Genomic DNA, 576,716 nt, shown 5'->3' with positions numbered 1-576,716 from the left:
AAATATTGACTGGCTTTATTGGCTAAAGAGACATGATAATCACAGCAGAAACCTGCCAACTGCTTTGGACCTAGAGTTGGAGTTTCTCCTCGTACAAAATGATAAATAAATATTTTCCAAGGCTCGTTATTATGTTGAAATGCTACATTCTTTTGTCCAGTTTTTTAGTTAACTCCAAGTATAGAAAATACATGCAGACAGTCCAGTGAATAATAACCAGCCAGTGGGCTTTTTGAAATACTACAATTACCATAATATTCACTTTTGACTTATCATCTATTGCTAATGCACAGCCAAACTTCAAGAAATCTAACTGGAGATATACATTGAGACAGAACAAGGCCACAATATGCCCCACTATGTTTTATTGCTTATTTGCATTAGGCTGTTGCAGGAGCAAAGATCCCTGAAGTGATAAATTGCTTTATAAACCAGGAGCCCACTAACAAATCAACTCCTGCTTGTCAGAATATTAGGCTGTTTTGAGGTTCAAAATGTAACAAGATCCTTTAATTCCTATAAGGTCGCTTGAAATAGCCTTCTCTTTTATGATTTTAATAGAAATGGTGGAAACACTTTGTGAATGTGTGATGAAGTGTATCAGACTTGTAAAGTCCTCTACTGTGTAAAATAGGTATAAACGCTGAGACGGATGGTCAGAGGATTTTTCAGTGTGCATGGTAAATACGGTAAATTGGATCCACCGCCTCCGAATCCTTACATTTTGCAGTCAACATAATATACCAATACAACTATGTATCAAGATTAAAATATCTTCACTATAGCCTTCACTATATTAGCCTCTATCACTTCTGATGAGAGGCTGTTCCATTTATCTACTCTTCGTAAACTAAAGCACAGTCCAGTATTTGCTCGATTATAAGACAAGTTCTCCTTGGATCAAGAAGCTCTGAAATATTATTGTATTTACTTGATTATAAGACAACCCCGATTACAAGACGACCCCCCAAATTTTTAATATTAATTTAGGAAAAAAAGGAAAAAGCCTGAATATAAGACTACCCTATAAGAAAAAAGTTTTACTAGTAAATATAAATTCACATGTAAACTATTTTTTTCATATTTAATAAAAACTATGATTGAGAAAAAATGTTTTTGTTTTTATTTCCTTTTTTCTCAACCTGCCTCCAGTTATGCACATCTGCCCCCCAGATATGCCTTATACCCCCTATTTGCCACTCTGCCTCCCAGATATGCATTTTAACCCCCTATATGCCACTCTGCCTCCCTGATATGCCTTATACCCCCTATATGCCACTCTGCCTCCCAGATATGCCTTTAAACCCCCTATTTGCCGCTCTGCCTCCCTGATATGCCTTATAACCCCTATATGCCACTCTGGCTCCCAGATATGCCTTTTAACCCCCTATATGCCACTCTACCTCCCAGATATGACACCCCCCCCGACTTACCAGTGCATCCCTAGACTTGTCCTCCATGCTTCAGATTCTCTCGTGTCTAGTGGGGGCAGCCAATGGAGTTCTGCGCATTGCACGTAGACAACCTCAGCTGCTGCTGGCCGGTACTGAGCACCAGAAGGTCATGTCACACCGGTGCTCTTTCATAGAAGCCCCACCGGAAGTTCCGGCAGCAGTGGAGGTTGTCTGTGCACATCCAGCTGCCAGAGAGGAGGATACAGGCCCCCTGCAGCACTGCAGGGGATGTGGATCTTAGTCTTGTAGTCAGACCTCTATTTGAGGATAATATAAATACACTTTATTTTTTGTCTGAGCTCTGAATTAGATGTGTATTGATTTAAAAGTTATAAATTCCTAGTCAACAGGAGAAACTTCCATTTTAATTACTCTAATTTTACAAGAAGAGAACTATATGTATTGGTCTTCCGATAGTTATGTGAAGCATAATATTTTTTTGGACAGCTAGAGTAATCTGAATATAAACAGCTAGGATAAAAATCTTAATGTGGTCTCCATGTCTTTCATAACACTGATCTGTCACTTATTATTTACTGGGGTGAGAGAGTTCAAAGAAGCAAATCAGGAAAATATCAAATGCAGTCTCAGACTTTATCAATATGTGTGTGATGTCAAGAGGCATAAATAAAACTGACAAATACAGACGTGAGGAATTTTACAATTGACTTGAGTCAAACAGGCCAAGCCAGAGTTTTGGGTTAAAGAGAAGTGGAGAGTAAAGTTCACCCTATCATTTTTTCACATGATTTATCTATGGAATTTTTTATAGAGCATATCTAAATATTAATGATTTAGTTTCCAACCTTTCCTGATGTTGGAGTTAAAATGATACTTTATTATTATTGGAATTGCCCAGGTGGTTTAACATAATTGTTAGAAATAATCAAGGCATGTAAAATGTTCTGAAAAGCATTTGAATACATAGAAAATATGAAGTTACTTGTGAAAGACTTAACATGTATAAGAAAGCACATTTCTTATATATGCAATACATCTTATATATGCAGTTTCTTGGATGGCCTCTTTTCTGCTTGCTTTCAGGGTTCCGCCTTAGTGCCTGTCTGGTGATATTGGTGGCTGCTTGCATAGAGTGTGCCCTATCCAATCCCATCCTTCCTCCAGATTTTTCCCTCTCCTGGGAATTGGCAACTTCTCTCCCAAAGTTTTGTGTTGCTGATGGTGTCTGGCCAGTGGATCTGGAGAATCCTTCTGAGGCAGCTCTTGATGGAGGTCTGGACCTTTCTAATGGATGTTTTGGTTGTCCTCCAGGTTTTAGCTCCAAACAGTAGGACTGACTTCACGATGAAGTTGAATAGTTGTTGCCAACAACGGCTCTCTGCAGCTCCAGATGTTCTTGAGCTCTCAGAAGCCTTGGTTTGTCAATCCTTGCCTTAACCTTATATCAGTGCCACCCTGCTGGTCAATAATGCTGTCCAGGTAGCTGAAAGATTGTGCTTCTTCTAGAAGGCTTCCATTCAGTGTGACTGGGTTATTGCTAGTGAAGTTTATCTCAAGGATCTTGGTCCTGCCCTTATGGATGTGGAGACCAACTTGTGGTGACGTGGCTCCTCTCAACATCTGCTATTTGATGTGTGAAATTAGTGCAAGGTTATCGACAAAGTCCTGTCATTGAGCTCTGTCCACAACATCCACTGGATTCCTCGATGGCGAGGCGTAAGAGAAAGAGTGACAACACCCTTGTTTTACTCCGGTTGGCACCTGGAAGTTGTCTGTGAGCTGCCCTCCATTGCTATCTGGTCCATGCATGATCTGTTCTGCCTGAAGCCTGCCTGCTCCTCTTGTTGCGGTGGATAAACTGCGTCCTTCATTCTCTCTAGGAGGATCTGGTTGAAAACCTCCCCTGGCACCGCCAGGATCATAATTCCTCTCTAGTTGGCAGAGTTGCTGAGGTCCCCTTACTTGGGGCTCTTGAAGCGGTATCCCTACTTCCAGTCTGGCAGACTCTCTTCTTCTTCTTCTTCCCATATCTTCTTAAAGAATGGTACAGTATCTCCCCTGAAGGAGGTTTATCGGGAGGTCCTCATTGGCTGGGTCAACGTCTGGTTGGTGCTGGCCTGGTCAGGAGTTCCTTAATGTGCTCCGCCATCTGTTTATCTGTTGTTCTATACCTGTGACGATCTTTCCCTGCTTGACAGGAAGTTCTGGTTTGCTGAGCTTTTGCTCGGTGGTGTCATGCAGCTGTTTCATTCTGGCGCTGTATCCTGCCTGCCCGCTCTGCTTCTGTTGCCAGTGCATCTCCATAGTCTCTCTTGTCCTTAATGTTCCTCTTCACTGTTCTCTGAGTTCTGCTCTTGTTGACTGCTACCTTCTTCTTCTTTCTGTCTTCTGTCTTGGTCAAGGTCTCTGCTGTGATCTACTCTGGTGTTTCTTGACTCCAAGTACTTCCTGCCATGATGATGTAAGTGTTTTTTCACTTTCTGACAGCTCTTGCTTGAACAACTCCTGCAGTCTTCTTTGGTCTTGGAGTAATTCAGAAAGCAGACATTGTACTTTGTTCTGTCTCACGTCTTTCCAGTTCTTCTTCATCTTCAGCTTCAGTCTTGGCACCACCCGGTAATGGGCAATACGTCTGCTTCTCTTTTAACTGTAATGTCTTCTCAACTTCTTGCTAATGCAGACATAGTTGATCTGGTCTAATAAATACCGTATAACAAACCCCACCAAGACCAAATATTTTTATAAAGGATATATAAATTCAAAATGTGAAAACATATATTGAATTTACTTTAGAATTACGTTCTTTAATGACGCAAGATAAGAGTTATTGGTTTGTTATCATCTTGATGTGTCCTTTTGGGCAGAAATTGCTCAGTGGCCAGGAGGCTTGTCCATTGTGACATGGTGAACTTTGCTATTGTTGTCTAAAGATAGCATCATCACTAACAAATGTTTTCACAATAGAAAAAAAGTAGTCACTTTTACCGCTAACTGGGGTTTTGGGAATGAAATACTGTCATTTCCTGTGATCAGTCTGAAAATGGTGAGGTTGGGTAGAAGATTTTAAGGAAATCAATTTATCATAAAAATAATTTATAACAGGACATGTTCTGTGCAAATGTCTAGATTTCCAGCATTCAGATAGCATTATGTTCCTGAAATTTGTGGTTCAATGTACTTGTTCCTTAAGAACAAACCGTAGGGCAGGTAAACATTATATGTGCTAACAGTGCTGTAAAATGGCTGCACTTACACCATGCACCAGTCGCACCAGTCAGCAGCTGCAAAGGCCAATTAGATATTGGCATCTATAAAATGGGGTATGGGTTCAAAGGAGGAGGTTATCATCTTGCCTCTTTGTCAATGGGAAGACTACACCATGAATATGCAGCACAATTCTGGGCACCAGTCCTTAAAAATGATATCATGGAAGTAAAAAAAAAGTGCAAAGGAGGGCTACAAAATTAATAAGAGGATTGGAAGATCTAAGTTATGAAAAAAAAACAGTTGCCTGGGGATGGACTCTTTATGATTATGCTTACTTGCTTTCATCAAACATAGCTTGATTAGACATACTATATTACATTACATTTTCACTATAAGAATAATGTTTAAATTGCCTTCAAGCGATGGTATAACAAGCAGACAGCATGTGTTCTAATAAAAATTGTGGTTTTGATCAACTGTCTCCAATATAAACATCTTTCCAACAAGTAGTAAAGCAACTTTGTTTGCAGTGGAAGCTGAATTTGGCTGTTTGTAGAACGTATTATTAGAAATTGAACACTAATATTTCTTTATGTAATAAACATGATGATTAAAAAAAGCCTTTCTAGTTCCAGTCAAGCCCTGGATATTAAGAGGAAGGGCTGCATGACTGGGCCTAGTCTAACAGAAAGCTTGTTGCCAGTCCTTAGGGGGTCAGATAAAGGACACCCTATGGGGTTCCCCGGCTGGTTGGGTGGGGTTTTTTGGCTGTCTATTTAGGTGACCCCTTTTTCCCGCCGCTGGTCAGATACTTTGACCAGCGCTTAAAGCAGTGAATCCCCGCCCTCCCTCCCCTTTTTTACTTGTCTCCTTCTTAATTTTATTTTAGCTATGGCGGATGTTTTGAGATAGGTATGCTGTGTTTTATTGGTTGTTATACCATTCAGTTATGTGTATTTCAGTTTCTCCACGGGTTCAGTCCCTGGGGGAACTTTAAAGGGTAGGGTGTTCCGACCCAGCGGTCTCCGCATGGTATTTGGCGGGATATCCCTACAAAATGTTATCTGGTTTTAAAATGTGATGTATGCATAACCTATCTCATATCTTCTTTCTTTATTTGTCACAGTAATAAAGCGCTGTGGCCTTACACTTTTCCAACGACCTCATGTCTCACGTGTTTTATTTTATGTATTCAGCTATATGTTATAGATAGTGCCCGAGTCATGCACTGCTAGAAATGTAAAAGTGATGTACCTTATTTTTCAGCTTCCAGGTTGAATGGATTACAGTTGACTCTGGATGTACTGATGTTTATGTAGTAGACTTGTACACATATTACTACTTAGAGAGTGTTATGAATAAAATAAATTTTTCAAATTGTCTCTCCTGGAACTCTAATGCCTACAGAACAGGCTTCCAGGAAGCGAGGCAATCCCCCACCTGGCGGCAAGGGTAAGGCACCTGCCAGGCATCTTTTCAGGAACCCTGCCTCAATCTCAGAAGAGTCTGATGATGCATTGGACCCCGACTTCTGTGGTTCGGATTGCCAAGCCGACCAGTCAGAGGTGGAGTAGGCAGATGATCTACCCGGCCCCTCTAACTCACGACAGGTTAGACTGGCCTCCTCTGAGTTTGATCAACCCACAGAAGTGGCAACATCCAGCAAGGCACCTATGACCGATGATGTAGATGCACTGAGAGAACCCTTCTTAGACTCAGAGCACATCAAGCACCCAAGATCTTCAGCGTGGTCACCCCCAGAGCATATTTCAAATTCTCTACTGAAGTAGATGAGGCACTCTTTGGATAAAGGGGCATGCAATAAATTGAGCCCAGAGTGCCCTAGACCATCAGTACCTCACAAAGTGATGCAGACTCCAGAGCTCAACCCTATGATGGTGACCTTCCTGAGTGGTCACGGAAAGGACCCACAGAAGGGAATTAAAAAAGGGTTGTGCAGTGCACAAGACAAGTTGCTGGACGTGGTGGGTCCGGCCTCCCAGATCTTTTTATTGGCTGATCAGGCGATAGTGGAAGGAAGTCAGCTGGATCTTTGTCTTATTAGTGAATGGATCCAACGCACTTTGATACTACTGGGAAACGCTAATGCAGCGATATCCGCAAAACACAGGAAGACGGCTTTATTGAGGATCGACGGTCATCTCTTAGAGCTGGGGCAAAAAGAGCTGGGTCCATCTGCTGAAGGTCTCCTGTTCGGTGAACCTTTCATCAATGAGATTAATCATCACGTGCAGATTTACTCCTCCTTGGAAAAAATCAAATCATCCATTTTTACACCAAACTGGATTTTTTCCTCCAGGGCTTGATTCCAGGGGGGGCCGAGGATCCAGCCGAGCTTCATATGGGCCCAGAGGCGGTTACCAGAATTTTAACCAGCGAGGATCCTTCAGGGCACAGAACGCCATCCGCACTCCTTTCTCAGCTCAGCACGGGTTCATCGGGATCCCGGGGAAGAGCATCTTTTAGTGAGTGCTATCATATTAAAACCCTCTTCTCAGTTAGTTATCGCATGCAGGTTAGCTTTGTTTCTACATCCCTGGGTCATTCAAACTTGTTGGGCAAGTTTCGTCCAGAGATAAATCTATGGGAGCTCAACAGTTTCGTAATGCACCACCAATTTCAAGATGGAGGGTATCCATCTTCTTCACAATCTTTTGCTAGAATTGGACTGGTTCACCAGGTTGGACCTAAAAGACGCCTACCTCACCATTTCAGTCCAAGTGGATTGTCGAAAATTCCTCCAGTTCAGGTGGAAAGCTCAGTTACGAGAGTTCATTTTCCTTCCATTTGGGTTGAGTTCTGCCCCGTGGTGTTTCACCAAGGTATGGAAACCTGTCATGGCCTTTTTCAGGGAGTTAGGCATACGTTTAATCATCTATTTGGACGGCTTCGCCATATGCAGGCCTTGAATAGCAGAGCAATTTTCGGGTCTCAACCAGATCTGATCTTGGAGTCAGATGCTGGTCTCTCAGGTTGAGGATCGGTCTCAGAAGAGATGGTGACGGGCGGTCGATGGTCCCAGCAGGACCATCAATTGTATCGAATTGATCGCAGGAACGTTTGTGATAAAAAGTCTGGTGAAGGATTGTTCCAACAAAAGTGCATGGGTAGCTTCTCAAGGTACACTATGAAGGAAGGCCCAACTGAGCTATATTTGGAAGGAATACTCAATGGAGTGGGAGATGTTCATGGTTAATGTGGTGAGGTTCTTTTTTTCCCACAATGTGTTTGCAGATTGGTTATCATTTTCCATTATAACATAACAAAAGCAACGTGAGGATTTGCCATTGCCATTGGTAATTTTTACATGCAGACCAGAGTCTAATAACCACATGTTCATCATACATCTCAGGACTGGTTGAAATGCATTACCCATTTCGTAAAAGATACGATAAATGGGTGTCCAGACAGGGCAAGAATATATGAAGCTCTATTTGGGGTATGCGCTATTGGAAAGGAGGCGACTTAATTTTCTGTGAATATATGGGACTTGCAGTGTAGGGTTTAGGAAGTTAGGATTGGTCTCATGGGCTGCATGGGCATTTGCTCAGAAAAAAAAACCTTGTCTTATAATCGAGCAAATACGGTAGTTATAAAATATTACTGTTCATGGGTATGACACCTTTTGTGCACAGCAGTTGCAACCACTTTTGAGCTCCACATCCTCATCATTCTGTCTGGTGGAGTTGCGGCCCGATGATCACCCAATGTTTTATGCAAAAGAAATATTACTTGACTCCATTTAAGATTATAAAGATTCTGATTTGAAAGCTTCTTCAAAAATACTTAATCATTGCACATGGCATCTTCTATTATGCAGTCACCCTCAACATACTTAGCCTTAGGATCCTGCTTGCTTTTTAGGATGGAGTAATGCAGCTTGGTTTGACCCGAGGAAATTTAATATTATTGCACATCAAAGTTTTATTACCCATTTATTTTAGAAGTGAAGTTTCTAAGTGATATACAATGCAATTTTAAACCGATTAAACTGGGCTTAAATATTTTAGACACTTTAAACATTTGGTCAATGAGAGGAGTAATTACTTGAGGCTAGCGTACATAGATTTGTAACTTTTACAAAAGTTTCCAGTTCTATTTAGCTACCCTGTTCTTTTGCAGCAGTGAAGCATAAACAGGGCTCAGTATAACTATTACAAAGCATTAAGGAAATAATAAAAAGCAAAAAAAAAGGCACATTTTGATTTTTGAAATGTGGAAATGTTTATTTTTAGTTTGTAAGCGGACTCAACAGGGTCATTCTCAGCTTTTGTTTCTGTAAATCCAAGCTCTTATGTGATGTACTTCATGTTATGTCCTGTACAATAACATAACATGTACAGGGCATAACAAAAAAACATTGTACAGCATTGCTATAAGTATTTTTTTGCCCTCCTGCTGGAAAATAAAGAAATGACACTCTGCTGGATTATGAACATCTCCGTAGCATGGTACTAGCTATTAACTCTGTAGGCTCCTAACAACCCCTTTGACAAATAAGTAGTGCTTAAGGAGTTTATATTAACTTCGATCATTTTGAAACGGAACCCATGGAGTTTTTTTTCCCCGCAACTCTTTATACCCATCTTAGACCAATTGAACGTATTTGCCAAATGGGAAGCTGTCATCACTTATATACAAAGTCAGCGGTGAATAAAAGAATGGTGACCAGAGTCTGACTTGACTTTATGTTGATAAATAAAATTGTATTTAGTGAAAAATACCCTCTTTAATAGTTGAATGGGAAGTGGTAAGTATTGCCAGGATGCCCTAAATGTTTTTTCCTTATTGTAGACTTTGAAACCATGTCAGCTAACAGACTGTCTGCTTAACACTATTTAAAAAGAATACCACCATGATTTACAGCTGCTGAGAAAAAAAAAATTCCATGTAGTGGCAGCATGCTGCAAGAAGCGGATGTCGCAGATCACAGATACCTGGAATTTTGGTTTCTCAATAACTCACTTTATCGGTGGTATTTGGGTCCTGTAAACATTATTGAGGTTATAGACTCAATGTAAAAACTGTACAAGCTCGGGGAAAATTATGCACATTGAAATATTTGCCCAGCTATCACAAAAATCGATACAAATTTCAGCGGTATGGAAAAAAATAAATAAGAAAATGTCAGGCAAAACTAGCGCTTTTCTGATAATAAAAAAAAAGTAATATAATGCAATGTGAGAAAAATAAACTAAAAACATTTTATTGAAAAACATAAGAAAAAAATCTTAATATACAAAAAGGCCAAAGTTCAATATATTAATGTATATCTGCAATAGAATAGGCATTTTCCAGACATTTTGTGCAAAGAAATGAGATTTTTCAAAAACCTTAACAATTAAACACATCAACTGTTATCACCCACAACCGAAATAGATGTAAAAAAGCAAAGTCTGGGGTTTCATAATGCAACATCTTTAGAATCATGTTTTTATACAAGATTGGCTTCTTCAAAATGGAAGTACATTCAATCTAAACAATTGGTTTGGAGCAAACATAAGATTAAAAGGGTCATAAAGAAAGTGCCTGAATCATGATTTTCTTTCTTTAGCACAGACAAAAAAATAATGGGAACACAATTGTGATGTCATTTGGAAAGTGAATTTGCTGGAACTGGATAGGAAAAAAAACAAGCAAAGGTCATCGCCATCTTTGTTGGAACTACAGTTTAAGCCAAACAGTATAATGGAACGGCCATGGCATTTTGACAGACCACCACCATAAACGTAAATAAAAGATGTTGAGTGATCTACATTTAAAGTTTTAAACAGTAATTTTTTTAAAAAATCCCATCATAAGTATTTGACAATGGCTGCTGAGGATAATCTTCTCTAGAACCAGCTCTGGTACAAAAAAAAAAAAATAAAATAGCAAATTTGACAGTCTAAACCAATGATCTCAAAGTAGTGACTACAACAGACCATGTATAGCATGGTTTCTTCTAAAGAAAAAACAAAAAAACTATTTTATGTCTAGAAATACAAAATTGTCACATCACTTAGTGTTAGCCCAATGCCAAAATAAAAAACCCTGCTCTTCACAAATCATTAGACAGTAAACCTTTTTCAAAATGACTTGATACAAGTAGTCCATGAAACACACCGTAATTTTCCGTGGAATAGCAATACAATTTATGTGAATAAAACAATAATGTTTTCTCTCAAATGTCTGCTACAAAAGTACCATAAATGTACTCAGTTTAATAAAAGATTTAGGCACTTGATAAGGTCTTGCTTGAAAACATTGCCTAAATGCTCAGAAAATGTTAGATTAAGGTTACTTTAAATAGAAGCCTGTGGACTGCAAATAAGCCAATATGCCTTCTGTTAAGGACCCCCTTAAAATTAGTTACATGGCAATAATAGTTTAAAACAAAAAAGCCCAGCACACCAAAGTTTATTTTAAAATCTACAACAGCCCATGAAAATCTGGTCAGTGCTATTTTGGCAAGAATAAGCATTACCTGGTTTAGAGGAACCTTTAGGCCAACACTAGGTTTGTTACTGAATCTGGCCAAATATCTGGTACACTCAAATGTCTAATAGCCTGGCATCTATAGGACTGGAGTGTGATGGTTATACTGCTGGACAGCCTTAATAGTGCAATGAGAAAAGCAAATTCCGTTTACACTTCTTATGTCATTAAAACTGAAAATTTACAACAGACTGGTCCAATTTAGAATATTACAGGCACTTTATCAGCCAGGTCATCCGATACTGCGCTCCAGTTTTGTAGAAGAAGAAAAAAAAAAAAAATACAGGTATTGCTAGATTTTTCCATTCGTTCTGGACTGCTGTCGTTCGTATTTCACAGAAATTATAAGGAAAATGAGGAGTGTCACTGCTTGTATAGCTGCTAGCAAGAAGAAATAAAAGTTCAAGTGGCAGTCGTTAATGTTACCTGAAAAAAGAAAAAAACAACACTTATATCCTTAAACAAAATGTTCAGCAGCATATCAATCTACAACTTGATTTCTTAACACAACCAAGTGTAAGTCTGAGCTTTCTGAGATACTTAACTAGGTTGCCTAATAAAATTCAACTTGCAGCGGGGAACTCTGTGGCTTGATATCTTCCAGATAACCTCCACTGGAAAAGCTGACCTCCTGTTGTCTATTCACTATGTTAAAACTATTTTAAACAAAAATGTGTGGTTTCCAATACCTTAACATGTGATGCATCATGTTTTTCTCAGTGGGAGTAGTGTTCATCATATGATCATTAGTCTTGTTATGCTAAGGTTTTAACCCCTTATTTACCACGGGTGTTTTGGCCCAAAGACCTGAATTTTCTCACCATGATTTACCTTTTCATTTTTCTCGCACCCACACAAATTATATATTGGTTTTTTTTCAAAGACAGAGCTTTCTTTGGTATTTTTAGATGTATAGTGCAACTTTTAGTATGAATACATTAAAACAATGAACATTTTAAAAAAAGCAAGGTTTTTTTCAAATATTTTACAACGAAAATGGTCCCCAAACAAGTTCAAATACATTAATGCGTCTTAAATTTCAAGAAAAAAACAAAACCCCAACATGCATAGGTTTATATTTTTGGAAGTTACAGGGCCCAAAATGGGCCCATACCCTTTTCCAAACGTTACATTTTCTGAAGCCTATTAGAAAGTGTGTACTCTAATGAAGTTTGTGAAGTCAAAGAATCGTGCAATCCTTACAAACCAACACCTGATGGAGCCAATTCCTACACCTTTGACAACATATCAGCTGGATTTTCAACGACTCATAACCTCACAAGACCTCTAATATCAGTAAATAGCCTTTGAAAATATTTGGTATGCATGCATTGTGTGTGATATGAACAGGTTATATTATTTATTCATACATGTAGCTTAGAAACCAGATATGAATAAATATTATGCACACTCATTTCTTAATATTTCTAAGTAATTTTTGTAACAAGTCTATTGTTATTGTTTTTCAGTAAGGTGTGGTTCTTAACAATACATTACAAACAAGCAAATTCAAATTGTTTAGTCTCATGGGATTAAAACACAGATTTACCTAGATCTGTATGGCTACTCATCCACCCAATACCTGGTAAGGATACTAAGGCAAGAAGTCCGGAGCCAACAAAGGACCCAATACCAGAAAAGAAAAAGAACAGCCCCATGATGGCGCTCTGCATGGATTTAGGTGCTGCAGAATAGGCAAATTCCAATCCTATGGAAGAAAACAAGCGGCTCAGGCTCACACATATGAATATTATTTCATTGGTATTTTATACAATAGCCCAAGTAGTGTTTGACTGAGTTGAAACACTGTCTGTGTTTAGGACACCCCTATATTATATAATTTGTGACCCCCTCAAAAAAAAATACATGAAAAACCAATGTGTCCTACTTTCAAAGTAATATTTTAAGAGCATTAAGTTTTTGGGGATGCAAACTGGGTGTACTTTGCTGATCTCATGATGCAACCTACATGTGTCTGTTGCCTATTAACCTGCTACACATGCAAACCTTCAATCACAGTAAATGGGAATTATATTTAAAAATAAATTTAAAATTACAAGGAATATTTTGAGACTGCTAGAAACAGACATTGGCGGTAGACAAGTACATTCGATCCACCTAGTCAGCCAGTTTTCCCTGATATAAAGACTCAAACCTTAATCAGCCTATCCCCCATCCACGTTTAAATAATCTAATCCTTGCTTGTCTGTAGAGGTAAATTAATGAACAGCTTTCCTTACAGACACAACAATGGTTAACAGTAGTTTGCATATTAATTATGCTCCCCCAGAGATGTGTACTTTTACTTAATGTAATAATGTCTTACTTACTGAGAGGATGGTGGATATGTGGGGCAGCCTCCCAGCAGAAGTAACCAAGTATACAAAATCCATGAGATTTTTATTTTCCTCATTTTGCACCTCTATTATGAATTAGTCTTTGGTTGAGATTTTTGAAGATTGATTTATTAAATTTAGTTTTAGAGTGATCCGAGATAGTATTTTTTCAGTATACATATGTCTGGCATTGCAATGGTTAACTATAGCCTTTTTCCCCTCCTTTTGCTGTATCTAACCTTTTCCTCCCTGTCCCTGGTTGTTTCCTGGGTAGTTTGCACTTCCCAATACTTAAAAAAAGCAAGATCAATTAGATTTATTGGTCTATGAAAGCTTAACATTGTACCCACTTTGAACCTTGACCACATTTTCTGGGAATGCTGCCAAAAATGCTAATTATAGGTTGCTTAAACCTGCAAGACCCAGAAAAATAAAGTAACATTTTGTAATTAGTCAACCAGAAAATGTGTGAACAGGAGAGATAACTCCACTATAGCAAGCAAACGGATGAACGAAACTTAAAGAAATTTTGTTTGTTTCGTCGGGTCCCTACTCGTTATCAGAGGTTCATACGAATGCACAAATGGGCAATTCGCGTTGAAAAACAAGTTCATACGAATCGAAATGCACAACTCAAGTGTACACATGAACACACTGACCGTTGCAGCTTGAATGGTTTGTACCGGTGGAAAAGTGCATTTATTTATTTATTAGAACTTACCTGCTATACTTGCAAAAATCTCACTAAACCCAATAAGTAAGTATTGGGGAAGTTGCCACCATATAGCTAGATCGGCAGCATAGTAAGTCACATTTCCAATCTTCTGGGCTATTCGGTCATGTGTCACGATTGATAATCTTTTACTTTCCAGGATGCCTATAGTTTAAAAACAAAGCAAAATAGAAATGTGTGCATAATACACATATATACAGGAGATATTATATTATAGTGGAGATATTGGTTTAAAAAGAGGACACAGAAGTAATTATATGGGAGTATTAACCCAGCACTAGATGTTGGACATAAACAGCACAAGTATGCCTAAGGCATATTAACCATTATGTTGCATTCATTTAGGCAGGATGATGGAAATAAAAGATCACACTTACCAGCAGCTAGTACAGAACAAGTTACAAAAAACATTCCAACTGCAATTCGCTTGAGGGATGATGGTAACAGGCCTCTTCTTTTGAGCATTGGATCCACAAACTTATCTTTTAGTGGTATCAGAATCAGAATGAGCACAGCGTCAAACATTGTTAGCCATGCCGCTGGAAACTGTAATGTACATGTATAAATAAAAGGCTCAGCATCAGAAACCAAAAGGAAGGATTTAATAAACACATGTTTAACCGCTTAAGGACAATGGGCGGTCTCTAAACCCATTGAAAACAATCCATTTTGAGCCCGTACATGTACGGGCTTTGTCATTAAGGGGTTAATTCACAAAGTATATAAGATACATAATGCCAAGAAGGGTTCTGTGTAAACTAAATGGAAATCTCAGATGGGCGAAATAACTTTTCAAGCTGGTGTTTTGTCCGTATTGGTAAAAAAAAATATATATAAATAAATGTGGTAGTTCACAAATTTCTATTACCGGAACATTGGAAGTAAAATACTTACTCAAACCCCGGTAACCCAATAGCATTTTTTTTTCTCAAACAAATAAACACCTTACATTTCCATCAAAATGACTAAACTACTTAGGACTCCAAGGCCCTTGTCTTCAGCCCCCTGCTAGCTGATCAAACTGCGATGATCACAGACAATACAAAACTCCCTATTCCGGTAGAGAAAAACATGGGAGGTTAAATTAATACTTAAATTTAACTCTTTAAATGCTGGCCTCAACCGGGATAGGGAATTTGTATCCCATTATCACTTTGTAGATTAACAAACCAGACATGCACACAACCTGACCCCATTAGAGTTGTGAATACCTCCTGACGCCTCCTTTTATGACTCCAATCCACCTCTGATTTTAACACTATTGACTGATCAAAGAACCTTGCCTTAGACATTTTGGTGTTATCTGCTTCCCATTCTTAACCATGTTATTTGACTGATACTTAAAGAGAGGTCTTTCACATTGTTGTATAACATGCCTGATGAAGGGACCTGAGAGGTCTTGAAAGCTTGCAATCTATATTTATTCAGTTAGCCAATAAAGGTATCATTCAAACTCCGTCTCCTGTAATTCTACGGCTAACACGGTACCAACTCTCATCTTTTAGGAAATATCTAACATATTAATATATGGTAATGTCATTACTAGTCTTTTTTCCCCTTAAAGAATTATAAAAGCGAGCTGTAATATTATTTATTGTTTTATATAGCGCCTTCAAATTCCGTAGCGCTGTATAAAAAGGGGACATGATGCTATCACCAAATTTCCTAAGTATACTCATTATAAATTACAATAAAGGAAAACGTTAAAGGAACTCCTTTGGACGTTTATTTTTGCAATTTTAGGTATAAGTTGCACAGTCCTGAATTTATTTTATGAAGTTATTTATTTACATTTCAATATTCCGACACATATTCTGTAACAAACCAGGTCAAAGCAGAACATGAATTCTGAAAACATATGCAAAGCATTGCAGATAGACTAATGCGTACCCATGACCCTCTGAAACAAGGTTGATATGCTACATAAATATTTAAAATATCAGCATCTACAAACAAAAAACAAATGTGCTTACCGTATGGTCTTTATTGTTGAATATTTGTGGTATTCTCAAATGAAGACTCTGAAGAACATAGGTAGTTTGCATCTGCAAACAAAGTTAATGTAATTAATTATTGTGCTTCCACCAACATTAGCATCAAATGCTGAAAGTATTAAAAGGGTTTTAAACAACTAACACAATTTCAAAAAATTCCACAGAAATGTTAAAAGGGATTGTTGGATATTGTATAGGTGTAAATGCCATAATGCTGTAATAAATCTTAGAAGGTGAAATACAGACAGCACACAATACAGACCTGAAAATACACAGTCCAGTAAGGAATAAGAGCCAAGAATACTGGAATAATCTTCACCAGGGCTTTCACGTCTTCTACTTTATCATCTCTGAAGGGGCCTCCATTTGAGGATTTGGTCGAGTCTAAAACGCCTTTATTATTCCTTTGTTGATGTGAAGAATTGCTCTGGCTATTGACACTTGAGGAAATAAAATGAGTAACATTAACAAAATATTTAATAATTGTTTACTTAAACCCAGACACAAAACGTCTATTTAGCATAACCGATCCCTTGCTTAAAAGAATTATGGCGACAGTTATTAACCGACTAAAGTCACACTTTCTGGCTTACCTATTAGGAAGGGGCTCATTTTTTTCTACACATTTTTATAAACCTCTAAAGCGATTACACAACATTTGTCCAAAACAACAGGCTCCAGCAATACAACTACATACAACTAACGTGGAGACTTAAATTATTCTTCCTCCAAAGTGCAATTTTAATGTGTCCAGCCGTATTAAAACGGGGCAAGGAGTCATGCAACACCATAAAGATTAGAGCTTTTAACAGACCCAGATTACAGAATACCTTAATCCCCAAATTAAAGGAGCTCTTCAGTTGCAAAATACAATTGGACCCTGTAATACATCAAGCAAATCTTTTTATTATTTCATCTTAATTTTATACAATGTACGCAGTTTGGTGGTCCTGAGAAAAGTCATGAATAAGGAGCATGTTATAGTTATATTATTCAAGGTCCACTACAGCCCTATTATACATTAAAAACATGCATGTATTAGTTACTGAAGCCTTTTTAAGTTCTCTCTCATTCTGCTTACACTTCCTACTTTCAATATAGGCAGTTAGGCGAGGCAAAAATGTTATTTTCTAAAGTCAATTAAAACATGTAATAAAAAAATTGATCTAAAAAAAAATAATAATAAAAAAAAAAAATTCGCATTGGTCAAATGTCTCTGGATTATGCCTTCATAACACACGGTGCAAGCGATTGGTTCAATAATTTCAACATGCCTTATGACACACGAGGTCATGACATACACTAAAGGGAACCCCCACCCACCCCAACACCAGCTCCACAAGATACATACACGTTTCTTGGAGTCTCTCTTGAATGCTTCCGCGAGCAGCAGGAATAGGCCAAAATTCTAAACATATCAGTGAATGCGCTACCGTCTGCAGGCTTTGTAATAAAAAATGTTTGTCCACACAAAAACACCAAAAACGAAACACCAATACAGGCTGCGGGGATGATGTAGCCTGTGAGAAACCCCACATTTTGCTGAACATATGCAATTCCACTGAGAGAGATGATTGCGCCCAAATTAATGCTCCAGTAGAACCAGTTGAAGAACCGACGTGTTGCCTCTGGTCCACAATCTTTAACCTAGAAGAAAACAACACAAAAAAGGATGCTAAATTGAAGCACAACACAAAAATATATGCGGCATTAATGTAGAGTTCTATAACGGCTCACACCCAACTTACGCTTGCACATTACATAGCAAAGTACTTTAAAATGTAGGAATCGCCCAACTCAGCATGTGCTTACAGTGGAATTGTTTTAGAGAATTCCTTTATACCTGACCAGCAACAAAGCCAGATCGTTTATTTGCTATTTTAGACTACAGTCTACAGTACTAGATTGTAAGCTCGCAAGAGCAGGGCCCTCATCTCCTTTTGTACCAGTTTGTATTGTATGTGCTTTTGTATGTGAAAGTTGTTCTACTGACTGTAATAGCGCTGTAGAATCTGCCGGCACTTTATAAATAAATGTAATGTCTCAATTTAATAAGCCTCCTAGACACCCGGTGCCAGACAGCCAATTGTTTGTGATATGCCTTATAGTATAGCAAACTTTACTCATGCTTACTCTGCTATTTTGCACAATCCCCAATCCTATGAGACGGGAACACTAAAGAACAGCCAACAGATGAGAGCATCAGCTCATGACTGAAATCCTTCCTTTATTATCCTTGAGTCAGCATCATGTGGCTCATGTTCTCCAGATACAACTATTTCAGGCCCAGAGGTATTTTTAGCACCGTGATTATGTCCGTGTCCGGGTCCATTTGGAATGGCACAGTGAGGGACTTTAAACATGCGTAGGAGTGGAATAAAGCTATCCTGAACCTAAGACCAATGAGTGATTAAGGTCCAAGCCTTTACATCAGGAAAACCGGGCAGAACGGTTCTCATCTGCAGTCAAAAGTACATTCTCGGTTAGAAGGTAACATAACCGCAAAACACGGATGTTAAGTCGGAATACCTTAACATTTAAAATATTCTCTAAATGTTATCTTTGATACTCTTCTACTTCTCAACCAGATGATATTTGATCTCTAACATATTTCTGTAGCTGGTGAGCCAGGCAGAAGTGTCCAGTTACAAGCATTTCCATAAAACGCACAAAAATGACAAAATATTGGTCTAATGCCTGGAGTCCTCCAAGCCCTGATCTAAAGACAAATTAAAAGTAGTTCCATCTTAGTTGTTGTGTTACTTTTCAATATCCAGAAACATTTATTTAATGATTTGCTTAAACTCATTAGATGTATGAATAATTTGTTCCAACCTTGGCGGTACGCCGAGAAGCAGAGAAAATATATTAATATGTCACAAAAAGAAAAATTGTCCCACTGTGTAAATATTGGGTAGACAATTCATAAATTACTTAATATATTAGTTTTATCTTTATTCCTTTAAAACTAGAAAACTGGCCTTGGACTTATAAACTCAGAAGCCATGTCTCCTGGTTTTACTACTTTATAGTTTTCTAAAGTGTGCAGGTTTCCATTAGCATCTATCACCATGCCTGACCTGACATAGCCCTATATCGCCAGAACGATGGCTACACAGCATAAATTATAATTTAAGAACGTCCTTCTTGATATCACATTTTTCTGAATATTTTAGCAGGTTAGTTTACCTATTAAAACTAAATACTGGTGGGTGGTCCGTCGTATAACAGCACAAAACGGGGTGTCTCAGCTAGGTTGAGGGTTAACTAACCATCAGAATTTATTATCTCTTTTCAGTGTCAATGTATCCTTTAAGTGGAAGTTTCATGTATTTGTTCTAACTTTGCTGAAGGTGTTAAATACTCATTCCACTGTAGGCTGAATGATGTGTGGGATTCGGAGTCATCTGAAGTGAAAGTCACAAGAAAAAAACCATGTGGTTTACACAGGTATCCCTATATTAAACAACTAAACATTACTGAATATTCTCCATATTTCTTGTAAGTTGGTAAATGATACAAGAGTTTTTATACATAAAAGAAAATGGCTTGCAAGTTTCTCTATGTCTGCTAATTCTAGCATCATTATTGCTGTAGAGCATTTTGATCATGCACAAGACGAAAGCATCTGCAAAACCCAGCTACATGATAGGCACCGAATCTACTATATCAGCTAGTTAACATGCCTGTAATCTAGTACACCAAAACTGTATTTACACTAGAAAGTGGTAAAGGCAATTCTAGAATTTGTGTTCTTACAAAAGAAGCCAATGTTGAATGTTAAACCGTGCAGAGAGAAGCTGGTCACAAAGTACAGTAAGAACACTACAGGTCATATTTATGCAGATCACCCCTGGTGCACTGATTTTTTTCATTTGATATACCTGGTCTGCTCCGAATGGGGTGATGTTGGCCTTCACCGATCCCACTCCCAAGCCCACGATGACTAGTCCTATAAAGACTGCTGGGGCACAGTACATCCTGCTCATCTCCTTGCAGGGCTTGGCAGTGGCATTGGCAGGGGTGGCGCAGTTGTCTATGACACCCAGATGGATATCCCCGCAGAAGCCAGTCATGGTACCCGAGTAGGTGATCATGGGGAAGGTCACCATGCCCAGCAGGTACAGCAACATGCTGATTAAGATGGTACAGAAGCGACCAAGCCAAGCATCCGCCAGCCATCCTCCGAAGGGCGAAACCAGGTAAGTTATGCCCATGAAGATCAGCAAGGCCTGGCTGGCCTGGGCACCCTCCCAGTTATAGATAGGTCCATTAAGGAAAAGCACTAGATTAGAAGTAATGCCATAGAAGGCCACTCTCTCCAGCAGCTCAGACAGAAGCACGGCGAAGCATGCCAGGCGGCGGCCGGCGAACGCCGAGACCGGGGCCTCAGTCCGGCCTCCTAGTAGCGGGGCCCGTTCAGTGTCACGGCCTTCCATAGCGGGGAGTCCGGGGAACAGAAACAATTACACAGCAGCTGCCATGTCATAACAAGCCAGGAGTCCCGGAAATGCGACGGGTGTCACTGACAGCCTGGTCCTTTCGCTCTATAGTCCACCCGGGAGCCCAGAGCCAATCCCGTCTGCTGCCGCACAACGTAACGCAACAAACCAGGTCCGTCAATAACCCGACAAGTACCAAGCCGGTTACTATCACCCAGATAACTCGTGACCGTGCGGAGTTTTCGGCGAAGGTACCGATTGGCTGCTTCTCAGTCGCCCTGCCCTCATTCTATCACCTGATTGGCTTCAAGTGCTGCCTATCAGAAGACGTAGCTTTGGTCTTCCTAAACGTATACACACACTCACACTACACGTGTTTGTGGGCGGGATGTGTCGCTGGAATGTGGGGAGATGTTTACATTGGCTGTTCAGTGCTGCAACTATGTAGCGTATTTAGTTTGTAACAGTTACACATACTGTGTTACGGTGGTCGTTGTTTCTACTATCAAGCTCAGAAAAGTCTGTCAGACTGTCCTTTATGGTACTCAGCGGGCGGGAACCCAACAGTTAATGTATAATGTGAACAGAGATGGATACTTCCTATCATAAAACCCAGTGCTGTATTTTAGGATTGACGAAAAATTTTTTGCTCCAATAACCTTTTTTTATCTGCAGGCCTGGTGGCTGACCACTCAAACACCACGCTGATTCTTTACAGCACTGCTAATAAAGTCTGTTCCGTCATAGACTTTAATGAGTGGAGACTTGGTTATCATGACTGAGCCATTCTATTTTTTCACCACAGACAGTAAAGAGTCAGGGCATTTGTTCAAAATGTTAAGCTATGTATTGCATTTGATATATTAAAATGAACGATTGCCTTAACACACATTTCACTGTTGGCTGAATGATGTGTATTTTATTTTGCAGATTCAACACCGTCTGAAGTGAAGAAAAAAAACCGTATATAGTTCACACAGGGATCCCTATAATGAATAAACATTTCTGAATATTTGCCATATTTCTTGTCGGTAATTCCTTGATACAAGAGAGTTTCTATACATGAATGAAAGTAGCTTGCAAGTTTCTTTATGTCTGCTTATTCTAGCACCATTAGAGAATTTTGTTCTAATGCACGACTCATTCACAAGACAAAATCATCTGTAAAGCCCTAAACTACATGATCGAATCTACTATATCAACTAGTTTACATGCCTGTAATCTAATACTAAAAACTGTATTTACACTAAAAAGTGGTGAACCCAATACAAAACTCTGTTTGATAATACATCATGCATATGAGTCTCTTCTCAACACATTGCCCCAGAGTTTGATGGAAGATAAAGAACCCTTCAGCTCATGTAGTCTATGACTCAAACCTTAATCAGCCCTTGCTCTTGTTTTAGATTGAGGATAACCTTATGCCTATCCCATACATGTTTAGATTTCCTCACTGTTTTAGACACTACCATTTCAGTTGGGAGGCTGTTCCAGTTATATACCACCTTTGCAGTAAATTCATTTTACACTTCCTCTAAGCCTTCTAATTTTAAATTATGACCTCTTGTTCTAACATTTCTCCTCCTTTGAAATAACCTCCCCTTTTGTACTTTGTTAACCTTTTCACGCATTTAAATGTTTCCATCACATCTCCTCTCTCCTCCAAACTACACGTATGGAGATCCTTTACCTTTTTTTCTGCTCAAGCTCCTATTCTGACATCTACAAGCAATTACAGAGTTTGAGGTTTTCCTTTACCCTTTTTAAACCATGCATTCACTATTAAAATGAGTAAGAATTAAAACGAAACCAAAGGAACCATAAAGTGGTCACTGGGAGAAAGAATGTTTTATATATTTATGCATTTATGTATAGAATAAAGTCCATTGTTTTAATAATACGTTGATTTTTTCTGAACCACATATCGGCTCTGAAAAGCAATCCAAGCCTATTGTGAAATGGGAGTCTTCAATGTCATGTGATCTCAAGAGGATGTGAAACAAATAACACTAGACATCTGTTTACGCATGTATATTTCAATTAACTATTTTAAGCTAAAATGACATTACAGAAATATATTTATGTGAAAAATAAAACACATGACATCCTCATGTTGCTTGCCTATGGGAACTGTTGATGTCATCATCTTGGTTTTAGGAAATGTTATAGATGGCAGGGAGAGAACAATCCTTTCCAGTATAGTCAAGTGACACATAATCTGATGGGTGCTACACAGTGTGGTTTGTGCTGGGCAAAGCCTAATTCACTTTTCACTCTTGCTAGTCATTAACAAAAGATGGCACCTTCTTAGGTGGTGGAGATTAGTACTTGACCCAGTACAGATTCCATGAAACACGTGGCCTGGTAGAAGAGAGTCCTCGCATGAGGCATTGGTGGGAACCAGGAATAGGCAAAGTGTCTGTAGAAGGACACCAGTGTCCGTGGCAAGATTTGTGAAGGTCCAGAGAACATCATTATGTTGTCCATCGCAGATCCCAGTAAATGTCCACCATGAGCAATGTTGGTGCGTAACCTTGGTGGGCAATTTTCTATGCCATATAGTGTAAGATGAACAGTGCCAAGAAATGTGGGTAGCTGAGGAAATTGGAGGATACACCAATCCGGCAACAGTTTATGGGACAAACGTATGTTTTAAAATACCTGTGGCATTTACTGCCAAAATGTATAGCATACCCTCCACATTTTCAGGTGCCCAAAAATTCCTGCCTGTCCAGCAGAAACTGTTGGGAGGTATGGCATAGATCACTGATGTACTCTCCACTATTTTGTATTTTAACTCAACTGTACGTTTGCAAATAAGCTATTATAGTTTGATATATTTTTATTTATTTACCGTAGACAGATTTTGTAATGCTTTCAACCGAGCTTGTGCATAAATATACCTCCCATGTGTCTCTCCTTCCTCCCACAATGTCCCACTTCTCTATAACCTCAAAACGATCGGTGGGTATGAGTGTATCCCACCGGTCGACATCTGTAAATGTTACAATAATGGGAATAGAAGCAGCAGAAAACGTATCATTTAAATTATGTAGATAAAATATAACATTCTCCTTTGAAATACCTTGCTTGGTTACTTAACAATCTAGAGGACACAAATTCTCTTCGTGTGAAGCCCCACCCCTAACCACGCCCCCTAAAATGTGTCCCTTTTTTACCATTTGGAACGTAACGCATAAAACGTAGACATTTAAGCAAACAGGTACGCACGGTATAACGTGGCCTCGCTATATTTACATTACTTTAATGTTTCAGAATATGAATTCAATGTTTCAGCTGCTTTGCTCTGTTTCATACTAGAGCCATTGCTCCTCTTGTCTCTGGCACATTAATGAAGAACTATTTTGTCCACCTAGTACTCCCCTTTTTATCCTGATGTAACGACCATAATCACTCTGGTCTGGTCTTAGATTCAGGATAACTGTATGCCCATGCCATGCACAATTTAGCGAATTACCATGACTGTGTTAGCCTCTACCGCTTCTGCTGAGAGGCTGTTCTACCTATATACCATCCTCTCAGTAATGACGCTAATTCGAATTGGAGCCAAGCAAAAGGAAAATAAAAAAATAAACCAGAAACAGCGTGTGCATCGCAGGCTTATTTGCAACTAAATGTGAGCATTCTGTTATCAACAGCCCCGGGTGTTTGCTGCTAGGAACCTCATCAGCAGTGACTGGTTTCTGCGGGAGGACGTTAAGGCGGTGAGCACGCCAGCATTGGTGAATGAGAGAGCCGGCGGCGGCTGCAGGTGTCCAGTATCGCCGTTCTTCTCCGCCCCTTTGGGTGTGAGTCGGGCGTAAAATGAAGAGCCAGGAGAACCGGATTTAGGGCCCCGTAATGACTGAAAGCCAGACGTGGCAGAGAGAGGCTCGTTAGTATAGCGTGTCCCCTGTGCAGTCAGCTATGAGAATCCTTTTTTTGGCCTGTCTCCGAGCCCATACGGGCAATTCCACCACAGCGGAAAGAATCAAGTAAGCATGTTACCATGGAGATATAATTAACCCCTTGTTACCCTGCATAATAGCGGTCATTAAAACTTAATTAATTACATCCCGTGTGAATGAGTTCCCTGCAGTATTAACTGCATTTACACAGTGCTCATTGGGAAAACTATTGGAATATGTAATGTCACAGAATTTGATTGATATATATATATATATGTGTTTTTAAAAAAAAAATGTATATATCATTTTGACAGTAAACTTTTTATATATTATTTTCAGGGGAGGAACTTTATCAAACACCATTTATCTAATGTTTCCTCCCTCTAAAAAAGTAATTTTAGATTATAAGATAAAGAGAATTTTTATTTCCCATTTTGTTTATTCAATATAATTTGATTCATGTTCCCAATATTGAAAAACATACATGGTAGCCCCCCCATTTAGTGGCATTCACCATCATTACATTCACTTTTATGTCAATTGTCAGAAAATAGTTGAGTAGCTGAGTTGATTTCCCTTATAAAAATATTTATATTGACATACACCAGATCATTCAAATACTATTGAATGCATATGGATTCCTTGTGTCACTGTAGACATTAGGGAATTACCGGTATATCCCCAGAGGTAAGGGAGTCTTTCAACTTTTTTTTTTCTTTCACAAACTGTTTCACAGCTCTTATGTATTTTTTCTTCATAGGGATATATTTTTTGAACCTGAATTCTATGTTAAAACATAATTTTTACTACATTCTTCATTGTTTTCCAAGGGTGGTGTTGGCAGATTGGCCTGTGTAAACTGCATGTTTACATTTCCAAGTTCTGCCAGTGAAAGGATTAAATTTTAACTTCTTCGTTCTTACAGATATAGTGCAGCTGTCATCTGAAATCGAGTGTGCACAGTAATTATTTTACTCAATCGTACAGTTGTGTTGTTGCTACAGAGTTAAAGCAGCATTTACGTTGGTAAGGGAATGTGCTCGGTCAGTTTCAAGCGAAGGAGCTGGCTGGTTGGTAAAAAGAACAAATCAGACTTCCGTCTAGGGGCGCTCGTAATACACGATATGGTATAGCTCAAAAAAGAACAAAAAGAAAAGAGAAAATATAGTGTAGTATATTCTGATTTTTGTGAAATCCCAGGGTTATACTCCAAAGGTTGCACTCACAATAAAAAAGACCTTTAAGGCTTCCAGAATCAACTCCTTGGTGTGTGCGTGTCAATCCGTTTGTGTCGTGGAACATGCAAAACAGAAATGTACCATAGAATGATATCTTTCTATAATACTATACACGCAATGGTGGAATGCACTCACATTTGGGTAGATAATTCCCGCTTATCTGTTATGTATCCTGGAGTTGTGCTGGTCGCTCTGGAGCTGGTTCTTCTTAAGCTACAAGATCTTTAGGTCCTGGTGAGGTAAGTCCTCTGGGTTCCACCGACAATGTCGGCAAGAAAGTGCAGGTGCAAAAATGCAAAATCTTCAGGTCCTGGTGAGGTAAGTCCTCTGGGTTCCACTGGCAGTGTCAGCCAAAAAAAAAATTTTTTTTTTTTTTTTTTTTTTTTTTTTTGGCTGACACTGCCAGTGGAACCCAGAGGACTTACCTCACCAGGACCTGAAGATTTTGCATTTTTGCACCTGCACTTTCTTGCCGACATTGTCGGTGGAACCCAGAGGACTTACCTCACCAGGACCTAAAGATCTTGTAGCTTAAGAAGAACCAGCTCCAGAGCGACCAGCACAACTCCAGGATACATAACAGATAAGCGGGAATTATCTACCCAAATGTGAGTGCATTCCACCATTGCGTGTATAGTATTATAGAAAGATATCATTCTATGGTACATTTCTGTTTTGCATGTTCCACGACACAAACGGATTGACACGCACACACCAAGGAGTTGATTCTGGAAGCCTTAAAGGTCTTTTTTATTGTGAGTGCAACCTTTGGAGTATAACCCTGGGATTTCACAAAAATCAGAATATACTACACTATATTTTCTCTTTTCTTTTTGTTCTTTTTTGAGCTATACCATATCGTGTATTACGAGCGCCCCTAGACGGAAGTCTGATTTGTTCTATTGTTTCAACATTCTGTGGAGGATGTTTACAGGGTGGCTGCTGTAGTACCCGATCGCTCTAAAAAAAGGGAAGTATTTATTGCTTTGATTATACATTTCTTATTTCACATCGGTTGACACGTGGTTTCCAAATTCTGTTATGGTTGGTAAAAAGGCAAGTTCAAAGGGGGATTCCGTTATCATATGCATTAAAGTGTGTGGGATGGCTGAAGTTTCCCTTTAAACCCCTCCACTTCGCATCGAGTTGCATTTTTTAAAAGGGATGCCCACTTTCAAGGGTATATAAACAACCAAAGAAAACAAAAATGTATAGCGGGAAACAAGGAACACTTGTGCTATATGCTCACAAGGCACAAATGGGAAAAGGCTCTTCAGGCAACACTGATCTCCACAATACTGAATAAAAGGAGGAACCTTAAATAGTGAAATAACGTTTCTGAATAAATGATAAAAAATGCAACCCCAAGATAAGAATATAATTTTTAGTCAAGACTTAAAAATCCAAGATCTTGATACGGCTACATATATTTCCTAAAACATGACACCCCGCTACAACAATGAAGTCCTTCAGTCTAGGTGCTCATCTTGCAAGGGTCCAAAGATGCTGTCAGCCTGCTGAGGGGTCGAAGCAGCAGTGATACTTCTGCTTCCAATAAGAAGCCATCAGAATAGAATTACTACAACTAAACAATGGATAAGTAATGTTATCACAATTACATTCTAACCTGCTAACATCCAAGCTTCTAGGAAAGGAAGAATGGCTGCTCCAGGCATACAACTGGCACACATGCCAAATATTTCCATACTTACAACTGCCGCTAAAATATCCTATAACTGTATCTAATGGAAAGGCAGCAGTGCCAACACATTTACTCGGTAGCAACTAAATTGGTTTTAAATCATATTTGTAATGTTACCAAATCCTACACTTAGCAGTTATGTACACCAGATAAAGATCACTTTTTAGGATTCTCCTCCTCCCCCACCATTCTGACATTACACTGTTTGGCAGCTCACTCCCACCATAGCGGATCACAGAGGCAATTGCCAGTCACGTGATTCCCAAGGTTGACAGACCTTTTATGCGTGTAAAGTTATTACTTATTTAGAAATATGTATACCATGAGAAAGGGTGTTCTAAATAGTTTCTCATCTTCATGGTTATTCTTTTCTGTAGTTAATTGACTTATCGTTGATTAGTCTAGGCAGCCTTTACAATGGTGAGAATGCAGAGGACTTCATGTCAGTTTACCACGGTTTGTCACGTCTTTCCTCTTCCAAATTAAACTACACGTTGCCATAACAGACAGACCAATGTACAAGCATATGGTATTTTCAGTAATGAATTCACTTGTGGTAATCATTTACCCCCTAATTAGCTTGTCTGGATTTCCCAGGGGGCGCTCTGTCAACTCAATTAAATGGTTGGAACCGATTAAATCACTTGTTTCAAAGAAAAGATTTATTAAAACCCTAGTGTGTTTGTGGCTCTCAATGCCTGAAGTTTGACCCCCTGATCTAGATATTTAAATTTTTATGACTCCTATCAATTTATGAAAACACTGGTCTTACATCAGCTGATTAATAGTCATTGCTGAAGCCATGCCAAATGTTTACTGTGTAACTCAGAATATCTTTCAGAATTTCCTCTTGACAGGAGTTCTGATCTGAGGTTGTTTCGGCGCCTTGGCGGATTTGTGTTTTAAATCATCTCACTGATAATTGAGTATTTCCTTTCTATGCTCTGTTCAGGGATCATCTTGAAGCTGTGGGGCATGAATGTGTGCTCAAGGATGCTGCTTCTCTGGAGAGCGCAATCAAAGTATCCGAGCTGATCTCCAAGGAGAGGTTTGATGCAGGATTGGCCATTCATCTGTACAAAGCGGGCAGATTTCTACTGGGTAACCTTTTTACGTTTGCCATATACTTGAGTACACTCGCATGCATTCAGCATTCTGTAATTTGGACGTCAAAACTGTTGGGTGCATGGATGAAATTAAATTTCTTTGTAACTCACATTAGGAACAGAATACTGATTTCTGACACTATTAGTATCTGGCAGTGTAATTAAACTAAGTGATAATATTGAACCATAACGGTGGGCTTTTTATTTTGAAGAAGAGACCATGAGGCCTAAAAAGTTGTAATGTATCTTGGCCCAATAAAAGATATTAACTTTGAGGAGGAGAAAACATTTAATATTATTCCTTTGTTAAAAAACATAATATCAACTTATTTTGTATTTTATCAAACCTCATCAGTAGATAAAGAGAACAAGTTCAGCAAAAAGAATAGTCTTTGATCTGCTGCAATGCAAGTAGCTGGGGGGGGGGAGTTGTACAGATGGAATCCCTCTACGCATTTGCACGCAAACCAAAAAATTGGCATTGCTCAGTTGTATATGTATTAAAATGTGATGGCTGGAGTATCTCTGTAGTTTTTGGGATTATTATGATACTTAAAAGCAGTATATGCCTTTTTTATAATAAAAAGAACTAAAAAAATGGTCAATCCCAGATACATTTCTTACATGGAGACAGTTATCATAAAGCTTTGTATATGCGAATGAAGATGCAACCAAATATCTGCTGTGAGATGCGAACCAGTTGATTATAGAAACATAAAATTTGACGGCAGATAAGAACCGTTCGGCCCATCTAGTGTTCCAGTTTTTCTTGATCTAAAGACTCAAACCCTGATCAGCAGAGTGGAAAGGTTATTCTGTAATTCTGTTTAATAAAAAATCTGCAAAATATTTAGCGCTTTTACAGTTATTTCTAGAGCTTGAACTTGTAATTAAAAAGAGTGTAACTCGCCTTTAGTTGTTCCACAAAATAAGCTCCTTAAACGAGAGAAAGTAAGTACAAGTGTATTAGTTAAGGTGGCTCGCTGACTTACTTAGGTAAGATGTGGGAAACCAATTAAATGGGTTTGCCAGTGAGAGAAATTTACAGATTCCTGACATGTTATGATTTTACTTGGAGAAACCTGCTTATTTCATGGTCCGTTTGTAGACATTGGATGGGCAGTGAACCTAGACTGCAGTGTAGTAGGAGCAAAAAAACGCTATTGGTTGCCATTTTCTGTTTATTTTCAGGCAATCAAATCCCTTTTGGAGCCATATTTGGGGGAACAGATATCAATGAAGATGTAAAAAACGAAGACAAATACAGAGTAATGGGAGCTGTTCTAGAAGAAGCCAGGTATACCTTTTTGATTTTAAAGTTGCATCTCATTTACCATTTTCAAAAGGCACAGCTGGAAAAACTGTGAAAACATCAAAATGAATCATTCTTCGTGCAAAAGAACAATCTTACTTCTCTTTTTTTTTTCTTTCAACATTCAAATTGAATTGAGTTGTTTCCCTTTTGAGTGTACTAATATTTATTTATCCATGTCAGACAAAATGAAGTTTTATTTATTTTTTGTTATTTTTTTTTTGGAAGGCCCCTGTAGTTATAAAGGGCAGTATAGTGTCTTTGCCATGCTTACCAACAAAGAATGATCTGAGAAATCATTCCATTCGTGTGCAAGGAGCACACCACACACCCATTTAAAGGGTCCACTCTTCTATCATATGCATTAAAGTGCATATAATCGCTGGAGTGTTCTTTTGACGAAATGTGTGCAACATCGGCGGTAGGAAATTCTACCTTTTTGTTGTCTGAAATTCTGTTGCCTTTTATTACTAATCTGCAACTTTTTAGGCTCAACAGGAAAAGTTTTTAAGTGCTTCTTCCTGTTGTGCAATTTTCAAAAGGATGCTTCACCGTAGAAGAAATGAAACTAAACAAAGTTTTCTGAATGGGAGCAAAGTGTTTTGCTTGGTAGTCTAGAAAATAAAATCACTAATTGGTGTGGTTGAAAGAGGTTAAACCACTGTAATAAACTGGGTTATGTAAATTTAGATTAACTATTTTGTTGCTTACAAAATTACATATAATATATAAACATGGTTTCTTGACCAGAAGTAGCCTTTATGATGATAAACCTGTGTGGGCACAGAGGGTAGCAGTTCAGGTGGCTATTGTCGTATGTAAGCACAAATCTTCTTCAGGTGACAAGTAGAGCTTGACTGGTTATCTTTAAGTAAGGGACGTAACACATAATGTTTCTATTTATCTCTCCCCTTTGTCCCCAACTTTCCTCCTCATTATCGGTCCCCTTTCTTGTTTCCTTTGCAACTTTTCCCCATCTCTAGTTCTCATTCCCTCCGTTGCTAACCATCTCTCCACTTTCTCATTATCTCATCCCTTTGTTTTCCCCATTATCTATCCCCTATCTCTTTATCTCTCCATTCTCTTACTATCTCTCCCCTTTCTCACTGTATACCTCTACCCTTTCTCTCCATCTCTCACCTTGCTGAAGTCCTGTGGTGGGAGTGCAAGGCTCTCTCACTGCCTCGTCACGGTGCGATTGGCTTCGTTGCTGAGCCAGGGTTTCAGAGTGTGACCTCATAACTAGACACACACCCAGACACTCACACAAATGCACAAAAGACCCTCTCAGCAACACAACTAGACGCTAAGCACTAGTCTAGTTGTAGGGAGACTCATGATCTTCCCCACCGGCCCTTGCAGGGGACTGGACTGTCCGGTTCACCGCAGAATATCTGTGCTCTAGGCTGGTGCCTACCTTGCCTATAGGTAGCTCAAGAATGTTAGGCCCCTGGGCAAGCTACCCAGTGTGCCCATGCGTGAGACGGCGATGTACAGAGGCATCATACTTCGCATGAGTCTAGCTTTTGGAATGCCCCTTTTATCAGTGGGTAACTTCGAGACGGCAGGCCAAACCAATGTGTCACAAGGTATGAAGAGTTCCAGGAAACTTCTGAACAGCCCTGGGGGACATTTGATTACATTACACAGCAAAGTTCCCCAAATGTGTTTCAGGCAACTTATTCCAACCACTGAAAAAAAATGGGTTACTTCCTTTTTTTGTGGAAACCTTACAAATTCTGAGTCAGTAAGGTGTTTTTTTTTGTTTTTTTTTTAAATGGTTCTTTTTCACATATTTATTTTGAACGTGTGTGTGTGTGTGTTAACATCTTCCAGCATACACTAAATGGACAAAAGTATTGGGGGATACTGCTTAAGTATTCAGTTCCAGTGTTTCAATCAGACCCATTTCTACAGGTGTATTACAATCAAGCACCCTAGACATGCAGTCTGCATTTACAAGCACGGTACTGTGATAGGATGGCACCTTTGCAGTATGTTAGTTTGTAAAATTTCATCCTTGCTAGATATTTCACAGTCAACTGTGGTATTATTGGAAAGTAGAAGCGTTTAGGAACAGCAGAAGCGTTTAGAAACATGGCCACAAACCGGAAGACCATATCTGACCTAACAAATGCTCTTGTGCATACATGGGCAAAAATTCCCACAGAAACTATCCAAAATCTTGTGGAAAGCCTTCCCTGAGAAGCGGAAGCTGTTATAGCTGCACATGAGGGGACCAACAACATATTAATGTCTATGTATTTAGAATCCAATATCATGAAAGTCCCTGCTAGATACTTTTGTCCATGTAGTGTATGGTTTATCGGTAAGTGCGGATGGCAATCGGTATACCCTCAGACACTTTTTAAATATCACTGCTTTTCTGTAGATGGAATAGTAGACAAAAGGGGTTCCTTTACAGCATTTGAAATTTCCCATCTCAAGCTGTGGGCACTGCAGAAACTGTGGGTTGCATCCTCTCTAGAGACAATCTGAAGGCAACCAAAAGTCACAAATGGTTGTGATTAGCCTGTGATCAAGTGTGGTTAGGCCTCTTCTCTCCATATTCTTCTACATGGTTGATTGCTCAATCAGCTGCCTATATAGTAGCACCACCTATGGTTGGTTGATATTAGAGCACTTTCTTTGGAGAAATATTTACTTATTGTGTTTGCTGAAATATGTATTCTAAAAGGGTAGTTGGAAGAAGGACTTGAAAGTGATTCAGGAAACCATGCTTCTTAATTTGAAAAGCATGAAGGGCATATGTTGCTTCAAAGAGGAATTGAAAGTGCTTTAGTAGCAGAAAGGGCACCTCTTGCCTTAAGCGTTGTGTAAGTTGTGATTTAGTTTTACTGATGTGAGAAGCATGTTTCAATGTAAAATATCTGTCTTAACGGACACTGTGTTTTCCTTGTCTGGGGAACCTCTTTTTTTTTTTTTTTTTTTTTTTTTTTTTTTGAGGCCGTTGTATTTTTCCAATACAAGCTATAATAAAAAGAAGTTAGCAGCCATAATTGTTTATGCTATCAAGTCAATAGTAACAATGTCCTAAAAGCTAAGTTATCTCTGAATATAGGCTTTATATTAATATTCAACGGACTCAGAAAACTACAGCAGGTATACAAGTTCTAAGACCGTTCTCGTTTTTATTGCTGCAAAAAAAACGCCTTGGGTTCTTGGCAAAGCAGGTAATGAGTGAAAATAAAATAAAAATACAATGTGATAGTGAAAAACGCAAACCAAATGATAATACTACCAAACACATTCCACGATGTGTTTTCAGTAACCGGGTAATAAACTATGGTAAGTGAAATCCCCGGTGTTGAGCAGAATATGTAAATTAGAGGGCTGATTTACCTTAAAATATGTAGAAAAGTCTTATTTAAAAAATGCTTGAGGGTCTCCAAAGTGTAATATATGGAATAAAACACAATAAATCAAAGAAACATAGTGTTTTACACGTGTGTGTGTGTATATATATATATACCATATTTATCGGCGTATAACACGCACTGGTGTATAACACGCACCCCCATTTTAACAAGGAAATTTGAGTAAGAAAAAATAAGTTTAAACTTGGAAGCTATGAACTTAATGTTGGAATAATGTTTATAACATTATAACATTTATTATAATGTAATAAAAGAAATAAAGAATAAAGAAAAAGCACAAAAAAACTTCATCAGAATCACTGCTATCTGGGAAACCACACACACTGAGACACACACACTAAGATACACACACACACACACTAAGCCACACACACACACTCAGACACACATGCAGCCAGACACACACTTAGACACACACAAACACACTCAGAGACACACAAACACACTCAGACACACACACACTCAGACACACACATTAAATTTATATATTACTCCCTACCGTTTGGGAGATCTAGTATGGGTCCTCTTTATCTTCCAGCATTTTACTTTTTGTGCTGATGCCGGGGCCGGGGGCTCCCGGCATCAGAGAGGGCGCGCGAGAGAGCTGTGCATGGGAAGATTGTGCAGCTCTAGGATTTATCGGCGTATAACACGCAGGTAGGGTTTCAACTTCATATTTTAGTTTAAAAAAGTGCGTGTTATACGCCGATAAATACGGTGTATATATATATATATATATATATATATATATATATATATATATATATATATATATATATACACACACACACACACGCATGGTTTTGTTGTATTTGTATTCGATACATACACTTTGAAGACCCTCAAGCATTTTTAATAGAAGACTGATCTATGTATTTTAAGGGACGTCAACCCTCTTATTTACATTTTGTGCTCCACACTGGAGATTTTGCTTTCTATAGGTAATGAGAGTGGCAAACAAAGCAGAAAAAATGGATTGGCTTAATGCATTCAACCAACTGTTGCCATTGCTTTTAGCAGGGCCTTTCCCTATGTTATGCACAACTTGTTATGTACTGTAGCCATTGTGCAGAGCTACACAAAATTATGGCTCTATATACGGTAAATCAATAAATAATATATGTGCATAACTGTGCTAATAAGTTTTTTTTTTTTTTTTTTTTTTCCTTTTATGTAAGCTTAAATTGAACACCTACTTGAACACTCACTTCTTATATTTTTTGGAAATGCTTTTCTTATGAAAAAAGTGAAGTCTTTTTCCATAGTGTCTTGTTCTATTAAGAGCCATTTCAAAAAGAAAAAAAAAATCTAAAATAAAATAAGAGGTGTCATTAATACATAAGGTTTCCTTCTTGTTCGCTGCACACACTGAGGTTTGATATATGCTGATGAGGACATGTACATCTCTACTTGGGTTGTAGAGAAAAACTGATGTCCTTCAGTTGTATCTATTGCTAGTTTGCCCACCATCAGAAGAGGGATGTAAGCCTGGTGTGACCATGCTAAAGATCAGCCCCGTTTTCCAGCGTATGTGGATTGGTGAAACATACATACCATTTACTTTTGCCTTTTTGTGTTTTTGTACATGCTTACTTTTAAGATATCACAGATCACAGAATGACTTAAAATAGATTCTAGCTTTTAGCGTTTAGGACTGCTTATGCCATGTTGTTTTCTGTCTGCTGAATGCTTCAATGACCATTTCTGTTTCATTCCAGGTTTGCTGTGGCATTTACTTTCAAGATGAAAGAAGCCGCTGTATTTCATTGGGTATGACCATTTTGCTTCCATTGACATTAATATTTTGTTGCCTGCTAGTTTTACCAGCCAATACATCAAGGGAATCCTACTTTGAATATATGTCAATGACAAGAAAAAACTTATTTCCTCAGCATACCAATTAAACTATAATTAAACTTTAATGAGTTCATACTGTATATAGAGAAAACATACTTGATTGCATATAATTTCTTATCATTGACTTTTTGATCAAGTACAAGCAAAAATGTAATTTGACCCTCTTTCTAAGTGGTCACCTTGATGAACGTGGCCTACTATGCAACAATATAACCTCAGATGCCTCCTGTAGCTGCAAAAACGTAATTCCAATTTTTCTAAAGTGGAAAGAAAGAAAAGGCCAGAATTGACCCCCGACAAACATTACCTATGCAAAATGAAGTTACTATTACCTGCTTTTACCATAAATATAGCTTTGTTTTAAAGTATTCACTGAGTGGATGAGTTCTAATTGAGAAATTAAACACACGTTTCATGTGCCTGAAATCTTGTGTAGATATGTTTTATTGCATTTGTAATGTGAAGTAAACCTGTATTTCTTATCATTTTGGTTTTTAGCCACATGCAGTAAATAAAATACACATCAGACCTCAAGGTAAGCATTGTAAAACGACTTTAAATGTGTAGGAGAATGTTAAGAGTTCTACATTCTTTGGTAAGGGATGAGAGACGCAGTGCACTCCTATTCCTCAATAATGGGAAATGGAAAATATTGCATAATTTGCATAGTAATTTTAGGTTAAAAAAAAATTCAACCCCACAGTTACTCCATTTCATGCAGGATCCACAAGCTATAATTTAATTATATCCTTAATAAAGAAATGCACAGTCCTCAATCAACTTAACAGTTCATTGGGCTGGTTAGGTGAGAGCAGAGGATCTCCCTAACCAGGCCAAGATCCCTCCTGGGTGAGAGTCTGAGAGCGTGGCAGGACAGTGGCATGCTTACCTTCCCATTCACCCACTGTGGCCAAATCATGTTGCAGTGAAATAACATCCAACTGTGACTGTATTCTCTGACTGCATTTTGTATCATAAGCAAGTACCGAGACATGGCTTCACCGCAAGACCATTAATAAACACACCACAAAGAAGTAGACATAAGAGGTACTTCATTTACCACTTTAGTCCACTGGGAGAAGGTTCCATTAACAACAACTCTCTGAACTCAATCTTTAAGCCAGTTTTCGATCCAAGTGTAAGACTTATCCCCAAAGTCCATCCATAACTACTAAACATATTCTAGCCTTTGCAGCTTTATACACTACTCCTTAATTTGAACATCTTATTTTCTCGGGTCTTGTGTTTTATATAGCTCTCATAAAAACAGATGAAGACAAATTTTATATGGAATTTGGGGACCAGACAGAACATTTTAAGAGATTATTTTTTTTTCACACACAAGCAAGGGATGTATTGATATAGTTTTAATAGAAGTGTAAAAAATCAAACTCCTGAGCTAAATATACAAAATCATAATAGCGGTGTGATCTTTTTTTTGTTGCTGTTTCTAGGCATTTTAACAAAGCCAAGTGCATCTTTCAACTGTGAAGCCTTTCTGCATAATGCAGGTAATTTAACTCTTGGATTTATACTTTGCTTTTGTTTTCAAGAAGATAGATTTGTACCCTACTGCAGGACATTGATGGTAAAATGGTTACTTTATTTTCAGGACAAATACGACTATTAACAAAAAGACATTGTTTTTCTACCAGACAGTCACATAGACTCTCCAGCTGTTTATAACAAATAGTCAAAATGCAAAGGAATAGCTTAGTACTGTAAACACATGTCGTTATTCACTACCTGTGGCCTGGTTTTAAACTGAACACTCCTAGGTTTTGGCATCATCCATAAATCATAATGGTTGAGATTAAGAGCTTTATCTAAACCAGGGGTGTCCAAACTACGGCCCTCCAGCTGCTGCAGGACTACATCTCCCATAATGCTCTTTCAGCTAAGGGGCTGGCTGAGGAGTATGGGAGATGTAGTCCTGCAGCAGCTGGAGGGCCGCAGTTTGGACACCCCTGATCTAAACTATCCGTCCCGCTGAGTTTTGATCTTTGGTCGCTGCTTGTTGTCTCAATTCAACCCGATTTTTAACTCTTTCAGTGTCAAAATGCATCCGAAATATTTTCTGATCTTATATTATTACGTTCGGTGTCTAAAACATTGCTTACTTGAAGATGAGGGCTTTCTCCAGTGTGAGCGGTATTTGTTGCCATTTCCTATACTGTATTGCGCATGGTTTGCCCAACGCATTCACCCTACTACGAAACACACAAATTCCCAATGACTGCCTATTTGTCAGGACAGCACTTGTATAATCATATCAAACTGGAACCTTATGCTGCGTTTTGTTCTTGAACTCAAGAACAATTGATTGCATTGGCACTTCTGTGAAGTGTTTCTTGAAAATGCATTTGCTTTATTCACTGGCACGATCGATATTTACTACCATTCTCTATAAAGCTTTAATTTGCTATGCCATGCCGAGCACTTTTTTTGCAATTATTATTATTTTTTTTTATGTTTTAATCCATGCAATGTTTTGTTAGCTTGCCTAAGCAAAGACATTCCTACTATTGTTCTTTTTGTATCTTCTCAAGAGCTATCTAGCTTTTTACCTCTTGAAAATAATAGACTCATAAGATTGTTTGGAAAGTTTGAGGAATGCAGTCCAGTACTTGAGAACAAAATAGATAGTTACAAAATATAAATACCGCACGGGGAGAATACCGCCTGATAAAATGGTACATGATGTTTCTGTATGTCAAACAAAGGTGGCAGTGCCATACTGGGAATGCACTCTCGTGGTAAACTGCAGGGGGGTGATATAAATGAGGGCATTGACCGAAGAACTTTGGACTGAATAGTACTGATGGATTATGCTTCGCTTTCACATCCTTCTCCTTATAAAGCTACTTTAGAAGGTAAAAGAAGATATGATAGGAAAGGTGTGTAGTTGGGATCTAAATGGATTACACATTATTAACACATCTGAAGATGAAAACATTCTTTAAACATAGCTCGTTTTCAGTCCAGGCATCAATCTGTAATTTGCCATTAAAAGTGTCCTCTGTATCTGAGATAAAACCTTAACTGTATCCATTGCAGGGATCTGTCCATCATTTGTGTTGTTAATGATACCGTTCAGATTATTTTCCGGCGCTCAGATATCTCGTGCAAATGCCCGTGTGGTAAAGAATTGGAATGCAGAATGTTAGTTCAGTAGTGAGATATAACACGTTTTCTGGAGCAAGGCAGCAGTTTAAAACATGGTGCAAAATCCAAATGGTGTGCAGCAGAAATAACAGATTCTCTTATATGAATGCTATTAAGTAAAATGCGATTAAACATCTATGTGGCTGTATGGATTAATGCTGGATAGAATCTGAAAAGTGAAAGATCCAATTCAAAGCTTTTTGCCCTATTGATCAGGGTTGACTTCTCTTAATCCATAATGCCTGACATCACAACATGTTTCGCTTCCCTTTTGTGGCTTAACTCAGACTGGTTAGTTAAAATATAAGTAGCAGTTATATATGGGTTTTTTTCTTCTTAAAGGGACACTCCGGTTAGCCTCTTGAACAATTGGCTGCTTGAAGCATCCAATCAGCGACAGGAAAGTGCTTGCATTGCAATTAGTGAGAGCTCTTTCTGTGCATGCATCCGGGGGGGGGGGGGGTCGTGTTAGACCACCTGGTCTAACACTCATTGAGCCAGTACTAGAGCTGACTGCCTGTAAGTATATAGCTTGGCAGGAGATGTGCTCGTTATGCCAAATATCTGAGGAGTGGGGAAAGGGGCAAATGCATATGGTGGGGTTCAGCAGAACCCCCCCCATGCATTTGAAAGGGGCACCATGAAGCTATGTACTATGTAACATTAAGTGACGTGGGAATAGGTACATAACAGGATAATGTTGGAATGCTCACAACCCATTAAGATGTACAAGTCCATCTACAGCTGAAATCTGGAAACAAGATCCAATTTTGTTCCAATTTGTTGTTACATATTTTACTTAAATCCTGCAATCTTTGTTATAGGAATTAAGCAGACTCCAGGAAGTTTGAGTATTTTTCTCTTGATATGCGGCCTCAGGAGAGTAAAAGATCCGCTATATCTGGTTGAAGCATTTGCAGGTGGGTGAATGGTTACTCAACTTTTATTAGTGTTTTTTTTGTCTTTAACAGTATGCAGAAATCTACAAAGGCACCACAGAAGTATTTTATTCTGTTCTCTCTCATTAATTTCCCCCCTTCTTTCTCATTTTCATCTTTAGCTCCAACTCTTTTTTTCTTTCCTATCTGCCAAGCATTTCATACTAATGGCCTTTTCTGCTGGGTAGTTTGGTCAAACTGGAAAAAAACAGTGACTGCCTTATTGTGAAGAAAACACAATGCTGTTGTATACGCGTATTGCGTAGATGTCCCCCGCCGGCCCCGCAAGACACCCGGGAGTCTGCTCTGGTAAGTCTTGGGGGCAGAGGTAAAATGCATCGTGCGGACATTCACTGGCTGCAGCGATGCGCGCGTAAACAACCTCCGCTGCCGGTACGTCTGCACGATGTGCTTTAACAATCTCCCTTGCCGGGACTCCCCTCGTGGGAATTCCCGGCAAGGGAGATTGTTAAAGCACATCGTGCAGACGTGCCGGCAGCGGAGGTTGTTTACGCGCACATCGCCGCAGCCGGTGAACGTCTGAGGGATGCGCTTAGACAATCTCCCGTGCCGGCACTCCCCCCATTTGCTATTACTGTGAAAGATGAACAGATCTGATATATTATCTAGTTACTTAAAGATGCCCTACCAATTAAAATTGAGTTGTTTAACAAAGTTACATAAATTACATAAAATATAAACGAGCAGATTTGGCAGCAGAGTTGCAGTTTTAATTATGAAGGCAAGGACCATCCCAGTAAGCTTCTGTGGCAGTTAGAGCTTCACTGGCCCTGTATAATGTATAGTTAAATCAGCAAGCATTCTGTGTAGTCACTCATTACATTATTAATTATGCAGGTTCAGTGCTGCCCCTCTTGTTGGAGAAACTTGCATGTGTTGACCCTTAAACTCTTCTGCAAACTATTTCTGTAATGAATAGGCACTTATTGAAATCATTTTAAGTTTTATGGTATCCGTTGATCCTTTTGTGTCACACGACATGGTATTTCCTGCAATAAAATGTATATTAAACTGTCGATGACAAATGTTGTCTTACTTATAACAATTGAGCATTGAAGCATTTTCCGCCCTTTTGCTATATCTTTGTTCAACCGCACCTTCCCTCTCTTATTTAGAATACCAACACAATTGATATAATGGAACTATCCGGGCAAGTGGGGCATCCTTTTGAAATGATAGACATACATATGATTTTACATTTTTTTAACAAAAACCACAGCTTTTCCCAATTTTTACGTTGTACTCTTGCGTTTGTCGAATACAACTTTATAAGTATTAATTTTCTTGTCTTGAAAACACCTTATAAGTCTTGAATTTTAATGTCTCCTTGGCATTTATAGGCAAATATGAAAAAGTGCACATTGCTTATTGCAGGTTTTATTTTTGACATTCTTGGATTGTAGCCTTTCTAGCATTGACAAATTCCAAAACCGTCCTACAAAAGTATATGTTTCAGAAATGCAGACCGCTATTTCCCCACAAACCACTTCTAAAGTGTGTGCCATAAAAGCTGTACTTGTTTGCACGCCCTTTCTTCTGCAAGATAAGTGCAACATCCCCAGAGTATATTAACAACTTATATACATTCTTATGATGTGCAACAAAACTCTACCTTCCAAACTAGACCATTGTTGATGGGCTTTCTAGATTTCTTTTATTATACATGTCTGTTGGAAGGGGTACACTTTTTTGCGTTTATTTTTGCAGTGTTCTTTTTCACAGAGCAGTGCAACAAGACCAGAGATCCCCTTTGGGCATTGTAGAGGCCAGGAACCTCTCTTGTAGGAAATTTTACATTGTGTCTCCTGTTGGCATAGAAAACCAAGCTCTTCAAGGACATTAAAGCATGTCCCACAAAAGGAAGGGGTTAAAGATTTAGGACATTCAACAATACTACGAGTTATATTTCTGAAGCTGCGTTTAGTTATAAGTTTCAATCCAGCACATTACATAGACCAGCACCTTTTAATACAGTGAGTTAGTGATTTTATATCCTGCATTCTCGCCTTTGGCATTCCTGAACTTTGTTTGGATCCTGACGACTAACTGTGGACGCTTCTCGGTTATGTGGAGTTGTTTCCTTATTTTACGTTGTATTATACAGTGATATGTTGTGTTCATTTAGTTAATAAGCCTTCATATTTGAATTACAGTAGAGGCTGCGTCCAGCTCCCCTCAGGTGAGAACTAATGACTGAATCGTTCATTCCTGATGAACTGACATAGAAACATAATCACAGAAAAACTAACTTGCACTAGCGATAATCAGTTTCCATTTACTAATGTCTTAATGCATCTTAAATCAAATTATATTGTGAATTGAAGTTTATGAACATCAAAAAAATTGCACATTTAGACTTAAGTCCAATTTTAACTGCAAAACAGCTGAATTAACAACATGACAGCCAATGGTCAAATTTACTCCCACACCATTGTCCTCGCAGGCAAGTAGAAGTTTAACACATTTATTATTATTTATTGATTTTCTACAGCACTTGACTCATAAAGGCCTTCCCTTGATAATTTCCATTTAAGAATATGTTCTGTTTAAACACAGGTGAGTCAGTATTTAGATCTTTATTCCCAGGACACATACATTTCACATGTAAGGTTCTGCCCTGTCTATATGGGATGCATTACTGAGTAACTTATTCCTTTCTGTGAGATTATACATCCCACAAACAAAGTGTAGGGACCCTATTTATGTCTATTTCATATGTCTCTATATAAGAGGTGTAAATGAAGATGAAGTCATACATCTAGCAGTCAGGGGGGAACATTCAATTGGTTTATACTGTGATTTTTTTTTTAAATATTTTTTTTTTTTAAATATTTTTTTTTGCTTGCGTACATGTTAAATTCACAAGAAACCTTGCTGTTTCGTCCAGTCACAGTGTTATATGGTGTGGCGTGATCCCAAATCTATTAATATGAGAGTGCTTAGTCTATTCACACTACAGATTTTACACTATATAGAGACAATCTCATTTGATGGTAGTGTTTTTTTTATTTTTTTATTTCTAAATACACTTTTTTTCAGAATGGCACAAAAGGGATCCTAGTGTTTGCCTGGCTATTATTGGACCAATGGTGAGTGCACATTGATATGTAACAATTTTACACCAGAAACTGGAAAACTATTTGTATTGTCGCCATCAGGGGAACCATCCAGTTCCAACAAAATGTAAAAAAAAATATATAAAAATTTGGATTTTTTTTATAATTTTTTTTTTGAATTTTTTTTTATGAGCAAGTCCTAAAATTAGCGCTGTATCTTCACAAAAATCCTGGCATGGAAACGGTTAAAATTCTGGCATTTGACATACCCATGGGGGTATGTATTATTTCATGGGGTAAATTGGCCGAGTTCAAAAATGTCCCAAATAGGACACGGGGCAGAATGACCAGATTTGATAACAAAAAGGCTTTGAAATAGCAATATGCTACTTGTACTTATTGCCCTATAACTTGCAATAAACATAAAAACTTTTTTTTTTTTATAGTAAATTAGATGATGTAATCAAAGCAAATGTATCTAAATAACCTTCCTGAAAAAACCCAATGTATAATTTGTATGGATATAGTAAATTAGAAGAAAGCTAAACGTACACAAAAGAGTTACATTCTAAATTAGTTATAAATGCCATTGCCATGAAGCGTACAAATAATAAATAGCAGTGTCCTCAGGAGCCCTATAAACAAACAATGCATATGTAAGTACTTTGAGGTATGGAAGCATTTTCCATGCACTGAATAGAGTTCCTAGAGTTAATAGGTTATATAATAGGTGGCATTTTTGACTTGCAATTCATGGTAAACAATATTCTGATTTCTTGTGAACATTACCTGCTTTAGATGCCATGGTATGTCTTCACAGGAGTCTAAGCAGGGGCTAAAACTTCCCTTATCTCTCCCTTGTTATTAATAGTTGGGGATTGGTGGTTATTAATAGTTCCCTGTTTTCCTGCTTAGGTGCAACTTATTAGAACTACCAATTTATAGAGTTATTGGTGAAAATCCCTTAAAGGGACACTACAGCCTTCATATGCATTTTAATGCATATGATAATTTCAAGAGACCTCTTAGCTATTTTCTAGCAGTCGGGATCAGTGGCAAGAATGTTCTGAATACTAAGAACATGAAGTACTTAATAAGGATGCATTTTGTTGAGGCTGTCTGATACATTTTACTGCCACTTTAATAGTATGTGCTTTGTTTAGCTACCTCTTTTCAGTGCCTATTGCATGTATTTTATATCTGTGATGTTTGTAATATAGATTTTACATAGAACAACAAGACATCTTTTAAATAATGTACACTTAGTCTGCCAGTCTTCAAAATATTTCTATATTTTTTGTTTAACGCGTCTGTAGTCCTTGGTATTTTTCTTTAAACAAAGACTTTACAAGGAAGATATAAATGTGATTTTCCTGTCTGATCATTTGCACAACCGTAGTCCAATTCCACAACATATGTTTTCATTATAAAATATGGAATATCCAATTTTCTATTTGCGTTCCTTTCCACCCCGCTACACATAAAAATTCAAAAGTGAAGATAAATGGAAGAAGGTAGAGTGCTCTTACGGCTTCCTATCAGAATAATATGCTTACTGCCTAAATAATCATTGGGGTATTTGCATTGTCTGTTTAAATTTCCACTGAATGCGTAGTATTAGGATCCGTCGGGCTTATTTCATTCATTTTCTCCTTTTTATATTCAGGTTGACCCTGTTTTCACAAAGGAGGTGAAAAAAAAACTGGACAAGTAAGCAGACAGACTGGATGTTAAATATTAAATTTTAATTGGCATAAAAGATGCCAAGTCTGATATGATTTGTTTTTGCATTTGTTGCCTTTGCGGCAAATCGAGAGAGACATTCATCCAAACTCAAGTGGCCAGGCACAGCTTAACTTCTTGGGTGATGTGGCCATTTTTTATATGTTTTTTGCTTTGTAGCACTAAAAAGATATTAAAATGGTACAACATCCACTTTTAAACATTTCGAAAATAATTGATTAGCTTTATACAGTAACTTTCTTCATTTTCTTGTATAATAAAGAACTAATTAAGCGCATTTGCTCCTGATGAACCTTTTAAAATATTTACTTCTCCCACTATATTGTTTAAAATCTACTAGTAAGTTCCAGTCCTTGGTATAGGGCCCTGCAAATTAAAATTTCATATTTTTTAAAAAGATACAATTTGAATCTGTTCTACCATTTTTAATGTTTCCGACGAATGGGGAAATTGTGGCAGCCAATAGTGCTGGCTTCACGAGAGCGAGCCATGCTGTCAGCAGGTGGGGTCATGATGGTGCTGCAAGAGCATGTGACCATGGTGTAGTTGCCCCATAAATAGTATTTACTCAGACACATTATTTTACAGTTTTAGGATTATGGCTTTACATATACACGTGTGTTTCTTCTTTAGTCTTTAACCCCTTAGGGACAATGGGCGGTCCCTAAACCCATTGAAAACAATGCATTTTGAGCCCGTATGGGCTTTGTCAGAGGTTATTAAAAAATATTATCCTGTGTTTCTTTTGGCAGCGTAAACGGTGTTTACCTTATTCAGGAAATTCCTCAACAAGATCTCCAGGCCGTCATAAAGAGATGTTTTGCGGTGGTGAACAGCTCTTTGTCTGAAGGGATGTCAGCAGCTGTATTAGAGGTATGGTGTCGTTGCTATTGTTTAATGTTACATACAAAGAAGCCTGGACAAAATACAGATGGCTTTAAGGTTTGATGTATAACTGGTTATTTAAATGGAATCTATGAAGTCCCCAAAACACATTTGACAACAAGATCAGTTCATGCTGTTCAGTGGTATTCTGTACGCATTAGCAAGAATTGGTGTGGGATCACAGAAACCGGGCAAAGTAGGCGCCGGCCTGGGGCTAAGATCTTTGTGAGGGCGTCTCCTCTGCGGTGGACTGGACGGGCAGTCCAGTCCGCTGCATTGGAGGTGCCCACAAGCAGATCCACTAGAGGAGCAGAGCTGGTTGGGGATCTTTTTCCAACCGGCCCTCACTGCTCTTTTGCAGTGGTCCGCACAGAGCCGTTACCTCGACCCCATCGAACACCGTTGGGATGAACTGGAAGAGATATTAATGTCTATCTAGTTAGAATGCAATGTCATAAATGTCCCTGTTGGTGTAATGGTCAGGTCTCACAATACTTTTGTCCTTATAGTGTATGTGCCTGTCTGGGTATGTTAGTGTGTGTGTCTGGGTGTGTTAGCATGTGAATATGTGTCTTTGTTTGGGTATGTTAATAAAAGTGTGTTTGGTTGTGTTAGTCTCAGTATTTTGGTATTTTTGTGTGGGTGTCTGGTTGTGTATGTTATGTGTGTTGGTGCTGAGTGTCTGTGTATGCCTTAGTGCAAGTGCACCGCGACGGACGGAGCAGTGATGCAGAGGCCTCGCTCTTCCACCGTAGGACCTCAGAAAAGTAAGTGATGGGAAGAAAGGGGAGAGATATAGTGAGAAACAGAGGAAATATAGTTAGAAAATGGAGAGAGAAGTATATAGAGGAGAGAAAAGGAGAAAGAAAGGGGGGGGGCAAGAAAGGGAATAAATAAAGGGTAAGAAAGGAGATATAAAAGGGAGCAATAAGAGGTGGGAAGAAGGTGTTAATGAGAAAGGGGAGAGAAAAAGAGAAATGGGAAGAGAGAAATGGAAGACATGTTATACAGAAAAACAGGAGAGCTAATGAGAAAGAGGGGATCAAAGAAAGGGGTAAAGATTGAGAGAAAGGAGGAGAGATAGAGAATGAGCAGCAGAGATAAACAGAAAGAGGAGAGAGAAACTAAAAGGTGAGAGATATGCCGAGGCAAGTCTTATGGGTGCAATCTGGGTGCTGGGCCAGTCCAATGGGTGCTTGATAGTTCTGTGGGTGCAATCTCAATGCTAGGGCAAGACCTATGTGTGCGATCTGAGTGCTTGACCAGGCCTATTGGTGCTGGGCAGTTCTGTGGATGCAATCACAGTGCCGGGGTAAGCGATATGTGTGCAATATGGGTGCCAGGATGGGCTGGCCTTTGGAGTGTGCGACCTGTGATCTTTGTCTGCAGTGTAGGTGCTGTCAATGGGAGCGTGTGGGGTGATGTGTATGATGGGCTCATATGACTCTACCTGCCAAGGGACAGAGCCAAGGGGGTGCCAGGGATGACTAAGTCATACACAGACACTCAGCACCAACACATACATCCAGACACTCAGAAACTGAGGGTTTACCACGCTCACCACCACGTCAGAATCCCTTTACTGAAATGTTAAGCTTTCTCTTGTTTGTTACAGTACCCCTTTAAGTAAAATTGTTTAGCAATATACAAAGTATTCACACCAGGAAATATCTTTTTTATGTTAATAGTAGCATTTAGAAATGCCCAGATTCTTTTTAAAATTAGTATTATGGGAGCTGCTGGTAAACTACAGTCCTAATTATTTGCCTGACATAAGAATGCTTTGTAGGAAGCCTTGTTTTCCATTTAAAATGCTTTTTTTGTATAAAAATAGCACAATGTATTTCTAGGGCTGTCACATCTTCAAAATATGTGCTGGAAGTGTTTCATTAATGGAGAAGAGAGCAATGCTGATTGCCGCTGGCCGCATTTTCCATACACAGTATTAGTTTTTTTTTGTTTCTCTTTAACCCTTTATCAACATAGTAAGTACTCGTAGCTGCAACTGGTCGAGTCATATATCAGATCTTATTTTCCAGAAAAGTATTTTCATCTTAATGAATATTATTTATAATGCTTGCAAACCTTTATATTCTTTATTAATTCCAATATCATTTGCTTTTTGATGTAGTTATCAAATAAAAATAAGCAAAACACAATTCATTTAAAAGACAACTGATATAAAATATGCAATAAAAGTAAATTATATTTTCCTGTTTTTAAGGTTTTGTAAGAATGTCCCTGAATACATTGAAATGGATGCAGATCCCAGTATATGTGCAAATAGCATTGTACATAAGCACTTCTAGCACAAAAAGCTTAAAGATTTGTCTCCCCTTCCCCTTGAACTACATACTTGAACTATACCGTATTATACAGCAGAGACATTTATGTACATCAGCAGTGTTTAACATCTGAGTGTGGACAGCAGTGTGGTGTTTTTCTTCAATTTATAGTGTTTTTTTCTATAATATTCCCCATAAATGTTGTTCTGTTTACTGAGTGTAGCTACATATATTTTATCAACCTAATCGTGTGTTTACTGGTGGGCTATTACAATACTTGTTCTCTGGGGGGCAACAGAAATCTACTTTGCTATAACAAGCCTGACGCCAGTAAAGTTAGTGGGGGAACACCAGCTGGAGGGAGTGAAACTGGACTTTTGGTCCTCTACGGTGATCAATAAGCTCATCAGAACTAAGGAACCCATGGAGCAGGTTCCAGGGCCATCTGATGTTACAGCAGAGACTCTTTAGACTGATCAATCAGGCTGACACAAGGATAGACACGAAGCGAAGGTATGGATTTAGGGGGATGCATCCACCAATCCTGGCAAGCTGTGCTGTTTCAAACACTGCCCACTGTGCATCGTAATGGAGACATCTCTACGTTTGTACTGGGAGTGTCATTTTGCTAAATAATTATTGTGAACCCTGAAGTTTATTCATTAAAAGGAGACTTTGCATGAGAGGTGTGGTTTCAAATCCCTCACTTCACAATTTCTCCAGCAAGAAGAGCTGAGCTGGCCCTGCATACAATATAGTTCAATGTGAAAGGAGGCTTTGAAGACATTTTGCTGATTATATCATATACAGGGCCATCAATCCTCTTCTGCAGCTGCCATTTACTGTGGTCAGTCTTTCACAATGTTTTGTGAGGTGAAATGAATTAAACCAGAATGTCTTGCAAATGTTGCTGACAACTGTCCCTTCAGTGAATAGACCAAATAAATTATGTGGAGAATAAGTTCCTCTTCTACCACTGTATTCCGTATGGCCTTTTTCCCAGTACATCACACGGAAGATGCCATTAAAGATGCCTGGCGCTTAATGTGTTGTGTTAAGCGTGCTTTATGGTCCGCTAGGTTCTAGCTGAGGAGGGACCAGGCTTCTGTCCAACACTATCGCAGGCTGATTCTCAATCTTGTTTAAAGACTGTTCCGTCATTGACAGTCTAGAGAAGGAAGACAAACCCCCAGGCCCCCTCTCTTGCTTCTCGACCCTTGACATTTTGTTTTCCTTCCCCCATCCCCAGTTGGTGTCCTTGCTGCATTTCCCCACTATCTGCGCCCCTGGAACTGTTCGACATTTTACTGTTTTGCCATGTTTACTATTATTTCTGTATAGTATGCATGTCCTGAATGTTTATTTCAACAGGCACCCTTTTATACGGTATATCTAAAATAGTAAGCACTCTTTTATAAGGGTGTTATAAACAAAAAGTTCAGGTTTATACATAAAATCAACTTGGTCTCTAACAGGACACTTATAAAGATACCTAGTCACTGTTACAGACTTAACCCCTTAACGGCCAGTGATGTGCCAGGTACGACATTGAACAAGCTTAGAAAGCGATCTACGATCGTTTTCTTCGCTTAAACGGTGTTTCTGTAATGCCTTGATGTTGAAGCATTCAGCAACACCGTGATTGGCATCAGGGGCTCGGTGTGTACACTGTATGGTGGCGGACACCCATTTTTAAAAGAGCTTAGGAGGCGATAAACGATAGTCGTCAGAAGATGGGTACACTGTGGTCATAAAGGGATGGACATGGTCAGCAACAATACTCCGGTAGGCTGTTGCATTTAAATGATGCTCAATTGGTACTAAGGGGCCCAAAATGTGCCAAGAAAATGTCCCTCACTCCACCACCAGTGCCATGGCATTTTCGTCGACCATAACTGCGGCTCATTGGACGTGATTGGCTGATTAGCTATTTGTGTTAACAAGCAGTCGAACAGGTGTACCTAATAAAGTGGCCAGTGAGTGTATAAAAGACTGTAAAGTAAGAATGCTTTTAGAAATACATTTTTATAATTTTAACAAAATGCAGTATTTTATTTTTTTTTTTAAGCGCTCTTACTTCATAGCATTGTAATGAGAGTGTGTAATAAACAATTATATAAACATAGCACACACACACTGATGCTGGATAGTGGGTACTCTTACCCATTTTTATTTGCTTGTTCATGCTGGATGCACTGTTCTTGCAAACAATAAGACCACTTTTACTTTTTGTAATAAAGAGAACAAGGCAAGATCATTTGTGTTCCATGAAATGAAGGTCATTGTATGGCAATAAAATATTTAACTTTTCCTTTTACCCCTTACCTTTTGTATCACGCAGGCGATGGATTTAGAAGTTCCAGTGTTGGCAAGGGATATACCTGGAAATGCTGCAATAATAAAGCATGGAGATAACGGACTGCTCTTTTTCACGCCCCAGGTAATATGAATTCTACTTTCTAGAGTATATCATTGGACAGATCTCTATAATCTATATTAAATTTAATATATTAATTATGTATTGGAAATGTCTACAGCAAACATTTGTTTTCTTAAAAATAAAAACAATTACATTTCATGTGTTTTATATTACCAATTTTGATTTTACTTTTTTGGCAGTCCTTTGGAAGGACACACTTAGAAGAGGATGTTTCTTTCAAATCTAGTTAGTGTTGCTAAAAATGCACAGAATGAGTAAAAGGTATTGATCTAGCCTACTCGCCAAAGGAAAACTTTGAAATCAAATAAAAATGTTCTTCAAGGCATATGCTGAAATAAACAGGGGAAGTTACCTACATAAGTAAAAGCAATACTTGAGATGAGAATTTTGCTTTTCTAAGGGGAAATTACACTTATTAGATGTGGTCTTTTGCCTTTCTTCATAATAATTGGTTTGTGACTCACCAAAGGTTTTGAAAATGCTTTTTTATATTTAAAGGAAAATAGGATACAATTTCTAAATATGTGTGAAAGCTGACTGAATGTTGACCGCATTTAGAATTCCAGATGATTAACTGGAGAAAAAGTTTTTAAAAACACTTTAGAAAGTGTTATGAATGTGTAGCGTTTTTTTTTTTTTTTTTATTATTTTTTTTTACTACGTAGCTTAGGTATGGTAAGCAGTGACCTGGAGGATTTCAAGTTTAAACGGCCTAAAACATCTGAACCTTTTAATGTAAAAGCTGTCAATGCATGTTCTTTATGTACTGATGTGACTTTATAAACCCCCAGAAGGGAACTAGTGAATGAGGTCTTGGCGATTTAGTTTCTGATTGACAGCTGATTTGATTTTTTAATGCAACATGTTTCATTGTTGATGACGATAACGTCAAGTGACATGAAAAATAACTTGTCGAGTGCAACTTTTAAAGGCGATTCCACAAGTCAGGATAAAATAAAGTGTTATGGTTAGGGCTCTGAGAATAGTACATTATCAGCAAAAATAGTTTTATTTATATCAAAAACACTTCCCTATATTGTGGCCAGTAGCCATATGGGGAGAATACCTGGACTCATTGAATACATAGAATCAGATCCTGATATATGTATGCAGAACTAAAACTATATTTCGAGATGCTTTATTATACAAAACTAATGTCCACACTGTGTCATTACAATACACAGTTTACTGTGCAAGTTATTAACATGAGGCGCCCCTAACCGTGCCTGATGACATCACGCACCTTTTTGTGATTGGGAACACTTAATAATCCCTTGACAACAGTTGAATCACTTGGCACGTCACGGGTCAATGATAGTTTTCTTCACCCAAACCATGTTGCTGTAATGCCTCAATGTCGAGGTGTTCAGCAACACTGAGATCGGCATCAGGGGCAAGATGGCGGCATCCTTTAAAAAAAATAAACTTTTTAATTAAAAGTTTCGGAGCCCAACTTTCTAATTACAATGTGATTAGTAAAATAAATAAATAAATAAAAATAGTTTAACACAAATAAGAAAAATGGTAACATGTAAAAATAACTCATGTCCACTCATGTCACCATAAGGAGAACCTTCCAGGTACAAAAAAAAGCCACTAATGGAGTGAGTATATATATCCCCTTTTACAGGGTGGTTCCCTTTTTTACCTGCCCCAGGGAGATGTTTGGAATTATTGCTTCCATGTTAATTGTGTATTTTGGGAACACTTGGAGAGTAGGGTGAGCCAGTGCCCCACTCCACACTTTGAGCAGCAGAGGAACAGCAGATCTGAATCCAGTCTGGAGATTCCAGCATACTCTCATGAGTACTCGCCTGTTTTCACTAATTAAAGGGAGAGGCGGTTAAATAGCCTCTGGATCTGAGCAGAGAGATATAATTTGGCTCCCTGAGAGAGAGAGCGAGAGAGGGAGAAAGCCGCTATGTTATTGATTGCTGCTGTTACATGTAGCCTGGTTGTGTTGTAATGGATAAGCTGTCCAACCGCAGTTAGGTTGGAGAACTTTGTTTAGTTAGCACTCATAAGAGTAAGGATTTTGTTTTCGATTTGTTTTGTTCTGTTTTGCCTATCTTAAAAAATAAAAACAGGCACCAGCCTTTTATTTAACCTTCCTTGTGTCTGAGCTGTCTCTGCAACCTGGAAGACTGTGTATGAGCAAAGATTCCTGGACAGAATTCCAAGTTAAGAGGTATTTTGTCACTATATATATATATATATATATATATATATATATATATATATATATATATATATATATATATATATATATATATATATATATATATATATATATATATATATGTTTATTTTATGAGCAAGTCCTAAAATTAGCGCTCTATCTTCAAATAATTCCCGCATGGAAAGCGTTAAAATACTGGCATGTTAAATGCCCATGAGTTGTCTAGTTTTCAGGAATGTATGACTTGATGGGGTAAATTAAATTGGCTGGGTTCAACAATGTCCCAATTAACATAGGCGGCAGGATGACCACATTTCCAATTTGGAAAATGCATACTTCCCAAATGTGGCCTTTTAATCCCCAAACCACCCGACAAACCCATGCATGGGTATCACTGTACTCGGGAGATGTTGCTGAACACATATTGGGATGTTGTGTGACAGTGACATATACCAGGAGCTTTTTTCACACCTGAAGTAAAATGTGTGTGGTAGGAATTATATTCAAAGATGTTCTACATAGCACATGGGGTCAGAATTACCAGATTTGGAAAAAGTGGTTTTATAATGGCAAAACGCTACTTGTAATTGTTGGCCCATAACATGCAAACAAATATAAAAAATTGAGTATTTCTAAACGCAGTACAAATAGTAGAACCCATTTAGCTGTCTTTTTTTCCGTTGGCTTTTATAGATGAATACAATATTTTTCAAGTAAAAGTCGTAAAAAGTCCTTTTTTCCCCCCCCTCAATTTTTCACCATATTTAAAATTTGGTAAAGTAAACGATATAATACAATCAAAACAATGACATCTAAAGAAAGCCCTTCTTGTCCTGAAAAATTATATATAAATAACTTGTGTAGGTTCAGTAAACAGGAAAGAAGAAAATTCCAGCTAAACACGAGCACCGCAGAGATGTAAAAAAAAAAAAAAAAAAAAGGCATTGTCACGGAGGGTACAAAAAATAAAATCAGCCATTGTCACAAAGGGGTTAATATCCCTCTCCCTATACATAACTCAATTCAGCTCATGCATACTTCTACATAAGAATTTATTTAACTAGGAAACACAGTACTTTAAAACATCTCAATGAAAAAAAACTACTTGTATAAAAGGACTTTCAAGTGCTGCTTTAGTGCCCTCAGCTGGTTATAGTCTGCAATACAATGTTTTTTCTTCACCATGGGGATTGTGATACCTTTTTTGCTTACGGGGTGAAGTTGTACCTCACAAATGGATTTGTAGAAGCAGACAGTGTGTGTCTTAAAGTGCCTAAAGGGTATGGTGGTGGATTGTGAGCCAAATATGCCAGTTTATAACACATCGATATTATTATAAGATTTAACGTCGGGTGTATTTTACCTCAGCACTTCAAACACAACTTTGGTGTTGTGGTTAAACAAATAATATAATTGTTGCTTGCACCTGCAACAGTGTGCATTATGTGTCTTTCTTTGCTATGTACTTATAATGTAAATTTAAAATATATAAATACATTTTAGTACAACAATATGTTCTAATGGGCCATGGAGCCCCATGTATACTGGAAGTCCCTGCGTCTGTTTTCCTGACCACATTTTAATTGCTATGTGTCGGTTTATTCTAGAATTATCCATCTCCCTTTATAAAAAGGTATTTTTTTTTATAATTCTACCTCTATTGCATATCTATGAAAAGGGAATGTTATATGTTTGTATGTTAATGTGCTAATGCAAGGTCTTAAAGCGACACTCCAGACAGTCTACAGTGGCCACCTTGGTTGGGAGGTTGTTTTTACAACTGTCCTAGAAAAACAAACTGATAATTCCAATTCACAAGAGAAGCATTCTTGACCAGCATTATAAAGATCAGATTTATTTAGAAATGAGATGATAGATTATCTGCTTCCATATTGTAGAGAAAATAATTTTGGCTATTATATAATTTAACAGACCTCAATTATTACTGAATGGTCTCCGCCTAGAATTTTTAGTGTGGAAGGTTCAGACCGAGAGATTGTCCGTCTGGTTTTGTCAGGTTTTTCTTATGAACACATGTCTATATTGAATTTAATATTGACACCAATGGGTTCTGTTCACTAAAGGGAAAGGTTGTAGGTGAGTGGTAGTTCCACGTTCCATTCAGTGTGTATTATGAAGGGCCAACAGTAGCAATCCCCCCCCTCCCCCCCCGCAAGAAGGCTTCCTGCATAATTCAATGAGTAATACTTTGACAAATTCACTAATTTAACTATACATCATACAGGAGCTCACTGGGGTTGGACCATCATGATGTAAAGTCAAGTCAGGGTTAAAATCGCTTATCTCCTGCTAATTCTCCATTTAGTGAATAAACATCATAAACTGTTCCAATGTTATTTGTAATATGGTATTACAAAAATGGTCTCTATAGTGGTTTAAAACGGAACATACAGTGCCAGCAACAATATATTTGATGTAAAACATTTTATTCAGATACTTACTCTATATGAACTGTATTTACCATTTCTGCTGCAAATTGAAAAGCAGCATTTTGTTTTGAAATGTTACTAATGGGGAAGATGCCTTTTTGAGTCACTGGCAGTAATTATTGGCTTTCACATTGACATGTAGGTTTTAGCCATCTAGTCTAAAGGCTTTCTCTACAGCAGCTGAAAGTTGTTTTTTTTCTGATCATGTTTATCAGACAAATAGTGAATAATAATTCTGCACTATTTAGAACCTGTTTGTACATCTACCAAAGTACATACACACAGGCCATGTATGTGTATCTGATTCAATGGTGTAATCGCTACACTAATAGTCATGGCTGTCTTTAATAATAATATTGATTGCCCCCCCACTGCCTGGCATACAATCACACCCTTCACTCAACACCAAACCCCCCCCCCCAAAGGACTTGCCATACTGACTCTGCAGATCAGGAAGCGTGCGGTCTTCCCTCCTTCTGACCCCAGCACTACTCCACATGCGATGTCCTCACGCCACACTGGTCCCCGGCTTCACTGTGCCACCCCCCCCATGCTGTTCAGGTATAGATTAAAAAAGTATGTAGCCATAGTTAATATTGGTCTTCCTGGATCTTTGTGCATGTACCTTTTTTTAAGATGTCCCTACAGTGCGTTTTGCTACTAGGGAGGGTTAATCTCCTCTGGGTGGTCTATTTCTGGTTCCCCATGGCTGCAGATTTTCCAGGGATAGACAAAGTGTCCATGCCAAGGTTTATGAAGGACCGTAAAACCTTAAATTGTCCACAGGGATTGTGTGCAGGGATGATTGATGCGGAGGAGTGAGAGGGGCACCAAGCCGTCGCTCATGAATACGTTTTGTGGTGGTGCCAGCATTTCATAAATAAAAAAAAAATTGGGGAGTCGTCTTATAACTGAGCAAATACGGTATTTGTGTAATTTTCAAAACTTTTGCCCATGACTGTAATGCTGCCATGGATAGCCAGGAAAGGAAAATTACGATGACTAAGAATTGTTTGCTATATTTAAAAAAAAAAAAAAATAAATAAATAAAAAAAAAAGGGAAGCCAGCGCCCTCCTGATACAAAAAATGGCAAATGAACAGGCACTCTCTAGTTTTCTACAAAAAGAAAGCGTTTCTTTATTGTTACTAAAAAAAAAGTGGTGGGACCACTTTTGCAATTGGAGCATGATACTAAATATGCCAGATCTTTGTCATGCATGCTGTTGTCTTTTTCTTAATTTTGAAAATCCATACTATGTAAATAAGGAAATCATTCCCATAATTCTATTCTTAGGAAAGCTTAACTGCACACGATAAATCATACATTTGGGCAACAACAGAGTTATTGTCATAATTCTTCCAATGGGTATATTTAATCATCAAGCACTGTATTCAATAAAGTGTTCATTATTTTAAGACATTTTTTGTTTTGCTCATTCAACATCTATTATAATAGCAATATGCCTTTGCCAAACTAAATCTACAAGGAATCAAACTTGTAAGAAATATTTTGTAAAACACGATATTAAAATTAATTTTGGGGTTTTTTTTTTCTGGAAAGTTATTTCATCAAAGTGGACTTTTCAGTTTGCAGAACCTACATTTCAATAGATTTGTGTACTCTTTAAATATAATAATAAAAAAAAAAGTCAAGGAAAAAAACACTTGATGCAGTCTACTTTAGTCCACTTAGTGTCACATATGAATGGTGCGAGTGGTCTAGGCTGATATGGTACAACTGATAAGTAATGCAGAAGACAAAATCATTCCTGGTTATATGGTGGACTTTTAATAAGTTTTGTGGGTGTCAAGCACCCTGTTCCAGTAGTAAATGCTATATAATGCCTCTTACTTTACTGATTTATGCACACAAACTGTTGTCTGTATAAGAGTGCCTTTGTCAGTTCTCTTTGACACTGAGCTTTGTATGAGAGGTCCTTGAACACCAAAGAGAATATACAGTATATTCCTGGCACAGGTCTCCCTGGAATTGCCCAAAGAAAAGAGATCTTGATACTGAATATTCACATATGTATATAGTTGTACACGTGGTTATTTAAACACAAATGCATTCTTTTTCAGCGGTAAATAATGACTCTTCCAAGTAATGCAAATGCAAAACTTCATCCATATGTAGTGCTGTCTTTTAGATGAAAGATTATGCTTATTCTCAATGGGAATAAGATGTTTTTACTCTACTCTTATGGGGTATACATAAAGCCTCCTCTGGTACATTAAAGGCTTTACATTTAACTTAGTAGTGTTGGCAGAAGTGGTGAGACTTTTGGGGTGGTGAGGTGAACTATTTGGATTAGATTTGGCTGCTTTTTGGCCCATGGGAAGAGTGATCAGCTAGCATGAAGTTGTAGGGGACATGTTACCACACTCATACACAAAACACATACTTTGTATCCAAAATTGTAATAATAAAAACGCAACAACAAAAATTTGGATGAATCAAGCCGTGGACTTTTATTTAGTTTAACAATACATACAAAGACTTCACTCATAACTTGAACTTTATAAACTGATACTACACATTAACCAAAACTTAACTCTTGGCATAAGCCCCAGAGCACATCTTAGACATATCACCTTGCCAACCGCCCTATAAGCCAGCTGGCCCAAATCAAATTAGCAGTTCACCCCATGATCATAGGGTAACCATACCCCAATAAAAGCCACGACAATATATTATACCTTATTTTCTTTTCTTTTTTTTTTTTTTAAAACAACTTCAACAATATCAAGGGAGGGAGGGCGGGCGCATCTTCATTAGCTCGTCCATCTTCAGCGCACCGCTTCGCCACTGCTCACCAGTCTCAAGGACAGTGCAGTATCGGCTAGGCGGTACGCCAGGTAAGTAAAACAAACACCTCAGGGACGCTCCTTATATAGATAGTTTTCCCGCCCTTAGCGCAGCGCGAGGCAGGGCGCAGCCTATCTAAACGCAGCGCGAGACACCCGCGAGCCGGCACGCGACACCCGAAAAAGGCGGCAAGCGCTAGCGCAGGCGCAAAAGCACTTTCAGTTATATAACCAATTTTTTTTTTTTTAATACGCTGACCTTTATTAACCCCACTCCTATTAAATCTTATGTGAAACCTTTACTTAGTCCCCACACCTTCGTGTCACCCTGCCCTATTTCATGGTGCAGGCTTTATCAGTAGGACTTTAAAAATGTTTAAATTTTTTTTTTTTCTTTCATGTAGATTGGCAGTTTTCGCTGTTATGTATGTGCATTGCATAAGTTGTTTTTTCTGTAAACTGCAAAATGTTCCAAATTTCCAAGGGCAACCCCAACATTCAAGCTTGTGGATGTCCCAGTTCGCATCTGATATATATAGTGTTTTTGTGTGTGTTTACATCGAGCAGTCTATACAAACTTCCCCAAAATACCTACACACGTAAATGTGTATATGTTTAGCAGGGTTTCATTTTTAATCCATGAGTTTTATACAGGTTTTTTTCTTATTTTGCCACATAGTACAATTTTGCAGGAAAAAAAAGGAAATTAGTATTTTGTTAAACTTAATAGTAACTTTACTTTGATCACAGTCTTAATAATCCACTTATGCTGAAGGTTAACTGCAGTGTATAGTGTTGCAGAATCGTTCTCCAGATTCTCTTCATCCATTATTAGCACTTTTTGGTTCTGTAGATGTCGCCTCCTAATGTATTCAAGATGCCTCATTAGCAATAAGCACAAAGCCAATTGAGTAAAGATGAAACAATGTACAGCACCAGCTGTCCTTCAGTCACAGAGCCAGTCAGGTTTACAATGTGATCACCCAGCCAGGGCTTCATCTACTTTTGGGCACGTGTCTTATTGAGCATTTTTCTTCTCATTAGCTGCCTTTCTGCATTTATCTCATAATATCCTCAAATAAGTGCCCTTGGTTATAACATTCATTATTGGTTGTCATAGCTATTAACAGTGGCACTACGTTTAACTCTTTGCTTTATATTATATAATATTTTGGAAAGACCGTTTTCCACCCTTTTATTGCCAGAAACAATTAAGAAAAGGTTTACTACAGGAAATGTACCGAGTACCATATGTGCTATAATCATCCCAAAGCCACAAAGTGTGCTTCATACTATAAATATATATAACTCTTCTGTGGCTTGAAGTACAGTGCTCTCCTTTTAATGAGCCAGGCCAAGCAAAGTTTTGAGCCCACATCGGTATTCCAGTTCCACATGTGAGAATACCAAGCAGGCAGTTTTTTTGCTTGTATGTAAAGAGCAGCTATGATGAATGTGACTACAGTCTTATCTTGCGTGTCTTATGATAAGAGAGAGGTAGTTGGGTGTTGCTTTAAGAGCAGTGCAAACCTGGAGTCTGTATTCTAGTCCACATGCATCGCAAAATAAATTCTATAGGATTGTTTTGTTCCCAGACAGCTCGGTGCATGAAAAGTATGGATTCCCTGAAACACAGACGTCTGACATAGATCATCTAAAGTACCTTGATGTCTATAGTGCATTTTAATGGTGTATGCTGTTCTCTTTCAGGAGTTTCTCCAGCTCTCCAAAAGACTGATGTGTGAACCAGGTTTGAGAAGAAAAATTGTCTCAAATGCAAAAAAATACATACAGACCCACCATTCGTGGGAACTTGAAAGGGAGAAGTATCAAAACCTGGTTCTATGTCTCAAAACAGATCAATGACTCTGATACAGACAGATATTTTATTTTTAAACGCAATTGACGGCATTTTGAAACAGACTTATTTTATCTATAGTTTTAACAAATGCCTCTTAACTTTTTCTTGATGTTGTAGGAGACATGCTGTGGCTTTCTTTTAATTATATTTTATCAGTGATGAGGTTAAATCATAAATGTGGCTTACGTGTTCACCATAATTATATTGCACAAACAATATTGAAGACAACACTCATCTGTTCTGCTTACACCTACCTCCTTTGCTGCTGATTTGCCAGCAAATCATATCCTGTGAGCCTTTTTGTAGTGTCCAAGCAATATTGCCTCAGGTGTTTTACTATTACACATTGCTTTTTTTTGTTTTATATAGTTAGCATTTTTAATTGTTTTACAATGACTTTTTTTAAACATGTTTCTAGGTGCAATTACATTGAGTGAATTGGGGTCTTGATGTGCTCAATTGTGGGATTTTATTTGCCATGTATGTGTACGCTTCTGTATGCAGCCTGTCTCAACTGCCAAAATGTTTAGACATATGACTTTTATTATACTTAATTAGGCTGCATACTAAAGCAAATTAAAATAGTGGGGTAGTAAAAATGTTTTATGCACATTTATATTCTATGACTAAAAAAAGTCATGTAAATTAATAAAAATTATTTAAAGGTATGTGTGTTTACTGTGTGTAACTGGTCCTATAGGGATTTCTATGTGAAACTACTAGTCTTAGTTATTGGTTTGAAAAGGTGGGTAACGACAATATGAACGTAGCATCAAAGGGGTCACATCCCGATCCTCATTACCATTTAAGAAGAGATCCCTGCATATAGCACTGAACTGACCTGTGTCCAAGATATAGACAGACCCTACCATGTTTAGCTGCCAAATCAAGCCCAGGTAAATACCAGAGATCATAATTATCTGGTGTACTCCGCCAACTTCACAGTTGGTGAATCATTTCTTAATTGCTGAGTTGTTTAGACAGATGCCACTTTATAAACCAAATATAAATTACTAGGATGGCATTGTTGGGCTCTGAAGACTGACACTTTCTGAACTTCTTGCCTACAAACCTAAGTTATTTAAAAATCCAAAGTGAAAATCTGTATCTGTTGGAATAACAGTGAAAATCTGTTATTCCAACATGCAACTAGAATTAGATGAAATTTTGCAAGTTACGAGGAATTTAGTATAGATACGAGAGAACAGATGTGCTTGGGTGTCCTTTAGTGTAAGGGAGTGAGTGTAAGGGACTGTGGAAGTGATTGATTAGAAGTCAAGGACCTAACATAATGTTCCATTTGTTGGTAGAAGAAATATATTCGAAAAGGCGGAGGAAGAATTTGTGAAACCTCCCCCTACTTAAGGAAAGTTTGTCTTAGGCAGTGTCCATAGGTGTGAGATCTCTAAGGGCACCTTTTTGACTACATGGGTGCAAATGCAATTATGTTGGAGTAATAGGCTCGAAAAATATGTGAGCTCCCCTGAGGAAACTTTCCTTTTCCAATTTGATAAGGTTGGTGAGATAAAGGGACAGTTTACCCTGTTGAATGCCTTCTCTGCATATCAATATAAAAGATATGGTAGTACACAAGTAAAAAGGCCAGAGGGTAGGACAATGTCCTAACTACGTTCAGCACAAAGTGGGCTATGCAGTCAAAAAATTTGACCAACAAAACCAAGAGTCCTCGTGAGGAAAAGGTAAAGCCCTGTAGGTGATGGTGTGAACGAATGGGACTGCCCAAACTGTGGCATATAACATTAAAACAACATTAAACCAGTATGACACGACAATGGGTCATTGTTCAACATGGTGTTTGTGTTTGAATACCTGCATGTGTGAGACCAAATAGTCTGGAGTGTATTACTAGTGATTGCAAACAATAAGTCAAGGATCAGGGGTGCTATAAACTGTGTGTGTGAAGAAATCATGTAACATTTATCATGCAGTATAATTCAGTATATGAAAACAGTATCTCTGCTCAGTGAGAGGTTGTCTTTGAACACGTTATTCTCCCATGAGGTAAAACAGCCCCATGGCATGGAACAAACATCACTTTGAGTAACAAACACGGGCGTAGGAACCGGGGGGGACGGGGGGGACAGATCCCCCCCAGGAAATCATGCGGGGGGGACCGATAATAGAGCAATCCCCCCCAGTGCCCTCGGTGCACAGCTGCCCGATCAGCAGCTGCAGCGTGCAGGACTGGTTGGGGATTTCCCTAACCAGTCCAACACTTACCGGTGTGCTGTCTGTCACTGAGTGCCGGGCGATGGGATATGACGTTTATATCCCAGCCCCGGCGCTCAGCAGAAACAGCTCTGCGCAGCTGCACTGCACTAGAGCGGCAAACCACCAGAAGGGGAGGAGGAAGAGCAAGCAGAAAGCAGAAGAGAAGAAGAGAAAGGTAAGAGATGTGCAAAACGAGGGGGGGGGGTCTGATGTGCAAAACGAGGGGGGGGGTCTGATGTGCAAAACGAGGGGGGGGGGTCTGATGTGCAAAACGAGGGGGGGGGGTCTGATGTGCAAAACGAGGGGGGGGGGTCTGATGTGCAAAACGAGGGGGGGGTCTGATGTGCAAAACGAGGGGGGGTCTGATGTGCAAAACGAGGGGGGGTCTGATGTGCAAAACGAGGGGGGGTCTGATGTGCAAAACGAGGGGGGGTCTGATGTGCAAAACGAGGGGGGGTCTGATGTGCAAAACAGTGTATATGTGTATGGGCAGTGTATATGTGTACGTGTGTATGGGCAGTGTATATGTGTATGGGCAGTGTATATGTGTATGGGCAGTGTATATGTGTACGGGCAGTGTATATGTGTATGGGCAGTGTATATGTGTATGGGCAGTGTATATGTGTACGGGCAGTGTATATGTGTACGTGTGTATGGGCAGTGTATATGTGTATGGGCAGTGTATATGTGTACGTGTGTACGTGTGTATGGGCAGTGTATATGTGTACGTGTGTGTGGACAGTGTATATGTGTATGGGCAGTGTATATGTGTACGTGTGTATGGGCAGTGTATATGTGTGTGGACAGTGTATATGTGTATGGGCAGTGTATATGTGTACGTGTGTATGGGCAGTGTATATGTGTATGGGCAGTGTATATGTGTACGTGTGTATGGGCAGTGTATATGTGTACGTGTGTGTGGACAGTGTATATGTGTACGTGTGTGTGGACAGTGTATATGTGTATGGGCAGTGTATATGTGTACGTGTGTATGGGCAGTGTATATGTGTATGGGCAGTGTATATGTGTATGGGCAGTGTATATGTGTACGTGTGTGTGGGCAGTGTATATGTGTATGGGCAGTGTACGTGTGTATGGGCAGTGTATATGTGTATGTGTGTGTATGGGCAGTGTATATGTGTACGTGTGTATGGGCAGTGTATATGTGTATGTGTGTATGGGCAGTGTATGTGTGTATGGGCAGTGTATATGTGTATGTGTGTATGGGCAGTGTATATGTGTACGTGTGTATGGGCAGTGTATATGTGTACGTGTGTATGGGCAGTGTATATGTGTACGTGTGTATGGGCAGTGTATATGTGTACGTCTGTATGGGCACTTGGGCAGTGTATATGTGTGTGTATATAAGGAGTGTATTTGTCTTATAGTGTATACGTCTGTGTAAGTATGTGCAAAGGCAGTGTATATTTATGGGGAGGCGTGTGTGTGTGTGAGCAGTTTATGTATGTTTGGGCAGGCGTGTATAAGGGTAGTGCATATGTGTGAGTACTGGCAAGTGTGTATGTGCAGGCAATTGCAGTGTATGTGTGTGTTTTTGTGGGCAGGCGTGCGTAAGGGCAGTGCATATGTGTGTATGGATAGTGTATATGTGTGTATGGATAGTGTATATGTGTGTATGGATAGTGTATATGTGTGTATGAGCAGGCATGTCGTACTTAAAGGGAAGATTATGATTCCCTGTAACACATGTTTAACTCAGGGGCACCTAGGGTTAAATCCAGGCCTATTTCTGGTTAAAATGAGTATGTGTGTCACTGTATGTCACAGCATTCGGACACAAGAGAATATTTCGGGGTGCTACTTGGTCTAGGGCATCACTAATACAAAGCACCACGAGTTAATCTAGGGGTAGGCAGAGTAAGTGAAGGATGTGTTTGCGTGTCTGGGTGTGATAGCGTATGTTTGTGGGTTTGTTATTGTGCACATCTGTTTTTATGGGTATGATAGTATGTTTCCAGGTGTGTTATGGTGGGCATGTGTCTAGGTATATTAGGGTGGGAATGTTTTGGGGTGTATTATTGTGTGCGTGTGTATGTTATTCAAGTGTTTAAGTGTGTGGATATGTTCCTGTGTGCATGACGTGTTAGGAGTCTTAGATGGATCCTTCAATACATCATAGTAGTCTCTGTGGCCGTGTCCAGTGGGGTCCATCTGTGGTTGTAAGATTTTTCTGTTTCTGTGGGAATTTTCTCCCATTCATCCAGTAGAACGTTTTATGAGCTGTAGGTGATATACCTTTTTGGACAGCACTATGCTTCTAACTTTGTGGGAACGGTTTTGGGGAAGGTCCTTTTCTATTCCATCATGACTGCCCCAGTGTACAAAACAAGGCCCATAAAGGCATGGCTGCAAAAATTCCCCACAGAAACTCTCCAAAATCTTGTGGAAATCGTTCCCAGATGAGTGGAAGCCGTTATAGAGGCAAAGGGGGACCAACTTCATATTAATGTCTATGTATTTATAATGTGATGTCATAAAGTCCCTGTTGGTGAAATGGTCAGGTATACCCTACCAGAAAAAATGCTATCCCCCCCAGATTTTTAGGGGTTCCTACGCCCATGGTAACAAATATCAATGAGCAAGCTTATAACAGCTTATAAAACAACCCAACTCCACGGGACAAATACAACAGTCAAAACGACCAAACATGTTTTGTATGTAAATCCCAGCATATGGCTCAGAGGAGCTGTGCTAAAGAACAACTCCTCTTGTGGGGGTGGTCAACAATGGCATTCAGCATCTTCACTAGGGTGCAGAAAAGATGGTTGTTATGTCCCCACATGGTTCTTCCGTATTGCCCTCCTGTGCCTATACATTGTTATAGGAAAAAGATTTTAGGTCTCTCTGGATTTTGAAGCAGGTGATCAAGGCATCTGCCAGTGGACATGTCTTCAGTGGACAAGGTGTCCATATTTGGAAACCTGCATGTGTGGTATAATATGGAGTGATATGTTTAGATATGGGGTTGGACAACATGTTATCACGGACAATTGGGTCAGCAGCCCAGAAGCCTGTGTCTGGTAAAGGTAACTCTCGGTAGGCTGATGATCCCAGGACAGGACACGGGTACACTCACATCCGAACCAACCCTCAAAGTATTATTCCTGAATGTAGAATAACGTAATGGAGTAAGAGCTGATAAAGGTCAACTGGTGATAACCGTGTTCATTAAAAGTCTCGCTCTGCAAACCAGTCACCTCACATGAAATAAGGTAATACATAATTTTTGGCAAAGTGTGAGTTCTTTTATTTAATGGTCATGGTCAGAAGGTCCTCCTGGGACCACAGGAGGATAGTTCTGTCACCCTGTCTAACCGCCAGAGAGAACGAGAAGCCCCAACGGTAAGAGAGCTCAGCATCCCTCAGCACCCCTGCAATGGTAAGTGACTAGATGCCTCTTCTGGCTTATATGGTTGTAGCAGAGACGTCAGGGAAAATAGATATTTTAGATCCATTGACTTCTACCTTGGGATAAGTATATCTTCTGAGGTTGGGCCATTGTCGATGTCTTCCACCTGACGTTTCAGTGACAATAATATATTCGCCTGTGCACGTACTTGTCAGGTTAGACTTTCAATGTCAGAACTATGTTTAACGCCTTCATCTTTCACTGAGCCAACTCGTTCCCCAAGGTGGTGGAGGTAATGTTTGGTTTCGCTAATTTCAGACCTGATAATGTTTAACAAGATTTTTGTAGTTCTTTCCAGTTGTTTGGGTTCTGTATGTCCTTAGGTGCAGTAGTGTCTGAATGTTCCAAGCTTGTTGGGCTAGCAGAGCTAAATAACATCTTGGCCACACATCTTACGCATGATTGTTCTTGAGAGGGACTGAGAAAGTACTTTACTGTGGATGAAACTTATTTTTGACCGCACAAGTCCAGTGGGTCCCAGTCATTTTCTTATGCGGCGCATATTCTCGTGTGGAGGGGTAAAAGCCACAGAATGGGGATAACAGCCACGGAGCTAATGACTTATGCAACCACTCAGATTGCCAATCAGGCCATGCCCCTCAGATAATATAATAATGTAACAGTATACCAGATGATAATTATGTCTCATAAATCAAGAAACCTGCTTTTTTGGTAGCAGATTATATTGTGTATTTCAAATCCCAAATTGTGTGGTCCTTTGTACTTTTTTATGTTCTGTAAGACTAAAATGGTTAGTAGCTTAATATTCAAAATGTTTCCTCCAAACCTGTACAATAACTGGTCTTGACAGATCTGTATGTACAAGGCAGTTAATAATTGCATAGCATTTTCTCCTTTTCACTTCCCTTTTGTGTGGGGTATTTGTTAAAAAGGCCTTAAGAAGTCTTAACAGCATAACATGACTACATTTTACACAATGAATGTTGTTTCTCTAGCTTTTCTTTAGTCTACAATATAAATGTATGAAAATGTTCTTTATAGCTAACCTTATATTATCTGGCCATTCAAATAAAAAGTTCTTCACCTCCTTTACACCTTGAACTTAAATATACAGTTTCTAGAACTACTGGTTGTATTGTTGTATTTGTAAGTTAAGGACACTTCATGAAGTTTAAAAAGCATTCTCAATGTGCATTGCATTTTTAGTAAACACTGCGATTTGGTTAGCTTTTCATATAGTGTATTCTTACATTTTTATTCAGAGCATTTATCAGATAGTATTATTGTAAAAAGTACAGACTGTATATTAACTGAGAGAAATGGCATAACACGTCAATTCAGCCCCCCCCCCCACATTGGTCTTGTTTCTTTTTCCGGGCTTGAAGTATGGCCTGTTCTTGAGCAATTAGCTATACTAAAAATATGCTGCAACATGTGATAACAATAACAAAGAGGATAATTACATTCATGGAGATTGATCTTATTGCATTCATGGCCCTAACAATCATGGCAACTGAATGTGAATATGCAGTTAAGCTCGGGTTTTCCTACGTGAAACAGCAGCCCAATTGAATAAGTAGAGGACACAGAAATAAAAAATATATAATAGTGGTAGAATATACATAAATGTGTCCTGTATGTTATCAAAATGCACAGGCCATTTGGTAGATAGGTCATGTGGTTCTTATGTTCTGTCACTGTCTTGTAATGAATGATTCCAGACTGTTGGCCATCTTTGTCTGCCTTCACAGTCTTATGATTTTTTATTGTAAATAAATTGTTCTCTTTAAAGATGGTGTCTATGATCTTATCAACATGAAAGATGGAGAACAGGTGTTCATAGGTAATACTGAATGTAGATTCCCATAGCTGTTGGTACTAAGTTGGATTACAGTGAGAGATAAAGAGCCCTAAACAGCACGCTTTCAAAACACATGCCTTAGTTGCATAGACCATATAAAATATATATATATTCAGGGATCCTGATGTGTAAAGAAGAAATAACCCATTGTGTCTGAGGTTTGAATATCTGTGCCAAGTAACCATTAAAGCTTATCCAAAGATAAATTGAGAGAATGTCGCATGGAACAACTGAAGGCGTGAAAATGTACTCACAGCAAAAGTCCTGGTAATGGAGTGTCCAAAGTAATTAATAATTAAATTAAGTTATGTTTTGAGAACATTTTACAGAACTATTCCATTTCAAACTGAAACTTCTCCCAAGATTGCCCATACTAAAATACTAAAATAATTTCTATATTAATACAATAGTAGTTTACTGTTCTGAACAAAACACTGCTGGGGGAATCGCTCGTTATTGTCCAGTGTCAGGAACAGAATAAGTAGGTTTGTCATTCAGTTGTCGTGCGTAATGTCCAGGTTTACTGCAGGTAATGGTATGACTTTTTCTAGGTACCATTAATATTCTATAAGAACTTACCATATAAACTGTTTAATATTGCTGTAAGGGTTTCCAACAGATGCTCTAGGTTTGAGACATAATGTATTGTCTTGCATTATAGATAGGATCAAATCCAATGTTTCTATTACCTCAAAAAAGAGGTCTGATCTGCATATTTGATTAATTAGAAACATGTAGAAGACTGCAAAAGAATTATAGCACATATACATTCAATCATCTTTAGGAGATCACACGAGACTCTAATCCTATACTTTTAAGCTAAAGCTATAAAGCTGTATTTTTAATATAGTGATGTTTTATATATTTTTTTCTCATTATAGATTGACTCTTTATTTGGGAAGTGCTTTGTTTTATTTCGTCCCCATATAATATGCTAATTTAATCCAAAACGAAACACATTCAACTTTAAACTGTGGTGTTTTACAATGCTGAGGAGATATGAATCACTCTAGGCATGTCATCGCTTGTTAGCTTGGTGTGAAAATATAAAGAAAACAGTTTGTCAAGATCCATGTCACCTAAGATGGAGGCTTCCAAGTGGAAATCAATCATTTAATGGCTCAGTGGGATGGCTACAGGTTTTCATTAAGTTGTCCAAAATAATTTCATCACCTAGAGATTTCTTCTCATGGCTGAGTTCTGCTAAAATATTGTAATTGTCATAGATTGTAAATCTAAGCCTTTTACTAGAGGTAACAGTTTAAAGGCCAAGTCTTTAGCTTCTACATTTTACACAATTCAACAAATGTTCTAACAAAGCTTGCAAATACAGATTGAACCCCCACTACGACTTTTTTCAGGAAAGTGATCTCAACATGTATAGCCTAGACGACAGAAGAGAGGAGATGTGATATAAACATTTATGCTAAGCTTCCGATACACAAGCTGGTTAAGCTTCATGCATTTGGATGGGTCAGCGATGGAAGCATAAACCTTCCTTGTGTTGTCATCTGAGGGATACATCTTGGTGTTGATGGTGGCTGGCACCTGGCAGAGCAGATACACACCCAAGGGAACGAGTTTCTTTCATTTTTTCCAAAATGAGACATCTGTTGATTCATGTTATACTTACTTAATCTGTGAGGGTAACAACATAACTCACATATTAGAGCAAGAAAAGACTATTGGCCCAGGAAACATTCATAAACCTCAGACAGGGCTGCATTGGGTATTGATCTTATATTGCATGCATTGATGAAGGTATTGTACATAATTTATCTAATTTCTACTCTTTATGTTATGTTACATAATCTGACACCACAGGGTTAGATGTAATGTAGGGGAATTTCACTTTTACTGGAACAGCTTCCCAGCAAAAGTGGTAGCAGCTAAAACTGAATTCTTCAATGAAGGAGTTTTTCAAAGTCTCCTTCCATATTGAATAATGTGAGGTGGGGCAAATTAAGATGCAACATTTTTTTCCGCACTTAAACTGCTGTTCTGTCCTTCAAATTAAATCAGTGGGAACCCAGGCTCGACCTCCTGGATTTTAGTTTTGATTAAATCATTGAACAGACCATTTGTCCAGTTATCAGTATGTGCCCAAGAGTATATATGAATAATAGATGATAATTCCCCCTTAAAACCATCAAATAATAAATATCTAATGCAATTTGGTATGGTGTTTTAATATAGCACTGTGAAGCATAACCTACAATCAAATATTGCAGTATGAGTGCTTAATAACTTTACCATTCACTCAACTCCCAACTTCCATGAGTTCAGTCCCCTAAATGACTAAATTCAGTATGACAATCATAACTAATAACATCTGAATCAACTCCTTTACCTTATTTACCTTATTATTTACTATAATATGTATTCATTTGTATTTACTTTATTTACAATAAGGCCCAGCCAAGCCCAAAGCAGCACCAACACCCGCCCACCCCCACACCACCGTCCTTCCTGCTGAGCCCCCGTTATATGGCATTGTATACTGGCAACTTTTATGGAATAGGAGAGGAAATGAAATATGGAGGCTGTACTGACACAGGACTGTCATCATTGGCCTACTCATGTGCTTTGTCAATAGACCCTACTGATCTATTAATTCTCCCCCCAAAAAAGAAAAAGCTTTTAGTTTCGCTTTAAAATAAGGGAAAAAAAAACATAAACCTCTGTAAACAAATGCCTCATTTATATTTTAGCTAAAATGCCAAAAATGAGAAACTATCATTCACGTATGTAATTACTGCCTTGTTTGGTTTCATAGATATATCTACTTACATTTTTCGCAAACTAGAGTATAAGAAAAACATTTATGTTTATGACTCCAGCTGGCGTTTACCCAGAAATGCAGCTGGAACATCATCTATATTGTATAATTAAAAAAAGTTGTTGAGATTGTAAAAAATAACAAAAATATAATTTCAAAAGCTGGTAACAATAGCTAGCAAAGTCATGAGAGTAAAATGCTCTGTCTCTTCTATTATATATATATATATAGACACACACCGATCACCCATTCACCCATGGTGAAATTGTGACCACCACCCTAATATTGTGTAGGTCCCCCTTTTGCAGCCAAAACAGCCCTGACCACGAGGCATGGACCTCTGAAGGTGCGCTATGGTATCTGACACCAATCCTTTAAGTTGTGAGGTGGGGCCTCCATGGATCGAACTTGTTGGTCCAGCACATCCCACAGATGGTCGATTGGATTGTGATCTGGGGAATTTGGAGGCCAAGTCAACACCTTGAGCTTGTTGTCCATCAAACCATTCCTGAACTATTTATGCTTTGTGGCAGGGCACATTATCCTGCAGACCGGGAACATCCCACAAGAGCTGCAGTTCAGGAGATGCTCTGACCTCTAGCCATCACAATTTGGCCCATGTCAAAGCTGCTCAGATCCTTACCCCTGCTCATTTTTCCTGCTTCTAACATATCAACTTTAAGGATGAAATGTTCACTTGCCGCCTAATATATCCCCCCCCCACTGACAGGTGCCATTAAAACAAGATTATCAGTGTTATTCACTTCACCTGTCGGTGGTCATAATGGTATGGCTGATTGGTTTATATATAGTATGCAAAGATCAATTTGATGAAAAATTGTACACTTTTTGACTTTTTTTTTTTATTTCCGGGTAACTTACACAAAATTTGGTCATATCACTTAATCACAGCTGATTCTGACCTGTGTGACATGCCCCAGTGGCACCCTTGCTCATCATGCCCGTTCTAGGTTCCCTTCTTGTGTTCTCCTTTCAAATCAGGATACTCCCTTACTCTGGTGGTAAAAAATACCTACCCTGTCAGCTTGACACAGAAAACAACTTTATATAAAATATTTTACTATTAACCCTTCGTATATCAAGAGGGTGAGTGTTTTTCCTGGTTTTCAACATTGCAAAGCTTAAATCACCATTAAGGCATCCAAATGGTTAATATTTTAGATCTGTTGGAAGTCGTAGAATGTGATGATAGCACATCTAGAAAAAGACTGAAAAGGGAGCCATAACTAATGTTTACTTCAAATTAGACAGCTATATACAGGAAGCCATAAACACACAAGGCAATTTTTACATTATAGGAAGGTTGCGGTTTGTACCATAAAGTTATAATTTATCAAATTATTGGAAATATTGTCTTAATTTATTGTAAAAAAAGCGTTATTGATGCCAGCAGAAGATTAAGCAGTACTGCTTTTGTAGCCGTGAATCAATTCCATGTTATGCCTTGTATAAATGTGTATCCATAAATTACTCTGCCATGCTCAGAGGGAGCCTTTAGTGGACATGCTGTGAATGTGCCTTTCGACAACCTGAGGCATTTGTACAAGTCGAAGCTAGGAAACTGTATGCATTAGCTTTGGTTTCCCAAACATTGTCATTATGTGCTGACTGCAAACTGAATGTACAGGAAGGTGGACAATTCTAGAACATGTCTGATAGTTAGCTCTTGCTAAGTATATATTTATGCAGTAATCAATCACTCATCACTTTCTCGAACAACACATATTTATTACCTTTTAAGACAATAAAAAGTAATAACGGTTCTAAACATGAACATTTTTAAGAATGCAGCATAGCAAATACATTAGACAGGAGTGTACAAAGAAACATACATTTCTGGCATTTGTTGCTTCACCTGTGACCTGCTGCTTTTATAGCAGTTTCCCTTGGTTTATGTAGTCTATTTTTAGAAATCCTTTAACTTGGTTATAAAAGTCATGTGTAACATGGTGGTTTTTGCCAGAAAGCACATCCAGAATATTTGTTGCGACAGGATTTTTCACAGATTCCAGGCCACATAAAGAAGGACGTCACAACACAATTATTAACTGACAGCAGTACTCAAACACTGGGAAAGCCGAAATCTGGACCTTAATCATTGCCGGCTTCAGACCACCATCAAAGCTGTCTTGGAGGAATTGTAGAACATCCTGAATTGAGAGGGAGTATATGTTATTCACCTTGCACCCAGAAACAAAGGTTCTCCAGACTTTGGCTGAAGTGGAAGTCTTTCTATTAGAAAGGAGAGTCTTTATCACCAATGTAGATAGACCTTTAGAGATCAGGATATCCCTCTCAGAAGCCAGGCCGAAAGGTTGAGACGGGAAGGATCTGGGTATAGAATAGGACCCTGGAGGAAAATGTCCTTTACCTGAGGAAGACAAATTGCCCCATCTATGGCCAGGCGGGTAAGGTCTGAGAACCAGATCCTTCTTGGCCAGAAAGAAGCGATCATGATTAACTTGTGAGGGCCTTTGCTTTATCTTTCAGAGGACTCTGGAGATAAGAGGGGAGGAATGTATGCCAGATCGTAGTCCCAGGTCTAAGAAAGAGCTTCTAGGTCTGCTTAGGTAGCCTGTCTCCTGATTCGAGGACCCCTTGATGTGATTAGCAGAGATTGTGCACTGGTTGAACTCTGCCTATTGACAGATTCTTGCAGTCAGGGCTTGTAGGCGTCTGCTCCTTGTGCCTCCTTGTGCTTGGAGAGAAATGCCACTATGGTGACATTGTCTGAAAGAATCCTGACTGGCTTGTGGTAAAGGGCTGGGGACCAGAACTTCAGTGTTCTCCAGACCACCAATAACGCTAGATAGTTGACGTGTAGGTCTGTTTCCTGTGAAGACCAATTTTCTTTGGGCGATCACTTTCACCATAACGATGCCCCAGCCTCTTAAACTGGCATCGGTGGAGATGACTATCCAGTCCTTTGTCTTCGACGGAAGGCCTTTGGAGAGGTTCTTGTCTGACAACCACCATCTGAGCGAAGCCAAAACGAAAGGGGAGAGAAAGACCTTTTTGTGTAACAATGTCTGCTGTAGGGATCTTGAGTGAGCGAGGGCCCAAGGGACCGCTGAAAGAGATGATGTCATTAGGCCCAGTAGAGACATTATGCACCTGATGAACACCTTCTTGTTGCTCAACACCGAGAGGATGAACTCGGTCAGCCTTCTGATCTTGGCTCCGGGGAAAAACATCTACTTTAGGGACTTCCCAGGAGTTTGTGGCTTTCTTATCGAACAGGAACAGCTTCTTTATTCTACAGATCAAAAAGAGGTAAAAAAAAAGACTGCACTTAAAATAACCAATATGAGATAACCAATAAAAGTTAATAAGCCGCTATGGTGAGAAACTCTTAAAAGTGCATATAAAAACTCCCCCAACTTAATATGCAATAGTACAAATATAAAACAATAAAAAAAAGAGTATTTCTCTAACCAAGCATTTATAAAATATTAAATCTATAGATTATAAAGTAACCTTAAAATACTTAAATTCGAGCGTGCATAGGTTGCTCAGCGGTATAGCGGTATCACTGTATAAAGTGAAAATGTTAAAAACTACAGTCTGCTCACCGTATTCAGAGCCAAATTTAGGCTCATAAAAGACACATATGGACACTCTTAAGGCGGTGTCCTAGCCACTTTCTGAGAATAATCACTCAAGATGTTCATATTAATTTAAATGTTTTTAGACTATTTATTAGTACTTCAAGTAATAACATATTTTTAAAAAATAATAAACACTTAAAATAAATAAGATAAATTGTGATAAAAGTGCCCAAGACGTTCACTGTGACGCGTTTCGTCAGTCCATGACTTCCTCAGCCAGTGCAATGAGCTTCCATCATCAATATTGCCTTTTTTATATTAAAATCCAGTCCAAACTCTTAAAATTCTCAAGAGTCCACAGCTGTTGTTTTTGTTTCCTGTGTCCATATATGGGCATACCATTTCCTGTATTACACATGTAATATATTGTTATATAAATGTATAATGTTGTTATATAAAAAATATATATATATATTTTTCCTCTTCAAACTCCTTTCGGTGTTAAAGTTTAAAAACATTTTTCAGTTTTTGGTATTCGGAACGGTAGCCAATACTCAATAATCACATTTTCGTTAAGAGTAGATCTGGAAATAGTAATTTAAAAAGCATCATACTTCTTAAAAGATATTAAACAAATAGTTGAAGTATATATTATAAAATTGAAGTACACTCACATGTTAATAAATAAATAATAATGAAATGTGTGGAAACATAGAATAGCAGATATACAGTATCTCACAAAAGTGAGTACACCCCTCACATTTTTGTAAATATGTTATTATATCTTTTCATGTGACAACACTGAAGAAATGACACACTGCTACAATGTGAAGTAGTAAGTGTACAGTGTACAGTTATAGTTCACTGAGGGAACCATGAATGCCAACATGTACTGCCACATACTGAAGCAGAGCATGATCCCCTCTCTTTGGAGACTGGGCCGCAGGTCAGTATTCCAACATGATAACGACCCCAAAAACACATCCAAGACAACCACTGCCTTGCTAAAGAAGCTGAGGGTAAACGTGATGGACTGGCCAAGCATGTCTCCAGACCTAAACCCTATCGAGCATCTGTGGGGCATCCTCAAACAGAAGGTAGGGGAGCACAAGGTCTCTAACATCCACCAGCTCATCATGAAGGAGTGGAAGAGGACTCCAGTGGCAACCTGTGAAGCTCTGGTGAACTCAAGAATGCCCAAGAGGCAGTGCTGGAAATAATGGTCGCCAAACAAAATATTGACGCTTTGGGCCCAATTTGGACATTTTCACTTAGGGGTGTACTCACTTTTGTTGCCAAGGTTTAGACATTAATGTCTGTGTGTTGAGTTCTTTTGATGGGAAAACCAAATTTACACTGTTATACAGGCTGTACACTCACTACTTTACATTGTAGCAGAGTGTCATTTCTTCAGTGTTGTCACATGAAAAGATATAATAAAATATTTACAAAAATGTGAGAGGTGTACTCACTTTTGTGAGATACTGTAGATCAACAGAATAATACAAACCCAGCTTTGCAGGTATTGGTCAATTGGAATTCACATAAAATCCCCTCATTAAAGTAAAAGAAAACCCCCCCTAAATTACAGGCATAGATCACAGGTGGATGCCAAGGCCAGCCTTGGCATCCACATTGCCAACATAGAACCTGACCAGCACCCAAATTACACACATAGGACGTGCCATCTTTGTCCCCAAACAGCCCAGCATGAGTCATCTTTGTCCCCAAACAGCCCAGCACACAACTTATTTGTCCCCAAACAACCTGCCCTGTGCCATATTTTTCCCATAAACAGCCTGACTGTGCCATCTTGGTCCCCAAGGCTTAAACACCCATCTTTGCCTTTCCACTATGATGATACACACAAACACTTTTACAGTTCATTCACTCAATCATTTATTCTCTCAGTCACACAAATCATTTACACATATTCATTAATGCATTCTCACAAATCCATTAATTCTCTCACTCATTAAAAAAATCATCGACACAATAATTGATACTCTCACTCATTCAGATAATTAATTCAGACATTCATTCATTCTCTCACTCATTTACACAATTCATGCAGACATTAATTAATACTCTCACTCATTCACATAATTTATCCACACATTAATTATTTCATTCTCACTTATTGACGCAATTCATACACACATTAATTCATTCTCTCACTCATTCACACAAAGCATCCACACATTAATTCAACTCTCACTCATTCTCACTCTTTTTTTCCCAATATTTTTACTACCCTCCTTTTGCAGTACCCTTTTCACTATGTACCCCCTCTCCCTCCCTTCTCACTATCTATCCCCTCGACCTCCCTTTGTAGTTGACTTACCTTGCATGAGGCATCTGCCTCTCTGCCCCAGTACACGCTGCTTCACTGCTGAGCGTCAGTATATGACATCAAATTCTGGCACTCAGCATGAAATGCAGGCACCGCAACCAAGACACAGGCCTCACAGAGGAGAGTCAGGGGCGCCGAGTGGTTGCTAAAAACTTATTCATGAGCGACTGCTTGGTGCCTCGCTCTCCCCTCCGCGTCAATCAGTGCTTCCTCGCGGCTGCATACATTTTTTTTTATCCTTTGTGGTGGGCCACCTACAGCAGGGGGCCCTGAGCAAATGCCCACTTTTCCCACTGCTTAAAGCGGCCCTTGGACAGCTAATCCAGTTCCCAGTTATAAACCAAGTAGTCACAGCAACTTAAAACCACAAGTTTGTTCAAACCATTCCTTTTCTCAGACTCCTAATGGCTCCAAAGGCTGACCTTTAAACATTGCAGTACAGGTTAATTGGATTCACCTGAAAGGGTTGACTTCCCTCTATTAACCCTTTCATGCTGGGAATAGAGAGTGATCCAACCTGCTACTAACATAGAAAGCCTCTCTCATTGTGCCACAGTATCTAAAAACATGTTATCTCTATTTTTTTTTTTACTGACTGGGCTATTTTTTTCGCGTGTGCTTTGTAAACTGTTATAACTTGTTTTGAATCTTTCTGACAAATCCTTTAGATCTGTCTAGCTTTCATACTTTTTTAAAAAATTACTAATTGCTAATTTTTGTTTTTCACTATTTTGGCCTTCTTAGCGGAGTACCACAATGGTTTCTTCAATTTTTTTGCTCTCACTGACAAGCCTTATATAATTTTATGTTGCTTTCAATAATTCCACAATAATCTCATTTGGACACCATTTAGGATGGTTAGACAGCTTCAGGCATGTCATGTTTTAACACACCTGCTACAGGCACCTTCTGTCATTGTTTCAGTGGGCAATACCTCCTTACAATTTTGAAGTGGTCTATAGTCTCCTTCCAAAAAAGTACTTATCTGTACTAACCAAGCTCCCAGATCCTCCCACTTGGGTACTAACTAAAATGCCTTCCCTTTCTATACTATCTAGCTCAGTTTGTATAGCCCCCCCATCCCATTTAAAGTCTCATCCAAACGTCTAGCCATCCTGTCCCCAAGCACATTGGACCTTCTTTAATTCAGGTGCAATCCATCATGAATATAGAGACCATACCTCAAAGCAAAATCAGCCCAGTGTTCTAAAACCCTAAGCCCTTCTTACACCAAGATTTCAGCCATATATTAAGATGCCTAATAACCCAGTGTCTTTCTGGTTTAGCGCATGACACAGGTAGTGTCTCCAAGAATACTACCTTGGAGGTCCATTTCCTAATCTTACTCCCTAAATCCCCAAAGTTACCTTTTAGGACTCTATATCTTCCTCTTACTCTTACTTTGCACCAAGACAGCTAGATCTACTCCAGCCCTTCCCATGCCAAACCCAGGTGACAGCATTCATATGCTGCAATCAGAGCCACTGATTACACTGTTCTCTTAATAATAAGAGTCCTCTACCACCACAACCACCTAGGCTTCCATTTCTTTCTGGATGCCCTCTGCACTAGATAAGCTGTTATCTCAGCTGTAAGGAAGAACAGTTTTCTCCAATAATCACACTTATGAGTCTGCCTCCTCAACATCTTCACTTAAATGAGCTTAAATGAAAAAACTCAGGACTGGCTGCTCTTTTCCTCTTCCCTCCCCCACTGCAGCAGCATGCAACCATCACCCAACTATGTGCCTGGTTCCTTTCTGACTGATCTCCTTCCTCATTGCTAGCTGGTCCATCTAAACTCTGCTCAGTGAGATTGTCAATATCTCTTAGTGTTGTAATATGCTTCACTAGCCACAGCAATATCGACCCTGGAACTACTGTTCCAAGTATGCATACATATGGCATGATGTGAGGTCTCCAAGACTGCTCATCATGTATGGTGAGAATATGAGTCCTTACACAATTTAAACAATGAGTTTATGAACTTAACTTTGTTTCTCTAACTCTTGTGTTGCACTAACTAACATGGTGCACAAACTGGTCTTTTGGAGAAAATGTAAGCCTTTACTGTGAACAAGCTCCTTTGCTACTTGCTAATACAGACCAATATAGGTATTTGATTACAAAACCCACCATAATTGCACACACCAAAAACAGAAAACAAAACCCGTCAACCTTCTTACTCCTGGTTAAAATACATAACCAATTTTGGTATATTTATAATGCCAGTTCCACACTGCTGTGGTACTGAAAACTTTCAAGAAGCAAGTCATTTCTCCTCCTGCTTAGAATTGAAACCTGGCTTTCATCTTTTAACGCTACCTCTCCTTCTTCTCTTTGTTATTATGTCCCCACCTCTTCCTTCAGTATTTTACAGTGGATATTACAGTGAGAACAAATTCTCTTCTACTTCCGAAAATGAAATAACCTCTAATCACTATATTTAAAAATATTTATACATCATTAATTACATCAACAAAAATAGCTGCTCAAACTTTCCCCAATCCTGCAAATCCAAATGACAACTGACAACCTGACCTTTAATAAATAAATCCTCTAGAGATTGAGAGACTGTGGTAATGGCACAAGAAACACTTAAGTAATAGAAGAGTTGAATAAAATCGCAAGACAACTGCTCCACAGAGTAAGGAGGTCGAGTTTGGATATGTAATTGGATTCTACACATGGATAGCAGTGAGCAATTTATTGGGATCATGTGGTCTTGTACCTCCAGAATATTTGTAGTTAAAACCAGAATCCAACTGTGTCGTTTTTGGGGCTTAATTTAATTCTAGTAAGTAAGACTTTTAAGTTAGGACACATATACACACCGACATTCATTTTAATATATAATTTTCCTGATATAATTATTAGCCTTCATTTAAGAGTGTTTATTAACATCTGGACTTTTGCTGGTAAGACTCAAACCTATGTCTTTTCACATGTTAATGGAGTAATGCCCACACATAACCTAAGAACTACATAGACACTAGCCCTATAGTAGCATTAAGACTAAGAGCCAGCCAACCTTGCTCAAAGCTTACTTATTTATATTGATGGTGCAGTACGTTGTAAAACAGGAAGTCGCCTCTCTTACTGTAGAACCATGTCTTATTTTTTTAATTTTTTACATTATCCAAAACAGCTACATACAGTAGAATAAACTTCCAACTGTGTGTCTATATATATATAAATATATTTATATATATATGTATGTATATATATATATATATATATATATATATATATACAACATTTCACACATACATCCATAATTAATATGGTTTATGTCAACAAACCGTTCAATGCCAGAAGCTAGCAACCTGCTACTGAGCTATTTGAGCGCTGGAAGTGTTGAGATATGTTGGCACTTCCTTGGGCTAAAATGTACACTAATTTGCGATTCTGTTTACTATCCTTGGTCCGGTAAACCAACTGTACTGCAGACAGATGTAGCCTGAGCAGCCTAATAATTACTCTGGCCTTTGAGTACACATTCAATTTATGGCCACTGCAATATTTTAGCAATGGCAGTTTTTTGAAGGAGGAATGGTCTGCAAAGCAATTAAAATGAAGCTGAGCTTTAGCTGCACTTGGCCCAGCAAGACCTTAATCTGTCAGCTTCCCTAATTCATATTGCTGCAGAAGGCTGCATATAAGTCTGGGACTGGCCCATTTTTGCCTCCATTTTCTTTATCTGTAAGAAATAAGCGCATATCCCGAAGCTACAAATACCCAGATAGAGTAAAAGGACATCACAAGTTGAGAATTGTCCAGCAGTCCGAAAACCAGACACTTAAGAAATGGCAGCAGATTGCTTTTACAGGTATCATATAAATTATTACTCCCATGCATTGTAACCTTAAGTGAAATGGCTTAAAGAACGGTATTATATATCTGAAAAGTCGTAATTGGCTGCAGACATCTTCAGCATAATGATAGCCATGATTGGGGTTTGGAGTGACGCCAGTTATTAATTAAAGCCGCTGATAACATCAAGGCTGTGAAATCATTCAACGCTAATATAGGCTTAATGTTAGGTATCTTAAATCAGAATGCCCTGTCTTTATCTCTGATTCTTTTCATTCATACAAGCGTTATGTTATGGACACAAACGTTAATTTCTGTCACAAGCTGTAACTTGCTGCTTATTCTATAATTATCACTTTATTCATTAAATTTAACAGGAAAGAATAAAGCTCATAAAATGATAACATTTTGGGAGGATGGAACATTTTTCACACTTAAAGACATGCTTAGTAGAAAGCTATAAAAGCGTAAATGGTGATTGTTTAAAATCTGTAATATTTGTTGCCTCTATTATCCTCAATGTATGCAGCTGACATTTATATATAATATATAAAATCAAAGTTACCGAACAGGGCTACTTTTCTGCTTGATCATTGGTATTTTCATATCATTTCCCCATATGTCTGTCATATCCCACTTTATATAATATTAAATAGGCAAAATCGATATTGTCATAATAGCCCAATACAAAATCTAGTCATTTTTGTTAAATTGTTACATACGCTTTCATGACGACAGATCATTCTTCTTTGGTTGGAATATTTAACTTTACATCTTTTTCTATGTTGGACCAATAAAAGGTATAAACGTCAACTAAAAACTCCATCTGATAGACATAAATCAAAAGTGTTTATGTCTAAAGAACTAAAGTTGCTATAGTGAAATCATAGATTAGGAAATTACACCAAAATCCTGTATAGGAAAGAGGTTAATATGAGTCCACTAAGTTTTAAAGGTAAATTATGCATTTGTTTAATTGCTTTCCATAATGTGCATTCAGTCTTCATGTGCTTGCCGCTGTTAACACACGGCATACTCGTAACCAGCCCCCTCTGGCATACGCACACAGGGGGACTAACATGACGTTATAAATTTCTCAATTCATTGTTTTCTCTTCTGTGTAAGTGTAATATCCATTCCCATGCCTCCGAAACAAGTCAGAGAATGTCCTGCGGTGATTCATATGTCCTCCTATAAATAGCAGATAGGTAAACTTCTTAGCAAATAAAACACTGTATAAGAGAACTAAAATGGGTTAATCTGTGCAGTGCACAAGTAGTTGAAATGATGGTGAGAAGAGCTTGGATTTAACATTCAGGTAGTGTATTTTAAAGGCATTTTTACAACAAAAAAAATTCAATATAAAACTGATTTCCTCTTTTCCCAAAGAGATCCTAAATGTTTAGCTGTTTTTTGCTGTTTTGGCTTTTGTTGTAAACAGTTTCCTGCATTGTGGAAAAACAGCGTAATTGCCTATATAGCTCTACACCAAATGCGCGAATTAGGACATTAGTGAAATGCTGCACGCTGGGACCGCTCTCGAAAGTGCATTTGGCCTGATTGGGAAAATAATGGGATGCAGCAGAACCAAGGAATCGATTAATCCTTTCATTGCCAGAAGGTGATTTTTATTTAGGATTCTAGCCCACCCATCGTATTTCATTTAGCACCAGCATTAACATTAACTTTGTTTCCAGACCTAACATGTTTCACAGGAAAGCGGTAATTAGTAAAGGTCCTTTCAATATATCAACCAAAGGTTGTTATTTGCAGTACTACTGCTTTTTAATAGTCATTTTCATTTTTATAATGGATGATACCGGGGCTACAGATACATTCTGAACACACATGTTTCCAATTTCTGGTGCTTACTTACATTTTTTTTTTTTAAATAATATATTGTTTTCCATGAAATCCAAGCAGTATTTTGGAGAAACTCTTTTGTGAATTTTAGGTGCAGGAACACACACAGATCTCATGAAATATTCTGTGCTAAAGAACTCTTATTTTATGTGTGGCTAGATAACAGCACGCTAGCCACTGTGAGCTACTTGTAATGCACTTTGCATTATCGGAGAACTAGCTCACCATTATTATGCTTTCTGTTGTCAACCATCACAAAGATTATAGAGACCTGCCTCCAGTTGCCACACAACACACTGAACCGCAAGTATTCCCCTCAAATACACACATTTATCCGTTACATTTATTTTCTCTGATTACTTGTAAACTGCCTGGGTAACATTCTGCAAATGTGTGTACAGAAAGAGGCTAATTTCAAATCTAATTCTGATTTGCATTTCTAGTAACATATTAAATAGATATACACACACTCATATCATACATATATGTACATATCATAAATATATCAGCCATAACATCACTGACCAGAGGCATATCTACTGAAAATAGCGCCTATGGCAAGCACTGAAATTGCGCCCCTGTCCAAATATCTAAAACCCATTTACTAGCCCCTGCTGCCCATATATATATATATATATAAAGTCCAAAATTAACAATTGCACTCCAAATGCCAAGTTTATGCCCAGTGCCAAATAGCTGTAGCAGTAAATAATATAAAGTCCAAAAATAGTTACCAGCACTCCAGGGACTTTCCAAATAACCACACAAACAACTTCGGTTTTCAAGTCAACGTTTCAGTCTTGTTTATTACAGACTTTCATCAGGATATATATATCCTATATATATATATATATATATATATATATCCTATATATATATATATATATATATATATATATATATATAAATTATATATATAAATATTAGTCCCTGCTGCCGATAGCGGGTATAGATCAACACACAACCCCAGATCAATTGAAATTCACTTGTGATCTCAGCACTGAAGGTATATATCAAATAAACAGAATCAGACATACAAGTCCTGTATTTGCAGGTATACAATAATAATATATGAAACGTAGCATCGCAGGTATAGATCAACTGAATAAGACATATTAACCCTGTATTTGCAGGTACACATAAATAATGTATGGAAACATAGCATAGCAGATATGGATCTACAGAATAACACAAAAACCCAGCTTTGCAGATAAAGATCAATTGGAATTCACATAAAAACACGGCATTAAAGGTTTATTTAAAACCCCCTAAATTACAGGCATAGATCACAGGTTGCACACCCCAAAGCCAGCCCTGGCATCCACACTGCCCACATAGAACCTGACCAGCACCCATATAACACACATAAGATTTGCAATCTTTGTCCCCAAATAGCCCAGCACAAGTCAACTTTGTCCCCAAACAGTCCGGCCAGTGCCATCTTTGTCCCATATACACCCTGCCTGTGCCATCTTGGTCCCCAAGGCTCAAACCTCCTGCTAGTGCCATCTTTGCCCCTCCACAATTATACATCTATGATACACAAACACTTTTACAGTCACTCACTAATTCACATTTTAATTCAGACAACTCATGCTCTCCCTCATTCAGACAATTCATCCACACATTAACTCATGCTCTCCCTCATTCAGACAATACATTCACATATTAACTCATGCTCTCTCTCTTTCACTCAATGCATCCACACATTAATGCACACTCTTTACTTATATCTACCCCCTCTCCCTCCCCTATCAATTTCTACCCCCCCTCTCCCTCCCTTATCACTTTTTAACCCCCTCCCTTATCTCTTTTTAACCCCTCCCTCATCACTTTTTAACCCCCTCCCTCCCTTATCACTTTCTAACCCCCTCCCTCCCCCTCCCCCTACCCACTATATATCCCCCTCCCTCCCCTATCACTTTCTACCCCCCTCTCCCTCCCTTATCACTTTTTTTAACCCCCCCTCCCTCATCACTTTTTTTAACCCCCTCCCTCCCTCCCCACTTTTTAACCCCCCCACTTTTTAACCCCCTCCCTCATCACTTTTTAACCCCCTCCCTCATCACTTTTTAACCCCCTCCCTTATCACTTTCTAACCCCCCTCTCACCTTGAAGTCCAGCGACTTCTGTCTTCCTGCACCGCTCGCTGGTGCCCGCTGCTTCACTGCTGAGCGCCGTAATATGACGTCATATTTCGGCACCCAGCAGTGAAGCAGCGGGCACCAGCGAGCGCCTTTTAAACGCTCTCTTCTTTTTTTTGATGCGGGGGAGAACGAGGCATATTGCGGCGCTCTGCATGAAATGCCGGCACCGGGACGGGGGTAGAGGGCTCGTGGAGGAGAATGAGGGGCGCCGGGCGGTTGCTAGGCGCCCCTCTCTCTCCTCCGCATCAAAAAAAAAAAAATGAGATGGAACGTGCCATGGCTGCCATACCCTATATACGCCTCTGCCACTGACAGGTGATGTGAACACTGATAATCTTGTTATCATTACACTTGTCAATGGGTGGGATATATTAGGCAGCATGTGAACATTTGATACCTCAAGTGGATGTGTAAGAAGCAAGAAAAAATGGGCAAACGTAAGGATCTGAGTGACTTTGACAAGAGCCAAGTTGTGATGGCTAAACAACTGGGTCAGACCATCTCCAAAAGCAGTTTGACCTGGACCACAGAGCAATGGAAGAAGGTGGCATGGTCTGATGAATCTTTTTTCTTTTACATCACGTGGATGTATCGTGTGCATCACTAACTTGGAGAACACATGGCACCAGGATGCGTTCATGGAGGCCCCATCTGGCAACTTACAGGACTTAAAGGATCTGCTGTTAACCTCTTGGTGCCAGATACCACAGCACACCTTCAGAGATCTAATGGACTCCATGTCTCGACAGGTTAGGGTCGGGGCAAAAGGGGGACCTACACAATATTAGGCAGGTGGCCATAATGTAATGGCTGATCGGTCTATATGTAGAGCCTTAATCAGTCCTTGTCTTGTCTTACATTCAGAATAACTTTATGTTTATCCCATGCATTTTTAAATGTCCCCACTGTATTAGCCTCTACGAATTCTGATGGGAGGGTGTCCCACATGACAATTCTTGAACCTGGAGATCCATGCACAGAAACACTGTAAGAACTTTTAGATCAAATGTGTTTTACATAGATACAAGCATCTCCAGCTAAGCTGTTGAACCTATGTTAACGTTTCAATAAGAAGGTTGTGATCCTTGAACAAAAGGATTTACAGGGTCTGCCTGTGCCTGTCTTAAAAGTTTACAATACACATTATGTCCTAGCTTTCACAAAAATAGGCAGCTGCCACTAAAGTGAAACATATGAGGACCAATCAAGGTCCTAGCTTGTGACATAGTGTTCATACTATTTATTAGTGTACAACATGTCATGTCCTGGTCTGCAAACGTCATGTTTCTGATTTCTGAAGTGGCAGTCATAATCACAACTGTTACCAGGAGTGGCATGTAAGTAAAAGTGTCCCCTGTCTCACCCTCACTGTAACACACAGACACACACAATCACTTACCCCACAATTTGGGCTACTAGTGTAGGGTCACATACCTGTCTGCTGCTGTGCAATTGCTTTCCTGCCCCCAGACCAGACTGTCCCTTTATTATACTGACAAGATCATGTAAAATGTGTACAGGAACAATGGTGGCAAACCTATCAGAAGGGTTAAAATTGCAATCACAGCAGAGTAAAAGATGTCTAACGTGTTCATCAGTGATATCTGCATGATTAAAAAATAATGGGTGGATGTGAGTTTAATTATGCATGCTACACAGTTATTTGACTTACTGCAGAGTTGTTTTAATGTTTCAATTTAAAGTGTGTCACATTAAAATGATGAACCGCAAATGCCTGTTGTGGCTGAAAAGGCTTTTGTTGCAGCTCATTGATGACTTTTGGCTGTAGAAGCCAAAAGTTCCAGTTCAGTGAGCTGCTGTCACAACATGGCTATTTTACCCTACACATGTTACCTGGTCTATAAGGAACTCCTCCCCAACCCACCTCACCCTATTATAACAAAGCACATACACTATGCCATGGCTTGAAAAAGACCGTAAGGTCAAAATGTTGCCCTCACACCTCACTTAACTACTGGTGTGCTGAGCGACTTTATTTGTGATATTTTAGGGTGCTGGTGGAGCCCAGTTCGATCACCAGAAATATTGGAGTGCTGTTCTACTATTTCTACAATGGTTGATAACAGGCACAACATTTATTACAACATGCAGATTATTGAATTGTACAATAATATCTTCATCAACCATACACTATCAGATTTTTAAGGGTGCTTTAAAGGGACAGTCTATGCTCAAACTGCCTCATCAATGATGAATGACTTACTCTATAGCTCCAGAGACGGAATATACCTCTCCCATTTGCTGCTGAAAGTATCTGGCAGGAAACTGCTCCCAATAAAAAAAAATGGGCTGGATAAAAAGTAAAGTATAAGATGTAAGGTGGAATTGTGACAAACTCCTTTCCAGTGGTCTCAAAAAGGTGTTGTTTTTTACCATCATAGAAGCACCATAGAAGCTGTTATACAGCTCTCCAGCGGTGGGTACAACAAAAGTCATATTGATAAGTGTAGGCTGGCATTAAAAAAACAACAAAGAAAAATAGTACTTTCATACATCTCAGTGATATACTGGCTGCACTAAAAAAAAAGCATAACAAACCACAAGAGAAGAATAGCTGGTTACAGCTTGACCCATGCATTCTTATTGTCCTTATGATGTCCTTATGGTCCTTTGTCCATTGTCATGGCATACAATAAATAATACATCATTTACCAAAAGGAAGAGCGTTCATTTGATCAGCTACCACACAAACAGGACTTAATAGCCTCAGCAATACAGAGAGATGCTTAGATATCAATTGCTTTCAAGCGCTCAAAAACATACATAGTCGTATACTGTGTTACACTCATATTGGAAAATCAATTATGCAAAGATGTATTTGGTTTCTTTGTGCCAAATGGTTCTGCTGGATATATTTTTCATTAAGAGTTTACTTTTAATGGTTTCCATACTGGGGTGAACAAGCCAGGCAACGGTTTGAATGTCATTACTTGTCTTGTAGATAATAATACCCCAGGACAGTGACATTTAAAGATCAAGACTTGTGTGGCTTTGTAGCTCCGTTCTTGGTACATCTAAGAGTCTAAAGCATTTTTTAATATATTTGAAAATGAAGGTATGGGCAATCAAAGTGGTGAAGACTTTGTGAGGATGAAGACTGTCAAAATTGCTTGTCTCCAACAAGCTGTGCTAAATGGTAACCAGTGCTTTGATGTGTAGCATCAAAGCGCAATGGATGAAATTCACCTCTTTGCAAATTTGCTGGTAGCCCCATAAATTCAATAGAAACATATCACAACGTCATCTCTACAAATTCATTTTATTCTGCCTGTCATGTTAAGCACCTTAAATCCCCCACAAAACCAGAAGTAAGGTTTTTTTTTTCATGCAAGCACTCCAAAAATGTCACTTTTTTGCCAGTAGTTTCAATTTGACAGCAATTTCAGGTTCTTAAAAGCAGGCACAGGAAGTGTGAAAATAGGATTAACCCTGAAATATATAACATAGAGACCCTTTGATTGTGCATGAAATTGAACATTTAAATTGAAACATGACATTTTTCAGTCATTTTTAAACAGACAACTACAACTTAAATGTTGTGTGCACACATACTCAGACAATATATATATATATATATATATATATATATATATATATATATATATATATATACTAGACTTGTGCATTCGTATTCGGGTGTGTTTTCATTGTTCAGCCCCAATACCAAACATACGAACATGGCGGCGGCAAAACGTATACGAAGATGAAGACACACAACGTGAAGAATCTTTGTGTTCATCTATGTTTACTAATCTCCCTGGTCCCTTCCTCATCTAGCCTACCTTCTCTACGGAGCATCGCAGCCGTCACGAGTTAAAGGGCTGTGCGCACGACTCTATCGGTCGCCTGCATGGGCCAATTGGCCTGGGGAGACCATGGCTCTAAAATGCACCGTTAATCCTGTTTCATTGATTGGCCTAGGAGTTCACATACTTTCTTCCAACTCACAATGTGAATGTCTGAATGACATATTAACATGGACAAGAACAATACAATAATTTGAAGACGTGCACGCCGAGCAAAAACGTTCAGGATAAAATTTTCCTTTGGTTTTTGGCACATTTGTGTTTGGGCAACAAATTTAATTTCCCGGTAGAGCCAACCTCCAAAACATATGAGCTCTCATGGGCCTTGTCACTGAGCCAATGAAGTCTACAGGAGGACACATTGTTCCTCTTAGGGGAGAACCCCTAGAGATTTCCAAAGGAAAAAAATAAGTACAAAATAGTGCATGGCCCACAGATGACCCACACTATGGTAAATTCCTACCAGTGGGGGGTAAGTTGAACTTTAGCTCATTTGTGCCATTAGTGCTTACAATTGCTAGCAGGTACCAATGCCCCCTCACTGAGGAAGCCTGTGAAGATGGAAACATACATTTGCGGTTGATTGCTCCTCAAATTTGCCCCATATTTTGGTAGCAGTCTGTCCTTGTGGGTAAGTTCTATTTCTAATGTCAAGTGACCACAAATTTGAATGAGGGCTTTCCACAAACCTCAGTTTGTCTCTCTTAGTATGAAGAATTGCAAGTGCTATTCCAGGGATGTGTGTTTGCTCTAGCGGTACTAAAGGCAATAATGACTATTAACCACAAGAAATTATGGACTGATAACAAATGTATCTCTGGTAAAAAGGCAGATGTTCATATTTCACTGAATATTTAACTGGCTATTTTAAACAAAAACTAATTCATTCACATTAATTTATCAGTTCATTATTCATTTTTTTATTTTATGTAGCGTAGTCTCTTGTTTATTAAACTTTGACTATTTCATTTTATGTGGTTTTCTAATTTGCTATAAATGTGTTGCTTTAGTCTTTACACGCCTATTTGTAGCAATTTTAGACAGATTAAATAAAGCTTTGAATTAACGCAGTAACTTAAATCAACCGTTTAGATTTCTCAAACAAGTTTCTTCAGCTTGGTAAGGATGAAAATCGAATTTCAGACTTCTGAAAATAAACACATAAAAAAGATCTTATGATTTCCCCTCTAGCTTCCTTCTGCTTGCATGCAGATCTACAGATACATGACTGCTAGTTGGTCTTGTGGAGGGAAATGGGGATGAAAAAAAATCTTTGTGGTACTTTTTTCTTGCTCTTTCCTTAATGATAGACACAAAGTTGGTGCAAGGATTTTTGCCACATTAGGCAAAACCTTGTTTTGCTCCTGCCTTGGCATCACCCCCTGTGCCCCTTCCCTTTGTGCCCTGCCCATGGGGGCAGATTTATGTCAGCAGATCATACTTATTTTTTATCACCATTACTCCCCTATCTGTTTATCTCCCCTCTCTTTTCTGTTTAACTCTTCTCCTCTTTTGTTTATTCTGCCTCTCTCTTTATTTCGCCTCCTTTTTTTTATCTCTCTCTTTTCTCCCTACCTCTCTTTCCATCTATCTCTCCTTTTCTTTGATCCTTCCTTTCTTATTATGTGTCCTCTTTTTCTATATTTCATCTCTCCTCCTATTTCACTTTATCTCTCTTTCCTCTTTCTCCCAATGTCTTTCCCTTGTTCTCTCCATCTCTCCTTTCTTTTTATCTCATCTTTTCCTTTTCTCCATATCTCTCACCTTATTTATTATCAACCCCCTTCTTTCAATATTGTTCCCCCTTTTCCCAATCCCTTTTCTTTCTTATTATCTCCTTGCCATCTCTCTATTTATCTATATATCTACTTTCTCTCTCCTCATTATCTCACCCCTATATCTTTTTCTTTAGCTCTTCTTTTTTTCTATATATTCTATACTATCTCTGCCCATGACTTACCTTCCTAATTTTTGCAGGCCTCTATCGTGTGCCCTTCCTCACCACAGAGCACCGGGATATGCAGTGAGGTCTGGCACACCATGATCACTCATCTGCAGCATCATACAAAAGGTGGCCCCAAGCTATCTACGCCTAGGCCAGTGCCTACCTTGCCTATAGGTAGTCCTAGCCCTGAGTAGACTTTAACTGTGGTAATAATGCAAGATACTTACATTCTAAAAGAAAGTGATACGCCTTACACACACGCCCCAGGTATGGCTAGGGAATTGTTCACTGGGTTTCTTTGATTTAAAATTTTTGGCCGCAACCTTAAGTGTGTTTTACTTGAATGTCTAAAGTAAGCTATAAAAACTATAAGCAGCATTTACACATGACTGGATCCTTTTTGTGCTAGTTAGTTTTTATGTATTGTCCGCAATTGCATTTTGTAGAGGAATAGATAGTGAGCATTGATCGTACTATGTACTAACTGTGTTGTAAGTTTTATTGGTGGGCCAAATAGCAGGACCCCGCTTTGCTGAATTATGATAGTCTTCTGATGGCACTCTATAACAAAGTATAGAAGTAGTTGATCATATGGGCTATACCATTAGTGTCATTGCCTTGACCGTGCCTGTGCATTCTTCTAGAGCAGAAGAGTGCTCAAAGTTTAATGTGTGTAATATGTATAATGATTGTAGTGTATGATGGAAAATATTTGAAAAGCAGACAAGCAATCGTTACTTCAAAAAAATTCTAGTAGCATGCATGTTTTTTTACACAGACCCCCAGTGGATGTCAATGGAAAATAAATTATCTGTAAGCTAAAATGTAAATTATGTGTTAAATATTGCAGGACACATTTAATTAAATCATTGATATTCTATTAATTTCCTAAACCATATTAACCTAATTTCCTCTTTAAATTAACAGAGTATACCAGTGTTATACTGTCAGGAAGTGCAAACCTTTTCGAACTAAGATTAAAAAGCTACTTTCCCATGCGCTGGCATTACCATGTAATAGCAGAAGAGCGTTATGAAAAATTGTCAAAGCGACAACACTGAATAAATACCCACTAAGTAACTTCAATGCTTCTACAAAGTTCATTTTTATGGTAATTTACCCCTGAGTTCTAAAAATACAGGGTTCTTAAGAAGAACACAAGTATTTCAGTGATTATACTCATCAGTCTTCTTAAGAACTCCAGAATTTATTTTATTGCTTTAACTCATTCAGCATATGTGGATGTGAAGGAATTAAACCATGTCTGTTTTGGAAATACATGTACAATGATTTGGCTGAGTTAACCCTGTAATTCTTATAGAAGACAATGCAGTGCGGACTTTAGTCATTGTCATAGAAGCAACTAAGACAATATACATTGTAGACCTACGTGGAAGTGCAACTAGAAAGCTTATGAAAAAAAGCCTTGACCTTCACTGTTTGACCAGCTAAACAGAAAGAATGCCAAATCCTAAGAGAAGAACTATTGATTAGATCTGTCTGTATGAATGATGACAGAAAGTAGTAAGCGTTTATTAATGGCTGGCAGGAAGACAGCAATTTGGATTTTTGGCATAAGAAGTTCAAGTGAGAAACAAGAACAGTTTCTTCATGAAATCAACAGTTCTGTGACTGACATATTTTGGAGGTTATAATAGCAGCTTGAAGATTTTATTCTTAGAAGTTGTTTATTATGAATGTGTATACATGGATGTCTCATATTTTACCTTCAGTTTCATGTATTACTAAAAATGACATCATTTTTCTTTATAGTGACGCACTGAGGGATGGCAACTGCAAGCCCAGGGGCATTAGTGGCCAATAGATCCAGCAATATAGAATTCCAATCAAAATTGGCAGATAACTTTGTTACTATATACACCCAGGCGGCTCTATGTGGAATTGTGGTTAAATATAATATTGTGGTTGGTGGCCAAATATCTTCATATAAGAGCAGTCCTGCGGGCATTTGCCCTCCCCCCTCCCTGTTGTCAAACCTCCCATGAACTATTATATTATTCCTGATATGTCATTTCTACCCTAGCAGTTAGATCAGATTAAATTGCCTTTAAAATACACTACTGAAGTGTTATACCATACACAAGATTTACACTGTTATTTGGCATCTGGTTAACTGCTGTATATTGGTGATAAAGGTTTAAAAGAACTGGGTCTTTTGGAGGTTGTGTATATTCCACAGAGAAAGTAAAAGTTTCTTTCACCTACAACTTGATATTGATCAAATGATTGCAAAGACGTTCTCATTTGCAAAAAAATACTGTTTGTAGGTTTATTTATTTATTTATTTATTTTTTTAGAAAACACAACTGCTGTGAAGCCCATTTGATGCACTAAAGCACCCATCATCTCTCCTAAATCCCCACAAGCAATAAAACAAGCTGCACAAATTATTCTAAAAATACAGAATAAGCAGCTGGTATGTATATGAAGCACTCGGTTTTATTTACCTTGATGTGAATACAATGGCCTGCACATTTTCCATACAAGTCATTTAAGAACACCTCTAGTGAACATATTTCAGTACAAATAAATTACAGTGACAACAAAGCGTGCAGGGAAGAGGTGACAATATGTCTAATTGAAGTGTTGATGACATTTCAGAAATGATTGGAAGAAAGTTCCAAATGCTTTGTTTTGCAAGAACAATAGCAGGCTCTAAACGCTCTTCTTTCATGTATGCTAATTAAACAGTGTGGACATTTATCATCGTCTCCACGTGCAACAGTATTGTCGCTTCCACTTAATATAGCTTTTCTTTTTTGGCAGGAATCTGCTCTGTAGATCATCCTGTCTAAAGCTGGTTCATTCAAAACACAGTAGAAGTGATTAGCTGTTATTGCAATTCCTTACCTAAATCAGAAGTAGGATTGACGTAACAACAGAAATATGTTTGTTTACATGAATGGGCAAATTATTTCAAATTCCAATAATGAATCAACCTATCCTATACTCAGTTATTATAGATGAGATTAATGTGTAAATATCAAATAGCAAGTCTATTAGATTCTTAGAGTATCCAAATACATCTGATTATAAAGACATTTACAAAATAGAGAAGAAACTCTGCTTCCAATACTGTTGAAAAAAAGTTGACATAGAAACTTATTTATTTTCAGAGTTGCCCTAGGCCTGACTAGATGGGCCGAATGGTTCTTATGTGCCATCACTTTCTATGTATCTCTGTAACAGGCCCATTAAGCAATGGTTTGGTGGGAAGGAGGTCGCTTCCACCGGGCTTGCTGTCCTAGGCTTAGTCCACAAACTTTGCTGGTTTTGCCTAATAACCCTATCTGTGGCTGTGTGATGTGTGTAATGAATTACAAAATGTTGTACCCTTAAGAATGAATGCATCCTTGTGTGGCCAATTCCAGGATAGGGAACGTCAGCACCATGGAAAATTTCACCACCATGCAGTTCTAAGTATCTCGGATAGTAATGTGAATCTAGCAAATATTAGGTTGAAACCAATATGAAGAAAAAAAAAATTATATATATATATATAAATAAAAATTGTTGACTGTTACTGAATATAGTTTGCTTTAAGAAAAGAAATGAAGTACACCTCCGGTCAGTCAGTTTTCTTCAGTACACTATACTGGTTAGATAGACATATATTTTCAGGTTCCAACCTTATGCAATAATATCTACATTTGATTCAAAAGGCATTGTATTATACAAAAGAAGATGCTCCATACCGAATAGGGCACAGTTTTCTTGAACAAGTTCTTTGTTACTTTACAATTAAATTGGGATATAAGAATAGATGCATTAATTCCAGATAAACCATATATCAAAGGGTTTTTTATGATACATTTATACTAGGTGATACAATATAAGCTGGGTATTTTAATGGCCATTGTGGTTTGTCAGCTTTTAGCTATGGATGTTGTAGTCTAAAACAGATGTAATTGCTGAAGCTTGTCTGTTCTTTTTTAACACTACAGATGAGCAACACGTGGCCACCAGGTTATATAGATCTCCCCGGGCTCTATTGAGACAGCTGATATCATATGTAATAATGCTAACCCCTAAATTCAATTTCATTAAAAAGTAATTCAGTAACATATGTTTGGAAGTCTCAATTTATTTGTTTTAGAACTACATATTTCCTATCACGAATCAGAAATCCATCGTAAATCATCCGCCTGTAATTTGGCTTCGGGCTGCTAAATTTGCATTGTCAAATTTAGATTAAAAACCTAGGCACAAATTAAAGGATCATGAAGCCAACTGTCCAGACGCAATCTCTTTAAGCATTAGACACTACATAAAATCAGAGACCAGAAAGCAAACTTTATTTACAGTTGTTGACTTTATAAATATATATTACATATTTACAATCTAAAGTACCTTCTGTATCACATTCTAATCGAAGGGCATAGAAACATGATCATGAGAATGGAAAAATCAACAGAAAATTACAAAAGTGAAAACATATTTGAACATAACATTACAAATTATTCATAGCCCTATATTGACCAAATCCACCACATCGAATGTCAATAAAAGATTAACAAATTTACCGTTTAAAACAATATGACAAAGTAGATACATGTAGTGCCAACATTATGCGTATGTGGTTCCAAACTGTGTTATTGTAATTTTAAAATAATATGGCCTACATCTGTTAGATATTATAATATCTGTGAAGGTTCACATTTATAACCATTTTAAAAGCCCCCAAGAATTTGGTGTCTTTGGTGTACTTGGCCACATATGCAGGGTCCATGTAGGTGTAGATACTTCCCAGTAGTTTTTTTTACAGACAGAACAGCAAAAGTTAGGGTTCAAGCATTAGCATTGCTTTTTCATTTTTGTACATGATTTGTCTAAACCCTTTAAGCCATACCCAAGCATGTGGATAGTGGGAAAAAAAGTGGATAGTGGAGTGGGTTGTCAGCTACAGGTAAGTAAAAGACACAATCTAGAAACCACAAGGATAGGATAGGATATCCATGTTTCTTTACTCATGTTTCATGGATGGTTTAAATATGAGCATTGTCTTAAAAAGTAACTATAGGGTGTATTAAGGGTGCACTCCTATCGTGCAGGTTGTTGCATCTTGCCTTTATGTTTTTTCATTTTCTGAATATTAAAGACATGTTGATGGTTGATTATTCGGGGTGCCTGGTGGGAATAGATAACCCAAACGTTTAGCTGTTAGGGCTTTGGTGTAGTGGATCCTTAATATGTGGATAAGAAGTTACTTGTTTAAACTTCACCCAAACCACTACAAGATAGTTTACAGCAACAAATGTGTTCTGCTGTTTTTGTAACTCTTTGCTGTTCTGAGTTAGGTGCATCTGGGCTTTAGATTATGGTGGGACATCTTAATATATCAACTTGGCTGCATGATTAATATATTAAAAAGAGATCAAAAGATTTCCATCTGAGTAGAGAAGGATGTTGCTTTATGGATCTCACAGTGCGTGATAGAGGTCTATGGTAGCTTAGAGTCTCAGGTCTGTTAAAAGAGTCCCCCCCCCGGTGTATTATATTGTAGCAAATACTAATTGAAGTTTGCAAGTCATATCAGAGTGTTGTGATCTTAAAAAGGCACAAAATAACAGACATTTCAATATCCTTCTTTCATGCAGTAGAGGGTACACCATCCAATATACAGTATATATTTCAAAATGTAATTAAATATACTAATTCACATTTAAAGGCCCAAAATGCAAATATTTCTACTAAGATATTTAAGAGGTTTAAATAATCCCAAGTGGCATAATAACTAGCGTATAAATGACCACATTTTAAACATCTGGAAATTGGCATAGGGGGTAAATTAATGTAATTTAAAAATAAAAAAATAAATATATATATTTTTAGACAGAGTAAACTGCTCCAAATGGCAAATAGTTTTGGCTAAATCTGTACTTTTTTGGTAATGGTACTTTTTCATTCATTAACAAATCAGAACAGAACCATAACAAATCAAAAGTTATCATAAAATATCAACAGCAGATTTGCAATGTTATATAGGATGTAGCTCATCGTTTGAGATGCACATGGCTTTACAGATTACCCCGGATTCAAAATTACACACTGGTTTAAATAAAAATGACAAGGACAACATAATGAATAATAATGGATAGTGTATGCTCTTGCCTACTGACATATCGACACATAAACCATTTGGGATTGTCTAAAATCTTAAAAAGAACATACTGAAGGCATTATAATGCATAGATAAGTGCATGAGGAGGGGCGCAAACATCAGGTAGCATTGCAATTTGGGGATAAGATATTTCGGTAAATTGATAACTGCTGGTGGGAGTTACTGTAGCAAATTCAAAACTAATATCTATTAGTTAAATCATTAGCAAAATTAAAGGGACAATCTACTGTGCCACACAGCCTCAACAATGATGAATTCTTAGTAAGATCTTCAATATGCTTTTATGACTTTTTTTAATCCATCTACCTGCTGAAAAGCTCACTGCTCCCTCAGCTGTCTGCACCGGTTTTGACTGCTTAAAGCAGCCAATCAGAATCAAAACTGTGTTCATTGAAATCAGATCAAATACATATAGAGGATTTTGAAGAATCCCACTATGCATTTTGATGAAACAAATAGTAAAACGTAAAATGACACCGAGTTATCACATAGATTAATGTGAAATTGCTGTATTCCGATGTACTAGCAAAAAACACAACACACATTGCTGTGCTTTGAATTCCACATTGTTCTAGCACTCTAGTCCTTGGGAACATGCCGTGGTTGTATAGTGATGTGGCACAATGCACTTTTAGTCTCCTAAGGACTGGTGCTGTTACAGAACTAACATGTTTATTTGATCATTTTACAAACAGCAGCAAAGCAAGATCCTTGCAAACCGCAATTGCAATCATGAATGGGCAGGATCCATCATGCGCACGGTAAACTTATTTATTTTAAAATGTTGTGTTATTCTTGAAGATGGAAATAGACAGTGCAGATTAGGGGACAGATACCCGTATAATTCCTCCAGTGTAAGGAATCATAGTCATGCTTGGTTGGTATAATTAAAAGCATACCTGTGAAAATAATTCAGTTTACTCTGTATGGGTTTTGTTACAATCCAGACAATTGATACCATATATTTTTTTTACCAAAATTCGAATTGCATTGATTGCTTTCTACCCTGTGGAAGTCCATTCATTGTTGTGCATTAATTATTAGTTATTTCAGCGGGGTCAGATAAAAACATCCAGTGGTCATTTCAAATTCGGTGTAAATGATTAATTGAGTTAACCAAAGAAGCTGCCTGAAACAGCTTTTCAAACATTTTCATGTAATCTCTCCATATAGTTTCTTAGTTCCTTGCAGTCACCCATGTCTAGATCTTGACATACCCACTTAATATCATCTTCTATGTTCATTAAAATAGGGTTCACAACAGGGCACCCATCTTCAGAAGGAATAGTGGTGAAGGTAGTGAACTTTACACGTTTCCTTTTGGAGGTAGGTGAAGTAGAAGACTCCCCTCTCAGCTCTTTCATCTCATTGAAAGAGGTCTCTGCAGACCTGTATGCCTGTCCATTTACAGTTTTAGCATAGCTTGCATTCAGCAAATATTTACTGTCTACTATGTTCGTTCCCCTGTCCACAGCTGTTATGCATTCTTCTTGTGGTGTAGAAAAGTTCATATTATTTTCCAAAAGGTCTGTCTGATTTGTAAGCCCAACCCAGTCATGTGAGTGTGTCATTGTTTCCTGCTCATCCACAGGTACTTGTTTGTGCCTATATTTTAATGCAAATGTCACACAATTAATAAGAAAGACTAGTATCGCCAGACAGAAGACCCCCAAAAGGGCATACATTCCTATTTCCAGATCACTTAATCCTCTGCCATTTTGTGCAAGATCATTATCGTCCATATCCCCATTGCTATTGGGCAGGTCAACTTGTGCAGGAAAACTGGTAAAATCCATTGGAGCATTGGCAAGATGGCTATCGTCATCCAAAAGACTTTCCCGTTCTCTCTTCTTGCTTAGTTGGGCTCGATCAGTGGTTGCTCTGTTCATGGTCTGAACATCTCTATCCACAGATGGAGTGCCAAAATAGACGCCATCTGGCTTAACACCTTGTAAAGGTGTTTTCTGTCTTCTATCTGTGGCATATTTTCCAAAATGATCCTTATGACTGGTATTGCTTTCATTGTTCTGGCCAAGTCTAACTTTAACATTTCCAAAGCCAACTGTGAGAACACTTTTTCTTTTTGATTTCTGACACAACTCACTTATCATGAGCTCAACTTTGACCAAACTCCCCTGTCCTTCTGCTGTGGCTAAAAACACAGGCCACTTAGATTTGGAATCTTGTAAAACAGAGAATATTCTCTCATCTAGAGATGCCACGCTTAGAGTATAGTCCTTAGGATCGTAAATATCCAGAGGGGTCACTGTGCCATCGCTAAACTGGATCCAGCAGCTGACTTCTACTTCCTGTATGCAAAACAAAATAATTAGCAAACAGATAAAAAGCAAACACAATACCATAAAGAACATTTTATACTCTAATAAATTGTAAACTACCAGGAGGTGAAGGGCACAAATTCATTTCTGAGGCATAAAAACACTAGTTTGAATTTCTATGTAATAAAATGTGTTTTTTTCTCAGTGGTACTAAAAAGACAATGGTTCCCTTGGGCAATATGGATTCAACTTTAACAGCAGAATAATAAAGTAACTGTCAGAAGATATTTTTATACGCTGACTTAAATTATTACAGTTGTGTATTTAAAGGAAAAAGAATTACATATTTCTGAAAATGGATTAAAGTTTCCACTGACGACTAGTAACTAACCTTTAGATAATATGCATAAATGCAGTATAACAAAAGCTACTCTGGCAAATATATCTGCACAGCAGCATGCTAGGATTTTTTCCGGGTGTTTCCGGGTTAGTTTCAGACAATAAAATTGCATTGTCACCAGAATGAGGAATCTGCACACACACCAAAGGAACTCAGGTGCTTAACTGTGCCAGGAAGGGCCAGCTCCCCAGTAGATCAAAATAAATAAAGGCTCCAGGCACTCAAGGGTTCCAGCTCAGGCAGATTTATTGAAGGACAAGGACACATTGCATTGTCAATTTAGTCATGTTTGAGATAAATAGACTGGATGTTTCTCCCCCAAAAAGTTAGAAACATGTAGACTTGATTACCATAGGTTAAAGCCTTGTTACACTATTGTTACACCAGTAACTGGACACAAAAGAAAGCATAGCGAGTCGCAGTTGAATTTGGGCTACTGGAAAACCACTGTATATGTACTTACAAAAACTGCTTCAAACAGCTTGAGTGCAACTCAGAATGGGGTACCTTGAGGAACATTTCCCCTCTACTATAATGTCTGCCGTATGTTTTGTTTTATTGAGCCAAAGAACAAAACCCATACTTGCGAGGAAGCTTAGTATCATTAGCGGATTGCACTTCCGGTGGTGGTGGTTTTTGATATTTTTGATATTCCCATTTTGAATGAAGGACAGAGAACATTCAGCTTGGGGGGGGCAAGTCCAACCAAGTGACACAATTTAGTAGGCAAGATGCTCATGCTTAGGAAACTCAGAAAAGGGCCACAGAAAGCATCCAGTGTATAAATCTGACCAGCCCTAGTTATACCTGAAACTACTGTGGATATATGTGGACAAACACGAGAACAGTGACCGTGGTCCTAACTATTTAAATCATAGCAGTCACAGTCACAATTGCTAGCCCTCTCCTAAACTTTACTAGTGAAAATAACAGTAAACTGTCAATACTAATCATGGGTATCTATGTTTTGGGTAAAAGTCCAGTGTTTTAGTTAAGTTAAAGCAAGAGCTTTAAGGCAGCACACTTTAGGTTAATACATTTTGGAAACACTTATGCCTACAACAAACAAGGAAAATGCTACAATACACAGTACCAGGTAGATAAAGTGTATAATCAATCAGTATCAATCAATTTTGAAAAAAAAAATTTTCTGGTTTTTTTACACATTGTAGCCATGGATAGTATAGTAGTTAGGACTGTTGTCAGGGCCGGACTGGGACTGAAAAGCAGCCCTGGAAAAATTTGGAGACCAGCCCCATATAGTTTATCTCACGGTGAAGCTCTTATACCCACACGCACCCCTTATACATACCCGACTCACACTATGTGCCATTCTTTTTATCTCATTATTTGTATTAAAATGTCAGAAAGCAAAAGTGTTAAAAGGCCCTAATAAATGAAATACATTACACATAATGGGATCAAAACATTTACTACTGCGAACATTTTTAGATGAAAGAGTTCCATTTTATTCAGTGGAACAAAACACTGATCACATTATTCTTCACGGTATTCTGGTAAGAAACTTTTATTTCTTTATTAATTCATGTAGACTATTTTTTTCCATATTTAATAAAAGCTATGATTGAGACATGTTTGGTTTTTATTTCCTTTCATTTGACAACCTACCCCCGAGTTATGCACCTCTGTCCCCAGGCTTGCCACTCTGCCCCCTGATATGCCTTCTAACCCCCTATATGCCACTCTGGCTCCAGAAAAGCCTTATACCCCCTATATGCCACTCTGTCCCATGATATGCCTTCTAACCCCCTATATGCCACTCTGCCATATAGGGGGTTAAAAGGCATATCATGGGACAGAGTGGCATATAGTGGGTATAAGGCATTCATGGAGGCAGAGTGGCATGAAGGGGGTTAAAAGGCATATCATGGGGCACTCTGCCTCCAGAAAAGCCTTATGCCCCTATATGCCACTCTGCCTCCCTGATATGCTTTATACCCTCCTATATGCTCCTCTGCCCCATGATATACCTTTTAACCCCCTTTATGCCACTCTGCCTCCAGATATGCCTTTTGACCCCCTATATGTCACTCTGCATCCAGAAATGCCTTATACCCCTATATGCAACTCTGGCATATAGGGGGTTAAAAGGCATATCATCTGCCCCATAATATGCCTTTTAATCCCCTATATGCCACTCTGCCTCCAGAAATGCCTTATACCCCCCATATGCCACTCTGCCTCCCTGATATGCCTCAACCCTCCTATATGCCCCTCTGCCCCGTGATATGCCTTTTAACACCCTTTTTGCCACTCCACCTCCAGATATGCCTTTTGACCCCCTATATGTCACTCTGCATCCAGAAATGCCTTATACCCTATATGCCACTCTGTCCCATGATATGCCTTCTAACCTCCTATATGCCACTCTGCCATATAGGGGTTAAAAGGCATATCATGGGACAGAGTGGCATATAGGGGGTATAAGGCATTTCTGGAGGCAGAGTGGCATAAAGGGGGTTAAAAGGCATATCATGGGGCACTCTGCCTACAGAAAAGCCTTATGCCCCCTATATGCCACTCTGCCTCCCCAATATGCTTTATGCCCTCCTATATGCCCCTCTGCCCCATGACATCCCTTTTAACTCCCTTTATGCCACTCTGCCTCCAGATATGCAGTTGACCCCCTATATGTCACTCTGCATCCAGAAATGCCTTATACCCCTATATGCCACTCTGGCATATAGGGGGTTAAAAGGCATATCATGGGACAGAGTGGCATATAGGGGGGTATAAGGCATTTCTGGAGGCAGAGTGGCATAAAGGGGGTGAAAAGGCATATCATGGGGCACTCTGCCTCCAGAAAAGCCTTATACCCCCCTATATGCCACTCTGCCTCCCTGATATGCCTCAACCCTCCTATATGCCACTCTGTCCCATGATATGCCTTCTAACCCCCTATATGCCACTCTGCCATATAGGGGGTTAAAAGGCATATCATGGGACAGAGTGGCATATAGGGGGTATAAGGCATTTCTGGAGGCAGAGTGGCATGAAGGGGGTTAAAAGGCATATCATGGGGCACTCTGCCTCCAGAAAAGCCTTATGCCCCCTATATGCCACTCTGCCTCCCCGATATGCTTTATACCCTCCTATATGCTCCTCTGCCCCATGATATACCTTTTAACCCCCTTTATGCCACTCTGCCTCCAGATATGCCTTTTGACCCCCTATATGTCACTCTGCATCCAGAAATGCCTTATACCCCTATATGCAGCTCTGGCATATAGGGGGGTTAAAAGGCATATCATGGGACAGAGTGGCATATAGGGGGATATAAGGCATTTCTGGAGGCAGAGTGGCATATAGGGGGACACACTTACATACACACATATGCCGATTATTTTTGTTTTTAACAAATACAAAAAACATACAATACAAAAAATACATTATTTTACTCACCTTCTACTTCTCTTGACTTCCTGGTAGCTGCACACTGTTCTCCTCTATGCTGACAGCCAGGATGCCACTGACCTGACATCCGGTGCTGCAGCAGTCTGAGCGTGAGGGGGCGGAGCTTCCGCCTCACGCTGCTCCCATCACTATGCAGCCATCAGACTGCTGGGAATGTAATCTAAACGGCCGGTGCGTGCTGATGCCGCCGGCTGGAGCTACTTTAACACTTTTTTTTTTATTTATATGGTAAGCTGGATCGGCTTGCCATATAAAGTAAAAAAAAAAGTATTAAAGCAGAGGCGGCCGGCGGCATCAGCACGCACAGGCCGTTCAGATTACATTCCCAGCAATCTGATGGCCGCATAGTGATGGGAGCAGCGTGGGGGGTGAAAGGTCAGTGCGAGGGGGCGGAGCTTTCACCCCTCACGCTGCTCCCATCACTAGACGGCCATCGCACACGGCTGCTGGGTGCTAATGCCGGCCGGCCGCATCAGCACCCAGCGGCCGCTTTGATTAGATTACGGGCAGCCTGGGGGGCAGCTCAGCGGCTGTCTTCATGGCCACCCAGCCCACGGACCTTCCGGCCCACCGGGAAATTTCCCGGTATCCCGGTGGGCCAGTCCGGCCCTGACTGTTGTTGGGAGAAAGCTGATCTCCAGAATGGTGGCAGAATCCCACTTGTAAAATACTAAAAGATAGAGTTTGGGACCCTGCTTTTACTCAAGATAAATCCTGAAACAAGACAAACATTTGTAGTAAAACTCTTCAGATTTTTAATACATACCTGCTTTGGAGAACTGAGGTGTTCTTCTGCTATAGTTGTTGCATAGATTGCCCTGTTACTTCCTGTGCTGAGTTGAATTGACATCGACAGCCCCGTAACCACTTGAATCCCTAAATCTGTGATTGTCACCTTCTCGTCTACAACAGTCACCGTTTTCTCCGCTAGGATTGTGTCCGAAAGAGGAGACAATATCTGAACAGAAACAATAAGTATTTGAATTCCTATACTTTCAAACAGATAGAAATTGATTTCTTTGGTGTGTTGACTTCATCTGAATTTACTGCTTTATGACAAAACCTTACAAAGTAATTTTGTGTATCTACTAAAACATAGTTTGATCTACGAACTTCTCTAATGCAGAGTGTCAGAGAGTGTTGAATCAACAGTATACTATGTTTCTGCACCATTTTTTGCAACATTGAGTTGATAAAACATCATGGTGCACAAAACTCTGCTGATTTACAGAAAGAAGAGAAAACATATCTACTGTAATACTTAGTGTCCATCTGCCCCCCTGCATTTGATCCTTCCTAAAATCACTCAAGACCCACTTGTTAAGGACAAACTTACACGTTAATGTACTTCTGCCAATGCCTTAGCTCACCTTTTCTAGTACGTCTCCTGCAATACTTATACTAGTGTGGCTGGTCTGTCCATTACACTGGCACCTTTACCTCTTGTGTAATATACCCTAACTACCTATAGATTTTTAGCTTGTTTGAGCAAGGCCCTCCTTTTAGCTGTTTCTGTAAGTCAAATTGTTTTGTTATATATTACCTGTTATGTCCTGTTTTCCCATTGTACAGCACTGTGGAATATGATGGAGCTATATAAAACAATAAATAATAACATCTGTAATTCTATTGTCGCCTCCTCAATGTCTCCCACTGCCTCCTCTTCCGGCGGACACACATTCGCCAGCCACATGATTTGCCATGCGGGGGCTCTCGATTATGGCTGTCAAGAAGGCAGCTGGCGCTCGTGCACACCCCCTGCAGCACCTTTTGTCATAAAGGTGCAGGGAGCTATTATAATGCTGCAAGGTTGTGTGACACATGTGTTAGGGGGGTTGGGTTCCCTCACTTTGGACCCAACAGCCCTATAAATGTCCCCTGAGGTAATCTGCCAGTGCTCAGTTGTTTATATACTGGTTCCTGGCTTTGCTTCCCCTTCCTAGATGTTCCTATTTGCTGTCTGCCTTTTATATAACACAATCATATTCCACAGTGCTGTACAATGGGTAAACAGGACATATCAAGTGATATATAACATAATTTGACTTACAGAAACAACAGGTGAGGAGGGCCTTGCTCTTGTTTATTGTTTATCATGTCTGCAGCCTGGCTTGTATATTTAATCTATGTCCATTAGAGACTGCACTGCTTGATGACATAGCACAGTGGCTATTGTAGCGCAAATAAAAATATAATTTCTATTACTATTACCTGTAAAGTTGTCATTCCCACTTCTTGTCCAATCAAAATCTGCCCATTAAGTATGACCACTTTAGACTCATCCATCTGGATAAATTCACTAATCAGATCAGTAATATCCACCTGCCAGTCAGATCCTAACAGGTAGTTTAATTGACCAACAATCTCAGTGGGCTCAGCTATGAACTGGGTAAACACCCGCAGAATTGCATGCTGGTACTGGAGAGTGCAACCTCTTCCTTTGCGGTCATCCTCATCATCATCTTCACTGTCTCGGGCTGGTCTAGATGGGAGTCAACAAAGTTATGAAATGAGTATTATAGCATATCCCAGTATGTTATATATGATGTATGCTGCATTACCAATAATAATTATTTCGGAATGTAACTACAAACTATGTGTCTCGCATGTTAAAATGACCCACCAAAAAATCCCAACAAAGAAATGAGTAATAATTTTAGTATGTTCTGTATGTCTGTTTAATAAAATGTTATATCTGAAAGAGATCAGTCAGTGTAAATCTTTATTCCTGGACTTTGTATACATATATAAAGTATAGAAATGGAGATTGGCAATCACTGGTCTATATATATAATATAGTCATTGAAACCAAGCACCCTCTAAAATCAGTTACAGTGAACTCGAACACCAGGCTGGCTATAACATACCTTTTATTAGGCATAACTGGAACTCTCCAACCTTTGATCTGATTTAATTCAGTGTCAGACACATCTATATGTAAAGGAAGACGAGGGATCCAAACCGTCATTTGTAGTGAGGATTTAAATTGTTGGTAAGTGAAATTCACAATAGCATTAACCTTTCCTTTCATTTCCTTCCCATTTACAAAAACGTAGTCACATCGGTCAGAAACCTGCAAAAAGCAAAACAGAATGAACAGTTTCACCTCCTGATATATTTTTAAGGTTTTTATATAATAGAATAAGTATCATTCAGAATGGTTTTATTGATGGCCTTATGAAAGCATTGTACTGAATACAGACCTGTTTTTAATTGGCATTGCAGTGTATTTCTTAATGGCAATGGTAGTTAAGGTTCCAATAATATATGGTAGGACCGAGTAGATCTGAAAAAAGGGCAGTGCCCCTAGGGAATTGCATCAGAAGTATAAGCGCTGGTAATTACATTTATACATATAATTCTGCTGCAAGTGCCTTGCTCCTATTACACACATGGTACTTTTTTTTTAACCATGGTGTTTATATTTTTGTCAACTTGGAAGTATTCCTGTTGTACATTTTTTGCTATAGTATACAAAGGGTCTATAAAACAAGGCTACTTTGTATGTAAATTGTGACGGAGACCTGTACTGGGACTGAGTAGCTCCGCAGCAGAGATCTTCTTTGCTGCTGAAAGCACTAGCCAAGACTTGGTGTAGGGTGCAAACTGAACTCATTTTTTTGAAGACTGCACAGATATTTATACACACAACGTAATAGGATTAGGGGTATAATCCCATCATTTCCAGACAGCCTGGCACCTCCATACAGTTCTATGGCCAGTAATGCCTACCTAACAAAGAGTCAATATTTCGGGGTGATCCCGAGGAAGCAGCATCAATCTTGGGGTACCAATGGAGAGCTCTGGGTCCGAAGATGTTATGGTCCAAAAAGCAATGCGATCCAACGTTGGGACCCTGAGCGACATCGTTGGAAACTTCCCAGGCCCTAAAGATTGGTAATAGAACCAGGGTTCCCAAACGAGCTCCCTTTCCGTAGCTGCCACCGAGTGTTGCCCACTACACTCTTAATGTAACCTCAAAAGAGCTATGTGGTGGGACAAAGGGTGTCTGCAGCAATGCAGTTCCAATTGTCGGTGGGCATCGCCGTGGTTTCTAGCAGCTGTTTTGCGGCTAGGTCCTGGTCAGGCGCATCGAGTGTTTCCTGGCTTGTAGAGACCCCATAGCCAGCTAGTTCATGGGAGTCTGGTTAAGGCAGACCAGACAGGGTTTTCCGTTCACCCTGTGCCCCCCTCCCAAACTCAAACATACCCCCATGTGTTATCAGCCTCAGGGGGTTACCGTGACATAAATGCAAGAACACATGTGGCACACCAATCTCGAAAGACCTGTTTCCTTTTATTAAACTGGACTGTGAGCTTCTTGGTCTACACCAAGATAAAGCAGACAGCGCTGCTGCTATAGGGTGTTTCAAAGGTATATATTGTGTATGTGGCATAAATGGTATTGAAGGGCATTCAGTAGAAAATAATTCATTGAGCTCCAGGAATTCTTCAAAGACTGTTAATGAACAGTTCAATGATTGACATACAACAGTATCTGCTGCGTGTACAGTAATTTCTGTTATAGTATACAAACAATAGGAACTTCCAAGAAATATAGGACTTTTCACCTAAGTAGTTTAACTTATAATATGGATGTCTTTGCTCTAGCTGGCATATCCAAAATGTTTTAACAGTTTTTTGAGCTCAAGGCCTTGAGGTCAGCATTAAGGCTGTACAGGGTGCACCTTTACTTGGAAAACAGTAGAATAGAAATAAGGGTACCACTGGATGAAGCTGTAATACAAAGTGAATATAAAACATTATTTTAGAGAATTAAACTGAAAAAGCCTCTAGGCATTCCACAGTCCAGAGAACCGATGTGCTCATGTGGTTGTCTGCCTGATTGTGAATTGTATTAAAACACCACTTGATGATGATATTCTCTTATTCAGTGTCACGGGGTCAGGGAGAGAGGAAGGATCCTACTATGCAGATAAGCACTGTAGAGAAGTCCAGTATACAGTCCGTAATCAAAAGGGCAAAGGCAGGCAGCGAGGTCAAACGTATCCGAGGTCGAGGCAGGCAGAATAGGAGCAAAACGGGTAAACAGATCCGAGGTCGTAGGCAGGTAGCGAGAATCGTAGTCAAAAACAGGCAAAGGTCGGTACACAAGGAATTCAAGATAATATAACGCAATCAGCACACCCAAAAAGTATTACACTTTGAACGGGTGAAGACAGGAGAGAAAAGTGGCGTTTAAATAGGTGAGTGATTGCAAACAGCTGTGTAGCGTACGCTACGTACGTTGCGTACGTCGCGTACGCTGCACAGGCTGAGTACGCTGCATAGATTGCGTACGCTGCGTAGATTGCGTACGCTGCGTAGATTGCGTACGCCGCGTACGCAGTGTACGCAGCGGTACGTCCGATGCGGAGCTGCGCCGCGTCATAACCGCGTCCCCTTCGGTACGCGAGGGAGACGCACCGACGCGCCCACGGCAAGCAGACGCGGTCCCAGCAGAGGTGGAAGATGCGGGACCGCGACACCGCCGTGTGCGCATGGCGGGAACCGCAGCGACGGAGGAGTCGGGACCAGGCGAGGCAGCCCTGGCGTCAGAGGTAGGTACAGCGGCGCGCGTGACATTCAGTCGGCTTATACATTTTTATTATTTAAATACATCATGTGCTTATAATATGACTTTAGCATATTTTACATACTACTGATAAACAGTGCTGCGTTGGTTCTCTAACAGTAGATAATTTTCCCAAATTTAAGGTTACACAGTTTCAATAGAGGATTAATATTTTTAATTTGTTTTTTGGAACATTAACCATTGGATACTTTATTTATCCCTTTGCACATACGATCTACCATATTTAATAGGCGGGGACTGCTCTGGTGTTTAAGACAGCTCTACGTATTAGAATCCTGTGTATAGTTAAAACAGATGTTAAGATGCTTGTTGATGCAATGGTTAGCTTTTTGTTTTTTTTTCTGTATAGATACATTGCCTGCCACTTGATGTATGAAAGGACCCAACTTAAAATTAAGAAGGCACTGATTTAAAAACTCCTACATTCTTGAGGTGTACTGCAGTATCTTTCTGGATGGGGTAGTTTGGGTGGCATGGATGACTCTCTACTCAGATCTAGATCATTTACAGAATGATGCCAGGACACACACACATGAACACTAATACTGTGAAGGTAACGTAGATTGTGGATGAGCACCTAAGCCACAACCCTTATATGAGGCAAGTGTGACAACAGACATTTTTCCCTGGGTTTCGCCTTCATCAAAAGACATTATTAAAAGATGTCCTCTGTATTTTTAATTTTTTTAACTCTCACATTCAGCAAGGGGACATACAAATAACAATTTTACAGACACAGCAATTTACAATGTTCACAGCTATGTTGTAAGGTAGGATTTGTATAATTTCATACTGCAAAAAGATATGGACACAGTTGTACAGTATGTGATCTATCTATCTATCTATCTATCTATCTATCTATCTATCTATCTATCTATCTATCTATCTATCTATCTATCTATCTATCTATCCCTATGGTGGCTGGTTCTTTAATGAAAACTAGAAATACAAGGAAGCAAACCAACACTCCAGTTCTATTTCACTATAAAATGCATTTTGGAACTGGTGTCCAAATCGGGACATCTGTAGAAAGATGGACAGACCCAGTCCCAGAAGTAGGTGAGACTGGAGGCATGGTCACCCACACACCCACCATACCAGAACAGCCACCTTGCAGTGCTCAGCAACAGAGCGCCTGTGCTGCAACAGAAGGTCTCCCAAACTGGCCCATGATCCCACTGCCTCGCAAAAGCAGGACAGTGGCACAGCTACCAAGGACTGTTGGGGAGTTTGGGAATGCTACTGAACATGCTCAATAATATGCATACTAATGCTTTCTTGATTCTGTAGAGGTAGCCATGAGAGTACTTAAATTAGACAGAAATCTCATTTTCTAACTCCAATAACTTAATAATGCATGCTTCAAACTGCATGCAGTAAACTATATTAAAGTTCATGCAAAATGGAACTCAACATTCATTAGAAAATAAAGATACAAGTTTGGGTACTGACTTTAATTAGATATTTATGGGAAAAATCAGAATTTGCTTTTACATTAAATATATTTTTCAATCCTAAAACGTCCTAATTAATGTTTGGGAATTTTATTGTAAAACAGTGGGTCTATTACATCTTATGAGGCCATTGACCCAAGTACTTTTTTCTGACATCTGCTGGCTGGACAAATGCAATAAATAGATGACATCTGAATTTGTATTAGACACAGATTAAATACATACCATTGGTATTAAATCCAAAATGCAGTGTATGCAGAAGGAAAAAATCGCTCCTAAAAGAAAATACATTTAATCATGTTTTAGTTTGAGGAGCTTCCAACGAATATCTTCAAGTTGAAGACTGTCTTTTGGGTTAAGGACAGTGCTAAAGAGTGCAGCTTGGCACTTGTGATATTTGAAATGACATCAGCGAGAAGCATTAGTATTGGATTTGGAAGACTTTGGATGGAGTTCACAAAGACTTGTGTTGACGTTCCGCTAATCAGCTTTAGAAGAAGGTGGGTGGAGGAAGGATTTAAGTAAAGGAGAATCTTTCCTTTCATTTTAAAACTGCTGTGCTCTCTGCCACAGTCTCTAGGTTGTAATTACAAAATTAACTTTAGCTTCCATCTCTTTCATAGGCAACAGTTTTCACTAAAGGACTGCTGTTTATATATAAAGTGTTGAATTGGTTAAAGGGTTTGGTATATATTGTCAGCACTTGTTTGGTGGAATCTAAGGAGGTGGCCATTGTCAACTGAATCTGAAAACCAAAAAACCTGACTTTAATTTAAGGTTATTGATCATATGAAGCCATGTATCATCACATAGTTGTTTGGTTCCTTTTTTAATCATAATACAGGTCTGAGTCTCTATGTCATGGTTCTTATCTGTCATCAAATTGTATGTTTCTACATCCTTTTGCAAATGCATTTCCCAGTCAACTGCCCACACACTTAAAGATCAAAGAGACATAGTTTGGTCCATTGCCCATTTAGGACAGTATAAAGAATGGTCTGAGATGGATGACAATGTCCAAATATATATCATATGACTTCAAATCAATATGTGTAAGGGAGAGATACGCATGTGGAAAAGCTATAGTGTAAAAAAATATTCCCAAACCACTTCTAGCTACTTCTATGGGGGTCCGGAGTTAACAAAACAATTTAAGCAGGTCTGAACGTTGGTAAAACCTCTTAAGGTTTAATGTCAAAGTTCTAACAGACTTGAGAGAAGTGAACTCCCTATTATGAAATCATGGTGAAAAAGGCAGAATTGTTCTTATAACAACTTGTATTGAGAAAAGTGAATACGCAACAATCATCAAATGCTCTTAGCATTTTGCAGCATCTGCTACGCACATATTCTCAGGAAAATTTAATTTTTATGGCATAGGTCCTAAAAGTAAAGTTAGTTGCCTACAGCTTGTGTCAAAAGAGCTGATGTTTTTATTACATAGCCAATGGCTGCAAAAAGTTTTACCACCTTCAGTATTAACTGAGGCTAATGAATGATAACAGCTCCTGCTTAAAGCTCTTATTTGCACATAGAATCACTGGTGATAGACACAGTACAGCAACTACCGCCGTCTCCCGCAGGCTTTAGTAAATCAGTTGGTAGTACATAGCCCTCTGACTATATGATTACAAGTCACATTGATTAAAATGCTTTTCTGAGAACAATACTGCATATAACTGCAATAGTGGTATGGAATACGCTGGTGCCATATAAGTAAATTTAATATAAAAACTCAAGGATGTTTTGCAAGATAAATAGGGAAAAAACAGAAGTTCATATCCTACATAAGGCACCACTTCCTGATACTTTTGACTTGTAGTATAAGTATAACTCATATTTGTACAGTGATATTTGCTTGCTCCTACTGTATATAAATGGATATTATACACTAATGTCTTAAATGTCAAGAAATCTAGCATATTTAGAAACATTAAAGAAGAGAAATGGCCATTTACGGCTGGAGGTCTTCTCTTCTCATCTTTTGGAATACTACCTTGCAGTAGAGATGCCATAACCATTGTGAAAAGTACATAGCTAGGATAGAAAAACCCAACCTGAAGAACCAAAAAGTGATTTTTCTAGCATTTATTGGGTAATAACAAAGCCAGACACCTTCTACTAGGTAAGGTAGGCAAGCTTCATTGATCTCCTTCTTCATCCCTATACATCCAGGGGAGGACTGGCTTAATGCAGCCCAAGGGACAAATCCAGCCAAGTGACCTAGTAATAAAAGGTACAAAGCATATCAGGGAGACAACACTTTCAATGTTTATATCCAGTCATGTCCAAACAAATTTACAGAAATGGGCTACGTCGAAAACCCATAAAAGAGACACAAAAAAGTATCTAGTACTGACCTTATTGATCTAGGATATATATGGCTATATGTATAATAACAAGTAAAGCACACGATTCAGGTAGTTGCTTAAAATCAGTCAGAGGAGCCATATTTTCTCTTCTATCATGTCTTTTCCCCAACCTTAAAGCCCTATCAGTACCTCTGTCCTTCCTATACTATCGAGTTCTCCCCTCACCACTCCATTCCACAGCTTACAGTCTACAAGCCTATTTAGTATGTGCATCACTTTGACATGCAGATAATTAATTTCACAGTCCCTTTCCATTTTAGGTATAATTAGTGAAATATATCAATTGACATTTTGCTCATTTACTGCCAAAAAAACCAACATTTAATTGCTGGATTCTCTGATACTGAAGGTGCTAGTATAATGTATAATTGTATGTTTTAATCAGATAACTGCAGTGAAGTAAACTGCAATTGTTGCGACAATGTCATTCAAAAAATAAACCTTCCTATTATTTGTAAACTATGAGAGAATGTAAAATCTTGCAGCATACGTTTTTGGTTTTTTTGTTGTTGTTGTTTTGTTTTCAGTGAAATAAATGCAGATGGTTCCAACATTATTCTGCCTTTAGGATATAAGGATGCATTTCACATCACAGCTAGTAGAAGGGCTCGCCCTGTGTCATTAATCAGGCCAAACAGAAGTCCTGCCCGCTCATTATTTAGTACATGCTCTGCGGCTGATTAAAAATCTTTACAGGAAGAAAATGTTTATCACTCGGTAAATCTTCTGGCAGCTTCACAGATAGATAGTTAATAATCGTCTGATAGTAAAATGTGCATTCATCTGCTGGGAGTACTTTGGATTTGCTGGCCTTCAGGGATGTCTGATTATGGGGGGGGGGGGTCTACAGGGCTCTCCTGTTGATAGCCTGTATTCCAGAAGAGTTTTGTGTTTGCCTTTCTAATCTTAATGCATTCTATGTAGGACAGTAATCCTCTTCTGAACAAGCTTTATTTATAATGTATATTTCAAACGCTGACCCACAATGCTAGAAGGATTATAAGATATCTTCTGGGTTTAGCATTGCAGGAAAATACATCTTGCTAAAGTGTGTTACTTAGAAAATAACAGTCACATTAAAAGGCATCCCTGTATTAGTAAAGTTGTGTAAGAATATCGGTTTTCGTAACAGTATGTTTCAGACCACTGATGCAGAACCTTTTAGAAGTCAGACAAAAATGGAATCATTCTGCACTAATTCTGCATAAATCTGTTTAATGCCTATTGTTGCTGCAGTCTGATGCCCGCTATAGTGCTCCAAACTTTGCCAAAGTAAAATGTTTATTTTGTATTTAATATGTGGCCCACAGGTTAAATTTAAATGCTTGGTCTGTCTGATCGCACCCAAAATTAAGTTAGCATTTAATTTATTGACTATAAGAGATGTTTGTGCTGTAAGGAGATAAAACAAAATAAAACTGATTTTGTATGAAAAAAATTGTATTTTGTATGACTGGTATCCCACCTTATACGATTCTGTTAGACACATTATCTGCTGTTTCTACACAAGGCCATAGAGCACAGTGATGCCCTCACATCCAGCAAACATTCAAAGCTCCTTCCTCTTTCACAGAAGGAGAAAGGTGGAACTATGAAATGAGAATCTTAAAACAGTAACCTTTTAATAGCCCATAACGAAGATTCTATTCAGTGGTTAACCTTGACTTGTCATTATTTAGAGATGCATTTAAAACCTGCATTCAAGAAGGGATATCAACCATAACATACTGGTAGTAAAAGCACAAACTCACAGCCTACTCCTTCCTATTCTTCACAGCAGTGTAGAATAGGAAGGAGTAGGCTTTAGACTGTGTGACCCTCAGAATCTGTCCCTTCACCATAGATTTGGAGAAAAAACCCTGGAACTCAGGGTCAAACCCTGGGAGTTCCCTGGCACAGATACATCAGTCAAAGAGAACAATCTTGCCAACCTGAGAAGATGTTGGGCTCAGTAGCCATCTACCCATTATTGGATTACAAAGTTTCTCAATCAGCCTTTGGTCTCCTCACTCGTGCACAGCATTAATTGCAATGATGCTTAGCCAGGCTTTGGCCCAGCTGCTATAAACCAAATCATCCTCCCTCAATGTGTCTTATACACAAAGAAATCATTAATTTGTGGGCAATGATTCATGAGTCGAAAATATTGATTATAAAAACAATACCTTCCATTAATTTCACAGGGAATTTTAACTTGCGCCTCAGAAACAATGTCAATACTTTGCTTTCCAAATGAAATATGAAAACAGACTATACTGAAAGGGCTTCCAGTACTTGGCACCAAGCCATCTCTATCTCAGAGCTAAGCATTTCATCCAGATGAATAATATCTAGCTTCCAAAGAGGTTTTAGTGTGACTAAGTGAACTGTACTTCATTTTATTGATGCATAATTATAAATATGTACAGCTCTCATTCACTGTTTCCTATGACTTTATTATTTGGCATTGGTTTTCTGCAGAAGAACTGCATATGTAGGCAGACACACTGAAGCGGGTGCAAACAGTCAGACCCATCTGTGTCCTGAAATAACCTCCATGATACTTATCAGCTGTCCGGAATAGAAGAACCTGCAGCCTCCCCATAACACTGTGTACTTGGAGGATTAATGATCTTGATTTGTGTGTTTGGTAAAAGAACAGATCATTGAACCTGGTTTAGGGTGCTGTAGTAATGAGAACCGGAAAATTGTTTGTAATTCACAAAGGCCACCAGCGTATCTAACCTAAGCCGTATTTAACCCTTTGGAGTTGTCCAATACTCTGAAGTGCTCAGCTGTCTAGCACTCAAATAATTAACTCTTCACAGCTAGAGAGTCAGGAACCATTGACATTAACCATATGATTGTGCTGCTTACGAAGCTAGCTAATGGCTGCTTCAGCTCTTACAGAAGAGATCCATAGGAACATCACGTCTGCTGACTGCCTTTATCAGTAGACCTCAAACTGTACAGTGAATATTTCTTGCAGTCAAAAATATACAGAGATTGAAGTCTCTTAGCTTTAACCAGTCCGCTAGCTGGATTACATATAATAGACAAAGCAGGGGGGAAGGCTACAGAGATACAAAAGCTATTCTATAAAGCAGCTTATTTTCCCACAGACAGATGCAGTCAAATAATAACGATGACTCGGATTAATACCCGTAATAGTATCTGCTGCCGAAAAAAGGATCTTAAGGCTCTTTAACCTCTTTGCTCCAGACTCATGTGGAAGTGAAAGGATATATAAGCGAACAAGCACACACATTTGCTCTAAAATTATTGGTGATTTTACATGTTTTTATTTTACAACGAGGGAAACACATACTTTTTTCTTAATGAATGTTAAAAGCATTCTTTCTTTTTGATATTTTAATCACCAAAATGTGATGGTATTTTTCTTTCTCACACTGGTATAAGTGGGAAAGCAGGATTACATGGGTGCAAATCTAAGTTTTTCAAGTTTTTCCATGCGTCAAATTTTTAAATTACTATTTACCATACTATTGAACTTTGAGCTTCCTCTAGCCTACTTCTAGCCATTAAAGATAAACCTAACACTTTGCCAAGCCCAAACAGATGAACATTTGGGAATTATGGTGTGTTGATCACAAATATGCTTTTGTGATTATTCACTTTCATAAACTAGCATTTGTTTTATTATAAATGTTTTTTTTAATGTTCTATTTTTAAGTTAGTTCAATTTCTATTGTTTGGTTTTGAGGTTACTCCAACTTTAATGATGTTGTTCTACCTAGGGTGCCTTGTAAAATATCACCAGAAAAGTGCTGCATCATATGAAGAGGGGTAAATGAAACCATCATTTTATTTCTCTACTCAATGCTATATGTAACTTAAAACTACATTTAAAGGTTTATTGTGATACTAGAGTTGCTTACCCAAAGTTCTCCTCTATCTTACATCATAACAGTATGAATTCCTGCAACTAGTCCCCTTTAAACAGGAAGACCTTCAAGAAAATGCCTCTACTGTCAGGAATTGACAGGAGGCAGGAACAAATTAAGCATCTTCGGTGAAAGGTTTGAACATAAAAAACGGTACACGTGAATATTTTATTTAACGTGTATACAAGAGTATACCTAAGTATAATTTAACTATTTAGAAAAGTTTGGGAAAATGTCTAAGTAGGATAGCACCTTTAACTAGGCATAGCCTCATTTCCTATAGTCCCACTGTAAAGAATGCATTGTAAATCCTATTGTCAGTCCAAATACAATGTTGCAACTGGAACTCTACCTGTATAGGTTTAGCAGGCTGTGCATGACCCTTTCCCACAAGAGATAGTTTGTAGCTGTTACGTTATCTCAGTTGGACCAGATGGTCATTTCAGAGCCTTCTTTAGAAAATGTATCTTCAAGGGCTACACTGGTTTCCTATGTTCCTGACCCACCGGGTTATGCTATAGCAGTGATGGCGAACGTTTTTGGGCCTGAGTGCCCATTTTTGTCCATCAAAACAAGTTGCAGACCTCAAAGTGCCAACACTGCATATTAAACATGGAGAGGACGTTTTTTTCGGTACAAAATGACTATACACAACAGTATGCATCAATATAACATATTAATAGAAAGAGATTATTTTAGGAAAGGCAGTGGGACCCAGGGGACATTTCAGAGGACTGTGGGAAACAAGAGATGCAAACTATTGAGCTTAAATAATAACAACAGAGAATTAAGTATTAGCTCTTTCCAATACCTGCGGTGGGAGCAGGAGGCGTCCGTCTTCCCATGGTGCACGCTTCACAGCTGAGCGCCGGAACAGCAATCACATTCCTATCATGCCCAGGCATATCCAGATTCCAGGATGTACTCGCAGACTTGGCATGATAGGAGTATGATTGCCCTATCTACCCCTTCTCACTCCCTTCTCCCTATCTACCCCCTTTCCCCTGTCTCACTCCCTTCTCCCGATCTACCCCCTCCTAACTATCTACCCTCTCCCTCTTTGAAGTTCACTTACCTTTCAGGAGTCCTGCGGTGGGGTAGCAAGGCCTCTGCCTCCCAGATCTGCCACTGTATGGCACAGTATAGAGTGATGGGAGTTATGATGTACTTTTAGAGCATAATTAGATCATGAAAAAGACATTGGAAATGGTACAGCATAACACCCATCACTCTCACACACTTACCAATCCACACACATACTCATCCACACACATACTCATCCACACACATACTCATCCACACACATACTCATCCACACATATACACCAAACCACACATATATACTAATCCACACATATATACCAATCCACACATATATACCAAACCACACATATATATCAAACCACACATATATACCAAACCACACATATATACTAATCCACACATATATACCAATCCACACATATATACTAATCCACACATATAAACCAATCCACACATATACACCAATCCACACATATACACCAATCCACACATATAGACCAATCCACACATATACACCAAACCACACATATATACTAATCCACGCATATATACTAATCCACACATATACCCATCCACACATATATACTAATCCACACACATACCAATCCACTCTCACTTAATGCTTTCCTACCTTTCCTTTCTTCTTTCAGCTTCTTTTCCTCCTCTTCGCTCCTCTTCTTCAGTTCTTCTGTCTTCTCTGTCTTCTTCCGGGTCAGAGGGCACGGACAGCGGTGGGCGCAGCTTCAGTGCTGTGCGCCGGGATCTGACAACAAACCCCGGCGCACAGCAGCTGTTGCCGCGCGGATCACAAGGGAGCGGTATCGGAGGTCTTTAACAGACCTCCGGCTCCCTTGAGTGATTTTAAGCCGGGTTCAACCCGACTTAAAATCACTCAAGGGAGCCGGAGATCTGTTAAAGACCTTCGATACCGCTCCCTTGCGAGCCTGCTCCTCCAGCGGCGGACATTACTGTCCGTCTCTGGAGGGGTGCCGGGTGCCGCAAGTTGGCACCCCCCTGATGAGCGGCGGCGTCGGACCCCGCGGCGGCGTCCCCTGGAGTGTGGCGCCCTTTGCGGTCGCACAGGTCGCACACCCCAAAGGCCGGCCCTGGGCGGGAGCCGACGCCGTGACTACAGTGTATGACTGTAGTCACGGCGTGCCCACAGAGACGGCTCGGCGTGCAAACAGCGGCATGCGTGCCACGCGTTCGCCATCACTGCGCTATAGTATGAAACAGCAATTTAAAAATGTTGCTAAAACAGCTTTCAAATGTAACATTATTTTTATATTGATATTTTAACTTATAAGTGAAAAAAGCTTTAATAGTAGATGTGTAAGAGAAGTGTAATAGTACCCCTTTAGGTTTCTTTTCTTTCATAAGTATTGACAATCTACTTTTTTGTAATCAAAATGTGTTAGATTTTGTGCTTGAATTACGTTCACAGCTTCAGATGGAATGTAATCTAACCCAATATATTAAGACAGAATCTAAACACATTAAATTATTGCTGTTTTAGCATGGGATGCTAGCTGCAGTATTCAGAAATTAACCTCAAGCAGCAGAACACATGTTTGCTTGTACTGTGGTTGTTAGTAATTACTCCATAATCACCCTGTAATTAATTCCTGCAGGATTTAGGGTTTCTGCAATTCTATTTCAAACTAAATGGTCAATTGTCTTTACACACAAAACACATTAGGATGCTGTTTCATATACATTTAGCAATGCATTTGATAAAAAGCATGTTTTAGCAGCATTTCCAAACATGAATATGAATCTTTGTAAGTTTACTCAAAACTGCTGCAATTATTACTGAAGTGGTTGGTTAATCTTGTGCAAAGTGCTTTTCCAATAAATAAGGATTTTGCAGTTGACTTGCTTCACCTTATAGTTTTCCATAACCTAAAAGCTAAAAGTTGTGGAATTTTGACTCTTTATCTATGTCCAGGGGCGTAGCTACTGAAAATAGCGCCTATGGCAAGCACTGAAATTGCACCCCTGTCCAAATATCTAAAACCCATTTACTAGCCCCTGCTGCCCATATATATATAAATATTAGTCCCTGCTGCGGATATAGGTATAGATCAACACACAAACCCAGATCAATTGAAATTCACTTGTGATCTCAGCACTGAAGGTATATATCAAATAAACAGAATCAGACATACAAATCCTGTATTTGCAGGTATACAATAATGATATATGAAACGTAGCATCGCAGGTATAGATCAAATAAATACATGGAAACAGCATTGCAGGTATTAATCAACTGAATAAGACATATTAACCCTGTATTTGCAGGTATACATAAATAATGTATGGAAACATAGCATTGCAGATATGGATCTACAGAATAACACAAAAACCCAGCTTTGCACGTATAGATCAATTGGAATTCACATAAAAACACGGCATTAAAGGTATATTTAAAACCCCCTAGATTAGGCATAGATCACAGGTTGCACACCCCAAAGTCAGCCCTGGCATCCACACTGCCCACATGGAACCTGACCAGCTCCCAGATAACACACATAAGATTTGCCATCTTTGTCGCCAAATAGCCCAGCACAAGTCAACTTTGTCCCCAAACAGCCCATCTTTGTCCCATAAACACCCTGCCTGTGCCATCTTGGTCCCCAAGGCTCAAACCTCCTGCTAGTGCCATCTTTGCCCTTCCACAATTATACATCTATGATACACACAAACACTTTTACAGTCACTCACTAATTCATACTTTAATTCAGACAACTCATCCACACATTAACTCATGCTCTCCCTCATTCAGACAATTCATCCACACATTAACTCATGTTCTCCCTCATTCAGACAACTCATGCTCTCCCTCAGACAATTCATCCACATATTAACTCATGTTCTCCCTCATTCAGACAACTCATGCTCTCCCTCATTCAGACAATTCATCCACATATTAACTCATGTTCTCCCTCATTCAGACAACTCATGCTCTCCCTCATTCAGACAACTCATTCACATATTAACTCATGCTCTCCCTCATACAGACAACTCATCCACATATTAGCTCATGCTTTCCCTCATACAGACAACTCATCCACATATTAACTCATGCTCTCCCTCATTTGGACAATACATTCACATATTAACTCATGCTCTCCCTCATTCACTCAATGCATCCACACATTAATTCACACTCTTTACTTATATCTACCCCCTCTCATTCCCTTATCACTTTCTAACTCCTCTCCTTCCCTTATCACTTTCTAACCCCTATCCTTCCCTTATCACTTTCTAACCCCTCTCCCCCTTTGTAGTTCTCTCATCTTGAGGTCCAGCGGCGGAAGCACGAGGCTTCTGTCTTCATGCTGAGCACCGTAATATGACGTCATATTTCGGCGCTCAGCAGTGAAGCAGCGGGCACCAGTGAGCGGCTTTTAAACACTGTTTTTTTTTTTTTTTTTTGATGCGCGGGAGAACGAGGGGCGCCGAGCGGTTGCTAGACGCCCCTCTCTCTTCTCTGCATTAAAAAAGACAACGCTCGCTTGTGCCCGCTGCTTCACTGCTGAGCGCCGAAATGTGGCGTCATATTACGGCGCTCAGCATGAAATGCTGGCACCGGGACCGTAGAGGCCTCGTGGAGGATAATGAGGGGCGTCGAGCGGTTGCTAGGCGCCCCTCTCTCCTCCGCACCCCCCCAAAAAAAAAGACGGCGTTTGAAAGCCGCTCACTGGCGTCCCCTTAAAATGGCGCCTATGGCACGAGCCATAGGTGCTATACACTAGATACGCCTCTGTCTACGTCACAGCATTCAATATGTATGGTTCAGGCAAAATTTTGAAAAGTTAAGCAATGAGATAATAAGCAATAATCTAACAGGGTCATGCTTTACTATGCATATTATAGAATGTGAGGCCTTAGTTGTGTAACTCCTCAGATAGCACCCAACATGTAAACAGCTTCAAGTATCTAGGATAACCTCAGATGCTTCTGGAACGCAAAGAACACATGCACCAATTTGCATGCAATAAAATGCATTTGAATCCAGTAAAAATTAACTCCAAAATGTGTTTTACTTAGAAAGACAAACAAAAGCGTACCTTGCAACATGTTCAGAAAGCTAAGCAGAGCATATTATGTGAAATAGTGATGTCACTCACTCCAGAAAAAGAAAGGTACAGTGTAATACAGCTCATATAATTGGTTAAGAATGTCCTCGTTTGCAGCATGTGGTCCCTCTAATTAGCTCATCATATTTGTAGTTGAAAGGGCAGGTGGTTGTTGCATATTGAGAAGAAACACTTGACTGAAGAATTCAGAGCACAATCCCTGTCATTACCTTATACCAGCATCAGCAATAGCATGAAAGGGCATGCTAAAGCCTTTGAGACTAAAGTCTGGAAGGTTTAAGAAGGCATATAAGATGATGCTATGTATGGCAGAGAGTAAAGTTTATATTAACACAATAAATTAACATGTATATTAAACAGACTTTGAATGTGAATTCATACAGTACAAATTAATGCTAAGCCTTGTAATGGGTCATTCATCGCCTTCCCCAGTATAGTTTCTCAAACATAAATCATATTTTTAACTATGAAAACTCAGCACTGAATATACAGATACCAAAAATAATGTATGGAAACTCTAAACTCCAGGCATAGATCACAGGTCACGCGCCCCAGAAGCCAGCCCTGGCACTCAGGTTGCAATCATAGTACTTGCCACAGCACCCAGATTGCACAAAAAGCATCATGCAACACCCAGATTGCACAAATAGGAATTGCCCCAGGAACACAGACACAGGGCTTGCCCAGATTGCATCCACAGTGGCCTCCTCTCATAATCTCAGGTCTCCTCTCATCTGGTTCTCACGCCCCTTTATTCATTTTATACCCTTTGGGCCCAAAGTAGCAACAGTAATGGATAGACTGTCAGAATACTTACATATACACTACACTTACATATACACTCCCATTATATCTCCTTCTCTTTCTCTCTCTCCCTTTTCTATTGTTTTCTCCTCCTCTTTCTCTTTACCTCATCCTTTCCCCCTAATCTCCCCTCTCTATCTCCCCTCTCCTCTTTTTTCTTTATCCTTCCTCTTTCTAATTATTTTGGTTCCCTTCTCTCTCTTTATCGCTCTCTTTTTCCCTTACCCCTCTTTTTATCTCCTCTTTTCTCTACTTTCCTAATTTTGTTTTCATTATCTCCTCTTTTTCTATATCTCATTTCTCCTCCTATGTCACTTCATCTCTCCTATTTCTCCATATCTCTCCACTTATTCATTATTCCCATTTTTCAATATTGTCCGACTTTTTCCTATCCCTTACCTTTCTCATTATCTCCCTTCTCCCTATCTCTTTTCTCCCCTTCTCTTTATCTCTCCCCTTTTTCTCTCCTCCTCATTATCTCTTTCTTTTTTCTATCTATTCAATTTCCCCCATCACTTACCTTTATCCTTCCTAATGTCCTTGGCTTCTAGCAGGCCTCCATTATGGTGGGTCTGACCTCACTGCAGAGCGCCTCTGCAATGAGGTTGGGTGCACCATGATTACTCGCAATGTTGCAAGCAAGTAATCCTGAGCGCCGGGATATGTCACATGCTAGTCTCTTGTCTGCAAAACTGGTTAATTATTTCCAAGTCCCAGCAGGCGAGCAGAGTTTAGTCATAGCCACTTTTTGTCCAGTATCTGCATTGTCTACCAGTCCCCTGGTATGCCTCTCAGACATAGTAAGGTTTAAAGCCCATAGTAAGGTTTTGCACGCATAGTGTGCAAATGCATTTTCCTCTAGCAACACAGATCTTGATTGAACCATGATGCAATGTGTCGGTGTTACCTTGACATTGACACTCTAAATAAGAGAACAGGCAATCCAATACAGACATGGCAAAAGAGATATACAATGCTGGGGTCTTCAATATTTTAGTTAAATAACATGACAAGACTGTTACTTTAAATAATGGGGTATCAACGACCTCTTTAGTAGACTTGTGCATTTGGATTTGGATGAACATGAAAACGAACATGAAGGGTGCCTTTGTTGTTCAGCCCTAATACCGAACACGAACATGGTGAAAGCAAAACGTATACAAAGACGAAGACACACAACAGGAAGAATCTTCGTGTTCATCTTCATTTACTAATCTCCCTGGTCCCTTCCCCATCTAGCCTACGTTATCTACGCAGCATCACAGGCATTAACGGGAGCAGAAATCCATAAGTCAGGAGTTAAAGGGCCAAGCGACTCTATTGGTCGCCTGCAGAGGCCTCCTCTGGCATCAACCAATTGGTGCACTTCATTGGTTGATGCCAGAGGAGGCCTTGCAGGCTCTATTGGTCGTTCGTACGGACCTTTAACTCTTGGAGCGGGGACACCAATGGTCTCTCCCGGCAAAGTTGCAGCACCAGGAATTTAAAAGTCTGTACGAGCGACTCTATTGGTCACCAGCAGGGTCACCAATGAGTCGTACAGACATTTAAAATCCTGGCGCCAAAGCTGCTGTGTACCGCGTTAACCCCAAATTACTACAAAAAAACAAAACAAAAAAAAACGAACATGAAGAATGTACACGAATATTCGCCTGAACCGAACACAGGAACGGACGTATATTTGTGGAATACTAAAAATTTTTCCCCCATGAAGACAAACACGAAGAGTTGGCCAGCGCCCAAGTCTAGTCTTTAGTACATTGAGTACATTGCTTTAACTGAGTGGTGTCAGTTGTGGAACAACAATTTAATAAAAATAAAGGATCCTTAATGTTTGCCCCTGGACTGCAACAGCACAATTGCGATTCTCTCATCACCTCTCAGAAAATAGATAGTGAAGACAGAAATCAATATTTCAATAAAATAGCCTTGTAAAGTAACAGTGATTGATCATATAGGACTTCTAAGCACTTAAGACACAAGGAAGTGAGTGTAGATGATGCTCTGCCTTTTCCAAGGCCAGTTCAAGTGAGGCACAGTAATTGCTTGAAACATGTGAAGTGAACTATTGTCCTGTTATTTAATGCAAGGTTATGACAAGCAGTGCATCCTTGATTTATTATTCAGAAAATGAACACAGACTGCATATACATCACTGATTCATATGATTTTAAATATTACAAAAGGATACAACCATAAAGTAAACACAATTAAACTAGCTATTACTGCTCCAAACAGCTTGCATGATGCAATGAAAGCAATGTATAAAATTACATTTAAAACTATATACCGTATTTGCTTGATTATAAATAAATGATCTGAAAAATACCCCTTGTCTTATAATCCGTGTCATCTTATAATCAGACCTCAAATAGAAGTCTGACTATGAGACTAAGATCCAGATCCCCCGTAGCGCTGCAGGGGACCTGGATCCTCCTGTCTAGTAACTTCCCCCCAAACTTACCGGTGCTTCTGACTCCCCGTGTGTTGTCCGGGCAGTGGGTAGAGGTCTACGTGATTCACGTATTCAACTTCTGCTGCAGCTGGAAGGACGTGCGGTTAGCAGCGGGGGTTGTCTGCATCCATCGCGCAGCCCTTCCCCGACTGTCGGAGAGGAGAGTTCCCCGCAGCGGTGTATGCGAGTTGGACACAGACAACCCCCGCTGCTAACCGCACCTCCTTCCGCAGTAGCAGGCACGCGATCGCTGTGATTGGTCGGGAACTACTTTGGATGTGGGCCAGTTCCCGAAAGCGAAAGTGGGGCCATTTGTGGTGCGCACAGGAGATGTACTGGTACGTCCATAAGGGTTTCTTCAGATGCGTTTTATGGACCTACCGGTACGTCCATAGGGGACTGAAGGTTTTTTTTTTCCATTGGACATCTATCTTGGGGGGTAGTGGTTAGAGCCAGGCAACCATCCCTGGTTAGAGTTGGGGCAAGCCTAAGACCTGGCACTTACCTTGCCACCTTGCAACAAATTTATAGAGAATGCCAGCATATGATGTCAAACCCTAGCAGATAGCATCACCTATTTCCAAAATGAAATTCAACTTTGGTTTGGCTTTCACTTGGTTCGATATCTGTTATATCTGTGGGAGCATATACCATTGCTTCATATGTATAAAAACACACTGATGTTTGGGGCAACATAGCAGTTCTTGCATTGATAAGGTCAACTGGTTAACTGTTTTTCATGTGCTCTGAAAGAGCATAGACAGTTTTATGTGGAAAAAGAGACTTAGGATCACTAGATCTGTAATGTATCATCCTAGGCTTAGGTTTGGCCTATGATTCCATTATGTGGCACAACTGGCTAAGAAAAAAGCTTTGCATTCCCCACCTGCGGTAGGTTGACCTAGAATCAGAGTTTAGCAGTATTGAACGTGTTGAGAATTCACAGTAGTTAGAATATAACCATGAGAGCCTTTTCTGATGTCTCCAATTGTCCGTACGCAAAGTTCAGAGAGAACTTACTTGCAGGTAGAAACCAATCAGGTGAAAAATTCCTAGATAATCGAAAGAGTAACTAGAAAGAAGCCAGAGGTTTCAGTCTCACAAAGGAGCAGGCAATAGCGGGGTCAGACATGCCAGAACATGGGGCAGGCTGAACACAAGGCAGGTTCAATTTCAATAGGGGGCACTCATGTAAGAAAAACAAACAAAACAACAACAGTGTAGACTGTTCAGACGATATGGTGTTAATTATATTGTGTTAGTTGCACTCACAATAGTGCTGAATATTTGCAGTTCTCCTCAGAATCTTTTTGCTTTTGAACACAAAGCAGGCCAGAGTCAGAGTGCCTGGATACCAGAGGATCACAAGAACAATCGGGATCATGGGAACAAATCTGAGCAGGCACAGAATATCTGAGCAACAAGGGTCAGGAACAGAGGGGTTTAAGTAAGCTGTCCAAACAGAAACACACAATTTTATGGTAGATGAGAACCATTTGTGCCATCTAGATGATCCATTTTTTCTGATTTAAAGTCTGAGACCTTAATCAGTCATTGGTCTTGTCCTAGATTCAGGATAGCTTTATATGTGCCCCATGCATGTTTAAATCCCTCACTGTGCAGTATTGGCCTCCATTACTTCTGATGGAAAGTTGTTCTGTCTATCTACTGCCCTATCAGTAAAGTAAAACTTCCTAGCATTACTGCTTAACATCTAAACCTCTAGTTTTAGGTTATGACTTCTTGTTCTAACTTTTATTGACCTTTGAAATAAACCTATGCTTCATATGATTCATACTTGTATCTGTAACAATGCACTCTTTGTTTGAAGCCAGTGCAAGTCCACATGTTCAGTACCATTGGGGAAAATATTTTTCACTCCAAAAATACAGGTTGAGTCATCTTACAATGCATTTTATATTGAAAACATCCATTTCATACTCTTTGTGTAAAACATGATCAGTGCAGTATTTGTTTCCCCACTCAAGTTAGCAGAATGCCAGTGTATCATGAATTGAATTAAGCCTTTTTATCTGCTTAGATACTTTTTGAAAATATGCTATAGTACACATATGGCTTTTTGAGTTACATGTAATTTAAAGAAAATTGTTATGTTCTCTGAACATAATTAATGCTAGTTCAATTTGATGCTGGATGCTATCATCTACGAATTTCTCAGAACGCACCTTGTATAGGTCCTGCAAAATCAATATGCATTCTTTCCTATGGCATAGTTGGCCAGTTCCACAGTTGCACTCAAAGTAACTCTTTTGCTGCTTGTGAACATTAATTGCAGCAAGTTACATATTTCTCTATCTCATGATCGGCAACTGGATGAATACTTGCAAAAACATAATATTCAGGGATATAATTTTTAAATTGTGGGGAAATAGCTTCTTGATGCAAGGAGAGATCTGACTGCCATTCTGGGGTCAAGAAGGATTTTTAAAAAAAATCCTAGTTTGTTACAAAATTGGAAAGAGCCTTCTTTTGGATCAACAGCAATATCAATTAACATATGTTGCTTCGTTAATTAATTATCACTGGATGATAATTTCTGATGTTGTATGTTTTTGGTTACAATCACTGTTTCTCCCCAGAATGACCATGTGACAAAATGAGGATTAAGTATAAAGGGCATAAATAAAGAGAAATTTGGACTAAGGCCTTGGTTTTTCCTCACTGTCTTCCAGGCTGTCTTCCTTTTGCTGTGTGGTACAACAAAGGATTATCTTCTAAGAGGTCAGTGCGTTTCTATCGCAATATGTGTTGATGTAAATGACACACATGACAGGACTTGAGTTTTGGTGTTTCGAGATTTTCCATAGGTTTTGACATGGTTTCCATTGGCAACCTGGACATAACATCGGCATTAGCATGTTGATTGTGTGCTCGATAGATTATCTTAAAAATAAAGCTTTTTTTTTTACGTAATGCTGCAGTGGTTGTGGAGATCCCTTTTGTTGGGTTGAATACAGTTGTTTTGAAATTCATTATCAATTTGGGAAAAAAATTCTCAGCTGCTGACCAAGCTTTTTGTAGCCTTTGTGACATGGTTATAACATTTCTGTGGTGCTCATGTTTAGCTGTAATTTTCTTCTTTCTCATTTACTGTACCCATACAGGTTATATATTGTTTCTTCAGGACAAGAAGGGCTTTCTTTGGATTTTAATTGCATCATATAATTTACTGTAAAAAATAGTATAAAATAGGGTGAAAATTTTAGACAAAAATGACCTTTTCTGACTCCTGAAAATATTTTACTCATCTACAAAAGTTAATGAAAAACCTGCTTTTAAATAGATTGTAATATTTGTTCTGAGTTTAGAAATACACAATAAACGATTATGTTTTTTGGCTTTTGTTATACGACAATAAGTACAAGTAGCATATTGCTATTTCAAAGCCATTCTTTTTCAAATTGGGTCATATGGCCCCATGTCCTATTTGGGACATCCTTGAAGCCGATCAGTTCAATTTAGCTCCATCAAACCATATAACTTTGAAAATCAGACACCCAGGATATTTCAAATGCTAGCATTTTAACTATATCCATGCACTAATTCTACTACCAGCCTTTGTCAACTTTGCGGTAGTCATTTTTTGCATTTTTTCCTCACACACATTGTAACTCAGGCATGAATTTACTGCTCCTGGTATGTATCACTATAAAACAAGACCCCAATATGTATTCAGCAACATCTCCTGAGTACAGTGATACCACCCATACATAGGTTTGTTGGGTTGTTTGGGCGCTTAAAGGCCACATTTGGGAAGTGCACAGCAAATTGAAATTTTGACATGTGGTTATGCTGCTCCCATGTGTTATTTGGGACTCATTTAAAGCAGGCCAATTCAATTTACCACATCAAATCATATATTTTTGAACTAGACACCCCAGATTATTTTAAATGCTGATATTTTAACTCTTTCCATGGACAAATGTTACCACCAGCCTATTTTGGAAGTTTGCAGTAGTATTTCATGTGTGTTTATACATGGGTTGTTGGGTTGTTTGGGGGTAATAGGCATGGTAATAGAGCATGTACTATTTAGTTCTGCCCCCATGTCCTATTTGGGACATCTTTGAACCTGACCAATTTAATTTACCCCATCAAACCATATATGTTATCCGAGGTTGTCTTCCTTTTGCTGTGTACAACAAAGGAATATCTTCTAAGGGGTCAGGCCATCGGACGTAGTGAGGTGTAGAAAGGAGGCACGATGTACAGTATGTCAGACGTAAGATGCTTGCTCATATAGGGCCATGCGCAGCATGGAGCATCTAGGATCCATTCAAGTGCTCTCTTACAATTAGCCGCTAAATTTTAATCCAGAGGACATGGCAGGTTGAGGTCACCTTGGGGGACCGATTGTTGGAGTTTCAACAAGGACCTTCTATGCTTTTTCATTTGCTACAGAAAAGTTCAAAGAAGTTTGTTATTTTTAAAAAATATCCCGGAAGTGGAAGCATTTGAGTATAGAGCATTCGAGATAATTGTAACCATTTTATACAGAAAGCACCTACCCATGAAGGAAAAAGGTAGTTTGCTGGGGAGATGTAAGTTGGCCGGGATCTGAAAACCTGGATATTTTAGAGACTGAGTAGAGGTCCATTTAAAGGTACATTACATTTATTTATAAAGCGCGGCCAATCCTGCAGTTACATTCATTAGAAAAATTTATAAACACATGCAATAATAAACTGGTGCAAAGGAGAAGAGGGCCCTGCTCTTGGTTGAGGGGAGTGAGACAATAGGAGAGGACTGCTTGGATGGGGAGGAGTTGATCTGGTTGTGATGATGTGTTGAAGCTGTTTGCTCGAATGGCTTTGATTAGGATAAAGGAATGTTGTACGCTTCCCTGAACAAGTGGGTTTTCAGAGAGGTTTTGAAATTCGCGTACGAGGCAGAAAGTCTGACGGAACGGGGAAGGGGATTCCATAGGAGGAGAGCGGCGCGGTGAAATCCTGAATACGGGAGTGGGAAGAAGTAACAACAGTAGAAGAAAGCCGCAGGTCGTGAGAGGAGCGAAGAGGACGAGTAAGGGGTGTATTTGGATAGGAGGATAGAGATGTAAGGGGGTGCAAAGTTGTTGAGGGCTCTATAGGTCAGGGTTAGAAGTTAAAATTTGATTCTGAAGGGTACGGGGAGCCAATGAAGTGATTGGCATAGTGAAGCAGCGGATGAGGAGCGGCAGCAGAGAAAGATTAATCTAGCTGCAGTGTTGAGGATGGATTGAAGTGGTGAAAGGCGGGAGAGGGGGAGACCGGTTAGTAGGCAGTTGCAATAATCCAGGCGGGGTATCACAAGGGAGTGGATTAGTAACTTGGTGGTGTCTTGTGTGAGGAAAGGGTGGATTTGGGAGATGTTTTTCAGGTGGAGGCGGCAGGATTTAGTGAGGGACTAGATGTGAAGTAAAAGTGTCTCCCCATCCCTGTGTAGCTTGATGGTAAACTGCTAAAGATTCTGTCTTTTGAGGATTAATTAAGAAGCCTGCGACCTTGTGAAACAAATGTAACATGGCTAGAAGGTGCAGAATAGTTTGTTTAGGGTTGAATAAAAATAAAAGAAAATATAAGGAAACCTAGGAATATGGCTTATGGGTTCTGTAAGAAAGAATGCTCCAAAATTCCTCCTGAACGTTGTTTAGTCTGATCCAAAAGCACTGGAAGCACTTGTTTTAGGTTGGTTATTACTGCTAAATGTGGTCCACCCAGTTACTAAATCTAAGGGTTCACTTATTTTTTCCACCGTTACTGGGAATGTTTAATTAGTGTGTTCAATAAAGATTATGATTTTTTGTGTTATCGCACATTGTGTCTGTCTATACTTGCGACTTAGATTATCTTAAGCACATTGTGTCTGTTTATACTTGCGACTTAGATGTAGATCAGATCACATTTTATGAACAATTAATGCAGAAAAACTCCATAGGGTTCATATACTTTTTCTTACATCCCTGCAGCTCGGTCCATTAACTCTGCAGGATGTAATTTTGAGTTATCTGTTTTTTTTCCTAAACTAAAAGATTGGGCTGACGATCGCCTGCTGAATAAAAATGCTTTAAAACAGAACGAAAACATAGCAAAACGTGCTGAAAATGCTTTTACCTGAAGTATAAAAAAAAATGTGAGACAGTCTTAGTACTTAACAGGTTAAATCAGTTAAACTGCTGTCTCCAGCATGTTCAAATATAGCAGCTAAATTTCAAGTACAGTTCTAGAAAAAAAAATTCATCCAAACAACTATTAGGAATTCTAGCCTGGTTCTGTATAGACTTAAATGGAGAAAAACATTTTAAATGGTCAATTTATTTTTTTAAAAGCATATCATGCATTTAAATCTGGTGCCTGGCTATTTAGTGTCTACCTACGCTCATGCTTATCTCACAGTATGACGAACGCAAAACAGAAAAAACATCTGATCACAAGATTCATTGGACTTTTCAGGACATGCATAGCAGTTGGAGGTATGTTTTTCAGTTCATCTTTTCGTAAATGACAGATGGCAATTTAGCAGGGAGAGAGCAGGATTTCACTAAGAAAAGTAATCTCCTGCTGGCTTCATGCCTAATACCACTTGAAGTCAGAATAGGAGTTATTGATAGGCCACAGGCTATAGTGGGTATAAAGGATGTAATAGCAGTGGGATGGTATTCATGGGATGAATTACTGCGTGATATAAATAATATTTTTGACAACAAAAGAACATCCTAAAAACGGGACAAATAAGGGACATCTATTGAAACACAGCACGGGTATAATTAGATTTATTATTTCAATGCTCTGTATGAACACAACTGATGTTGCCTAAGATATGCATTGCTTGAATGTCATGTGGTGTGCCTATTCAGGACAGATAGAGATTGCCACCCGGAAATGACAACTAATCACCTCAGTAAATAGTATCTTTTTGAGTCCTAAACTGTAGAGGGTACGGTTGCAATAAGGTAGATTACTGTAAAGGTTCTGCTGACTTGCAACATCCAACAACATGTTTTACTTTTCTTTCTAGCAAAGCTGTGACATTTATTGTCTGAAATCTGATTGAAAATATAGGCTAAAATACACGCTTATCAGACACGAGAATCCATCACGCATGGTTTATGCATACATGACCTGTATGACAAGAATATTTCCATTGCATGTGACATTTCTTGGTAAGGAGGCATCCATATCTATTGTGAAAAACTCCACATGCAGGACACCCCTGGGTGGGTAGAAAGCACGGCCTTCTAGTGTAATTATGCACAAACGGTTAATCGATCTTCAAAATGGAGTAGATTGTTTAGAGCAATTCACAGCTACAGAGTATTCTGGGTATTAAATACAGTCTGTTTACAACCCTCCCATAGACTCTGTCACAAAAACATCATTTTATTGTTGTGTGAAACATTATTTGGCCCTGACTTTTTTACATACTTTTGTGGATTGTAGTAATATATAGATGGAGTTTATCAGAATAAATGACACCAAGGTTTTCTGTTGGTTTATTTGTTTAATGTGGCAGGTAATCAAACATGCAATCTTCAGATACGAAACGGCATCAGGGATTTATTAGAGTCTGGGCATAGAGACCTTGGTGAACTTTCAGCCCTGGCTCTGAAATTTGCCATGAGGATAAAGCTGTCAGCATGCACAATGTCACATTTAAAAGAACACTTGGAGAATGTTTGTTGATCTATATCACAGCTCTTTGTAAGGCTACAGGCTCCACTAAACTACTGTCACAGCCACATCACCATATCCAGGAATTCTTCGGTTTGATTCAGCGTCTCAGGGTAAGAAAGAGGTTCTTAGCACAAGGAAGTTGTGTTGAGCCCCATCCAGCCACTCATGGCCTACCCCTCCTAATCATCATTTGCTTGAGGCTATTTGGAGCTTGCCACACCCATATGTCAAGCTAGTCCTACCCTACACAACCCCCCCCCATCCATGCACCTAGCCACCCCCCCAGCTGGCCCTACCTCCATGCATGGTTAACCCCATTCTTTCATAAATCCATACCCCCAGAATGAAAGCTCCTGGTAATCAGCCTTTGGAAGTTCTAAGGATTGCATATCACCAAAATGGAGGAGCTTTGGGGCAGCAGTGAATCTTTTCAGGGTTGATCACCCAAAATCTCCTAGAGAGCATATTTCACATAGGGGCATTTGGTGTTGCATCATCTTCTTTAATAAATGGCATCACAAATATATAATCATGTGTTTCCTCTATCCAATTTTTCTTTAATCTAATATTAGGTTTTGTTTAAATATCAAAAAATATGCAACAATGCAGAAAAACTGATAGAGGCATTTGGCATAACTGGATGTGTATATATAGATATAGATATACAGTATTTGCTCAATTATAAGACGGCCCTGATTATAAGACAACCCCCCCCCAAATTTGAATATTCAATTAGGAAAAAATGAAAAAGCCTATAAGCTTACCCCCTATAGGAAAGTTTTACTATTTAATAAAAACTATGATTTGTATTTGCCAATCTGCCCCCATCTATCCACATCTGCCTCCCTAATAAGCCACTCAGCCTCCCAGATATGCCTTATACACCTATATTTGCCACTCTGCCTCCCTAACATGCATTTTAACCCCCTATTTGCCACTCCCACGCAGGTATGCCGTATACCCCTATATGCCACTCTGCCTCCCTGATATGCCTTTTAACCCCCTATATGCCACTCTGCCTCCAGAAAACCAATAAAACCTGCCCCATGCAGCTCTTAACCCCCCATACCACTCTTAATTTATGACCCGTGCTTCAGACTCCCTGGTGTCTAGTGGGGCAGCCAGTGGAGGCCTCCACTACTGGTGGCCAGTACTTCCACCGGGGCTTCAATGACTGAGCGCCGGCATCACATGACCTTCCGGTGCTGGTGCTCCGCCATAGAAGCCCCGGCGAAGGTGCTGACAGCAGCGGAGGTTCTCTGTGTGCATCCCGCAAACGTTCACCAGCTGCAGGATGCGCACCGACAACCACTGCTGCTACCGCCACTTCAGGTTATTGAGGTCTGATTATAAGACGACCTTGAATATAAGCTAAGGATATTTTTCATTTAGATAATGTAGATCCATACACACAATATGAAAAAAATATATATACATCTCTACCCATTTTTAGCAAATCACATAGGTGCTGGAAAAAAGTACCTTATGCAGTTAACTAAGGAAATTTAGCTTTTGTTGTTACTATTTTCAAGTGGTTTTCCTTTACACATACTTTAACAAAATTATGAGTTTCATGACTTTTGGCGAGAATCTTTTTCTTTCGTGCAGTGTCATGGAGTGAGATTTTGTTCCATTTGCCGAAACATTGAATAAATGAATTTCTAGGAAATCGTCTCTTTTATTTTACAGCTCTTTCACAGTGGTGTCTAAAGGACTGTAGTTGAAAAAAAAGACAGATTCCCAGCTGGGAAATGCCATCAGTCGATGATGTAAGGAGATATGCATTGGCCTCCAGTGAAGTAGATAAAACAAAGGTTTAATCTCAATCCTAATGATAAACAAAACTATGTTATGCATCATTTACTAAAAGACTAATGTTGCAAAAGCTGAAGTCACTGAAACGCAACGTGTGGATGAATATGTTTGTGTTGTTTTATTTTTTATCATTTACCTCGAAATGTATTGTTTGAATTTATTTTGTTACAAAAGACTAATTTAAACAGTGCACTATAAACGAGTTCCTAACCACAGGGAAACTGAAAAGATTAAAATGTGAAATCTGCCCTATCCTTATGCCTATCCTACCCTATTTCACATCTATCTATCTATCTATCTATCTATCTATCTATCTATCTATCTATCTATCTATCTATCTATCTATCTATCTATCTATCCTTATCCATCTACTTTTTCATCTATTTAATCTTTACATCCATCTATCAATCAAATGTTGACATCCAAATTAGCTATTACAGCAATTCATTACATAATGTTATTTTAATTCAAAAAAAGAAAGTAAAAAATAAAAAATAAACAGGTTTCCTCTGACAAAACAATTTAAGGTTTAGAGGGAAAAACATTCTCTGAAAGCAATCTGAAATGGAACACTCGCTAACTATAAATTATTAAACATTTTATACTTAACTGCCACTAAAATATCCTACAGCACAAATGTGTCCAAGGGAATTTATTTAATGAATGTAACTTATACACTGGCAAAATGTTTATGTGCTTTCTTAGGCTGTTTTCTTATCGGTTAACTAAACCATTTAAAACTGATTAAAATGTCCCTTTCCTTTAAAGTGCTGTACTACATGCTTCTAGCGTATGTGATGCATTAATTTGTGCCGCATCAGGTGTAATGAGATTGCATATTGTTTAGGTACCGGTAGAAGTAAGATGTTATGTATTCATATTGACTCTTCCCAGGGGAATGTCTGGAATCACAAAATGTATCTTAAGTATTATCGAGCTAATAAAAACCAGGATACATCAATTGTGAATTTTTAAGGGGGAATCTACATTGAAACAAGTCATGGGTTTGGATAGAATCACCAGAGTTTATCATATTCTAGAACTTGTATGCTGTGCCTATATTAACTACACACATATAATGGTTGTACTTTAGCACTGAGGAGGTGAGCTCAAGACTGGATCGGGGTGAATCGCTGGATGTCATATATCTTGATTTTTCCAAAGCATTTGATACGGTGCCACATAAAAGGCTGGTACATAAAATGAGAATGCTTGGGCTGGGGGAGAATGTGTGTATGTGGGTAAGTAACTGGCTCAGTGATAGGAAACAGAGGGTGGTTATTAATGGTACATACTCTGAGTGGGTGACTGTTACTGGTGGGGTTCCACAGGGGTCAGTTTTGGGTCCTATTCTTTTTAATATATTTATTAATGACCTTGTAGAGGGATTGTATAGTAAAGTATCAATCTTTGCAGACGATACTAAGCTCTGTAACGCGGTTAACACAATAGAGGACAGTGCACGATTACAAATGGATCTGCATAGGTTGGAGGCTTGGGCTGGGATGTGGCAGATGAGGTTCAACACAGATAAATGTAAGGTTATGCACATGGGGAAGAAAAATCCAGGCTGGGAATATGTATTAAATGGGAAAACACTGGGGACGACTGACATGGAAAAGGACTTAGGAGTCTTGGTTAACAGTAAATTTACCTGTAGCGACCAGTGTCAGGCAGCTGCTGCTAAGGCAAATAAAATTATGGGGTGCATCAAAAGGGGCATAGATGCCCACGACAAGGAAATAATTCTACCATTGTACAAGTCACTAGTCAGACCACACATGGAATACTGTGTACAGTACTGGGCACCAGTGTACAAGAAAGATATAGTGGAGCTGGAGAGGGTTCAAAGACAGGCAACCAGAGTAATAAGGGGAATGGAAGGACTACAGTACCCAGAAAGATTATCAGAACTAGGGTTATTTAGTTTGGAAAAAAGACGGCTTAGGGGGGACTTAATAACTATGTATAAATATATAAGGGGACAGTACAGAGATCACTCCCAGGACTGTATCTATAACAAGGGGATATCCTCTACGGCTGGAGGAAAGAAGGTTTCTACACCAGCACAGATGGGGGTTCTTTACAGTAAGAGCGGTGAGACTATGGAACTCTCTGCCAAAGGACGTGGTAATGGTAAACTCAATAAAAGAGTTCGAAAGGAGCCTGGACGTGTTTCTTGAAAGCAATAATATTACAAGTTATGGATATTAGATTAATAGGGACATAACGTTGATCCAGGGATTTATTCTGATTGCCATATTTGGAGTCGGGAAGGAATTTTCCCCCTGGTATGGGGCAATTGGCATCTGCTTCATAAGGGTTTTTTGCCTTCCTCTGGATCAACACAGTAGGGACACAATATGTATATAGGTTGAACTTGATGGACTTTGGTCTTTTTTCAACCTTATGAACTATGTTACTATGTTACTGACTACTGAAATGTTTCAAACTCCAGCAAGGGGCTAACTTCATACACACAGGAACAAACTGAAAACACAGAGAGGTTTGTTGACTTGCAGAAAACAAATTTACTTTCTTTTGGTTCAAATACGTGGGTATTTTAAAAACAAAATTCAGTGCAATATGTTCAGTAGGGGAGGTCCCTGTCACCTTTAGTACATCTGTTTCAAAAATAGCATCTCTGGTTACTATATGGAGAAAGCCTACTGGTAGACAGCAATGTAAATTAAATAATGGACTATTGGGGAACACTGAATTCCCATGGGGTCCCACAAGAGTGAAAGAGGGAGTCAAAGAGAAGCCAGGGAAGAAATAGAGAGGGTTAGAATGAAGGGAGGGAATGAAAAGAGAAATGAGAATATGAAAGAAATTAGTAGAGAGAAGTAAGAAAGAAATAAGAGGGGGGAAGCGTTAAGAAAGAAAATGGGGTAAAATGAGAGAAAGGGAAAAAAGTAGGCAAGAGAAGGCAGATAGAGAGAAAAAGGAGGGATATACAGAAGAAAGAGGGTAGATGTTAGTTACAATATATCCCCATTCACTGTATCCAGCGTGCTAGAAGGAAAAGGTTGTGCAAGTACTGTTACAATGTGTCTGACAGTATAGCGTCTCTACATAGAGTGAAAGCATCCAATCTACTTGTTGATTTTTTACGTAACTTGGCAGCCCTACCTACCCCCTACTGTTTTAATGAAAAAAGTAATTGTAGATGAGTTAAGTAGGCACAGGCTGCCACACTGCCACTGCAGGAGTGGGTCGGTCATCTGGCAAACCAGGCAAATGAAAAGTGGCACTTGTTTTTATTGTTGCATGTGCAGAAGATCTGGTCCTTCATGTGGCTGCAGTCTGGATACACATTAAAAGAGCACTGCCTGTGACCAGATGTATTCACCCAGTGACTATACATACATACACGTTAAAGAATCTTCAGTACAGCCCCACAAAAAAGTGATACTATAACATCTAAAATACTATAATATCTAATTGACCAGAGAGGTATCCTTAGTAAACCTAGCATGTATGAAATGACTGTCTGGCTTCACCCTACCCACTTGATAATAGATATTTATTCTCTTGTCTTCCATATTTGCTTTTACTATCCATTGTGCATTCTTTTTTTCATTATTGCTCCTAATAAATTTAACGCCTATTACAAACATGTAGGGCTGTACCTCATTTGCAAGGGCTGTGGATCCTCACATGAGTTATCTACCATTATTGTCTGATATACTTTTAATTTTAAAATTGTCTGATATACTTTTAAAACAAGTTCTGTGGTTTGCCAGCCACTTTAGTATATGTGTTTATATAGCATGGGTCCCTTTGGCCAGATTCGTGCCAGTGTACTTCTTCATTCACTTCCATGTAGGGCCATCAAAGCATTATGTTTCAATAAATAAAACGAGCAAACCGACTTATATTTTTCCCGTTTGTCAGATTAGAAAAGACATAATAAGGAAATAGGCATAAACTATAGGCTAAATAATTGAATGTTTCCCCAAATGACCCAATCATTTACAACACATAGGAAGATCATTTGAAAATGTTCTGTGGAATCTTGAATCTACATAACAAAGTTATTAGCTTTGTCATTAGAAGGATTTACCAGGTGTCTGCACTGGTAAAAAGGGATTTTAATGTGAGATAATGGTATTGTAGAGTAATGTTGCAGAAAATATATTGTGTTTCTACATACATCTTACTCCAATTCTTAGCACCAAATGTATCATTATACTTAATTTAGACTCAAATAATCATTCAGGGAAAATTAATAGGATACAGTGTCTTAAGACATAGCATTATACTCCATATGCACTACAATGTACATCACACATTGGAAATTAGTGTTTTCAAAAGGTCCCATTAACAAAACTCCCATTACTTGGCTTTTTATTGCATATTCCATTACATATTTTTTAACACAATCAGACTTAATTCTGCCAATAAACCGTATCAGCAACAGGATATCTCATCACTAAAGAGGAGCTTTGTTTTGATCATACTAATGTTAAGTCCATATTAGCTTCAACAGAACTTTAAAGACACATATTACACACCAAATTCAATCAAGCATTACCTATTTCATACACACATTGCAAACCTACCTTCTTACCTGATATTCTCCCATATTCCCAATTGCCCTGGTTAGAATTCATGTCTGAATTTGGTTTGACCAGAGACTGGACTAAGAACCATGAAAGTCAGGTAATCCAGGGTATTTATAAACGTAAACAAAGAATTCCTGCATGGTGTAAAAGGTACCACAGCTGATTTATTTAATGAAGAAATGTCTAAAATATCATAGCGCCGCAATGTGTGTCTCCCCCACGAATACAAACAATCTATTTCACAGCCAGAAATGTATTCATTGCAGGTCAGCTCAACAGCTAAATAGCGTGATAAAGCTGCTTGCGAAGTATAAAGAATAATATATGGTAATATATACCTCACCACAGTCAACACAACTGTTATGACAACCTTTGGTGTTTCCAATACAAATATCCTTCAGTAACTCAGCCAAAGCCTTTAGAAGGATCTAGCAAGGCAAATCTACACAACCGCCGTTTATAACTTTGCCTTAGCTAAACCCCAAGGGTGATCTAGGCCTGAGGCAATCAGCCAGTAGTTCTACAGCTCTTGGTCAATTAAAAACACAAAATGCTTTGCCAAACATAATTAAAATTGCAATCATCTTTATTGGTGAGACTTTTGTTGTAAATACAAGTAGCTTTTGTTAACATTTGTTAAAATATTTTAAAATACTTAAAGGATTTAAATGTATATCATTAATCTAAAAATGTGACAATAAAAACTGTATTTGTACTATGCTAATCCAACTGATTTTATATACCGTACTGATCACTAAATTGGCCTGGAAGAAATGCCATACGTTTTAAGTCAGTAATGCAGTATTATGTGGGATGAACCTACATATTTCATTTTAAAAGGACAAATTTTAATTTGTTAAGGGCATTTTATGCAGCACATATACAAGAATAACAACTTAATTGGCAACACGTCAGAAATAAAACACCAAAAAATACACATTTACAATGCTTTTGAGGTAATTATACCCTGCAGCATACAACTAGGGTGACTAAAACTATACAAAAGAATTTAACATTATTGCTATAGCTATAAAAGCTCATAAACCCCTCATTTCAAAAGGCTGTAATATTAATGGCTGTTGTAACAATTGTAGTTTGGGATAGCTAGATGTGTAGGTCGGTAATGGTGGTTTTGAGGGGTGGCATTGCTTCCAACGCACAGCTGCCTGCAAAGGGGGAAATACAGTTTGGGACATCAATCCAGTGCAGATGTGCCCCCCTCAGATAGTAGGGATATTAGGCGTGATTCAGTAACCTCACTAAACCTTAACTGACCTCAAAAACACAGAAATTCAACAGCCTGGATAAACCTAATAGGATGAACGTACGACGGTTTTCTTTTACATACTAGCGCTCACGATTATTGTCTGGAAAACCGGATGTATAATTTGTGTGGGTTTATCACAGGGGAGTCTAAAAGGGGAATCTGAATTAAACCAACATATAGCAAAAATGGCAAATAAATGTACTGCAATTATGGCACAAAAAAGCCTTGGTAGGGAAGGGGTTAAACAATTCAACAAGGTGTGCAGTTTGTGCGAGTGCCTAAAAATGGTAAATTTTTGCCTGTACATTTCAAACCATCAAACCCTTTGTCTAACCTCCATTAGCCATACAAAACTAAATGTAAAGACTGTAAAAGAACAAATTAAACACACTTCACACGCAGTCAGGCAAAGATAAACCTTACCAAGGATATTTAGAACTTTCAAAGCTGACACATTATTTACCATAAAATATAAAATATATGTGTGGTAAATAGAATGATATAGGATGGTTTTTTTTTAGAGTACACCATGGATCATCTGTGGCAATAGTGTATTACAGTATTTTTTCTTCTGGAGGTTTCATACAATATCTAGCTTCCTAACATATGTATTTGAGGAAACGTGAAGTGAATGATGGTACAGAGAAATAATATTAATGTTTGCAGTGTTACAACTAATTAAAAATTCCTCTAGGGATATCCCCGCTGCTTCTGTTTAAAATTCAGTTAAGAATTAAAATTACAAATAGGTCATTAAGCCTTTGTGCATCATAAACTGGTGATCTACTGCACTGGCACCCAAAGGTTAAAAAAGCCAACCATCATATAAAGTGGTTTCTCCATTAAAACTCTCCTCATGACTTTCAATGTTTCGAGGAAAAGGGCACAGAACCTAATAGCATTGATAATCTACGCTTAGCAAACAGACCCTTAGCGGTAATGGTGGCTGGCGGTGTGTGAGGTTCCAATCAAAAGCCAAACCAATGCTCTTATCGGGCACTGGATGTTCAACACATGATTATGGTGAAGTAATTGCTGAATATTTGCTGAAAAATATTTACCATATTTTTTTTCTAATTTCACACTTGCTGCATTCAGCAAGCCCTTTTATGTTTTTTTTTTCTCATGACAAATTTAGCCTCTAAAATGCTACAAAACTTTGATTTTAGTTTCTCAATACAATTTTATTTGCACATAATCCCTAGGAGCCCTGTTGCATCACATGTGACCATTAATAATACTTAGCCTGACTCTCAATCGCTATTCTTTCATAGATTTCCTTTTGAGAAAAACTTTTTCTCTACCTGATTTAAATAGCTTCTTTAAATAATGTAGGCATGCACTTATTCCCAATCTTTTGGCAGCCCACGACACTGCATTCTCGTTTTCTCTAACTAAACCTAAATCTAAAACTGTCATTTTACATTTATGAAGTAAAAAATGGACATAATTATTGTTTTATATCTCCTAGAATACATGGTATGCATTGACTAATTATACGTCTCTTCAGTTTTTCTGGGAGAGCATGCTAGCTGACATAAAATATTTCATAATCATAGTGCGGAGATAGTACAGGGCCATGTATCTTAGCGGCTGTTTCCAATGCTCCCATTTGTCTCCTACTATGATCCGCTATGTAAAACCTGTTTGTATTATCCAGCATTCTATTGTCTGTGTGCACAAAAACATATTATGGCAGCAGGTGCAAAACACAGAGAGACAGCAACATTAAACATTAAAGATATATTGTATATATTTTATAATACTAAAAAAAGCTGTTTTATATTTTGCAAAAAACTTAATGGTGAACTCAGACAGCTTATTATACCCTGAGATAACTGGTATTAGGGAGAAGAAGCATGAACCTTATGTCCAAGTCAATGAAGTAATAATCTTGGGGGTATGGCAGACCAGCTGTGAACTAAATTAATTTCATTACATTTAAAATGTAAAAATTACACTGAGCTTTCCCTAAATTTGTTTAAAATATTTTTCATTTTTTGTTCAATGGCTCTTTATGGCCAATACGTATCATGGATATACTTGATTGCACCTAAGAGAAGGACTGATGTATGGTTAAAGGCATTGTTTTACTCGAGATAGCAAAATATTTGGATTAGCAGAGCAAAAATAGCAAAAGGATTGATGTAAAAAAAGAGGAAAAGAAGTAAGCAGTAAAGAGAATGGAAGAAAAGTGCATGTACACTACGATACTGTAGCTCATCCGCTAGTGCATCCGCTAGTGCATCAGTACGAGTATGCACATCACATCATCTGTTTTGCCCACGTATGCTGAACACCCTCCCCCCTTCAAATGCACTCCACACTGCACTGATACAGAGAGTTAAATAAGGGGCCTCGGACTTATACCTCTTTATTTCAGGACTGTCCAGGTGAAACAAAGAAAGTTGGGAAACCTAATCCAAGGACATTTTTATGCCTCCTAATTGTCACTTTGTAGAAGGACATCTATTGGTCCCATTTTGTCCCTTTAATCTACAAGCAAAAAAATCTTTGTGGATGTGACTATATGTGTACAGCCCTAAACATCTGTTGATGACAACAATTTATATAAAGCAAGAGAGAATATATTTATCCATTAAAATGAAATGTGGCTGGGCTAGAACAACAACATTGAAAAAAATAGAGCTATTCCGCATAATGTGGAAGCCAAACAGGCAGAAAACAACACTTAAACCGCTGTGGAGTCAAGGGAAACCACCCACGTCGACCTTGAAATGGTTTTTCCTCCCACCCAATTCGCCTCAGGGCAATATGGTGCTGGTTCTTGCCATTCTTGCCAATGAGGACTCCTCGGTCAGTGTTGACTTCTTATGAGCGGAACCAAAAGAAGACTGCAAAATGGCAATCACGATCTAGAGAGGTCTTAAAGCAGACCTACAACAGCTCAACAAATGGGTGGTCTCCCTGGAAAAACAGAAAGTCAGATGCACAAATGTTACACAGAAGTTAGAACCTGTCTGCAAAGCCAGGCTGAATTTGAAACAACACGTGGAAGACCTCGATAACAGTAAAACTGCAAATCCAAGGTATCCCAAATCCATCACGGGGGATGTAATCTCGTCAATGCTGCCTTCTTTAATCCCATCTTTAACAGACTGATGGAGACCCCTATCAAATTAGTCAGGCATTTTTTCCAAATACTAAAGATACCAAGCATGGACGCATCAGAATAGGAAACTACAATTTGCCATCAGCCCCTAGTAAGACAAGCAACTCAACACTGGAGTCAGAAATCCCGAAGGTGGCCCGCAATGTGCAAGCACCATGATGAAAGAGCATCATGGGTTAGTACCTGCCGAAAGTTCAGATAGGTCCTAGTACAGTACTTACCGATTGGGTACAATGTTTACAGATCATTGTTAATTTTTTTGCCCTTTGTCACTCTATGGTTATCTTATAACAACTGCTTGCCTCTAACACTCAAGATTGTAGGCTTGTGAGCAGGGCCCACTTCACCTAATGTCATACCCCTTGAATATATGTATTGTATTAAGTGCTGTGTAAATTGTTGGTGCTATATAAATAAAAGATGCTAATAATAATACTAAACATTGCATTTTTTTTAAAAAAAAATCAGCTCATTGATAGTCTTAAACTGGCCATGGATTTTCAGCTATATGCTTACACTTCATTTTAGATTAAGATTATTTGTCTCAGTGTATTATTACTTTTTAGCAATCAATATATATAAAAACCAATTAGCTGCATCACAGCAAAGTTCTAGAACATTAGAGACATCAGCCTTTTGAGTCTATAGTTGAATAGAAATTTTCTATTTTATTGTGTACTATGAAAACTAATTTTAGTCTTCATTATTCTTTATTTAATCAAAGTAATGCATTTTCCCCCAACTTTTTTTGTCACACTTTGCTATGCTCAAATGAAATCTGGAGCTGTTGGATTCTTTGCATTGTAGTTTCTGAGACAGCAGTGGGTAATTAGCTTCCCCTATTTACTGCGGCTCTGTAATGTGCAGATGTGTTTCATTTAATACTGTAGAGATTTTCACAGCATTTCTTTTTCCGAGAGGAGCCAGATCTCTGTGAATACTGCTCAAACTAATCAAATCTATTTACAGCGGAAAGCCAACAATAAAATGGCTCTGGTCCAAAGTACACAGAATGCAAACTGCAATCAGATTGAATATGATATTCATTTACGAATACATTGACAAATGTAAGATGGAATAATAATTATAGGGAAGGTACGGACAATATTTTTGTAACATCAATCATTTGGGCATTTATGGTAATTAAAGGCTTTTAATATCTTAAAGGAAAATATGAAGTCAATAAGTAGTGCTGAACCTTTGACTGGCAGAGTCATGGGGGATTAACTATAACAAGAGGTGGAAATGTATCCTGCAGCTTAATAGTGCTCTAAAAAACAGTACATATGTTCATTGAAGGGGCCTTAAGTCATTAATTCATTAATTACTCTATTGGGTATCTTTGGGAACTTTAGGAATGAAGTATCACACACCTAATATTAACCCTTTAATAGCCCATTCCTTAGATTTTATTTTAGTGATTCATTTATAGCGGCACCCAAACAGTTCTAAAACCTTCCTTATTAAAGCCACTACTTGTAAGAATGTAAAAGTATTTCACAGGCTGTTCAGATATATTATTAAATCAGAGGGGAATATGAAGAATTCTGAGAATTTGCCCATTCACCCTATGATTTGTATACAAACCCTGGGCGTTCTTGCGCAACATGTTCCTGTGGATGTGTGAATTTGGAACTTGGTACAGCTATGTAATGCAAGGGATAACGTGCAGGACACAAATTCAGCATAGACTGTAAAAAACGGCGAGGAACATCATGCATTATAAAGCATTCAGTGGCAGCAGGGATGGATGCGGAGGGAATCCTCATATAGTATGGTAGATGTTAGAATTGTCATTCAGATAGAGCCACAAGGCAATTAATATATGTAAGTAAGACCAGAAAGAGACATTGATGCAATGACACTGCAATGTGTCAGTGTCTAACCACAATAGTTATTTGTCTTCCAGTCCACTCACGTGTATTTCAACAAGAATACAAGCATTATATCAGCTACCACCACAAGCTATGAGCTTAGATCTAGTATGCTGATATTTTCACATCACTGTGGGTGGTGAAAAACCTGTAGTTTACCAGCTTTCACCAATTCAACCTGGTTTTTGATGGGATCTGCAGTGCAAAAGGTTTAATCTTATTTCCAGTATTTTCTTATCATCTAGGTTTGTGAAGCTATCATTTGTTGATTCATGTGTTTATTTCAGGGTCTGTTTCTAATACAAAATAAATTGTCTCAGTGATAGTCGGAAGTTTTGACTAACAAATCAAATCACATTAAAATGACATATGGTGAGTCATTATTATTTTTTCTCAAAATATTCATGCCTATACACCATGGGATTTCATAGAAAATGAAAATGAAAATAAAGCTGATGTTAATTTACATATTTTTATTGCATCTACATAAAGTTATAAAGGCACCATCAAGTTAGTGTATGCATGCTATTCCGCTGGCACTTCCCCCACAAAATTAAACGGTGTGATTTAATCCATAGTGCCATTTGGTTTCTACATTAATTTCCTGAGTTTGGTGCCCAAGGGATTCCAAAAGCATTGAAAATGAAGAGTTAATGTTCCCTACCATTAATTGTTGATTAGATTTATTCATTTACTATTGGTGGTGGTAGGACTTATAGGTGCTTCCACCATATCTACACATAGTCAAAAATGTGAATTTGAAAAGCAATTTATAGTGGTTACCTTATTGTCATATTTTAAATCACCATAGTTCAGTAGCTGGTTTAAAAAGCAGTTACTTTTAAGGTATATTTGTCAGTGAGTCACCTGGAAGGCTTCACGTTATCAAACTCAATTTTGTTTTGAGCTAAGATGATAACCTCTTGTGTAATGCACCCTAACTCCCTCTAGATTGTAAGCTACTTTGAGCAGGACCCTCCCCACCTGTTCCTCTAAGCCAAATTGTTATGTTATATACTAGTTGTTATGTCCTGTCTACCCATTGTACAGAGCTATAATAATAGAAAAGGATCGTTTGACCCCAAAATCTGGCAATATAGGCTTGAGAATGTCAGACATCTCAGATTCAAAGTTCTGCTCTAGGAATTCCTAGGTAACAACCAACAATGATAATAAAGATGAGCATATGATGCCAACAAGGAGGCCCTGATTCTGCTTTAAAGACATGTTCTTCCAGGGATAGCCTAATAAGGCTTTATCTGGAAGAACATGGTTTTCAACCTTGCTTGATCCTGCTGAAAATCAAGCTCAGTGTTAATGGTTTAAGGCAAGGGATAGGGAAAGTGCCCATACAAGGACACCAATGTCTGTGGCAAGGTTTGTAAAGGTCCATCACGAGCAATGTTGGTGTCTATCCCTGGTTTCAGGAGATACTGTACATAACTAAATGAATTAAAAAAAAAAGAATGCTTTACCTGGTGACTGCATGCCGCTCTATAACCATTTTACTTAGGTTTTCCATTATTGGCAGGTGTTGGCATAAACCCATTAACAGGGGAGTACCTGTTTGGTCTCATGTCAAAAAATGCTGCAAAGAAATTAAACTAGCTTGGTTGCCAAAAAACCTCTCAGGTTTGTTCAGCAAAGATTTAAAATGCAATAAATTATGCACAGAAGATGGAATGTTATTGTATGTCCATGATTTCCAGCAAGTTTTGAGACCTTTAGGTAAATTTAGTGGTGTTGTTCAATAAACAGGTAACATCGGAAGCCAAGGTTGCTATTACTTATCTAGATTTTGTGATTAAATATCCCACATAACGTCTAATGTTTAGTAGAGAATGAGACACTAAGCAGTCACGTGCTGAAACTATAGCGTGTGAATAGTTGCAATGTACAGTAAGTGTAATAATTGAATATTATTATATAGTAAATCGAATCCAATTACTGATGTTATGCGGACACCACTAGTTGACCTCTTAAGTTATTGCATTCCACGCTATTATTTGCATCACCCTGGTCCCTTCGCCTTAACTATGCCCATTGTTTCTTTTTACAAAAGGCATCATATTCATTGCATTCACATGTCTTATTGTTAGTTTCATACATTGCTAACTTTTAGAGTCTTCATAAATCCGCTACATGATTAGAATAAAAAAAAATCGTACTTACATTGTTCGACCTAGAAGTGATATCTGGTTTTTACTTTCAGTCTTAAAAATTGAACATATACCCACCCCAAATTCCTTTTAAGTTTGTGAGCGGTACAGAAAAAGTCTTTAGTTATACGTATGTGCTTGAATTTTGGTAGCACATATCACAGTATAAATTTAGAATACTGCTCCACATGACGCCACAGAGATGTTATCCTTGAGAAACAAGGATGAAAAGTAACACGTATAGTCATAAATAAACTTTCAATACTTAAAGATAAAGCAGCTCCTGACTATACAGTTGCATCCAAATCACACTCAGCCTGTCCATAATTGTAAAATTGCAATGCAGTGTACTTTTGTTATTTATACTCAATCACTGTTGACTGGCACTTGAACAAAGAGAGGCTCAGCCAAGTAACTAACTGGTACCATGGATTACCAGGCATTTCTTAGAGGACTGGTGGTCATGACCATCTTTAAATGTAAAAAGGCCAGGGACATGTTCTCCTCATGGAGCACCCCAGCACAATCGCACGTGAGTGGAAGTAGAGGTATGACCTTTCCCTTAATGTTTCCTCTGCATTCTGTGTGCCACCCACTCAGTCCCAGCCTGGGCACCCATGTGTATTATAATACTGCCTATATAACATATTAAATATAATATGGTATATATACACCAATCAGCCAAAACATTATGACCCCTGACAGGTGAAGTGAATAAAACTGATAATCTTGTTATCTTGGCACCTGTCAGAGTGGGAGGGGGGTATATTAGGCAGCAAGTGAACATTTGGTCCTCAAAGTTGATGTGTTAGAAGCAGGAAAAATGGCAAGCCAAAGGATCTGACATCGACAAGGGCCAATTGTGATGGCTAGAATGGCTAGATAATAGGATCTCCAAAACTGCAGCTCTTGTGGGGTGTTCCCGGTCTGCAGTGGTTAGTACCTATCAAAAGTGGTCCAGGGAAAGAAAAGCATTGAACTGGAAACAGGGTCATGGGCAGCCAAGGCTCATTGATGCACCTGGGGGGGCGAAGGCTGGCCCATGTGGTCAAATCCAACAGACGAGCTACTGTAGCTCAGATTGCTGAAAAAGTTAATACTGGTTCCAATAGAAAGGTGTCAGAATACACAGTACATCCCAGTTTGTTGCGGATGGGGCTACCTAACTGCAAACCAGTCAGGGTGCCCATGCTGACCCATGTACACTGCCGAAAATGTTTACAATGGGCACGTGGGCATAAGAACTGGACCACGGAGCAATGGAAGAAGGTGGCCTGGTCTGATGAATCACATTTTACATTACATGCAGGCCTGGACTGGGACAAAAAATAGGCCCGGGCATTTAAGCCCGAGCAGCCCATTTTTATTTATTTAATTATTTATTTATTTATTGTTAAAGCACCCTTCATGTACCATCTTAGCATTTACTCACTCATTCACACAAATCATTAACACATTCATTAATGCAGTCTCGCAAATCATTCAAGCAATTGATCCACACATGAATTCATTAATTGTCATACGCATTCACACAATTCATCCACACATGTATTCATTCATTCTCATACACATTCACACTACCCCCTCTCCCCATATTATCTGCCCCTTCTCACTATGTTCCCCCTTCCCCACTTCTCAATATGTACCCCATCTCACTATCTATCCCCTCTCCCCATTTCTCACTATCTAATCCCCCTCTGCCCCTTCTCACTGCACCCCCCTCCCTCAGCCTACTTACCTTGTTGCCGGAGCAAGCAGCAACTGCGACCGGGCCCGCAGCAGGGCCGGATTGACTTAGGGGCTGATGGAGCTGCAGCTCCAGGCCCCTACCTTAAAATAGGCCCAGTCAGGACCGGACTGACTGTGCCTATGCGGCCTCTACGGCCGCATTAACGCAGGGCCCCTTAAGCCCGCCGCAACTGCGACCGGGTCCGCCACTTTAAGGGGCCGGGAAGCCCCCACCAGGGCCGGCCTTAGGGGTCTGCGGCCGCACAGGGCTTAAATTAAAACATTTCGTAACTTACGAGAGCCTCACCTTCTCAAATAAAATAGACTATTTCATATTGCTATGATTAAGATACACACATACGCACATATAACTCTCTCTCCCTCTCTCTGTATTTTATATCTATTTATGGAACACACATTAAACATTCACAGTGCTGGTGAAAAAAGTAAGTGAATCCTTGGAGTTAATAACTGGCCAAACCTCCTTTGGCAGCAATAACTTAAACAAGTACTGCAGATCAGACCTGCGTAACTTTCAGGAAGAATTTTGGACCATTCTTTCCTATACAACTGCTTAAGCTTAACCATATTCCTAAGGTATATGGTGTGAATGGCTCTCTCAAGGTCATCTATTGTGCAGTTGTCAATGAAATTCAACACCTCTATATGAGTTTTATTAATTACTTAAGAAAATAAGCAGATACAAAGTTGGATAACAGAAATAGTCACAGTGTGAAAGTGAACAGGGTGACCAGTGCTGAGGTTTTCCACCATAAAAACACAAATCTGTAATGGTGGAAAATTATGTTGTGACTATTAAGAGGTCAAACAAGCTAATTTGTAGCTCATCTTGCAACAACCATTTTTTATGTTGATAAATCATAGGAAAGGGTCTGGAGATGGCCCAGCTGTCGTGGTGCATTTTGGTAGCAAGTAGGGTTGCCACCTTTTCCCCAATAAATCAGGATGGTGAGGGCAGAGTTACAAGGATGGAGCCATAATGTAATGCGTTAGAAGTAATGAAGGTTTACCTGGAAGACTGGAGCACTGTCTGAACGTCAGTGACACCGAGAAACACACTTCTGGAAACTTAGGTAGACTCCACGTTTCCCTCCTTTGACCTTGACAGCACATCATCTGAATATGCACTTGCGTATTCTGCCAGCTTGCCACTCCCCAGGGCCACCATCAGTAGTTTTTGGGCCCCTTACAAAACAAATGGTCTGCTACCCAGATGACCCTCCACCACACCACCAGTATTTTCTCTTACACTCATCTTTTTTATGCTGGCAAAGACGGCTCAGACAAGCCATTTGGTGGCGCAGCCGTCATGGGGACATAGCTAGAGACTAGCAACACCTCTACCAGTGAAGGCTAGGGTAAACACATTTTATTTCTGCCATTCAGACCACACAGTATGAAACTGAAGAAACACCAGGAGTATATTATACTGTATATATCAGACTTGTGGATGGGGCCCAAATCATTTCAAGGTCACTTACCTTCTACAGCCATTTTCCAGTCTCCTCTGATCTCTCTCTGCAGAAACAGAGATCAGGGAGAGATGGGGGAAGAGAGTAGAGGGGAGGAGGAAAAAATGACAGCAGAAAGTGGAGGGGGTGTAGTATACTCAGTGCCTGCAATAGAAGCTGCCCTAAATTATATTGTAATGGGCAAACTTGAAATTCCTCTAGTGTTGTGTGCTCTCTGACTTTTCTCTGTGAGCTGTGGGTGATTGCTTGATGCTCCATCTTGGTCTGGCCTATATAAGCCTGCAGTCTGCAGGATTTCTTTGCCCTTGCATTTTGCTTCCTGTTGCCAAGTGAATTCCTTTGTTCCTGAGTTCCTGTGTATGACCTGACTTCGTCTGACTACCCTCCTGGCTCCTGATTCCTGGCATTTGTATCCTGACTTTGCTGATCTCCATACTCCTGACTCTAGCTCGTCTAACAACATACTTTGGTTCCTGCCCTGGCACGTCTTTTGGTATAAGCTCCTGGATCACGATTTGGCTTTGTTTGCTTGGTTTTTACAAACAAAGGTGTTTTGAAATACACATTTTGTGTCCCTAACAAATATAACCCTTGATTGTGTCTAGAGTTCAATTCTTACAGGTACTGAATGTAATAAAGTTCTAATTAATGTAAGGAAGACTTACTTTACTGAGGGGATGTGGATATGTGAAACAGCCTTCTAGCAGAATAAGCTTTAGGTCCACAGAACCCCTGAGATTTGTACTTTTATTTAATGAAGAAGCATTTGCTAATACTTAATAAGCAGCATCTGTTACATTTATTGGACCCAATTTAAACCTTAACCACATTTTCTGGTAATGCTGCCAAAAATGCTAATCGCAGCTTGTTTAAGCCTGTCTAACCCATCTTGGCAACCCTCCCATAAAATGTGTGAGAGTCCACATTGCATTAAAAAATACCGGCTTTTGTATTGATATGCCAACAGGTGGCAACCCTAGTACCAAGTTAAAGGAAGATGGAGGGTCCTAAAAATAATTTTAGGAATTTAGGACATGAACGTAATAAATGGACCTTCAATATATTATTTTCTTAAATACTACATTTGCCAACCATCAGCAGGAATGCAGCAGGACATCAGAGAATGTAATGCATAGTTGAAGTTTGCATGGGTTTTTCTAGCACTGAGATGATTTCCCACTAATGCCTTAAAGTCTTAAGGAGATGATATTTGGTGGGAAAACTGTGGGTTGATATCATCAGTAGCGGTGCAAATTATCAGAAAGCCCTAGCGGGCACCAACAGAGACCAACAAACTTCAGTAAGTGTAGCTGCTATGGTCAACCTTTGATACTTTTTACCTTTGGTAACAAAAAAAGCAAGAGAAAAAAATCTAAAGCAGTTTGGTTTAATTAACAGGTTACAAATGCATTAAAACAGGTATATACAAAGAGTTGTAAAAGTAATTTTAGATTGCTAGTAGAGAATGAGAAAATGAGAAATGAGCTAAAAGAGCTTGGTTCATTTTTTTCTGCAGTATAGTCCAATGAGGAACCCATGACAGATGAAATTAATCCTCAAATACGTTTTCATCTTAGTCCAATGATTTAAAGAGAAATAGTTCAATTACTTTGGTGGAAAGCCATTTTTTATAAGGAACACAACCTGAGCTTGGCAATTATATACTGGTGAGCCTGACATCCATGGTGGGAAATGCATTGGAAGGAATGCTATCCAGGAAATTGTTTTTTGCACCAATATGATTAGTAAGAGGCAATGTAGGTGAGTAAAAGGCCATTAGAAACTAATCTGCTCACTTTTTATGAAACTTTAAATGAAAATATGGATCAGGGAGATGCAGGGGATCTACCTGGATTTTTCAAAGGCTTTTGACACTGCTATACAATAGATAACTGCATATATCAATGGGGGAAATGAATACTTAAATAACTTATGAGAGGACAGTATACACAGGTTTTCCAGTTGGATAAAGGTTTGCAGTAGCGTACCCCCGAGATTCTGTCTTTGGTCTCATTCTTTTGCATTTAATTTACCAATATTCTGGGACAGGACCCTGAAAGCAACATCCCAGCATTGCAGATGACGCATGATCAGGGCTTGATGTCACCTCTCGGCATAGGGCTTTAAACAAAAAGAGAGACTGGGTTGTTCAAAGGCAAATGTGTTTGGGAAAGAAAAGTATGTGTTCTGAGTATATACTGAATGTCTACTTTGGGGAAAGTAAATGTGAAGAAAAAAATCCAGAAAATTAATAACAGTCTTTCTAGCACCAATCAATCATAGGCAGTTCCTGCAAATTAACTTTAACAATAGACATTGTTGATCCAGGAAAAAATCTACTTGACTTTTCACTAAAACAAAATCACCTGTGGAACCATATTGTATAAAATTGGATTAGGTCTGTTTTCACCTTATTCTGGATAAAAAGATTTGGGTACTCAGAAAGGTTGAATTTAAAGGAAATACTTTTTTTCACAAACTGAAGCTGAACCTCCTGAGCTGAACCTTCACAGTCTTTCTCTTGACTACATTTAAAGCTCAACTGTGAAATTCCATGCACTGTGAGTTTTGAGTACTATACTTTTTAGTTTTTACTGCAGTTGAATTTAAGCACACCAGACTTAGGTTTATAACTAATGTTAAACACAATGGCAGAGGCTTACAAACACAAAGCCCTCTGTCTTCAGGAGCTACAGCTTCTTTGAACCTCTGCTCAGACACCACTTTATGGTATGCCTCCTAGTAAAGACTGTCACTGCAGCAATTCAGGTATGGAGGTGTCTTTTGTTTTGTTTAATTGGCTGAATATTAGATTATATGGTTTACTGGTTTAATACTTTGCCCTTTTGCAAAATTACAACCATTATATTGGCCATGAAGTGCAAAGGAATTCCAGTTCCACCCTGACAATATTTTCCTCTGATAGCTCACTTCATTTTAGGTTAGGGAATACGTAACTTGTAGCACATTGCATTAAAACATCCATTGTTCCCTAGTAAGTGTACATTAACAATCCTGTCCATGTATTCTGACTTCTGCTTGAAGAATTTCAAGATTCATATAAAGTGTATTTAACCTGGTAAGTAAATATCGTTTTTCTAGCAAATTAACCCCATTAAGGACCAGGCTGACTTTTACTTTTTGTACCCTTTGGGACCGAGGCTGTTTTAACACTTTTGCGGTGCTCGTGTTTAGATGTAATTTTCTCCTCACTCATTTAGTGCACCCACACAAGTTACATATTGGTTTTTTTCCAGGACAAGAAGGGATTTCTACAGATAACATTTGATCATATTATCTAATTTCCTATAAAAATAAAAAATTATGAAAAATTGAAAAAAAAACACCTCTCACTTTTACTTGAAAAATCTTTTACTCATCCAAAAAATCTAATGAAAAAACCTGCTAAATAGATTCTACTATTTGTCCTGAGTTTAGAAATACCAATGTTTTTATGTTTTTTTTGCTTTTTTCTGCAAGTTATTGGGCAATAAGTACAAGTAGCGTTTTGCTATTTCAAAACCATTTCTTTTCCAAATCTGGTCATTCTTCCCAATGTGCTATTTCGGGTATCTTTGAAGCTGGCCAATGCAATTTACCCCATCAAACCATATATTTTTGAAAACTAGACACCTCAAGGTATTTTAACCCTTTCCATGCACTAATTCTACTACCACCCTTTGTCAAACTTTGTGGTATTATTTATTTTGTGTTTTTTATCACAAAATTTGTGCTTCAGGTATGGATTTACAGCTCTTGGTATACGTCACTTTCAAACAAGACCCCAATATGTGTTCAGCAATATCTCCCTTGTACAGTGATACCCCCCATGCATGGGTTTGTTGGGTTGTTTGGGAGGTAAAACGCCACATTTCAGAAGTGCGCATTTTTTAACTTGGAATTTTTACATTTGGTCTCACTGCCCCATGTCCTAATAGGGCCATCTTTAAAGCCAGTTAATTCAATTTACCCCTTCAAACCATATATTTTTGAAAACTCGACTCCCCAAGGTATTTCAAATGCTAGTATTTTAACCCTTTCCATGAGATTCTACCACTAGCCTTTGCCAAAGTTTGTGTGATTTTTTTTTTTTTTTTTACTAATCACATTGTGATTAGACAGCTGGGCTCCATTGACTCCAGTACCTGTATTCAACCCGCAAGTGAAGCCAAAGTTCTCAGGATGGTCTGGAGACCCTCTTGCCCCAGCACATCCTGGGGTGAGTGTTCGGTATTGCTGACTGCCTTGTTTTCGAGGCATTTTAGCGACACCATTGAAGTTTAGGAGGCAATTGTTGATCGCCTCCTAAACGCTTTTAAAAATGGGCATCTGCCACCATACAGTGTATGGCGGATGTTGATGCCCCGGGGAGGGGCTAGACATGGTCCTTGATGTTGATCTTGGTGTTGTTGAATGCCTCAACATCGAGGCATTACAGCAACACCGTTTAAGCGAAGAAAGTGATTATAGATTACTTTCTCAGCTTGTTTAATGAAATGACGAGTCAGGCATGTCATTGGTCGTCACCTGACTGTTTTTGCGTGACGTGCCTGACCCGTCAATAGACGTTAAGGGGTTAAGGAAGACATTAATATTGCTTCGGTTTACCAATGACTACACTTTAAAAACGTCATAGCAAATAATAACTCAGCAAGTCCTGAGGTCAAGATTTGTACTTGGGTAGGTGGACATATCAATGGCAACTGGGTCACAGCTCTGTATTGTCCCAACAGTTCTTGGCCAATATGTGCGCGTCAATCTTGTGGAATTAAACTGAATTAAGCTTCCATTGTGTTTCATTGGACTTTCTGTTCACTAATGTATAAACTTGCAGGTGAGTTCCCTAACTTCAACATGTATAATAAAGAACCATCTCTAGCATGTTCTGTCTGACAAACCTGTTAGCCATGATTAGAGACACTTCTGAACTATACAGTATGTACTATAATAAACTATACATTATATACTATAATGAATATCAAATTAAGAACTCATTGGGGCATGGGGGCTTTATTTAAAATACCATAAACACATGACATTGTTTACTAACTATATTTTTCCAGGCAGTGCTTACGAGTTTGTGTATGTTCCGTATAGGTTTGAGAAGTGCAAGCCAGACCTGAGCCACCTCAGAATTGTCACATATTGGATTTTGGTTCCTGAGCTTTGTTCCTGTTGTTTTGGGTGGGTCTGGCTGGCCCTCCCATTTTTCTGGCATTTTCTTTTACTAATAACAAAATAACACATTTTATGTAAGCTTGTGTTTTATAAATTACAAGAATAGATGTTAACACTTTATTAGAGTTAATCCTGTCTCATGACAACTTTTGGATTACTGAGTTTTAGTGATGTAAATGCAATTCTGTGTTAGGGAATGAAGATGCAAACTTCCATATAAAAAGAGACATTCACAGCTAATTGAGCAGTAGTCTATGAATCCTTTACTATTTCTCCAGTTCTTTATTGCCCATCGTAGCTGCACCATCTGCCACCTCAGTTCTAACACTTTTAATTGTCTTGTAAAATTAAAGTCCTGACACTTGGTAGCTGTGACAGAAACACTCTGTTACCTACATTGCTCTTAAGAGGCTATGTCAAGGTTTATTAGCCAAGTCCCCAACCAGTTTGCTGTAATACATTACAGATGAATGCATTTCTCAGCCTTGCTCAAACATTATGGAGCATACAAATGCAAGGTGCCTTTCCACAAATTAGATACATAATCCAAGTAAATAACGTAATACATAAACATGTACTACTAAATCACCTGCACAAAAACATATATGCTTGACAAAAAACAAGCCATACATATACATTTTATAAGGCTTTTTTATGCAATTAGTGATTTAAAGAAACACAGAACGTTATTGTACAATTAATGGTAAAATTAAAAGCTCCTGAGTTATTTACTCATATTCCAAGATTGTGATATGATGCTGAACATTACCTTATTAATTTGTGATACTGTTTTTTATGTTTAGTGCTAATTTACTGGAGTTCTTTCCCAAGATGAACAAAAGCAGAAGACATTATTCTTCTATCTGTCCATGAAAGGAATTCTCTGTATCTGCCTCATTTTTACATGTGCAGACGTATTTTGCAGAGATTCTAAAACCCCAATAAATGGGGCATCTGCTGGGGCAGTTGCAATAAGTAAAAACTGACCTGGTGAAATGGAGAATTGTTAAGTTAGTTGGTGAGAACTGTTGTTCAACTATTCTTCTTTAACTATTATTCCAATATTATGCTTCCCTGAAATACACATATTCAGATTTGTAAACTACTGTAATTTAGGAACAGAATGTGTGTTATTTTGCATTAACAGCTATATAATGCAATATTGTATTGTTTGTGAAAACTTACTATAATATACTGATATATATAACACATTATGGCAGACCTCTTACTTAAAAACTTTGTATAAAGGAGAATTCCTTTCAATATTTTTATTACTGTTACTGTATTAATGAGTTTTCAAAAATATAGTGCTGTTTTTTTGTTTGATGTTTTTATATAACATAAATACTATTTTCAGACAGTCATGTGTATGTTTTAGAGCTGTGTTATCTTGGCTTTGATAACAGAGGAAAGTATTTGGATTTCATCTGACGAACAGAACTTCTTTAGCACTGCCGTAAGGAATCAGCTTAGTGTGGTGTTTGAGCAGGGAAAAATCATCAAAGCCTACTATAGCAGCCTCTGGTCGCAGTTGAAGTATACGGGAATAAAATGGAATGAAACCAGGTTTTCATTAGTGCTAAACTATAATACGTTGTATTGCACTCTGGAATGCTCAAAGATAAAAAATATAAAACACTCTGACAAGGAACCAGATATTTAACCGTGCTTTACATGGTGATCAAATTCACGTACTTCAGTTATACCTTGTTGATTCAGTGAGCCTTTGACATATATAGGCTGATAGATGGAAACCTACACACGCACACACACACACACTAACATATCCACACACGCTAAAATGCCATGCTAACACTAACTTATCCACACATGCTAACACCATGACACACGCTAACATACACACACACATGCTAACATACCCAGACACACACACATATTGCCTTTGGTTGATATTCAGTACCAGCAGGGGTATTTGTTTACTGGTTTCTACTGCCACAAGATTTTTGTATTAGCTGTTTACAATGTTCTGCACTTTTCTCTTCTCATTTTCTTTTTTCAGTTTTAGAAAATAAAACACCTGTTGCCACATTGAGTTTTCTATAGTGTTGTGCTTGGGAAATAATACAAAATTAAAGTTCAAATTAAGCAATATTTATTGAATAGCAAGTAGGTTAATACCGTTTTATCCAATTTGATGTTATGGAAAATACATATTTGTGATTATGGACCTTAAAGTGCAGATAAAATATGCAAATAAGTTGTGTGATTTGTGTATGTGTGTTTACATATGTGTAAGTGTATGTTGGGGTAAGGGGCGAAGAAGGCACAGACAAGTTGTTTGGGGGCAATGATGGCAGAAGAAAATACATGAAAATACATAGCACTCTCAACATAATACATAGCAGGACTGCAAAATGGGTTGCCAAACATATGCGCAATTTGGTGATATGAAAAAAAAGTTTGGTGGCAGAGTGAATTTGGAGCATCAAATGCCAACACAACAGTGGTGCTTTAATATTCCTACATTGCCCAACTAAATACTGGTAATGCATATAGATTACACTCATTGGCAAATTGGTGTTCAATCAGTTTATGGACTTATTTCCACCAATTTGGTCCTCTGAACATTAGCAAGTATGGATAATGTTATAATAGTGTGCACCTTCCAGGAATTCACTCTGCAGCAGCCTAAATAGTAGCTTCAGATATTTTAACCTTTTTTATTTTATTTAACAGGCATTTAAACTCCTCCTAGCCTAACTCTGCAAGTTAATAGTTGTGAGAGAAAAGTCACCACACACCAAAGTACTACAACAGATGGACTTTCCCACTGGCCACATAAAATGTAAATCTCCAGTTGGCTTGATAGCTATGCCACTATAATCTCTTGAGAAGTTTTGAACAGGATTCAAATTATGGCCAATCAGGATCAATAGTAGAGTTAACTGCCAATTAACATACAGTTTTCTGATAGCTTTTTAGGAGTACTGCATTTTGCATTTGACCTACAAACCATGTGTTGGAAAACAAAGATTTCACCTAGCTATTAGTGTCCATAGCAAGGGCTGTTGGGTAAATCTGTGTTTGTATATATATAAAACTTATAATAGGTCGACGTGTTTTAATTTTTTGACTTGTGCATTCGTATTCGGTGCGTTTTCGTTATTTAGCTCGAATGCGGAACATATGAACATGGCGGCAGCAAAACGTTACCTATGCAGCATCGCAGGGGTTAACAGGAGCGGAAATCTGTAGGTTCGCTGTCAGGAGTTATAGGGCCGTGCGAGAGTCAACCCCGCTCCATGAGTTTTGAAAAGTCTGTACAAGCGACTCTTTTGGTCGCCAGCAGGGGGCTCGTCTGCCATCAACCAATTTAGATTGGTTTATTACTTGTATTATTTTAAGTATAATTATACTTAGAATTGTACGATTAAATGATTCCTTTAACCAGACATCAGTAATCTGAATCATTTGTTAATTAGACTTTTACACCCAAAAATACACCTCCATATGCTTTATTCCTAATTAGGCTTGAGAATTTACTGTGACTTTGCATGCTACACGGATGTACAAAAAGTAATCCCATTAAAAATAAAAATGAATACGAGTGGGGCAAGTCCTCCATTCCAGAGGTTTTTGTTAATGGAAATTACAGACTGGGAAACAGACCTTTAATTAGGAGGGTTCACCGTTACATTTGAAGAGACTCTTAACTGTTTTCAAAACCTAATTTTTATCATTATAGCGTCCACTGCTTTGACAACCTTCTTGACTGTTCAGAAGCTATTCTTACTTTTAGAACATTAGGTTAATGTAAGATTTTGTTTAGTGGGTTTTTTTTCCATTTCATCAAATCTATACTGTGAAAAAACATCTTGAAATTTCAGTGAATATTGTTCATTGAGAATCAGCGCTAGCATTTTTCAGCACCTCAAAAAACAACTTCAACCGTAGATCCAAAAGAGTTGCACCTTTCCACTAATAACTGTCAGCACCAGTGGCATTGAGGCAGAGGCTAAGGTTTCCATTTCATACTGCTTCCAGCTGACTGTTACTCCATGTACAAGGTCAGCTAACACTGATACCAATGTCAAACCGGCAAGTTGCCATAGTCACTCCTGATTACTGCTGAATTTGCCAGGAGGATGCTGACCATTCTTAAACGCTTATTTTTTATCCCCTTAAATAACCCTTTAAAACGTTGTCTTGTTGCCAAAGCAAGTTGACACTGTTTCCCTAAGTGTGCCAATTCCTGGCAATTATTCTAGGTTTTTCAACTTTGCTAATGCAAATTTTCTTTCTTCTTGTCCCTCAATTTTGATGCTTCAGTTGGTTGGTCCTGCTCCTGCTTTTTGTCAGGGTCCGTCCAGGCTGCGGAGCTGCATATCTCTGTTTTTCCCTGCCTTGCCTCAATTCCCATGTTTTGCTGTGGTCCACTCCTGGATTTCCGTATGCTCTGTCCTGAACCACTGATTCCTTGATTCCAGTCTTGCTCTTTGCTTCAGCTCCTGTTTCCTTTATAAGGTGTGTCCCACCTGTTTGTTCTGTTTGTCTCAGTCTGCAGTCTAAAGGTTTGTCCTTCTTGGTTCTGTGTTTGGATTCAATGTTTAGTTTATCAGTACTTTCGTATGCAGGGCTTAGCGTTAGGACCCACCGTCATTGGAGTACTTTGGCGTAGTGGTGGGCTAAGCATACTATGACCATATGATGTGACGGAATCTCCAATAGTTATCATATAGTCCTAGGCTAGTTCCTGTATGTATGTATGTATGTAGAGGGGTGTCCTGTCTTGTAACCCCGGTAGAGGGGTGTCTTGTAACCCCGGTAGAGGGGTGTTCTGTCCTGTTCATGTTTGATCTTGGGTATTCCTTGTCTTGTTCCCTGTTGTGCCCTGTATTATGTATGTCTTGTCTGGTTATGTTTCTTTCTTGGTATCCCTATCCCTTGCTTGCTTATGTTTCGGCTATATACTCTGCTTAGCGTCCCTACTTCCAGCCTGCGGTATCCTGCACATGATTCCAGTGCTATGTCTCATGCCTGCTCCAGGGTGCCTGCAGGAAATCTCCAAGTTCTGCTCTGTTCTGCCATCACCCGCTGCTATGTCAGGGCGCTGGTATGTGGCTGCACAACCCTAGGTGCTCAACACCCGGGTGAGTGCGGTCGCCCTGCACCAGGCCCTGTCCAACTCCGCTACTGCACCGTAACTCCTGAACACAATCTTTAGGCACTCTGGGTCTTTACAGTCATCTGTATAGACCCAGTCCGTGACACTTTTACCTTGTTGCCCATATTGGTTTTCATATATGAGCTTCCCTGCTCTTGCGTTTACAAGTTTGTGGCTCCACCTATTTCCCACTATTGAGCTATAGTCTGTTATCCTTGATCCTAGAGCCTTCTCTATGTCCACCACTTTACATCTGATGAAAACTATTCTAAAAACTGAGGAAGTTGTTAGTCAAGAGACACATTATTATACAAATATTTAAAGAGCACTTTCTATTTTGTATATTTTTCTTAAGGCCAAAGTATCCTCCAACATCAATAACTCTGGAATGGGTCAGATGAATGCCTGAGTTCGTGGTATACTGTTTGGAACTATTTTTCTCCTTTTTCCTAGAAACTCTTCTGTAAATGTCTTAGATTACAGAAAGTACAAAAGCAGAGAGAACTCTTATTATTGTGGAACCACTACATGATGTAGAGCTACTATTCTTTATGTAATATGATTTTGTGCCAAAATATAGCACAAGATGAAAGAAAAAAAGCCAAAATGGTACTCAAAAGAAGTGTTGGATGCTTTTAGGACATAGAAACAGGAAGCAAATAGAAAATGACACAAGAACACAGAGAGAACGAAGCTAAGTAGATACATCATGGCCCAAGTAGACCAAAAACAAAGACAATTCCTTTTTTATATAATTATTATTATTATTATTATTATTATTACAATATTTCATAAATTGCTGTAATAAACAAGCTGACACTAACTCAACAGTGGTATCAAAAAGAATGTAGTTTATGTGAACTATAAAGCACAGAAGTGTACAGAAAATATATTTTCAAAGTCTCTTTCAGCTATTCTTTGAGGTGAGTTGTGGTTTCCATTCACTGACTTCACACAACATTAAAAAGGACCCTTCTTCCAGCAAAATGACTGTATATGTCCTGTATAATGCATAGTTCAATTGATTAGGTGACCAAAGGTATTTATTATACAAGGCCAACAAAGCTTCTCTTGCTGGGAAAAAAACTCCCTGTGGTTGGCCCTTCATAATGTTAGGACTGCTGAAAAGTATGATTGTTCAACGTTCATGCAAACTCCTGTTTTGGTGAATAGCTTGTCAATTGAGTTATTGATACCTGCTACATTAATTAAACGTTGGGGGGGTTGCTATAACAGAAAAAGCATGACAATCAATGACATAAAGTCAGCCTGTTTTTTTACTGCCAACTGATGCATTTTGTAAAAAAAAATTGTCATAGAGGATTCTAATGATGTCATACTGTATATGTTATTACAGTACCACAGTGATGCAGTAACTTGCAAAGTTTGGGTAGCTTTAATGTGCTACATGGCCTTCGTAAGTGAGGCTGCATTGGACGCTCCATGTCCCTTTAAGTCAGTGGTTCTCAACTCATGGGTCGTGACCCAAAAGTGGGTCGCGACCCTGTCTTCAGTGGGTCGTGGAGGGTCAGGGCTGGACTGGAGGCATACCGGGAAAATTTCATTTTCCTGGGGCTGCCTTACACATTCTAGCGGCAATCCACAAGCAGCAGGCTGTCAGGACCGCGGCTGCAACAATCAGGGCCATCAGGCAGCCTCTGGTCCGGCATGTACTTTAGTATTACTCTCCGACCGCAAAGCAAGTTGCTTGATTGGTTTGCGGTTGCTGTCTGCTCCTAGTGGGAGCTGAATAAAGTTTTTCTCGGATTGCTCCTCCCCTCTTCGTGCTATAGCCCGTGGACAGCCTTTCCACTCCCTCATCTTTTCTGAGGTTTTAAGTAACGCAAACGCTTGATAACATCACTGTAAACATCACGAAGACAACGATTTTCATGCTTCTTAAAGGAGAAGGGGATATTGAAGAATCTCTGTCTACATTGTAAGTAGATGAAGCTGCAAGTGGGGCTCCAAGTCATATGGCCTCTTTCCTTCTGCTCTTAAAATTTATTGTAGTTTAGATTTAATTTAAAAAAAAAAACAAGCAAAGGTCTAAGGTGATCGAGAAATGTCATTTACTGCCATATGTCAGGATGGTTTTATAACATTGATAAGAACAGAAAACAACTGCATAATAAAAGCAAAGTAAAACAAACAAAAAAGACCCTTCACACCTGCCTTTCCACTAGTGTCTACAGGAGATGTATTAATATTTCTGACATTTGTATTTTATCCTTGGCATCTTACTTTAATAAGTAAAAGTTGGAACCTAAACTTTTCATCACCAATTCTTCTGAAATGTGACACAAGAACTGTCAAATTATTCTACGTATGATCATGGTGAAGAAAAACGCATCTAGGAATCTGTTATAACCAGAGCATTAGTGAGGACAAAGAAGATTTCTTTGCATCTCAAGAATTGGGTTTTTTTTTTTTTTTTTTTTTTTTTTTTTGTTACTGTGACCAGTCTGTTGTATTAACTACTTAGAATTGCTCACAATTGATGAACTATTTTAAAATGTATGCTGTTATTGTTACAATAAATTATAATAAATACATTATAATTTGCATTTCTCTTTGAGAGAAAACATTAGAGTGGCATTAAAAACTGACAGTAAACAAACATTGTAGTTACTATCATATGGTGTTCAAGAGGCTAAGCAGAAAAAGGAAAAAAGCTTCAGATTATTGAAAATCCTGGTGGGTGGAGATGATGTTAAATATGGTGGTATTGATCATTATTGTAATTTATGGGAAATGTAATACTATTCAAGTAAATACAAGACAAATATTCATCATTGGTATGACATTTATGTAGCGTGTTGCAATAAACAAAAAAAACATGCTATATGCTAAGACCTTAGCAGCGATGTTTCTTCAGGTGCCAGTATTTATATCCATAATAGCTCGTCACATGGGGCACTTTGGTGGAACGTATATTATAATACAATGTATTACTTCACAGCATGTACAGCAAATATACAGATGTGAAAGTACAGATAAAGAATACAACACAATAACAGAGACAGCAAAATCAGTGACGCTTTGTAGCTCAAAATTTAAATTACTTTATTACAAGAGTGCCAGTTAGGAAGCAGTAAACTTGCACATATAAATGTGTAGGCAGTGTCTCCAACAAGCAAGTTATTACATATTATTCAGTCTGATTGACATCTGTTTTTTGAAAAGAAAAACCATAGTACTTATATAAGATAAGAACTGTGTTCTAGGAGAACCATTACAGTTTCTTTGTCCCAGTACTTTGCATTGGCTAAAATAGAGATAATTCTTCCTTAGGAAGGAACATAATTGTATCCTTGATTGCTGGGTATCAAACTTATAATGCAAAAACCATCAAGCTTGGAGAAAGTGTATCAAATGAAGTAGGGAAAGAAAGTGCTTAAATTTTTGAAGCGGCACTAAAGACGTGCACAAACCCAAATGTGATTACAATGCTTAGCCATAACACTGAGCCAGGTCATGTGTATTGCATTGGAGAGTCCAGAGGGCCACTTGGCTGTACTTTCCTCCTAGATCAAAAGGTGACAGACCTTTCCAAGAAAATGAGCATGACTGCCAACTTTTCAGCAAAATAAATGTGTAGGTGGGTTTTAAGTAGCAAAAGGACAGCCTTTATGCTTTGCAATGACCGTCTGGGTGGAAATGCTTGCATAGTAAAGGGTCATTATACTATATTAGACTGCAGTGTTGCTAAGATTTTGTTCTTGTGTTTATAGATAGAAGCAATTGGGATTTCAGATAAATAGGTACTTCAGTCTTGGAGAAGGCCCAGAAATCCAAGCCAAGGTTTAGTAAAAACTTCTATTGTAAAAAAAAACTCATTAAGCTCAGTACAATAAATTGTTGACAGCTATTGTTAGAATATGGTTACTTTTATCTAATATTCAAAAAAAAAGTAACGTAAATCTAATCTCTTACAGAAAAAAACCTACCTTAAGCACATCTTCATCAGATGTTCTGCACTCCACAGATTCGGAGATATCAGTGACGGTGCCACTGCTGTCAACAGATACCACTTTTACTGGAACTGCAACTGTCCGGCCAGTGAGAATCGCTGTATTCAGAATCTCTGCCTCCTACAATACAAAGTTAATATATTACACGGTGACAATAAAATTAATCTGTCTTATTTTATTCCCCAAACCCCTTTCTGCAATCCAATAACTATGAAATTTGTTTTCTAATACTGGTATAAAATAAGATAATATGAGATACTAATAGTTCAATATATACCATATAGTACCCTCATCACAACATTAGAAGGAGGTAGGCAGAAAAAAAGACTTTCAGGATTGTATCCAAAGCTGATTGTTTAGCATTAAACTGCCTAAAATAAAACAGTAAATTTACTTAGTAAGGACTCGCTAAACACAGACAAACACAACATTCTTTAGGGTGTAGTCCTTCTCCCCTTGGCATCCAAACTGCTGGAATGACACTTTCTGCTTGACCCTAAACAATCCACAGCAGCTTCCATCCACAGCATTCCGTGGAGACCACACTCACGAAAATTACTAATGACCTTGCCACTAAAACAAAAGGCCACTTCTCACTACTTATACTCTTGGGCCTCTCTGCAGCCTTTGAGACAGTTGACCACCCCTTTTTCCTAGTTCAAATCCTACCTCTCTGACCTCACCTTTAGAATCTGTTGACATTCCCCGGGGCTCAGTTCTAGGACCTCTACTATTCTCCATCTATACCTCTTCACTTGGACAACTCATACACTATATGGTATTGGGACACCTGACACCTGTCATCATCTCTTCCCACTTCCGCATTCAGGATTTGCCCCGTGCTGTACCCCTTCTCTGAAATTCCCTTCCTTGTTCCATCAGACTTTTTCCAAAAGCTCCCTGAAAACCTACTTTTTTTCAAGAAGTCTACAATCTTTTTTCCTAACCCTTTCAGCCAACATCCTAATGAAGCCATATGAACAACAAACAACCTCTAGAGATCATACTGACTCGACCAACTCATCCCTGTTAAAGCAGTCCTCTACTGCTGTTTCTCCCCCCCTTAATCACCAACTAGATTGTAAGTTTGCAAGAGCAGGGCCCTCTTCTCCTTTTGGACCCGTGTGTTATTGTTTATGATTTTAATTTTGTTTTACTGACTATGTAACAGTACTATGGAATCTGCTGGAGCTGTACAGTAGATAAATGTAAAGTAATGAGTAGAGCACCAGCTGGATATACAGGATCCAGTTTTAGCCTAAACAAAATGATAAGAGGCTGTCTTCCAGCAAAGAGGAGTTTCACAGAAAATTGTTGCAGTGAGATCCAGGTCCAGATGCTCTTGGAAAGGTCACATACAGATATCAGCAGCATTTCCCTGTTAAACACACAAAAGGGGTAACGCTGCGCTTACCACTCTGGGCCCCATAAAGTTCACCACCCTGTGGCTATTTCCTATCCAGGTTGTGGATTCCTTTGGATGATGCATCTGTTTTGGGTGGTTATAACTGGAGTTTGAGTTTATGTTGTGTTGTTATTGTTACTTATGATTGTATTGCATTTATTATAATATACTTTCATGAGGGGATGAAACCTTTTCCAATGTATTCGGCACTTGTGTGCCATCCTGTGTGTTGTCATCATTCAGTTTATAGGAAACTGACTGCAGTGAGGCATATCATTTTATGTATGTCCTAGACAGGCACACTGTCTTACATCCCCATTAGTAGGTGTAGGCACCAACATTGCTCATGGTGGACATTTACTGGGGTCTGTGGTGTTCTATGGACCTTCACAAACCTTTCCACGGACACTTTGCCCATCTCTGCCCATTAGACATCTGTGAGTTCCCCAATCTCTCAGAAGACAGGAGGCGCTGGATTTACCTACTGAAGCATGGAGGAGTATAGTGATTGGATCAAGGACTGCCAGAGGTTACACATATGTATTATAAACCCACCTTATGTGTACTACACGGGAGAAGCTATATGAATGTCTTATTCTAAAAAAACTGCATGATTATTACATCACTATACTTTCTCTACTTCTGTTACCTTACAACTTCCATTCACTTTTTGTAACAATCTCAAAAATTATTACGTATATACGTATATATTACGTATATTGCATTCTACGAAAAAGTAAGTAGAAGTGTAGATCAGGGTGTTGCAGTGGATGTAATCTACTTGGATTTTGCCAAGGCGTTTGACACGGTTCCACACAATAGGTTAGTATTCAAACTGAAAGAAATTGGCCTAGATGCAAATTCTTGTTCTTGGGTAGAACATTGGCTTAGAGGTAGAGAACAGAGAGTTGTTATAAATGGAAAATTTTCAAGCTGGTCAAAAGTGGTAAGTGGTGTCCCTCAGGGTTCTGTTCTGGGACCAATTTTATTCAACATATTTATAAATGACCTGGCAGGAGGCATTGAAAGTCATGTTTCTGTGTTTGCAGATGATCTTTGCAGAGGGATCTAGATAGACTGGGGGACTGGGCACTCAAATGGCAGATGAAATTCAATGTAGATAAATGTAAAGTTATGCACTTCGGGGTAGCGAATGCACAAGCAACCTACACCCTAAACGGTAGTGAATTAGGGGTAATGACAAATGAGAAGGATTTGGGAATTGTTATAGACAACAAACTAGGCAACAATGTGCAATGTCAGTCTGCGGTTGCTAAGGCCAGTAAGGTATTGTCATGTATAAAAAGGGGCATCAAGTCGCGGAATAAAGATATAATTTTGCCTCTGTATAAATCAATGGTAAGGCCGCACCTTGAGTATGCTGTGCAATTTTGGGCACCTTTTCTAAAGAAGGATATCATAGCACTAGAAAGGGTGCAGAGGCGGGCTACAAAATTAATAAAAGGAATGGAGCACTAGTTATGAAGAAAGGTTAACTAATTTAAATCTGTTTAGTTTAGAAAAACGTCGCCTCAGAGGGGATATGATAACGTTATATAAATATATTCGGGGCCAATACAAACCATTGTGTGGAAATCTGTTCATAAACAGGACTATGCATAGGACACGTGGTCATGCATTTAGACTAGAAGAAAGGAGATTTAGACTAAAGCAGAGGAAAGGGTTTTTTACAGTAAGGACAATAATGATGTGGAATTCTCTGCCTGCAGAGGTAGTTTTATCAGAGTCTGTACAGACGTTTAAACTGCAACTGGATGGATACCTGGAAAAACATAATATTCGGGGATATAATCGTTAATTATGGGGAAACAGCTTATTGATCCAAGGAGAAATCTGACTGCCATTTTGGGGTCAAGAAGGAATTTTTTTTCCCTGGTTAGTGCAAAATTGGAAAGAGCGAAGCCGGGGTTTTTTGCCTTCTTTTGGATCAAACAGCAATAAATTAACAGATATAGGAAAGGCTAAACTTGATGGACGCATGTCTTTTTTCAGCCTATGTAACTATGTAACTATGTAACTATGTACGTGGGTTAGCAAACAATAAGCCTAAGCTATATGTACCTTTCTAAATTAATGTAGTTACTTTAAAAGCTATGAACATGGCGGTCTCTTCTCAAAAAGCTACTGTTTAAATTACTACATATATTTGAGGAGTGTTTTGTGTCTCTTAATTATCTTAATGCAAATTATTTTTTATGAGCTCAAATGTCAACATTGTCAAATAGAACTAATGTATTTCACTTGGGACACCCATAAATACTAGAAGCCATCTAGTGGAGCTATAACAACTGTAACCTAAAACCAAAGCAGCAGGAGAGCCATGATCATTTAACAGCCGTAAATTGTACTCAGCATTTAAAATCAATTCGCATTTAAAGGCTTTGATATTAAAGTCCTCAGTAATCTGCTGTTTTTATAACATTATTTTTGGCTGCTCAGATCACCTGTAATACAAAAAAACTGTATAATAAGCTTTAGCGTGCAACAATATTTTTCTAATTATACACAGCATGTTACACCCATTTATTTCATTTAATATGATATTCCTTTCCATATGTATTATTGGTCACAACTGATGGAACACTGACGGTCATACGCAAAACAAATTTTAAAAAAATGCTTTGATTTTAGTTTTTACATTAGGGTTCGGAAGCCTGTGGCTTTCCAGATGTCAAGATACCATTCTCGTGACAGTAAGCTTTGAGAGGGTCATATGGGCTACAACAGCACAACATCTGGAGAGAGGCAGATCCATCCAATATAACAAAACAGGGAAAACAGAACAGAAAAGTCCAAGTGGTTGACTGAAATAAATACCTACCACTAACCTATACATTCATGCTATGTATTATCACTCTTCTCCTATATACTGTGTGTGCAATATGGTAAGCAAATAAACTACATAAGGTCTGTTATTTTATTCTTTCCACTGAGGATTTATTGAGGGTTTTAGGTGACCAAGAGCTGTCCTTTAGTAGACTAACTTGATTTATAGTAGCTTGAGCTGCTTCACTGCTGTCTTAAACTGCTGCCAGTGAGTTATGAATTAATGTGAGGGACTTTCAGACACTAGCTGGCTCTGCAGCAGTAATCCTCAATAAACTGCTTCAGAACAAGAAAAGAGTGGTGTCATGGGACTCCTGGAAGGGACCAGGGACTTCTTGGACTAGCCTTGCCCTGTGTCTGATCTACTATTTCCTATTGCTAACATAATTTTCCCTTGGTGAATTTATGTTTAAGTAACCCTGTATCTGTCAGTGGTACAGGGTGACAGCAGAGAGACCAACCAAAACCCTATTTATGCTTTCCAGACAAACCTCCAAGTGCTGTCCAGTTTTTGGTCCTCAGGAAAGTCGAAAATGCTCTGGTCTGATGAGTCAAAAATGGAAATATTTGGCTGGAGCAGAGGCCAGTTTGTTCACTGAAGGACTGGAGAATGGCAATAGTGAAGCATGGTTAAGATTCCTTGCACGTTTAGAACTGCATGGAGTTGGTGATTTGGTTAGAATCAATGGTCCCCTCAATGCTAAATACAGGTAGATACTTATCCTTCATGAAATACCATCAGGGAGGCATTTGATTGGTCTAAATATATTCTGCAACATGACAACAACCACAAACAAACAAAGTTGTTAAACTATCCTCAGTGTAGAAAAGAAGAAAGAGTCCTGAAAATTATGTTATCCCCCCCCCCTCAACATCATAAAGTCTGTCTGGGATTGCATTAAGAGAGAAAAGCAAAATCTAAATCCACGGAAGGGCTGTAGTTAGTTCTCCTACATGTTTAGAACAACCTACCTGCCGAGTTAAAAATAAATGTGTGCAAATGTACCCAGAAGAATTGATGCTGTTTTGAAGGCAGAGGGTGGCAACATAAAATATTGATTTGATTTAGATTTTTCTTCTGTTCACTCACTTTTCATTTTGTTAAACTATTAACACTTCTATTTTGGAATGTATTCTTACTTTACAGCATTTTTTCACACCTGCCTAAACCTTTTGCACAACACTGTATATACCGTATTGGCTCGGATATAGGCCGCCCCCGTATATAGGCCGCACCCTAAAAGTTTGGTGCTTTTTTAAAGAAAAAGTTTTTTTCTTTAAAAAAAGCACCAAAAAAACATGCTGCCACTGTGTCCCCCCCGAGATATGCTGCCACTCTGTCCTCCCCCCCCCGAGATATGCTGCCACTCTGTCCTCCCCCCCGAGATACGGTGCCACTCTGTCCTCCCCCCGAGATACGCTGCCACTCTGTCCCCCCCCGAGATACGCTGCCACTCTGCCCCCCCCCGAGATACGCACCAATGCATTTATATGTATAATAGTACATAAAACTGCACTAAAACTGTATGTCTAGTTCTGTGCAACAATTTAGATTTAATGACTCCTCTATAAATAAGAGCAATATTTAGAATGCATCTAGATTTAGAAATTTTGCAAATACACTTGCCAGGCGAAACAACAATATGTAAAATGCAATAGTAGAATGAGGAAAATGCAGCCAAGTGTTACAAGCCATTGAGTCTACAAAATGTGACAAGATCTCCTTCTATAGCAGTCAAAAAACATCATATTTGTTGCTTTAAAATACAGAACTGGAACTGCTGCAAGGGTATGTAATAAGATATATTATGTATTTTTCAGTTGCTGGTACATATGACAAGCACACTTGGCATAACTAGTAGCTATCTTTAAAACTGACAAAATTAGTTTTTATCCATTGTCCCCGCTGGCTAATAGTCTATTTCAGGTAAAACTAAAACAGATACTAAGAGCTGACATCGGACGGTTATAGAGGATAGGATTCTGAACAATGGAATATGCTTTTGCTACCTAAACGTATGTCTGAGACACATAAGGTGATCAACTTTTCCTGCCTAAGGAATTGCCCAATGAAAAGTAAATTACGGTATATGTGAAAACAACCCCCCCCCCTTAAATACATTTAAAGGTGCTTACTAAAGTCAAGGTCATTATAAAGATATTCACCAACCAATTAATATTATTTACCACTGCCTTAACAATGTGTAATAATTATTATATATTGTATTATATAATTAGTGAAAATATAATATTTCTATTTAATTCTACCAAACACAGTGTAAGGACACAAATTAATCACAATTCTCCCACTTTACTAATCTTCATACATATACCAATGTTTTTCTCCTGTGAATACATATAATCTTGCACAAATCTTATACAATACTGAGCCTTATATAATAATTTGGTATAAGCAGCTAATGAATATACTAAAATTTTGAAGTAGGTGGTCTTTGACCCCACCTGTGTAAAATCACATGTGCATTTATATGCAGGTAAATGTGAGGATTGGTATTTCTTTATGGCAATTAAAATGGTATGTATATTATGCGAGTTGTCAGATATTTTATGATGGAAAACATGTATTCTATATATATATATGTATTTTACATGAGCACAAAATGGAGTCAGAGCCATTTTATTTTCTTTAATCATATAATGATTATTTCTTTCTGTCTTTGTTCCCTCTATAATTGAGAACAAAGAAGTATTCATGTATATAGATGCCGCAGTATATATTATCCAATTAGCGTTATCTTCCATGAGAAAGTTAAGGAGTAGACACTGCATATGCTTAGGAATGTAAATTGGAATGGGGGATACATTGTAAGACCACCAACAATGAGAGACCAATAATAAATTCCAAACGTATATGTAATGGTTTTAAGTTATTTCTTAGACCAGAGCGTCTCTTACAGGTAAATTAAGAAATTACAACGGTGTAAATATGAGTAGAAGTCCTAATTATAATGGGTAAAACCCACCGTTATGATTGGAGAATTCCAATCAAGAGGTGGAGGCTATGATAATAAGCCCTGTCTTTAAAAGATTATGTCTTTAATAATTTAAGGACTGACCCTGAAACAAAGACACCCTGAAACAAACGCACCCTGAAAGAAGGGAACCCTGAAATAGACAGACCCTGACGGAGTCATTCACCAAAATTACCCCAGAGAATTGGAATCTTAAGATCCTGACACCATGTTTTTTATTCTTAGAGTTACTTTGAGTTCTGACATATAAAACATTTAGAAAGTTATTTTTCTTCCCACTTAATTTCCTGCCGCTGAACCTGGATTCATTTCTACAAGGACCAGTCGGATCACAGCAACAAGTGGTGGTAATTATAATTGTTTTATTATTCTGAATAGAGGTGAATTTTGTCTTCTTCATATAGAATTCCCTTTTTCTGGGAAATAATATTTGGCATTATTGTATATGACGGCTTGTGAGACTGCAGCTTATAACCCGTGATAATGGCAATAATGAAAAGGTATTTTTACCTCTAGATGAAGTTTGACATAATTTGCATCTATTAGGAACTACACTTAGACATTATTAAATTATTTTAATTGTCATATTAGTTGAACTAATATATAGAGAGGGTTAGTGATTTTTTTTTTATACTGCCCTGATTATTATCAATTTTGGTTGCTGAATGGAATGGAAATTAATTGTGTGTTAGACTCATAAAGTAGTAATTCATATTGATAACTATCGATAATGTATTTGGAATTAATTCAATTTGAGATGTTTTAAGAATTTTGTGTTTTATATCATGCACTGTGTGACTCATATATATATTTTATAAAAAAATATAATATTTTTGATTGACTATCGTGATGATATATATCTAATTTGAATTATAATTTTCGGCGATCTGAAAGAATTTAGGATCAGAGATAAAATATAGGGTATCTCTTTGTATTAATATTGTGGATGCGGTCCTACAATAATTAATAGCGTCGTTATTTTGCGTGTGTGATAAAATATTGGTTTTGCCTATTTTGTCTCATTAATATCCGTAACATACTACTTGGCAAGTACTGATATATTTTCTTCAGTCTCAAAACGGAGAACATTTTTTTAGTGATTGTTCCTTTCTCTCCAACTTCAGTCACTTCTTGGACACTGCCTCTTTAGGACACAAAGTCCTCTGTTCTTCTTTCCTTTCTATTCTAAGAGCTCAGCTTGTTTGCCAGGTATACACGTGTTACCGTATTTCCCCAAGCATAAGACGCTCCCTTATTTTTGGGGTCCGAAATAAAAAAAAATATATTACATAAAGTTATTGTACTGGCTGCCTGGGCATGATATGAGTGTGATTGATGTTAGCTGCTAGCAACTGTTAGCAATCACACTCCTATCATGCTCAGGCAGCCAGTACATACACATCACTTTCAGCCTCCCTGTTACCCCTCCCTGTGCCCCTACACACGGATCCATGCTAACACACACACATATATACATACATACATACATTCATTTACTTCCCCACCTTACCTGAACTGCAGATCTTCTGCTGCCGCTTGCCAACTTCTGTGGGGGCCGCTGTTTCCCCTCTGCCTTGCTCGAGCAGGAACAGGAACTGAGCGGAGTCATGTGATGCGATGTGCATTCACGTGGCTCCACTGGGTTCCTGTGCAGCTGCGGCGGATCAAGGTGAGCAGCAGGTCCCCTTTTTAGTTTATAAAAAAAAAAGTCTACCACCACTGTATAAGATGCACCCAATTTTTAGACCCCAAAGTTTTCTAAAAAAGGTGTGTCTTATACATAGGGAAAAACGGTATATAGTCCTCAACAATATGCCTAAAATAGCAGCAAAGGATTTGTTTTACAATATACCGTGTTACTGTCACGGGGTCAGGGAGAGAGGAAGGATCCTACTATGCAGATAAGCACTGTAGAGAAGTCCAGTATACAGTCCGTAATCAAAAGGGCAAAGGCAGGCAGCGAGGTCAAACGTATCCGAGGTCGAGGCAGGCAGAATAGGAGCAAAACGGGTAAACAGATCCGAGGTCGTAGGCAGGTAGCGAGAATCATAGTCAAAAACAGGCAAAGGTCGGTACACAAGGAATTCAAGATAATATAACGCAATCAGCACACCCAAAAAGTATTACACTTTGAACGGGTGAAGACAGGAGAGAAAAGTGGCGTTTAAATAGGTGAGTGATTGCAAACAGCTGTGTAGCGTACGCTACGTACGTTGCGTACGTCGCGTACGCTGCACAGGCTGAGTACGCTGCATAGATTGCGCACGCTGCGTAGATTGCGTACGCCGCGTAGATTGCGTACGCCGCGTACGCAGTGTACGCAGCAGTACGCCCGATGCGGACCTGCGCCGCGTCATAACCGCGTCCCCCTCGGTACGCGAGGGAGACGCACCGACGCGCCCACGGCAGGCAGACGCGGTCCCAGCAGAGGTGGAAGATGCGGGACCGCGACACCGCCGTGTGCGCGCGGCGGGAACCGCAGCGACGGAGGAGTCGGGACCAGGCGAGGCAGCCCTGGCGTCAGAGGTAGGTACAGCGGCGCGCGTGACAGTACCCCCCCTCCAGGAGCGCGTCCCGAGCGAGACGGAGCCGGACGAAGAGGGTGGAGCGCATGAAACCGAGCGACACGAAGGGGAGCATGAACGAAGCGAGCGGGCATCCACGTCCGTTCCTCAGGACCGTACCCCTTCCAAGCCACGAGATACTGAAGGCCGTTACGAACCCTACGTGAATCAAGGATTCTGTCGACGACGTATTCCTCATGACCATGGACGGCAAGCGGGGCTGGAGGCTTGAATGGAACGGTAAACTGATTGGATACATAGGGTTTCAGCAGGGAGACGTGGAAGGACCGCGGAATCCGCATAGTAGGTGGCAAGGCAAGGGACACCGTCACGTCGTTGAGCTTGGCACGAACGCGGAAAGGCCCAATAAAACAAGGCCCCAGGGTCCGGGAAGGTTGCCGCAAACGGATGTGTCGCGTAGATAACCAGACACGGTCGCCCACTTGATAGTCCGGAGGTGGAGTCCTCTTGGCATCAGCAAAGCGTTTATAGCGAAGTTGGGCTTTCAGGAGAACCTCCCGGAGTTTCTTCAAGTGAGCGTCCATGTCAGATACACATTTGTCTACCGCCGGTACCATGGAGGAGGAACGAGAAGACGGAGGAGGCAGTATGACAGGGTGATAGCCCAGGGCAGCAAAAAACGGGGTACATCCAATGGACTCATGCAGAGAGCCATTATAGGTCATCTCTGCGAGCAGCAGGAGAGACGACCAATTGTCCTGGCTGTCGTTGCTGAACATTCGCAGGTATTGTTTGAGTGTTTGGTTAGTCTTTTCGGTTTGTCCATTGGTCTGCGGATGATATGCAGTCGATAAGTGGAGCTGTATTCCGAGCCTCTGGCAGAGGTGTCTCCAATAGCGGGATATGAATTGTGTACCGCGATCGGACACCATGTGGAGCGGAAGACCGTGAAGACGGACGATGTGATTGAGAAAAACATCGGCAAGTTGCGAAGAGGATGGCAGGCGTGGTAAGGCGACGAAATGAGCTTGCTTAGAAAAACGGTCGACGACCACCAAGACAGTCGTGTTACCCTGTGATTTGGGGAGATCCACGATGAAGTCCATTGACACATGTGTCCAGGGAGCCGTGGGAACGGGAAGAGGATGCAGGAGACCTTGAGGTTGACTCTGAGAGGTCTTCTGGCATGCACAGGTGTGACAGGCGGCCAGATATGTTCGGACGTCTCTGGTGAGTGATGGCCACCAGAATGACCTGCGGATGCGGTATTCTGTCTTCCGGGACCCAGAATGACCAGCGAGGAAGGACTTATGTCCCCAGTGAAGAACATCCGTACGAAGACCGGGAGGAACGTAGAGACGCCCCGGAGGAGGACGTTCAGAAGACGGGATGGCCCTTTGGGACATACGGATCCTGCTCATCGTGCGTATGGACAGACTGGCAACAAGACGTGTGGATGGAATGATGGGTTCGTTGATGTGCTGATCCCTGTGGTTATCGTGTTGTCTAGAGAGGGCATCAGCTTTGATGTTTTTGGAGCCTGGTCTGTAGGTGATATAGTAATTGAACCGGTTAAAAAATAGCGACCACCGTGCTTGTCGAGGGCTTAATCTCTTGGCGTTCTCGATATACAGCAGGTTCTTGTGGTCTGTTAGGATAATCACGGGTTGTTCTGTACCCTCTAGAAGGTGGCGCCACTCCTCAAGTGCCATTTTGATGGCTAGGAGTTCACGGTTACCGACGTCATAATTCCGTTCGGCTGCGGAGAAACCCTTAGAAAAGAAGGCACAGGGATGATATTTTGTGGTTTGATCATGACGTTGCGATAGGACAGCCCCTGCTCCGGTTTCGGATGCATCTACTTCCAGGAGAAACTGTTTGGTAGGATCCGGCCGACGTAACGGGAGCTGAGACAAAGGCTTGTTTTAGCCGTTCGAACGCCTGTCGGGCGTGTGTGGACCACTGAGACGGATCGGCTCCTTTTTTCGTCAAGGCGGTAATAGGGGCTGCTATGGTAGCGTAGTTTCTGATGAATCGCCTGTAATAATTTGCAAAGCCCAGGAACCTTTGGACGGCTTTGAGTGTTCTAGGGAGGGGCCAGGCTGTGATGGCCTCGAGTTTGGCAGGATCCATGTGAAGCCCTTCGGAGGAGACGATATAGCCAAGGAAGGGCAGACGTGTCTTCTCGAATATGCATTTTTCAGCCTTGGCATACAACCCGTTCTCCCTTAGCCTTTGTAGAACAGCTCGTAGGTGGTGTCGATGTTTCTCGAGTGTTGGAGAATAAATGAGAATATCGTCCAAGTACACGATGACATGAGATAAGAGCATGTCCCTGAAGACGTCATTTATGAAGGACTGAAATACTGCAGGAGCGTTGCATAACCCGAAGGGCATGACTTTATATTCATAGTGCCCGAAGCGGGTGTTGAAGGCCGTTTTCCATTCATCCCCGGACTTGATACGTATCAGATTGTAAGCACCCCTGAGGTCTAGCTTAGTGAAGTATTTGGCTCCTTTCAGGAGGTCGTAGATCTCCGTGATGAGAGGAAGCGGGTACCGGTTCTTTATGGTGATACGGTTTAACCCCCTATAATCGATGCATGGCCATAGGGAACCTTCTTTCTTGGCCACGAAGAAAAATCCAGCTCCAGCAGGAGAAGAGGATGGGCGGATGAAGCCTTTGTCCAGGCTTTCTTGGATATATCGTTCCAGAGCTTTGTTCTCCGGTTCGGAGAGGGGATAAGTACGTCCCCGTGGCGGATCGGTTCCAGGCAACAGATCGATGGCACAATCGTAGGAACGGTGTGGTGGTAGCCTCTCCGCATCTTTTTTGGAGAATACATCCAGATAATCCCAGTAGTGTCTAGGTACTATGGTCTTGGGATCTGTGGGTGTGATCTCGAGAACGAGATTGAGTCGTCGACAAGGCATGACACAGGACTCTTGACAGTAGTTGCTCCACGCTAGTATGTCTCCTTTTACCCAGTCGATGTGTGGGTTGTGCTGTCGCAGCCAGGGATGTCCCAAGATTAGAGGAGCATGAGGAGACTTGATTATCTCAAACGTGAGCTGTTCCTGGTGGGTTACCCCTACCAGTAGGGTCAGAGGTACGGTTTCCTGTGTCACGAGTCCTGATCCCAGAAGTGAGCCATCAACGGAAGCGACCAGGGAGGGAGCTGTCTTGGTACGAAGCGGTATGTGCTGCTCCTTCGCCCACTGGTGATCCATGAATATGCCCGCAGCCCCGGAATCTATGAATGCGCGGGTGGCTACAACGTGTTCCTCCCAACGGATGGTGACGGGCACCGTCAGGCGTGTAGTGGGAGGAGAAGAAAAAGGACGTGTGCTTAGGTTGCCTTCTCCGGTGCAACCTAAGCGTTGTCTTTTACTGGTTTGCTGGGACAGGAGGACAACAGGTGATCAGCTCGGCCGCAGTATAGACAGAGCCCCTGTGTCCGTCTGTGTTTCTTTTCGGCCTCAGTGAGGTGGCGCACTGTCCCTATTTCCATGGGTTCGTCGACCACGAAGGAGGAAGATGTGGCAGCCGAAGGCCTTGTGTAGCCGGAGGCGAGCGGTACTGGTCTTTTCCCACGGGAGTGTTCGTTCGCCCTTTCTTGGATACGTTTATCCACTCTGAGACATAGGGCTATGAGATCCTCAAGATCCGCAGGGGTATCATGGAAGACGAGGGCGTCTTTGATCTTCTCATTGAGGCCTCGTCGGAAGGCTGCTTTGAGAGCGCCCTCTTCCCATTTGGTTTCATGGGCCAGGGTGCGGAATTCCACCGTATACTGAGCCAAGGTTTTGCGGCCTTGTTGGATGTCAAGCAGTGAAGACTCCGCTGTTTCTTTATGACCTGGCGCATCGAAAACAGTCCGTACGGCTTCCATGAAAGCGGGGCAGTCCTCGAGGAGATATGAATCTTGCTCCACGAGGGGAGAAGCCCACAGTAAGGCATCACCTTTGAGCAGCGAAATGATGAACGAGACCCTCTTGGAGGATGTCTGGAATGCCTGGGGGTGGTTTCGGAAGTGGAGCATGCATTGATTAAGGAAGCCACGGCATTCCTTCGGATCTCCAGAATATTTGTCTGGCAGAGGGAGTCTGGCAACAGCACCTGTGTCCTCGTGATGAGCGTCTCTGTGATGGGGTGTTCCCACAGTTGGGAGAGACGTCAAAGAACGCAACAAGTCCGTCATGGCATCCACCTTCTGTTCCAGGGACTGTAGCTGGGTGGCCTGCGCCGCCAGACGCTGGTCCTGTAGGTCTTGGCGGGCTTGCAACCGCGCCATATCCGCGGGATCCATGTTATGACCCGTTCAAAACTGTCACGGGGTCAGGGAGAGAGGAAGGATCATACTATGCAGATAAGCACTGTAGAGAAGTCCAGTATACAGTCCGCAATCAAAAGGGCAAAGGCAGGCAGCGAGGTCAAACGTATCCGAGGTCGAGGCAGGCAGAATAGGAGCAAAACGGGTAAACAGATCCGAGGTCGTAGGCAGGTAGCGAGAATCGTAGTCAAAAACAGGCAAAGGTCGGTACACAAGGAATTCAAGATAATATAACGCAATCAGCACACCCAAAAAGTATTACACTTTGAACGGGTGAAGACAGGAGAGAAAAGTGGCGTTTAAATAGGTGAGTGATTGCAAACAGCTGTGTAGCGTACGCTACGTACGTTGCGTACGTCGCGTACGCTGCACAGGCTGAGTACGCTGCATAGATTGCGCACGCTGCGTAGATTGCGTACGCCGCGTAGATTGCGTACGCCGCGTACGCAGTGGTACGCCCGATGCGGACCTGCGCCGCGTCATAACCGCGTCCCCTTCGGTACGCGAGGGAGACGCACCGACGCGCCCACGGCAGGCAGACGCGGTCCCAGCAGAGGTGGAAGATGCGGGACCGCGACACCGCCGTGTGCGCACGGCGGGAACCGCAGCGACGGAGGAGTCGGGACCAGGCGAGGCAGCCCTGGCGTCAGAGGTAGGTACAGCGGCGCGCGTGACAGTTACTAAAATGCATTTTCCTTCTAAAACTCCTACGTAGGTGTCAGGGTTTCGGCCTACCTGCACTGGCTTTCCTCCTCATGGCTCTGTGTTTGTTAGGCCGCGCCCCCTTCCTCTTCCAACTTTATGTCCAAGTTAACCCCTCCTCTTCCTGCAGGCTATGACTATATTAACCAGCTAGTTCAGTTGCTGGTTGCCCTTTCGTGGTTCCGGACCTGTGAGTGCGTGCTTCCTTCCAGTGTTTGATTCTTGTGTATGACCCGGCCTGTCTGACTCCCATTCTGGTGCTGACTCCTGCCTGCTTTTGGACTATGTGGATTTCTGGACTCCTGACCTTGGCTCGTATGACTACCCGTTCTGGCTCCTGACCTTGGCTTGTTCTACGACCACCCGCTTGTCTTATGTTTTGGATTCTTGTTATTATTTTATTTTAATATACATTTTGACCAGTACCTTTTTGCCTCTGTCCTGATTCACTGGTACCCTGACATTAGGTACATAAAAAAAAAATAGGTCACAGATCATCACAACAAGTGTCAGTAAAGTCTAACCCTATTTGGTTATTTAAATGTTTTGAGTAATGTGGATTCACTACCTTCCATCCAAAATATGTGCCCCATTGAGCTTTTGTTAAATTCACAACACATACTTGTCCGCATGCTTCTTAATATTGTAATGAAATATGAAAATTGAGTGTGCTCCTTTGTGTTTATTTAAATTTTTGTATCATTTCTGCGAAGTTGTCAAATTAACCAGGTAGTCCATAACAAAAACTCCATGAATTTTATAATATGGAAGTTAGGTGATGCGGTTCCACTATACTCTTGATTGAATTTTTTGCTCTGAATTGTCACACTACTCTCCTGCCTCTGTGTAGGTTCCTAGCTAACATTTTACCTAACCCTTGTGTGTTTGCAGTAGGGTGACCACATTTTATAATATTCATTTAGGAATAGTGGAGTGACTTCGGTAGGGGTCATGCCAGCCATACGTGCATTTGCACCAACCCAAGTGCAGTGGAAAAAAATGCTTATACATAGAATATTGACTGCAATGAATGTCTGTGTACATCTTCTACTTCTTTTTTTGTGCTTCACTAAGATGCTCTTGTACTTTATTGAGTTTTTATTCATCTAAAATTAAATGCAATAGAAAATTGAAAATCATCAGTGAGCAGCATCACGCACTTGTCAGCACAGCTTTGAAAGCTGCAATAATAGACACTATAAACAAGAATGTCATAGTTGTAGTCATAATCAATAAGTCTAGAAATATATTTCAAGACATAATAAATCATAATGGGTATTAGCAACAATGTAAGAATTTGTTTACAGATGGGTGAGACATTCAGAGCTGGGACATGGTTGTTCTTCTCATAGATGCACATTAATCCTTCACTTTACCATGTTGGGAAAATTCTTCAACAGAGCTTGGGGACTGACATTCATGATCTAACATGTTTAGAAGGTTCCAATTTCTTCCCACTTGAGCCCTGTGTTGGATTTTCACTGATTTTGGCTCATTTACTTTCAGTAGTTGACAGTTTTTGTATTTTGTCTGTATGACATATTGTGGGCATCCCTTTTATATTAAAAAACACTTTAACATCAGTGCATGTTTTTCCACATATATATTATGTGACAATAGGCAAAATAATGAAATCACATTTTATAGGCATCACTTCTGTAAACATTCTGTAATATGAATTAGTAATGGAACAATGTTCTTAACAATAGCAATAGTCACTGGTGCCATATTTAAATGAATCCTATAAGTTCAATAATAATAGGATGCTCTTTACTAGCAAATGCTAAATTGTAACTCTATTTGATATATTATAATTAGTTCAAATACATATGTGTATATATTAATTCTGAGAATATTCAACATATCCATGAATCATGCATTGTTATTATTAATAATGGCTGTTCTTTTATGATTGGTTAAAATAAAATGTGTCTTCCAAATGACAAACTGATGGTGGACCGCTTCTGGCTTACAAATTCAGATACCTTTGTAAATGGATAACACTTGCAGGAAACACCATGTTAACGCATTTAAACCTTTTATGATGAATACACGTTGTGACTGTCATACGCGGCATTCAGGAAATGAAGCATGATTACAATGGACGGATATGTTTTTGCACTATTGCAAATTCATGCATTCATTGGTATACCTATGAATTCTCTGCTTTTGACCTACAGTGTTCAGCTTAAGCCAAGTGTTCACACTGTTTTTAAAGTGCAGAATGGTAACATTTTTGTGAAAGTGTTAGTTTGTTGATTTGCGTTCTCATAGTAATAGTTTTCTTCACACAGTCATATTCAAGAAGTCTAGGGGAGCTTCTTTTGATATACTAAAACCATACTAATTATTACAAATCTGTGTTGAGCATAATGCAGTCTGTTTATACTGGCTTCCAACTCTTAGTAGGTAATAAACTAACAGGACATCACAAATTGAGTTCATTTGATCCTGTTCATTTGACTTACAGAAAGATTTGCACATCAATTTTATCAAGAGAATTGTGGTTGTGAAAAAATTAATGAATTATAATCATTTTTCCAGTCTCAACTGTGCTAGACTAAACAGTAATTTTTGGCTTACAATGTGTTGAAAATGGAAAAAATGTGCAGTCAGAAAATATGATGCATGTGCTAGATCATACTATAAAATATTACTTTTCAACATTCAAGTTTTTGGCTCTATGTGGACCCTTGAAACAGGCATGCACATTTTACACAGGTACAAACATTTATTATTTAATAAAATGTTGTTGCATGATACTCTAATGCGTATTGTATGTCAACTTGCAAGCACTTCCAGTTTAGTGAGAGTTCATATACTGTACCCATTTCATTCCTTAACTGTAGTATGGAAAAATACAGTGCTAAAGCCTTAAAAAATTATTTGGGTATTTCAAATCAGAGAAGCACAAGGGGTGCTACCCAATGAAAATGAAGGCAAAAGCTCAGAATTTTTGTTTGAATAAGTTTTCAAACTTCCTTGTCTGCATTCTTCTCTTCAGTTCAGCACTCTTCAACAAGAGTGATGAAATGGAGAAAATAATGCACACAGAAAAGCAGAGACAGGGAATCGATTGTTGGAGAAGGTAGGGAGAGAGTGAGGGTGAGTGAAAATACAATAAATTTTGTTTCTGGAAAAAAAGCCCTCTGAATTTCAATGAAAGGGCAGGATACAAAATGCATTGTCAGAAAAAAAAATAGACCTGGAACAAAACAAAAAATGTGTAGGTATAAGGTGTGCCCCACCCATTTGTTATGTTTGTCTCAGTTTGTCTCAGCAGTCTAAAGATATGTCCTTCTTGGTTTTGTGTTTAGAGTCAATGTTTAGTTCCAGCTTATTAATAATTCAGTAGGCAGGGTTTAGCGCTAGGACCCACCGAATATTGGAATACTTTGGCCTAGTCGTGGGCCAAGCATACTATGGCCATATATGATATATGATATGATATGATGGAATCTCCAATTGTTATCTTATAGTCGTAGGATAGTTCCTGTATTTATGTGTGTCAGTGTTTTATGTGCCTTTGCCCCCTTTCCCCTGAATCATCTGAGGATCTCGGTTCCTTTCCCCATGTCCCAGTTAAGATATCCTATCCTTGCTTAAAGGAGAAGCATCTGAGGATCTCGGCTCCTCACTCCATCCCTTTTGTGCCTTGTTTCCCCGTCTTTTGTTATGTCATGTATATCTTGTCAGGCTGTGTTTCTTGCTCTGTCTCCCTGTTACTTGCTCTGTCTCCCTGTTACTTGCTCTGTCCCGCTTTGCTTGCTTTGTACTACTATTAATCTGTTTAGCTATCCTACTCCCAGCCTGCAGCATCCTGCACATTCGTCTGGAGAGCTATGTCTCATGCATGCTCCAGGGTGCCTGCAGGATATCACTTTGTTTTGTCCTGGACAACATCCGCTGCTATGTCAGGACGCTGGTATGTGGCCGCACAACCCTAGGTGCAGTCGCCCTGCACCAGGCCCTGTCCAACTCCGCTAACACCATCTTTGTGTGCTCTGGGTCATTACAGTTGTCTTACTTCACCTGTCTTTATGTTTAATATCAAATTAAATATTACTAACACAGAGAAAATGCACTATATATATATGATTTCATGTTTCTCGATTTCTTCATATGTTGGTAACACTACCTGCACCAAACAAGAAATATGTTTGTAATCCATAAGTGATCACATGTTCTCAGAGATCATTTTACAGGCAATATTTCAGGGATGTAGAGCCATTTGGAATGTTTCATCTGCAACTATTAATTTTGCTTAAAAGGGACTATCAGAAGGGGTAACAAATGTAATTAGATTTAAAGAACATCTAGCGTATTGTTCTTCTGAAAAGTATAAAACCAGACAAACCTGTAGTGTAGTTGTGATGCATAGTATTTCGGTATGTGTTATTTACTATGAATTACTATAACTATAATTTGACCACATTTATATTAAACATATTTTTCCATTAATTCAAATGGAAATATCCACTGTAAAGTTCAAAAACCTTACCAAAGGATGCTGGAAATGTCTCCCCCTACTGCTTCCTTGTTCCAAAATGACTGAGCAAGCCAGCACACAAAGGCTCTGGATCAAAGAGCACCCTTTGTTCTATTAAAAGAAGCAATTCCTTTCTCAGAGTACTGTTTTGTGTCTAATAGAAAAGCTGACTTTTGACTGCAATCTGGAGATTTTTTTTTATTTCTCTGCACTTTACGATGCATTAAAAAATTTCAAAAAGCGACATTTTTCCAAACCTCCCTAAACCTCCATCTGATGTAGTGGCGGGGGGCGGGGGTAATAATCTTTAGATACATTAAAACGATAACCACCACAAAAGTAAATTATAGCCTGCACAGCTGGCCCACAAGATCTCTGTGTAGTTCATCACAGCTTCAAAAATATATTTTTTTTCTTGCTGCTGAGAAAGTTAGACTATATAAGTAAGTTTCCATAATACCAATCTGAGAATCATTCATTGGTTATAAAACCTGGAGATTAAACATGATCTTCTGTGTCTTTATATTTAATATTGATTTATAATTAAATATATGTTTCAATGAAAATGTCATCTTGCATAGCTTTCAGGAAAAATCAGGGATATTTCTTCAGCTTTGGAATTCGTCATATAAAATTATTCCAACTGGAAACGTTTGTCTACTTGACATTGTAAGCAATTGGCCTCTTAGCTGCAACCTTTTACAATGTAGTGGTCTACAGTCCATGTCTACAAAAAAAATTGGTTACTGTCCAATGATCTTTCTATAAACCATAATAGCAAATTAGTGCCATAATTTAATGGAAAGGCCTTTAGGCAGACTTCACTTGGAATAAAAATATTTAAAACATTTTTATTTTAATATAAAATTAATTTCTGACTCTTAAGAGGATCGACGGCTATTCAAAGAACATTCAGTGTGAAAAACCTAGAAAATATCCAATAGGCCATAATTAGTAATAATATCCCTTAAAACAACAAATTTTTTTAAGTAATGGTATAAATTGTACTGAACGTTAAATTGACTTGTTAGAGATGCTGATACATACAAATTTAAGATCTTCAATATTCTACTTCACAATGCTGTTGATTTATTATCATTGTTTCCTTTTGAACAGGCCTCAGGCCAAGTTTCACGTTGCAATGGTTGATTTTCACAAGTTCTCTACCACCAGAAAGAGCTGCCTTCAGTTTGTACAATGCTGCCACTATTACTGTAAAGCTGCCTTGGCATGGCAATGGATTCACAAATGTAATTAACGGCATAGACTTAGTTTCTAATTCTTTTTTCAGGTGCATGTTTTCTTAATTTAGAAATATTATCCAACAATAAGAAGAAAATATTTTTTACTGTAAGCTAATTTAACCACACTGACTTAAAAAAAACAGATATGACTACTTATAGAACACTTTTATAGAGAGACACCACTGGCTAATAAAAAAAACACACAGTGTCCCCCTGAGCATGTCTCTTTCTCCGTCATTTTCTAGGAGTTTAAAATAATTTAGTACATGACCAAGTTCCACAACAAAATTCACAATAATATGTGCTTTAACAGCAGCAGGTATATAACTGACCTTAGGATTGGGCTGCTATGATTTGCACCCCCCACTCACTCATGTACTTATGCACTTGTGGCATAGTCATCATCTGAATGTAAGCTGTAAATGTATATTGCATAAATGTAAATAACTGTAATTTGCAAAAATGTAAATAATAACTGTAAGCATAGGACATAGAATAACAAGTTTGAATCCAAACCTACAACAACAAAAACAAATGTAAAAAAACACTATATAAACATTCCACTAATTGGTAGAGATAAACCTTTCAGACTCCACTATGTATGTGATTATATTGATGTTCATGCAATTACAGTGATCATGCTACTTTACCTAATATATGATATAAGGACTGTGTAATAATGCCAACATTTTTAGCCAGAAAGACATACCCTGCCAAATGATCCAAAAGCAAAGCAGCCTAAAGCACTGACAAAAATGCAGAATATCTAGCCTTGTCCAACACATTTTGGAACAGCACAAAAACCATCCACTCAGGGTGTAAATGCTGCATAAATTTATTCTAGACTGCTGTGTTTTTTGAAGGGGTACAAACCAAGATTCTGGAAGTTGCCAAAAATCTTCCCTTTTTGAAAAACCCAGGGTAATTGCCCATTGCCCCTCCTTTCTATCCCTTGCTTGACAGAAGAGTTTACACGGTAATTGGAATAGATGACATAATAGTGGGTGCATTTGTCTGATAAAAGTGCGTCTTCTATTACAAAAGTACTACTCAATACACAAGCTATTCAATTGGAAGAGTCACCACATCACTATCAATTTACTTTACTAGAAATACACTACATTTTCAAATAAGGACATTAGTGTAAATGATGACAATTTGATTAGCTTCTTAAGCTAAGCAGATCTTCAGCATTATGAAGATCTGCATAAGGATGGCTTTAAAATTATCAAGAAAGCCCCTGGGCAAATTAAAGTTTCTATTTAAAAGTAGTAAGCCCCTAAACCAATAACCTTGAATCATACACACAACGGTTTGTGTATGTGTAATGTCAACATGAGTTCTGGGCACATAAACAGGAAAAAAATAGAAAGCTTGTGATAGAACAGCCCTGGAATTAAGATTTGATGCAGGGCTGCATGATAGGGTATGTAATGGTCATTGAATATTGGTAGCCAGATTTAACCATTACGTATAGCTTACCGATCAGGGCTCAATAATAGTGTATCAGTGCAAAGTAGACAGTGTAGGGTGCAGTTAGGTAAGTCTGGGTTTGTTAGCTTATAACAGACCGGCAAGCTTCATTGAGCAGGCTGCCTCAGTATATCTTAATGAAGTCAGGTACATTTACTCTTTCAGGACAGTTAGGACTTGGTAGATATTATGTTTAACATCCCAGTAGCATTAAGAGGGCTGCTTGATACAGAATCACCAGAAAGAATACAGAATCACCATAGCTGAGGCACCGATTCAAGGCCCGAGTCCTCCGGGTTGCAGGAGTGGGGTCGTGGCGCTCACACTAGTAGCTAAGTGCAGGACTTACCATGGGCTCGATCCAGTGGCATACTAGGGGTAGAAGGGGTGGCCGTCATGGGTGACATGGGTGACACTCAGTGGGGTGCCACACTGACACACAAGGTCCAAGTCTCCTAGAAATTCCCTCTCTCTGTGTGTCCCTAACTTATCCACCAACTTCTTCTGTCCCCTTGTCTCCCTTCCAACAGCCTTGCTTCTTATTTTTTCTTTCACTTCTCCCCGGTATCAGGTCATTTGACTGGGTCTCTCGGAGTACTTCCGCAAAAGGGCAGGGGCATGGTGCACACCACATGGACATCCTCTCCATCGTTCCTCCAATGGGGGAGAGGGTGTGTGTGGATGCTCTGTCTTTATGAGGAAGTGCTCTGGGAGGCTCTTAATCAGCTGATTTGGGTGTTTATTACAGTTTGCCTTGAAATAATTACCACAGTGTTCGATACACTATGGGCCTTATAGCCACACCTCTGTATCTCTTTCATTATTTTAAATATTTAATGGCTATATTTACATTGCTCCAGTCGAGTACCAAAAGTTTTTCCATAATTCTTTATATGACACAACACTCTCTGACAAAATAAATATAATCCTGTATGAATAATTGTGATTTTGTACCAAAAACATCCTATACTAATGACCAAGTATACAATGATGGTATGGTATCCACATGTAAATGTAGGTAATGTCTAATATAAATCACAAATTATAATGCTATAAGATTCTTCCAAATTTTTTCATGAATTTTGCATATCATTCACTGTCAGTATCTCTATGAATCAACCCCTTGCTTTCTAGTTTATTGTGAAAAGGTCAAATTTTTGGTTATCAAAGTCATTTTTGGGACCCTATTCCCTAATGTCCCTGCCTTGTAGAACCTTAGAATGCCAAGGTAAATCTATGACAAGTCATTGACTAGTAACCACAAATACCTAAAAAGGTCCTCAACCACTGTTTCAAACAAATTAACATTTTATTAAAAAGGGGGGGTGTTATTGACCTCAATGCTTTTAATACAATATATGCATTAAATAATAGCCTGCATGAAAGATTTTTCAATGTATATCTGCCTACTAAGAAAAAACCCACCTATGATTACATTCAGTTATTTACTTACTCAACAGGATCACAAATGAAAAAGCACCCATTTCCTTGCTTGTATAAAAACACATTATACTTTCCTTTTAGTGGATTGCACCACCTGATCTGACACAAACATTTCAATAAGTAGTGATGAAAACAGCTGAGCCATGTACAAAGGCCAATAATCTAATTACATCCATGGACTGTTGCTCATTATCCTGGGCTTTTTCACTCTTTCCAAATTTCCAGTGAATCAGATATGGCACACCTGAACCCAGAAATTAAAACTTCGTAATATCAATACTAAAATATATTAGGACTATATATTCCATTTAAAGATCTGGACCATGGCACAATGGAAGAAGGTGGCCTGATAGGGGAGATAGTGTGGGGAGAGGGAGGGGGAGAGGGGAGAGATAGTGTGGGAAGAGGGAGGGGAAGAGGGAGGAGATAGTGTGGGGAGAGGGAGGGGAGAGGGGGGAGATAGTGAGAAGGGGATAGATAGTAAGGAGGGGTAGATAGTGTGAGGAGGGGGAGAAGGGGGAGATGAGGAGATGAGGAGGGGGGTAGTGTGAGGAGGGAGAATAGATAGTGTGAGGAGGGGGATAGATAGTATGAGGAAGGGGTAGATAGTGTGAGGAAGGGGTAGATTGTGTGAGGAGGGGGAGAGATAGTGTGAGGAGAGGGGGGAGATAGGATAAGGAGAGGGGGGGAGCTAGTGTGGGGAGAAGGAGGGAGATAGGGGGAGATAGTGTGGGGAGAGGGAGGGGAAGAGGTAGGAGATAGTATGAGGAAAGGGAGGAGATAGTGTGGGGAGAGGGGGGAGATAGTATGGGGAGAGGGAGGGAGAGAGGGAGAAGATAGTATGAGAAAAGAAGAGAGGGAGATAGTGTGAGGAGAGGGAAGGGGGATAGTGTGAGAAAGGGGATAAGGAGAGGGTAGATAGTGGGAAGGGGTAGGGAGAGGGTAGATAGTGAGAAGGGGGTAGATAGTGTGAGGAGGGATAGATAGTGTGAGGAGGGAGAGATAGTATGAGGAGGGGGGATATAGTGTGAGGAGGGGGGGAGATAGTGTGAGGAGGGCGGATAGTGTGAGGAGGGGGGAGATAGTGTGAGGAGGGGGAGAGGGGAGAGATAGTGTGAGGATGGGGAGATGGTGTGAGGAGGGGGGAGAGGGCAGAGATAGTATGAGGAGGGGGGAGAAAGTGTGAGGAGGGGGAGATAGTGTGGGGAGAGGGAGAGATAGTGTGAGGAAAAGAGAGGGAGAGATAGTGTGAGGAAAAGAGAGGGAGAGATAATGTGAGGAAAAGAGAGGGGGAGATAGTGTGAGGAGGGGGGAGATAGTGTGAGGAGAGAGGAGAGGGGAGATAGTGTGAGGAGAGAGGAAGAGTGAGATAGTGTGAGGAGGGCCGTAGGAACCCCGCCAATCGAAACACTGTACGGCACCCAGGACAAGGAGAGTGGGGGGCGCTGAGCAGTAATTATCAGCAACCGTTTGGCACCCTTCTGTCTCCTCTGCTCCCTGCCGCCACCCGCCTCAACGCTGCCCTGACTGTGGTGGGAGTGTGAGACATCTGTCTCAGTGCCGGTGCTTCACGCTGATCGCCGCAATATGATGTCATATGCCGGCATTCAGTAGTGAAGCCGTGCACTCCATGGCAGACCAGCGAGACAAAGGCCTCGCGCTCCCACCACAGGACTTCACGGTAAATGAACTACAAAGGGAGGTACGGAGAGGGTAGATAGTGAGAAGGAGGGATAGGGAGAGGGTAGATAGTGAGAAGGGGTTAGTGACAGCGGGGTAGATGGGGAGATAGTGTGAGAAGGGGGAGAGATAGTGTGAGGATGGGGGAGATAGTGTGAGGATGGGGGAGATAGTGTGGGGAGAGGGCGGAGATAGTGTGGGGAGAGGGCGGAGATAGTGTGAGGAAAGAAGAGAGGGAGATAGTGTGAGGAGAGGAAAGGGGGATAGTTTGAGAAAGGTGATAAGGAGAGGATAGATAGTGAGAAGGGGAGAGGGGATAGATAGTGTGAGGAGGGGGGATAGTGTGAGGAGGGGGAGATAGTGTGGGGAGAGGGAGGGGGAGATAGTGTGAGGAGAGGAAAGGGGGATAGTTTGAGAAAGGTGATAAGGAGAGGGTAGATAGTGAGAAGGGGGAGAGGGGATAGATAGTGTGAGGAGGGGGGATAGTGTGAGGAGGGGGAGATAGTGTGGGGAGAGGGAGGGGGAGATAGTGTGAGGAGAGGAAAGGGGGATAGTGTGAGAAAGGGGGTAAGGAGAGGGTAGATAGTGAGAAGGGGATAGGGAGAGGGTAGATAGTGAGAAGGGGGAGAGGGGATAGATAGTGTGAGGAGGGGGGATAGTGTGAGGAGGGGGGAGATAGTGTGAGGAGGGCAGATCGTGTGAGGAGGGGGAGAGGGGAGAGATAATGTGAGGAGGGGGAGAGGGCAGAGATAGTGTGAGGAGGGGGGAGATAGTGTGTGGAAAGGGAGGGAAGGGGGAGATGGGGGAGATAGTGTGAGGAGAGGGAGAGATAGTGTGAGGAAAAGAGAGGGAGAGATAGTGTGAGGACTGGAGGGGGAGATAGTGTGAGGAGAGAGGAGAGGGGGGATAGTGTGAGGAGAGAGGAAGAGGGAGACAGTGTGAGGAGAGAGGAAGAGGGAGACAGTGTGAGGAGAGGGGAGGGGGAGATAGTGTGAGGAGTGCCGTAGGAACCCCGCCAATCGGAACAGTGTACGGCACCCAGGACAAGGAGAGTGGGGGGCGCCGGGCAGTAATTTTCAGCAACCGCTTGGCGCCCTTCTGTCTCCTCTGCTCCCTGCCGCCACCCGCCTCAACGCTGCCCTGACTGTGGTGGGAGCGTGAGACGTCTGTCTCAATGCCGGTGCTTCAAGCTGATCGCCGCAATATGACGTCATATGCCGGCGCTCAGTAGTGAAGCCGTGCGCTCCATGGCAGAGCAGCGAGACAGAGGCCTTGCACTCCCACCACAGGACTTCACGGTAAATGAACTACAAAGGGAGGTACGGAGAGGGTAGATAGTGAGAAGGAGGGATAGGTAGAGGGTAGATAGTGAGAAGGGGTTAGGGACAGGGTAGATAGTGAGAAGCAGGGCAGTTGGGGAGATAGTGTGAGAAGGGGGAGAGATAGTGTGAGGAGGGGGAGAGAGTGTGAGGATGGGGAGATAGTGTGGGGAGAGGGGAAGATAGTGTGAGGAGAGGTGAGGGGGAGATAATGTGAGGAGAGGAGAGGGAGGAGATAGTGTGAGGAAAGGAGAGGGGGGAGATAGTGTGAGGAGAGGAGAGGGAGGAGATAGTGTGAGGAAAGGAGAGGGGGGAGATAGTGTGAGGAGAGGGAGGAGATAGTGTGAGGAAAGGAGAGGGGGGAGATAGTGTGAGTAGAGGAGAGGGGGAGATAGTGTGAGGAAAGGAGAGGGGGAGATAGTGTGAGGAGAGGAGAGGGAGGAGATAGTGTGAAGAGAGTAGAGGGAGGAGATAGTGTGAAGAGAGGAGAGGGAGGAGATAGTGTGAGGAAAGGAGAGGGGGGAGATAGTGTGAGGAGGGGAGAGAGGGGGAACTATAGGAAATAACTACAGGGAATAAGTAAAAAACAGACTCTGGAGATGATTACAGGGCAGAGGACCTCTCAATGTCATGGTGGGGTCAGAAAGAGGGAAGACTGCACTGACTCTCACAGTCTTTCCCTAATCTATGGTCAGGGTGGCAAATATTTTTTTTGGTGTGGTGGCAGAGGGAGGGATTGCATGCTAGGGAGCGTGGATCGTGGGCCCAAGGAAATGCTTTCCTGGGGTCCAATTTTTCAATATTTAAAGAAATGATCTTGTTACAAAGGTTAGCTGTTTTGTTCTTTATTGTATTAAACATACATTATTTTTACCACTGTTTCAAGTTATATATTATTGCAAAAAAAGGGGATACTGGGGGAAAAAAGGGGGTATCTGATAGGGGGAAAGGCTATCCCCTCCAGAATTTTAGGGGTTCCTATGCCCATGTGTGTGTGTGTGTGTGTGTGTATATATATATATATATATTATATACAGTATATATAAGGTAAATTGTATGCTGTTTATAACCATAGCAAGACCATGTAATATCTCCCAAGGCTTTCAAGGGGGAAAATGTGTCATAACCTTGGCATTTAAAAGGTTAATAGTTGCTTCTTCGTTTGATAATATTCTGTGTTTTCTTACTATAAAACAATAGGTGAAAATGGTTTCCTCCCAGATCCTGGCGGTTTTTGAGACTGCATACTGTTGGTTGTGGATGATAGGACTTACGGCCCAACAACAGCTGTCACTACTTGATCCTATTCTAGAGCTGTCATATATGGGCAAGAACTCTCTCCGCAATAAAGCTGTTCTGCTCATACAGGCTCTTTTCTAGGCTTTTTGGAGTGGTTGTTATTCTCTGGTCCTCATGTACCAGTGATTATCTGTTGAGCTAAGATCTACGGTATAGTGCGTCAGCTTTTATATTTGTTCAAGTTCTACCCCCAGAGTTTCTGATTGCTAGTGTCACAGATTCTGAGATGCTGTTCTAGCTCATCCTTCAGAATAATAATTTCAGACACTGCAGGCTAGGATATATCAAGTGAAGACAAAACTCCTTAACTGCCATTCACGAAAAAGGAGATTAACACTTTGCATTCCGAGACTGATTCTAAACAAAAATAATCCAACGTACAGTATGTATGATTTATAGAACGTGTTTGATTTCAGGTCATACATACATCTATCTACATAAGCATTTAAAAAAAAAATACCAATTCAAAATGTTCCATTTCATCTTTTTATAAACTGATTTAAAAAATGAAGTTTGTGCTATAAAACCCAATGACCTAATCCCAGCCATCAAAATCTTTCAGACAGATAAACAGGGTAATTCCCGATACATTTATCAGAGCCAGACACATTCAGAGCTGTTCACAAACAGGTCTATTTTTCAAGCTCTCTTACAACATCAGAAATAGGAAATCACAAATTAACTGTAACAAATTTAAACAACCAGTTCAAATTATTGTGGTTTTCTTATTGCTTACAAACACAATAACACACTACATTCTTCCTGCTTACCCTGCAAACATTTAAATATACTAGCAAATGAATTATTTACTTAATCAAAAGCAGTGAGAGTGATCCGGATCAGCCAAAATGAGTTATGCTTTTACATAATGCAAAATGTTTGGTGATGGAGTCTGTCTTGTAATACTAAAGATCCAGCTACACAGCACAATATTAATATTAAATAAACCTAAGAATGTTCAGTGGCAGAGGAACGTGTCATTCTATTTTCGGTGTAGAACCCAGTCTTTTTTTCAGTGGATATGTCCTAGCATTGAGTTGTTAAGTAATTGTGCAACAGAAAAATGAAATAATGGGTAATGCTGTGCATATGTATTTAATTAATCCCAGGGTAGGCTACCTGAAGCTCTCTCTCTCTCCAAGGGGAGAGGTTTCTAGTCACGCATGGGGTGGAGTAGGGCAAAGTTGTCTTGGGAGGATGAGTGGACGTGACCACAAGCTGCTCCCTTGCCTGTAGAAAGAAGAACTGACCTGGAGTTTATACCTACTGTAAAGGCTTCACCCTCAGACTTCAGGTCAAACCCGGAGAGTTCCTAGGTCCCCATGTCCCATAAGGGACACTTGTGAAGTATGCAAAGCAAATAATATTTGATGGTACAAGGAGCATATGCTACTTTAAAGCAGGTAAAAACACTGGAAAACTGTTATCATATATTCCAGTTATGTCTCATAAGCTAATATCGATATGCAATTTGTAAACACTAAGAAACGTTAGCTCCCTTCATCAAACCCATAAATCAATAAATAAAATACCTAGGTTTTAGTAAGATATTTTTGTCAAAACACATCCCAGAAGAGATAAGAAGAAAATGTAGCATCCACTGGACACTGAAGGCTACACTGTCCTCTGTACTGCATTGACCACATTTTTTCTCTTTAAATTCTTGGTTTGAATCCAAAGTGTTGGAAGTTGTGTTCAATATAAATCATTAGGAGAAGTCAAGACTTAAAAGGACGTTCCAATGCCGTCATGAAAAAAGTGACCCAAAGCCTATCATGGCAGAACGAAAAGAAAGTGGCAGTGTGCAGTCCTCTGGATCCACCATTAACTGTCACCAAGCCGGAACTCTCAAGTGAGTCTTCCATTATGAATGGATGCCTTCCATTCCCAATTAACTCGGGACTCCATTCACGCGTAGTAAGTGATCGGTCAGAGACTCATCAGCAGCCTCAGTAAAGTAATAATAATAATTAAAAAAAATAAAGTGAAAGTTATCAGCAGCATGATAGATCGCCTGAGGTATTCAGCATCATTCACGCTTCCCCCCCATCAGAAGTCTCGCATGATGACATGACCATGCAAGATTTCTCTATTCATGCGTAGTGCGCGCTGCTGATCAGTTAAAAGTTTAAAAAAACAATACTAATTTTAAAAAGTAAAAAAAAAATAAGTGTGCCAACAGGTTGCCAGCTGATCTATAGTTAGATCAGCTGGCTGGCATATTGAAAAAAACTATCTGATCCCTGCTGTCATGCAGGGGATCAGAAGTTATGGTACATCCATTCACTCCCCCACCTGCAAATAAAATCAATACAATTAATCACAAATAAAACACAAATAATACAAATAAAAAATATTCTACACCCTCATATTTTTTTTTAGAAACAGGCTGATGACTCCCATCACCCTCAGCTAAGCAAAGGGGGTCCATGAGAAAAGCAAAAGGATGGGATACTTGTAGCTGTATGTAGCTTTTTAAACTAAATTGTGATTGTATAGTATGTTGTGATTTAACCTTTTATTTTCTTTGTGCCTACCTTGTACTATTCTGTGTGCTGTTGTGCAATGAAATGAGTGCGTCATGTAGTGTGCCCTGTAGATTTTTTTAAACTATTTTTTTTAAAAAATCTGTAATCTGGAGGTACAGCTGAATATGACATTTAGGCGTCACAAAATAACATTTTCAAAATGTCATGTAGTGCCCTGTAACTTCCAAAATCCATAAACAAAACCTATGCATATGGGGTATTTCTGTAATCTACGTTCCATTTTGTGCCACGTAACTAAAAAAAAAACCAAAACCTAAGCAAGTTGAATTCTTTTTTTAATTCAACACACATTTTTATTACCTAGTTTTTTTTTTCTTAAACCCAGAGTTTCTTCCTGCAACAAAAGGCAAGCCTCATGACTTTTACCTCTGGATTTGAACTGCTCTCAGTGTGCCGTTTCATAAAAAAAATCTTTTTAGATTAAAACATTATTGACCCTATTATTTTGGTCAGTCACAGTACAGCCCATGTTGTAGCAGCTACAAGGCACAGGGGGCCGAAGAAATGCCATCACCCCGTCCTTCCCAATCATTTTTACTTTGCACGTACTGTTCCTTTTAACAATTTAATACATCTATGCAACAGAGATGGGTAAAAGGCAGATCATACACTAGAAGAGTCTCTCCGTATGTTTCTTGGAAGTAGAAATACTGTCAGAGAGAAGCTATGAAGCCTGCTGAGAGATTTAATAATAAAAGGGGGCCCTTATGTTTTAAGTTTGCAAAAAATAAAATGATATTCCCAATATTAATGATAACAAAACACACTAACCAATTGGGAAATAACCATCCATTTATTCATTTTTGTGTAGACTTCCAAACCTCCCTGAGAGATATCAAATAAAAACTGAATACATATAATTAAGTAAATCTTGAGGATGTACAGTGTTAGAGCAACTAAAATGCGACGGGGAAAGGCAATTTTTATTTTGCACAACACTTTTTTTTTACCTCTAATCACTAGATTTGTTCATTTTTTTTAAAGGTTATATAAATGTATAATTATTAATATTTTTAGGTATTGTTTTATTTTCCAATGTCCATAGCCCTATTTTTTGTTCAGTCATATTTATTGACACTGGTACAATAAGCAGGAAAGGAATACAGTATTATCTAATGGATGTATGAAATTGCAGCAGTTTGGTGCCAATCCACTAGTTACCAAGCCCCCACGGTGTAAGGGTTGACATAATGGTTGTTTGAGTAATAATGTTAAATGGTATACCAGCGCTTAATGGAAAGAAATTTCCTTCAGAGGAAAGGTCTGATGCGCCTATGAAATGTCAATTGGGTTTACGGTGTTATGGAAAGACAAAAACTCAGGTTCTGTTTTAGATTTGTAAAACTTAGATGCATATATAGAGCTAAAATTGTATTTTTCTTGAGGTATAACAACACAACTTTAGTAGGTGTGTGAATCTAAGAATATTCACTCTTTATCCTTTCTTGTGTGGGTGTCTGTTTGATCATTGTTTTTCCCATGAGCACTTAACATAGTGACCTTTTTGTGATCTTACCATGTCAATGAAATCTCATTCAACTTTTCAGTATTTTTTTTAAGTAATATGGCTGACCCTGGAGTTCTCTGTGGTTTGATGATCAAAGTGTGTGAATAAAATACAGAGAATGTGTCAGCAAATAACCTGTTCAACTAATGCGCCCTTTCCCAACCAGATTTGAAGACTTTAATCTTTTTTCCTCTGCATAGTGACTTTATGTCTTTCCCAGGTATTTTTAATTTTCATCGGTGTCAGGTAATAAGAACCAACCGGAGAAAGATTGTTCTGCCGAGTTGTGATGAATACGGACACTCACATGTTAAAATTGGCAATATTCAGCAAAAGATAATTAGACAAAGGAGTAAAGAACAACACTGAAGGGACACATTCCTTCATTCACAGAAATGTCAAGAAAAGAGGATGGTGGCTGCTCCAATATACTTTGTGTGGGGTTCAAATGCATATAATACATATATTCATGCCTTGGAACTTCCCAGTTTAGGTGGCCCAGGGTTCTCCCTCCTCTGGGGAAGTGGCTTCATGAAGGAATGGGTCTTGTCATGTGGGACGTCTAGGGGTGGGAAGAGGGAGGGAAGTGGGTGTGGTCAAACAATCTCCTGTGCCCTAAGAAAGAAGAAGCGGACCCAGTGACCCAGGGATCTGAAGTGTAGTGAATGGAGGAGAATTGTGATGCCAAAGGTTAATTGTGTGATCAAGGCATGTTGGTGTAAAGGTTGTTAAGGAAGGGGTTAATATGCTGTTTTCTAGTTATTCTCTGCATACACAAGTATAACCGGAACTTTACACCAAAATGGTGTCAAAATAAGAATTTTGTAGTACAGTTATAGATAGTTGTTGGGAGTGAGCCTTGGGATAAGGAGCACATAAGAATCCTGTTTCTAACCAACCAGATGATTTCTAAACAATAGTTTAGTCGTTAATTACATAGACATGTATTACTAACGATATAACAGTTGTCCCCTTCCAGCAATGATGATACTCTGCCATTGATCAATGTATGGTGCCTGGCACTCAGCCCTGCTGCCCGTCTCACACTGTGAAGCAGCGCATAGCTTTGAGAGTCTTCCAGGACAGGAAGGGATGTAAGAATAATCTATTTTATTCCTCTCTCATTGCAGGCTATTGTGCATGTATTTTGATTTAGTTACTTAATAGTAGGGGCGTTATTAAACACTCATCTACATCAACCGGAAATATTATAATGCTATTGGGTACCACCACTGCAAGGGCTACTGGGTAGGCATATGCAAACAAGAATGACAATGATCACCTTTTTTGCCTCTGTATCCTCAAACTATATCCATGGTTTCATCCACTGAGTAGAACCTGTTAACCCATGCCTGTCAACGTATATGCAGTTGGGGGTTTAACCCCTTAAGGACCAGGCTGTTTTTTACTTTTTGTACCCTTTGGGACCAAGGCGGTTTTAACACTTTTGTGGTGCTCGTGTTTAGAGGTGTACCCACACAAGTAATATGTTGTTTTTTCAGGGCTTTCTTCGGATACCATTTTTTGATCATATTATCTAATTTTCTATCAACAAAATAAAGTTTTATTTAAAAAATCTTGCTAAATAGATTCTACTTTTTGTCCTGAGTTTAGAAATACCCAATGTTTTTATGTTTTTTGGATTTTTTTCTGCAAGTTATTGGGCAATAAATACAAGTAGCGTTTTCAAAACCATTTTTTTCCAAAGCTGGTCATTCTGCACCATGAGCTATTTCGGGTATCTATGAAGCTGGCCAATGGAATTTACACCCTCAAACCATATATTTTGGAATACTAGATACCTCAAGGTATTTCAAATGCTGTTTTTTTTTTTACCTGTTCCATGCACTAATTCTACTACCACCCTTTGTCAAAGGTTGTGGTAGTAATTTATTTTGTGTTTTTTTCCATAAAATAGTGCTTCATGTATGAATTTACAGCTGGTGTGTGTCACTTTCAAACAAGACCCCAATATGTGTTCAGCAACATCTCCCGAGTGCAGCGATACCCCCCATGCATGGGTTTGTCGGGTTGTTTGGGAGGTAAAACACCACATTTAGGAAGTGCACATTTTTTTTTACTTGGAACTTTTACATCTGGTCCTACTGCCCCATGTCCTAATAGGGCCATCTTTGAAGCCGGCTAATTCAATTTACCCCATCAAACCATATATTTTTGAAAACTAGACACCCCAAGGTATAAATATGAAAGCTGGAGATGCTTTGAGCCCGGCCACTCCAATTTACCCCATCAAACCATTTTTAAATTAGACACCCCTTCGGTATTTGAAATGCTTTTACATTAACTCTTTCCATGTGGAGATTTTTGGGAAGAAACAGCGCTAGTTTTAGCACTTGCTCATAATAATAAAAATTTTTTATTTTATTAATTTTATTATTTTTGGTTTTTGGATGGTTCCTCTGATGCATAATTATTTCTAAATGTTTTTTTTTTCAAAAATGTTTTGAATTATTTTTTAAATATTTTTACTAATCACATAGTGATTAGAAAGCTGGGCTCCATTGACTTGCATGGTTGAATCCAGTACCTGTATTCAACCTGCAAGTGGAGCCAGAGTTCTCTAGAGGGTCTGGAGACCCTCTGGCGAGCTTTTCCAACTCACTTCTGTGGTTAGTGTTCAGTGTCGCTGAATGCCTCGTGATCGAGGCACTTCACCAACACCATTGAAGTTTAATAGGCCCCTGATGCCGATCTCGGTGTTGCTAAATGCCTCGCCATCTAGGCATTACAGCAACACCATTTAAGCGAAGAAAGTTATCGTCGATCACTTTCTAAGCTTGTTTAATGAAATGACGTGCCAGGCACATCATAGGTTGTTAAGTGGCCGTTTTTTCGTGACTAGCCTAACCCGTCAATGGAGATTTCACAGTTATATCCATATGTAAATACAGTTATTTAGGATTATTTAGAATATGGAACATTGTTTCTTTTAGTATCATCTAGGATGTACCTTACATTCTGTGTCTGCGAAATGCACTTTTTTTCACAGTTGCAGGCCCAGACTGGCCTCCTAGCACAACAAGCAAATGCTGTTCTAGGTTGAATATGCTCAGCCACACATTGCATGAAAATAAAAACATAACGTGCAGGCTCACTTATCCAGCATTTACATTATTTGGAGACCAATGGCCTTAAAGTGCCAGGGCTGCCTAGTTATCCCCAGTTGGGCACCGGGCACTTCTATATACATTTTAAAAAGTGTTTACAAGTGTTTGTCTTGCTCAATGTAATGACATTAATGTGCAGAGTTTCCAAAACGATATCTGGTATTGAAGGTCACAAATTAACAGGGTCTTAAAACCAGTTAAAACACTTTTTAAAAGGCTCCCTGGTATTGCTAATAGGAAAGAGTTTATAGATCAGAGTTTAACGACTGTAAAACTAATGGAACAGATGCATTAACTGCTATTGATTCATCCAACACACAATCTAAAACTTGTGTTCCAAGCACAAAGAACCTCAGGGCAGCCCAACTAGCTCCTGAAAAAAACATATATCCATAGTATTACGAGAAAATTACTATTTTTTAGCCACTCTATATCAGTTGAAGTGAAGATCAGTAGGTACTAATGCTCTAGTTCTGGAATTATTTGCAGTTCATACGAAAAAGAAGAATACGTGGATAACAAGCAAATAATTTAAGGGATTGTTTGGAATAATATAAAAGAAAACAGTGGAAGAAATTAAAAAGCAAACAGAAATTGAATGTGCAGCATAGGAACCCTATAAACTTTGATATGAACTTGCCAATGCTATATCAATATAATATTTAAAAAACTTTTTTGCTTTGATTTGGAGAGGGGATGTTGGATGCAAACCTTTAGGCTGCCCCACACAGGAAGGCTGCAAGTAAGTCCTGTATTGACATTCCAACAACTGGGAAATGTCCAGAAATCACAATAAATCATATGCCCTTTGGGCTTCTTTGATCTCTGAGTAAGATGGGCGAGTGAAATCTAGCAATAACCAGTATCTGCCCAGTTCTGCCCACTATTCTTTGACTCTGCTCCCTTCCTACTCCTATATGGGGAAGCTTTTGAGGGGACATAACAAAGTATATTTTTAGGTATGTCTATTTACATATCTCACAAACGTGAGTACACCCCTCACATTTTTGTAAATATTTTATATCTTTTCATGTGACAACTCTGCTGCAATGTATAACAGTGTAAATTTGCTGTTCCCTTAAAAATAACTCAACACACAGCCATTCATGTCTAAACCTTGGCAACAAAAGTGAGTACTCTCTACGTTACATTGTAGCAGAGTGTCATTTCTTCAGTGTTGTCACATGAAAAGATATAATGAAATATTTACAATATGTTGTACGAAGGAAATATATAGCAAATATGTGTATCCTTAGAAATATATATGTTTTAATAACAATACTTAGTTTGATCCCTATACTTACTTCAGCATACTCGCTGAGCCATCAGTGGATTGTCCTGAATCTAAGACAAGACCAAGGATTGATTAAATGAGGAAATGTATGTAGGCCTGCACCAGGAGTGGGTATAGCAGGTACAGAAGAAAGAGGGAAAAAAAAGAAAAAAAAAAGAAAAGAAAAAAAAAAGAGGGCAAAGGGAAAAGGCAGCTGAATACCAATTGGGGCTGTTCACAATATAATAATACCGCTATTGGTACAGTAGGTATCAGTGCAAAAGACAAGTTATAAAATTACAATTTTATTCGTAATAAAATCGTATTTTTGTTATTATCCACAAGTTTTCAGTTGCCCTAACCCATTTTGCCTTTCAGCTTCTTCAGCGGAGTGAATAATATGATTGTATAATATCCCTATTTATTATGGGTAGTCTGATATTCAAAATTGTAGTCTGGGTTTGTTGATTAGCAGTTAGCTTGAAGCTCATATGGAGCACAGAGGTGATGTCTATGCTTCAATTTGTATCAATGATTTGGAGGTAATGTGTGAAGGATATAGTTTTCCATTGTTATGCAGACCGCTCATGCAGAGCTCTCTGGGGTATGTCTCAGAATTCGGAGACATCCACCAACCCCCCAAAAATGTCAGGTTTCCATCCCGCAAAAACAGGGACACTTGGGAAGTCTGCACCCGTATGGTACCAATGTTTACATATTTATGGTTTCTGCTTTAGCCATAACATGATGCGTATTAAATAGCAGAAGCTAGTAGTGCGTGAGAAAATAACTTGCAAATCACACACATACCGTAAATCAATGATACCTTTTTCCTATATAAAATACCAGCAGTATATTTACAAAGAGGTACAGAACAAATTAGCTGCAAAACACAGAAAACAATATATAATGTAATTGGTTTTGCTCCAGGCTGTCAGATTTAGCTAAATTCCAACATTTCTTTTTGTGAGGCAAAAATAACTGTAGTAACCTATGAAATATTGATTATATTTGCAGTGAATTATTTTACTTGTAAAGTAAACTTTGTTTCTATTATCCAGTATAATAATATTTTATTGTTATCTAAATCTTTTTAAGTGCGATATTATTTCATGTAATTTACACACTGTTTAAGTTACAATAACAGTGAAATGGTTATATTTTCCAAAAGCTATATTTCATAGCTTTATACGCATTAGAGAGCATTCCCAGCATTAAAAAGCCACCATAACCCAGTATTTTGTAATTAATAGGTTGGGTCCACTAATCGGATGAGTTATATGTTTCTACACAATCTCATTAAATTACATTCACAAATTATTTTTTTTATTGCTCATCATAGCCTGGGAATGTGATTCGCCCAAGTGCGTGTTTTAACAATGATCTTTTTCGTAAATGTTCTCATTGGCAAGTATTTCAAGTAGGCTGTAATAAGATCTTGCATATTTACTGTTCAGTATTGATTGCCATTAATACAAAGGACGTATCCTACCTAAATAATTCTCCCTAGATTCTCAGCACAAAACACCCGGTTTATTCAAATAATAAGTGATGGTATTAAAAAACACACCACATAAATGAGGGCTGCATAGCTCCAGTTATCGAGAGCAGTAAGTAGACCACAATTTTTGGATATGCTGGATTAAGCTCAGGCATCTTAATTAAAAATTAATTCTACTACTTTAGCCAAGGATTCACTGAATTCCTGGCATGTCTGTGGCCCTTGGTGACTGGAGTTGCGACGTTCTGAATAAATAAGTTGTACTTAATTCTTTCAATAGCATATACTGTGTGTGCATGTATAGCGTCATACATGTATGGATAGAGTCAACATATGGTAAATTCAATATTTTGTGAAACCGCCCCCATATATCCTGACATTATAAAATCACTTACAATTCACACTTCCATTCTTCAAGACTCAAGTTACACTAACATATGCTGGATCTCATAATGCTGGATAATCCCTTTTTTACTTTACCGAGAGGGTGGTAGATGATTGGAACAGCCTCCCAGAAGCGATAGAGGCTAATACAGTAAGGGGCTTTAAACATGCATGGGAAAGGCACATGGCTAAAAAAATATGAGACCAAGGACTGATTAGGTTTTGAGTCACTACAGCATAAAAATGGGCAGACGAGATGGGATGAATTGCTGCTTTCTGTTGTCAAATTCTATGTGTCTATCACCCAAAAGTAGAACTGATATCTCCTGTAAATAGAGCCCCTATATCAGCAGTAATAGGTGAAATGACTGCTGGTCTAGATTGATTTTATAAAACTGTTGCTTGTTGGGATAACTTGTATCGAAAAGGTATCAGGGTTTTGTATTAAAGAGATCTAAGATGGGTGTTGTCCATGCTAGGGCAGTCATAGAGTCTGTAGGACATCAGCTAAACAACAGCTGGTGTGCCAAAGGTTAAAGTGTAAAAGCTAAAGTCAGTTGGATGACTTACCGCTGGTGTAAATTTGTTTGGTGTGTATACTAATATATTCAATATATATGTATTAATTATGAGGGAATGCTAACACGAAGTAGTGAGACTACAACACTACAATAGCGCAAGGATAATTATAAATCAAATGATTTCTTTGTTAGGAAAACATTCATTATTTTTAAAGTCATGGCCAGGTGGAAGTTAATTTCTCAATCTGGAAATGTGGCATGTTTCCCTTTCTAATTTTCTTCCCTATGAGTCTAAGATCTTTTTATTATGCAAAATGAAAATTATTTCTTTCAGATAAATGAAAACAACTTATCTGCATTGAAAATATGAGCTCTCTTGGAAACTATGGTGAATTTGTTGGTGTCCTGTATCAGTATAACACAGATAAGTACCAAAGAAAAGTGACTTCTCTGAGCAATTATCTTAAAATACAGATGTATTCCATCTTTTAACCTGTCAACGCCTTGTCAGGCATGGCTCTCTGTTCACATTTAGCTCTATTTATGGGGATAATTATCAAGCAATTAATAAAGATATAGTGGCCAACCAGCGTGACTTCATAAAGTACACGTTAAGTAAAACTCATCATTAGATCATTTCATTGGATTGAAAGTGTGTTAATGTAGGCTGAATTAATTTGCTGGGTGTTAGAGTGCAAAATAGGCTAATAAAAGTGACACATTGACTTTTTTTGCAGAAAATGCTGCTCAGTTTATGAAAAATTGTGGTATAAATGAAAATTAGCCCCAAGACAATGTTAATTATTCTCCATCCATTAGTAAAAGAGTAATTGAACATCTAATTTTACCAGTGAACAAGATCCTGCTGGATTCATAAAGTGGGCATTTTATTTAAAGCCCTAATTAAAGTGTAAAAAAAGTAATAGTATGAGTGAAATAAATGCACAGGATCAGCCACCATAAAAGCAAAGATAAAGCTTTTCAAATGTCACCCAACCGCGGCGACTGATGCCTCCTTATGTTGCACATATGCTCCATGTTATAACGTCTCTAGAGTATAATTGATCTTAAAGACTAAAAATACAGTCTAAACCAGTATAGCTTAGTTCTACATGCTCCTTGGACTAAGTTCAGCTACTAGCCTTTTGGCTATTAATTAATGTATCAAACATGTATGTCCTAGCTGCAATCCCACTTTAAAATAAACAGTAAAAAATAAAGGCATATTTTATATCCCCTTATTTAGGTCTCAATTCTACCTCATTATTTGTACTTTTTATATTTCTCTCTCTCTTTTCGGAAAAGGTAGGCGTTAAAGGTGAAATTGCAAGGGATTTGACAATTTAGTTCCCTGATTTCCTGATGCAGTATGGATGGCCACACTCAATGAGGTTCACCTGCAAGACAAGCTAGGCTGGCCCTTTGTAATAAATAATATGAACCAGGGAATGAATCTGTGAATGAGTGAAATTATTTTTGTGAATGAGTAAATGAAAGAATATGTGTGTGTGATAGCATGGATGTGTAAGTGTGGGGGGGGGCATGGCACAGGAGGCTGTTTGGGGGCAAAGATAGCAAGTCCTATACTTCCAACCTGGGTGCCAGGGCTGACATGATACTAAAGGGGGGGGCAATATGCAAGTGAGGGGTGTGAGGGGAATTAATTCACAAGGGGGTGCTTGCTGAGGGCATCATATAAATCAGTACTAAAGGAGGGGCTGGGTGGTGGGATAAATATACAATGTAGGGCTGGCTGGGGCCAATACTCAAGACTGTGGGGGGCATTAGGGTGACCACATCAGCCATGTTTTTCAGAACACATATAATTTTTACATATTGCTGACCAGCCCAGATAAAATGTTGCCCTGCAGTAAGGGGGACGTAAAAACCCATGGAAGGGAACCAATTAGCCAGATATACATCCCCCTTACTGCAGGGCAGCATTTTATCTGGGCTGACAGCATCAATACAAAATGGGGGACAGCTAGGGCCATTACATAAATTAATACTAATGGGAGAGGCAAGCTGGGGGCATAAATGCACATAGTGCTGGCTGGGGGCGATATACAAAGGGGCAAAAAAACAAAAGGGGGGTCAACGACAAAGCAGTGTGGAAAATACTTTTTTTTTATTGTTGTAGCTTAGCCCGTCCAGATGTGGGTGTCAGTGTGGCAGATCCTGTCGTGGTGTGTGTGTCTGGGTGTCGGTGTGGCAGAATGCGTCCTGGTGTGTGTATTTAGGTGTCAGTGTGGCAGAGCCTATCCTGGTGTATGTGGGTGTCGGTGTGGCAGAGCCTGTCTTGGTGTGTGTTTGGGCATTAGTGTGGCAGAGCCTGTCCTGGTGTGTGTGTTTGGGTGTCAGTGTGGCAAAGCCTATGCTAGTGTGTGTGTTTGGGTGAAGGTGTGGCAGAGCCTGTCCTGGTGTGTGTATTTGGTCATCTGTTTCCTGGCACTTTACTTACTGTAGCAATAAATTGAACAATTTAATTTTTACCAGAAATCAGTGATAGGAAAAGTAAAGGTTTTGTGTTATTTAATCTATTTCAATGCATATTTTATTAAAGAGGATTAGTGGCACTAAATTGTGGTTTCAGGTGTAGCGAGTATGATGACTTTTTTATAGTATGCCATCACATCCATGCCACACATGTGTATGCTAAAATATGTGAACGTAAATTCCAGAGCTCTATGGGAAGGCGGAGTGTTACAGGAATTTCTTATTCGTCTTTTTCTCTGAACTTTTTTATTTTGCGAGTATTGTAACATTTAAGCTGCCATTTATCATTGGTGAGTGTCTTTTCTACATAATTTGATTTCAATGTTGGAATAATTTGTATTGTTTCACTAAAGCAATGACACAGGGCTTCCTATTATAGTTTTTAAAAAAATTAAATGTTACGAAGTACAACAATTTAATATAGGGGACTGCGGCAAAAATGAAAAAAAAACTATATTTGGCTAGAGTGTTGCTTATCTTTAGACCAAATAGAACAGTTAGTAAAAACTGCAGTGAAAACAAGCATACATCTCTTTAAACGACAGGCCGATAAAGACATGAAAAAGAACAAGTTCCTGTATATACACCTGCCTGCAGGAAAAAAAGGAACTGCATTATAAAAGTGAATTTGTTTCTTTACAGAGACATTTGAAGCTGAAAGAGCTGAAATGGCAATTTGCATTTAAACAACGTCTTAAAAAATAACAGCGGTGTCAGTGCAACGCTGGTTTTTGTTTGATGTGACAGATGATTTAATTTAACAATGATTTCATTTCTACTTTATGTGACTACACATCTATATAACAGAATTTGTCCTATCCTGTGTACATGACGGCCTGAAATATATTCAATTTAACAACTTGCGTAGATTCCAAAGAGCCAGCGTCTCTTCATTTTAAGTCTGTGCGTGAGTGGTAGGAAAATAGGTGACAAGATAAACTGTGCTAATATTCAGACTTAAGCAATAATCATGTGCGTCCAGTGTGGTCTCATATTTTCTTCCATCTTCTCAACAGATGTGTAATGCCTCTCTGTTAGAAACAGGGTAGCGAGTGGGGCTAGCAGAAGGGCTTTGCAGCCATCTATTGAAGCAGAACACTGAGATATGATGCTATAGGAGTTGTGAATATAGTTTCCATTATATAGACCTACATTAATTCTCCAGTGAATCAGTTAGGGAGTCACCAGTGATGACAAAAATATGTGGGGCAGCCTGATTGGGACACTGTCTTGGGACAGTTGGGTATGAGAATGCAACATCATGCCTGGGAAATGCTGATATGACATGACAAACAGCAGAAGAACAGAAGACTGTGCATATTATAAATGTAATCCACCTAGACAACTACATGGTGTTTTGCATTACTATTTTATAGTAACAATGAATCAAAGTCAATATATCACGTTAATGTATGAAATGCCTTTATTTCAAGGTTGATGGAGAAAGGATATACAAAATAGTTTGCATATTTAAACAGATATTACAAAATGTCTTTCTTTTAAGGACCTACTATTTGGCAGTCCCACCAGACACCATTATAAAGTCAGTTGCTCAAAAATAATCATCCAAAAAAACAGCTTTGAAGAATAACAGCTATCCAGTTTTGGGGCACAACAAAGCCATACACTGGCCATGGACTAGCCTGACACAGACAATTCAAAGTTATAAAACCACACATATAGTTGGGTTTTAAAGACAAATATGAACATGTGTGCTGGCAGCATGGTATCTTAAATGATGGCACACATGCTAGAATATGTTATACGGTGCCTGTAGGCATCTACTTGGCACGTTGATTGAATTATGCCGTTATCAACATTAGGGGTGGTCTAATGATTGGTTGTTTTGAGTGTCACAATGACAATGGTGAGTTTAAATAACACTTATAACATGGTAGACTATACAGTAGTCTTGGAGTAAACTTGGAGTGAGCTTGACCAAACTCAGTAAAATCTCTTTTATAAACTATATCCAGACATTCATTACATACATTTTATTTATAGAATGCTAGTAGATGTAATAGTGATGATATTACACTAGGGGAGAATGAAATTGTTTGGAGATTGCCTTACAACCCTTCCCAGATTGATCAGGAGCAACAATTGCTTCTCTTAGATAATTGCTGATGTCTTTCCTCCTTGGCACTGTGTTAACACACACCTGAATGCTACAGACCAGCAAACTGCTAAAACTTTGCAATTCCTATGGAAGCAGTAAAGGTGCACATGGCTTCTCCATGTTGGCTTTATTTTTGTTGAATAAATCATGACAAGCTGTAATATGTCATGTGTTATTGTTCGTCTGAGCTTATATTTACCTAATTTTTATACCTGCTAAAGGCCAGATTACTGTCATTATGTCCTGATATGTAACACCATAGAATTCAAAGAGTGGGAGTACTTTCTTTTTTACATAACGTCAACTTGGCTGGAGCCAAACGTACTTTCATGGCAATTGCCTGTTATCTTTCTGGCAGTCTAGAACACTGAGGGGAACTTAATGGGAAGATAACAGACAAGTACCAAATTCAGATTCTGTACAGTAACACCCATGAGTAGGTTAATATCTTGTTTTAAGTTTCTTGTAAAGACATTCTGGGTTTGTGGGCAGCGCAGGGGTTTTCTAAAGTTTATATTTTAATAATTCTAACAGGGAGAAGCATATTTTCCTCGTCTTCTCTATCTTAACTCTTGGGGTCTGTGATGTCTCACTGCCATTGATCGCAAGAATTCTCTAAAGACTGTGCAGCCCCTTCCATGGGGTCAGTGCTGGCACCACAAAAAGATAATCCTACATGTATAAATACCTTTTGGATACTTGGATTCCTTTAATGAAAGGACTGTCATCTGGATAGCTCACAATTTTTTATTAGATATATCAGAAAACTGTATTTAACTTTGTTATTTGTGAATTCTTTTTTGTTTGCATATTATATGTCTTGCTTTCTACCTATTCTGTAACAGTACTGTGACCTTTTGGTTAGATGAAATATGAAATTTAATTAGTTGTGTCTTTCTGCTCTAAATTAAACTCGTAGCTTTTGGGAATTAGTTTAGGTCACATTAACCATTCTCTTTTGTTTGCTTGGAATGTTCAGAGTACATCCACAGTTATGGAAACATAATGGACATTCACAGCTGGAATCTCATCAGGCTAAACTCAACGTGCACCAGTAAGAGCAAGTGATCTACTGCAATAGGAACCCACATTTATAACCCATGTTACTGCACTCAGTTTATGGATAGCACCAGATACAGCATTTTTTTTCTTTATTAGTACAATCCTTGCTTTTCTCTCTAACACAAATTCAGTTACAGAACTCTCTCCCTTAATGAAACCCAGAATGACCGTCAAGCACACTGGGAATGCCTTACTGTCTCACCTTATCCCTTGATCTAATGTTTTTGTGTATGGTCTTCTGTTAGAGGAGGCTTAGAATGCGTATTGGAATGTGTAATGGATTGTTTCCCAGGCCAGTCCTCCCAGCTCACCAGCAGTCTGGTATCGGGTGACTACCACATTTAATTCTGATATAAAAATTCTCAAAACCTATGGCTGTGTCTGGAGGAATGAACGGGTTGGGAACTACTGGTGTAATTTGTGTGGTTAGCATATTTGGTATGTGTGCTATTGATCACGATCATGTAAGCAAAAACTTAGTGTTACATACAGATAAACCAAAAAGAGGTATCTTAGTGTGAAGTGGAGAGCAATACAAAAAACAAAACTTAAATGAATGTAAATGCAACTCATACAGAACAATGTGGTTCTAAGGAAGATAAACATGCAGACACAGTATGTGTAACATTTCACTGGTTATATTCTGAATAAATTATGTTATGCATCACTTCCGACATAAAATCTACATTGACCCGCCATCAGCCTGTATAAATTGAACCACACCTTTTGCAAAAATATATTGTGGTGGCATGGAGAGCAGCATGCTAGTGCATTATGTTACATGTAATGGCTTTACATTGTTTACATGTTCAAATACTATATTTTAACCCAATAATTACTGTAACATATCAGATTAGCAGGACTTAAAATTGAAGGTATAATCATAGAAATAATTCATTAATCAACTTAAATTTGTCTTATTCACAGTTTTGACCAGAAAAACGTGTCAGGTGACTCAAAAGCAAGCAATGTACTGATGGCTGTTGCTATAGAAACTGAATATGATTTTCTGCGTTGTTGTTGTTATGTGATTAAACATTTAGAACAATAAAATGGCATATCGCTTGAGGGTGTATGCTTAACACATAAAACAGTTAATATATTGTTCCTAAATGGAACAGCACCTTTAAGTCAACTGACTGACTGGGTGCAGGGGTATAAATGTCCCTGTAGAGAACCGCTCTAATGTATTAATTCTGACATAATTGCAGCTCCTCCATATCAAGGACCTACAAAAGCTAAATAATCTAATATATCAAATATATGTAGATAATTATGGTCTAGCAAGAAACCTTTTGTGTAAAATGGGAACACAAGGATTTTGTATGGTCCCTCATTCTACCTAAAAAGACCATAGATTGTATGTTATTATGCTTATATAGGCCTAGCTCTCTGCCTAAAAACTCACATGTGATAGTAGAGGTAGCCAACGTTTCCGTAAAATTACACTGCTGGTGTCTGTGACACAGACATCCTTGCAGTACTCTAGGGCACAGTTGATAAAAATAGCCACCAACAGCCTTTCTTCACTAAATATATTACCGATATTGTAAATAAAGGTGTTTAAATATAAATTACATGTAAATAACTCAATGTTTCCAACAGTGATATAAAGTACATTAAAAATAGACTAATAGGCATTTTTATTCTGATGTAGCCATAAGCTTCTTGTTGGCTCAGTTTTAAACAGCTGAGAGAGAATTAAAGCACACAACAAGCAGCAATGATTACATAAATGAAATTTATTGGAAGATGTCGGCTAACACGAACATCAGACAAAACCTGAATCCCAGAAACAACATACAAAATACAAGTCTAAGCCACAGAGGACTCCGAAACAAGATCAAAATTGTTAAGGGTCTCCCTGAGATCAAAAGCAGAAACACCTCAGGTCTAGTTTGTTCCCATTACTTTTTTGGACTTTGTATCAATGATCCCACAGGATTATCTTTACTACGTAGTCTGGATACAATATTTTCGTTGCGTACAGCGATGTTGTCTGTATACTTATTACAGTATCCACTCTTTATGGATTTTTCCCAAAGAACGTTTTTTTTTTTTTTAATTATTATAGTTGTTTGGTTGCTTAAGAATGATAGTTAATCAGCAAATAATAACGTGCCAGTGACATGCTAAGTATGGACGTTAGTAAACCCTTGAAGCATTTATGTATACATTTTCTTTTCTTAAAATATTATATGATCTTCATCTAAGTTGCAATAATAAACAAACACAATCTGTTTTAACTAACGCAAATTATTGTATTGTTCTTGTCCATATTGAATATATATAATGTTAATCACTTTAACAAAAGCTAACTGAAGCCAGGAGTTAGCAAACCTAGACTCCAATCAATGAAACAGGGTTGGAGGTGTGTTTTAGAGCTCCTTTGACATTTGCTGATGTGAACCATACCTCACAAAACAAAATCTGAGGAGACTTACAACAATTAATTTGTACAAATCTGGAAAGGGCTACATGGAAATCTGAAATAGTTTACATATTCATCAGTCCACAGTTAGACAAATCGTTTATAAATGGAGACAATTTAGTCCTGTGGCTACTCTCCCTAGAAGTAGGCGCCCAGCCAAAGATGACTCCAAGGACACAATGCAGAATGATCAATGAGGTAAAAAAAAGAACCCTATCGTAACAGCTAAAGGCTTAAAGAAATCATGGCAATTGGTTAACATCTCTGTTCATGAGTCTACCATATGCAAAACATTGAATAGGCATGGATTCTATGAGAGGACACCTAAAGATTGCCTAGGGCGCCTTAACACCCCATAACATTACTGGGAAAATGTTTTGTGGACTGCCGAAACTAAGGTTGAATTGTTTGCCATAATTTTGGGATGCACGTTTATAAAGGTATCAGTACAGTTCTTTTATAACTTTTGCATTCTTTTCAGTTTATTTTTATCTATGCGTCAGCCACGATGATTCCTTACCCAATAGAGGATTTCTAACAGCTACAAGAGCTTACCGTTTTCACCTTGAAAAGTGGCTGGAGCAAGCTTCTCTAACTACAAGCTATTAATGCTTCTTGCGAATAGGAGCTGAGTACATATTTCACTTAATTATATTTGGATACTTCAGTGTGATAATATTGTGTTATATACTGCACCAAGTGTAGTATTGTTACCTATTTTTTATTATTTTACTATACACTATGGTAGTGAGATGTATTTGAATGGTTTAAGGTTGTTTGAGGTGTCTGTACACTGTGCGCTGGGGATTTATTTTGGGGATACTTTGGATACATAGTGGGTATTACTGATGCATTCTTTGAGCTGCTAGTGTTATTTTAGACACCTAAAATCATTGTTTGCTTAATCACTTAAACATAGATCAGATCACATTTTATGAATAATTAATGCAGAAATCCAAGTAACACCAAAGGGTTTATTTACTTTTTCCTGCCACTTTATCGGGGTTGTCAAGTCTCCATTGCTGGTCTTTATGTATAGAGGGCTGAGATAGCATATCAGATCCTGGTGCTCATCATTAGTTGTGCGCTAAAGATGCTATGGTCAGCAAATACCTCTGTAGTATGAAAGATAGCTGCAGTGCATTAGAGATGCCAGTGGCCAAACAGGGCACATCCCCACTTCTCCATTCTGCTGCCGCCTAGGCCTAGCTAGCTTGCCCCCAAACAGTTTGTCAGTGCCACTTTGGGCCCAAACAGCTTGCCAGTGACATTTTTGCCCCCCAAACAGCATTGCACTAAATCAGCCCCTAATTTGTCAGAAAATCACAGCGATGGCGCCCCTCTCTTTCCTCCGCTCCTTGCAGCCTGGGAGCTGGGAAGCCTCAGCGCGGCCCTGGAAATAGTAACAGAACCTTCAAATAAAATGCTTAGTGAGGGCATCCAAACTAGCTATAAAATCTTAGTTAATGGAGACAGAGGTCCTAAGGCTAGTCAGGCCAGGTTCCTAAAACCATATGACAAGTAAATTTAATGCTCTCAGCACTAGATACAGTGAAGAAAGTGGAAGAAAATCATAGTAACATAGTAACATAGTTCATAAGGTTGAAAAAGGACCAAAGTCCATCAAGTTCCACCTATATACATATTGTGTCCCTACTGTGTTGATCCAGAGGAAGGCAAAAAACCCTTATGAAGCAGATGCCAATTGCCCCATACCAGGGGGAAAATTCCTTCCCGACTCCAAATATGGCAATCAGAATAAATCCCTGGATCAACGTTCTGTCCCTATAAATCTAATATCCATAACTTGTAATATTATTGCTTTCAAGAAACACGTCCAGGCTCCTTTTGAGCTCTTTTATTGAGTTTACCATTACCACTTCCTCTGGCAGAGAGTTCCATAGTCTCACCGCTCTTACTGTAAAGAAATCATGATTTCTTAGATATAACTGGACAAAACAGGTGCACCTAGTGATGCATGTCAACTATTACATTAATTTACTGCTACCTGTTTTTAACAGTTACATGTGTATTTGCCTTTATGCTGTGAAGGCCCTTATCTAAATTGAAAGGCTATGAGTTCCAGTGAATGCCAAAAAATCACATTTGAATTATACAGATTGCTGCCATGACTAATGTCTACAATGCACAAGGCTATTTAGAAAACAGGGTACAATAATTTCAATATTTGCAGCAGATATATGGTTAAAAAAGAGATGTCAAATGAAATCAGCCAAGTAAAGTCATGACTACACAGTTACATCTACAAAGGAGAAAGAATGAAATGTTGGTAGTGTGGATGCCAGTGGATGAACAACTCACATAGAAATACTGTGATCAACTTTTCTAATCCAAACCCATCTGGGATGTTATAATTATACACGGCATCTCTTTCTCAAAGAAAAGCAAATTTCCATTTACACAATGACAAGCAAAATAACTGGGAAAGCTAGAAGTCATTTCATTTGAAAACTGTCTTTGTGCCGCTGAGGGAACATTTTGGATGACAATCTGGACCTATCAATGGAGTTAGCAGAGAATCCTGTATTACAGAGACAAAGATAAACTGGCAGAGAAAACTCATTTTGGTTTGCATCATACCAAAAAACATTGTATATCTGTAGATTTGGATGTCACAATTGTAGGCAGATCCCCACACCGAGCTGATTTTCTATAGTAAAGTACTGAATACTCTAAAGACTCATGGTCTTTAAATCATCAAGGAGTCCCTTTTTAGGTTCTGAAAGGGATTAAACACAATTTCTCCTTATACACCGCATTACAGATCCATTTATCAGAAGTTTTAGAGAACTGGGCTGATTTTGATTTGGGGCACAAACTCTATAGTCGTGATGGATTGCATCTGAATGCAAGAGGGTCCAATGTGCTTTGGGAGAGTGGGATACCTCAGGGATCTGTACTTGGACCCATTCTCTTTAATATTTTTATTAGTGATATTTCAGAAGGTCTTGATGGTAAAGTATGTCATTTTTGCTGATAAGGCAAACATTTGCAAAAGGGTTGATGTTCCTGGAGGGACAAGACAAATGGCAAATGATTTAGGTAAACTAGAAAATGGTCAGAGCTGTGGCAACTGAGGTTTAATATGTCTAAGTCCAAGATAATGCACCCAGGGCATAAAAACCCAATGGCACAGTACAGAATATTTGATACAGACCTATCTTCAACATCCAAAGAAAGGGACTTAAGGGCAATTATTTCAGCTGACTTAAATGTAGATAGAAAATGTAATAAAGGAGCAGGAAATGCTAGCAGAATTGACTGGTTGTGTAGGGAGAGGTATTAGGAGTAGAAAGAGGGAAGTGTTCATGCCGTTGAACAGAGCACTGATGAGACCTTAATTGGCGTATTGTGTGCAGCGCATAGATACTGTGGAGACAGTTTGGGAAAGGGCTACTAAACTAGTTCATGGATTGCAAGTTAAAACTTACCAGGAAAGTTAAAAGATACATATAGCTTGGAAGAAAGACGAGACAGAAAAGACAAAGGGGGATATGATACACGATCAACACGATAGTAGGTGAGCGTATTTAAAAGTAGAAAAACCACAATAAGAAGGCAAAAGTTTAAAAGTACTATCAGAAAATGTTGAGAGCTTTACTGAGAGAGTGTTGAATGTGTGGAATAGCAGTCCATCAGAAGTGGTAGAGTTTGATACAGGAGTATAAGAACGCATGGGATAGGCATAAGGCTCTCCTATATATATTTGATAAAGCCAGGGAATAAGGAAAGTATACAGAAACTGGGCAGACTATAGAGGTCAAATGTTTTTTTTCTGCCGTCACATTTTAGATTTTTAGCCCTTGATCATGTCATAATGCTATCCCTTTAAACAATTTTTTAGGTTTTAATTATTTATTATATTTTCCCACTTTTTTGAAGAGAGACTCCCCCTTCTCTTTTCACTCATCTCCCAGTGATCAGGCAACCCTGCATGGTCTCTTTTACAAGGATCCATACTTCCACCATGTCAGTTGTCTGTTCAAACATTGTATGTGTAACATTGTCTGACATCTCCGAGCCAACAATGCTTGTTCCTGCTGACAGAAGGGAAATAGGGCTGTCATTAGGCAGCAAACTCTGCCACTTATCTGTAGTGAAAGGTCCCTCATTCAAATGGCTGCTTTTCTTCTGTCATATCTGGATGATTTTGTAAGAGATACTTATTACGTCCACTGTCATGAAGGGGTTAAAATATTGTTTAGGTTGGGTGGGCAGTAAAATAAACAGATCAGCTATTCACTTCCATTCAAGTCAATGATGACCTCTAATCAGCAATTTTCTGTGTTTATATTTACAAATGTGCACGTACAATCAGCTTAGGGTTACCAAGCAGGACATCTGCAGATCAATACAGCCATTAAATCGACCATGATTATATATAGACACAAATGTTCCAGAAGGCAAACATTCTATGACATAGAATAGTGAGTCACAGGACTCACACTGGTCTCAACCTTAAGACAGTAAGAGGTTTTCTTCTGCAAATAAATTTTATTGAAGAGGACCACAGGTTGAAAGATAGAAAATGCAATGAAAGGGACTACATGAAAAGAACACAATAGTCAAAAACAATTTTATGCAATCTGCGCCCATTACACATAAGAAAATAACGCTACTTAAAAGTAAGTTACTGACACAAACCAACCATTACCATGTAATGCTCCTCCTGGGCACCAATGTTCCCTGTTATCAAAATCTGAAATTACACATTCCTCACGCAGCAGAATCATCATGTCACATCTACATGCTTGTTAAATGAAACTTCCCAAGCCCATCTACAGGAAAACAAATAATAAAATCTGCTACTTTATTTCTGTATTTCTGTATTTTTTTGTATCTCTTCAAATGTTTTCATTGCACAAAGGTGACATTTCTTTAGATATGAAAAGATGGACAACATTGGACAACATATAAATAAGTCCAGTTTATGTCTGGCTAAGTGTGGTCTATGAACTAAAGTTAAAGACTCCTTTATGGGAGCACATGGTTACTTGACCTATGTAAGAAGAAGAAAAACAAAAGACATGCCTTCTTTTCGCTGTTTGAGAAGAAGGCAAAAATGTCATCTGTAAAGGTTAACAAAAAACTTTACCGACTCCAGGCCCAACTCCATAATCTTATAATCAGTTCCTTCTATCAAGTTAAAATTGTCTACACATATACAGACTGTTCCTATTCTCAAAGTCTACTACAACATGTTTTATTGTATAACACTGGTGGATGCTCTCTGTGTTCACAATCAGACAAAGCATTCATTAGTAGACTTCCAATGAGTTAGACAATTTGACATCTGGTCTCCGATTACTCCAACATAAGTTATTGGCATTTACTTATAAACTCTTCAAATGTCTTCTCTCACTACTGTTAATCTTTCTTACGAACACCATGCCATCGATGCACTTAACGCAAAATGAGGTATTTAAATTGACCTATAATTCAGGTTGCCTATAGCATATCACACCATTAAAAGAGTAATTCCTTTCGCAGTCCATTGCCAACAAAATAAAATCTAAGGTACATGTGCTGACGTTTACAACATTTTGTGACCTTGTGCTGTCCTATTGATCTAAGTGATTATCTGATTACTTTCCCAGCTAAGAGCTTATATCCACTGGACAGTGCCAGTAGTTACAACCCAAACTATGTTCTATCATTAAGAACACCTCTCTTAGTGCACCTCAGTGATGGATAAACTAATTTCACTTTGATGACAGGCTCCAACATTTCTTAAAGGTATTTAAGAGAAGTTACCAGCCACATAGCTCTTGTGCTAAGTGTACCTTGATTTATTTAAACTGCATTTGTCATAGATAGATTAATCAGAGGACAGTGTGGGGAAAATGGGCACTATTCATTGTTCTAGGCAAACTGGCAATATTTGTATAGAATAGTGTCGGACATAAAAAATGAACTGTGCACATTCATAGACACTTTATCCGTACACATGAGAATTTGCTGCTTCCTTCAGACTCCAGGTTTAGAGTCTTCAATGTCGGCACAGGAGAGGGATGTTTGGTTATGTCCACTCTCCAATCCTTTAATGGCTAACTGGAGCTAGCCGCACCCTATGCATGGCCTAGCCCTTTGTGTCAGCCACACCCCCTGCGGAGAGAGGGTTCTGGGTTGCCAACCCTGGAAAGTTTGTAGCTGTCCTTGTCAAGTATATACATATTTGCTAGCAACTGAAAATTCTGAGAATATGCAAAGTTTCTCCATAGAGAATTCCCAAGTCATTTTCCTGATATGAATTTTATCCTGATAGAAATTAGACTTGTGAATTTGGATTCGTACACATTTTTATTTTGAATTAACAAAATTCCCAATTCTCTGACAATCGCTTCCTTGTCCCTGTCTCCTAGGGAGGACTATTATTAAAGGAATGGAAATTTTCAACTATTAAGAAAGGCTGTCAACGTTGGGATTGTTTTCTCTGGAGAAAAGACATATTAGTGGGGATATATTTCCTTGGAGTCAAGAAGGAATGTTTTTCCCCATTGAGATCACATTACTGTCTCAGTGGGTTTTTGTGCCTTCTTCTGGATCACCTAATATGGGCTTGTGGAATTGTTGAACTTAATGGACTATATTACTTTTTCATTGCAAATTACTATGTAACTATGTAAGTATTGATGAAGGAAAACAATTTACTCTGGACTGAATAGGATACATTAGTCAAGTTACAAATTAATTTTTGAGGACTGCAAACTATTAGTTTGTTTTTCCTTTTGTTTAATGGTTTTAATATTTATTATTTTGTTTGATGTTGATGATGCTGCAAAATGGAGGTTATCATTATCTTAAGGCAGATGGGTGAACTGGATAATGGAAATGGTATTATGTCGATGCAAAGTTTTAAACACCCTTCCTATGTCACGGATATGTCCATGTATTATATTTTGTAGACAAGATATGTTTTTCCAATGTGAAACATGTAACATTTTCTAAACTTGTCACAATTTGTACTCATTCCTCCGGTCAATAAAAAGTTTGTTCAGAGAGAAAACAATTTCTCCTCACCATTGACAGTGGAATCACACCCACAATATCTCTGTCATTGACGTATATTTTGGACACACCAAGTTCTGATGTACTTTGTCCAAGGTATTCAACTTGCCAAGTGATTATCTGGACTCCTGAAGGGTCACTTGCGCTGCCAATTCGAAAATCAATCTGGAAAATTTCATAGAAGGGTTCATCTGGTCTGTGAACAATAGAGAAGCACGTTAGTATATTTTTCAGCGCGCTAACAAAATTACAGTGCAAAAGGGCATATGAATAGGAATACACTGGAAGACTTTGAAACAATTTGTATGTAAAAGGAGTGTATCTTTTCCTTGCTAGTGAATGCGATAAACACATTAAATACACCTACATCAGTCTCAAAAACATGTGCAAGATTCTTAAATCTCATACTGAGCTTACATGGCAGGCAAAGCTTGTTATTGTAACTGTAATTATTCTTTTTTTGTATGGATTTATGAAGCCTTTGAACAATAATCTGTATAAGCTACTTCATCAAATATTGTTGCTTTCCTCTTTTTTTTCCTACCTCCCGGCCATTCTAATTACCAAAGACAGATTAAGGGTCAATTAGGCAGGAATCTGAACAGTCCTATACAGGTAATACACAGATATATAGAACAAGCCATACAGATTAAGTGGTAATGTAAATCTCATTAAGAAGGAAAGTAACAAGATAAAGGAAAAAGGAGAAGAGAATCAAAAGGGAAGGAAAGGAGACAAAGAGGGAAAGCAAAAAAAACAAAGACAGATAGGAAAGGAAAGAGAAAAATAAAATGTGTGAAGGAAAAAAGAGATGAAGCAAAGGATGGAAGGGAAGAACAAAAAGAAAAGAGAGGAAGGGTTAGGAAAATTTAAAAACCTAAAGAAAAGAAAGGGATGCAAAAGTTGTAAAGAAAAATTACAACCATTTTACAACGTTCAAATACAGTTCCCTAGATTTACATAGGTATACAACAATCACGGTGTTAGGCAGTATATGCAAATTAAGTCATTGGAATTGGTAAATGCATTCATCCCATTAATCAAGACAACCCATACACGGAATGTTTAGATATAGTATCATGCAGACACATATCCCCCAGGGATAGCTTACATGTCCAGCTATCTTAGGATATATTGAAGCATAATGCTGATATATGGCATCATATTATGGCACTCTACTTCAACATGTTGCAAGGTGAGCATGAGGGAGCTACAATTGAGATTTGAGATATCCCTACTGCCCACAAAAGGACTGTTGGGCAGTCCTGTGGGACCGTGCCTCAAATTAGGACCATTCCACACAAAATGGGACACTTCAGTGTATGGAGAATTTCTCCAAATATGAGTATACACTCATTGGCCATTTTATTAGGTACACCTGTTCACTTGCTTGTTAACACACATAGTTACTCAGCCAATCACATCGCAGCAACTCAATGCATTTAGGCATGTAGATGTGGTCAAAACAACTTGCTGTTCAAACCGAGCATCAGAATGGGGAAGAAAGGGGATTTAAGTGACTTTAAACGCGGCATGGTTGTTGGTGCCAGACGGGATGGTCTGAGTATTTCAGAAACTGCTGATCTACGGGGATTTTCACACACAACCATCTCTAGGGTTTACAGAGAATGGTCCGAAAAAGACAAAATATCCAGTGAGCGGCAGTTGTGCGGACGAAAATGCCTTGTTGATGTCAGAGGTGAGAGGAGAATGGGCAGACTGGTTCAAGATGACAGAAAGGCAACAGTAACTCAAATAACCACTCGTTACAACCAAGGTATGCAGAATACCATCTCAGAACGTGCAACACGTCAAACCTTGAAGCAGATGGGCTACAGCAGCAGAAGACCACACCGGGTGCCACTCCTGTCAGCTAAGAACAGAACAGGAAACTAAGGCTATAATTCACACAGGCTCACCAAAACTGGACAATGGAAAACTGGAAGAACATTGCCTAGTCTGATGAGTCTTGATTCCAGCTATGCCAGATGGCAGGGTCTGAATTTGGTGTAAACAACATGAAAGCATGGATCTATCCTGCCTTGTATCAACGGTTCAGGCTTCTGGTTTCTGGAACATAACAATGAGTTCACGGCACTCCAGTGGCCTCCACAGTCACCAGATGTTAATCCAATAGAGCACCTTTGGGATGTGGTGGAATGGGAGATTCGCATCATGGATGTGCAGCCGACAAATCGGCAGCAACTGCGTGACGCCATCATGTCCATATTGACCAAAATCTCTGAGGAATGTTTCCAGCACCTTGTAGAAAGTATGCCACGAAGAATGAAGGCAGTTCTAAAGGCAAAAGGGGGTCAAATCTGGTACTATCAAGGTATACCTAATAAAGTGACCACTGAGTGTAACTGGCCAGCCAGTAGGAAGGTACAAATCCCAACTTCCACTACATTGCATTTGTTTTAGCTAAAATATATCTATCACGTCACAAAATATTAATTTTGGAGATATGTTTAATAATATGATTTCAAATAATATTTTCAAAGAATACATAAAAGATTCACATTCCTCCAAATACTTCAGAAAGTGGAAAGATTAAAAATGATATTGAATTCTATAAATGATTTAAGAAAATGTCAAAGTACCACCGCATGCTTAAAATGCATTTAATATTCTTATTAAAATATAAAAATTTAATAGCCATCTGCACTAGTGAGATGATGTTAAGAGGGTGCTAACCTTATACTAGATGCGATTGATGTTGCTGTTTAAAACCAAAGGGAATTTTCAACAATGTCATATACGCTAATTAAGCATCTTCTTAAAGCTCCTTCTTATCTATTGGGCCTCATCAGAAAATAGAGAGGATTGACTTGACCAATGCAACATATTTATCTAAATGTTTAATTACTATGATGAATTTGTATGTCAAAAAATACATAGAATGAGTGTCTTAGTTATTAATTATTCACCATAAATTTAGAGAACTATTGGGCTCCTGGTTTTTTATTTATTTATTTATTTATTTTTTTAAACTTCTTTATTACACGGAGAAGACAAAGCATATAACATAAGGACAAAGTCATATATAGACATGTTGACAAAATAGGCATATACACATACAAAACGATGCACAATTGCAGTATCACATACAGTGCAAACAATAATCTGGGTGACCGAAAATAAAGTTAGGTGCATGACAATCATGAAATCAACCATAAGGCGCAAAAAATCTCCATTTCCCAAAGATGTTATTACCTCTACAGCCGCAAAACCTTGGGTTACAACATGTACATACCCTGCCCGTCAATGAGATCAAAACCCTGGTATGGTTTTTTTTTTAATTTTTTTAACTAAAGGTTCTTAAACATAGGGCTGCCACAGGAAGGACATGCCAGGATGAGAAACAGATTCCTTCTTTTTGTGACATTTGCATGTTTCAGGACGTCAATGGCGTTCCACGAAACCAGGCTAGTGATTGATCTGTGCTAATCAGCAAGCACCAACCCTTAGTGGAAATGGGACAGTGAGCAAAAGTAACCCCAAAATCATATGGTACAATTTGTTTTTGAAAACACAACCTTATTGCTGGAGATCTGACCATCTGAAAAACATCTAGGTCTTCACAATACATTTATTACCGCAAAAATAGATCTAATTACACTAGTCATAGAAAGTCTCAATCTGAAAACATGTTTAGAGGTAGTATTACAAATATCAGACCTCTACCATAGAAATATATTTAAATTCATCAATCAACTACAAACTGAATTTAGATTCAACAACAAAGAAATATTGAACTATTTAAGAGTTAGGGGTCTCTTAACAAATTAAAATAAAATAGAGAGTAATTATTATTGGTAAAAGACTTCTTTGAAACTTTTAAACTCAAATATACACAAATAGTTCTCCCAGCCTTAACAAAATGGAGTAGAGATCTGAAAAGATAAATGAATCCATTTAAAATGCAATGACATGGTAGCACATATTTTGTTCCGTGGTAAAGCATACCTCAACCTCTACTCTAACGTGTTTCGTCCTCCCTACATTGTATCTGAACAAACTACAAGATTTCTGGAACAATGTCCTTCAGACAGATGAGACCGAAGTGGAGATTTTGGCCATAAGGCGGTGGAGGATGATGATTTGGGCTTGTTTAGCAGCCACAGGAGCTGGGAACCATGCAGTCATTGTGTTGGCCATGAAATACTCTGTATTCCAAAGCTCTTTAGGTAACATTATAATTTCCAATTTAAGATAAGGTAATTCCTATGAACAGTTCTTAAAAGAATCACAAAATTCAGACTGCGAGGCAAACCAGAGCCTTGCTTTAAAGTTACGGAATCCTACCTCATGTAGCTTTTAAAGTAAATCTATTTAATCTGACTATTTTACTGTTATTAATACTTATATTTGTATTTACATTACTTATATTTACAATAAAACCATAACATAAATATGGAGATCCAACTGCACAACAATTTGCTTTGATCTGAATTTGATCCGAATCACCCTGCTGGCAAGATTTTTGACAACCCAGTAACATTTTTGAAATTTCACAAGGAAGGAAAAGAAATGCTGTTTGACATTGAAATCTGATCACAGCAATAGTGTGGGCACTACAAAGGAAGTCAAATTATCTACCTTTATAGGGTAAGATGAAAATTACACGTTGCAGTCTCACAATCATTATGAAGCTAATGCCCAATGTGATTCATTATTATTAGCGGAAACATAGGGGGACCTTTTGAAAAGAACATACTTTTTACTGCAAAAAAAGCTTTTAAGGCTAGATGACTGCTTTTATGCTTTACAGGAGACATGAAGCAAATTGTTTGTATTTCAGCCTAAGGGAAGAAAAGAAACGTACAATTAATGAAGGAATTTTAAACTGGTTGTATATTTTAAATGCTTGAATCTATAGCTTGCAAAGTATGCTCACTGTATCGCACATGAGTCTATGGCATTTGTTGGGCACATTCAAAATCTGCATCAGAGATATATTCAAAAGAATGAAAGTATTTTGTCTAGAATAGGATGGAAAATTTTGACCACTTCCAAAACCCTACCAAACTACCAAAACACTTTTGTGATCGCAGTACCTCTAACAGAAATAAACAGCTACAACAAAAAATATTTGAATAGATAACATGACGCGGTTGTGACTTTTTCTTTATTTCAGGGAGTGCAGAGAACTAGAGATACCAACAGAGCAGATAAGACACAGGGCAGGATAGACAAGAGTAGAGATGGAGCAAGTCTATCTAGTGTACAGTGCGTGTGTGGGGTGTCAGTACTGAGTATTAGACTGGGTGGAGTGTCCAATAACAGCGTGTTGGTGTATTATTTAAGTGTCAGTGTATGGTGTTAGGCTGAGTACGTGTTTGCATATAGTACTTTGGTTTACAAGCCAGGGAGGTTATGCGCAGAGTAACATGCAGAGAGCAAAGCACTAAAAAAAGTTGTAAAAAAGTAGGATAGACAAGAGTAGAGATGGAGCAAGTTCAGGTATTATCACAGATGAATCGTCATTACTAGCGTTTATCACAGTGAATCCCACAACTGACATTCACAGAATAATGATTTACGTCCGAGTGGGCATGTATAATTACAACTAGTAACAGTCAATTACTCACCAGTAGTAAACTAAATCACTTAAAGGAATATGTATTTTATTTGCTTCAGCAACAACTAGATATTTTGGTGATACCTACACACATAACCTAATATCCTAATCCCTAAGTATCCATAATTTATAGCATAGGTGCTGTTCTCTATATAGGGCCTTCTCTGCTACTCCTGCTGTAATTTTTGTAAACAAAGTTGTTTATTTATCACCCCAAGACCATAAAAATACATGAATTCAAAAAGCAAAACTATTGTCTGACCCAGAGTCCCACATGAAGTCCAGGATCCCCAGGTTTCTATGCAGGGCTGATCTCAGTACCAGGCGGTCCAGGCAGTAGCCTGCACCCTTAACCAGGGGAGCGCTTAACCAGGGGAGTACAATCTAGTGTACAGTGCGTGTGTGGGGTGTCAGTACAGAGTATTAGACTGGGTGGAGTGTCCAGTAACAGTGTGTTGGTGTATTATTTAAGTGTCAGTGTATGGTGTTAGGCTGAGTACGTGTTTGCATATAGTGCTTGGGTTTACAAGCCAGGGAGGTCATGTACAGAGTAACATGCAGAGAGCAAAGCACTAAAGAAGTTGTACTAAGTAGGAGCCCAGTGCAATTATGTGTAGCTGGCTCAGCTCCTCATGCATGAGAAACAATTGGCCTACACCTCACTCTGTATAGTTTATTTACTGCTCAAACCCGTTAGACTTTTAAAATATTGCCATCTATGTAAAAGAATAGGAGGTGCAAGAGAATATACTTGCCTGGGGTGCCACTTGGTCCATGACCGGCCCTGTCTTTAGGTCACTTTCCTATTTCTCTGGCTCTGTGGTGTTGGCCCACTCTCACTCCCATACCTTGGAACTTCTGAGCTCCAGCTGTCCAATGATGTCAGTCGTCGGTCTCACTGATGTCAGTGGGCTGTCCCAGTGACATTGGGGGCATTCCTGATGATGACAGGTAGCATCCCTACTGACATTGCGAAAACAACCCCTATTTAAAGGGGAAATGGGCAAGGAGGATTCGGGTGCTGACCTGGTAAACCGGAGAAGCAGTGCAAACCCAGAGAGTTCCCAGGTAGGCTCAATCCCCATGCACTCTCCTTTATACTCTTATGTCTCTTAAGCCTGCCTGGGGTTAGCCTCAACCATTTGTGAGTCTAGCCCCACCCCATGTTCACCACCCAAAGAGGGAAAGCTCCTAGTGGCCTACTCTAATGAAGTTGTCAAGTGTAGAGTTAACATATATGTAAGTTGTTAGAAATATAAGAATCATTGACAACTATAATTGTGAACAAATACTGGCATCATTTATCATCATCATATTTGTGTCTCATCTTCAAGTCACCAGCCTGCCTGCGCACACATATAAGTCAGCACTGTGCTGCAGTAACAGGAAGCATGGGAGGCGTGGGGAAAATGGGCACAAACCCAATGTTCAAAAAAACATTCTTACAGTGCTGCTGATAAAAATGCTGATAATGTGTGGAAACTGGTATTTTAAAAAAAAAACATCATTATACAGTGACATAATACACAATTATATGTATATATTTCAGTCTTAGTTCAAATGTAGGTTTAGCATACAATGCCATTTTATACTAAATCCAACTCAGGCACTGATAGGACAAACAACATAAAAAGACCATACACACCCCAAATCCCCTGTTCTCCTCTGATGTTCATACACAGCCATCATGCTAATTAGTTAAGTGTAAAAAATGCCCCATTTTTCTAACAAATTTGCTAATAAAATGCCTAGAATGTATGTTTCTACAATGAACTAAGTTCATTGACCTCATCAAAATGAAAGGTATTATTTACTATTGCCTATAACTGTTTTGTATTTCCATGATATCCAATTTGAGTTTTTTTAGGGTATTATGACTGCATTGTTTAGGAACTAGAGCAGTTTTATGCAAAACACAATATAAAATCAGATATTAGGGACCAGACAATTTAATTTAGTATACCTCCATTAGTTGGACAACAGTGAAGGATAGATTTTCAATATGATAGGTAAACTGGGCAAACAACATAGAAACATAGAATTTGATGGCAGATAAGAACCATTTGGCCATAGTTTTCCATTTGTCCTGATTTTTACCTTGTCCTAGATTGCTTAAATCCATTTTAAATGCCCATACTGTATTAGTTTCTACCAAATCTGGTAGGAGGCTGTTTCATTTACCTACTACTCTCTCTGTAAAGTAAAACTTCCTATACCTAAACCTTTGACTCTCTAGCTTTAGGCTCTGACCTCTTGTTTTATCGTTTATCCTTCTTTGAAATAAACTTCCCTACTGTACTTTGTTAAATCCCAGTATCTATTTAAATATCACATCTTTTGCTTCTCCCTTCCAACCTAAATACATAACTCCTTTCAAAATGTAAATATCCTTCTGGTTATGGCATCTCCAAAACTGTACACAATACTCTAGGTTACATCTGATTAGAAATCTGTAGAGTGGCATAACCACCTTCCTCTACTACTACTGCGTCTAGCTATAGAACCCAGCAACCTGCTTGCTTTTTGTAACAGTTTACTGCATTGCCTGCTTACCTTTAAGCCATCAGAAATAATTATTTCCAAGTCCTTCTCTTATACTTTCACTGACAGAACAGTCCCCCCAATGTTGTATTCTGCCTTGGGAATTTTATATCCCAAGTGCATTATTTTACATTTATCAACATTAAACTACAGCTGCCACACTCTCTTCTCATTTATTTAAATCACTTGCTGTTTGGCATGTTCCACTAGAATATCTAACATGTCCTAACAATCACAATTATGCATATAGAAACAAGTTAGTAGAAAAAAGGGATAAAATGCTTTACTCAGTTACATAAATAGCAAGACTCGGTCCATACAGTAGAGGTTTATCAGAGTTGGTACTTTATAATACAGCATTAATTTGAAGTAATTAGTACATAGAAAATATAATGTAACGGTGTTTGTGTTGAATTTTTTGTGTTCATGTGCGGATTGGGCAGGGTCGGATTAAGAGCATTATGGGCCTGGTGCTGAGGATTTTGGTAGGCTTTTTATGGGAATAAATAAAATAGACAGATAGATAGATAGATAGATAGATAGATAGATAGATAGACATCTTAACTACTTGACATCCATGTGTACTGAATAAGATGCCATCAGTGCTAGGCAGATAATATATAAGATAGAATCTTATGTGATGGGATTGGGAGTACATCAGTACACTAAAAAAGTCATCATACACGGGATGTCATATAGGGGGTATAAGGCATTTCTGGAGGCATAGTGGCATATAGGGGGTTAAAAGGCATATCATGGGGAAGAGTGGCATATATGAGGGTATAAGGCATTTCTGGGGGCAGAGTGGCAAGCCTGGGGGCAGATGTGCATAACGGGGAGGGGGGGCAAGTTGGCAAATAAAAGGAAAAAAACCAAAAAGTATTTCCTCAATCATAGCTTTTATTAAATATGGAAAAAATAGTTTACATGAATTAATATTTACTAGTAAAACATTTTTCCTATAGGGTCATCTTATATTCAGGCCTTTTCTTTTTTTCCCTAAATGAATATTCAAATTTGGGGGGGGGGTCGTCTTATAATCGAGCAAATATGGAACAATCCCCTTCCACACACTTTGATCTCACCCACTGTTAAGCCTCCACATCTGATAATAGCTCACTGCTGGGAGCTGACTCTTACCACATCCACTATGGAGGAAAAGAAAAACGGGAGGATTTCCTGTGTGGCATTATATTATAAACCCTTCATTTGATATCACATCCTGTTTACAGTGAACGCCCACCTAAACCTATTTGCTTTGTTTATGTAGATCAGTAAGACAAGTTACCACATTCCCCCACTTTTCTTCGTCTATGTTGCTCCATTTTGTAGTTATACCTCTAGTTCATGAAAACCCAGTGGGAGCGAAAACCTGATATACAGGAAAAATTCAACCCACCACCCTTCCGGAATAGTTCCCTCAGTGACATAAGTTCTCCTGTACTGTCACTGTCAGTTCTCATATTAACAAAACTTAATAGAGTTTAGGTGAGTCTGTGTAAATAAAGCTTTGCATTTTATGTATGTGCAGTGTAAAACTTTATTGAATGATGTATATTTTTTGAGAGAAACAGAAGTAAGCTAGAGAGAAAACAAACATTTTAAATCCATTGTTATATATCCCCTTTGCAAGTTTCTTCCTGAATGGTATTGTAACTGTTGTGAAAGAACATCACTGTTGTGAATGAACAGCCAGCCCTACATTGCATATTTATCCCACCACCCAGCCCCTCCTTTAGTATTGATTTATGTGATGCCCTCAGCAAGCACCCTCTTGTGAGCTAATGCCTCCACACCCCTGCATATTGCCCCTCCTTAGTATCATGTCAGCCCTGGCACCCAGATTGGAAGCATAGGACTTGCCATCATTGACCCCAAAAAGCTTGCCTGTGGCGTCCTAGCCTCAAACAACCTCCCAGTGTCATGCCCCCTCTCTTACACAATATTTATTAATTTACTCATTCACAAACATTCATTCACTCATTTATTCACAGATACTCATTCATTCACAGATACCCATTCATTTCCCGAATCACGCATACTCATTCATTTGTTTCTAGCAAACTTATAGTATTGTGATTATTGTGAAGAACAGTTTGGTTTTCATATTTCTATTTTTTAACATTTAGAAAAATGACAAAACAACTGAAATACCAAAATAAATCACAAATGTATAGCTGGAGATGAAGCATGCAAGCATGGAGGTAATCTAGTTATTTGTCACAGTGATTGCTGTAATTAGTGCAATCGCCAGCAGAAAATATGAGCTTGGATGACATAGGTCAACTGTGTTTAGAAAGCAAATATGCAAAACACCAGAGCGATCTTTGGTTACTGATTTTATAGATACAAGATATGCATATATCTATGTAATTATGCAGCTAGAAAGAGAAGCCTAATAGCAACATCACCATATTCAGCTGTGAAGGCTCCTTAACTTAATCTACCTTAATTAAAACATAAACGTCAACTAGCTTATGGAACACTACAGTGCCTAGCAAAAGTATTCACACCCTGGCATTTTTCCTATTTTGTTGCATTACAACCTGGAATTTTATTAAGGACACGGAGGCTCCTATTATAGTGCATTCTCTTTCTTTATTACTACCCCTCAGCAGCAAAAAAACGAGGGAAGCAGTTAACTGAAGAGAAAAAACATGTATAAAGTGATATAAACAGATCAGCCAATCAGCAACAGTTTCAATATATCAAAGGGTGTGAAACACTGCTGCACTTCCTCTTTTCTTGCTGCTCCCTCAGTGGACAGTTAAGTATATTTTGCTCTACGGTTTTTCTCTGTATTAACCGCATAGTTAATTTCATATTCACTGATTTTTGACTGCCTTAATTGTGTTCTATGTTCCGTTATTGTCCTTTATAGTTTTGATATTTCATTGTATTGTGTAGCTTTTAGATTCATCTTCATCCGACATATCGGAACAAGGATCCTTATAGGAGTTAAGGTCATCACCACTCTCATCAGATTCTGATGAATCTATTTGAGCCTTAGCTCTTTTCCAATGTCTGGCCGCTTTTGTCCGGTCAGGGACTCTTTTGCACGGTAAACCAGCGCTCTCAGGGACAGGGGCAGAAGCCTTGTCCATCACGACAGTAGCATGGCTGTCAGTCAAGAGTGGGGACAGCTGTTTAGTTTTACACAGGGCCTTTTTGCCTAGGGGGGGAGGAGTGGGCACAGATGTAGGAGCTGAGGCAATAGGTGCTTGGAGCAAAGTCTGCTGAATAGATGTGTGAGTGTGAGAATAGAGTGAATAGAGTGAGACATAACACCCATAGCAGAAGACAGTGCTTTAATAATGGAGTGGGACATGGTAGCATCCAGTAAGGACTGAAAATCCTCTGAGGATAGAGGATTGGAATCCTCACTATGATCCCTAATAGAAGAGCCTGCAGCCCCAGCAGGAGCAACCTGATCGGCAAAATGAGCCATGAGCAGCTAAAGATATAAATATACTAATACCTAGAAAACAACAGAGGGAACAAGCGAAGGGCTGATTAACCTCTAAACTGCATGTCCCAGGCGTCAGGCGACACAAACTGCGCATCCCTTCGCAAAACCCCAAATATAGGCCGCACCCCCACTTTAAAGACCTAAAGTGGGGGGGGGGAAGTGTGGCCTATATTCAGCCCAATATGGTACATGGAGCCTGTCTTGTGGAGTGGCAGAATGGTTGAGTATGGGGTGCTGTTGGCCAGTGGCCCTTCAAGCCCAGTGTGCAGGATGGCCAGTGCAGGCCTGGCACAAACCAGAGGTTGCTTCAGTAAAGCAATTCACTTATGCTAAAAGGTGTGATAATTGTCCTTAAATAACGGACTCTGGAAAATTAACTTTTTATTTAATCCAAATTGGATTTTCAAACTAACAACTGAGATGAATGACTTTTGATCCTGATAATTTTCTGACAATCTCAGTAGTTAATTATGAATATTATGTTTGTCACTATTTGTTATCCAGACAACAGAAATAGAGTTTAACGAGATTTTCAGAACGGGAATCTAAACCGAAGGAGACTTTGTTACAAATTATCACCTGCTGGTTTAAACTCTAATTAGAAGCTTATGTCACAGTATTAGAGCTGAGGATGGAAATCCGCATGATCCTTCGCCAATGTATGCACTAGATGCTGACACACTACAAGGAACATAAGCTTCTGAGAGATTTGCTAGTTAAACATAGGACTAGGGTATTTTTTCTGTTCATCTTAAAATTGATCCTAAATATGTTACTAAGACGTTATTAGTGTGATTACATATTATGCACACTTTTTATCTGATTTCCACAGCATTCCATTTGTAATGACTCTGGAAATGAAAAGAATGTGTACTTCTTACATTATATTGGCGTGGAATGCTGTTGAAAAGAGAAATCAGTCACTTTTTGCCAAATATTGCATTTTGTAAATAAAATATAGTTTAGAGTATTTAGTGATTCAAATAAAGCAATATAAATGTATCAGAGACACATCTTGTGACTGTAGGATCTGCCATTGCAACGTCCGATTAACATAATTGGGAATAATATTTTCCCGGTTGTTATTCTTGCCATTTTGTTGAGTTACTGTTGCTTTTTGGTGCTAGATGCTTTTGTAAATGGGGGTTAGAAAACAGGGAGATCACATTCAGTCTGTAAGTTGACATTCTAGTTCTGCTACTCTTTGCCACAGATTTCATGTTACATTCGTTGCAAGCCGTGGCACATTTATCTTTGTTGCTGAGCTGGCACCAGCCACTCCCTTCTGCATCTGCATCCTAAATGCTGGGATTTGGGACACTGCGGCCTATCCCAGAACCCCACTTAATAAGGACAAGTGGCATGAGATGGAAAGAAATTGTTAATGAAAGAGAGTGTTAATGGGACAGTTAGGGGGTATGCGATTTCTCTTCTAAGCAGCAATGGAGCTACAGGGTTCCTGATCTTCCATTAGGATGACTTGCTCCTTGTAATACAGCAGAGTTGCTGCCGCCCTCCTGGATCTATCGACCTAGATTTAATCTGCCTAGGACATATTAGGCCACTAGTTACAAGGTTCCTTAAACCATATCTCTCCAATAAAAACTGGTCAATGATATTTTGGAGCCCACATTTGACATGTCCATGTTCGTAGATCAAAATATACTATATATATATATATACTATATAAAATATACTATATGACCAAAGGTGTGTTGACACCTGACCATCACACCTATAAGAGCATGTTGGATATCTTATTCCAAAAACCATTTGCATTATTATGGAGTTGTCCCTCCCTTTGTGGCTATAATAATAGCTTTCCACAAAATGATGGCGTGTGTCTGTCGAAATATGTGCCCATTCAGCCAAAAGGGCACTTATGAGGCCAGACACTGATGTTTGACGAGAAAGACTGGCTCGCAATTTATGCCAAAGGTGTTCAGTGGGGTTAAGGTCATGGCTCAGTGCAGGCGACTCAAGTTCCTCCACACCACACTCATTATACCATGACAGGTACCAACTTTAGCACTCTGCAGGCCCGCTCTGTAATTGAGCGGGGTCTAACACTTCTGGGCTAAACTGCTCCTAGATGCTTTCACTTCACAATAGTAGCACTTACAGTGTACCAGGACAGATCTAGCAGGGCAGTAATTTCACTAATAACTTCGGCAAAGATGGCATCCTATGACAGTTCCACGTTTAAACTCACTGAGCTATTCAGTAGGACTCATTCTACTGCCAATGTTTGTCTTGATTTTATACATCTGTTAGCAATGGATGTGGTTGCAATAGCTAAACTCAATAATTAGGAGGTATGTCTATATAATTATGGTTATATAGTATATTTCAGATGCTGGAATTGTGCAATAAGGTCAAGGATGAAAAGATACACGATTCCATGTGTCTAATACACACGTTTTGTACGTTTCGAACGAATCTCCGAAGAAAAGGATGATTCCGGCAAAACTGAGGAAAATGAATTGCAAAACCAACGACATTTTGTAATAAGTCATTTCTTTCTCTAACACACTTTCTGGGACAGTTACCAGTAATTACAAGATGTTGCTTTATCTTGGGTCATACAGGCTTAAACAAGCTATTAGCATTTTTGTCAGCATTCGCAGAACATGTGGTTAAGTTTCAAAGTGGGTACATGTGTTAAGCATGCAGATCTCGATAAATCTAAGAGGTGCTAATTATTAAGTATAAGCAAATACAAACTCCAGGCAATCCAGGACAGGGTATAAAAGGTTACCTACAGTAAAAGAAAAGTAAAAAGCTATATTATAGTTAACCATTAATGAAAGAAATCTCAGATCACTCTAAAATTAAACTTTTTATGATATACCGTATTGGCCCGATTATAGGCCACAAAATCATGGAGGTGCGGCCTATAATCACGGTTTAGCGCAGGGATGCGCAATCTGTACCGCCCGACGCCTGGGACATGCAGTTCTGGGCGCCAGGCAGGTGGGTTTTTTTATTTTTCATTTAGCCCCGCTGCGGGTAAGCAACAGGGTTCGGATCCAGGTCCCCCGCAGCACTGCAGAAGTTGTCTAAGTGCTTTGCGCAGATGTCCACCAGCTGCCCTCGCTAGACACCAGGGAGTCTGGGGATGCATTGGTAAGTTGGGGGGAGGAAGGCATATTTGGGGGCATAAAGCATATCAGGAGGCAGAGTGGCATGTCTGGGGGCATGAAGCATATCGAGAGAGCAGAGTGGCATATCTGGGGGACAGACTGGCATATCTGGGGGGCATTAAGCATATCTAGGGGGCAGAGTGGCAAATCAGAGGAGCAGAGTGGCAAATCTGCTGGGCATGAAGCATATCTGGGGGTCAGAGTGGCATATCTGGGGGTCAGAGTGGCATTTCAGGGGGGCAGAGTGTCATATCTGGGGGGCAAAAAGCATATCCAGGGGAAGAGTGGCATATCTAGGGGCAGAGTGGCATATCAGGGGGGTATATCTATAAGTAAGGCGCATTATGAATTATGAGGGGACCTTAAAATGGCTATTGGCTTTCCAAATTTCTGTTTGTATATCACCTATGCTGACTATGCTGCATAATAGATACCAAAAATGTTAAAATACATGTATTCCTGTTCATTAGATAAAATACTGTTTAACCATTTCACTTATTTCTTTAAAAATATTTTTTTCTTTAAAATACAAAACTTATATTAGACAGGTTCAAATTTTGTTTCCGAATCAAAAAGCCCCCCCCCCCCAGAATTTCATCCAAAATGAATGTACAGAAAACTAAATTTGTTGTTCAAAAACAAATAAGCCAAAAGCAAAATTAAAAATGTATCTGAAATTGTTTTGGTCCTTGTGCACAAGACTATTGCATTTCACGGTTAGGGTTAATATCTCCTTGCCAGTGTTAGAAAAGTAAGTGAAGGGTCAGGGGAGAAAAGATTGTATCAATGACAAGGAAGTTCTAGCAGCTAAAATGGCATGCTTCTGTGAAAAAGTGAGTTTTGAGATGTTTCTTGAATGTTTGAAGGAAGGGTGAATGCTGAAGGTTCGTTGGAAGTAGATTCCAGAGATGGTGCAGCCCGAGTGAAATCTTGTAGACGGGAAAAGGAAGAGGTGATAAGTGAGGAGGAGAGCCTTGGCCCATGTGAAGAACATAAGGATCGAGTAGGAGAGTATTTGCTTATGAGGGCAGAAATGTATGGAGGAGCAGTGTTATGGAGGGCCTTATATATTAGTACCAGGATTTTAAATTTAATTCTAAAGGTGATAGGGAGCCAGTGGAGGGTTTCACAGAGTGGAGAAGCAGAAGAGGAGCGGCGTGCAAGGAAGATAAGCCTAGCAGCAGCATTTAGGACAGACTGCAGAGGAGAGAGTCGAGACAGTGGAATGCCAACCAGAAGAGTGTTGCAGTAGTCAAGACGGGAAATGATAAGTGAATGAACCAGAGTTTTTGTGGATTCTTGGCTGAGGAATGGGCGGATGCGAGAGATGTTTTTTTAGGTGCAAGTGTCAGGATCTGGCGAGGGACTGAATGTGAGGGATGAAGGAGAGGTTAGAGTCAAGGATGACCCCAAGGCATTGGGCCTGGTTAGTAGGAGAGATAGTAGTGTTGTTAATGGTGATAGAGAATTCAGGTAGTGGAGTGGAGATGGAAGGAGGGAAGATAATGAGTTCAGTTTTAGAAAGATTACGTTTCAGGTAGCGTTGTGACATCCATGAAGAAATAGCAGACAAGCAATTGGTAATACAGGACATGAGAGATGGAGAGAGATCAGGAGAAGATAGGTAGATTTGGGTATCATCTGCAAATAGATGTTACTGGAGGCCAAATGAGTTGATTAGTTTGCCAAGAGATGAAGTAAGAGAGAACAGCACAGGGCCAAGGACTGAACCTTGGGGGACGCCAACCGAAAGTGGAAGGGGTGATGATGTCTTGCCAGAGAAGCTGACAGAGAAGGAACGGTTTGACAGAGATGAGGAGATCCAGGAGAGAGCTGTACCTCGAATGCCTGTAGAAGCAAATGAGTCAAGAAGAAGGTGGTGATCAACAGTATCAAAAGCAGCAGAGAGATCCAATAGTATTAGAATGGAGAAGTCACCTTTTGCTTTGGCAGAGAGCAAGTCATTGGAGACTTTTGTTAGAGCTGTTTCAGTAGAGTGAAGGGGTTTGAAATCAGACTGTAGAGGGTCAAGGATTTAGAGGGTCAAGGATTTTTAGAGGAGAGGAAGTTAGTAAGGCGATTGTACACAATCCGTTGATGCAACTTAGAGTTAAAAGGAAGCAGAGAGATAGGGCAGTAGTTAGTCAGACAGATGGGATCTCTTTAGAATGGGTGTGATTAGCGCATGCTTGAAGGCTGTTGGTACAGTTCCAGATGATAGAGAAAAATTAAATAGGTGGGAAAGTGATTGAACAAGGGCTGGACATATATACTTTGTGAGGTGTGATGGGATGGGGTCAAGGGGACAGGTTGTTTGGTGAGAGGAAGAAAGAAAAGTAGTGGTGGGTGGTATAGGAGAGAAAGAGGGCAGAGTTGTAGGTACGAATCAGGAATTTATAGTGAGTAAAGTCTTCTGAAGTAGTGTTCAGCCGTGTGGCAGCACTTCTGAAGAAACCGTGTGGTTTTGGTATGCCACGGTGGGCGTTTCAATTGTCGGGGGTAACATTTAGCAATTGGAGCTATGATGTCGAGAGATGAGGCAAGTGTATTGTTATAAAAAAGAGGCTGCTGCGTCTGGGCGGGATAGGGTTAAAATGGAAGGTAAGAGAGGTTCTAGTGAGGCTGACAGTTGGGTAATGGTATTATATGGTAATGGCCTATAAATATGAGGTGAGCGCTGCAGGTTTGTTTTGTTAGGGGTTAGCACTGGAGAAAAAGTTAGAAGGTGGTGGTCAGACAGAGGGAAGGGAGAGATGGAGAAATCTGAAAGGGAGCATGATCTGGAGAAAACCAGATCAAGTGAGTGTGTGTGTAGGGGAATTAGTCCATTGAGAAAGACCAGAAGAGGATGTCAGGGAGAGGAGTTTGGAGCTAGCAGAGTTGTTAGATATATCTAAAAGAATGTTAAAGTCACCCATAACAAGACAGGGGATCTTAGGAGAGAGGAAGAAAGGGAGCCAGGCAGAAAAGTGGTCAAATAACTGTGAGGTAGGACCTGGAGGGCGATATATTACTGCAATTTGAAGGGAGAGTGGAAAAAAAAGACGGATTGCGTGAACCTCAAAGGAACAGAATGAGAGGGAGGGAGTGGTTGGTATATGCTGGAAGGTGCAGTGAGGTGAGAGAAGGATCCCTACACCAACACCCTTTTTGTTGGTGCCTTGCCACTAATATCTATTTCAACATGTATCATGTATAGCTAAACTTAGTTGTGCAAAATAATAAAAAGTACAAACAAAAAAGTATCATAATTTCACAACCAGAGGTAATTTGTTCTGAAATTCAGTGTCAGACTATTTAATGGCTTGTAATTTTTTTTTTTTATTATTTTTTTTTACATTTTCTTATTTACTGACCCTGACTGCCAAAGGTGCCCATGTATCTGAAACTGACACTTTTCAAACCTATTATCAAAAGCCCACTTTTAGAAAGCCCCCCATCAGGACACTCACTGTTCTAATCCCTTACTCTACTTACCTCATATGCTGTTTTTTGAAGGGATGTATAGATAAGAAGATTGACCATAAACTACAATGGGACACAGCTAGCATTATAGGATCATACATACAGACCGTTCATCACTTATCATAAAGTATAATTAGGGCAGCCCATAATTTGGTATTGTGCCAATCAACCCAATGGTTTCTAGAGTCACAGATAAATGGTGTCCTACTATAAAGTAGAAACGGGTGGCGATGTCCCACTCCAGCTAAGAGACATATATTTCCAGTTTAGGGATGCACCTGGGTTCAGTGGAATCTTAATGAAACCTAGACTTTGTGCTAGTCCTTGCCCCTAGGTTAAGAAGTTCACATCTCCAAAAATCTAATTACAACAGTGCTTCACCTATGAGAAACAAATATGAAAATAAAAGATAACATTTGTATTATGAAATAAAAGTAGTTATTTGTAGTAAAACCCTACTACCTAAATGAACTGGTATCATATGTCCACATATATCAGAGACAAGGATTCAGATTGATTATGCAATTAATTTACAAAGCAAAGTCATTTTGAAGGTAACCTCAAGTTCCGATTAGATAACGAAAATAATTTTCATGAATTTAATGCAACTTGTATCAGGATCAAAATGCTTATAATATTTAATGTTTCAAAGGTTTAATGCAGCATCAATAAAAGGCTGCAAACTGGCAAAGAATCAATTGCTATCAGTGGGAGCTTCAAACTGTCCCTGGTAATGATTAGCACACTGTTCCTTATGCAAAGCAAGTGAAGTGTAAAGACTTTATAATACTTAAGAAAATTGCATTGGCTTATTTCATAGGAATCAGTCATTACATGCAGGAGCTTGGCATGTTAAAGGGTCAACTTTGGGCCAAGATACAATATAAAGACATTCCTTTGAATCGTCTTACAGATGCCTCAATTGGAAAAAATTGAGTGAACTGGGTGTTATGATGTATGAGTCACAGATCAAAGTACACCACTGTACAACACAGAAAGTTCAGACTATGCTACCTATAACAGCCAAGTGCTTAAAAACATATCCCTCACAGACTATACGCTACAATACAATACAATACCTTCTCTAATATCCTGAAGAAAATGTGGCATACAACATTGTAAAACTGAAGGAAGAACCCACTGTGCAAGAATATGCCCTTTAGGTAGCATACCTACCCACCAGTCCTCCAGCGTGAGGAAGAGTGCAGTCTGCATGAATCAGGTTGAATATATATATATTGCATTATTATATATATCATTACATTATTATTTATTGTATCGTTATCAATCTGTAGCGTTGTACAACGGGTATACAGGCAGAACATAACAAGTAGTATATAACATAATTTGACTTACAGAAATAACAGGTGAAGAGGGCCCTTCTTAAATCTAGAGGGGGTTAGAGTGTATTACACATGAAGTAAAAGTGCCACTGTTAAAGATGGACCAGACACACTAGAAGTATTGGAGGAGATGGACTATCAAAGGTGAGCTAAACGAATATGGGAGGGTGTTAATACGTATTGTTGTAAGCGTCCTTAAAGAAGTGGGTCTTGAGGGACGTTTTGAAGGACCAAAGACAGGGGGAGAGATGGATAGGGCAGGGGAAGGCATTCAAAAGGATTGGGACATCCCTTGAGAAATTTTGCAAGCGTGCATGAAAGCTAGGAATCAGAGGAGAGGACAGAAGGAGATACTGGTTAGGAGTGTATTTAGAGATGAGTGATGTGATTTATGTAGGGGAAGCGCTATGAAGGGCTTTGAAAGTAAGGGTCAGGATTTCTAAATGAATTCTGAAGAGCACATGCAGCCAGTGAAGACTGACAGAGGGGAGAGGTGTTAGTAAAGCAATGGGAGAGAAAGATACATCTTGGAGCAGCGTTCATGGTGGATTGTAGAGGGGTGAGACAGGTAGGAGGGTGACCAGCAAAGACAGAGTTACAATAGTCAAGGTGGGAAATAATGAGGGTATGGATAGGGAGTCTTAATATGTAGCTTAGCTGGTCCTTCCTTTGCAGCTATAACAGCGTCCACTCTTCTGGGAAGGCATTCCACAAGATTTTTGAGTGTTTTTCATCCAGAAGAGCATTTGTAAGGCGAGGCACTGCTGTTGGATGAGAAGGCCTGGCTTGTAATCTCTGTTCCAGTTCATCCCAAAAGAGTTTGATAGGGTTGAGGTCAGGTCTGTGCGGGCCAGTCAAGTTCTTTCCCATCAAACTCCTTCAAGCATGTCTTTATGGACCTTGTTTTGTGCAAAGGGGCACGGTCATGCTGGAATAGAAAAAGGCCTTCCCCTTCCAAACAAAGTTGGAAGCATAGCATTGTATAAAATATCTTGGTATGTCCCCTTCATGACATAAAAGTATTATATATGCATACTTACCTCTGCCTAAAATTTGTAGAACATATTGAAACCAGAGAATTTAATTAAAATAATAGATGAGGTGATGGAAGGTATAGGTATGTTCACCCCCTCTATAGCATGTTTACCCTAATTAAAGCATACTATTGTGTATCACAAACTAAAAAGATGTCACAAGACTACCATTAGCTATTCTCCAGGCTACTTTCCAAAATTTTTGGGCCAAAAAGACTCACTTGTATTGGAGGATGTGTTTAGCAATGTAGCTATATGACTAATGTAGTTATATGTAGTTATATGACTAATGTAGTTATATGTAGTTATATGACTAATGTAAAGGCATTTGGATCCTAAAGAAAGGTAGTAGTTCATAAACACAGACACTTGAAAGCATGCCCCAGAGATTCTGAATGTAGTGTTCTGAAATAAGATTTCTATTTTATCTTGCATTTTTATGGATATCTGATATCATATACACTGCCGTTATACAACATTATATGAAGTGTCACATCCTAACATTATGAAATGTCTTCGACAATGTAAAGTGATATTCTTGTTGAATAATTCTTTAAAAATCAGTGTAACCAGACAGAGAAAGTGCAGACTTTACACAATCTTTCAAAGGGAAAGTAAAGTTTGCAGATTTAGAAATTGAGCCTGATATTCGCTGGAAGCTAGATTTATAACAACACAGATAGAGTCTAAGCTCAATATACATGCATGCTGCATAAGTCACTTTTTTATGTGAACACTTATTTTTAAAGACTTTACAAAAGACATATTTTTTAACTTGGAAAACAGGGGTGTGCATTTAGATGACAACAGTGGTATTTACAATAATACTTTGTGGTTTAGGAAGCTACAATGGGTCATTGTCATACCGGGGAACTTTCCGGGTTTGACTCTGAGATCTCCAGGTGATGCACCTCTTCTCCGATTCAAGACCCGAATCCTGAGCCCATTTTTCCCTTTTAACAAAGGTGTTTCCTGCTGACATCAGCGGAAAGCCCTCAACATCAGCGGAAACACCCCCAAAGTCAACGGGAACCCACACTGATGTCAGCAGGACCGCCCTCCGATGCGTCCCGCAAGGGAAGGCTCCAGGTAGCCAGAGCTAAGAAGTTCCCAGGTATGGCCATTGTTCACTTGACATTGTTCCAATGACTGTGTACTGTAAATTAGCTGTTCTCCATCACTACCACGTGTCACCAAAGACTCTCTAGCAAATATTGTGTCAGCTGAATATTTTTATTGCCAGTAACTAACTTTTTAAATTAGAGACTTTATTTATGCTTGCCTTGCAAACACCATGGTGTGCCATACTTTAAAATCTTGCATTGACTGCTGTTTCAACAGCTGTTCACTGAGACAAATACTATACTTTCAAGGTGAATGTGCTCCACAGACCACACAGTTCAGTGTTTTAGTTAAAAAAAAAAAAAAAAAAAAAAAACTTTATTTCAGGTAACGAAGTTCATGCTACAACAGTAAAAATCAATAATTTAAAAATGTAAATCAATAAAACTAGATATGTTTTAACCATGGTTATGTGTTTTGCTCATGGTAGCCATAATCATGGTTCAAAGATAGAAATATAGAAAAGCCTGGTCCTCCCATAGCTTTGTTGTAGCTTCTTGCAGTTGAGACGCTGGTCAAAAAGTGACGTACTGGCAATTCTATCGCATACCCGGTGGTACAGCTTACCTGGCATTTAGGCAGCTGCAGGCTTCCCAGGATCGTCTGTCAGACTGTGGGTCGGGTACTTGGTAATTCGCAAGGAGGGGTGTCCAATTCACCCTCTACATTTCCTAGCTTTCAGTTTTGATGTGTGTTTTTTTGTTTTCCATTTCTTTAAATCAGTAAGTATGTAGTCAGTCTGTATGCAGTCAGTCTGTATGTAGTCGGTCAGTCAGTCTGTATGGATTCTTTTATACTGCGTCTATGTTTTGTTTATATCCAGTCTTTGTGTTTGCCAGTTGCTGTTGGCTATTTTATTATTCAGTACCCAAGTCTTAAGGTATTGTATTCATATTTAGGTTTCTTAATACTTCTCCAGTATGTTTACTGCTTCTCCACATGGTCGCTATCACCCAGAGGGTCAGCTTTTCGGGTAGCTGGTTTATCTTTATTTACAACATTCTGATTCTTGTCTCATTGTTTGTTCAGCTGTACTACATACATTTTTAGATTATCATTATCGGTTGTGACCATCTAAAGCCCGGGCGCACTTAATAAACTAGGTAGGAGGCTACAGTAGCACAAAGATTCCATTACAGCGTCGCATTGGTAGTCTGCCCCCATAAAGTAGTCAGTCTCTCCCCAAGGCTGTCCCAAGGCTGACTAATTTGGAATCCCAGCTGGCAGAGGCAGGTCCTGCCCCCACCCCCCTTTACAGACTCTGCCCATTCCTCAGCCTGCTCCTTTGGGAAGTACAGGGACAGCTATGTTCTCCATCAGGTCTCCATTTCTCCAGCCCACTTTATTCAGGGCAATCTTAGGAAAGAGATTTTTGAAAATATGTTAGTTTCCCTCCTAATCAGCTTTTATGACCTGCCAATAATACATATTTTTCCTTAAATCTAAAGACCCTAGAGTGTCTCTACATTTGTTCTGGACTTCAGCCTTTACAGAGATGTTATATGTTTTTCCCAGTTTATCCACATACAGTGGGGCAAAAAAGTATTTAGTCAGCCTCCATTTGGGCAAGTTCTCCCACTTAAAAAGATGAGAGAGGCCTGTAATTTTCACCATAGGTACACTTCAACTATGAGAGACAGAATAAGGGGAAAGAATACAGGAAATCACATTGTAGGATTTCTAATGAATTCATTGGTAAATTCCTCGGTAAAATAAGTATTTGGTCACCTACAAACAAGCAAGATATCTGGCTCTCACAGACCTGTAACATCTTCTTTAAGAGTCTCCTCTTATGGAAAAAAATAATAAATATGATTTCATGCAAAAAAGAGTCTCCTCTGTCCTCCACTCGTTACCTGTATTAATGGCACCTGTTTGAACTTGTTATCAGTATAAAAGACACCTGTCCGCAACCTCAAACAGTCACACTTCAAACCCCACTATGGCCAAGACCAAAGAGCTGTCGAAGGACACCAGAAACAAAATTGTACACCTGCACCAGGCTGGGAAGACTGAATCTGCAATAGGCAAGCAGCTTGGTGTGAAGAAATCAACTGTGGGAGCAATTATTCGAAAATGGAAGACATACAGGACCACTCATAATCTCCCTTGATCTGGGGCTCCACGCAAGATCTCACCCCGTGGTGTCAAAATGATCACAAGAACGGTGAGCAAAAATCCCAGAACCACAGGGGGTGAATGACCTGCAGAGAGCTGGGACCAAAGTAACAAAGGCTACCATCAGTAACACACTACACCGCCAGGGACTCAAATCATGCAGTGCCAGACGTGTCCCCCTGCTTAAGCCAGTACATGTCCGGGCCCATCTGAAGTTTGCTAGAGAGCATTTGGATGATCCAGAAGAGGATTGGGCGAATGTCATATGGTCAGATGAAACCAAGGTAGAACTTTTTAGTAGAAACTCAACTTGTCGTGTTTGGAGGAGAAAGAATGCTGAGTTGCATCCAAAGAACACCATACCTACGGTGAAGCATGGGGGTGGAAACATCATGCTTTGGGGCTGTTTTTCTGCAAAGGGACCAGGACGACTGATCTGTGTAAAGGAAAGAATGAATGGGGCCATGTATCGTGAGATTTTGAGTGAAAACCTCCTTCCATCAGCAAGGGCATTGAAGATGAAACGTGGCTGGGTCTTTCAGCATGACAATGATCCCAAACACACCGCCCGGGCAACAAAGGAGTGGCTTCATAAGAAGCATTTCAAGGTCTTGGAGTGGCCTAGCCAGTCTCCAGATCTCAACCCCATAGAAAACCTTTGGAGGGAGTTGAAAGTCCATGTTGCCCAGCGACAGCCCCAAAACATCACTGCTCTAGAGGAGATCTGCATGGAGGAATGGTCCAAAATACCAGCAACAGTGTGTGAAAACCTTGTGAAGACTTACAGAAAATGTTTGACCTCTGTCATTGCCAACAAAGGGTATATAACAAAGTATTGATATGAACTTTTGTTATTGACCAAATACTTATTATCCACCATAATTTGCAAATAAATTCTTTAAAAATCAGACAATGTGATTTATGGACTTTGTTGTCTCATTCCGTCTCTCATAGTTGAAGTGTACCTATGGTGAGAATTACAGGCCTCTCTCATCGTTGTAAGTGGGAGAACTTACACAATTGGTGGCTGACTAAATACTTTTTTGCCCCACTGTAGAAGGGAGGAATTGGATCATTATTTATACAAAGTCGTAAACTTGGTTAGAAATACGGGGGTTATCCGTTTTACGATTATCACAGAACATTTACCACCAAAGCAGCTGTGGCTTTGGCTCAGGTCAACTACATTACGGAGTGGAGTCAGGTAGACATAATTATTAGTAGGCATTTTGCAGGACTCAAACCTCCTGCTTGTTATATATGCCAGTCTACAGCACATTCTGGTACTGTATATGTTAAGACCCTTTAACCTTTCCTGGTATGCTTTATCCTGCAAACCATTTTAGTAGCCTCTGAACTCTCTCCAAAGTATCTATATCCTTCTGGAGATACCATCTGTACACAATACTCCAATTAAGGTCTCACCAGTGCTCTGTACAATAATGTAAACAGCTTGCACTATACACTATAATATTATTTTAAAATAATTTAATAATTAGTAAAAAGCAAATAAAAAATGCCTATATTATTATTCCTTTTTTTAAAAAAAAGTAGCTAAAAGTGGCCCATTCACTCTCTGGCAGGGCAACTAAAGTAGGGATCAGACATGAACCTAGTATATAACACACATATACAAACTATTTTGTATTCTGGTGCCATCTGATGCTTTGCTGACATGCCCTAGAGCAACCAAAACACCAAAACAAAAGCTATAACTAAACAAAACAAAACTATGTCTGAGAAATATAGGAACATGGGAAGATATAGACAACAAATTGATTTCTTCATCAAAAAAGGACTATTTGCAGAGACTGTTTTACATCAAACGTCCCAGTGTTTGTTTGTTTTTTTCTCTAAATATGTCCTTTAATTTATTCAAGCAGAAGTCATTTATCTAGCAATGTTTACCAACAGAATAGGACTTTATTGAAACTGGTTCAAAAAAACTAACTAACAATGAGTGATTTGTCAGAGGAAGACAGTATAAATTAGACTTTGCAGGCCCATTAACTGCAAACCATTGAAGTCTCTGATAAACTAATACTTAAAAGGCTACCTGACACTTATCTGGGCCTAACTTCCTAACAGTGTGCTACAAGGTATCATATGCAAATGTAAATTCACTCACCTTTTCCAAGAAATGCGTCTGGCATATGATGTTTTATTTTTTCTATTTGAACTTTATTTTTTTTGAACTTTACTGTTCATCTATAAATAGTATAACATACAACACCCTATCAATGAATACTTCTTTGATTAGATTTATGGTAATAGAGACACATAAATTACAATTAGCAGCAGCTTAAAGGTGCTGTGTCACTTAGACACAACATGAATTAAATTATGAAGTGTTTTAAGCAACTCGGCTTTTTTAATATGTATCCTTTCATTTGTATTTTTTAACCTATCAATGTCTGCTTTTTTGTCACCTGACAGGTGCTCCCAGTATAAATTCTAATTGAGGCAAATCTTAGTAACAAAGTATTTTTTGAGACAATAAATATTAGGGCTTTTTCACATTCTCAGCATCACTTACAATTTCATACATTGTATACACCATTTTTATGATGTTATCCTGGTGCAAAATATTATTTTTCAATCCATCATATACAGAAAAAGTATTTAAGCTGTGTTTCAAATTAAGTATAATTGTATAAACAGATTTGTTTACAATGCATTTTGAAGAACCAGCACTGACAATGTTCTCTAGTAAGAAAATAATGTTAGAGCTGGCCTGTGTAATTCATACTTCAATCAAAAAAGTTGAAATCCTAGAAATCCCGCCAATAAAACTGAATTATATAAGCACAATGTGGCTCTTCTTGTAAGAGAAACTCATTGAGATTTACATAGAGCCATCATATCTCACTGCGTTACAATGAAACACACAAACATAAAATTTGACAGCAGATAAGAACGTTTCCATCTAGTCTGCCCATATTTCCTGATGTATCTTAATCAGTCTTTGAAGAATCAACACTAGTGTTAGTGACACTAGTCTAAAAGTAATATAATTTTACCACTCATGAAACACTTTCAAGCCATAAAGACTGTGTCCAAACTTAGTGTGCAAATTTATATCCAACCCATGATGGCAAAGGGTGTAACTCTCGCCCAATTTTAAATTACTACATAAAGTGATATACATACTGTTAAAGTTATACAAATGTGTAATACATCACAGATTTATATTCCAATCAAAAGCATATATGCACCTTCAATTTCTTTAATATTGAACATTCAATTATGCAAAATAAATAACATGATTAACACAATCCATCTTACAATCAATATTTTATGATTCATTTGCCATAATATTTATAACTAAAACACACATTTTAATGTTGTGTAACTATCCATCTCTATAGATTATTAGCGTATTTTCAACATTATCCATATCTCCATCAGAGGAAATGTATTTAAATAAACCACATATAGTGCACCAGTGTTGAAACACAATTGATAAAAACAAGACTCTTGCACAACTGAGCCGCACCAATCTCAACTCATTTGGTACATTGTAGAAAGAAAACTAATTTTACCATTAGCAAAATATTAATATGAATCCAGATTTTGTACCAGTATGTGTTCATGTGTTACCGTCATTTTAAATGGTCTTTGTTAAATATTTTTTCTATGGTAACAGCGCTATAGCATCTGCTGGCACTAAATAAATGCAATGTAATAATGACATCACTTTTCAGCTCCACTGCTTGACTTTGGGAAACAATCCATAAAAATGCTTACTAGCCCAGTGAGCTAGTATATTCAAAAGAAATTATCTAAGCCACTGTTCTTTCCAGCCAAGTATCCCTAGTATCTGATTTTGCCAATACCTTGATCATTAAGCATTTATTCAAGTGTCACTTAATGCACTAGTACACATTTTATTCCATCCTTTGGCTGTTAAAACATTAGTTGCCCAGGGAAAATGTGCAATCAAAGACAACTTGAGTTATATATATATATATATATATATATATATATATATATATATATATATATATATATACTGTACATACATATATCAATATCACCATAGACAGAGATTCAACATTTTACCTGCATCTACAGGCCAACATTGTTATGATAAGCAAACAATACTAGCTCTGATCTTCCTGTTACAGCTTATTAAAATATTAAAACTTTAAAAAACATCAGATGCCATAATTTCTATAATGTGAAATTGTTATTATTTAATGATGGGATGGTATGCAGATTTAGTCTAATCAACAAAAGAAATTTTGTAGGCGCTAACAGCTCATTTCGTGCTAATAAATCAAATGACAAGTGATGAATGGGGGTAAGAAGGCAGTGGTGATCAGCACAGCCATAATGTGCAATAGAATTAAAAAGATGAAATTTCATGTTGACACTGGTGGTTTTTTCCTTGGAACTCATTTCCTCTGAGACACTATACTAAGATCATGATGGATTGTTCCTGTTTACTCTCTATCTGGCCAAGTTTTACTGAATACCTAAAAGACCTTATTGAATTTTACCTGGGAAAGAGACAGATTGGGAATCAGCTTGATGTTTCAGTACCTAAGTCAGCAACCAGACAATGCTTACGACAGAAGAACCTTGATTAATTTCAACCTTGCACATGGAGGGATGCACATCAAGGGACACAAATGCACGTTATGAATTGATATTATAAAGTGAGGTTTATGTAAAAATGAATCCTTGGTTTGATTCAGTGTATCAAGGCTCTTTGGGTCAGTGCATAATCCAAATTAAGTGACTATAATTAAAATCTTTTTAAAATCAATTTACTTTGATCTTGCTTTTCTTGTCTGATTATTCCAACTAATAAACAAAACCAGCATCAGGAAATACAAATATAAGCAACACAAAAGGCCTTATATTGTTACACATGACACTCTGTGGTCTATCCACTAAGCCGTATGGGCTACAAGTGTGAGTTTGCTGAGAGGGGTATAGTCCATAAAGGGTATACACATACATATACACACACCAGCCAACCACATTAAGCACTTTTTTGGCAAGAGCACGCAAGGTTTCATTCTACTTGCATGCTCTTGCCTGGAACCTTCAAATATTAAAGTTGCAGATACTCACATGCACTTGCATATATACAAGTGTTAACATGTAACCATATGCGACCACAGGCGAGCCTGGTCAGTCAAGTTAACCTTTAGCACCACTAACCATTATGGAGATTGGCCCTCTTTCAGTTTTTTGGGCTACTGTACTACTAATAATGACACTAATGCTGCCCCCTACAATACCAAAGCTCTTAGTAGCACCCACAATCAGCCATAGGTTCTAAGATCTTTTGTATGTCAGCTTTTAAACCCAGTGCTCCATCATTCAACATCATCACCAATAGATTATTTAAATCTTGAAGAGAACAAGAACCATACAAAAAATAGTACACAGTGAATTTTTCTGAATTGTGTAAACCGTCTAAAATTATTCTCTCAGTTGGGATCATTGTGCTGTTGTGTGCACAAATGAGATGATTTAGAGTTAGCAGAATCATAAAGGAATGCTTAGAGAATTAATGTGAGGTTTATATAAAATGGCCTGAGTGGGGAAAAATTGGAATAAAATAATATTTTTAGATATACATTCTGTAAAATTTTAGAAACATTTAAATACATAAAGTGATATGTATTTTTTTCAAAGGAGGAGACATGTTAAAACAAGAGGTCATAATCTAAAACACGAGGTGTAAAATTTATAGGTGTAATGTAAGGACGTTTTACAGAGAAGACGGTAGATAAAGGTAGACCAGCCTGCTATTAGAAGTGGTAGAGGCTAACATGCATGAGACAGGCATATAGCTATCCTGAGTCTAAGTTAAGGACTGATTAAGGGTCTTTAAATCAGTGAAAATAGGCTGACTAGATAAATCAAATGGTTTCCGCAAAGACTCTATGCTACATATGCATCTGTAGATAAATGTATGAAGCACTGTTAGCTCCCCCATCTCATGTCTGGCATGTTTCTCGGAATCCTCATTAGTATGCCCAGGTGCAAAGAAATAGCTCAATATGTTGGACTTAAATAATGGAGCCTAAATAATTGAAACAATTGTTTCTTTGTTTTTCTTTGTTTAACAAGTAGAAGCTGTTATGAAAGATTAGCTTTGGATCTTGAGGTTTTAACCCAAAGAGTAACACTAAAATGAAAGTGGTTTCTGTGTGCCTGTGACTTTATCTTTTTGCAAGTTTCAGGTGAGAGTATGAGAGTTGACTAGAAATGTGCATGTCCTCACCTGAAACAGAACACATATTATGAAAAAAGATAAATATTTGAAGAAGAAAAAAAAATGGGGATCCCCAGGATTGATGTGAACCAACAGGACAAAGGGGCAAGGGGCTAAAATAAGTAAAAAATACCTTATAGGAGGCACAAGCACATCCAGTGGTGATCCACAAAGCCATCAAAAGCTAATTTTTCAGGCTAATGAAAGGGACCATATAAAAGTAAAATGGCACACACATATAAATCCAAACACACTTTTATATCACATGATTAATTTGTAATTTACTGTTTAAGTATATGAAGTCAAACTCTAGAAAGTCCAAACTACTAGTAAAACATAACATTTACAACAGGAAAAATATGCATGCGTCAAAGAAAGTGGATTTGTTATTTAACATCCTACACAAATTGAGACATATCTAAAATGCCAGCTTCCTACATTCTTGGCAGAAGCCTGAGTTGAGTATTACATGGCCTTCTCCTAGAGATATGGTATTGATTAAAAATTCTATGGAGACCTTCTAAGCACCAGATGAATACATTTCTGGGCAATGCAATGTGTATTAATTGATTCTCTGTCTTTCTTTAAGACCAGAAAGTTATGTACCTTTTAAAGATGAAGGCTATAGGAATGCATGTATTGTTCCCATTTTCACAGGTTTTCTACAGTTTGTTTTTAATATGCAACGGCTGCCAGCTATTGAGAAATAGAGTGCAAAATCAAATTTAAGCATAGATTGGCTGCCCCAAGACCCTGTCTATCATCCTATTAAACACATTGAGGCATGCAAAACAACTTTGGGATAATAGTTTGATCAAACAATGTTTTATTCAATATTTTATTGAGTTTTGACACATAAAACAGCCCATTACTGCTACAATAAAGCCATAATATTAAACACGGTGGTGCTTTACGGCATATTACAATGACAATAAAAACACTTCAACCTTCTGTCTGTGACATCAGATTATTTTTTCTTAACCAAAAAACATTATATTGTTTGTTTTTTTTGTATTCAAATATCTTCATTTATTTCTCAAATTTCCTCTGCTAGAGTTTCTACTGTAAATAGTGAACTATGAAATATTATTCTTGAATGTTCTCACGAGATGTATTTGATATGATATATGCCTACCACAAATATATTAGTTATGCAGCTCACATATACATTCTAAAACAATCATGCAGGGGACTGATGCCTTTTTTTTCTCCATACTTTAGCAACTGATTACATATACACATTGGAGCTCTACCCCATTACAATGGAATTCTAGTTTTCTCTTATTAGACCTCCTCATCCTTATTTATGGCGGCTACACAATGCAAAATTAAGCAGCCAGGCTAGTACATACTAATGCTAACCTGTTCCAATCCAATCCATTGATTTATTTTTTTCCCCTAGAAGACACTTGGCAGAATAACTAGTGATCCATAAAATAAATAGATCATAACATATTGCAAAATTCCTAAAAAGCAGGAGGATGATCCATATGGTCTGTTTGGGGCATCCATTAAACATTTAGTAACCTTGGTAGCTCTGATTCTTTGAAATGGAGGTAGACAGTCAGATCAATAAGTGAAAAAACATGTGTTGATGCATGCATTTTATGTGTTATTTGCATATATTACAATACACCAGGGACTAGCGTATTGTTGCACATTAACATAATTAGTGAAGCTGAGCAAGCACAAGTCAATCATGTTCAATATTTCAGATATTTTCAACTGAACTGATCCAAAGAAGACAAACAAAAAGTATCTTGGCTAATCATAGTTTTCCCAAAAAGAAGGGAAAGATAATGTGATTATATAAAGTAAATCTAATTAAGAATACACTCAGTTTCACTAAATGCTCTTTATTTACTTTGAAACTCCAACACTTATCTCTTGCAAATAGGTCCCCAAAAGTTAACTGTATTTCGTACATGAGCTCTCATTACATTGTATATTCCTTATTGTTCTACCAGTCATAACTTCCTCCTTAGGACCATATTTTTTGGCTTTGTATATTTTCCACCAAGATGCAATATATATTATTCATAAAACTATGTTGAGTGACACTAATTTCATATGCTACAGTTTTGTCCAACTCAGCAGTCAGAATCATCCGTCCCAGCTTGGGATTCATGATCCTTTTTAAAGAAAGGCATTACATTGACTAATTTGTCCTGTTGCACTACCAAAGCGTATATAAACATATATAAAAGTATTAAAATTTTATTATGTTTCTACTGTATGTTATTAATCTTACAGTTATAAACACCAAAGCCTATTGCAAGGAGAGCATGTAAGGAAAAAAGGTATATACAAAGTAAAACTTTATTAAACAATATGATTTAAATACATATAAAAAATATATATAATAAAAAACAAATGAAATAACATACAGCAATGGTACATCAGTGCTCAAAAGTTACTAACCAAACCTAGAAACAAGGCTGAAAACAGCAAAAACAACTTGGCACCATTCATCACCAGGCTTTTTGCTGTATTCAGCCTTGTTTCTAGGTTTGGTTAGTAACTTTTGAGCACCGATGTACCATTGCTGTATGTTATTTCTTTTGTTCCTTTTCACTTTATCGCTGTGGTCATCCTTGTGTTTCTTATTTGTGGCTTCATATACATGTGTATTTCCATCCTAGTTCCTGTAGTCCTGTGCCCTTGTTCATATGTACCTTCCTATATGTGCCTTGGTGCCGAGATGCTTTTTTATTATATATATATTTTTTTTATATGTATTTAAATCATATTAATAAAGATTTACTTTGTATATACCTTTTTTCCTTACGTGCTCTCCTTGCAATAGGTTTTGGTGTTTATATATGTATAGTGCACGTACCTCTACCATTATTGGTAGTTTGTTCGTTTTTGGTGATTATTAATCTTACAGTTACTGCACTCTGATTTCATTTCTGATATGGCCAGTTACAAAATATTGCCATATAACTGTTACAATAACACAGACATTATAATTTGTGCTTTTGTGATTGGTCCATCTCTGAAACCTCATTAGTATGCACAGGTAGAAAGAAACAGCTCAATATGTTGGACTTAATGATCAGCATCCCAATCGAAAATTTTATATGGTCAATCTTTCTTTTCTTTGTCCTGTTTTCGCAATAACACATTTGAATAACTACTTTGTTTGGACCAACCATTTTAATCCCTTTGAGTCTAAATAATTTCAATGATTGTTTCTTTGTTTTCCTTTTTTACTCATTAATTTAACTGTTTAACTACATTAGTTTCATCCATTTCTCTTTAAAATGTTCCTAAATGGATTTAGTATATTTAGTATGAATAAAACAATAACATGACGGCTGTCTATTTTTCCTTTAAAACATCCCCATTTAAAAATCCATGCCAATTCATTTGCTTTAATAAAAAATGGCCCTTTTAAAATTGCTATTGTTAGTCTTAAAATCAAATCAAATCTGTTTTAACATTACAGATGTTGTTCTGACTGTGACTTGGATAAAACCAAGACTCTTGCAGCTTTATATTTCAAGTTCATTTTCAGAAATTTGTCCTGTGGAGGGTAGCCAATAGACAAATATCGGTCATTATCTTTCATTACGCGTGCATTAGTGAAAGCTCGACCTAATCTTCCAATTTAATAGAGACAGATATGCAAAGCAGACCATTTATGCCAACTTATTATTTTGATGTATCTGAACGGTTTTATTCTCAGCTGTCACCTACCTGGTACAAAACAAACCTATTAGCGTGTTTTGTACATAATAATCAATGTTCTATTTTAGAATGATGGCTCTTGGAGATGTATCACAATTTCATAACATAGATCACAAAGAAATTACTGAAGCCAGAAACAAAGTAATGTTTTGCCAATGAAACAGCTCCTTTAAAGCTGCAAGGTATCACCTTCTAAATTAACATAAATATTTTATATGTTTATGTATGTATGTATGTATGTACATAAGTCGCTTTGTAGACATATTGCAGCTTCTTCCAATGGGAGGTGGTCATGTAAAAAAAAAAGAGATATACAAAATATCTTTCTTGAGAATGCTAGCTCCTTTTGCGCCCGAGGCAAGAATGGAAAATTGTGCCCCCACTTACTGTTTTACAGAGGTTATTTTATTTACACTGCCTTTACACATACCGGCCCATAAACACAGATATACACATACACTGCCCTTACACACCCCTACCGGTACACACACATTGTAACAACCTGGGTAGGTATCATTAACGGTAGGAACCGTTATGCAGGAGAGAGCTTGGAGACAATGAAGGAGGCACTGCAATGTAGTGAAACCGAGAACAGGAACCAGTTAAAATGGTAATGGGTTAAAAAGCAGGCGGCAGGCAAGAAGTAATCCAGGTCATGATCCAAGGGTCAGAGGCAGACGGCAGACAAAAGGCAGAAGATGGGGTACAGGCCAGGTCAAAGAAGCAGGGTTCACAGGGACAGGACAACAGCAGCAGGAAGACACAGAATGCAACTTAGCAGCTCTGAATACCTGAGCACCGCCATCATGGTTCCAGGGGCTTTTATAGGACTGGCAGGCACCTCCCCCATAGCTCCACCCCTCTCTCGTTCCAGCAACGAAAGGGTTAATGGAGGCGGCTTCTTTATGGCACACGGAAGCGGCGGACGCAGGAAGTGAAGAACTGGGGCGGATGAAGATGACCGCCACCACGAGGAGGACCGGCACACCGAGACGTGACCATGCCACCCCCTCCTAGTGCGTGCCATGCAGGTGCGGCGGCAGCGAGAGGTAGGTACATGACACGCATATGCATACTTCCTACAAGGTGCTGGAAACATTCCTCAGATGATGGCATCATGCAGGTGCTGCAGATTTGTCGGCTGCATATCGATGATGCGAATCTCCTGTTCCACCACATCCCAAAGTTGCTCTATTGGATTGAGATCTAGTGACCGTGGAGGCCATTGGAATATAGTGAACTCATTGTCATGTTCAAGAAACCAGTTTGAGATGATGTGAGCCTTGTGACATGGTGCCTTATCCTGCTGGAAGTAGCAGTATGGACACACTGTGGTCATAAAGGGATGGAAATGGTCAGCAACAATACTCAGGTAGGCTATCTTGTTTAAACAATGCCCAATTGGTACTAAAGGGCCCACAGTGTGCCAAGAAAATGTCAGCCACACCATTACACCCCCACAACCAGCCTAAACCTTTGATACAATGCAGGATGGATCCATGCTTTCATATTGTTTACGCCATCTGATGGCGTTTATGTCACAGCTGGAATCGAGACTCATCAGACCAGGCAACGTTCTTCCAGACTTGCATTGTCCAATTTTGGTGAACCTGTGTAAATTGTAGCCTCAGTTTCCTGTTCTTAGCAGACAGGAGTGGCCCCAGGTATCAGGGCTATTTGGCAGGCAGGGTAAACATCTGGTGAGTCAGTGGGCCTATGTCAATTTTTGTAATTGCAAAAACCTTATCATTACATAGTCCTTGGGCTTGTGTGCTGGAACATTTCCACAGGTAAGTACTATGAAGTATGGGAAGGTTGGGAGGTACACATTTCAGACTGCTCATACAGAGACTGCACAGATGGAGCCATGCAATCAGGTCAGATTGATCACAAAATATGTAGTTTATTTAACATAATTTTATTTTAGAAATGCATTACATCCTTAAAACAGGATGTTTTTGTAGTAACAAAATATATAATATAACCAGCCTATGTTTCTACAAGAGACCTTAAAATTAATTAAACCAGCTGTTTCTTAAAAGCACAGTGAACGACAAAGGCTATTCAAGTTCTGTCTAGAGCTGTTAGATCTCTCAAAAATAAAAACTCTGCGGAATAACACTTCTTACAGTGCTTTTGCTGTTACAGACAATTGGATTTTGTGAAAAGTTGCTGTTATATTAATAGGATTGCCAGAGGCCTGTCTACATTATAAGGATCCCTGAAAGTATTCCACGTGTTACCTTACACAACTGTAATAGCCTCTAGCACCTTAACAGAAATCTAAAGGCTCTTTTCTTTCCATGCGGTCTATCATTGCCGGAGGGGTATAAAATGTATTGCATAGCAACATTTGTAAGCTCCCTTTGGAAACAAATGTGTCTGTTGAAAATAATTTGCTTTAGAGAATTATGACCAGAAGCAGATGACCTGTACTTTTGTGCTAAACACTTCTTATGTAACTTCAGTGCTATTTTCAAGTTAAGGGTTTTTTTCCTGCATGCAAATCAGTGTTGTCATTCTTAGTACTTAGTTCCTGGAGTTAGAAAATGAGCCTTCTCCTGCTGAAAACAAGGAGCATACTTTAATATGCTTCTTGTACAGAACTCCCATTCTAGTCAATGGAGAAGAAGCAGTCAATCACATCTTTGCTATCTGGACATTGATGTTTTGCTAACATAGATGTGATTGCCTGCATCTTTAGTGATTTCAGTGGGAGTGATTCTGAACATGTGTAAAATACTTACATACTAATGCATGTGGGTTTCTATGGATGCAGCTAAAGAAGATCTTACATGAGACAGAAGTCCAAAAGACAATATGATGCCCAATTGAACAGGTCAATACGCTAATTTATCCACATTCTGAAAGATATTATGTTAACACTTGCTCTATTATTTGAATTTGGGTAACGCATTATAAAATATGTGTGTTATATCATTAATGTTATTACATAAATCTGAGATGCCACTGGACAAGGATTCATGAATATATTTTTCCTATATTCTTATATAAATAAAAAATAAAATAAACAATGAAGTGCAACCTGTTTTATATAAGGACAATTACCGACACAGCTAACATAAAAATGAGCAATTATCACTGGTGCCTCTGAAGCGTGCTCCCCAACTATGAAGAATGTTTATGAAATATGAATTCTGTAGACAAGCACTGTAACACCACATGAACAAATTATCCTTAAAGTGCATTATTCATAGTGAATTTTGACAGAAATACTTGCAACTTTCTAGAGCACATTAGGTTTTACTTAAACACACCATTTTACTTACATGCTGCTTTTTTCACATTTGAGGCATTATTTAGCAGCCTAGGCTTTCATTTATTACTACTATATGTACAGGGACGTCATTTGTGACTTCAGAAGCCCTGTGTAAGGATCCAAGTGAAATCCAGGACTGTCTTGTAGATGGGGTTCCTTTGCCAGCCTCCAAAAGTGCACTGTCCTCTTTGAATTTAGAGCATATCAACACTTGCTTCATCATTTGGCATACCCAATCTGTGAGTGTGTGTGGTCTACCTCTTTGTGGCTAAGCTGTTGTTACTCCTTCCATTACTCCATCCTATAACAACACTTACAGTGGACCAGGACAGATCTAGCAGAGCAGAAATTCAGAAACTGACTGGTGGCAAAGATGGCTGTCACGACAACCACCTGAGGCTGAGGACACATGAGGGAAGGTTTAATTTTTTGAGAGGGGCCATGACAAATTTTGGGGGAGACTCCTTGTCTGCCTGCCCAGTCCCCTCTTATGTCTAAGTCCCCCTCTGCTAAATGGGGGGTATACAGGGTTACCTGAAAACCCACTCTGGTCTGCCCTAACCAGATTTCTATGGTCTAGCTGGTTATGGAACGCTGGCCTGGCTACCATACAGACTATTACCAGAGACATTTCCAGGGCTGTCACTCAGGGTCCCAATGACAAATCAAGTCTCTTTTTGGAACATAACATCCTTGTTTCTTGAGCTCTCTATCGGTACCCAGGAATCAATGCTGCTTCCTCAGGATTACAACAAAATAGTGCCTCTTTGTTGAGTGAGCATTACTGCCAATAGAACTGTATGGAGGCACCACGCTATACGTTAAGAAGAATGTTTAGTTCATTTATGTGCTGAAGTAAAAGAGTTTTATGTCCCTATGTCAGAGTGAAAAGTATAGCTCCATTTTGTCTTTTAGTAGTTCTGCTATTCGGGGAAATACATGTTTTCTATGAATGAGTTCATCAAATTAAATAAAACAAATTCATTCCGCAGAATAAATTAACATTTTTCACTCTGGCTGTTTAAAGTGGTTTTTAATCTTTCTGACAGTTTAAAAAGCCAAACCTGTAATTTAATTTAAAGATCAAGTATTGTTTTAATCTCTTTATAATTCTGTTGGTAAAAATACTCTAAATTCCTGTAGGCTGGTTTTGTTTTTTTCTTCTAACTAAGACAGATCTTCGAGGACAATTAATGTGTTTAATTATTGTTATTTTCCCAGCTAGTAAGCTACTTTACTATTAGCTGTTACTTTGTACAAAGGACTGGTTCAACTATGTTGTACAAAGTCCTTAATGATTTGCAAGTCCTAGTCTTTTGTGTGACCTTACAGACAATGTTTTGATGACTGTTATGATCTGTCTACAAACATTTAATTGTATTTTCCTCATAATGCACTACGTGTACAAAGAAATGTATTAAACACAAATCTAAAGTAAACCCTAGTCCACCTTTGTTTATCATTTTCCTTTGGCCAATGCAGACATAGTTGAACCAGTCCTTTAAATGGAAGAAGACGGATTGGGGCTCAGGACACACACCTGCCCCTTAGTAATCTGATGTGGTGGCCTCACATTGAATGTCAGATTTTAAAGGGAAGCAATCCTTGCTGGAGAATAGGAAAGTTCAAACGAGCAAGACTGAGAAATACACTAAGCAGAGGGCCGCAGCGTATTATGGCCTAGTACAACTATGACTGGGGAAGTAGTTTTAGGGGGCAGTAGCATTGTGTTTATCCCCGCGCTCACACAGAGGTATGTAATGGGAGGGCTGGAGCGCTACCCTGGGCCAGGCCTAAGTCCGGACCCCTGCCAAGTTATGGCACTGACAGATGGACTTACACTCACAGACTCATAACATTTATAAGAATAAATACGGTCACACCACAGGTGGACATATTAAGTGTATTACAAAGGTTTAGATGAATTGCTCCTGCCCTAGTTAGTGCCCACAAAAAACAATTTATGAATCATACAACTTTAGTCTTAAAATGAGACTACTGGTATCTATGGATTATCAGTCAACTTCATCCACTGGACATTTGCAGCAGAATGGTATAAGGCTAAACATAAAGTGTATTGTTGACTCCACCATGAAGGAATCAAAATTGGTCAAATAATACTGAGTGCATTTGCTGCCTGGGAGTCAGAGACCCTTTTGAGTTGCATGTGAAGTAATATATATATATATTATACACATTCAACTATACCACTGCACATTCCCTATCATATCAAAAATATTAAGAGGGAATACAGAACTCACTTATATATGTTGTCTTATTTCATCAGCTGATCGTTCATCTAATTTTCATACTTTATCTGCTCAGGACAATGTCTTATGAACATAAAAATTGCTTCTTCTTCCATCTGCTCATCTGATACATGCTAAAACCCTCTTTTTCTAACTACCAACTTTTTGCATAAAATGAATGTATACTTGCACCACATCAAGAAAGAAACTTTTCTAAAACTGTGAAAAAAATGAAAAGGAAAATATTGCTTACAAAAAGTCAGTCAAAATTAATAATAATAAAAAATTAGGAACAAAAGATGAAGGCAAAAACAAAAAACAGGCACATTTTCCCAAATTATTTGGAATAAAGCAATTTAGAGAAAATACTTTACCTTATGTATAGAAAAACGCATTAAAAGCTACAATCCAGCCCTCATATGCACTTTAATGAATATGATAACCGTTTGTAACCTTGAAATGATGAGGTTTTACGAAGCCTCCTACTTCCTCACACTCAGCCAAATAATGGCATTTTGAAACATAGGCACCACACAGGTTAAGGGAAAAATACATTACACAATTTAAATACACAAATTCATTTTGTGTATTAAACATAAGGTATAATCATGTATTTATTGAAGCCACCCCAGCAATGTCGTGCTTCTTTGGTTGTTCAAGCCAACCATACTGTATAATTATTGTTAAAGGCAGCAGAGCTCATTCCAGTGATTGATATACCACAAAATAATTAACTTAACATCCGATATTTTATAATTTTTTACTGATATAGCAAAGAGAATGTAATATGCAGGTGATGTCTTTCTGTCTGTACACTTTACAACTTCTGGACAGCATTTTATTGCTTACTACTGGGATGTGAAGACACAAGTGAACCTCACATCATCTCTCCGAGAGAAAGAGGGACCCAAATATGATACAAATGATACAATGTAATCATCATACCTGGGAACTTCTGGGCTCTGGCTACCCTTGCAGGACGCGGCCAGGACTGCACACTGACGTCAGCGGGTGGTCCCCCCTGACATTGGTGGGCGGTCCCACTGACGGCAGCGGGCAACACCCCCATTTAACCCCTTCAATCCCCTATAGACGTACCGGGACGTCCAAAAAACGCCCACAAAGAAACCCCTATGGACGTCCCGGTACGTCCAGCCCTTCGTGCAGCGTCAGGGACACATCCCTGCCGCTGCACGGGAAACCAGGCTGTCGTTTGACAGCCTGGACTCCCCACTGACAGCAGAAGCCGGCTTTGCCGGCTTTCTGCTGTCCGATCGCCTGTAACAGCTTCCGGCATGAAAGCCGGTAAGCTTCTACCGGTAAACTGCCTGATCGTGCGATCGCGCAGTTGTAAACGCGCGATCGGGCATTCCCTTCCGGGTTACGTCACTGCTGACGTAACCCGGAAGGTCATCGGAGGACAGGATATCCCCTGCGGGGATATCCTGCCCTCCGATGAGGCACAGAGACGCTACGATCTCTATGCAGGTCTGTGAGGACCTGCATAGAGATCACAGTGTGATCGGTGCAGGGGGATCGCGGGGAGGGGAGTGAGAAACCATCTCTCTCACTCCCCCTCCCGTCATGTAACAGAAAAGCTGGGGAAAAAAAAACGGTTAGTCATTTAAAAATAATATTAAATAAATCATTAAAATAATAATATAAATAATACTAAAAAAAATTATAATATGAGCTGTGATGTCACTGTGACATCACTGGTATGTTCAGGAGGTCCCTAGGAGGACCTCTAACCATTACTGTGTAAAAAAAAAAATGTAAAAAATAAAAAAATGTAAAAAAAATTAAAATAAAAAAAAATTCTTAAAAATATATAAAAAAAGATAATAAAAAAATTCTTAAAAAAACCTTACATCCCATTGCCCTAGCATAACATCTAGCCAGTATAACCCTCCTGCCCCCGTTCACAACCCCCAAACCCGTTAAGCCATAGGCATAAAAATTATACAAAATTGTACACCTAATAGTATGCTCCCTGGTGCTGGGAAAGTCTGCAAAATCTATATAAATTAGGTATTTCTGAAATCAGGACACCTGAATTGATAAACTTGGAGGGGATTTTCCATCACTTTACCTAATTTTGTGAGGATTTAGAGGGAAAATGTAAAAAAAAATAGTTTATTTTTCTAATCTTCGCTAGTTTTTACTAAATTTCTCATTCTAAATTTTCAGCTAATCATCCAACTATGGTATCAAACGAAAGCTCTATCTCTCCTTGAAAAAACAATAGATAGTTTACATGGGTACACTATTCACAGGAAAAGAGAATCATCGCTAAACCGACATACCCCAAAATGGCAAAATTGCTCTGGGCTTTGAGGTACCCAAAACCCCTGGGATTGAAGGGGTTAAAGGAAAAATGGGTGGGGAGCGGGGCGACCCAGAGGATTCGGGTCAAACCCAGAGAGTTCCCAGGTATGGTAATCATTGACGAGTGTAATTGCTCCAGTCACATAGTATGTCTAAATAGGACTCATTGAGCACAGCTGTTAACAGGTTTGATCCCTGTAGCCCATCCAGATATATTAGAAACAGTTACATACAGTACCACTGAAGAAACAGATAATATGGTAGAATAACAGAAGTATTAGCACAACAAAGTTTTAGGCGCATGTTTCAGATCCAGATTTTTCAAACTTCTATTCTTTGTATTTATTTTGAATTAAATCTGTTTAAATGGAGTGATCTTAACTTTCAATTAATAAAACTTAAGTTCTGAATCATATATATTGGGTTTTAGGATAAGTATGGTGCTGCATTCTATCTCTTGTTTTTTGCGGCACCATTATAGGTAATCAATCTGATTGTATTTACTTCAATTTTGTACACTGATTGGCAAAACCTACAATAACTCAAAAACTCTTAAGTACTTATGTTATACCATGATTCAAAGAGCTTAACATGTAAGTGTCTTATGTTCTGCTACTTGAAATGAAAAGAGTTTTGCTTCATCCATAATCAGCACTCTCTCAGATAATTGATGTTTGCATGTGCTGAGGGTTAAAACTATTCCTAAAAGAATCTCAGAAATATTTTTGTTCCCTTTCAAGAAGAGGCACTCAAATCATTACTAAAATGATTGCCCATAATGTGAACTTGGTGATCACATATACTGCTCATGAAATGAAACTTTATAGCTGATAATATCTTGGAAGAAACATACACTACATGAAGTATTGGAACACCTCCCCATTACACCAACAGGCACTTTGATGACAATACATTCTAAATATATAGATATGATATCCTCCCTTTTCAGCTATAACAGGTTTTTGCCCATTCATCCATAATAGTCCCTGTTGGCGTACTGGTCAGGTGTCCCAATACTATTGTCCACATAGCGTATCTTAAAATGTAAAGTTACATTATTGCATTGCAAGTTTAGTTCACATGATTGGTGTGTTAGTAACAGCATGATGCAGAAGAACTGCAATTTTGAGAAGCTATTATAACCTTTTTTTAAAATTTTAACATATCTAAACTAAATATCTGTCAGTGGAATTAAATTCATAAGATGGAAATTTTTAGCAAGTGCGAGGTATATAAAGTGGGGTACACCAATACTGGCTTTGAACAAAATATCAAAGTTTATAAGACATAACAAATATAACTCTAGGAGAATCTGGCAAGAGGGGCAGGGGGCATTTACATCTATGTAACAAAAACAAGATTGATGAAGGTCTCTTAACTAAAATATGAGATGTCAAAGACAGAATTAGGTTTACTGGACTCCCTTTTAACCAATGGAGGGTCATGACAACTGTCCCCTTTCCCTATCCCATGGCAGGTGGGGGTAATAAAGAATAAAGAACCTGGGGGGTATAGAATACACATACAAATGCTAAAAAGTTTAATACTGGGGCACCGAGGTGGAATGTTTATACTGCATAGATCATAGAGAAATGGTCTTTCTATGACCTATAGTTTAGTAAAAGAAAAAAAATATCACCATACCTAGGATCTGCCAAGGACAGGGTACTTGAAGCTGGCCATTTTCTGGAGGAAAGGCTTCATAAGGGGGCAGTGCTAGAATGAACAAGGCTAACTGCATGAAGATTAGCAAAACAAGGGACAGGACTAGCTGTGAAAAGAGCAGGGCTAGCCCCGGAGACCATTACATTATTTTTAAGAGGGAGGGGAAGTAGGCATTGTTAAACACCACTGTCCTGCCCCAGAAAAAGAGGAGAGCGACAAGAGGAGAGCGACAATAGAAGCAGCGCGTTACCTGGAGATTCTAGGTCAAACCCAGAGAGTTCCTAGGTATGCATATTACGTTACATGTGATTATCATTTCATCGCAATCTAACATATGTATAGTGTTGTACAGCATGCCATATGCCTGCCTCGTGACCTTATATGTAGGCAGTGTTTCAGTGAAACATAAATTTACTACATCTGCTGACAAAAAAAACTGTTTAGCTGTCAGCACACTGGGAATAATGGGAGTTTTGCTTTACTTTACTTTCTTAGCACAGAGTTTGGTTCCAATTTGCAAGATTTTAGCAATTTCCAAACTTTCCTTTTAAGGCACTTTATCTCCGAATTTCAGGCTGATACAAGTGGCCATCTACTTTCCCCCAAAACTATTAGTATGTGAAATTCAGGATATTACTCTGCAAAACAATGCTGAGCACAACAATGTATAGGAGATGGAAGGTTATTTGTAAGATGCCATTGCATTCACTATCTAACCAAAGCAATCTTTTCAAGCATGTTGCTCAGAAAAGGTCAGTCAAAAAACACAACCAGCAATTGGTTTGCTTACAGCCACCGTGGTGTGGAAGATTGAATCATTAATTACATTCTGTTCCTGAACAAAACACACTGCTGTAAAAATATACTCTGCATGATGGGTAGGCGTATTTATGGGAGTTTAACTATGACTTTTCACTGTGTTAAATAGATTGTAAGTTTTATCAATAAATGCATGGAACCCTGAACAAAAAGGATATTGATATTTAAGTCGTTTGCCCAAAACAGGATGAATAAGGATTGTCATTAATACTTTGAATTCATTTCACCAATGAATAATGGGACATGGGATTGTTACGCAATCTGAATTAATCTCACAACACATAATGTGGAAATGTAACATAGTTGAAAAGGCCAGATATTCAGGAAAGAACAGGGTTTATATAAAATCATCCTTTACAGAAAGGTGGGAGTACATGGAAGAGGTACGATGCTGAGGTGATAGTATTTCAGAATGTGAATATCACTGGTTCATGAAGAATTGGTAAGCATAACAAACCCCCAAAATATATATATGTATGTAAGAAAAATACTTTGCATTATTGGTTCACTGGGAAACAAGAATGGTGTTAACCTTTGGTGTTAACGTCAAGATTCCAGGCATGGTCCGGGGATAGGTGGTCTGTTACCTTTGGTAGTAAAAAATGTAAAAAGTAGTTAAAAAAATAGTTGTTCTCTTTCCCCCCTGACCTTTGGCTTATCCATTGACCACAAACTCTGCCTACCTTAATCCTTTGATCTTTGTTTGGACTGTGTTTGCCCCTTTAGTGCTTTTGAATAGGGAAGTTGCTAAGTTCTGGCTCTCATGGTACCTGATGGCTTAGCAACATTTATTAGTTACAACAATTTACACACAATTCCACACAACTGGGGAAAATAGTAATTACATATAGCGGGATTCATTTTGTTTTTCCTCCTCTTCTTGAGTTGGCATGGTTATGCTTCTGTTCCAACAAACACTTGCCACAACTCTACTCTTAATCTAAGTAGAATCAGGCTTCTTTAAGGTCAGTTGTACTTAACTTAATAAATATGTTAGTTTATTTTTATAAAACCTACATTAATTTTACTTGACCAAACCTTCAAAGTGTCTTTAAGTTGGGCAGCCCTTCTTTAATACATCTCTAATGGTCCAACCATGAAACTAACCGCACTCTCTAAACAAAAGCATCCCTCTTTGGCCATTAAAACAGTTAGGAGATATGCTTGAATGTAAACTCAAAATGTAATGTCATCAAAACAGCATTCATTGCCTTGCCGCTCTAAAACAATTGCAGTTACTGGCACTGTAAGGTGCTCCACATGCATGCAATTTAGTTTTTCAGTGCAATCTTAAAATAACTTATCAAGGACCCCTCTAAGGAAGGAAATCACATTTCAACTGCCATATATCATTTTAAATGGCACAAATAACAAATACACTGGAAGCAAAAAGTAAATTTTCACAGTGGTGGGTACACCATCATGCTTAGCCAACTAAGGAAGAAAAATAACTTTACTGTGATCATTAATTTGCATGTAGTTTCCCAGAACTTCATGACTGCAGCGGCAGCCCTGTGATGCTAACATTTGTTTAAAAACAGTTATCCGTCATATGTAAAATCACTTTTAAATGTTTACAATAACTACATTAAGGGCAAAGGGAATTCATCTCCTTATTTAACTTGTCAGAAACTCTTCTGCATACAGCATTTCTAAGAAATATATCCTACAAGCATCTTCACAAAGAAGATTTATTTTCTGCTTTATTTAGAAGAATGTAGCGGGGTATGAAGAGTCAGGCAAGATATACACTTGTGTATAATGCTGCAACATTATTGAAAGTTTACTGCCTAAAGGGAGAGACTAAGTCAGAGGAGAAGTGTCACGCTTTCCAGTACAATGAAAACACATCTAAATGAAATATTTCCATTGTTTTCAGATTTTTGTAAGTGGAATGTGGTGAGATAATGTAGCATAGTGTTTCAGACAACAATATAAAGTCAACAGATTTTGTTACACTCATAGGGCATTATTTATAAAAGAAAGAAAGGATTCTTGCGCAGTTTGAAAAGTGGTCATATTAGCGCAGCAACCAATGAAATGTCCCAGTCCCAAATCCCAAATTTGGAGGATCCTGATCTCTCACCGTATTTGCTCGATTATAAGATGACCCCCCAAAATTTGATTATTAATTTAGGAAAAAAGGAAAAGCCTGAATATAAGACTACCCTGTAAGAAAAAAGTTTTACTAGTAAATATTAGACTTGGGTGCAAAAAAATTGGTTGATGCCAGGGGAGGACCCTGCAGGCGACCAATAGAGTCGTCCGCACGGCCCCTTAACCCTTGACGCCGAACCTACGGGTTTCCGCTTCCGTCAACCCTTGCCATGCTGCGGAGATAAGGTAGGCTAGATGGGGAAGATTCTTCGTGTTGTGTGTCTTCGTCTACGTTTTACCGCCACTATATTCTATTATACGTTTCTTCGGAACGAACACGAAAATGGTTATTTTATTTTTGTTTCATATAGCACCATCATATTCTGCAGAGCTGCACAATGGGTAGACAGGACATAATAAGTAGTGCATAACATAATAGTATATGGATATTTATTTGGGCAACTTAATTTGAAGACATAAAATAAAGCCACTCAAAATGAAATTATAAGGCAACTATATCATACATGATTTCTATCCAAAGTGACCATTAAATGTAGGTAAATAAAAAAAAGAAACTTGGGTTACACATTTTATAAAAAGATATCAGTGATTGAAGTACAAGCATTTTGTATAGATTACTGCTGACACCTTTTTTGCATTTCAAACACGCTCCCATATGGAAACATGCAATTACCTTACATTGTACAACATAAATTATGAAGTCAAAATCACGTACTGAGACATAAATGAAAACAAACATAAGGAATAGACAGATGGATTAAGTCTATTTTGGTTCTAAATCTACATTATTAGGAGTACTGTTTTTGTTCCATCGCCTCTCAAAGTCAAATTTTCAGAACCTTTTTTTGATACCATAATATAAGGATATATCAATCAGTGTCTCAATCATATTTATAAGACCAAAATAATGCCTTTTTAATGCCAGTTATTAGAAGAGAAACGGAAATAAAAAAAATGTATTGTTTGAAGCTCTCCTAGCAAAAATACAACCACAAGAGACAGTAGTAGACCTATAATGTGAAAACCCCAGTGCAGGAAATATTTCCCTTTAATTTGAAGAATTTTTTAAACCATCCTTACTTTACAGCATTTTTTCACACCTGCATAAAACTGTACATGGAAGTTTTGTTATATACTTCAGGAAGGTGCCATATTAACCATCACAAGACCCAGCTATACGTCACTGATTAAAAGCATCAGTCTAATCTATACACTTTCCACTTGTGTTTGCAGCATTCTATTTGCAGAAAACAGCAGGGGAAAGAAAAAAGCAAATGTCATGAGAGTAAACAGAAGAGTCAAGCTGTGTAACTTTAGACAAAACTGCAATAAATAAGAACATTGCAAATGAAAATTAATGAAAATGTGATTACATTCTATAATTATTCCACAGGTTTTAAGAGGGGGTAGATAGTGAGAAAGGAGGGATAGGGGGTAGATAGTGAGAGGGGTGTAGATAGTGAGAAGGGAGGAAGAGGGTGGTAGATAGTGAGAAGGGAGGAAGAGGGTGGTAGATAGTGAGAAGGGAGGGAGAAGGGAGGGAGACGGGAGTAGATAGTGAGAAGGGAGGGAGAGGGGATAGATAGTGAGAAGTGAGGGAGAGGGGGAGATAGTGAGAAAGATTTCCAGTTGATCTATACCTATGCTATGCTTCCATACATTATTATTGTATACCTGCAAATACAGGATTTGTATGTCTGATTCTATGCCTCCAGTGCTGAGTTCACATGTGAATAATATTAATAACAATATTAATACTCCTATGATAGGAGTGTGATTGCTGTTAATTATATATATATATATATATATATATATATATATATATATATATATATATATATATATATATATATACATATATACCGGTATATATTAATATTGTTGTTGAATTTCTTTGTCCACTTTTGGTGTGTTACTTTTTTTTTATGGTGGGAGGGTCATTTTCGGTTACAGTAAAGTAAATGCAGAATTTTTAGTTTTAGTCCATAATTTTTATTTCGGTGCATCCCTACTAAGCCAGACAGTGAAGTGGTAGGCCTACACGACATCAATATTTTGCTTAGTATATAGTGATAGGGGTTATGCTGCACTATTGTCAATGTCTGTCTCAGTATATAGTGATAGGTGTTATGCTGTACCACCGTCATTGTCTGCCTCAGTACATAGTGATAGGGGTTATGCTGTACCCCCGTCAATGTCTGCCTCAGTATATAGTGATGGGTGTGATGCTGTACCCCGTCAAAGTCTGCCTCAGTATATAGTGATAGGTGTTATGCTGTACCACCGTCATTGTCTGCCTCAGTATAAAGTGATAGGTGTTATGCTGTACCCCGTCAATGTCTGCCTCAGTATATAGTGATAGGCGTTATGCTGTACCACCTTCATTGTCTGCCTCAGTATAAAGTGATGGGTGTTATGCTGTACCACCCTCAATGTCTGCCTCAGTATATAATGATAACAGTAATGCTGTACCACCTTCAGTGTCTGCGCCAGTATATAATGATAGAAGCTATGCAGTATCAAAGTGTGTGTGTGGGGGTGGTGCCACATACAGGATTCGGCCCAGGTGCCAAATACTCTAGGTACGCCCCTGACCTAAAGCCTTCCAAAAAGTAGTCAAATACATCATGGGAACTTAATTGAGTAGGCTCGCCCTCTTCTGGGAAAGTGGCTTCATTAAGGGACAGGGCTAGCTGCTTATTTCCACACTCCTGACTAAATGCTGTAAAGTACATTGGGTACCATTTAAGCCTCTGGATGTTAAGTGATTGTACAGTGAAAAGTATTATCCAGAACAGAATGCATAGCTTGCTTTTTAAACCAGCAATTGATGTAATGTACATTAAGTGTTCCCTAAGTTGGCAATTTAATTGACCATCAAGATCATAGTTTTATTCCTTTTCCCTGGGGTTAATGCAAAATATTTTGACATTGAGCCAATAAACTTTGTTTGCAGAATTCATATTTTCCATAATCAGTAAATCTGAATTTAACAAAATTAAGGTCCTGTACATACATATTTATATTGCCATTTGAACATCAATACCATATACCGTATTAGTCTGAATATAGGCCGCACTTTCTCCCCCGACTTTAAGTCTTTACAGTGGAGGTGCAGCCTATAATCGGGGTTAAGTGCAGGGATGCGCAATTCGTATCATGTTTTTTTTTCATCTAGCCCTGCTAAGGGCAAGCAGCAGGGTTAGGATCCAGCTCCCCCGCAGAGCTGCAGGATCCTCCTTTCCAGCAGCCAGAGGATGTGAGCGCGATGCGCGTAGACAACCTCCGCTTCTGGCACTTCCGCCGGAGCTTCTATAGAAGCCCTGACAGAAGTGCGGGCAGCAGAGGTTGCGCGCAGACATTACTGGCTGACCCCACTAGACACCAGGGAGTCTGGGAGTGCATTGGTAAGTCTGGGGAGTGGGAGAGTGGCATGTCTAGGGAGCATGGAGAGGGACATATCTAGGGAGCAGAGTGGCATTTCTAAGGGACAGAGTGGTATTATCAGGGGGCATAAAGCATTTCATGGGGGACATAATGGCATTTCTGGGGGGTTTACTGTCTGCGCTTCTCACCCTAATAAAGTTAGCAACAAATATATAAACATAATATAAACACACACATATTGCTGAATACATATATTTACAACTATAATAAAAAAACTTCTAAGGGAAGAATATCTAAGGGAAAGCAAGTGTGTGTAAGAGCAAGCATGAATGTGCATGTGTATGTATGTGTTTATGGGCAGGCATGTGTGTTTGTAAGCAGGCATTTATAAGGGTAGAGTATATGTGTGTATTCTGATAGTATATCCATTGCTATTTTGGGCCTAAAGAGTATGGATTGAATTAAGGGTGCTCATGATACTGACTGAGAGGAGCCCAGACTAAGAAGCGTCTATGTGCAATCTGGGTGCTGAGACAAGTCCTGTGGATGCATCCTGGGTGCGTCCTGGGTGCTGGGCAAGTCCTGTAGATGCATCCTGGTTGCTCTGCAAGTCCTGTGGATGCAGTCTGGGTGCTGGGGTAAGTCCTATGTGTGCAATCTGGGTGCTGGGACACGTCCTATGTGTGCAAGGTTGTCAGGGCTGGCATTTGCAGTGTGCAACCTGTGATCTATCCCTGCAATTTAGAATTTCCATGCTCTATGTTTTATTTATTAACTTTAAAGCTGCACGTACAGGATTTGTATGTCTTATTCAGTTGGCTATACTAACAATAGTGTCTGTTCATGCAGGGTCTCTTTGATGATGAAGGTAACAGAATGGTCATCCTGCTGTGTAGTATGTGAGTCAGTGAATACTAATGTGCATTTTCACCTGATTCTGCTTTGGTAGTTTTCTGTTTATTTTTTTATTCTAATTTTGTTTACACAATGAAAATTAAATTTGTTGATCCATGATGAATCCATGTTCATATTCTTAATTGTGCATTCTGATGGGCCAACATTTTATAGTTTCTTATGCATTCATGGTGTTGCTGCTCATTTTATATATTTTAACTGGATCATCTGTGTCTGGTTTTCTATATAATAATAGGTGTTACATTGTCTGAATCATTATATAATGATGGGAGTATACCAGCATCAGGTTCAGTAGACATTGATGAGCGTTAACTAACTACAGCTTTGTGCCTCTCTCTCGTCAGCTTCTTTACAGTTGGAGCGCCAGATATCACTGACACATTCAGTGGGCCCAAGGAGGTAGAGTGTGTGGTTGCCATAGAAAATGTGTGGTTAGAATGGTTATTTTTGTTAAGTGGAGAAGTTAGCAATATAGCCACAGCCACCTAAGGGCGGCAAAAACATTATTTCACCCAGGCATCAGTGATCTTAGCTTTGGCCCTGTCTCTCCATGTCCTACAGATTACTTCTATGTAAAACATTCCTTAATGTGTTCACTGGATATAATCTAGACTACAACCTGTGTGTGAATTTGTCTATCATGGAGAACATGCCTTAGGTCAATATAGCAAGAAAGATCCATGGAAGTTATCTCAATTATTACCAAAAATCACCCCAACTGAAAATGAATTACAGAAAATCACTTGTGCACTGTTCTATAATTGTAGTACCTTTATTCAGCATCCTATAAATTCCCTGTAAAGACCTGGTAAAAATATTTTGAGGGTAAATTGAATATAGATTTGAGACTCTAAGATACTGATCACCACTAGAAATTAGCTTAACAATTAGTATACGTTTTACTCCCTTCACTCAGTTGATTTGACTCCTATTCAGATAACTGAAATGGATTATTAAATTGCACCCTTAAACAGCAGCTTTTTATCTGCAGGGTATCAACATGATGAAAAACATTGGAATTTAAGCTGTACTGCATTCAACTCTTATAATGAGACAGACTGAAAACAAAACAATATAGATTTAGATAAATACCAAAGTGCCATTAGATATTTGAAATTGGATGTGAACTGTAATCCTTATATGCAAGCAAGTAGGCAATAAAGCAAATTAAGGCATACAAATACTACATGTAAGTAAATACCTAGTAACCATAATAGCACGGATTATTACAAATGAAATATGCAAGCATTTCCCATGTATTGGGTGTAGGGTGATCACATTTTATTTCTGCCATTTAGGGACACTCACTGGCCACTTTATTAGGTACACCTGTGCGATTGCTTGTTAACACAAATAGCTTATCAGCCAATCATATGGCAGCAACTCAGTGGATTTAGGCATGTAGACGTAGTCAAGACAATTTGCTGAAGTTCAAACCGAGCATCCAAATGGGGAAGAAAGAGGATTTAAGTGACTTTGAACGTGGCATGGTTGTTGGTGCCAGACGGGCTGGTCTGAGTATTTCAGAAACTGCTGATATATTGGGATTCACCAGTTCTCAATCCAATAGAGCACCTTTGGGATGTGGTGGAACAAGAGATTTGCATCATGGATGTGCAGCTGACAAATCTGCAGCAACTGAGTGATGCCATTGTGTCCACATGGACCAAAATCTCTGGAGGAATGTTTCTAGCATCTTGAAGAAAGCATGCCATGAAGAATGAAGGCAGTCCTGAAGGCAAAAGGGGGTCCAACCCGGCACTAGCAAGGTGTACATAATATAGTTGCCAGTGAGTGTATATACACACATACAGTACTAGGCGAAAGTTATAAGCAGGTGTGACAAAATGCTGTAAGGTAAGCATGCTTTCAGAATAGACATATAAGTACTTTATTTTTATCATTTAACAAAATGCAAAGTAAGTGAACGTAAAGAAGAAAAGCAACCCAATTTCCACGTGTAAAACCAATAAAAAAATGATTAATACTCCCCAATCAAAAGCAGCTTCTAATAACACTCTTCCTCAAGGTGTTTTAACAACACAGTACAACAACCATGGAGCGCATACAGATGGGGAGAGAAAAAAACCAACAATAATAGTGTAGCCTACAACACCTGGTATTCCCAGGCTGTCTCCCATCCAGGTACTAACCAGGCCCAACCCTGCTTAGCTTCTGAGATCAGACGAGATCGGGCGCTTTCAGGGTGGTATTAAAAGCAATATTTGGTGTGGTGTGGGTGGTATTAAAAGCAATATTTGGTGTGACCACCCTTTGCCTTCTAAACAAAATCAATTCAACATCATGGAAAACAGCTTGTGACAGCTTACCTGAATGACAAGTAATGGACTAAAATTATCACTTTCTTTGCTTAAACAGTGTTGGTGCAATATCTCGACACCCAGGCATTTAGCAACATGAAAAAAAGTAGATGCCCTGTGTGATTCCTCTAAGGAGCGATCACATTCACCGTTTTGACATACTGCATGTGTTTCAAATATGGAGGCACCCTGTTGGTGGAAAGAACGTTTACAAAGTGATAAACTTTCACTTTATTCACTCAGTTGTTGTGGTTGTTGAAATGCCTTGATTGGTGATGGCTCTCTAGTTTTCAAAAATATATTGTTTGATGGGGTAAATTCAATTGGCCAGCTTCAAAGATGTCCTAAATAGGACATAGGTGCAGGAGGAACAGATGTCAAAGTCTCAAATTGAGACTAATCAAGAGATGTTGCTGAACACATATTATGGTGTTGTTTCTTAATAACCCTTTAAATTCTCAGTAAATGTATACCTCAATTGCAAATTAAGTGAAAAAAAATGTTACAAAGATTGGTGGTAAAATGGCTGCATGAAAAGTGTCAAAACGCCCCAAGTTGAATATCCTAGTTTGGAAAAATTTGTACATGTGTGTGGAGGGGGGGGGATTCAGGAATTTATTACAAATATTGGTGTTACAATGTCACTTTTGATAACTGAATAAAATGTGAAAAAAAATATTTTGAAGTAGCAATACACCAGTACTTAGTCTTCATTAGCTTTTGTAGATGAGCAAAATATTTTTTCAAAAAGTCAGAAAAGGTATTTTTTCAATATTTTCCAGTAAAGTATTTTATGGTAAATTAGATTATATGACCAAATAATGATATCTAAAGAAAGCCTTTATTGATCTAAAAAACAAAACAATATATTATTTTTGTGGGTACAGTAAATGTGAAAAAATAAAATTGAAGCTAAACACAAACACCACAGAAATGTAAAAACAGCCAATGTCACAAGGATACAGAATTTTTTAAAAACAGTCCTGTCACAAAGCAGTTAAGGAACAGTTAAGGCTGTCTCAGATGCTTCTCTTTCTTCGTGTAAGAGTCACTTTGAGGGCTACTTATTCTTCTTTATGCTGAAGATAGTTTGGGTTTGTTCTCATGCTGCAGAAAAAATTGAAGCCAATCAAATGCCTCCCTGATGGGATTTCATGATGGATAAGTATCTGCCCGTACTGTTCAGAATTGAGAAAACCATTAATTCTGGCCTTAAGTAGATGAAGTGCAGCACTTTGATCTATTGTCATTAATTGTGACCAAATCCTCAACAAGTTGCTGTGCTCCATCATGCCATGGTGTTTAACTTTTGACATTAAATGGCCAAAAGTCCACACAGCCACAGCATATGTATTATGATTATTATTAGTATTATAAAGCAGTACCTAATGTGCATTGTGAAGCACAGGTAGTCGTATGTTACCACCAGAACGTGACTGTGGCCAGTGCTGGAGTGGCTCAATGAAATCGACCTGTGCACTTTAACATCAGCAGCTGATAAATAACAGGCGCCCAGCTACACAAAAATATGACCATTTTTCCAACCACAAGATAGCTGTGTTCGCAATTGCAGCCACTGTAATAAATAAATAAATAAAGGCCTTGAAGAACCACTGTTTTTCCAACATTCTTGGTGTACAGGATGTCAGCTACAATTTTACTCCAACATTTACGATGAGTGATTTCCATCTACTTATGCACTGGAAGTATTGATGTGCAATCATATAAGTTTGTTTGTGACACAGTTCATTCAATTACCAGAAAGGAAACGTTCTAATCATCATGCTGAGGGCATTTGAAAAAAATATTAAACTCATTCACTTAAACAAGACAATTAGCTTTTGTGATATCTATAGTTTTGGAAGGAAAACAGATGGGATTCAAAAATCAGATGGCTTGCAGTACCTAATTCCCCATTAGACAGACTAAACAAGATATTTGGGCATACAATGGTAGCACTTTCTAGTCTTTGTATTACATATTTAAAAGAACAATACATATGAAAAATAGACCCCTGGTAAAAGTGCATCTGTCAAGCACCTTTTATTTTTTCACTGTGACTGTTCCCCAAATACCTGTTGTTTGTCTCTCTTTCCTATATTTCATTTTTTTTAAAAAAGAAAGTAAAAAATACACAGCCTAAACAATGCAGCTATCATGAAGATTACTAATAAAAAGTTAAAATATTGTAATGTTCAACAGCATGACACCTTTCTCCAAAAGAGACTTGTACCCCTGTTGTCATATCAAATGTGGATATTAATACAATATAAAACCCTTGTTTTCACAAGAAAATTCTCTAAAGGTTTTCAGAGAGGTTGGTTTGATGGTTGATTAACAGCTTTTAGAATATGGTACTGCAAGCAGATAGGACTACCAGGAGATCAGCCTCCCTGGTGTGCCACTGATCAGTGAGTTGATTGGGTGAACCAAAAATCTTCCTCTTTATCGCCCAATTTACACTTCTGTGCTCTACATCTACTAGTATATCTTTTAAACATATCCATATGAGGTAAAGCTCCAGGGTACAACATCAGAGGATACACGACCCAAGAATAAGGACCTCCTCAACAAGACCCAAGTTATTCTTAGAGCAGTGATTCACTTAAATTCAGTGCCTACTATCACCTGTGACCTAAGCACTTCTCCATTGTTATTGTTGCTGTTCATTGACTTCCTACTAGACAGTAACCATTAGACTTGTGCAAATGGACCAAAAATGATTCAGGATTTTCATATTGAGTGTCTCCTTACCTTCTCCGTCGACTGCTTCTGTGTCCCTGTCGACTTGCTGTGCAGCTCCACTTCTTCTCTTGCATCTTTCTATTCTTCTACCTTTTCTTTGTCCAATGCTTGAAAAAGTCGTCTCTCTTAGTTTGCTTCATGTGAACAACTGGACGTGGCTTCCCGGTGACTTTTGCAAAAGGGTGAAGCCTCCAGGTATACGCTCTCTGTCAATTGGTGTAATGAGGGAGAGGCTGAGAGGCTGTCCCCATTTTTTTTTAATTCTTTTTAGTATAAAACAGGAGTGTCCAAGTTTTTTTCAGCAGTGGGCCACTTCATCAGAAATGTATGTGCGCGTGGGCCGCACTCATTTTTCACTGAGAGAAAATATGGCTTTTTACCTTTGTAATGCATATTAATACAGGATTAATTTGGCGATAATGAAAGCAGTGGACTAAGTTTTTTTATCGACTTTTATATGTCATTCTATCAATACTAAATTACTTAAACAGTAAAACAAAGTCAGTCCACAAACCATTTAAAACAAGGTTACAAAATAAAACTGCACAAGGCTGGAGCACACTGTGGGTAAAAGCTGGATTTAAGATGGCTGACGCACACTGGAGGCAGGGTCGGATTAAAAACATCATGGGCCTGGTGCTGAGGATTTTGGTGGCAATTTTATGAAAATAAATAAAATAGACAGAATCTCCTCGGCACCGATGTGTAGAGGATAAAGATGACACCGGTGCTCGGCAGATAATACAAGATAGAATCTTATGTGATGGGATTGGGAGTACCTCAGTACACATACATCATACACGGGACATCTGAAGTCACAATTTAGTACCACTGATCCTTTTTGGTAAAATATGCAGATTGAAATAGAGTAAATAACACAAAACCTTTACTTTTCCTCTCACAGATTTCTGGGCTTTAAAAGTTTTGTCCTTTGAAGTGACTACAAATTCAGGAGGGCATTTTATCTCTGGATAAGTATAAATGAAATAGTTATATTTATTCCTACAGTAAGTAAAGTACCAAGAAACAGATTACCAAACACACACCAGGACAAGCTCTGCCACACCCACCCAAACACACCCACAACAGGCCAGGCTCTGCCACACCGACACCCAAACATATACACACACCAGGACAGGCTCTGCTACACTGACACCTATACATTTGTTGTTTGTGTATTGATGCCCCAGCCAGGTGCCCCTTTAGTAGTAATGTACTCCCCCGACATCCTTGTGCATTGCCCCATGTGAATTTGTGCCCCCAGTCAGCTCCCTTTTTTGCATTTATGCCCACACACCCTTGTGTACTGATTTATATGTAATGTCCCCAGCAAAACTCCCTCCCTTGTGTATTGATGCCCCCACCCCCTTTTGTACTGGTTAATGTAATGGCCCCCCATACCCATGTGTAAATAGCACCCACCCCCCTTTTTGTATTGATGTATGTGATGCCCCAACCACCCTGTTATGTGCTTATAACCCTCAGCTTCCCCCTTTTTGTATTATTTAATTGTTGCCCCAAGGCCGCCCCCCTTTAAATACTTGCTTTTTTGCTGGCTTCCTTGCCCTGCAAACTGCTCTCCTCCGACATGCCCTTCTCCCCGTCAGGAGGAACTCTTCCGCGTGAGCCCATCCTATTGAGCATCACGTCGCATCTTCAATGGGGCGGGGCAAAGAGCCTGACTGGGGGGCATGGTGCCTGCATGCTGGCTGCTTCAAAATCATTAAGCGCTTGCTGGAGGTGGCTGGTGTGGTGTTTAAACCAAATATAAAAATATAACAAAGGTTCATCTTCATGGATGTGTAAGTGTTTGTATGTTAGCATGAATGTGTTTGGGGCACAAGCTGTTTAGGGAAAAGGTGGCACTGTCAGACATGTTGCTTGGTGAAATTGAAGGGCCCTGGGCAATTTTTGCACCAGGGCCTTGTGATTTCTAGTTACGCCCCTGTATCAATACGAATCAACATAAGGTAGAACAAAAAGTTGGGCATTAGTTCTAAAAATGTAGGAGACATAGTTTATCCATGATTATGATAAATAACACATAATCATGAATAAAATATATATACCGTATTTGCTCGATTATAAGACGACCCCCAAAATCAAAATATTAATTTAGGAAAAAAACAAAAAGCCTGAATATAAGACTACCCTATAGGAAAAAAGTTTTACTAGTAATATTAATTCATGTAAACTAATTTTCATATTTAATAAAAGCTATGATTGAGAAAAATATATTTTGTATTTCCTTTTATTTGCCAACCTGCCCCCACAGTTATGCACATCTGCCCCCAGGCTTGCCACTCTGCCTACAGAAATGCCTTATACCCCCCTATTTGCCACTCTGCCCCATGATGTGCCTTTTAACCCTCTATATGCCACTCTGCCTCCAGAAATGTCTTATACCCTCCTATATGCCACTGTGCCCCATGATATGCCTTTTAACCCCCTATATGCCCCTCTGCCCCATGATATGCCTTATACCCCTATATGCCACTCTGGCATATATGGGGTTAAAAGGCATATCATGGGGCTGAGTGGCATATAGGGGGTTAAAAGGCATTTCTGGAGATATATATATATATATATATATATATATATATATATATATATATATATATATATATATACTGCTAACAGCAATCACACTCCTATCAAGCCAAGGCAGCCAGTACATGCCGGAACCTGGGGATGTTAGAAGTGTGATTACAGCCTGCCTTTGCCATGCTACCACCCCACCCCCCTTACACATCCATGCTATCACACACACACTCATTCACAAACATTTAAATACTCATTCATTCCATTAATCACACATACACACACACGCTCAAACCCCCCACCCCCTTACCTGAACTGCAGATCTCCCACTCGCAGACTTCTGCAGGGGCCTGGCTGTGCGAGCAACTTCTCTGGCCCCGCCCCCAGAGGAGGGAGGGGGGAGGTAGAGTTATGAGAGGACTGTGCTAGCTTCCTGTTCTCCTGCTTCTAATAGCAGAGACGCTGCTCGCGATCAAAGCCCGGTAAGCAGCACGGCCCCAGCAGAATGAGGTCTGATTAGAAGACGACCTCGATTATAAGACGAGGGGTATTTTTCAGAGCATTTGCTCTGGAAAAAACCTTGTCTTATAAGCGAGCAAATGCGGTATATATTTTGCCAAAATCTATAACATTTCCATTTTTCTACCCTTTATCATGGAGCCTTAATGAAATTTTGAATGACTCTTGAAGGGGTAGAACTTGGAAGCACACAACACCACATAATAATTTATGTGTTTAGGACAAGGCTGTGTGCAATCAGCATTCCTTGTTTTAAACTGGGACACGAGTCTGTTTAAAAATCTCATTATGATTTATCACACTTCAAACATAAGAGGCTTGTTTTCTCTTTGTAAGTCTTTATGCTCCTCAGAGTCTCTTTCCCACAAGACTACTTACCAGCATTGTGATGTGGCCAACAGGACATCCAAAATTTAAAGACTACAGTTTCAAAGCAACACAGAAAACATCTTAATAAAAAGCAATATTAACGAGACTGAATCACAAGAGGAAGCCAGTCAATGATTGCCAGAGCATAGTTAAAAAGCTCAAATAATTTGAGAAACATTAAATCCCTTTCTACAGATTGATTGTTTATTTATCATGGGCATGCAACTCCAAGCATATTGAGAGAGCAGTTTTGAAGAGACAAAAATAATTTTTATATTGTGCTTCTACAATGACAGGATACATGTTAGTAGTGAGGAGATGAACATGCAAGATCACCTATGTCACGTTTAACACATGGGCTTTTGAATGCCATATCATGGCTTATGCCAGCTAGACCTAGGGAGGCAGGTCTGGGGCGTAGATCACCTTATCGGACAAACCATCTTCTTGGTATATCACTGCTCAATGGGCTAGTTACAAGGGCAGTCTCTGATCTTCCAAACTGCCTCTCGCTTACATTCCAGGAAGGCTGCACACTGCAGGTGCCCTAGCGGCTACCTGGTGGAGGAACAGGATGATAAGTCAATGACCCTTTGGTGAATCATACAATATATTCACAATGCTTCTCCAACCCAATACAGGGAGGGCAATAACAGTACTTATAAGTGCCAACATACCCGTTCTACCTCTAAATCCCCAAGTAGGGAATGAGAAAGGTTTATGACATGAGGTAGGAGATCAGGAAAGTGAAGGAAATTAGGAAAGTTAATGAAGAAAATGTAAAAAAAAATGTATGTTTTGCTATGGTAATTGTCATTTGTTGGTTTCACCAAAATACCCTAGAATCTTTGCCAGAGTTTTTCCCCAGTGGGGAAAGTGGCTAGCATAATGTCTGATCCACTCCATGACATCAAGGATTAAATAGTTTTTACTACACATGTACACATGGGCAAAAATTGATTCAGACACATTTTTTGATTTATTTTTGGCACATTTATTTTTGGGCAATGAATTTCTTTCCCTGCCCATTCGGTTTGGCTGAAAATTTTGGGACATTTTTGATTTAGGAACGAAATTTGTTGCCCAGTGCCCACACGTACTCTCCCAGAGCCTCTCTCATTCTTTTGCACTCTCTCGCTCATGTTTTTTCTAAAAGGTTACTTACCTACTCTGCTGACGACTACCACATCTTCTATTTTCTTCCTCCTTTTCCGTGTTCACGTGAGGGCATAATGATGCCACTTAATGACAGCACTTGCGGGGACGTCCTCAACCCCAGAGCGGATGTCACCGAAGCACTCCTATGTTGCCCTCAGTTGGTGCTTTCAGTGACATCCTCTTCCCGGATTGGAGAATCGGGGAGAGGAGGTCACAGCAAGTGCCTCATTTTGGCTGAAGTTCCTGCTGAGTTATGCCTGGCCTCGTTTTCGGGCTTTGTACGTTGAATTAATTTCGTTGAATTGGTAAATTTGGTAAACTTGCATTTAATGTCAATGGGAGCTCAGTTTTAAACCTTCTCATGAAGTTATCACCACTTATTATTTCATTGGTCTTGGCAGTAGGTAGGTTATGCAAACAAATAAGTCACACAAAATGATCTTGCATCCACAAAGCTAACTAAATAGTAATGCAAACACTCTGCTGTAATACAGCAAGCATTAGAAATAAATTTGACTTTAATGTATGAATTAAGTTTATTGAAAGCCAGAAATATACAAACAAATCCATTTGTAATTGTAAATCCATCAAACAAGTATCTAAGAAATGTGGGAAAAGCTGTTATAGGCTACACAGGTCAATTTATTCAGAGCACTCTGCCCCTGAAAAGTATTTTTTTAAATTGTACATATTTTTTGTATGTGTAAAAATATTTTGTTGTTTCTTGTTAATTTTTCCACAGGTAAAAATATAATGATCAAGGGGGGTTGCATATTGGTTTCACAGCAACGCCCATAAAAACCCATGCTCAGACATTCTGCTTCTAAGGCTAGATTTCCACTTGGTTTTTTTTTGCTAAAAACGCCCATAAAAACGCCAATAGCGCCACCTGGCGTTTTTTTTGTGAAAAACGGCTGCAGCCAGATGTTAGCTGTTCTTCAATAGGAAATCGCAGAATGCCATTTCCACTTGGCGTTTTTCTGTTTGGCGTTTTTTCAGTCCTCTTTGGCTTTTTTCTGCTTTTTTGGGCTCTGTGGCAGTTTTCCAAAATCGCAGCATGTTGACACTCTGGCGTTTTTTGCAAGAAATCTTGGCGTTTTTCTCCAATAGAAGTCTATGGGAGAGAAAAAACGCCATGAAAAAGCCATGTGGGTTTATTGCCTTGGCGTTTTTTATGGCGTTTTTTCCACAGTTACAATGCAGAGGATGGACCCAGTATCTGTGTGTCCTACGAGAAATAGGCTGAAAACAAACAGTTTCACACAAAACAAAGTCCTGGACTGGTTCATATTGAATTTTACACCATTTGGAACAAACATGCCATTACAAACAAACATACCCGACGCATCAACTGGATCCTGCGTGCCAAAAGCAACAGCAAACAATTTGCACCATCATTTGGGGCCAATCTTCCCAGAGGAGCAGACATTCGGAATAAAGCAGGCCTTACAAACCACAGAAAAGAGACAAAAGGGTCTACCAAGTAAATGACATCAGAAGAGGGCAGATACTCGCCATTTATCCTAATCCCTTTTAGCTGGGTGAAACTTCTAACTTGTAAAGGCTGGAAAAACTGCCTAAGGTCAAAAAAAAGCAATTTCCACAGAAAGGCTAAAACGCCAGAAAAAACGCCAAAACGCAGGTAAATGCAGTGGCAGTTTTCTTGGCGTTTTTCCTGGCGTTTTTCATCAAGAAAAAAACGCAGGACAAAAACCCAAGTGGAAACCTAGCCTTATACTAAAAAGTCATACAAAAGAAGAACAACGCCTCCTTTTTGGAATGAGTAAGGGTCACAGCATTTATTTATTTATCAGCAACCTACTGTGACACGCCTTATTTATAGCAAACAATGTAAACTTGCCCGACATTTTGCGTATAATTACCAAATCAACTATTAATTAACTCTGTGTTCTCTTAAAATAAACCAATACCAGTCCCACTTGAGTGACACCATTCAGGTTGTTGGCATGTACCGCCTTTTCCCACAAGCCATAAACTGCACCAGCAGGTGGGGTCAGTACTACCACCAAGCTTCCCCTTGAGACCCACAACCTACACATTAACCAACATGGTCCCATACCTGAGATGGGCACCCCGCAACTTGAACAAAACTGCATTAAATAATCCCTCCAATAACCACACCAGCAGGCTAAAACTCTCTAAAACAAGGGGAAAGGGAGAGGGTCTCTCGCAGAAAAGAGGAAGGCAAACTAATGCTTCAATGTATATATATATTGTAAGAAGGTGCGGGGTGTTGTTGTGGAAGGGGTATACATTCCCCCCGCAGTTTACATGCACCTGGACTGACACAGGATCCAGGCCAGGAGTTTAAGCTGACTCCAATGCACTGGTCAGCTGCAAGTAATTAGCTGCACTGACTGAAATAAAGCCTTACCTGTTGGGCAGAGGAATAGAAGAGAGAGTTTGTTTGGAAGCAGCAGGGCTTGCTATGCACAAAAGAGACCATCAAAAAGGTTGGTGGGATTACGTTTTGTTTTGTTTAGACCCTGAGTAGTGAGTATATGTCAGTTAGTGCTCAGACGAGCTAGGCTTTTGTTTGTAGGGAATTTGTGCATACGTGGACTACAAATAAATCATGGTTGATTACCTAACTGAGATGTGGCGTTAATACCCTAGGGGACCATGCTGTTTAGTACTCTGTGTGGGTGCAGGATCACTATATATATATATATATATATATATATATATATATATATATATATATATATATATATATATATATATTATCTCACAAAAGTAAGTACACCCCTCACATTTTTGTAAATATTTTATTTACAATGTAAAGTAGTGAGTGAACAGCCTGTAAATTGGTTTTCCCATCAAAATAACTCAACAGCTATTAATGTCTAAACATTTGCAACAAAAGTGAGTACACCCCTAAGTGGAAATGCCCAAATAGGGCCCAATTAGCCATTTCCGCTCCCCGATGTCATGTGACTCATTAATGTTACAAGGTCTCAAGTATGAATGGGGAGCAGGTGTGTTAAATTTGGTGTTATTGCTCTCACACTCTCTCATACTGGTCACTGGAAGTTCAACATGGCACATCATGGCAAAGAACTCTCTGAGGATCTGAATTGTAGCTCTACATAAAGATGGCCTAGGCTATAAGAAGATTGCCAACACCCTGAAACTGAGCTGCAACACAGTGGGCAAGACCATAAAGCGGTTTCACAGGACAGGTTGGTTCCACTCAGAACAGGCCTCGCCATGGTCGACCAAAGAAGGTGAGTGCACGTGTTCAGTGTCATATCGAGAGGTTGTCTTTGGGAAATAGATGTATGAGTGCTGCCAGCATTGCTGCAGAGGTTGAATAGGTGGGGGGTCAGCCTGTCAGTGCTCAGATCATACGCCGTGCGCTGCATCAAATTGGTCTGCCTGGCTGTCGTCCCAGAAGGAAGCCTTTTCTAAAGATGATGCACAAGAAAGTCTGCAGTTTGCTGAAGACAAGCAGACTGAGGACATGGGTTACTGGAAGCATGTCCTGTGGTCCGATGAGACCAAGATAAACTTATTTGGTTCAAGCGTGTGTGGCGGCAACCAGGTGAGGAGTACAAAGACAAGTGTGTCTTGCCTACAGTCAAGCATGGTGGTGGGAGTGTCATGGTCTGGGCCTGCATGAGTGTTGCTGGCACTGGGGAGCTAAAGTTCATCGAGGGAACTGGTTCTGTGAAGCTCTGGTGAACTCCATGCCCAAGAGGGTTAATGGTGTGCTGGAAAATAATGGTGGCCACACAAAATATTGACACTTTGGGCCCAATTTGGACATTTCTACTTACCTGTGCCCCTTTAACAATCTGCCTGTGCCACTTCTGCCCCTACACACTCACTCATTTATTCATTCATTCATTCACCCATTCTCTCTCTCGCACCCACTTACCTGTCTTGAAGATTTTACTGGGGGGGGACTCTTTTCCCACCCAGGGGGAGCAGCAACCTGGACAGGAAAACAGTTTCCTTGCACAGTGTGCGACCTCCACAGCACTAAACTGCGGGCCAGCATTTGGCGGGCGTCAGCTACCAAGCACCCTCCTGATGAGTGGCACCCGTGACGGTCATTCTAGTACAACTAAGACAGGGAGTCCAATTCTTCCTTTTCACGTACGTTTGTAAATGCATGGTCTCGGTTTTTCTAAGGGCAGTCACACTGTCTCAAGTAGCTACCTTACTTTCTTGCTTTTGGAAGCAAGGGGGTGCTATAAGTGGGAGATCCCCTGATCATCATCGCCAGCCCAGTGAAGTACAAAATCAATGGATGTTTGTACTGTTGCACAAACATAAGGGGAGTGGGTGGTCACATCTCCCACTCCGCCCTCTTCTGGGATGGCCATGCCCTTCCCCACCTCAAAACAGGTGTTGTGATTTGGACAAATGTCGGGGGTATAGGTTCTCGCATTAGCTCTATTATACAGCCTTAAACTCACATTAAAATAAATGATCCTTCACAATCAGAAGAAGTTAGGAGTGGCATAGAAGTGGTAACCGTAGAGGTTTAGGAAAAAGGAAAACTATTTACCTATCCACTGAACAAGCCATTTTATCTTTTATTTGGCAATGATTGCTTGGGAAAGGCCATTATTCAAAAGTGTATAAAATGTTTCCAAGAATAACTCTAAGATGTCCCATTTTCAGACATTTGACATAATGACGAAGTTATTGACATAATGACGTGGTTATTGACAAGGTGAATTTGAGATAATGACAAAGTTATTGACAAGGTGAAAAAAAATGAACGACAATCATGTCAGGCTATTTTGTCTACAGAGATCTTTATACAATACAGTATGTATCAAGTGTCTGCAAAATATTTTTAAGATTATTAACTGATTATCATAGTTTCTTCTGTTCCAAAAAATGAAATGAATCCTATTTGATGAGTTTTCAGCCATCCGGAATAATGCAAAGCAGAACCTTTGAAGACTTCCAGCATAGCTTCTAAATGTGGCGATAATGTTGGGACAAATGCATATGTGCATCTAGGAGAGATTACTTTGAAGGTTACAGCACATAATGAAGAAATAACGTCTTAGCACTTTTCAAATGTTCCCATAGCTTATTTGGACAATTAATTATATACCTTTTCATTAGTTTTCGGCTGGTTGCTTTCCTTTATATACAGATAAAAATGTGTTCCAATCAGGCCTATATTAATCAGAATATAATGGAGTGTACCATCCTCACTAAAATAGTAATTGCTGCCTTCTGGGTACGGTGCCTCAGGCCGTCAATTAGACAAACAAATAAAGTGAAAATCCCCCAAAAAAGGCTAAAGAAATATTTTTACAGTGAAAGAGATCACGTACAAATTACCACTTTATTCTGAAATAATTCCCAGGATTAATATATTTGTTTAACCTCCTTCTTTGTGTTATTTGGGATTTATAGATATATAAATATAAAAACTGATCTCCCCTTACCAAAATGTTGACAGATTCATCAATAAATGATCAAGAAGCTGACAGCAGATATTAATTGTAGAAAGGTAAATATCATGTTATAGATTAATAAGCAACCCACTATTTATTGCTGAAGAAAATATAACCATTATTATTATTTTATTGATTTGGTTGCATGAGTGTTCCAATTTAGTTTTTTATTACAGATAAAAAACATTACAGATTGTGAAGAGCCTGCGTTTTTATTATGCCATAGGCATTTTATACAATTACAATTCTACTGCCGTTAAAGTCTTCTTATTTAATGGGAAAGTGATTTCAGCAGATATTAAAACAGAATTTCATCTTTATAATGTCGGTTTTAGAAACGCCCTGTAGTACTTTTGAGAAATATTACGGACAGTTAAATTGCAGCAATTTATAAATCGTAAGGACCTTTTATATCAAAACCCCATGCCATGAAATGTTGGAGCAAGGGCTGGGCTGTCTTTAATACTGATGAGGATCAGGCAATCGTGAGTTTGTGAGTCCTTCCTAAAAGTGCTATTTAGTTTCAAGTTGTCAAGAAAAAAAAGTCTAACATATCCCTAGATTACAGAATGTATTTCAAATCATATTTTAGCATACCCACAGCACAGATGAAATACAATCTGCTTTGTATTTAACCTATAATTCAACCCACGAAAAGAACCTGAAAGAGGACCACAAAACACCTAATCTATTAATAACTTATTTGTAGTGGTGAAGAGGGCATAGTTCCCACAGGCGCGTGCCCATTCTCTAATTCAATAAGGACACCTAAGCCAACTTGTGAGCATGCGTGATCACCACAAATTTAGCAAACAAATAAAAAAAACAGCAAGCGTCAAATTGCTGGCTGTTGGTTACTCCCAATGGGGTAAAGTAGAACTTCCTTACATTACATCTTACACAATGACCTCTTGTTCTAACATTGCTCCTCCTTTCAAATACGCTTGCCTGCTGTACTCTTTATTGCATTCCTCCTCTCTTTTCTTTTCTGATAATTTCCATCCTGCAAACCACTTAGCATTGTAGCTTATCTCTGAACTCTCAAAATGTCAATATTCTTCTGGAGGTGGGGTCTCGAGAACTGTACATTATACTGTAGGTGAGGCCTGACCAGAGATCTGTAAAGTGGCAGAACCCCCCCCTGCTACTTTTGCCATTTGACTTGTACCACCCAGAAAGCCTACCGTGTTGCAGACCGTTGTCTCATCTGCAAAAAGACATACCTTACTATTAAGACCTTCTGTAATAATAATTAAACTAATAAAAAGTATGAGTCCCAATATGGATCCTTGAGGTAACTCAGTAATAACAAGTCCTTCCACTGAATATACATCATTAACTATAACCTCCTAGCATTTATGTATTCCTCCCTCATAATCAAGGGGCCTGGGCAGAACCAACATGTATAATTTATAGATGGGTTTGTGGATTATTACATCATTGAGTGATTTTCAGTTCAGGTGGTTTTAGAACCTGTATGCTTCATGGTACTCAAAGAAGAATATGAATATGTTTTAAAAATAATCGGTTTCTGCTCTTTGTAACAATGGCTAATAGCAATAATAGGGTCAATGTTAACCATCATAAAAAATCATACTTCCTCTGCTAGATGCTCTTTAAAACCCACAGATACAAGAAACCATCTCATAGAAACATAGAGTTTGAGAGCTAATACACACTGAGAACATTATTTTGAAAACACTTATCTCTAGAATACAGTAGGCAGGTGTGAAAAAAATGTGTAAAGTAAGAATTCTTTAAAAAAAAATAGAAGCGTTAATAGTTTATTTTTTTTATCATTTAACATAATGCTAAGTGAGTGAACAGAAGAAAAATGTAAATCAAATTAATATTTGGTGGGAACATCCTTTGCTTCATGTGGCAAAGCAATACTCAATTCATCCACACCCTCCCAGAATATCTAATACCCGCTTCCATATATTTTTACTACCAAAGGCACAAACACAATATGTACAGAAAATAACCAAGAAACACAACATACGTGAATAATCAGATGGCTTCACCTAACATTGCCTGATATGTGATGCAATTCCTGCAAAGTTATTGTCTATGTAACAATGTAATCTAAAATATGAGTTCTTTTAAATTAGTAAATATTGTAAATCTTTTGAAAATCACCAGGCAAAATAACTTATAATACTGCCCTATGGATCTAATAGAAGCCAAATTTTGTATTTTTGAAATTGTATAAAAATTGTATGGCATTTAACCATAAAATGATGTAATTTTATAGATGGTTAATAAAATATTAAACTACAATATTTTTAGCTTAGTCCATAAGAACCAGAAAAAAAGCATGGTTATTATATTTTTTATTATCAGTCCATATCGACTGACTGTTTAGATGCATGGGCAGCCACACAAAAATTTCCAAGGGGTCGGAAAAATTTACTTTCATGTTAGTATGTTTTTTCTGCTCATTAAAACATTTCTCATTCCCGCTTATTCTTACCCACATTCGTTTTTCATTTTAAAAATGGTGTTCCACTGAGACAAAACATTAATCGCACTGTACTGTGTTAAGCAAATAAACCTTAGCAGATCTGTCATTTCATTTTTAACTCACAGGTTTATTCGCAGAAAACACCACCTAAGCGTTTAAGTTATTTTTAGGCTTCTATGACAACAACCTATCAATTGCTGCTTTTGTGTCATAACAGCTACCAGTGAAAATTAGCAATGAAGCAAAATTTTACTTGATTTAATAATAATTTTTGATAGAGTTTTAGGGAAATTCAATTACAAAAGAAATAATGTTTATAATGATGCAGTTTGCAGTTAGTTAACAAAAGTATTACCTTTAGTACAGTAGTTGGAATGGAACACTTAATGCCAATTCTCTGCATTTCGACTGTGTCACTTAATCTTTGATGGAGAATCCCATGATGAAAGAGCTGATCTTACGGTCATATTCTTCATGTTACAGTTGTTGTACAGCGTTTATTACGATGTAGTTGTCAAGGTAGATGAACACAGCTTGCAAATGTATAGATTGAAAATCTACAGCTAGCCTAGTAATCTGTTCCAAAATATTTACATACACTAATTATATTGCTCCCAATCTCCGTAACATACTGATTTTCTATCTTACAAAATGATCATATGTTAATTGCATTACAATGAATTTTTCAAGCGAAAAAGCTGGCAAAATGACTTGTTTATATGCCTCATTTTCGATGTTACAGGCAGCATATGTGAATGTCAGTCCCACTAGTGTCTAGTTAATGCAGAAAATTACACTTTTCACAGTAAGTTAGTTTTATTAATAATATTTTCTGATGCATGTTAAACCATCAAGGAGTGAATTTGAAACTCCTAAACAAATACACCTTCGTATTTATGGGATGAGAGTTTTAGATTTAAGAGTAATTAAACAATATGCAAATGGCCCATAAATAACTTGGAAAATAATAAACTGAAAGTGCATGCATTGGGAAGGAAATTGCACATAAATTATTATACATGATGCATATTTATTCCATTAAGCAACGCTGCTTTAAATTCCAGGAACAAACATAATTGTGCTGTATTTGAAAGTACTGTATGCCTCGAGCTATGGATCTAAATGAACATGAAGTTCTGAAATAAATAAAACTGTGTGGGAATCTAATGATGTTTGCTAAAAAAAATGACCTTCACATAACCTTCATGAAAAAACCTTTAACGCTCTCCATGGGGTTAGGTATCTCTAGGCCCAGACCAGTCATCTGGCACACTGGGAAAATGCTTGGCGGCCATACCTAAGCCATCAGGCGGCTGCTGCCCTTAAAGGGCCAGGGCCACCTAGCTATCACCAGTCCAGCCCTGGGTGTCTCTGTATTAATCAAGGGAGCAACCGAGACATTCATAAAAGTGTGTAAAACTTGGTAATGTAGCAAACTGTGGGACATGTAGATCTCGATTAGATAGCTTTTAAAAAGCATATATAAAACACACATTTATTTTCCCACCGAAAACTGAAAATACCGTATTGGCTCGGATATAGGCCGCACACGCATATAGGCCGCACCCTAAAAGTTAGGTGCTTTTTTAATGAAAAAAGTCCCCCCCCCCGAGATATGCTGCCACTCTATCCCCCCGAGATATACTGCAACTCTTCTCCCCCCCGAGATATGCTGCCACTCTACCCCCCCGAGATATGCTGCCACTCTGTCCCCAAGATGTCCCCCCCCCACCAGACTTACCGGTGCAGACTCCACGGGGTCTTGCGGTGCCGGCGGGGGACATCTACACATAACACGTATTCAACTTACGGTGCCGGCACTTCCGCAACCTCCGCTGCCAGCACGTTTGCAAGATGTTCTTTAAAAATCTCTTGCCAGGACTCCCCCCCCGTGGGAATTCCCGGCAAGGGAGATTGTTAAAGCACATCGTGCAGACGTGCCGGCAGCGGAGGTCGTTCACGCTCATCGCCGCTGCCGGTGACCGTCTGCGCGATGCGCTTAGACAATCTCTAAGCGGGGGAGACTGTCTGAGCGTATCGGAGAGTAGGATGCAGGTCCCCTGCACCGCTGCGGGGGATCTGTATCCTAACCCCGCTGCCTGTCGGGCGCTAGACCCCGAATATAGGCCGCACCCCCACTTTAAAGACTTAAAGTGGGGGGAAAAAGTGCGGCCTATATTCGAGCCAATACGGTATTCTGTATACTGATACGCATTTGTAGCTTGTTCATAAAAGGACAAGATACTAAGAATACATCTTTGTGATCTTTAAGTTCTTTTGACACTTAAATTGTTTAGTCACAGTTGGTAAAATGTGTCTATTTTTATGCATGGGCATACTAGGCAGGGGTGTACCTAGAGTATTTGGCACCTGGGTTGGATACTCTATGTGGCACCTCTCGCACACAGACACACATACACAAACTTTAAAACTGCATAACTGCTATTATTATATACTGAGCCGGACATTGAGGACTAGAGCAGTCCAGAAAGCCGGTATAATAGTCGAAAATATCAGAAGGCTGGTGGCAGATAAGCCAAATCCAAAAACAATAAAGAGGTCAGAATATCTGAGAAATCAGTCAAAAGGTCAAGCAAAAGGCAGGCATCAGGAAGAAGGGGAAGTCAGGGTACAATCAGGGTCAGCAACAATGGAACAATAGTAGATGGTAGGCAGGAACTGGATACTAGGGAAACAGCAAGGAGAGCACAGCTATTGGGACTCTGAGCCAACAAGGTAGCATCAGACTACCTGAGCACGCGGCATCAAGGTGAGCTGGGGTTTTATAGGGAGAAGGGGTGTGGACACACCTCCCCATCACCAGCCCCGCTGGTCAGAGAACTGCCCAGAGGAAGGCCCTGCCCCCCTCTGTGACATCAGCACCTCCACTCTGCTATGCCTCCCCACACCCCACAACTAAGCGGAGACAGGTGAGGCAGATGACCAGAGCACCACGGAAGAGACTGACACCCCGCCATGCATCCCCCAATGCCCTGCAGGCACCCCGTGAAGCACGCCACACCACCAGGGTAGGTGCCTGACGGACGGTGCAACAGCATAACTACTATCACTATACACTGAGCCAGACATTGACTGTGGTACATGATAACTGCTGTCATTGTAGACTAGGTTGACCACATCAGCCATGTTTTCCAGGACACATATTTTTTTACAAATTGCTGGCCATACCAGATAAAGTGTTGCCCTGCAGTATGGATGATGTGTAACTGACTAATTGGTTCCCTTCCATGAGTCTATGCATCCCACATACTGCAGGGCAGCATTTTATCTGGGCTGGTCATCAATATGAAAAACTTATACATGGCCGATGTGGTCACCCTGAGACAGACATAGACGGTGGTATATAGTGACAGCAGTTATGTTGTACCACCGTCAACTAGATTGTAAGCTCGCATCAGCAGGGCCCTCTTCTCCTTTTGTGTAGGTTTGTTATGAGATTTTAAATTTTACTGACGGATTGTAACAGTGCTGGTGCTATATACATTCATATAATGTAAAGTCTGGCTCTGTATAAAGTGATAGGAGTTGGGAGCATAACTCCCATCACTATAAACTGAGCCGGGCACTGATGGTAGTACAGCACAACTCCCACCAATATGCACTGAACAAAACATTGACAATAGTGCAGTATAACTCCCATCACTCTCAGACACTTACTAATGCTTTCTCACTCACTCGCTCACTCTCCCTCTCCCTCCCTCATAATGTCTTTCTACCTTTTCTCTAACACTGTCACTTTTCCTCCTCCACTTCCACCTTTTCGTTCTTCCTTTTATTCCTTCAGTTGCTGCGCGCATCGCAAGGGAGCAGTATCGGAAGCCTGCATTAACAGACCTTCCACTACCTTTACTGATTTTAAGCCGGTTAGAGGGAGATCTTTGATCTCCCCAAATGAGCCTGCTCCTCTAGAAGCTGACATTATAGCCCATCTCTGGAGGGGTGCACGGCCGATGCCAGCCTTTTTGCACCCCAGTGATGAGTGGTACCCGGGGTGGACCACGCCCCCCCCAGGTACGCTACTATAATTAGGTTGTGCATGAAGCACCAATGTTCTCACATGACAACATGTAAAGATTTTTTAAAGGCATACATTAATATGATTTAGGCAACTATTAGACATCTTAAAAGCAACAGAATGCTATAGATTAATAAATATTATGAAAGTCATCGGAGGTTTTCAAATAGACATGAAAATATGCTCTTCTACTGAGTATTGTAATATAAAATAATAGGCATTGGACTGCACAAAAATAATGTTCAAGACAGTTTTAAAAGAAAGAAAAACAGGTTTCTATTTGAGTCCCCTGATCATTCAGTAATGATGTTGCTAAAATCTCAGGCAGGTAGTTTTCCTATAGATCATAGGGAAAGTACCCCCATGAGCCTGAACAACAAACTTAACAAGATATTTGCAGTATTTATGTTCTGATTTAGCAGTTCTGCCTGTGGAATAAACCACATTATGTCAATGATTTAGTTAAAGCCGCCTTTCATTTATTTAAATAACAAGTAGCAACTGGTGTCCGTCATCGGAAGGAAACAGATTTCAGAACTCTGCTATACATTCTAAACAAGTTTTTGGTGCCTAGAATAAAGTACCGCAGAAAAGAAAATCCAGAGACTGACAGATGGTATTTCACCAAATAATTTCAGTACTACCTCCTCCTCTAATTGGGAAGGTCTTAGGTTTATGAGCTGATATAATGGCCAGTGGGCATAAATAGACTGTTGTTGATACAGCTCATTCTGGCTGCCCCACCTGGCGAACAAGACACTGGCCCAAATAACTAGAGCCTAAGTGGCAAATAAAGTTCACGCTTATGTTGATGGAAAGTGTTTGTTAATGGTTCCTTGGTTCGATCATGCACAAATGTATTTCCTGTTCAGTTTTATATCTGAATTTCAAAGGAAAACTAGGAACCAGGAACCACATTTTAATCTTTATTTTCATCTGTCTAACAAATTAAAGATCATTTTCTACAGGTAAAAACCTTTTCAACTGTGCTCAGAGAACAGTAGCATAGGGCATACCAATTATGCCTCCTGAGTCTAATGGCACTTTATTGATTGTATGGATAAAGTACGGTATATGTAAAAGTGTTTGTTAACTTGTATTTCTTACAGACTATTCTAATCTGTACAGTGCCACTTGGATAAAATAAGATATTTACTGTAACTAGTGGAAACATGAAGAACTCATCAGCTAAATGCTTTTGGTAACGCCAATACCCATTGATCCCAATTAACATTGTGATATTAATTAGTATACACTATCCAAATCACTACTAATATTGACTTTATAGTTTCCTAATTATAAATAGAGTCCTTAATGGTTTTGTTATTCTAAAGAACTATGGTCTATTGAAATACGTTAATACTTATAGCATACACAATATTGGAAATACAGTTGTGCTGTGGGATCAGCAGTTTCTCATAAGAAAAAAAAAGTCAGTGATCAATACATGCAAACCCGTCTGCATTAAATAAAAGAAAGGACATAATGTCCAACAGTGTTTGGATTGCTGGCAATGGATATAAGAGAGCCTATTTATGAAAGTAATTGCATATGGAACTGCACTGATGTAATCAGATAACAAAAAAGAAGAGGGCTCACAACTATGATCAGAGGGGGAAATGCCTGGTTATACAGCAGTCCAAAATACATTTTCAAACCATACAAAGAGCACAAGAAATACTCGGATTGACTGTAAAACACACAAAATACTTTTCAAAAATGTTTTCTGTTAGCAGCCCAGATTCTTCTAATAAGAGTAGCCAAGCAAAGCCATGGTCCCTAACACTAGCCTTCTCCCGCAGGGTTGTCCTTAGGTAGGTCTCTTCAAGAAATGATGTCATTTTACAGTAAGGCACTTCTTTCAGACTGGCAGAGACCATGAGCGTGAATAATAGAGGAAGAGCCGATTTCTCCTTCCTAAGGGTAAAGGAGCACTGTAAATTCTTCTTGCCATGGGCCCCACAAATCCTACTCTGTCTCCCTCTTGATTAACGAAAATCAAACAATTGAGCCAAGTGTTTTCCTTTCATTCTTATCATGGTGTAAGCATTGTTTGACAATATTCTGAGTGAGCATCGGAAAACATATCTATGTGTAAGCAACACAACTTTCTGAATAATTAGTGTTAAAATCCATCTACCTGTTTGATGCAGCAGAGGTTGTCCTTTGGCAATCGATAACAACAGGTGACAACTTTCCACGAAGGTCTGTGTTTTCTCTTATATTCCATAAATGTGAAGTGGCTTTTATACCAAATATATTCACACCTTCTGTCACTTTTGCTCTGTAGAAAAAAAAATGTCATCAATTCCGGTGTATCATTATTGTGTTAATTCAGATATTAAAATGTTTATTAAAAAAAATGAAGCAATCGTATCTTGGGCAGAAGGCCACGAAACATGCATAAATTACAAAAAAACAGTGATATTTTTAGTTCCTAGTCGAAGTGAAGATGCATAGTTTCTCTTTTCATTTAGTGTAATAAAATGGAAAATATATTAATTAGAGGGGTAGAGAATAAAGATATAGTGAAACCTAACTGATATAAGATTATTTTTTTTCATTTATGCCAGTGGGAGTTGCTTATTAAATTCAGATAATTTCACACAGCACAGATAAATATAAATACGTTTACATTCTATGGCTCATTTGATTTATACTTCACTTCTACTTTTCCCTTTTCTAAATTGCTTTAAGTTGGAAACCACGTTTGTGTAAATTTATATGAATTTTATCATTTCACCCCCTTTTTTTTCTTTTACTAGGTGATGCTTTTCATAATTGATTACAATATGCAAGAGCAATAATGCATGGAAGCAAAATAGTTGAATGAGCATCTGTCTTGATTCTCCTTGTATTTTTAATACTCATTTCTCATTTTCTGGTATTTATAATAGAAATATTTTATATATTTATGTAATATAAATATATACCAGATAAATACAAAAAATATGGCAAAGCCCTTAATCATACAAAGACTAAGTATCAAATGATTGTTCCACTTGATGTAAATAACCTTCACTTGCTCTCTCTTTTTCCTTATCTTTGTTCTATTCCAGTAAATTTAAACGTAAAGGATTATTTAAAAAAGCCACACAAAACGTACATAATTAGTAGAGGAAGAAAATAAAAAGATGTCACTTTAATGTATATATATTGATTTCTTTATCTTTTTGGGTAGTGTTTTATTTCACATTAAATATGTATTAAATTCCATAAGTTTCAGCCTATAAAACATTTATTACTGAATATTCAATAGAAAATCTAATTTGGTAATGCATACTTTCATTATAATACTTTCCCTTCTTCACTTCAATGCAGGTAGATTTTCTGTCAAAGTAACCTCAATATATTTAGTGTGTAGTGAAATAAGAATCCAGTTTCTAAGACATCAGAGCTAGAGTAATTCGACACTGGCCCTAATTAGGGAATCAAATCGGGTCCCATCAGTGATTCAACAATTCACAGTAAGGTAGTCACAAATCCTACAATGTTTGCTGTGGCTTCTTGTTCTGGACACTAACTTAGGTTGCCGTGTGGATATTGTGGGAAGCAAGAATTTTGTTACAAAAAGGTATTTACACAATCAATCAGATCAAAGAATAATGTTTTATATACCTCAATATAAGACTTTTTTCAGATCTTCAGGAAGCCTCAAACAATAGATAATACCCAAAATACACTATAGACACATCCTATACCAGAGGTAAGCAAGGTGTCTCTACAAGGACACCCGTTTCCATAAGAAGGCATGTGAAAGTCAATGGTGTCTATGTGGCACTTAATGATATGTCTATAACAAGCTCTTGTCATTTTGATGCCTTTGACCCATACACACATGATGCATGATTTCCTCCCTATTCCTCATGTCCAAGACTCAAATAACCCAGGGTTTTGGCTCTTCTTAACAGTAACTCGGTATGTATAACAGATAACATGACACTAGCTTCTAAACAAGGGCTTGATATGTCTATAACAAGCTCTTGTCATTTGGATGCCTTTGACCCATACACACATGATGCATGATTTCCTCCCTATTCCTGATGTCCAAGACTCAAATAACCCAGAGGGCTTTGGCTCTTCTTAACAGTAACTCGGTATGTATAACAGATAACATGACACTAGCTTCTAAACAAGGGCTTGATATGTCTATAACAAGCTCTTGTCATTTGGATGCCTTTGACCCATACACACATGATGCATGATTTCCTCCCTATTCCTGATGTCCAAGACTCAAATAACCCAGGGCTTTGGCTCTTCTTAACAGTAACTTGGTATGTATAACAGATAACATGACACTAGCTTCTAAACAAGGGCTTGGAGAAGGAGAAAGAAATGTGAACGTGTAAGAGGAAACAAGAACATTTTGCCACTTCTGTCATTGGTATTCCCATAATGTCAAAACTTTTTAAGTAAAGCAGACCTTCTTTCTTTCACTGCTCAGATTTTATGATTACTTCCTTGATTTTTTAAAATAGGCTACAGTTCCTTTCCTCAAGATGTTCATTTTCAAGAACAGAAAAATACTCTCATGGGTACCAGAAAACAACTGCAAAGTACAGGAGGTTATTCTTTTTACGCACTTATATAACATTCTAGTCATTTGAAATCAGTTACAGAAAGGACAGTGTGATTCTGCGGCATGTGCAGCAATCGGAGCCAGCTTCCCAGGAACTCCATCAAGGAGGCAGCACGACCACCTACAAGAAATTGCCTACAAAAATAAAGATTTTGGTCTATCCTGTTCAATTGTAAAACGCAGAAACAGCAACGAGTCAGCTCTAATGGGAATCTTAATTACCAAGCATTTACTTTAACTTACACTGGCTACTGTTCAAAAAGCAGTAACATTGTATGGTTTTAACATTGAAGACATAGGGCGTGCATTCAGTCATGCAGTGTTATATATGTTTGTCACGACACAAAAACAGAATTTAACTACTTAGCAATGCAGGATTATATCTCCCGTTGTGATCTTTGTAACAAATTATAAATGCTATGGCAAAGTTATTGTTTCCTCTGTTTTACAATAAGTAATTATTATATGGTGGGTTTTATTTAATCTTTTAAAATCATGCACCATTTAAAGAGGCTGTTGATTGAGTTGGCTTACAGTTCTAGGTTTTTACAAAGGATTTGAGGCCACCATGTTCTCAGGAATATATAAACTAAGGTTCACAATCATGCAGTAAAATGGCATGGAATATTGGGATGTGGGGCAGTATGGGTAATGAGAGGTTAAAGGTGCTCTGCATTTGGTGAGAACACTCCATTAGAACCATCCTGTACACGATACAGGATAAAAAAAAAATGTGAGAGGCCAAAGGTCAAAATCTGAAAATCTGAAACTGGTTTTAAGGAACTGCACCATTAGTATGGGCTTGGGCCAACTTCATGGCATAGGAAGGTTCAAATCATCACCTTTTAAAATAAGTAGAGTTTTTCTGATCGTAACAACCTCTAGATGATGTGTACGTATTTCTGATGTGTACGTATTTCTCAAGGTTAAAAACAGTAGATTTGAAGCTCAAGAAAGCTGGGCAGACCATAAACTGCATTATATGTTTTTCTCACAAATAGTTAAGACATTAGCATCAATGTAAGCCCCAAAATGTATAAGACTTCAAATTGGCTTACAAAATCTCTCCATGATGTGCAGGTTATCAACATTTGTTTCTCAAATAATGTAGGGACCAAAGAGACGAAATAAATGTTAAAAATGCATAAATTCCATTAGAATATGTATAAAGGCTTTTTGATTTCTTTAAGAACCGCTTTAACCAATCTGTTAAATGTTTCCAGATGTAATATTAAAAAATATTCTGACAAGTCGATATTTAACATTATTCAGAAATGCTACTTCAACTTCACTTAGTTATAAAAGGACATTGCAATATTACTATATACATTGTTTTATTATATTCTAAGCAACAGGGCTTCTTCTGTGTAATAATTTTAAATGTCAAAGAAGGAATGCTTGTAGGATATAATTTGTGTAAGAAAGACTTGACATGGCCGATGAGCACAGAGGTTATCGATGTTCCCTGTTCGGAACTATAAAAAACACATTTCAATTTAATTAACAACCTCCAAATTACGCCTAACCAAAAAGTCCCAGTCCCGTCTTTTGATACTCAGTGAGCTAGGCTAGAATTAAATATAGCCCACATCATCCATTATCATCAATTAATGTCTTTACTGCAAAGGTAATCCTTTGTATTTGTTGTGCAGGAAAAGTTCTAACAATCCTCCTTGGGATTTAACAGTGGTTTAGGTTCAGGGCCAAATATTCTTCCTACATAATCAATGTTTTTGTTTCCTTGCTACAGTGAACAAATTTGATCTAATATAGATTTCTTTGTAAGCCAAGGAACAAATTACAGCGAAGATGTTTTTATATTTCTTTTTATGAAATCCAAACTTCTTTAAATTAATACAGTAATTTAATAACATTGGGATTGGGATAACAACTGTGGCTCCACTCCTGAATACAATTGTTTGTTAAAGAAAGAGCCTTGTAGTGGCACCCATCCCTGACTAGGCGTGGGTGGCCAAATTCTTCAGCTTGAGATGCAATAACATTCTAATTCTTCATACCAGGCATGTTGAAAGTTGACCAATATATTAGGTCATCAGGTTCAATTCTTAGGGTGCTTGATTAGGGAAGAATTGCTGCGTCTCCCGAAGTGAGAAAACTGGATTTCTAAAATGATAGAAATTCCATGAATCCTAGAGTTATTTGCAATTTCCTCACAAGTAATTGAGTAACAAATTGGATTTATACAGTATGACAGCTAACATATGTGCCCTACAGAAGGTAAAAACATTGGTAAATAACTAGCCAAATATAAAAAAGAGGCAGCAAACAGGCAAAGAAATATGTTTGCCGGAGTTGTTCTTTTAATAAAAATAATAGAAAAATCTGTAAAAATAAGCTATAATTCGGAATACAAATGCTTGAATAATATGCAGCAAAAATACATTTAGGATTACATCATTATCGCTAAATGCTGTATCACTCCTAGTAAAGAGATGCCTATACCCGATATAAGACTTTGTATTTTCTAATAAGTCATGCTGTTTAGTAAGCCTATGACACCATTAGTAACAGAGTAGCTTACATGCATTGAGCATGTTGATTGGGAGCTGCCATAGCTCCTAAGCAGTGTCATAGTCACACACTTTTTGCAGTTCTTGAGCTGTCGTTAATGCTTCCTACAGGGTTATTAAATGTGGTTGTAAGTAATCTGACAAAGAAGTGGTGTCATCAGAAATGCTGCTAAAGCAAAGTGAATGGGCACTGTAATTTTTATAGCATTGTGAAGTATTGGTAAGAAGCTAAACTATATTATTAAGTGCAATTTCAGCAAAATGGCAAGACAGACATAAATCATCTGGCTATAAATGTATATAGAATCAGAGGTTTTATTTGAGTCTTTAGGTTGAACATTCGGTTTGCTAGTTTTAAGGGATATCTTTACATGATACAGTAGCCTGGATTTGTGATATTTAATAGAAGGATACTAAGGAAGGGGATGGGAATTGTAAACATGGGCCTGTAAGGATTAATGGAGTCAGCAAACAGTAGGTGGTGGAAACACCAGTTTTGATGGACCTAACTGAATTAGCAAATGGAAATTGACTCAAGGCATTGACATAGCATGTACATCTAATTCCCCCTCTTGGTCAACTCCCAATGAAACTATTTGAAGTGAGTTAGGGATACCCTAAAAATCCAAAGAGGGAAGTCCCAGACTGGACTCGCTTTCAATTACAGCAGCACCATCTCAAGGTTTAGAAAGAAAGCCAGACTTGATTTTGCATTGCAGGACCACTAGCACTGCAACAACAGATACACACATCCAGCAGCATGCTATGGGACTGAACTTTGTCGATTATTTGCTCGATTATAAGACGACCCTATAGGAAAAAAGTTTTACCAGTAAATGTTAATTCATCTAAACTATCTTTTTTTAATAAAAGCTATGATTGAGAAAAATATTTTGGTTTGATTTCCTTCTATTTTCCAACCTGCCCCCCAGTTATGCACATCTGCCCCAGAAATGCCTTATACCCCCTATATGCCACTGTGCCCCATGATATGCCTTTTAACCCTCTAAATGCCACTGTGCCCCATGATATGCCTTTTAACCCTATATGCCACTGTGCCCCATGATATGCCTTTTGACCCCCTATGTGCCACTCTGCCTCCAGAAATGCCTTATACCCCTATATGCCACTCTGGCATTTAGAGGGTTAAAAGGCATATTATGGGGAAGAGTGGCATATAGGGAGGTTTAAGGCATTCAGGAAGCAGAGTGGCATTAAGGGGGTTAAAAGGCATTTCACAGAGCACTCCAGAAATGCCTTATGCCCCCCATTTAACACTCCCCCGCGCCCCCCCCAAACTTACCGGTGCTTCTGACTTCCCTGTCATGTAGCCGGGGCAGCGTGTAGATCCCACGCACTTACGCTGCAGCCAGAAGGAGGCGTGGCTAGCAGCGGGGGTTGTCTGCGTCCATCGCGCAGACCTTCCCCGACTGTCAGAGATCCGATGCGGGGAACTCTGACCTCTGACACCCGGGGAAGGTCTGCGCGATGGACGCAGACAACCCCCGCTGCTAGCCACGCCTCCTTCCTGCTGCAGCGGAAGTTGTCTACGCGAATCGCGTAGACATCTACACGCTGCCCCAGCTACACACCGGGGACTCAGAAGTACCGGTAAGTGGGGTGGGGAGACAGGAGGATCCAGGTCCCCTGCAGCTGCGCGGGATATGGATCTTAGTTGTCTCATAGTCAGACCTATTTGAGGTCTGATTATAAGATGACCCCGATTATAAGACGAGGGGTATTTTTCTGAAAAAAAACCTTGTCTTATAATCGAGCAAATACGGTATTAATATTTTTTTTATATAGCCTCATCAGATTCCGCAGCACTGTACAAAGGGTAGATAGGACATAATTAGTACATAACATAACAAGATGGCATACAGAAACAACAGTTGAGGAGGGCTCTGCTCAAATGAGTTTACAATCTAGAGGGAGTTAGGATGTATTATAGAAGAGTTAAAAGTGCCGTTGTTAGGGATGGACCAGCCACACTAATATAAGGAGGAAAGGGACTAGGAAAGGTAAGCTAAAGGAATATGGGAGGAACAGTCTTAAGGAATAAGTTCGTAAGCATCTATAAAAATGTGTCTTAAGGGATTTCTTGAAGGACTGAAGGCAGGAGGAAAGACAAATAGGTCAGGGGAGGGCAATCCAGAGGACAGGGGCAGCCCTTGAGAAGTCTAGGAAGCATGCAAACTAGAAACCAGAGGAGAGAACAGAGATCACTGAATGGGTGGAGAGAGACCAGTTAGGAGTATATTTAGAAATGAGTGAGGGGATGTTAGTAGGGGAACTGCTATGAAAAGCTTTAAACGTACCGGTAAGAGTAAAGATTTTGAAATGAATCATGAAGTGAAGAGAATGACAGAGGGGAGAGGTATTAGTAAAGCGATGGAAGAGGAATATACGTCTGGCAGCAGCATTCCTGTGAATTGTAGACGGATGAGACAGATATGAGGGAGTCCATCTAAGAGAAAGTTACAAAAATCGAGGCAGGAGATAACAAGGGAATGGACAAGATCCTTAGTGGCATCGTGTGTGAGGAAGGGATGGCACCAGTTTCTTTAGACAGACTGAATGTGGGGAGTGAACGATAGGTCAGAGTCAAGGATGGCACCAAGACTACGAGCTTGAGGGGATGGAAAGATGATTGCACTATTAACATTAAAGAAACTGATGAGGGGATGAGCGCATTAAAGGGAGGGAATAAGAGTAGTTCAATTTTTGGGAGATTAAGTTTTGGGAAATATGCAAAAATCCAATTAGATACACAGGCAAGCCAGTAAATATCAGAGGGAGAGAGATTAGGAGTATAGGTAGATCTAGAATCATATCTGATAACCGATCAATAATACACTGTATTCTATGTCATATGTTTTTCTATATTTTGAAGATAATTAAGCTGGTTTCTATTTTATACTGCAAAGATCATATAGATATTTTATGGAATTATGGTTTTACAAGAATTTACATCTTGATTAAATATTGTTGTGGTATATTCTTGTTTTGACTGTGATCTGCAAAAATTTAGGATCAGTGATAAGATATAGGGTATCTCTTTATATTAACATTGTGTGTGTGGTCCTACAATAATAAAGAGTGTCAACGTTTTTCAGATTTTATATGATAATTATGCTTACAATAATGGCTCTCATCATGGTTTGCTGGAGTCCAAACTGTATTTTGTTGTTATCTATGTCTAATATTAAAATTATTAGTTTGATGATCTGAAACATTTAAGTGTAACAAATATGTAAAAATAGAAGAAATCAGGAAGTGGGCACATCATTTTCACAGCACTGTACCAGAATTGGTGAGGTGTCCTAACACCTTACCCTGGCTTACTTCCTTACAAGACCACTTTTTAGTATTAGTGATAGGGGAACCAGTGGCATAGCTATGCTGCTTCTACAGTTGCAACACATCTAACAGAGAAATTACTGGAAGATGTGTCACTCTATTCCTCCTCTTCTGACTTATATTTTAAATGCTGGTCATCATCTACATTGTCAATGAACATATTCTTTTCCACTTCGGCCACTCCTGCTGCAAGAGTAGACTTTCCCTCTGCCTCCTCACTTTCTTCTTGACCAAAAATAGATCTGCTGCTCTCATCTGACAATGCCTGCCCATCTTAGCTCTAGGGAGTGCTGGCAGTGATTGTGGAAGTGGTGGCACCGGTGGCGGACGTGGCGGCACTGGAACTGGGTTTATTACGTGCTTTCACCATAAAATAGGTTACAAGCAATCTACACCTTTGATCCCACCAAGGCACCAGTTCATGACGCCTTTTGTGAGTCCTTGGTAGTATATCGTGCAGATCCACTCTAAGGGTGGATAATGAGGGGGAGGAGTCAAGACCTGGCAGGGCTATATAAACCCCCAGCACTGTTCAATCAGTGCTGGCTTGTTAACTAAGCAGTGCCCTGTCCCTGTATCCTGATTGCCTTAAGTTTGCCATTCCTTGCACCTATATTGTTTGTGGATTTCCTGGCTATTTTGACCTTGGCTTGTTTACTAGACTACGTGATTATCTACTACCCTTGAACTTGGCTACGTTTATATGGACTCTTGTATATTTCTATAACCCCTGACCATGGCTGTGTTTGGTATCTCACTGCGCTGTGCTCTGTTCCCCTGCCTCCTGACACCCACTGAAATATTTATTGGAGGCTAGAATCTACATTTTCATGTAACAGCTAAATATCATGCCAATGTACATGCTTACATAGATGTTGCAAATATCAAGATTCATACATATTCTTGTTTCAAGTTGGGAGCTAACAGAGAATTTTCACTTTTACCAGAAATTTTACAAAGTATCAGACTTAATAAATATTTATGGATACAAAACATTCACATTTAAACAAGCTTTGATGTGCAATTAGAAAAAAAAATGCCTGGTGCAGATGTTCAAGTTAGCCCTGGAGCAATCCATCACTGCAGTGCCTAAATACTATCCTTTAGTTTTAAAAGGGTCTGTTGTGACCTCTACTATATATTTATAATTATGTCCTTCAAAGCTCCTATATACCTTTCTCTAATAATAAAAATGTGCATAAGACTTGCTTGACTAATACCAATAACAGTTTGCCCTATTGTGAGTTTCTACTTTGAAGCATCTTACATTTTTAACATTACATGGAAAAGAAATCTCCATCAACATATCAGACTGATGCTACTTATAACTCAAGATGGAAAATGCAAGGTGCATTTTCTCTACTCAATAAATCATCACAACCCCTGGCCTTGACAGTAACAGGCACAGATTGCAAATGATCCGTGTCTAGATAATCATTTTACTCAAACCTTCAGTCTTTAAAACAATCCAAATGGGAATGAGAGTGTGTACCTCTTAATATGATAAGTTTCAATTTGGGACCTTCTTACATTTTGCTAACTTGATATTACTTGTCGTTAACCTAAAAGGACAGCCCAAACACAGAATGCAGGGCCAAACCTGTCTCAAAATCATTACATAGTAATTATGTTAAAAAAGACACAGCCCATCAAGTTCAACCATTTGACATACCCATACTAGTTGATCCGGAAGAATCTCACTGAGACAACAACGTCATCTTAAAGGGAAAAAAATCTTGACTCCAAGGCAGTCAGAACTCAATGCTGAAGGGGACATACAAAGATATTTTGGACAATGCTGTGCTACCAACTTTGTTTGGGAAAGGTCCTTTTCTATACTAGCATGATTATGCCCCAATGCACAAAGCAAGGTCCATAAAGACATGGTTGGATGAAGAACTTGACTGGCGTGCACAGTCTTGAACCAATTTTGGGATGAACTGGAATGGGGATAGCAACCCACGCCTTCTTGTTTAACATCAGTGCCTAACCCCATACAAATGTTTTACTGGATGAATGGGCAAAATTTCAACAAAAACACTTGAATATCTTGGAGAAAGCCTTCCCAAAAGAGGGTGAGCTGCTATAACTGCAAACGGGGGACAACTACATAATAATGTTTGTGTATTTAGAATGCTATATCATTAAAGTCCCTGTTGGCGTAATGGTGAGGTGTCCCAATACTTTTGTCCATAAAGTGTATTTCTAGTATGTCCTTTTTGTACTGTGCCGGAAGCTGTACTGCCTATTCTAGATGCGGTCTTACCAATGATTCATTTGCATGTTGTGATTTCCTAAATCGTTTTTGTTGTTAACAGAATCACAGAAATCCTTCTATAGAGGTTTTACCCAACACACAATCATTTTAAGTATAATTAGCATTTTAATTTTTCTTACCCAGGTGCATCATCATTTATCTATATTAAAATGCATCTGCCAGTTAACTGCCCATTCTGCCATTTTGTCTAAATCTCTTTTGCAGAGAAATGACATCCTGGAAAAGATATTGCTTTCAGTGCCTCTGTCCAAGTCATAGATAAATTAAAAAGAATTGTCCCAAGGACAGAACCCTGATCCACTTAAGACTTGTGTTCAGCTGGAAAGCTTACCATTTACAACCACTGTAATGTGTCTTTTAACCTGCTCCAACCTCAATAATCTATTGTGTGGAATGGTACCAAAAGCTTTTGCAAAATCTAGGTATATTACATCTATATGATCAAAAGGTTTGTACCGTGTTAGCTGTTGAAAAACAGGAGAAAAGTATAGTTAAGATGATACAATTTATAGGCCAACTGAGAGTTTAACTGCGAGCGTTCAAGACCAAGTTGTTAGGTCCCTTCCTAAAGCTAAAACAGAATAACAGAATTTTCTAAATACAAACGCACAGTTCGCAGGTTAACAAAAAGGTAAAATAAACACAGGGGTATTGGGTGCGGAACTATCCCATCAGTACTAAGAGCTTCACATCTCGTATGTTGTGTCCAGGTTGACAGAAATTCTCTCCAAACGGGTGTGTCTATTTTTTCCTGGTTGATAGTATGTGTGTGGGAATTAAACGGTTTGTGTAATGCTTGGCCTGTTTCCCCCCACATACATCTCTGTTGGGCATTTCACACACACATAATAAGGTACACCACGGTAGATGATTTGCATGGAAATCAGCCATTGATTTTGTGGTGTGTGAGCCTGGTATTAGTATTTTGGCTGTGCTGTGGATGTGTGGACAGGTCCCACATCTTTTTTGTTGGCAGGGAGAGATACCATTTGCTGTTTGTCTGAGGTTGGAAGGCTGTTTGAGGTTGTTTGTGGTTTGGGAGTCTGTTTGAATGAAAGTAGTGGGGGGTATGGGAATATTGTCTTTCATCCATATTGATCCAGCCCAATGTTCCAAATGATTGACAGGACAATCATTCCCACTCTTTCCTAAACAAGTTATGAGAGGTTGCTAGAATTTTTAACATCTATGCACGTATAATTTTTTTAGTGCAGTTTACAGCTTTACTTGTATAAACCCCAGTCTGTTTAGAACAATTTAATGATACCTTTATGGCAACCAAGTGGTTCAGTGTTAAGTAGCATTCCCTCCTTTTCCTTTTATCAATGATTTGAAAGTGGGACATACAGATTATATGGTGCATTATTTTAAACAAATTTAGAAATACAGAAACAGATTTACAAAATAAATAGTAATTATGTTATGTTTTTGAGTGTTTAAATATTTACAAAGATGAACACAAAGAAACAAAGATTCTTCATGTTGTGCCTTTTCGTCTTTGTGTATGTTAATCTGCCACCATATTAGTTCTCTCACAAATATGAATGCACAGGTCTATTTGAGAGCTGTAGTTAATAGTAACTCTGAAAAGAACAAACTTAACTACCTTGAATTGGTAAGTCAGAGGTAAGCCATGGCAAGAAAAAAACATGAAAACATGTACAACTTTTAGAAATTTTATGAGCGACTAGAACATACAATTGATATTACTGGGACTAAAACAAAAAAAAATTCTCTCTTACTTCTACAACATAGTCTTTAACAGACTAAGATTTAAAAAATATTAATAATAAAAATACTAGAATAAATACAAAAGAGGAAACAGCATAAAGCCTATGCAGAACAAGAACCTCATCAAACATGGTATTATGAGCTAACGAGTGTTTACAAATGTTTTGCGCTAGAGTTCTTCTTTCAAAGGCTGGTACGGTATTAAATACTTTTTTGATATATCTCTCTATATTGTAAATATTGTTGATTACCTGATTGTTTCCCTCTTAGTCAATGGATGGCTTTCTGTGCAATTGTTATTTTTGTTGCCAACAGTATAAAGCCTGTTGGCCACTGAACTGGCAGAGCATATTGTGTAAATCCTTTCGAAGACTGTGATAAAGAACATGGTGGGTTTTGGACAACTCTACAACATATCTGGCCGGTGTTGTGATACACGTTCATTTTTTAATGGTATAGAACTTCAGGGCAAACCTTTCAAGGACTAGAAAAAAACCCTCATATTTTCTTAGGTAACACCATTATGATAAACAATAAAATTAAAGAGACTAATATTGACTTAAAAGCTGGGAGAACACAGGTTATTTCCCTAGATGTAACACAGCAAAGTGGAGCTAATATGTCCGTACAGGTTTTACCTTTTTTATTATTATGTATTTCAAATAAAGTATTTTGATCAGCTAATCATGCAGGTGTTATGTAATTGCTGGAGGCAATAAACATGTAATTTTCTAAGTGCATACAGCAGACCTCTGTAGTTTTTTATGGCTAAAGTGGATATAAATGCAAAAGATGATCATTGTTAACCCCCACAGCCAAAATGCCTTGCAGTTGTGGCAGCACTACAAGACTTCTGACTTGTTTTGTTGGTGTAGATTAGTGTATAATAATGCCTCTGCTACCCCCTTTTTTAATTTAATAATCAAATAGGTGCCTGTCAAATCTTACAATACCAAACAAACACAACAGAGCAGAAAAAAGCCCAAAAATGTTTATATATATATATATATATATATATATATATATAGATATATATATATATATATCTATATATATATATATATTTGCTGCTGTTTGGGCAAAAAAATAAGTCAGTAGTTACTAATCATTATATAGCCTGCAAAACATGTCAGTTGTCAAGTTAATCTAATTCAGAGAATTTGTCTAATGATTTTTAGGAAATCGTTCATTAAGCTGTGCAGAAAGAAAGGGAACTAATTAATTATATATGAGAACATAAGTGTGTGCAGAAACATTACAAAATATTAAAGCAAGGTAGGATTTAAAATTAATGATGTCACCTTACTTTCTCTGAAGATTTGATCTACTATTTATTAGCCCAAGATAGAACTGAGATGACTGTAATACGCTGCAGAGTTGTACAATCTGTACAATATATTGGATGTTAAATGTAATGTGTCTTGGTGTCTGGGCTATGTGAACAAAAAGCAAAGAACAAAAGAGAGCTCCTATCCTGCCTGGAACATGGTGAACCAAAACCCAAACCCCAGTCTAGGGGAAGGTCATTTTTTAAGAAAAATTAGAAAAACAAAAAGCTTAATGGGAAGACTTTGGTGCCAGATTCAGGGGCGGGTTGGGCGGCAGCGGGGGGGGGGGGGGGGGGGTTTAGCAATTGCAATTGTATCTGATTGTATCGGAAAAATGCTACCCCCCTCAGATTTTTATGGGTTCCTATGCCCATGCTGGTGTGTGTATATTTAGTTATCTGTTTCCTGGCACTTTACTTTCTGTAGCAATAAATTGAACTACATATTTTTTACTTATCCCGAGAGAAAACGCCCTCTTGAGACAAAATGTTCTAGGCCCTGAAATCAGTGAGAGGAAAAGTAAAGGTTTTGTGTTATTTACTCTATTTTTATTTGCATATTTTATTAAAAAAGGATTAGTGGCAGTAAATTGTGGCTTCAGGCGTCCCGTGTATGATTACTTTTTTTTTTTTAGTGTACTGATTACTCCCAATCCCATCACATTACATCAATATGCGTTAGAAAATCAGGAAAAGATAGGCATGGATGGCGGGCTGATTTGGTGGCGCAACGGCTCACTTGAATAGACTTGCTCCCCCAGGCCTTAGGCTGCCAGGCCTCCTCTGGCCAGATTGTATGTACCAAAATCAGCTGAAAACTACATTTTAGAATTCTCCTACTGTATGTCACTTAAGACAAGTATTTAAGGGTAAATTGTGTGTGATCTAGTGGTATACATGCACCAATCCTTTACTGATTTTAATGTCACTATCCTGGTGTTGCTTGCTCCCAGAGAGCTGTCAGAAAATGCATACATAAAGCTACCTTATTCTGTTGACTTCAAATAAATATATAAACAACCACAAAACTTTGTAACCCAATCTAACTTCAATGTTGCTGGAGGCTTCCACATTCCTATGATTAACATGTGTTTCTTAGAAGACATGACATAATATATTCACAGTAAATAATCAAGGTAGTGTAAGATATATGGTACTCACTTCCTCATGGCCATCAACCCTTCCTGATCAGCCCACATTAACCTTGGTGTCTGGAGAAACTAATTCAGCTGCAAGCCTGACAATGTGTAAATTTAACTAAAACGAAAGAAAGTAAGAGAGGGAGAAAACCCACTAACGTGTACTGATGGAGAGCTTCACATGAATTAACAACTCTCACACATATACAGATTTTCATCATTGGAAGAACAAAAGGATCTACAGAAGTTAAAAAGTAAGTACAGAAGACTTCTTACTGTTTGATTGAAATTATTGCAATTACATAGTGTTACAGAGCACTTGTGGCATCAGTCTGTGAGATTTGTACTTTGTGTGAGTCTTGACCTTTGTTGACCTGAATTTTGGGGAACAGTTTTTTCTTTTTGGAAATGCTTAGAAGCCTGAACCGATTATTATCACTTGTTCAAATTTGTGTGTTTGGGGTGTTTCTGTGTCCACTGTTGCTTGAGTTTAGTGATCCAAGAAAAGAAAATTCAGTTCTGTCTATGGTAAAGTAATGAAAAGACAAGAAATATGTGAGGCTGCACCTCTTCCTTAGTATCTCTGTTCATATTTCTGTATTTTAGTGTTTCAAATAAAGCTTATGCCCATTAGGATGGAGCCTGGATGCCACAAAGGCATAATGGTAAATACCTTTAAACCATTCATTTAAATAGATAGACACCAAAGTTCTACATTGTGTGGTGATGGAAATATGAGGCACACAAATCAACAAGCAAAATTGTAGTGATTGTTGTTATAAGTACACACAGTTATATGCAGGTTATCCTGGGTTAGCCCATTAGTAAAAGTAACTTATAATGCTGACTGAATGTTGGAAAAGGCTACTGGGAAAGAAGGGGAAAACATTTCTACAGTGACTCCCATGAGAGCATTTTTAAACTCTACCCAGGAGAAATCCTATGCAACTGTCAGATTTCATCTACCACATGGCCCTTCGTTCAGTTGATCAAGTTAAGACATCCTTAAGTCAGAATGCAAACAAACTGCACAGATATTTTGCAACAAGATACTTTGGAAATCCTGTTGAGCACGTGTGTAATGACATATGACTCACCTCAACAACAGTGTGTATTTTGAGATTTCTAAAAAAAAAAAAAAAAAAAAAAACTTCTGGGGGGAAAAATAAAAACTTTCAATACCCTCCCTTATTGTCTGCCTATTGTTAGAATTATGATGAATGTTTGCATTAGCTCACATTATGGTGTGTCCATTTCTTCACACTGTTTATAATTATTCTGTAAATTTGTTCCAGACAGTACCTAAATGCTTCTGAGATGGCTTGATGAGGTTTGCATGGCTGGGTGCCAGTTTTTAATTCTAACAATCAAGCTTATAAAATACTCTTCAAAGATTAAATCATTGCCTCCCAGGAGTGTCGTGCTAGATAACTATGCCCGGCCTTTAGTTCATGTGCCAGCAAAGCCAAAAGAGGTGTCCAACAGTGAAACAGCTTGTTTCCATTCCTCTATGTGAAATATCGATTGCTGAGGATGAAAAAGAGAGTGACAGAGCAATCACTCACGGACTGCTGCCTTTTAAACTGTAATCGTTGTTAAACAACGGTACACTGTATCAACATCAGCCTCAGTGCATCCTCGTTTACCTCTGCACTTTTAAGATAAGCATCATCCCTGTCTGTCTTGGGAAAGATTTTCACTTTGTAAGTCAATGGTGTGTGTAACCTCTTGGATTGTTAGTCACTATATTAAAAACAGATACTGAACTGATAGTTTAAGGTAAAATGTAACTTAAATTTAACAAACACTAACACAAATACAACCATTTGGTTTCAAATTGTTTCAAAATCATGTAAATAGTGCTTGAGAATTATCTTAAATTATACTTTAATTCCTTTAATGAACCCTAAATTTACCATAGGCAACTACAGGCTCTTCTAAAGTCAAATGTTAACAAATGTTATAATTAGGGTAGTACAATATTTGGCCCTTCCCAATTTCTTCTAATGTAGTTTATTTATCATGTTTAAATGTTCAGATCATCCAAATGATTTTAATATAAGACAACAACAATGTGAGTAAACACAAAAACGCAGCTTTAATGATTTCATTTATGGAATCTAAAGAGTTAATCAAATTCTGTATCACCCATGTGAAAAAGTAATTGCCCCCCCTGGCAGCAATAACTCAAACTTTGTGATAACTGGCAATGAGACTTTTACATCATTCTGGAGGAATTTTGGTCAACTGTTCTTGGCAGAGTTGCTTTAAACCACCTTTTAAGGTCATGCCACAGCATCCCACTTGAAATTAAGGACTTTGACTAGGTCACTCCAAAAGCTTAATTTAATTTGAGCCATTCAGAGATGGACTTCTTTGTATGCTTTGGATCATTGTCCTGCTGCATAACCCAACTGTGCTTGAGCTTTAGATCACAAATTTATGGCCAGGAATTCTCCTTCAGAATTTTCTGGTAGAGAGCAGGTCCTAAAGCAGCAAAGCAGCCCCAGATCATCACACTACCACTACTGTGTTTGACTGCTGGTATGATGTTTTTATTGTGATATGCTGTGTGAGTTTTATGCAATATATAATGCCATAATGCCAATATATTATGTCTTCCAAAAAGTTCCACTTTTGACTCATTAGTCCACAGAATATTATCCCAAAAGAGGTCATAAAAACGTTTTTTGGCAATTGTGAGATGAGCCTTTTTTTTCTGGTCAACAATGGTTTTCGTCTTGCAACTCTCATAGATGACATCATTTAGAAAATGCATTTACTCACGTTATCCTTGTCTAATATTAAAATTAGTTTGATGATGTAAAGTGTGACAAATATGCAAAAATAGAATAAATTAAATAGAAGGGGCAAATAATATTTCATAGCACTGTAACATACCTATGATTGCAGGTCTGTAATGGATGGTAGAGTTTAAATCTTTGACTGACTTCTCTGGAGTATGGATTATTACAAAAAAATATGTGACATCACATTGTAATGGTGCCGCCTCAACTGAGCCAGAAACAAAACAGCCTTTGTACATCTTTGCAACCTTTTTCTTCTGTACTGGTACAATGTGACAGAAGAGAGGTGCTCAAGCTTCTTCACATTGGACCATCAGGAACAACACATAAGGTATGCATTACAGCAGCCTCACCTGGCAACATCTGGTCATCATGTATGTTAGTAAATCAGTTGCACACCTTCACCGACTTTTATGATATCCCAAAAAATAAGTGTGAAAGATATTTTTAATTCTTGTTATTTTCTGTCATATCTATTTATATATAAATACATTTGTTGCCCCATACACACACGCACACACTATATAGGACTATTTAGACCTTTTGTATTCACCCCCAAGCATTGCTGAGGCTTCCTATGAGCTTACACAAAATGGATACATTGGCAAGTCTTCAAGCAGAACTGGTGGTAGTAGGAATGAATCTAGGGAGGGAATGGGATAACCAGATTATTGCTGTGTGTGGGTGTCACTGTGTGTCATAGAGGAGCCCTGGTAAGTACCCTTATGGGTGCAAAATGATAAGGAGGCCAGAGGGAAAAGCTGATGTGAGGGGGAGGCACATGACTGTACACATATATAATTATATTTTATTTTTCAGTTGTTATTACTTCCCTTACTACTTTTTTATTTTCTATAAATTTTTTAGTCCCATCGTGTTAAATATTGGTGCATACATTAGAAAATGGTGTGCATGTTGTCAGTTTTAGTTTTATTAGTACTTCACTATAGTTTGTTAGACACTGTAACATATTTCTTCTTTCCTCCTAACCTGCCAATTTTCAGCAGAACAACAACAAGGTTGACAACCAGGCTAGTTTTAGGGACAGCCTTGAAATAGTTGGACAGAAGGACATCAGAAAGAAAACTGCGTAGAAGGACATCAGTGTCTCAATCTGCAATCCAACTACAGATTCACACGGGCTCCTCACCATCCCTGTGTATTGGGCACAAGTAAGCAAGCCAGGAGCATATGCCTAAGTAACAGCCTAAAACTGGGTGACCTTTGGTTTTACAGAATAACCCCAATAGTGGCATAATTATGCTCTTAAGCTTATAAAATAAAGTAGATTTTTCCATAAATATTAAAACATAAAAAACATTCTCAGAGAAAAACCACTTAATAACCCCCGTTCAGCATGATATATTGTTGAAAAACAAGATACAATGTACACTACTCAATACCTAATATTACAGTTCATTAAATGAAACACTCAGAGCCTGTCTGTGCTGTTGAATACCTGTATTTACTAAAGGCCACTTATATGGTGAAGACATAGCAAAGAACAGGACAATTTCTCCATTCTGTTTTGGAGCTCCTTCAGACTCTTATCACGCTGTGATAATTTCAAAAAAGGACACAGTCAATTTTCCGTTCTCCGTGTTCCAATGTCTAACATTATCACAGCTTATCGACTGCTCAGGCTAAAAGCTTAGTTTCAGTCTCATAATAATATGGTCATCATCAATCTAGAGTACCGATTCGGAAAACTTAAAAAAATTATTTAAGGTCCTGTTAAAACCAGGGCACTTATGTCTTAGGTATCTATATCATCACTATAAGAGATAACAAAACCTGGACAAGGGTCAATAAAGTTATAAAAGAACATCTGGTGGGCCAAAGCTGTCCGTTTTTAATAAAGTTGAAAGCGTTAAAAAGATTCCAACAGTTTGTATACTACAGACGAGAGAAAACCTGAAGAAAAAGCGTGTGCATTTGGCATGTAAATTAAAAATAATATCGCTAAAAATGGGGTAACACATTTTGGTTCACTGGGAAACTCATAATTGAACTGAAGCACAACCTCTCGATCCCTATTTAAAAATGCCACATCTTAGTAATTCTGTCTTAATTAACTTTGAACGTGAGAGATGGAGTTATGTAAAAGGAAAAGGACATTTGTTTTACCTCTTTTGGTTGTATAAAAATGTTCTCAAAAGTAAATGACCTGAAACAAAAGTCAACAGGTGAAAAACCAAATCAACCTTATATCCCACAAGAGTGTATTGCAGGCCATTGTTGCGAAGATGTCACCTATGCAGCAGTTTGCATCAAATGTGAACTTTAAACCACCCAGTCAGTCCCTCAGTAACAATACTTGGTCTGGCTGCTGGTTAATGGCTTACCTAGATTGAGGCAGAACTAGCATCCAAAGGACCAAGAGGCAAGATTTTGGATAATGTACTAGACTGGCAGTAGATTACTTATGTGATGTGTCGGTGGAGTCTCTCACAATGAGTGCCAGTTCTTCTGCCTTTTCGGTGTAGTTAGAAGGGTATTTGTTGGAAGGCTTGGACAGCTGATAAAAATAGACAGAGAAGACAGCTCAGCATGGAGTTCCAAGGCGGCAATCTCTTTTGGACTTGAATTAGAATGAATTCATTATAGGAGACAGACATTGTTTACCTAAAAGGAAACAATCTCTTAAGTTTAGGAATAAGGATTTTCCCTGCTCCTTCTGGTCAGGTTGTCTCAAACTTTAAGACCAAGCAATTCAAAAATTGATCCTTTTTATACCAGGCACTCAAAAGGTTGAGAAAGAGTTGATCCTTCTGCAAACTTCAAACCTTCTGACACCAGATCTGTCAAATTAGGAGGAGATAGGACTGTGATGCCTGTCCCTCTAAACAACACTTTATCCCTGAACGGTGGTTGGACAGTTCAAGGCTTACAAGGTGCAGAAGTCAGTTAATATCTTGCCACATGTGCCAATGCCCAGAGTTGGGGAGCCCACTTCAAGTGCTTCAGTGTCCAGGGGAGGTGGTATTATTCTGAAGCAAGTTTTCCCTACAATTGCAGAGAATGTATGTCCTGTAGGGATGCCCTAATGCATTGGAGCCACCTAACTTACTGTCTACCGGTCAGGCATGAAAGCTGTGGTAGCCTATTTGAATCATCAACAAGGCCTAAGAAATCATTCCCTTCTTCTAATTTCCCAAAAGGGTCTGACTTCTGGCAGAAATCAGACCCCTAGATATCTCAGCTACTTATTTTCTGGGAACTGCTTCCAGGAGAATTCACCCAAACGTCGCAGAAACCTAGGGGATGCTATCCATAGATTGTGTGGCTGCAAAGAAGAACACAAAGTCTCCTCAGCTGTATTCCTTATCAGCCAGAGAATGATCTCTTGCAGTGAACGCCTTGGTCCAAAGCTGAGGCTTCTACCTCGGTTACGTCTTCCCTCCCTTGCTCTTGATATTGAGAGTATTTTAAAAGATCAAGGAAGGAAAGGGCTCCTACATCCTCATCACTCCTTACTGGCCAAAAAGAGTTTGGTTTTTAAAACTGAGGTTATCTCAGAGACCAGATGATCTCCTTCAAGGTCCAGTTTGGTATCCATCTCCCAATACGTTCCATCTGACAGCCTGGAAGTTGACAGGGGGATCCAGATTATCAGAGGTTTTTCTGACTATGTCATCGACACAATGAAAGTAGAAAGAATGTCATTTTGGTAAGATACCAAACAAATTCTCTGACTGGTATCAAGTCTGCAACATATCTCCTCTCAGTTGTCCCCATATACATTCTTGAAATTTGTAAAAGATGGCTTTTCCAAGAGTTTGTAGCCTTCTACTATCAAGGTACAGACTGCAGCTATTAGTGCCTTTCAGGTTTCCAAAATAGAAGAGCTATATTAGAAGGTTCATTAAAGCTATTGACAGGACCCGCTCTTTAACAACTATAAAGATTCCGGCCTCATCTCTTTGGTTTAGAAAACAGCTTTGCTGGTTGCCACTACCTCTGCCAGATATATTAGTGAATTGTAGGCTATGTATATACAGGAACATTTTCTTCAGTTTTTTTCATGACAAGGTAGTCCTGAGCTTGCCACCTGAATTTGTTCCTAGGATCCAGTTGGCTTTTCATCAAAACCAGGAGATTGATCTTCCTGTCCTCTGTGAAGACTTGTCATCGGATAAAATCTAAAGAGACATGGAGAAGTTCCTCTAGTCTTTTCATTTCATATGCGGACCTGAAGAAGTGCCTAAAAACATCCAAGTACTCTACTGCTCAGTGAATACTTCAAGATATCAGAATCTGCTATACTAGAGCTAATCTGCAGGTTCTGGTTTTCTTCACAGCTCACTACACTAGAGAATACATCATGTCACTCCCGGCCAGATATGCAAAGCTGCCACTTGGAAGAGCTTACGCACTTTCTCCAACCACTATGCCTGGGTGTTCACTCTGCCAGTGATCCCACCTTGGTCCACTGTGCCACCAAGGATGGAAGGATAACATTGAAATCCACTTACTGTGAACTTTGACTTCCCTGTATATCCCTTGGTGAAACAGGCAACCCCCCCCAATAAATATTTTTTCTTTTTTTTCCATTTATATTACCTTCCGTGTAGTCTTCAATAAAACACTGAGGCTAAAAGGGAGAGCTGCCCTTTTTAGTGCCTCTATTGCCACAGTGCCACCAAGGTGGAATTCAACATTTCAGATGATACACTTAGAGATAAAAACATTACATTTTCCTACACCAAAGATTTAATCTAATTGAACTGTATTCCCGATTTACTGACATATATACGTCATTCATATTATTCAGTAATGGATTATTATTCCCTGGAACAAAATATTCTAGTTTGGAGCATAAAAATGCTGTGCCATAGATATTCAAATCATGGAGACATTCCTACCACAGACAATTTGCGTTGCTTCCCGGGCATTACAAAGACTTAAGTGGTTTGTCAGCAGGGCACATAGTTTTCAAACTCCAGGGAAGAGAAGATGTGTTTATGGAGAAGTGGTTATAGAGTGCAAAAACTCTCCGAATCATGGGGGAGTATTGACAAATGTTGCTCTTCTTTCTATTTTAAATGGAAAAAATACAAATAGCAGCTGAGAAAATAATCAAAGATTGAAAATTCTGTCAAGTGTGTTTTTGTCTGTCATGTTAAAACCCTTGTTTAACTTAAGGCACTTATTTTTGAATCGGGTAAGAAACCTAGTTTACTCAACATAAAGGGAAGTTTTATTTTATTGTTTTATTTACAAAGTCCCTCTCTGCCATGAAAATAAACTTAATCCCAAAAAAAACAATTGCACTGCATTTCAGCCCTGTCCCAAAAGGACCAGCTGACATCATGTCAGTGATTCCCTCATTAACACAGGTGAGAGTATTGACGTGGACAAGGCTGGAGATCACTCTGTTATGCATATTGAGTTAGAATAACAGACTGGAAGCTTTAAAAGGAGAGTGGTGCTTGAAACCATTGTTCTTCCTCTGTTAACCATGGTTATCTGCAAGGAAACATGTGCTGTCATCATTGCTTTGCACAAAAAGGGCTTCACAGGCAAGGATATTGCTGCTAGTAAAATTGCATTTATCGGATCATCAAGAACTTCAATGAGAGAGGTTCAATTGTTGTGAAGAATGTATCAGAGCACCCAGGAAAGCGCCAGGACTGTCTACTAAAGTTGATTCAGCTGCTGGATTGGGATGACACCAGTGCAGAGTTTGCTCAGGACAGCGAGGTGAAGAATTTTGGAGGATGACCTTGTGTCAAGGAGGGCAGCAAAGAAGCCACTTCTCTCCAGGAAAAAAATCAGGGACAGACTGATATTCTGCAAAAGGTACAGGAATTGGACTGCTGATGACTGGGGTAAAGTAAATTTCTCTGATGAATCCCCTTTCCGGTTGTTTGGGGCTTTCAGAAAAAAACCTTATGTGGAGAAGACAAGGTGAGCGCTACCATCAATCGTTTCATGTGTAGGGTTGTTTCTCAGTCAAGGGAGTGGTCTCACTCACAATTTTGTATAAGAACACAGCCATTAATAAAGAATGGTACCAACACATCCTTCAAGAGCAACTTCTCCCAACCATCCAACAACAGTTTTGTGGCGCACAATGCCTTTTCCAGCATGATGGAGCACCTTGCCATAAGACAAAAGTAATAACTAAGTGGCTCGGGGAACAAAACATCAAAGTTTTGGGTCCATGGCCAGGAAACTCCCCAGATCTTAATCACATTGAGAACTTGCGGTCAATCCTCAAGGGGTGGGTAGACAAACAAGAACCCACAAATTCTGACAAACTCCAAGCATTGATTATGCAAGAATGGGGAATGCCATCAGTCAAGATGTGGCCCAGAAGTAAATTGACAGCATGCAAGGGCGGATTGCAGAGGTCTTAAAAAAGAAGGGTCAACATTGCAAATAGTGACTCTTTGCATAAACATAATGTAATTGTCAATAAAAGCCTTTGACACTTATGAAATGCTTGTAATTATACGTCGGTATACCAAAGTAACATTTAACAAAAATATCTAAGAACACCGAAGCAGCAATCTTTATGAAGACCAATACTTGTGTCAAGTCTAAATCTGTCTAAGACTGAGCTCCTTCTAACCCCTCCCTCTAACTCTATTCCCCTTTCTGACCTTTCTATCACTGTCGACGGTACAACTATCTCTCCATCACCACAAGTCTGCTGTCTTGGAGTGACCCTAGACTTAAACCTATCTTTTATCACTCTCTAAATCCTGCCACAACCAACTACGCAACATTTCCAAAATGTGTCCATTCCTGACTGCCAGCACCACAAAACAACTAATCCACTCGTAATTCTTGTTATCTCCTGTCTAGACTACTGCAACAGCCTACTTACCGGCCTCCCTCTCTCCCGACTATCCCCCCCTCCAGTCTGTCCTCAATGCCCTGCCAGACTAATCTATCTCACCTGACGCTCTGCATCTGCCACACCTCTCTGCGAGTCCCTCCACTGGCTCCCCATCCATAGCAGAATTAAATTCAAAATACTAACTCTATCCTACAAAGCTCTCATGAGCACCACTCCCCTCCCTCATCAGCAAATATACTCCAGCCCGCCCTCTAAGATCCAACAATGACCTGCTCCTTGCATCTTTGCTTATCACCTCCTCCCATGCCTGCCTACAGGACTTCTCTCGCGCAGCACCAGCCCTCTGGAACTCTCTTCCCCGTGCTGTCCGACTCTCACCAACTCTACCCTCCTTCAAATACACCCTAAAAACAATCATTACTGACATGAGTAGATTCAGAGTGTTAACCGGTCTATTACCAGGCATGAGTAGATTCAGAGAATTTACTCCTCTATTACCAGACATTACACACACAGTCACATAAACAAACACAGTCACACAAACAGACAAACACAGTCACATAACATAATCTTGAGATTTCCTTTTTGTATCTGGGTAAAGAGGGTTGACGCCTTAGAAATCTCAGTATGATCACTGTTTCAGAAATGTGCTTTCTTGTTCAATGTAGCTACTTCATTTCTTATATCTAGGTTTAAATCAGTAGGTCTCATCCTCTGTCATGTTCTCAGGTTCAGGCAAGGTACACAATTTACACACATACCTAGGAACCTCATTAGGCTGGCTGCCTACTCCACTGCTCCTTGAAGGAAGCAGGAACAATATGTGGTTGTGAGAAGGGAGGGGTGTGTAAAGGTGCCAGGCTAGCATAAGTCAGGCTTTGAAAGGGTGAGAAGCAGACCCTTATAAAACATAGTTCCCCTTGCCTGACTGAAGACACTACGCTTCAGCACCAGGGAAGCGACATTTAGTGAGAGTCTCTAGATGAAACCAATAAGTTACAAGTTGGATCATAATCCTCCCACAAATGACATGGACCTCTGAAAAATATCTATATTGTCATTGGAAGCTCCTTGCAATCTTAAGTGAAAATACAACTTTAAAAATGTTACCTTTTTTTCTTCTTTGTGAGAAATGCAGTTTTTATGTGGTCTCACTTGACCCCTTGACCTAGCTGTATTCACTTTATCACTAGGCTGAGGGATTCTGGTATAACACTGTGACATTTCCCACTATTAGATAGAAACGTGATGGATGGTATAAGCTAAACCTGCAAACAAGACTCCTCACTGGTTGTCACTGCCAATCGCACTTACCATTTGTCTTCCATTTACCCAGCATAAACCAGACAGTCCTCTCTCTCATTGTTTCATTTTCTTATCACAGAGAAGCATCTAATGTTTTCTCCATGGAGGACACTGGGTTATAGAAAAACTAATTTAGGAAGATACAAGAGAACTGATTTTATACCCCCCCTGCTGGCAATCTGACAATCTAGGAGAGGAAATGTTTAGGGTGAAGCAGTTTTACTCATTTTGTTGCATAGAGTAATTCATTTTCAGCTAATAAAAAAATCTAAAATAACAGATCAAATAAAAAATGTTCTTCACCGTTGTTATAGTTACTGTTATCTCCATATGGGATACATGTAGTAGCAGTGTAACATTAATGAAGCACCTGGGGCCCATAGAGTACCCTGTTTTACTATAACAACCAAGAAATAAATCTCTATGTCCTATATGTTGTTTTGTAAAACAGCATGCCTAACACAAGCAAATTACACAGATTTCAGTGTATATACACTCACTGGACACTTTATTAGGTACACCTTGCTAGTACCATGACAGAAACATTCCACAGAGATTTTGGTCCATATGGACATGATGGCATCACGCAGTTGTTACAGATTTGTGCACATCCTGCACGTCCATGATGCTAATCTTCCGTAGGTGATTCCACATCCCAAAGGTGCTCTGTTGGATTGAGATATGGTGACTGTTGAGGCCATTGGAGTACAGTTAACTCATTGTCATGTTTAAGCTTTGTGACATGGTGCATTATCCTGCTGGAAGTAGCCATCAGAAGAAAAAGTACACTGTGGTCATAAAAGGATGGACATGGTCAGCAACAATACACAGGTAGGCAGTCGCGTTTAAACGATGCTCAATTGGTACTAAGGGGCCCAAAGTGTGCCAAGAAAATGTCCCCCACACCATTACACCACCACCAGCAGCCTGAACCATTGATACAAGGCAAGATGGATCCATTCTTTCATATTGTTTACGCCAAACTCTGACCCTGCCATCTGAATGTCGCAGCTGGAATTGAGACTCATCAGACCAGGCATCTTTCTTCCAGTCTTCCATTGTCCAATTTTGATGAGTTTGTGTGAATTGTAGCCTCGGTTTCCTGCTCTTTGCTGACAGGAGTGACACCTGGTGTGGTCTTCTGCTGCTGTAGCCATCTGCTTAAAGGTTTCAAGGTGATGTGCATTCAGAGATGGTATTCTGCATACCTTGGTTGTAACGAGTGGTTATTTGGGTTACTGTTGCCTTTCTGTCATCTCGAACCAGTCTGCCCATTCTCCTCTGGCCTCTGACATCAACAAGGCATTTTCGTCCACACAACTGACGCTTATTGGATATTTTCTCTTTTTCGGGCCATTCTCTGTAAACCCTAGAGATGGTTGTGTGTGAAAATCCCAGTCAATCAGTTTCTGAAATACTTAGACCAGCCTGTCTGGCACCAACAACCATGCCACGTTCAAAGTCACTTAAATCCCCTTTCTTTCCCAGTCGAATGCTTGATTTGAACTTGTAGGTCAAGCAATTTGTCTTGACCACGTCTACATGTCTAAATGCATGACATGTGATTGGCTGATTGGCCATTAGCCATTAATGGCTGTGTGTTGAGTTAATTTTAAGGGAACAGCAAATTTACACTGTTATACAGGCTCTACATTCACTACTTTACATTGTAGCAGTGTGTCATTTCTTCAGTGGTGTGACATGAAAAGATATAGTAAAATATGTACAAAAATGTGAGGGGTGTACTCACTTTTGTGAGATACTGTAATTCTGATGTTTATGGAGCCCGTTAAAGTATTTTGGGGCATATTGAAGAAAATAATACACAATATAGATTTCTAACAATCAAGTCTTGTGGTGCGCATTAGTATGTAAAAATGCCCCTGCGCAGCCATTTTAGAATATAGCGCCGTCCAGGGAAGATGGATTATTTAACTTTTGGATCAGGCTTTTTTTTGTGACTGGCTATTTTTTGGGGTGGCTAGTTGCTGTAATGACTGGTGAGCTACGACCCTGGAGGGCGGAGAGTGCCAGGAGAGTCAGGAACCGAGAAGCCGTCTAGAGAATTAGCCAGGTCAAATCAGGAAAGCGAAACAAGCCGAATCAGAATCCAGAAGTGAAGTCAACTCGAGAACACGTCAATGCCAGACGTTCAGGAACCAGGAGCCAAATCAGCAGAACAGGAGCAAGGTCAACAAGCCGGGTCAAAACAAGGAAATCAGTCTCAGTAATCACGCTCTAGCAAATAGCGGATACACCAACCAAGAGTAACCCAGAAGTGGAAGTCCCAGGCTTAAATCGGGAGAGGTGAGCTATTTTCCTGAGGGTAAAGCTCACCCGAGTGATTTGCCACGAGGAAGACCACGCGGTGAAGACGCCGGACGGGTAGCGGTTGCAGACTGTGTACTCGCTACCCGGGAAGGTCTAGAAGCAATCCAGGAAATCGCAGGAGCAGTCAAGGAGCGGGAACTGACATGGAAGGTAAGTACTTACAGTTTCAATGATCAAAGTCTTAGGTGATCCTTACTAGAGGGACCCTTATAAATGTAAGTTACCCTTTTTCCTCACATGTAGCATCTTTTAAATGGATTTAGCAGTAAGGGAGGGTATATTTTTTGCCTTTTTTAATTTCACTTAAACCCCTTCAATCCCACAGGATAGGGATGGAGGGATTGGAATTGACACAGGATTGGGTCTGTGCCCCTCCAAAGGAGGGTGCATTCTCAAGGAACTGGAAGATGCAGCCCTTATGTTCCCTGTTTTATTTTATTTACCAGGTCTATATTCGGTTAAGACCTTTTTTCCATGAGTTCTTGAAACGTATTTCTCAGATTTATGATATAATCATCTTTACTGCATCGAAGAAAGTCTATGCAGACAAATTATGAATCCCTGTTCATTGGGGGCTCACATGAGGGCGTTACTTTTAACCCCCTCTCACTGGGAACAGGATGTGGGTGAGGGGAAGGCTCAGCTGGGAGTGCCTCTCATGGAGGTTTTTAGATAATTAATAAAGGGTTATACCCCCAGGTTACCCAACATGTAAAGAAGGATGAAGAGTGGGTCAATCATGACCCCCTTTATGGTTAACAGGGGTTCCTAAGAATTCTGTTTCATTTATTTATACATTTTAACTTTTTATATGTAATGTATTGAGGGAACGGGAGGGGAGGGACTTGCATTTAGAAAAAACAGGGCAATTTACAGATTGGAGAATTTGCAAGTACCCAGATAAATTTCCTCCAAGTAAATGTGTGCAAAATGTTTTTTTGCCTGTTGGCTTTAGTAAATTTTAGTAAATTTGCCAGTTGGACTTTTGTCCAACTCATGTGAGTTTGCTGGTGCAAATTTACATTTTTTGCCAACTCTCAAGCAATCACGCAATCATAGTAAGTAGACCACTGTGAGTAGCAGCTTTACTTTCATAAGCTTACTCTTAATAAATCCATAGTCTTTAACAGTTTAACACTCCCCACACACCATTTTAGTGTTTAGAAACATTATTATACTACTATGTATATAGTAAGTACAGTTTGCATAGTGAAACGATAAACGTATTCATCACGCTTAAAATTCAGCATGTTCCACCTGAATGTTTCTCTCAAATGTACTCGATAAGGTGGAATTAAGTAAACAAAAGCTTTCAACCGTAACAATCTGTTGTTGTTTTGATAATTTCTTATTTAATATTCAAATGAACGCTCGATGTTTAATCCATAAATTACTGTAAAATAAGAATTATATGCTTCCTACTGAGTTATGCATTGTTTGCCTGTGACAGTGAACGAAATTTGAAAGCCATAGTCTGAACGGCTGGACTTGCTTCAAACACAAATTTTAAAATCTGCATTACCCAGACAGAGAAGGTATCCATTTCAATCAACATGTTATTAGCTTTTTTTTCCATAGCAATCAATAGGGAGGCACTTTTAGGGCATCTTCAAATGAATTGTTAGGTATGAAGGGTGAATTAATCCAGCTCAAGGTAGAATATGGTTTCACCTCTCATAGTGAAAGTTGCGGCACCAGGATTTTAAAAGTCTGTACGAGCGACTCTATTGGTCGCCATCAGGGGCCTCCTCTGCAGGCGACCGATAGAGTCGCTTGCACAGCCCTTAAACTTGGAGCGGGGAAACAGGCCAAGTTCCCCGTCAGAAGTTAAACTCCTGACGGCGAACCTAAATGCTTAGGATTGGGAGGAGGTCACTAGGTGTAAGGCAAAGGTAAACAAATTGTTAGCTACCTAGGCATGGACTCCACTAGAATTCTGAAGGTGTGTTGTGGTATCTGGCACCAAGATGTTAGCAGCAGATCCTGTAAACTGCGAGGTGGAGCCTTCATGGATGCATCCTTGTGCCATGAATTCTCCAGGTAAGCAACGCATCCATACCCGGCCATCCACATGATATAAAAGAAAACATGAATCATCAGACCAGGCCACCTTCCGCCATTGCACCCTGGTCCAGTTTTTATGCTCACGTCCCCATTGTAGGTTCTTTTGAAAGTGGTTAGGGATCAGCATGGGCACCCTGGCTGATCTGGGGAAATGCGGTCCCATACCAAATTGGAATGCACTGTGTGTTCTGACACCTTTCTAGCAGGACCAGCATCTGTTGGATTTGACCCCACAGGCCAGTCTTTGCCCCCCCAAAGTGCATCAATGAGCCTTGGCTGCCCATGACCCTGACGCCGGGTTCACTGCTTTTCCTTCCTTGGACCACTTTTGATAGATACTGACCTCTGCAGCCCGGGAACACCTCACAAGAGCTGCAGTTTTGGAGAGATGCTCTGACCCAGTCATCTAGCCATCACAATATGGCCCTTGTCAAAGTCACTTGGATCCTTACACTTACCCATTACATATCAACTTTGAGGAAATATTCACTTGCTGCCTAATATATCCCACCCACCGACAGGTGTTATCATAACAAGATTATCAGTGTTATTCACATCACTGTCAGTGGTCATAATGTTATTGCTGAACTCTCCCTGCCAAGTTGCGGCACCAGGATTTTAAAAGTCTGTACGAGCGACTCTATTGGTCGCCAGCAGGGGCCTCTTCTGCCATCAACCAATTGGTTGATGCCAGAGGAGGGCCCTGCAGGCGACCAATAGAGTCGCTTGCACGGCCCTTAAACTTGGAGCGGGGAAACAGGCCAAGTTCCCCGTCAGAAGTTAAACTCCTGACGGCGAACCTACGGATTTCCGCTCCCGTTATCTACGCAGCATCGCAGGGGTTAACGGGAGCAGAAATCCGTAGGTTCGCCGTCATGAATTAAAGGGCCGTGCGAGTAAGCCTATTGGTCGCCTGCAGGGGCCTCCTCTGGCATCAACCAACTGTTTGAACCTACGGATTTCCGCTTCCGTTAACCCCTGCGATGAAGGTAGGTTAGATGGGGAAGGGACCAGGGAGATAAGCAGACGAAGATGAAGATTCTTCATATTGTGTGTCTTCGCCTACGTTATACCGCCGCCATGTTCGTATGTTTGGTGTTCTAGCTGAACAACGGAAACGCACCCTTCGTGTTCTTTTCATGTTTGCCCGAATACGAGTGCACAAGTCCAGTAATAAATATATTACTATAAATTTTTACCAAGAATAGCACTCATATTAATAAATGGAATTTGCATAAGAGAACTGTTAGGTTTTGTTTGTATTTTCTACTCCAGTCAACTTCACTGTTGTCTGTAATACAATGAAGTGTGAATTAATATTACTATGATGCATGCTATACGGATCAAGTGGATTGGGCCTGTAAAAAATATTATGGGATATATCCCTATATATATTGAAACAGTTTTCTAACCTTATGTTTAGCCAAATGTATTTCTGAGTGCTAGTTGTCTAAGACATAAGGATGGTGTTTAGTTGGAAATAAAAGCTGTACATCAATATTTTCAGTAAACAAATAAAATTGACCTATGGCAAGGGGAGTCAATTTATTTAAAACTACCGTATTTGCTCGATCGCTCGTCTTATAATCGGGGTCGTTTTATAATCTGACCATGAGACTAAGATCCAGATACCCGCAGCGCTGCAGGGGATCTGGATCCTCCTGTCTGGTAACCTCTGCTGCTAACGGCACCTCCTTCCGGCTGCAGTGGAAGTTGCCTGCGCAAATCAGGTAGACGTCTACCCGCTGCCCCGACTACACACCAGGGAGTCAGAAGCACCGGTAGGTTGGGGGGGGTTAAATGGGGGGCATAAGGGATTTCTGTAGGCAGAGTGCTCTATGATATGCCTTTTAACCCCCTTAATGCCACTCTGTCTCCTGAAATACCTTATACCTCCCTATATGCCACTCTGCCCCATAATATGCCTTTTAACCTCCTAAATACCAGTGACATATAGGGGTATAAGGCATTTCTGGAGGCAGAGTGGCACATTAGGGGTCAAAAGGCACAGTTGCATTTAGAGGGTTAAAAGGCATATCATGGGGCACAGTGGCATATAGGGGGTATAAGGCCTTTCTGGGGCAGAGTGGCAAGCCTGGGGGCAGATGTGCATAACTGGGGGGCAGGTTGGAAAATAAAAGGAAATAAAAACCAAAAAAATATTTTTCTCAATCATAGTTATATACTTTTTTCTGGACAAGAAGGGCTATCTTTTGATTGTATCATATAATTTACTACAATAAAGGACTTTTTCTGACTTTTACTTGAAAAATCTTTTACTCATCTATAAAAGCTAATTGAAAAAAATCTGCTAAATAGATTCTACTATTTGCCCTGAGTTTAGAAATACCCAATGTTTTTATGTTTTTTTTGCTTTTTTCTGTAAGTTTTTGGGCAATAGATACAGATAATGTTTTGCTATTTCAAAACCATTTTTTCCAAATGTGCCATTTCGGGTCTCTTTGAAGCCGGCCAATGCAATTTATCCTATTAAGCCATATACTTTTGAAGACTAGACACCCCAGGGTATTTCTAATGCTGTTTTTTCTCTTTCCATGCACTAATTCTACCACCAGTCTTTGTCAAACTTTGTTGTAGTCATTTTGTTTGCATTTTACTTAAGTTATAAATTAACAGGTCCTGGTATATATCACTGTCACACAACACCGCAATATGTGTTCAGTAATATCTCCTGAGTACAGTGATACATCACATGCATGGGTTTGTCGGATTGTTTGGGACGTGTGCATTTTTCAAATTGGAAATTAGACATGCAGTCACCCTTCCCCGTGTGTTAATTTGGACATTGTTGAACCCGGCCAATTCAATTTAGTCCATCAAATCATACATTTTTTAAAAGTAGACACCCCATGGACATTTAACATGCCAGTATTACCACTTTCCATGCAAGATAAAGCTCTAATTTTAGGACTTCCTCATAAAAATATTATATATATATATATATATATATATATATATATATACACTTCTTATTTGGGGGGGGGGGCATTTTTAACAAAATATATATTTTGGAACTGGAAGGTTCCCCTGAAGGTGACATCAGTGGAAAATTATTTTTACATTTAACCATTATTTATTTATTTTTTTAACTATTTTTTTTTATTATTATTTTGGTCTCCATTGACTTGCATGGTTGAATGCAGTACCTGTATTCAACCTGCAACGGGAGCCAGAGTGAACCCTTTTCAACTCTTTTTTTTGAAAGGACGCGCCGCCATCTTGCGAGTGGAAAAATCAGTTGCAGTGGCGAATGTGACCGCTCTCACAGCGCGTCCTGGGGTGGGTGTTCGGTGTTGCTGAATGCCTTGCATTACAGCAAAACCATTTGGGTGCAGAAAGCAAACATAGAAACAAGCTTGCTTGGAAATGTAGCTGCTGTGGCCTTACCCCAAGTGGACTCTTCCTAAGTGGGCAGTTAAGAGTTACACTGGACTATCCAGACATCCATCGCTGGTCTTCATGCTTTCATCCAACTACTCCTCTGGCAATCACTAATGTCTGCCATATCTCCTTCCCTTACAGATATGACTATCACACCTTTCACCTGAACCCCTCATTTCCTGCTGTTACCCCTGTTTTTCACCCAGTATGACTATCACACCTTTCACCAGAACCCTTCATTTCCAGCTGTTACCCCTGTTTTCCACCCGGTATGACTATCACACCTTTCACCTGAACTCCTCATTTCCTGCTGTTACCCCTGATTTCCAGCCGGTATGTCTTTATCCTGCATGTCTCCATTAGCTGCTGCTCTTAAAGGGTTAAATTTGGTGCCCACTAGTCTAGTTTAATTGTATTTGTTAGCCATGGTGTGAAACATCTGCCTCCTGTATGCAATCACCTTATCTGACCACTAGGCTTAACTTGGATATGTAGCTGCTGCGGCCTTACCCCAACTGGACTCTTCATAAGTGGGCAGTTAATAGTTACAATGGAGTTAAACTGGAGGGAAACAACACTGCATAAAGCAGGATTTCACCCGCACTGCACCCCTCCTGTGCAATTCCCTTCCCCGTTCCGTTCAGACTTTCTGCCTCATATGCAACTTTCAAAACCTCTCTGAAAACCCACCTGTTCAGGGAAGCATTCAACATTCCTTCCCAGTACTCCCAACCATCATAATCAAGCCATCTGAACAATTAACAGCTTCAACACATTGGAACCAGATCAACTCATCCCCATCCAAGCAGTCCTCTCCTATTGTCTCACTTTCCCCTCAACCACGAACTAGATTGTAAGCTTGCAAGAGCAGGGCCCTCCTCTCCTTTGCACCAGTTTGTTATTGTATGTGTTTTTGTATGTGAAATTGTTCTACTGACTGTAACAGCGCTGCAGAATCTGCCGGCGCTTTATAAATAAATGTAATGTAATGTAGATCACTTTCTGCACACGTTAAAAGCCATGACGGTCCTAGCACGTCAATTGTCAGTAACTGGATGTTAGTGCATGACGTGCTTGGACCGTCAATTGTCATCAAGGGGTTAAAGGTCTGCTCAATGATTAACACATCATCAATACAGTTGTTTCTTAAAGATCATGTAATAGCAGACGAAAAGATAACTGTTGGAGTCTCCCCGTCCACAGATCAAAGCTTTACAGAATCATAAAGTGTACCACCTAGAGGCCTGCAGTAGTTGAGTAATTGTCAAGAGCTTTTAAAGGTGCAACACTTTAAAGCCTCAGGGGAAAGGGTCCTTCCAAATTTCACTCACTACGGATTTGACAGTGAAAGTAGCGGAAATCAATTCTTGGATGCACATCTCACAAATGAAGTTGCCCCCTGGTAGATAGGAATATAGAGTACTGCCATGCGGATGGTCATGAAGTTGCTATTTGGGAAGGGTAATCCTGCCTTCCTGCTCACTTGCCATAACTTGTTTTTAAGGGCTAGCGAAGAAGTATTTCCTACTGCTAACTCAATGTCCCTTGAACTACTTGTCTCCAAGAATCTGATGTATGTACTCGGCGTCAACTGAGCTTGTTGCATGTTGTCGAAGGACCGGATATGGAATTTCTAATGGTTACAGGATTGTTTTTAACAAAAAGCCTCATGCTCCCATCACTGGACTTCAGCAAGGTAAGTGATTAAGAAAAGGTGGGTAGGTAATGAGAAAGGGTAGAGACAAAGAGTTAAAAAGGATAGAGATAAATAGTGGGAGGGGAGAAATATTAAGAAAATTGAGAGCTATAGAGGGGAGACATAATGAGGTGAAGAAAGGGGGCAACTCCCATGTGTGCACTCTGGGTACTGAGGAAAGTACAGTTTGTGTAATCTGGGTGCTGGTTGAGTCATATAAGTGCAATCAGCGTGCTGGGCAATCAGCGTGCTTGTCCTACGAGTGCAATCTGGATGCTGGGCAAGTCTTGTGGATGCAACAAGGGTGCTGGACAAGTCCTTTGGGTGTAACATGGATGCTGGACAAGTCCTTTGGATGCAACATGGATGCTGGACAAGTCCTTTGGATGTAACATGGATGCTGGACAAGTCATTTGGATGTAACTTGGGTGCTGGACAAGTCCTGTCAATGCAATCTGGGTGCTGGAGCAAGTCTCATGTGTGCAATCTGCGTGCTAGAGCAAGTCCTATGAGTACAATTTGGGTGCCGCTCAAGTCTTTTGAGTACAATCCGGGTGCTGGGACAAGTCTTTTGAGCACAGTCCGGGTGCGGGGACAAGTCTAATGTGTTTAATCTCGGTGCTGGGGCAAATCCCATGGATGTAATCTGGTTGCCAGGGCTGGCCTTTGGTGTGTGTAGCCTGCGATCTATGCCATCTATGTGGGTCTATAAATTCTAATGTACATTTTTAAGTTGAAAATGTAATGTTTTAATCTGTGATTAATCAATGTTTATATTCTGCATTCTGATGGCCCAATGTTTTATAGTTTATTCTGCATTCATGATGTAGCTTTTCCTTATTTTAATTTGCCCTTCATAATGTATAATTATTGGACACAAATTTTACCTAAAACTTCCTGTGTTTGTGTAAAAACTAGGAAAGCTTGCATTAATGGCCCAGCACATGTAATTAAACGGTGATATTATACTGATGTGATATTGAGACTTATGCTGTGCCACTGTCAGTCTCTGGTTCAGTACATAGTGAGGGGAGTTATGGTGTATCACAATCGGTGTCTGGCATAGTATATGGTTATGGGAGTTATGCTGTACCACCCTCAGTGTCTGAATCACTATATGTTATGAGTTATACTGGTGTGGTTGTGGTATACCACTGTCAGGCTCAGAATATATTGATGGGAGTTATACTGCACCACTGTCAGCCTCAGTAGATATTGATGGGAGTTAAACTGTACCACCCTTAGTGTTAAAATGTAAATAAACCACTGTGTTTGGGGAAATTTAGAAGGTTTGCAAAGATGCATAGTAAAATATGCTAAAAGTATTGAAATCACTAATTGTATGAATATCTGAGGTGGGACTTCCCCACCCCGGAAATCCATGTTCTCATAATAAACCCCACCTTCACAAGGATGTGAACATGTATGTTGACTGTACAGTATATGTTTAAAGTGGACATAATATAGGATGATATATGTCCAAAGGGGGGGGGTGACTAATAGTAAATTCCATGAAGTAGTAAATCACAGCATGTAGTGCAAGGCTTTTGAAACTAAGGTTACCCATGAAGATCATGAGGGGCCTTAGCTATTTGGCTAATAACAATTGTTTTATTTTTAGTATTTTCTCCAGTGCATTTGAGGCATTTGCCATAGGTTTGTAACGTTTATTTATTGTATATACTTTTTACAGGTTCCTAGGATAGTTCTAATAGGCCTTTACATCTTCAGTTCTATTTGTTCATCAAGAAGGTGTTAGGGACCAGGAACCAGACGGACACAAAACGTAAAATGCAATCACCTTTATTGTAATGACAATAGTGAACAAAGCCAAATCGTGATCCAAAAGCATATACCAAAAGACAAGCCGGGGTCAGGAACCAAGACGGGTACTCAGACAAGCCGGGGTCAGGAATACAGAGATCAGCGAAGTCAGGATCAAGCCAGGAATCAGGGGCCGGGAGTGACGTCAGAGAAAGCCAGGTCATACACAGGAATTCAGGAACACAGAGATAGCACTTGCAGCCAGAAACTACACAAGGACAATGAGGAAGTGAAGTTTAGCTGCTTAAATAGCCAAAAGGGGCTGGACAATGGGCTGAGTCACAGGAGTGACATGAGTGTAGCCATGGCAACCCAGCCAGGCTGTATAGCCTCCAGCAAAGCAGCAGAAAAGCAGCTAGACCATAACAGAAGGCCCATCTCATTTATGGCTTCTTTGCTTGTTCTTAGCGAGTTGCTTGCATAACCAAGACCAGAGCCAGCAGAGGAAAAACAGACAGCGCTCAATATCTTTCCAATCAACAGAAGTGGGTTGATCAACTCATCCCTTTCAAAATGTCCCTCGCATTCATATTTATACCTTCTCACAGGATACAGAAGGTTGCAGTTAATGTAGAATATTTCAACCACAAAAATAACAAATGGATTCCAGTATCAGTGGAAGCCCAAAAAAGTGTGAGATATAATATGTAATACTTAATACCTAATGCATAGCAGCCCAAAAAAGTCTCTCTCATCCACCCAACTTAAAAACAATGGCACAATATCACCTAAACTTATGAATAGTTTTTGCTTTTTGTACCCTTCGTGACCAAGGACGTTTTAACACTTTTGACTTTTGAGGTGCTATTCTAAAGAAAAAATACACAGTGGAATGGTAAAACAATATTTTACCAAATAAACATGTATTTTAACATTTTTTGTATCTATTAACGGTTAGTCAGCATATCTTATATACATACAAACAACAATTTGAAAAACCAATAGCCATTTTAATTCATAATGCACATTACTTATAGATATTCCCCTCTGCCCCCCAATATGATTTATTCCCACCAAATATGCCACTCTGCCCCCCCAGATATGCTTTATGCCCCCTAGAAATGCCACTCTTTTCTAGTGACACCTCTGGTCTGAATTTCTTGGACTTTCTCTTAGTTTTACTAAGAGTCAGTTCTATATCAGCAGGCAATATTATATAGCATTTATATACACAGTTACTTTGCCACAAACTATATTGCTGCACATTTCTGAACATTTTATTTTGATAATCATTCCTAGTTGTACAGCACTTGTTTCCAAACATGCATTCCTCAGTTTTTTCATTTGCGTTTTTTTTTTTTAGTTATCTCATATCAATTTTCTATATGCTAAAGCACTGTTTGATTGCTTCTGCCTGCTGACACTAGTTAGTAATTTGAATTTGGTTTTCTAGTTTTCCTCACTATATTTGTGAAATAATCCACATAGAAGGTTATTACATTATTTTTTCATTTTTTACCTTTTTTGAAGTGAGTTTGATTACTTCTGTCTGAACTCCATTTTTATTTTCACTAAAAATACTTTTAAAATACTATCGCTCCAGGTTCTGCAGTATTTGTTTTCAAATACACAGTCCTCAGTTTAACCCATATACATAGTTTACATAAATATCACACACAAGAACAATTTAAACAAACACATATACATACATGCATATGGTTGGTTTCCACCACACATGCTAACATGCCCGACACACAGATCCAGACTGACACACATTACTAACTCAACCTGTCTTCAGCTTACTTTCTATGTAGCTTGCTGTTGCACTACTCCCACAGGGTCACTCAGTGCAATTGCCCTGTAGACCCCCCTCCAGATCCACCCATGACACATTTGCATATCATACATAGTATGCCTGACATGCTATTTATAATTACATCAATTTTCCTTTTCTGAAAAACTAATGCCACCTCCGCGTATTATTAAAAAACCTGATTTGCCTTTCAGACCAATCTATACTTAGAAAAAAGCTTGTTAGTCTTTAACCAAAAGCTGATGGCCAGCAGACAAAACAGAAAAGGATACTAACTTCTAGACATCCAGAAGTGATTAGCAGTAATGAAGAACCACAGAAATGACAAAATGAGTTTATCAGCTCAATACACTTAAACAGACCACAGGGTTTTGCTCTCTCTAAAGTTAAGCATTGTTTTTATGGGTGACATGCACAGTTCAGTACATCCAGTGGTATACTTTCCATCTGTTCAGGCTCACTTCCAGTCCACTAGAGCAAATAGAATGGTGAGAGTATGTCTGCCAGCAGCATTTGCCAATATGTTACAAAGTCTAATGCCAATTATGTTATAGCTCAAGCCTTCCAGAATTATACGCCACAATTTGGTGAGACAGTTGAATCAACTATGTAGTTTTCCAATACATTTTTACTGGTTTAATAAAAATGTTGCACACATGAAAAATAAAAAAGATGTATCAATGGAATAATGGAATGAAATTTTTTTTTAAGTGTATTTATTTGACATTTATTCCCCAACTCAGGGAGAAGACATGTTTATGATAGCACTTAAATGCAGATTTAGTGAAGGCTATATGGCCATTATCCTTAGCACCATGTTTGCTGCCATGATGGCATAGTACTGCTAATAAAAACTTGTCTGTCTTTTAAAAGTATTTAGCACCATTAAGATCGTGCTTAGATTGCAACTTCCAAATACTGCTTCTCCTAATTGTCCCCACACACCTAGCAAGGAGTTGAGCTAAGACAGAGAATTAAACAATCCCAGCAGTGGGAAGACTCAGATGTAGACGGGTAAAGTTTGGCACTGAGTGTAGTAGGCAAAGCAAGGACGGATCTAGATATCTGTATTGGTAAACTTTAAGCTGGAGTCGCAGATATGCAGAACGGATGGTCAGACACAGCCAGGTACCACCGGTATACTAAACAGGTAATCATACAAGCCTGAGGTCAGTTTCACAGAGTATGTAGTCAGTAGGGCTGCAACTAACGATTATTTTCACAATCGATTAGTTGGCCGATAATTTTTTCGATTAATCGGATAAAAAATAAATGTAAATTTTTCATTTATTTAACATAACTGGATGTTAAAAACAAACGCAGAATAAAAAAATACTTTGACAAAAATGCATTTCTTGTTTTTATTGCTCAATCCTTATTAAATTAATAAAATTAACCCTCAGTCCTCAGCATTAAATTAACCCTAAAGACCCCATCAACCATAACTGCCCCTAAATTAACCCTAACAACCCCATCAACCATAACTGCCTCTAAGTGAACTCTGAAGATCCCATTAACCATAACTGCCCCTAAATTAACCCTAAACACCCCATCAACCATAACTGCCCCTAAATTAACCATAAACACCGCATCAACCATAACTGCCTCTAAATTAACCTTGAAGACCCTATTAACCATAACTGCCCCTAAATTAACCCTAAACACCCCATCAACCATAACTGCCCCTAAATTAACCATAAACACCCCATTAATCATAACTGCCCCAAATACTAATTTATACTGACAGTTAGATGAATTGCTAAGCATGTGGACGCTATAGGAAATGGGCAGGGCCAATCGTCAGTGGGATTGCAGGGAGGGACTGGGAGAATAAAAGGGTGGGGCCAATCATCCGAGAGACTGAGGGGAGGGACTGGTAAGTAGTAACTGCTGTGAGTCACACTGAATGAAATGGATTATAAAACAAGGGGTATTTTTCAGTGCATTTGCTCTGAAAAAAACCCTCATTTTATAATCGATAAAAATCGATTCAACTAATCGATAATGAAATTTGTTGGCAACGATTTTCATTATCGATTATTATCAGCAAACACCAGTAGCAAGACCAGACTCGGGTATCTGTGCTTGCGACCAGCTTTCCATTCCTCCAGCCACCCTTCACAGAGGCGCCTACAGTGTTTCTCTGCAGGTGCAGAAGACTGAAATCGCACAACCGGCCAGGACTGGGTAAGTACTGGTTAAGTGCTGGCACCAGCCTGTCTGTCTGTCACACTGAATGAAATGGATTATAAAACAAGGGGTATTTTTCAGTGCATTTGCTCTGAAAAAAACCCTCATTTTATAATCGATAAAAATCGATTCAACTAATCGATAATGAAATTTGTTGGCAACGATTTTCATTATCGATTATTATCAGCAAACACCAGTAGCAAGACCAGACTCGGGTATCTGTGCTGGCGACCAGCTTTCCATTCCTCCAGCCACCCTTCACAGAGGCGCCTACAGTGTTTCTCTGCAGGTGCAGAAGACTGAAATCGCACAACCGGCCAGGACTGGGTAAGTACTGGTTAAGTGCTGGCACCAGCCTGTCTGCCGGCAGTGGGTCACAGCAGCGTGACAATGAATCCTTGCTAAAATCACTTCAAGCATTAATAATCCTTCATCTAACTATAACTGAGTTAATTCCAAGTATTTAGGATTATTAGCCTGTCACTATAACTGCACAAGCGTTAACAAGCTGTTTTATGGCAATGTAAATTAAATTATGCATAACTGGCTTGGTATATAATCAGAACTGCATGCTATAAAAACAAATAAGGCATATTTATATTTATATTTAAATTTCAAGCTGCAGCTACCTCTAAGAAAAGTGATGAGAAGTAGTCCCGCCCTAGGTTCCATACATAGGATGGCTGCTGCTTACATTTTTAGATGCAGGTAGACTTTGGCAAAATATATTTTTACATCTTTTTTTAGAATCTGCTACATTAAAAGAACATTGATTTCATTTTACTTGGATGTAACAATTTTTGGACAATTTGTGTTTTGTGTTTCTCTCGAAAACCTAAGTTAAGTAGTAAAAAGAGAAGACATAGATTTCATGTTATACTACAAGGATTTGTCTAATATCATGTTTAATTTGGGAGCTGCATGACACCCTTGAGTGGGGTTTTGTATCATCTCCTGTATTAATTAAAGGTTAGGTGTAACAGGGGTTATTTGAAGAAAAAAGATGAAGGGCTGTAGTATCTATAACAACACAAAAAGTCATAAGTAACTAGCTCAGTACTTCAAGTAGGTAAAATATTGCCATGGTAACAAACAGATTGCATTGAATCAGCAAATACAATGTATGAAGCATGCACAGCTGGAAAATTATTTTTTCTACAGAATAAAAACATATTAAATGGCTTTTTGTACCTGTAGTTTCTTTCCATATTTTTTCTCGTCTATTCTTGAATTGCAGCATTTTTTAAACTTGAAAATGAAGTATGTACTGTAATTATTAAAATATAATTACTGTAATCAAACCAGGTTGATGGCATGATCAATAAGTTATTATCTTTTTGTTACAAGTTGTTTGTGTTTCCTTTATGCCCAAATTTTTAAAATAAATTTATACCTGAATAGAGTTTTAGGAAAGACACAATCTTCATCCTATTTACAGATACATTGAAGGCCTGCTCTAAAATGGTAATGATATGCCTAATATCGTATCATAAACCTGTCAAAAGTACCGTATTTGCGCGATTATAAGACAAGGTTTTTTTCAGAGCAAATGCTCTGAAAAAAAACCCTCGTCTTCTAATCGGGGTCGTCTTCTAATCAGACCTCAAATAGAGGTCTGATTAGGAGACTAAGATCCAGATCCCCCGCACCGCTGCAGGGGACCTGGATCCTCCTTACACACACTTACCGGTGCTTCCTGCTGTGTTGCCGGGGCAGCGGGTTGACGTCTACGCGATCCGCGTAGCCAACGTCCGCTGCAGCCGGAAGGAGGTGTGGCTAGCAGCGGGGGTTGTCTGCGTCCGTCGCGTAGACCTTCCCCGACTGTCAGAGATCAGAGCTCCCCGCACCGGTGCCGCACCGGTGCGGGGAACTCTGATCTCTGACAGCCGGGGAAAGTATACGCGACGGACGCATACAAACCCCCGCTGCCAACTCCACCTCCTTGCGTCTGCAGCAGAAGGCGACGTCAACCCGCTGCCCCGGCTGGAAGCACCAGTAAGAGAGGGGGAAGGGGGGTGAGAGAGGGGGGGAGAGAGAGTGTGTGTGTGTGTGTGTGTTAGTTAAATGGGGGTATAGGGTGTGTGTGTTAAATGGGGGCATAGGGCATTTCTGGAGTGGCGTAAAGGGGGCATTTAATAGAGCACTCTGCCTCCTGAAATGCCTTATACCTCCCTATATGGCACTCTGCCCCATAATATGCCTTTTAACCCCCTAAATGCCAGAGTGGAATATAGGGGTATAAGGCATTTCTGGAGGCAGAGTGCTCTATACAATGCCTTTTAACTCCCTTAATGCCACTCTGCCTCCTGAAATGCCTTATACCTCCCTATATGCCACTCTGCCCCATAATATGCATTTTAACCCCCTAAATGCCAGAATGGGTTATAGGGGTATAAGGCATTTCTGGAGGCAGAGTGGCACATAGGGGGTCAAAAGGCATTCCATGGGGCACAGTGGCATATAGAGGGTTAAAAGGCATATCATGGGCCACAGTGCCATATTGGAGTGGCAAGCCTGGGGGCAGATGTGCGTAACTGGGGGACAGGTTGGAAAATACAAGAAATAAAAACAAAAAAAATATTTTTCTCAATCATAGCTTTTATTAAAAAAAATAGTTTACATGAATTAACATTTACTGGTAAAACTTTTTTCCTTTGGGGTCGTCTTATATTCAGGCTTTTTCTTTTTTTCCTAAGTTAATATTCAGATTTTGGGGGGTCGTCTTATAATCAGGGTCGTCTTATAATCGAGCAAATACGGTATATGCTTTGATTTACAAATAATACACAAACCATTGTAAATTGCACAATTAAAACTCTGTATAATTCTCAAGAAAATCCATTCCTCATGGTTACCAGTTTTGCTTTACACACATCACATCACCTGGCAAATCTGCTGTCCTTCATTAACCACACCATGTCCCCCATTATCCTGCTGAAAGGGGCTAATGCCATCAGAAATACCGTGTCCATGAAAGGGTCTACATGGTCTGCAATAATGCTCAGGTTTTAAATTTCCATTAGACTTTACAAAAATACTGAAAATTGCTTGTTTCGCACGAATCTCCAATAACGAGGAGGGACCCAACGAAACAACCAAAAATGAATAAAAAAAACTTTTTTACATTATGTTAGAATTATTAAATTAAATAAAAGTAAAATATCTCAAGGGTCCTGTGGACCTCAAGGTTCTTCTGCTGGGAGGGTGTACCACATATCCATCTGCCTCTCATTAAAGTAAATCTTCCTTAGATTAAGTAAAATGTATCACATTGAATAAAAATCTAGCATAATTGATATGCAAATGACAATTAACCATTTTATTGTTTGTAATGAAATTTATGCATTAATTTACCTCTACAGACAAGCAAGGATTATATTATAATTTAAAGCAGCTTCTCCCCTTCCCTTTCTCCTATGGTTTCTTCTATGGAGCAGGACACTGTACCACAGACTGACCCCTTCTCCTCCCCCTCTCTGTTAGCATGGTCTCTGCATCTGCAAAGACATCAGAGGAGATACGAAAACAGCCGGAGACGGTTATTGATAAGGTGGGGGGGTGTCATATACAAGGCAGGTGGAGGGTACAGAATGCACAGACAGGACTCAGGGGTAAGGCGAAATAAATACTTTTTTGGGCAACAAATTTAATCTGAACAGGAAACAAAATTCCTTGTTTGAAAACGAATGAGCCAAAAATGAAACAATAACTATTGTATGGAATGATTTTAGTCCTTGTGCACACGTCTACTTTCTTTCAAGGTTTTTTTCTTTTTTCCATCAGCATCTCTACCATTTCACATTCTCTCTCTCTCTTTTTCTCACTGCAATGAGAAATTGTCTATTCTCCTGATTATTGAGAACTCCAGAACACTGACATCCATATGTTACTTTGTTTACAATCAACTCATCTTTGGCATATACTGTAACTTCGCAAGAGCAGAACCCACTGCTTTAATGTTAAACTTGTACCCCCCCCCTTCTATTACCATACCTGAAGAGTTCCCAGGTATGTGCATTTGGAGTGGAATTGGTTTAACCATGCTCGTTCCTTGATTGAACACTACCAAGGAGGCTCAGAAATACGTACTGATATCTGGACCCCCCTGGGAGAAATCCAGGGGTTAGTGTGTATGATTAGTAGCAGTGTTTAATATTAATACAAATCATACTAATTTGATTAATATTAATTCTAATATTAATATTTAACTGAAACCTCAAATTTTATTGCAAAGAGAAAAAGAAAGGAAGCTTACTGTTTTTCTGTATGTAGTAAAAACACTAGTGAATTTCAATCACATTTTAATGTTCATTACAAAAAATTATGAGGCATGGTTTATGTAAGCTAAATTATGGTATAAATATGCAGGGGCGTACCTAGAGTATTTGGCACCTGGGGCGGATCCTGTATGTGGCACCCCCCCCCACACACACACACACACTTGAAAACTGCATAGCTTCTATCGTTATATACTGGTGCAGACACTGAAGGTGGTACAGCATTACTGTTATTATATACCGAGGCAGACATTGACGGTGGTACAGCATAACACCTATTACTATATATACTGAGACAGACATTGACGGTTGTACAGCATAAAACCTACCACCTTATACTGAGGCAGACATTGACAATAGTGCAGCATAACTCCTATCACTATATACTAAGCCAAACATTGATGTGGTCTAGGGCTACCACTTCATTGTCTGGCTTAGTAGTAGGGATGCACCGAAACAAATTCTGGACTGAAAATGCAGCATTTACCTGGCAGAAACCCAATATGACCCCCCCCCCACCACCATAAAAAAAAAAAAAATCTAACACTTGTATTTAAAGTAAGTAACACACCAAAATAGGACAAAAAAAATTAAATAACAATATTATTATATATATATATATATGTTAATATTGTTATTATTATTGTTCACATGTAAACTCAGCACTGGAGGCCAGAGGCGTATCTACTGAAAATAGCGCCTATGGCAAGCACTGAAATTGCGCCCCTGTCTAAATATTTAAAACCCATTTACTAGCCCCTGCTGCCCATAGAGATATATATATATATACCGTATTTGCTCGATTATAAGACGAGGTTTTTTCAGAGCAAATGCTCTGAAAAATACCCCTCGTCTTATAATCGAGGTCGTCTTCTAATAAGACCTCAAAATGTCCGCTGGGGCCATGCTACTTACCAGGCTTTGGAAAAAAGGAAGCTAGAAGAGTGTCACATAACTCTGCCTCCCCCCTCCTTCCTCTGGGGGCGGGGCCAGAGAAGTTGCAGTCACAGCCGGGCCCCTGCAGAAGTCTTCGAGCGAGAGATCTGCAGTTCAGGTAAGGGGGTGGGGGGTTTGTGTGTGTGTGTGTGTGTGTGTGTGTGAGTGAGTGATATTAATGGAATGAATGAGTATTTAAAGGTTTGTGAATGAGTGTGTGTTAGTATGGATGTGTAAGGGTGGTGGTAGCATGGCATAGGGAGGCTGTACTCACACTCCTATCATCCTCAGGTTCCAGCATGTACTGGCTGCCTTGGCTTGATAGGAGTGTGATTGCTGTTAGCAGTTTATATATATATATATATATATATATATATACACCCCCAGAAATGCCTTATACCCCCTATTTGCCACTCTGGCATATAGGGGGTTAAAAGGCATATCATGGGGCAGAGTGGCATATAGGAGGGTATAAGACATTTCTGGAGGCAGAGTGGCATATAGAGGGTTAAAAGGCACATCATGGGGCAGACTGGCAAATAGGGGGTATAAGGCATTTCTGGGGGCAGAGTGGCAACCCTGGGGGCAGATGTGCATAACTGGGGGGGCAGGTTGGCAAATAAAAGGAAATAAAAAAATATATATTTTTCTCAATCATAGCTTGTATTAAATATGAAAATATTGTTTACATGAATTAATATTTACTAGTAAAACTTTTTTTTCCTATAGGGTAGTCTTATATTCAGGCTTTTTGTTTTTTTCCTAAATTAATATTTAGATTTTGGGGGGTCGTCTTATAATCAGGGTCGTCTTATAATCGAGCAAATACGGTATATATATAAATATTAGTCCCTGCTGCCGATAGCAGGTATAGATCAACACACAAAGCCAGATCAATTGAAATTCACTTGTGATCTCAGCACTGAAGGTATATATCACATAAACAGAATCAGACATACAAATCCTGTATTTGCAGGTATACAATAATATATGAAACGTAGCATCGCAGGTATAGATTAAATAAATACATGGAAACAGCATTGCAGGTATTAATCAACTGAATAAGACATATTAACCCTGTATTTGCAGGTATACATAAACAATGTATGGAAACATAGCATAGCACATATGGATCTACAGAATAACACAAAAACCCAGCTTTGCAGGTAAAGATCAATTGGAATTCACATAAAAACATGGCATTAAAGGTATATTTAAAACCCCTAAATTACAGGCATAGATCACAGGTTGCACACCCCAAAGTCAGCCATGGTGTCCACACTGCCCACATAGAACCTGGCCAGCACCCAGATAACACACACAAGATTTGCAATCTTTGTCCCCAAATAGCCCACCACAAGTCAACTTTGTCCCCAAACAGTCCGGCCTGTGCCATCTTTGTCCCATATATACCCTGCCTGTGCCATCTTGGTCCCCAAGGCTCAAACCTGCTAGTGCCATCTTTGCCCTTCCACAATTATACATCTATGATACACACAAACACTTTTACAGTCACTCACTAATTCACACTTTAATTCAGACAACATCAACACATTAACTCATGCTCTCCCTCATTCAGACAATTCATCTAGGGCTGCAACAACTAATCGATAATAATCGATAATGAAAATCGTTGCCAACGAATTTCATTATCGATTAGTTGAATCGATTTTTATCGATTATAAAATGAGGGTTTTTTCAGAGCAAACGCTCTTAAAAATACCCCTCATTACATAATCCGTTTCAGTGACTCACAGCAGCAGCTCCTACTTACCAGTCCCTCCCTGTAATCACTGTGACAACTGGCCCCGCCCCTTCCTTCTCCCAGAAGGCCAGAACCACATGGCTGTGACACTCATCTAACTGTAAGTATAAAATTAATATTTGGGCTGCTGAAAGTTAGGGGAGGTGGGGGTTAATTTAGGGGCAGTTAGGGTTAATGGGCTTTTTAGGGTTAATTTAGGGGCAGTTATGGTTAATGGGGTGTTTAGGGGCAGTTATAGTTAATAGGGTGTTTAGGGTTAATTTAGGAGCAGCTGTGGTTAATGGGGCGTTTGGGTTAATTTGAGGCAGTTGTGGTTGACGGGGTCTTTAGGGTTAATTTAGGGGATGCTGTGGTTAATGGGGTGTTTAGGGTTAATTTAGGGGCAGTTATGGTTAATGGGATGTTTAGGGTTAATTTAGGGGTAGTTGTTTTGATGGGGTATTTAGAGTTAATTTAGGGGTAGTTATGGTTAATGGGGTGTTTAGGGTTAATTTAATGATGAGGACTGAGAGTTAATTTGATTAATTTAATAAAGTTAACTTAAGGTGCAGTTAGAGATAAAGGGGGGCAAACTAAGGGGAATCTAAATCCTGGGGGCAGTGAAGATTAACCCAGTACTTATTTATAAAAGTATGGAGTCAGTGTGATGTGAACAGGTCTGTGACTCTATGAGGGCACTATGAGATATTGGGGGGGGTATAAGGCATATCTGGGGAGGACGGAGGGACATATCTGGGGGTATAAGGCATATGGCATATACAGTATATAAGGCATATGTGGGGAGGACAGTGTGGCATGTCTGGGGAGGACGGAGTGGTGTATCAGGGGGTATAAGGCATATATGGGGGTAGAGTGGAGTGGCATATGTGGAGAGGGCAGCGTGGCATTTCTGGGAGGCAGTGTGGCTTGTCTGTGGAGGATGGAGTGGTGTATCAGGGGGTATAAGGCGTATTAGGCACAGTGACATATGTGGGGGTGGAGTGGCATATGTGGGGGTGGAGTGGCATATGTGGGAGGCAGCGTGGAGTGGTATATGTGGGAGGCAGCGTGGAGTGGTATATGTGAGAGGCAGCGTGGCATATGTGGGAGGCAGCGTGGAGTGGTATATGTGGGAGGCAGCGTGGAGTGATATATGTGGGAGGCAGCGTGGAGTGGTATGTGTGGGAGGCAGTGTGGAGTGGTATGTGTGGGAGGCAGCGTGGAGTGGTATGTGTGGGAGGCAGCGTGGCAAGCCTGGGCATATTCTCCTGTTTGTATTTAACATCATTTGTTTATTAAATTATTTTAAATAAATGAAAAATTTACATTCATTTTTTTTATCCGATTAATCAATTAATCGACAAAATAATCAGCCAACTAATCGATTATGAAAATAATCGTTAGTTGCAGCCCTAAATTCATCCACACATTAACTAATGCTCTCCCTCAGTCAGACAATTCATCCACATATTAACTCATGCTCTCCCTCATTCAGACAACTCATCCCCATATTAACTCATGCTCTCCCTCATTCAGACAACTCATGCTCTCCCTCATTCAGACAATACATTCACATATTAACTCATGCTCTCCCTCATTCACTCAATGAATCCACACATTAACTCATGCTCTCCCTCATTCAGACAATTCATCCACACATTAACTCATGCTCTCCCTCATTCAGACAACTCATCCCCATATTAACTCATGCTCTCCCTCATTCAGACAATTCATCCACACATTAACTCATGCTCTCCCTCATTCAGACAACTCATGCCATACTCATGCCATAGGTGCATACCCTAGATACTCCTCTGCTGGAGACATAGAATCAGACATACAAATCCCGTATTTGCAAGTATACAATAATAATGTATGGAAACATAACATTGCCTGGTATAGATCAACTGGAAATCACTCAGCGATAAAGGTAAAAAAACTACAGGCATAGATGATAGGTTGCACAACCCAAAGCCAGCCATGGCATCCACACTGCCCACATAGAACCTGACCAGCACCCAGATTACACACATAGGACCTGCCATCTTTGTCCCCAAACAGCCTAGCATGAGTCAACTTTGTCCCCAAACAGCCCGGCCTGTGCCATCTTTGTCCCATAACCACCCTGCCTGTGTCATCTTGGTCCCCAAGGCTCAAACACCCTGCTTGTGCCATCTTTGCCTTTCCACAAATCAATTATACATCTATCATACACACAAACACTTTTACAGTCACTCACACTTTTATTCACGTAATTCCCACAATCATTTATTCTCTCACTCATTCACACAAATTTTCCACACATTCATTTATTCTCTCACTCATTCTCACTGTTCATTAATGCATTCTCACAAACTCATTAATTATCTCCCTCATTCAGACAATTCATCCACACATTCATTCATTCTCTCACTCATTCTCACAATGCATCCACACATTCATTTATTCTCTCACTCATTTACACAAATTTTCCACACATTCATTTATTCTCTCACTCATTCTCACTGTTCATTAATGCATTCTCACAAACTCATTAATTATCTCCCTCATCCAGACAATTCATCCACACATTCATTCTCTCACTCATTCTCACAATGCATCCACACATTAATTTATTCTCTCACTCATTCTCACTGTTTTATTCCAATATACTTACTACCCTCGTTCTCACTATCTACCTTTCCCCCTTTTCTACCCTGTCTCCCTATCTACCCCCCTCTCCCTCCCTTCTCACTATCTACCCCCCCTCCCTATCTATCCCCTCTCCCTCCCTTCTCACCATCTATCCCCCTCCCTATCTACCCCCCTCTCCCTCCCTTCTCACTATCTACCCCCCTCTCCCTATCTACCCCCTCTCCTTCCCTTCTCATTATCTACCCCCCTCTCCCTCCCTTCTCACTATCTATCCCCTCTCCCTCCCTTCCCACTATCTACCCCCCTCTCCCTTCCTTCTCACTATCTAACCCCCCTCTCCCTATCTACCCCCTCTCCCTCCCTTCTCACAATCTACTCCCTCTCCCTCCCTTCTCACTATCTACCCCCTCACCCTTCATTCTCACTATCTACCCATTCTCACTCCCTTCTGCCCTGTCTACCCCCTTCTACCCTATCTACCTCCTTCTCACTCCCTTCTGCCCTATTCACCCCTTCTCACTCCCTTCTGCCCTATCTACCCCTTCTCACCCCCTTCTGCCCTATCTACCCCCTAACCCCCCCATCTCACTCCCTTCTACCCTATCTATCCCTTCTCACTTGCTTCTCCCTTCTCCCTATCTACCCTCTCCCCCTTTGTTCACTTACCTTTCAGGAGTCCTGCGGTGGGAGGGCGAGGCCTCTGTCTCCCAGCTCTGCCGCTGTATAGAACAGTATAGAGTGAAGGGAGTTATGACAAAACACGTTTTCTGTGTTTTATCCTTGTTCATATTAAGACTATTTTGTATTATTTTTTGTATGTAAGCACCAGGGAAATGTAAGGTAAGCAAATTACAGTATTATGATATACCAGCATTTATGGGTAGATACAGTAGATGTTGTCACTTTATTTATTTATTTTATCTTTGAATTTAAATGCATAGCCTCTCTGTATATTTGCGCTATTCATAGATTCTGGAAACAAGATATGTATCTCACAATTACATAGGATGAATTGGAGCAGGGTATCCATAGGATCCACAAGATCTTTGGAACCCACCGCTTTTTATAATTTGGAAGTTTTTTGACCAAATTGTGATTTTATAGAGTTTGGGGAGTTCAGAGGGTTGCCAAAGCATTCTTAGGCATTTTTAAAACCTTAAATAGAACTTGTTGGTGACACAAAAATGTTTTGAGGTTGTGGAGTGAGCAGGTTTGGGGTTAAGGCGTAGTTGCTCTTGGCCCTGCTGGGGGAGCGGCGAGTGAGCCTGTGGGTTGATGTCTTCTTTAACCCTTGCACACCCACACACTTCTTAATGTCAACGTGAAAGCCGTAAGGCAGGTGGTGGTTCCCCCTGCTGTTTTTGGGGGTTCCATTACAGTGCCTAACTCATGTGGCACAGAATTACATTCTGTTTCAATGGGTAACTGAAAGTAGAAATACCTAGGTTACTACACTGTATAAAGAATGTCATTTGTCATTCCCAGCATCAGTGCAAATTTGCAGCTTTGCAATACATTGGTGTTTAGGTATAAAAGGTGATTCTGGTGCAAAAATTTATTAAAGGTGGTGTTTTCGAAATAGCAACCACCGTTTTGGAGTTGAAAATTTCTGCTATCCACAATCCACACAATTTTAAATAGATCTTTACTAATTGTAATAGATAATTAGGAAAACATATGCACAGTATATGCTTTTCTATTCTCTGTTTATAAAAGTTGTACTAGTGAGAATAAATATCAAAGGTTGAATATATACACAAGCTGCAACTATAATAAAGGTAATACAAAATCATGCAAATGAATTACCTAACCTCATGTTTGAAATGAAGCACCAGGGAAATGTAAGGTAAGCAAATTAAAGTATTATGATATACCAGCATTTATGGATAGATAAAGTAGATGTTGTCACTTTATTTATTTTTTTATCTTTGAATTGGAATGCATAGCCTCTCTGTATATCTGCACTTTTCATAAATTCTGGAAACAAGATATGTATCTCACAATTACATAGTATGAATTGGAGCAGGGTATCCATAGGATCCACAAGATCTCTAAAAGTCTGAAAAATATCAACAGATATGTCAAATGCCACAACCACCTCTAAACAGAAATATATATAACTATAAAAATAGACGTTATCATCAGATGCTCCACAGGAGCCACACCTTGCTGCATAAATAGAAAAATATTAGTAGTGGTTCATCCAAAATATAACTCATCATTGCTTTATAAAGACAGGCAGGCTCCCTTTAATAACCACAATAACCACAATGCATATAGGCACAATATCGCAGACCATCACCTAAATCAAATGATGATATGCATGAAATTATCATATTATCTGCCAACAAACTTTTACATAGAATATTTTCAGATTTATTTCAGTACTTAATTGTAAACATTTTCTTACCTTAACTTGAATTTGGTTTGTGTAGCATTTCTAGAGAGCGACACAAAAAATGTTAATGTGTCACCTTTTTTCACATTCTGATAATGAGAGCGAATCATCACATGACCATCCAGCTGCACTTCAGTTGAATAGTTGCTTTTATTCTGGTAGAGATAAACACTCCCAATCCTCTGCAATGGTGGGCCAGCATCATCAATATAATTTTGTGCAGCCCGGGTCCCACTTTTGCCTTTGTCTTCCTCTTTAACACATTCCCCTTTCTCACCAATTTGGTGAACAGAATAATATAACTCCACAGGACTGCCTTCGGGTTGATCAGACATTTTCTTATGACCAACAACCACTGTAGGCGGATCAAACCACCCTGAAAGAAGTTCCAACTCGGCCACACATAATCCAAGGTCACCTGATAATTTGCAAGTTCCTTTTACTTCCCTTGTTTCACGAAAGGCAAAGACCTTTATACAAGGAAGCCTCTCAGTTGTAGTATAGTCATCCCAGTCTCTCCCCACAATGTAAAACAAAATTTGAACCTTGGGCTTGGTGGGATATATTTTTTCCTCAATGATGTAAGATTTAATTTTCCAGTTAAAAGTGAATTTATCCGCAGATTGAAAATGATTAGGAATTAAGAGAAGGTCTTGTGGTACTGTTTGCTCAACAAAAAAAGGTCCATAGCTGGCATTCATCACTGGTTGTTTCTTGGCCTTGTAAATGAGAAAAGATTCAACTCTTGTTTGTAAACTTGAATTTCTCATGATGTCTTGGTTTGCTTCTTTAAGAAGGAAGGAAACATCACTCTGATGGATGGTGTAGGCTACAGGAAGGTAGGATGGTAGCAAAGAAAACCTTTGTATGCTGTCTAATATCCCATGGCTCTCTGTAACTGTTGAGGAAAAAAATAAATTTAAAGAAAGAAGAAAAGAATACAATATTTATTCCTCACAAACAGTGATGTAATATGGATTTGTTCATACAATTATCTGCACTATTCTGCATTTGGGAGCATGGCTGGTTTTCTTTCAGAGCACCTACATGACATTATTGAAATTGTTTTACAGGTGTTGTAGGTATAACATATATGGCTAAAACATTAGACTCTCCCTTAAGATTACAAAAGAAACAGCAATGCCGTAGATTCAGCAATTTGGTGTTCATGGAAGGAAGCAAAGCCCAAATCCTTCAAGATAAGACAGCTTTTATTAGATCAAAAGTAAAAAAAAAAAACATGGAAGAGAGCAGCCTGACGCGTTTCCTCTAAGTAGGCATTCCACCTTCCCATGAGCCTAGGCTTTTAAAGGCTGGGGCGGGCAGGCAAGCAGCTTCACACTGACTAAGGAGTCTGAATGTGTCTCCCCCTGGCAGGAGTCTATCAATGACCTGGCACATGGAGGTTCTTACTCCTTTCTGGTTGGACTGGAAAAACACAGGAGATTTGGTAGATGTGTCTCCTTTCGAGTATAGATACATTGTATGTAATAGATAAGTTATATCTATTCCAGCAGGTAGTATATTATTAATGGATCTTGGCAAGGGGGCAAACTGGGAAATCCCTCACTATATTGCACTTTATCAATATAAAAAAAACATCCATTTTAATTATTTTCTCGCTTAAGATTAGGCATGCTTAGCTTGAAGCTAAAAGCCATTTTTCTTTACTCCAATGTAATATAACTGTATTACATATTTATGTCCTTAAACAAGAACTGCAGTTGTTTGAATATCATATTTTATTGTATAATCAATATTATTAAACTTCTCGACCTATAGCTTGTGCTTTTTTTTATAGGCAAGATAATAGGTTTGCATATGAGTGATAGCAGATATGTTGTCAATTACCGTATTTGCTCGATTATAAGACGACCCTGATTATAAGACAACCCCCCAAAATCTGAATATTAACTTATGGAAAAAGCGCCTGAATATAAGACGACCCTATAGGAAAAAAGTTTTACCAGTAAATGTTAGTTCATGTAAACTATGTGAACAATTGTTTGTTAATAAAAGCTAAGATTGAGAAAAATATTTTGTTTTTATTTCCTTTTTTTCAACCTGCCCCCCCCCCAGTTATGCACATCTGCCCCCAGGCTTGCCACTCTGCCCCAGAAATGCTTTATACCCCATATATGCCACTGTGCCCCATGATATGCCTTTTAACCCTCTAAATGCCACTGTGCTGAATGATATGCCTTTTAACCCTCTAAATGCCACTGTGCCCCATGATACGCCTTTTAACCCTCTATATGCCACTGTGCCCCATGATATGCCTTTTGACCCCCTATGTGCCACTCTGCCTCCAGAATTGCCTTATACCCCTATATGCCACTCTGGCATTTAGGGGGTTAAAAGGCATATTATGGGAAGTTGCAGCGGAAGTTGTCTACGCGAATCGCGTAGAGCTCTACACGCTGCCCGGACTAAGCACCAGGGACTCAGAAGCACCGGTAAGTTGGGGGGGCATAACACAGGAGGATCCAGGTCCCCTGCATCTGAGTCCCCAGTGCTAAGTCCGGGAAGCGTGTAGAGCTCTACGCGATTGTATCGCGTAGAGCTCTACATGCAGCCTGGACTAAGCACCGGGGACTCAGAAGCACCGGTAAGTTGGGGGGGGCATAACACAGGAGGATTCAGGTCCCCTGCATCGCTGCGGGGGATCTGGATCTTAGTCTCATAATCAGACCTATTTGAGGTCTGATTATAAGACGACCCTGATTATAAGACGAGGGGTATTTTTCAGAGCATTTGCTCTGGAAAAAACCTCGTCTTATAATCGAGCAAATACGGTATTTTCCTTTTTGGCACAATAACTTTACAAAAGGGAAAAAATAACTAAGTGGGCTGAAATAATTGTCCAATTCATAGATGCTCAAAAGGCTACTCATTGTACACATATAAAATGTGTTTGTAATCAACATATATTGCTTATTTTCTGTAAACAACATTACATAGGCTTATTTAGTGAACTGAATAAATGTAATAATAAATGTACAATTATATTAACTTAATGTATCACTTTATGAAGTATTGCTATTGATGTATTGATATATATATATATATATATATATATATATATATATATATATATATATATATATATGAATTCCAATGTACAAGCAATACTTTCAGGTAATCAGTAATATATTCCTATTTCTCGTTCTGTAGAAGTATTGTATATCTTTTTTTGTACACTATTACCTGTTGGTTGTTGTTTTGGTATATTGGTGTGTGTATATATATATATATATATATATATATATATATATATATAAAATTATCTTATATATATATATATATATAGATATATATATATATATATATATCTATATCTATATATATATATATACACATTGTAATATTGCTCACCATTTATTGCTTTGTTTTTTGTATATTGGACAGTGAGTATAGGTTATCACTTTTTTAGGGTTTTTGAGTATCTGAATTTTACAGCGCTTTTATGTTTTTTCCTCTTGAATGATCAGTAACATTGTCTGTGCCTATTAGAGTTCTCAAAGTGCTCAGATTACAAAAGATTAGATATACAGGTATATATGCTCAATAGGGACCTTGAGTTTTGTAGAGACAACAGATGACTAAATAATTATATTATTACTTATAATTAGTAACAAGCACTTTTTGTTTCCCTATATTTCAATTGTAGTAGAACTATTAGTGTCTCTTTTGTAAGAATGGTTTTTAAATATATGAATATAATATACAATTTGAGAAAATCTTTCATTCTTGAAATAGGTATTGTTCACAAATGTGTTAGTTTGAGCTACACTATTTTGCCAAGGACAGAAATGTTTGTTGTCAGTAAGGAAAATAAAATTTCTGGATTATTGAGGGTTTTTTTTAACAACTTGTAGTCCAGTATGATAAAAGAATGATTTGTGTGTTATTTGAACTTTTAAAAGTAACAATTATTAATTAAACATGATTTTAGGTTTTGTCTGCCTACTATCAGCCATTGTATATGATACCTGGACATTCTATACAATGTCTGATTTCACATTTTTTAAAGTTGCATATATAACAATACTAAAGATTGTTGACATACCTGACACTTTTAGTTCTACATTCATTGTTTTCAATAATATAAGTAATAAGCATGTTTTTATTTGGCCACCATGAATTCACACTGTTCAGAATAATCAGAAGTCTTGTTCACGCTAATTGAAAGTTATATATGTGTCTTATAGGCTGTATTGCTTATTTGAATCATATCCAATTTACATCAATTCCTCTCTCAACAATACGCAACATAATTACTGCCTTTTTGTATCATAATAAGATACAAATTAAGATCAACTGTGAGCTCAAACTGAGTTCAGCAGAAAAGGAAACAAAGTCAATCTAGATATGTTTTATTTCAACAAAATGAAAGATACTCATTTAACTTAAAATGTTCCTTTTCTACCTTAAAGACAAATTTAATAAAGCACATAATTACTCCATGCTACCAGATACGAGTGAAGCAAGAAGAGGGGGAGGGTCTTCTCCCTGTCTTTGTTAATAGGGGACCCTGGGGTTCCTTGTTTTATTTTAAAAAAAATGTAATTATGTTTATTTTAATGCAGTGGGGGGATAATGATTTCACAAGTTACAGGCAATGTAATGAAGGGAGGATGAAACACAGTGCAGAGGCAGCGCAGGGGAACCAATAGAACAGGATACAAGGCAGAGTTATTCACCTGAAGGGAATCAGCCTATGGTTGAGCCTCAGGTTTTATCCCCCCCAGGACTTTCGCACTCTTACAAATACCACAATTAAAGGATGGAACCACAGCGTACAATAACTGGATACCAGAAAAATCAGGATTGTAGAAAGTCAGCAGTAAAGGAAGGCGAGCCGGAATCAGGACTGGAGCAAGCAGCAAAGTCAGGTAGCCAAGGTCAGAAACAACAAAATGCAGTAAACTCAATCTGGAGCCAAGATGAGGATAACTATCACAGGCAATGAGTACAAGTAACTGAGATCTATTTATACAAAACAATGCAGTAAAGCCACACCCAGTAGGTGGTAATGACAGGTGAGAAGGGTTAGAATCATCCAATAAGCCCTGATAATGCGGAAAGCATGTTGGAGACCAAAGACCTATTGTGGTGGCCATATTGGAGACCAAAACACTTGTGGCCACCATATTGGAGATCAAAACACTTGTGGCAACCATCATGGAGCCATGAAGGGGATATGCGGCAGTGTTTCGGGGCAGCAGGCATGTGGGAGCCTTTGGGGACTGGGAAATACCAAGAGGGAAATGAGATGGCAATGGCGAGGTGCGGACAACCTTGGGTACCTGAGGATGCTGCGCCGGAGGTAAAAGGCGAGAACATGCGAGTTCACATAGCACTCATAAACTGTCGCATGTCCCCGCCTCTGTAACTTGTAGTGGCTTACAACTCACAGATTTTCATTGTTTTGCAAGTGGGAATGCAACTTAAGTTGAGTCTGTTTAGTACAGATAACCCTTAACTTGACTGGCCACTCAAGGTTTTAGTAAGAAGACCCATATATGTGGACATACAAGTAAAACACACAAAAAAAGCAAATTTGCTTGCCACAATATGTTAAAGAGCAGCCCAGTGCTTAATTGTGTAATTATAGCTTTGAAATAAATAGTGTAATTTTGTGACGCTCTTGTTACATCAAGGCAAATCTACTCATGTCAGCATTACAGACTACTAAAATGTGAAAAAGAAATATAAAAAACAGATGAGAACTTTTCTGCCCAGTGCCAATGCATTCTGATGATTTTCTTAACTTCTTTTAGACCACACAATTTATTTGGCCCTTGACCTCATCTTATAGCCTTAAACCTATCCCATGCAAATTTAAATTAACCTCGACCACTTCAGCTATCCATAAGCTCAATATATCACAGTTTACAAACTCTTATTATTATGTATGAATAAAAGGTCATAGGGCTCCTTCACTTGAAGCAATTGTGTTACTTACTTGAAATAAAAAGGTGCTGACATTTAATTACATACAGATTACTTACTTCTATTCATTAGATTTATTGTAGTTTTCCATACCCTCATTTACTTTGAAAACATATAAGACTATATAATAATTTCCTTATTTACACTTTCAACTTTGACTTGCATCGAGCCCATATTTATAGGGACTTACCGGTAAGCATAAAACTAAATTAATTGCCAGCTTGAACTGAATCTATAGTATTGACAATTCTTCGAAAGGAAAAGAAAAACACCCTTAGCTACTGATCCATGTCATTCCTGGTATTTGTTCTTTAAGAGTATTTGAACTTTGAACTGATAACTGAAAAATAAAAGTGCCTAAAACAGCGTTTAATTCCAACTCTATGTGTTGTTGCAATTATAAGTAGGCTCATAGGTTTTATATTATCTAAACCCAGGGCCAGTCTGGTCAGTGTCAGATGACTTATGGAGCTGACTGGGGCATCTGGACTAGGGAGGGGGAAAAATGTGAAAGAAAAGCCAGCTCAACTGGATAAATCCATAAAAAAAATCCTTTATTGAAACATTGATTCAATTAAAATTACTCCTTGGAAGAAGTCACACATGAAAATACAAAAAGAGTTGTTTCATGCTGACATGAATCATAGGTCACCTCAGAAAAAAAGAATTGCCATATTTCTATATAGGCAGAGCTGTAAAGGTAAGGTCTGAATGATGGAACATCTTCTGAAACTGTGTACAACTGAATGAATATTTAGCATTCCTATAAATATAAATGGGCAAAGAAAGATCTCCCCCATCTTGCCTACGTCAACCATTTATCATCTTTTTTATTTTAGTTTTTGCCACAGTTCCATTAGTGACAGTGTCCCTGGTCAGCTCTGTTATTTTGGAATCTGTTATTATATAAATATAAGGAATTCAATGGATTGCTACAACTCCACTGTAAGATTCCTTGCCTCCTGGATACATTGTATCCTGCCTGATGGGTACGGTCCTTCAAAGCCGTCATAATAAACAAACGGTACCTATTGGTCGATTGGCCGAAACGTATCAGTAACTACTACTATCTTATTGAGGATTTTTTTTTTTTTTTTTTTTTTTTTACATTTTTCTTCCGTGGTATAAAGTAAGTATGAATTTTTATATTTAGGATTCAAAGATAAGTTTTACTATTATGGATGGTCCGGAATAGTACTTGATGCCTGTATGGGACTTTTTTCTAAGAAACATAAGGAATCTTACACCATAATTTTATACCGCTTTTACAGTATTGTGCAGCTTCATAAACTCTACCATAAAACAGTCAGCACAGTGTGGTTTGTGTGGGGATGATTGCTTAACTACCATGTGATTATCCAAAGTGGAAACCTCCAGGTCGGCAACACACCTTTATTTAATGTTACATTCCACTACTGTATGCCACGCTGTAGTAAATGCTCAAAGGAAAACATCTGTCCAAGGACCCTACCTTTTGGACATATCTCACAAAGATCTATAAGACAATTCTAGACTGAATCCTTTTTTAGATAAATGAACTCTACTCTTTATTTATCACCCTTTTTATAAGATTCTTTTCCATAGATCAATTTAGACCTCCTTTAATTTCTGCAAAATATGTTGGAGTTTCATAATAAAGGATAAAAAGAAACAAACGTATAAGGTCCATAAAGAATACTATCACACATCTAAGACATAAAGGAAAACAATTTCCGCGTGACATCCTCATGTTTTTATTATATTTGGCATTCTCTTGTTGTAACAATGTTTAGCGTATCATTTACTCAAAATATATCATATCCTTTCACTATAATATTAATACGTTCTGGCAGATCACATATGTTTTGCCTCCTTAAGAAATTGTTACCCGACAACTTCTCCTGAAATTACAGTCACAACTGCAACACAATCTATTTTTCAGTCACTGGTGTTTAGAGATGTTAATGTGTCTTGGATAGAGACAGGTCATGTGCCACCAGGGAAGAGGTGCCATGTTAATACTTCATATTTGAACAACATCTTCCAAAGACTGACATTGCAAAGCAAAATACTGTCACGGCTGGAGAAATGTGTGTTTTTCCAGGTCAATCGTTTTAGAACTACAGCTGGATGACACATTTCAAGAAAATCAAGTATTCAGACTTTAACCAAATTATCAATTTATAACACAATCCAGGCTTACATAATTAGCTGTGAATATTCAGGGATGATTATGTAGCCGAGACAAATGGTATATGTGTTCATCTGAATGAAAAACATTACTCACAATATGAGACAATAGAGACTGATGTATGTTCTGTAATGAAGAGTTTAAATGCATTTCAGGAGGATGACTCTTTGAAATGTCTGCTTTGTGTTATTGGAATAGCATTTGTTCAATTAAAGAGCTATTTATGATTTTTAAAATAAACTGTTTTTTTTTGCCAGTTTATAAAGGATTTTAGGAGCATAAGAGGTTATACAACTAGTAAGAAGTAACTCACTTTTTTGAGTATATTTAGGTGAATTTTCATAGGAGCTTATATATTTGAAATATGTGCTTTTTTATCATATAAAGACCATATCACTTAAAAAAGCAACATAGATGTGATAGGTTCTATGTTCTGAATTTAGAGACAGCTACAGGTTAATGCTATTGTAGATCTTTGTATGGAAAGGGGGTAAAATGCTGTTTTGGTGTTGGTAGTGTAATATGGACGCAGAGATTTTCCCAAACACCCTCCAGGCGTTAGACCTCTAGGTCTCATTTTACTGGGAACCTGAATAATGAAAATTGGATAACCGCCTTTAAGTGTAAATCTAAAATGGGTTTAAATGGAAATCAAGTGGATTTGGAAAGTAAAGAGGTATTCTATCATGTATATCTATGCTAGCGCTTTTGGGATCTTTTGCCTTATTGTTCCTGGTAATCGAAAACTGTCTTGATCAGAGAGTGGTGGAAATCTATCAAATTACTTATCTATTGAGAGGAGGGCTGGTGATGCCCAATGGAGAGAGTCTGTGACTTAGCCTCATTTTGAAGAACCATTACACATTGTTTAGATGTTACAGGTCTTTCTTCACTCATGCATTCTGATATGTGTTATCCCTGTTATGACTTAATTATAGACCGGTGAAAATACAGTTTGTGTAATAGTTTCACAGGATAGTCAAAACAGATAATGGGAGCTGAAGAAGAAAGCAACACATTTGTAGTAACTGACTGTCTTTGCATTTATACTGTAAAATATTGAGTATAATAAGCACATAATATGCCATAGCATAATTGGCCATAAAACTGGGCAGTGGATTACAGTGTTACTGTTGTTTAATTTATTTCCAGAAATTGAATACCAATTCCCCAAAGAATATAAAAAATCTGAATAAAAATAGTGAAAAACATTATTTCAAGTAACAGAAAGTGAATAGGTAACTATCTACACACAACAGACTAGTGTTTTTTTGCACTTTGAATATGTTTATTTTTCTCACTTACTGAAAACTGAGCAATGTCTTACAAAAATTTAGAAATACATGTTATTCGAATAAAAATGCAAGAAATTGGCAAATACAATTTATTATAAATAATACATGTAAATATTAAGTTATACCAATTATATGAATGGCAGCAATCATGTAATTTAAATCGAAAGAGTGTTCAAGATATAAAAAGCAATTGGAAAATAAGAAACAATCTCCGATTTGCACATAAATTAGAAGCAGCATACTGCTATTAATATCACTGCCCACGAGTAATGCAGAAAGGTTCATAAGAACGCACATCACCCACAGGAGAAGAAATATGGGGAAAATAAGATTTTTTTATTAATCATTATGTTCATACCCACAATGTTTTGCTACATTTTTATGACAAACACTATGGAAATAAATCTTCCTGCCATCTCTTGTTCTTACTAGGGAAATACTTTACCTGGTCACTCTTCCTTACAGAAATTGAAAATTAAAATATGTAAATGTGGAAAAATGATACAGTTACTGTCAAAATGCACATACATCAAGTAACATCAAATTTTATATCATATAAGAAAAGTGACAAGTCATGTTTTTTTTTCTCCTACTGTTTCCCTTTCAACCACCGACTAAGCTCACCTTTTGTACCGTTTGTTATTCTGTGTGATTTTAAATTATTCCACTGATTGTAACAGTGCTGCGGAATCTGCTGGCGCTATATCAATAAATGTAATGTATATTATTTTCTCATTTCTGTACTATCAGTTCTTTACAATGTATACTTTATTTAATAAAAAAAAAACTGGTGAAACTCTTCTTTAAATAAATTAAGCTAATGCATAATTATAGATTCATTATTTCTGAGTTCTCATTAACTTCATCGATAAAGTGAGTTGAAAACCCAACATATTTTAGTTATTTGCATAAATTAAAGCTGGAAATATGGTAAATGGAACACATTATTTCAGGGTTAATAATATATATATTGAATGATTATATATTTCAGTTTGTGCCTTCTAATTTTAATAAGAGCTGTCAGTGCCTTATTTTATGTAAGTTGTCTTGGTAGTTAGGTAGTCAATAATCAAGAGTACCTAATGATTGCCTTGAAAAGATTTTAAAAAATCACCTAATTGGCAAACTCAGTAAATAGTTTATCTCACAATACAACCAAATCCCCATTCAGTTTTACAAAGTACTACAATTTTTTTCAATTGTGGAAGGTACACAGCAAAAAAAAAAATCAACAATCTGAGATTATCCAATACAATGTTAGTCGTATGCATCTTAGATTTGGATAGTTAACTCAGCTGGCAGATCTAGGCACATATTTTCCTACCAAGCATGACCTCTGCTGCCAATTTGTGTTCCCCAAGTTCAATTTACATCAGTACCTGTAGGGAATTTGAAAATCTATTTGGCTGACATGCTGTGAAATCAGTGCTTAGTGATCATGGACAATAGTGCGTGATTTCAGATTGCTGGTTTAAGTAGAAGTAAATGGGTGGATTTAACTATGAATTACCTTCCTTTTTGACAATGATAATAAGGCAGATATACCACATGGTTGCATACTGCTCATCTAGTCTGTGTAACCCGACATGTAACTATCCTTCCCTTTTTGTAAGAATTAGTACCATACTGCAGAGTAAAGTCATTGTGAATGCTCAGTCAATCACAACAGGTAAGACCTATGGTCCTACATATAACCCTCTCTCCTTATACGTTATACTGTACAATCAGTGATAGGCTGTCACCTTCCTGACAGGGTTCCACCTCCATTTCTCCACACAAAAATGCCACTTGAAGCTATCTGTGAGAATTGGTTGTAAGGCTTCCACTCTTTCCTTACAAGTATGTTGTTTTCTCCGGCTTCCCTGTGGCTCCAACGGTGCATAACATATTATTGGAATTATATCTACTCAAGACTACCTGTCTGGGGCTATAGGTCCTCTCCTTCACGGGACTATTGGTCCTCTCCTTCACCTATCAGTAGCTGAGAAACAGATGTACTATTGGACTTTGTTTATACTGCGGGCAGAGGGGTCATATTGCAAAGATTTGTCCAAAGAAGTCAGGAAAAGCTCAAGCTCAGTGGAGGACAAAGGCATTCCACTGAGCATTACAATTACTATGCCTCTTCCTAGTTCCAATCACACTGCTGTGGAAAGGCCATCAAGTGACCACAGATGCTTTCAATTCTGGAACTGCTGGTAATTTCATAGCCCAGACCTGGACTTTATGACAGGGGATTGCCCTGGTACCTAAAACACATAACTAGTTTGTGTTGGCTGTGGATGGTACTCCTCTGGGATGAGACCCTACATCTGCAGCTTTCAATGGGGCTACTTTCACCAGTCCATAACTACAGGTTATCCTTGGCCTTCCATGGCTCTAAGTTCACAATCCTGCGATAACCCAGAATGTGGGGAAGATAACCACCTGGAGGACTAACTGCCTACAGTTGTGTTGCATACATCCCCTGAGGTTCAATGCTGTCACTGACATACTGCCCGAGGAACCTGGAAGACTGTACCATCTCATTACTGTGATTATCTAGATGTGTTCTCCAAACAAAGAGCAGAGACTATACCACCTCACCACACCGACGATTCCCCAATTGAACAGTTACTTTTCTACTCTCCATCCATACCTATTCACTTTCAGAACCTGAAAACTGAGCACTGGCACAATACATTGAGGGGAGTCTTGAAAGAGGATTTATCTGACCTGCATCCTCCTCTGCATGTGCAGAATTGTTATTTGCTCTTCTCACAGGATTTTATGACCAACTGTGAGATGCCAGTGTATTCACCAGATTGCATCTCCAGGGAGCCAACAACCGGGTAAGAATCCCCCCAAAAAAAGTGGAAAACTGCTTCTAATACCTGATTCGAGCATTATGAATGCCTGGTAATGCCTTTCCTGTTTTATACTGCCTAGCTGTTTTTCAAAGGTTCATTAATGGTGTATGTGATGGCCTGGGGTTAATCGGTGCCGAATGCAGTAGTTATTGTGACCATCCGGGATTAAATGTGCTGATATATTAGTTATTGGTGATTTATGTATTTTCCCCATATATGTGGTGTTTATTTGTGTGTACCTTGTTCTACCTCATGTCCTACCCTATCCATGTGCCACATGCCCTGCCCCCATCGGCCCGACCATAGCACTATCGTATGGAGATACCCCACGGGCAGTGGGGATGCCAACCAGGGGTGGTTCGGAGAAGGCGCCTCCTGCAGATTCCCCGGCCACTGGGGCTGCCAGGAGACCGGAGAGCAGCCGGCGTGGTTATCGCACGCACGCTAGCTATCTCGCAGTCCATCCCTGGGAAACTTTGAGCCACTGCCGCTCGGGTTCCCTTCGACAGGATATCCTCGTGGATCATCGCCATTCCTTCGGGATCACCCCGAAAACAACGGTTTAAGGTTGTACGGACATTGCAGGGGTCGATGGCCTAAGTGTGGCGCCGGACTGTCTGGGCAGGGCGGGAAGATGTGGACATGATTTATGGTCTTTTTCTCACCTAAACTGTATATAAGCCTGTGTGTTTCCCCGTAAAAGCGAGTCCCTGTTTTACCTCACTACAAGTCTTATCTTGTTATTGAGGTAAGCCTCAGTGCTTCCCTTATCAGGGCGGTAGATCGCTGTATTGCTATACTTCTGTATACTACAGCACCACCGAGGTTTCCGAAGAGCTGTGGCTTCTGCTATGATCACGTATTGTCCTTTTCAGGACAATAGCCACCCTGTGTAGCTCACCTTTGGCTAGCCACAGAGGCGGCGCAGAGTCATGGGCATATTGCTCACCTGTGGTATCAAAAATGTATGGTCCCTCCTATGACAACATGTCTGGTGGCCTAACATCTCCATGGATTTTACAGACTTTGTACAAACTTGTGATATGTGTGCCAGATACAAAATAACCAGGAGAAGACCAGTCCACTTTAAAGATGTGTCATACTTCCTGGAGCTGCCTCCTATGCTTTCTTAAGGTATTTCATGTTTCACTACTAAAACCTGTTGTCCAAAACAGGTACTCTAGAACTCATCACACTCTGGAGCCCGTCCTTGACCTGAGCCGTAATGGGTATGAACCGGAGGTGATCCTTGATTTAAGATTTCGCAGACAGAGACTGTAGTACCTTGTCCACTAGTTGGGGTATGGTCCTGTGGTGTGCTCTTGGATTGATGTTGCTAATGTTCACACTCCAGACCTAGTCCTCTCCTTCCCTAGACTCCATTCCTCCAAGCCTACTCCTGGGCACTAGGTACGATGGCGTGGGTTATGTAACGTCTGGTACCTTGATGTCCCTTGCTGTCACGTTAGCAATCAGACGAGGAGTCCAATATGCAGGATTGCTAGTAAACGTGTGAATGCAGGCGTTCCTGTCTGGATCACCAATAATAATGAGGGTGTCCACCTGACTAGCCACACAGCTGAAGCTGAGGCGCAACTGGTGTGCCACCCGGGACTTAGAGGCCCCACTACTAAAGGATAGCCAGAGAGACACACTACCACTGGTACAGAGAATAGTATGCGGCATGCACAGCCACTGGATCGGGATGTCGTAGATTAGCGAGGTCAAGGGTTCCAAGGTCAGCAATGGTAGATCAGATCAGGAGACGAGAGAGAGAGAGTGGTCAGGGCAAGCAAAGGTCAGGTATCGGGTAATCTTAGAATGCAAAAGCCAAGGCAACAGAGATAGTGAAACTCCAGAGGACACAGAATATCACTACCTGAACACAGGTAGGAGAATGAGAGGTGCTTTTATACTGCTCAGCATGAGCTTACTTGAGGGAGATGGTGCCATCTTGGTGCCGGTACTTGCAATGGACACCATATGGTAGTGTTGCTGATTCTCCCTGTCCCCAGGAGTGCTGCTGGGAGAGAGGATATATCCACCTGTGAGCGCGATGGATGCACTGCTGCCAGGACTTCATCCCTCTCTGCCGACGGACCAGTAACAGGGACGGAGGTTAGGCACCTGCTTGGTGCCTCTATACCTCCTGCCATGTCTGGGTGTCCTCCTGGAATCCCATAATGCTAACATACAGTTTCTACTGATTTTCACCTCCTCCTGGCCAAACGGATTCCTGCAACATTAGAGATCAAAGGATTTCCCATGAGTGGTCCACCAATCTCAGGAGCAGCTTCCACATGCCCACCTATCCATATCTTGGGATTCTTCCAGCATCATAAGGTGGTAAATTAAATGCCTGGTCCTGCATCTGGCCCTTGCCTCTAACCACTTCCTGGTTATGTATGATAAGGATAAGGGAAGGAGGCAATAGCTTCAGGATAGGATATTGATCAGGTAATGCTGGCTGTGTCATCTTCTGCCACAATATCTTCACAACAATTACACTGGCAAGAAGATCAAAGCCTACATGTAGTTTTAATAATATAATTAGGTTATGCTAAAAGCTCTAATAGTGATAGTTCCCCTTTAAATGAACAGGTTATATATAAATATGTTGTTTTTGATAGAAGGATTGGCACAGTTTTCACAATAACTAGCCTTACCAGTTCCCTATTTAAATGCAGCGCTGTGGGTAATGATATGCAAATTAACACATGAATCCCAGATTTTGGCTTTGAAAGAACTTCACAAGCAAAAACATATCTAACACTGTCTGGCAAAAAAGAGAACTTTGCAGCTCTAAAACAGTGCATTTCATACAATTGTCAGTTACATTGGCTACTTTAAGCTTTGTAGCTTTTTGGCTTTTAGGTTCTTTTTATTATCTTTCTTTAGTCCCTAATATTTTTTTTTCCCTCACAAACATATTGGATGTATTATTGAAAAAAAAACAAATTGCATGCAGTATGACAAGCAATTATCAAAATGTATGTCAAAAAACTGATTTATTGCATTGTGCAATTTCATTCTCACAGCACAAATACAATGATTTATAGGTGCTTAAAAAGATATGTCTTTGTTACATATTATGAAAGGACTTGCTGCTATCTAGCACACATTACACATATATCACTGTCCTTAACCTTGGTAAAGATAAAACTATGTGAGAGAAAATTATCTTAGTTAGATTAGAAGTATATCCGTTTGGATTTAAAACAAATCTTATATTCCTGGACAGAATGTACAGTCCAATTGAAAGCAATGTATTGCTAAGAAATTGCTTACTGGCAGAACCCCCAAATACTGGACACTTCAATTAAAAACACCTAGCTACTCTACATTTGCTTCACTATCCTAGTTTTAATGGGAATCATCAGATTTTATGTTATTGCTTGATTTATTAGAGTGTAGGTTCAGAGAATGAACCCATTTGCGATCAAGAATGCAGATTCAGTGCGCCCATGTGCCATGAATGTATTTCCCCCTTACAGCTAGATTTAGGATTTAATAAAACGCTTACTCTAATATGGACATCTCTACAACTAAGACACATATCTAAAGTCACAAGGTACTGTATGTCGCTTTTTGATTCCTTACCCACGGTTACACGGGATCCCTAGTATGCATATGCCTGATGTTTTAGACATAGCCTTTGAGCACAGTATAGGATTGGAAGTGCATGCGAGTTCTAATATCAGTGGACGCATGCACAGAGATAGTGCTACCATATAAATAGTTGCATAAGACTCCATTGGTCTAAATGGTCCCCTAAACAAAGGGGGGGGAATCCTTACAAGCGTGACACTGATTCATCTTATAATTACATCGCAGTCATGCTTTTCTTTAAAAGAAAACACAGTATATATGTATTGATCCACCAATGTTACCGACCGATGTTATGATATTTCTGTGACATGGATGGCCAGTGGTTCAGATCACTTAAATGATTTGATACAATCCCCTTCTTGCCTGAAAAAGATGTATTGGAAGTATCATAAAATTAATCGTATTTGGCAGTCAAGCTTCAAAATTGTGTATGTTTGATAGCTTTAAGCTATGATTAACATCTCACATGCCATCTACTGATTTCTATCTGTTGCAAGAGAAAAGATTAACAAAAATAAGTCAGTGGGTCTACCAATTAAATATTGATAATCTATTTGGTGCTACTGTAAACTAAATTAAACAGTGATATCACTTCTAAGATCAAAATTGATTTTATTTCCTTCTAGTTATTGTTGACAGTACTCAGTATAGTTTATACAGCCCTGAATCATATATTTTCCTAACATTTACTATGATGTAAAACCAAGGAAGCAGTGTGGTTCAACAGAGACACTCATTATCCTCTGTTATTGTTGTGCATATTGAAGTGTACATGTTTCTAGTGGTGCTTAGATATTTCAGTGCTAATGACTGTTCTTGGCCCTCTGAAAGGTTTCAGCCTTTAAAGGATTACCACAGAATTTATGGTGTTTTGTACAGTGTACATGAGCTAGACTCTCTTTGTCTGCAAAGTAGACCATTTATGTTCTCTTGTAAATCAATAGTTCCATGTAGTATGAATAGAAAATAAAAGACAAAAAGATAAACTCAGCTCTTAGATTGGCCAAAACGCTAGTATTGCTTATATAACATGTCATTAACCTGACCTCTTTACTTCACACTTCATAAGTATCGGTTTCACTAACTTTACAGTGATCATCCTGCAAACATCCAAGCATTAAAAAGCTAAAAAGACAATGAGACCTGTTCAATAACTGTAGAGAACAATGATGCCTATTGTTCCAGCAAAGTATAATACTGACAAAGTCACAGACTTGATTGGTATTTTGATAAATGGTAAAATCCTTTAGATACTAAAAACATACAAACAAGGCAGGCTAGCCCTAGACCAGGTGGAACCCAAGGCAACAATTCTAGTTGGCTCCTCCTAATTTTTATAGTAATACCAGGTACATCTGACTCAAGTCCACCTAGCACATCATAGTAGTGTAGGGCCACATGACCTGATTGAGCACATGCCTTTTGAAACATGCCTGGGAACTTCCCAGGCTAGGTTACCCAGAGGCAAGTGAGGGTAAGTTGGCATGGTCAAATATCCTCTCCAGAGAAAGAAGAAACTGGTCCGATTAAGCCAAAAACTCAGGGCCAAACCCGGAAATTTCCCAAGTACTATTATAAAATATATTATTTAATTTAATATATTTTAAAATTATACCCAAGACAATCATTTAACCAATAGCAAGAAACCATGCACTACCTTTGAGAAATCTAGTCATGCCATCTGACTGATGTTGAGACACTCTCCAAAAAATGAAACAATAACCTAGCCTACTTAAGGAGATCCTTCAGTTTCCTCTGACCAGCCCAGGGAGCTGTAAATTCAGTGGATTTTCCAATGAACAGCACAGACCTCCACTGCAGCTTCCACATAACCACCTCAAGTGTCGTGAGGTGGTTCCTTGGGATCGGTGGCCCCACCCACTTTTTGTCCCAGTCCCACCTCACCTCTTGCCACACAAGCCAACACAGGTGCCTTGATTTGGACACATGAAATGCCAGGTGGTATGCACCTATAGTGTTGTATTTATAGGGATTGCTGCGTCGGTCCATAACTAGGGCAGCACCCCCAGCTACTACCTGGATCTTCCTTCTACCAGGGAATCTTTTTCCTCACACCTTCTGTTTTGAGGGAATGGAAAGTGGCACCATATCCTGGAATATTCCCCTACAGATGCTGTGACTGGTGTTTAAAAGGCCAGTTTCAGGGGATCAGGATCTCCCAAACTAGACCATTGAGTTGAAGCACACCATGGGGCTTGGTAGTGGTGTATTGGGGATCCTGATTGCCGACTAGTGTGAGCTGTTTTGCCGTAAAGGTGTTTCAAATCAAAGCTACCTGCTTGCTGTTTTTTTATGTATTATGTATACATACTGCTATATTATATATGTATGTAGTCTGACCCATTGTTTCATTTGATATTCTATGCAAGTGCTTTGGAACAGTTTGGATCAATCATTACTCAATACTTCCAAGTGTTTTAGCAACTCTAAATATGCAGTAAAAATATGCCACTGAAAGCAATTATATTTTAAGTAAAAACAATGCTTTGATCTGTGCACAGCTGTAATGGAGATTTAGCGTTTGACATGCTGAAAATGTTGTTTAGTTTCAAAACATTAAGTTACAGAGAAGAGGGAAAAAGACTGCGTCTACACAACAGTTTCTAAATTGTTCATTAGAGTCAACAAGATCATTCTGTGTTGAAGGAATATTGAAAATACAGTATTAATGGGCAATTATGTGACAGTGAAAAATATGTTTTCTACATCACAAAACAGGTTGGGAGGAAAAGGCAGAAACTGGAATAAAGGGTACTGAAATTATCAATTTTTAGGATAGTGTAATAAGGTAGATTTGTATGTGCATGTCTTCCTGATAAGAACAAGGTAGAGTTTAATAGACACTATACTTGTGCACTAAGATTTGTATAATTTTTAACAAAATCTGCCAGTTTCATGAATTGGTGTAAATGCCTCAAAATGAGGAAACACCCCAATGAAACAAACAAATATAAAGCAGAGGGCTTGAATTTTCATTGGCATTTGGTTGACTCTCTTTTTTGACTCTCACTCAGGCTCTCCCACTCTCTCTCCACTTCGCCCTGTGTTATCCAGGCCTCCCAGAGTGCTTCTGCAAAAGGGTGGAGCCTCCATGCAATACCCGCTTTCCCGCTGGAGACTGTCCTTGTGGGATATGCAGAACTTGTGCTATTTGTTTTGCCTATGTGTTTTCCATGTTTTATTAACTTTTACAATGCTTACAACATATATTCACTTGTATGATGGAAGACAGGCAGAGGAATCAAGTTACTTGCAATCATGTGTATAATACAACAATTGTCATTGAAATCAATGATTATTATCTTGAAATCTCAAGAGCACATCGAAACTAATTCCAGACAAGTCCCATGTTGCAAAACACTTACAGGGCAATTATTGGTGTTGTCGGTGGCCTGCAAGGCCACACTATCATAACAGTTGAAAGATCAATATAAATGCTTTATATAATGGTTTATGCTAATGCAGTGATTGGCAAATGGAATAGCCCAATCAGTAGAGACTTCTTTAGCACATAGGCTTTCATGAAAGCCATCAATAGCAAGAAAAATACATAATTTTAATCTATTATGAACACCTATTTAGTGTGTATCCCTCATTTTAGAGTGATTTTCCAAGACATATATAGTAACATAGTTCATAAGGTTGAAAAAAGACCAAAGTCCATCAAGTTCAACCTATATACATATTGTGTCCCTACCGTGTTGATCCAGAGGAAGGCAAAAAACCCTTATGAAGCAGATGCCAATTGCCCCATACCAGGGGGAAAATTCCTTCCCGACTCCAAATATGGCAATCAGAATAAATCCCTGGATCAACGTTCTGTCCCTATTAATTTACTATCCATAACTTGTGATATTATTGCTTTCAAGAAACACGTCCAGGCTCCTTTTAAACTCTTTTATTGAGTTTACCATTACCACTTCCTCTGGCAGAGAGTTCCATAGTCTCACCGCTCTTACTGTAAAGAACCCCCGTCTGTGCTGGTGTAGAAACCTTCTTTCCTCCAGCCGTAGAGGATGTCCCCTTGTTATAGATACAGTCCTGGGTATAAATAGGTCCTGGGAGTGATCTCTGTACTGCCCCCTTATATATTTATACATAGTTATTAAGTCCCCCCTAAGCCGTCTTTTCTCCAAACTAAATAACCCTAATTCTGATAATCTTTCTGGGTACTGCAGTCCTTCCATTCCCCTTATTACTCTGGTTGCCCGTCTTTGAACCCTCTCCAGCTCCACTATATCTTTCTTGTACACTGGTGCCCAGTACTGTACACAGTATTCCATGTGTGGTCTGACTAGTGACTTGTACAATGGTAGAATTATTTCCTTGTCATGGGCATCCATGCCCCTTTTGATGCACCCCATGATTTTATTTGCCTTAGCAGCAGCTGCCCGACACTGGTCGCTACAGGTAAATTTACTGTTAACCAAGACTCCTAAGTCCTTTTCCATGTCAGTCGTCCCCAGTGTTTTCCCATTTAATACATATTCCCAGCCTGGATTTTTCTTCCCCATGTGCATAACCTTACATTTATCCGTGTTGAACCTCATCTGCCACATCCCAGCCCAAGCCTCCAACCTATGCAGATCCATTTGTAATCGTGCACTGTCCTCTATTGTGTTAACCACGCTACAGAGCTTAGTATCGTCTGCAAAGATTGATACTTTACTATACAATCCCTCTACAAGGTCATTAATAAATATATTAAAAAGAATAGGACCCAAAACTGACCCCTGTGGTACCCCACTAGTAACAGTCACCCACTCAGAGTATGTACCATTAATAACCACCCTCTGTTTCCTATCACTGAGCCAGTTACTTACCCACATACACACATTCTCCCCCAGCCCAAGCATTCTCATTTTATGTACCAGCCTTTTATGTGGCACCGTATCAAATGCTTTGGAAAAATCAAGATATACGACATCCAGCGATTCTCCCCGATCCAGTCTTGAGCTCACCTCCTCATAAAAGCTGATCAGGTTAGTTTGACAGGACCGATCCCTTGTAAACCCATGCTGATATGGAGTCATACATTTATTTTCATTGAGATACTCCAAAATAGCATCTCTTAGGAAACCCTCAAACAGTTTACATACAACAGAAGTTAAACTAACAGGCCTATAATTCCCCGGGTCACTTTTTGTCCCCTTTTTGAATATTGGCACAACATTTGCAATGCGCCAGTCCTGGGGAACAGACCCGGTCACTATAGAGTCCTTGAATATTAGAAATAGGGGTCTGTCTATTACATTACTTAACTCCCTTAGAACGCGGGGGTGAATGCCATCTGGACCTGGTGATTTGTCTATTTTGATTTTTTTTAGGCGGCACTGCACTTCTTCCTGGGTTAGACAGGCGACATGTACTGGGGCATTTATCTCATCCTGCTGTATATTACCTGGCATTTCATTTTCCTCTGTGAATACAGCAGAGAAGAATATATTTAATAGATTCGCTTTTTCCTGATCCCCGTCTATAACGTCTCCCTCATTACTTTTTAAGGGGCCGACGCTTTCATTTTTAACCTTTTTACTATTTATATAGTTAAAGAACATTTTGGGGTTTATATATATATCCTATACAATTCTATAATAATGCCCATATGAGAATAATGGTAACAATTGCTGGGACTAACATTATCAGCTCAGCAGGAAAACTTGTCACTAGATTTCAACCTCTAAACATTCAGGATCCATATTTTTTTTTCTAAATCCTAAATTTATGGTGCCGTACTACATGGGTCTTACTGGCTATTTTCCCTAAAGAAAGTGAACCTTCACAACCCGTTTAAACCTTCACCACTATTTTTAGCCTGTTTCCAGGAGGCATTTTGTGTTACATGAATAAAATTTTGAATATAGTATCGCTAAATTTCAGTTAATTTAAACTCATTCCACCCTCCTTAAAAAAAAACAGGTTAAAAAGGTGATGAAATCAAAGCTATGCATAAACTTTTTCTTGTTTCTCAGCCATCTGCTCCCTAAGCTATAATACTGTGTTCCTCTGGGGTCACATAACATTATTTGTTACATAACTCTAATCTGTTTATCTTTTGTGTGTAATATTTTAATGTATTTTCTTGGGCACTGTGCCGCTGTCCTGCGTATCTGCCCTATGGGCCACTTAAGGACTTCTTCTTATCATCCCTGACCAACCCAGGGAGCTGAAAAATGAATTGAGGACTGTGCTGTTGCCCACAGACCTCCACTGCAGTTCCCATTTTGCCTCCTCATGACGCTAGTGTCGCATATTCACTATTGGTGTAAGGTGGACAAACAAGCCCCTGCCCTGTCCACTTCTGGGCCTCTGTCAGCTCCTCCCCACTATTTACCAGAGGTATGTTTTTGTAGGCTAACGTAACATAGCTAGACAGCTGGTATTTTATGAATGCTATTGAGGTTGTGCTGGAAAACACAGCCCTTCATAGTGTGTATGGACCAGTAACAAAAGAAATGTCTTATCTCCCCAACCAGCCCAGCATGGAGCATTGGTGCACCGATTGCCCAACAGAGGGATATGTCTCTAATTACGTGGCAGAGGTGCTGATGTCTCCCCGAAAAATGCTGGCCTAGGCCCTGTCAGCCTAGATCAGAATATGCTACTAAATAAATTGCATGTTTTACTTTGAAAATTGTGGTAATTTGCACTGAAACTGTAAGCATATGTGTAATAAAGATTGTTATATGGGATCTGTTCCTGTCTCAAGTTTTCTTGGCAAGCACAGAATGTTGTAGATTTATGTTTGAATAAAAGATATAGCATATATTACTAATTAGTTTATTCCCTTTTTTAGTGATGTCATTTTCTTTATCCATTAACCACAAATAAGAAGGAAATTCCTGAAACTACCCGTTTATTGTTATATTATGCATGACTGTAAGTGATAATTGAAAGATTCGGATCCCTGGCCACATTTATTGATGACCTCATTTATGACTTCACCTGATTTACGAGTATACTCCTTTCCATAAAGCCCCACATCCTTCCTATATTTAATGCATGCCTAAGACTTACTAAAATACATTTAAGAAAATAATAAAAAATAAAAATGATTGAGGCAGATATGCTGCATGCCCACCCCAATTGTAAATATGAACAATGTTAATTAGAAAGCGATTCTAATCATCCCCCTCATCTTTCTGATAGAGTCATCTATGAATATGTAAAACCATCTTTAGGAGGCAGACTACAAAAGCAGTCACTGAATTTGAAACAATAAATTCTGGTGCAATGTTCTAAATTTTAAGCAATTATAGGGACAATTATGTGGAAGTGATTTATAGAAGATAAATCAAAGGCATGATAGGTGCAAAAGTAACATTTCCAGCTTTTATAAATGTGTATGTGGTAAGAGCAATACTTGCAATTTTGATATGGTGCACTTTGCATTTTGTGTCTGTGACATCTTTAAAAAAAAATCACCCTATATGTTACCATGGTAATTGATTCTCTATTGTGTTTTGTAAATACTGTCATTTCTACAGTACAGTGTGGTCTTTCATGCAATATATTTATTTCTAGATACATCTATATTCCAATGTTCGAGGCCAGTTTTCTTTTTTTTTAAATTTTTTAATCCACAGAATTGCATGCAGTATGCTACATTATAAATGCTGTAACAACTTCCCATTTAGTAAGCAATTAATATGGATAACTACAGGGCAAATGTTTCATTAAAGTTCAATTAAATCCTCCTTCTTTTATAAATACTGTTTTGTTTATGAGTCATTCTGTAAAAGCTGTACACTAAATGCTAATTTCAAAAGCATTTCATGCCATGCATTCCAAGTTTATCAAAACTATGTAATTTCAATGCTTTTCATATTGGCTTGTCCAGATCATTTAGTAATTGAATACATAGTCTCTGCTTGTTCTTACAAACCGTTAAATTAATTTACACTTTCATGCATACGAATGCAAAACATTAAGTAATATCTATGGACTGTAGATGTCTGACAAGTTAATTAATCAACAAACATTCTCAACATGGATATTAAAGAAAGCAGGAAAAGGATAACAAAACCCTTCAGAAAAGATGGGTGAAAATCGTTCTTGCTTAGAATGTTTTTATCGACCACGTAGGCAATTAAATATGAAAATTCAGAGAAGTGCAAAGCAAAAAGTGTAGTTGTTTCCACCACTTCCAGTTGCTTCCAGATAATAGATTTTGTAAGTTAACATATGCACTGTTTTAATACCTTAACCACTTAATTGAAGAGGACCCTTAAGATAGCAGTTACATTTAATAATGAAGGGCTCAATGAACAAGTCATATCAAGTGCTACATTTCCTCTATGATCTTATGACTAGTATTTTTGTGCCTTGGACAAAATTGAGTCCCCACCCCCTGTTTTACTAAATGTGGGTGAATATGTAATATTTCGGCACACCACCCAAGTGCCCTGGTTTTCATGGGACAGTCTTTTATTTCAGGCACTGCCCCGCTGTCTGGTGTAGCTGCCTCACTGTCCAATTTTTGTAGGCAGTAAGGATCAAGGGCCAGTTGGGGAGATCCCCTTCAGTTGTAAAATCAATGGAGGTCTGTTGTAGAACAGACCTCAATTGTAGCTCTCACAACACTCTGCAGCTGAGTGTCATGAGATGTCTATTAAGGAAAGGTGGGTGGTTGACCACATCTTCAACTTCATCCAACCCCACCCCTCTCCCTAGTCACATCCACCAAGACAGGTGGACATCTGAATTGTTGGTGGGTATGTTCTCAGAATGTAAATCCAGTGCTTTTCCTGCCATTTTAGTCATGCACTGTTAAATGAATACTGTTTACAACTTGGCAAAGATGGCAGACGACTGTCCTTGTTGCCCTTTTTCTTATTTTTAACACATAATATAACAAAAACCTCATATTTGCCCCATGTTTTATATAAAGTTCTATCCCTACAAAGAATATAATGTCCACTGAAATGGTAGCCTTTTTTTTTTTTTTTTTAAATATCCTAATGCTTTCAGATAAGGGGTAACAACTCTAAGAAGCAGACTGGCCTGGGTGACAGGAGGACAACTGACTACCGGACTGGCCCAAACATTTACAAACTAGGCCGATCCAACTTGGACAGGTCCACTCGTGGAGGTGGGGTCATGTAACACAACACTGAAAAACCCTGTATCTCCACCCACGCTCCTCACCTTCAAAAGCCACTCACTAGAAGAGTGGGTGTTCTGGGTAGCTTGCCCTAGGTACGAATATTTGAAATCATTCACAGCCTCTTGCCTCCAACGTCACCTGGGTCTGTTTTAATTTTGTACATTTACTCTCTACCTGCAGTGTCTGCAGACATCTAGCACCTTCACACTCTCTTACATACAAACTTCACTTCCTTTCCTCTATAAAATGGGTGCCTTCTTTTGGTTCATATAAGAAGTTTCAATAAAAATCTTATGTTATGTGATACATGTGTGATTTTGATTATGTAAATGTATTTTTAAATTAGCCATCATTGATATTAATTCTCACATCAAAAAAGAACAATGATTGTAAAACTTGAATATGAATATTTCCAAACGACTAGATTTTCTCGATTGATGAACTACAATCTAACTTTAATATTACAGAATGTTCATGAAACCCTTCAGTATTTTTTAGCCTCCTAACCCCAAAAATATTAAACGTGGGTTCCATTCCTCTTCAATAAAGACAACTTACTGTTCAAAATGCTGAACAGTGAATTTAATTTTGTACCTGAGCAAATATACCCCCAAAGAAGTTAATTGGGTGAAACATTTGTGTTGCTAAAGTTAATTATGGGGAAAGTAAAATTATTATTTTTGTACAAATAATGGTGCCTAAAATGCTGCATAAAATGCAGTGGGGTAGGTGATGCAAAATATAGTCCAAGAAGAACTACCATTTCTAGTTAAAGTAGTATAATAGACACATTCTTGCTAGAAAATACTGTCTCTGCTACCTTATCTTGTTAAAGTGGTAAGTGTAACCGAAAATGTACCATTTAAGAAAACACTTTTCACTAAAGATCTAAAGATTAGCTTATAGTTTGTAGGTATAATTTATCCTTATCCTAGGTAGAATTATACAATATGTGTTATTTGGAGTAAACCAATATGTGAAATTATCATCAAAGCATCAACCAATACACAAAAAAATAAAGGGAAAATTCACTCAATTTCATTCTTGAGCTTTAATGTTATACACAATAATCAACTTTACTTTTAAAAAGAAATATATATATATATTGTATTGTATTGTATTGTATTGTCCAACAGTTTTGGGGAGTTGTGGAAAAAAATGATGTAGAGTATACATTATTGTTGTATATAGTATTGTTGCTCAGTCTTGCCATGGTGTATGACTTTTTACATTAAAAGGTCTTCAGCAACCTCACCTTGTTAGTGTTTAGCTGTTCCTTACCCAGTTTAATTTATCCTGCAAAGATGTTCCAGTTAATGATTGTGTTTCAACTTACAAATTAAAATTGATGATCATCAGCACCTGTTTGATATATTTTTTTAATCATACACCTAACTAAATGCTTATAAATTATCTACCTGTGTGCAAGTGTACCAAGAAGAATTGATGTTGTTGTAAAGGCAAAGGGTGGTCACACCAAATATTGATTTGATCATTCTTCTGTTCACTCACTTTGTATTTTGTTGAAGGATAAAAATCTAGTGACTAGTAGTAGTCTATTTTCAAAAGCATTCTTATTTTACAGCATTTTTTCCATGCATGCAGGGTAAATATCCTAGCACTCAAAGAAATACTCTGTTTTTGCCTAAGAGTCAGGGGGATTGGGACTTCCAAGACTGATAAACTATTGGCAGTCAAGTATGTTAATGCACTTACACAGAATACAAATTACACTACTCTAAGTACCCTAAGAACTGTGACTGGTATATTGTTGAAGAGACCATCTTAGGGCTTAGCGACGTGGAATTGGTGCTTTGGCTTGAGAGACATGAGGAAATACGTGAAACTACTACAGGGGTCAATAATTGGATCAATTCTGGCCTTTTGGCAGGGACTCAAGAAAAAAAATGGGAATGACGGACCAAAAGAGCTCCTGAGCAAAAATATTCAAGAAATAAATCTCATAGAGCAGAAACAGTGAGGCATCAAAAGGATAGATAGTCTAATGGATGTGACAACATGAAGGACTTCCCTTGCTTAAGAACTGAATATGGACTTCCTCCTAGAGAAGTATTTAACTATATAAGAGTGAAACATTATTTATATCAATATCTATTTCTGGGGAATAAAGAACAGAAGGGGAACATTCTAAGAGAATTCTAAGACACTTTAGCGACTTGATATTAGAATTAGAACAGTATACGCCACCTCCCGCCTGGAAAAAACGGGAAGAGGAATTGAACTTGGGTAATTTAGTAACTGTAGAAGATAAGTGGATAAGGGCATGGACCAAGTAAGGCAGAATATCTACTGTTTAAATCTAGCTGGTCCGGGGGCTGAGGGAGCTGACCATGCTGACATCTATGCAGCCTGAGGGCTGCCTAATGTTCTTTATTTGGCCAGTTGCATAACAACCACGGTTGCAGGGATCGCAAATGCAACTGGGCCTGCCACTCTGTGGCGCTTGCATGCTGTGTAAGCATTTCACTTTTTTACCAGGAAAACAGGAATGCCACAGAGAATCCTGCAGGTGAGGTTAGGTTATGTGAGAACGAATGAATGAGGATGTGTTTGTGTGGATATATGTGTTTTGGAGTGGGGCAGAAAAGCACAGGCAGGCTGCTTTCGTTACCAGAAATGGCAAAAATAGGCTGTTTGGGGGCAGAAATGGCATAGTTAACATGTTTTTGGTATGGGAGAAATGGCGAAGGCAGGCTATTTGGGGAGCAAAGATGGCAAAGAGAGGCTGTTTGGGGACAAGGATGGCACGGGCAGGCTGTTTCAGGTAGCAAAGATGACACATGCAGGCTGTTTGTTGGGCATATTGCTTGTGAAGGGGGGAGTCTGTTTCCCAAGTACTTATTCAAGTCTTTTAACACTTTTGTTTTCAAAGATTTTAACAATAATGTGTACTCCTATTAGCCCTAGATAACAGCTGGTTTGCCTATATAAATTGGGCTGGCTCTTTATGCATATATGTAGAATTGACAAGTAAATCTATTCTCCCAAATAAAAATAGTGAGTTTTCAACAAGTGTAGTGCTTTGACTTTATTTATTAACAATGGATAAATGTATCCAACTATCTAATGCTGGAAAATGGACAATTTCAATATTTTTAGTGTGAGCTAGCTCTGAACGGTGTAAGCAACATTATACCAATTTTAGTGTTATGCAAACTAAACAACGCCATGTTATGATATTTAGCAAGATCTGCATGGTTATTCTTCCGCATTATATTCTGCAGACTAATATTTTTTGTTGGTTGAGGCAGCCATGGGAAAGGTAAGGATAACTTTAGAGCAAAATAAGTACCCTGACAAAACTAAAGGCACACACTATAGGTAGTTTTCATTAATGTTGTTTTTGTAACGAAATACAGCATTATGCTAACATTTATTTGCTTTGACCGTTTGCAATCTTTGCAAAAGTTGCTAATGACCAAGAAAAAGTTTTACTTGTTAGAAGATCATTTGTTAGGGACCAGAAACGGCCACAGAACCCAGACGTGCGGCCATCTTTGAATTCCACTACCGCGGACCGCCGCCGCAGGTGATTAAAAGCGCAGAGGGGGCCCCAAATAGGGTGACCATGTTGATTTCAGATTTAATAATATACATACACTCATTACAGACATGAGTAGATATAGAATGTTAATTAACTCCTCTATTGCCAGACATTACACACAGAGAGACAAACACAGTCACAAACAAACACAGTGACAAACATAGTCACACAAACACTGTGACAAACATAGTCACACAAACACTGGGACAAACTGACAAACACAATCACACACATAGTGAAACATACCTGGTGCTGGCTGCAGCTTACTCCGAGTTGGTGTGAAGGAGGAACTCAGCCTATCAGGAGAGGCTTCTGAACTCTCAGGCAATCGGGAAAGTTGAGAAGTCTCTCCTGAGTTGCTGAGACCTCCTTCACTCAGACTCATCATTCCGGGACAAGGCATTGCCCCAGACTGAAGTTGACCAGGACCTGGCACTTAAAGTCCCATTGCGGGACTGTCCCGGGCAATCCGGGATATGTGGTCACCCTAGCCTTCTTCTTCTGTAAACCCTTTTACAATTTAGGTATCAATGAAAAAAAAATATTTTAGTGTCTTCTTTTCTGGCACGTGTTTGTCTCTGCTACTGCTCTTTGTTGGTGCACAGTCCTAGGAAATCCAAGGTTCTCCATCTACACCTTCCCCTTTGTAAACATATGTCCTCTTTTAGATTACAGAACAAACTATATGAGGATAACACACTAACAGCCCCTCTCCCGACCTCCATCCTCTTTTCTAACAAGCCATCTGAATGGTCTAAAATGTTAAATGGCATCTCGTTAATTTCACCTACAAAATTCTCTGGCTCTCTAAATGGCCTTCAAACCACCGTTTTCACTCTGCCCACAACTTTGTTTTCTCCTCAACCATTGATTATTCCAACCCAGGATTTCCCTACCTCGTTCTGTCAGACTCACCCATACTTATTTTAACATTAAAAGCTCTCTAAAAGCCCACCCATTCAGAGAAGCATACAGTCTATTCTCTTAATACACACAGCCTGCATTTTGGAAAGAAATGTTCCCAAGACCTCTCCTGGCCACTAATCTGCTCTATAATAAAATCATCCTTGCCCAAAAGTCCCTCAACTTCTGTCTCATCCTTACTCAAACCCTAGAATGTAAGTTCCTGCAGGAACAGGGCCCTTCATTCCTCTTGCATCTGTATGTCAAATGCTGTATTGTACTTGTCGTTATCTGTAAAATGTACATCTCGTACAGCGTTGCAGAATCTGTTGGTGCTTTATAAAAAAGTATAATAATAATAATAATAATAATAAACCCATAATACATTGTAAGTCCGCAATTATTTATTTGTTACGGTTTCCAACTTTTAAAACTGTATAAATATCCTCTTCCAATGAATACAAATGTAAGCATACATGGGAGATTAATATCCTGAACCTAAATGTAAGAGCACATGCAACTGTAAGTATTGATCAGGGTTGGAATCTACATGTAGCATTCAACAGCATATCACACTAAATTCTAATTTGTAATGATTTAATTTGTGCCGTGTTTCTCTAACGGCATAGCTGTTTCCTTTAATTACCAAAAATCTTACCAACCCTTCTTTATTGCAGTAATTTCTGATAATTATCTTAATTGTAATGTATTATTACAGTCTGGTAACTAGCTGTATGTAATGCTTATCTCAAGGATTTTTAGGGAAACTTGCAAATGGCTGCCACCTTCAACTATTTTGTTTTCACAACCTATTCCCCTTATTTCCATGTTAGCAAAAAGCTACATGGAATATTCTACCATCCCCCAAATAACAATGTATTCAATATGAGCACCGTTTATGTGCTATTTATTCCATGCTGTGCTAATCAGAACTCAACAAGGGAGACTGTGTTGTTTTGTAAAACACATCTTCAGGTTTTTCTACACATTTTATTCTCTATTTAACAAAAACCATGGTTTGAAAAGCGCCTTTGTCTTATGTAGCAATCCAAGTAATCTTCGTTGCAGGAACGCCATTTATAAAGATAAGGCAGAAACTTTTTTTCGCAAATAAAACAGAGGTGTATTGTTTTACAAGAGTTATAATCTAGGAATTGATTAGTGAACCAAGTCTGTGTAAGTTGAAGGCCTCTAGTAAAGGTGTTGAGCCCAAAAATCCTAGGGGGGGTTCCTTATCTGAGAAAATCAACGAACCCTGGCAACACAGTCTCAGGAGCAGTAGATTTATTACAGTACCTATCATCAAGGCTAAGGCACAGAACGCATGCCCCCCAACTGTCCCGATTTACGCGGACAGTCCCGATGTCCCGCTTTGCAGGGCCAGAGGTAGGGTGAGGCGAGAGCTGTTCTCACCTCAGGTGCAGCTGCGGGGGGGGGGGCACACAGTCGGCTCAACATTAGGGAGCTGAAGGTCTGTCCCTTCAGACCTCGCTGTACTGCTCCCTGTACAGTGACAGACCACACGCTCCCACCACAGGATACAGGATGGAGGATAAAGGATGGAGGATGAAGAATGAAGGATGGAGGAAAGGGTAAGAGATGGGGAAAAAGGGGTGCAATGGCAGTGTATATGTATGCACGTGTTTGTAAGCTTGTGTGTGTGTATGGGCAGGTGTGTGTAAGAGCAGTATAGGTATTTGTAAGCTGTGTGTACGAGCAATGTATGTGTACATGTGTGTGTGAGAGCAGTGTATGTCTATATGTGTTTGCGTGTAATGACAGTGTATGTGTATATGTGTGTTTATGAGCAGGTGTGTGTAAGGGCAATGTATGTGTATATGTATGTTTATTAGCAGGTGTGTGTAAGGAGTGTTGTGTTGCTGCGGTTCATTGATTTCTTTCGCTGGTTTGTTGTGGCAGGAGTCTCCCCCATTGTGTTAACTTCTTGGTCTATTAAGGGGTGATATCCTGGTTCCTTTATTGTTTTTCCTTCCTTGATTGTTTTCCGAGTCTGCTTCTTGTGTAGTTTATCCTCACTTCACCATACAGTCGTGGCCAAAAGTTTTGAAAATGACACCAGAATTACTTGTCACAAAGTCTGCTGCCTCAGTTTAGATGATGGCATTTTGCATTTACTCAGTAATGTTATGAAGAGTGATCAGACGAATTGCAATCAATTGCAAAGTCCCTCTTTGCCATGAAAATGAACTTAATCCCAATAAATATATATTTTTTAAATTATAGTTTCAAATAAAGACAAAAAGAAAGAGAAAGAAGAATGCAAATATGAAATACATTGTATAGACAAGAACAGAATACAATATTCATTATTTTCGTAAAAATTATAGATTATTTCTATTCAAAAATCTGTTTAAATATTTAAATGAGTGTAGGTGCTGAGACATTCAAACGCACTCAAAAAGACAATTTCCATACATCTGGAGTCTTCTCATGCCTAAATTCAGGGAGAGAGCAAGAGTGGACTTAGTCAGTCCGGGGGTCAAAGATCTCGTATTTATAGTGTCAGGTTCCTTAATCTTGGTCCATTATCTTTGTCCGGGGTTCCCAGATTTCCTCATATTCTCTCTCTTTTTTTAATTTATATATAGGCTTCTCCATAAAATATTGATAGTTCACTTGTGTTCTAATTTCGCTCCATTTTGGTAGATTTGTGCTTTGCCAGTATCTTGATAAACAAATCTTGGTGGCCATAAGAATATGTACAAGTAAGAATTTTGTAGATGTTTTACCTAATGGGAAGTTCGAATGGAATAAAAAGAGCTGAGGCTCACGCTGAAATGGCTAAATATTAATTCTCTATATTCCCACCAAATATGCAGTTGGGAGTCTATCTCATAATTACATCTCCAACATATCTGAGTTGCAGGAAGCTGGAACTAAATACCATCTATGTAAAAGTTTCAATTATGATTCATAAATATTTATGCAGTGGATTGTTTTTCCTAATAGGGTCAGGGAGTCTAACCATACCTTCAAAAGAAAACTCTAGTAGCAGCACCTCCTCCCATTTTGTCATCCCTCCCAGTTTATCTCTGTGTTTTTGTTTGTATAGTAGTTTATTTATTGTAGAGACCAGTTTTTGTCAATTTTCTAGTGAGAATAAAGATCCACTGCATTTCAGCCCTGCCCCAAAAGAACCAACTGACATCATGGACAAGGTAAGAGTGTTGACACTGACAAGGCTGGAGATCACTCTGTTATGCCGAGTTAGAATAACAGACTGAAAGCTTTAAAAGGAGGGTGGTGCTTGAAATCACTGTTCTTCCTCTGTTAACCATGGTTATCTGCAAGGAAACATGTGCTGTCATCATTGCTTTGCACAAAAAGGGCTTCACAGCCAAGGATATTTATTGCTGCTAGTAAGCTTGCACCAAAATCAACCATTTATCAGAATCATCAAGAACTGCAAGGAGAGAGGTTCAATTGTTGTGAAGAATGTGTCAGGGCGCCCAAGAAAGTCCAGCAAGTGCCAGGATTATCTCCTAAAGTTGATTCAGCAGCGGGATCCGGGCGTCACCAGTGCAGAGCTTGCTCAGGAATGGCAGTAGGCAGGTGTGAGTGCATCTGCACACTTTTGGAGGATGCTCTGGTGTCAAGAATGGCATCAAAGAAGCTACTTCTCTTCAGGTAAAACATCAAGGACAGACTGACATTCTTCAAAGGTACAGGATTGGACTGCTGAGAACTAGGGTAAAGTCATTTTCTCTGATGAATCCCCCTTCCCATTGTTTGGGGCATCTGGAAAAAAAGCTTATCTGGAGAAGACAAGGTGAGCGCTACCATCAATCCTTTCATGTGTGGGGTTGCTTCTCAGTCAAGTGAGTGGGCTCACTGACAGTTTTGACTGCAAATATCGACTCTTTGTCAATAATTATACTTCAGTCTACCATAGTAACATCTGACAAAAATATCTAAAAACACTGAAGCATCAAACTTTGTGAAGACCAATACTTGTGTCATTCTTAAAACGTTTGGCCACGACTCTACTATGGGCATGTGAGGTTGGCAATACTGATAGTGGCTGTTCATGAAGAACTCTGTCAAGGTTGTCCCCAATCTAAAACAGTCCATAGAAAATTGGTGAGTGAACAAAACATTGTTTAAAATGGCACCGAACTGTGCAATAAATCTTGCTGCAAACTATATCAACGCATCTGCAATGACAACACTGCCCATCACAACAAAAAAACATACAACATCAAGGGATCATACATATGTACATCTGAAAATATTGTGTATATGATCTAGAGCAATTCATGTGGAACAGGATGTAACACTTGAGAAAACAGCCAGGAACTGAACCTAAGGATGAACCTGCATAGACACTACATTAACAGATGCAACAAAAATAACTACACCCGGTTGGCTACCACTTTACCCAAAAGGACCACTCAACTGAGGACCTAAAAATAAAAGTATTGAAGGGGAATTTTAAAAACACACAAGCCAGAAAAACAGTTGACATAAAGATGATTAACCATTTCAGTACTAAGGACACCGGATTAAACATGGACATAGGATTCCTGTCACATTACCAGAACTTCATATGGCATTTCTGTGATTTTATTATAATGTATTTATTGTCCTAATTTAACAGCCCTCACTTAATTTATCTAAATATATATGTATGAGTTTTTTTCTTTTAATAATGCCATTATCACCCCGCTCCCCTTACCTCTTCAAATCCTTCTCATTCTGGCAAAATTAATTTATGGTCGCCTTAAACTGCAGTACGCATAGTATACCTTATGTCTCTATCATTGTCCTTAACCCCTATTCTGCCGCCCAAGTCTTACTTGTTTTGTGGTTAGTATTGCTTTTGACTTGAAAAAGCGAGGTTGATATTCTTTAAAACGTGTCCTTAAAATTGATTCAGTGGTCTTTTTTTCCCCCAATTTACACTGGCAATGGTCCAACAGAGCTATCCCAAGCTACATAACTCTGATTATTGTTGGAAGACATCTACTGTGACTCTTCACCTGGCCAATAATAAGAGTTTGCCCAGTAATTCCAAGGTATTACTTGTAAAGACTTCTTGAACTTCTGTACAAAAACTTCTTAGCTATCAAAGAAAATGTGTTTAAGATCACCGTATTAATATAAATATAGATTCAGCTATATTTAAAAATATCTATTTTCACTGTTGCATTCATTCTTATTATGGTGATGGCAATTTAAGTGGTTTTTATAAGAAGCCTGAAAAAATGTAAGTAACATAGTTTATTACTGGCTTTTTAGTATTAACTTTGTAGAGCGCTGCCTCTCGTGTCGTGCTGTTGCTCAGTTAGTGTTAAATCTTTGTTATACATCGTAATTTTCACAGTTTGATTGCTGAGACCTAAATTAATACAACCAATTTATGGTTTGGGGTTATCACACTATTGTTGTCTGCACATTATTTGGATGCCAGCCTAAGGTCTAAACTAATCTGCAATTACTTTTCGTAAATTGAAAACCTGCCACCACCTATTAAGCGCATTTAAAATGGCAAAAACAGAGCAGCAGAAGCTTGAGTTACTAATGGATTTTTTTCAAAGCAGTTAGATAAAAACAGCAATGTAAAAGTATATATAAACGAATATGTCCTCTCTAAATGTAAAAGAGTTGTTATTCTTATTAAATGTGGCATGTCCTATTGTCAGGATGTTTGATGTGTACAATTATACTAATTGGACAAATATTAAAAACAATAACACAAAAGAATCCAACCACACTATTCACAAATAACATAATGTTATAAATATTGTGGCATGTATAAGGATCACATCCTCAAAAAGGGGGCAACTCCTATAAACTTTGTACACTGAGCAAAAAAAGAGTTCTACAAAAGCCCTTATATAAAATATATTGTTTTATTATTGTACAAAAAATTAGTAAAAAACATATATAAAGTATTTCATTATATAGACAACAGAGATTTAAGGAAGAAAATCAGAGCACATGGAGGAAATATGGCTGTATGTTGTATAAAGTGTCTCAAGTGCATATAAATCAACATAAGAATCATAAAGTGCTGAGTCATTTGGATATAATTGAATATTACTCTATATAGAGTGCATCTATCAAATATATGACCATCAAAAAGTGCATAATTAATAATACTCACTATGGAGTGCACCTCTTAACTTGATAAATATATAGAGCACTAACGACATCAATGCAAAGTCTACAGTTCAATACAATGATATAAATACTGTTCTAAGAGCGATATGCTCCTTACCCATATTGTCCACCACTTCCCCTACGCCGTTTCGGTTCTCCTTTTTCAGCGACCCCTTGAAAAAGGAGAACCGAAACGGCGTAGGGGAAGTGGTGGACAATATGGGTAAGGAGCATATCGCTCTTAGAACAGTATTTATATCATTGTATTGAACTGTAGACTTTGCATTGATGTCGTTAGTGCTCTATATATTTATCAAGTTAAGAGGTGCACTCCATAGTGAGTATTATTAATTATGCACTTTTTGATGGTCATATATTTGATAGATGCACTCTATATAGAGTAATATTCAATTATATCCAAATGACTCAGCACTTTATGATTCTTATGTTGATTTATATGCACTTGAGACACTTTATACAACATACAGCCATATTTCCTCCATGTGCTCTGATTTTCTTCCTTAAATCTCTGTTGTCTATATAATGAAATACTTTATATATGTTTTTTACTAATTTTTTGTACAATAATAAAACAATATATTTTATATAAGGGCTTTTGTAGAACTCTTTTTTTTGCTCAGTGTACAAATATTAAAAACAAGTAAACTAAAATTGTACAATATTGTAAGAGGAGGCATCAGCTATGAAATACTCTGCCTGTATACACAATACGTATATGCGATTATGATCAAATTGTGTTACTTTTATTGTCCAATGAGAATGTTTTCTCTTTTCTTTTATATGTGCTCATAAATTTTACTTAACATCCATACTGAAGCTAAGTACCGTATTTGCTCGATTATAAGACGACCCCGATTATAAGACGACCCCCCAAAATCAAAATATTAATTTAGGAAAAAAACAAAAAGCCTGAATATAAGACTACCCTATAGGGAAAAAGTTTTACCGGTAAATATTAATTAATGTAAATTATTTTCATGTTTAATAAAAGCTATGATTGAGAAAAATATATTTTTTAAATTTCCTTTTATTTGCCAACCTGCCCCCCCCAGTTATGCCACTCTGCCCCCAGAAATGCTTTATACCCCCCTATTTGCCACTCTGCCCCATGATATGCCTTATACCCCTGTATGCCACTCTGGCATATAGGGGGTTAAAAGGCATATCATAGGGCTGAGTGGCATATAGGGGGGTATAAAGCATTTCTGGAGGTATATAGGCATATCATGGGGCTGAGTGGCATATAGGGGGTTAAAATGCATTTCTGGAGGTCCAGAAATGCATTTTAACCCCCTATATGCCACTCAGCCCCATGATATGCCTTTTAACCCAGCATGTACTGGCTGCCTTGGCTTGATAGGAGTGTGATTGCTGTTAGCAGTTTGATATATATATATATATCAAACTGCTAACAGCAATCACACTCCTATCAAGCCAAGGCAGCCAGTACATGCTGGAACCTGGGGATGATAGCAGTGGGATTACAGCCTCCATATGCCATGCTACAACCCCCACCCCCCTTACACATCCATGCTATCACACACACACTCACACTCATTCACAAACATTTAAATACTCATTCATTCCCTTAATCACACACACTTCACACATACTCAAAAACCCTCCCCCACCCCCTCACCTGAACTGCAGATCTCCCACTCGCAGACTTCTGCAGGGGACCGGCTGTAGCAACTTCTCTGGCCCCGCCCTCAGAGGAGGGAGGGGGGAGATAGAGTTCTGTGAGGACGCTGCAAGCTTCCTGCCCTGCTTCTAACAGAAGAGACGCTGCTCGCGACCGGTAAGCAGCATGGCGCCAGCATTTATTTGGGGTCTGATTAGAAGACGACCCCGATTATAAGACGAGGGGTATTTTTCAGAGCATTTGCTCTGGAAAAAACCTCGTCTTATAATCGAGCAAATACGGTATATAATATTTCTGGTATGCTCACAAGGTGCAATTTTTAGCGCACTCTACCACTTTGTTTATTTTGGTGTTTATTAACCACTGTTAAGGACACTCCAGCCTTCATATGCAAATCGTCAAGTAGTTCCTTTAATTCTTCGTGGTAATCCCCTTTGCAAATCCATGAAGGTAGGTAAAATCACTACCAGCCATTTTACAAAGTACTTTATGATACATTCTTTATTGAAGAGGCTGCTTGAACACTGGAGTGTCCCTTTAATATGGCTTTTCATGAACTAATTTAAGGCCGGCACATTCACAAAACAATCTACAGTTGTTTTGATAAACACTAATCTGTGCACTAAGACGACATATCATTTTACTGACACATTCTGTTAAAAATATGACATAATGACTAATGCTTCTATGTATTATGAGGTTAACAAAATCAAGTGTTCGTACTTAAAACATTTTATTATATTATATAATTGACAAGGTTTTGATTTATTGTGCCTAAAATTTGTCACATAGAAATTACCTGTCTCTCTTATGTCTAGACATATATCTATCAAAAGCAATTGTATGCACAGTTTTTCACTAATTCAACACTTTCAACCTGTTAATGAGCTTTTTAAAAGGGTTTCAATTTCAGAGGTGGCTATATTAGCAAAACAAAACAACAACAAAAAAAACATTTGAAGCCTTAAATGTGGGAATGTGGAAATATATATATATTTTTTTTTATTTTTATTTTTTTTTCTTCTTCTTTTGTTGTATTCTCCATATAATCTCCAATATAATCTGAAGGTATCTTGTTTTAAAAGGGATTAAATATTAGTTATTCTGATAATGGCAAGTGTTATTTTAGATTTCCCTTTATAATGACTAGTACTAGTACCACAAATTTGGACTCACATTTGATACAGATTTCTATTTTTATAGAGTGAAAATGTATGGACACATCATGCTTTAGAAGCCTATACCTGAACCTGATCTCTGAAAGCTAAATGAAAAGTCAGTGTTTGGCTAATGAGCCTTATAAGCAATCTGTGATGAATGTTCATGTTATACTGCATTGTTTATATTCAATAATGTCAGAGAACATATTTGATGATTGAATCATAGTGGAGGCAAATAAGAATTTGCATCGCTATAGGGAGCAACATCGTTATGAGTATTTTGCAAGACACTGACAATAATCAAAATAGAGTTGCTTGTGACATGCCCTTTGGGGTCCACACAAGAATAGCTCTGGGCTGCCAGAGCACACCCACCAAGGGAATGTTGCAAGCACAGAAAAACTAGACAAAGTGATAAAAAAGCTTGTAGGTGCTCCTTGTCTTAATATAACGATTGGGATCAATACAGTCTGATGGAGGTTATGTATACAGTCATTATTATTATTATAGCAACATATAGAATGATCATAGCAGTAGAGGATGGGGAAATCGCAAAAAAAATTTTGCTGGAGTTTCACAGTAAGCAATGCTAGTAGATGGGACCAGGTGGTTTCAACTTTCAGCCCATCGATATTGCAACACACGCTTTTTTATCCTGAAATGTACAAAGCAATGGTCACATAACATAGACATCACACCGTTTGAGACATATACTACACCGGAAACTTGGACGTGCAAAGAAGGTCTTTCCTGTTTGAGTTGCACAGGATGGAATTTAGAAGACACCACCCAGAAATTTATTTAGCTAAGTAATAAATATTCCTTATATAGTGGCTCTTGCATTTAATCTTTAGCCTACATTATATGAAAAGTCTTATAATTTTACTTATGCATGCGATTAGGGTTTTAGCTCACATACATAAATATTTATCAGAAAAGAGACCTTTAAGTACAAATAATTAATGAATTACATTCATATACATATTACTACATCATTCCTCGCAGAAATATAAATGTAATATTGTTTTTAAAGAATTATGAACTGCATAGGTCACCTTGAGAGATAATTTGCCATTATAATGCATGTGTCTTGTGCATAATGACTGCACCAGTGTTGTTATTTTGTAATTATTGCAGCACCAACATTTAAGAATTGCACGCCATGGACTTTATGTAGCATTTTATTTTTCAAGTTGATTACATTTTTTTTATCTATTGTTAGTATTGGTTGGCTGCGTGTACTTTTTTGTTGTTGCCTGCTGTTTGTTCCTACATTTATATGGAATATCCAGTTTCCTGTTCATGAAAAATATTGTCACTTGACACGTTTCTCAAATCCTACATTTTGTATTTCTATACACTAAATACACTTTGTATGTTATTGCTAAGTTGCTGATTAGATCAGACAGCCTTTGTAAGGATGTTGTAAGGAAAAAGGAGCCTAACGTTCTTTATATAATGCTAGTTCTAGTGTAGGCTGCCTCTGATCTTAGCTTCCATGACATCAACCTTTAAACTAGATACCCCCAAAAGCCAATTTTACTGACAAACTAAAACAACAAGCTATAGTGGGTTATAACCAAAGGATTTAGTTCTGCTAAAACCTGAGACAGTGAGAATTCACCTTCAAGTTCATATAACATATTTGTTTGGCCATAAAACACAACACAGCATCAGTTTTTGATATATGTACACACCTATTATTTTTCAGAGGCAATAAAAAATTGTGGCATGTTTTTCAGGACATTTCGCAAACAGTTGAAGATCTGAACATGTGTAATTGTTTCCTTTCAAAATAACTCTGGGAACACTGTGATATTTCATTGAACCGCAGGAGTAGATCTGTCATTCCCTGAGCACTGGCAATAGCCATGTACAGTGTTTATTATCTACTCTTGGTAACACACACACACACTATATATATATATATATATATATATATTCATATGCACCTAGTTGGACAGTTTTGTTTTTTTTTTTATAGAAATAATGTTCACAAAGTATTTAAGGGCACTCAATTGCGCACCTGAACCGCAAATTTTACATACACTTAATGGACAAAAGTATTGGGACATCTGGCCATTATATCAGCAGGGATTGTTATGACATCGCATTCTAAATACATAGACATTAATATGAAGTTGGTCCCCCCTTTGCAGCTATAACAGCTTCCACTCTTGTGGGAACGATTTCCACAAGATTTTGTGGTGTTTCTGTCGGAATTTTTCCCTATTCATCCAGTAGAGCACTTGCGAGGTCAGGCACTGTCAGGCAAGGTTTTTGATGGGGTTGAGGTCAGGGACAGTCATGCTGGAATAGAAAAGAGCCTTCCCCAAACTGTTCCCACAAATCTGGAAGCGTAAGCTACATACGATGAGCAATTATGAAAGTCTGTGGAGCATCAGATACATTGTAACTTGCTTAAAGTAACATTACCCCTACGATTTCATACAGTTGGTAACAAGTATATAGTTGTTTATTAATTATAGCACATGGGTGAACCTTTCAGATAGTGTATGTTGGATCGTAGCAATTGTGGTTTTATTTGAACACATGGATAGTCTTCTTCTGTGGGCAAGGCACTAAAGGCTCTATTTTTTTTCTGTAAACGATCTCCTATTTTTTTTAAATGATTTAAAAGTGAATTTGGGACAACAGATGCAGCAGGCATTTGTTTTCAAATAGCTTATATATTTAGAAGTTCCAATTCTTTGTACAGTAGCCAGACTGCTATGCAAAGTATTACAATAGGCTGTATCAATCATCTGTTCTGGTGCCCAGAGTGTAAAAGTGCTAGAACACGTTGCATAAAAGCATATCCTAACCACTCATGAAAGGATTAGAACATATTTATTCCAGGACCACTGAGTCTTTGTTAGAATACCATGCAGCAAAGTAGCATATAATTCCGCTGCTATATATACATCTCTTCTAAGTGGTTTTTTTGAGAGTGACCATTAATTGCACTAAATATGGAAATTATGTTTATATGGTTGTATTGTAGGCAGTAACACACTGTGAATTATTTCAGAGCCTGTGAGTAACTGTGAATATTGTCTGTAAAATAATACAAAAACACAAAAAAAAAATCAAGCCTTTGCACAATCCTCATGTCTCTGGTAGGAAACCATTTTGGAGACTGACAAGGTGTGACAAAGATGCCCTCTAAGGGGCATTACTTAAATTTTGACCTCCCCAATCCAAGTGGCAAGATTTTCTGTATTTATTTGTATCCCCTACTTCCCCATTAGTGGGGGTGGGGAGAGGGGGGGTTTAAAGGGGCATATACCCGCCAAGGTTATTTCATTAACCTTGGTTGGGGTAGGGAAGGGGCTAATAATCACCCTCCTTTGTCAATTTTGTTCTTTATATTTAATGAAGCAGGAGGGACGCAAAAGTTCAAACCTGCATATAAATTCAAAGGCGACTAGCATGCACTCGCATTTCCTGCATGTTTATTTTGCAAAAATGCTAGTGCGGGTTGGCTTTAGTAAATTTGCAAGTTTGACTTATGTGGAAACTCAAATTTTTGAGTCACTACTTGATTATTGGATAAAACATTGACTTTTTCCAAGAACAGAGCAGGGCAAATGCTTCTACCCCACAGTATGGCCATTCATGGGCAATGCGTGCAAAAAGGTAACGATAATACTATCATATTCATTAAAGGGTAAATGGTGGCTGGACAACTATGCAACAAAACTGGTCTTATTTACCTTGGAGAAAGGATTCCTATGGATGGATATTATCCAGGGGGGAAAATGCCACTGGAGCCAGGGAGGAATGTTTAACCCTTTTTTGATAACATCAGATAAAAGTCTCATTTGGCTTTTTTTCTCTTGTCTCAGTCAACAGATTTAGGTACTGGGGGGGTTTGTTTTTGATGGACTTCTCTTTTTCCAACAGAAATAACTATGTAACTATTTAAAACAGGATAAAAAAGAATGTTTGTTCATCCCAATCTTTAATCTTGAGAGTTGGTTCCCTGTTTGTAAAACCAATGTGACAGAATTACCTGTTTTTTCATGCAGTTTGATAGCATCAATAGCAGTAAGTTTCAGGTTGTTGGTTTTTCCATTATGCAATTGATTAACAGCTTATGCTGCAAAGTGTCTAGATGATTTCTGACCAGTCTACTCATTTAACGATTTCAAATCAAATTCCTCAATTTTTTACCAACAGATTTTTTTTTCCACATGTTACCAGACAGATAATTACTGTGAGACTTGCTCTGAAGCAGCAGATAAGAACAGGAATTTAAAAAACAAGGACTATGAAGTCCACCATGTCCTTACAGACCCCACCTTCTCCTGATTTTGCAAAACCCAGCTTTTGTACTGGATATCAGGCACTGTTTGCTGCATCTGCGCGTACATGTATGTGTGTACATATACATATATATTTCATACACTAGAAGATTTAAGAGTGGGTTAGTATGTACTCGTCTTAAACATATAGGTAAGCACAAGTAAATCATTATGGGTGTTCAAGCATTACGCATATACTAGACTTGTGCATTTGGATTCGTATAAATCTTAAGGAAATTTGCCAATTCATCCAAATGTCCAAAAACAAGGAATGCCACTGCTTCTCCTGGTAATCTGCAGCTTTACCCTGGCCTCCTACAGCACTTCCCCATGAGGGCAGAGACTCGGCACGCACCACATACTTCAATTAAGGGAGAGGTTGTCCCCGTGCAAGACAATTTTGTTTATTTGTACGAATGCCCGTAAACAAGGTGGGAGGCCTGACGGAAAAAATAATAATTTGCATTTTGCTTCAGCATACCAAGAAATTTTGGACAATGCTATGCTTCTAACCCCCCCAGACCATGCAGCTCAGGCATCTCTTACAGCCATCCAGACCCTCGGGATCCACCACGTGCCTTAGACCTACTACGCACCGCTGCGATAAGCCGTATCCCCGTGAAACTATGGCGTGGGGCCGACCAAACCTCCAGATCTCAGAGAAGGGGGCTGGGTCACTGGCATTAGGGGAGAGGCTTCTCCAGTTCATCATCATGAATGTAAACTGACCCAGGGGAGGTGCTTGCACACCAGAGACCAGCTCACCAATCCAGGAACACCCCAAAAGCAGGCCTCTCACATTGCTTGACCATTGTACAAGCTGTGGTGTACTTGCCTTGTGTAGTCTCCTTTATTCCCTGTGCCTCCCTGCTGATTTCCCCTGGCGTTGACCTTTGGCCGTGTACTGGATTTCCCTTATTGACTACTGCCTGCCTTGAACTCGGATTTCTACTTATGCATGAACTCTGCTGGCCCCCGACCTTCCGCTTGTTTACCGTACCGCTTGTACTCAACCATTCTATTTGCCTTGCCCTTATCTGTACTTTGTCCTTTGCTACCTGAACGCCCTCCTGCCTTAACGCTCCCGACCAGGACTCTGACACTAACTTTGTGGGAACAGTTTGGGGAAGGCCTTTTTTTTAAATTCCAGCATGACTTTGCCCCAGTGCACAAAGCAAGGTCCTTAAAGGAATGGTTAGATGAGTTTGGTGTGAAAGAACTTGACTGGCCTGCACACAGCCCTGACCTCAACCCTATGGAACAACTTTGGGATGAACTGGAACGGAAATTGCGAGCCAGGCTGTCAGGATTCCACCCTGTCAGCCAGGACTCTGTATCTATTTTACTTCGTGTCATATCAGCGGCAGCCCCTAGAGGCCTCCTGTGTGTACACAGTACCCTGTAGGCTAAAGAGCAGACCAGCTGCCTCTGCTTACCTGGGTGTAACCCTTCTCACTTTGGAGCACCCAGACCTAATCAGTGCAAACAGCTGAGCCTCGTTGACTGGACTAAGCCTGCCTATTTCATCCTGCTCTGCCTTTCAGTCAGGGCCTTTGCATTGAAGTTATAGGACCGGTTTGCTCTGGCCCTGTATGGGATCCTGACTTGTACCTGATCCTGAATGCTTCCTGCCTTGTGCCCTGTCCAGTGGGCTACCTGCCCTGTGCCCTGTCCAGTGGGTTTCCTGCCTTGTGCCTTGTCCAGTGGGCTTCCTGCCTTGTGCCCTGTCCAGTGGGCTTCCTGCCTTGTGCCTTGTCCAGTGGGCTTCCTGCCTTGTGCCCTGTCCAGTGGGCTTCCTGCCTTGTGCCTTGTCCAGTGGGCTTCCTGCCTTGTGCCCTGTCCAGTGGGCTTCCTGCCGTTTTCTTGCTAAGAGACTGCTTGTCCTGCCATAATATACAATACATAGCATTTCCTGGAATTCTGCCTGTGGTATATTCCTTTGTGCCTGTCTGTCTTATCCTTCGTTTACCATGCATCGCCGTGTGCAGACAGAACCCCAGGTATCCTCTGCAATGAGGCTCCTACCCAACCTGATTACCCGGGCCCTGACACAGGCCTTCTCGTCCAACATAAGTGTCTGACCTCACAAATGCTCTACTGGATGAAAGGGGACAAAATCCCACAAAGACAAGAAGCTGTTATAGCTGCAAAGGGGGGGGGGGTCAACTACATATTAATGTCTATGTATTTAGAATGCAATGTCATAAACGTCTCTTTTGGTGTAATGGTCAGGTGTCCCAATACTTTTGTCTATATAGTGTATATAAACATATATTACATACACACTAATTTACATTTGCACGCACTGTCACATACATATAAAATACATTTTATATTATATACATTATTAGGAAGCCTGGTAACCACACTGGTTTCAGATTTAATATTATTACCGTATTGGCTCGGATATAGGCCGCCCCCGTATATAGGCCGCAACCTAAAAGTTTGGTGCTTTTTTAAAGAAAAAGTTTTTTTTCTTTAAAAAAGCACCAAAAAAAACATGCTGCCACTCTGTCCCCCCCGCGATACGCTGCCGCTGTCCTCCCTCCCCGCGATACGCTGCCGCTGTCCTCCCTCCCCGCGATACGCTGCCGCTGTCCTCCCTCCCCGCGATACGCTGCCGCTGTCCTCCCTCCCCGCGATCCGCTGCCGCTGTCCTCCCTCCCCGCGATCCGCTGCCGCTGTCCTCCCTCCCCGCGATACGCTGCCGCTGTCCTCCCTCCCCGCGATACGCTGCCGCTGTCCTCCCTCCCCGCGATCCGCTGCCGCTGTCCTCCCTCCCCGCGATACGCTGCCGCTGTCCTCCCTCCCCGCGATACGCTGCCGCTGTCCTCCTCTGCCCCCCCCTCCTCGACTTACCGGAGCAGACTCCCGGGTGTCTTGCGGGGCCGGCGAGGGACATCTACGCAATACGCGTATGCAATTTCCGGTACCGGAAGTTGCATGCGCGTATTGCGTAAATGTCTCCCGCCGGCCCCGCAAGACACCCGGGAGTCTGCTCCGGTAAGTCGGGGGTGGGCAGAGGTAAAACGCTTAGATAACCTCCCGTGCCGGCACCCCTCCCCCCCCCCCCGTGGGAAGTGCTGGCAGGGAAGGCTGTCTGAGCGTATCGGGGAGAAGGATGCAGGTCCCCTGCACCGCTGCGGGGGATCTGTATCTTAACCCCGCTGCCTGCCCGGCGCCCGGGACTGCATGTCCCGGGCGTCGGGCGCTAGAGCCCGAATATAGGCCGCACCCCCACTTTAAAAACTTAAAGTGGGGGAAAAAAGTGCGGCCTATATTCGAGCCAATACGGTAATTATGCCCTCCATTACCAGACATAAGCAATCTCATACAATTAACCCCCCATTACCAGACATGAGCAGTATCAAACAGACAAACACAGTCACATACACACATATCCAGGGCCGGCAAAAGACATTGTGCTGCCTGGGGGCGAAAACCGCCCCATTTCCATTATGTTATATCATGATAGTTAAAACTAAAATTAAACTTATCAGGAAGTGAGAGTTTACAAGCAACAGCACAAAAGAAAGGTGAAATTAAACTTTATTATGCCCAGGCTCAGCCTGGAATTAACCAAACTCATCTGTCACTGCTGGCCACCACTGTAATTGGTGTCAGGTTCAGGATTCACCGTGCTCTTCGGGAAACTCACGCTCATGCTGCCACGCGAGAGCTGACCTCCAATCACGGAGGAGAGGCAGTGCAGCGTGCATTAGGTCCACAGACCACTGACAAGCTAATAATAGCTGCGCAACTTATACTAAGCTACATGTGGAGTGTATTCTCAGAGTTGAGAAGTCTCTTCTGAGGGGTCCTCCTCCAGCCATTTTTTTTTTTATAACTGAGGGAGACTTTCTCCCTCACCGGCCCCACCTCTTACAAATAATTTGTATTACCAATTATGTTTTTGTATGTTTAAGAAAAAAGATGTAGCAAAGTTATACAAGCAACCTGCAGAGAAAGCTGTAGAATGCAACAGCTTCAGCTATTTTCAGTTTTCAACTAAGTAGCCAAGCATGGCAGTTGCATGTCCAGAAGCCAGGGCCAGATTAATGTAGGGGCTGAGGAGCTGCAGCTCCAGGCCCCTACCTTATAATAGGCCCAGTCAGCAACTATGTCCGGGCCTGCCACTCTAGGGGGCCCAGCCAACCCCCGCGAACACTTCTGCAGGGGCCCTCTACTTACCTGTGTGAGCAAAGTCTCTTGTACCGCCAAGGGGATGCAGGAACCCAGCGGAGTCACGTTACGTACATCACGTGACCCTGCTGCGCATCTGTTTCCCCTGTGCGGTAAAAAAGAAGTTGTTCGCACAGAGTGTGCGAGCAACACAGATGGAAGCAGCGGGTCCCTGTGGAAGTCTGCGAGCGGCACAGAGACATCTGCAGTTCAGGTAAAGGGGTGGCGGAGGCTGTATGAATGAGTATGTGGGATTGAGTGAATGAATGAGTGAATTCATATCTGATTAAGGCAATTAATGAGTATCTGTGAAGGAGTGAATGAATATTTGTGAATGAGTATATGTAAGTGAGTGAGTATCTAAATTAGGGAATTAATGAGTATCTGTGAATGAATGAATATCTAAATAAGTGAATGAATATTTGTGAATAAGTGAATATATGTATGATAGCATGGAGTGTAAGTGGCATGGCACAGGGAGGCTGTTTTGGGGAAAGATGGCACAGAGAATCTGTTTAGGGGCAAAGATGCCATAGGGAAGCAGTTTGGGGCAAATATGGCAAGTCCTATGGATACAATCTGGGTGCCAGGGCTGATTTGACACTAAGGAGGGGGGCTGGCTGGGTGGCATAAATACAGAATGTGGGGCTAGCTGGGGCAATACGTAAGGGTGTGGGGGCATTAATTCACAAGGGGGTGCTGGGTCATAACACAAACCAATACACAATGTGAGGCTGTCTGCTGGGATAAATATACAATGTGGGGCTGGCTGGAGGCATAAATACACAATGGGGGGCTCACTGGAGTGCACAAATACATGTGAGGGCTGGTGGCATCAATACACAAGGGGGGCAGTTGGGGCCTGTGACGAAACCCTCCATCACTGGGACCACTGGAGAGGCCTGACTGCCAGCCTCCTCCCTATTGACTATGAGCCCTGGGTTTGTAAAGACTTCTGTGGCTACCCCCAGCTGTATATCATGTCATCACTGGCTGAGGGGATTATCTCCAGCAGACAGCCAGGATCTGCAAGCAGGGAGTGACCGCCATTGTCTTAATTTAATATCAGACCCCCCCACCCCATGGTGCATTATTAGGTTGTATAAATCAGCCCCCCCATTGTATTGTTAATCCCGTCACTGCCCCTGTTGTCTCTGGGGGGCAGATTAAGGGGGCGGTTTGTATCCCAATATCTTGTTTGATGTTAATCTGTGTTTTGCTGGATATATAGCAAAGGGAGGAGCAGGCTGGGGGCATAAATACACATAGCGCTGACTGGGGGTGATACACAAGAAGGCAAAAACACAAAAGACATAAATTGTATGGAAAATTATAAAAAAATATATTGTTAGCTTAGCCTGTCCGGATACAGGTGTCGGTGTGGCAGAGCCTGTCCTGGTGTGTGTGTTTGGGTGTCAGTGTGGCAGAGCCTGTCCTGGTGTGTGTGTGTGTTTTGGTGTCGGTGTGGCAGAGTCTGTCCTGGTGTGTGTGTGTTGGGGTGTCGGTGTGGCAGACCCTGTCCTGGTGTGTGTTTTTTGTTGTCGATGTGGCAGACCCTGTGTTGATGTGTGTACGTTTGGGTGTCAGTGTGGCAGAGCCTTTCCTGGTGTGTGTGTGGGTTTGGGTATTGCCTGGGGGCATAAATACACATAGGGCTGACTGGGGGTTATACACAAGGAGGCAAAAACACAGCTTAGCTTAGCCTGTCTGGATGCAGGTGTTGGTGTGGCGTCCTGGTGAGCCTATCCTGGTGTGTGCGTTTGGGTGTCGGTGTGGCAGAGCCTGTCCTGGTGTGTGTGTTGGGGTGCCGGTGTGGCAGAGCCTGTCCTGGTGTGTGTGTGTTTGGGTGCCGGTGTGGCAGAGCCTGTCCTGGTGTGTGTGTTTGGGTGTCAGTGTGGCAGTGCCTGTCCTGGTGTGTGTGTGTTTGGTCATCTGATTTCTGGCATTTTACTTACTGTAGGAATAAATTGAACTATTTAATTTTTACTTATCTAGAGATGAAACACGCTCTTTAATTTGTAGTCACTTCAGAGGACAAAACTTTCTGGGCCCAGAAATCAGTGAGAGGAAAAGTAAAGGTATTGTGGTATTTAATCTATTTCAATCTGCAAAGGATTAGTGGCACTAAATGGTGGCTTCAGGCATCCCGTGTATGATTACTTTTTTTAGTGCACTGATGTACTCCCAATCCCATCACATAAGATTCTATCCTATATTATCTGCCTCGCACTGATGTTATCTTTATCCAGTACACATGGATGCCGAGGAGTTAAGATCCTATTTTGTTTATTTACATAAAAAGGCCCACCAAAATCCTCAGCACCAGGCACATGATGCTCTTAATCCGGCCTTGCCTGAAGCTCTACATGAGCAGCAGCCCCAACGTAAATCTTTCAACTTTGCTAGGCTGCTATTAAATGTGAAATGGCAATTGAATCTCACTAGTACCACCAACAAGTTAAGTAATTGTAGTACATAGCATACCTAGCAGGGGCGGTCCGCACCGGGTGCTGCTCATCAGGGGGGCGCCACCACGCCGGCACCCCTCCAGAGGAGCAGGCTCGGTTAGGGAGATCAAAGATCTCCCTGCAACTGCCTTAAAGTCAATCAAGGGAGCGGGAAGTCTGTTAATGCAGACCTCCAATCCTGCTCCCGTGCGATGCGTGCGGCAAGTGATGCTGTGTTGGGATTTGAGGTCATATCCCTGAAGGACAGGACACAGAAGAAGAAGAGGAAGAACGAAGAGGACGAGGAAAAGTGACAGAGAAAAGGTAGGAAAACATTCAGTGAGAGTGGATTAGTAAATGTGTGAGAGTGATGGGTGTTATGCTGTAGTTTATGCTGAATATTTGTAAATGAATGTTTGTGAATGAGTGTCTGTGATAGCATGGATGTGTAAGTGTGTGTGTGGGGGGGGTAGCATGGCATAGGGAGGCTGTAATCACAGTCCTATCATGCCCAGGTTCCAGCATGTACTGGCTGCCTGTCATGACAGGAGTGTGATTGCTGATTTTTTTGTTGTAGATTTTTTTTTGTCGAATTTTGGTCCAACCACACTTTTATTAAAAGTAAGTAACACACCAAAATTGGACAGAAAAATTAAATAACAATATTAATGTACATACGATTGCTAACAGCAATCACACTCCCATCATGCCCAGGCAGCCAATAAATGCTGGAATCTGTGTATGCCTGGCATGACAGGAATGTGATTGCTGTTAACAATCACATATATATATATATATATATATATATATATATATATTAGGGCTGCAACAACTAATCGATAAAATCGATAATAATCGATAATGAAATTCGTTGGCAACGAATTTCATTATCGATTAGTTGAATCGATTATTATCGATTATAAAATGAGGGTTTTTTCAGAGCAAACGCTCTGAAAAATCCCCCTCATTATATAATCCGTTTAGTCTGACTCACCGTCTCACAGCAGCAGCTCCTACTTACTCCCCCTCCCTGTAATCACTGTGACAACTGGCCCCGCCCCTTCCTTCTCCAGGCCAGAACCACATGGCTGTGACACTCATCTAACTGTAAGTATATGTATATATATATATATATATATAATGTGTATAATGTGTATGTGTGTGTGTATATATATATATATATATATATATATATATATATATATATATATATATATATATGTGTGTATATATGTATGTACTATATATATATATATATATTTGGGCTACTGAAAGTTAGGGGAGGTGGGGGTTAATTTAGGGGCAGTTATGGTTAGTGGGGTGTTTAGGGTTAATTTAGGGGCAGTTATGGTTAATTGGGTGTTTAGGGTTAATTTAGGGGCAGTTATGTTAATAGGGTGTTTAGGGTTAATTTAGGAGCAGCTATGGTTAATGGGGTGTTTGGGGTTAATTTAAGGCAGTTGTGGTTAATGGTCTGTTTAGGGTTAATTTAGGGGATGCTGTGGTTGATGGGGTCTTTAGGGTTAATTTAGGGGATGCTGTGGTTAAGGGGGTGTTAAGGGTTAATTTAGGGGCAGTTATGGTTAATGGGGAGTTTAGGGTTAATTTAGGGGAATCTAAATCCTGGGGGCAGTGAAGTGACATATCTGGGGGTATAAGGCATATACAGTATATAAGGCATATGTGGGGAGGGCAGTGTGGCATGTCTGGGGAGGACGGAGTGGTGTATCAGGGTGTATAAAGCATATCTGGGGGTAGAGTGGCATATCTGGGGGTAGAGAAGTGGCATGTCTGGGAGGCAGGGTGGCATGTCTGGGGAGGATGGAGTGGGGTATCAGGGGATATAAGGCGTATCAGGCACAGTGGCAGATGTGGGAGGCAGCGTGGAGTGGCAGATGTGGGAGGCAGCGTGGCATATGTGGGAGGCATTGTGGAGTGGCAGATGTGTGAGGCAGCATGGCGTGGCATATGTGGGGAGGGCAGGGTGGCATGTCGGGAGGATGGAGTGGTGTTTCAGGGGGTATAAGGCATATCAGGCACAGTGGCATGTGGGGGTAGAGTGGAGTGGCAGATGTGGGAGGCAGCGTGGCGTGGCAGATGTGGGAGGCAGCGTGGCGTGGCAGATGTGGGAGGCAGCGTGGAGTGGCAGATGTGGGAGGCAGCGTGGTGTGGTATATGTGGGAGGCAGCGTGGAGTGCTGTGGTAGGCAGCGTGGCATATGTGGGGGGGCAGCATGGCATGTCTGGGAGGCAGCGTAGCAAGCCTGGGCTCAAATGTGCATATATTGGGGGGCTGGTTGGGAAATAAAGACAAGAAATGCATTTTATCAAAGTTTTTTTATTCTGCTGTTTGTATTTAACATCATTTGTTTAGTAAATTATTTTAAATAAATGAAAAATTTACATTCATTTTTTTTATCCGATTAATCGATTAATCGAAAAAATAATCGTCCAACTAATCGATTATTAAAATAATCGTTAGTTGCAGCCCTAATTATATATATATATATATATATATATATATATATATATATATATATACCGTATTTGCTCGATTATAAGACGACCCTGATTATAAGACGACCCCCCAAAATCTGAATATTAACTTAGGAAAAAAAGAAAAAGCCTGAATATAAGACGACCCTAAAGGAAAAAAGTTTTACCAGTAAATGTTAATTCATGTAAACTATTTTTTTTAATAAAAGCTATGATTGAGAAAAATATTTTTTTTTTGTTTTTATTTCTTGTATTTTCCAACCTGTCCCCCAGTTACGCACATCTGCCCCCAGGCTTGCCACACCAATATGGCACTGTGGCCCATGATATGCCTTTTAACCCTCTATATGCCACTGTGCCCCATGGTATGCCTTTTGACCCCCTATGTGCCACTCTGCCTCCAGAAATGCCTTATACCCCTATATCCCATTCTGGCATTTAGGGGGTTAAAATGCATATTATGGGGCAGAGTGGCATATAGGGAGGTATAAGGCATTCCAGGAGGCAGAGTGGCATTAAGGGAGTTAAAAGGCATTATATAGAGCACTCTGCCTCCAGAAATGCCTTATACCCCTATATGCCACTCTGGCATTTAGGGGGTTAAAAGGCATATTATGGGGCAGAGTGGCATATAGGGAGGTATAAGGCATTTCAGGAGGCAGAGTGCACTATTAAATGCCCCCTTAACGCCACTCTGCCTCCTGAAATGCCTTATACCTCCCTATATGCCACTCTGCCCCATAATATGCCTTTTAACCCCCTAAGTGCCAGAGTGGCATATAGGGGTGTAAGGCATTCCAGAAATGCCCTACCTACACACACACACACACACACACACACACTTACTTACTTACCGGTGCTTCCAATTTCCTGCTGTATTGCCGGGGCAGCGGGTTGACGTCTCATTCCGCGGCAGCCGGAAGGAGGTGGAGTTGGCAGCGGGGGTTTGTATGCGTCCGTCGCAAATACCTTCCCCGGCTGTCAGAGATCAGGAACTCTGGAACTCTGATGTCTGACAGTCGGGGAAGGTATTTGCGACGGACGCATACAAACCCCCGCTGCCAACTTCACCTCCGGAAGCACCGGTAAGTGGGGGGGCGACGACAGGAGGATCCAGGTCCCCTGCAGCGGTGCGGGGGATCTGGATCTTAGTCTCCTAATCAGACCTCTATTTGAGGTCTGATTAGAAGACGACCCCGATTATAAGACGAGGGGTATTTTTCAGAGCATTTGCTCTGAAAAAAACCTCGTCTTATAATCGAGCAAATACGGTATATATTAATATTGTTATTGAATTTTTCTGTCCAATTTTGGTGTGTTACTTACTTTTAACCCCTTAACGACAATCCCCGTACATGTACGGGGTTGCCGTGCAACGGGTTAACGACAATGCCCGTACATGTACGGGCTGCCGTTAAATAGCTGCATCGCCGCGATCGCGGCGTTTTCGCCGCGATCGGCGGCTTTGCAGCATCCACGGAAGCCTCACAAGTGAGGCTGACCGTGGATCCGGGGAGGGCAGCCCTCGGCAGCCCTCCCCGGAAGAAAAATGGCCGCCGCCGCACCGATCATCAAAGATCGCGGCGGCGCCCGGCTAAAACAGCTTAGGAAGCGATCTGAATCGCTTCCTAAGCATAAATGGTGTTACTGACATGCCTCGATATCGAGGCATATCAGCAACACTACCCCCCGACCCCCGATCGCCTTGTGATTGCTCCGAGGAGCAACCACAAGTGCCATCCTGTAAATGACGTTGCCGTCATTCACAGGATGGCATCAACAATAGAAATGAGTTCATAGAGGGTCTATCCAGACCCTCTTGTGAACTCTCGAGCTCCTCCTGCAGGTTGAATGCAGGTACTGCATCCAACCATGCAAGGTCAATGGAGCCCAGCTCACTAATGAGTGATTAGTTAAAAAAAATTAAAAAAAAAAATTAAAAAAAAAAATTAAAAAAATGTTTAAAAAAAATAAAAATAATATGGTAACATATAAAAATCCCCACTGTCACCAAAAAAAAAAAAAAAAATTAATAAGCAAGTCCTAAAATTCTTTATCTTTACAAAAATTCCAGCATGGAAAGAGTTAAAATATTGGCATTACAAATGCCCATAGGGTGTCTCGTATTAAAAAATGCATGAGTGGATGGGATAAATTGAATTGGCCGGGTTCAAAGGTGTCCCAAATATGGGACATGGGGGCAGTAGGATCAGATGTCTAAATGGCCAAAAAATACACACCTCACAAAGGCGGCCTTTTACCTCCCAAATAACCCAACAAACCCATGCATGTGGGGTATCACTGCGCTCAGGAGATGTTACTGAACACATATTGGGGTGTTGTTTGACAGGGACATATACCAGGAGCGATAAATTTATACCTGAAGTACAACGTGTGTGAAAAAAATACAAAAAAATGTACTACCATAAAGTTTCACAAAGGCTGGTGGTAAAATTAATGCATGGAAAGGGTTGAATTACCAGCATGTGAAATACCTTGGGGTGTCTAGTTTTTAAAAATATATGACTTGATGGGGTAAATTGCATTGGCCGGCTTCAAAGATACCCGAAATGGCACATGGGGGGAAGAATTACCAGATTTGGAAAAAAAGGTTTTGAAATAGCAAAACGCTACCTGTACTTATTTCCCCATAACGTGCAGAAAAAAGCAAAAAAACATAAAAACATTGGGTATTTCTAAACTCAGGACAAATAGTAGAATCTATTTAGCAGGTTTTTTCATTCGTTTTTGCAGATGAGTAAAAGTTTTTTGTTTAAAAAGTGAGAAAAAGTAATTTTTTAACAAAAAATCCCCATATTTTATCATTTTTTTTATAGTAAATTAGATGATATGATAAAATTAATGGTATCTAAAGAAAGCCCTGTTTGTCCTGAAAAAAACAATATATAATATGTGTGGGAGCACGAAATGAGAAAGAAGAAAATCACAGCTAAACAGCAACACCGAAAAATTTTAAAATAGCCATTGTCCCACAATATACTACGAGTAAAAACCCCTATTGTCCTTAAGGGGTTAATAAAAGTGTTTTTTTGTTTTTGTTTTTAAAGGTGGGGGAGTCATTTTCGGTTTCGGCCAAGTGTCAATGTTTGCCTCAGTCTATAATGATAACAGTTATGCTGTACCACTGTCAATGTTTGCCACAGTCTATAATGATAACAGTTATGCTGTACCACCTTTAATGTTTGCATCAATATATAATGATAGCAGTTATGCTGTACCACCATCAATTAATCCAAAAATAAAGAAGCAGAGGCTCAGCACTCAAATGGTAAGGTGAGTTTATTTCACACAAGCAACGTTTCGACACACAGGTTGACTTATTTAAGGACTTGGTGGTACCCTGGCTCGTGCACCATTGTGCAGTGATAACAGTTATGTTGTACCCCGTCAATGTTTGCCTAATGATAGAAGCAATGCAGTTTTAAAGTGTGTGTGTGGGGGGGCAGGGTCGGCCCAAGACATAATGCCGATTGGGGCGAAGTTTAAAATGCCGCCGGGGGGGGGCGGCATTTTAAACTTCGCCGACGCCATTATCTACCCTCCCTCCCTATTATCTACCCTATCCTCCCCCTTTGTACTTACCTTTAAACAGTCCTGCGGCTAGTCTCCCTGCTCTGCCACGGTGCCGGCTTGTAATGCTGAGCGCCGGAAATTGAAGTCACTTCCAGCGCTCAGCATTACAAGCCGGCACCGAGACCGAGCTAGAGGGCTTGCAGAGGAGAGAGAGGGGTGCCGAGCGGGCAAAGTGACACCTCTTCAAAAGTGCCGCCTGGGGCAATTACCCCACTCTGCTCCATTGTAGGGCTGGCCTTGCGGGGGGGGGTACCACATACAGGATCCGCCTCAGGTGCCAAATACTCTAGATACGCCCCTGATTGTAATAGTTAAGTATGCTTTTATATGCTTCAGCAGCCAAGGCAAATGAAATGAACAAAACCGAAAGGTAAAAAAACAAATAAAGCAGTCTGCAATTATACATCATTATTAGAACTTCAATCAATCCATGCTCCTAACACAAATCATGCTGGACAATGTTTCATAATGAGTACTGAGAAAAACATAGAAAACAATTAACACATAACCAGTATTTAATTATAATCATATAATTAACTCATCATTGGCTCTGTTATTAACAATTTACTGTCATAAACCCCGAATTTTAGACTTTACTCATTTATAATCCAAACAGACAGATAGATATAATAAAGAAGTTCAGCCATCCCTAAAGGGGCTAAAGTTACTGACCTATCTTAACCAAGGTGTAAGAGTAAGTAATCTTGGATAATACATAATACATATTGCCATATGTAGTAAAGATGGAAACATTAACCAGGCGCTACACTAAGCAGCCAGTTTCTACACACTTTTCCCTATTCACAAGCAGGGATCGAATAAGTTACTTCACTAAAGAGAGATGCTGACAATCGCTTACGGACTATGCAGTGGATCTACACTACAGAGCTTTTATCCGATGGCTAAAGTGGGAGGACACCATCACGTATGAGACGCGTGATTGGCTGTCTAGACAAACTTTGCAAGTAACGTTTCCCTTACACGGTTGGCACATGTACAATTCGGTGCCGATTTACCTGTGTATATAAGTGAACGAAGTCACCTGAAACCAAAGTGTAAGATGGTGAAACCCACGTTTCATATTGATTAACTGATTTCAACCCATACTAGTGAGTGAACAAAAAATCCCATTATGTGCCAAAGTCCACAATGCAGTCCACTGGCTGGAATGCTAGAAGTTAACCCTTCCAGGTCAGGAAACAATGGAGGATATTTGTTTAGTGGCAAAGAAATGATATAAATTGCAACAGTTTATTTTCCTCTCAATCAAAGTCACTGTTTGTTACCTAATAATGGTGGAACTTTTTATTTCCAAACACCATGTAGGTTTTTATAGTAAAACATCTGTTGATGCCTGGATTGACTAGGAGCAGAATCCCATTCTGTTTCCCTACGATTAATGACGAAGGAGAATATAGGCCTGTGCTCATATTTTATTATAATGGCATTTTTTGGACATCATCGCTTCTGTGCTTACCTATTTTGTTGGTGTTTCCAGCTTTTTACAATCTTTGTTGCAATCACCTGCTGTCTATACATAGACCGTCTGCTAAAGATAAACTTAAGTGAGGGGTTTATGTAAAATAAACAACTTGCTTTGCACATTTACATTCAAATTACCATGCCTATTTGTTTAACCAGTAATCCTGCTACTTGTGATATTGTGCGATATATAACATCCTGCTTATCTCTTATGTTGCGGAGAGATATACTTATGAGTAATATATACTATACACCGCTGTAAAATTTGCTTTTATTACACACATTGAACAATAAATAGAGAGCTAGCATCGAAATAATTAATTATTAGTGGCATGGAATATAAACAGGGATCAACCAAGTAAGACCTCCATTTGAATAAGCTTTAACAGAGCGAAACCTGTAATCCATTTGTATGCACACTTTTACTTTTTGCACTTTTTTGTTAATGTGTTTAGGGCTGCAACAACTAATCGATAAAATCGATAATAATCGATAATGAAATTCGTTGGCAACGAATTTCATTATCGATTAGTTGAATCGATTATTATCGATTATAAAATGAGGGTTTTTTCAGAGCAAACGCTCTGAAAAATCCCCCTCATTATATAATCCGTTTAGTCTGACTCACCGTCTCACAGCAGCAGCTCCTACTTACTCCCCCTCCCTGTAATCACTGTGACAACTGGCCCCGCCCCTTCCTTCTCCAGGCCAGAACCACATGGCTGTGACACTCATCTAACTGTAAGTATATGTATATATATATATATATATATATATATATATATATATATATATATATATATATATATATATATATATACATAATGTGTATGTGTGTATATATATATATATGTGTGTATATATGTATGTAATATATATATATATATATATATTTGGGCTACTGAAAGTTAGGGGAGGTGGGGGTTAATTTAGGGGCAGTTATGGTTAATTGGGTGTTTAGGGTTAATTTAGGGGCAGTTATGTTAATAGGGTGTTTAGGGTTAATTTAGGAGCAGCTGTGGTTAATGGGGTGTTTGGGGTTAATTTGGGGCAGTTGTGGTTAATGGTGTGTTTAGGGTTAATTTAGGGGATGCTATGGTTGAGGGGGTCTTTAGGGTTAATTTAGGGGATGCTGTGGTTAAGGGTTAATTTAGGGGCAGTTATGGTTAATGGGGAGTTTAGGGTTAATTTAGGGGAATCTAAATCCTGGGGGCAGTGAAGTGACATATCTGGGGGTATAAGGCATATACGGTATATAAGGCATATGTGGGGAGGGCAGTGTGGCATGTCTGGGGAGGACGGAGTGGTGTATCAGGGTGTATAAGGCATATCTGGGGGTAGAGTGGCATATCTGGGGGTAGAGAAGTGGCATGTCTGGGAGGCAGGGTGGCATGTCTGGGGAAGATGGAGTGGGGTATCAGGGGATATAAGGCGTATCAGGCACAGTGGCAGATGTGGGAGGCAGCGTGGAGTGGCAGATGTGGGAGGCAGCGTGGAGTGGCATATGTGGGAGGCATTGTGGAGTGGCAGATGTGGGAGGCAGCATGGCGTGGCATATGTGGGGAGGGCAGGGTGGCATGTCTGGGGAGGATGGAGTGGTGTTTCAGGGGGTATAAGGCGTATCAGGCACAGTGGCATGTGGGGGGTAGAGTGGAGTGGCAGATGTGGGAGGCAGCGTGGCGTGGCAGATGTGGGAGGCAGCGTGGCGTGGTATATGTGGGAGGCAGCGTGGAGTGGCAGATGTGGGAGGCAGCGTGGTGTGGTATATGTGGGAGGCAGCATGGAGTGCTGTGGTAGGCAGCGTGGCATATGTGGGGAGGCAGCGTGGCATGTCTGGGAGGCAGCGTGGCAAGCCTGGGCTCAAATGTGCATATATTGGGGGGCTGGTTGGGAAATAAAGACAAGAAATGTATTATCAAAGTTTTTTTATTCTGCTGTTTGTATTTAACATCATTTGTTTAGTAAATTATTTTAAATAAATGAAAAATTTACATTCATTTTTTTTATCCGATTAATCGATTAATCGAAAAAATAATCGGCCAACTAATCGATTATTAAAATAATCGTTAGTTGCAGCCCTAAATGTGTTACACATAAGGGTATATTACAGAGTGATTTTGCTGCAGATATGTTCCCACACACAGGGGAGGGCTGGCAGCCTACAGCCTGGGGGGCAAGTCTAGTCAAGTCATCATACATGGGACGCCTGAAGTCACAATTTAGTGCCACTTATCCTTTTTAACAAGATATACAGATAGAAATAACACAAAACCTTTACTTTTCCTCTCACTGATTTCTGGGCCCAGAAAGTTTTGTCCTCTGAAGTGACTACAAATTCAGGTGGACATTTTATATCTGGATAAGGAAAAATTAAATAGTTCAATTTATTCCTACAGAAAGTAAAGTACCAGGAAACAAATACACACCAGGACAGGCTCTGTCGCACCAACACCCAAATACACACACCAGGACAGGCTCTGCCACACGGGGGGCCCAAACACACACACCAGGACAGGCTCTGCCACACCGACGCCCAAACACACACACACACACCAGGACAGGCTCTGCCACACGGACACCCAAACACACACACCAGGACAGGCTCTGGCACACCGACACCCAAACACACACACACCAGGTCAGGCTTTGCCACCCAAACACACACCTGGACAGGCTCTGCCACACCGACACCCATACACACACACCAGGATAGGCTCTGCTACACTGACACCCAGACAAACACACCAAGACAGGCTCTGCCACACCAACACCCAAACACACACTCCAGGACATAAATACAGGAACTAGCCTAGGACTACAAGATAACAATTGGAGATTCTGTCACATCTTATGGCCATAGTATGCTTAGCCCACCACTACGCCAAAGTACTCCAATATTCGGTGGGTCCTAACGCTAAAACCTGCCTACAGAATTACTAAACAACTAAACATTGAATCTAAACACAGAACAGAGATCAAACCATACCTGAGACTGCAGACTGAGACAAACAGAACACATGGGTGGGACACACCTTATAAAGGAAACAGAGCTGACCCAAAGAGCAAGATTGGAATCAAGGAATCAGAGGTACAGGACAGAGCATGGGGAAATCCAGGAATGGATTACTGCAAAGGGAGAACTGTAGCAAAGACTAGGAAAACTGTAGCAAGGACTAGGGAAACCGTAGCAAGACAGGGAAACTACAGACATGCAGCTCCGCAGCCCGGATGGGGCTAAAACACTGGTATTTTCCTAATCCTTCCATCTTTTTACACAATTATAGCTGATCAGCCGGCCCCATAATAGATGTAACAAAAGAAAACATCTATATAACTTCCCTCACTACACAGGGTCTAAAACTAAACAAAACGTAATCCCACCAACCTTTTTGATGGTCTCTCTTGGGCAAAGCAAGCCCTGCTGCTTCCAAACAAAACTCTCCCTCTTCTGTCCAACAGGTCAGGTTATATTGCAGCCAGTGCAGCTAATTACCTGCAGCTGACCAGTGCATTGGAGTCAGCTTAAACTCCTGGCCTGGATCCTGGGTCAGTCCAGGTGCATGTAAACTGCGGGGCGGAGCACCAGCCTGCCCTATATGTCATAGAAAACCCTGCAAAATCGAGGGGGAATGTATACCCCTTCCACAACAACACCCCGCACCTTGTTACATATCCTCCCCCCCAGCTCAGACCCATCGGGGCGAGCGGCCTTGGACCACAAACAGTGAACTCGGGAGAGGCCATCCACATTACCCTGGGCAGTACCAGCCCTGTGAACCATAGTAAACTGGAATGGCTGGAGACTAAGGAACCACCTGGTAACCCTGGCATTCTTTTCCTTGTTCTGCCTCATCCAGGTTAAAGGTGCATGGTCAGTAATCAGTGTAAACCGTCGACCCAACAGATAATACCTCAAGGACTCTAGTGCCCACTTAACAGCCAGGCATTCTTTCTCAACCACTGAGTACCTCTGTTCATGAGGATTTAACTTCCGACTTAGATACATGACTGGATGTTCCTCTCCATCATGTGCTTGAGAAAGAACCGCGCCCAGGCCAACATCAGACGCATCGGTCTGTACAATGAATTGTTTAGAAAAATCCGGAGCTACCAATACGGGGTCAGAACACAATGCCTCTTTCAAGACCTGAAAGGCATGTTCTGCTTCTGGGGTCCACTTAACCATAACCGGGCCTTTAGCTTTTGTGAGCTCAGTCAACGGGGCTTAAGTTTCCTATCCATCATACGCTGGAAGGTGGCTGGGGCACCATGCAAACCAAACGGTAACACAGTGTATTGGAACAACCCCTCAGGGGTAGAAAAAGCAGTCTTTTCCTTTGCTCTCTCTGTCAAGGGAACCTGCCAATATCCTTTGGTCAAGTCCAATGTACTCAGATACCTAGCTTTACCCAACCTCTCTATGAGCTCATCCACCCAAGGCATAGGATAGGCATCAAACTTGGAGATATTGTTTAATTTACGGAAGTCATTACAAAAGCGTATTTCTCCATTTGGTTTAGGCACTAACACAATTGGGTTACTCCACTCGCTTTGTGACACTTCAATCACCCCTAGTTTTAGCATCTTTTTTATCTCTGCACTAACCGCTTCACGTCTAGCCTCGGGTATTCTGTAGGGCTTCAGATTGATTTTCTTTCCGGGTTCGGTGATAATATCATGTTTTATTATGTGTGTTTTTCCTGGTACTGGGGAAAACACATCTCTATTTTTTAGCACAAACTCTCTGACTTCCTGTTTCTGATGAGAGGCAAGAGTGTCAGCAATGTACACCTCTGGTTCTTTCCCACAAGCAACATGAGTGGGTTGCCCTTTGGTCATGGTGAAGACCTCTCGCTCTACCCATGGCTTCAATAAATTCACATGGTAGATCTGTTCTGCCTTCCTCCTACCCGGCTGTCTTACTTTATAATTAACCTCACCGACACGCTCAATAATTTCATATGGTCCTTGCCAGCTGGCTAGGAACTTGCTTTCAACTGTAGGGATAAGAAGCAATACCCGGTCCCCCGGTTTGAAGATCCGAAGCCTTGCATTCCTGTTATAACTGACTTGTTGGGCCCTCTGGGCTTTTTCCATGTTCTCCTTCACTATGGGCATTATAGCTTCCATACGCTCCTGCATTTGAGCAACATGTTCTATAACACTACGGTGAGGGGTATGCTCTTGTTCCCATGTTTCCTTGGCAATATCTAAAATACCTCTGGGGTGTCTGCCATATAATAATTCGAAGGGTGAAAACCCAGTGGAAGCTTGTGGGACTTCTCTAATAGAAAACATAAGATATGGTAAGAGATAATCCCAGTTCTTACCGTCTTTGTCTACCACTTTGCGTAGCATGGCCTTTAATGTTTTATTAAACCTCTCTACCAGTCCGTCCGTTTGAGGATGGTATACTGAGGTTTTTAGCTGTTTAATTTTGAGCAGCTTACATAGCTCGGTCATAATCCTGGACATAAAAGGAGTTCCCTGGTCTGTGAGAACCTCTTTTGGTATACCCGTCCTGCTGAACATCATCATTAACTCCCTTGCAATACTCTTAGAGGAGGCATTCCGTAGGGGAACTGCCTCAGGATAACGCGTGGCATAGTCAACAACAACTAAAATGTATTGATGTCCCCTAGCTGACTTAAGCAGAGGCCCTATCAGGTCCATTGCAATTCGTTCAAAAGGGACCTCGATAACAGGAAGGGGTACCAGTGGGCTGCGGAAACCTTTGTGCGGTGCCTTTAATTGACATTCTGGGCAGGATTTGCAATACCTCTCTATTGCAGCGTATATACCTGGCCAATAAAACCGGGTCAGAACCCTCTCTCTGGTCTTCTCAAATCCCAGGTGCCCACCTAGCACATGGCTATGGGCCAGCTTTAACACTGTGTGTCTATATGATTGTGGGACCAGCAACTGTTCCATCTCCTCTTCCCCTTTCTTCTCTACCCGGTAAAGCAGGTTATGTTTTACTTTGAAATAAGGAGAACTTAAGTGCTTGGCAGGGTTTACAATGGTATCCTCCATTACTTGCACATTCTCTCTAGCTGCTGTCAGGGTTGTATCCTCCCATTGGGCAGCTCGGAAATTTCCAGGGTGGACTCCCAGATCCTGAAACTCTACTTGTGCTAAGGGGGCCTCATTATGGGGAGGTTCTACTTCATTACCCAGGCACACTACTGGTGACTCTTGTTCCTTGCATAGCTCCCAATCAATACTGGAGAAAGGAAAAACATTATCCATTCCTTCTTCCTCATGGGTTTCCTCAGAGCACGTTACCTGAGGAACTGAGGGTTTTCCTGTTATGTTGCGGAAATGGGGGAAGTCCCTCCCTAATACTACATCGTAGGGCAACAGGGGTACCACCCCTACCTGCCATTTGACCTTTCCTACATCCGTGACAATATCAACCTCTGCCGTGGGGTATGAGTGGGTGTCACCATGTATACATACAATATCAAGAAGCTGCCTGGTATCTACTTTCTCTGGCTGAAGCAGAGCACTTTTTATCAAGGTAACTTCACTCCCAGAATCAATCAATGCTTGTACACTCTTCCCCTCCACCCTCACTGATCTTAAATGAGTTGCATCAACAGCACTAGTAACCACACACATTTTTGAACAAGTCAACACAGTCTTGTGTAGGGCCCTGGCTCCTACATCACACTGCATGGGCTCTTCACCCTCTGGACAATTACGCGCAAAATGTCCCGGCTCGTGGCATTTGAAGCATCTTATGTGTTCCTCAGTCTGCTCTTGTGGCCGTAATGGGAATTTCGGGTGCCTGTTACCACCATAGTCATATTGTCCCATGCGGGGTGCAGGGTTTTGTCCTTTGCTTCCGGTTTTCACGCTTGTCCGGTTGTTAAGGGATCTGGACTTTGGCTGTGGAGAAGTACTACGTAGCTCCTTAACGGTCAAATACCTCTCAACCAGACACATCATCTCCTCTGGATCCCTCGGGTCCCCTTGGCTGACCCATTGTCGCAGTTCTGTAGGCAAGTTCCTGAGAAAGCGATCCATGACCACCATCTCCATTATTTTAGTAGCAGAGTTGATCTCAGGTTTCAGCCATTTCTGAGCAAGCCTCAGCAACTCATACATCTGGGTCCGTGTAGGTTTACCCATGTCATAAGCCCACTTATGAAACCTTTGGGCTCTAAGGGCAGGGGTTATGCCTATACGTGTTAGAATTTCTTTTCTGAGTTGTACATAGTCCTGGGCTTGGTCATCAGGTAAATCTTCATAGGCTTTCTGGGGTTCCCCACTTAGACAAGGAGCTAGTAACCCCGCCCACTGGCTTGCTGGCCAGTTTTCTCTGGTAGCAACCCTCTCAAAAGTAGTGAGATAAGCTTCCACATCATCTGCCTCTGACATCTTATGCAGGAAATCCGTTGCTCGAATACGGGGCCCCTTATCCACAGTAGGGCTCCCTGCAGAGGGCGACAGCACTTTCTGCAAAACATTAGCAAGGACAGCTCTGTCCTCATGCTGGGCTTCTCTCAGGTTTTCAACCTGTGCAGTCAGTAAACGATTAGTCTCCTGCTGTACAGCAGTCGCCTGTACCAAAGCCTTCACCAGCTCTTCCATCATAACACCAAGGCAGACGACTAGTATGAAGGTACTGTACTGAGTGGGTGTCCCACGATTCACAAACAATCTTCAATATGCAGACTGGCAGAGACTTTGCATACCCACAGACCTTTTATGTGCTGATGCCCGCATTCTCCACCATATTGTGATCCTGCACCCACACAGGGTACCAAACAGCACGGTCCTCTAGGGTATTAACGCCACAACTCAATTAGGTAATCACCCACGATTTATTTGTAGTCCACGTATGAAGATATTTACAGGATTACATAGAACACAAATTCTCTACAAACAAAAGCCTAGCTCGTCTGAGCGCTTACTAACATATAACTTCCCTCACTACACAGGGTCTAAAACTAAACAAAACGTAATCCCACCAACCTTTTTGATGGTCTCTCTTGGGCAAAGCAAGCCCTGCTGCTTCCAAACAAAACTCTCCCTCTTCTGTCCAACAGGTCAGGTTATATTGCAGCCAGTGCAGCTAATTACCTGCAGCTGACCAGTGCATTGGAGTCAGCTTAAACTCCTGGCCTGGATCCTGGGTCAGTCCAGGTGCATGTAAACTGCGGGGCGGAGCACCAGCCTGCCCTATATGTCATAGAAAACCCTGCAAAATCGAGGGGGAATGTATACCCCTTCCACAACAACACCCCGCACCTTGTTACATAATATATATATATATATATATATATATATATATATATATATATATAGTACAAGTTATGTTCTTTTGTCATGTCATATTCTTCTCAAACAACAACATTTTTCTTTATTCCTGAGCATAATTACTTCTAAAACCTGCCCAAGGACCTAATTCGACTTTCCATTTATCCTTGTTATAGGCTTGGTACAAAAAAGTGGTAGAAAACAACAAACTAGTAATTCATCAATCAGGCAGTCTACCAGCCAAAGCAATATTTTATGCTACCGTTCATGCATCTGCATTTCACAGTGACCTCCCATAGATATATGACTGTGCAGTTATTTTATACTTAATTTTACAATGCATCAGATTGCTATACAAAACCTGGTTATACCTTTAGGACAATACAGTTCACAGCATAATTGAAAAATTTTAAAGAAGCCCATTGCTAAATTACAGACTGTTGCTTTAGGCAATGTAGACTATATTATATATATATATATATATATATATATATATATATATATATATATATACACACACAAACACATTGTGACATCACATCCTGATGTGCCACCACAATGTAACTAGGATAACTGAAATGGAGATCTCTGTTCTCACTAACTGGCCCATTAAGTAAGTGGAGCACTTAGGAGCATGAATGCCCTTGTTGTGTGATTGCCCTAGTTATGCGACAAGAGCCTTAGTTATGCACCCATGCCCGCCACCCTAGGTCTGCACCATTATTTTTATGGATACTATCGCCTATCCCTGTGGGTGATGAAGATACCGTCAGATGTTGGGAGAGTCTCAAGTATTAATAGCTAAACAACTATTACCTATTTTTGTAAAATGACCCAAGCAGCTGTTAATAGGAAAAGAACATTGTCTGAGTTGTTCTGTTCGTTCAGAAGCTCTGAACAAAAACTGCAATGAGACTTTATCCTCCAAAAAGGGCATAGTTAGCCTTTGAACTGAACAACAAAATCTGATATTATCTCTTCTCTCAAACAAAAACCCAACAGAACGTGTCTGATAAATCTGGGCTGTAATATTCAAAATAATACAGCTTACATCTGCAAATTCTTCCTGGCATGTTGCTAATTTCAGATAATCACTATTTTTGTGGTTCTAGAAATAGTCTTGATGAGTAAACATTTTTGTGTTTCAAACTAAGTGGGTAGTAACGAAAACATTAATGAAAAGCGAGTTATTAACCTTTGACAAGGTCCCTTTCCGTTAACATACACAACAAGGCAAAAACACTGACTAGAACAGTAAATTATCCAGCCATTGTCCAGTTCATCAGCTGGTTTATAAAACAAAATTTCAGGGATACTTTACTGCTTTTTTTGTAATAAATACATTTGTAGTTGTATTTTTAGTGATGGCCTCTAAGTCAATATCATCCTACAAGCTATATAAGAACAGGTCTACAAGTATCTTTACAGACCGCAATAAAAATACTAGCATACAAATTATGAACAGAGGGAGTCTGTCAAAATGTCATAAGGTGTCTTGATCATTCTACATTTAGAAAAAATCTTAAGTACCCTGTCAAAGATAAAATGCTTCTAACATGACATCTATGACTTCTTCTGGAAAAGTTGAAGTGAGGGAAAAGAAAGATAAAATGATAATTCTGAAAAAAACATGTTGTAAAATAAATACCTATAATATACTTATTTAAACAAACTTAAATTAATCATACTTGAATTACATATTTGATAATCCATATTTAATTAGTATCATATCAATAGAAGGGTATTAGAAAGACAAAAACATAAACATAAAGGATTATAATATAGAAAATATAATGCATACCTCATGATACACCAACTCTCAATACTATGAAATTAATTAATGCTTTATACATGCCCCCAGTGGCTATGGTTGTATATTATACGATTTGAACAATTAAAGTAGAGGGAAATGTTTATATCAGGGATGTATAACTCCAATCTTCCGGGGCCGCAAATATGACACGTTTTGGATATCCTAGCTCGAACACAAACATCTCAATAAGAATTTCAATAAAACTACTTGTTTTCGGGCAATCATATAAACATGTAAGCTTTACCTTGCTCTGCTGTCAGGCTGGTAGTTACATATTTCAGTGATGCTGGTGACAGGAAACCTGAGCCTCCGCAATTGCTGGGAGATCAGGACATCTTTCTTTACACAGTGCCTCCACTCAGTGATTTGTACTATGTTGAATAGGGGAACCCACCGAGAAATGACCCCTTTCACACAAGAAAATAATACACACAACTGAAATGCAAATTATTTATAGAATATATTGAAATAAACAGGTATTATAATATAAGGACCCAGCTGCTGTGCCTGTGCAGTTCAGTTCTAGCAGTGGGTGCACAGTCCTGAGAATATATATAACACAGATAACACCCCAAATGTAGGTGTTCTTCCCAACCAAATGTCCCTGTGTTGGTGCACTGTTGGGGCCCTTGATGCAGGTACCTCTACCTGGGGAGACAAGGATATATATATATATATATATATATATATATATATATATATATATATATATATATATATATATATATATATATAAGTGAAGTACCTCTCCTTAAAGCCTTCAGGCAGCTCTGGGATGCTGCCCCTTTAACCTCCTGGCTGAGAGTAATAACTGTCTTCCCTCACAGATGTCTGTCTGCAGCTCTGCTTTCACCTCACTGGTACAGGATGCAGGACTTGAATGCTCTGGGTAATTGCAGGGACGTACTAAACAGCATAATGGGGATGATGGGATGATGGGATGATTGGCTGCAATATTCAGCACTGTCAATAGGTGTCAGTATACTTTTTACACTCATGGTAAATCAAAGTATGTTCTTTTTGGTAGTTCTTGATACTAATTTGCAACGAATACATTGCAAAAAGAAGCTGCAAATGTTTAACTGTTTACTTGCTGAAATATATACAGTTTTATAACGGAATCATGGTAAATTATATAGAAATAATAAAAACATTTTAAGTAATCAACATATTGATATAATATGGTACATGTATGTGCAAACACCATATTTTACCTGTTTTGATTGGCACAATATGGGAATATATATTATTATTATTTTTACATGGGGATTATGGGTGGAATATTATAGTTATACATGCTAAGGAACATATTTCACCCATTTCTGATAAGAATATGGCTATAAATATTTTTTTACATGGGGATTATGGGTGGAATATTATAGTTACACATGCTAAGGAACATATTTGACCCATTTCGGATAAGAATATGGGTATACTCATTTATTTACATGGGGATTATGGGTGGAATATTATAGTTACACATGCTAAGGAACACATTTGACCTATTTCTGATAAGAATATGGGAATATTATTATTTTTACATGGGGATTATGGGTTGAATATCATGGTTACAAATGCCAAGGAACAAATTTGACCCATTTCTGATAAGAATATGGGAATATTATTATTTTTACATGGGGATTATGGGTGGAATATTATAGTTACACATGCTAAGGAACATATTTGACCCATTTCGGATAAGAATATGGGTATACTCATTTTTTTACATGGGGATTATGGGTGGAATATTATAGTTACACATGCTAAGGAACACATTTGACCTGTTTCTGATAAGAATATGGGTATAATTATTTTTTCACATGGGGAATATGGGTGGAATATTATAGTTACACATGCTAAGGAACATATTTGACCTGTTTCGGATAAGAATATGGGTATAATTATTTTTTTACATGGGGATTATGGGTGGAATATTATAGTTACACATGCTAAGGAACATATTTGACCCATTTCTGATAAGAATATGTTATAATTATTTTTTTACATGGGGATTATGGGTGGAATATTATATTTACACATGCTAAGGAACATATTTCACCCATTTCTGATAAGAATATTGGTATAATTATTTTTTTACATGGGGATTATGGGTGGAATATTATAGTTATACATGCTAAGGAACATATTTCACCCATTTCTGATAAGAATATGGGTATAATTATTTTTTTACATGGGGATTATGGGTGGAATATTATATTTACACATGCCAAGGAACATATTTGACCCATTTCTGATAAGAATATGGGTATAATTATTTTTTTACATGGGGATTATGGGTGGAATATTATATTTACACATGCTAAGGAACATATTTGACCCATTTCTGATAAGAATATTGGTATAATTATTTTTTTACATGGGGATTATGGGTGGAATATTATAGTTACACATGCTAAGGAACATATTTCACCCATTTCTGATAAGAATATGGGTATAATTATTTTTTTACATGGGGATTATGGGTGGAATATTATATTTACACATGCCAAGGAACATATTTGACCCATTTCTGATAAGAATATGGCTATAAATATTTTTTTACATGGGGATTATGGGTGGAATATTATAGTTACATATGCTAAGGAACACATTTGACCCATTTCTGATAAGAATATGGGTATAATTATTTTTTTACATGGGGAATATGGGTGGAATATTATAGTTACACATGCTAAGAAACATATTTGACCTGTCTTTGATAAGAATATGGCTATAAATATTTTTTTACATGGGGATTATGGGTGGAATATTATAGTAACACATGCTAAAGAACATATTTGACCTGTTTTTGATAAGAATATGGCTATAAATATTTTTTTTACATGGGGAATATGGGTGGAATATTATAGTAACACATGCTAAAGAACATATTTGACCCATTTCTGATAAGAATATGGGAGTATTATTATTTTTATATGGGGATTATGGGTGGAATATTATAGTTTCACATGCCAAGGAACACATTTGACCTGTTTCTGATAAGAATATGAGAATATTATTATTTTTACATGGGGATTATGGGTTGAATATCATGGTTACAGATGCCAAGGAACAAATTTGACCCATTTCTGATAAGAATATGGGAATATTATTATTTTTACATGGGGATTATGGGTGGAATATTATAGTTACACATGCTAAGGAACATATTTGACCCATTTCTGATAAGAATATGGGTATAATTATTTTTTTACATGGGGAATATGGGTGGAATATTATAGTTACACATGCTAAGGAACATATTTGACCCATTTCTGATAAGAATATGGGTATAATCTTTTTTTTAAACGGGGATTATGGGTGGAATATTATAGTTAAAAATGCTAAGGAACACATCTGACCTTTTTCTCATAAGAATATGGGGTAGCTGTGCAAGGTACTCAGCCACACAGGGCAGGGTAGCCAAGCGTGGTAGTCAGCAGGCAGCAGGGTACAAATGAAAATGCTTAGAGAAATAAATAACAAGAACTTTTGCAAAGTTTTGGCCATATAAAAATACATTATGGACAATGATTCGATCTTAATTAGGTAATTAATGAAACCGGTGGAAATGGTGCACTATGCCACACCTCGGACACTATATATTTACCGGCATAAGAAAAGAAAAAACAATCCTCTTTAGAAGTGATGGCTTAATGGCCAATTACAATGAAAAATATATCAAAACATCATAGTGCAACTATGCTATTCCACCATTATTCCCAATGAAAAATATTAATTATAGCCATATTTCAATCAGAAAAAGGTCCAATGTGTTCCTTACCATGTGTAACCATGATATTGCACCCATAATCCCCATGTTGAAACATGATAGCCATATTCTTATCAGAAAAAGGCCAGATATTAGAGTTAGCATGTTCAACCATGATATTCCACGCATAATCCCTTTATATGACAATAATTATACCCGTTTACTTAAAAGAAACACATCAAATATGTTACTAGACACGTGCAACCATGATATTCCACCCATAATCCCCATGTAAAAAATATCTATAACTATATTCCTATCAGAAACAGGTCAAATGTGTCCCTTTGATCATTCTATTCCTCCCATAATCCCTATGTAGAAAAAATATACCAACATTCTTATCAGAAATGGTTCTTATCGAATATGTTACTAAGGGTGTGTAACCATGACATTTCACCCATAATCCCCATGTAGAAAAACATTTATAACCATTTTCTTAACAGAAATAGATCAAATATGTTACATGGCACATGCAATCATATCATAGTATCCATAATATCTATGAAAAAAATTAATCATACCCATTTTCTTACCAGAAACAAGTGAAATACATCACTAGCCATGTGTAACCATAATATTCCACCCATAATCCCCATGTAGAAAAATGATTTTACCCATATTCTTATCAGAAACAGGTCAATTATGTTCCATGGCATGTGTAACCTTGATATTGCGCCCAAAATCCCCATGTAGAAAATAATTATAGCCATATTCTTAACAGAAACTTGTTAAATAAGGTACTAAACATGTGTAACCATACTATTCCATCCTTAATCCCCATGTAAAAATAATAAAATTCCCATATTCTTATCAGAAGCAGGTCAAATGTGTTCTTTGGCATTTGTAACCATGATATTCCACCCATGATCCCCATGTAAAAAAATATTTATAGCCACATTCTTATCAGAAATGGGTCAAATATGTTCCTTAGCATGTGTAACTATAATATTCCACCCATAATCCCCATATAAAAATAATAATACTCCCATATTCTTATCAAAAATGGGTCAAATATGTTCCTTAGCATGTGTAACTATAATATTCCACCCATAATCCCCATGTAAAAAAATAATTATACCCATATTCTTATCAGAAATGGGTCAGATATGTTCCTTAGCATGTGTAACTATAATTTTCCACCCATAATCCCCATGTAAAAAAATAATTATACCCATATTCTTATCAGAAATGGTTCAAATATGTTCCTTAGCATGTGTAACTATAATATTCCACCCATAATCCCCATATAAAAATAATAATACTCCCATATTCTTATCAGAAATGGGTCAAATATGTTCCTTAGCATGTATAACTATAATATTCCACCCATATTCCCCATGTAAAAAAATATTTATAGCCATATTCTTATCAAAAACAGGTCAAATATGTTTCTTAGCATGTGTAACTATAATATTCCACCCATATTCCCCATGTAAAAAAATAATTATACCCATATTCTTATCAGAAATGGGTCAGATATGTTCCTTAGCATGTGTAACTATAATATCCCACCCATAATCCCCATGTAAAAAAATATTTATAGCCATATTCTTATCAAAAACAGGTCAAATGTGTTCCTTAGCATGTGTAACTATAATATTCCACCCATAATCCCCATGTAAAAATAATAATATTCCCATATTCTTATCAGAAATGGGTCAAATATGTTACTTAGCATGTGTAACTATAATATTCCACCCATAATCCCCATATAAAAATAATAATACTCCCATATTCCTTTCAGAAAAAGGTCAAATTTGTTCCTTGGCATCTGTAACCATGATATTCAACCCATAATCCCCATGTAAAAATAATAATATTCTCATATTCTTATCAGAAATGGGTCAAATTTGTTCCTTGGCATCTGTAACCATGATATTCAACCCATAATCCCCATGTAAAAATAATAATATTCTCATATTCTTATAAGAAATGGGTCAAATATGTTCCTTAGCATGTGTAACTATAATATTCCACCCATATTCCACATGTAAAAAAATATTTATAGCCATATTCTTATCAAAAACAGGTCAAATATGTTCCTTAGCATGTGTAACTATAATATTCCACCCATATTCCCCATGTAAAAAAATAATTATACCCATATTCTTATCAGAAATGGGTCAAATTTGTTCCTTGGCATGTATAACTATAATATTCCACCCATAATCCCCATGTAAAAAAATAATTATACCAATATTCTTATCAGAAATGGGTCAAATATGCTCCTTAGCATGTGTAACTATAATATTCCACCCATATTCCCCATGTAAAAAAATAATTATACCCATATTCTTATCAGAAACAGGTCAAATGTGTTCCTTAGCATGTGTAAATATAATATTCCACCCATAATCCCCATGTAAAAAAATAATTATAACATATTCTTATCAGAAATGGGTCAAATATGCTCCTTAGCATGTGTAACTATAATATTCCACCCATATTCCCCATGTAAAAAAATAATTATACCCATATTCTTATCAGAAACAGGTCAAATATGTTCCTTAGCATGTGTTACTATAATATTCCACCCATAATCCCCATATAAAAATAACAATACTCCCATATTCCTATCAGGAATGGGTGAAATATGTTCCTTGGCATGTATAACTATAATATTCCACCCATAATCCCCATGTAAAAAAATAATTATACCAATATTCTTATCAGAAATGGGTCAAATATGCTCCTTAGCATGTGTAACTATAATATTCCACCCATATTCCCCATGTAAAAAAATAATTATACCCATATTCTTATCAGAAATGGGTCAAATGTGTTCCTTAGCATGTGTAACTATAATATTCCACCCATATTCCCCATGTAAAAATAATAATAATATATATTCCCATATTGTGCCAATCAAAACAGGTAAAATATGGTGTTTGCACATACATGTACCATATTATATCAATATGTTGATTACTTAAAATGTTTTTATTATTTCTATAGAATTTACCATGATTCCGTTATAAAACTGTATATATTTCAGCAAGTAAACAGTTAAACATTTGCAGCTTCTTTTTGCAATGTATTCGTTGCAAGTTAGTATCAAGAACTACCAAAAAGAACATACTGTGATTTACCATGAGTGTAAAAAGTATACTGACACCTATTGACAGTGCTGAATATTGCAGCCAATCATCCCATCATCCCATCATCCCCAATATGCTGTTTAGTACGTCCCGTAATTGCAGTCTCTCATACTCACTCAGGAAGCATACAGCACTGTATTATCTGCACACTTATATCTCAACTTCAGTGTACTGCTTGGATGTAAGCAGTACACACACTAAAGGCAGCAATCTTACTTCAGGCCTGCTTACAGGGAGGGCAGACTGTGTCTCTTCCTTCTTAACTCCCCTGCTTAGCTCTGCTCTTCCAGAAGCTTCTTCCTAGATCCTCTCCTCTGATAGGCTGAGAAACATTTCCCTAGCTCAGGAAATCTGTCCCAAAGAGATACTGATTGGCTCACAGGAGACAAGTGACCTGGCGCTGGAAGGAAAGGTCAGTATCCATGACAACCCAGCTGCAATGTTATTAGACAGAATGACTGCACTGGGTTACATACAAATCCTGACTTGCTTGCTGCCACCAAGGACTGGTATATATGGCTTATATTTATGTACATTTATGTACCTTAGCTGGGCAGTTGCATAGGAGGACAGCTCATATGACACTCACTTTATCCCAGAAGTATACATTGCTTTTCCATAGCATGCAGTCAGATCCTTTATAGACACATGCTGATCCTGTGCTGTCTGAGACCAACTTCTGCAGAGACAAGGTGGGAGAAGTGGTAAAAGGTGGGCATTGGCAGGTAATTTAAGGGAATTTTCTGTAAAACGCTTAAGGGAACAATTGTGCAAACTTTATTTTGAATATACCGGTGAGCAAGATTTGTTTTATTACTTTCTCAAGAGTAAAAAAAAAAACCAAGCTTAGGGTTATTTTAACAAGGAGACGTGTAATATAGTGGCAGGTTACCCAACTCCACTAATAAACACTGCAGACGCTTCAAAAAAGAACCCGCAAAGGGAGCGGAAAAGTAACCCTGTGATTGTATGAAGAAAAAAAGCTTCTTCCTGTGACCAAATTTATTATAAAATGGCGATGTTTATTTTTGAGAACTATTCATATGTACATGGCACCCATTATATTTGCTGTATCTGATCTAAACTCAAGTTTAACAAAAAATGTGCTGTGAAATTGTGCGATGTAAATTAAGAACTGATCAAGTAGCGTTAAAGCAATGCTGGTCTTTAAATAGAAATACTCAAATAATTAAATTCCCTTGTATTAAGATTTCCATTTAGCATGTATCAATAGAAGCAGCATGGCACAATATGATTCTTTGTCTTGTCTATTGAACACAATTATTGCCAACAGCTGGAAGAAGTGCTGTACATCCTAGAGCAGAAATGCCTGATTAGCCTCATTTGGCATAGCATTTCACTGTTAATAAAAGGAATGTAAACTGAAACTTCTTAATATTTCTTTAATTTACCACTTTCAAAATAATTCTCTATTTGGGTTATTTTTTCATCAGAATACGGATAGTAAAAGCATGTAGGCCAATAACACTTGTCATCCTTAATGTCTACTTTACAAATACTTACCATATTACAGAGATACTGGATGGAAAAGACTTTCTGCAGCCAAAAATATTTGTGATATGTGCTATGCTGAACTAATGTGCCGTCTAAATAATCAATACTAACTAAATGATACCGACTCCAAACATACAAAAAGTCAACCTTTTACTTTATCCTGTGGGAAACATTAATGTTGACCCTTTATAGCTCAGAAATAATGCAGGGTGTTTCATCCTATCACAACTCATGTTTTTGGTAGATAATTCATCTAAGCTTCCAGAAACCAAAAGGTTGGCACAAGAACCAAAAGGAACTACAATTGCAAATAGTTTAAGGAACTCCAAATAGAGATACCTTGTGGCAACCAGCACACTTTTTTCTACCACTCTCTATAAGCTTTACGAGAAAAATATATGAAGTATACATGATGGCCTATCTCATAAGATTTACATAAATCACAAAGTGCATCTATACACCCAGTAAGAATAAAGTTAAACCCAACTGTTGAAAGACTGTTCATGTTTCAACAAGACAGTCAAGGGAGAAAATAAAAAAATTTGTGAGTTCCAGAATCATCTCTTTATGTCCCTGAAAATGTTGCGCTAGCGGCCATGTGAAAAGAGGATGGCTGGTAAAGGCCATCATCATTTTTATCCTCTCCTTTATGCTTTTACTTCCTCTCTACTTTCTCCATGTGTATACTCTCTACTCTTTATTCTTTGTTTTCTCTTTTTTTCTCTCATCTCTCTTTTCTGCTCACTCATTTCTTCTCTCTCCCTTCTCTTATTTCTCCCCTCCATTCTCTCATGCCTTCATCTCTCATATATATATTTCTTCTCTCTCCTTCATCTCCTTATTTTTTCTTTAAAATCAGTTTAGCTGTTAACCCATACCTCACAAACCTAGATGTGTCCTCTTAATGAATGGGAAATGGGCTGGCAATAAAGTGACAATCCTATATGAGAATGAGTCATAGAATCAGTAATGACAATTAAATGTATACATTTCCCAGCCTCAATAGGCAGAATCAGATCCCAATCTGCTTGACTGTATGGCTTGTGCATTTTAACAAAATGTAAATGTTATTTTAACATCCTTGCATTATTTAAATGCATGGTCTGTGTTAAAAGATGCATTTTCATTAAATCCAATAAATGTTTTCTACTCAAATGAAATTATATATTGCCAACTGAATTTGAAAATCACACCCATCGGCTTTATCTCAGTAATTTGATTATCAAACACATGTGAAAATAAGAAATAAATAACATTAAAATTTACCATACACAATATGACAATAAGATTAACACATGTTAAGACATACTGGTACAGAAGGACAAGGATAATTTAAAACCCTCTTTTGTGTATATTTGCAGGTTCTGACCTGACCTTAGTGTTAAGCGCCCTACTATTAATGGTGTTCAGAGAGGGCTTTAAATTGAAATTAAATTGAAGTCTGAGTGGGTTAAAAGGCAGTGAAGTCCCATTGATTCTGCTTCTTGGTAAATAATACAACTATGTGTTTGCTGGGTGTGCACTGATCTCACTGATCTATTTTTCCATATCTATATATTACTGACACACTCAAGGGTAAGAATACTATACAACTCATTACCCTTATGCATACCTAGGAACTTTATGGCTCCATATACTCTGAGCAATCTCTTGCGGAATAAGGGCAAGAAGTCTAATGGCCTTGGTAGACAGTACTGCTGACATTGGGCAGTCCTGCTAATGCTGCGGGGGACATACTTATTTAACTGTATACATGTTGCCAAAGAACATTTATGAGTCAATTCTGAGAATGTTTGCTTTTGTACTTTAGTTAATTCAACAAAATCTGTAATCATATTCTGCGTTTTTTTCTAACCATGGTTCATTCGGAAGAGGTAAATTGACTACTACTAGTTCTACTTGTGTCCAAAAAATAAGGTGTCAGGAAAACTGCTAGGTACAGGTATCTGACATGTCCTTTAGAGGAAACAAGAGAAACCTCTTCACATGAAAATAGGTTTCTTTACAAAGAAAATAAGATGACATAACATTGGGGCATATAGATGCAGAAAGTGGTGAGCAATGTAGGCTTCTCCATTGAACCTCTTAAGGACCAGGCTGTTTTTTTATATTTTGTACCCATTGTGACCAAGGCTGTTTTAACACTTTGTTAAAACTTGTGTTTAGCTGTTATTTTCTCAGCTCCCATTTAGTGTACCCACACAAGTTATATATTGCTTTTTTCAGTACAAGAAGGGCTTTCTCTAGATATAGATTCTTTTGGTCATATCCTTTAATTTACTTAAAAAAATACATATAATGAAGCAATAAAAAAACCTAATTTTCTCACATTATTTGAAACAAACAACACCCCAATTGTGTCCAGCCATGTCTCGAGTACAGTGCTACTGTCCATGCATGAGTTTGTTGGGTTGTTTGTGAGGTAAAAAGCCACATTTAGGAAGTCAGCATTTTTTAAATTGGAACTTTGACATCTTGTCCTTCTGCCACCATGTCCTATTTGGGACATATTTGAAGCTGGCTAATTCAATTTACCATATGTTTTTTAAAACTAGACACTGCAGGGTATTTCACACTTTTTTCTTGGGTACTTTAAATGCTAGTATTTTAACTCTTACCATGTCAGCATTTTTCAGAAGATACAGTGCTAATGTTAGCACTTGCTCAAAAAAATAGATTTTATTTTTTTTATATTTTATTTATATCTTTGGACTTTTTTTTACATTTTGTTGGAACTGGATGGTTCACCTGATGGTGGCATCATGGCATAATCGCTGATCGCTTCCTAAGCTATTTTAAATGATGCATCGTGGGGAGGGGCCACATGGGGCCTCTGATGCCGACCTCCATGTTGCCTTGAATTTGATGCATTACAGCAACACCATTTAAGCAAAGAGAGCAATCTTAGATCTCTTGCTAAGCTTGTTTAATGCCATGACATGCCAGGCACGTCATTGGTGGTTAAAGAGAACAGAGAGGTACTGAACCTTACAGCTTAAACAGACAGAAAAGCCCTGCCTAAAGGGGCTAGCTAATTAACACCTAGGTAGGGATGTTAGCTGATAACCAGTGCAAAAGCAAAGAATGGAGTAGGGGGGGAGTGAGAACCATGACAACCTGATAGCCAGATTAAAAGCAAGGAGTGGAGTAGCAGAAGGGTGAGAACCCTGACATTAGGACATCCTCTCACTTATCTATGAAATTCGGAGGGGTAGAGAATCCCTCTTCCAAAAAGAATTTATATAGAACAGAACAGATGCCTCTAGGAGGAACAGAGCCCCTCAAAGGGGGCAGGGTCAGCTCCGTCGACATATTGTGTCCACATGGTAGAGCCTTAATGAAGAAGGAAATCTGTATAAAACAAAACCTCTCCAGACCCATGGGGCGGATGTCAGGAACCAACTCTTGTAAGAGAATCACCATGTCCATGAAAAAGCCTTACCAGGGTGGTCGTCTGTAGGAAGTCCACTGACCTTACTTTCCATCCCCGCCAGAAAGTCTGGGCTTTGGGTGTGAGGCAACATTAGCTAGGGGCAGGACGGATGTTTCCCCCGACCCTCCCCAGCCACAGAAAACAGAGTGTGGCCCAGATTAAAAATAATTAAAATTTCCAGATAAATATATACCCAGGTAATTGATTTTATCAAATTTCCATTTTAATGGGAAAGAAAGTTCCATAGCTTCCACTATAGTTTTTGGAACCAAAATATTCAGAATTTTGTCACAGTTATTTTGAAATTTCCACATACAGACCAGGCTGTTTTGGTTTTTTTTTTGTACCCTTTGTGACCAAGTCTGTTTTAAAATTTTTGCGGTGCTCGTGTTTTGCAGAAATTTTCTTCTCGGTCATTTAGTGAACCCACACAAGTTATATATTGTTTGGGTGTTTTCAGATCAAGAAGGGCTTTCTTCAAATACCATTTTTTCATCATATCATCTAATTTCCTATAAAAAAAATAAAGTATGCTGAAAAATTGAAAAAACACAATCACCTTTTCTCACGTTTGAAAAATCTTTTACTCATCTACAAAAGCTAATGAAAAAATCTGCTAAATATATTCTAGTATTTGTACTTTGTTTAAAAGGTTTTTATGTTTTAAGCTTTTTTGGCAAGTTATAGGGTAAAAAGTACAAGTTTTTTTTCCCCAAATCTGGTAACCCTGTCTCCATGACCTATTTGGGGCATCTTTGCAGTGGTCAGTTCAATTAACCCCAATCAAACCCAATATTTTTTTTAAACTAGACACCCCAGGGTATTTCAAATGTTGGTACCGTATTTGCTCAATTATAAGTTGACCTCCCACAATTTGAATATTAATTTAGGAAAAAAAGAAAGCCTGAATATAAGACTACCATACAGGGAAAAAAGGTTTTACTAGTAAATAGGAAACTATTTTTTGATTGAAAAAACTGTTTTTTTGTTTTTGTTTTTATTTCCCTTTAGTTTGCCACTCTGCCCCCAGTTATGCACATCTGCCCTCCAGAAATGCCTTATACCCCTATTTGCCACTCTGCCTCCCTAATAAGCCACTCTGCCCCCCAGATATGCCTTATATACCCGTATATGCCACTCTGCCTCCCTGGCAGGCATTTTCACCCCTACTTGCCACTCCCCCAGATATGCCTTTTACACCCCTATATTCCACTCTGCCTCCCTAATATGCCTTTTAACTCCCTATATGCCACTCAGCCTCCAGAAAACCATTGAACCCCCTCCCTGACTTACCAGTGCATCCCTGTACTTGTGACCCGTGCTTCAGACTCCCTGGTGTCTCTGCGATGCAGACCTCCGCTTCTGCTGGCCAGTACTGCCGCGGGGGCTTATATGACGGAGCACCGGCATCACATGGGCTTCTATGGTGGAGCACCATAGAAGCCCGGCGGAAGTGCCGACAGCAGCGAAGGTTGTCTGTGCGCATCCCGGTATGCCGGCGCTCCATCATAGAAGCCCCAGAGGAAGTGCCAGCAGCAGCGGAGGTTGTCTGTGCGCATCACACAGACGTCCACCGGTTGCCGGAGAGGAGGAACCCAGGTCCCCTGCAGTGCTGCGGGGGATCTGGATCATAATCTTGTAGTAAGACCTCTATTTGAGGTCTGATTAGAAGATGACCTTGAATATAAGACAAAGGGTATTTTTCAGAGCAAATACGGTATTTTAACACAAATTCTATTACCAGCCTTTATCAAAGTTTGTGGTAGTAATTTATTTGGTGTTTTCTTTCACGCGAATTGTACTTCAGGTATTATGTCACCGTCAAGCAACACCCCAATATGTGTTTAACAACATCTCTTGAGTACAGTGATACCACCCATGCATGCATTTGTCAGGTTATTTGGGAGCTAAAAGGCCTCATTTGGGACATGCAAATTTCAGTTTTTCAACTTGGAATTTTGACATCTGGTCCGTCTGCCCTTGTGTCCTATTTGCCAGCCAATTCAATTTACCTCATCAAACCATATACTTTGCTTTAAAAATTAGACACCCCAGGGTATTTGAAAAAGTGGTATTTGAAACAGTGATATTTTAGCACTTTCCATGTACTTTCCATGTTCCATGGCTTTGCCCAAGTTTGTGGTAGTAATTTTTTTTTTATTTTTATTTTATTTTTTACACAAATTGTACTTTTGTTATGAATTTACAGCTCCTGGTATATGTCACTGACAAACCACACCCCAATATGTGTTCAGTAACATCTTCCAAGTACAGTGATACCACCCTTGCATGGGTTTGTTGGGTTGAATAGAAAGTAAAACATCACATTTGGGAGATGCACATTTTTTTTCTTTTCATTTTGACATCTGCTCAGTCATTTGGGACATCTTTGAACCTGGCCAATTTAATTTACCCCAATGAAACCGTACATTTTTTAAACTAGACACCCAATGGGTATTTCAAATGCTAGTGTTGTAAACTCTTTTCATGCCAGGATTATCACAAGGTACCGTATTTCCTCATATATAAGACGCACCTTTTTTAGAAAAATTTGGGGTCTAAAACACTGGGTGTGTCTTATACAGTGGTTGTAGATTTATTTATTTTTTAAACGGAAATAATCATCTGCAGCTGCTTACCTCTATGTTGCTCAGCAGCATCTCTTGGTCCGTCGAGGCGACACAGGAACCCAGTGGAGTCACGTGAATGTACATCACATGATTCCTCTCCGTTCCTATTCAAGCAACGCAGAGAAAAACAGTGTCCCCCACAAAAGTCTGCAGTTCAGGTAAGGGTGAGGAAGTAAATTAATGAATATATGTGTGTGTGTATGATAGCATGGATGCGTGTGTAGGGGGCAGAGGGAGGGGGCACAGAGAGGCTGAAAGTGATGTGCATGTACTGGCTGCCTGAGCATGATAGGATGGCAGCTAGCATCAATCACACTCATATCATGCCCAGGCAGCCAGTACAATAACTTTAGGTAATATATATTTTTTCAGACAGACCCTGCAGAGGATACCCTGCACTCCTGAGTAGTTCCGGGTGACATCACCAGGAAGGGAAAGCCTGATCGCGCGATCGGGCATTTCCAACCTCATCTGAGTGATCGGGTAGCCCAGTAGGGTCTAAACAGACCCTGCTGGGCTACCCGATCCTCCCGTGAACTTCCAGGTCACGTCAGTAGTGACGTGACCTGGAAGGGAAAGCCCGATCGCGCGATCGAGCATTTCTATCTGTAACAGCTTTCCGGCTTCACGCCGGAAGCTGTTACAGGAGATCGGGCAGCAGAAAGCCAGCGACGCTGGCTTCTGCTGCCAGGGGGGAGTCCAGGCTGTCAAACGACAGCCTGGTCTCCCGTGCAGCGGCAGGGATGTGTCCCTGACGCTGCACGAAGGGCTAGACATACTGGTACGTCCATAGGGGTTTCTTAGTGGGCGTTTTTTTGGGCGTCCCGGTACGTCTATAGGAGATTGAAGGGGTTAAATAGCTTTTCCCCATCACCTCTTAGCTGCAGCAGTGTTCGCTACAGAAGAGGGGGAGACCCTTCTCCACTATGCAGCTGCCACAACTGAAACAACCATGCAGCTCTGGAACTACAGGGCTTTATAATGGTAGATTAAGCCACAGATGATCCTTGCCCTTGCTTATGCTTACAGTACTAGTCGTTGTGCATGTTAACCTCGGCATTCTTTTGTGTTTGACCTTGGCTTGTTCCCTTGATTATGTTGATTCTTTAGTATCCTGACCTTGGCATGTTATTTTGCTGGTATTCTGACTGCTGCTTGTTTGACCTCGTTATTGTTACCCTTGGGTTGTACTTGACTCCGGTGTCTCCAACCTGGCTGTGCGTAACTATGGGACCTTTTTCTAATCTTCATTTCATTAATGTGTTGAGATCATAGGACTATGTTTTTGATGATGTTTACTGTCACTGATTATGATACATGGAGTGAATATATGAATTTGTGGATAATATATACATTTTTTGGCATACTTGAGGTAATATTTTTTTTTCTTGTATACTATACTTGGGGGTGCAGAAAACTGTTTTGTTTTTAGAGGAAAGACGTATTTCCAGCTGGCCCATGGTCCCCAGGACAGTACCTGAAAATAATGATTTATACCAAATGTAGCTAGATTAATAAAAATATACACATATATACACACACATACTTTTATAACAAAATTGGACATGTGACAGATATGTTTCAGTACCCAAACCCTGCACTTCAGTCTTTGTGAGATGTTTACCCAATTCATATTTTTCTAGACATTGCTTAATTCCAGCCTATACTTGTGCTGACTAAAGCAGGGGACTTTAATAGGTTTAAAGGGTTCATAAGTGTGTGATAACTTTGTATTTTTGTTTTTATTTGTATAAAGCTTCTAATGAAAGAATAAAATTACCTAATTAAATTGCTATGGAAACTTCCATGGTTGGCATGTTTTTAAGGGGAAACATACCTTTTTTTATTGAGAATTTTACTTTGCAACATTATTTATTATTTCTACTGTGTAAATGTAACATTATGGTAATTATGTGTATATGCTTTAATAATTTGTTTTTAGCAGTGGAAGATCATAGTCACAGAGGAATCATTCTTATAAAATAAGTAAGGTCTTTTTATAGTCCTTTATATCATAACTTCATAGCTCACATTTTTCAGACTGTTGGCAAATTTATCATCAATGCTTCCTGAGGAACATTCATCTCTTGAAAATATGCAAAGTTTATCTAAACTTCAAGTAAGGCTTTCGCCTTGTAGGCATGTTATGCGTAATGTATTTTGAAACCTGGAAACTCTCTGGTTCTCATTCCAGGTTTAATAGTTATTTGTTAGGCCTCAGAGGTAGTGTATTCATGTCCAAATGAGGGAGGGTGGTGTAATCCTTTTCTGCTTGTGAACCTGATCTGATCCTTGCTTTTTTTTTTTGGAACGTAGGCTCTTATTCTACTTTACACTAAAAGTAGCAACAGCAGAGACCTCCATTGATTTTACTGCTCCCTGGGCCATTAAAAAGATCTCCCCAAGTGGCTCTCGATCTCCATGGCCTGGAAAAGCTGGACAGTGAAGCTGCTCCATAGGACAGTGCCGAAATTTAAGACTGCCTTCTCTCAATCAAAGCAACAATGTGCAACTAGCCAGTAAGTGTTTCAACTGTTTCCTGAATCACTGTAGTGTCACTTCTATAACTACCGTATTTGCTCGATTATAAGACGACCCTGATTATAAGACGACCCCCCAAAATCTGAATATTAACTTAGGAAAAAAAGAAAAAGCCTGAATATAAGACGACCCCAAAGGAAAAAAGTTTTACCAGTAAATGTTAATTCATGTAAACTATTTTTTTTAATAAAAGCTATGATTGAGAAAAAGATTTTTTTTGTTTTTATTTCTTGTATTTTCCAACCTGTCCCCCAGTTACGCACATCTGCCCCCAGGCTTGCCACTCCAATATGGCACTGTGGCCCATGATATGCCTTTTAACCCTCTATATGCCACTGTGCCCCATGGTATGCCTTTTGACCCCCCTATGTTCCACTCTGCCTCCAGAAATGCCTTATACCCCTATATCCCATTCTGGCATTTAGGGGGTTAAAATGCATATTATGGGGCAGAGTGGCATATAGGGAGGTATAAGGCATTTCAGGAGGCAGAGTGGCATTAAGGGAGTTAAAAGGCATTGTATAGAGCACTCTGCCTCCAGAAATGCCTTATACCCCTATATGCCACTCTGCCAATTAGGGGTTAAAAGGCATATTATGGGGCAGAGTGGCATATAGGGAGGTATAAGGCATTTCAGGAGGCAGAGTGCTCTATTAAATGCCCCCTTAACGCCACTCCAGAAATGCCCTATGCCCATTTAACACACACACACACACCCTATACCCCCATTTAACTAACTAACACACACACACACACACACACTCTCTCTCTCTCTCTCCCCCCCTCTCTCACCCCCCTTCCCCCGCTCTCCCCCCTCTCTTACCGGTGCTTCCAGCCGGGGCAGCGGGTTGACGTCGCCTTCTGCTGCAGCCGGAAGGAGGTGTGGCTAGCAGCGGGGGTTTGTATGCGTCCGTCGCGTATACTTTCCCCGGCTGTCAGAGATCAGAGTTCCCCGCACCGGTGCGGCACCGGTGCGGGGAAGTCTGATCTCTGACAGTCGGGGAAGGTGTATGCGACGGACGCAGACAACCCCCGCTGCTAGCCACACCTCCTTCCGGCTGCAGCGGACGTTGTCTACGCGGATCGCGTAGACGTCAACCCGCTGCCCCGGCAACACATCAGGAAGCACCGGTAAGTGTGTATGATGGGGGGGGTCGGGTGAGACAGGAGGATCCAGGTCCCCTGCAGCGGTGCGGGGGATCTGGATCTTAGTCTCCTAATCAGACCTCTATTTGAGGTCTGATTAGACGACGACCCCGATTAGAAGACGAGGGGTATTTTTCAGAGCATTTGCTCTGAAAAAAACCTCGTCTTATAATCGAGCAAATACGGTATATTATACTATATATATATATATATATATATATATATATATATATATATATATATATATAATTATATTTACTCTAGAAGGTAGTTTAAGCTGCCTTTCTGATACATAAAGAGCTGTGAAAAAGTCGATATGCAAGTCATCTTCCTGGGATCCCATACATCCTGTACACCTGGACTTGTAATTCATATGAAACTTCTGCTTCAATCTGTTCCATCTTTGCCCTTTTAACCTTTCCATTTCCAACAGGTTAGGACTAATTCACAGGAACGACTGCTGTTAGCAAGATGCACCTTTCGATGTCATCCTCCACCTTTCATTGACAGATTGAGGAGCATTTGGAATTAGACTGCACAATGGTTCCTTCAAAAAACAAAATTATTTATCTGAATTCCATCAGGAGAGGGCATAAGTGCAGTCACAGGCAGATCATGAGCCCTAATAGCATTTTAAAACTGGTTTGCCCTCATGCAAGGTCTAAGCATTGTAATAAAACATTTTCTGTTGTCAGCAGAGGCTACTAGATCAGGAAGCTATAAAGATATATGAATATTAGGAGTTTAACTATAGTAAAGCAAATGGACAGTTCCTGAAGCATAGCAAATAGACTGCTATATTATAAAGAAGCTCATACAACAGAATAATGTTTAATCCGTTTGTTGGCAGATGAATGCACAATTTAATGCAACGGGCCTCTTTCAAATGACATCCCATACAGCATATTAGGTCTTTTAGACAAGTTAAATGAATGAATGATCTGACACAAGCACCCCTTTATACTGTAACTAATGCTTAATAGACTCCCCCATACAGTAAAATATAAAAATAAACTATTGGTTAAAGTTTAAAGGGCATTTTTATGCTTACTCCTGGCTTTAGAAAATAACAAAATAAATACCGTATTTGCTTGATTATAAGACTAGGTTTTTTCAGAAAAATAACCATCGTCTTATATTCGAGGTCGTCTCCTAATTAGACCTCAAATAGACATATGATTACAAGACTAAGATCCAGATCCCCTGCAGCGCTACAGGGGACCTGGATCCTTCTCTCCAGCAGCTGGTGGGCGTCCCCTGCTGCCGGGCCATCTATGACATCATATGACCTTCCGGTACTCATTCAATTGAAGTGCCGGCAGCAGCAGTGGAGGTTGTCTGTTCATCGTGCAGAACCTCCAATGGCTGCCCCCACTACACACCAAGGAATCTGAAGCACGGGGGAGAAGTCTATGGAAGCCCTGGTAAGTCGAGGGAGGTAAGAGTGGCATAAAGGGGGGGGGTATAAGGGCTTTCTAGAGGCAGAGTGGCATATAGAGGGTTAAAAAGAATATCAGGGAGGCAGAGTAGCATATAGGGGGTTAAAAGGAATATCAGGGAGGCAGAGTGGTATATAGGGGGTTAAAAGGGATATCAGGGAGGCAGAGTGGTATATAGGGGATTAAAAGGAATATCAGGGAGGCAGAGTGGCATATTGGGGGTTAAAAGGAATATCAGGGAGGCAGAGTAGCATATAGGGGGTTAAAAGGAATATCAGGGAGGCAGAGTGGTATATAGGGGGTTAAAAGGGATATCAGGGAGGCAGAGTGGTATATAGGGGATTAAAAGGAATATCAGGGAGGCAGAGTGGCATATTGGGGGTTAAAAGGAATATCAGGGAGGCAGAGTAGCATATAGGGGGTTAAAAAGAATATCAGGGAGGCAGAGTGGCATATATCTGGGGGTCAGATGTGCATAACTGGAGGGCAGGTTGGCAAATAAAAGGGAATAAAAACAAAAAAACATTTTTTCTCAATCATAGTTTTTGTTATATAAGAAAAAAATAGTTTACATGTGAATTAATATTTACCAGTAAAACTTTTTTCTTATAGAGTAGTCTTATATTCAGGCTCTTTTTTTTCCTAAATGAATATTCAAATTTTGTGGGGTTGTCTTATAATTAGGGTCATCTTATAATCAAGCAAATACGGTACTACTTGTTATGTCCTGTCTACTCATTATACAGTGCTACGAAATATTGTTAGACTTGTACATTCGTATTCGGGAGAACACGAAAACGAACACGAATGTTGCATTTTTGTTGTTCAAACCGAATACCAAATAAACTAATATGGCGGCGGATAAATGTACACAAAGGCAAAGAAGCACAACACGAAGAATCCTCGTGCTCGTCTTCGTTAATACCTCCTAGCTAATCTCCCTGGCCCCCCCCATACAAGTCACTGCCTCTAGCCTACGTAGCACTGCAGGGGTTAACGGGAAAAGGAATCCATAGGATCGCACCAGAAGTTAAAGGTAAGAGCGACTCTATTGGTCGCCGGCAGGAGGCTCCTCTGGCATGAACCAATGAAGAGCAGCTGCCCTTCATTGGTTGATGGCAGAGAAGCCGGCTGCCGGCGACCAATACTGGCACCAAAGCTGCTGCATACTGTTAATGCGTTCCCCCCGTATTAACCCCTGCTAAAATGATATATAGTATATGGTATGCACCGCCAGGTACAGCTTGGCTTGTGTATGGCTCAATGAGTTGAGCCAAGGGGTTGACAAAGTCCTGGTTCTGCTGGTGTCATATGAGAGCTAGCTCACTCACCTCTTTAGAGATTAACTACCCCATTTATCTACTTCTCTTCCAGGAAGCTAGTCCTTGTTCACATTCTTTTTTTAATCATCCACCCTGTTGTAGAATATGCCTTTTTGGTTTAGTACGTCCATGAAAGATGCTTCTCTTCTGCACATGTCTAGATGAAACTATCTAATGTATATTTTATATTTTTACCTTTTTTTCCAGCCATAGGACATTTTTTTTTTATTTAATATGTGCAATCGATCATGTGAATCTAAACCCAGGAGAATTAATGATAACTAAATAATTGATGCCTACACCTATCCTCTTGCTTTGGATATAATCTTCAAAAGTTAAAGCTCAGCCTTTGAAAACCCCAAACAGTTTTTTTTTTCATCTGTCCTAAAATGATATGTGCTAAAAGAGAAAAAAAAGCTTTATTCATTTTTAGAAAAGTGCAGTTTGAGCATTCCCTTCATAGATGACTAGATATAATGTGTCTGGTAATTATACCTCAGACACAGATATAGCTGACGGGTTGTACATTCCGAAATGTGATTTCCTGATAACGTATAAAAAAAAAAAATGCAGTAGAAGGGCTGCTACTGTTCTATCAAGGTACTTTGTACTAGGAAGAAGAATGCATATAGATTTTTTTTATTATTTCATGCAGTACATGTTATATGTGTATCTTACAGTAATTCACAACTGAACTCTGCAATGGATTATTGTCCTTTTCAGTTGAATGGCGCTTATGAAATCCTATTAAAATTCAAACTTAGTTATTATATGGCATGTATTTGCTTTACTATTAACTAAGGTTTTCCTTTGTTAAACCATACTACGTTTAGGTTATTTCAAATATATATACTGTATTTTAAAATGCATATCCTGCAATATATGGTATTACATAAAACTGTTTATTGATATATTTCCCTCTATTATAAGTAATACCTGTTTCACAGTAATTAAGACAAAACTTTTAATTAAGTGCTATCAAAAGGAAATCTGTTAACATACCACAGAGAAGGGTGGTTATAATTTAGAACCCAAAATACTTTGTTGGTAAAACAATGTTTTTATGTACTCAAACCATACATCAAAACATTAAGGTACTGGGGGAAAATAATTCACATGCCTCAAAACACATATTTGCACAGACTGGAGGCTAAAAAAGGAAGATTTTGCTCTATATACCATAAGCAGAAAAAAAAGTCTATGCAACATGTGTTTCCCTGATATGAATATTATTCAGTTCTCTTGTGAATGGTCATATCTTTTTGTATGATATAATACTTTTCTATATTAATATTCCCTTGTGGGTTTTACAGTAATTGATTCTCAATCCCCTCATACATTTTGGGGGTAAATTAATTTACAGACTGGTTGACCATTGAATAGTCCAATGTTAAAATATTCAGTCTTGGGGTGTAAAAAAGTATATTGTCACTCACTGGGTATATGAGGCGATGTACGTACTGAAATTATTGCACAATGCACAATGGGGCTGCTAAAAAATACCTAAAAATTATCTACACCCCTACCCCGAGATCCTAGGCTGTCAAGTTAAGGTATGCTCACTTAAAATAGTAAGTCCTTAATATGAAAACTTATGAGCAGTGCCCCATTACCAACGGTGTACTGAAGCCCAGACGAAGTTGACCTACACTAAAGGAGGCACCAGAATGGTTTCCAAAGGCAAATATCCATTATCCTTTGGCACAGATCTGTGTAACCTGCTTAAATGCACCATTGCACTGTTTAGAACACTTGAATATTATTACCGTATTTGCTCGATTATAAGACGAGGTTTTTTCCAGAGCAAATGCTCTGAAAAATACCCCTCGTCTTATAATCGGGGTCGTCTTCTAATCAGACCCCAAAAAAATGGCTGGGGCCATGCTGCTTACCGGTCGCGAGCAGCGTCTCTTCCGTTAGAAGCAGGAGGACAGGAAGCTTGTAGCTTCCTCACAGAACTCTATCTCCCCCTCCCTCCTCTGGGGGCGGGGCCAGAGCAGTTGCTCGTACAGCCGGTCCCTTGCAGAAGTCTTCGAGTGAGAGATCTGCAGTTCAGGTAAGGGGGTGGGGGAGGGTTTTTGGGTAAGTATGTGTGATTAATGTGTGAAGTATGTGTGATTAATGGAATGAATGAGTATTTAAATGTTTGTGAATGTGTGTTTGTGTGTGATAGCATGGATGTGTAAGGGGGGTGGGGGTTGTAGCATGGCATAGGGAGGCTGTAATCCCACTACTATCATCCCCAGGTTCCAGCATGTACTGGCTGCCTTGGCTTGATAGGAGTGTGATTGCTGTTAGCAGCAATCACACTCCTATCAAGCCAAGGCAGCCAGTACATGCTGGTTTAAAAGGCATATCATGGGGCTGAGTGGCATATAGGGGGTTAAAATGCATTTCTGGACCTCCAGAAATGCATTTTAACCCCCTATATGCCACTCAGCCCCATGATATGCATATATACCTCCAGAAATGCATTTTAACCCCCTATATGCCACTCAGCCCCATGATATGCCTTTTAACCCCCTATATGCCAGAGTGGCAAATAGGGGGGTATAAAGCATTTCTGGGGGCAGAGTGGCATAACTGGGGGGGGCAGGTTGGCAAATAAAAGGAAATTTAAAAAATATATTTACATGAATTAATATTTACTGGTAAAACTTTTTTTCCTATAGGGTCGTCTTATATTCAGGCTTTTTGTTTTTTTCCTAAATTAATATTTTGATTTTGGGGGGTCGTCTTATAATCGGGGTCGTCTTATAATCGAGCAAATACGGTATTATTTATTGTTTTATATAGCGCCATCAAATTCCGTAGCGCTGTACAATGGGTAGACAGGACATAAGTAGTATGTAACATAACAAATTGACTAACAGAGACAACAGGTGTTCTATAGCTGCTACAGACCCAACATTTGCTGTGACAGTCCTGACATCCATACTCATGTCCCAGCAACTGTATAAACAAACAGTTTATTGGAACTCTGTGTAACCAGGAAAGGGCTCAAGCTGTAAAAAAATCGGTTACAAGGTGAAAGGACGTACATTTTTCTGTAGTACATAAATACATCATTGCCAATTGCATTCAGTTACACGTAATGTTTCACTTAATTGTGTCAAAACTATTAAATTGTAATTTACAGAATATTCTGGCACTTCAAAATAAATGACAATATGGCCCAGCTAAAGGTTATACCATGACCTTCATACATGTACTGTAAAGAAAAAAATCCAAATATTGATTTTTAGGATGCGTGCCGCCCTGCACTCCCCAAATTAACTTGCTAAACAATGAAAGGAAAATGACATAACCCAACAGATTAACAACATAAAGTGGAATTTGTTATCTGACGTGAGATAAATGTCACTCTTTGTTCAATATATTTTCTTTATACTAGATTATTCTACTGGGCTAATTAATCACTGCCTAATAAATCAACCCTGTCAGATATCATAGCATGAATGCATATTATCTGAAATTAGGCTAATGAATATGCTAGCATGATCTATGGAGATCGATCTCAATGATTTTGCAGAAAAAAAATAAAGCCAGTTTAGTCATTGACCTGGAAGATATATTGCTGAACTCTAAGAACAAGGGATCTAGACAAAAAGAAAACAAGAATGGAAACATTTTGAGACTAAAGGCTGGGTACCAGTATATCTTATGTACTATGTCTATCAATGCAACTCAATATGAGCATTACTCTTTGGATAACAAAAGAGAAATAATCCATTGCAAGAATGGAAGTCAACAGTACAGCCTGTTGTAATTCTTAAATTCTAAAAAAGCCAACAGGGTTTATTCACTAAATGGAAAGTTGACAGGAGAGTTTCCAGGAGATTTGTGTTTCAGCTTCCTCACTTTACTACACATTAGGAAGGTCCAAAAGCTGTGAGCTTCTGCTGTGGTTACAGTCTGGCTTAATGTGAGTTCTTTAAAGTCTCCTTAGCCATTGAATTATACATTATATAGGGTCAGCTCAGGGCTTCTCAGTGGAGAAAACCTCTAGTGCTGGCCATTCATACTGACCAGATGGAGTCAAAACCATAGGCTGATCTGAGGGGAGGCAACAGGGCATTTCCCCCCGCGATAGATGCAGGCATGCTCTGAGAGTAGGGGTATTAAGAGGTAAGTCGTGGCACCTGGCACCCTGTGCTCATTGGGGGGGGGGCACAGGGTGACTGAAAAACCCCATCTGGTCTGCCCTAACCAGACTCCCATTGACTAGCCTGCTATGGGGGCTCTACATGGCCGGAAGCGCTCTATGCACTTGAGCTGGACCTAGCTGCAAATCCATGTTTAGTGTCCTACCACCTCGCTCTTTTGGGGTTATACTGTACTCGCAGTACCCATCTTTAGAATTGGGATTTACCCAGACGCAGCTCTGGAACTCTGTCCAGACTACTATGCAGACTATTCCCAGAGACGTTCCTGACGCTGTTACTCAGGGTCCCAATAACAGGTCAAGTCATTTCTTGGAACTTAACATCCTTGGCCCCCCAGCTCTCCATTGGTACCACTGGGATTGACGCTTTGTCAGATGGGCATTGCTGGCCATAGAACTGTATGAAGGCGGCGCGCTGTCTGGTAGTAATGGGATTTTACTCCTGATCTAATAATGTTTGTGTGCATAAATAGCTGTGCTGTTCCATTTAAACTCAGTTTGTGTTTTCCACCTCAACATTAGTTCTGTCTGATGATTGGGGTGGCCTGCTATGACACCTTATTGTCCTTTTCTCCCTAGTTGACCCTCTTCAATCTGCTTTTCGCCCTTGACACTGAGACCGCCCTTACTAAAGTTACAAATGACCTACTAACTGCCAAATCCAAGTGCCACTACTCCATGCTAGTTGTCGGGACTCAGGTAATCAGGTCGGGTAGGAGCCCATGTGCAGGGGATACTTGGGGTTCGGTCTGTAACCCACGATGCATGATTATACAAACAAAGACACCACAAGCAGAAATCTAGGTAATGCAATGTATTGTATGTATATGACAGGACAAGAAAATAACGGTTATACCGCCTGTAAGCAAGAAACCGGACGTATTGCAGGATAAATAAATACCGGTAATAAGTCTTTTGGCAGGGAGCCCACTTGGAAGGGCAGAAAAGGCACGGAGGCCACTTGGAAGGGAACGAAAGGCACGGAGCCCACTTGGAAGGGCACGAAAAGCATGGAGCCCACATGGAAGGGTACGAAAGGCACGGAGCCCCCATGGAAGGGTACGAAAGGCACAGAGTCCACTTGATAAGGAGACAAAGCAGGTAACCAGGAATGGTACAGGTACAAAGCCACAGCAGAATGGTCCACAGACTTCAATACAAAGGCCCTGACTGAAGGGCACCTCTGCCTTTGCGCTTCAGGATTCATTTCAAAATCCTCTTAATTTCAAAGCCCTTCACAGCGGTTCCCCTTCCTACATCTCCTCACTCATCTCTAAATACACTCCTAACTGGTCTCTCTGCTCATCCAATGATCTCCTTCTATCCTCTCCCTTGATTTCTTGCTCTGATGCTCGCTTACAAGATTTCTCAAGGGCTGACCCTATCCTCTGGAATCAGCAGGGTACAAGCTTCTGTATAAGTACTTGCTGAAGCAAGGAAGGATAAAGCTAAACAGCCAATCAGAGCAGACTCTGTGGCCTAAACCCCATCCACTCATCCTGCCTAATTGTAGGTGGACACTGGGAGAGAGGAATTGGCTTTGTCTGGATTAACTAAGTAATGCGTATGTGCTGTAGAACTTGCTTCCCTCTGATAGTGTAGTGTCCCCAATGGCCCTATTAAAGAAGAATGTATATTAAGGTACTCAATGAGAAAACCTACCTGCAGGTCTGCAGCTGCCCTCTTCCTTCGAGATTCTTGCCACTAATTAGCATACCTGTGAACTCCGGGAGGAAGGGCCGCTTCTGAGCGTCACCACGAGGAAACTCTGGGGCGTGGAAGCAGGCCTTGTGGCACGCTTCACTCTCAGCCCACTTGCCCTCAATCGCGTGCATTAGGCAACATCAGCGGATCTGCCCAGCGACATCAACGGGACCTCCTACTCGCATCCCGCGATGAGGGCTCTGGGTAGCTAGGGCCAGGAAGTTCCCAGGTATGCCGATTGACTACATTTGCAAGGGGGGGAACAATGTGAAGGTGACCAGTAAAGTGCATATAATGGCTGCAGTGTACTGGAGTGTATCAGGCAGCACAGTTTATGACAGTTTATGACACCTATGGAACAGTGGGACTGGAGATAAAATGAAGAGACAAGTAAGGTACACATAATCCACTCAGGGCCATATCTATAATCAAAGGCAACAGGTCACTTGACACAAAGATAAAACGTTTTACCCTAAAAATAAATTATATACCGGTATATAAATATTCTTGGTGTGCTCTTTCAGTATGAAACTATATGGAATACAGCTGGATGATGTACCCAGGTATATTATATACACCTTTTAAGTTGCATACATGTTCAGTTCTGGATTTCTATATATACGTCTGATTGTAAAGTGCCCATAAGCAGACATTACGAGAAGCGTAGTCAGAGTGGATGCTATTACATCAAATACCTCTTATGGTGCCCCTTAGCACAGGCACTCAAGAGACATTTGTTCCCAAAGGGGATTCATGCAGTCCTGTCTGTTTACTGACATTGTAGTGCTGAATCAAATAGATAATAAGAAATGGTATAATAAGTACATTCTACATTAAGTATTTCTCACTGAATCATTTCTCAGTAGAAAGGCAAGTATTTACTTACTACACTTCCTCTTAAGCATTCTCAATGTAAGGCGGACAAATACAAAGGCATACAAACGCAGAACTGCCTTTTCCTGATCTTTGAAAAGCAAGGTATGTCGTTTAATCTATTGTAAGTTGTCAAGTTATAAGGTTTGGTTATGTGTGTAATATATATTATAGGAATGTTTTACAGAAAAATGCAAGTTTAATATTTTTATTCCTCTGTATCGCTTTTGTTACAGTTACCGTTTAAATACGTTAAAATAAAGCTCCTTCTTGGAGCTTTTTCTATTGTAAAATAATAATTGCTAGAAAATCTGATAGGAATATGAAATTTGAAACAACACTGTTCATATCACTGCAGCCCCCGGCACTTGTTAATGTGATTTACTTATCACACCATCACGCACAGTCTACACTAACCTACGTCAATGCGTGGTTGAAGTGGAAGCATGAGCAGGATGCTATCTGATTTTTCAAAGGTTTGTACAAGGTTAGCCGTGTCTGCGTTAATAGTTGTATTACTATCTTTCCATCTTTTATGTATGGTCTCCATTTTTGTAGTAAGAGTAATTGCTTACAGAAAAATAAAATCGAATTTGTGGACACATCAGTTTTTGGAAACATGGTAGAAAGGACGAAAATATATAAAGCAAAATTAGGCTTGTTTTAGGTGCTTTATGGAGAATTGTAAAATCTAATTTTGTTATATTAATTACACATTATGAAGGGCCAATAGGTTAGTTTGCATTGGAAAAATACATAGTTTAGTTGTCAAATGGAATCTTAAATCTACACGCACCAGAGCACCTATAGATATAATTTTAGTCCTTAGTCATACCTCATTTTTCATCTCACTGCAACTTTCATACAACTGGCATAATGAATTACCTTGGTATGAATACATTTCTTAACTGAAGGACTTACCAAACCTGCTCATAAGTAAATTAAGTAAAGTGAAATGGTATACAAAATATATTTTTTTTAAAGCTTGTTATTGATACACAAGTACATATTCAATTTGTAGTCCACCATTGGGAATCCAGGCCTTTTGTCATCATAATCTTTAAATGACCTTATCAAGCACAAACCTGTAACATAACTGACATTACATCCACAAACATGGCTATTGCCTAGTGATTACATTCAATTAGAATTTCCGATATATCACTCATAACCATTGAATCGCTAATGTCCTTCCCTAAATCTAGAACTACTGTCAGTTAGCGAGTGGTCAACCTAGACAGAAGAAAAAGAAAAAAGAAGAACAAAAAACACTCAATGTACAGAAAATTCTGCTTGTATATTTTAAGTGCCATGTGTGCTCTCGCCAAAACACCCAGACACACGAGTTGAAGTATAAATGGCCTACAGTGCCACCCTTGCTTCAAAACAGCTTGTAAGTGGCACCTTTGCCCCAAGCAGCTTATCAGTGCCATCCTAACCCCCAAGCACTCTGCATGTACCACCTTTGTACCCTAAAAGCTGACCTGTGCCCTCATTGCCTTCAAACAGCTTACCTGTGCCTTCTTTGCAACATATCTGGCACACATATCTTAACACATGCTAACATACATACTCACTGAGTATACTTGCTCATACTCACTAACACATGTACACACTCATTCTAACACATACATACCCTCTCAAACTATATTATACATACATATATATATATATATACATATATATATATATATATATATATATATATATATATATATATATATATATATATATATATACACATATACACACACACACACACACACACTGTATTTGCTTGATTATAAGATGACCCCCCAAAATCTGAATATTAATTTAGGGGGGGAAAAAGCCTGAATATAAGATGACCCTATAGGAGAGACGTTTTAGTAGTAAATATTAATTCATGTAAACTATTTTTTCATATTTAATAAAAGCTATAATTGAGAAAAATATATACACAATGCGCATAGACAATCTCCGCTGCTGCTGCCCACACTTTCGCCGGCGCTCGGTGATAGAAGGCCCGGTGGAAGTGCCGGCAGCAGCTGAGGTTACCAGACAGGAGGATCCAGGTCCCCTGCAGCACTGCGAGGGATCTGGAACTTAGTCTCATAGTCAGACCTCTATTTGAGAGATTATAAAACGAGGGGTAATGCTCTGAAAAAACCTTTTCTTAAAATCAAGCAAAGACGGTATATACATGCTATCACAAACACTTACACACTTATGCTAACATATACTCCATCTCACACCACTTAAACATACATTCTCACACACATTCATGCTCATACTTACAAGTGCTTTCACATAGAGATTAAGGCTACCACACACTTATACATACACAATCATGCTTACGTACACTTTAACAGTCATTCATGCTCATATTTACATATAGATACACATTCACGCTCATGCATTCTCCCTTAAAAAGCGCCCTGTATTTGCATGGATATGATTTCTTCTAATGCAGACTATGGGGGCTGTGCTGAGTTTCCACAGCTTCCATAGTGTAAATAGACCTGATTGCCCAAGAGAGCGATCTGCCCTACGCCTAGTTTTGGCCTAGTTTTGAAATGATTGAGTTGAAGGACATCAGTATCTTTTATGCAGCTCTGCTAGAAATTCACATCTGCTTCTGAGTGTAGTTTGGACCTTTGTCCACATGGTCATAGCTCTGGCAACGTGTTGCATTCTGAAGTTTATACATTTTGCACAAAATCCAAAATCACATGTACACTAAGCAGTAACAACCTACCACGTGCAGAGATGTTTTGTGCTTAGTATTACATATTTACATGTACAAAAAGAAACATATATAAACTTCACAATACCCAGTCAATCATTCTGAGATTTGTGGACAAACATCTGTCCCCAGATCCTGCATGCAGGCAGCAGATATCCGTCTTCCCACTGTAATCATATTAGGCTTACATGGCCATGTCTAGTGAATGATTTAAAACTAATTGAATCTGATAGAATTTGATTAGCTTTTCTGAATCATCTTTATATTCAATAACAATATTCTTTATTGAATAAAGATTCATTTATTAATAGTCAACATCCACTTCTAACTCTGTAGTAACTGAAGTAGCTGAAGTAATAAGAGAATAAGAGAACATCAAGATATACAAGATTGTTCCATGCAGAAAGGCCTTCAAATCATTGTAGATTACGTACACAAAGAAAACCACAGCTGCTGGAAGAAGAATTGATGAATATGAACTCTGACCAGTTTGTTTTCTTAATAAATATCCCACGCAACTGAAAGTCAAATCAATAAGCCAACATTTAATGTTGGAACACTGTACTTTACATTTAATGAAAACTAATATAGATCACAAAAAAATGCAAAGGGACAGAAACGCAGACGTTCCAATACATCTTTTAACAGGTAGCCTTAAGTAACATAAAAATGTCAATATTCAGGTGGAATAATAAGCATTCTATTTTTCCTCAGTTTGTAATGTTGGACTGGCTATGATATTAAAGGGGCAATACTGTCATCATCATATTATTATTATTTTATATAGCGCCATCATACTCTGTAGCACTGTACAATGGGTAAGTGCCTCCTTTACATTTTCATGGTGCCCCCTTTGAAATTCATGGGGCGTTTCTGCAGGATTCCTCATATGCATTTGCCCCTTTCCTTGCCCGGGTTATTTGGGCAGCATATTACATCTCCTGATGTGTTATAATTACTTCAAGTCAGCTCTGGTACTGCTTCAGCGAGTGTTGTGGAGGGGGTCCAAAGATTACAAACAGCGCCCAGGCAGGGTAAGTGCTCCCTTTAATTTTAATGGTAGCACTTTGCTGCAACTAAATGGCTGCTTCAGACGGAGGAGGTGGGGGACTGCTGCTTCTATTAATGTTTTTCATTAATAATTCTAGCAGTATTGTAATCACAGAGGAAATCACTTCATAGCATAGCAATGATTGTTTCGCTTTTAAGGATAGAACCTGAAAGCTATAGAATAAACAGCTATAAACTGGCTCCAGATGCCAATACAAAACTCAGGAGGTCCTGACGCTTCTATTTAGTTCTGTGCCGCACTCACTTTTATTGATCATATTCTTTCTGAATTCCCTTTTTGCCCTTTTCTTTACTTAGCAGTTTTATCAGGCTTTCATTGAACCTCTTACTTGTATACCTTTGATTTATCTATGTACTGAGCTCTACAGAGCAATCCATGTTAGAAATAATAGTTTACTTTGTTGCTACATGAAAGGCAATCATTGCTTAACTGTTAATGGAGCACATTTCCTAACACTTTAAAAGTGTATCAAACACTAACCACAAGCATGCTCTTCCACAGACATTCTGCTTTCCTGGCGCGATAGTCTTCTATGTTATTATTACTTAATCCCCAGGGATTTCAAAGGAATTTGTGTTTTTATCTAATCTCTATTGACTAGACTAGTTTCAGTCAACAAGATGATTGGATGCCACAAATAAAATGTATATTCCATGTGTACTTCATGTTTTAAAATATTGGCTTATTAAATTAAAAAAAAAGTTTTTTGTTAGTTTTTTTTTTTTTTAAACACAGAACAGCCTAAAATAATAAAATCAATGGTTTTCATGCATGATTTATATATGCACACTCACACACACTTTATTTGGACAGCTGACCATTACACCAACAGAGACTTGAATGACATTACATTTTAAATACATAGACACCTTCCACTCTTCCGGGAGGGCATCTTGTGGAACACAAGATGTTGGGGTGTTTCTGTAGGAGTGTTTGCCCATTAGTCCAGTAGAGCATTTGTGAGGTAAGGCACTGATGTTGGATGGCACAAATGCTCTACAGGATGAACGGCACAAATTCCCACAAAAACAGTTCATTTTGTGGGAAGCCTTCCCAGAAGAGTGGAAACCGTTATACCTGCAAAGGGGGTACCAACTTAATCCGTGTTGGTGAATTAGAATTACCCGGTTTTCTGCATCAATTGTACATAAACTGTGATTTGATCTAATTCACAAGTATATACAAACACAATGTGTTAAAGATAGCACACACAAAATTATAATTTCAAGTTCGTATTGAACACACTCATTAAACATTCACAGTGCTGGTGGAAGAAATAGGTGAACTGGTTGAACCTCCTTTGGCAGCAATAACCTCAAACAATCCGGTAGCTTCGGTTCAGACCTGCACAACATTCAGGAGGAACTTTAGACAATTTTTTCTTACAGAACTGAGTAAGCTCAGCCATATTCATAGGCTGTCTGGTGTGAATGGTTCTGCTGAGGTCCTTCCATAGCATCTCTAATGGGTTAAGGTCTAGACTACTCCAAAAGGAAGTTTTTGCTTTTTTAGCTATTCTGTAGTAAATTTTCTTCAATGTTCTCCTGCATTACACAACAATTTCTACTGAGCTTCAGCTGGTGGACAGCAATCCTGACATCATGCTGTATGATACCTTGATAAACTTGGGAACTCATTGTCAATAATGGCAAGCTGTCCAGGCCCTAAGGCAGCAAAGTATCCCCAAATCATGATGCTCCCTCCACCATATTTCACCCTTGTGATGATGTTTTCATGTTGATATGTGGTGCCCTTGTTACGTTATACACAGTGCTGCGTGTTCTTCCTGAACAATTTTAACCTTACAGTCCACAAAGCATTTTCCCAGTAGCTTTGTGGAGTATTAATGTTCTCTTTCACAAACCTCAAGTGCGCTGCAATAAGTTTTTTGGAGAGCACTGGCTTCCTCCGCGGTGTCCTGCCATAGACTCCATGTCTGTTCAATGTTTTGCAAAGCTAGACTCATGAACACACCTAAATGAGCATTCTGCATTGTGCACTTGGAGTCATTTTGACTGGGCACCCACTTCTATGAAGGAGTAGTCACAGTACTAAATTATCTCCACTTATAAACATTTTGTCTAACTCTGGGCTTATGTATATGTAGAATATTTGAGATTACTTTGTAACCCTTTCCATAGGTCTCTTGAGATTTTCTCTTTTGCAAAGCATTGTTTACATGAGCAGATACATTTTATGAATAGCAAACAACATGTTTGAGGTTTTGTTTTTTTATATAAGTCAAAGTAGCTCTAAAACAATCTTCCAATTCTGTTTCTTTAGGTTTGCTAACTCCTGACTCCAATTAGATTTTGTTGAAGTCATTAGCCTATGGGCTCACATACTATGGATAAGAACAGTACAATTATTTGTTTGTTATAAGTTAAAAACAGATTCATTATTGTACCTTAGATGAAGATTAGACCATAGTTGACACATTTATACATAAATGCTGGTAATTCCAAAGGGTTCACTTTATATTGCCACTGAAAAAGTTATATATAAAATCACATACATACACACTTTCTTTCTACTGTTTTCTCCTGTGGCCATAGAAACCTACATTCCAGCTAAAAATATAAAGTAGACATAGGTCTACACTTTGCATATTGTTGAGAATGTAGTGTCCCTTCTTTCCCTTGGGTATCAGTTCTACACTAAAGATTTTGTCTTATATACAGCGCATGAGCTTTAATATTATTATTTTATATAGCACCATCATATTCTGTAGCGTTGTACAATGGGTACATAGACATAACACACAACTACACTGAAGTATAGAAAGTCAAGCACAATCTAAATGGAACACAGAAAAAAGTTAATATTAGAATGAGATAAGAAGATTGTAGCAGTGTTGCACATGCATTATCATGCAGAAGAGTAATTCAGAAGAGCAATACCTACCATATTTAGTATCGTGTCTTTCTGAAATGTTATTACACACTTACCCCACTAAGCCTTACATATGGATGCTGTTATATAATTTTTAACTTTAATAAAGTTTATTGTGCTAAAGAATAGAGGTTTTATTCAACACAGAAAATACTCAGGTACAACCAGTATTAATACTGTTGTGAATGTCATGTTTCTCATGGTTTTTAATTATGTTAAAATTGCTAAAGATATGTTGATTACACCGGTGTTTTAACCATTTTATTATGTTAATTACACATAAAAATCCTCAAATACATACATATCTGAAACTTAATTGCCTTTTCCTTTGAGGAAAAAAAAAGCATAGCACACAATAGCCACAGATTTTCTAAGTTCAACCACAATGCTTTAGAGTTTAGCCAAGACAACACCAAAGACAGAAAAACCTGTCCGCAAATAAAAATTACAAAACCCACAAATTATCAATGAAAGCCGTTTAAACAATAGTAGCACTAACCTCCTAAAAATTAGCTTTCTCAGAAAATATCCAGTTTTAGTTCAAAAGAAGAACATGGTATTGTTAGTCTGGACATGAAGGCATATGGCAAGAGAAAAGATAAGGGCATTCAGATGTGGCAGGAAAATAATAAAAAAAAGGTGACTTCTTAAAGATAGGATAGGCTCTCCAGATGTTCACAGAAAACTCAGTTGACAGTGGTCTATTGTATTTAATCTCCCAATTAGTCTTACTGCTCTACATCAGAAGGTTACATACACCATTGTACGCCTCATTAAGTTGGGAAAGTAGCAAGTTAGTCCCAAAAAAGAGGGTTGGCTGAATAAAATCATGGTATTAAATGAGGAAAATTCTAAAGGAAGGTCTTATTACTAGTGGGATACCTCAGGGATCAGTACTGAGACATAGATCTTAAACAGCATAGACATTTGCGATGTAAAATAATGCATTTGATACTTAAAAAATGTAAAAGCAAAATACAGCCTTTGGGAGTACTGTGCTGTCAATGACAACAGAATACACTATTTCTGTGTTCTAAAGGTTAGGAGGCAAGGCAGAAAGGCATCAGAAAAAGCAAGCAGGGTGCTGGGTTGTATAGCTAGATGCATTAGTAGCGGAAAGTAGTAGTTCTTCCACGTTACAGATCTCTGGTAGATATCACCCCCAGCATCATATAAACATTCCAGAAAAGGGTTAAAAGGGTTGTGCACCATCGCAAAAGACAATATGTATAGCTTGAAAACGCAATGTAAATAATGATAGTGATATTTAAATATATAAAGGGGATTTTAAAGGGTTTAGAAGTCTATTCTTAAGAAGGAAACATGTTAGAACAAGAGGTCATAATCTAAAACATAGATGTACAGTAATGACTACTTTACTGAGATGGTGGCCGATAAGTGGAAAGCAGAAGTGATGAAAGGTTTAAGTCTTTACAGCAAGAAAAATAAGGCAGACTAGATAGACCAAAGTGTTCTCATCTGTCCTCAGATACAATGGGGTACACAGGGGAGGAAGAAGGGGATATCCACACAGAGGTCCTAAGTCTCCCAGAATTTTCCTCTCTCAAGGTCTCCTTAACTTCTCCTCTGACTGCTTCCATGTCCCATCTCCTTTCCTGAGGCTCGGTTCTTCTCTTTCTTTTTTTTGTTTCACTTCTCCCCGTGTCTTCTTTCTTTGTCCGGTCCTCCATGAGGCCTCTCAGAGTACTTCCGAAAAAGGGAAGAGCCTCTGGGCACACTCTCTTCCCGATTGGAGGAAAGTGGGAGAGGCTGCACCACGGCTCCACCAATTTGCAAATTCACTAAGAAACAGGTACAGAAACGCCTCTCTTATTCCACAAGTTTATCTTCATTATTTTTCATTATCAATGATCACTTTCTTCTCTAAGCCGGGGTTACCGCAGCACCTCGAAGCATTCAGCAACACCAAAAAAAATTTGCAGGGGTGATATTCACCATATTTATATTTGTGTGTGGGGTGACAGTGGTGAAAGTTGGGATCCCTCAAAACCACAGTATAGGCTGGAATGCTGCAACAGTTAACATCACAATTTTGGCCATCTATAGGCAAATTAGTTAGTGTGCCAAGTGTTACATATTGCTATAATGTATATAGCAATCTTATGTATTTAAGCAATAGTTGAGCAATAAGATTTGTTTTTCCAGGAAAATGTTTTGCTTCACTGTATTTCAGCAAAACAAGAAACATTTCATTTAGATACAAAGTTGACCTCCTTTCCTGGTGGCTGCCAGCCCTGCAGTATCACCAGGCATCTGCACATGCACAGACATTGAAACACAGGACCATGCGCTGCCAGCGCACTCTGCCCTTGCATCTAGGATTACAATTTAACCTACAGGAGCCCCAACATGACATTTGGCCTGCTACTCAGTCTAGCTGGATCATGGAAATCCAAGTGAAATAGCAGCTGAGAAACATTTCAAAGAACAATGCTTTACAAGGTGCAAGAAGGCAATTGTATTCATTTTGTTTTACTCTGAATAACTATGTAAAAATTACAATACTATTTCTAAATCACTTTTACATATTTTTAGAGCTGGCACAGAAAATATGAAATAGGAGTTGGTTGACATAGTTACTTAAACTGACAATATCAAAATGCATATATTTTTCAGTGCCTTGTGAATAATTACCTTTTATGTCTTGTTAAATGTATAAAAAAGTACATGTGTAAATGGAGCCATATATGAAATAGTTAAACTATTTTTAATTGCACAACAAAGGCTAAACATACAACGTGGATAAAAAAAGCATGGGTTACTACAGACAACATATGATTAGCATGTTATTGGTTTATTAGTTAGGAAAATCGGTATATATAAGTGTTGAATTCTAACTATATAGCCTAACATTGTCTCCTCATTTTCATTACAATGATTAAATGGTTCCATATACTTTGTAAGGCTCAGTGAGTGTCCTCAATAGCTGAACGTTAATTTGTCCAAAAGAAAATTCAAGATCATGGCTTCAGTTAATGGCATTGTAACTCAAAAGCTTTCTAAAATATCAGAATAACGTGATTAAAAATGATTCATTTATTATGCATACAGACACATATACACACAAACTAGGATTGAGAATGAACTCTGAGGTCCAGAAATGGTCCTAGCTCCTGTTGAGCTGCTTTTTTAGTTGATATTTTACTAGTGTGTTTCAGTGACATACGATATTAGGGAATAAAAAACAGAAGTACTTGACTCAAAATTGTATTTAAGTGCTACAATTTAAAATAACCCTAAAAAAACAGATATAAGTGGATGTCCTTGTGACACTTATAGCACAGTATGTTTTCAAGAAACCTACAATTTAACAGTCGATTCTAGCCTCCAGGGTATTTCATATCAGGGACATGTGTGAGTATGTCAGTTCCATTATTCAAAAGTATCTGCAAATGTATTTTTATCAATCTTTTAATATATTCTGTACAGAATACACATCCTGCAAGCAGCAGATTGGCAGGACTGGCAACATATTGCTTCTAAAGTATCACAAATGCAACAGATAGAACATGTCAATCATCTTCCCCTCTTTCTTGTCAAAACATACTTTGTGTGGATCACTAAATGAGCATTCTTCATAGAAAATAAAAATATGAACTGTAAAGAAACTGTTTGTACTCAGTATGGTGTTGCTTACATTGACAAATCATCTTGCAGGTTGTGTTACTTAGTTGAACATTTATTGTGAGAAAAGAGATATATATCCATATATATATATATATATAATTGAGTTATTAGAAAACTATGTGTTCTACAAAGTAGTAAAGTGAATATTATGTTAAAAAAAATATGTCGGACTTTCCTTGTCTGTATCAAAATGTTCTTCATTGTCCTTCCCCCCCCCCCCCTAGTGATTAACTCTATGTCCAGGTCAGAGCCTGTGCAAGTGCAATCCTTGATGACGTTTGAGCCACTGACAGCTTGGAGAGGGATGGTGGAGACTACAAATGGTGCTAGGAAATGAAAGTTGAATGGAAGAAGCACACCTCCAATCAAGCAGCCCCGATTACCGGTGGCTGAAGACACCAGTAACACAAAGACTTGTGGCACACAGCGCAGCCTTCAGCCCGCAATGTGCATCACTCCAGACAGACAAGGGACTAATGCCTAAATACTCATCACAACACAAGTCTGACTTGGAGTCTAACACAGTGTCGAATGTAACAGACACAGCTCTATTACAAGAACGAGACCGCATGCATAATTCAACAGATAAAATTATAACGCCACAAAGTCAATAATCAGCGACGAAATAATTAAATCCCTCTTGTATACAAACAAATAATCACGCCCGCTATCTGAACGCCACATCATTGAAATCCTATGCATATTTATACTTGCCATGAAGCATCTCAGTGTCTCGTAATTATTATCCATCAATCAGTCAGAAGTACCAGGAAACGGATTGGAAATTATATTTTTGTTTTACATTCACACTCACAGTTAAGGAATTAAATACATTCACAGTTTAATACATTTAAAAAAACAAACTTATTATTTTTTTTTTTGGAGTGTATTGTCTTTGGTCATCTGTGTTGATTTATTATTGAACTACTGATTTATTTCTATGATGTCAAACATTTCCACTCAATAAGCAAGCTTTGCAGTCATCTAAAGTGTCACTTTGTTACAAAACACTCATTAATGGAACATATTCAGCAGCCTCCATACACATGCAGTAAATAGATCGCTGACAGATGAAGGGGAAGGATTACCCCAATCAGTAGAAACTTGTTGTTTGGCTTTTCCCCATCTCAGTCTACGTTATGTTTCCAAACTCACTGATCTTGTATTTGCTAACAGAACAATCTCAGACGTGATGGCTGAAACAAGAAACTAATTGCATGAAGGAGCAGACTGCTTCTAGCACACTTACCTTTTGAAAATGCTGCTGCCAGACTGACGATCAGAAGAGAAAAAACGTGAAACATATTCCTGCAAGCAGTTCTCTGCATCCTTGATTCCTGTGTGAAGTTGCTACCCCTTGACACTTAATAAAAAAAAAAAAAAAAATCAGCCAAAAAAATCATTAATGGCCATCTCAAAAATAGTGCAGTCATCAAAAAAATAAATAAATAAAATAAATCACATAGGGGTCTTGTGCTTTCTCTGATGGGTCTTTCTCATCTCCTGGGGTGTCAAATATATAGATTTGAAAATAGAACTTGGAATGCTATTTTTTTATATATATATATATATATATATGCAGTAAAGCTCCCACGTTAAGTAGAAAATAGAAATTTAATCCAGGATTCAAAGCCTCTGGCTGCAAAACAAAGAAAGCGTGTGTGATGGTGTTAGAGCAGATGTAGTGCGATCATCCCCTGGCTGTACTGGGAGCGCTGGAGGCTCGGTACTGGGGCAGATTAGTAATGCACGTCGATGCTCCAAAGTTTCTTCGCATGGTGCACAGCCCATCATAAAGCAGGGCAGCGAGATCTTCCCACTGCAGGGGCGTTACTTGGACACGGAGAGCGGGGCGGGCTGCTGTGCCAGCTGGTGTAGGGATGTGCTACTATTACATCTTAATTGTATTTACCATCGGTTAAGGGAACTATTACCATCCTGTCCTTTAAAGCTCAGTGGGTAGAAAAAAAGAAGAAAAAAAGAAAGAAAAATGGCTTACATGCAACCCAAGCTGCCAGTGACTTCACCATCACTGCTACATACTACTAGTGACATCATGAAGTAATACAAGATAATAATGATAAGAATAATAATGATAATAAATAACAGATTACTTGTTTTACTGCAACCTTTTGAATTCCAGATGGATCGCTCCAGAGTTAAGCCCCCTTCATTCTCTGCGGCACGCTTGTAGTTAAACTGCATTGTTGAAAGAGGCGGCTATTTATTGGGCTCTGATCACAGATCCAAAGCAAGTGGAATTTGAGTAACCCATTGTGTGCCGGCCAGACAGCCAGTGATTAAATTGTTTTGACCCAGGATCTCCCGTGTAGCAATTTGTGGCAAACGTTTCAACGTGGAAGGAGGAGGACTCATTAAGCAACACGTTATTCATAGGGATGCCACACTAAAGAAGTCGATTTAATTCTTTATTGCCACTTTGTAGTAACTGCACCCTCGCATTTAGATGGGTTTTAATTTGATTTAATCAAGATTTCATCAGAATTTGGGAAATGTGAATAGTATGCAGCTGATCTATGTCCTGCGCTCCTTCCTGTCCTGCTCCAAGGTGTTCAGTGGGGGCATGTAACACACTAGATTACCACACAGTAGAAGTGTGGTGGCTTGTGCAAAAGCCATGGGGTAATAGAGAAAGTTGAGTGGGATATGGACAGCTATGAGTGGGAGAGCATGGGAGTGTGTTTCTTAGTATATGGTGTTTGCATGTGTGAGCGTATGGTATGAGATTGTGTTTGTTACTCTATGCTGTTAGAATGTTTATGTTAGTGTATGGTGTTAGCATGAGTATGTGCCAAAGTATGGTGTTACAGTGTCAGGTTATTGCTGCCTGGGAAATGGCATGAAAGGGAACGTGTGGTTGTTAGAATGAATTAGTGTGGCAGTGTATGGTTTCACAGGGTGTTAGAGCAGCTAGGTTCACTAATCTGGGGGGGGCATATTTCACTGTCCAACCTTCCAGCTGCAGACATCCATGGGCACCTCTGCAGGCAAGTGGCACCGCTTTAATACAAGAAGTGTGCAAATAAATTGTAAAGCTGCTGGGTAAAGGTGTACATGGCCTATGAATTCTTATGTGTTCTTATGCCTTTATTAAACTAGCTTATTTTTTACATACAATATTATAATGTAATATTTATCAAAAAATATATATTATCACATGCATATATATGAAAAGGATTTGCAGAAAATGTAGGTAAAACACAGCATATATCACATTTATTATTGGGCTTTTGGAACCTGGTTGCCCAGCCTAAATGTCTTTTAAACCCAGCCTTTAAATATCTATGGTTGTCATGGTGTTCCATGTCATAATTTCCTTTACCCATGTGTATAAAAATGTGAGGTACAACACAGATATCCCGTGTCTACTTATGCCTTCAGGACATTAAGAATTCAGGAATATTTATGTAGTAATGCTGCCCTTGAAAAAGAATGCAAGAGGACAATAACTATAATACTACAGTCACCTAACATGTTCAAATTAAAGTGGAAAGAAGACTTACATGGCTTCAAAATGAGAATTTTTTATTCTAAGGTGACATATGTCTTTAAATTAAAATCCTATCTGAGTTTAAAGTATTGTGACAGTGTAAACCCCAGGGAGAGTATTAGTTTGGCATTTGGGTACAGGTGCTATGCAGATCATACATTTGGGTCCTTGGGGTGGAGCAATTGGAGAGCAGGGTGGGCCAATGCTCTGTTCCCCTGTACAGTGGAAAATCCATGCTGGCTTTTCCAAGAGGTTAGAGGTCTGCAGGATCCGGTCCAGGATTACTATGGGACCTCCATCAGGCACAGGTGCTGGGCATTAAAACCCCCTGGAGCATGATGAGCAGATAGACTGTTGGGGGAAGAGAAAGTTCCCCTATGGTCCCAGGGGATGGAGAGGCCCTGAAGAAGACCATCCCTGAGTTAATACCTGCCTGGACCTTTGTATGCTGTCTGGGGATGGTTTTCCAGAGCCTGGCTTAGCTGGGTCTGGCAGGGAGGTCGAGTTAGTGGGTGTTTAGGCTGGCCAGTCTGGGCCGGCATAGTATAGTTAGAGAGGGCTCCAGTTGGGAGCTAGGTTGTTTCTTTTTTATGATTTTGTTTTAAGGTGTTGTGTTTGAGCAGTTAAAAATGAAGCACAGTTTTGCTACAAGCTGGTGTTCCTGACTCTGATTTACCTGGAGGACTGCATGGGCGTAGGAACCCCTAAAAATCTGGGGGGACAGCATTCCCCCCATCAGATCCCCACTTTTTCCCCATCTCTCACACTATCTACCCCCTCTCCCCCTACTCACACTTTCTTACTATCTACCCCTTCTCACACTATCTACCCCCTCCTTATCCTCCCTTCTCACACTATCTACCCCCTCCCTACCCTCCCTTCTCACACTATCTACACCCTCCCTTCTCATGCTATCTACCCTCTCCCTACCCTCCCTTCTCACTAGCTACCCTCTCCCTAGCTACCCTCGCCCTACCCCCTTCGCACCAGCTACCCTCTCCCTACCCCCCTTCTCACTAGCTACCCTCTCCCTACCCCCCATTCTCACTAGTAACACTCTCCCTACCGCCCTTTGTAGTTCACTTACCCTGCAGTCCTGTGGTAGGAGTGCGAGGCCTCTGCTTTGCTGCTCTGCCGCGATATGCGCGGCTTCACTGCTGAGCGCCGGCATATGACGTCATATGCCGGCGCTCAGCGTGAAGCGCCGGCACTGAGACAGACGCCTCACGCTCCCACCACTGAAGTCGGGGCAGTGCTGAGGCAGGCGACGACGACAACGACAGAGGAGACAGAAGGACGCCGAGCAGTTGCTGAAAATGACCGCCCGGCACACCTCTCTCTCCTCCTGCGGTGTTTCTATTGGAGAGGGATCCTACGGCCCTGGGGGGATTTCTTCATTATCGGTCCCCCCCACGAGTTACTGGGTGGGATCTGTCCCCCCCGTCCCCCCGGTTCCTACGCCCATGGAGGACTGTGCTTCAGACCCCTAACTGTGACATTTATCGTGCTCATTCTACAGTATGTTAACACTTTATAAATGAATTTGCAATAAAAGTATCCAGCACCCTTTTCCTTTCTCAACTGGAATGAACATATCTGTATTTGATATTTCTCCAAAAGTTTGGTGCATGTCTATTTCTACTTGCTTTTAGAGATAGCAAACAACTTGAAACCACGCCAATACTACATACTTGCATCTGCTTCCTTTTATAAATAACTAAATGCTTGAAGACATATTCACTTATGCTACAATTAACAACATTATTTTCAATGCAAATATGACAGCATGTTTTTCATAACACTCTTTATACCTTCGTAGTGCTTTTTGGGTTGATTACAGCTTGGTGCTGAAGAGCAACACAAAATAGGCAGTGAATAAAATGGCTCTATTATTTTGTATACATTCTAAGCTAAGAAACTTTGAGTTCACTAAATATTAAACAATGTTCATTCCTATATGAAAGGAAAATAAATTCAGAAAAAATGTAAAAAAAAAAAAAAAAACAGAGTTTGAGGGAATGATGCATTTGTTTTGCTCATTCATTGTTTTGCCCATTGTTTTGTGGGGCATAGATTTTACCAAATTCTACATATTTCACAAAAGTTTATGTTGTGCTAGTCTGCAGGTCAGAGGGGATGCATTGAGATATATGTGCAGAAAAATAAAGGCTAAATTTATAACGGTAAACATAAGGCTCGGTGAATGTCAATTTCTATTAGGCTGAGAAGAGCATGTTCTTTCTATACACATTAGCAGACGTCAGAATGTGGCTAACAGAAAATATGTTTGCCATAATGCTAGCATAGTATGTTAATGGGTGAAAAGTTCACTTTCCTATTTGCAGAAACTTTAAATACAATAGTTTGAAGAATGAGAAATAAATGGAGAATCTGTACAGTAAATGCACGTAAGCAAACACCTTGTAAGACTGTTACATACCTCTTAACCCCTTAATGACAAAGCCCGTACATGTACGGGCTCAAAATGCATTGTTTTCAATGGGTTTAGGGACCGCCCATTGTCCTTAAGGGGTTAATATCATGCTACCATACATCTACACACAATAGCCAAACATTTTCTATATAAAGGCATCCCTTGTACTATAAGTCCGATGGAATGCACAAAAAAGACTTCTAAAGTAACCTCCAACTCTACTGTCAAATCAGTGGAAATCAATGAGTACGTTTTATGGACAGATGTCATTTTTAGAATCTAGCTATTTTTAAATTGAAATTACATCAGATTCATTATAAGTCTGAGCTACCTCTCAGATCAATAGTTTATACATTGTGCCACCACATATCCTCCAATTGGTTAATTACTGAATGAGGATTTGTGTAAGCAGCCGAAAGGGACACGAGGATTTCTGTTAATCAAATAGCAAAACCAATAGCAAAAGTATTTGTATCTGAATTTTACCCAGTTTTGTTGGTTGAAAATGGGAATGCGTAATAACTCTTAAATTCAGAGATCTTGTTTAATAAAGGCATCTTTTTTTACACAGTTTGAATTTATTATATAAGGATTTCAGTGCCAGGAGCTCTTTTAGACACTCTGAGGAAGCCTATTTAGTAGGTGAAACGCGTAATGCGCTATTTTTATTGACCTTTTAATGGTTTTTAACCAGAAAGCTGAAAATAAATACGTTTTTTTAAAAACCATTCTTTTCTGCTCCTGGTATCCTTTTAATGTTTTAAACACGCAAGTTTATATCCTTGGTGGGGATCATTCCACCTACGCCAGAAGGTGTGAGCAATCCATTTATTGCTCACCATATTGCGGGTATATAGTGAACTGTTTTTATTTGTTTTATTCATTTTATATATACAGAAAGCACAATGCCTATTTCTGTTTAACTTTTTATGTGCACCTTATCCTGAGAACCAAAAAAAAGGACTACACAGGACTGCTGCTAAAGATATCCCCAGGCGAGGATTGTATCGCCCATGCAAGTTTTGTGGGACTAACTGCTTAAGTCCCCCAAAAATGTGAGTACCCATTCCTTAACTCTTTACCACACGGTGCCAGCCACATATTATATTACAGTGACTTTCTTCTCCTCTATGCGCAACCACTATCTTCTGTGACCTCCAAGTTATTTACCAAGCCAAGAAGAGGAAACCTTGGCGAGTGGGCTGCTGCTATTTATAGGACTATTTATTTCATTGCTGTTTTTATTGTTCTTAGCGCTTTTACCTTCCTATTTTTTGCTGCATCTTTTTACAAACTACATTATTTAGCTCTGAATGCTTTTAGAATTGGCCAATATTTGCCACAAATTGATTTCGCTTTATACCAAGCGAGGGCCGGACTGGCCTACCGGGATACCACAAAGTTTCACTGATTCTTTAAGATGAGATAAAACAATATGATGGCTTTACAATTTATTTTAATTGGTTCATTTACTGTTTATGTAGCGACAACCAAACAAGGATGAGGTAAGGCTTCAGCACCTTAGACTGTTAAGTAGGAAAGAAGAGGTCATAACACCAGCCTTGTTTCTCAGTATACGTTCCTATAGGTATCCCAATAAATTTAGCAGAGAACAAAATGTATGACAATATAGTGAAAGCTGATACAATACCCTGAGAACACCCGATTAATACACAACATACATATTTAATTTAATATTATTTGGATCCACTGACAGATTAGGATGGGTATTTTTAAAAGCTATGATGTAATAGGGGGGTAACATCACATTAGCAGTTTTAGTAATTGAGGGATATCTTTTGTCTTCACCTACATTATTAATTCAACCCTAAATGTGAATATAATGGCATTTTCTAGTACATCTAGTTTATACCAACCCCATTGAGGAGGAAAGTGAAGAAACATTTATGCCATCAGTGCTGCCTACTCACCCACTAGATCCCAGGAGTGAGGATCTTCACTCGTGCCACCATAATACGAGGGACGTTCAAAAAGTTTTCTGCACTTTTATATATATATATATATATATATATATATATATATATATATATATATATATATATATATAATTAAAGTCTGGAAACTTTTCGAATGTCCCTCATAGTGGCTAGTATTTACATACTCCACCTTTTAGGACTGGAGTAAGTCCTTTTCATGATGAGGTTTAGAACATATTTTCCACATGGGAAGCCAGTTAAATTAAGGAGACAACCTATTTTTGTAAGAAAACATTAAGCTATTCACAGACATCTGGTGTAAGACAAACTGCTTATCCTATCACATATTTTAATGGGAAAAATACAGGAAAAACATGTAATTTTTACCAATAAGTTCCTCCTATTTGCCATACCGAATAATAATCATAAAGATTTAGGGAGTAAGGTAAGTATAAAAGCCATGTACCTCCCCGAGCCCTAGTCACCCCTACCATGTCCTCCCTTTGGCACCTGCCATTCTCTCACTCGGCCCCATGCCTTGCCCCCTAGCCCCTGCCATGCCCTCAGCCCCTGCTGCATCCCCAACTGCACCTCTTGTATCCCCACCAGGTGGATAAAAAACTAGAGAACCACATGTGATAACACTTGAGTGGTCAAATACAATAAAAATATTATAAACCATCTACAGTGGTGCAATATGCTTAATACTTAATTGTTTTCCCATGTATTGTTTGCCACAACTGCAGTTCAACAGAGAGAATATGTAGGTACTTTTGCTCTTCTGTGCGGAACTGGTAAATGATTTGGAAACTTAAATAAAGGAGCAGGCTTCATACTCTCCACATCAATAACTGTAATAATATGTTTTCCCATTTGTTAATTTTTGATAAAATATTAAATTCCCCTCCAGGGCAGTTTCCCCAGTTAAAGGTATGGTTTGTAAATTGGGATGGGTAATTTATCTTAAATTGAGAGATCTTGTTGCAGTAAAAGCAGCTTTTTGGTCAATATTTGTCACAAATTGGTTTCTTTTTATACCAAGCCTTATCAGTGGTCCAAATCACTGATCTTGGTGTCGCATGCCATTTGCGCTGTAAAAGCCCTCTTTAAAATTCTGTTAGGGTGTCCCTTTTCTCTTTATTGCCATAACCGTTTAGCTTGCTTCTTATATTTATTACATTTATGTGGATTTTCTAGTCCAGAAAGCAGATTTTAATTTAATTATAGTTTGTTACAAAATGTTAAAAAAATGTAATTGTTGCTGAAATAGATGGGTTGACCAAAATAACCTTGTGTATAACATAGAATTCCTGTATTTTTCTGGCAGCCAAACATTATAAGGTATATATGAATGTTGCTAGCAAATCATCTGGTTGAGAAATGATGGCGCTTAAATTGCATGACTTTTCTGTGTTCATAACGGTTGCTGTTTAATTAGCTTGTATATTGTCTATTTCATCTATTTAATTTTCATGTCTCGTTGGCATCCACAATTCATGCAATATGAAAATAAACAATTATTACAATTAAGTAATCATATATGGTAATTTAATATTTAATCAAAAATAAACAAATGGGGAAAGGAGGATATAGTACAATACAAGGGACAGGTAAGGCAAGACAGGGGTGTCAAATAGTTAAAGTCCTTTCAACCACAGAGCCCAGGGACCTTGGATAAGGAACTGCTGGATGTTATATGGCAGGGACACCATTAGCAATCACTTCCAGATAATGATGAGAAAACACACAGGGGGAAGGTGATTGGTGGGGATCTTATAAATAATAATAATAATAAAATACCAACACTATGTAATATTCAACAATTGAAAAATTCCTTAATACATTTGTGGTTGCAAAGGAGAGACCACAAGTTTTGTAGTATTTGGTAATTTATTTAGTGTACAAGTGCACAGCAAGTGCAAAGCATTCTCTATTTCAATATGTATACAGTATCGACTACATAGACTAACATTATGATACTAGGCAGATTTTATTAGTCTACCGAGCAGTCAAAAATGATCCAACAGGACATAAGAGAAGATACCTAATCATTAACTGGTAAGTGGTTAAAAATAATTAAACTGGAAGAACATGTTTTCTTGCTAAAAAAAAAAAACTATTCAAGGTTTCAGAATTAATACAAGGACTAATCCCAATATTCTGTTTCAAAGGAGCAAAAATTACCAACATTTCAATGTTATTTCTTACATAAACATGTTCATTCTCACAAAATTAGTAAAGGGAAAAACATGGCTGCACCTATGCTGATCACTCAACTCCATCAATCAGTTCAATATTTTTTTAAACTGGACTACAGAGCAATGGAAGAAGGTGGCCTGGTCTGATGAATCATGTTTTCTTTTACATCACGTGGATGGCCGGATGCGTGTACATCGCTTACTTGGAGAACACATGGCACCAGGATGCATCCATGGAGGCCTCACCTCACAACTTACAGGACTTAAAGGATCTGCTGCTCACGGCTTGGAGCCAGATACCACATCACACCTTCAGAAGCCTAGTGGAGTCCATGCCTCAATGAGTCAGGGCTGTTTCCGTGGCAAAATGAGGACCTACACAATATTAGGCAGGTGGTCATACTGTTTTTTTCTCAAAATGTATTATTTATACCAAATGCTGGACTATACATCTAAAAATGGAATTAAATGAAAGCTCTATCTGTCCTTGAAAAAAACAAGAAAGGAGAATCATGGTTAAAGGAAACAGAGTAAAACATCTGGAAAAGGTCACAGGTTTTGGAGATGAAAAGAAGGGGTTAAACAAAATGAGATTGAGGATATCCAGATAGACAAAGGTTCAACAAATATATCTAGTTATTCAGTTGTGTTCAACCAAAAACTGGACAACAGGAATTCTAGATAACAGTCAGATACATAAACAGTACATAGTTCTCATGGGAGGTAAAGCAGCATAAATTGTTAATAATCAAAAATCTTTTTTTAAATATTTAGCAACCTGATTTTTATTAGTAGTGAGGGAATGCCAAGTCCCCATAACAGGAACAAGAGGTCATAATATAGAGGGTCATACACTTAAATGTAATGCAAAGAAGTCTTACTTTCCTAAGATAATTATAGAAACATAGACTAAGACAGCAGACAAGAACCACTCAGCCCATCTAGTCTGCCTGTTTTTGCTGATCAACAAAACTTAATCAGTCCTTGGTCTTATCTTAGATAAGAATAACGATATGTCTAGCCTATTTATGTTTAATTTTTTTTTACAGTTTTATCCTCTACCACTTTTGTTAGTGTATGTGTATATGTGTGTGTAAAGGCAGTGTATGTGTATATGTGTGTGTAAAGGCAGTGTATGTGTGTGTGTAAAGGCAGCATGTGGGGTCCTGGGAGGGAGGCTAACAGTAGCCTTTTTTAATTAAAAATAATTCTCTGCTGCTGTGGACTACTCTTCCAATGATGCTCAGCCAGCATTATGGTGGACATCTGGATGGCTGAGATCATGGAAATTTTTGTTCACACCTAGCATCTGCAGCTTTACTGTTGCTGCACTTCCCATGACGCATCATGTAAGTAGTATGTCTGGCTAAGCCTCATGGGAATTCAATTGAATGTGTTGGTTATTTTTAATATGCATCACTATGCTGACAAAAACGAAGCATGTTTTAAGTGGTGATGCAAGCGCGACATTGTAAAGTGCAATTGCTTGCATCGGTGAGTTTCCCAAGATTAAAAAAAAAAAAAAAAAGTGTCCCTCTTTCACATTTTTAAATATTGGAGGTATGAGAATGTATACAACGCTATTGTACATACTAGTTATGCAATAGATAGTTATCTTTAGAAAGTACAGAAAAAAATCTTAAATATATTTTGATACCAAAAATACAATTTGACTAAAGTCCTATATTTTACAGTTTGTGCTTCCAAGATGAACATATTCTCTAAAAAATATACTTATGTATAGCTTCAAGAAAGGATGGAACGATAGATCTTTAGAGGAAAAATACATACCTACATATGAATGCATTTTACAGGCACCCAGAAAGTAATGTCAATATGGTTATCAAACGATATTTACAGCTTTACTACTGTACAGATATACAGAGTGCAAGAAAAGGAAAACTAATTTTAAAAACATGAAAAAATTATTATTTTTCTTTTAAAAAAAAGTGCCCCAAAATCCTTTAGCCCTACCACTGCAAGTAAAAAAATGTAACATTGTTTTTCTTTCTATTTTCTTATATGTTTTTACATATTAACACTAATAATTGTTTGGCATAATTTACATATTAACACTAATAATTGTGTTTTATAAGAAACTTGGTTTAACAAACATGTTTAAAGGGACAAAAAAACTCCCATCCTTGGGGTATGAAAACCACCCAGTCCTGGAAGGGGTTAAAATAAAGTCTCAGACATAGAGGCATAGATATAAAAGGCCACATTGTTTATAATGAAGTTTATGGCTAATATAATATAATAAATTCTATAAGCTTGGACTTGCTAACTGTTGGGATCTTGGTGTTGGGATGTGGTCCCTTAGAGAACTGGCTTATCCTTTGGTGTAAAATCCGCTGCACAGTTGACAAAATGTTTGTCCCTCACTCAGCCTGCAGTCATTTATATGTCTACTTGGCTAGTGCCACCTGAGTTATCCATATCTCAGCTACAACCTGATGCCAGGCAACTATCATTGCTGATCATTCACCCAAAGAGACAAGAAAACAGGATATTTCTCATATACACTCCTATGTACCTTGGCCTGAACCCTTGGCCTGCACCCTTGGCCATGTTCCCATGCAGTAAAAGAAACATGTTCATGCCGTAAAAGGGACCCTGGGGGCCCAGCCAGGGAAGAATACATATTACAGTACTCTGTAATCTTACTGATTGGTTTAGTAAGAAAATGTAAAAAATAATCTTATTAAAGCAGGATGAGACAAGCACATGTAAATATATATTGAGTGAACAAGAAAATACTTCTGTTTAGTGACATAGTAATGATACGGTGATTTTTGCTACACATTTTTTCCATTTTTAGGTATTTAGAATTAGAATTCATGTACTGGCATTTTTAAATGCCAACATTGTGTATAAGTCGTCAGTAGCAAATGGTAGCATTGGTGATTTTGAACGGAAAATCTTGCAACTGCTAAGATATGTGTTCATTTCCAGGATGAAATTTGCAGACAGCAGTAACCTTTGGAGTAGCCTCTGAAGGAAATTATATAGTTCTGCTTTGCATAGGATAATTGCTGTCACTTCATCTAGGTTCAAACGGATTACTTTCCTGAAGGGACAGAAAACCTTATGAGTTGTATATGATGGTGCAACATATGCTTTACATAGAACCTCTCATATATCAGTATTTAATAAAGCAACTTTAAAGCAAGTTTAAAGACCCACCCAGTTGAAACCTCATGCCACTAAATTGTACTTTAACTGTGTCATTATGAAGCAATAATAAATATTCACATCATCAAGCTACCAAGGAACAAGCATTGGCTTTATCTGTAAATTTGTAACCCTACAGGTCTGTTCACTAAATAGGAGAGTTGGAAATTCCGACTCAATAATATTACTATATCATAATCAAGAGCAAAGATCAACATGTTTCTCCTGTAAGAAGGCCTCAGTTTACCCTGTATAATGCATGGGTAATACAGGAGCTTTTGTAGAAGTACCTCTACTGATTTAACAATAAATAATGCAGGGCCAGCTCCGTTTATCTTGCAGGAGAAGCTCACTGAGGCTTGATCTTTGTAATACATAGTGGTATTTAGGAGGTTCATTTTTGAATGCACGCTAGGATTTATGATGGATTATAGGACACAAAATGTCCTATTTGTTTTGCCCGATATAGCATTTATTATGGTGAACAAGGTCTGGTTTGCAAAGCACTGGTTTCAACATTTTCATTGTTTAATTAGATTTCATTTAACCATCTGAATTTTCTTCTGTTGTATAAATTCTCTAAGGACTAATTTCAGAAGGCATGGCTGCCAAACATACCCAAATAAAATTTCTGATTTCACAGAACATACTGATTTAAATAGAAATTACCCGCAATAAGCATAATCAGCGAATGATTGTAACCTCTGTTGGATTACCATTACATTCACCTAAATGTTAATCAGAAGATTACACTGCCAAATTTGCATGCTAAATTGTGATTTACGTTATTATTGAATACGGTTATTTAGCAACCAGCTGGGGAAGCGTTTGCCAAACTGGCTTTAGTTTATGCCAATGAAGAGTAATATACCAGTTATTTTTTTATGATTTCAATTTGCATACATATACTGTATGTGCAAGGCTGAACATTTCCACTACTTGCCTGTTAGAAATGAGAAAGAAAAGAAAGCCTTCTCTGGTATGTGTACGGCTAAGCCAAAATTCATTCATTCACACTTGTATGTTAATATGAAATGTCCTGCGCTACAGTTAAGAGTTTGCAATGTTCTTTAAGAAGTTTAGAGACAAAATGTGCTACTTTCATTCCTAACCCACTTACATGCGCTCACTTGTTTACATACTTATGCTACTTTATGAACACAGGATAAAATTGCTCAACCTCCATTAGATCTGTTGATTTCATCAGTCACTAATGGGTGACTTCATTTATCAGGTTTTTTTGTAATGAATGAGACGCTTGCTGCCATAATCAGATATCTGTACATTTGTTGGAGATGCTTCTCTCCCAAGGAGACTTTCAAGTTTGCTTTAAGACTAAACGTAGGCTTATACTAGCACGTAACATCTAATAGGCTTTTTGTGATACAGATAAAACTCTTAATTTAGCAGAAGTGACTCTGAAGTGTTAAATTACTAGATGTCATAGTCTGCACTGTTGGATAATGAAGCAGGCGATGTTCGTCCCTACCTGCACAGACAGCAAATAAAAGATTCATTTTGCATACGCAGTTATATAGTTTGTCCTAAATTTCTCAACCATCACGTTTTTTTTGATGTTTAGAATATACGTTAATGTGCTTTCGCCATTAATTAAACAATGAACAAATTCAAGTAAAGAGTTCTGTAGGATTTTTGTAAAAATATTTTAATTATTTTGTATATGTTTGGTCTGAAAGCAGTAAGCTGTGTAATTGGCATGGGGGAAAGCTGGGTGTAAGTGGCCCTAAACACTCTGGGAAACCTTTTCTGCATGCACTATTCATACCTGTACAAAACACATTTGCAGAAAGAGAATGCCTATAAAACTTATAACAAAACACGCAGAAAAAGCATCCAGTGATCACAGAAATACTGCCTAAAGCCATTATTACTCAATCTTGGGTTCAAATCGGCACAGGGTGACAGTTGCCCCATTGTCCTCTTTACCAACTCTGAATCTGTCAAATTCCAAAATTGGTTCTTTAATTCATGTTTTATTTTATTTTTTATAGTTTTTCTTATTTTTTTCCCTTCCAATTCCAGGCCTCTGCTGTTGAACCGGAGTGTAAGCCGCATCTGTTAACAATATATTCATACATTATTTTAGCTAGTGCTGAAAGGACAGCTCCTTGCTTATCCTTTCAGAACCCAAAGCAGAAATCCATGTAAAAGAAAATTACTTTTTTAAAAAAAGTGGATTGGTCACTTTTCCCATTTTAAAATATATTAGTATACTAATACACTTAACTATACACTAAACCCATGTATAGATATAAACATACAATAAGTAATATGCACTTTATGGACAGTAAGTATATAATGTATTTATATAACTATAACTATATAACTAAAAACAAAATACTGTCTGCGCTTCTCACCCTAATAAAGTTGGCAACAAATATATAAACATAATATAAATGAGAGGTTTTGGTTATATGAATTGGCCAAAGCATAATTAAGCTCACCCGCCACGTCAAGGCACACTCTCAATAGGGTGAGATCCTACTCTCACCTCCTACATAGTGGGCACACAAAGCAGTTTATACTGCTACCAAAACCTTATTAATGTGTTGGGGGAGGTGTAATTAAACCTCCTCCCAATTAACCCCTGGACAGCAAGCTGCAACCAGACTGATGAGGAGCCAACAACCTCAAATATGTGCAAACAGGGAAAAGAAAAGATGTCGGTGCGCTAAGCTAGTCTCAGGCTCAAATAATACAAATGTATAATATGAGGCCTACCAAACAGTGTGAGCATGCTGCAAATACAGTGTGTTGGCTGTACAATGTATACAAAAAACAAAATACTGTCTGCGCTTCTCACCCTAATAAAGTTGGCAACAAATATATAAACATAATATAAATGAGAGGTTTTGGTTATATGAATTGGCCAAAGCATAATTAAGCTCACCCGCCACGTCAAGGCACACTCTCAATAGGGTGAGATCCTACTCTCACCTCCTACATAGTGGGCACACAAAGCAGTTTATACTGCTACCAAAACCTTATTAATGTGTTGGGGGAGGTGTAATTAAACCTCCTCCCAATTAACCCCTGGACAGCAAGCTGCAACCAGACTGATGAGGAGCCAACAACCTCAAATATGTGCAAACAGGGAAAAGAAAAGATGTCGGTGCGCTAAGCTAGTCTCAGGCTCAAATAATACAAATGTATAATATGAGGCCTACCAAACTATATAACTATATAACTATTTACAATGTGATCAGCTCAAAAAAAACACAGTGCACTATTGTTGCATTAGAGGCAATGTTACACAAAATATTATATTTATAGCAGACTCCATCACACTATTGTTATACATTAAAGATGACAACGTGAGGAAGAATGGTATCGCACACATCTATACACATAAATACATGTGTGTACTTTGCCTTTGATTTATTAATATGAGTTTTATATTTTAATCATCAATGCTGCAACATGCACCTTCACGTTTAACACTTTTAATTTTGGGTTTTATTGTAGAAAACAATAAAGAAATACGTTCCAATTTAGAGATACTGAGATAGAGAGAGTGGGATGGAGGTACCTAGATCACAAACGGAGATTGTAATATTTAGGAGGTATGCACACTTGAGCCTGTTTTTAAGTCACCTGTTAAAAAAAATAAACTGCTCCAGACGATGCACACTTATTTTACAAATTGCTTAGGTTTGGTGAGTAGCACAAGGCTCTGTAATACATTCTCATCATAGAGTTTTACTGACCCCTAGTGTTGGAGTCCATACTAGGAAAAAAACTGAATATCAAATTATATTAAAGTATCTGTCATCCAATATTAGGATGTAATCAATATTGAATAATCAAATAATTCTGAGAGCATAATAATGTTAACTACTGTTGAACCGCAACATACAGAATATAATAATTTCAATGGTAACTTAATATTGCCCTTACTGAAAATGACAACATTTGTAATTAAAATAATAATTATTATATTTAATATTTATTTTATTATTTGTTATATACATAATGGGTTATTATATTCCACATGTCAAAGATATTTTTTATGCACTGAAGTTCATATATTCCAATAAGTGTAGTTTTTTTTTTTGTTTCCCTGAAATCCGCTTCTACTTCTAATTAATTCAATTTACTATAATATTTCACTGGGCTCATCAGTTAAGTGAAAGTAGACAAGAAATTGCTGGAAGAATGTTGTGCTGTTTTTCTCCCATAAAATGAAAAATGAATGGTGTAAATCTCTGTCAGTTTATGGTAAGCAAAAGTTTTGATGGTGTTAGATGTAATTAGTAGCATATATTTTCTCTGATTTTTAAGAATTGAATGTAAAAACTCACATATATGTTTTTCGTATTTTAGGACAGAGGCATTGGGTGTAGATTACTAGATTATACTACAGAAAATAAGATTTTACATATTTTTTCAGTAGATTTGCTTTTAAATCTACCTTTTCTATTATACATGAATACTTTGTATATTTTTATATAAGACTTCACACATCAGAAATATACTATATAGAACAAATGGTACCAAATATTTAATTTGAAACCGGAACCAGTTGTGTGATGGTAACCCCACAGTGAATGAGTATAGCTGTAGCAAGAAGACTACTTAAATTTAATAAGAACAATCTTATTGTATGTTTTATATTCTAAATAAGTAGATCAATCTATCTGTGCAACCCTATCATGAATTCATTAGTAGCCTTAGGGTGGTTTGATGCAAATCTATCACATGGTTTTTGGTGACATTTTCAAGATGCTTAATCTTAACTGCATACATTGTTTCCATTTAATTAATGCTAATTATATTTTTTCGACTTATAGGTTTGCACCCTAGCATGTCTCAAAGCTTACGTGAGAAAACAGAACTGTTGATATTTCGCAATACAATCCTTTCGATAATTTCCACAAAATTATCAGAAATGATCACTTTTTAATACATATTAAATTTGGTTTAGTTTTCAAGCAGAAGCATTGTGCATACTAATGCCATGAAGAGTAGATTCTATTCAATAGCTGTTAAATATTACAACATATTCTGTTAAAATGTTTTAAAAAAAAAAAAGTTAAAATCCTACCCCACCTACCACCAGGCTATGGAGAATGTAAAGATTAAAAAGTGATGCAATGTATGGGAAACAGAAGTAAAATAATTATCTGTTCTGTTTGGTAACATCTGTGACTTATGGACCACAAATGTCAAATGATATGCAGGTCACTGTGTTTTGTGAGTATCTGGGACGGAATAAAATTATGCATTATAGCTTCTAAACAAAAGTTACTGTCATCTTGGATTTGCTATATAATCTCATTTTGTGTTCTCTGAAACAAACGTCTAGATTTGTAGAAAGGACACATTTTTGTAAGCAGGGTCATCCAAAGTGCTGCTTCCGGGAACAGCTGATGTAAGATTGCATAATGTAGTGTTTGAGCCCACTAACCTATAAAAAGCAACTCATTTTAAATTACACAACAGTTCACGTCTTGCAGATTTAGGATTTAATTCAGGTTTTATGAATTGTACACAAATGTACCTTCAATTTAATTTTCATTCATCTTTATCCCTACACCTCCCCCTTTAGTTTATCAGCAATGGTAATCCCTACCGCTTATGTCAGGCCCTAAATAATCCACCACAACTAGGATTTTGTATTGCCCATTTAAAAATAGAAAGAACTCATGACACATGGATAAATGCATGCAGAGTTCTTTCTCAGATCTAATTTTCCTTCTAATAATTAAAGGGTGTTGTGTAACGTTAGCGTCAATTCAACAACATAGTAATTAAGGCAAAAAATAAGTGACACATTTGGAACAAGAAATCATTAAATAAAGTGATGATTGCTCCATGTTTGGCACCCTGCCAATTATTGCTTTATTATTGTGTTTATACAACATTCTGAAATGAAATTAACCTAAAAGCTGGTCATTAACATATATACACAAATACACTGATCAGCCCTAACATTATGACCATCTGTTTAATATTGTATAGGTCTCTCTTTTGCTGCCAAAACAGCCCTGACCCTTTGACACCCTGAAGGTGTGCTGTGGTATCTGCTGGCACCAAGGAATTAGCAGCAGATCCTTTAAGTTGGGAGGTGGACTTGTTTGTCAGGTAAGCGACGCACCTGGCCATCCATGTGACATAAAGGAAAATGTAATTCCTCAGACCAGGCTACTTCCTTCCATTGCTCCATGGTCCAGTTGTTATGCTCATGTGCCCATTGTAGGCACTTTCGGCAGTGGTCATGGATCAGCATGGAGGCCCTGATGGGTCTGCAGCTACACAGCCCCATACGCAACAAACTGTGATACACTGTGTGTTCTGACACCTTTCTATCAGAACCAGCATTAACTTGTTCAGCATTTTTGGCTACAGTATCTCGTCCGTTTTGCCCACACGGGCCAGCCTTAGTCCCCCAATGAGCCTTGGCCACTCATGATCCTGTTCACCACTTTTCCTTCCTTGGACCACTTTTGATCGTTATGGACCACTGCAATCCAGGAACATTCCACAAGTGCTGCGGTTTTGAAGATACTCTGGCCCAGTCGTCTAGCCATCACAATTTGGCCCTTGTCAAAGTTGATCAGATCCTTATGATTGCCCATTTTTCTTGCTTTTAACACATTAACTTTGAGGACAATATATTCACTTGCTGCCTAATAAATCCCACCCACTGACAGGTGCCATGATAACAAGATTATAAGCCTTATTCACTTCACCTGTCAGTTGTCATAATGTTATGCTGTTATATAATCAAGCAAGTTCTGTTGCCAAGGGGTACAAACATCACAAAAAGTGGGTATTGGGTGGGTGCTGTTGTGTTTTTCAGTTAAATGCTATTCTGGTTTAATTAGATTATTCATGAAGAATACTAGATATAAGCTAAAAAAAACATCATCCTGTCGTATGTGGTAGACGCATGTTGGAGAAGTAAGCAATCATCTTGATTAGAATATGAGCTGGCATTTAATAACAGAAGGATCTTTACCCTCTACCCCATCACACACAAAGATATACGGATACAATTTGTAATCTATTAATGCCTCACATTTATTATTCCTTTTAAGCTTCAGCTTTAATTTTTTTCTTAAATCTTAATACCCTATCAGTAATCGGCAGACTGAGTAAATTCCATACTTAGGTCACAGATCTGAGATTCATGGCAGAAAGATCTAAATGAGATGTTCATAAGCAAAGCTTGCATGGTAGGTTAATTCAAATGTAAATTCAATGACATTCATGCAGCAGACAAACTTGCCCTAGCAGGAGATGAGCTGAATAGCTTGCAGACGTGGCTTATTTTTTTAGGAGAATAAAGGGCATCTCAACTAATAATCTCAGCCTACAGCTGCCCCAAAACAGTAAGTGCACATGGGGCTTATCAGCTATTACCAAGCCTTCTTGCCAAAAGCATAACAAAATTCAGACGCCATTGACACTCTCTAATAGAGTTTTCATTGGTTGCAAACCCCTTACCTACACAACCTTGCCAGTTTAGTTGACCTTGAAGCACTAATCTATTTGCCCTGTTTATTGCCCTGAATAGTCACAGGAGATCAATGCCAGAATGGACACATGCATTTATAGGCAGACTAACCAGCTGTATATGGCCCTCATTGGCTAAGGTACTCATTACACATTGAATGGAAAGAAGTTTTAGACGTGTGGTATACTCTACATGAAGAATGTAGAATATATTGTTAAGAAATGTAGTCATAATTATCCTTATTATTAATTGTATTTTAGACCATTAAATATTTTGGCTTAGGGTCCCTAAAAACCTGAGTTTGCCCTTGGAGGCTGGATGAGCACACTGGTGTCCCTTGTGGAAGTTATTGGTGGTTATGCTACATAAAAGATGTCCATCATAAAGCTGGTTGCTGCTTTGTTCTGAAGAGAATATGCACACTATCTTTTTTTTATATAGCACGAACAATTTAATCAGCTCTTCTTATAGTCCATAGGATATGAAAAAACTATGATTGACAGACTAAGGTAAATGAGGGCCCTATCTGCAAGTGAACACTATGGCACATAATCTAGATATACCAAACTTATACAAATGTAGGCACTATAAATTGTAGGACATAAAGTATTCTTTGCAGAAGATTTATTTTTTGCACTTAATGACATAGAATATATTCACCTAACCTAGTACCAGTCTCTCAGATATATTCTACATTGCACCTCAATGCATATGCATATTTGACTGAGGGTACCTCCCTGTGGTGTACTTAGACTAGGGGCTGCCCCAAACACCTTCACAGTTTACCTTTGTGCCACCATCCTCTCTGCTGGAATATGACATCAAATCCAGAAAACTTCACCCTGTAAGCATGGAAACCACATGCTTTGGAAACTAGGCACATACGCCCTCAACCAGCCCATTACATAAATAGTACACCAAGGAGTGTGACCCATCCAGCTGGCTGCTCCAGAATGCACCCCTGGTACGTCCTATTAAAAATTATATAAAACAAAATATTAAGTAATATAGTGCTGGCCTAGCCCTAACCCAAACCAGGGATGTTTCTTATTCCCCTTGTGAATGAACTTACCCTAAACTCTATATTTAATCATAATATGTTTTAAAAATATAGTGCCAATGGTAATATGTATTACCATATTTTACTTTTGTGATTCTGGAACAGGTCATTCTCCTACAATAAAGATGGCTGCCAACATGAAAAATTCATAGTATAACTGTATATATTTCCCCCTAGATTCTTATGAAGAAGAAGTCCAGAAATGTGTGTCTCAGATGCTCGTAATAATTTATAATCATCATGTACCATGGCAAATATGTCCCAAAAGTGCTAACATTCCCTTGTTAAAATTCAATTAGTAAGTGAAACAAGAGGCTCCAGTGGGAAACAAAATCAAATGACAAGCTGTTGAGTACCTTACAATAAAATTTAATGGCTATCACACTTTTATAAGTAAAAGCCATATGAAATCCGATGAACTGGCAGCAATCTACACAAAAGGATCCAATTTTAGGTCTTTTGTTTAGTTTCTAAGTTGGATCTAAGCGTTTTTAACAGTGACATTTATCAAGGTACTATTTTAGTGTAGGATACTTGACAGTCATACTAATTCTTTAACCATTATTTAGAATAATGTTAATAATGAAATTTATTTAAATAAGGCAATTTTGTTTTAAAAACACAATGCAGAAAAAAAAGAAATAAGTGAAGAGATGGGGTCATGGAAACATGGAGGGGGCTAGGTAGAAAAAGGTACAATTTCTCAAAATTGCAAACAATAATAGTAGTAGCATCCATTGTATTAATTGCTATGGTGACCAGTTAATTTTATAAACATTGTACTGAACAATTTTCATACATTACCCCTCTTTTTATTATTTTGAGAGTACATCACATGATTCTCTTCATATCAAAGAGCTAAATGAATTATTGTTGTCAGGTTTAATAATGAGTAACTATACAAAAATGCAGGAGAATAGCCACCATGTTTTAGAATAGGTCAGTCATTTTTTAAAAAAAATAATCAATTCAAAGATCCATAGAATGTTAATCTGCAGAAATAACTTATGCACTCCTTGTAAAAAATTCAGTAAGTGTAAAATTATCAAAGACATTCAAATATCTTAGCAATAACAATGCCATCTAATACAGTCACAATGCATTGTTGTGACTATATATAGTAAGTCATTGAGATACTATGACATTTATATCATTTATAGGTTGTTTTGTAATTTTTTCGGTTGCAATATACATCGACAATAGTTTCCACAGAATGTTGTATTTCTTGAAAACAAATGTGAACAACCTCATCAAGGGGCATTTTTAGTTGTTACATTATTACCGTATTATGTGTGTTGAGAGACTACACATTCCTTGTTTAGAAAAATGTTAATGGTTTTATACATGATCAATACATATTATCAAACTAACTTTCTAGTTTAGGTTGATATTTTTGTTTGTTTACATCTATGATATTTTTGGAGGAGGCATTCACGAAGGAACATAAACAATAAAAACAAAATCTTATAACACAGAGTTAACATTATAGGGACCCCATATATCAACACTGTTGCAAGATTTTGAACTGTTCCACAAAGTACATGAGACACTTCATATTGCAAGTCAAATTTTTCTTGCTTGGGAGGTCAAGCTTAGTACACTGGAACCAGATCTAAGGCACAGTGGGAAATTACATTTGGGATTACCATTGATGGTTCAACTTAAAACACCAGGGGCCAGGTCCAGGGAAAGTTGTACATAAGGGCCTCTGTTCTATACTAAGACTAGCTTACCCACTTTTAGAGAAAACCAGGCTTGTACATCACTATCGCTATCACTATGCTAGGTGGAAAGCTGTGGTCGAGGTAAGGGGGTGAGTGAGGGAAGGAAAGGATTATGCATGGATGACTGTATGTATGTTAGAGTGTGTAGGTGTTTGTGTGTGAGCACTGGCGTAACAGGGGCCTCTAGGGGGCTGTGGATGTGTAATTATGTGTGTTTGTGTGTGTGAGAATGGATGTGTACTTTGTGTGTGTGTGAGCATGGATGTGTACTTCATGTGTGTGTGAGCATGGGTGTGTACGTGTGTATGAGCATGGATGTGTATGTGTGTGTGAGCATGGATGTGTACGTGTGTGTGAGCATGGATGTGTACGTGTGTGTGAGCATGGATGTGTACGTGTGTGTGAGCATGGATGTGTACGTATGTGTGAGCATGGATGTGTACGTATGTGTGAGCATGTAATGTATACTTTTGAGTGAGCATGGATGTGTGATTGTGTGTATGTATCAGCATAGATGTGTAATTGTGTGTGTGAGCGCATGGATGTGTAATGGTGTGTGTGTGTGTGTGAGCATGGATGTGTACTTTTGTGTGTGTGTGTGTGAGCTTGCATGTGTAATTGTGTGTGTGAGAGAGAGTGAGCATGGATGTGTAGTTTTGTGTGTGAATACGGATGTGTATTTGCGTGTGTGTATGTGTGAGCATGGATGTGTACTTTTGTGTGCATGCATTTGTGTGTGTGCAAGCATTGATGTGTAATTGTGTGTGTGTGAGCATGGATGTGTAATTGTGTGTGTATGAGCATGGATGTATAGTGGGATGAGTTGGAGTGTGTGATAGTGTCACGAACCGGGGGCACAGGTAGAGAAGGAGCCCAGGTGCAGGGGATACGAGGGGCTCTGTCTGTACCCCACGATGCATGATGGCTTGGGGTTGGTACAGACAGGCGTCGAAAATAAACCACAGACAGAAGATGCGGATTAAGAGTTGTATTGTAGATGATAGTACAACCATATATCAACAAGGAAAGTCTCTTGGCTGAAAGCCCTCGGGATGGGGCACACGCGGCAGGAAGCCCTCGGGATGGGGCACACGCGGCAGGAAGCCCTCGGGATGGGGCACACGCGGCAGGAAGCCCTCGGGATGGGGCACACGCGCCAGGAAGCCCACGGGATGGGGCACACGCGCCAGGAAGCCCACGGGATGGGGCACACGCGCCAGGAAGCCCACGGGATGGGGCACACGCGCCAGGAAGCCCACGGGAAGGGGCACACGCGCCAGGAAGCCCACGGGACGGGGCACACGCGCCAGGAAGCCCACGGGACGGGGCACACGCGCCAGGAAGCCCACGGGACGGGGCACACGCGCCAGGAAGCCCACGGGACGGGGCACACGCGCCAGGAAGCCCACGGGACGGGGCACACGCGCCAGGAAGCCCACGGGACGGGGCACACGCGCCAGGAAGCCCACGGGATGGGGAACACGCGGCAGGAAGCCCACGGGATGGGGAACACACGGCAGGAAGCCCACAGGATGGGGCACACACGGCAGGCAGCCCTCTTGCAGGGCACACAGCACGACTAGAAGCCCTCTTGCTGGGCACACGACTAAAAGCCCTCTTCCAGGGCACACGGCACGGCTAGAAGCCCTCTTGCAGGGCACACGACTAGAAGCCCTCTTGCAGGGCACACGGCAGGTTGCCCTCTTGCAGGGCACACGGCAGGTTGCCCTCTTGCAGGGCACATGACTTGGGAGTCCACTTAGTGGGGAGCTGGCCGCAACTCAGGAACACGGCAGGTTGCCCACTTGCAGGGCACACGGCAGGTTGCCCACTTGCAGGGCACACGGCAGGTTGCCCACTTGCAGGGCACTCAACTTGGGAGTCCACTTAGTGGGGAGCTGGCCACAACTCAGGAACACGGCAGGTTGCCCACTTGCAGGGCACACAGCAGGTTGCCCACTTGCAGGGCACTCGACTTGGGAGTCCACTTAGTGGGGTGCTGGCCGCAACTCAGGAACACGGCAGGTTGCCCACTTGCAGGGCACTCGACTTGGGAGTCCACTTAGTGGGGCGTTGGCCGCAACTCAGGAACAAATCAGGAGACAAAGCAGGAGCAGATCAGGAACAAAGCAGGAACCAAAGCAGGAACCAAAGCAGGAACCAAAGCAGGAACCAAAGCAGGAACCAAAGCAGGAACCAAATCAGGAACCAAAGCAGGAACCGAAACAGGTAGTCCTCATCAATGTCAAGGCCCAGATTGCAGGGCTGGGCAGGTTTATAAAGGCTGACTTGATCAGGTAATCAACTGCAGCTGGACCTCAGTGGTTCTGAGTGGCAAGGGCGGCCCCTAGTGGCTGGAAATGTAAAATGAGTAGCACCAAGTTTAAACAAGTCCATACAGCGAAGGGTGAAAGTTACAGATAGTGAGTATGAGTAAATGTGTGTAATTTGTGTGTTTACATATGTTTTATGTTGGAAAGAGGGGGGCAAGAGGCAATGAAGGCACAGACTAGCTGTTGAAGTTTGGGGGCCAGGGGGGAATTTTCGCATCAGGGCCCTGTGGTTTCTAGTTACGCCCCTGCGTGTGAGCATGTATTTATGTGTGTGTCAGAATTACTAAGTTGTTGGGAAAATGATGGTACTGGTAAGCTGTTTGGGCAGAGCATAGGACTGTTTTGGGCCCAAAGGTGTCATTGTTTAGATGGTTGGGTACAAACATGGCGCTCTATGTATGGCGAAAATGGTGTGTGAATGTACAGTAACAACGGTACACAGATCATGTTCACACCATAGACTGACCATGTGCTAACTCAACTAATTTGAGCATCTGTGATCTTTCTATTATAGTTGACATGGATGACTGGTCTTGGTAAAAATGGTTGAATATCTTACATTCTTTAAGTTTTAAATTAAAATATCATTTTTAGTTTGGCAAGCAATCAATTACTAATTCCATTTATTTATTTATAAATAAATAAATTTCAGTGTACACACTACATTTAAGTAATTAACTGACTGATACAAAAACCGCACTAAAAATGTCTAAATGGATTTAGGTAAAGGTTGTCAGTTTAAAGCAACAAATGTTCAGGATAACTTGTGATAATTATATTAATAACAGTAATATGCAGCTGTACATACTTAATCCTGCCCTCGACAGCTAACTGTATTACAGTATGTATTAACCTGTTGGGATGAGGAAATTGCTGTTGCTAAGAGAGCTAAAAATTATCTAAATGCTTATATTAATTTTATCAAGAACAATGCTTTTATATCTGGAATACCGTAGATCTGTATAATTTCAATTTTACTTTCATATTTTTATGTGGTTAGTAATGTAGTTAGATTTATTTAATGTGGCAAGATAATATTGCATGAGGTAGACAACAAGAAAACCTACAATAAACATTTTATTGAATGCCTGATAGACACCGTGGATGTCCACAAGCCATATCATGACCAATGGTGAATGTGTATGGACTCTTCATATGTAATGGTTTTCTCCATTTGGGAGCACTCAATTTATGCATTAAACATCTGTGTCTGTCAGTGCACTAGTGCAAATGGGTGCGTGAAAACATTAACCTTTCCAGAGAACCAAAGCATCATTGTCCAAATTATGGTCAAACATTAAATAAGGAGGCTATTGCAAACTGAGACTACTATACATCCAAACCTGTATGAGAATCATGGTGAATTTGGATTTTCTGTGGGTAATAATGAATAACATTACTGATCTGATAATTGCATCAATTTAACAGGCTACATAATGCATTTAGTGATTTCTATAAGATGTATCATTACCTCAATAGTTAATTTGATCTGTTAACAATGAACATACAGAGTAGAACTATATGACATATAATCTGGAAAAAGTGAGGAGCTGTTTATCAACCAACGATACCTGACTAAAATGTATTATTTGTATAGCCAACATAAAAACAATTCAAATGTATTCATTTTATCGAAAAGTGTACACAAAGAAGTGCACAGATTACAAAAAAAATAGATAAAAACTTTTCACCTGGTAATCAACCATAATGGATTGTCCACATATGCTCTGCTGTTGTGCTGCAACAATACCATCTGGCAAAATGAATAGGTCTACCGTATCACTTCAATACTCTGGGAATATTAAATTAACTGTGCAAATCCCTAGTCTGCACAGTGCAACTTTTGTCATTTTGTTCACTTAATGTTACTGAAACTTTCTGCAACTGTTTCAACAGTAGTATTACTATTTGGAACGGAAGCCGTTACTTTTGTCCATTTGGATCCAAGAAAAGGTCTTTGTGCTTAATCTGTACTTTACATGTAAAAGGTTATATCAATTAGTTATAGTCCTGGCCTGAGGTCTGATAGCCATACTTCAAAACTTCCCAGGTTAGGTCACCCAGAGCTCTCTCTCTATTTTCTGAGAGACTGGCTATATGAGGCGGCGAGGATAGCCAAACCCAGAGAGCATTGTCCCAGAGAGCATTAAATAGCTTGGGAGCGGACTGGGAATTGTGTAAGGAGTGAGCGTGGCTAAACATCCCTCCCCCAAGGAAAGTGGAGAGTGACCTGGGGAATCAGTGCTTCCACCAGACACTCTAAGTAAAACCCAGAGGGCTCTTGGGTATGCTGACACCCATTATAGATACAGTGCTTAATTGATTGATGCCTGTGCCATCTTGCCTACACAAGTATACATTAATGCTCACATACACTTATACATTCAAGTTAACACACACTTATACATACATTCTCCCTCCCTTACTCTCCTGCTCACTCCCTCCCGGTAAACTGGCAGGCCAGCCGAGCCCTGGAATTCAATATGGACAAGAATAATACAATAATTTGTTTGGTATTGTAATATCCTTCTAGTAATCCACACTGGTAACAACAGAATCACGGAGGAGTGAATATTCAATGATGTTTATTGTAACAGAAATGCAATTTAATTATAATTAATCAGCAAGCAGATTTAGCAATAGCCTCTGTTACATATAGAGTTTATAGGGCTTATAATAAAGAAGGAAAGTCCAGGTTGTGAGCCCACAGTAAAATTATAATACCGGAGGATAGTGGGAGGGGGAGTCCTGGTAGTTGTCTCTCAGAAGGGCTGTAGTGCAATATTGCAAGTGAGTTGGAGAGCAGCTATGAGGCTGGACAAACAGAGCAGTTGGCTGGAGATGCAATGGAGTAGGTAAGTAGCAAAAGTATGTTCAAGTTGAAGGGGTGAACGGCATTAGGCTAGGTTTCCACTTGGGTTTTTTTTGCTAAAAACGCCCATAAAAACGCCAATTCAGCCACACGGCGTTTTTTTTTGTGAAAAAACGCTGCAGCCAGATGTTAGCTGTTCATCAATAGGAAATCGCAGAATGCCATATCCACTTGGCGTTTTTCTGTTTGGCGTTTTTTCAGTCCTCTTTTTCTGCGTTTTTCTGCTTTTTTGGGCTCTGTGGCAGTTTTTCAAAATCGCAGCATGTTGACACTCTGGCGTTTTTTGCAAGGAAATCTTGGCGTTTTTCTCCAATAGAAGTCTATGGGAGAGAAAAAACGCCATGAAAAAGCCATGTGGGTTTTTTGCCTTGGCGTTTTTCATGGCGTTTTTTTCCACAGTTACAATGCAGAGGATGGACCCAGTATCTGTGTGTGTCCTACGAGAAATAGGCTGGAAACAAACAGTTTCACACAAAGCAAAGTTCATATTGAATTTTACACCATTTAGAACAAACATGCCATTACAAACAAACATACCCAACTGGATCCTGCGTGCCAAAAGCAACAGCAAACAATTTGCACCATCATTTGGGGCCAATCCTCCTAGAGGAGCAGACATTCGGAATAAAGCATGCCTTACAAACCACAGAAAAGAGACAAAAGGGTCCGCCGGGGCGTTTAAGTAGAACTCTACCAAAGAAATGACATCAGGAGAGGGCAGATACTTGCCATTTATCCAAATCCCTTTTAGCTGGGTGAAAATTCTAACTTGTAAAGGCTGGAAAAACTGCCTAAGGTCAAAAAAAGCAATTTCCACAGGAAGGCTAAAACGCCAGAATAAAACTCCAGAAAATGCCAAAACACAGGAAAATGCAGTGGCAGTTTTCTTGGCGTTTTTCATCAAGAAAAAAAACGCAGGACAAAAACCCAAGTGGAAACCTAGCCTAATAAGGATCCAAATCAGTAGGCAATCAGATATACTTGAGTAAACGTGAAGCAGTCTGATAAAGGGCAATCCTTCAGTAAGGTGCAGCAGAAATGGAGAATAAACTGGGATAAAGTCCAAAGGTATGTATACGGGTAATTCATCAGTGCTGTGCAATGAGAGGTAGGCAAAAGGAGGATGCTTAAAGTAATACAGGTCAGAAACAGAGGAGTAGATGCAGTTCAGGTAAAGGAGATGGTTAAGCAGACGAATCTTTAATAAATACAGCTCCTGTCTGGGTGGTGGTGCCCTTCCTTGGATCACCTGTAGAGATATGGTACTTGTGCAGCACATTTGTTAACACAGTTGAAGTACCCAGAACCACTCCCTAATGAGGTTTAAATGGGGATCAATCACATTAGGTAATGAGTAATAAAAGAAACAGTACCTATAATGCATAAACCATGACAGGTATTAGTTAAAAGAGTTTGTGTTTTTTCATTATTTTAAAGAATAAAGACCATGGAATATTTTAAGACAAATGTTTACATGAATGCAGGTGATTCCAAACAGTTCACTTACGTTTTCTTGCCACTGTAGTTTTTTAAGGTGGTGTCTGTTTATGTAGCATTATGGGTTTTTCAGGATTATTGCTGTGTCTTTAACCAGCATCTGTTACAGGTGGCCACATCTTCTACTTACTGGGTGGGGTGCCTTTCTGATTAGGTCCTTGGGCTTCGGCATCATGGGTTGTTGCTGTGGTGTGTCAATACATGAAGGTGTCCAGCATAGTTAGTGTTTCTTACGTATGAACAAAATATGAGAGTTGGTACCGTGTTAGCTGTAGAATTACAGGTGGCAAGTGGAGATTGAATGATACCTTTATTGGCTAACTGAGTAAATATAGATTGCAAGCTTCCAAGACCTCTCAGGTCTTGGAAGGGACCTGAGAGGTCTTGAAAGTTTGCAATCTATATTTACTCAGTCAATAAATGTATCATTCAAACTCCACTTGCCTTGTGTATTAACAACACATGAAGCAATTATTCCAGGGCTCTAGAAAGAGAAGGGGGCTCTGAGCTTTATCCTGTAGTAGACCTACTTGATTTGTAGTAACCTGAGATACTCCATTGCTGACATTATGTTTTTGGCAGTAGTCCTGATTTGAATGGGACAGTATTAATCCGGGCTTATATGCCTCTTGCCAACATTCCCCTGCAATATCACAACAGATTGTCATGTCATTGGGTGCATGTGTGCAGCGACAATTTCCCAATTCAGTGAAACATTATGGGACATTATGTGCTGCCAACACCTTATAATGAACAGAATGTGACATAAAGAAATGTAGAGTAATCTGCAATAAAACATTTTTAAACTTTAAATTATGTTTTATTTGTGTTATCATAGAGTAGAGTACTGCAGATGAAACAGTGACAAGAGTAGCTGACGCAGGTTTATGTACGTTTTGAAGGCCCCTTGGGGTGCATTTTATAGTGGAGGTAAAAGAAAAAATGGAGTTAGTGGTATGTGGAAATCTTTTCCCTTTTTCCCCTTGAGCAATTTATCTTAGGGGATCAAAAGGAAATTAGTCTTAAACATAAGGTGAAAAACAGATTGCTCTTACCTCAAATGTTTTCTAATTGGCTGCAGACATTGACATTTTAGCTAGAGTCTTGGGGAAAATGCATCCCGAACATTGTTTAGAGTAATTTTGCTAGCTTCGTTGGCTGGCCCTGATGACAAACATTTTAGGCGGCTAATAGGCATGCTCTGTCATCACAAAAAATAGCTCTGTGACTTCAGGTAACCATTCTTCTGTCAAGAGAATAGCAGGTGGTAATGGCACTGCTACGTTCCTCAAAAAGGGTGTGTGCTGGCAGTTAAATGAAGGTCAGTGCAAATGGAGTGCAAATTGCAAGTTCCAACATAAGTGCTTTGGGCGCTGGGCTCCCATTGATACTTTCAAAAAAGAGAGGACGGGGGATCAGATGCTGATTTAAAAGAAAACACAAAATAGTTTTATGGCTCCAGAAGTATGAAGACCTGGATGCACTTAAGTTGTTCTTTGAAGATTTTATTTGCGGGCTTAAGATTCAGTTTTGGAGTAGCTCAATATGCCAATTGTTCGTAGTTTGCTGTGGTTTAAATTTTTTTTTAATTTTATTTTTTAATTATTATTTTATTTTTATTTTTATTGAATATTTATTGTTCAATAAACATAATAGCAATAAACAACCATTCGTAAAAGAAACGTTCGTAGTTTGCTGTTTGCCTTTCAGCATCATGCCAAGGTGTCAGAAAAACTGGGGAAGGATTTAGTTTTGGGACGTATGCTGGGTGAGTTTTTGCCTCTGACTTATTCGCCACCTGTTCTATACACGTGCAAGTCTCTTAATGATGGCATAACTTGGGGAACTTGACCAGGGTTTCATACAGTTTCTTTGACATGGTGCTGTGGTGGTTGTACAAATGCTAGTGGCATGTATTGCTGACAGAAGTGGGTATCAAATTGGCATTCTGGGGTTTTTTTGCTTGTCAATCCAGTTTATTTTCATTTGTTAGGTTTCTTTTGGAAGGGAGCAAACTATGTGAATCATTGTTTTCCCATGTTTTCTTTGACTTCATTTTGAATCCCTTATCATGATTGAGGATACAGGTGAATCTACTTTAGGAAGACTGGTAAAGTTACACTCTTTAGCTGGTAGCTCAAGTCATTGTTAGGTTAATTCTATTTTGCATGCTTAATCATGTCTTTTTACAGCAGTATAATGGTGCCTCCAACTTACAATGAAGCTATTAATCTGTAGTGTCATCTGGTTTTGGTGAGCATTTTGGTGGGCAACAATGCGTGGTAGAGTGGCAAGTGGAATATTGGGTTTGGTAACTGTTTTCAATTGTTGTAGTTGAAATCTGGGAAGCACTTGAGCACTAAGCACGTACTTTCTTGTTGTGTTGTAATGGTATAAAATTCCTCTGTGGTCATAAGAAAAAGTATCACAGGTGCTAGTTAACATAATAATGACCTATTATTATAGAATATATTTGTAACGATCGTTAGCAGCAAAGCACCAGGAGATTAACAGATACTTACCTATCATGACCTGTCTGATACATTTTATTACCAAAACTCATTTATATCTAATGTTCGATTTGAGCAATCCATTTTTATGTTGCAACGAGTCCCAAAATACAAATTAAAACCTGTCTCTAACTGCAGCTCAGCATCTTAGAATCTACTTGTTCTGAATTCTTCACATAATAACAAGAATTCACTGAAATACATCAAAGAGTCTGTCATAAATAAAGCAGTATTTGCTGAATGAGACTCTTTCAATGCAAAGAAATTGTATATGAAGTAGAATGTCTTTATTCCCTATGACAATAACCAAATCTTTTTCATATATTTTTCTTGTCTCAAAGGTTGATAAAGTTTTGTTATATTTTGTCAGTCCTAGTTGTGACAAACAGTGTGTGTTATTTACTAAAGCAACAGACTTAGAATAATAGCTCTATTTACAGCCAATCTCGGCCAATATATTCTTTGTTTCAAAGCTTACCTATATCTATAAATAAAGGGAGCACAAGGTCTGTCTCCCTGCTCCCTCACGAAGCACGCTGGCTATTAATGGTGAGCACCGGAACAATGACAGCACTGAAGCAGCACATACCTTGACACAGCACTGACTCCGGGGTCTGTAGAAATATACCTTGCGCTCGTGCCACAGGTAAGAGAAATGAGGGATATAATGAGACAAGAAGGGAAATGAGAAGGTGGAGAGAATGAAAAAGGGAGATAAAAGGAGAGATAAAGAGAAGAGAAGAGATGAGATAAAGAAAAAGGGGGCATCAAAGAAAAGGAGGGAGGGATAAAAGAGAAAAGGGAAAGGTTGGAAGAATGGAGAGAGATAAGGAGAAGGTGACAAGAGAGGGATAAAGAATAAGAACAGAAAAGATAAACAGAAAGGGGAGAAAAGGGAGAGATAAACAAAAAGGTACCGAGAGGAGAGATAAAGAGAAAGAGTGGGAAAATAAAAAGAACAAAAATTTAGAAGCATGTCTTACTGGAACAAAAACTGATCACAGGACAAAAGGTACAGACACAATGTCCATAGGATAACAAACAATGAATAAGAATCAACAGTCCAATAAAGCTTTACATGAGTCAAAAATGTCCAGCAATGTCTTACCAATCCTTACTGACAAAGTCAAATGCAGGTCAGTAGCCAGCACACATCGATTTTTTTATATTATTTGTCAAATAAAATACAGAATAGAAATCATTACTCCTAGTTACATGAAATACACACCAGAGACCAGAGTGTAGTGTGCTAAACAATAGTCATTTTAATCCCAGTAAGAAACTTTCTTGCTAGGTGTGAAGCTATTTAAAATCCAAATCTCAAGTCTTCAGTAGCCACTACACTCACATCTACTGGCAAGGTTTTATTGAAGATTAGATACAAAAGAACTGTTTCAACGACCGGGTTCCAGTTTATCAATGCAGAAATGCTAAGCCCTTTATTGCTTTGTACAAGGGCTCTCTCATAATGGGCCTTTCAGCCTACATGCAAACTGTCATTTTGTTCCACTCATCTGTCAAGTCCTTTTAGATGCTATCTTCTATAAACTGGGTGTTAATACACATTAAAAAATAATGAGACTCTCTTGGAAAACATTTATAATTCCTGTGTTTACCTACTGTGTCATGATTCATTTCTAGATTTATTCAAACTAGAGATAATAGGTTTCTAGGAGAAATACAATTTAGACAGATAGTGTTTGCCCAGTGTGGAAATCATTAAAATGTGTGCTTCAAAATATACTGTAAAGTAAGAATATTATTTTCTTGTTGAGAATTGGTGTTTGTTGTGGACACAGTACCTACTTCATCATCATTCTGTTAATTAATTTTCTGATTTCATCTCCATGAAGAAAACTCCATGGGACTTGGGATGTGACTGTAATCGTTCCTCTTTCAGTAATTAACTGCAAACCTACAACAGATATTCGCAATTAGCAAAGGTCAATCAATGATATCTTTTCAAAGTGGTGGTGGGCCAACTGCTTCTATACGATATTCATGGATGACACAGAAGATAGGGCTTCCTTTCACTTGCAAACTAGTTACATATTTGGGGACAAATGTCAATTCATATGACACCTTCAAAGTTTAGGAAGGTTACACGTAACAAAAACAGTCAAAAATTAAAATTTAACAGGCAACCAATTTACCTCACAAGTGTTATATAATGTTTTAATAAAAATAATGCAAAATACATTTACAGTTGTCTGTCCCACCTGATCTGAAATGTTTTTCCGCAAGCAGGTGCATTTACTGGGAGCACTCCAACTATGCAGAGGTGAAGCAGAGAACACTGTGGTGTTAAACCAAATATAAAAACATATCACAAAGTTTTGTCTACTTTAAAAGATATTTAATAAGAGACAAAAACATTCACAACAATACTTATGTCACCACAAACACTATCCACGCTGAATCAGGGGCTTTACTGAAAAAAGTGTACTTGGATATTAGAAAGGCTTTTGGACGGCTGTATCAGAACCTCATGGATAATAGGATACAGTAGTTATGCAATCCCTACAACCGCGTTTATTGGGCACAATAAATAAGGGGAAGCCAAAATGTATAATCTTCCCTCAGAACTAAACAGAGAGCCCAGATACTAGGGATGGTACAAGAAGAACCGAAAGGTCTTAAGACTTGCTCTAGCCTTAGACTTCCGCTGCATACCTGGGAACTCCCCAGGTTAAACCTGGGGTGCTGCTTCCCTTGGTCACCAGGTCAGTTTCGGAGTTTCAGAGTATGAAGGGATGTGGTTAAGTGTGAACTAAAATAACCCCCTTGTCTGGAGGACCATTTTTGGCCCCACCTACTCCTTTAACTCCCAACACCATATCACTTCCTATGCCCCACGCATAGCTAGTCCTGTCTAAATGCATGGCTAGCCCCACCTCCATCCACAGCTAGCACCCTTCCTTCACAAAGCTGTTCCCCCAGAAGTGGGAGACCTCCTGGTAGTTGGTTTTTCTAGGTATTTTCAGCTGGGATGACCCTATACTACAAAAAAAAAACACATAAAAGGGGTTTAAATTAGGTAACCTAATTGAACTACAGTTTGTGGGTTCATACTATAGATGTTACCATCTCACCAGAGATCAGGAAATGTATATGCATTTTACACAGTTACAGCAAAAATACAAATAAGCGTGCTCATTTCTGTTTTCTTTTGAGCAGATAAATTCCTCCATACACAATAGCGTTCCACTTCATTCACCTCTAATTAAGATGTAACGTCCATTCCTGTCAGTCAGTAGAGTCCATCCTGGGTCTGTTTTAGGGCCATTGTGCTGAATGGCCATTGTGCTGGGTGGATGACAATGGATTTGATAGAACTAAACCCTCCTGTTCGCATATCGCCGTAAAGGAAAATATAGTCTGATGGTAAGGGCTGAATTTAACATAGATACAACTTTGTCAATCAGCTAATCCTGATATCAAGGGAAGGGCTGGAACCTTTTGGCCCACGGGACAAAGTAATGTTGAGTGCCCCCCGGCCCCTACACACCTCTTAACTAGCACACACTCACTCTAAAGTGCACACACTTACACATACATTTACTCTAACACATACAATCACCCTAACCCACTTGACTCATCTGTATACATAGTTGCTCAGACATTGTGTAACATGACCCCAATGCAGTCCTCATAAGCAAGTAGGTCAACACTGTTTGGAAAATTAGGATTAGCAGAGCCAAAATCCATTAGGCTACTACACCTATACCAGCCCAAATTGAATCTTTTAATTATTGTACCTCACTTATCAAATATTCTTCACTTACTAAGGAACAGAAAAGGACACAGGAATTGTGATGACTCAAGTTAAACAATGTATAGCATAATTTGTATGAACTATATTATTTTGTTTAACAAGTCATACAGTATCTCAGTAGGTCAAATACAGTACAGTATCAACTGCAACAATGAACATATTGTTTCAGGGCTGCTAATTATGTTGTAGCAAATAAGATGGTACAAGGGCAACTGAGCATTTAATATTCAATGAATACTTCAAGAATTCATTGAGTAGCTTTGCATTCAGTGTTTACTGAAAATAACCCATAAGGTAATTTACTAATACAGTTGGCAATTCTTAGTCTCTCGCTGGACATTTCTAAATGTCATGGCTAGATGACTGGGTCAGAGCATCTCCAAGACTACAGCTATGCGGGGTGTTGCCAGTCTGCAGTGGTCAGTACCTATCAAAAGTGGTCCAAGGAAGGAAAAGCGGTGAATCAGTGACAGGGTCAAGGCTCATTGATGCACATAGGGGGCCAAGGCTGGCCAGTGTGATCAAACTCAACAGACAAGGTACTGTAGCTTAAATTGTCAAACAAGTTAATGATTTCTTCTGATAGAAAGGTGTCAGAACATAGAGTGCATAGCAGTTTGTTGCATATGGGGCTGCATAGCTGATGACCAGTCAGGATTCCCATGCTGACACCTGTCCAGTCCCGAAAGGGCCTATGATGGGCACATGAGCATAAGAACTGGACTATGGACCAATGGAAGAAGGTGTCCTTGTCTGATGAATCACATTTTCTTTTACATCTTCTTACCTGGAGAACACATGGCATCAGGCTGCATCCATGGAGGCCACACCTCGCAACTTACAGGACAGATCATATGGCTATCCCACATCTTACAATTTGAACAGTTTCTGCTCTAAAGAGTGTAAGACTCTTTTTTTCAACATATATTTTTGGCATTTCAACATTCTATCTACAGTGTATTCTTTCTCTTTTCTCTTGGTCTCTTTTATGTTTTTTTTTTCTTTATGTTTAAGCTATAAGGATTATCTGAAGAAGACTTTGAGGAAGTATTACTTTTACCTTATTTGGATGTGTGCTACTTTCTTGGTTTTCTTGTTTGTTACTAAATATCAAGATAAAGATAGAAACAATCCAATTTCAGATACTGACTGGATAAACTCAATAAATAGGGTTGGGAAACACTTACATTGCTTGAACATCCTAGAAATATATTATAAAATATATATTTAGAAGGTACCTAGTGTCCACTAATATAACAATAACTATCATCTGATGTGAACTTGAAATTACTGATTATTTGCATATATAGTGGAACTATACTAAAATCAAACCCTTATGTATCTTGATATTTAGTAGGATTAGACAATTAACTTGAATACCGTAACACCAGATAACACCAGAATCAACGCTATCATATGCTAACTGGCCTAACATTCTAGTAGGCACTTTAATGATAACTGTGAGAATCAGAAAGTCAAACTTCTTTTATAATATGGGAGATTACAAAAACTCAAGTTTTATACCAATTCAGAATGGAATCTGGCAGAGATAAAAAGGTATAAACCCTATTTATTCTAATATATATGAGAAATTGATCAGTAAGAAATAACTTAGAGTCGACCCATAAATAGACATTGATTTAACTGCTATGTAAAATATTACAGATTATGGAAACTGATTACTTGCCTCTCTTTCAGTTTTTGTTTTTTTCTGATCGATTGGTGTTTTAATGATATCAGTATATGTCTTTAGAGATATTTGTAGTTTACTTAAGTAAGTCAACAGTTAAACAGCTTCATATGTTTAGTAAACTGACTTAAAGCATGTCTACATATACCTACTATGAAAAGGACATTTATTTTCGGGGTCTATGTGCACTTATCCTAATTACTGTACAAATGCTATGTATTTATAATAATAAAGTAGTGCAGGGGGTAAATCTAAATCTAGAACCCAATCATGCTGGGAGACTGGGCATGCACACAGGTTTTACGTTTTGCCACTATGCAACTGTTATTTTCATTTATTTAAGTCAGAAACAATTTTATCCATACATGTGAGAATCTATATGACTTCAAAATCCAAAAATGCTCAAGCACTAGTCGAAGTCAGCCACCTAGTTCAATCTCTCTGTAGAAAGTGAGATCACTAGAAGTGATCTCTTTTTAGATTCTAAAAACCTCCAGTGAAACAATGTTTTTGTCTCATTGGTTCCATCGCAGAACAAATGGAGAAGAAAATTTGTTATCAAAGCACGTTTTGCAGCTCTCATACAATGTTCCCTTACGTGCCACGCTGCAGGGTTTCATATTCTTGTCCCGACATTATGTCCACCATTCAGAAAATGTTGCCATGGTTACAATGTGAGAATATCATATATATAATCTGTGAAAGTATTAACAAATTCTAGGAAAACATCATTTAAAAGCTGTAGAGCAATAGTCAGATATTCAAAAAGAATGCTATATGAAAATGAGATCAGAAATTACTTATTCCCAGACATTTTTGCTTCCATGGTAGGGGTGGCCATTTCTAACAGGTGGTCCACTTTCTGGTTAGAGTTTACTTCAGTGTCGGTATTACCGTATTTGCTCGATTATAAGACGAGGTTTTTTTCAGAGCAAATGCTCTGAAAAATACCCCTCGTCTTCTAATCGGGGTCGTCTTCTAATCAGACCTCAAATAGAGGTCTGATTAGGAGACTAAGATCCAGATCCCCCGCACCGCTGCAGGGGACCTGGATCCTCCTGTCTCGCCCGACCCCCCCCCCCATCATACACACACTTACCGGTGCTTCCTGCTGTGTTGCCGGGGCAGCGGGTTGACGTCCGCTGCAGCCGGAAGGAGGTGTGGCTAGCAGCGGGGGTTGTCTGCGTCCGTCGCATAGACCTTCCCCGACTGTGAGAGAGAGAGAGAGAGAGAGAGAGAGAGAGAGAGAGAGCACTCTGTCTCCTGAAATGCCACTCTGCCCCATAATATGCCTTTTAACCCCCTAAATGCCAGAATGGGATATAGGGGTATAAGGCATTTCTGGAGGCAGAGTGCTCTATACAATGCCTTTTAACTCCCTTAATGCCACTCTGCCTCCTGAAATGGCTTATACCTCCCTATATGCCACTCTGCCCCATAATATGCCTTTTAACCCCCTAAATGCCAGAATGGGATATAGGGGTATAAGGCATTTCTGGAGGCAGAGTGGCACATAGGGGGTCAAAAGGCATACCATGGGGCACAGTGGCATATAGAGGGTTAAAAGGCATATCATGGGCCACAGTGCCATATTGGAGTGGCAAGCCTGGGGGGCAGATGTGCGTAACTGGGGGACAGGTTGGAAAATACAAGAAATAAAAACAAAAAAAATATTTTTCTCAATCATAGCTTTTATTAAAAAAAATAGTTTACATGAATTAACATTTACTGGTAAAACTTTTTTCCTTTGGGGTCGTCTTATATTCAGGCTTTTTCTTTTTTTCCTAAATTAATATTCAGATTTTGGGGGGTCGTCTTATAATCAGGGTCGTCTTGTAATCGAGCAAATACGGTATTATTCTTTTTTTTATTACGCGCCAACATATTGTGCAGTGCTGCACAATATAAAGATTAGGTGGTTAATACATAACAAAAATACATCTCATGCATACAAATAAAAAAGGAATTGAGAGCTCTGTCTGTGAGCTTGCATCTAGCCTTATGGGACTTTCATGCAAAGTTCCTGGCCAAAATGGTGTGCTCATGAGGGGCCCGCTTGTGATCTTACAATCTAAAAGAATAAACTCCTTATCTTTTAGACACACTCATGTCTTGGTTTAATTGGACATAGTAAACATCCATCCTTTTTCCTTAATACAGCGATGAACTAATGTTTCTCTTTCAAAGTATGCTTGACATTCATAGACTCGTGGAGCTTCAATGTTTACTTTGTTATGCTCTTTTGTAGCTAGAACACCACCAGAACACTGAACACCATTCTGTGCTACATGGTATGTCATGAATGGAAGGCACTTTTCTTTTACAACAAAAATCAGCTTGTCCTTGACGTGTTAATTTGCATTACACATACCATACCGCTTGAAGAAATAGAAGAAAATATACCCAAACCCTGAACATAAAGATGTTATTTCCATTGCAGATATATTTAGACATGCTATTCATTTTGTGATTGTACATAAAACATACAAAGCTACTTATAAAGCTATCTGTTGAATTCAACGGACATTTTAAAGCCCATTTTCTAATAAAACAAGTTACGTGAAATGTGCTACTTTCACCCTATCAATATAAGCCTTTTATTATTATGACAACAAATGCTAATAAAACCTCATACAAATATAAAATCCTTCCCGTCTGAGCTCATTTTAAGTCTCAGTTTGTATTTTGTTGAATCATTTCTTTTGCCAGTTAACTTGCGGTTTCAGAAGCAATTTAAAATGATTAGATTTCAGACTGATTTATAATGCAGCATGATCTACCTTTCAGAAATTGGAATAGATCAAAGCCATTATTGTTTTGCTCCTGTGAACTGGAAAGTGTCTTGGAGTTTGTTCTTCTTATTAAAATACACTATTGTGTTAGGTAATATTTTTCAGCTATTCTTGAGGAGCTCGATCATGAATGTACATATATACTTATATGACATTGTGGGACACATACTAGTGCATTGCCAAATCAATATTAGCCTTTAGTGCAGTGAAACATAAGCCTTGCTATCTCCATTTGCTAAGGCAAAAAACAGGGGTGAGAAAGAAGGCTGGGGGAAAACTGAAGCATGGAGAAAGGTAGGACCAATAGGAATGAATATTCCTGGAATACGAAAATCCCCCCCCCCCGCGAAGACGAACACTGATGCCCACGTAGTCTGCATTGAACGGAGGGGGCCCTGACGGGGGTGCAGAGCAGGGCTAGGTCAGGGGGTCAAAGAAAGTTCAACGGGGAGGGGGAGGAAGTGAAGGGGGTATATAAGGTTGGTGCGTAAGAATGTTCTGGGCTTTTTGTTGTGCCAGCCTACCCGGTGTGTTTGTCCCACCCTCCCTCCCTTTATGTTGTTCTGTTCCATGTGGTTGTGTGATCTTGTTTACTAATTTTCTGTGTTTTGTTTCAGGATTCTGTCACAGCCGGGGGCGGTAGCTTGCCAGGTTGCTGGGGGGTGTTATGTGGTTATTGCCACTGGTGTTAAAGTGTCGGTGGGAGGTTCCTGGCTGGGCGGTTGCTGGAACCTCAGGTGGGGGAGGGGCGTCATGGTATGCCCTCCCATAAGGTGATGCTTACGGTTTGGCCCCGGTTGGTCCTGGCAAGCTGTCAGGACTCGGGTGATCAGGTCGGGTAGGAGCCCATGCGCAGGGGATACTTGGGGTTCAGTCTGTAACCCACGGTGCATGATTATGCAAACAAAGACACCACAAGCAGAAATCCAGGTAATGCAGTGTGTTTTATGTATATAACAGGACCAGAAACCGGACGTATGGCAAAATAAATACCGGTAATAAGTCTTTTGGCAGGGAGCCCGCTTGGAAGGGCACGAAAGGCTCACAGCCCGCTTGGAAGGGTACGAAAGGCACACAGCCCGCTTGGAAGGGTACAAAGCAGGGAGTCCACTTGGAAGGACACAATAGCAGGGAGTCCACTGGGAAGGACACAATAGCAGGGAGTCCACTGGGAAGGACACAATAGCAGGGAGTCCACTGGGAAGGACACAATAGCAGGGAGTCCACTGGGAAGGACACAATAGCAGGGAGTCCACTGGGAAGGACACAATAGCAGGGAGTCCACTGGGAAGGACACAATAGCAGGGAGTCCACTGAGAAGGACACAAAAGCAGGGAGTCCACTTGGAAGGACACAATAGCAGGGAGTCCACTTGGAAGGACACAATAGCAGGGAGTCCACTTGGAAGGACACAATAGCAGGGAGTGTACTTGGAAGGACACAATAACAGGGAGTCCACTTGGAAGGACACAATAGCAGGGAGTCCACTTGGAAGGACACAATAGCAGGGAGTCCACTTGGAAGGACACAATAGCAGGGAGTCCACTTGGAAGGACACAATAGCAGGGAGTCCACTTGGAAGGACACAATAGCAGGGAACCAGGAACAGTACAGGTGCAGAGCCACAGCAGGAAGGTCCATAGACTTCAATACAAAGGCCCTGAGTGAAGGGCAGGGCAGGTTCATAAAGGCAGGGCAATCCAGGTAACAAGGCCCAGCTGGATGTATTCACTAGGGCTCAAGCCAGGTAACAAGGCACACCTGAGTTCTGAGTGCTCCAGAGGGCGGAGGGTGGCCACTAGTGGTAGCAGATGTAAATGGCACAGGAATGAAAAAGCCATGGTTCAGGCAACAAAAAAGTGGTTCCTGACAGTACCCCCTCCCCCAGGAGCGGTCACTGAACGCGAACAGTCTGAACAAAATCTGTACAACTTTAATAAACTGAGCAGAAGGGTGTACTTAATGTGATTTCTTCTTCTTCTTCTTCTTCTTCTTCTTCTTCTTCGGTAAAGCTTGTTCACAGATCTCCAGGTCTTCCTTTCTGAATATATTGCCATTAGGGGTAATAACACAATCAAAGGAGAGGTTATCTGTGGTGCAATTGTAGGTCAAAGTAGGACTGGATGCTGAAGAAGTTGATGAGAAGGTATGATTCAGTGCTTTCGCTGTCCATGTACCAGGGGTCAAATAGGTGCCCTGTACCCAGGGCACTTCTGGGGGCAGGGGGGTAGTAACAGAACAGCACTGGTTCACAACAGGAGAAGCAGACTTTGTATGGGAAGCACTGATGGAAGGCCCCTTCTTCCTCAGAGATGGAATAGGGTCATGTATCTTTGTTACCAGCCCAGAGGTGATACTAGGGGCTATGGTAGTCTCTGGTGTATCACACTTTGCTGAGGTAGCAGTGATAGGAGTTGCAATCACAGCTGAACAGAAAGCAATAGGAAGTTCATCCATATGGGAGCAACCCACACTGCCACAGACTATAGGATCACAGCCGCTGCATTCCATCACAGAATAACCATCATCAGGCTTCAGCTGGACATCCACTGGAGTTTGATAAGCATTAGGAATCACAGGGGTTGGTATATACTCCATGGATTCACTATCCTGGGGAATAAAGCTACTTCCCCTTTTAGGAGAGCTCTGTGCTTGTGACGTAGACTGTTCAACCGGTGCAGAGGGTTTGGGAGGTTTCAGAGGACATTGGGTGATCCAGTGTCCCTTTTTGCCACAGTAAAAGCAAGATTCCTCATCACGCCTTTGTTGCAATTCGGTTGCGGTAAGGGGTTCACGTTTCCTAGATTTCTTAGGAGATTCCTTTTTAATACTGGTAACAGGCTTCTTGGATTTCTCAGGTGCTGTAGCAGGTGTAGGTGAATGGTCTTCATGAGAGTGATTGGAGTTGGAGTCCCAGATATGCATTAATGATTTGCACAGTTCAAGCAAGCATTCTCCTATCACTTTGATTACTGAAAGTAACCCCGCTGACTCCTTGTAATGGCCTTTGTATTCTGTCAGGACTCGGGTGATCAGGTCGGATAGGAGCCCATGCGCAGGGGATACTTGGGGTTCAGTCTGTAACCCACGGTGCATGATTATGCAAACAAAGACACCACAAGCAGAAATCCAGGTAATGCAGTGTGTTTTATGTATATAACAGGACCAGAAACCGGACGTATGGCAAAATAAATACCGGTAATAAGTCTTTTGGCAGGGAGCCCGCTTGGAAGGGCACGAAAGGCTCACAGCCCGCTTGGAAGGGTACGAAAGGCACACAGCCCGCTTGGAAGGGTACAAAGCAGGGAGTCCACTTGGAAGGACACAATAGCAGGGAGTCCACTGGGAAGGACACAATAGCAGGGAGTCCACTGGGAAGGACACAATAGCAGGGAGTCCACTGGGAAGGACACAATAGCAGGGAGTCCACTGGGAAGGACACAATAGCAGGGAGTCCACAATAGCAGGGAGTCCACTTGGAAGGACACAATAGCAGGGAGTCCACTTGGAAGGACACAATAGCAGGGAGTGTACTTGGAAGGACACAATAACAGGGAGTCCACTTGGAAGGACACAATAGCAGGGAGTCCACTTGGAAGGACACAATAGCAGGGAGTCCACTTGGAAGGACACAATAGCAGGGAGTCCACTTGGAAGGACACAATAGCAGGGAGTCCACTTGGAAGGACACAATAGCAGGGAGTCCACTTGGAAGGACACAATAGCAGGGAGTCCACTTGGAAGGACACAATAGCAGGGAGTCCACTTGGAAGGACACAATAGCAGGGAGTCCACTTGGAAGGACACAATAGCAGGGAACCAGGAACAGTACAGGTGCAGAGCCACAGCAGGAAGGTCCATAGACTTCAATACAAAGGCCCTGAGTGAAGGGCAGGGCAGGTTCATAAAGGCAGGGCAATCCAGGTAACAAGGCCCAGCTGGATGTATTCACTAGGGCTCAAGCCAGGTAACAAGGCACACCTGAGTTCTGAGTGCTCCAGAGGGCGGAGGGTGGCCACTAGTGGTAGCAGATGTAAATGGCACAGGAATGAAAAAGCCATGGTTCAGGCAACAAAAAAGTGGTTCCTGACACAAGCTTTCGGGTGTTTTTATTGTATTTGGGTCATTGCCGTGTTAATGCACCTTCTTTATGTTTACAGGTTGCGTGGCAATGACGTTAATAAATCGGCTGTGGCCTTTATTCATCCCACATTTGGTGTCCGTGTTTTTATTGGGGGGTTAACCAGGATGACATAGCCCGAGAGTCGAGGCTACCCCTGTCAGAAGACAAACATGAAAAGTTGGCCAGCGCCCAAGTCTAATAAAAACCCAACATACAGAATTTTTCAATGCATACAACTAGAATTGCATTATTAACATAATGTAATGCCTTATTTTAGAAGAACATAGGGTGTAATATCTTAAAGTGTCTTTTGGACAGTATTTGCAAAGGGTGTTCAAAAAATTAAGTGAGTCGTACTTTCAGCTATCTGCTGGTAGAAACCATATTCAAAAAATTGTTTAATATTCTGCAAACCCTATGTGTGATAGAATTTTTATTGCACTCTAGTATGTTAAGCAAATACATTTTAGCACACCTGTTATTTTATTCTTTCATTTTAAGGTTTACTCAGCAACAGAGAAACTATGAATCTATTTTAGTTTTTATGGCATTATCTAGTTTTGTGTAATGTGAAAATTAAGTGTACCCAGCAAAAGTTACTTAGTCACCCGGCAACATTTTACTTAGTTAAAGAATTATTTCTCGGAATGGCCTGTGCATTCAACAGAACTAGAACTGATTTTTCTAATGCATTTAGTTGAAAACGTGTTTCATTTGGAAGAGTATGCGGAACAGCACCTTTACTTGGAAACTGAATTCTATGGGTTTGCAAAAACCTATAACTCATATGGCATTTGTTACTCCCCATAATTTCTCCCGAATATAAGCATAAGTTGTTTCTGCATTTCATTTGGGGAAGCTGGCTCATTCTGTATAAGGCACCCATACTAGCTTCTTTGTTGTATTTAGGGTTTCAAGAAGGGCTTTTGTAGATTTGGAAATAAAAGCTTTTTAAGTCTGTCCTTCATATTATAAATTGAATTCTGGAGACAAAAAACAGCAAATCGAAGGGCATGGTAATAACAAAACTGGCAAAGCATCTATCATTATAACAGGAAGTACAAGAGGTTGGGGAACAACATTAACAAAGCAAATTACAGTATATGCTGCAGCCCTATTAAGATCATTATGCGTTCAGGAGATGACCTAACATGTTTGATATTTTCAGAGGTAATTACGAGGATGGATGTAGTCTTATACTGAGGAAGCATATTTAAACATTATGGTGTCAACATCGGGTAATGTTGGAAAGCTGGATAACAGTTTTGAGGCATGTAGAACTCTTTATTTATAACCATTGCTCTTCCACACAAAGCAGATTACGCGGCCTAAAAGTACAACTAGGTATCTTGTGGTTTTGTTGGGGCAAAGGTCTCCATATTATACTTTATATGGAATGGGGAGAGGTTGGCTGGACTGTGAGGAAAATGGTTAAAAACTCTAGAAGTATAATATCATTCATGCAAATGCTCTAAAATAAACATAGAATTTGACAGGTAAGAACCTGCTTTGCCAATCCCTTACATGTTTAAATTCCCTCAGTGTATTAGTCTCTACCATTTCTGTTGGGAGACTGTTCCATTTATCTATCACTCTTACAGTAAAGTAAAACATCCCTATATTACGTTTAAGCCTCTGACCCTCTTGGTTTAGATTATCACATCCTGTTCTCATATTCTTCCTCCTTTAAAATAACCTTCCTTCCTGCACTTTGTTAAATCCCTTTATGTATTTAAATAATAAGCCTAATGGAATTCCCCTTGCAAGCAATTCCAGTTGTATTATCTATTGCTCTAGCTAACTGCAAAAAAAAAAACAAAACTGGCAATATTTTGATGGAAGCCTGGATGTTTAGAAAACTGAATTTGCATTACATACCTTGTGTAAATTACTCAAAAAACAAACAAAAATGTAATTGCTATTGGCACTGACGGCAGGGTACAGGCAGCCCAATTGCAGAAATAATATTAAAATATTAAATCATAGACTCGGGTACTCTGGCTTAATAGTTCTTGAAAGGTGGACATTTTATTGCAGTATTATATATAAAAGTCAGAGCCGTAGCAAGGGTAGCGCACCTGTTAGGGGGCACTTGATGAGCAGCTGCAGGACCAGTTTGCATACATCACACATTTCTCCCACCACCACCGAATTGGGACATCCAAGGCGCAACTTCAGAGGTATTTGCTACTGTACACACAAAGAAAACGAAGGGGTCGATTCAGCACTTGAATGAAAAAACTTCCAGCTTTTATTTTACTTCAATATTAAAAAACATAGTTCACACCTGAGTGCACCTATGTGCACAGGAGACCCCGAAATCTGGACGCGTTTCGAACGGCACCCAGCTCTTTATCAGAGCCCAGCATCCTGATTTGTCGTGGTCATGTGCATAAGCAGTATTCATTCTCCTGTGTCTCTGTTGCCACTGTCTGGGACAAAGGGATAGAGGGGAGAAATCGGGGCTCATTAAGGGAGCGCAAGGTCTGTCATATCAGGCCTTGGCCTCCATGCTCCCTATCACTGCGCGCTGGCAATTGATGCTGAACACTGGGATACAATGCCATATCCAAGTGCTCATCATCAATCTCTGTGTGCACTGCCAGGGAGTAGCAAAGTAGAGGTCTCAAGCGAGAGACACAGACTCCCACGACAAGAAATAAGAAGGAGAGGAAGAGAAGGAGGAGAAAGCAGAAAGGAAGAGGAGAAATAGAGATAGGGGTAGATATGGGGAAGAAAGGGGGTATCTGATGGGGAGCAAGGATGTATCTAATAGGGAGAAAGGCCCTGAAAACCATGATGTAATTGCAATGAAAATGGACATTCATGTTTACGTAGACTGTGATGAAACAGTGGAAATGTAGTAATTCCATCCAGGCTTAATCTTTTTCATAGACTGCAAAGATTTGACATTTAATACAGAAAACCATCTCACGGTATCTTTCATATATTTGCCTCTAAGTAGATGGTGATACATCTGTACTGTATCGTCAAGGAAAATAGTTGTCAGGTAACTCTTGCCGTTTACCATATGGTTTACTGGTGGCTCAATTCTAAAAAAATAGTAATTGCCAGATATATAATTTACTGTAAAAGGAAGAAAAACTACTGAATTTTCCACAATTTTCTCATAACCCAGGCTTAATACTCATTTATTTCCTTTGTTGCAATTACAGATGACATGGCTGTAAATTGCAAGATAATATGTTAGAACTAAAAGATTAATTATTAATGTACCAGATGTTAAGCACTAATTACTAAAGACAGTGGTGGTAATGTATGAGTCTGTAACAGCAGAAGACACTGATAGTTTCTTTAAAAAGCATTAGTGCTTGTTGGTGTTTATATCATCCATAAATATATACACTGTACAGCATTCAATTTATTGCTGTATTGTCTTAAAGGCTTGCTCAAAAAATCCAGTTTATTATCTTTTACCAAACTCCTGAAAATCATACTTTGTTGAGGTTGCGCCCAGAAAATTTAAAGGGGGAGTTTAAATGGGAAACATAACTCTCAGGAAACACACGTGGCTGGGGTCATCATAAATTCAAAAACTCTCATATTTATGGGATTCTCTTGTAATAGTGATCACAATAGGTTTCCAAAAACTCTGCTTTTGATAAATAAACACCATGAATGAAATATATGAATAAAAAATAAATCGAAAGGCTTCCTTTGGGTAAAGTGAAATATATTGAAGCAGCTGCCTAACACACAAAAAGCACTCGAAACACGGGTACAGAAAAATAATAATGGTGGGAGCGCTAAGGAGGTAGGAATTCCTCTTGGAACTGGAAGTATATTACGATATATGAATAAAAATGGCAGGAATTATATTAAAAATACAATTGAAAAAATGTAATAAACATAAAAAATATATGTGGAAATAAATACAATTGGTTATACATATAAATGTCAGATACAATAACATTAAAACACATGTATGAATTGTTTCCTCTTTACATTTGTTGAAACGCCATTTGGTGCGTTTTGCCGCCTAAATGCGGCTTCCTCAGAGGTATGAAACAATTGTAAATAGATAAAACCTGCCAAAACAAATAGAATGAAATCACTTTGTGGTTTTAAAAAAAAAAGAGGCAGAGTTGGTTCTAATGTTGAACCAAAACATCTGCATTTTTTGTTTGAAATAGTAGTAACAGATCAATATTAAAAACAAAAATGGTGGAAGTACCAACTTCCAGTCTACTCCTGTCAATAGTAAAATAGTTACGTAAGTTTGCCAACGGTTTTGCCAGGACACTTTCCATACTGAGAGCCCTTTCCTTTGTCTTCATTTGTAAAAACAACATGCATGTATTTATTTAAGCAGTCAGCTAAACCTTTATCCTCATTTATATAAATCATTGCATTTGTCTTTAGTTTAATTATTTCTAGTTTATGGTTTCCTCTCATATATCTAAAAAAATGTTTTATCACCTTATATTATTATCCTGGCAATTTTTGCCTCTGTGTTTGTTTTGGTGCATCTAATAATGTGTTTTGCCTCCCTAAGCTTAGCTTTATATTTGCTCTCATCTTCCTCATTGTATATCTATTTATAGTTCCTAAAAGCTACCTTCTTCCCATTCAATATATTTGCTACATCTGCAGAATACCGCAGTGGTTTCCTTTTTCTTTTAGTATACTAACAAGTTTAATGCAATGTTATGCTACATTTAGCAGGACATCTCTTAAATAGTTCTATTTTTCTTGGACTTCATCTGAAGTTGTCCAGACCATCAAAGACTCATTGTGAATGATATTCAGCACTTAAAATATAAATGCCAGATACCTGGTGTGATAAAACCTTGGTGCTGTAGAACCAACAAAGACTCATCTACACGTCTTTTCATTTTAAAAGAATCAGCCTTTCTAAAATATACAGTGATATCCGGAATCAAGTCTACATTTGTAAATACTACATCTAGCACCATCTTCCTTGTTGGCTCCTCTACCAATTGACTAGGACCTTCCATCGTCTTTGTCATGAGTTCCAATGTGTACTATGACCTCTGCATCATCAGCAGCCTCTCCCAACATTGTCTACCCAGCCCACAACATGCCGAACCTGAGCACCAAGGAGACAGCAAATAGTGAACATTCAGGGTCTTGGCAGCATATTACCCTATCTACCTTCCTTATAACTGAATCATCTACCATCACAACCTGTCTAGCCTTTTGATCCCCCTCTGTACTAAAAAGGCTTAATGTTAGGTGAATCAGCCTCAGACCTAGTAATGCCAGAGCTGAACTGATCTCTCCAGCATCCTCACACAATTTGACAAACATTTTGGGTTGAGCAAGTCCAGAGCTAGCCTCCCTAAACCTATTACCCCCTACTTCCCCTCTTGCAGCTTACCCAGCTATGTGTTCTAGATCTGTCCTTCACCCCATCTCCACCTTCACAAGCACTGACCCCAGCAAGTGCTTGCATGGTATGGAGTAAGTTCTTCTCCATATAGGCCCTCAGTGTTGCCAGTTGCTCTCTTAGATCCAATATAACATTGGATAGATAGATTTGTGATTTGTTTTGTTCTATAATGCAGTGGGACAAAGAGGCATTGCTTGTCCCAACAAAAATAAAAGAGGTGGTTTGGGCTTTTATAAGAAGCATTCCATGTGTTACTGGAAATATCCTGTTATCTGTTGGCATACCTGTTGGTTTTTCATCCTGGTAGAATGTTTTCCATCTTACTGTGTATTTTTTCTTTTGTAATGACTGTTCAGTAGTTTTAAAAACCTATCAATGCAAAGCAAGTGCAATCAGTGAATAAATACATAAATGCACACTCTTCTTATTATTGTCCAACCTTTAATGACATGGAATACATTAGTGCATTCATTTTTCATCTATTGTGCTCTTTTGTAAACAAACCTCATTGTTTATTCTTTGCATAAATATAAAACACAACTAAAATGTGTCAAGGAACCTTTCTATTTAATTTATGTATCTTTGTTATGTCTTTGTCTTCCTTTTATATTATTCAGAAAGTGCAGTGAAAAGCAGTCTCATTATAGCTACACTAAGAATCAACATGTAAAAAAAGTAAAATGCCTTTGCAGTTCAGCCATAGAATATGGTTGATTGTTGTGCTTGGACAGACTAACTTGTGTCTAAAAATGGCTATAAATATTAAACAATCCTCCTCTTCTGCTTTTTACCCATCACTTTAAGGATCATCAATATACATTAGCCCCCTATGTATGTAATGTATTAAAATGTCATCATTATTTTGTTGTATGAAATATATTTTTCAAATATGCGCAATATCTTGCAACATAAAAATGCATTTCAACTGATTGAAGAGCAGTTTTTCTTAAGTTAATCAAGTGGAAAAAGAAAGCCGGTCAAATGGATGTCTTAACAATATTACATAATGCAGAACATTTTATAACATAATAATCCCACAATACATTTTTATTGTGTAACCCATAACAGCACAGAGTTGGATTGGGATCATTTATATTGTTTATAATAGTCACACCATTTGCTTGTATATTAAAATGTACATGGAAAGAGATCCTTGTGTGTATTGATGGGTGTAAGTACTTTATGATAGACAACCTATTTGGATAGACAGGCAGTACAATCTGCACAGAGCCAATATACTACAGCCCTGCAAATGTCAATGTAGCATTAATTGAAATCAGTGTTTGTAGAGGCAGCCAGTTACATGTTTGATAGATGGACACCAATGTTCGGCTAGCATACAAGTGATTTGCTACAGCTGTCGGTACAGGCAGCAAAGACAAGGAGGAAAATGAAACAGAAGTCTAATTTTCTAAATCCTATAGTAAAAAAGCATGCACTTATATACATGCAGTAAAATGCACTGGAGCCCATGCAACAGGAACATTATCCGTTGTACATGACAATAGGCCTGGATTGGTCCTTTAAAATATAACTGTAAGCTAAATGTGCTGTTGCAGTGTTTTTAGTTTTTTTTTCTTTTAACTATAGTAATAATTTACAATTTCAATCAAAAAATGCACTTTATTCATGTTTAATGTTTATAGGATATATTAAGAGTAAGGTGGAAAAGTGAGAGAAAACTGCTGAACGATTGAAAAATAAATGCCAACACATAGACTATTTTTATGCTCTGATTAATGTAAGGGTGTCTTAGGTGGTAGGTAAACTTTAAAAATGGTAATAGTGACTGACTAAGGAAATGTGGAAAAAAGAAGGACAAATGAATTATTCTTCTGTAACAAATTGATCACAGTTTTCTAAAGAAGACTACTGTATGTGGAAAAAAATAACAAACCCATTAACCTTATCACAGCAAGGATTTCATTGTAAAGGTTAAACAATGTAGCACTAAAGTAGTATTAATTTAAAAATGAACCCTTTTTTCCGAGCTATACGAACTTAACAAAATGCATGAGCTAAAGACGTACTCAAAAAACATTTATGTTGGTGCTTGTTTTGATTGCCTTGCTCAGTCTTCCATCACGTAGTCTCAAACACTCCATGTGATTTATTAATATATTTCAAAGTCTGGTGGAGTTTAATTAAATTTAGTAATGAGTCTATATGTGTAATTGGTGAAGTGGAGACAAAAAAAAAAGATTGAATTCAAACAAGTTTGAATCAGGACAGCGCAACACATGTTGAGGGTCTAAAGAGCTGGCCCAGGGAGGTGAAAAGGCAATGGAGTTCTGTGCTGTGGCAACACAGACCTCCTTTGTAGCTGCCACATACCCCCACTAGAGTCACGTGGTGGATGTTCATGTAGGACAGGTGGTGGCTATCAGGGGAGGGCTGGCAGCCTAAGGCCTGGGGGGCAAGTCTAGTCAAGTGGCCCGTTGCGCCACTGAATCAGCCCACCATCCATGCCCATCTTTTCCTGATTTTCTAACGCATATTGATGTAATGTGATGGGATTGGGAGTACATCAGTACACTAAAAAAAAGTCTTCATACACGGGACGCCTGAAGCCAAAATTTAGTGCCACTAATCCTTTTTAATAAAATATGCAGACTGAGTAAAGTAAATAACACAAAACCTTTACTTTTCCTCTGATTTCTGGGCCTGGAAAGTTTTGTCCTCTGACGTCACTACAAATTCAGGAGGGTGTTTTATCTCTGGATAAGTAAAAATTAAATAGTTCGATTTATCCCTACAGCAAGTAAACTGACAGGAAACAGATGACCAAATACACACCAGTACAGGCTCTGCCACGCTGACACCCAAACACACCAGGACAGGCTCTGCCACACCGACATCCAAACACACACACCAGGACAGGCTTTGCAACACCAACATACCAAACACACACCAGGACAGGCTCTGCCACACCGACACGCAAACACAAGCACCATGGCAGGCTATGCCATACCCGCACCCAAAAATTAAATAGTTCGATTTATCCCTACAGCAAGTAAACTGACAGGAAACAGATGACCAAATACACACCAGTACAGGCTCTGTCACGCTGACACCCAAACACACCAGGACAGGCTCTGCCACACCGACATCCAAACACACACACCAGGACAGGCTTTGCAACACCAACATACCAAACACACACCAGGAAAGGCTCTGCCACACCGACACCCAAACACACACCAGGACAGGCTCTGTCACACTGACACCCAAAGACACATCAGGTCTCTGCCACACCAACACCCGCATCAGTACGGGTTAATCTACACAAAGCATAAAAAATGCTTTCCACACTGATTTGTTTTTTGTGTGTTTTCCCCTTGTGTATTGATACCCCAGCCAGGCCCCCCCTTTGGTTTTAAGGTATTCCCCCCACACCCTTGTATATTGCCCAATGTGCATTTGTGCCCCCAGCCAGCCCCCTTTGTGCATTTATGCCCCCAAACCCTTGTGTATTGATTTATGTGATGTACCCATGTGTATTGCCCCCAGCCACCCATGCCCCCTTTGTGTATTGATTTATGTGATGCCCCAATCACACTGTTATGTACTTATACCCCCCAGCCACCCCCTTTTTGTATTTAATTGTTGTCCCAAGGCAGCCCCCTTCCTTTGAATATGGGTCCCCTTACACCTATCACCCCAACTATTATTGTTTATTTTTTTTTAATACTTACTTTTTTGATGCCTTCCCTGCAGACTGCTCTCCTCTGGCGTGTTCTTCTCCCTATCACGAGAAACTGTTCCGCGTGACTCCGCCCCCTTGAGCGGCACGTCGAGTTTTCAAAGGGGCAGGACAAAGAGCCTCACTGAGGCACTGAGCGGCATGGTGTAGACACGCCGGCCGCTTAAAGATTTTAAGGAGGCTGGCGTGACTTACGGCTGCAATGGCATCTCGTTGTGCCGGCCCATGGACTGGCCAGCCCACCGTGGGTACTGCGGATTAAAGATGGCCCTGGTGCGGCCGAATCAGTCACTTCAGTGGGCAGCTGCACGCCGTTTAATTTAATTAATTGCCCCTGGCCCAGCCCGCCCATGGTGGCCTTCCATCACGCCCACTTCCATGACATTCCTGCTCACTTTTGGGCCCATGTGGACACCTGAAATATTGGGTGGCATGTGTATGTGTTTATATATATATTATACACACAAAGTGCCGCACACAAGTTTGATAGGACATTAGTAATTAAAAAAAAAAAAAACATTTAAAATGTGAGTAGGTATGCTTTTCTTTTCTAGAATTTGCATCAAACATTTGTGATAGGGCAATTCTATATATTTCTCCTTACTATGTCTTTGAAGCACTAAATGCTCTATAGACTCTGACGGCTCAAACAGTTCCATACTTGGAGTATTGTGTACAGTACTGGAGACCGTAGAGAGACCTGGAGACCAAAGAGGGACTACTTAAGTGGTTAATGGATTGCAGGATAAAACTTACCAGAAAAAGTTTAAATGATCTTAACATATATAGCCTGGAAGAAAAATATGACAGGGTTATATGATAAAAAAACATTTAAATTATTAAAGGGAGTCAACATGATAACGGAAGAGAGTTTATTAAAAAGAAGAAATACTAACACAACAAGAAGACATAGTCTTCAGTAGACTTGGGCACCAGGGGGCTCTTCGTGTTCGTCTTCATGCTCGTCTTCGGGGAAAAAAAAATCTTCGTATTCCGCGAATATTCGCCCGTTCCTGTCTTCTCTTCGGGCGAATATTCGTTTTTTCTTCGTTTTTTCCGGTTAAGGGGTTAATACGGGGTTAACGCAGCTCTGGCGCCAGTACTTTAAATGTGTGTATCAGCAACTCCATTGGTCGCCAGCAGGGGGCCTCCTGCTGGTGACCAATGATCACAGAACCATATATAGCTAATATATGCTCGGGCAGAATATTCTGCTACTCAATGTAAAACCAACAGAGGGCAGCATTCTGTCCGATGATATATTAGCCATATGTGGCAGTGTGTTAATTTTCATTTATTAATTATTTAAATAAAATATATTTCCATGATCCGCTGGTCTCCCCACTGCAACAGTTAAATGTCCGCACTCGCGGACATTAATTTTGTCGAACTTACAAACTCTTTTTTTCTATTTATTTTGGGGGTTTTTGTATTAAACTGTTAGACGAAAGGATCATGGGAATAAATGCAAATGAGCACACGGCCCCATATGGCTTATATATCTTTGGACAGAATGCTGCCCTCTGTTGGTTTTACATTAAGTAGCATATGTTTGAAATTAACACACTGCCACATATGGCTAATATATCATCGGACAGAATGCTGCCCTCTGTTGGTTTTACGTTGAGTAGCAGAATAACTTTGGATTTCAAACATATGCTACTTAATGTAAAACCAACAGAGGGCAGCATTCTGTCCGAAGTTATAGTAAGCTATTTATACTAAGTTAAATGTCCGTACCGGCGACTTTGTTGGTCGCTGGCACTGACATTTAACTGACACAGTGGGGAGACCACTGGTGTCCCTGCTGTGTCAGTTAAATGTCCGTACCAGTGACTTTGTTGGTCACTGGCACGGACTTTTAAGTTAACTGGTGCAGCAGGGTCCCAGGTTGCTTTTTTTTTCTGCCTAGCAACTAGTGGTAAGGGGCCGTGCGAGTGAGCCTATTGGTCGCTTGCACAGCCCTTTACCCTACAGATTTCTGCTCCCGTTATCCAACGCAGCATTGCAGGGGTTAACGGGAGCGGAAATCAGGAATTAAAAAGGCTGTGCAAGTGAGCCTATTGGTCCAATAGGCTCACTCACACTGCCCTGTAACCCCTGACGACGAACCTTCTGATTTCCACTTCAGTCAACTCCCGCGATGCTGTGAAGATAAGGTATGTTAGATGGGGGAGGGACCGGGTAGATTAGTAGACGAAGGCGAAGATTCTTCGTGTGTGAGTCTTCGTCTTCGCCTACGTTTTACCTGCACTGTCTTCTCTTCTTCATGTCTTCGGAACGAACACGAAAACGCACTCTTCGTGTTCGTTTTCATGTTCGCCCGAAGACGAATGCACAAGTCTAGTCTTCAGCTAAAGGGCCAAATGTTTAAAAGTAATATCAGGAAATATTACTTTACTGAAAGGGTAATGGATGCATGGAATAGCCTTCTAGTGGAGATAGTAGAAATAGTAAAGGAGTTTAAAGAAGAATAGGATAGGCATAAAGCTGGGCTAGATATAGTATAAGGCCATGGACCAAGAAAAACCCTACCTATGATCCAAAACAAAGCTGCAACAGGCGAATTGATAGAGTTCTTATTGATAAACCTCCATGGTCAGTGGAACACCATAACCTTTTAACAACCCACCAGCTACAGGCGGTAGGTGGTTCCTCCACCTTCAAGAGGTCCCATAAGCTATGTTCAGGACATACCTCCCTTAACCCTTTCTGGGTGAGCACTTGGATCACAAACTGGATGAATGCTGGCCATTGGGAACACTGCTGCTGTGAAAATACAAAACCAATGGAAGCAACAATAAACATTCTGGACTGCAGCGCAAGTAACTGCACTCAGTCTTAAGCATCCAGCGGCAGCTGCTTCAGTAAAGTTCACAAATAAAGTTCCTTGTATATGGAAACAAAGAAGTATTCCATTTGTATGCTAAATCCTGGTCACCATTAATGACTTGATAGCCTTTGCCTAGAGCGCGACCTGATATATTGTATCAAGCGCATACCTGTGTGTAATCAGGTTGTTGTTCATCTCGTCAGGTTGCTGCATTAATAAAATTGTAACCAGCAGGCAAAAGGCAAGGTTTCTGTATGTGAAAGCCCACCTCCTTGTTCAAACAGCTGTTGGCACTTAATATCTTTCTCTGGGTTCCTCAAAATGACCCTCCATATCAAGTGTAGGTGCTGGTTTACCTAATAAAAATCAGAAACATGTTATGGAAACCAAGGCTTAGGCTTCTTCTGTGCTACTCAATCTCTGTTTGCCCACAACGTTTATCCATTTCTAAGTCTGACAGCGATTCTGCATGTTTATTTGCTCCGTTTAGCGTTGCTTCCATTGCTTTTTCCAGGTCCAGACTGGTCGCAAATTTATATATGCAAAACAAATAAAGTGATCCACATTTACCTATATTATTATATATTTGGGTCCATGTGAGTTTCTTCCAGCACTTTCAGCATAAAGATTTGTTGTGCATGTATTTTTTTATTATTCACTCACACACGTGGATTAGCCACCACACAGAGTGCGCGGTTATTTATTGTTTCTTTTCATTTGCAAATGTACGTGGTGCTTTTCTATTTTGTTTTCCTATATTATAATCACTTATACTCTTCTACATTGTGATGTTACTATCAATATTATACTTCTTTTGATAATATATTTTGTGTTTTATATTTACTATTTTATAGTGTATGTTCTTATGGTGAGGAGTGTGCTGTGGTCTTACCTTGGCAGTGCTCATGTTGTTTTTCTTCTTCTATTCATATAGTTTGGTCTGGTCTCCTTGTGGGAGTTGTGTTTTTTTATTTTATTATTTTGCTCACGTTAATATACATTGCTACAGTAGTACGTATTTTTCTGTAAGGGTCCTTTAAATCAAATGTATCATAAATAATATAAATGAATTTTTCTAGGTCACAAAATTAAAATCAATTTACATTTGCAAGTAAATGGTTTAATTAAAATGTATATGCTGTTTTATAACCTCCTGCCACCCACATAGGTTTATTTGCCATTCATACTCAAGGCTGTAGGCTAACATAAGAGAAACATAACATCACAGCACTAATGTTAAACATCCATATGTACAAAGCAGTAGTTCATGCAGTTCAACTTGGTTTAAGAATTAGGATTAAAAATAATTACTTTTTAATGTTAAAAAATATATATTGTAATACACCTAACATCGTTTGGAGAACAAACAAGAATATGTACTGGACAGGATAGGTAGGAAAATCGATTCTGCAAGGGAAGGCTGGCAAAGGGGTCGAGAGGGCAGAGGGCAATTATTCATAGGCTGCTCCCAATTGAACATTTTGGCTACTACAAAAAGCCCATTGTGAGCATATCACTTGCAGTTTCATGTATTACCAAGAGGTTGCCTAGGCTAACAAGGATTTCAGATGGAAATTACACCATAGTCCTGGCTCTTCTACCTGCGCCAAGCCCTTTAAACTTTAGTAAAACTGAATAGTGAACTTGATGAACATCTCTGGGTTGTTGTGAGTTCATTTCCTATTTAATGTGGACTAAACCCTCAAAAGGGATTTTAACAAAACAAAGTTATAAATTTAATCTAATAATAGCTTGTGACTTTTATTCTGCAATCTGTCTTTTTGTTTTGGAAAAATGCATTAAAAGTAAGTGGCTATTTTACCTTAGAGATGCTGAGATTTGTATATCCTGTACCTCAGTAGGCTTCATTGCAATCTGCTTGTATATAAAATATATAAAGGTTTGGGCTTTTCAGAACAATAGTTAATAGTTATATGTTGTACAAGTGGAGAAATAATGGGGAAAATGCATTTTAATATATTTTTTATTATTTATTTGTACTGTTATGAATATATGAATATATCATATGATATGAATAGTTATAAAATGAATGATACTTAAAAAAAGTTCATAGATAAAGTTTATGCAGTATATAAGGTTGTCAAAAATATGAAAAATAGCCTGGCCTTTCCAGGGCAAAATTTGTACAAAAGCAGGCATGAATCAGGTAAAATTATAGATATTTGTTATTGGTGATAAAGTTTCAAGTAGACGTTATTAGGAGTTCTCACTGATATTCTTGGCAGATAATGTAGTTGGTGATTTTATCGGATCCCGTAGTTACTACAGAGAAAAAAGATGCTTAATTTGTGTGAACTGGTAACAGGGAAAGTTATTGTTCACAGCTCTGGTAGAAGCCTCCAGAGAACCATTAGCTGTACGATCATTTATAAATGAAGTGCTCACTGTCTTATAAATCCTGGAAAAAAATCCCCTCACACAGGAAAGCCATAGTCATTTACATTTTGTTTTTATGGGAATTAGGACAAGCCTATACATCCTGAGCCAATGATTCACGCAGCAAATTAGGAAGTAAACCATTTTTATTAAAGAAAAAACGCTTAACCTTTGAAATCGGTAAATGTGTTAAGCATAATGCTAAGGTTATACTTACATACTTTATCCCAGAAATTTTATCCTGTAGTTATATCTCTTAATTCAGAGTCTGTGAAGACCAGGAAAGGTTTATGATAAAAGTCGGCTTATAATTTTGAGATTCACAGTGAATTAAAGTTAAAAGGAAGTGTTATTCAACATAGAAAGTGAGCTTTGTCCTGTTTATTCAATGCCTAATACAAAGCTCTCTGGATCAGAATATTGCTGACAGATTAATGGAGAAAGAGAAGCCTTTCTGCACCTCTATGTCAGCGAATATGACTACATTGTAGCAACTAGTCCAGGGGGGCTGGTAAATGGTGCAGATAGCGGGGAGAAGTGGACAATGAAAGAAGACAGAAGAAAAGAGAAGCTGAGATGCTGAGACAAGGACATTGAGACAGAGCCTTAGAAAGAGTATGTGAGAGTGTGAGGGTGACGACAAGTTTTTATTTCTGAATGGAAAAGGCCCTTCAAATTTCATCCACACTGAACGGTCAGGAAACTAAATTTATTGTCCGAAAACGAAAAAAAATGTGTCCAAATTGTTTTTGCTCCATGTGCACAAGTCTAGTGTGCTGTATGCACTCCGAACACTGTAATTAGCTGAATTAGAGTGCTAGCTGTATTGACAAACTGAATTACATTAGAGTGTGAGCTTTACTGGCAAACTTTTTTTCTGGAGGGCAGATTTCATCCTTGGACCCAGGCAGCACTGTCTACATGGTCAACTAGAAGCCAGACATGACCCTGATAGTTTTATTATGTTAAAATAAAGTTTTATTATAGACTAATACTCACTACTTGAATTAAATGAAAGCATTTCTAGCAACTGTTTATTGATTTTTTTATGAAGAATCCTAAATGTGCTGTTCCACCTAGGGAGCTCTTCCCCAGATACGTGCTGAATCTTGTAAACAGAAGTAAAAGAAAGCTGTCATTTTGTTTTTCTCTTAAAAGCTGTGTTTAAAACTCTATTTCATAGACTGTGAAACAACAAGGCTTTACAGATGCACATTTACACAGTGATGGCCAGTGAGTGTGATTGAGTGAGGTGTTCTGTGTGATAGCTGTGATGAGAGTCAATAGAAGAGCTTAAAGGTAACACTCCTGCTGTAATGGCAGAGATGGATAGGTTGAGCAGTGGAGACAGACTGAATTCAGAGGCCCCATTGAAATGTTTTCAACAAGAAAATACAGCAAAATGGTAAAAGCTTATTTAACATGCCTTTTATATTAGTAAATAATAATATAAATATCAACTGGGAAAGAAACATCTATGTAGAAAACCACCATTAAATGGTAAATGGCTTCAGAAGCTTTGAAATACAACTGTCAGTTGATACTCCACAGTGTTTTTTTTTCTTTTAATTGTGGAAACATATCTATTTGTGTTTTAACCCCTTAAGGACAATGGGCGGTCCCTAAACCCATTGAAAACAATGCATTTTGAGCCCGTACATGTATGGGCTTTGTCATTAAGGGGTTAAATGTGCAACTTTTCTTCCTAAAGAATTACATTTCACAGTAATAGAATTTCTGTACCATGGTAGAATGTGTCATCTGAATACAGGGAAGAGCAGAGTTGAGTCTCAGTTCCCATGAGACCAACAGTCTGTTCCACTTTCCTTTACGCTATATATATATGCATTTTCATTCTCTTTCTTTTGAGCTATGTAGACAAAACCATTAACTCATCATAAGGGAATCATGTTTATTTTAATAAAACACTGAAATGTAATTTCAGTTATTCTTAAACGTTGTCAGTGTAAAAAGGACAAGGACAAAAATAATAATATACGTACATACATACAAAAACCTAAATAAATACATTATTTCTATGACATCAATAGGAGTACATGCTAGTTAAGAGAAAGATCGCTCAGGATGTCTTCACATTCTACAAATGTTATTACTTTGTTTATAGAAAAAAATGCCCAACAATGTATCTCAAATCTAGCAATTCAAAGTCCAGGTCATCAGAAATATAGAATTTAATGGCAGATAAGAAGCATTTGGCCCATAGTCTGCCTACTTTTTCTTATCTTAGACTAATTGATGCCTATACTATGCATGTTTAAATTCCCTTAGTTCATTAGCCTCTTACCACATTTATCCTTTGAAAGTCCAGCCCTGAGGTCCCCTTCCCCAAAAACTCTTCTGTCTTCTAATGATATACTTTGTCACACAAGTAATCTCACATAAGTGGAATGTACTTATCTCTAATGGAGAAAATAGAAATAATGAGTAGTATACTCAGAGCAGTGTGTCTGGTTTTCTTTTATGGTATTTTATGTCTCCTAGGAGCAAATTCTGTTTGTCTTATGGTTCACTGACATTTATCTTGCATTCATATATGACACTTATATAAGGATGCAGGCGACATATAATATTGCACAGTGCTGGAGTGGGTCACACTATTATAGTTCATTGATCATAGACAAACTATTAATTATGCAACATAACAGATGGATCAGGAATGAGTTAAAACAATGAGTGACGTCTACATTCAAGAACTCTGCAGAAGATTTGCGTTACTGTTTTGTAAAACACTGAAATGTAATTTTGGTTTGTAATTAAATGTTGTCAGTGTGCACACTGCGTTAAAAAGGACTATGACAACAACAATAATAATAATAATCATAATAATAATAATAATCATAATAATAAAAAAGAATTAAAACTGAATAAATAGATCATCTCTATGACATTAATAGGAGTACGTGCTAGTTAAGAGAAAGATCCCTCAGGATGTCTTACCAATGTACAAATTTTATTATTTTGTTTATTGGAATAAAAAAAGGCCCAACAATTTGTCTTGTCCCTAGCAATTCAAAACTCAGGTCAACAGAAACATAGAATTTGATGGCAGATGAGAAGTATTTGACCCATAGTCTGTTTTTCTGATGTAAAGACCCCAATCTGTCCTTGGTCTTATCTTAGATTCAAGATAGCATTACGCCTATCCTACGCATGTTTAAACTCCCTTACTTTATCAGCCTCTACCACTCTTGTTCTGACCTCAAAAGACTTCCTCAAAAAACTCCTCTGTCTTCTGATGATATACTTTGTCACATAATATTAGAAATCTTCAATGGGAAGCTCACATAAATGGAATGTATTTATCTCTAATGGAAAAAATAGAAATATAGAAATAATGAGCAGCATACTCAGAGCAGTCTGTCTGGTTTTCTTTTTATGTTCTTTTATATCTCATTAGAGTAAACCCTGTTTGTCTTATGGTTCACTGACATATATCTTGTATTCATATGTGACACTTATATAAGGATGCAAACGACGCATGATATCGTACAGTGCTGGAGTGGGTCACACTATTGTAGTTCATTCATCATAAACAAACTATTCATTATGCAACATCTAACAGATGTATCAGAAATAGGTTAAAACAAGTGTGACGTCTATATTCAAGAACTCTGCAGAAGGTTTGTGTTCCTGTGATGTGGGCTGGGGAGATTAACCTATTTCTGATATATAATCAGCTTTCAAACGGCACAATATCTTCACTGTAATATTTCCAGATTTTTTCGAGGCTGTACCAGCCATGGGAAATCGAAATCACTACACTCATTTTTTTTAAAAAATACATTATCCGTTGCTTATTATTAGCTTTTCCTGCATGTTTGTTATGAGGAAATATGATGAGAATTTCTCCCATGTCCTTGTGATTCAGGGTCAGACCTACCATTTTGGGATTTTCTACCAAAGGCATGTGCTGGTAGAGGACATGCTCCAGTAGCAATCCCACTCCTTGGCAAACAATATAGCCATTGAAAATTAGATAGGACTCACTGAACTAAGGGTACTTTTACTTTGAGTGGCTGTCTAAGCAATATATGGCCATTTAGTGTGACGTAATACCAAAAGTTATGCCTTAGAAGGGTATTTTTTTGAAGGGTCTAAGCAAACCTTAGGTTTAAGAAGCCCCTCCAGTCACACAGGTGTCTCATAAATGGTATTCAGATAAGACTTTAAATAGCTTGAGAGTGCCTTTTGGTATGGTCTTTTTGGAACCAAAAATTCCCGGTTCTGGCATGTTATGCACTAACATCGGGTTAGTGACAATTGACGCACCAGGACCGTTCCAGGACCGTCATAGCTTTAAACGCGCTTATATTTTTATGAGCGAGTCCTAAAATTAGCACTTTATTTTAAAACAATTCTTGCATGGTAAGAGCTAAAATACTGGGATGTTAAATGCCAGTTGAAAATGTATGATTTGATGGGGTAAATTGAATTTGCCGATTAACACCGGGGGGAAGGATGACCATATGTCTAATTTCCAATTTGAAAAATTCAGTCCACAAACCACCCGACAAACCCATGCAAGGTTGGTATCACTGTACTCAGGAGATGTTGCTGAACACATATTGGGGTTGTTGTGTGACAGTGACATATACCACGACCTGTAAATTCATACCTAAAGTACAACGTGTGGGAAAATTACACACAAAAAATACTACTTTGACAAAGGCTGGTGGTAGAATTAGTGCATGGAAATACCAGCATTTGAAATACCTTGGTGTGTGTAGTTTTTAAAAATACATGGTTTTATTGGGCACACTAAACTGGCCGGGCTGAAAGATGTACCAAATAGGGAATGGGCACAGGATCACCAAATGTCAAAGTTCAATATTGAAAAATGCACATTCCCCAAATTTTACCCCCAGTCAGACAAACCCATGCATGGAGGGGTATACCCTCATACATCATTTCATCAAATTGCGTTCTGAGTGATATTTCTCATGATCAATATTGTATTTTTGTTAGGCATTTATATTTAAAGTTATCAACTCAAAACCACTTGACAGGTCATGTGCATGTAAAACCTAATTGAAAACTTGTGGTTGAATAGATATGTACAGAAGTCCCTGTTGATGATAAAAAAACAGAATATGGTTCAGACTCAAGAGCAACCAAAACATAATGAATGACAAATGTGTCAGCAAGATCTGCCATGTCAAATGGTGCAAAATTACATAATGGGAAACGCAAAAACAGAATTTGATGGACATTAACCAATCTATTCTGCCAATTTCGTCCTGCTGTAAAACTCCTCTCTCGGTCTATGCCACGCATGTTCAAATTTCTTCCATGTATTAATAACCTTCTACCACCCCCTTAGTGGAAACAAATAATATAATAGTAATAAAAACTAGCTAATGGCAAGAGCAGCATTACTTATAATCAACAAATAAACAAAAAACAGTACGAATGCTTTTCATGAAAATAGCATATAATGCAGAAGCATTTAAAGATATAAGACCACCTAAAAATTGTTATGCAACAAACAATGGTCAATGAAGCAGTACAATTAAATGGACAGTTTACTGTCTGCGACACCCCCACTAAAGAATAATGCATATTAAAGTGCTCTGTGTATCCCATTTAATACACTGTACATATTAACCTCTTTTGCCATTTTTGCACTATGTCGGTTCAGTGATTATTCTCCTTTCCTGCGAATAGTGTACCCTGGTAAACTATATATTGTTTTTTTCAAGGAGAGAATTTATGTCACATCACATGACATGGCTCGCGAGCTACACAGTGGGAAGCAGCAGGCCCTGCATAAGACTGCGAGTGAGAGATCTGCAGTGCAGGTAAGAGGGTGGGGTTGTATGCGTGATTGAGGGAATTAATCTGTGAATGAATGAGTATATGAATGAGTGTATGTGTGATAGCATGGATGTGTAAGTAGGGGGCATGGCACAGGGAGTCTGTAATTGACCCCATACTGCTGGCAGCGTCAATACACAAGGGGGCAGCTACCCAGGTTTCAGCATGTATTGGCTGACTTGGAATGATAGGAGTGTGAAACACAGACCTATCATGCCCAGTTTTCTGCATTTACTGGTTGACTGGTTAACAATCACACTCCTATCATGCCAAATCAGCCAGTACATGCTGGAACCTTGGTATGCCTGGGCATTGTTTTGGATATTGGGAGTGTGATTGCTAACAGCAATAATATAAGATGACCCCCCAAAATTTTGAATATTAATTTAGGAAAAAAAGAAAAAGCCTGAATATTAGACTACCCTATAAGAAAAAAGTTTTACTAGTAAATATTAATTCACATGTAAACTATTTTTTCTTAGATAATAAAAACTATGATTGAGAAAAATGTTTTTTGGTTTTTATTTGCTTTTATTTGCCAATCTGCTCCCCAGTTATGCACATCTGCCCCCAGATTTCCCTTTACCCACTATATGCCACTCTGCCCCCCAGATATGCCTTATACCCCCCTATATGCCACTCTGCCTCCCAGATATGCCTTTTAATCCCCATATATGCCACTATGCCTCCCTGATATTCCTTTTAACCCCTTATATGCCACTCTGCCTCCCTGATATTCCTTTTAACCCCCTATATGCCATTCTGCCTCCCTGATATTATTTATAACCCCCTATATGCCACTCTGCCTCTCTGATATTCCTTTTAACCCCTGTGGCAAGGTAACAGAGTCTGTCTATATCAGTGGCAGGTTCGATCGCTCAATATTCCCAGCATGACGGGGTTAATTACTGGAAGTCAGCAGGTGGATCCAATTTACCTGCACTGAGGTGTTTAAAGGGCGGCCGTTAGAGGCATTAGTTGTCTGAAACAGGGAGGGAGGCAGTCAAGCCAGAGGTCCTAAGCCTTTATGAGAAAGGCATGGTCCAAACTAGTCTTGTGCTGTAACTACTTTGATGACTGGGACTGGATTAGCTGGCCAGTTGGTTAGTGAGAGAATAATTTTGTATAGGTAGTCTCCAAGATGGAGTAGGATTTTGTTTTGTTTATTTACACTGTGAAGCGCAACACTGTGGACCTGAAAGAAAGCTACAATAAACCACATTTTGCTTTTATTCTGCCACTCTGCCTCCCTGATATTCCTTTTAACCCCTATATCCCACTCTGCCTCCCTGATATTCTTTTTAACCCCCTATATGCCACTCTGCCTCTAGAAAGCCCTTATACTCTCCCCTATATGCCACTCCTACCCTCCCCGTGACTTACCGGTGCTTCCATAGACTTTTCTCCCATGCTTCAGATAAACTGGTGTGTAGTGGGGGCAGCCGGGGGAGGTTCTGCACGATGCGCACAGACAACCTCCGCTGCTGCTGCCAGCACTTCAAATGAATGTGTACCGGAAGGTCATATAATGTCATAGATGCCCCGGCAGCAGAGGAGGTTGCAGACACCCACCAGCTGCTGGAGAGAAGGATCCAGGTCCCCTGCAGTGCTGCGGGGGGATCTGGATCTTAGTCTTGTAATCAGATCTCTATTTTAGGTCTGATTAGCAAATATGGTAATATTGTAATTGTATTTTATTGTCCAGTAAGTATTGTCCAGTAACTACTCCAAAATTGGACAAAAAATACAATAACAATATCAATTTATATATGAATATTAATAGCAATCACACTCCTATCATGCCCAGGCAACCAGTACATGTTGGAATTTGTGTGTGCTATTAACAATTATATATATATATATATATTAATATTGTTATTTAATTTGTTTGTAAAATTTTGGTGTGTTCCTTTTATAATTTTTTTTTTTTTTATTTTAAAGATGGGGGGTCATTTTCTGTTTCAGTTTTGATCCAGAATTTTCATTTTGGTGCATCCCTAGAATAAATAGAACTACTTAATTTTTACGTATCCTTTATACCCTCCCTCCAACGGAAGCTATCCGTGCTATGGAGAAGCATCCCGTCTGACATGCCTTGCCCCTCCAAGCGCTACATCAACCTGTTGCAGGTCAGTCATATGCCCGCTTGTGCTTAATGAACCTCAGGCTCCTTTACAGGAGATGTGGAATTCAATACCCATAGATGTTGTGCTATCAAATTCAATGGGTGCCTTTACATGTGGACTAGATTACTTTTTAGCAAACAAGAAGTGACGAATCAGTTTGCCATTTTACAGTCAAAGAGGATTTTTCTTCTTTTTTTCAGCAGCAAGGTTGAACTTTTTTCAACATAACTTACTATGTTAAAACCAGCAAAGCATCTATCCACGAACATTTAAATTATATACTAACTGTATTCTACTTATCGTACATAAACAATACCAGTATGAACGACATGGGTATTGCAGTACCCAAATGGTAGCAGGAAATCTTTAATTTTAAGGCAAGACAGGAGGCTTCCTATTTTGCATAATCTTCCTTTACTCTCACAGTAGCAGCAAAGAAAGAGTTAATAGAGTGGAATAACCAATAGAAAAACACCACATAGGAGCTATATAAACCCCTAAGCCCTCCTCCTCATCCTCTTTCTTTGCTGCTCACCGTGGCTGCAGGTCAGTCCTCTTCCTTTTGTCAAATACTGGTACTATTTAGACATATTTACATTCTACACCTTATTGATTACAGTGTTTTCGGTTACTGGTTATTACTGCTTTAGTCATATTTCTTTATTATTTTTTATTTATTTTGTTGCTTTCGGTATTTTACGATATTGGTTTATTTCAGTTTGTGTCTAGGTGCTTTTCTCTTGATTTGCGGACTCTGTGGTCCCGTCTCTGAGGAGGTTTTTTCCCTCCTTTTCCTCCCGGGTCCCGGGTTTCATTGCCTGTCGACCTCCCGACATTACCTTGTTCCTCTCTAAGTTTTTTCTTTTTCCCTAGCCTTTCCGCTTCTGTCTGCCGATTTCCTCGGTTTCTTCCCTCTTTTACCTCCGGTTTTACCTACATTTCTCCTTTCCGTTTCTCATGCTACCTCCGGTTACCTTCCCTGGTCTTTCCTTTTGTTTACCCGAGGTTCGCGGGCTTTTGTCGCTGCTTCTGGCGCTTCGGGCGCCATTTTGGTTGACAGCGTGGTCTCGCGTCGCGAGATCTCGCCGCCATATTGTTGCTCCCTGTCCTCTCGTACAGCAGCCACGTTGCTGCTCCCTGGTTTTCTCGGCTTGCGGCCGTGATTTTTCGCTCCGCGACCGGCCCTCACTAGGTTAATCTGGTGAGTTCCGATCGCATTTTTTCAGCTAATCTAGTTTATTCCACTGCGTGTATCTTACTCAGGGACGCTTTCAGATCCTTGTTCCTTTTTATTTGTTCCTTTTCAGGCATTTGTATTCATTTTCTCCTGACAGGTGCTATTTAGCAGGTTTATCCATGGGTCTGTAATTTTCCTTCTATTTGGGGGATTAAATCGGCTGTTTAGATCCCAGGCTGAGCCCCTGTGGATGATATATCATACACTGTATACGTAAACAGTGCCTTCTGATTTTACTTACCTGCCCCTTATGCTTCCCTCTCTTTTTCTTTACAGACTATATGTCTCAGGAAAACATGCCCTCCCAAGATGCCTTTATGGCTTGGTTGGAAGCAAAATTCTCTACTTCGGTAGAGTCTCTTTTTTCTAAATTGTCTGCCAATTTACCTAACCAAGGGCAACCCCCTGTCCAGTCCGGCCCTTCTCATGTCCCCTCAGAGTCAGAATCTGATAAATCAGAAGGGGAGGCTTCCGGTTCTAAACGCCCCTGGAAGGGCAGCAGTATATCTGCGGGCAAGGGTCCAGCTAAACGCCCCAAATCTTCCGGCACTCCTAATTATCCGCTGTCCATAGTGGACGAATGGCGCGCAGATTCCTCTAATGGATCTGATGTATCACTTAATCTGGCCTCGTCCAGAGATATTGACTCCGTGTTCGTCCGTGAGTATTTGGTGGATGAGCCCCACCTTGCCGATCCCCCTCAGTCCCATTCAGCCTCCACGTCTACCGACCTCCCAGTCCTTGACCCTACTGGGTCCTCTATGTTTGACCCCACCACCATGCGCCACCCTAGGGCCACTGAATGGGCTCCTCCCGAGCATATCGCTCTGTACCTCCATAAATGGCTCAGAAAGCCGCTCCCCAAGGAGGTTCGTAATAAGCTCCGAGCCGAATGCCCCGACCATGTATACCAGACAAGGTAGCTCTCACCCCAGAGTTTGACCCCAATGTGGTCGCTCTCCTGTCAATTCATAAAAAAGACCCAAGACGGGGTTTGGAGCAAGGCCTCAAGTCGGTCCAGGACAAGGTCCTAGATCTGGTGGGACCCGTTACCCAAATTTTGTCCCTGGCGGACAGGGCTTTCCTGCATAATACCACACTAGACCCTAAAGTTATTCGTGACTGGGCCCTTAGGGTAGTTTGCCTTCTGGGGAACGCTAACGTTGCCGTCGCCACTGAACGACGCAAGGCAGCTCTCCTACGCATGGATCCTCGCCTGGTGGAGTTGGGCAACAAAGACTTAGGAGCAGCCACTAACGGCTTGCTTTTCGGTGACGCGTTTGTGAAAGAGCTTAATCGCCATGTGTCACTTATGACGTCCTGGAACAAAGCGAAACTTTCCATGAAAAAGGTTTTCCAACCGAATATTCGTTTTTCCGGGAGGGCTGGACGACCGCGGGGCCGGGCCGCCAGCCGTGGTTCATCCCAAGGCCCCAGGACCTTCCCTCAACCGCAGGCCTCCTACAGACCACCTTATCTCCAAAGAGGCGTTTCACGTGGAGGTTACAGAGGCAGAGGTGCTCAGGGATTCCCCAGGGGACGTTCCGGTTTTGGTAAGTCCACCTGCTTCTTATCATTCTTTCCCGCTGAGGGTTGGGGGCCGTATATATCCCATTTTTTCCACAACTGGGTGTGGATTTCGTCCGACCCTTGGATCCTCCAAACGGTCCAAGGTTTCCGCGTAGATTTTGTCTCTCCCCCCTTTCAGGTATGCAGACCTCGCCCTGCGTTCAGATCCGCGGCCGACCAAGCACTTATAGAGAAGGAGCTCCGGGCTCTGCGCAACAAAGGGGCCATTCAACGTGCTCCCGGTCCCATCGGCTTCCTCAGCTCAATTTTCCTGGTTCGCAAACGCACCGGCGACTTCCGCCCTGTGATAAACCTGCGGTCCCTCAACGCCTTCGTAGTCTATCACCACTTCAAGATGGAGGGCATCCATCTCCTCAGAGACCTTATGTCGGAGGGCGATTGGTTCACCAGGTTGGTCCTCACAGACGCTTACCTTTCCGTTCCCATACATCCGGATCACAGGAGTTTTCTCCAATTCCGCTGGGGCAGACAGATTTGGCAGTTCAAGGCCCTTCCATTCGGCCTCAGTTCAGCCCCATGGTGCTTTACCAAGCTCCTAAAGACGGTCATGGCTTTCTTCAGATCCAGGGGCGTCAGGTGCATAGTATATCTGGACGACATCCTGTTATTTTCGGGTTGCCGAGAGACTCTTCTCTCGCAGACGGATTTCGTCGTTCGGACCCTTCACGAGCTCGGCTTTATTGTAAACACTCAAAAGTCGGAGCTAATCCCGAGTCAACATATTCTTTTCCTAGGCTTTGAGATAGACTCGCAAGCAGCTATGCTTCGCCTTCCCAGAACCAAAATAGTCTCCATTCGGAAGGAAATTCGGGCTCTTCTCCGCCGAGATTTTTGCTCCCTTCGTCTCCTGGCTCGGGTGGCGGGACTCCTCTCGTCTTCCATTCAGGCGATATTTCCCGCTCTGCTTCATTACCGGGCGCTTCAACGCCTCAAAGCTCACCACCTGCGGAGGATTCCGTCTTACGACCAAGTGATCAGCCTGACGCAAGAGGTATGCCACGAACTACTCTGGTGGCTTCGCCACATGGAGGCGTGGAACGGTCGGGCGATTTTCGGTTCTCAACCGGACTTCGTTCTCGAATCCGATGCCAGTCTCCTTGGTTGGGGCGTCGCCTCTGACTCAGAAGCGACCGGAGGTCGGTGGTCTCTTAACGCTCGCTCCATATCAACTGTCTGGAGCTGATTGCGGGTTCCTTCGCGATCCGGAGCCTGGCCAAAGACCGCTCGGACTGCTGTCTCCTCCTGCGGATGGACAACTTCTCAGCGGTCCGCTATATCAACCGCTTGGGGGGCACACGTTCCAAACGCCTCACGGAAGTAACGAAGGATATCTTCGACTTTTGTCTGGCTCGCAATATCACTCTACAGGCAGAATATCTCCTGGGCGTCGAGAATCTTCTAGCGGATTGGTTCTTTCGTCACTGGCAGAATGCAAGCGACTGGAGGCTCCACGGGCAAGTCTTCCAGGATCTCCAGCTTCGGAGGAGACCGTTTCATCTGGACTTGTTTGCGTCCAGGACGAATCGCCAGACGAAGGATTTCTACAGCTGGCTTCCGGATCCGGAGGCTCTGGCGACGGACACCTTCATGCAGGTATGGCCGCCCTGGGGGGCGTATGCGTTTCCCCCATTCGCCCTCATTTACAGGGTCATCTACCACTTACGTCGCGGCGGTGGCTCTCTGGTCCTGGTGACCCCCCTCTGGCATGCGCAGCCGTGGTTCCCAGCTCTGTTGCAACTGTCGGTGCGGGACCCTCTGGCTCTCCCGTCTTTTCCTTCTCTCCTGTTGGGCTCGGATGGCCAACTTCATCCTCTCATCCAGGAGGGGCGTCTTCTCCTGGTGGCGTGGACAATCTCATGGGACCTAGATCAGGCTCAGGCCTATCGGAAACAGCTCAATCCTTGCTACGTGAATCTTGGGCTCCAGGTACCCGAAAGTCGTACCGGGCAGCTTGGCGAAGTTGGGCTACTTGGTGTGTGGGACGGCAAGTGGATCCCCATTCAGCCCCTTTAGATTTTGTACTTAATTTTCTGGCTGAGATGTTTTCCTCTGGGAAATCTTACCGTACGATTAATATTTTCCGGTCTGCCATTTCAGGCGGTCATGTGGGCGTTTCGGGTGAGCCGGTGGGTAAGGCTCCTCTGGTCTGCCGCTTACTCCGCGGCATTCGTTTATCTCGGCCCCCGGCGCCTTGCTATTCTTCCCTGTGGGATGTTGCTGTGGTGCCCGATTTTCTGCGTTCCTGGCCGGACAATGAGTCTCTTTCTTTTCGTCAGTTGTCGGCAAAACTTACCTTTTTGTTGTGTCTTCTTTCTTTTCGTAGGGTTTCAGACGTCAAGGCTCTCGATACTCACGCTGTTTCTTTTTCGCCGGAGGGTCTGGTGTTCCAGATCCATAGGAGAACTAAGTCGTTTTCCTCGTCTGTCTCCTATCCTTACTTCTTTGATGACCCTAAGATCTGTGTGGCCAGATGTGTTCGGTCGTACTTATCTCGCTCTGCTATGGTACGTCCTTAGGGTGGTCTCTTCCCCGACTTTAGCCCGTTGGATCCGTTGGCTCCTGTCTTTGGCGGGAGTGGATGCTGGTTTTGGGGCTCATTCGGTTCGGGGTGCCGCAGCGTCTTGTGCCCTTAGGTCTGGGACAGCGCTGGAAGATATCCTCAAGGCGGCGGATTGGTCCCGAGCTTCCACTTTCCGGGAATTTTACTTTCACCCAGTGTCTTCTGCGGCGGTGGCTTTAATTGCAGGCGTTAAAAATGCAAAATAGGAAGCCTGTCTTGCCTTAAAATTGGAAATTATTCTAGCCTTGGTGCACGAATAATTATAATTTTAATAAAGACAGGAGGTGAGTATTTTCCCTCCCTTCCCTCCCGTATTTGGGTAAGTAGTTTCAGGGATTTCTCCTATTGCATGTTTTTTCAATGATTGCCTATGCTCCTCTTGTCACTTTGTTTACGGCTACGATGGCCTTTATTGATCGTTACGTGATTTTGCTTATGTGTGGCAAGAATCTGGTCCTGTTACGTGTTTTCTCTTTCTTTCAGCGTGAACTCACTGTGGCGTGCTAACGCTTAACCTACCCGTGTTTGGGCTCTGTTGACGCAGTTTGGGAAGACACCGTCGTCTCCGTAGGATTCGGCTTCCGGTTTCCAGTTCAGTTCGGGGTTCACGTCAGTTGTTGGACTATCGACCAGTTTGGAGGACGTTTTCTTCAGTCCGGTTCTCAGCTCTGAAAGAGGATGAGGAGGAGGGCTTAGGGGTTTATATAGCTCCTATGTGGTGTTTTTCTATTGGTTATTCCACTCAAGTTGTTAACTCTTTCTTTGCTGCTACTGTGAGAGTAAAGGAAGATTATGCAAAATACTCGCCTCCTGTCTTTATTAAAATTATAATTATTCGTGCACCAAGGCTAGAATAATTTCCAATTATGCATATGTGTTATGAAGTGTGCGTCTCGAGTGCAATACAAACAAACGCGTTTATCAAATGAGTTTCTCACTAAAGTCGGATTGGGCTACACTAACAAAGTCTTAAAGACGTCATCAGTTTCATTGGTTTTGCTGTCTTAAACATCTTTATATTTGTGGAAGTCAATGTCTGCCTGCTTACACTAAAATGATTCCCATTAAGTCAAAATGTACGTCAGCAAAATTTCTGTTATCGTGTGTCAGCTGCATATTAAACTATGGATGAAAAAGTTTGAAAGAGAAAAAAAAACATTGGACGTTTAGTATCAATCAGATACTGCCATCTGGTGGCATCCAGATAAATTGCATCTTTATAAAACCATGCATAGAGAAAAATGTAACCTTTAGTTGATTTTTATCAGAGCTTTAATTTTTTTAATTATGCCCAATAAGGGGGTCTGGGTTGTAATAAAACATTGCATCATAAACATACCATACTAAATGGTCAATCTGAGTATCAATTTACTCCTCAACAAAGAATTAGATCTTTGTTTCGAATGTGCATTGCTTTGAAACTCCACTTTCTGTCCATCCATTGTTTTTTTTCATGCACAATACCACAAATATTTAACAGTTTTTGTCTGTATATTCAGGAAAGGAGGGTTTCTAAAGAAAATTTAGCAGGTCATCTTATTTTGCCATTGCTTATTGGGAAACCTAACCATTACACCAGCAGGGTCTTTTATGACATTGCATTCCATTGTTTTTTTCATGCACAAAACCACACAAATTTCACTTTTTTGGTCTGTATATTCAGGAAAGGAGGTTTTCTAAAGAAAAGGTTAGCAGGTCATCTTATTTTGGCATTGCTTATTGAGAAACCTGCCCATTACACCAGCAGGGTCTTTTATGACATTACATTCAAGATACATAGATATTAATATGTAGTTGACCCCCCCCCTTGCAGCTATAACAGCTTCAACGGGGTTGAGGTTAGGGCATTTTGCAGGCAATTCAAGTTCTTCCACACCAAACTCATCCAACCATGTCTTTATGGAGCTTGCTTTGTGCAAAATGACGAAGTCATGCTCGAATAGAAGAGGGCCTTCCCCAAACTGTTCCCACAAAGTCTGAAGCATAGCTTTGTCCAAAATGTCTTGGTATGCTGAAGCATTAAGATTTCCCTTCACTGGAACTTTGGGGCCTGGTCCAAACACTGAAAAACAGCTCCATACCATTTACCCCTCCTCCACAAACACTACAGTTGGCACAATGTAGTAGAGTACTGCATTGGGAGGTGGGACCCGCCAAAAAACTTGCGTGCACAGATTGTTAAAGCACACCGAGCAGACGTGCCGGCAGCGAAGGTTGTTTACGCGCATCGCTGCTGTCGGTGAACGTCTGCGCGAATCGCTTAGACAACCTCCCGTGCCGGCACTTCCCCCGTGGAAGTGCTGGCAGGGGAGGCTGTCTGAGCGTATCGGAGAGTATGATGCAGGTCCCCTGCACCGCTGCGGGGATCTGTATCCTAACCCTGCTGCCTGCCCCGCGCCCGGAACTGCATATCCCGGGCGTCGGGCGTTAGATCCCGAATATAGGCCGCACGCCCACTTTAAAGACTTAAAGTGGGGGGGAAAGTGCGGCCTATATTCGGGCAAATACGGTAGATGGTCTTCCGCTTCGTAGATGAGTTGCTGCTGTTCCTAAACACTTTCACTTTCCAATAATACCACTTGCAGTTGACCATGGAATATCTAGCAGGGATGAACTTTCACAAAGTGACTGTAGCTACTGCAAAGGTGGCATCCTATCACAGTACCGCACTTGAATTTACTGAGCTTTTCAGAACGACCCATTTTTTCACAAATGTTTGTAAATGCAGACTGCATGGCTAGGTGCTTGATTTTATACACCTGTGGCAATTATCTGATTGAAACACCTGAATTCAATAATTAAGGGGTGTGTCCCAATGATTTTGTCCATATAGTGTAGTACTGTATAGGCTTAGTACATAGATTGATCTCTGTGTCTGGAAGAGCAGTATTGTTCTCCAAATGGGGATGAGCACTTGTGAACTGTAGCAGGGTTATAGGAGAAAACTCCCTTGAACTGCTATTGTTATTATGTGTTTAGGATTCATAGTGTTGACGTAAACCTTTTTAAAACCTCTATAACCTAACTCCCTGATACTTTAAGGCCAGCAGCTAATACATTGCATTTTATTTTTTGATTGTGTGTACTCGGCAACCAGCCGAATGCTACATTATTACATTGGCCTTGATGGCTAGCAGGAGTACTGCCTGACAGGTAATTTTCCCAGTGTGTCCTATGGGCAACCTGGGCCTGCAAAATACATTAATTTGGCGTGTTGTACTCCACCTTACTGTACAGGCCCACACTCCCATGAAAAACAAACCTCCACAGCGCTGACATGATGTGACCTGTCTATAGCGAGCGGCCTCCCTTACCCACTCAATGTGCTGCATACATTTCAGAGGTTATTTACAAAATGAAAGTTATTCATCATTTTATGACATTACATGTGAAAAAAATGTTTACAGTTCTGGATTTGTGTGGTAGTGCCTAAAGCAATATGAGACCCTACACCTAAAGATTAAACCTTTAAAAACAGCAAACGTAAGTGTACAACACTTGGGTAATTTATTGCTTTGATCCTTCATGTAAATGATGCACTAATGAACAAAAAAATATCAAACAGATCTGAAGAGATCTGCCTTATTGCCATTATCTGTTGTGCTAAAAATTCTCCTAATAATTAGGTAGAATCTTACAAAAAAAAAGGTTCTTGGCTTGTTGTGTAAGATGAAGCTCATTATGTGCATATGACGATAGAATATTGACTGTTCTCTTTACTGTATTGCAGTGGTGTAGAGTATTTTCCAACTAACCGTTTACATTCCACAATCAACCCTCTTCCTTCCTGTTATAGTTGGTACACAAAATTCTTAATAGCTGAAAGGATGTGTTAACAGGCAATTTCCAATTCCAAAGCTATTTTGTGTCACCATTAAAGTATGAAAACAAGATGGCGTTGTTGAAGGCATCCACCAATAGCTGTTGCATTTGGCAAAGTCTTTTAAGGGAATAATGGTTGTTCTTTGTGATCAGCTATTTTTAGGTTTTGAAGTAGAGGTATTGCTGCGGAGGGGTAGGATGTCTTAATCTGTTGAGGGAGATTATCTATATGGGAAACTACAACAAGGACATGTTTATGATTTGTGTTTACAGTTATAAATTGCATTCAGGGGGTATCTGGAGTTTGTATAGAACTGCATGGGTAGCTGAAAGATTGTACTTTGTGCAACAAATTGCATCAGATAGCATCTTATCCGATGGTAGTGATAAGTATCATCTGAGCTTGAAATGGAGTTCTGTATTAGAGGCAGTTTAAGGTTTCACAGTTCTTTTTAATTAAGATTAAGATTACAAAATAGTATCCAAACATTTCCAAAAACTCATACGTCTTTGGTAATAAATCGGTCATTACAGCTAGACACGATGAACTAATGTATTGTTTATACGAATAGAATAATTGATTTTAACACTTGTCCTGCAGTCAACATTTTACTAAGGAGTTAAGGTGCATTTTTATATTGTTGCGGATTATTGCAGATCAGTCTATAAAATATATAGAATGGGTAAAATATTGATTGGAAAATAAAATGATAAAGGTAAATTGTTGCCTGAGGGTACAAAAATACATCATATTTGATAAAGCTGTACAGTGAAACAAACAAAATCTGCTTTCAAATGAAAATACTTACTGTTCATGACCCTTTAACTCCTGCCGATCAGTCACCCTGCTTTAACCAGCACAGATGGCCAGAAATAAAAGCACAATGACCTGGCACTTTCATGCCAAGAAGGACATGTTTATCACAATGCACATCTTGGCATCAAGTCAATGTTTACACTACTCCTAGCCTTTGATGAGTACAATTGTGGATGTTCAGTAAGAGTTTTCTGGAATACTAGACCTCATTTATAAATCAGTCAATATGACCACATCAAAGCAAAAGACATAACGTGTGGATTTCCATTTCAGAGCATGAACACTGACGTTGGAAAACCGAACACTATGTTAAATTGTTTTATGGTTCACAGTGTACTGTTCCTGTATAAAAGGAAACTGAAAGCCCCAAGTCCTCTGTACTCCATTGGGCCTTGAAATATAATGTTTTAGGATACATCTATAATTTACACATAGATATCTTATAGTTCTGGTAACCAAATACATGGCCAAATTTCGCAACTGTACAAAGTACAGCCTAAAAATACATTTATGACAATATATGCTTCTCTAAAAATCCTGGCAATACTTTGCATTTTTGTGAATTCAAAGCAGGGTGGTTCTGGACAAGCTCATATTGGCATAACTGCATTTTAACAATAATAATACCTAAATCCCACATGTTGAATAGTGTACAATAATGAGAAAAAAAAACAAGTAAAACATAATTGGGCATGTCTCACAAAACTGTACAAAAGCAAATAATGATATAGTAGCAGTTACTCTCTAAATTATAATGCAGCTTTTTATGGTTGCAATCTACATGTAGGCCACTAGATGGTGCCATGAGTAGCAATAATATCAAGAATTGTGTTTGTGACTGTACTTTGGATACATTTTGAATATTGAATAACATTTGTAGGTTCTGAGTCCTGACTCTCTAATATAAAGTCATGGATCTTTATATTTGAAACATCTCCTGAGACACGATCTCTTCCATCTTCATAAGCACCTGTTTTTTAAGGGCAATTTAATTTAAACATTATCTTTCAGAAGGCTATTTTTCATCAGCCAATGCTTTCCAGTTATATCCTTAAATGGGTATATGACATTTACAAGTAATTAGTATGTATTCCATATATCTTGGTATTTGGACAGACAGCCTCTTTTCTTTACAGTTAGGAATGGGAATCAAGAGGTGTCTTCTTTATACAAAAATACCGCAAGAATGTTATTTAAGACTCCTGATCTGATATGGATTTGCCTTCCGTGCTCAATTAGATTTTTTTTTTTATAAAAGGGGAAACTATAGAACTTTTGTAACGAGAGTCCTCTTGTACTGAAAATGGTGTTGACCAAAAATATGGGTGAATATCATATTGTCCACCTAAACAGTGCAGTGCTTCTAGTGCTTCTTTATAGGGAAACCTGAAGGTAAGATTGAACATCCACATACTTCATGCTATACATGTCAATGCTGGCAGAAATTATAATTATCAGGATTTGATAAATATTCCATGAGACATGGAACCATTCTGTTATGAACAGGGAAGGCAAGATAGCAGAAATGGTCCAAGGGAAGTCTTGTTGTCATGGGCAAAAACAGGATGCTGTTATTGTGGGCAAAACAGCATTATGATATCACTCTCCAGAATCTTGTCTGAAATAGAATCAATTAAATTCAGCAAACATTGACACTAATGAAATAACTTAGAAGTAATCAAAAGCCTCACCTAAAGGTTGGACAAAGTCAAGGTCATACTTATATAAAGAATATGGATCATTATTTACAGGTTATTAGAACAAAAGGAATTTACCATTGTACATTTAGTTCATAGAGTGTTTGTTAATCTTCTGGATAGTTTGTGTTTACATCACCTATTACTTTACTATTTGCTATCTACCAGCTCTGATGGGAGGTCACTCCATGCATATTTCCTGTGTTTTCCACCCTCCTGTTTTTCTTTTAGTGAAATCTACCACTCACTCCCTTCTTGGGTGTTAAATATGTCATGGCGGCACATCTGCTTAGAGGAGGTATGCTAGTGACCTTCATTCATTACCAATGACACCTTTTCTTTGATGCTGTGGATATATCACATCAGATGTATGCTGGTAAGAAGCGTGTTTGAAAACCCCCTTTGTAGCCTAAGTGCTCTAGAAAGGCAAGCATTTGTCCTGCTTAAAGGTGTTGGACCATTTCATCAGCCTCCTCCCTTCTGCCCCTTCCTATCCTGCAATTAGAGCTGTAGCTGAGCTGGTATCTATTATCAAAAGCCTTCTAACCTGAGACAACCAGTTTCAGGGCTTCAATGAACCACCGCTTCCACCTAATCCATTTAATACTCAAGGGAGCCTAACAGATTTGATTTACAAGTTTGTCTGTGAATTTAATCCAGGTAAACAGCTTAAAACAGCAGGGGCATGTAGCACATGTACATTTAGACTGCAATAAACCTAGAGCACTGTTATTTATAACCAGAAACACTTTTTACTTATATCTATTAACCCTTTGTAATCACATGGCTTACAAAGTTTAAGGCAATTAAAGCGAAGTTTTGTATAAATACACCAAAAAAATATTTCAAATAACTTTGCAGCTTGTAAAAATGAACTTGCTTTTTACAGTACTTTGTAATATGTGACTTGAGTCATGAGCATGACTAACTAAAGTATAAAAAAAAGTTTTTAAGAGTATCGAGATCTCTTCTTCAGCGATAATAATTTATGAAAAAAATCTATTATACTTCAGTCATCAAATAAAGGTATCACCTTTACCGAATTTCCTTTTTTTTTCTTTCTATTGCTGACATGGTACAATTCTATACATTTATAATTTGTAAAATGATGTAGGTACATAGAATAAAATACACGCCTAATACCAGTAGGTTGGTTTTCCAAAAAGGCAACCAAAGGAAAACCTAGGATAGTGCCCTTGGCCAGTCCCCGGCTGGTCATCAGACGAACCAGACAAATGCCCCATTGGTTGGTGCCCAATGGTACTTCCCACGTGCCTTTATTGACACTCGTGGAGCAGATCCTGGCCACTGGCTGGACACGTGGCCACATGCTGGAAAAGTATAAAACTGCTGCATATAATCAGTAGGCGGCCACATATGTATCTTAGAGGTCGCTAGCTTTAAAGTGTCAGGGCCAGTTTTAATCCCAAGGCTGTTGCTGTCCCTGCCCATGGTGAAGGAATTTATCTGGTTCATTCAACGCAGAAACTATATACATGAATGAATGCAGGTTGGATCTATTGTCGTTAAAGTTTTGTGTAGCATATAACAAGGGGTTATATGATATCTATACTAGACCTGAAACAACGAATCGATAAAATCGATAATAATCGATAACGGGAATCGTTGTCGACGATTTCCGTTATCGATTAATCGAGTGATGGAATCGTCGTTGGAGCGCTCGGCTCCTTTCACTTACCTCCGCCAGCGTTCCCCCGTTTCTGCTGCAGAGCTCTGTAGTGTCCGTCTGCTTGAAGTTACGTAATGACGGATGTGACGCGCGTGACGATTTGAATAAAGTTTTGCGGTTGAACGATGTAAGTGAAACGATGCGGTAGCGGAGAGAGAGAGAGAGAGAGAGAGAGAGAGAGAGAGAGAGAGAGAGAGAGAGAGAGAGAGAGAGAGAGAGAGAGAGAGAGAGAGAGAGAGAGAGAGAGAGAGAGAGAGAGAGAGAGAGAGAGAGAGAGAGAGAGAGAGAGAGAGAGAGAGAGAGAGAGAGAGAGAGAGATTGCCGGGAGGGAAACTGATGGGGCAGAGTGTGGGTGGGTGCAGGGCATTTCATTAAATTATTAAATATTTTTTTTTTATCCGATTAATCGAAAAAATAATCGGCCGATTAATCGATTATTAAAATAATCGTTAGTTGCAGCCCTAATCTATACCTATTAATTTATGAATATGAATTTAAGTGGTTCCCTATTTCTCTCCCTTTTGCACCTTTGTCGCTGGCTTGGTTGATTGGCTAAATTTTTGCATTCATGATGGAGGGGTTGTGTTGCGGCTGTGTTGAAATGTGTAATTTTATATACCGTATTTGCTCGATTATAAGACAACCCTGATTATAAGACGACCCCCCAAATCTGAATATTAATTTAGGGAAAAAAGAAAAAGCCTGAATATAAGACGACCCTATAGGAAAAAAGTTTTACCAGTAAATGTTAATTCATGTAAACTATTTTTTTTAATAAAAGCTATGATTGAGAAAAATATTTTTGTTTTATTTCCTTCTATTTTCCAACCTGCCACCCCAGTTATGCACATCTGCCCCAGAAATTCCTTATACCCCCTATATGCCACTGTGCCCCATTATATGCCTTTTAACCCTATAAATGCCACTGTGCCCCATGATATGCCTTTTAACCCTATATGCCACTGTGCCCCATGATATGCCTTTTGACCCCCTATGTGCCACTCTGCCTCCAGAAATGACTTATACCCCTATATGCCACTCGCGTAGACATCTACACGCTGCCCCGGCTACACACCGGGGACTCAGAAGCACCGGTAAGTGGGGCGGTGGGGGAGACAGGAGGATCTAGGTCCCCTGCAGTCTCATAGTCAGACCTATTTGAGGTCTGATTATAAGACGACCCCGATTATAAGACGAGGGGTATTTTTCAGAACATTTGCTCTGAAAAAAAACCTTGTCTTATAATCGAGCAAATACGGTATATCACATGAAGAAGTTTCTCTGTCATGATATAAATAATCTTTTTTTTTTTTTCGCTTTCTTTTGGATCAACAGCAACAAATTAACAGATATAGGAAAGGCTGAACTTGATGGACGCATGTCATGGGATACCAGAAAAATTCTGGACACTTGTCCTGAGAACATCTCAGAAGTTAGATTTCTTCTGTGTGCAGCTGGTGGCCACAGCGATCATTTTCGTTGCTAACAAGCACTCTAGTCTTGTATGACTGAGGAATGACCCCATAAGATGCCCATAAGCTAAACTGTTACAGCCTCAGTGGAGGACAGCTTGTCAGACATATCTGAATTCCACATCTTAGCCACATGACTCAGCTCTGCACATCAAAAGGTGTGATTTGATCTACACAATTTACATTTCTGTACTCCTGCTGCCTTTCGTTTCTTGTGTGTACTAATTATTATACAAAATGCAATGGGAAGCTATGCGTTGTAAATTCACACACTGCCATAAAAATATGTCGGTTCACAATGTCCTACAATTTAATTTCAAATGCTTTAATACTTCAGTATTGAAATCAATAGATTGCAGAGTTTGGTGGAACCCTAAACAGCCTAAAATACCCTATAGAGCCAACAGACTAAGAAAGCCGAATCTTGATTAGGTATTTTTACCATTTTAACTTACAAGATGCCAATGGTAAACATCTGTTTCTTGGACACTTGTTAGTGGAAACACCTAAAACAAACAATTAAGCAAAAACGGCACACTATTAAACTACAAGACCTTTCTTTAATAAGAGGTTTAAAAATGGAGATAGTAACCATTCACAGAAACAACTCAAACCATGCAGGTACTGGGCACAGAAATGCATTCCCTCCCCCAGACTGAAGCTTATTCTCCTGCTTTGAAAAGTTAAAATGCCACAGGGGTAAATTGCTACCACACCTATTAAAAGTACAAAGCTCTGCTTTAAAGTCTAAAGAAAAACTCATTTCTATCAGCTAGGATCTCTCTTCGTTGAGTTAGAGAATAAAGCGTACACTTGACCTTTTAGCAGGAATACCTGGTTCTTCTTTCAGGCAATTCCTGGCTGTACTTGCAGAGTTAAACGTGATTGTTAAAGAATAGCACTAGCTTCAGGGGCATCAACAGTATTCTCTCTTCCAAGGCTGTGCTGCTATGGACAAATTTATGTCTTCATATTTTGACCTTTCAAATAATGCTAACAATGCATCCTAAGGCAGTACAACTTTCTACTTTGGGATCAAATTCTACCTGATGTCAAATAGTTTACTAAGGTTAAAGTACAATAAAATAACTTAATTGTGCAGCATGTTTCCTAATGTCTGTGTGCCCCATCGCTATTTATTCTGGGGCACTAGTTTGTGTTTGTGTGCTTTATAACACTCCAAAGTATGTCACTTCTAAGGTCAGTTGAACAGAATAGAAAGATTGAACTGAATTTTTTTGAACATTTCCATGTATCTCAACTGTCCCGCTTTGTTCGGGAGAGCCCCGATTCCCCCCCCCCTCTATGCCGCTGTCCAGAGGTAGAGCTTGGCAGGATAGAGAGATTTAAGAACGTAATCATGCTAAGTGATAGCATTCTCCGGCATAATCCTGCACAGTAAGCTTCTCCAATTTCCACATGCACGGTAGTGCACACTTCTCAAGTTGAGAGGCATGTGTTTCGGTGTTGAACTACCAACCGCAAAAAGAACGTTACATATAATGCTCAAGATTTTGAGCAGGACAGATGTTTTAAGACAAAGAGAAGCAAATTGGCATTGTAATATCACATCTACTACTCTACCTGACCATCCACAAGTCTGATAGTATATTGTATTCATACATATTGAGCTATCAAGCAGGGTTGAAGTGGCTTTGGTTAATGGAATTCGTAATCCAATGGACACATAATGTCTAAAACCTGCTCTAAAGCAATGTGCTTAAGGGTCTAAAGGTTGTAGAATTCCATGAAGGAATAGAATTACAAAATGGTGTCCCAATGATTTTTAAGAAAATTGACAAATGCAAAGGGCAATTAACGCAGTAGTGTCTAGGAAAACAATCTCTAACAATTAAAGGTGAACAGGGTACGTAAATGAGAGGTCATTTATGTCTCTTGCTCAGAATTTCTTTCCTAGTCCCCTCAGGCTGAAAAACCTTTTGAAGATTTACTACAAAGAGCCTGAAGGAAGGACGTGCATTGTCCTGCAAGACTGCATCAATAACAGGCCTAAAATCTGTTGGAGCCACTGTAAACAGAACACATTCGCTGACATTTTTACCGTCTGGATAATACATTAAGACTATGCTAAATGAGCTTTCTATTGAGCCGTAAACCAGTAATAGCAAAACACAATGAGCTGTAAATAAATATATTGCACAATGAATGCTGCAACGATGAGGTTTGTTGTGTGGCACCTACTATATGGCAATGCAATGACTACAGTTGAAAACAAACAATAAATAATATATATAGAAACTGTGCGACAAAAAGGACCTGTCAGAAAATGTCAAACAGAAAAAAATGCATTTAGAGTTACCAAGTAAAATGCAGAGTTGTCAGCTACTCATTTCAGCTGTCAATGAAAAACTCTCATCGCACCCAACCAGGTGCAAGCTCATATTAAAATCACAATTCTGTTGTCCATCTGGTCACAGTAATATATGCTTTACATATATTTTCTTTTTTATGTTACTCACACCTTTGCGTTTCTGCGGCTGCTCCTATGGGCCAAAACGGAACATAATGGAGGAAGTGGAAATAATAGGATTATGTCAAGAGTTAATCCATAGCCGACATTGTAAGGCTTCCTGTGTTAACTTGATATTCATCATTTTCCCTTAAGTGTAAATGCTGTTTAGGGGCATTAAACATGCAACAGATATAATGTTAATATAGTGACAAGTAGCATTTAAAAAAAAAAACAACTTTATTTCTAAGTCAAAGGTCAAAGAAACATACAGACAAAAAGAAAAACAGAAGACAACATTACAGAGTTAAAAAATTAGGATTGTTTAATACTTTACATATATAACAAACTATAATGTATCCATTGTAGGAAGTCAGCTTAGTAAATAGCACTTTTGCTGATTTCTCTAGGGTTGGATTGTATTTTCTCAAGTTAGCATTAAGGGAAATTAAGTCATTCATGGTCATATATTGGAACCACACCATGATTAGACCAGAGGCACATTTGGTGTGCGCTGTGTGTAGCATATTGTAATACCAATTAAGAGTTTGAGATGAATTAGCAAATTTAATTCACAAATAGTGTTTAATAAGAACCTTTATATTTAAACCGCAAAAATTAATTCTCAATGCCCCATATACCAACTTATTTAGGCCAGGGGCCACCAGCCAGATGTTGGCCATATGTGCATGATTAATTGCATGTAGACTCTGTTTTGTACTTATTATATGGGCTTAAGTGAGTTTGTGGTTCAACGGACAAAAAAGTGACAGACTCCATAGTCATCTAGAAATACAGTCCAATAATATGCTTAAAGGGACACTTCAGCCATCAAATGCACATGTATATGATAGCTGAGTGATTGCTTTAAGCTTACGTGGTGTCCTTTTAAAAAATTAATGGGGGTTACTGCAGAATCTCCCCATATGTATTTGCCCCTTTGCAGGGCCGGATTAACGTAGGGGCTGATGGCGCTGCAGCTCCTGGTCCCTACCTGAAAATAGGCCCAGCCAGACTGACTGGGCCTATGCGTGGCTGATGCGGCCGCCAGGGCCGTCTTTAACGCAGGCAAAAGGGGCACAGAGTGAGAGCAACACAGAAGGATGCAGCTGGCTCCCTGTGCGGCACAGAGACATCTGCTGTTCAGGTAAGGGGGTGGGGGAGGCTGTATGAATGAGTATGTGATGTTGAGTGAATAAATAAGTGAATTAATGAATATATGAATAAGGGAATGAATGAGTATCTGTGAATGAGTGAATATTTGTGAATGAGTATATGTAAATGAGTATCTGAATGAGGGCGTTAATGAGTATCTGTGAATGAATCAATATTTGAATGAGTGAATGAGTATCTGTGAATTAATACTTGTGAATAAGTGAATAGCATGGATGTGTAAGTGGGGGCATGCTACAGGGAAACTATTTTGAGGGCAGAGATGCCATGGGCAGGCTGTTTTGGGAGCAGACATGCCACATGTAGGCTGTTTTGGGGACAGAGATGCCACAGGGAGGCTGTTTTGGGGGCAGATATGCCATGGGTAGGCTGTTTTAGGGCAAAGATGCCACAAGCAGGCTGTTTTGGAGGCAAAGATGCCACAGACAGGCTGTTTTGGGGAAAAAGATGCCACAGGTAGGCTGTTTTGGGGCAAAGATAGCAAGTCCTATGCTTCCAATCTAGGCAGATCCTGTGGACACATGATCCCAGCACTTGACAGCTTGTGGGTCATGCTAACGGGTTTAAAACTTAATGTAATGTACCATAAAATAAATGAGACGGACAACCAAATGGATTTTGAAAAGGCCACAGCTTTATTTATTGTAAAAGCACTGTGACACATAAAACTTTATTTGAATTTAAAACGTACACAGCTTTGTAACATTGTAACCTCCATAACTTAGGGTCCCTCCACCCCTACTACCACACTTCACTCCATGGAGGTTACTACCACACCCCTTAAGGATAAACCGACATCCTTTCCAGACAGCTCCACCTCCGTCCGGGAGCTGTCACCAACTTTTGCCGTGCACCCCTACCACGAGCCGTAAACCGCACTAGCACGTGGCATAAGCACAACGCCCCCCTCATTCCCTTGGGACCGTGCCCGTGGGAAACGCCCACAAAACGTGACAAATAAACACGGTTTCCATACCTCGGATGAAAAACCACCCAATTATAACCAGGTACCACGAATAAGTATCCTAAAAACAGCCAACCGGAACCTCAGTTCCCCGCCAACGAAGTCAAGCTGCACCACATGCCCCCCCCAAGGATACAAACCAGAAACAACACACTAATAACAGGGCGGGCGGGAGGGAAAAACTTCTTCACTGCTTCCAAAATTTTAAAAGTGGAAGGCCCCGACCCCTGACCTTCCTTAAATAGCCAAGTGACCACACGCCCCCTTGATTTGCCTAGGGCCAATCTGAGGTCAAGCCTGACCCTTACAATAATCAAGGCCGGATCATGGGGCCCCTCCTGCTATTTTGTGGTGTCTCCGGGGCCTACTATCTGGGTGCCAGGGCTGATTTGATACTAAAGCTGGATGGGTGGCATAAATACACATCTGGGGCTGGCTGGGGCAATATTAAAGGGTGTGGGGGCATAAATTCACATGGGGGTGCTGGCTGGGGCATTACATAAATCAATACTAAAGGGGGGCTGTCTAGTGGGATAAATATACAATGTGGGGCTGGCTGGGGGCATAAATACACAATGGGTGGCTCACTGGAGTGCACAAATACATGTGAGGGCTGGTGGCATCGATACACAAGGGGGGCAGCTGAGTCCATCACATAAATCAAAACCAAAGGGAGGGGCTGGCTGGGGCATAAATACACATAGGGCTGGCTGGGGGCGATACACAAGGGGGCAAAAACACATAAGCAGTGTGGAATTTTTTTTGTTAATATTGTTAACTTAACCCCTCCGGATGTGGGTGTCAGTGTGGCAGAGCCTGTCCTGGTGTGTGTGTTTGTGTGTCGGTGTGGCAGAGCCCGTCCTGGTGTGTGTTTGGGTGTCAATGTGGCAGAGGCTGTCCTGGTGTGTGTGTTTGGGTGTCGGTATGGCAGAGCCTGTCCTGGTGTGTGTGTCGGTGTGGCATAGCCTGTCCTGGTGTGTGTGTTTGTGTGTTGGTGTGGCAAAGCCTGTCCTGGTGTGTGTGTGTTTGGGTGTCAATGTGGCAGAGGCTGTCCTGGTGTGTGTGTTTGGGTGTCAATGTGGCAGAGGCTGTCCTGGTGTGTGTGTTTGGGTGTCGGTGTGGCAGAGCCCTTCCTGGTGTGGATGTTTTGGTGTCGGTGTGGCAGAGCCTGTCCTGGTGTGTGTGTTTGGGTGTCAGTGTAGCAGACCTCGTCCTGGTGTGTGTGTTTGGGTGTCGGTGTTTCAGAGCCTGTCATGGTGTGTATGTTTGGGTGTCGGTGTGGTAGAGCCCGTCCTGGTGTGTGTGTGTTTGGGTGTCAATGTGGCAGAAGCTGTCCTGGTGTGTGTGTTTGGGTGTCAGTGTGGCATAGCCTGTCCTGGTGTGTGTGTGTGTGTTTTATTGTCATGTGAAACCAGGTGCAGACTACTCATATTTTACCATACTTTCCCACTGGGGAAAAAGCTCTTTACCTAGAAGGTGGTAAACAAGTGTAACAGCCTCCCAGCAGAAGCGGTAGAGACTAATATAGTGACGGAATTTAAACATGCATGGGATAGGCTAGGCATAAGGTTATCCTGAATATTAGACCAGATCAAGGAGTGACGGTTTGAGTCTTTACACCAGGAAAAATGGGCAGACCACATGGGCCGATCAGTTCTTATCTTACATTAAATTCTATGTTTTTTGTGGGTGAAGCAAAAACAGATGCTTTTTGTTAAAATCTTAGTGGCATGGGTGAAAAATGGCAATCATATAGGAGATCTATGCGGCACCGAGTTGGCAGAGACACTGCCATCAGGTAGTCTTCTATGTAGGAGAGGGACTTTCAATTGACCTTATCAGGGTCTGAGAAAGGACCCCAGGCACATTTCTACTTTGGGTATGGCAGTCCTTCCAACATTTTTGTCAATACCTCAAGATTCACCTCGGGGCATGTCAGGCCAATGTGGCCCTTTGTAAATAAACCCAAACATGACTGTGTAAAATAGGTTACAACAGGTGCTTTTATTGGTAATTACTCTAGGTATATTACTTCCAAACATTAAAATTAAATGTGCGAGTATAATATGTAATTGAAATGAGGGATTGTCTAGATTTGGTGTCCATTGTGACAATAGCATTATGAGATCAATTGTACCCAAAATTTAAAATGCAGGTCTTATCCGAGACCTAACAAATAGATTTGTAAGTCATCCATTCAATAGTTTTGTTATCCACTGGATCTCATTTGCATTCCATTTTGCAATACTTATCATTTGGAAAACTCCAATGTACTAATTACAGAGGAATTTGAGAATCTGCTACTGTCTGTCCTCTGGAAGGCTTCTTTGTTGTCGATGTGCTATCTAATCATTACAAGATCCACCTACTCTGCAGACCTGTCCTTTGTTGGGTGGAATTCTAGACCTGCTGAGCACTACATATGAGGGAGCTAATTCAAAGGATGGAACAAAACCAACTGCCCAGAATGGGTTCCTACTCAGTGGCAACAAAGAGGCACTATCTACCTGTCTGCTTCATAAAATGATTTAGGTCAGAAACACAGACAAGTTCAACAAGGTTTTTAATTTAGCACATTTACCACAAACTTCCTCTTTGGTCTGCCCATCTATCTTCTGTCTATCTAGCCATCAGTTACCTATTTTGCTTCCTATATTTCTTGTGTAAGTATCTTTATAACTGTCTATCAAGGCACCTGCCTGTCTAAATAATTAGTTTACTGTTCCTCCTGCTTAAGATGTTATTTTACATCAATCACTGAGGACGCATTGGACATACAGGTTCTCTATTCTACATAGATCTAATGTTGACGTGTTAATGTAGTTCTGCCACCTAAAACATTTATGTTTTAATCGATAAAGTAAAAAAAATAAAAATAAACTTTAACACGATATAGCAACTTAAAACTATGTTTTCTTTATTTAAAATAGTTCATGTTTTTTGCATATTATGTTTTGGACTAATGCAAATTATTACTCAGTCTTAATCTCCCAGCCTGAAAACATTTCTGTATTTAGAGTTGTACTGTATGCTTGTTCACATCCTGAGGTAGCGTACTGGAAGCCATCGTGCCAAAGTCCTAACCAAAGTTGACACATGCATAAAGCAAGAATACTCCATGCTCCAGGTAGGCCCTTGGGGTACTTCTCTAGGTCAGCACCACACATACCTGCACAGGCAACTTTGTTTCCTGCAACTCAGCCAGGCAAATCAACTGGCCTCCACTTTTGATGCAAATACATAATACTTCTTGTGTATTTACAATGTGAACACAACTAGACATGTTGTTAGAATCCTTCAACAGAGTTTGGATGTCCATGGTGAACTAGTCCTAGAACCCTAATCCTTAAGAGTAGAAATTGAAATCATCCCTTACCACTAGACCAAAAGTTTTTTTATTTTACTTACTTTTAAACTGTGATTTGTCTCTCCAATTAAAACTTATTAAAGCGTTGATTAAATAAAAAAAAAATAAAAGCAGGACAAGCATGCAGTTTACAATGATCTAATGATTGATATCATTAATTTACCGAAAACAAAACATCCTTTTTTTAATCTATTACTTCCTTATTCGTTTGGTTATACTGTCGGTTCACCAGGAGTCAAAACTGCAATTTCAAACAAACTTTTTATTTTAATTAACATAGCATCAACAAATTCTGCGGTGCTTATATAGTAAGTAATGTACCGTATTTAATCGGCGTATAACACGCACTGGTGTATAACACGCACCCCCATTTTTGAACAAAAAAACTGAACAAAAAAAACTTCATCAGAATCACTGCTATCTGGGAAACCACACACACACAGTAAGACACACACACACTCAGACACACACACCCTAACCCCCCTTCTCAGGATCTCCCCTCTCTCCCTAACCCCACCCCGGTCACTTACCTTCAACTCCTGTGTTGGAAGCGTGAGGCGTTTGTCTCGGGTGCCGGCGCTTCACTGCTGAGCGCCGGCACCCGAGACAAACGCCTCACGCTTCCAACACAAGAGTTGAAGCACTGAGGCAGGCGGCGGCGGCGGAGGCTGAGGCAGGCGGCGGCGGCGGAGGCTGAGGCAGGCGGCGGCGGAGGCAGGCGGCGGCGGCGGCGGCTGAGGCAGGCGGCGGCGGCGGCGGCTGAGGCAGGCGGCGGCTGAGGCAGGCGGCTGAGGCAGGCGGCAGGCGGCAGGCGGCGGGCGGCAGGCGGCGGGCGGCGGCGGCTGAGGCAGGCGGCGGCGGCCGCCAGCAGAGGAGTCCTGGATTTCTGTCAGTCAGGGGGGCCCGAGAGTTGCCGAGCGGTCGTCTTCAGCAACCGCTCGGCACCCCTTGGGCCCCCCCTGACTGGCAGAACTCCAGGGCCCGGTCGCAGTTGCGACCCCGGTAGTTCCGCCACTGGCTCTAGGATTTATCGGCGTATAACACGCAGGTAGGGTTTCAGCTTCATATTTTAGTTAAAAAAGTGCGTGTTATACGCCGATAAATACGGTATATTGCAGAATTTAGGAGAATAAGATGTCATCTAATGGGGAAATAGATTTAAAAACTACAATTACGGTATGCGTGATCAGGGGGGTAATAACAATAATTTATTTTATAGACTTTTGAATGGACAGCTCAGTGGGGTCTATTCCCTAAAGGGAGATCTAATAGTAGAGTTGTGGCTTGAATTGACTACATATTATGAAGGACCAACCCCAGTGGGATGCTTATATAAGATGTGCTGCTGCAGGAACCCATCCTATATAATGTATAGTTTAATAAACGAGATTTCTTCTCAAACATTGAATTACATTATGCAGGGCCAGCTCCGCCCTTCATGTTGGAGGAACATGCCAGCGTTGGCTCTTCAAAATGCAACTAAACCCCCAAATCATGGAACATTTAAAAAGTGAGAACCCCAAATTGGAGCTTTATTGCCTATCCTAACGCAAGGTTGTCTGATAATAAGCCAGCATAATTATAGATAATCCTCTGTTTTTTTTACCTCGCATAATGTTCAAATCATCACAAGTTTCTTCATGTTTGCAGTATGCACGCAGTAACTCACTTACCTATTAGCTCCCTCAGAAAGACATGTGTCAAGTAATATGATCTGATTGGTTAATTGTTGACATTTTACGTGTTATATTTCCACCTCCAGTCAGTGGATTTCATTTATCAATGAAATCATCCAGAAGTGCAAATAGCATTTGGCCATCTTTTGGTACACGCTAAGAATTCTCATCAAAGTAAAGGAAGAAAGTTTATTTAAAAGAAGATATAAAACCGCAACAAGAGGACACAAGAATAAACTAGAGGGGCAAAGGTTTAATGGTAACATCAGAAAATATTACTTTACGGAAAGGGTAGTGGACGCATGGAATAGCCTCCCAGTGGAAGTGGTAGATGTTAATACAGTAAAGTCATTTAAGCAAGCATGGGATAGGCATAATGCCAAGCTAGATATAGGATAAGGGCAAATACTAAAGGAGAGTACTCAGAGGTTGGGCAGACTGGATGGGCCTTCTGGCTCTTATCTGCCGTCACTTTCTATGTTTCTATGTTTCTATGTCCAGAAGCCTGCTGATGTTGATAATATTGTTGACGTTTCACCACCTTGAGTGCAAGTGGCTCATAAGACTCCTGAGGATTATTTCTTGTCAAGCTTGCGCTTGCATAACTTTCTTTGTTCTGACACTTACTGAACTGCTTTTTTTTCCTCTCTCCTCAGTTACTTTGTCTGTGGCCCTCCTTTTACACATACTCACTCCCACCTCCTCTTTTCTCTCTCCCTCACTTTGTGTGTAGCAAATTAAATTGGTTTAATTTGTTCTTTGAACTTCAAAACCTTCCTTCAGGATAATACCCAGCATCCAGTAAATCAAAATTATGTTTGATCCAAGAAAAATAAGTGTGCTTTATTGCTACCATTCAGTTTAATGAGGATCCGATTTCACCCTGGTTCAGGGCTAAGTCATTCAATAAAGAAAAAGTACATACACAGCGCGCCCTTACACACACACGCTCCCAATAAAAGAGCCGCTAAATTGCTTTGATAAAGCATTAAGAAAACTGATTGATATGTTCAATAAATTTGTTGTCACACATAAATATACATAATTAATGCAATCTCCTTCACGGTAGATCCCTACAAATCTGCAATTCTAATGATTCGTTTACTTTTTAATTGTAATATTCTGTATAATCAACTTAGGACCACTGATTATAAGTCACGTTTTATTCTGTACACCAGCTGCAGGTTGCTGTATTCAACTTGATAATTATATTCTATGTTGGAACTACATGCATGGATTTATGTGTTAAAAATGGAAAATATGACATTATTTTTAGAACAAAACATGTTGTCAGAAGGCTGAACGACGCAATAAATTCTGCAGGTATAGGTTATCTATTATTTGCCCTAAAATCACAATAGAATGCAGCACAATGAATAAGGTCAAATTAGTTATTCGTGTTGCAGGATAATTTTAGTGGTCTTTCAGGGGTTGCTCTGGCCCTGCAATTGTTGGGTTGTCATGTCATGTTTGTTATATTTAACCAAATTACATAATTAAGTAAAGCAAGTAAATGGGTCAGAAAATCTACTTATTTCTCTGAAAAAAATCCGAATATGGTGTATTTACTAAAAAACCATTAGAACGTTTCTACTTATAAATCTTCATTTCTTACTTGCACACAAAAAAAGGTAACATTAAGAAAAAAATTCCAAAAAAGAAAGTAGAGAAATATCAAGTGAAAAATTGCATACTCACACTTTAAAAATATTGAGTAGCATACAGCAAAATGTCTGACATTAAGGAGATTAAATGTAAAAAATCAGTTACCAGTTATTTTTACAACTCTAAGAAGAGACATTTTGGACAAACTTCTGGAAACATGGTCGATGACAACTGTGCCACCAACACTGAAAGGGAACATGCTGACACATTGCTTTGAAGGGAAAAGAAAGAAGAATATAGAACATCAAAATTATCTTTGTGGATTGCCATATGATAAATACCCCCATGTATTCCTTCTTGTCGACACTATAGCACCTTCCTGTTATCTTTAAAGTAGGACCTGCAGAGATTCCAAAGGAGAAATTGTAAGATTCTTCCCGGGTATGATCAAAGACAAAGTCTTCACAAGTCAAAAATAACATCTGTGAGACTTGGAGGCTATTGTGTTTTGTTTGCATTATTAGATATTTAGGCCCAACACACAAAACTTTCTAGCACAATGGGAAATATAAAACACAAATAACAAACTGATGGTATAAGTACCTCATTTAACACTTTTGAATAATGTTTTCCTTTTGACCTCCAGGTTAACATGATGGTGTTCTATGTTGGCTAAATACATACCTACCCAATTAAATCTTTGAGGTTACCCAATGTATCCATTGATGCTATTAAAACTGGGGACAGTGAAAATTAACAATAACATCAAAACTCTCGCAAGCATACTTGCCTTAACGTTCTGGTTGCTATTCGCATAAAAACACAATGCTTATATCCACCCATGCCTCTTTCTTTTCAGCACTTTCCTGAGCTCTATGTTATTCCTCATATCTGATAATATAAGCAACCCGTCTTCTCTTTGGATCTCTTTGTTGTTCTGTTCTTCTATTAAGGACTGCTTCTAGCCAGCTGCAAACCAAAGCTAGAGAACAGGAGTGACTGTTAAATACCCACGTTTCAAACAAAAACAACCAGCTTATTTAAATTTAGGTTCATACTGTAGTTTTTATGAGCGCAGTGGGTACCACATTTGGAAGCTGATATGTACATGTGCAAAAATTCTTTCTGTGGTACGGTTTCCTTTTTTTTCTTGTTTAGTATACCAGTTCTCTAAGCAAAACTGCAGTGCAGTAGTGAAATATATGCAATTATAACCACGAACATCTTCCCAGGAACATCACTACCTCCCAAACAAATTAGGAGATGCGAGATCAAGAGATCTGCAACAGAAATTAGATGTCAGAACCAAATGTGGTCATTTTACACCCAATTGCCATGATTATTTAATAAAACCATATGTTTTGCTAGATGAAGGCATCAGATCAAAAGATAAATGTAAAACAGCAGCAAATTAAATTGGATTCCTTAATCCATAGGCTAACTGCCCCTGCAAAGGAATTTATATTATGGATGAATAATTCTTCAAACAACCAGTCCAATAAAAGTAGAATAGATCACATAGGGTATGTGTTCTCATCTGGGTTTAGGGCAGCCCCTATGTCACATAACCAAGGGCAGCTGCCCCTAATGGATGCACTACAGCTCCATGGGACTGATGGTGATGTCAGAGATCTCCCTTGTAAGATATACAATATGAAGCTCTATGATTAGCTGACACAGGCTTCATAGTGAAGTCACTCTGCACATGTTTAAAATGCAGTATGCTGGGATATTACACAATATGCTGGTGCTCAGTATAAAAGGTGGAGGTAAGCGGTTTGAGGACTTGTGAGGCTCTGGAAGATAAGAAAAACAATGAGACAACAGGACAAATCCACAAAATAGATCAAAATTACACAAGTAGAGAGATAACTACTGTAGATGAGTAAAAAGAACACTGGATTAACTAAATTATATATGTATTAGACTTGTTCATGGCCAGGGTCGGCCTTTGGGGTGTGCGAGCTCTGCGGCCGCACAAGGCACCGCAGAAACAGGGATGCCAGGCCGCCATTTCATCACCAAGGCCAGAACCAAGGCAGGTACAGGGGGTGCACAGCACCCAGGCAGCAGGGAGCTTTCTCCTCTGCTGCCTGCCACCACCCGCCTCGGCGCTGGCCTTGTGGTGCCAGTGCTTCAGCAGTGAAGCCCACCATGGCAGATCAGTGAGACAGAGGTCTGTGTCCAGTGCTGAGCTTTTTTTGTTTGTTTTTTTTAAATTGACAGAAACTTTGTCTCTTCGAGCAGGCCTCCTAAGACAGCTAGGCCTTACAACTATAATGGTTCGAATCCCTGATGATGGCCCTTCAAGAAATCTTCATGTTTGATCCCCTGAGTAATGTTATTAAACTGCCCCACATGACACAAGAACATAAACTAAACAATCCTCTTACTTTCCATCTACAAAAGCATTATATTAGACTGTTCATTTATTATAAGTGAAAAGATTTTTGGTTCTTCCACATAAATACATTCTGGAACAAAGGACAATGGAACAGGCCATTGTTTCAGCATTTCCCAAAACAAACTCAGCTAACCATACCTGTTTGGCCTGATTCTTTCAAGAAACTTTCCTAGTAGCCCTTAACATCACCCCCTACTGAGATCAAGCAAGTCTCAGCCTTTTTGGAAATAGGCCAGCATATTGTTGATAGTCTCGACGTGCTAAGAAAAAACAATGTGCATTTGATCTTGGCTTTTCTTAAATCATTTTGCTGAACCAAATTGCTCTTGATGTTTACACCTTACACTCTGTGCTCTATCAGATGTCTCATAATGAGATGGTAGAACTGCAGGGGGTGGCAATACAAATAACATTGGAACTGGATCTAATTTATGTAGAACAATTAGCTCCTGTGAAATAATAAAAAATAAAAGAGCGCAATATCAGACTGCAAATGTGAAATGTAATTTTTGTTATTTATAGATTTGCATTTTATTATAAATAACACAGTATTTTCAACAAGCTCGCAATATAAATACTTTTTTCCTGGTTAAGCACGCATAAATATACAAAGTATTGTTTTCTTATATGCCATGGCACTGAAAGTGTTCAAGCTTATTCTAGAACCCGCAATATATTAGTGCATTAAACACAGTAATTTCATTTGTTGTTTTTTGTTGTTGTTGTTTAAATTAATAATAATAATTGCCATTTGCAAATGTATTCAAGAGAAGGAATTGCTCTAACTCTGAAATTTCCATATGCGGTAAAACTATAATTAATTGTAAAGCGGCAAGTATACCACATATATGCATGTACAACATGACCATAGTTTCATGCACTTTATAGCCATTTACATTTTTGTAAATATTTTATTATATCTTTTCATGTGACAACACTGAAGAAATGACACTCTGCTACAATGTAAAGTAGTGAGTGTACAGCATGAATAACAGTGGACATTTGCTGTCCCCTCAAATATAACTCAACACACTAAACCTTGGCAACAAAAGTGAGTACACCCCTAAGTGGAAATATCCAAATTATTATTAGGATTAGCAAATAAACCCTATTAGGATTTATCTACCAAATGGAGATTTGGCAGGAGGGTCTCCTTTCAAGCTCCCTCACTTCGCTATACATTATTAAGGGAACACTGGAAAGTTTATCAAGCAAGAAGAGCTTGCCGTATAATGCATACTTGAACGTCTAGGAAGATTTTGAAAAAATCTCAACAACTTAACTATGCATTTTACAAAGACAGCCAAGCTGTTCTTGCAAGGACTCATTGAGGTCATAATGAAGACAAGGACTTCCTGTAAACTCTTCCTTTAGTGAATAGACTATAGTGAAGGCTATAAAAAATTATCATCTTTAATTAGGCTGCACAATATCCATGCATCTTGGCCAAATCTATGTTAAGTATGTTGTTCCAATGCAGTTAATGTATTTTCTAGTATCTTAAGCAAATAAACAGTTGAAGGCTTGGCATTTTGACAACAACCTATCACGGTTTTCATGAAAAAATGAGGCTGAATGTAGGGTAGGCTTGGGCACCTACCAGTAGTAGATGTTTCTAATACATTATTTAGTTCCAATAGTATTAAGGGAGATTAGGTTGGACATATCCTGATCTCCTGTCACACAATTGGCCTACTTTGGATGAAATGTAATCAGTCAGAAAGGTTTGGGAGAACCTGTAAATGAAAGTTAACTCCAAGATCAAGACGCAGGGAGATAAATGACTTCAATTACTGCAGTAAGAGAGATGAACCTTTTTCACAAACATGTCCTAATCATAAATCTTGTCCAGATAGCAACCTCAAAGAAAACTCATTTACATTATTCCCACCCATGGGAGGGCTGCCCACATTCAGCTCTGGTTCAAAAATGTAGACAGCAAGGTAGGGCAATTTTCATACTGGTCTCTGGCTTGACTCCATTCTCAAGATCATACAAAGCCGACACCTTCATAAACTGTGTATCCCAGTAGGTGCCTTTGTCACTAATTAATCACATTTGAAATCTCTGCTTGAATACAGGTAGCCTAGTTCTGAATATTTTACCTCCTAACAGGTAATGGCTGTTATTGGGACGATTATCAAATTATTACAATAAAATCTTTGTGATTCAAAAGTTAATGTTTAGCTCATTTAGTTTGTCTCATTTGGAAAGATCCCATTATAGCAAAGGACAATTTATAACCAGCTCTCTTGTTAAAGAGAATCATAGGTTAAAGTGGGTGGTCTATCATCAGCTTTGCCTTTACTAGGTAAAGCTAATAAAAATGCATCATGTTGGGAATCACAAGCATTTCTGTTTAAAGGAGAAATCAGTTTAAGGTGTGAACACCCTCTAGCTTTTAAATGGATAATGGTGTTAGTGTGCTAGTGTTCCTAGTAGGACTCTTAACCTTCATTCCAAATGAGTTTAGCAAATACAACGCTGTTGGTTATTCCATTCAAATATGTTGATTGATTTCTTTAGAAATAGCAAATGAGTTTTCTTAAAGACATTAATAGCCAGGATCCAGCTAATTCCCAATACCTGTGGACACTCATTTTGCAAGATGGTGTGAATTAACCTAAGCACACAACAGCTTTGTGAGAACACATGTGTATAGCGTAAAGAGGTATTTGATCAGCTGCAAGGAAATACTTAAGTTTAAAGGTAAGGAAGATAAATGAATGGTTTAAGGGTCACCTTAAGCTTTTGTCTTGCTGAACGGTTAGTAAACGTGTCAAGAATATGGGTTCATTGAAAACAAACTATTTAAACATGTCATGAAAAGTTCCTTACTAAGTCAATATTAAGGGGTCAGTGTGACCCTTATTTACATGGATTTTATATTAAATGTGTTTAAAAGGTATGATTATTGATAGTTTAAGAAACCATGTGTTTTCGAGCAAGGAGGTAATGAGTATGGTGGAAAACCGTAGACTAAAATTTTATTTATGAAATCAACAGCACACATGGATTGGTTTCTTGGTGTTTTCAGACAATAGCAAGCTAGATTTACAATCGTGGCTACTAAGAAGAAAATATTGCCTTTGACAATAAAGTTCTTAAAGCTCCCTGTTATAAAATGTAACCAATATCCAAGCCTTGCAGTTATGTTTAATTCATCTAAATGTAGTCATTCATATAAAGTAAAACTTTTGTTATCATACCTTCCAACATTTAGAAAATGGCCAAAGAGGGCCACTTTTGTTTTAGGTGATATCGTTAAAAGTGTGGTTAGGCTGCACGGTTACTTACTTTAATTAATTTAGAAGCACATTTTCTCCAGTTTCAATACACAAAATTGTGACTTTTATTATCAAAGTCCATGGAATGCTGTACATTCCTGGTGGTTATATGGGGAACAGCAAGCAAAACACAAAATAGGTTTGAATGATAGCCTGGGGCCAGTTGCCCTCTTTCTTATCTATTATCTGGAGGTAGGATGACCTCAATGATTTTTTTTTCTGGGGCATATATACATTTCAAATATTGCCGACTAATACATATAAAGTGGTGCCATGCAGTATGTGATATTTATAAATTCATAGACGAGAATTGTTTTTACGGTTATACATCCCACATACTGCAGGACACTTTACATGCAAAATGTATGTGTCCTATGAAAAAGAACATGGATGTAGTCACCAAAATTGAGGGATATGCATTATAGAATTCCCACCGATTCTGGTGTTACTAGTATCGGGTAAAAAATACATTTTCAAAAACAACTCTAGTTTTTGCATAGTATAATGTTTCAGACAACATTTTACCAATGTCTATGTGTTCTTACTGCCTGTGGTAAAGAATACAATGATGTAGTTTCATTCAGTTAAAAGTGCACTCTGACTAATGAAAGTCTATGGATGAATGGCCTTAGAGCTGCCATAAAGCATAATCTCTGTATGGTTAATAGGGAAAGTCACCCAAAATATCACATAAATTACAACAGCTTTGTTGACAGCTTTCATGTCTGCAGATAAAACTGCATGAAGGACCCATAAGGGCTACAACTTTCAATAAATTAACAATAAACTAAAACACAAATTTACCTTATGATGAGGCTTTACTAGGATGGAAACCTTGCAATCTAATTCAAATCAGTTAGCCGATAAAGGTATTAGCTTTGACAAATTTGCTCTAGTCCAATGTCAATATGGTCATAAAATTAAAATAAAGACACAGAGGCATGGAGATAAAAGGCCACAGTGTTATTGGACTCCGTGACAGTGTATTTTAAGGTAAACCGTAATGAAATATATGAAGCAACTGATCAAACTTGTTAGTTTAAACTTGCTAACTGATCTGACCTGGGGACAACATCCAGTGTATTGTAGAATGGTGGATACACTGCTTGCCATTTACCAGGGATCCAGCTTGTGGTGAGTCCTGCATGCAGCTATCCGTGCTAGTGTCACCAGACAGCTCTACTAATTACTGCTTACTGGCCTGTTCTGAACTCATCAGTCCAGCCTACCTAACCTGTTATACACTGATACAGACTCTTATTGAAGCCTAAGTAGTAAACTATACTGTAAACTCTCCTGCCCTAAAACTAATAACTGGCTACATATATTTAATGACTATTCCATGCACCATGATGCAGTCTTTACATTTATTCTTAATACCAGGACTGTTCTTATGGTATACGTGTACAACACTATACCACGATCAAAAGGGGCAATTAATTCTATGCAGCAACACAAACAGAGATGGGCATCATACACGGGACGCCTGAAGCCACAATTTACTGCCACTAATCCTTTTTAATAAAATATGCTGATTGAAACTGAGTAAATAACACAAAACCTTTACTTTTCCTCTCACTAATTTCTGGCCCAAGAAAGTTTTGTCCTCTGAAGTGACTACAAATTCAGGAGGTGTTTTATCTCTGGATAAGTAAAAATAATATAGTCCTATTTATTGCTACAATAAGTAAAGTGCCAGAAACCCACAACCAAAATACACATCCGGACAGGTTCTGCCAGACCAACACCCAAACACACACACACACACCAGGACAGGCTCTTCCACACCGACACCCAGACACACACACACCAGGACAGGCTCTGCCACACCGACACCCTAAACACATACACACCAGGACAGGCTCTGCCACACCGACACCCACACACACCAAGACAGGCTCTGCCACATTGACACCCAGACACATATACACACACACACCAGGACAGGCTCTGCCACACCGACACCCTAACCACATACATACCAGGACAGGCTCTGCCACACCGACACCCACACACACCAAGACAGGCTCTGCCACATTGACACCCAGACACACACACCAGGACAGGCTATGCCACACCGGCACCCAAACACACACAGCAGGACAGGCTCTGCCACACAAATACCCAGACACACACACCAAGACAAGCTCTGCCACTTAATAATATAATGATGATGATAATAATAATCTCAAATATTGATGAATAGGGATGGCAAATACGTTTGTAAATATTCCATTGCAAAATGCCTAATCAGGCTAAGAGGAGGAGGTTGTGGATTGCATAACACAATTAAAAGATTAAAATTACTTTTATGTCCAAAATTAAATTAAGATTCCCGATAGCTATAAACATCTGCCCTTTTCTTTTCTCTCCAGGAGGATTCTGGTAAAATGTGACATGTAAGCAGTCAGAAACTTGCAAAGGTCAATTTAGAGTCTGGACATCACAGCTGTAATAACAAGGGGTGAAGTTAATGAAAAAATGATGATGATTTCAAGGGTGTAGTAAACCCCTACACAGCAAAGCAAAACAATAATTGTTTTTCAGTTTTCAATGCTTTATACTGTTAGAAAGAGTACGTATGTTGCATATTAGATGGAACCTGAGAGTATTGCATGAGCCTACTTAATTCAAGTAAAGAAAATAAATGGAATAGGCATATATTTGCAGATTTTTAGAACTGGATTTCATAGGGAACCCTACATGCCAACAGCATGTGGGTCTGTAAAGTTGATCTTTGGTGTTTGCATGAAGAAGTACCACCAATCTTAACCCCTGACTTATCTAAAAAGATCACATGCTTTATTAAGTTCAAATATGTATATTCTGGAAGGGACCTTAAAAGGTCATCCCACCACCATATGTCAAAGTACATGAAGAATTTACTTTGACTCAACTTCTGTGTATTTTCGGTATGGGAGCCAGAAGTTCTTTCTAGTGATACGCTGATAGGCTTTGCGTTTGAAGGACATCATTGTCTTTCCCTGCCTAGAGAATCTTGTGTGCTTTTCAACATGCACCAGCATCTTACAGATGTTGCATCAGTGATCAAGGATAAACCATATATCTAAACAACTGTTTTAGGATGCAAAATGTAGTGAACTTTTAATAAATCACTACTGATTCTAGAGCAATTTTAGCATGATGAGAAGTACAAATTGTAGTCTGATTGGCAACTATAATCCCTAGGATAATTGTCTGACACACTGTGCTAGCTCTATATAGTTAACCCTAAATTACTAGATAAACTGTTTGGAATACCAATGGGGTAAAGCTGTACATGGTCACCATTTTTATTTATGAATATTTGCAGAACACTTTTTCTAACTTTCCCCGAACAAAGCAGTAATTAAAGATACATTAGGCTGCCATTGAAGATGGTTCTTAAAGCTTCCAGACATATTCCTGATCAGTTAAAGTGAAGTTTCTATGATTATTGGAATATATATGTGTGTCTTGTAAAAACAAAATGAACTTTTTTTAATGCAATAGTCCACAGTATTATGGTTTTCTACTTTGTGTGGTATTCTGTGCCGTGTTTATGAAGATAACTAGACTCAAATGACCGGTTTTGAACTGATATCAGGACATGGCAATAAGAATGAGATCAGAAGATACTCAACTCTACAGTTATCTACTAAAACAAAAGATGTCTTTGGTAGATTTTCTGTTTGAATTTCAAAGCTTTTAAGCCCAGGCACAATTCACGTTGCTATTCAAAACCCTGAACTAAATCCATTTGTTTTAGGACCCTTAGGATAATGCTGTTAGCTCTAAACATCAGTCAGAGAATTTCTTTTTTACTATGATAATGAACAGGAAAATCAAGATATAGAAGCGAAAAAAGTTCCAGGAATTGGTTTAAGATGTGGTTACTGATAAGAACAGAATGTCTGCAACCTGTTTCATCCTATACACATAGACACAGTAACCATGTAGTAGATAGTTTACATCATTGCCATTAAAGGGCTACATGGATGTTTGTTTAATCTCACCTAATATACAGTATCTCACAAAAGTGAGTACACCCCTCACATCTTTGTAAATCTTTTATTATATCTTTTCATGTGACAACACTGAAGAAATGACACTCTGCTACAATGTAAAGTAGTGAGTGTGCAGCCTGTATAACAGTGTAAATTTGCTGTCCCCTCATAATAACTCAACACACAGCCATTAATGTCGAAACCTTGGCAACAAAAGTGAGTACACACCTAAGTGGAAATGTCCAAATTGGGCCCAAAGTGTCAATATTTTGTGTGGCCACCATTATTTTCCAGCACTGCTTTAACCCTCTTGGGCATAGAGTTCACCAGAGCTTCACAGGTTGCCACTGGACACAATAACATACTAACATACTTAAACACACGGACCCACACATTAACATATTTACAAACACACTAACATACTTACATACAAACATACTGAGTTACACACACACACACACACAAACCCCACCACCACCTTTATTGTCCATTGGTCGGTGAAAGCAATTACCCCATTAAGCGGATCACAAAAAAATTTAAGCCACAAAAAGTTAGAAACAAAACAAATTTGGTGCTTCATTTTATATTTTTTTATTGTATTTTTGTTTTAAATACATGCTCTTCAAAAGAATATGGCGAGGGCCATTTTTAATAACTGTACAGGGAAAATAAATGGCTTTTTTTCTATTTTACTTTTTAAATATTTTCATTTCATAAACTGTAATTTTCCCCACACACTTTGAAAGGACCCCACACATGTTCACATCCTGAGCTTCTTATCTTCAAAAAGCCCAGTTGTGTCTTCCTATGTGAACTAAAAAGACCTGTGAGGTCAGAAGTCCATCCCTGCTGTCCTCACTGTGGTAACATAAGTCTGGATGTACAGAGTAGAAGTCTGTTTCCAGTAATAACCATAAAGTTTATGGCCTGTGGCACCATGAGCAAGGTCAGGACACCGGAGAAAGGATGTTGTTATTGTCTGTCACATTATAACAGGCATGCTTGAAGCTGGCTGTGATCAGATGTATCTGTGCACTGTAGATAGTCTCCTACCATAGTTACAAATTACATTTTTCACATTGTACCTTGTATAGTATCGATTCCAAAGACTCTGCTTTGTTTGTGTTATTAGAAAAGGGCTGTATTCGTTTTAAATTTCAGATTAAAGTATATACACCAAGATGACTTTTCAAAGAGCTATACATAGGAAACACCCTATAAAATAAGATATATATTTGTATGTATAATAAGATAATAAGATATATATATGTATGTATACAGATATACAACAGCTCTCTGTTTCGTCCATTTAATCCCCTTGTACAGAGCCGACAAAACCTATAAATAATATTAATTTAATGTGTAGCAATAATCTGGAAAAGCAAACCTGCTGTTCTGTATCTGTTGTTGCGCTAAGACATGTCCAAACTTTTTTCAAAGAGTGCCAGATTTGATGACGTGAACATGTGCGAGGGCCGACCATTTTGCCTGACATTCTTTGAACCATTAAAAGTAAATGCAAATTAACTATTTTATGCAAAGTTTATTGAAAACGGCATACTTTTCATTTTGTGACTTGGATGACACATCTAAACAGGTGTTCAATCACTCTGCCTTTAATATCAAAAAAACAGATCTATATTTGGGCAACTTATCTGTGGGGCCTTATCAGTCCGGAACGCGGGCCGCAATTTGGACATGCCTGCGCTAAGAAATACAAATGTCAAGAGGGAGCTTAACCCCTTAATGACAAAGCCTGTACATGTACGGGCTCAAAATGCTTTGTTTTCAATGGGTTTTGGGATCGCCCATTGTCTTTAAGGGGTTAAGGAGAATTGCCACCTGGTTGAAGGTACCAAATGTTTCACCTGAGGTTCCACACAGCCACATGGGTGTGTTGAGTACATGGCCAATCCAGGGAAGTTTTTTTTTTCTTTTTTTCCTAGTGCATAATGTTGCATACGCTTGCTTACCACCATAGGAAACAACCTAAGAACAACCCAGTTTGGCAGCTCATTATGGAGCAGCTTAGAGTGCCTAGAATATATGGGCAGCCCAGCTTAAGTAACCAACTTTAGGCCATATAACTGCATCCTGACTTTTCTTTTTAATAGGATTTCATTACCCCTTTGGGGAAGGTGTAATGGGCCTGTCTTGATAGTGCCTGTTGGTTCTCTTGACCCCTGGTATGGTTAAAACTAGCCAAACCCCGATTCATTTACTGAAGAGAAGAGTGTTTGTGACTCTCAAAATCAAATCAACATTTCTCGGTGCAGAAATTGTCTAATTTTTTCATAATACTTTATAATACCAAGAGAGTAGAAGATACAGTAAATAGAACAGCCTCCAATCAGTAGTGGTAGAGGCTAATACACTGAGGAAATTTAAAAAGGCATAACGCTATACTGAAAATGAGAACAATGTCTGATTGAGGTATTTAACATCAGGAGAAATTGGCAGATTACATGGGCTGTTCTTATCCGCCATCAAAATCTATGTTTATATATATATATATATATATATATAACATGATTTATTTTTTATTTAAACACATCTAGGTACTGTTCTCAACATTTTGCAGATATGAAATCCTTAGAGGGAAATTAAAAAAAGGCATGTTTACAATTTCAGAACTGCCCTTGAAAATGTGCCTATGTGCTGTTTGCTAAAGTTTAGTTATTTATTAAAAGGCAGTATAGATTTTGGCAAAAGGGAGGGCTAATTAATTATTAAATGGCAAACATAGCCTCTGTTCAGGAAAAAAAAAATAGCATGGTTCTTTTTAGTGTCCTCTCTGACAAAGTGAGCATTTAACAAATTGGGTTATATTAGGTTTTATTTGAGAGCTATTGAAGTTTTGCAGACTATTTAAAGATTAGACATTAAACGTTAGACTGAGTGCCAGTTCCTGAGATTTACCCATCCCCCCATGGCTCTCACATAAGAATAAAGATCTAAACTTGAGTTTCCCCTAGTATAACAGTAAACAGATGAAAATAAATAAGTGGAGCCTGCTTTAGAGAACTATGAAAGTGCAGAGCTGGCAGCCAAAGCCCTGTCACAACCGGACTCTACAAGAGTAGAGAAAGCAAGAATTTAAAGGGAACTCTGGCATCTCAACTGTAGATAAAATACAGTAAATACATGTTCTTTACAGCTGGGTTTGTATTTTCGTGAAGGGTTTTGTAGGGACAACGATGTTGTGACTTCTCCCCTCAAGCAAATGATACATTCTGATTTCTAGGTCTTCATAGCACTGAGAACATCATCAAACAAGATCAAAGCTTTGTACCTACCAATAATCTTTATAATGAGCTGTCAAAAGGTAATTTGCATACACTTTAATATAACGTAAGATAAATATCACTTCAAAGAATATGTAATTAAGAGGTTTTGATTTTTATATGACTGTTATTACTTTAAATACTTTCTATTTTTTGTATTTTTTTTATTTGTAGTTTTGCGATTACATTACAAAAATGCAGAACTGGTTGGCTGGACACGCTGTGTGTGGGGGCACTCTGCTTTAAGAAAGCAGAGTTAATAAGGGAATGCTTATTGTGTACAAAAATCTAGCTTGCTTGTTCCACATAAGGCCATAATACTGGGAAAAAACTCTCTTAACTTCCATCTCCTTTTCATTTAAATTGGCACTATCTAGAATAATGGTGCAGAATTATAACAAGTTTTATATGTGAACAAATAAGGAGTTTTCCTGAAGCATTTTATATTTCTTGTAAATATGAATATAAACATAAATTGCTATGGATGCAGATATGGACATGGCTGATAAATGACATATGAAAGAGATTTTCTGGTACCCACACCTACATTTCCATTCATTATATGGGTCTTTAAAAAAGGGTTGCATTTCAGAGCATATTGTAAAGTTGAATGTGATTTACAGTAATTTTAGAACATTTGAGAAGTCCAGGGCTGAGTCTAGGGTCACTGATACCTGGGTGACCCAAGGCTCCACCAGATGGGTGTGGCTATATTGAAAACTCATCCCCTTAACAAACATAATACTTCTAACCACACCCATTTTTATGGCAACCACTTTCCACAGTGTCCCCAAACAGCTTAATAGTTCCATGCGTGTGCCCAAACAGCCTGCTTGTGCCATCTTTGTACTCAACCAGTTTCAGTGCCACCTTTGCCCCAAACAGCTTGTCAGTGTCATTTTCATGGTTCCACCTTGTTTGCCAGGCTGATGTATGTATTATACTTGTTATGGTGCTATTTCCACTCGCAGCCTCTAGTGCTGCTTTCTGCAAACAGGGCCTGTGCATTGTGGAGTGTTGCAGCCTTGTGTTCTGTCTCTGTCATTGGCTCCCTCATCTGTTGCTACATGCAGCACCCAGTTCGTGAGCTAACCTGCCAAGCGCCCCATCCGTGGGCTAACCTGCCAGCTTGTCTTTGCCTTCAAACAGCTTGTCAGTGCCATATTTGTGCCCAAACAGCCTGTTAGTGCCATTTTGTGCCTAAACAGATGGTCAGTGACATTTTGCCCCCAAACAGCATTATACTGAATGTGTCAGTGACATCCAGTACTTTGACTTTTGTGCACGAGGCAGGAACAGAAAATTGTGCCCCTCGCTATATTTTTACAGGGGTTTGCAGAAAGTAGAAGCTTGAAGATAGTAGAAATGCAGAGATTTAAAAAAATATAATAGTAAAACAAATTTCCCCTAATCCTGTGACTTATTCAAATCTAGTGCTGTTTGGGCCGAGAAAGTCTTTTGCATAAACTTAACTGGAAATTAGGGACAATGGGACAGTAAATTAACCTTTGAGAATATACCCAATAGAGCATGCAAAGTATGTGCTAGACTGTAAGCTCTTTTGAGCAGGGCCTCACCTTTTGTCTCTGTTAGTCAATTTGTAATGTAACATACTACTTGTTATGTCCTGTCTACCCATTGTACAGCGCTATAGAATTTGATGGCGCTATATAAAACAATAAATAATAATAATAATAATAATAATAATGTGCTGTTTACAAAAAATATATTTAACAGTGTTTTATGTTTTTATTTTAAAGCTGGTATGAAATGTCTCCATGGCTTGGAAACATGTGATTGTGATGCCTCCATATTCATCAACTTAACATATATTGATTCCCCACTGCAGCTCACGCAGTATGCCTTGGCGACCCTAGTGAAGTCTGATGTAAATGTTCACAAAGCCTTTAGCGTTTCAAGTGCATTGTACTTAGCTTGGCACGTTGTTGAGTTAATTGTTCAACAGAGGAAGTTAGGAAATCTGTGTGTAAGCAATGTGGCTATGAAGCCAAGCAGACTGCATGTTTATTAATCATAGCTGCTTCTTGTGTTTTTTTCTTCTTTTGATGAACCCTGCCATTAAAAAACTTAAATGCACTGCATGCAAGCAAATATAGTGTGCAGGACCCCAGGTGTGGAGCTACCAGCAGGATAAGCAGCTCTCCAGGGCTTACATTGGTCTAAGGGGACCCCTCACTAGATACGGAAATAGTGAAAAACAGATTCTCCATAGATTGATATCGATATAATGTATTATCATTAGGCAGAGCTTCAGGATGTGATCTCCCAGCACTCTACACAATAACTAGGGCTATTTTCACATGGGCATGGCCTGGAGTTAAAATGCCAAATCATAGAACTGGTCTGAGCAAGCACAACACAAATCATGTTGCATGCAAAACACCTCTTGAAACACTGGGTAGCGAATAAACCTAATTAAAGCTTGGCTCCTTTATACACTTTTACCTATACCACTGAAGCACTTTCAATTACTGCATTACATCAAATGGAAGCAAAAGATACAACTGTACATAGCTGTTAGTGGCTTGTTCCTGTATAGACAATAAACTATCAACAAAATCAATGCATATATTGAAATATGATTTTGCGGTTGGCGCCAAGTAGATACAGTCTACTACAGCATTAAAGTTTTTTTGTGATCTTACTGCATAGCTTTTAGGGGAATATGTTGGCACACCCACAATGAACAAAGCTCAGACAAGCACAGTTTGACCTGGGGGTCTTTCATTAGAGATGAAATCTAGTTGTGACTCAGCCACCTGGGTTTTCACCAGGTGCACTCTCATTAGCTCACATAGACTACAAAGAATTCAATAACACACATTAGAAAAAAAATAAAAAGAAAACATTGATTCTACGTGTTAGTACATGACCACCTGCATAATTATTAATTTCGTGCTGATTAGAAAGCAGTTACTTGACCTTATATTGGGTACATACTAATGGTATTATAATAATTTAGCTATTATCTGTAATTAGTTCGTTTTAGATGAGACTCAATAATCAGAATATTAATTACAGTCTGGCAAGTGAATTTTTTTTTTGGTTTTACTGTGGAGGAATATACAGTCATTTGGCGCCAGGTAATAAAAACTGAAAATCATTTCAATTAAGTAAAAAGGTCTCAGTACATGTTAATGGTAGAAGTTACCGAGTTAGTATAATGTGTATAGAAACCGTGGAAAATGTATTTGCACATTAATTATAGTTATAATCTACATATACTATAAGTACCTTACTCACTTCAACATCAATTACATAAATGCATGTGAAAAGTCCCCTAGCCACAAAACTAAGCAAACCCCCTTAACCCCTTAATGACAAAGCCCGTACATGTACGGGCTCAAAATGCATTGTTTTCAATGGGTTTAGGGACCGCTCATTGTCCTTAAGGGGTTAAACAAAAGTTGCCCTCTGTAGCTATTTGAAATTAGGTGGTATGACACGATACCTGCGTCAGAAAAAAAGCCATGAATCCAAAACCATGAAGGCAGACTCTAGGTGACCTATCAAAACATCTCCATAAATTCATATGTGTTGTCTTTTTTAATTCTCTTTCCAAATCTTCACATTTGTTTTCACTGAATAAGCACATGGCAGCACTTTTTCTAATAAAATAAAGATTTAATGTTACAATTAAAAAAGCATGGAGGATCCTTAACGTGGACATGATTTCAGTCACTCTGACCTACCTTGGTCTGTCCTGGGATGAAGACCTGTTTACTTCAACGGAAAAATGCCTCAGAAACTCAACATTGGTGAAACTTACCAGACTTGAGTTTCCTGTGATTTTCCCAGGGTTGCGTGACATGCAAACAATTCAACATTAAGCTCACCTATATAAAGGAGTTCCACTATGTCTATCACGTACATTGTTACTGACCCTAATGTATGGTTTTGGAACGCTATAATCCTTTGAATGTATAAAAACTGTATGCCTATGTTGTTTATGAAAACCAATAAAATTAAAAAATTAAGCTCACCAAACGTATTGTACTGATGAACCATATCATGCTTTCTCCCTTTCTCCCTGACGCTTAAATAATATCAGATGAAATGTTTATTAATGTTTGTTTTGTGGCTATCGCCATGTTGATTTGACCTTTTCTGGAAAAAATGTTTGTTTTGCACCTCCAAGCAAAAATGAAATCTAATACATTGAAGAATACCTGCTTTATATTGACATTATAACTTCAGCTTGGAATCCCAATTTGTACTAGCACCTTTTGTTACTAGTTAGTTATGTTCCTTAAGATATATAGGATTCTCTTTTGCGACATGTGGCTTTTTCCTGTTGACAACTGCAGACCTTAGGTTTTTGGTATCCGTTAAAAGTGACACTTGTAGTGTCCCGTAAGTGTTTCAATATAAACAGCGTCTAAGATGCTTCCTACTTTGGATGTGATCCTATGTCAAAATGTGTAACATTACAAGCCAAATGCAACATGAGAGAGCAGCTAGCACGGAAAGGAAACCCTTTGAGCCGTGTCTGTGTAATGTTCCCTTTATGTGTGCGCCTCCCACAGCTTCTGGTTCTTCGTACCAACATAAACACACATTGATTGTGTATGATAATATCTTTTCTGGTTTTTTTTCTTGTTTTTTTTTAGTATGCATATGCATATACAAAGGATACTTTGGTAAACAATGCCCATTCTAACTTATTTTGAACCAGAAAGATTCATTTAAATAGAAGGCATATTTTTAATCTATTATGTACAGATGTATTTTGTCATTATTACGTAAGATATTGCTTTAGTTTCTGTTCCCAACTTTAAAATAATAGGTGTTATCTAGTGTAGAAGGCATATAACATAGACCAGAGGTGTCAACAAGGGTGGGCAATTGCCCCCCTGGCTGGTCCAAAAATCTTCAAAATGGGCCTGTCCGAAACTGTGTGTCATGAAACTGTGTGTTATGAGACACCGCAGCAACGGTGCATGAGTACGTATGTGCAAGTGTGTGTTGGTGTGTTAATGTGTGTATGTTACGGGAGGGGACAGGAGCCACCCAGCTGTATCTGACTCCAGGCCCGAAGGTGCTAAACCTCCCCGGGTGACAAACACAGCATTCATTTAAATCCTTGCCTTGAAGTGATTTGATCAGTTCCAACCATTTTGACTGAGCTGCCACTACTAACACTCAGATATCCAGAAATTCTGGCCCTGTTGTGGCCCTGCATTCCTAGTTATCTGTGGGGACAGAGCAGAAGTAAGCTCTCATTATCTGGCACGGGGAGAAGCCAAACTACTTGCCAATTAATCTAGTGTCCTAAAACTTGGATAACAACATGCTTAAAGTGTACACAGCAGGTCCCTAAAGGGAGAACAGGATAGATACATGAGGGGGTCTCAATTTGACCCTTGTTATTCTAGACACCCTAATGGCTATATGTGGAATTGCAAATAAGACCTACAAAAGAATTGCATTCCTTCCTAGCATCCCCTACACAACCATGCCCCCAAAAAACGCACACAAATGACAGGACACTTATTCTGATAACTCATTCTCATTACATTAGTATCAGTTACCAGCCTTTGTTATTTCTTTATTTGTTACCCATAACATAAACCAAATAAAATTGTCTTAGAAAACAAAAACAACTGATGGGTACCTGAGAAAACAGTCCAATCTATGGTTAATTAAAGTGATTAGCATTTACAACAGCTAACAACAGACAGGCAGACAAACAGAGAAGGTGAAGGGACAGACTTCACCTTGGATACTGATATATATTTTCCAATGTACATAAATTAATATTGTGTAAAAACAAATTGAAATGTAGAATGACTTCTATTTCACATTTTGTGGTAGTATAAATTATTGAAAATAAAGCTTGATGGTTGAATCACAACTATGCATTTTAGGTTTGATATTTGAACTGAGTTGTCTTTCAGCTATCTCTGACCTAGAAAGTATACGTCTGCAGTAAATGGAAAACAAACAAGATGTGTTCTTGTAACGTTCTGGTCCAATTTCTTAGTGGCACCTTGTATCTAGCCAATCATAGGATATCTCTTTCTAGACAAAAAAAGTTTCAAAGGTGATAATATATTGTTGAGAGTAAATGCAACTTTTAAACATACTCAGCAGTGCACCTTAGCGGGACGCCTAGATTATTCAGGCTTCAAAGTTCCCCAGCATGTCAATATGTATGGGAGGAATCTGCTGTGTGCTTCTTTACTGCAGGGCAAATCAAAACTTAATGTGAGCAAAGGCGGCTAGCTATGTTTGGTTATTTAAATGCAACTGCCTCTGAAATGTACTGTTTGTATTTCAGAAAGGGAGTTGCATTTTGTAATGCGTAATTAAAGCAGTGGCCCAATTTTGATAATTAATCCCTAATAGAGTGAGAGAAATAAAATCAACAGCTTTTCTTCTTGTTACTGAAACTGTTGCATTAAAATCAAGCGGGAGATGAGCTAAAATGTAAGATTATGACCATAGCAACACAGAAGGATGCAGCGGGCCCCCTGAGCATCACAGAGACATCTGCTGTTCAGGTAAGGGGGTGGGGGAGGCTGCATGAATGAGTATGTGATATTGAGTGAAAAAATTAGTGAATTAATGAGTATATGAATGAGGGAATGAATGAGTATCTGTGAATGAGGGAATGAATATTTGTGAATGAGTATATATAAATGAGTATCTGAATGAGGGGATTAATGTGTATCTGTGAATGAGTGAATGAATATTTGTGAATGAGTATATGTAAATGAGTATCTGAATGAGGGAATTAATGAGTGTCTATGAATGAATCTTTGTGAATAATTGAACAGCATGGATGTGTAAGTGGGCGGCATGGCACAGGGAGACTGTTTTGGGGGCAGGGATGCCATGGGCAGGTTGTTTTGGGAGCAGAGATGCCATGGGCAGGCTGTTTTGGGGGCAGAGATGCCATGGGGGGCTGTTTTGGGGACAGAGATGCGATGAGCAGGCTGTTTTGGGGCAAAGATGCCACAGGCTGGCTGTTTTGGGGGCAAAGCTGCCACAGACAAGCTGTTTTGGAGCAAAGATGGCAAGTCCCATGCTTCCAATCTGGGTGCTAGGCAGGTTCTGTGGACACAATCTGGGTGCCAGAGCTGATTTGATACTAAAGCTGGATGGGTGGCATAAATACACAATGTGGGGCTGGCTGGGGGCAATATGCAAGGGTGTGGGGGCATAAATTCACATGGGGGTGCTGGCTGGGGCATCACATCAATACTAAAGGGGGCTGTCTGGTGGGATAAATATACAATGTAGGGCTGGCTGGGGGGCATAAATACACAATGGGTGGCTCGCTGGTGTGCACGAATACATGTGGGGGCTGGTGGCATCGATACCCAAGGGGGCAGATGGGGCCTCACATAAATCAAAACCTAAGGAAGGGGCAGGCTGGGGGCATAAATACACATAGGGCTGGCTGAGGGCGATACACAAGGGGACAAAAACACAAGGCATAAGCAGTGTGGAAATTTTTTTAAAAAAATATTGTTAACTTAACCCATCCAGATGTGGGTGTCAGTGTGGCATAGTCTGTCCTGCTGTGGGTGTTTGTGTGTTGGTGTGGCAGAGCCTGTCCTGGTATGTGTCAGTGTGGCAGAGCCTGTCCTGGTGTGTGTGTTTGGGTGTCGGTGTGGCAGATCCGGGCCTGGTGTGTGTGTTTGGGTGCCCACCAAAATCCTCAGCACCAGGCCCATGATGCTATTAATACGGCCCTGGTGCCACGGCAGGTGCCCCTAAACTGAAATACTGCTGATCTTAGTAAAAGAAAAAGAGCTCACTAACTGCTTTAATGGCTTTTTAAGGTAAATTAACAGCATAATGCCCATTTACCATGAATGGTGCCAAAAATCTTACACTTAGTGCCAGATGACATATCAATCCATTTATGAAGTACTCCTATATTTCATTCAATAGTATCACACACAGACAAACAAGCAGTTGTTTAGAATAATTGTTTACTGTAGTTTAACTGGGGTCAACCTACAATGGCCAGGGGAAAAAATAATAACCAAGAGACTAACATTTTAAATGATTTTTTTTTTTATCATCATAATAACCCTGTGTCCTAGTGCAGCTGTCTTCTCGTCTGCTTCCTTTTGCACTCCGCCACAGTATTGTTTATCCTGATAAATTTCATTTATAACATAAGCATTCACAAACACTGTTTTTCTCTTCAGTAGACCTTGTTTGATCATGTCCATGTATGCTTACATAGACCTCTGTTCCCTGGGGGGTAGATCTAATCATTGAAGAGTACAGTCTAGGTAAGTTTATTTAGCAGACTGCAGATATCAAAAAGCATCACTCATAAATAAACATATGGCATATTCACAATGTATGGATGTCTTGGTGAGTCCGATGAGGTGCAGATCCAATGCAACATATAAATGCAAAATATAGCTGCCAAGTTCAGTTTATCTTCACTTTAAAGTTTAGCAAATCAGCCACTATGGATTATATATAAGGAATAAGTAGAGTCTGTAGAGAGGGATGGAATGGTTTGCAAAATTCTACGCATGTAATATAGCATTTTGGGACCATGTAAAAGCTCTTCCAGTTAGAAAAAGAAAATTATGGTGGAAATACAAGGTATAGGGGGAATAGACCACATTGGTAGCTGCAATATTTACCAGAGAAAACATCTGGCAAAATGCCCTTGTGTAAGTTTTATGTTATTCTGGGTATAGCTTTGTATTATAACATAATATTGATTTAAATTTTTTGGGGGGTTGTATGCATATAATGACTTTGTAGAAGAATTGAGAGAGATGCAACATTCCTACCTGCCAAATGCAATAGATTTCTATGCAGGAATTGTCTCTCAATGGTTAATTTGGTATATACTACTACTATTAAATATTAATTCTAGCTATTTGCGGTGTCTTTGTGGAATAAACAGTAATTTGAAAACATATTTTTGTGTGATGATAACAATCTTTTTAGACAAGCTTAACTCTAAAACTCTTGGCTTTTACCCTACTGTGTTGTAGACACCTAGCAATATGGAATAATATTATATTTAGTGTTGGAAAGTACAAGTTGTACATATTCTATCTGGCTGTTTTGTGCGTAAATACATACATTAATGGTTGTGAAAATCCATGTGATTAGCCACTTAACCCCCCTACCAATTTGCCTGGGATACTATTTCCAATTCCATTATTATTATATAGAAATAGGAGGATGGAGTTACCGCATTGTATATTCAACACCAATTTTCTCAGTTTCCATGGTGGATATGGATAGAAAGTGATTCTGGTGCATTGCAGGTAAAGTTATCACACAGTTATCACTAAAAGCAACCGACCCATTCCATTTTCCTTATTTAAGGAATTACCGTATTTATCGGCGTATAACACGCACTTTTTTAACAAAAATTTGAAGCTGAAATCCTACCTGCGTGTTATACGCCGATAAATCCTAGAGCCAGTGGCGGAACTACCGGAGTCGCAACTGCGACCGGGCCCTGGAGTTCTGCCAGTCAGGGGGGGCCCAAGGGGTGCCGAGCGGTTGCTGAAGACGACCGCTCGGCAACTCTCGGGCCCCCCTGACTGACAGAAATCCAGGACTCCTCTGCTGGCGGCCGCCGCCTGCCTCAGCCTCAGCCGCCTGCCTCAGCCGCCTGCCTCAGCCTCAGCCGCCTGCCTCAGCCGCCGCCGCCTGCCTCAGCGCTTCAACTCTTGTGTTGGAAGCGTGAGGCGTTTGTCTCGGGTGCCGGCGCTCAGCAGTGAAGCGCCGGCACCCGAGACAAACGCCTCACGCTTCCAACACAGGAGTTGAAGGTAAGTGACCGGGGTGGGGTTAGGGAGAGAGAGGGGAGATCCTGAGAAGGGGGGTTAGGGTGTGTGTGTCTGAGTGTGTGTGTGTCTGAGTGTGTGTGTCTTACTGTGTGTGTGTGGTTTCCCAGATAGCAGTGATTCTGATGAAGTTTTTTTTGTTCAGTTTTTTTGTTCAAAAATGGGGGTGCGTGTTATACACCAGTGCGTGTTATACGCCGATAAATACGGTATGTCTATACTTACGCATCATATAGCAATGCACTTTATAATGGGTAAGGAGGCAACTCGCCAAGCTGTCATCCAACTATAACCCCAAATTCATATTTTAAAAGTTTGCAATTATCAATCTGAGTACTGCAACTGCAAATGGCCAATGCATTGGCAGTTCTTAGCGATTTTTATGTTTTTAACGTCTTTAATGTTTAATATTATGAGGATTTGCAGCTATATACAGCTGTTTACTTGGAGTGAGGCAGTATAGCACTGGTCCTGGTACTGGCCATGCCACTATGCAGAATTTGCTTATAATATTGCACTCACACCCACATCTCCCAAAAGATATGCTGGAAAACATCCAAAAAGGGATGCTAATATGATCCATTGTTTACAGGAATGGACTACAAATCCCAGCATGTATGGTTTGGAGTTATAATAGGAGAAAGTGAATGAGACATAGAACCATTAAAAAAGAGGGATGTATTGTTCAGAATTTGAGAAATCATAGCACAAGAGGCCTCATATGTAGCATCCTTAGCGAAGAATGCGTATTAAAGTATTTTGTAAGCACCTTAATACCTTACGAAACCTGTAAAAAATAAAAAAATTACTTTGCTTTAGTAGAAGCTGCAGCACAAAGCCTCCTCCATTGTCCAATGTTTTGCGCCACTAATTAGCTGTTTAAAACCGCCAATTAGTGGCAGGAAGCCCTCTCAGGAGGCTCTTTTTAAGTTCGTACACGAGGGGTCTCGTGGTGCTTACCGTCAGTTAATCACATGTAGACATGCAAGCCAAGACTAGTCACCAAATTTTGGGCCACCGCTTACAGTTGTGTAGGTCTTGGTTTTTGTCAATGCTAAAATCCGTTACTGTATTTAATGCTCAGGGAAGATTTTTTTCCATGGGATCTCCCCAACTTAAGCACCACACGTATCTGTAGATAATGAGGTTTTTTTATTTGGAGGATAGAGGTCCAACTGAAAACTGTTTTCTTAGACTAGGAAATCCCTTTCATGCTTTATATGCTGAATCTTCTGATTTATTTTTTTGACTTTTATTTGGTCTATTTTGCACACACACACTTAATACTTTACTTAGCCAGAAAGTACTAACTTCCTCCATTAAAATCTTAATAAAAGCCATCACTACCGTGCCTGCAAGGAAATGGAAAATAAGTAAAAAAGGATACAGTACCTTTATATGTAAGAAGAAGGGAATAATACGTTGCCAGCAGTGAAAAGGCTAATGCGCTGTGGAGGAAAGGGAGTTTAATCTAATTTAGTTGGAGGGTGTCTGTCTGTGGCATTGTTTTTGGGAGTGTGGGAAGAGAGGAGTGAAGCTACCCCAGTGAATGGTTCCTCCTGAGCCAGAAGCAGTGGGGAGTCCCTAAGACTCCACTGATCCAAAGCCAGCCTATGAAAGGGGGATTAAAGAAATGTTCTGATTTGCAATTCACACTAATGCACCCCGCAGAACCTTTAGTAATATTTCAAACCACATTTCAAAGGGAAGAGCCATTAGAGTGACCAGCTAATATTTGATGTGAAGCAGCACCCATTTTATGACCATAGGTTATTTGTTCATCCATACCATGCCCATTGTAGCTCACAGAACAAACCAGCTAACCTCTGTACAGGTACAGCACTAAGTGTGTGCCTAAACTATCTGTACTTAATATTCTCGCTTCGTTTTCCAAGAAATGTTTACCACATGCCACAATTTTCCATGTCAAATGGAAGTATGAGACAATCAATCACCAACTACATGTCAACTGATAATAATTAGGCTCATGTTCAGTTGTACTGTTACTAATGATAAACAAACTTGTGGTGATCATATAACAAATATAGTCACACGGCCATATGAAAAATGACAAATTGTAGATTAAAAAGCAAACATTGGCAAAGTGTAACATTGTTGATCTATGCAAATTATGAGGTTATACCAAATAGAAAAGACAAGGGATACAATCTGTGATATCATCAAACACTACCATTTGGAGTTCTGCAAGCACATTATAGAATAGTTTATTCTTGAAAGGGTTAAGGAAAGAAACCACAAAGTGAGAAAAATATGCCTCTCTATTATTATTATCGTTTCATGGCCTGAAACAGTAACACCTGGTAGCTTTTAGTTCTTATAAGATTATTTCAGTTTAGCAAGTAATGGGACATTTCTTAACGTAATTACTTAATACAGGTCAAGACATTCCATCTTCTGCAGATTGTACCTTTCTACATGCTAATCCAGAATTTGGGGTAAAAATTAGGATTAAAACTATTGAGGATTACATACCCCATCATTCCCAGATTCCATCTGTTGTAAACTACAAATCCTATCTTGCCCAGTCCATTCTTGGCATGAACTCTACCACTTTGATCATAAATTTTCATGCAGCCATCCACATTTTTTAAGAAATGCCACAGGCTATCCTGCGTTTATGTGGCATTAAAGGGACTGACAGAAACTCATTAAAGTGCATTACTATACAAATAACCAAACTAAATGACACAATTGATGGTATTAATAAAAACAGATACAAAAGGCATCATTTGGATGAAACAAACTATCCAGTTAAGGGTAGTAAGTGTTATTTAATCTGGTAATTAAATATTAGATATGAGAAGATATCATTTACTGTTGGAAAGTAATGGAACTGGACATTCCACAGTTTGTTCTGGGATCGTATATTTTCCTGCTCTTGACAGTTTTAATTAACTTGTAACATTACAAAACCATGAATTAGTTTCTTTTTAGTGCTGAAGTGTCAACATATTTCATTTTACGAAGTTGGAATTCTTTTTTTTGTTTCTTTCATCCTTCCACACATGTATTCACTTGCAGTGTAAATATGGCAGTAATGTATTTGTATTATTTATTTATATGGCACCATCATACTCTGCAGCACTGTACAATGGGTAATGAAAGTTGTCAACAATTTTGAATCAAATAATCTTGTTTTGTCCATAAAAAAACTATTTAATATTACTGAGAAAGGAATGATCCTCATATTGCATATTATAGCGTTAACCCTTCAAAGGACAGTGAAAGTGAGAACACACTGTACTTCTCTACATGCGCCCAGAGAACGAAACACTGCCTTGATCTATCCAGTTGCTGAATTATGTCTACAAAATATTTAGCTATGGTTTAATTTTTACATCCCTTATTAAATATTCATTTTGTAAAATATTTCTTTTTTATTGAAAATGTTATGCCTGGGCCTAGAGGTATAAACATTTAATGGCAGATCTTCAAATATTTAACGCTAGAGGAAAATGCATCTTTAGAAAAAAGAGTGACAGAGCTATTACAAAATCCTGTTTAATTACAAAGTTTTATATAAAAAGAGATTGTGCATAGGTTTCATAAGATTTCCCATTAATTTAAACATATTGTTATTCCCACAAAGAAGCAAATGCTTTAGTTTTCTTCTTTCAACCATGGTTAAATATGTAAATAAAATGTCCAAAGTCATTCTTCAAAGAAGACAAAAGAAAAAATAAAGACAGCCATAAAATTCCTTCCAATTCTCCATAACACTTGCCAGAGGGGGGTGGCAGGCTGCAACCAAGCTACCAGCAGGGAGTCAGCCTTCTCCACTAAAAAAAGACTCATCTTAAATCCCACATGTTCGAAGAAAGCACATAGAAAATAAAAGGATCTGTTTATTTACGAAAACATGGAAGAGCGAATGGTTTGTGTTATAAACCAGGAAGGTAGCATTTTCTAACTATAACAATATAACCCATCTCTTGCAATAATAATGCAATTTGCTTTGTGAAACTGCAAGTCAAGTGTAACATGTAAGAACTGACTTTTGGGAGATTTATTAAAAAAAAAAAAAAAAAAAAAAAGAAAGAAAAAAAAAATGAAAAAGTTAAAATGTTTGGAAAAATGAGTTTTTATTTTATAAAGGGGCTTTGAATTAAATACACAGCTTATAAGAAGTCAATACGATATTTTAAGTGTTTGCATTTATTGATTGGTGTTTTTGTTTCATGTTTGTGTATATGTAATTAGTACCATAAAATTTGGTATTTGGATGCAACTTTCTTCTGGATCAAAGAAACCAGTGTTAGATTGAGGGATAATGAAGATAATCTTGTTAGATCAGTTTGCCTACAAATACAGTTCTTTGAGTAACTAGTTCTAATGCTGATTATCTTACTGATGTTGCTGATATGAGCATTTGCAGTCTATATATGATCTACATCAAGAACACAAGTGTGGGGAGGGTCTTTACTCAAATCTAGATAAACAATGTCAGCATCTCTCCTGTTTGAGATGCAAACAGCCACTTTCCAGATTGAAGGCTGTTGTGTCTATTCTTGCAACCATTACATTGTTATTATCAACACAACTAACAGCTTTACTCCTAAGGGGATATCAGGAGGAGCCTGTGTGTTTTACATAATCTTTGTCAATTGACCAGGTCCTCTCTCCAAATCATTTCTGTAGAATTTTGTGACTAAGTAATTCAGTGGTCTTCAGTTGTAGGGAACCTTTTCTTTTTTTCTTCTAAAAGATGCATGATAGATGATGCCACCTCCAGAGACAGGGTGACCAGAGTAGACCTTTTAATTAACCCTTTCCCAGAAAGTGCCCTGCTGGCTCCAGTGTATTAAAAAGAGCTGAAAATCCATTCTGCTTGTCATGGGAAACCGTTCATGGATCCACAATAGCCAAAGTAAAAACAGGACACATTAGCTGCAACAATTAAAACGCATTCAGTAACCTTCTCCTCGTTTTGGGTCTTCTGTTGTGACAAGTTAACCATTTCCCTGTTAGAAAAAAGTTACATTTTACAAATAAAGAGAAATACAATGTGTTGAGTTGTCCTTTAGCTAGTTACACAACCCTATATGGGGGTTTACCTAGATCAGACCTCCTGTCTTAAATAACCTAGACTACTGAAATATCCATTTGATGTATTCTATAACGTAATCACTTTGCATAGTTTAGTACTAAACGTCATATGTCTAATACTATAAAAGCGTCATATCTAATACCATAAATACTAAATATAATACTATAAACATCCAAACATAATTCCCACTGTAGAACACTAATTCAAAAATAGAAGACACATTTTACTTTCCCAGCAGACTGAGATTCTGTTTTACTTCTGTTGGTTGATCTTATAGGAGAAGAGTGCTTCTAGGCTCTGATTTCCATCAAAAATTGATCTTTAATTTACAATTTCTGTGTTGGCCAGAAACATTTTATATGTACAGCAGTTATTCCCGCTATTAAACATTTGTGGATAATCACACCAATTTTAGACAAAAACCATTAGCATTTTATTATTAGTCATACAAACAACTTTAAATAATGTGTATATATATATATATATACACATTATATTATATATACATATATATTATATATATATATATATATATATATATGAATTACCCCTCTGAAACATTTCTAGTTCCACATTTTAGGAATGATTTTTGATAAATATTTCAAATTTATGTTCTCTGTTTTCAAATAAAAGGGAAATCTTGAGGTTTTGGTAAATCAAAGCATTAGGGTTTTTTTTTTGATCTTTGCATTTTACAACGTTTTCGGAGATAGCAGGTCATTAGTAAACAATAGATACTTGTGATTATTCAGTCTGGTTTATAGAAGTGGCAATAAAAAGTATGACTTTGTGTACCCCCCCCACACACACACACACACACACTAACACAAACAAAGAATAAAAAGGTTCAAAAGCAAAATGCTTTGTTTACAAACAATTGAGTCTCCTACCTGCTCCCCCCCAACCCCCTCTCTCACTTCCTACCTGCGCCTGGTAGAGATTACTTTGCAGACACTCTAAAAACTTTCAAGGCTTTTTTGTGGGGGGGAGGGGAGAGAAAGTGCAGGGGTCCTGCTGAAGGACTACAAGCCGTTCCGACCCATTGCAAAGTAATCAACGTGTCAGCTTCACCTTTCTTATGCAAAGTAGGTGTCGTATGAAAGGCGGATCTCCTACAGGTTTTTTTTTATATCCTGGGACACAGCCCCCAAAACAGCTGCTTGAAGCGCCAGAGAGCAGAGGGAGGGAGGAGTGTCTGCAGATGATCACAGGCTGCAAAAGGAAAGGGATCTCCAAACACTGGGAATTAATTCCACATTCACTTGGATTAGACACCCAGACAAGGGCAGAGAGAGAGCTTCTTAGCAGCAGCCGGCAGCAAGGGGCCACCACGAACAGGTTGTACCTCTGGGTATGTGTAAGGAGCAGTCACGGCGATCGCTGGTGGGACAGTGATCAGAGGACCTTCACTCCCTCGCTACAAAAGTGTGAAGAAGACTACTGCTGATACACTTACCTCTTCCCAGTGATTTACTCGCTTCTCTAATGCCAGGGCTGCAGATCCAGAGGATGGACCATGGCTGGCTAAGAGTATAGCAGGGCTTATCTCAGAACAGACACTGCCCGGGGTTGATCCATTTCAAAGGAGTTATGCAGCTTTGACTTCCGTCTCTGTCACACTGCATTATATCAGCCTGTGACTAAACTTTAAAGGACGCTTTCCCTGTGAGCTATAGACATGGATGTTAAAGGACAGCTCTCCAAATCCTCTCTGACTCTGCTGCTGCTTGGAGCCTGCCTGTGTTCTGGGATTAGCTCCATAGACACAGACCGAACTGGAGAAGGGAAATGTCAAACCATAGAAATACCTATGTGCAAGGATATTGGATATAACATGACCAGGATGCCGAATCTTATGGGCCATGAAAACCAGAGGGAGGCAGCCATCCAGCTTCATGAGTTTGCCCCACTGGTGGAGTATGGCTGTCACGGCCACCTAAAGTTTTTCCTGTGCTCATTGTATGCTCCCATGTGCACCGAACAAGTTTCCACTCCTATCCCTGCATGTAGGGTTATGTGTGAGCAAGCCAGACTCAAGTGCTCCCCTATCATGGAACAGTTCAATTTTAAGTGGCCAGACTCACTTGACTGTAGCAAACTGCCTAACAAGAATGACCCTAACTATCTGTGCATGGAAGCTCCAAACAATGGATCTGATGATGCACCCAGAGGATCCAGTATCCTGCCTCCCATCTTCCGACCACACAGACCCAGCAGTAGCCATGATCTCCAACCTAAGGACACCCTTAGCAGGGCAACCTGTGAGAACTCGGGAAAGTTTCACCACGTGGAGAAGAGCGCATCCTGTGCCCCTTTGTGTAAGTCTGGAGTTGATGTCTACTGGAGCAAGGAAGACAAGAAGTTTGCCTTCATATGGATTGCAATCTGGTCCATACTATGCTTCTTCTCCAGCGCTTTCACCGTACTGACCTTCCTTATAGACCCTCAGAGATTCAAGTACCCTGAGAGGCCTATCATCTTCCTGTCTATGTGCTACTGTGTCTATTCAGTGGGATATATCATTCGACTGTTTGTTGGAGCGGATAGTATAGCCTGCGACAGAGACAGTGGTCAACTCTATGTCATCCAAGAAGGTCTGGAAAGCACTGGTTGCACCATAGTCTTCCTTGTCCTCTATTATTTTGGTATGGCCAGCTCTTTGTGGTGGGTAATTTTAACCCTAACTTGGTTCCTAGCAGCCGGGAAGAAGTGGGGACATGAAGCTATTGAAGCCAACAGTAGTTACTTCCACTTAGCTGCTTGGGCTATCCCAGCTGTGAAGACCATCATGATATTAGTGATGAGGAGGGTGGCAGGTGATGAGCTGACAGGGGTTTGCTACGTTGGAAGCATGGATGTAAATGCTCTTACAGGTTTCGTGCTCATTCCATTAGCCTGCTATCTTATCATAGGGACCTCTTTTATCCTGTCTGGGTTTGTGGCTCTTTTCCATATCAGGAGGGTGATGAAAACAGGTGGCGAAAATACCGATAAACTGGAGAAACTTATGGTAAGAATAGGAGTCTTCTCTGTTTTGTACACTGTTCCTGCCACATGTGTCATTGCCTGCTACTTCTATGAACGCCTTAACATGGATTTCTGGAAAATCTTGGCCACACAAGACAAGTGTAAAGAAAACAACCAGACCAAGGTTTTGGACTGCACTATGGCAAACTCTATACCAGCAGTGGAGATTTTTATGGTGAAGATATTTATGTTATTGGTAGTGGGAATCACTAGTGGGATGTGGATATGGACTTCTAAAACCCTACAGTCTTGGCAGAATGTATTTAGCAAGAGATTAAAGAAAAGAAACAGGAGGAAACCTGCGAGCGTCATCACAAGTACAGGAATCTACAAAAAACCCCAACACCCGCAAAAAATTCAGTATGGGAAGTATGAGTCAGCCTTGCAATCTCCCACCTGTGTCTAACTGAAAAGAAAAGCCAATATTTTTTAATACCCACTTTAAACTAAACAGTGTAGAAAACTGAACCAAGACTTTTTGGTTGTTCACCGCAGCATAACAAAATATGAACACTTTGCAGGAACTTTTTTTTACAATTTAATTTTTCAAAACAAGCAAGGTTTTATGTTAAATGGATTTTAAAGCATTAATCTTTGGTCAAATTCACAATCCCTACTAAACTATTTCGCCCCAACAGTTGCTTGTACCTGAGTGGAATCTACTATTAAATGTGGGGTATGTTAAAGCAGGGTGGAGCACCAGCCGCCCAAGAATGTTGTTTGGATTGCAACTCCCAGCACACAGCTGGCTGAGGATAATGGGAGTTTAATTTAAAAACAGTCCAAGGTCAGCTGTTGCCACTCCTGGTGCAAAACATATGAAAAAAAATGTATAAACCAGTTCGTAAATGTTTGCGAAAGTGTATGTTCTTAACCATGTGACGTGTTAGGGAACATGAGATGAACATAATCTCGATCACAGGAAGGGTTAATGCCTGGTGCAATTTATGCTGGGGATGTATAACTATTATCGGATATAACGTGTGATATTGTTTAACCCCTTAACCCTGTTGGATTAGTCTGACTTGGATGGCCTGATAAAGCAGCTTCCCAAACCACCTGTAAGGAAATGGTTAAATATACACAAAGCATCAATGTGGGGTCATTCACAAAGGGACCTTTTAGGTTTTACCTTGTGGCTTTTAAATGGAAATCAAGCCAAATGTTATACACGTTGGGACTGTTTGGTTAAAAGAGAGAAATGGGATCAATTCAAAAGGGCTTATTGACTCTTTCTATTGTGAAACAATTCTACTCTTGAATAGATCAAAAAAGCACTAGATACTGCAAAGGGAAACTTTGTACTGTGTGTTGCTCTTTACTGTGCTGACCTTGCACAGTTGTTCTATTGTATATATTTGTAATATACGATTATTTTTCATGCCTTACTATTTTATTAAAAAAAAATAAAAGATGTTCTATAGTTTGAAATGCGTGTTGTGTAAAATTTAATAACCACATATGAGGCTATAGTCAAGCTAACCACACAATTAACTTCGTGAAAAATGTCAAGGAATAAATTGGGGCATTTTAAAAAAAAATTTTTTACCAAAAATCATCAATTAAAAAAATATGTGAATTAGAATTGTACTTAATTAATTAATATGACCCTGTTATTCTGAAATCCACTGAGAAGTCCTGAGAATTAGTATTTCCATTGTGTGCTCCTCCCGTTTTATGGACATTCAATTATTTGATTGTGATCCAAACCTGGAGATGATAAGCAGTCTCTTTGAGGGATACTACTGGAAACTGTACATGATAGCTGAGGACATCGATATGCTTTTAAATCGTTCATCTGTATCTGCTTTCTAAAAAGTTTTTATTTTTTTTTTATTTATTTTTGCTTTTTTTCATCTCCAATGTTTTACAGGAAGATGAAGACAATGCCCTCTGTTATAGAATTTGACAAGTTGATTTTAAAAGCAACAATGGTTCATTCTGAAAGTGGTAATATATTGAACAGCTGCTCTGTTGTACAGTATCTACAATTCTCATTCAATATGCTACTTGACTGGTGTTTATGAAGACTGAAAAATCTGTAAATCTATATTCACTTTAGTACACCGAGCTTACACCTCTTAACCTCCAGGAGAATGTTGCCAGGTACATAGGGTATGTGAACATCTTACTGACCTTTATGTCAGTGACTTGTAACTGTGTATGTATCAAGGTGTGAGCTCATCTCTCAGTCGCACTAAGGGTTAAGTTGTTCTGGGCTTGCATGGATAGGAGTGGGCTGTCTGGGAGTGGCAGTGAAGATTGCAGGGACTTGCCCAGGCACTAGCAAAAACCGGTCATCATTATCCCTTTAGGTGTACTGACACATGGAGGGTTAAATCCCCCCATCATTAGCCATATATATATGATTCATATTACAAGTGATCTCAAATATAATGCCTTAATTTAGTGGAGTCTGCAATGTACAGATGTTGACGTTTTGTAGCTTTGAACATTCCGACCGCTAATCCTGTTAGATTTCATTCTTGTAGAGGCAAATAGAGGGTATTTCCCTAAACCTGAAATATTCAAAGATAGACGTCTATAGAAAAACGAACCCTCACAACTTGAAATAAAAAGTAGAAGGCTATATCCAACTTCAATCTATGCAAACCACTCCCATAACTCTTGGCCACTCTGCATTCTCGGTGGATGATAACTTTCCTGAGGTTAGTGGACTTTTCAGAACATTCTCATAGCATTGATGTCTTTATAATTAATATCTTTAATCACATATGCACAATAAGTGCATTTTGTGTTTTGGAGGATTGAAATTTATTTATCATAAAAAAAAGTCCATATAGAACTAGAATTATATATGTTTTGTTTTTGCCTCCTTCATCTTGTCTGTAATATAGAAATTGCTTTGATTTGATTGATAATGGCTTCTTAAAAAAAAAAGTTCAGCTTTATCATTTCTGGTGAGTTGTCTAATAAATGGAGACAGGAACACAACTATTACATTTGGGTGATTTATATACTTTTAACCCTTTAAGTGCATCCTTGCACTCTGGGCAACCGTCGGGTCCAATCAGTGATTTAAAAAAAATACTTACAATTAATCTAAAAGGGCCATTTTTAGGCAAGGCAAAAGGGTTAAACGAGAGAAAAAAAGCCTATAGAATTACCGTACTTTTCTGTATTCTGTTCAGCTCTGAACACTGAAATGCAAACGACAATGTTCTTTTATTCTGTATTGTTAACATATTTTTATTGGCATTTATGAATAACTAATAACACAGTATATATATATATATATATATATTTGTAGACACCTAATTTTTCCAGCTTAATGCGGCAGTTATTACCACTGACAGCCACGTAATAATTCACTCTGTGCTTTTAAATGGTGGGCATGTTGACTATCTGGTCTTGGTTAGTGCTTTGATCAGAAGTGACAGGCTTGTCAGTTTTCTGGCACCTTGCCGTATTTCCATTCCTCCCTCAGGGAAGATCAGCACCTGTTTGCTTATACAGACTCCCTTACCTCATTGGCCTCTAGCACCTTCACCAGGTCTGGGGAGAAGCTTTCTGGCAATCATGGAGTTAAACCTTCACGCAGAGATCAGCACCAACTTTTCCCATATGGTCCATTTTTACTGCCAAAGGACAAGTGTAGGGATAAAACTAATGGGATATTCAGCATCCCCATAGCACTTTGAATATTAAT

The 576,716-nt window shown here is 39.2% G+C and overlaps 4 protein-coding genes, 1 long non-coding RNA gene and 1 pseudogene across 5 annotated transcripts; 2 read left to right on the top strand and 4 right to left on the bottom strand.

Annotated features, from left to right (window-relative positions):
• Positions 1-11,026: 11,026 nt before the first annotated feature.
• On the bottom strand, positions 11,027-21,002 carry SLC15A4 (solute carrier family 15 member 4). The gene is made up of 8 exons (XM_053471788.1): positions 20,068-21,002; positions 17,535-17,830; positions 16,446-16,614; positions 16,163-16,234; positions 14,567-14,735; positions 14,178-14,333; positions 12,670-12,828; positions 11,027-11,546 (listed from the first exon to the last, which is right to left on the bottom strand). Exons 1-8 carry the CDS (start codon positions 20,620-20,622, stop codon positions 11,413-11,415), a joined length of 1,710 nt encoding a protein of 569 aa, XP_053327763.1. The 5' UTR covers positions 20,623-21,002; the 3' UTR covers positions 11,027-11,412.
• A 3,365-nt stretch (positions 21,003-24,367) lies between these two features.
• Positions 24,368-59,644, top strand: GLT1D1 (glycosyltransferase 1 domain containing 1). The gene is made up of 12 exons (XM_053471798.1): positions 24,368-24,620; positions 28,426-28,574; positions 29,771-29,876; positions 35,008-35,059; positions 35,645-35,681; positions 36,601-36,657; positions 39,136-39,231; positions 42,310-42,359; positions 43,993-44,036; positions 44,822-44,942; positions 49,581-49,679; positions 58,828-59,644. Exons 1-12 carry the CDS (start codon positions 24,553-24,555, stop codon positions 58,981-58,983), a joined length of 1,035 nt encoding a protein of 344 aa, XP_053327773.1. The 5' UTR covers positions 24,368-24,552; the 3' UTR covers positions 58,984-59,644.
• A 35,603-nt stretch (positions 59,645-95,247) lies between these two features.
• Positions 95,248-450,046, bottom strand: TMEM132D (transmembrane protein 132D). The gene is made up of 9 exons (XM_053471811.1): positions 449,916-450,046; positions 343,700-344,585; positions 290,714-290,857; positions 216,478-216,661; positions 162,689-162,832; positions 103,881-104,086; positions 103,225-103,495; positions 101,780-101,971; positions 95,248-97,208 (listed from the first exon to the last, which is right to left on the bottom strand). The coding sequence occupies exons 1-9, from the start codon at positions 449,992-449,994 to the stop codon at positions 96,042-96,044; spliced, it is 3,273 nt and encodes a 1,090-aa protein (XP_053327786.1). The 5' UTR covers positions 449,995-450,046; the 3' UTR covers positions 95,248-96,041.
• Positions 269,078-269,193, bottom strand: LOC128468698 (uncharacterized; annotated as a pseudogene).
• Positions 450,047-569,377: 119,331 nt separating the features above from the next.
• On the bottom strand, positions 569,378-571,078 carry LOC128502065 (uncharacterized). Its single transcript, XR_008355085.1, has 2 exons — positions 570,944-571,078; positions 569,378-569,933 (listed from the first exon to the last, which is right to left on the bottom strand). It is a non-coding gene; the product is annotated as an uncharacterized LOC128502065 (long non-coding RNA).
• Positions 571,079-571,193: 115 nt separating this feature from the next.
• On the top strand, positions 571,194-573,657 carry FZD10 (frizzled class receptor 10). The gene has a single exon (XM_053471755.1). The coding sequence runs from the start codon at positions 571,698-571,700 to the stop codon at positions 573,450-573,452; it is 1,755 nt and encodes a 584-aa protein (XP_053327730.1). The 5' UTR covers positions 571,194-571,697; the 3' UTR covers positions 573,453-573,657.
• The last annotated feature ends 3,059 nt before the right edge of the window (positions 573,658-576,716 follow it).

The sequence above is a fragment of the Spea bombifrons genome, chromosome 1 (assembly GCF_027358695.1).
Source record: "Spea bombifrons isolate aSpeBom1 chromosome 1, aSpeBom1.2.pri, whole genome shotgun sequence".
NCBI lineage: Eukaryota > Metazoa > Chordata > Amphibia > Anura > Pelobatidae > Spea > Spea bombifrons.
Note: the sequence above shows the minus strand (reverse complement) of the source record. Positions and strands in the feature narration are given on the sequence as shown.

Coding starts and splice junctions, on each gene's coding strand:
- SLC15A4 (XM_053471788.1), bottom strand. CDS start 20,622: ATGGAAGGCCGTGACACTGAACGGGCCCCGCTACTAGGAGGCCGGACT. Junction 17,831..20,067: donor CCCCATTCGGAGCAGACCAG/GTATATCAAATG, acceptor GTTTTCTTCTAG/GTTAAAGATTGTGGACCAGA. Junction 16,235..16,445: donor ACTGGACTGTGTATTTTCAG/GTCTGTATTGTG, acceptor CTTTGTTTGCAG/ATGCAAACTACCTATGTTCT.
- GLT1D1 (XM_053471798.1), top strand. CDS start 24,553: ATGAGAATCCTTTTTTTGGCCTGTCTCCGAGCCCATACGGGCAATTCC. Junction 42,360..43,992: donor TGGCTATTATTGGACCAATG/GTGAGTGCACAT, acceptor TTTTATATTCAG/GTTGACCCTGTTTTCACAAA. Junction 44,037..44,821: donor GTGAAAAAAAAACTGGACAA/GTAAGCAGACAG, acceptor TTCTTTTGGCAG/CGTAAACGGTGTTTACCTTA.
- TMEM132D (XM_053471811.1), bottom strand. CDS start 449,994: ATGCAGAGAACTGCTTGCAGGAATATGTTTCACGTTTTTTCTCTTCTG. Junction 290,858..343,699: donor CAAACCAAATTCAAGTTAAG/GTAAGAAAATGT, acceptor TTTTTTCTACAG/AGCAAAAGTGACAGAAGGTG. Junction 104,087..162,688: donor CTGATGAAGATGTGCTTAAG/GTAGGTTTTTTT, acceptor TGCTTTTTGCAG/GTTTCTGACCGATGTGACTA.
- FZD10 (XM_053471755.1), top strand. CDS start 571,698: ATGGATGTTAAAGGACAGCTCTCCAAATCCTCTCTGACTCTGCTGCTG.